Here is a 471384-nt window from a genome sequence, read left to right on the forward strand (position 1 = left end):
CCATTTTAGAATGTAAAAGTGTGGATCTGATTTAATCCCAGACGTTCTATGATTAAAAAGACAGGAGGTGTGTGTGTGTAAAGAAAGGGAACAACTGGACAGAGGGAGAAGTGTTTTAACTTCATTTTGAGAATATCTTTGGGACGGTGAGCAATAGCAGGTTTGGGGTTAACTATGGATTTCGGTATTTTCCAGTCACACACACCCCCATCTCATGTGATCCAAATACTGTAACCTCTTTCATTGGATCAGCTGAGTTGGTAGGATGTAGGACGCCAGCTTCCGAGTCGCACAGCACTCTTCTCCACGCAGAAAGGAACTATTCCATGCAACAGGAAGGCGAGCTATTTCTTCCCTCCCGACTCACCTTGCTCAATGACAGGTGCTGGAGCCTTCACGCTTGGGGAAATCCTATCGGACCAAGACAGCAATTCTCAACTCCTCTTTCTCTCCCCTTCTTTCATAAATCTTCTTCCCTTTTTCGTTTCCCTGCCCTCTTTTCATATCGCTTACCCAACTGATCCGTCCTGAAACCGGGATCTCTTCAGAAAGATCTGCCGCAGAGTCCAGCGTGACTCCTGAAATCTCATCACTAGCCTTCACCATCTTTCCCCACACACTTTCCTCCCAAAGCACGGATTTCTCTGAGCTGGAAGATGTACCTCCCACTTTCCCCGTGGACAATTAGTGGTCCTTTCCCGAATTAAAAAGTAATTGGGTGAGGGGGGCTGAAAAGGGATAGGTCTCTCTCTCTGCATCAGCCTATCGAAAGCAACTCATAAAACACATACTAACAGAGAAGATAAAGCCAATCAAGTGAAATAAGCTTGGATTATATATATATTTAAAAGACCTCTCTTTCTGTTGGCACACTAGAGCCAAGAACAAAAGGACTATCTATTTGCTGTAAGTAATGCAATTAGGAGAGAAGTCTCCAACTGGAAAGGGAATCTCAGACAGACACAGGACCCGCAGGGGAAAAGGCAAGGGCAGATCCAAGGCCTTTTTCACGGAACAAGCTGTTTTGTGGCAGGACCTCAAAACCCCCCCCTTGCCCAGAGAGCAATTGGATGGCTGGAAGATCTGGACTTGTCTTTGGAGCAATTTCGCTCCTCTGGAATCTTACAGGGGAGCTTCCACGGATAGACATGGAGCAGGACTTGGAGCCCTGTGAGCTCATTCCGACGGATTCCTTGCAGGCCTGTGTTCAAGTCCCGCTGTGTGCATAGCACTGCAGCCTCAGAGCGCAATGCTAAGCACATCTGCCTGGAAGTAAGCCCCTTTGTACTCAGTGAAAATGCTCCGCAGCAGTTGTATGCATAGGATTGCAGCATAACAATGCAACCCTATGCATGCTCACTTGGAAAGCCCCACTGCGTTCAATGGGTCTCAGATCAGAATGTGTACAGGATGGCAGCACTCCCGCCTGGTCTTGCTATTGCTTTAAGCACCTTTGCATATAAAGGGGTCAATACGGGGAACGGGATATTTCCCGAGATCAGACCGGCGGTGTTCGAGGAGCCTGGTTCGGGAGCAAATGCAACTAGCGTGGCTCAATAGGTTTTAAAATTTGCAAACCGCTTTCTGCACTATTTGTTAACTGAAAGGCGATACATACACACACACACTGCGGTGAAATTCATTTGCGTGCGCCAGTAAGGGCGGCGAGGGGGAGGGATGTTGGCGATCAGAAAGGCAGAAGACAACTGTCTCCAGGAAAGCCGCTTTCAGAGAGGCCGGATGTTAGATGCTCCAGAGCCTTATTAATTAGGCTAATTGGCGGAATAAACGGTTTTAAAAAGAAATAATATAATTTTGTGAGCACTCAGGACACCTGGCTGACCGTTGTTGGAAACAGAGTGCTGGATTTATACGGGCCTTGACCCATAGGTGGGCCCTGGACTACGCCTAGATGCCTTCCAGTCTCAGTCTCTCTCACACACACGCACGCGCGCGCACACATCGCCATTCTGCTGCTGAGACGCAAATCATACTTTTCTATTCATTCTTTTCACAGAGAGAGAGAGAGAGGCTCCTTGATCCACGTGGATTCTGTGGGTTTGGCTACTCGAAGCCCTCCTGAACTCAGCCTGCCCCTGTCCGGAGATGCCTCCTGTGAAGAGCAAGAGCGAGGGGGAGGGAGAAAAAAGACGACTATAACAGCGCTATTCTAAGCAGAGGCAGAAGGGAGCGAGCCCGCTGAGCTCAGTGGGACTTGCTTCGAAGTCGCCGTGCTTAAGATGCAGCTCTAAGCTAAGCTGCACCGGGCGCCTGCAATTGTATAACGTGCTGCTTATCTTCTAGTTGCCAGGTGATAGCCATCTATGCTGCCTGCCTTTGCTTGTTGTCTTTTCATCTTCCTTCCTTAGAACTGGACGGGCTGGCAGAAAGGGGATCTGCCTCCCAGCTGGCAGAATCTCTGCCCTCCAGGTGGGCGCTACGGACAGGCTTGGGGCTTCCTCCTTCCCCAACCCTCACAGGGAGAGGCTCCCCTCTTCTTGTCCATCCTGGGGAGAGCAAAAGGCCCTTCTCAAGGAAGTGCCCAAAATGCAGGCCCTTCCCTTCCCTGCGCCCTTTGCGCGTAGCTGACGAAGAAGGGAAAGCCAGGGGAGGAGGGCGGGGAGTTGGAGACGCAGAAAAAAAAACCCACCCCGGGTCCTTCCGAGACGGTGCAGTCAAGGGATGGTCCCTGGCGCAAAGAGCTGACAGTCTCAAAGCCAAACACTGACAAGCCCTTCAGAGTTCTCTCCAAATCAGTGGGGCTCTTAAAAGAGCGTCGCTTTGGCTGGATCGTCTCCGAAATTGGGGGGGGGGAGGAAAGGAAATAATGATGTACCCAAAGCCCCGCCTCCTTTCCCCCACAGTTGGGCGCACGCACTTCATTCATTAAAAACGACTCAGAGTCCTGGGGCACCCGGAAATCTAAGGATTTGGTTGTTGTGGATCCAGCTTTTCTAGGGATGAGACAACTCCCTCCGGTGCCTGATCCGTCACACATCCTAAGTCGCGGTATTGTTGTGAAGATAAAAAATGAGGTTCCCACCCCCCCATCTACCCCGCTTCGTGGAGGAAGAGCGGGGCAGACATGCCAACAACAACAACTTGTTTTCTTTCCTCTGTTCAGTCCTGAAGACCGGAAAGCCCCCAACTTATCTGAACCCTCCCATCCGAAACACCTTTCTTCGACAGCACCTCTTGCTCAGCTCAGGACTGCAGCGGCGCAGCCCGATTCTATGGTTCTTCCCTCGGAAGTGAGTTCGAGGGGGCTCCTCGCCGGTAAAGTGCGCGGCCGTAAGCCGTGTTCTGTTTGACAGGACCTTCGAGGGTCTTCCCCTCGAGAGGGAGGTTCAGAAGTTTCCTGCAAACAGCCCGCGAGCTTCCAAAGGCCTTTATTTAGCAGGTCAAGGTACATCTCCTCCCGTTTTTCTCTGCTGTGCCTCCCTTTTTCCTCCTTGGGAAGAGAAGAGCTGCCGCTGGTGGAAGGCTAGAGGGGGCGAAGGAAGAGTTGGCAAAATACCCCTCCCCCGCTCGGCTTGTGGGGAGGGGAGGCTCGTTGCTGCCGGGAGCGCAAGAGGAAAACAGCCCCCCTCGGGAAATTCCGTAGGACAGGGACGAGGGAATCACACACGGCGGATCGGGGGTTTCTTGTTTTGTTTTGAAATGTACTAACACGACTTCGGCGGAGTCTTAACTTTGGGAAGAGAAGGCCCTTGCACTGTTTTCGACCTGCAGGAGAACAGAGAGTGGGGGCGCCCAGCAGGAGGAAAAGATCTGGTGGGTGAGCCGCTGGGTGAGAAGCCTTTTGGAAACCCGGAAGCTCTGTATAAATGCTGCAGAATAATAATAATGATAGTAATAATGATGATAATAATGATAATAATAATAATAATAAAGTTATTGTGAATTGCTTATTACTATTACTGTTGTCCCTGTTATTACTATTGCTATTATTATTTAGTAGTTGCAGTACTAGTAGTATTGATGAAGTGCCACAAGGGAGGGAAACAGAGCTATTCTTATAACATAATGGGATAATCGGTGCTCCTATATTAAATGGTAGATAGTGACAATTGTCGCTTTCCCACCTCCAGGCTGGGCGCTGGTCGTACGAAGGTGGTTTTTTTGGATTGTTTTTTGTGGTTTTTTTGGAGGGGGGGTTGTTGTTAAATGCAAAGGTTCAGATTTTGCCCTTCGCATTTCAAGGGGCATGGAGGATGGGATGATTTGTCCGGCTCCAGCTAATCCCCAGGTGAACGGCTTCCCCAAACTCGGCACAAAACGATTGGCGGCGAGCCTGCGACGCAGACGGGCTTTGGCAGAGAGGCGAGGAACTTGCTCTGGCGAGCGTTTTTGTCCGAGCGATTATCGGGAGGAGAGAGGCTCGAGGCGTAGGGGTGGGGGCGGGGGCTACAGAGACCCTCTAAGCCCCCCGTTCAGCCACAGGAGAGGGTCTAAAGCCTATTACAGCGTGAAGGGGGGAGGGTTGTCTTTGGCTCTAGGACAAAGTATCCACGTGCGGATTAAGGACTGACCAAAAAATAATTAGAAAGAGGAAAGATTGAGGGGGAAGGAGGTCCGCTGGAGGAAATCAGAAAGCGGAGACGGCTAACCATTTTGCTTCCTCTCTCTCTCTCTCTCTCTCTCTCTCTCTTCCTCCCCACCCCCCCCTCTCTCTCTCTTAATTGAAAGTGCTCCAGCTCTGTTTTAATAGCCCAGTGGGGACGTGAAAAGGAGAGTGTGTGTGTGTGTGTGTGTGTGTGTGTGTGTGTGTGTGACACACACACACACACAGAGAGAGAGAGAGAGAGAGATTCAGAAGGGAGAGTGATCCTGTCCACATCTTCCAGAACCGGAAAAAGGCGACTGATGCCCTTTTCACTCACCGAGTTTGTGATTTTTGACCAAAAGTCTCTACCAGCTCCCTTCTTTCAGAGTAATCTTAAATCTTCCCCATGCCCCCCTTGTTGGAAGTGGGGCAAGAGCAACTCCTGTTTGTTCTTTTGTTTATGCTCCAGAAGGGAGATAGAGTTAGGGTCCTACAGATGGACAGGCTTGTTTACCTTTACCTGTGATGCTCTGACTGACTTCCTTCTGTTGCTAGACTGTTACGTCTTTAGGGAAGCTTACCTGCCCCTCCTCCTTCCGCCCTTTCCACTCCTTTCCTCTGACTATCCGGGAGAAAGGAGACATTCCTTTGTCTCTGCTCTCTCCAAGCCATGAGGCTAACTCCCGCACCTGGGCGCTATGCCTCCAACTTAGTTAGTTAGTTAGAACTAGGTATGCCTTTCTATCTACTATGTATTTCTATAACTAAAGTAGCTTTTCTTATTTTACTCTCCAGTCTCAGTGATCCTGATGTAAGGTAAAAGTCTGCTTTCTTAGGTAAACACACACACACGCTGGCACACTCGCATTTCAACATCTGCTGTTACTCTGCTCCTGTGGTGTTGCTTTAAACTAAATTAAGCACACAAATTACACACAGCCAACACCCGTTCCTTCAAAAGGCACCAGCTTCATGATCTTCTCATCTGCCAGAGGCAGCTAATGACAGATCTAGCTATTTTTGGGAAATTATAATCGCTGTTTGGGCCCTCCAGAGCTGGCCGGTGATGAAACATAACCGTCTCCAGGTTGACTCAAAAGTGCGATGATGGCAGACGACTCCTCCTGTGCATGGAGCTTGCACACAAGAAAGAAAAAAGTCTCAGGGTCTCTTCAGTGGAGCTTACTCTCGTGTAAATCTGCATGGGATTGCACTCTTAGTCTATGATCCTTATAGAACGAAGGAAACACGATTAAGAGTGCAGTCCTCTGCACACGTCCTTGGGAGTAAGCTCCACTGGAGATACATCAGAGAGCGAGAGCGAGCGAGAGAGCACAGTCCTGTCAAAAAGTTAAGTGCTCCCATTGATTCAATTAAGCACGTGTTCAGATCCTTTCCTTTAAATCAATGGGACTTCAGAACGCGTGGCTGGTTCAGGCCCGTTGTATTCAGGAGCATAGCACACACCTATATTTTAAACAAAGAAAGTGCGTAGAAAGAGCAAAACTGTTTTGGTAATGATCCCTTGAATCTCAACCACACACGCGCGCGCGCGCACACACACACACACACACACGCTTGAAGCTCCGCAAATGAATCAAAATGTCAAAAGCGATCGAAGCAAACGTCCGCCGCCTAACCCTTCCCTTCTTTCGGATTGAAATCCTGCTCCACGCCTCCACCTCCTGCACTACTGGTAACTTTCGCCTGATCGAGTACCGGGATCCTGGTCAATTTCAGCTCCGCTTAGTCCCATCTCGGCTTGGCTTCCGTCGCCTGTCTATGTCGTCTTAAAAACCACCGGTTTGGTCACAGCTTTTTTAAAAAAAAAAAAATCTCCCAAACTAACCTCTTTCATTCCGGAACCGACTAGCGAGAACCTAAAGAAACGATCCGAAGAGGCCAATCTTACGGTGAGAAAGGGAACACACACACACGCACCCCTTAATGAAAGCGTTGTGTCCTCCCTCCCCGTCCGAGAGGCGGCAAGGAAGGATTTGGAACAAAGTAACGAGAAGCTTTAGGGAGCGGCGGTTTCGAGCGGACGGCAAAGCCGGCGTTGGGTTGCCGGGTGATCCCGGGCGCAAGTCCGCGGCCCGCGTCTCTGTCGCGCAGCCAGAAAAGGGACACGTACAAAGGGGCGGCAAGCCAGGTGCGGGGAGCGGAGGCCGGGGCTGGGCCGGCGGAGCGATCTCGGGCGCGACAGGGCGTTTCAGAGGGGCAGAGGCTCTGCCGCGCTCGCTGCCGAACGAGCTACTAGAACTCTCTGGGCGCATTCACAGGCCGCCTGCGATTCCAGGCACTACTGGGCGAGTTGCCCGGCGAGGTGAGGGCGACCCAGTGTGGGGAGAAGGCGGCGGGGTGTGCCTGTGTGTGGAGCAATCGAAATCAGTCATGAAAACCCACATTACAAAGGAGGGCTCTCGCGGTTTATTATTATTGTTGTTGTTGTTGTTATTGCAAGCCCAGATGCAAAATCCTGTAGGTGAAAATAGCCTTTCCCCTTGTAGAAGCCACCTCTCACCTTCCTGCTAAGCTCCACGCGGGCTAGATCTTGTCCAGATAAGACACACACCAAACCTCAAACACTTCTCCATGCATCAAATGGGAATACACCTGAGGAAACGGTGCTTGCCGTATCTCCATTAATTATTATTATTATTGACATGCCTGGGATCTAAGCAGCTGTAGCAAATCTTCAAGCAACAGCTTACCTTCAGAGAGTAGAAAGGGGTGTTTCGTTTGCCCCCCCCTCAAGTGGTTCCTCCTTAATGAGTAATAAAGGGGATGGGTATGAGATGGAGGCATGTGGGGAGAGACACGGTGATGTAACCAGGAGATGGAGGTTGGTCCTTGTTGTTTCTAGCAAAGGATCCCTGTGTTAATTAAAATAAACAAACTAATGGGGGGATGAGATTCGCTCTTTCTCCCTCCTTTCTTTCGATCTCCCCCCCCCATTGCAATCTCTACACCTCCACAGAAAACGGAGGCAAATGACTCACTTCTCTGACATCTTATCAGTGTCTCGATTTCGAGGGGCTCTGCAATCCCATGTAGTAACAGTCATAACAATGCCCATCCCCAAATTTTACACACACGCGCACACACACGCGCACACACGAAAACTGACCATACCCTACCTGCCAGTATAAGCAAAGCTGGGAGATCTTCATGCTTAACACCCCATCAATGATCAGGTGATGTTCTAAGGGAAGTACTGGCCGTAAAGAAAAGTGATAGAGCCAAGAGGAGCATGCCTGGAAACGAGGGATGAAGGGAACTGGCAAACCTCTCCTCCCCCCCACCCCCACCCCCACCCCCACCCCAATCGACGCATAAAGGAGGGAAGACGTTGCCTGGCGTGCAAGGCAATCTTCATTCGCTTGAGCGAGCGCCTCAGCCCCGATTCCTGCGAGCTCCTCTTCCCATTTGAAACTGTGTGTGTGTGACAGAGAGAGAGTGTGTGTTTCAATAATAAAGAAGGGAGACCAGTATTCCTATGGGATGTCTAAAGCCATCCCACTAAAGCGATCGCGCTCTCGCTCTCGCTGTCTCCTCACCTTGATCTGATGTGATCTGATCCACGGATGCGCGGATGAGACCTCGTCTGCCCAGCTAGAAAGGAATTTAACAACTGTCACAGGATTATTCATCTCTCTCAAGTGAAAATCTAAGCAAACCAGGGATGATTCCAAAAGTCCAAGTCCCATTTTAACTCCATTAAAAAAGAATCAGGGTGCCTATAGGATCTGGTTTCACCCCCCTTTCCCCCACCACTCTCCCTTTCGTTTTTTTTTTAGAAGACGACAGCAACGCCCCTGGAAGATCGATCCTGTGAGGCAAAGCCAATAGGGAAGAAAATAGGAGAGTTAGAAGTCACATTTTAAAGACAGAGGCCCGCGCCCAGCGTTAAGTTACGCAGGCGGAAAATCCACAGTTGAAAAGGACAAGGGGAATGTCTCCTATGCAAGCCCCCCCCCTTGCCCTGAACTGAATGGGGGGGAGGTTCTGCCTGGCTGATGGCACCACTTGAACTGAGCGGCTTCCGCAGGTGAACTGCCCAGTCGCTTGTTCCTCGACAGATCCTCTTCCTTGATGGTTATTTGCACGCCTAAGAACTTATTCTTTGGAACTTCGATTCCAGTCAGACTAGTCAGGACCAGCATGGAAGTAAATGACCTTTCCAAAGTAACCTGTGTACGATCAGGCGTTCCGTCCGCAAAATCGCGGTTTCCGTACAACCTACCGGAAGGTTGTGGGGGCCCCGGACCATTGATCAACACTGAGAGGCGGTGAAGGGTGTGTGGGGGTTGCTCCTCTAGTGTGTTGTTTTATCTCTTGTAAAATATTTCTCAGTTCAGCTCCACAGCCAGATAATTCTCTCTGATCAGCTCGTTTGTTTGATAATGATATGATGGCAAAAAAGGAATGGCTTTTTAAAAAAAAGCATACCCAGAGCTTGAATATATTTAATAAGTGTGTGTGTCTGTGAGTGCGGAGAGAGCTGTCCCACGTATTTCTTGGGGAACTTTTTCAATAAAGAAAGTAACCCGTTTCTTTTTCTGGCCTTACATAAAGCGTTCCCTGTATTGTAGGCAGTAAACAAATCGGACCACATTTTTCACTGTCAACAATACTGGGCAAGATCCAGCTCTCTGAAGTCTAATTGGTTTCAATGGGGTGGGGGTGAGGAACGTGAGAAGCCTTTGGGCCGAGGGCCCGATGGGAGAGGCTCAAAAGCCGGAGTGGCATGTGCTCGTCTTTCAAAATAACGATGATAATAAATCTGTGGCGAGGCGAGCGTGGCCCCAACTTAAACGGAAGAAGAGCGAAGTTGGCTTTACAAGAGACTTAGGACGTCGCTCCCCCGCCGCCCCTCAAGTGTTTTACCTGCTCTTGGAACAAGAGCTAGGCCAGTCCCCGAGGTCTCCATTTGTGCTCCAAAATCGAAGTCGCCAGCCTTCTAGCGCAGATCACGTGAAATGACACCTCCGCCCTCGCCAGCACCCTGCGAGGCTCTTTAGTCGAAGGAGCGGAAGGGTCAGCGCTCCGTCCCCAGCCGCGGCCAGATCACTTCGCGCACGATCAGTTCGACACTTGGGCAGAGCAAGGTGCTCCCATTCTGGACTGTATCACGGCTGTCTGTGTATTTTTGACATCGTCCCCGACATTTAAACACGCACACATGTAAAAACAACCCCCAAACCACCTCAAACTCTTCTCCGTGCTGTACTAATTTGTAACACGCACAGTGATTTGTGTATGGGGAAATTTATTCTCAAATATGACCCCCCTCACCTGCAATCTGAAGTGGTACTGCCCCAGACGAACCACCTCAGCCTGCCATTTCGTGTTGCCTAAACGCCAGAAGGGCGTTCAGATTGCTCCTCACGTGGTCTTTTTTTTTTTTTTTTAAGATCTTTGAGCTGGGAGGGGGGAATTTGGCGGCGGACCTGCTGGAGGTTGGGCTTGGAGTCCTCTCTTTGCTCACTCTTATTTGTGGGGCATCTAGACACGACTGGTTTTCTTCTCCTATCAGAGGTTCCTTCAACTTAAACTCTACATGGCTTATGGTTCCTTTAACTTAAAGCTCTCTCTCCCTATATATATACTGTATGCACTAACAGGAAAAAAACCTTGCAGTTTAAGAACTTACCTATAGCCCACAGATATTAATATCAAACTTTAAAAAGCAGGGAAATTGGGCAGCTATAGTGAATGCACTAGAGGAGCAGGAGACCTGACTTCCTCTCTGAGATATTGTACTGCCCAACAAATTTGGCAAAATGCAAACACAATTTTTTTGGAAGTGGGGCAAGAGCAACTCCTGTTTTGTTCTTTTGTTTATGTTCCAGAAGGGAGATAGAGTTAGGGTCCTCCAGATGGATAGGCTTGATTATCTTTACCTGTGCTGCTCTGACTGACTTCCTTCTGGGGCTAGACTGATATGTCTTAGGGAAGCTTATCTGCCCTCCTCCTTCTGCCCTTTCCTCTATTCTCTTCTTCAACTTGTTGTGGTGTAAATTTGTATATTTGTTAAGCAGAGAATAACAGTGGTCTGGAATGTGTGTGTGGCAGTGTGCGTGCCTATACCTAAGAAAGCAGGCTTTTACCCTGCGTTAGGATCACTGAGACATAAGACTTAGTAAAATAAGAAAAGCTACATTATTTATAGAAATACATAGTAGATAGAAAGGCATACCTAGTTCCAACTAACTAACTAAGTTGGAGGCGCAACACCCAGGCTTGGGAGTTACCCTCATGGCTAGGAGAGAGAGCAGAGACAATCCCGTTCCGTGCCCGGTACCTTCCGGGCAAAGGGGTGAGTTTGCAGCCGAATCTGAAGCCCAGGCCGCTATCAGGAGTGTGTGTGTGTGCATGCCGCGCACCGGCGCGCCAGCGTGACACACAGGAAGGAGGCGGGCGGCTGAAGGCCATTTAAGGCCACTCCACCAGCCTCCCGGCTTCCTTTGAATTTTGGCGACGGCGAGGCTTTTTGGCGCGGCAAGGCCCGCAGCGCTGTGAGGTCTTCCAGCGCCGGCAACTGCTGCGAGGCTCCCGGCTCGGCATCCTTGAGGCCTCACAACGGCGGTGGTGAGGCCATCTGACCGGTGGTGGTGAGGCCATTTATATTTATTTTATTTATTTATTTTATTTTATTTATATACCGCCCTAAGCCAAAAAGACTCTCTGGGCAGTGTACATAGAGGATAAACAAGAAAATATATGAATAGAACAAATATAAGAAAATCAAAAAGCAAAACAAACAAAGAACAGAAACCAAACAACATCAGAACATACTAGCAATGAAACACTGTTTTAAAATACACTACAAAACGATTTCTTTAAAAAGAATATTTAAAATTTTTAAAATGCCTGGGAGTATAAAAAGGTTTTCACCTGGCGCCGAAAAGATAGCAGCGTCGGCGCCAGGCGTACCTCATCGGGGAGACTATTCCACAATTCGGGGGCCACCACCGAAAAGGCCCTGGATCTAGTCACCACCCTCCGAGCTTCTTGATGTGATGGCACTCGGAGGAGGGCCTTAGATGTCGAGCGCAGTGTACGGGTAGTTTCGTATTGGGAGAGGCGGTCCACCAGGTATTGCGGTCCCATGCCATGTACGGCTTTATAGGTCAAAACCAGCACTTTGAATTTAGCCCGGAAACAAATAGGAAGCCAGTGCAGACGGGCCAGAACAGGTGTTATATGAGCAGACCGTCTGGTCCGTGTCAATAGTCTGGCCGCTGCATTCTGGACTAACTGTAGTTTCCAAACTATCTTCAAAGGCAGCCCAACGTAGAGCGCATTGCAGTAGTCCAACCTAGAAGTTACCAGAGCGTGAACAACTGAGGTGAGGTCATCACTGTCCAGATAGGGACGTAGCTGGGCTACCAATCGAAGATGGTAGAAAGCGTTCCGTGCCACCGAGGCCACCTGGGCCTCGAGAGACAAGGAAGGATCGAAAAGAACTGGTAGCTGCACAGGTAGAGCCTGGGCAGTAGCTGCACAGGAAAAACCTGGGCGGTAGCAGTGCAGGTAAAGCCTGGGTGGTAGTAGCACAGGTAAAGCCTGGGCGGTAGCAGCTCAGGTAAAGCCTGGGCCTCAACAATGGAACAGAGCCAATGCACTTCATGAGCTGTTATTGCTAGGGTTATTTTACCATTTACAGGGATCTCGGACCCTGGAGAGGGAGGATTGTAGCTTAGTAACAGATCACTTGCTTTGCATGCAGAGGGTTCCCAGGTTCAGCCCTCAGTGCCTCCAGTTAGGGCCAGGAGATACTTCTATTGGGGTCCCTTTTCCCATTACAGAAAGTGAAATAGGAATAGACTCCTTTTCTTGATACTGAAGTGTATTTTTAGTTTAAATTAAATGTTACTTTTCATTTACCAATTACCCAGAGAGGTAATGGGCTATCGGACAGCCATCTGTGGGGATGCTTTTATTAAGGGATGTACTGAGAAGGCCATTACTCTTCCACACTGTTTTTGCAAACCAGGAAAGTTCAGAGAGGGGCAAAATTTGCCTGCACTCCCGCATCCTCCTGCTGCCCGTGGCCGCTACTTGTTTGTGCAGAATACCCTAAAGATGGTCTGTCATAACATAGCGGCCATTTGGATGGGAGCAATGCTATGTAATTACAAACAGCAGAGGCTTTTTGAGGAGGGCGGGTGGCAGCCAGAGATAGAAAGGAGGCTGCAGGAGCCAGTAAGGATCCCAGTTAGTGCTGCAACCTCACCTCCAAAACTACCTCAACTCCAAAAATGCAAAGGGAACTCATCCCCTCTTTTTCACTGTTAAGCTTCTCCTCCCCAAATACGTTCTTCAAAACCCAAGTAAAAATATACAAACCTTTCCATCAGTTAAGTCCCATACACCTCAGTCCCAAAACCCATTTAATCTGCGATATTCTGAGTAACCATGCATAGGATTCTGCTGTATGTGTGCAATCACATGCACCCTCCCGTGGGAAGAGGTAACGATATACTCAGGGGGATTTTCTCATAAGTATGCATAGAATTGGTCCAATTCATATTTTTCTGAGTAAATTATTTAAACATAATGGAATTCTTTTCAGCAATCATGTGCAGGCTGCACATTTGCTTGCATCTTCTCTTTAGCTAGTTTACAAACTGGTCTGTGGATAAGCACTAGTCCTGTGCTTTTAAGAGTCATTTGATCTGCAGACATTAGAAGATGACATTGCTCAACTCCATGCCATCTAATAACTGCTGAATACGAACCTGCAATTAAAGGCACAACAACAGGCTAGAAGGATATGTGGGGCCAGGGACCCTCAAAGGAGTGGGAAGCAGCCCCCAGCAGAGGCTGCTCAAGAAAAGTGTCCCTTCCCAGCTAAGCTCGAGGTGCTATGGACCTTGCTTGCAGACTGCCCAGTTATGGGGAGACTCGTTTTATTAGGCAGGTTTTTCTTTATTATGCAGTTTTTCCGGATCCTATACGGTGGCCCCTGGCTTGCCCTTATGGCCAGCAAACTTAAATCAGTCTTAGGTATGGACGCACTGGTCTAGAGGAGAATTGATAAAGACATACAGTTGGGCAGGGTTATTGGCCCCTTCCCATCATCCCCTACCTCTGCTCTCACAATGCCCCCCCCGTATAGTGCCCAAAGTGGCAGTGGGCGAAGTCTACCTGATTCACCATCCGTCATACAAGTGGGGTCAGTCAGTGATGGCTTCATACCAGATAGGCTATGCACAGTGCACTGCACTTCATTCAATATAGTGCACACCTGTGGCAGAGATGCCTTATGGGCAAGTGTGGCAGCTAATCTGCTAGCATTGCCAGCTGTTACACACGGTGGATTTTGAGCTGCTGAGTTTTGCCTTTTAGGTCAACTATGCAGCAGAGCATTACCTATGGGCTGCTGTATTCTTGCATGGAGCACTTCAGCCCCTTCTTGGAAGGGACAGCCGGGAGAGGAGAGGCCCTAGAAGCGGTGGGGCACTATTTTCATGATTTACAGTTCTCGGGTAGGGCAGACTTTGGGTGCATGTTAGCGCTTGATGGCACAGTTTATAGCATAGCTATGAACTGGGGGGTTCTTTAGGCAGCTGGAAAAATGGAGGATCCTGCCCCAGTGTTCACCTTCCAGGGTATTAAAATGGACTTTTGGACCTAGGGCTGCAGGCTGCCTGGGAAAAGCTTGAACTGTTGCAGATCAAGATCCTGGAGTTTTCAGGGGCTGGGAAAGTGTTTGCTTTCTGCCCTTCAGGTATTGGGGGCCTTCTGCGGTGGGGTTTATGGTGCCACAACAGGGATTTCACAGCCTTACCACAGGTTCAGGGTTTTGGCTGCCTTATGCACCAACCTGCGGTGTGGCCCCCTCCTTTCCTGCAGTGCGTCAATGGTGTTTCAGTTAGAGGAAGGACCGACTCTGCTAGTCCCATACCGCATACTGGGAGATGGGGGAGGGGAGTCAGAGATGGCCAGGGCAGGAGGGGATTCCTGGGAGTTAGGGAATGGCAGGGGCTATGCAAAGTGTGGCCTATTCCTATGAATCACATCCTGGAATTCATCACGGATGGTAGGAGTAAAGCTTGTCTGTCAGTGTGTCGCAAGGTAGGCTGGCAGGGGGCCTTTAGGACCATTCAGATGTCTTGGGATATGTCATGTGCTGGCCAGCTGGCCCATGCACACCCCCATACCCCTTATCCTCATCCTCCATGTTCACCTGACCCGCCAGGGATTGTTGATCAGGGAGGTGCTCTGTAACCATCATGCTTCAAAGCTCAGCAGTTGCATGTAGCGGCCCTCACACTTAATTTTGGAGCCTTCCGGATGGGGGGTGGGGGTGTTTTGGGGCCAGGTCAGACTTCCCTTCGAGCCATCCTGGGGTCCAAGGTTTGTTTCCAGGCAGACCAGGGGTACAAGAGTCACTCCACATTATTTTACCCTCCCCTGGACTGGACACTTCCCCATGACGGCATCATAGTGTTTTTGGCCTGAAGCTATAGGCCTGGTTGCCTGATATTCAGGGGGAGGGATCTTCCCTCATAAAGTTTTGGTCTAGTGTCGCAGTGCCTGGGAGCGGACCCATGGGGGTTTGAGGGTCATGCTCCTCCGGAATTGGGGTTGCCTACCCGGCAGCGGAATTGCCTACCTGGGACAGTCTATTTTGTTTTGGTATATGCAGGTGCAGGCTGTCGGGAGGTGGAAGTAGGGGGCGCATGGAATACATTCACCCCGGGGGCGAGTCTGAAGGTCTGGGACCCAACTGTTCACGATTGTTTCTGTTTTGGCAGGTTGCTGGACGGGGATGGAGCAGATGCGCAGCCTACTCTGCAGCCATGGCATGATCTCATAGGCTGGCCTTGGGGCCGCAAACGCACATTGGTTCACAGCTGGGCCTCGGATGGTGGGCCACAGTTTGGTGGCTGGGTCGACAGAGTATGCACTGGAATGGTCTCCTACCCATGTTGTTCCAGCAGGGTTCAGGGCGGAAGGTTCTGCAGGTGGTGGTCATTCCCCTGGGTGGGAATTACCTTGGTTACTGAAGGGCAAGACATGTGAGGACATGCAGTTGAGGCCACAATAGCATCTGTTCGTCTGCTGTGGTCAGACATGGAGGGCAAGGCCCTCAGTGGCAGGCATGCGTGGACATGCAGTTTGTGGGGTAACGATGGCATCTTCCTGATGAACCTGCAGAAGTTATTGGGTGTGGGGTAAAGGGAGACTAAGCAGAGGCTTGTCCCCCTTTTGTGGCAAAGAAGTGCGGGAAAAGGTTTAAAGGGAAAGGGCAGCTAGGTGACACCTTTAGGCACCTTTGGGGGCGATTGGCAGTCCGGGGGCCTGCAGCTCAGGGCTATACGGCCTGGGGGGCAGAACACAGGCCGCCTTTGGGGCCAACGTGCCTCATCCGCTCGGAGTTTCAGGGCTCCGGGGGGCGGTGATGCGGGTTGGACCCCCTACACATCTTCAGGGTGTGGCCTGAGCTGAGGTCTGGCACAGGGCAGCCCCGTGCTCAGGCAAGGTTTAGTCGCCCTATGGCTGCAAGCAGGCTTTGCCTGGATCATCAGAATGCTCCCGCACTTGATTTCCCCTGTGCAGGTTCATTATTCTAATTGACTCCGTTTAATAAAGTGGCCCATGATTTAACCCAATGAATGGTGTTTGTGTTTTATTTCGGCAATAGGCCGCAAACGTGTCTCCTCTCTCCCGGACAGTCGAGGAAGTCAGTCAGAGCATCACAGGTAAAGGTAATCAAGCCTATCCATCTGGAGGACCCTAACTCTATCTCCCTTCTGGAACATAAACAAAAGAACAAAACAGGAGTTGCACTTGCCCCACTTCCAACACCCCTTCTCAACTAGTGTTTGGTTCAGCCCACAAGGTTCTTGTCTCGCAGCTTGCAATGTTTGACTTTGCCCAATGCCTTCTTGAGAGTGTCTGCAGTCATGTCTTCTGTTGAACAATATTCCATCTTGAGTAGTCCTCTGCTTCACGTCTATGTGCTTGGTACGTGAACTCACCCCTTCTGACTCCACGAGTCTGTTGCATCCTTGATTGTTTCCCAGTCCCTTTCGGTTGGCGAGCTAGATTTTCAGCACAGGTATTCCACTCCTACCACCACATCTGGCTTGATAACAGTACTGATATATAGACGTTTTCTGATGTCTTGTCTTGTATCTCTCAGCATTTCCTTTAGCATTTGGCTTTTTCTTGAATTTCCTCTTGTAGCCTACAGTTTTCCTTTCTTGAGGTTGTCGGAGAGTAGCGATGCTGGGAACAGAGAGTTCTGAGCAAGCTTATGTGTGTGTCTGAATCTTTGCTAAAGATTATACCTTCACTGCAAATTAGTCAGACAGAGACTTTAAGCTTTAGAATAAGAAATAACTACTTTATTCTGGAAGTACATACTTGATAGGAAAGAGTCCTATATCTAGCTAACTAGCTAAGCTGGAGCTGCAAACACTGAGCCCAATGCTTGCCCTCATGCTTTGGAGGAGAGGGAGAGACAAAGGAATATGTCTGCTCCCCTCTCAAGAGAAAGAAGTAAGAAGGAGGGAAGGAACTGTGATCAACATCCTTTGCATATCAGTCTAGCAGGAAGGAAGAGACAGCAGATCAAAGGACAAGTATAGCCTAGCAACCAAGAGGTCTCCTCTCTAGCTACCCTTTTTAACCCCATGCAGTCTCAACCCACAAGTTGGGGTTGAACCACATATATTCCAACATAGGAAGCTTGGTCAGTGTCCAAGTTTTACTTTTGTGTAGAGCTTCCAGGTCTTGCTTGGCTGGCTGCTTCCACCTCTCAGCTTCAGCTTTGGGTAAGGCTTCAATCTCTTTCCAGGTCTCTGGCTCTGGAAGTTCATCTCTCATGAGGTAAGCAAGTCTTTCTGATGGTACACCTTTGTTGGTGTGTTGTATAAATGTTAGCAAAGAACATCAGCGGTCTGAAATGCATGTATGCCAGTGTGTGTGTTTACCGAAGAAAGCAGGGTTTTACCCTGCATTGAGATCGTTGAGACTTAAGACTTAGTAAAATAAGAAAAGCTACTTTATTTATAGAAATACACAGTAGATAGAAAGGCATACCTAGTTCTAACTAACTAAGTTGGAGGTGCAATGCCCAGGCTTGGGGGTTGCCCTCATGGCTCAGGAGAGAGAGAGCAGAGACAAAGGTGTCTCCTCAGACAGCTGAAGAAGAGAAGAGAGGAAAGGGTGGAAGGAGGAGGGGCAGATAAGTTTCCCTAAGACGTATCAGCCTAACGACAGAAGGAAGTCAGTCAGAGCAGCACAGGTAAAGGTAATCAAGCCTATCCATCTGGAGCACCCATCTCCCTTCTGGAGCATAAACAAAAGAACAAAACAGGAGTTGCTGTTGCCCCATTTCCAACAAAATCAGACTGATTACAATATGTTGCTACTTCAGCAATGATTCTAGCTGTTGAAAAATAGAGGATGCATGTTTACAGCCTGCCATGTTTAAACCACTTCATTTAAGGCAAGGTGGGCATGGTCAATTAAAAACACAGAGCACACCTAGAATTTTGCTAGAATATATTTCACCTCCCACTGTTTTATCTTGTGCAACCTGAGACACTCTTGATGTCCACTGGAGACTATTCTGCAGAACAGGCAATGCCATTATTCCACAATTATGTTTGGAGGGTTTTTTAGTGTAAATTTTGCACAGGCTTGCTGTACTTCACATATTCACAGAAAGAGAAGCAAAAGAAACCTTTTCCTATAAGAAACTTTACTAAAATTGCAAAATAAGAACATAAGAACATAAGAAGAGCCTGCTGGATCAGGCCAGTGGCCCATCTAGTCCAGCATCCTGTTCTCACAGTGGCCAACCAAAATAAATCAGACATAGTTAAAGTGACCATCTAAACTATATCAACTGTCTTAATAACGTTGCTTCCTCCCTGCTAAAACAAGATCAGCACAGCGCATGTCTTCTATTATTTGGGCTGATTGCAGGTGCTGCCACCACTCACCATATGCTCAGAGGCACATGTTACCAAATTCTTCCAAGCTACACAGGAAATGGATTGGACTGTGAAAGACCATCCCAAATTGTGTTTGCAGTTTGCAAATTTGTAGGGCAGTACAATATCTCAGACAGGAGTTCAGGTCTCCTGCTCCCCTGGTACATTCACTATAGCTGACCAATTTCCCTGCTTTTTAAAGTTTGATAGTGTTGGAAGTGGGGCAAGAGCAACTCCTGTTTGTTCTTTTGTTTATGCTCCAGAAGGGAGATAGAGTTAGGGTCCTACAGATGGACAGGCTTGTTTACCTTTACCTGTGATGCTCTGACTGACTTCCTTCTGTTGCTAGACTGTTAGGGAAGCTTACCTGCCCCTCCTCCTTCCGCCCTTTCCACTCCTTTCCTCTCTGACTGTATGGGAGAGAGGAGACATTCCTTTGTCTCTGCTCTCTCCAAGCCATGAGGCTAACTCCTACACCTGGGCGCTATGCCTCCAACTTAGTTAGTTCGTTAGAACTAGGTATGCCTTTCTATCTACTATGTATTTCTATAAATAAAGTAGCTTTTCTTATTTTACTAACTCTCAAGTCTCAGTGAGGTTGATGCAGGGTAAAAGCCTCTTTTCTTAGGCAAACGCATGCACATGCTGGCACACTTGCATTTCAACATCTGCTGTTACTCTGCTGCTGTGGTGTTGCTTTAAACTAACTTAAGCACACAAATTACGCACAACAGATAGAAATATCTGTGAGCTATAGGTACGTTCTTACACTGCAAGGTTTTTTGTCTGTTAGTGAATTTCTCTACTTTTTAATCTGAGAGGTAAGAAATGGGATCCTGTGCAAGTTTGCTCAGAATGGATTGATCATTTGCATGCTTATTGAGTTCAGTGGGATTTACTCCCCTGCAATCATGCTTAGGATAGATGGAACTGACCAAAGGGGATGGGGAGGGAAGGGGAGGAGGCAGAGGAGGGAGGGGAGGAAGGGGAGAGGGGAGGAGGGGGAGGGGAGAAGGATGGGATGGATCATTTGTATGTTTATTGAGTTCAGTGGGATTTACTCCCGTGCAATCATGCTCAGGATAAGTAAAACTGACGAGGGGGAGGGGGAGACAGCTGCAGTGGGCAGGGGAGGGGGAAGAAGGAAGAGGGGAGGGGAGGAGGAAGGGAGAGGGGAAGGAGGGGAAAGGCAGGTGTGATCATTTGCATGCGTGTTGAGTTCAATGGGATTTGCTCTTATGCAATCATGGTTAGGATAGGTAAAACTGATCATAGTGAGGGGGAGGGGAGGGGAGGGGAGGGGGAAGGGGAGGAATGGATTGGAGTGGGTGAAGGAAGGGAGAGGGGAGGGGAGGTTTGATCATTTACATGCTTATAGAGTTTAATGGTATTTACTCCAGTGCAATCATGCTTAAGATAGGTAAACTGACCAAGGGGATAAGGGAGGGGGAGGAAGGGGAGGGGGAAGGAGGGGATTGGAAGGGGATGGGTAGTGAGGGACAAAGGAAGGGAGAGGGAAGGGGCAAGAGGGAGGGAATAGGAGGGATGAGAAGGGAGGGTGGGTTTGATCATTTGCATACTTTTTGAGTTCAATGGGATTTATTTCTGTGCAAACATGTTTGAAAATGGAAATGGACTGCCTTCAAGTTGATCCCGACTTATGACAACCCTATGAATAGGGTTTTCAAGGTAAACAGTATCCAGAGGTGATTTTACCATTGCCTGCCTCTGAGGCTGAGAGGCAGTGCCTGGCCCAAGGTCACCTAGTGAGCTTCATGGGTGTGTGGGGATTCGAACCCTGGTCTCCTAGGTCATAGTCCAACACTGACCCAGGGGAAGGTCAGGGGAAGGAGAGGAGATAGGGTGGGTGGCCACTGGGCAGAGGGGAAGCCCCTGTCCTCTCCAAAAGGAAAACATTGTGAATAGTATCTTTGCCCCCACCTTTTTATTCTGCAACAGGCACATGTAGCCTCCCACCCAGTTTTAAACCAATGATGTCCCTGGCCAAATCCATACCAGGCCTTTATTTCACTTTGGACAGTCATGGCTTCTCCCAAAGAATCCTGGGAAGTGTAGTTAGTGAAGGGTCCTGAGAGTTGCTAGGAGATGCCCTGTTCCCCTCACAGACCTTCAGTTAGAGTGGCTGACTGTTAAACCAGTCTGGCCACTGAGGCTCTGTCAGTGGAATAGGAGTCTCCTCTCAGCACCCTTCACAAACTACACTTCCCAGGATTCTTTGGGGGAAGCCATGACTGTCTCAAGTGAAATCAAAGTCTGCTGTGGGTGTGGCCCCCTGATTAGGCCAGCCCAGCAGCTGTGAGTCTGGCTTTTACAACACTGACTGTTGGTTCTTACTGAGCATGCCCGACACTATCATTGAGTTCAATGCTAAATTTCTTAAATTAATTAAAAATCAGCCAGGCATTTTTTAAAAACTTTTAATCTGCAGAAGATGAAGGTCAGAGTATGGGCCGAGGCCAGTAATAGGATTACAGGTCCTTTGTGAGCATGGCTGAGTTTTAATGAATTTCAACAGATTATGAGAACTCTGACAGAAAAAAGTCCAAAAGGGGCCTGGGTTTTTTTCTCTCTTTTTAGACTTTGAACTCTCTGTTCTCTTTGACTGTTTTGTGTATCTCCATGAAAATTGAGAGGGTTGTTAAGCAAGTGTTTCTGAGTTCAGGACTATAAGTTTTATAAGGCTTTGTTTTGAAATGAGCTTATGGGAAGGATCAGAATGGCATGGGGTTATTTTCTATTTACCATTGTGGAATGTGAAAAATCCATGCTGGCTATAGTATACAGCCACTCTTCTGGCTCTATAATATATGAAGAATCATGGATAGAAAGAGGGCAGAACCTTCTGGCTGGCTCTGTTTTGTTTTTGGATGGAAATGCATTTTGTCATGTAGGAAAAATCCAAAAGGCATTCATTCATTCATATACATCCTCTTCCAAAGCGGCTTACACAAAATAAACCCCACACAATAAAAAAAAAGCAAACAAGATTTTAAAATAGTGCTTTTTGTTCCCCCCCTCCCCCGTTACTGTTTGGGGAAGGTAATGATTTGGTTAACACTGGAGATAGGCAAGGAGTGGAACTTGTGGATTTCATTCAGGGCCCCTCTACATTTCCCACTCACCTCCCTACATTTCCCACTCGCCTCCCAGTATTTGAAGCACTAGGTAAAACCACAAAAACAGCCATTGAAAAGGAAACAAGAGTGACACAAGATGTCATGTATCCGTGAAAAGCAGCAGAACATCAACCATGAAAAGCTTGTTTAAAGGAGCTTTCAAACAGCAGTCTTAAAAAAAAAAAGGAAATGAGAAGTCTCCAGAGGAGGACATTCCAAAGTTTTAGCACCATTACCACCAAAAAGGCCCAGTTTCTTTAACCCACTGTTTCGATCTCACCAGACAGCAGGAGAGAGGGAGAGGAGTGTTATGTACATTTTTGTATAGATATTAGCAGAGATCATCAGCGTGTGTGCCAGTGTGTGTATTTACCTAAGTAGCAGGCTTTTACCCTGCATTGAGATCACTGAGTCTTAAGATTTAATAAAATAAGAAAAGCTACTTTATTTATAGAAATGCATAGTAGATACGAAATGCATACCTAGTTCTAACTAACTAAGTTGGAGGCGCAACGCCCAGGTTTGGGAGTTGCCCTCATGGCTCAGGAGGGAGAGAGCAGAGACAAGCGTGTCTATTCTCTCTTGGACAGTCGAAGAAGAGAAGAGAGAAAGGGAGGAAGGAGGCGGGACATGTAAGCTCCCTAAGATATATCATTCTGCGACAGAAGGAAGTCAGTCAGAGCATCATAGGTATGTATGGTATTTTAAAATTATGCGTGAAATAGGAATAGTTTCATGGTTCTATTTCTTAGCAGTGGGATGAGAATCAACCAGTCCACCCTTTCTCTCAGACACAAATAATTACAGACACAATCTTCTTAAGTAAAAGATAAAGAACGTTTACTCACGGCCTTTCATATGTTCAGGAAACATAGGCTCTAGCTTAGATAAAAAAGTAGAAGTCTCAGTCCATGATAATGGTCATCTTGGAGAGGAGCATGTGCATGCTTCACTCTCCTCAGGCTTAATGGACAATATGCAAAAATCCCAGACAAAGGAGGAGGAAGAGAAGCAAGGTAACCCCACCCTTTTGGAAGTTACATCACTGGTAAACAGGTACATGGGATATTTCCCAAAAAATCCCTTAAAGGGAACATGCAAGTTTGCTTATTCTAACAAGGTAAATGTAGTCAAGCCTAGCCATCTGGAGGACCCTAACTCTATCTCCCTTCTGGAACATTAAAAAAAGTACAAAAAAGGAGTTGTTCTTGCCCCACTTCCAACAAGGAGCAGGGTCTATATTCCCAACCCTTGTTAATATCCTCATTGATTTCACTCGCCCAGCCAGTGGCAAAGCCATGGTGCAGTCAGTCTATGCAAAGAGAGCCCCTGTTGCAGACGCTGCAGCAGCTCCCCTGGAAAGCAAAGAGGTAAGCAGGTGGAAAGGGCAGCAGAGGCCTATTGACTCACTGCCTCTGGCCTTAATGAGCTCTTTCGGAAAGGCTGGCTGCTGGTTTTGCACAGGCAACTAGAATGGGAAAAATAAGAAGGATCCAGCAGAGGCCAAAGAAGCTGTTATGAATCAGGAGTGTTGCTGTATGTCCCACGCTGCAGCCCTTATGCAGCAATAGATCTTTGAATAGTCTTCAGGGTGCCACAAGACACTTTGCTGTAGCAGACTAATGCGGCTACATGTCTGGAAAACGGATGCCTACCTTTTCCACGGACCCAGTCCCACTGGCAGCAGGAAGGCTTACTTCCAAATGAATGAGCATGGGATGGAGCTCATACATTGCCACCTGACCTATGCGCACAAGGGGGGAACTAATTTTGACATGAAGGGAAAGCATGCCTAGGAGCTTTTGGAAGAGTGGCAAGAGCAGCTCCCATTTGGTTCTCTGTGCATGCCTGACGGGAGACAGAGAGAGGGTCCTCCAGCTGGCTAGGCTGCCTATCTTATATCTGTGTTCCTCTACTTGTATTCCTTCCCTTTTAAATTGATACTCTTGGGGAAGCTGACCACACCTTCCCAGCTCTCCTTTTCCCTTCTTCTCAGTCCATCTGAGAGAGAGAGGGGGGGGGTGTCTTTGCCTTTATTTCTCTCTCCAGAAGCATGAGGGCAATGCCCAAGCCTGGCAACCAAGAGGTCTTCTGTATCTTTAAAAGTTGTGTAGGGGGAAGGGAGAATTCCACCTTGTGGTTTTTCCCATTACAATGTTGTAAGAAAACCTGCACTTGGCTGAAGTTTCTCTTCTCTTAAAGATACAGAAGCATTTTCAGGTCCTGAGCCTGGCAACCTTAGTTGGAAGTGGGGCAAGAGCAACTCCTGTTGTGTTCTTTTGTTTATGTTCCAGAAGGGAGATAGAGTTAGGGTCCTCCAGATGGCTAGGTTTGACTACCTGTGATGTTCTGACTGACTTTCTTCCGTCACAGACTGATATGCTTAGGGAAGCTTATCTGCCCCTCCTCCTTCTGCCCTTTCGGGATCAAATATTACTGTTCTTTGATCTGATATGGTAGGCATGTTCAGGGAGAAAGGGGCTCAGGTTGGGGAGGCCAATTGGTTTCAGATGGAGATGGTAAATAGAACCCCAGCCCCTGTGAGGAAATGGGGAAGTGTGAGCATAAAGATTGGTCCAGCCCATTTGCAACATGTGATCTGGGAGGCAGACATTGTGGACCAGTTTATAATCGCCCTGGATCTGATGATGGCCAATGGTTGTGCTATTGACACTATGTGAGGTACCCTGCAGGTATGCTCTTTTGAGGTGCCTCTCAAATATGCAGCTCAAAGTCATCCAGGTGCCTGCTCTGTGGAGAGAGGATTATCCCCCCCCAGAGCAGAGACCATTATTATGGCTCAATGCTCAGAGTGCTCTCCCCTGGCAGAGTCCTGGAGCTTGGTGGAAATGTGTCCAGACAGGCAGGAATTAGAGGGGATCTTGGCAGCTCTCTTGTGGATTTGGGGCAGCCCAGGGTGCCAGTACGACTTCTGAATGTTTCTGATGAGCCCCAGATGTTGAGGAAAGGCCTCATTGTGGCAAAATGTGAGCCTGTTCAATTGTTAGGGGTGGACACAGAGCCCAGTTGGGAAGGGGACTGCGTCAAAGGGGAGCTGCCTGAGTTTTTCACTGGGTTGTATCAGGGCAGTTCAGTGCATCTAAATGAGCAGCAGCAGATTGCCCTAAAGGGTTTTCTACTAAAGAACCAGGGCTTATTTTCAAAATCAGACACAGATATAGGGTGCACTTCACTGGTGCAACGCAAGATTATACAGGAAATAGTTGTCCTATCAAACAGGCACCCCACAGATTACCTGTTGCAAAGCGGGAAGAGGCTTTACAGGCAATTAAGGACATGCACGACCAGGGGATAACTGAACCCTCCACCAGTCCATGGGCCTCCCCTATTGTCCTTGTAAAAAAAAAAAGATGGTAGCCTTAGATTCTGTGTGTACTACCGGAAGTTGAATGAAGCCACAATAAAAGACTCCCCTACCCTCTGCCATGAATAGATGATGCCTTAGATGCAGTAGCAGGATCTGCATGGTTTTCCACACTGGATCTCAAAAGTGGATACTGGCAGGTGGAGATGCTGCTTTCACAGTAGGGCAGGGGCTATGGTAGTTTAGGGTGATGGCTTTTGGCTTGTGTAATGCTCCTGCTACCTTCGAGAGGCTGACGAAGAGGGTATTTTATGGCCTACCCCTGTCGGCCTGCTTTTTGTATTTAGACGATATTCTAGTGCATGCCAAGACATTTGATCAAGAGCTAACACACTTGTAGATGGTCTGTGACAAATTAAAGGGTGCCAATTTGAAACTGAATCCAAAGAAATGTAAGTTGTTCCAAAGGGAGGTTATTTACTTGGGGCATACCTTGAGTGAAAATGGATTGCAACAGACAAGGAGAAAACAGCTGCTGTAGAGGACTGGCCTACCCCTACGACTCTAACCGAGGTGCGGAGTTTTGTTGGGCTCTGTTCTTACTATCGAAGGTTCATCTGTGAGTTTGCTGATATAGCAAAACCTCTTCATGGGCTGGGAGAGAAGGGAAAGGCATTCCACTGGTCACCCGAATGTGATGAAGCTTTTTGAGAGTTGAAAAAGGCACTTGTGAATGCTCCAGTCTTAGCTTACCCATGCTTTGAGACCCCATTCATTTTAGACACGGATGCCAGTGCTTATGGCATGGGTGCTGTGCTGTCACAGGAATGTGCTGGGCAGGAAAAGCTAGTTGCTTACTTCAGTAAGAGCTAGGCTACAGGAGAAAGAAACTATTGCACTACCAGCAAAGAGCTCCTTGCAGTTGTGAGGACCATAGAACATTTTCACCATTATCTGTATGGGAGAAAGTTTGTCTTGAGAACAGATCATTCGTCCCTGCAATGGTTATTCCGATTCAAAAACCCTGAGGGTCAAATAGCAAGGTGGCTACAGAAGCTGCAGGAATATGACTTTACCACCAGGTTTAAAGCATTCTAATGCAGATGCATTATCCAGGCGGCCTCGCTGGCAGGACAACTGCAGCTACTGCCCAAGGCAGGAAAGCAAGGAGCTGGCTGCCTTGGAGGAGGAGAGAGGGCAAAAGCAGATGGAAGGCCCGGGCCTGTTGGTTTGCAGAAGCACAACTATCCCTTCTGTAGAGACTGTGGTGCTATAGGGGTGGACCCTGGAGCAACTGAGGGTCTTACAAAGAGAAGACCCAGACATCAAGATCGTGGGTGGGTGGAAAGTAAGCTCACAAATTTGCCCTCCCTGGGAAATGGTGTCCCCACTCAACACTACTGTGAAGGCCTTTTGGTCCCAATGGGAGAGTCTAGAGCTTAGAGATGGCATATTGTACAGACGATGGGTAGAGCCCGCGGGGACTGGATATAGGTGGCAGCTGGCTGTGCCAACAAAACTAAAGAGAGAAGTGATGGTGTTGTGCCATGATGCAAAAACGGCTGGACACTTTGGTGTGGCAAAAACCCTTACCCAGGTAAGGGAGAGTTTCTACTGGGTCAAGTGCAGGCAGGATGTGGACAACTGGTGCCGAAAGTGTGATGCTTGCGTAGCAAAGAAGGGTCTCCCTAGGACAGAGAGAGCCCCAATGCAGCAATATCTGGTGGGAGCCCCAACGGAACATGTTGCAATAGATGTTCTAGGGCCCCTCCCAGAAACAGAGGCTGGCAACCACTACATCTTGGCTGCAATGGATTATTTTACATGGTGGCCAGAGGCCTATGCCATAAAAAATCAGGAGGCTGTGACAGTGGCAAACACCTTGGTTGACAACTTCTTTTCAAAATTTGGGGTGCCTGATGAAATACACTCTGATCAGGGTAGGAACTTTGAATCAAGAGTGTTCCAGAAAGTATGTGAAATTCTGGGAATCCACAAAACACGGACCACCCCTGCATATTCCCAGTCGGATGGCATGGTGGAAAGGTTCATCTGCATCCTAGGGGTACGACTGGAAACTTTTGTGCATCATCATCATCAAAGGGATTGGGATGAACATATCTGACTCCTTCTGATGGCATATAGGACAGCAGTTAATGAAAGCAGCAAGTGTACTCCAGCCCTTCTCATGTTTGGGCATACGTTGAGAACTCCCACCTGCCTGCTTTATGGCACCCCCAATGATGACAGGGATAATGCAGACCCTTTGGACTATGTAGAGGGGTTGCAATGTAAATTAGAGAAGGTGCACCAATTTGCAAGAGAAAATCTGAATATTGCCTCAGATAAGATGAATTCTTATATGATGTGAGGTCATCTGGGGAAAGTTTTGTGAGGGGTGACCTGGTGTGGTTTTAAAACCCAAGAAGGAAAAAGGGCAGGAGCCCTAAACTAGATAAACCTTGGGAAGGGCCATATGTGGTTCTCAGAAAAATAAATGAGTTAGTTTACCTGATCCAGTTAGGCCTCAGGCACAAGCCCAAAGTTATTCACAAGGACCAGCTGCAGAGGTATCAAGGGAACAAAACATGTAACTGGTTCTCCCAGTCAACAGTGGGACTTCACCCAGGGGGTTTAGAAACAGAGTGACAGGTTACACCTGGGCGATGGGGTTCCCTATTGGTAGCTGCTGCAGCCAAAGATTATTCATCTGGACTAGATGGTGGGGGTTCCACTACACTGTCTGCCAGAAGACCTCAGAGACATAGGAACACATCACAAAGATTAGACATCTGAGCTGGCGTAGTGACTCAGATTTACTTTAAAGCCATGGACTGTTTTTGTACTTGTGTGGAAATGAGACTGTAATATGACTATGCTTTTAATGATGTATATTTCAATGTCTTACTAACGTGTACCTGTTATTTCTTTGTAGGAAAAGCTGTTATTCTGTAGTTTGTTTGCAGGTCTGAGACAGACCTTTTCAGGGAAGGGGGTGACTGTCCAAGAGAGAGGAGACATCTTTGTCTTTGCTCTCTCTCCTGAGCCATGAGGGCAAGACCCACGTCTGGGCATTGCACCTCCAACTTAGTTAGAGTTAGGTACACTTTTCCTATCTACTATATATTTCTATAAATAAAGTAGCTTTTCTTATTTTACTAAGTCTTAAGTCTCAGTGATCCTGATGCAGGGTAAAAGCCTGCTTTCTTAAGTAAATGCACACACTGGCACACGTGCATGTCAGACTGTTGACAATCTCTGCTAAAATATACAAATCTACATAACACTATCAAGGATGTATTTCTTTAAACCAAGTAGCTTTTCTTACTTTACAAACTCTAAAGTCTCAGTGATTTGAATGCAGGGTGAAAGCCTGCTTCTTTCAGGAAAGTGAATCCTTTGCTATGTCTTGCTAAGATAATTAGGAGTTTAATGTGCAGGGTTTGGGCTGGATCCTTACCCGTATTAATAGCGTAGCTCTCGTTATCCAACTCAGTAGAAAAAGGGCACTCACCCCTCAACCCCCCCTCCCAGAAACACTTTTCTTTCGAACCAAAGCTAGACACAGAGGATCATTTCATTTACCACTATGTGCATACAACCATGTGGCAGGCTGATGAAGGGTGTATTCACAGAAGCAGGGCAATCACTGGCTGCTTGCCGCATCAAGCCTTAAACAGCCCAAACACTACAGAAAACCTTCCTTAACACTGCACATAATCTAAAACGTAACCCTTTCTGAAGTAGGGTTGCCAGGCTCAGGGCCTGAAAATGCTTCTGTATCTTTAAGAGAAGAGAAACTTCAGCCAAGTGCAGGTTTTCTTGCAACAGTGTAATGGGAAAAACCACAAGGTGAAATTCTCCCTTCCCCCTGCAAAACATTTAAAGATACAGAAGACCTCTTGGTTGCCAGGGTTGCAAGAAAACCTGCACTTGGCTGAATTTTCTCTTCTCTTCTCTTCAAGATACAGAATAATTCTTAGGCCTTGAGCTTGGCAACCCTATTCTGAAGGAAAGAGCTTACACACTTATTCAGCTAAAAGTCATCAGGCAATGAGATCTGCCTGGGTGAATCGGCCCTCTTTAACATCCTGCCAGGCCGCCATTAGATGCATAAGTGTGATATTTACATAGACCCCCCCCTCCCCCCATAAGGACTGTGCTCCTAAGCACACTGAAGTGGCAATCAGGTTACTCAAACCCTTCGGAGTTGCTTTCACCAAAACGTGCTGGAGTAGCAAGTGTTATGTAAATTTGTATAGATATTAGCAGAGATTGTCAACAATCTGAGATGCTGTGTGCCAGTGTGTGCGTTTACCTAAGAAAGCAGGCTGTTACCCTGCATTGAGATCACTAAGACTTAAGACTTAGTAAAATAAGAAAAGCTACTTTATTTATAGAAATACATAGTAGATAGAAAGGCATATCTAGTTTTAACTAACTAAGTTGGAGGCGCAATGCTCAGGTTTGGGAGTTACCCTCATGGCTCAGGAGGGAGAGAGCAGAGACAAAGGTGTCTCCTTAAAGAAGAGAAAGGGCGGAGGGAGGAGGGGCAGATAAGCTTCCCTAAGCATATCAGTCTTGTTGCGCTGTGTGTAATTTGTGTGCTTAATTTTGTTTAAAGCAACACCACAGCAGCAGAGAGTAACAGCAGATGTTGAAATGCGAGTGTGCCAGCGTGTGCGTGCGTTTGCCTAAGAAAGCAGGCTTTTACCTTGCATCAGCATCACTGAGATTGTAGACTTAGTAAAATAAGAAAAGCTACTTTATTTATAGAAATACATTGTAGATTGAAAGGCATACCTAGTTCTAACTAACTAAGTTGGAGGCGTCGGAGAAGAAAGGAGTGGAAAGGGCGGAAGGAGGAGGGGCAGGTAAGCTTCCCTAAAGAAGTAACAGTCTAGCGACAGAAGGAAGTCAGTCAAAGCATCACAGGTAAAAGGTAAGAACATAAGAACATAAGAAGAGCCTGCTGGATCAGGCCAGTGGCCCATCTAGTCCAGCATCCTGTTCTCACAGTGGCCAACCAGGTGCCTGGGGGAAGCCCGCAAGCAGGACCCGAGTGCAAGAACACTCTCCCCTCCTGAGGCTTCCGGCAACTGGTTTTCAGAAGCATGCTGCCTCTGACTAGGGTGGCAGAGCACAGCCATCATGGCTAGTAGCCATTGATAGCCCTGTCCTCCATGAATTTGTCTAATCTTCTTTTAAAGCCATCCAAGCTGGTGGCCATTACTGCATCTTGTGGGAGCAAATTCCATAGTTTAACTATGCGCTGAGTAAAGAAGTACTTCCTTTTGTCTGTCCTGAATCTTCCAACATTCAGCTTCTTTGAATGTCCACGGGTTCTAGTATTATGAGAGAGGGAGAAGAACTTTTCTCTATCCACTTTCTCAATGCCATGCATAATTTTATACACTTCTATCATGTCTCCTCTGACCCGCCTTTTCTCTAAACTAAAAAGCCCCAAATGCTGCAACCTTTCCTCGTAAGGGAGTCGCTCCATCCCCTTGATCATTCTGGTTGCCCTCTTCTGAACCTTTTCCAACTCTAGAATATCCTTTTTGAGATGAGGCGACCAGAACTGTACACAGTATTCCAAATGCGGCCGCACCATAGATTTATACAACGGCATTATGATATCGGCTGTTTTATTTTCAATACCTTTCCTAATTATTGCTAGCATGGAATTTGCCTTTTTCACAGCTGCCGCACACTGGGTCGACATTTTCATCGTGCTGTCCACTACAACCCCGAGGTCTCTCTCCTGGTCGGTCACCGCCAGTTCAGACCCCATGAGCGTATATGTGAAATTAAGATTGTTTGCTCCAATATGCATAATTTTACACTTGTTTATATTGAATTGCATTTGCCATTTTTCTGCCCATTCACTCAGTTTGGAGAGGTCTTTTTGGAGCTCTTCGCAATCCCTTTTTGTTTTAACAACCCTGAACAATTTAGTGTCGTCAGCAAACTTGGCCACTTCACTGCTCACTCCTAATTCTAGGTCATTAATGAACAAGTTGAAAAGTACAGGTCCCAATACCGATCCTTGAGGGACTCCACTTTCTACAGCCCTCCATTGGGAGAACTGTCCATTTATTCCTACTCTCTGCTTTCTGCTTCTTAACCAATTCCTTATCCACAAGAGGACCTCTCCTCTTATTCCATGACTGCTAAGCTTCCTCAGAAGCCTTTGGTGAGGTACCTTGTCAAACGCTTTTTGAAAGTCTAAGTACACTATGTCCACTGGATCACCTCTATCTATATGCTTGTTGACACTCTCAAAGAATTCTAATAGGTTACTGAGACAGGACTTTCCCTTGCAGAAGCCATGCTGGCTCTGCTTCAGCAAGGCTTGTTCTTCTATGTGCTTAGTTAATCGAGCTTTAATAATACTTTCTACCAGTTTTCCAGGGACAGAAGTTAAGCTAACTGGCCTGTAATTTCCGGGATCCCCTCTGGATCCCTTTTTGAAGATTGGCGTTACATTTGCCACTTTCCAGTCCTCAGGCACGGAGGAGGACCCAAGGGACAAGTTACATATTCTAGTTAGCAGATCAGCAATTTCACCTTTGAGTTCTTTGAGAACTCTTGGGTGGATGCCATCCGGGCCCGGTGATTTGTCAGTTTTTATATTGTCCATTAAGCTTAGAACTTCCTCTCTCGTTACCACTATTTGTCTTAGTTCCTCAGAATCTCTTCCTGCAAATGTTAGTTCAGGTTCAGGGATCTGCCCTATATCTTCCACTGTGAAGACAGATGCAAAGAATTTATTTAGCTTCTCTGCAATCTCCTTATCGTTCTTTAGTACACCTTTGACTCCCTTATCATCCAAGGGTCCAATTGTCTCCCTAGATGGTCTCCTGCTTTGAATGTATTTATAGAATGTTTTGTTGTTGGTTTTTATGTTCTTAGCAATGTGCTCCTCAAATTCTTTTTTAGCATCCCTTATTGTCTTCTTGCATTTCTTTTGCCAGAGTTTGTGTTCTTTTTTATTTTCTTCATTCGGACAAGACTTCCATTTTCTGAAGGAAGACTTTTTGCCTCTAAGAGCTTCCTTGACTTTGCTCGTTAACCATGCTGGCATCTTCTTGGCCCTGGCGGTACCTTTTCTGATCTGCGGTATGCACTCCAGTTGAGCTTCTAATATAGTGTTTTTAAACAACTTCCAAGCATTTTCGAGTGATGTGACCCTCTGGACTTTGTTTTTCAGCTTTCTTTTTACCAATCCCCTCATTTTTGTGAAGTTTCCTCTTTTGAAGTCAAATGTGACCGTGTTGGATTTTCTTGGCAATTGGCCAGTTACATGTATGTTTAATTTAATAGCACTGTGGTCACTGCTCCCAATCGGTTCAACAACACTTACATCTCGCACCAGGTCCCGGTCCCCACTGAGGATTAAGTCCAGGGTTGCTGTCCCTCTGGTCGGTTCCATGACCAACTGGTCTAGGGAATAGTCATTTAGAATATCTAGAAACTTTGCTTCTTTGTCATGACTGGAACACATATGCAGCCAGTCTATGTCCGGGTAGTTGAAGTCACCCATTACTACCACATTTCCTAGTTTGGATGCTTCCTCAATTTCATATCTCATCTCAAGGTCTCCCTGAGCATTTTGATCAGGGGGACGATAGATCGTTCCCAGTATTAAGTCCCTCCTGGGGCACGGTATCACCACCCACAACGATTCTGTGAAGGAGTCTGCCTCTTTTGGGGTTTCGAGCTTGCTGGATTCAATGTCTTCTTTCACGTATAGAGCAACTCCGCCACCAATACGTCCTTCCCTGTCCTTCCGATATAGTTTATATCCAGGGATAACCGTATCCCACTGGTTTTCTCCATTCCACCAGGTCTCGGTTATGCTCACTATATCAATGCTCTTCTCTAAGACCAAGCACTCCAGTTCTCCCATCTTGGTTCGGAGGCTCCTAGCATTAGCGTACAGGCACTTGTAAGCAGTGTCTCTCTTCAAGTGTCTTTGGCACTTGTGGTTAGGCCTGTGGTAATTTTGCTCTTCTGAATTTATATCCTGTGCCCCTGCTCTCACAATGCCTACTTCTAGGCCTACCCCTTTTAAAATTTCATCATTTCTTTGGTTTTTATCCCAGGGGGGAGGTTTATTCCGAACCGGACCTTTCTCAGCTGCTGTCGGGTTTCCCCCCTCAGTCAGTTTAAAAGCTGCTCTGCTACCTTTTTAATTTTAAGTGCCAGCAGTCTGGTTCCATTCTGGTTCAAGTGGAGCCCGTCCCTTTTGTACAGGCCCGGCTTGTCCCAGAATGTTCCCCAGTGCCTAACAAATCCAAACCCTTCCACCCGACACCATCGTCTCATCCACGCATTGAGACTGCGAAGCTGGGCCTGTCTGGCTGGTCCTGCGCGTGGAACTGGTAGCATTTCAGAGAAAGCCACCTTGGAGGTCCTGGCTTTCAGCATCGTACCTAGCAACCTAAATTTTGCTTCCAGGACCTCACGGCTGCATTTCCCCATGTTGTTGGTGCCAACGTGCACCACGACCACTGACTCCTTCCCAGCACTGTCTACCAAACTATCTAAACGACGCAACCTTCGCACCAGGCAGGCAAAACACCTTGCGGTCTACACGCCCATCACACACCCCACTGTCTATGTTCCTAATGATCGAATCACCCACTACAAGGATCCCTCCACCCCCTGGAGATATATCCTCGGCACGAGAGGATAGCTGCTCATCCCCCAAGGAATGGGTCCCTTCTAAGGGATCGTTTCCCTCTTCCTCAGCTGGATGCTCTCCTTCCCCGAGACCATCGTTGTCCATGATAGCAGGAGAGCTATCATCGTTGGAGTGGGACACAGCTATAACGTCCCTGAAGGCCTCCTCCACATACCTCTCTGCCTCTCTCAGCTTTTCCAGGTCCGCCACCTTGGCCTCAAGGAAATGAAGTCGTTCCCGGAGAGCCAGGAGCTCATTGCACCGAGAGCATACCCACGACTTCTGTCCAACAGGCAGATAGTCGTACATGCTGCAGGCGGTGCAAAACACTGGAAAGCCCCCACACCCCTGCTGGCTTCTTACCTGCATAGTTTTGTTTAAGGTTTATTACGTCAATGGGTTGGAGACTGCGGTTTAGTTGAGGTCAGGGAACAGACGGGCAGAGTGGGGGGCCCTGGCCTCCTCGCCCTGCGGCCGAACTCGCTCTGCTGCTTAACTCGCCTTGACGCTTTGTCAGCTGGGGCTCCCTCTAGCTCGTGGAGCAGGCTCCCTCGCTAGGGTGCTCTGACTTTATATGTGTGGCTGGTTCCTCCCAGCTATTACTTATTACTTATTGCTCTGAGCTGTTTTACTTCAATTTAATAATGGAATAAATGGGAGCTACTTACCCTCTTTTCGCTCTGCTGCTTAACTCGCCTTGACGCTTTGTCAGCTGGGGCCTTGACGCTTTGTCAGCTGGGGCCTTGACGCTTTGTCAGCTGGGGCCTTGACGCTTTGTCAGCTGGGGCCTTGACGCTTTGTCAGCTGGGGCCTTGACGCTTTGTCAGCTGGGGCCTTGACGCTTTGTCAGCTGGGGCCTTGACGCTTCGTCAGCTGGGGCCTTGACGCTTCGTCAGCTGGGGCCTTGACGCTTCGTCAGCTGGGGCCTTGACGCTTCGTCAGCTGGGGCCTTGACGCTTCGTCAGCTGGGGCCTTGACGCTTCGTCAGCTGGGGCCTTGACGCTTCGTCAGCTGGGGCCTTGACGCTTCGTCAGCTGGGGCCTTGACGCTTCGTCAGCTGGGGCCTTGACGCTTCGTCAGCTGGGGCCTTGACGCTTCGTCAGCTGGGGCCTTGACGCTTCGTCAGCTGGGGCCTTGACGCTTCGTCAGCTGGGGCCTTGACGCTTCGTCAGCTGGGGCCTTGACGCTTCGTCAGCTGGGGCCTTGACGCTTCGTCAGCTGGGGCCTTGACGCTTCGTCAGCTGGGGCCTTGACGCTTCGTCAGCTGGGGCCTTGACGCTTCGTCAGCTGGGGCCTTGACGCTTCGTCAGCTGGGGCCTTGACGCTTCGTCAGCTGGGGCCTTGACGCTTCGTCAGCTGGGGCCTTGACGCTTCGTCAGCTGGGGCCTTGACGCTTCGTCAGCTGGGGCCTTGACGCTTCGTCAGCTGGGGCCTTGACGCTTCGTCAGCTGGGGCCTTGACGCTTCGTCAGCTGGGGCCTTGACGCTTCGTCAGCTGGGGCCTTGACGCTTCGTCAGCTGGGGCCTTGACGCTTCGTCAGCTGGGGCCTTGACGCTTCGTCAGCTGGGGCCTTGACGCTTCGTCAGCTGGGGCCTTGACGCTTCGTCAGCTGGGGCCTTGACGCTTCGTCAGCTGGGGCCTTGACGCTTCGTCAGCTGGGGCTCCCTCTAGCTCGTGGAGCAGGCTCCCTCGCTAGGGTGCTCTGACTTTATATGTGTGGCTGGTTCCTCCCAGCTACTGCTGCCAGCCAATGATGTGTTACTTGAGGCTGATGGCTATCAGCTGGGGCTTAACTCTTTAGTATTCTCTCAGGCTTCCTTCCTTCCTGAGGGGCGGGGCTGTTTAAGCTTTTGGCTGCTTTTAATCTAATCAAGGGGCTGCGCCTTCCAGGCAAGTCTTTTGTGTTTGTTGTTTTCCCACCTAGAACAGCCTGACCTTTCTTTAACCTAGGGAAACAGAGCTTGTGGTTGTGTTTCAGGAAGGCTGAAGCTGCCCTTTTTAGCAAGGACTGAGCTGACTCTCTCCCAGGATGTGTCGGTGGAGTTTCCTTTTCCCCCTTCTCTCCGACTGGAACTTAGCCTTGTTTACAGTGTCCCCTGAAGCTTTCCTGCTAGGGTGGTGTTGAAAACTAGCTTTCTATGGGCTTCCTTCTCCTAGGATCTGTCTCCTAAGATATAGGTTCTTTCAGGATTTGGCTCCTAGCTCAGGGTGACCTTGGGCTGCCCTTATTACTTATTGCTCTGAGCTGTTTTACTTCAATTTAATAATGGAATAAATGGGAGCTACTTACCCTCTTGTCGTTCTGCTGCTTAACTTGCCTTGATGCTTTGTCAGCTGGGGCCTTGACGCTTCGTCAGCTGGGGCTCCCTCTAGCTCGTGGAGCAGCCACGATAGGTAAATAAGCCTATCCATCTGGAGGACCCATCTCCCTTCTGGAGCATAAACAAAAGAACAAAATAGGAAGTGCTCTTGCCCCACTTCCAACAGCAAGAACTCCTTTCCTGGTCGCATTTCATTCTACAAAATTGACATAGATTTTCCAAGGCAGCTGTGGGCAAGCCTCAGTGTCCTGTATTTCAAACGGCCTTGGGCGAGTGGAGAGGATGAGCAAGATAAGAATCTATAGATGGGAAATGATGTAATAAATAAGGGCCAGAACCAGTAATAGTTTTTTGTTGTTTTAAAAAAATCCTATTGATTTCAACGGCACATACGGGAGTCTCCCATTAAAACCAAAAGGACTGAAGGCTGAAATCCTATATGTTTACCTGGGAGTAAGACTCACTCAACAGTGGGGTTTACTTCTGAGTAAACATGCATAAAAGGTTTGCTCTATCAGAGTGTTTTGACTTTGGCTGGATGGCGTCCCGAGTCTGAGCTAATCATCCAATATATATATATAATTTAAAAGAGCTTCCTCTGCCTAATTAATTGCCCAGATGAGGGAAAGGAAATGCAGCCTGACGCCAAAGCCACCTGCTGCGGCCTCAATACTGGCAGGTTTCATATTGTTTGTCGCTGGAAGTGACGTAAGTATGACTCGCCCAGGGAATCCATCCTTCAGCTGTTAAGGGAACCAGAGAAGGGAGATCTCCCTGGGCTAGAATTGGGGAAGGGAGACGTTGCATTGCTATACTCGGTTCTATCATGAGGAGTGAGCAATCCAAGTTAAGTATAGGGACTGATAAGCCTTAAGGAGCCCCATCGAAGCCTGACTACTCAGATGGAAATCCTCATTGAGTCTAGCGGCTCTTGTGGTTGCTCAAAGTGTGGCCTAGTGGTTAGAGCATTAGACTAGGTCCTGGGAGGCCAGGTTCAAATCTCCACATGGCCATGAAGCTCAGTGGATGATCTTGGGCCAGTCACCATCTCTCATCCTGATTCACCTCAAAGGGTGGTTGTGAGGATAATATGGAGAGAGGAGGAGCCATGGGCACCACCTTGAGCTCCTTGGAGGAAAAGTGGGATCGTTTATTATTTATTTAGTATATTCATATCCCGCTTTTCAGCTGGGATCTTGAAAGTGGCTAACAACAACAGTGATAAAACTGGCCTTATCCCAGTCTGTGTCTGTGCTGGAATTGCATTTTAAGATGTTTTTAAAGTTGTGTTTTAAAGATGTTTTGTTTTAATATGTTTTAAAGTCTTTTGTTTGTAAGATGTTTTAAAGTGCTTTTAGTGTTTTTGTTTCCCAGAAGGAACCCAGGGCAGTGCACAGAGAGAGAGAGAGAGAGAGAGAGAATATCACATGCTCAAAAAAACAAACCAACCCCCTCCCCACTGGAGCCAGCGTCAGAGACTAAAAATACACGTAAATCAAGCTGTAATCTAGACAGAAAAGTGCTTTGCATGCCACTGCCTTAGTAGGAGGTAACTCCCACTGACTGCAATGGTACACTCTTCCAAGACGCATCTCCACCCTAAACACACTTTCTTAATAACAATAAAAAAATCCCCCAAACCTCGGACGCATGCCCCCTGGCGTTCAGTTCAATGGATTCCTATATAAGTGCAGGTAGAATCCGGCAACTGCTGCTCAGAGGCATCCAGCGGTGGAAGCAGAACTTGGCCATCTTGGTTGCTAGCTATTCATGGCTGTTCAGCATAAACTAACATCTGGGGAGCCTCTGGCCCTCCAGCTGTTGCAGGACTGTGACTCCCACCATCCCTGACCATTGGTCAAACTGGGACCAGTGCCGTAACTAGGCAGGTGCAACACGTGCACAGGCCCAGGGCCCAGGATGAAGGCGGCCCTGAAATGGAACTGAGAAATTTTTTTTGGTCAAATATAGTAATATTTTCAAATTTTAAATTTCGCCGCCGTGCTCTGCTGTGTGGTTCAGATGTCGGTGAACCGAGTGCGTCGAGTGGGCCCAGGCAGCCCATTGCGTTATTTAGCAGTTGAGCTTAAAATTAATTAAGAATTATTTAAGATCGACTATTGGACAAGAACGATTATCCAATCTTTCCATAATTTTGATTGAATATAATATCATTAAAGATATTAATTATGATGATGTAATCAATGAATTTGCTGAAATGAAAGCCAGAAAAGTGCAATTAAAATAATTATTTTCATTTATAAATACATGTGAATGATCTTGCATATTTCTTGTGTACACAACAATTATTTATAAACAATTGTTATATCGTATTTGTTTTATTATTATTTCCCTCCCCCCCAAAAAAAATTAAGGGCCCAAAAAATAAAACCTTGCACAGGCACATGAAAAGCTAGTTACAGCACTGACTGGGACCCAGTGTGGCCTAGTGGTTAGAGTGTTGGACTAAGATCTGGGAGACCCAGGTTCAAATCTCCCAGTCATGAAGCTCACTGGCTGACCTTGGGTCAGTCACTATCTCTCAGCCCAGCAGCGTCAGGGTGGTGCAGACCGGATGGGGTGACACCATCAGAGGGGGGTGACACCCACAGCTGCCCCTAGGCACCTATCTCTATCTTCAGCCCTGCAGCGGCCATCTCACCAGCCACTTCCCTCTTGGGGAATCTCCCGCTCTTCGGCTGTAGAGCAGTTTTCCCCCCCATCCTGCCTGGCCTGCCTGCTCATCAGCTGTGAACTTTAGGCGGGAGGTTTGAATCCCCTGCCTGCTCTTGGGATGTGTTCCTGAGTGGCTTCCCAGGCAGGATGGGGGAAAAACCGCTCTGCAGCCAAAGAGCAGGAGATTCAAACCTCCAGCCCAGGCAAGCGCTGCCCCTGTAAACCCGCTGCATGCTTCAGCGGCATACCAAGGGGGGGAGTCAGCTGCAGTCAATCAGGGGGTGCAAAGATGGAGTAGGGTTACCAGGTGTCCAATTTTCGGCTGGAGTTTCCGGTTTTGGGGGGTCCCCTCCGGGTCTCCAGCTAACTTACCTTAATCTCCGGACTCTCAGCTTCAATTTAAAAACAAACAAACCTAAGTTTCTAGGTCGTCTGGTTCCCAAGATATACACCAAAACATCAGCCCCCCTGTGACAGTTTAATGTTTTTTAACCGATCTGTATAGCAGCTTTTAGCCAGAGCTTGAAAAGTTACTTTTTTAAAACTACAGCTCCCATCAGCCCCAGCCAGCATGGCTACTGGATTGGGCTGATGAGAGTTAAGGTTCCAAAAAATAACTTTTCCAAGCTCTGCCTCTAATCCCGCCCTTTCAGGATTGTAGCCAATAAGGGGAGCCAGGCTTGTGATTGGATGTTGGATGTAGTCAAATAGCATGTTTTGCAGAACAGAGAAACCTGGACTTGTTTACTTGTGGATAAAATAACTGTGGTGGGGGCAAGTCCACCTGTCACCCACCCAAGCTCTTTAAGTGCCTCCTGGGCCTTTAGAAACATTCGCTGCTGTGTTGTTTTATATGTTTGCCTACAAAATTCTCTCCTTATTTTCTCCAAATTTGAAGAGGAAGATTAAAGCCATTTTCCGCAGAATACTGCTGGCTGAACAGACAGCCTTATAGTGGGGAGATCACGTTTACGAATGTTGCCCTGAGTTAAACAGTAGTGTAGTGGCAAATTCAGAAGTGCAGAGTCCTTTCATGATAGTCACACCATGTTCCCTCGCTGGTTTGCTTGCTCTCCGTAGTCATCTCCACATGCCAATCAGCATGAAAGGGGAGAGTGTTAGCTACTGATAGGAATCTTCTCCCTGGCTGACTCACCTCCTTTCACTCTGATTGACTCCAATCAGCAGGAAAGGCCAAGGAAACATGTTAGAAGACCCTTCTCAGTAGCTAACACACTCCCCTTTCATGCTGATTGGCTTGCAGGATGCTGGAGGCATAGGGGCCCTGCTGGGACATAGCCCTCCCAAAAGTAAGGGGTCTAAGAACCCCCTAGAGTTAAATATTCCCTGCCTGCAAAAAGGGAGCTATATATCCAGTTTTGGGGAGGGGGCTAATCCTGTACAGAGGTGGTGGCTGCTGAAGTGAAGGAGCGTGTAAAAAGGGCACCCCTTCCTGCCATTTTCTGAAGTTGTACAGTCCATTCTACTGCTTCAGGATTCCACTTTATTTGGTTGCATGATCACTTAAATAACCCCCACAAAAGCTGAAATGTTTGAAAGAGCACACATCCTGTAGTGTCGTATTGTCTGGAGAATAAATGGAATCCACCTGTTTCTCTCCCCAATGCACAATCTGAGCCTGGATGGGGCCTGAAACTGCTTCTCTATATGCTTGCATGCTTTTATATGCTATGGTAAAACCATGGAAAGCAGGAACTTAGACTTGTGTTCTGTGTCAGAATGGAAGACAGTCTAGTTAGAACAGACTGTCTTGGTGACTCTTTAATGTGGTTAAGCTTGGAACAAGGTGACTCATCTCTAAAGCATCCTTTGAAGTAGATGGAAGCTCACATAGCCAGCTCCCTGTCCCGAGGAAGGCACCTGCACAGGGGTTCAGCCCTTGGGATGTGGCAGACCAATGACTCATCTTGTTACTGAGCTATATAAGAGCAGTTGGATGGAGGGAGGAGAGAGAGTCCAATGTTGTTTTATCATCTCATTTAGAACTGGGCAGGAGGAAGTGTATGTACTCAGCACCTGCTAAAGTTAAGATCTAGGCAAGAAAGTCTCCCCTGCCACTAAGTTCGTACCTAAAATATATTATCTGGGTTTATCTGCTTATATTATCTGTTTGTTCTGAAGAGTCGTGCTTATGTATTGTGTAGTTGCTTTGATTATTCTGATAAGTAACTAATGAACCCACCTACTTAACACTGCTGGGGTCAAACTTTATTGCTTATTTGAATTCATCATAAAATAACACACACACCTGCAAATGGAAGGGGGTGACAGAACACACCCCTCCAGCCACTTCCCTCTTGAGTTGCAGAGATAGGAGGTCCCATCCTGCAAAATGTGCTTCACTGTGGTTAACAGGGCTTGCTCCCAGGAAAGTGTGCATCTAATTGCAAGTTTAATATTTTTAAAAATCAGGTCAATGGAAACAGGGATCATCCCTTCCATGTTAGGCTCACAATGAACTATTGTGTTGCTTTCCTCTAAATAAGGAGGGAAGGTATGTACAGCTGTGAAGTTTATTCTTATTGTGCACTAAAATTATGGATCTCTACTGTATGCTTCTCCTTTTTTTAGTTACTGGTTTTTTAGTTTCTGCATTCATCATTCATGGTCTGTTCAAAGGCCTCCAAACACAGTGGCAGTTGGATTCACAATATATTTAAATCATGTTTCAATGTACATCCTGATTTTGAGAACAATTATTTGGAAGCCAGTCTTATTGATGTCAATGAAACATCGAAGTCATAGCAGTGTGCGCTGACCATTTCCAGCCAGGCAACCCAATCCCAAGGCAGTTGAACAGATTTCCTGGAATGTTGTTGTTATGTGCCTTCAAGTCGACTACAACTTATGGCGACCCTATGAATCAGTGACCTCCAAGAGCATCTGTTGTGAACCACCCTGTTCAGATCTTGTAAGTTCAGGTCTGTGGCTTCCTTTATAGAATAAATCCATCTCGTTTGGCCTTCCTCTTTTTCTACTCCCTTCTGTTTTTCCCAGCATTATTGTCTTTTCTAGTGAATCATGTCTTCTCATGATGTGTCCAAAGTATGATAACCTCAGTTTCATCATTTTAGCTTCTAGAGACAGTTCTGGTTTAATTTGTTCTAACACCAAATTATTTGTCTTTTTCACAGTCCATGGTATGCGCAAAGCTCTCCTCCAACACCACATTTCAAATGAGCTGATTTTTCCTCTTTTCCTGGAATGACTTTGGCTTAAATCTAAGAATGTCAACTGAATTGAAGACTTGTCCACAGCATCAAGCACAGGGATGGGGAGTCGCTGACCTGCCGTCCAAATCTGACCTGCCAGGCCTCTCGGTCTGTCCCCCAGCACTCTCTCTGAACCTAAGCAACATTCCCTTCCACACATCAACTTGCCATTCCTCTCCTTCTGTGCTCACTGTGGCAGCCACTGTCACTTGCATGACCTTGAAAATGGTGAGAAGAGATAGGGCTGGTGAGGGGGCAACGCCAAGCTAGTGATGCAAGAGGTGGTTATCCTCTTCCTGCAGTGCTGGTTCACTCAGCATCTTTGCAGTGTGCACTGAGAAAGGGGGACCCTTTCCTCAGCACACTGAGAGCTGGCGCTGCAGGAAGTGAGAGATCTCCTCGTGCTTTGCTAGCTTACCGTGTTCCCTTATAGCACATAGAGGAAGACAAGCTGAGAAAGGGAAGCCCTTTTTTTAGTGTACAAAGTGTATGCGTGAGTGTGATTAAGATGATGTAGTGAGAAGTGTGTGAAGGATGTGTTTGTGTGTGTGTTTTGGCTATAGCCACTGCTGGTGTGTGGCCCTGCACCCCCTTTCCTCAAAGAGAAAAATGGTTCCCTCCTCTCTGAAGTAGCAGCTTGTATGTACAAATGGGCTGGGGGGGGGATTCCAACCTAACAGATATAACCACCAGAGTCCATACAGTCAGTGACCAGTCATCAATGGGTGGGTCACATATACACAACTCTGTCTTGGATCCAGTCGTAACCTCAACTGAAATTCTTTTTCAATGGAGTCACATCCAGCTGGTGTGCCTCAAATGCAGAATAATCCAATGCAACAAAATCAAGTGACTAATACATAGAAGGGAACCGGTCCAGTGGGGTATGTGGGACACTGCCCCACTAAGCTCGGTTTGGACCCAGCCAGCCCTCAGCTGCCTACCTCCTTACTTACAACCCATCTAGGGGGCGGTAATAGTTGTCAGCTTCCTTCTCCTCCTTAGGCTCAGTATTGTCTTTGTAAAAATTGAGCAAGGGGAAGAATGGGGAGGACACCAGCATTCATTAACTCTGTCTGCCATTGGCTCTGACTCCACCTGCTGTTGGCCTCCTGCCCTACCAGTCGCCATGGGCACCATCCTCCCATCTGGGAACCATCCTGTAGATGCTTATGAGCATTTCAAACTTTCAAATAAACACTCATAGGATTGCGTAGCAAATACTTTTCCAATCTGGGCACCGGAACATTTAAGATGAAGCTGTTAAACCCAACAGGTATGCTATGGACCAATTTAGACCCTTCCTTTCAACCTTGTTCTAGGGGACAATTTCTCTTTTAAAGTTGCCTTGCTTTAGCAGAACTCACCACAGCACACCCTTGAAGGGTTTCTGAAAGAACACCACAACACCACAAAACAAAACAAAGCTTGACCTAGAATGGCTGGTTTTTCCTCTGCAGTCTGATGACTTTGGAAGGCAAAGCAACCATCTCTTTGGAGCCAGCAGCTTCTAACGTCAGAGAAAGGGAAAGCCTTGTCAAAGGCTCAGCAGTGCTGGAGCACACATGGATTTTTATTTTATTAGAATTGGAATATATTCAGGATGCAGAACAGCAGAGGTCAAAGGAACGGCAATATGCAAAACGTAGAAGCTGTAGGGGACAGGAAAGAAGGAAGAGGTGGGAGTGATTTTTTCCCTTTTCTGTCTTCATGGTAGGATGCAAAAAGGCTTTGATCGTTAGGCATAGAAAAAGGAATTGAACCGCTTCTTTTTGGATGGATCTTTAACGTTCGTTTGACCATATGGACACTGGAGAGAGAGAGATGAAAAGTCATTCTTGATGAGGCTTCAGCATTGCCTATGGTTGAAGAAAGAATTAATGATGTCCTATAAATCGTTTGTGGCTTCAGGACTTAAAAGAGAGAAGGGAGGGGAGAGGGGAGGAATTAAGCCATGCATCCCTTTGCCCCCTGCCCAAACAAATGGTCCTAATTATTGTCCAAGAGACCACCCTGCAAAATATGGTCCTATTCACTATACAGTATCTGAGATGACTTCTCTCCCCCCCCCCAAGTCTGTATGCAATCCAATGCACACCAAAGTGAAAGAAAGGAAATCTCACTGAAGTCATCAAGAGATCTTACTTCCTTCTAAGGTCATGGGGGTGGGTGGGGGAGGCAGGCACAAATTTCTCTAGCTATAAAATGCAAAGTGAAAGCAAGAATTTTCTGTAGCCAAATCCTAGTGCCTGTTGACTTGAAATTGGGCATAAATCCAGTGTGGCTTGCTTCCAGGAAAGTGTGCATAGGATGGCAGCTTCAATACTCACAATTCAGAGCAGTTTGGAGAAAAGCATGACTGCGTGAAGCCCTATCCACCGTTAATGCAAAGCGGTTTTTAACCCCATTCAGATGACTAAATAAAACAGGTATATAGGCTGCTAGTAGAGAATCAGTGAGGTTGGAGAAGTTATATACTTTCTTTCCTCTGAACAGTGAATAATAAATAAATTCTACCCTGCCCTTCCTTTTATGCCAGCCCAGGGCACTTAACAATAAAAATGCACAATTAAAACAAAATTAAAACCACAATACAAAATACCAGATACAATACATAAATGATGCCAGTCCTGTTGTGGATGCATTGAACTGTTGTTCAGAAATAAATTGTGCAGTATAATTAGACATTGATTGGACCAATCCTGGTTGTTTTGCGCAATTGATTTATGGTTAGACAGGAGGTCAGGTTTTTTTTTGTTTCTCTGCAACCTGCCATGTGTAAGGTTGCAATGTTTGGTGGGTTAATCAGTTACATGAATTTATTGCAAACACTTTCATTGATCAAAAATATGCTTCTGAATAATCATGCAGGAGATTTAATTTTGAATGTTGAAATATTTTGTCAAGTATTTAAACTAGGGATGGGGAACCTGTGACTCTCCAGATGTTAGGCACCAACTCCCATTAGCTGTAGCTAGCACGGCCAATGGTCAGTGTTGATGGGAGTTGTAGTCCAACATCATCTGGAGAATATCGGTTCTTCATCCCCAACTTTAACAAACCTCAGGTAGAATTCACCATCTTAGAAGATACCTTCCTTCTTTCCCCACACAGAAGGGCATGCCTCTTTCAGGGTGGTGCCAATCACAACTCATACATGTGTAATCTACAGGGAAGTATGGCTTTTTCTATAGATTTAATTAGCAAAAACCCGAAGAACAGCCCATCTGCCATATCTTGAGTTATGGAAGATGAAAATTTGGAATATGATGGTGATGAATAAAATGGGAGGGAAGTAGTAACTCAGACGACATATTTCAAAAGAATTGGACTTTATTTATCCAATATTGGAACAGATATAGAACTGGGAAACAAGCGTCATTAGACATTTTGACAATGTGTTAAAATTGATTAGCTGACATGTAAGCTGTAAGATTTGATTCCCACCCACCCCCTTTTCACTCAATCTGGTCTTATTCAATATGCTCTTTTTATTTGAACAACATACATTTTTATCAATTAATTGATTTTAAAATAAATAACTCATAGTGGTCAATTAAGTTTTCTTTCATGAAATGACAGCCCAATATGGGTATATGCATAGATTTTTATGGATTTTTAAATGATACATTTTATTGTTTGATATATTTTATTGTTTGAACTCTGTGTAAACCATCCAGAGACTTTGGGCAGGCAACAACTAAATTATGAAACAACAATGTGATGAGCATGAAGAAACTTGGAGGCATAGTGAGTAGAGCCATTGACTTATTACATCTCATAAGGCACTCTGTCATTACCCCTCCCTTCCAGAACATTTCTGGACAAGAGCGGAAACAGCTCTTGGCATTTGCTATAATGAAATTCACACTGAAAAGTGAAAGTGGTAATCAACAGTTTCAAAATGACCTTCGAGATGTTAAAGCCCCCCCTCCTGACAATATTTTATACATCCCAATACTGAACCTTTTACTTCGGGACGGGTTGCGGGCCCTGCTGATTTCAGTGTAAATTGCATTCCAGTGATAGGTTCAGCATTATAAAGGGAGATTCAAACCAAGTTATTATGATCTGTTACTGCTGAATGTGAAAACTACATTGAAATCAATGGCATCTACTCGTTAGTTTGTTAAGGAATTTAGGTTTGTATTTTTTAAGGCTGAAAAAGGGGGTTGGGACTATTTAGCAAGGTGTTCAGGGCAGTTGCTGGCACTTAAACTGATTAGATCTGGTATTTTGTTTTCTGTAAAAACATTTTTAACAACTCATAAACCAAGGCCATAAACATTAGAGACTATACAAAGAACACTAATATATCTTAAATCTATAGTATGCCAAATGGTTCTTAATGGACTTTTTCGTTCACCCAGTCACATATTTCCAGAGGTGTCTATGGGATTTTGGAGTTTGTTTTCAATGTTAGCTGTGTTTGCACACATAATAAAATGACCACAAACTGCATAAAATGTGTTCAGGTTTGTTTCTTTATACCAACAGAAATGGAAAAGACCCCATTCTTATCCACATTTGCTTAAGAGTAAGTCCACAAACATGTGCAGAATCATGTATAAACATATATATGTTGTTTAGGAAAAACCCAGCTGTAACCTATTTCAGTCCCTGGCAATAGATGTAGCCAGATTAGAAGTTAGATCTTTATAAAAGACTCTAGATGAAATAATTGCATTTTAATTACTTTTTATTTCATTGGCTGTCAGGGGTCTAGCCAACAACAAAAAATTTTTTTTATGTGTTGCACTTTGCAGTGAGACCATTTACTGCTATTGGCTGTAATTATTTTGTGAATTATCCATTTATCCATTTTGAGATTGATTTTAGCTTACAAAGCCAGGATAAAAATTCCAAAATACAAATAAATGAGTAAGTGCTCAGCATTTCATATAGCACTTTTAACGTTTTCAAAGCACTCTACATCCAGTAATTGTGAAAATAAGTTTGACAACTAAGCACTCCAGCTTAATCAGTTCTCTGGGTGGATTAGTAGCAGGCTGAAATCCAAGCACTTTGGTTTCTCTGGCTTGTAAATCAGGCTTTCCACTGCATTAATTTATGTCTATCTTGCATGCACGCACACACCATCCTATACAAAGTTACACAAAAGTGGAATTCAAGGGGATTTATGCTCAAGTACATGGACATAGGACTGCAGCCTCAATGTACTTATGGCTTAAGTCACAAGTCACAGGCCAGACACAGAAGCCAGTGTAAGTTAAAAGTCTTGGATTTTAGCTTTACCACTTAAATCCAATTTAAAACTGACTAAAACCAACTGATTTGTTGATTAAGCAGCTTCCTCATGGGAAGCTGATAGGAGGCAATGGAGGTTTCATACTCACATGTCTGCAGGAAGAGCCACAGCAGTGTCCCCTCTGCGAATGGGCAATTTTGGTGAACACTAGGTAGCCAGTGACTGGATCCATGTAATCATGCTGCCCAGCCTTTTTAAAACAGAGAGAGAGAGAGAAAGGAAGAACCCCTTCTAGGCTCAACTTGGTACATCCTTCAGTTTTGTGATTGCAACAACAGACATAGACTTGACTTGCACTTTACATTCTTCCTGCTCTGCTGTGATTTCTGCTTAACAAATGCATACAGAGAGCACCCCTTGTCATTGAGGCTGATGGGCAGGAAACCAAGCAAGCCAAGAGAGCATTGGGATTTCACCTGTGTTGCAGTCAGATGTTTATTTGTTTAGGGTGACATGATACACCTCACCCATTTTGACAGCTTTCAGCCCGTTATTCTTTTCATGAGTTTGCAGGGCTGGTCCAACATCACAAGAAACCCAAATGGTTGCCCGAAGCACCAGACTTCTAGACTGTTGCTATTTTGGGGTGGGATTCAACCACATACTGGCAAATTCCGGTTGCACAATTATAGTTAACTGGGAAGTCTTGCACAACAAATCCCCAAAATTTAACTATTTGGGATAAGGAAAGTGACAGGCCAATACAGTGAAAAGCGTGGAACAACACTTGCCTTCACTTGACATAATCTAACCTCCCTGCAAACAAATCAGAGTGAATGCTCAACAAACAGGTAGTCCAAGGAGCTGTCCAAGGTGTTCTTGAAAGTTCAGACAGCTCCTTGAAAGTCTGGACTAAAACCTGGAGCGGATTCCACCGCCCCACTGGTATGGAGCCACCAGCCACCACTGCCCCAAAGCAATGTGGCCCTCGTGTTGAAAAAGTTTCCCCACCTGTGTTATAAACAATTACGTGGGCATATGTACTAGTGGGCATATCACTTAAGGTGCACATTTGCTTTTTTCCCTCCCAAGATGACTTCCAACTAGTGATAACATTACTGTGCAAAATGGCCATATTTGTATATGGGCTGGTTCACACAGAGTTTTAGTGCGGGTCTGGTGCTACTCACAAGTCCCTTTTAATTTGCATGGTTCACATGACGTGACTGGCAATCAGCAGCTAAAACACAGTTTTCCGCTTTAAATCCGTAGTAAAAAACATGCTGTTTTAATCCAAAAAGGGAAGATAAATACGCCTCCAGTTCGTATGTCTAGGGGCTTGTAGATGCTTTACTCCAATGCTTCCCCTCTCCACGCCCACTCCCTCCTCCTCCCTTTGTTCATCTCATTTCCTGTTTGGCTGGCTCCAGTTCTGCAAGCCTATTGCAAACGGTGCTTTATTTCACCCCCCCATCTGTGCACAAAAGCATAACTCTGTTCAAGCAAATATTTGCATTCCAGCTGAATTGTAGCAGTGAAAACACAAATAATCACACTTCGGGAGAGGAGGTTATGAAACTTTGGAAAAAACTGAGCATACTCAGTTGCAAGGGTAACCAGAGGAAGCGAAATATTGATCTTAAGAGGGTATGGTCATTAGGAAGCTGAGTGATTAATCCTTTCCTTTCAGTGTGAAGGAAAAGCACCAGGTTTGCAGCTGGCTTTGAGCCCCCTATGTGGACTGTGCAAATAGAAAACGGAGTAAAAGCAGTGTTTTTAATACTGTGTTTTGCTCCCATGTAGATAAGCCCTATAACACTGACTGCAACAAATAGTTGTGAAACACACTGGGTGTCTCCCTCCTTCCCCTATTTCAATATATCCATAAGCAAGGCCTTGCTGTGAAACATTCCCTCCCCCAACCCCCGCTATCTACAAAGATGGTTGCCCATGTGGTAACAGACAGAATACTTTTAAAATGGCCTCAGTATCACACACACTGATTTGGGGTTTAATAGTGCAAGGCTTATTTACTTGGACTAGCTTTGGTGTTGCTACCATCACACTTTTAATGGGTAAGGTTCTCTTGTACAATTTGTTTAGTTACAAGGCAGGATCACACATGTGAACCATCTGCTCATTTTCTCCATGTGATCTGTGGAGGATACTGCACTGAGAAACCACACACTGAACCCAGTCATCCACACATACACATCCTGTACTGCCCATATTACACTAATATGGTGGAGGATATAGGCTAGAAATTTATTAATCCACTTGGGAATTGATAAACTCCCCTTTTGCTTCAGAGTCCTCATCGACATCCCCTGAAAAGGGGGAATCCAACTCCAAGGTCATGACAATATTCATGTATTTGATTATGTATTGAAATAAGCTTTAGTTTCCATGCCTTTGATACTCCCTTTAAGTTTTTTTTCCTTATCAACAATTTGCCAGTAGCCGCACCTTGCAAACAAATGGGAGCTATTCTATTTTTTAAAAAAATATTATTATTAATTAATTGATTGATAGATAGATATCATGCCCTTCCTCCCAGCAGGAGCCCATTATGTAAAATCCATGTTAAAAATGAAGAGTTGAGTACCAAAGCTTACAGAACCCAGAAGACACCAATGTGCTTTCTAGTACTAAGATGATCAGCAGAAGACCATCAGAATCACAACAGTATTCGGCTAGAGATTAGTCAAACTAGCAGTGGTCTGAGTATCAAAGCACATTGCTCCCAGCAAATTGTTCCCAGCAAGGGTCTTCCAAAGAACAGGGAAGTGAGGAATCTCTGTGCACCTGGTCACCACTACTAAGATTCAAGTGAGAAAGTGGAGCATTCATGGATCCTGCACCAGGGCTGGCTCCAGGTTGTGGGGACCTGGAGCCAGGGGTCCTCTGGTAGGCCCCCGTCTCTCTCATTGGTGGACTTAACTAGCTGGGCGCCAGCACTCAAAACAGCACTGGAAGACTGTGACTACATCCTTTCAATTTCCCAGTGTTCCAGAACAATGCTAAGGTAGGACAATGCAGGAAATTAAAATGGGGTCTAGATCAATGTGGTTCGACTGATGGGCCAGAAAAGTAATTTAAGGGCTCCCCAAGGTGGAGTCCAGGAGCTGCCCAAGGATGCCAGGTGTTGATGCTGGCCCTGTCTTGCACAAAACTCTCTTTAGCCACCTGTGCTGATTCATATGATTTCTGCTGGTTCACGCCTCCAGAGATGCATGCACAGGAACAGCATGGCTACACCTACATTGAGGCCTGTTGTCAAAGACATGCGCCTCTTCATTCTGTTCCCATCAGTGTGGACAGAAGGTGCCTTCACTTCCTTGCAATAGTAGTTATGCCGTCTTAGGTCTCTCTCAGACAGTAACAGTGGTAGCAACAACAGAAAGCACCACACACAGTGTAGGCAGTTAAGAACATATGTATTACTTTGGTGCATCAGACCAAGGGTTATCTAGTTTAGCATTTTTGTTTCATACTGTGGCTAGTCAGGTGCTTCTGGGCACTTGCAAACAGGACATAAAAAACAACAGTCCTTTTGGTTCCTGGAATATAGTAGGTTGAACATGGAGGTTGCATTTATCTATCCTGGCCAAGAACTATAATGCTGGTGGTTTTAATGAAATTTTAATCAGTAAAAATGATAGGGCATGGGTCTAGGATTAGACTCGCCATTACTTATAAAGTGGATTACCCCTTGAAAGAGGATGCATCTTTTATGGCTTTCTAACAAGCAAAAATCGTGAGACTGCGTTTTCGAGCTTCCTCGGTTCTTCTTGTCGGGCAGCTGCGGTGAAAGAAAGAAAGAAAGAAAACGGCGCAGTCTTCCGTGTGCGCGCACCAAGGAAAACAGTTAAGGCTGGGTTTGGATTGATTTGCAGAACAGCAACAGCCCGGACCTGGAAGGCTGCTGCACCAGGATCACCCAGTCAAAGCGAGGCCAAGATGAAAGAAACGAACTCACTGCGCATGCCTCGTCGTGGAGTTTCACGATCCTTTTCTCCTCTTCTGTTAACCCTTCGCTGCCCACGCAGGTGTGCTCCTCCCCTGAGCGCTGCCCAGCGGGCTGACTGGTAGACGGGGGCTCAATCACCGCCGCCGCCTGGGCAGTCGAGGCGCTGCTGGTGGTGCCGGTGGCACCTCCCCTTCCCCCTTCCTGACTGGGGTCGTGGCTGACAGGCCTCCGTCCATGCTGGGACTCGCTGATGCAAGCCCTCGGGGTGGGGATCCCTCTGTAGCAGCGCACGAACGACGTGGCTGCCATAACCGGGGTGGGTGGGATGCGGGTCCCCCTTTTTCATGTGACAGGAGCCGTAATTGCTTAGCGGGCTCCCGCGTGGCCGCTTCCTTCTACAGCCAGGCTGGGCTCCACCCAGTCTCACTGGGCCGCTGTAGGAAACGCTCCTGGGTCCCTTAAAGCGGCCCGTCCTCGGCACCCGTTTGTAGTGGAAGTTTAACGGGTTCACATTCAGCTTTTACTCCCGCGTTGCAGGAGAGCCGATAAAACTTTCTTTGTGCCGGCGCTCGGCCCTAGCCACTCTTTTCAGTGCCAAGGCTCTCCTTGGAAACCAAAAAGTATAGATGAAAGGGACTCTCGGGTCCTTGAGCAAGTGCAGAGTGCATTTCCTTCCCACCATCGGGTAATTTCCGGAAATTTTATTGAATGTTGTTGCATTTTTATTGTTATGTGAACCGCTTTTATATTAAGCTGTAGAAATATTTTAAACAAATAAATATATGTAGTCCCCACCCATCAGAGATAAAGGGGATTGGTTTCCAGATCAGAGGAAGGTGTTAACAAACCCTTCCCTTAAGCATTGATAAACATTTCCCTCCAGTTACTATGTTTTTTGCGGAGGAGGGGATGGCAGCTCCCCCATCCCCCATGTCTCTTGTAGGAAAGTAATCCCCCACCACAAGCACTCAAGCCATATTTTTTTGCCACTGGGAAAAATCTGATTAGGTGATTTCCACTTTCCAATTAGTCCTTCTCTACTGCTCTTCAGAGTGTTGTCTGGAATGTAGGTTACCTGTTGGTTGATACTAGATTGGTAACGGACATTTCTTATATTTATGTCATGGGTGGACAACCAGCAGCATGAATGCCTCATGTGGCATAGGCAGTGGGAGACTGTGGCATCTTTGGAGTAGGCTGACTGTTCATTGCCTTTGTGAAGGACATCTGCACCCTCACAGAGACCACATTTGTTCCTATACCCCATGGATACCAAGGTAAATACAAACCAAGATGGATATAATAAACTACTCTTGGCAATAACTGATATCTTGTTAGTTCCAGAAAACTGCACCCTGTCAGTCCCCATCACTGGCATGTCACTGCCAGTGGAAGTACAAGCCCTACAGAGATATGGACGCTTTCAGCAGTAGGGAAATGCTCGTAAAAGCACCCTAAAGCAACATGAGAGGAACATCTTACACAAAATATTTCTTTATTCCTAAATGTTTATCCTGCCCTTTCTCCCAAAGGAGCCCAGGGCACCAAACGTTAAAACAAGACAATTTAAAACGAAATAAAAACATATTTAAAAACAAAACCATCTAAATCATTTTTAAAAATCACATACCTTCATAATATTATTGTGTACCTCACTAAATTCTGCTTTTGCTTAACTTCACATTGATTCCTATATATATATAGGAATGATGGAAGCTTCCTTATTACAGAGTCAGACCAGAGTCTGTCTAGCTCAGTATTGCCTACATTGATGGACAGTAGCTCCAGAATTTCAGAGAGGGGTCTTTCCCAGCCTTACCTGGTGATGTCAGGGTCTGAACCTGGGACCTACTGCATGCAGATACTTTACCAGTGAGCTACTGTCTTTCCCAAGGAAAGGGCTTGTGTGCCCTCTCTTCTGCACTGGCGCAGATATATTTTATTTTTCTCCACTTTTTGGTGGTGAACCCCAGGCTATGGAATGCTCTCCCGAGGGAAGCTCAACCAGCCCCCACATTGTTGTCTTTCTGGTGTCAGGCTAAGGCTTTGTTTTCCTAGGCCTTTTAAGATCATGTTTTACTCCCTGTGGTATGGTGGTGTTCGCTCCTGCATTTGTAACAGATGCCCATAGTTCTTGTCCTTAACTTCTCTGTTTTATATTGTATTTTAGCTGGAGACTGTAATTTCTTTTATGCTGGCTTGGATTTTATGTCTTACTGCAATTTTTATTATATATTATGTTTTAAAATTGATTGTACAATGCCCAGAGAGCTTTTTTATAGGTGTTCAATGTGCTATGTATTTTGGAAAGTTGTTTGCTTGTTCTCTCTATATGTGGTCACTTCTTAAGGTATCGTAACCAAATTTGGCATGATGGTTCCTGAGTAGGGTTGCCAGGCTCAGGGCCTGAGAATGCTTCTGTATCTTTAAGAGAAGAGAAACCTCAGCCAAGTGCAGGTTTTCTTGCAACACTGAAATGGGAAAAACCGCAAGGTGGAATTCTCCCTTCCCCCTTTACAACTTTTAGAGATACAGAAGATCTCTTGGTTGCCAGGCCCAGCCTCCAAGAGGTCTTCTGTATCTTTAAAAGTTGTGCAGGGGGGAGGGAGAATTCCACCTTGCGGTTTTTCCCATTTCAGTGTTGCAAGAAAACCTGCACTTGGCTGAGGTTTCTCTTCTCTTAAAGATACAGAATCATTCTCAGGCCCTGAGCCTGGCAACCCTACGCACGAGGTTCAGGAAGTGTGCCTTTCCCTTGTAATTCTAGCATTTACTGTTGTGTCCCCAACTTAAACTGGCCTTATTGTCATTCTCTCTTCCTAATGTCACCAAACGAGTATTCCCAGGTTATTATTTTAGCTGGGAAGCCATGACACTTAAAAAAGAACATGGTCTTTATAGATTAGTACTAGATCATCATTCTGAAAGACACAGTTTACTTCATGCTTTGCGTATGCAAGGCTGCAGGTTTGGCCCTAGACACTGGCAATTAAAAGGATTCTGGGGTGCAAGGCTAGGAAAGTACTCCTCCTCTGACCTTTGTGCTGCTGCCAGAGTCAAGTAGACAGCATTGAGTTAGATGATGTGTACGTAGTGTCCTTCTATGATCTTGGCACTAGGTGGCATTGGGCTTAGTTGTATCTGGGAGGAGTCAGGAGCTTTCTGTTACTGTTATCTTCTTGTTGGAGAGAGATAAAAAACCTCTTGTCTAACTTCCTGGCCTGTGTGTCCTCTAAGACTTCCATAACTAATGGCTACTCATAAGACTTCATATAAAGCGTTCTGCTATCACTATTTTATTTAGCAGAAGCTGAAAACTGGAGAGACAACAAGCTAAGGTCCAAGATGGATGAGGGCAAGCTCTCTTGCATATGTGTGAGCAGTTAGCAAACTATAGTTCAATATATTGTAACTCGTCGTCCTTTTCAACATGCTAACAATATCACTCACGGCAGTGTTCAGATGAAACCAACCACTTTTAGCTGTTCATACGCAGGGGTGCAGTATTATTAGTGTGGCATTTCCTACACTCTGGCACTCACTGCCCATTGACATTAGACAGTTGCCTTCCTTGTATTCTTTTTGTGCCTGCTAAAAACTTTTCTGTATAGGGAAGCACACCCAGATATGTAATGGTGTGTATTTTAATCCATAATTTTAATTTAGAATGTATACTGTTAAGTTGATTTTATCCATTTTGCTTTTTATAAACTTATTAAAACATTGATTTTAATTGACCATTTTAATGTATATTTTATTTAATAGGATATATATATTGCTTGATTCTTAAAAACAAAACAAAACCCAAATCTCTATAAACAGTTTACAAGAAACATATAATTATCAATAAAAACGGTTAAAAACAAGTCATTAAAACATTTTAAAAATAAAACGGTAGTAAACTAAAAAGGAATTTATTTATTAAATTCATATCTGGCCCTTCCTCCCAGAAGGATTAAAACACAATAGCATCTATGTATCTGGATAGGCTTTCTTAAACAAAAATGTTTTAAGCAGCCCCTGAAAAGAATGCAGTGAAGGTGCCTGCCTGATGTCAATAGGCAGGGAGTTCCAAAGTGTAGGTGCTGCCACACTAAAAGATAAATTTCTTAAAAGTGCAGAATGCACAAGTGTGAAACACACTAAGTAATCCACTTATGGGTTTTATTTACAGTTAAGAAGTATATAAATTTTGTTAAATAAATAAATAAAAAACATTTTTGATGACTGGTTAACCAGCACATGGAGCTCATGGGCCAGTGTGGCATAATGTTTAGAGTATTGGAGTAGGAGCTGGGAGACCCAGCTTTAAAACTCCACTCAACCATAAAGCTCACTGGGTGACCTTGGGCCAGTCACAGTCCCTCAGCTAACCTACCTCGCAGGGTTGTTGTGAGAATAAAGATGGGGAAGAGCACCATGGATGCCACCATGAGCTCTTTGGAGGAAAGTGAGATATAAATGTAATAATAAACAATTAAATAAATAATTGGGTGGGGAACTTCTATATTATCGGCCATGGGTATGGATACACCCTTGTGGCTTTTTTCTTCAAATAATACTGATGTAGTCAATAAACATTCACTAATTTCCTGGGCTGGAAACCTTGATGCCAGTGTCACCTTCAGGATTTTTTTTTGGGGGGGGGGCCTTCAGACAACACACCTTCAATAGGCATATGAATATTTTTATGCTCACGCCACTTCTCCGAATGGTGAAAGTTCCAGGGTCACAGCGCTTTCCCAGGTTTGGTTTCCTTTAAAAAGAAGCCACTGGCATTTTGTAATACTTACATTTATTTATTTATTTCTATTTAGAAGAATTTACAAGTCTCAGTGAACAACAACAAGAACTCATGTTTGTTATTGGAGGCCCTTCTTCATGTGCCCACTATGAAGGAGGTGCAGAGGGTGGCAGTATGAGAATGGGCCTTTTAGGTGGTGGCTCCCCAGTTGAGGAATGCTCTTCCCAGCGAGATATGTCTGGTCCCATCATTATCAATGTTGAAGCGCCAGGCAGAGATATTCCTGTTTACCTAGGCATTTGATTTCCTTTGGGATAATACGGTATGATAATACCCTAGCCTGTTGTGGTGTTTACCTTTTAGTAGGGTGGGGTAGGATTCATCCTTTTTATGATATTGCAGGATGAGCACTTTTAGTAAATAATGTTGTTTTAGTCTTTTGATGTTGTTTTAAACTTTTATATTTTGAGACATTTTCTGTTGTAAGCAGTGAAAAATATAATAAATGCTACTAATAAATAAGCAGCATACATGAAAATAGCGTAAAACCACCATTGATAATATACAAATAAAGCCAGCCACATATAAAAACAAGTGCACCTAGCTAGATTATATGTCCTGACAGGCTTGCCAAAACAATAAAAGTTTTTTAACAGGTGTCTAAAACAGTACAGAAGATCCTCCGTGGAGCAGAGTGGTAAGTGGCGGTAACGCAGCCGAAAGCTCTGCTCACGGCCAGAGTTCGATTCCAACGAAAGGAGAAAGTCAAATCCCCGGTAAAAGGGGTTGAGGTCCACTCAGCCATCCATCCATCCTTGGTCGGTTAAATGAGTACCCGGCATATGCTGGGGCGTAAAGAAAGGCCGGGGAAGGAACTGGCAATCCCACCCCATATATACGGTCTGCCTAGTAAGCGTCGCAAGACGTCACCCTAAGAGTCGGAAACGACTCGCACTATAAGTGCGGGGACACCTTTACCTTTTTAAAACAGTACAAAGACCCTGCCTGCCTAATATGAATAGACAAGGCGCTCTAAAGCCCAGGAGCTGTCACTGTAGCTCCCTGTCACTTTCCCACCATGACACACAGACAAGGGGAATTTAGGTGGAGGCACAACTTAAAAATTCCAACAAAGTCCTCTGTTCCCATCTCAGATTTCTAAGGAGTCCCGCAGTGCCCTGTGATCAAGGGTATAGTTGTCCAGGGTCTCGGGGTCGTAGACTCCTTGCTTTTTTGAGAACCAGGTCCCAGAAGTGTCCCTGTGTCTCCACCAACCTGTGAGCTAATTATCATGAAAGGCAAGTGTGTTAGCCACTGAGAAGAGTCTTCTAATTTGCTTCCTTGTCATTTCCTGCTGATTGGAGCCAGTCAGAGTGAAAGGAGTTGCTATTAGTTCCTACTTCAAATAGACAAGCTGTGAAGAGTGACATTTCTGTAATTGCAGAAGAAGGGACAGCGAATCCTGGTGATAGCATCCTGTCTACATCATCAAGCAGTTTGGTAGCAGCAGGAGATAAATGTGTAGACACTGAATTCAGTAACTCAAGCAATACCTCCGACAGTGAGAAAGGACAGTCAAAAGATGACTACAATAGAGAAGCAGAAGGCTGTATTCAAGCATGGCCACATTATTCTATAATCTTAGAAGGGGGCATAGCTGTGACTATTATGAAAGGACCCTGCACTTCTGAATTTGCTCGTACTCTACGGGCTGTGATGCCTACAGAGCCTAAATATACATACACATATACATATGTACATAAATGTAGACATACATACTTACATAAAGCTGTGGAATTCCCCTTCCACAAGGGTGCAGTTACCACCTTTTACGGTATACTTTTTGTCAGAAGCGGAAGGCACACTTTACCCTGGCCTTTGACACCTGAAATAGAGGTTTTCAGGACTCGCCCTATTCTCTTAATTATAGTCTGTTTGAAACTGCTTTTAATGTTGCATTTATCAATTCCGCCCTGGGACCTCCTGGTGAAAGGTGAGAAATCAAATCAACAAAGTGCCCAGGTGCTCGCACAGAGAAGCAGTTTGTCCATTCGTACCAGCAGCGTCTCTTCTGGCTGGCAACGGTTCTCTAGGGTCTCAGGATCTTTCCTCGCACCTGCTACCGCCTGATGTGTTTTTTAACTGGAGATGCCAAAGGTTGAACTTGCATGCATTAATGGAGACAATCGTCAAGAAATCAGAAGAAGGCTAGGACTGAGGAGGGCAGCTATGAGAGAACTAGAAAAGGTCCTCAAATGTAAAGATGTATCACTGAACACTAAAGTCAGGATCATTCAGACCATGCTATTCCTGATCTCTATGTATACATGTGAAAGTTGGACAGTGAAAAAAGCAGATAAGAGAAAAATCATCTGAAATGTGGTGTTGGAGGAGAGCTTTGCGCATACCATGGACTGTGAAAAAGACAAATAATTGGGTGTTAGTACAAATTAAACCAGAACTGTCACTAGAAGCTAAAATGATAAAACTGAGGTTATCATACTTTGGACACATAATGAGAAGACATGATTCACTAGAAAAGACAATATTGCTGGGAAAAACAGGAGTAGAAAAAGAGGAAGGCCAAACAAGAGATGGATTGATTCCATAAAGGAAGCCACAGACCTGAACTTAAAAGATCTGAACAGGGTGGTTCATGACAGATGCTCTTGGAGGTTGCTAATTCATAGGGTCACCATAAGTCGTAATTGACTTGAAGGCACATAACAACAACAACCCTGTAACTCAAGGGGAGAGCATCTGCCTTGGATGCAGAAGGCCCCAGGTTCAATCCCCGGCATGTCTCAGGAAGGGCTGGGAGACGACCCTGCCGGAAACCCTGGCGAGCCACTCTGCCAGTCAGTGTGGACAGTGCTGAGCTAGACAGACACATGCTCTGGCTCAAGATAAGGCAGCTTCCCATGGTCCTTTGCAAGAGGAGCGGCACACAAAGTGAATTCCCTGGTGCTGCTTTGGGTCTTCATAGGTGCTCACAGTAATACTCAGAGGGCATTGAGCCCTTTGCCCAGACCTGGGACCCTCCAGACCTGCTGTCCTCAGAGACTAGCCCTGCCTAATGCTTATCTGTCAAGCTATTCTAGCCCTTTCGCTAAGGGCAACGTAACAGAGGTTTTGAGAAGAAAACCCAGGCAACTAGAGGCAAAATTCTCCAGGAGTGAAGGGCACATAGAATTGAAACATATCTCTCCTCACTCCAGTAACAGATGGGGATATACAGCTTCTCTCACCACAAACACACACACACACACAAAGCATTGGCACCCATTTGAATTTCTCTCCCACCCCCACCCCCACTCTCACAGAAAGGAGGCTAAGAAATGGGAGTGGTTTGAAAACCTAATCAGATTGCAGATGATCCCGGGGGAGTTCCTGTGCATTTGTAGTATAAGAACCTCATTAAAAAGCATCTCCATTGTGCTAATCACAGAGGGGGAGCTATGAGCAGGGTGTGTAGGCTAGTGCCAGATATATGTTATTAATAGAAATGGACTAACACCAAGGTTCAAAGGCGTATGATATATATATGGGAGAAATTCTTTTTCTTTCTTTCTTTCTTTCTTTCTTTCTTTCTTTCTTTCTTTCTTTCTTTCTTTCTTTCTTTCTTTCTTTCTTTCTGTAACTCTGTGCTTCACAGAACGATAATCTTATAACCAAGCTGCTGTTGCTAGATGTTCTTTTCCTTCTTTCATTTATAATTGTAACTTATTAGGAAACTTATATTCTAGCCCACAGGTTTGTGATAGGTGCACCTCCATTATATTTTCTGCAGTTAGAAAAATCTATCGTGTTGTAAAAGTTTTATCTGTAGAATAATAAATAGATTTGGATTGGAAGGGGGAGGAGGGGAGAGGAACGTTTTAAGAACAGACACCCCTTCCAAATAATTGGGGGCTGCTATAATTGCTGGTGTATTCTACCTAAAGAACTGCATAAAATCAAGAACTGGCATTTGCTATGCATGCATGTGTGCGCACACAAATAATATTTGATTTCACTCAAGTAAATTGCCACCTTAAATTATTATTGTGCTTTCACATGAGTCAGAATTTGTTTATTTATTGTTTATTTGTTTATTTATTACCCAAACATGTAAATATGGTGACTAGGTATAAAGGAGAACAGGACTCCTGCACCTTTTATAGTTGTGTAGAAAAAGGAGTTTCTGCGGGTGTCACTTGCAGGAAATGCACAACTATTAAAGGTGCAGAAGCCTGTCCTCTTTTTTTCCCTAGCCGCCACCCTCTTCTACTTACTGTGACTGGAGGTTTGCAAAATTCATTACATTTGTTCAAAGACTTGCATATAGACAATGAAGGGAGACTTGGATTTTGTGGACTGTATATTTAGGCTGTAAATCTGAACACATGCACTAGAGGGTAAATCCCACTGTATGGAGTGGGTCTTCTGAGTAAAATGTACTGGATTGCTCTGTCAATGGTATGGTAGCATGTTGTTTCTATAGGGCTGGAGGCTCATTTTCATAACCAGCTGAGACTGTAGCCATCAGAAGCTAGGTGTATTTATTTGCAAGCTTACCTTATATTACTTAGTACCACATTTACAGGATGCAAAGGCTCAGTTTCTGTATTGCTCTATAATAGAAATGTCAAATGAATCACATGTCACAAAACAGTTGCAGTCTTAGTTCACATATGCAAATTAATCAGTTAGCAGCTGCAACAGAAAAGAGAAATCGAGTTTGAAACACCCATCACAGATCAAACATCAAAACTTTCATGTCACTTGATATCTCCTCAAAATGGTACTGTTTAATGGAAGTAGTTCACACATTTCACTGTGAGCCACTGAATGAGGATAGAGTTATGTCTGCATGTGTAAATCAGTTCTTTTAAATGTGGCTTGTGATTAGGCCCACACTTGGCTTAAAATCCAAATTTGATGACTTACCAGATTTATGGATCAGGCTGTAAATTTTTGGAGTTAATATTAAAATTGGATATTCAAGGCTGTGTGTTCATTGTGATTCTATAGGATCACAGAAAAATGTTCAGAGTATGCCAATAGATGTATCATTTAACTTTCTGAGAATGTCAGCCTTGCTGATTAAGTACCTTGCTCTTATAGCTGTAAAAATAACATTGAAAATGGGTGCGCAATGCCTGCTGAAATCCAGAAGCTAGGGTTAGCCAACTAAGACTTCCAATAGTTTGAGCTAGGGTTCCATAACCTGCAGAGCTTCTTACCATTTTCTATGGCTAGGAAAACCAGAATAAGTTTATGCAAAATAGTAATAGAATAGAACAAATTATAAAGATAATATGTAGACTTCCCATTTTGCATAGCATAGACAGGTTGCTAAAGTCAGCCTTTCTTAGCACAGAACTAAAAGAAATGTCCACACTTCCCTGGAAGATAAACTGCTGGCATCCTGGCCTTAAGGAATCTTCACAGTTGCTAATCATGAAAATTCTGTCAGCTAAAAATAGGCAGGAGGAAGAAAATATATAACATCAAGGAGGCAAACAAATGGATTAGTTGCTCCTGAAAACATCCCCTTAAAGATGCTGTTTTACTATGCTTGTCATGGATTGTGAAGATGTGAAGCAAAATTAAATATTCTTGCTGCATAACTTGATTTGCACACAGTTTCTGATCATGTGTGTAGCTGTAGACAGAGCAGCATGTAAGAAAAGGAAATGCACACCAAGGACTGGTTTGTTATGCAAAGGGCAAAATGATCACAATTAGAACAGATGGATTCTTGCTGGTACTGTAACATGATCAACTGTAGTCAAGAAAAGAGATAATACAAGCATAGGACCGCTCTAATGCACCAGTATCCCAATACAGTCACATCTGTTTAGTTGTAAATGTTTCGGGGGAAAGGCTGCAGGACTAGAATATCTGATGATTCACAGTTTAACTTCTCTTTTTGATTGAACATTTGTAAATTAACCCTTGATTTGTTTGAGAAAGACTTTATAGAGGCATCAGTTTGTCCTATGGACGGGGGCCAGGGTGAAGCCTCATAGTTCTTTCACTATAAATCTAGGAGTTCATTGTGTGACATATGGTGAATGTACATGAGTTCCAGGGACGTGGTGGTTGCTTTGAATGGTGCTTCTTAGCTTGGGGTGAGTAATTGGTGGAATTAAAAAGTTTCTCCAGAACTTGATTAGACAAATTCTAAAGCTGCACAAATCTTCCAGGAGCATCACTGGATTTGCCCACTTGTCTTGTTGTTTTTTGTTTTCAAATAAAGTTTGGATTAAGTTTGTTCTGTATGAGCAGTAATCCAGGACTTGGCATTGTACATAATAGTAAGGCTGTGTCTGTCTATTTTTTTTAAAGTGCATATAAAATGGAGCTCCTTTTTCCTCTCTTTCTAAAATTTGCAAGATAGATCTCTGGGGGGAGGAGGAGAATGACTGAAACTTTCAGGCCAATTGGATGGAAAACATAAGACGTTACAGGCAGCAGGAAAGTCACTGGATCTCCTATTGAAAGCAATAGGAAATGGAAATGAAGAACTCTTGGAAGCACTATCTATTATCTTTGATAACTCATGGAGGATGGGTGAAATGCCAGATGACTGGAGGAGGACTAATGTTGTCCCTATCTTCCAAAAGAGCAAAAAGGAGGAACCTGGAAACTACAGATGAGTCAGCCTGACATCAATCCCTGGGAAAATTCTGAAGGAGATTATAAAGTGGTCAGTCTGTAAGCACCTTGAAAACAATGCTGTGATTACTAGAAGCCAACATGGATTTGTCAAGAACAAATTATTATTTTATTATTATTATTTATTACATTTGTATACTGCCCCATAGCCAAAGCTCTCTGGACAGGTTACAACAATTAAAAACATTAAAAACAAATACACAGATATACAAATTTAAAAACACATTTTTAAAAACAATTTAAAAACACATGCTAAAATGCCTGGGAGAAGAGGAAAGTCTTGACCTGCTGCTAAAAAGATAACAGTGTTGGCGCCAGGTGCACCTGATCAGGGAGATCATTCCATAATTTGGGGGCCACCACTGAAAAGGCCCTCTCCCTTGTTGCCAGACTCCCAGCATCCCTCGGGTAGGCACCCACAGGAGGGCCTTTGATGTTGAGCATAGTCTACGGGTGGGTTCATGTCGGGAGAGGCGTTGCATCAGGTATTGTGGTCCCAGGCCATGTAAGGGTTTATAGGTTAAAACCAGCACTTTGAATCGAGCTCGGAAACATACAGGCAGCCAATGCAAGCGGGCCAGAATCGGTTTTATATGTTTGAACCATCTGGTCCCTGTTACCAGTCTGGCTGCTGCATTTTGCGCAAGGTGCAGTTTCTGAACCATCTTCAAAGGCAAATCCTGCCAGATTAATCTTACTTCATTTGTTGATTGGATAACCTCCCTGGTAGACTGTGGGAATGCTGTGGACATAATATATCTCAACTTCAGTAAAGCTTTTGACAAAGTGCCCCATGACATTCTGATTAGCAGGGTAGCTAAATGTGGACTGGATGGAACAACTATCAGGTGGATCCACAGTTGGCTACAGAATTGTACTCAATAAGTGCTATCAGTGGTTCCTTCTCAAACTGGGAGGAGGTAATGAGCTGGGTACTGCAGGGCTCAGACCTGGGCCCAGTGCTCTTCAACATTTTTAATGACTTGGATAAGGAGGTGTAGAGAATCTTATCAAATTTGCAGATGATACAAAATTGGGGGGCACAGCTAGTACCCTGGAAGACAAACAAAATTCAAAGTGATCTTGGTGGGCTGGAGCATTGGGCTAAAAACAGCAGAATGAAATTCAACAGGGATAAGTGCGAAAAAAGAAACTAAAAGCACAGTTATAAGATGGGGGATACTTGGCTTAGCAATACTACATGTGAGAAGAACCTTGATCACAAGCTGAATATGAGCCAACAGCGTGATATGGCTGCAAAAAAGGCAAATGCTATTTTAGGCGGCATTAACAGAAATATAGCTTCCAAGTTGTGTGAAGTAGTAGATCCCCTCTATTCGGCACTGGCTAGCCCTTATTGTGAGTACTGTGTCCTATTCTGGAACCGCACTTTAAGATGGATGGAGACAAACTGGAAAGGTTTCAGAGAAGGGCAACAAGGATGATCAGGTGACTGGAAACAAAGGCCTATGAGGAGAGACTGAAAGAACTGGGCATGTTTAGCCTTGAGAAGAGAAGACTGATGGGAGATATGATAGCATTCTTCCACTACTTGAAAGGTTGTCACACAGAGAAGGGCCAGGATCTCTTCTGGATTGTCCCAGAGTGCAGGACACAGAATAATGGGCTCAATTGACAAGGAGCCAGATTTTGGCTGAACATCAGGAAAAACTTCCTAACTGTTAGAGCGGTACAACAATGGAACCAATTATCAAGGGAAGCAGCTGGACAGCCACCTGTTGGATATGCTTTAATTTGGATTCCTGCACTGAGCAGGGGGTTGGACTCATTGGCCTTATAGGCACCTTCTAACTCTACTATTCTAGGATTCTATGAGTCTTATGAATGCAAAGACAACAAATGAAATAATAACAAACGGATAATGAAAAAAATGTTATTTTAACAAATTAATAAGGGACTGAATGAGATTTTAGTAGTGAAAACAAATGGAATAATGGACCATGTGTTTTTTTACACTGCACCTCTAATTGGTATGAAGTGGTTGCTGTTTATAGTGTGTGAACCTATGTTTAGTGTATGCCACCCCCAAACTGAGGTTATTGTGCTAGGCAAGCAGGTCAAATCTCTGTGTGATAACTGTTCCCATGAGTAGCTCACTATGAGCTGGGACGTGCTGCATGATCAATCTTACAGCAGTATCCGTGTGAATCGGTTTGTGTGTGCACTAGTCTTGAGACATGTAGAGCAAAAGATAATTTCATTAACAGATGTGGGTAAGGTTGACAACTGACAAGATAACTGGTTTTGTTGCTTAAGGAAAGTTACCAGAATAGCAAAAGGCTAGGGCATGTTTAAAGCCAAATACCCTTGGCTAATAGACAGCTTTGGTGCTGGGCCTAATTCTTAGAGGCACTGAGCACCAATGGACATTGCCCCCAAACTTACAATTTGTGATGTCAAGAGTTTGTGCTTGTAGACATAAAACACTTGCTTTGTGTAATGCTACCGGGACACTTCCAGATGACTGGTTTCTTGAGCATTCATCCAGATTTGTTTGCAGGGAGATTAGATGATGTTGGCTATTTAATGAGCATTCATTGTGATTTGTTTATGGGGAGATTTGATGACATTGTGTCAATGCAAGTGTTATCCCACAGTTTCCAGTGCATTTTCCTGGGTGTGTTTCATAAGACCTTCCAATCAACTATAATTGTGCAGTCTGAATTTGCTGGAATGTGATTGAATCCCCCCCCCCACGGCAGTCTGGAAGCAGCCCAAGTGTGCAACACACCAATTCAGCTAGGTGCTCAGCTGATCTATAGGAGCCTCATGTAACAGAGTCAGACAACCTGTAGGAACATCATGAGCGATATTGAATCTGGAACGTCAGGAAAAACTTCCTAACTGTGGTACAACAATGGAACCAATGACCTAGGGAGGGCTCTCCATCACTGGAGGCATTCAAGAGGCAGTTGGACAGCCAGGTATGCTTTAAGTTGGATTCCTGCATTGAGCAGGGTGTTGGACTCGATGGCCTTATAGGCCCCTTCCAATTCTACGATTCTATTATTCTGTGATCATATGGTTATGGTTTGGAGGTGGTCAGGGCATGGTGCTGGATAGAGGGATTCCTATGAGCAGCTGGGCTAGAGAGTCCTTTAAAATCTGGCTGCTGGGGACTTCCGGGAAGGGTGACTTAGCCTGTGCCTGCTTTTGAGACGGGCTCCTGCCTCAAAAGAAGCTTATTCAGATATATCAGTCAGTTTTTTCTTTTTTTTTTGACTGATTAAACTTCTCCCGGGTAGGGAGAAACGAAGAGATTAACCTCAAAGCCTATTTTTGTTGGGACGACCAGATCTCATTAATTTATGGGACGAGGTCCAGCCAACGAAGGTGGGACGGATTTTTAACAGCAAGCTCTATCTGATAAAGCGAACGTTCACCTTATCTTCTAAGAGAGAACGCACTAACAGGCAAGCACCCTTCTTTCTATATTTTTCTTTTACTTGACTTAAATTGTTGCTGTTTAAAAGAGATTTGCCAGATTGATCAGTTTTTGACATCTCACTGGGGAGCCATAACTTCTCTCTGCTACGCACTAATTAATAGCTTATCTCTGTTTTTGTTGCAAAAAGCTGTCCTGGATTTGCATTCTAAAGATATACACAGAAGAGGGATTTCTATTCCAGATTTTTATTTTGAAAAATATTATACTGTTTTGAGACTACTCTCTTTTTGGTCTATTTTATTTTGACGAATCTGTTTCTTGACGATTGCCATTAATTGTTTCGATCCTGGGAACTGCATTTTGTTTACTTAACTATTGGAGAGATAAGGCTGTCTGCTTTGTTTATACTGTGATGTCACCAAGTTTGGAGTATTAACCCAATTGTTGCTGAAATAAGAAGTGGTTTTCCTATATTTTTCTTTTAAAATGGCAATTAAGAAAGTGGCTGAAAATCTGGAAATAACTATGTTTCAGAAAATAATGGATGAGATTGAGATAATGAAAATTGAATTGAGTAAAATGAAGCAGGAGATTAAAGATATAAGGGTCCCTGTGAGAGAGGTGACCCTGGAAGGGGTCCCTGTGAGAGAGGAGACCCCGGAGATTGGAACAGGGGTCCCTGTGAGAGAGGCGACCCTGGAGACTGGAATAGGGGTCCCTGTGAGAGAGGAGATCCCGGAGATTGGAACCAACGTGGAACAGGAACAAGATTTGGAGTCTATGGACTTTAGAAATAAAATCTATTGTTTGGAACTCAATGTTATCTCTGAAGAAATGAATGAAGATTCTAGAGATAAAGTTATCAATGGCATGGATAATCTTCTGGACTGGAATGATGTGATGGAGCCCAATATAGAGAAAATCTATGGAATTATCTGCAGCCATGTGACAATGGAAAAACTTTTAAGAGATGACCCAGTGTATTTTGAAAAAAAGAACAGAGATATGATTTTACAGCAGTATTTCAGCAACCTATTCAGAATGGATGGCAAGAAAATATTTGGGATAGAGGTAATCCCCATCAGACTCTTACTATATGACTATGGCTTTGACAGCAAGATTATTATGGAATACTGATAATGGAAGATTGGATATTGAAATTACTGGACTTAACAAGATTACTGAAGATGGAAGATGGAAAATGGAACTAATAGAGATAATAGAACAATGGCTACTGAAATTATTGAACCTAACAGATTCTGATGTGATGGATTAATTGAAATGTTTATTTTGACTATGGTTATGACAATAAGATTATCATAATTAGTAATGAGATGGATTAATCGATATGTTTATCTGGAAAAAAAAATTGATAGATATATTTCTTAAAGAATTGAAACCTCTCTTTGACTTTTTGTGGAAAGAATAAAGTAATGTTTATGAGATTTGATGATTAAGTAAGATAACTACTGGAGGAAAGTGATTTTATAATATGACTTAAGAGACAGGATTGTTATATATTATAGACTTATAACTGATTTGATCTTTGACAAATGGGAAGTCAATATTTTACTCTTTATTTTTTATTTTTCTTTTTTTTTTCTTTTTTTCTTTTTGTTTAACTATTTTTGATTTTGTTTTTTGTCTTTGAATGTTTTATGATTTTGTCTTGTATGTTTTATGAAAATCTGAATAAAAATTATTGAAAAAAAAAAAAAAAAAAAAATAAAATCTGGCTGCTGGGATGGATTCCCTAGGGCAGTGGTTCTCAATCTTTTTTGGTTCGTGGCGCACTGTAAAACATATAAAAAATTTCTGGCACACTTTGTGTACAAAATTAAAAATATATTAATATATTTTAAACTATGAATAAAAATAACTTAATAATAATATACTTTCATAATATTCCCGGCACACCTAGCCACCTCTTGCGGCGCACAGGTGTGCCCCGGCGCACCGTTTGAGAATCACTGCCCTAGGGAATGCCAGTGCAGAAACCTGAGCTCATAGTTGTTTATGGTGGTGGGGAAGGCTTTCCCCCCCCTTTGGACAAAAAGATATCTAAGCCTAAGGCAAGCATCAAGCATGGAATTGTTTTTACATTAGTGCTTGCTAAAGAGGCAGTGAATGGAGTTTTGAAACAGTGACTGAAAATGTGTTGCTCACGAATCAAAGACAGCATAGGACAGACAGATTTCAATTCCCTCTATCAGTGAACTTGGACCAGTCACTGTCTTTCAACCTAACCTACCCCATAGGATTGTTGTGAGAATAAGATGGGTGAGGAGAAAGGGCAAGATAAATAATGAAATAACTTTTATTTTATTTTATTTTTAAATCCAAATGTAATTTGAGCCTGCTACTTTAAGGCTGGAAATGCAATAAAGAAGCGGTTTGCAAACATACATGTTACTACTACTGTTAATGAAGTATGGGAAGGACATATGGGGAGACCAGTAGCTGTTCTCTAAAATGTACCCATGGTGAAAAGGGCTATTTTATCTTTCTTCATAAGATACTCAGTCCTATAGCCATTCTGATTGCCCCTCTGCAATTCTTCCACTAGAAATTCGTCCTTCTTGAACATGGGTACTTAAAAAAGGATGCACAGTTCTAGGCACTATCTCACCAGGATCTTGTGTAAAAGAAACCATCAATGTATTACTACGCATATACAACATGCCCAAGAACGTCATTTGCAGCTGCACCATATTTACAGTTCGAGCCAGGGCAGTATATCTTGTGTGCTCAAGAAACAAGCAAAAAACATTCTGCCCCCAGGGGTAAACCCAAGAACTGGGACTCTGCAACAATTGTCATTTTGCATAATTCAGCCCATAGACTTTCAAACATTTACCATTTCAGGGTTAGAAAGCTTTCTTCTTTTTTAGTGAAAGCTGAAGTTAGTTCTTGAAGCCGTATTTCCTCCTATCATTTACAGTGCCTCTTAGCTTGATGTCATGAACAAATCTCGTCAATACACTTTTATTTCCTTTCCCCTGGTAATAAATGAAATATTGAACAAAATAGGCCCATGGCTGATCCATGGGGAACTCCGCTGGTTACTTCTCTCCAATTTGAAGATGTTGCCTTTCAGCAAAATACGTTGATTGCATTCCTATATGAAGTTATGCTGCTGAAATCCCACTAAAGTCAATAGGATGTAAGCAGCCTTAACTGTGCATAGGATGGCAACCCTGCCTCTGCTCTTTAACTAATTCCTTACCTCACTTTCAATATGCAATGCTGACTCCAAATAGACAAGTTTAAATAATAACTAGATGTGTATGTATAGAACCACACCATATATTTAAAGCACATCCAATGCACATTTAAAGCACAAGATAAATGTAAATAAATAAATAAATAAATTTCCTCCAAGAATTCTGGGAACTGTGGTTTTCCCCTGCCAGAGCTACAGCTGCCTAGCTCCCTTAACAAGCGACAGTTCCCATGATTCTTTGAGGGAATTCGTGTGCTTAAAATGTCTGTTGGATGTGCTTTAAATGTATGGTGTGGACTTGCTAGCAACTGTAGGTGGTATTCTACTAATCCTCAATGCAAGGATTACTGCTAGTGGAATGGGAATTCTCCCCCTCTCCTGTCCTTGTACGGGTCCTGTGCCGTAATTCTAATCTCATTTGTATGTTAAGTAACAGGGGGTTGTATCCAATGTAGCACTAAAGTCAGGGTCTGTCAGTGCAAGGATTATCGCTAGTGCGATGGGACTTTCCCCTCTCTCCTCCCCTTGCAGGCCCCCTAACTTTGTTCTAGGGGTTCCCCCAACCTGCCAGAACAGATTTGGGAAAGACATAGCTGCCTTGTGGCTTTTTTTCCTCCTCATATGAGAACGAGCCTTCAGAGCTGTTGAATCACCATCCTGCCTGATCATTAACTGAGCACTCCATTGCATTTTACTCAGAACTGTGCAGGATGGGATTTACAGCACAGTCCAAATCCAAGATCTGCTGTGATGAGTGATTTTGGAATAGATAGATATTGGGCTGCCCTGGCTGACTTGGGGTTCATCCAGGGCTCATCCAGTGTACATCTCTCATCCTACCTCAGCCAGGGATACGCTGGTATAATTCCGTCATCCTGGCTGAGCCGGGGCTATGCTGGCTCAGCTGGGACTGAGCTGGCAGAATTTAAACTGGTGGAATTTAAGCTAGAAAAACAGAAGGAAGTAGAAAAAGAGGAAGGCCAAATGAGATGGATTGATTCCATAAAGGAAGCCACAGACCTGAACTTACAAGATCTGAACAGGGTGGTTCATGACAGATGCTCTTGGAGGTCGCTGATTCATAGCGTCGCCATTAGTCGTAATCAATTTGAAGGCACATAACAACAACAAACAAGTCCTCCCAAAAGAGGCGTGGTGGGGGCGGGATGGGGCAAGGAGAGACATACTTATTCTACACTTTTTTCAGTATAGTCACGTGACCTGGCAGCCCAGTGGAACTTATGCTGGCAAAAATTCTCTCCTGAACTCCCATGACTCGGGATTGCTCTGCCAGTTTACAATCCACATATAGCCTCCCTTCATTCCCTCTCCTTTGTACCTGAGTCTTTGCTAAAATGTAATGAATTCTGCAGATCTCCAGCCACAGTGAGTAGAACAGGGTGGTGAGAGGCGGAAAAGAGGACAGGGCCCCTGTACCTTTAATATTTTCTCCTTCTTCTAAAATAATTATTTTCACAAGAAAGTGTATCAGATTAAACTAGCATGTTAGACTTGCAGGGATCTTATATAGCATTACATTTTATCCGTGCGGCCATATTGTTAACTGTTCATTCTTTTGGCCTTCAGATGATGCTGACATTAAGCAAAAAGGTTTTTTTTTAAAATGATCTAGTTTGCATGTAGCAGTAGCTATTTCTCAGTCATGATACTCCCCTGCCTCCTTTTTCCAATTAATTGACTGACTGAAATCTTTGCCAGCGGAGCTGCTAGTTCATTTGCAGATGAACTTGAATAGTGATTCTCACCCTGGCTTTAAATGGATTACGAGTGCTGACCTGGGCATTTCAGATATTGCATGATACAAGGGGTACAAGAAGCATGAGTGACTTGCACTTTCCATTCTCGGCACTTCTTTGTCATGTCTAGATTGGAAAATGTGCATCTCCGTCCAGCATAAGAGGTTATTTTTTTTTCTAATCAAAGGACAGCTTGTGCAGCTCTCCATAAAGTGAGATCCATAAGTTCTTATTCAGGCTGTACAGATTAACAGAGAGACCAAGACTGACTTCCCTCTCTCCTTCCCATTCAGAATTTGTGACATTGTCAATTAATTGCCTTCTCAGTCCAAGTGCATTCCAAATGTGATTATGGATGGGATCCCCCAAATCCACCAGTTCTTTCCCTTGTTGGGTCTGAGTAGGTGGGAGGGAGAAAAGTTGCTGTGATTGCTGCTGGAGTTATTGAACGCAGGTCTCCTATCTCCCCCCCCCCACTGAAGCTAAATTAGCCTGATTGGAACCAGGCGCCAAGAAAGAGTGGTAGTTTCCTGTTCCCTGGGGTCCCTGACTTGAATTGGGTACAACAAATGAATGAGGCCCTTGATTGGTATATGTGACAGTTTGAATCGGCTCAAGCTGAACCTTCTTCTGTGTAGTGGTGGCTTTTCACCCCCTCCAACCTCTTGAAGGAGCTCAGAGACTTGCAAAATAGCCACACTTAACTCCTGCCAGGTAACGCCTTCAAGATCCATTCTCCCTATTGCTAACTTCGTTTGAGCATTTAACCCCATGTGTACTGCTTCCAGAAATTCTCTGTCATTATACTCATACTGTCCATCTTCTCGTAGTCTCACATGGTCTGATAAACGTACAATGAATTTCTTCCAATTCACACAAACCTCTGGGCTTTCCCCTACACCTTGACTCTCCATCACATATGCCTTTAACACATTCATCCCAGGCAAAAGAGCCTTAATCACAATTCTCACCCAATCATACACATTCCCTGCATTCACCATTCTGAAAGTTCCTTCAATGGAAGCTGCATCTTGCTCAGTGGCACAATATTTTGCCACCTGCATTAGATCTTGAGCATCTGCAGTAGGATACATTTCATCTGCCCTAGTTAAAAAAGGTAAAGGTGTCCCCACACTTATAGTGCGAGTCTTTTCCGACTCTTAGTGTGACGTCTTGCAACGTTTACTAGGCAGACCATATATATGGGGTGCGATTGCCAGTTCCTTCCCCGGCCTTTCTTTAACCCCCCCAGCATATGCCAGGTACTAATTTTACCGACCACGGATGGATGGAAGGCTGAGTGGACCTCGACCCCTTTTACCGGGGATTTGACTTCCTCCTTCCGTTAGAATCGAACTCCAGCCATGAGCAGAGCTTCGGCTGCGTTACCGCCGCTTACCACTCTGTTACCTAGTTAACCAAGTCCAAACTGTATCCTTATTCAAAGAACCTAAACTATCTGCCACTGCCTTTGCCTGGGGAGGGGACCAACGTACAATCTCTTGGACAATTTTATTATGAGTTGGCCAATTCACAGTGGTTTCCACCACATTTTTCATTATAATGGGTGCAAGTACTTGTGACTCAGGATTTAAAGGAGCAGATGGTACAGCATCTTATGGGAGACTGGGAAGAGAGTGGGAAAAGTCCCATTTTTCATCCCCATCACTCAAAACATGCATGACTGTGGCCACCAGCCCTTGTTGGACCTGCAACTGTTTTTCCAGTTCTTTGAGCTCTGCACTCATCATGGCTAACATTCATCCGTTGCTCTCGTGCTCTAACTACCAAGTGTGTTGGAGAATTTTGTATTTCTCCTGTGGGTTCTTTTGCTGGGGGTCTCTGAATAAAAATTTTGAAGACACAGGCTTGCAGCAAAAAGGTAGGCCTTTATTGGATGACAAGTGTACACTTGGTCAGTCTCCCTCCTAGTGAGTGGAGAACTGCAACTTGGCACTGTTTTCCTGGGGTTTTTAAACATTTCAGGACAAAGACTTTAGCATCTACCAATCAGGATTTAACACATCAGAATGACATAGACACAATAGTATCACACAGGCATTTGCATAGGTACATTGTACTTTAACACATCAGAATGACATAGGCATTACAGTATTACACAGGCAATTTGCATAGGCATTGCATAGGTACTGTACTTCTCTGCATCGTGTTCTAGTGAATTTGGTGTTCTAATGAATTTGGCAATGTTCAGTACTTCACATGAAGTACATTTTCACAGTGAGCTAAGCATTTTAGTTAATGAGCTAAGCATTTTAGTTATTCTGCAATTCTTTCTACGTCTTAGAAGTACCGAGCTATTCAGCACAGTGTTATCAATTGTTTTGAGTACAAGTAGTTCCAAACGACCAGCATAGTCAGGGAGACAGCTCCAAAGAAAAAAAGATCTGGCTTCCTACTAAACTATTAAAATGTTATGAACCTTTATAGGGTTTATAGCTCCATAAAAGAATGTTTTTGCTTATTGATTATGTATATTGAGTTCCCCATTAGCTATACATGTATGTATATATACAATTCCCCATCTGGTGTTCAACAGTTAATTTTGCCCTGGTACATTCATCCTCTTTCTTTTTCAAGTCCTTATGAGCCATCTCAGCCTGAGCCAATGCCTTGTCTCACTTCCTCTCCATTTGTCTTAAAGAAGAAGCCCACCTGATTTTTTTCTGCTACCACATTCATTCGTTCATGGCCAAAATGGTCACAATAATTTCTCCACCATTCAAATCCACATGTTCCTTTTTAAATGCTTCAGTCACACTGATGCACTCTCTTTTAAATTTCTCATTCAAACTGGCTCACTCTCTTGCAAAACCTCTCTTTCCTGATCAAATGCATCACAATAATTTTTTCCTCTTCTTTTAACTCCAATCACTCCTTTTCAAATGCCTCCTCTGCCTGAGCCAACTTACTCCTTGACTCCTGATTTTTCTTGCATTCTTCCTTTAACAGATCTGAAAAATCCTGACATGCATTATAAAGTCCCCAAGTGGCTGCAATACTTTTCTTTGATTCCGAGGGCTTGTACTCTTTACAGTATCCCTCATATGCTTCATTCATTGTTTTTATAGGGTCATCTGTTTTAAAACAATCATCACTTCACACACACCTTCCTTTCTTAATCAACCATTTCTCTATTTTAGATAGGCTCTCTATCACATCCTGACGCATACAGTGTTTTGTTCCCTCCATGGCTGCCGCTTTTGTGGGAACTATTGAGGTATCTTTTTGCTACCACATGTAAAATCCTTGCAAGGATCCTCGCAAATCGCCTCCTGCCAATCTCAGAGGATGTTCTCCCCGAATCTCAAAATGCTTTCCACCCTTCCAGGGGGACAGTGGATATGATCTTCACTGCGCAACAGCTTCAAGAAAGCATATGGCGTTTATTGATCTAAGGCCTTTGATACTGTGAATCGAACCACTCTCTGGACCATCCTTCTGAAAACTGGATGCCCTGATAAATTTGTGAATATTTTGTGACTCCTTCATGACAATATGACAGTGACAATTTTGGATAACAGTGGCTTTCAGAGCGATCCATTCAGAGTCGGATCAGGCGTGAAACAGGGATGTGTCACGCCTACCTTATTTGCTATCTTCATTGCTATGATTCTACACCTCATTGAGGGGAAACTTCCCACTGGTGTAGAAATCATATATCGAACTGATGGAAAGCATTTTAATCTCAGTAGGCTGAAAGCAAAAAGTAAGGTAATGTCAGCCTCTGTTGTAGAACTTCAATATGCCGATGATAATGTAGTCTCCGGACATTCAGAGAAAGATCTTCAAACTATCCTAAATGTCTTCGCAGAAGCATATGGAAAGCTTGGGCTCTCACTTAATATTATAAAAAAACAAAGTGCTTCATCAACAGGTGCAAACTAGTCCCTCTGTAGCACCATCAATCCAGCTTAATGGTGTGACGCTGGAGAACATTGATCACTTCCCCTATCTTGGGAGCCATCTCTCTGTAAAAGCTGACATCGATACTGAAATTCAACATTGAGCTCTGCGAATGCTGCATTATCCCGAATGAAGCATAGAGTATTCGAGGATCGGGATATTTGCAAGGAGACCAAAATGCTTATTTACAGAGCCATTGTACTACTGACCCTACTGTACGTCTGTGAAACATGGATCATTTATAAATGCCACTCCCAACTTCTTGTAAGATTCCACCAACGCTGCCTCCAGAGAATTCTACAAATTACTTGGGAAGATAGGTGGGCTAATGTTAGTGTTTTGTAAGAAGCAAAGACTACGAGTATTGAAACAATGATCCTTCAACATTAACTTCTCTGGACTGGCCATGTTGTTCGAATGCCTGATCAGCGTCTTCCAAAACAGCTACTTTACTCCCAACTTAAGGATGGAAAACGGAATATTGGTGGACAGCAAAAGAGGTTTAAAGATGTTCTTAAAGCGAATCTAAAAAAATGTAACATGAACATCAACAACTGGGAAGTCTTGGCCCATGAACGTCCCAAATGGAGGTCGGCTATTTTCAAAGGTGCTGTGGACTTCGAAGAAGCACGAATACAGGGCGAATGGGACAAATGAGCTAAGTGAAAGGCACGTCAAACAAATCCTTATTGTGACCATCTTCCATCTGGAAACCTATGTCCTCACTGTGGGAGGCTGTGTGGATCCAGAATTGGCCTCCACAGTCACTTACGGACCCACTGTTAAAGACCTTACCCTGGAAGACAATCTTACTCGGCCATGAGTGATCGCCAATGATGAATGACACGGGTTGGAGCTCAGATTGCCATTACCCCCCTCTTAGATCTCAGCCCCTGCTGTTTTTAAAAGACACCTTTTCTCTTCCAACTCCCCTGAAAAAGGAGGGGTCTGGGTTTGAGGTGATTTCACGTGTATATATGTGTGTGTGCATGTTTCTTGCTGACCCTGAGAAATTCAGGCTACTTTCTAATGCTTGCTTTGAACAATGGGATAGTTCTGCTAGGCTTGAGGGAAGTCTGCCAAGGAAGAAGATAACGTTTATTTCAGTCTCTCTTGGTTATTTTTGTTGCTCACAGGATGAGCTTGCTGTCCAGAGGGTGTGGGGTGGGAATCATAGACCAGAATGCTCTAGGGCGTTGCACCTCCTTGATTCCACTTGAACCAAAATGGGGTTTGTTAGCTGAGCGCTCGTAACAATAGTCATCTGAATTTACATGCCTATTACAATGCACTGCAAGCTAGCAGGCAGCACCCACACAGTCTGATGCTGAGCATCTTGGTACCAGCCAGTCTTTGCCTGGATCTCGTATCTGAATGTTGTTCTCTTCCTGCTTCCCATTCCAGGCCCTGTGTGTTTCCCTTGCAACAGTTCAGCTTTCTGGGCTCTTCAGTTGCCCCTTGTTCCTGCCTCCTAATTTGGCTAGTCTCCTTTTCCTCAAATTCAGGGCTCCAACGTCAAGATTCTTGTTCATTTGACATTTGGCCAGGACAATGCTATGTCTGTGGTTGGAAGACGTCAGAATGGTATCACGCAGAAACAAAGGAATTAAATGTTTATGTGCACACAACACTCTTGAGTCTCTCTCTAGAACACCTACATTAACTAGGTGCTATATATAAAAATAAATACAGAATGAAAAAATATTTGATACGCAAAGAGGGAAATTAGAGAGACTCTTAAGTATCATGAAGTTAAGCCATTCATCCAAAGTACTGCTGAAGCCTCTCTCTATGTTAACCCAAGCCATGGCAGAGGGTATCACAGTGTTTATGGGGTGGTGGCTGCACCATAAGTAAGGAGGCTGGGACACAGGCTATTAGATTCCACATTATACCCACTCAGTCTATGGAACTGTGACCATTCAGACTATCTACGCAGTCTCTGGAAAGGTGAGGAGGCATCCTTTTCACAGAAGGGAGGAACTCTGCACATGATCAGAAGCCCTCAGACCAAGCTGCCCACATTTTTGAAGAAGAAGAAGAAGGAAGAGGAGGAGGAGGAAAAGGAGAACTAGAGTGAAGATTGTCTGTTATTCAAATATGGGTTTTAAAATCTTGTAGAGCAGGATGATATATGTGCTTAGTTGAACTGAGGCTTGCAGTGTAATCAGATTCAACAGACAGGAGAGTATGTGAGTGTCTATTCCAAGCACTAATAATCTGCTTTGGAATCTGCACATGGGCACGGTTTTGATGCTACATCTGCTGTTTTAATATAATCAGAGAGGGGATGATTAATATATAAGGGAGCCTTAGCTAAGTGATTAATATAGGGGGATTTTGGATAGAAAACAAAAGGAATTTTTTTCATTTGCTTATGCTAATACTTTTAGGTATATATAAATACAGCCTCAAGCCATATATTTCTATATAAATCTTGCCAGATATAGAGTGGTAAACTAGAATTCTGATTACCAAAGCAGAATTTTATTCACCTGGAAAAGAACCATGCTCAAACCATACGTATAGATTACAGTCCTGTTTCCAGGACTGGATTAGCACACACTTAAGGACACCAAGTATCACTCTGAATTCTTTCAACCTCCATGTTAATACCTGGTATCCACACAGTTACATCATATAAAAGCCAAGTACTGTCTTTGCTCTGAACACCTGGTACTGCTGTATGCACTAGATGGTCATCCTTTGTGAAAAAATATCTTTGCAGGGCCACCGAACCACTGGAAGCTAATTGAAAACAGTCTTTTAAAACTACTTTAAAGTACACTGAAAATAAACACCAACATACTTGTAGTGGTACACTTGTTTGATAGGATGCCACTTAAGAACCATTTATGCACTTTCTAGATTTAGAAAAGACTAACAGGAGCTTGGTGGTTAGTATTACAAAAATGGGCAAAACACCTTTAATTAGTAGCTCCCTCTTGGCAGCTTCTGCACGTTATTGCTTCTTGTTCAGCCTGGCAACAACATTCCTAATAAACAGCTGCTTAATTATTGTTCCTTGATCACTTCCTGTTCCCTACAGAGAGTGAGAGGCTTTAATAACTGGTTTACTCTTGGGGTTTACTGTAAAATAGCAATATTAATAGCAATTGGGTGCTGCAATTGCGGATTTTTTTTTAAAGTCACCACAAATCCAGTCTGAAAAAAGAAAGGAGGACAACAGAGAAAACACTCAAGGGCAACAGGGTATTAATGGTATCATTGTCCATAAAAATGGAATGAACCCAAGATAGCAATGCAGGCTGCAATTCTATAATAATTACTGGGGATTAGGGATGGATGAATGTGTTAATTTCAGTTTATCTTGTTTTCTTATTTTTTCCAATCTTAAAATCAATTCTCTACGTTTCTACATCAGTTTGCTTTTTTTTAAAAAAGCCTCTTGAAAATTCATCAGCATTTTACTGCAGAATTCTCCTAATATACACATTATGCATGTAAATTTGCCTAATATACATATTCTTTCAAACCAATTTTGCATAATATGTTGCATTTTTGTATGTTGTTTTCACTATTATATGCAATAAGTAAAACCTAATAGTGGAAGGATAAATGATACAAAAATGCACAGATTTCACAACATAAACAACAACAAAAAATGCAATGTGACCTAAAAATTTGAACAGAAAAAAGGCTGAACAAGAACCACACATGAATCAAACTAGGACAAGGCCTGTATATGGCACATAAAATGTAATGATTGTACATACAGTCCAATCAATAATCAATATTGTTTGTACAGTTGATGTCCACAGTAGCTTATCTTGATACTTGCAATCCAAACACATTTTTGGCTTCTTTGCTTTCTTCAGTGGCCTTGTTGGTTACAGTGTCCTTTGGGCATGAGTTGACTTGATACAATTACAAATAATTTTATAAAAATATGTATATGCACTAAAAAGCAAAAAAAAAAAAACCCACAAAAAACAAATATGCTCAATGGCTTAAAAGTGTAGATTGCTCACAATTTGTGATTCAAGAACTGCTTTGTAAATACCAAATAAAGCACTCCAGATCTCCAGAAACTGCTGGTGTATGCAAAACATTTTCAATGATCTTAAAAGACAATGCATGGAAAACAAGAAGCCTATGCCAAATATAAAAATATATGTAAGGACTGTATATTAAAAAAAAATAACAAAAAACTTACCAATATAAAGTTGTATGACCTGTAGGTAAAGATTTGTTCCTGTGAACTATGATTGGCCATATACATGATGGATGACATGGCTTTGCATGCTGGGAGATGTGTCCGGAATTGACCACTCTGTGTAAAATTGCTCTGGATGCCCTCTGCATGTTTGCAGCTTGTTTGCTGCAGTTGTTTTCCTTTTCCTGGCAGTAATGATTATTATGTTCGTGAAACAAAAAGAGCCACATTTTCTTAGACTAGACTGTGTCAAGATGTCCTTCAATTAAAAATCAAGTTTTGGATATGCAATTTCTTTGCAAGACAGATGGCTCATCTGTCAAGGAGCATGAAGCTAAAAAATGCACCTTAGTGAAATTTTATATGAAAACCATCACATTTTTATAACTGGGTCATCGGCCCATTAATTCATCTTTGTTGTTGAGTGATATTAATCTACATACTTTTATATAGGCTTAATCCTCTATAATGCTTTGTAATTTAACTTAATGGAGAAGATCTCTTAAATGCTCACTATTTTCTACTGTATTACCACAAAAGCTGGAAACATGATTAAATCAGATTTAATCTAGTAATGGTGCACATTGGATGCTTTTGCTTTGCACTGCTATATTGAGATATGGGAAAAGTTGTACTATTATTTTATCCTACAGTATTCCCTTTCCTCAGAACTCCCAAATTCTTGGCAGTATTTTTGGCAACAGATTAGCTGAATCTGTGAGAGAGTTTGCATATGCAAATTATCTTTGCAATTATTTTTCTGTAGCAGTCACAGAAGACGTAGGTGACAATACAACTGCCTTCAAGTTTTTGCCAAAATGTAAATCTATCCCATTGCATTTGGTGAAGGAGTGCATATGTCTTTAGCAACTCGTGCCCAGAAGGAGCTTGTAAAATTAGAGTGGCAAAGCAATATGGGGCACTGATGGCTGTTTTTTAAGTTCTGATGTACACTGGATGCATACCCCCACACACTGCCCCAACTTTAAAAATCAAGATGGTGATTTGGTGATTCACTTACATATCTTCAACTGTCTATTACAAACTCATAGAACACATAGTGCCACTCAGGTGATATGTCTGGAGTCCGGACCAGAGGTATGAAAGAGAGGCACAATGTAATATCCAATTTCTCTATTGATCTGTTTGGAAAGTTAGAGCCCGTGCAAGCAAAACATTGAAAATAGAATGTGTAAGAACAGCTTCAACATTTCTAGCACACTTTGGGCCATCCTTAACACAGAAGTGGCTTTGTTGCCACACAGGTGTTCAGGTTATAGCAGAAAACAGTGGCTGCTTAGAGCCTGGGATGAGCCCTTTGTGATTGTTAGTTGCCCTGTGGCTGCAGTCTGCGGGGCAAGGGAGAAGGCATTCTGAGCGAGCCAACAAGAACAGCAACAAGGGGTAAACTGATGCGGCCTGAACTGGGTTTAGGCTGTCCAGTCCTCTCTTAGAAGGAAGTCTCTGTTTGATGGGCTATCTGATCCAAGTCTGTTTAAAAATAAAGAACCACAAGAAGGAACAGCAGGAGGGGCCTTGATGTTGCCCATCCACAGTTAGCACCCAGATATCAGACTGAATGTCACCTGGTCACAGTCTTCTCCACAAAGGTGAGGTGTCTTTTATATCCATTTATATTATAGTTATTTCTAAATGAGCATCTTTACATATATTAGCATATGCAAATTTTATGCAAATCTGTGTCTTCTTTTGGTGATGTGTAAGTCACAACCCGAACTAGAGTTAACTCCTTTTAAATATGTCTGTCTTAATTTTGAGAGTCCCAAACTGATCTTCCTCCTCCACCATTTCCCTCTTTTCTTATATCTCTAATCTCTCCTAAATGATAAAGCAGAGGGCAAGGCCTTTGACAGTATTTTGCTTTTTACTTGGTGCTGATTACTGTAGATTTTATAGAAGTCAATCACGCAATTAATATGGCATTAAATTTCACCTTGCCACATTCTAGACTAGCAGCAAATGATTGTAGATGACTTCCTGGGTAACTACTATTCTGTTCAGAGTACCTGAGTTACTGGCATAAATCCAAATCTAGATCCTTTGACAGATTCAGGGTGCAATTTCATTGTGAGCCAACAGATGTTGAGTAGGCTTCTTTCCTGTTTCTCTAGCCAAGCAACTATCAAGGGTGGGTTTCACTGTTTTGCCCCTCTGGTCTACACTTTAACAGCTTTATCTTAACAGCTCCACCACCTCCCTGCCTGAGGTTTGCTCCTCTATCAGCTCAGTCACCATCTTGACCGTGACCTCATCCCTTTAACCCATTCATTTAATTATTTCGCATGAAGGGCTTTCATAAGCACAACAAACCCTGACCATTCAAGTATCAGCAGGACTGTAAATTCAGCCCTAACAGAAGCGAGAATAGGATGCAGCTCCTCATGACATACTACAGGCTGTCCCAAGTGTAACTTAACATTCCCCAGTATTCTGTGGGCCCTCCAGATAAGACTGTAAGTAGCACTTGTTAATAATACGGATCATCTGCACTGTAGATATGAAGAGTTCAAAGTGCTTCACATATCTTATCTCAGCAATCTTCACAATAGCTCTGCATTATTATCCTCATATTGCAGATGGGAATTGAGGCTGAGAGAATGCTGGCTTGCCTAAGGCCACCGAGTGAATTTGTGGCTGAGGTAAGATTCCAGCCAAGATAGTTGTCATTATTTTAAGCGCCTTTGAGATGTTCCCTTTTGTAAGCGTGCCATTAGGGTGCAATCCGCCATTTTTGTAGTAGAAATAAGTAACCTTGTCCTTCGGTCTGAATGTATTTCCAAGTCGCAATCCATATTCAGAACAAAACTACCAGACTTCCAACGCTGTATAATGAGGATGTGTGTGCTACATTTGGTACTCATATGCAGGGTTGCTCCAGATTAAATAAGAGATGAATGTCAATTTGCTGTCTATTACTAGTCCATTTATGCTGATTTTCTTTGTGGTCTAAGCATAGCTGATTTCTAATGATATAGGGGTGTTTTTTTAAAATGCTGGGTCTTACTGTCAGCTGGGTTAGAAGCACTAGGCAAGTTGGGTTTTGCTTGCAGTCGTAAAATCTTGTTTTCCAAAGTTGATGGAAATTCAAGAGAAAATGTTTGTGAGTCTCTCCGGGCCGTGGTTTATGATTGCATTATCATTCTCATGCCCCTGGCATGCTTTAAGGGACAGTTGCTTGAATCCCATAAGAACATGAACATTTTAAATGGCCAAAAGACATGTCAAGAAATATATATGCTCTGTTTTATAATGAAATAATTTATCCAGGTTTGGGGCATAGTTAGAAAAGAGAGTGGGATTGTTTTTTTTGGGGGGGGGGTTGGCCATGGTTTTGATAATTGTTCTTAAAATTGATACAGAATTTGTAACATTCAAAAAATCAATCAGACTATTTTATTATTTTAGCAGGTGATTTGATCACACATTAATATGTATTCCCAAATCAAACAACAGTTTTCAGCAGCTAGTTGCCACCCTTGGCTTTCGTTGTCTTATGACCCTTTGATACAGTAATCATGACTGCAAATTTGATTCGAGAAGGGCAATTGCTCAATCCTGGAGCACATGCTTTCCATGTAAAAGGTCCTACACTCAATCCCTGGCCTCTGGGGTGTGCAAAGAAACACAGTGAGGAGAAATGTAAATGTAAGCATCTCCTCTTGTTAACCCCCCTGGTCTGTAAATAGTTAACAAAGTGAGGGGAAAGAATGCAGTTTTACTTCTAACTATAGATGGAGTATACTGGGGAAAAAGGTGCAACCAGGGCAAGTCTAATTATGTTGGGTATGGAGGACTGTGACTGTATTGCCAAGAGAATATTAAAGACACATGCTTTACAAAAGAGTGGACTTGTCATGCTGGAAAATATAATAATAATAATAATAATAATAATAATAATAATAATAATAATACTTTTCCTCTTTCAGTAAGGGATTATATCTGAATGAGAGCAAATTGCTACTATGATCTTTCCACAATGCTTTACTGTGGGGGTAAACTCTAAGACAGCCTTTCCCAACTAGTGGGCCACCAGGTGTTGCTGGACCACAACTCCCATCAGCCTCAGCCAGCATTGCCAATGGTTAGGAAAGATGGGAATTGTGGTCCAACAACATCTGGTGGCCCACTAGTTGGGAAATGCTGCTCTAAGATATAGGGCCCTTCCAAATGACCTGTTTATTGAGCATTCATCCTGATTTGTTTGCAGGCAGATTAGACGACTGTTGGCTATTTAATGTGTGTTCATTCTGGTTTCTTTGTGGAAGGCTAGATGATGTTGCATCAAAGCAAGCATTATCCCACACTTTGCAGTGCATTTCCTCGCCACTTTCTTTATTGTAAATAGTTCCATACGTTGGGGAAATGGGTTGGTTGCACAAGACCTCCCAATCAACTACAATTCCGCTATCCACATTTGCCAGTATGTGATTGAATCCCGCTAAAAATAGCAGCAGTCTGGAAGTTCTCTTAGAGAGTGTTCACAAGCCTTCTCTTGTATTTAGTTATCCCAGTGCTGAAACAAGAAACGTTGAAGAAAACTGGAAAGATTTATCTTTCACGACAAAGCTGAACCTTACTTCTAACTAGGGATGGAAAGATCTGTCTGTTTTGATTCTCTCAGTTTCTCATTTTTCCAGTGTAAAATTCAGTCCTCTATATTTCTACAGCAATCTGCAATTTTTTTAAAAAAAAATTCTCCACCATTTTAGTGCGAATTTCTTCAAATAAACACATTTTTCTGGCAGTTTTGACAAAGGTACACATTTTTGCAAGCCATTTCTCATCATTTCATGCCTTTTTGCATGTTATTTTCACTCATGTATTCATTTTTATGCACATTTCCCCCTAATATATGCATTTTTGTAAATGTTTAATTGGCAAACTGCATCTGAAAATTCTAATAAATGCGAATTTCAAAGGATGGCTGTGTTTCGGTTCTCATATTGTTTCGGAAATAGTGAATTTGATAAATTCTGCTTGAAATGCGAACTGAATTGAAATTCTCACCCATCCCTACTTCTTACTGAGGCCTGGAGGATACAGTGCATATGGGTTCTTCAGCTGACAGTCAACTAAGAAACCACTAAGCTGATGGAATTGCTATGGTATATGTGGTAGGGATCCTACCTGTGTTTTTATAAGGTGAGATCTTGCACCTAGAGATAAATAAATTAAGTAACCTGGCTGCCCCATAGTGGGGGGGGGCATAGCAGTGGGGCGGTATAACACAGGATCTCCACAAAGTGGTGGGGCTAGCAGTGGGATAGTAAACTGTGTGCCTCAGCAAGCTGTTTGTTGTGATTTGCCAGCTCATTGTTAGCAGGTAACCACAACACTGGGCAACTAGTGTTGTTGTTGTTTGGGATGGCCAGATGCAAAAGAGGACAGGGCTCCTGTATCTTTAACCATTGTGTAGAAGAGGGAATTTCAGCAGGTGTGGCTTGCATTAAAGGTAAAGGAGCCCTGTCCTCTTTTTGCATCTGCCTCTCCTATTTTGCTGCTTTGCTTGGCTTTTGCTTTGAATCTGAAAGTTCAGCTGTTGAGGAAGCCAATTCAAACTAGCTCCTTGTTGTTAACCTAAGTAGGGTGAGCCTTGCTAGAGACATTATAAGCAGAGCTTGGAAGATTACTTTTAAAAAGTAATAAATTACCATTACAATTACATGGCCCCCAAAAGTAGTAATTACTTTTATAATCACAGTTGCTCTGAAAGTAGCTGATTACTTTACTTTTTCTCAAAAGTAATCACTACAATTACATTTCAATTACTTTTTAAAAAAAATGTCTACAAGGTGCTGGCCTTGGCTGCTGCACATCTAAGTAGCCTAAAACAACATAAAAAAATAAATACACACATACAGAGGTAGTAGAATAATGCTTTTTATCCATAAGATAGCAATGGTGGTCTCTCCGCTGGTAAGGGTGGTGGGGAGGGAGGCTGAGGCCACTACTCAGATCTTTGCATGTCAAACCAAGTGCATCCCCCCCCAGCCATCCAGCATAATCTCAATCACTTAACTACCTCCCAGACCCAGCCCTGCCACCAACTAAGGGACACTCACCCAAGCAAACATTTTCCCCTGAGATGCAAAAACGTTAAAATACTGCAAATGCAGCACAGTAGCCAGAGAGGGTGGTGGAGGCCACTTTGTGTGCCAAGTGTATGCACACACACACACACACACACACACACACACACAGGTTGTCATCTTTCATCTCCATAGTTCTTTATCTCCATTCTGCTGCTGCCTCCTTCTCCTCCTTTATCCATGTTCTTGCCCTCCATCTCCTTTTTCCCTCCACTCCATTCTTGACCACCACCATCCATTTTTTTAAACAATTGTTTTCTCCACTCCACCCCATCTCACTCTCCACCTCCTCCCTCATCGCCTCCTACCCACCCACAGAGCATGACAGAAGCCCAGTTTGAGGCACATGATTTTCATCCACAAATCAGAGGAGCAGAAGACTTCCCCTGCTTCCCACCCCCCAAGTAATGCTGGAAACATTACAATTACTCCACAAAAGTAATAAAATTACTCCTAGTTCTATTACAATCAAAATGTAAAGGAATTACCCACTTGTTCCTCAAAAAAGTAATGAATTACAAGTAACGAATTACTTCCAAGCTCTGATTATAGGAGATATGGAGACATGATCTCCATGTTTATTTTCTTGTTCCGGTAATGCCTAGCATTACAGAACATGCATCGTGATGTGATCACTCTGATAGCTTACTGTCAGGGCAGAGAAACATACCGACTGATGATGGGACATCATGCATTGTCTGACAATAGATGTCACCAGGAAAAGAGGGAAAAAGAGAGAGTGGTGCCAGTTCTGTCTCTCTTCTAATGTCTGTTAGGCACCCTGTGTTTATTGTTTATTTATTTATTTATTATTAGATTTATACCCTACCCTTCCTCCCAATAGGAACCCATTATTGTTGGCTGATTGATATGATTCGTGGATAAGGAAAATGGAATTCTATGGCAATAGGACAGTCAATCACAGAATTTATGGATAGCGAGTTAAGATCTTATAAAGCCATACCTGAGACACTGGTAGAGATTTGCTATGGGAAGTAGGCTTTGAGAGAGCAATTCTGTCTGATTCCAGATGCAATGATTCCACCACTGGACAGCCTAGATTTCAAGAGTTTCTCACTAGAGTAAATCTCAGAAACACCACTGATTTGGTATCTGGAGCGCAAGAACCTCACAGACCTAGTCAGATGGAGGGTTTGCCAGGGTTGCAAATTATCCCCTACCCATCTCTCTAATGGGTCCCCAGCTCCAAAAGAAAATGCAGCAGCCACAATCCCCTTGCCCTTCCTCCCCCTGCCTATTCTGCAGTGGGGCAAAATGAGGGTTCTTCTTGGTCTAGTAGGCAGGAAATGTGCAAAGGCAGCAAGAATCAGCTCCCTGTGGAACCATCTCCAGAGCTTCTTGTAGAGATTAATTTCTGGCATAACAGCAAGGTCTGGATCATTGATCAGTTCAAGAGTGAACTCTCTGTTGAAAGGGATGCAACAGGAATAATGCGGAACTCAGCCACAGTTCATTGAAGTCCATAATAACAAATATTTCTGCATCTGAGGTTTCTCTGCATATGGGAGAGGGGCACAAGAAGGAATGCAATAATGCAATCCTGGAGTTGTAAAATGGATAAATTAAGAGTGGAGAGTAGATGGAGTAGGGATTGATTATATGCTACTGTGATATAAGATAAGTCTAGGAAATTAGTTTATTGATACATGTATATTCATATTTTATATATTTACATATTTATTTTATATTAACATTTCTATTCATAATAAAATGTAACAGATAAGATATTTCTAAGATAAATTATTTGCTAAATCAGCAGTGGGGAACCTGTGGTCCTTCAGATGTTGCTAGACTCCAAAACCCATCAACCCCAGCCAGCATGGCCAATAGTCAGAGATGATGGGAATTGTAGTTCAGCAACATCTGGAGGGCCACAAGTTAACCACCCTTGTGCTAACCGTCAAGAGGAAGGTTTTTATTTCAACTTGGAAGAATTACAAACCGTTTAATATTCTTTCAAAAAGGCTTAGCAGGTGCGGGGAAAACACATTGCTCTATATGTGTTTGGGTTATTCTTGCAACTCGGCATAAAGATTTTGAATTATTTTCTGATATAATGAATATGAACATACACATTTGCCAAGACTCCTGGCACCTGATCCGGGAGGCATTGGAGAGAGGAGCAATTTGTTTGCTCCAAATTAAGACTTGCTCCTTTAAGAAATGCATTCATGGAACTACGGTTCCAAGTTATGCCAACAGCGGTAATAGATGGACGATATCAGAAGGTGCCCTTTGAAAGAAGGTTGTGCATTTGTGATCTAGGGCAGGTGGAGGACATTGTGCACTATATGCTAAAATGTCCACTATATGAACACCCAAGAGAGAGATTTATAAAACCTCTGTTGTTCCAGGGAAATGGGAACCCCCTGGAGGAGGTTTTATATCTCTTGAGTGATGCTAATAGTTATGTGACCTACAAGGTGGCCCTTTTTGCCCTTGCGGCAAAAAAGATTAGGAAAAAAGAACTAGACAAAATAGCAAGTAATTGCCAGGGAGACTCTGCTTGTTAATTTTCTATCACATGATTTTTATATCCTGGGACAATATGTATATCCTGTATGTTTTTGTTCATATTCAATTGTAATGTTTTTAAGGTATTTGTCATGGCCATTGGCTAGCACAATAAATATACTTGACTTGAATTTGTTTGCTGCAGGAAGACAAGGGAGTGGGGAGGAAGGACCGTAGCTCAGTGGTAGAGCATCTGCCTTGCATGCAGAAGGCCCCAGGTTCAATCCCTGGCATCTCCAATCCTGGAGAGCTGCTGCCTGTCATTGTAGACAGTACTGAGCTGGATGGACCAATGGTCTGAATCAGGATAAGGCAGCTTCCTATGTTCCAATGGAGGGCAGAAGAGGGTTAGAGACAGATGTGTGGGTAGGAGGGAGGACTTCTTTGTCCAGGAAATACAAATGTCGGCAACATCACTAACTCAGATTCTCTGTACTCCCCCAGCCCAAGCCCTAAATGGCACTCCTGTTTAAGGAAATGCATCTCCCCATCACTCTGGAGTAACAGCTGTATAAAGTGTGCAGAGGCTCTAAAACAGAGCACAAGAATGGAAGATGCATGCTGCAGCGTGTGGCGCCTGCAGCATATAAGACCCAACTGCAAACCCACTGGGTGAGACAGACAGACATTAGAGACTAGGTGCCATCATCAGAACAGTTAACGGATAATTCCACATCCGCTGCAGAAAAAGGGGCTTGTATCTGCATCTAGAAAGTGTACCTGCTGGCACAGACCAAGCTCATATATTCCCCCCTCCCCCCGTTCTGTTGTTCTTGGAGGAACTGCATAGCCTGACAGCACATGCTACATTATTTGTATTGAAATGGGCTTTGCATAGATTTTCTTCATCTGGATGGCCCCTTTGATCTTTACTCAAGAGACACTTTGCTTAGACTTGGGAGGTAGACAAGATGCTGAGGATTTGTATAAGACCAGCTGAAATCCCATTTGCCTCTTGTGTCACCTGACTGAAGTGCAGCCCCTCCTTGCTATTTGTATTCCTGGACCTCAACTGCAGTAGGCAGAAGACCAGTGGCTCCGGGAATAACTTTTACGACCCCTCCAGACTGGTGGTCTTCTTTTTTTGGTGGGTGTATTTTCACACCCACCCCATACATTTAAAGCACTCTTATACCACTTGAACAGTCATGGCTTTCCCCAAAGACTGTAGTTTGTTAAGAGTGCTAACCTCACAGACCTGTTCCTAGCACCCTTAACAGACTACAGTTCTCAGGATTCTCCATGTCTGTTAAAGTGATATAAGAGTGCTTTAAGTATGGGGTGGATGATTGACACAACAATAAGGCACTAGTGATGGATTTACACTAGACCGTCTATATATCATTTCACTTTATTAATTACTATGTGATGCTTCCCTAATGTAATTGCCCGATTGCCTTCTGGAGGGGCACTCTTGTGCTGTAATGCCACAAAAGTTGGACAAAAAATAAACCAGAACATTTGTGTTATAAAAAGCAGTAGTGTAGCGGCAAATTCAGAAGTGCAGAGTCTCTTCATAATAGTCACAGCCATGCCCCCTAAGATTATACAACCTTCTAAAATTATAGAATCATCTGGCCAGGCTTGAATACTGCCTTCTGCTACTCTATCACGGTCACCTTTTGACTGTCTTTTCTCACTGTCGGAGATATTGCTTGAATTACTGGATTCAATGTCTACATGTTTATCTTCTGCTGCTACCAAACTGCTTGATGATGTAGACAGGATGCTATCACCAGGATTCCCTGTCTCTTCTTCTGCAATTATAGAAATGTCACTGTCCACAGTTTGGCTTTTTGAAGTAGGAACTAATAGCAACCCCTCTCACTCTGATTGGCTCCAATCAGCAGGAAATGACAAGAAAGCAAGTTAGAAGACTCTTCTCAGTAGCTAACACATTCCCTTTCATGATTATTGGCTCATAGGATGCTGGAGACACAGGGACCCTGCTGGGACCTAGCTCCCAGAAAAGTAAGGAGTCTAAGACCCCCTGAGACCCTGGATGACTAAACCCCTGAAAAAATTACATGATTTCAGCTGGATGTTACAGCACATGCACTGATTGGAGACAAAGCAGTATGTCTGCTATGAAACTTTTAAGGTGCAAACAAGCTGGCACCAGGCTGCAGCAGACCTTGAAAGTGGTGGTGGTAGTGCAGCAGCACTACTGCCACTGCCACTAGGGGCTTAAATAAGCCTTGCCAATCTTCTTGATGCCCCACCGCCATCTTGGCTGATGGCAAGCATGTGTGCACAGTATGCTGATGTGGTGTAGTGGCAATGTGGAAAGTGGTGCAGCCAGTCTGCAGTGGGGTATGTGTATTGCCTGGGTAGATGGCTTCCATTCTGCAACCTACACCAGCATCGGGTTGTGGGATGCTCGCTCTGCAAGCCAATGCTAGTGGGGATTGCGGAGCGGGAACTAAGCTCACCCAGCCCCAGGGGCCCCTGTCAGCCCCAGGGGTCCCCAGCCAGTGCCCAACCTGTACTAAAAGAGGCATCATGCATAACATCTCTGATACCATCATGAGCACAAGTGACAATGAATGCACAATAATGGCCTTACAAAGTGGAGGATGGGAGTGGGGGAAGGAGTTTGTTGTCCCATACCATGTGTGCAAACTTGCATGTTCCCTTTAAGGGATATTTTGGGAAATATCCCATGTACCTGTTTACCAGTGATGTAACTTCCTAAAGGGTGGGGTTACCTGGCTTTCTCTTCCCCCTCCTTTGTCTGGGATTCTCCATTAAGCCTGAGGAGAGTGAAGCATGCACATGCTCCTCTCCAAGATGACCATTATCATGGAGTGAGACTTCTACTTTTCTATCTAAGTTAGAGCCTATGTTTCCTGAACATATGAAAGGTCATGAGTAAACATTCTTTATCCTTTACTTAAGAAGATTGTGTCTGTTATTTGTGTCTGAGGGAAAGGGTGGACTGGTTGATTCTCATCCCGTTGCTTGCATTTATATTTCTGCTAAGAAATAGGACCATGAAGCTATTCCTATTTCACATATATTTTTAAAATACCAAACAATAATGGCCTTATAAAGTGGAGGATGGGGGTGGGGGAAGGAGTTTGTTGTCCTGTACCATGTGATTCTTCAAGGTCATCTATATCTCTGGTGACTATGAATTAAAAGTAACCTCAATAAATGCTCTTAATATTACCGTATTTTAAATCTTGAATATATCTAAGAGCAGCCATTTGAATCAGGAAAATAAGCTCTGTAATGGTTAGTAGTGTAGTGGTGTAGTGGTTAGAGTGTTGGACTACGACTTGAGAGATCAGGGTTCAAATCCCCACATGGCCATGAAGTTCACTGGGTGACCTTGGGTCAGTTACTGCCTCTCAGCCTCAGAGGAAGGGAATGGTAAACCACCTCTGAATAGCACTTACCATGAAAACCCTATTCATAGGATCGCCATAAGTTGGAATCGACTTGAAGTCAGTCCATTTCCATTTTACAGTTGAAACTGCAAGTCCAAAAATACCTGAGCAGCTTTTTCTTCTGGTGAACTGCCATGATGGCATAAGGGAATAAAATGCTTATAGCTGCAATCTTAATACACTTACTTAGAAGTAAGTCTTATTGAGTTAACTCAATGAGACCTACTTCTGTTATAGGACTATGTACAGGATGGGGCTGTAAGGCTGAAATTTTACGCTCTATTGCATCCAAATGCTCATGTAATTGACATCCATAGGATTGCAGGCATATTTGGTCAGACTGTTCAGATCTTAAAACCCTGGTTTAAAACAAGGATCAAGTGCAAGGCAGAAACACAATCACAACGGATAGCATTCCATTTTTTTTCCTCGTAACAACAGCCGTTCTGTGGGTAACTACCTATTGATCAAACTCAATACATGGCCTTTGCTCTCTATAAATGTGATATTTTCTAATATATCAGAGAACTTTTGATGCAACCTCAAAACAGTCATAATGGTCAGCTTTTAATTTACAACATGCCACTGAATTAGAAGGCAGTTTGAAAAAGGATTTTCTTACAGCTTTTAGTGACAGTAATTTAAAGCCTGGATTGTGGTCATGGATGTGGGCTGCAGCAGAAACTTTTTATTACTGAAAGCAGCTTACGTCTTCCCCTCCTTCCTGCCTTGAGGGGAAAAAATCCCTGCAAAAAGGACATTTGGAAGCTAATTTATTGAGCAGGAAAAAAATTACAGTTCTACATGTGGCTGTTTGAGGCAAAGATGTCTTTCAGTAACACCTCTTGAAACCAGCTCTGGATGGAATTGTCAATGAGGTGTAACTCCAGCTTGGAATAGAAAACATGAAATCAATAAACTAACTGGGATGCCAAGTCCAAGAAATATATAAATTGCTTGGGAAATGACTAAGCCTTTTGGCAAGGATCCCTATATAGTAGAATAGTGGCTGAAATCTAAATATGGGCAAGATCACGGAGGTCTCTCTCTCTCTCTCTCTGCCTCACAGAATTCCCTAGAAATGAAAGTGATGATTTCGACATAGGCACTGGCCTCAGTATTAATAGTATTTTTTTTTGCTTTTTAGCTTGAGTAAGTTTGTGAGTTTTTGTTTAAAAAAGAATAGCAGGACTGTAGTTTTAGCTAACCTTAAATATCAGTTAATGTTGGAAAGGATGCAAAGAATTCTGGGTGCTTTACTTGGGATTGTCTCATATTATTTTCACAACAACCCTGTGAGGTGGGCCAGACTGGAAAACAGTGATTCCCTGCCACTCACTGAGGCCTAAACTACATATTACAGGAAGATCCATGGGTGGCGCACAACCTATCCCCACATGCCAAACTTATTAATATGAAGATAGGGGGAAAAGGGTGATCCGACATCACATCAGTATTTCTCTAAGAGGCAGCCAATGAAATGGGGTGGGACTAGTGCAATGACACTGTGTAACACTGCCTGCAACCTCCTTAATGTGTTGCTTGTGCCTGCGCTTTATGGCTGAGCATCCCAGATTTCCCCATAAGGCTAGGAACTTGTAACCCTTCAGATGTTGTTGGACTCCATCTCCTATCAGCCCTAGCCAATATGGTCAATGGTCAGGGATGATGGGAGGTGCAGTCCAGCAAACATCTCAGGGGCCATGAGTTCTCCACTACTGCACTTCACCATCTTGGCCTCTTACCTGCCTTGCAAGGATCACCCATGTGACACTGTGTTCATTCACATGTCACATGAATACAGTCCCACCCTTGTGCTTTCTGTTAATGTATCCAGGACAGTTACCACTTGTAGGGTGACACTAACATCAGAAAGAACCACATCATTGGTTCTGTCCACATGGTTCCTGTATTCAAATGTTACTGGAACGATGTGCAGAGAAGTCATGGCAAACACTTCTCACAGTGCTGTGGTAAATCATGATTTGGCTCTTAGAGCTCCTACAAAGGAATGAAGGTACGCTTAGACTTAGTGCAACTGTAAGGGCAGTGTTTAGTAGATAAAAAGGTAAAGGTGTCCCCGCACTTATAGTGCGAGTCGTTTCCGACTCCTAGGGTGACGTCTTGCGACGTTTACTAGGCAGACCGTATATATGGGGTGGGATTGCCAGTTCCTTCCCCGGCCTTTCTTTACCCCCCAGCATATCCCGGGTACTCATTTTACCGACCCCGGAGGGATGGAAGGCTGCGTCACGGAGGATCTTGTTTAGTAGATAGTGCCTCTCTATTTATGAATACACATTTTGAAGATTGCAGTTGCAGCCCACTTCTGTCACATCAGAGACAGGGAAAAATACTGTAAATAAACAAAAAAGGAACTACAGTCCCATTGATTTTTCTGAAGAGTTTAGCATCTGTCCCCCATTGTCTGGTTCCTATGTGTGGGAGAAAAGCAGACTTGCATCTTGAATTTTTGAAAGGAGCAAAGCTGAATAACATCAAGCGATGTGGTACAAGAATGGATGCATTTATTTTAGCTCAGTCATGCCAGTGTTAGTGCAACACATGAATTTAAGAAGCTCTTAGCATTTCTCAGATGTGGGATAGCACATCAAAGAAATGGTGAATTTGAAAAAGCTGTATTGTCTATGATTTAAATCCAAATGCCTGAAAATCTTAAATATTCACATTGCACTTTCCTACATGTTGCCTTGCGAGGTAGTTAGCATTGTTTGCCTTGCAAAGTATTGGGCAAAAATTGTCCATGCCATCTGTATTATGGTCTTCTCTATATTGCAGGGCTCTCTCTTCCTGTCTGCTGCCTAGGCTTCTGATGGCTCCCCCCTTCCAGCTTTAGGTTCAAATAGTCTTATGTGGAGAATGAATGATCAAAAGAAGGAATTGGATGCAGATGAACTTGACAGCAGAACTTCAGGTATTGCTTTTAAATTTACTTAGTATGTATAACATTTATATATCACATTTCAACACTTCTAAAATATCATTCACTAATGGGCAAAAAACCTTGTGGTTTAAGAACGGACCTGTAGCCCACAGATATTTCTATCAAACTTTAAAAAGCAGGGAAATTGGGCAGCTATTGTGCATGCAACAGGGGAGCAGGAGACCTGACCTCCTCTCTGAGATATTGGCCTGCCCTACAAATTTGTCAAAATGCAAACACAATTTGGGCTTGTCTTTCACCATCCAATCCACTTCCTGTGTAGCTTGGAAGAATTTGGTAACATGTGCCTCTGAGCATATGGTGAGTGCTGGCAACACCTGCCATCTCCAAAGATGGAGAATTACATTTTTGTATGTTTGTTGGTGTTCTTCTTACTTTGCTTCTTTCCTGTGTTACTATTGTTTCTACAGACCATCTAACCTAGAAAATTATATTTCTCTCATTATTCATCCTAAAAATCTGTGTCAAATTTATTTTTATCAATTTCAAAGCCTTTTTATTGGTCAGTGTCATATGATGATGAAGACAGCCTTATGTGTTTCAAATTGGAGGTTATGTTCTATTTCTATTTTGGGTGCATTAAAAGTTGAATCTGAAACTGCAGTTTGCTGTAAAATCAGACTGATTACAATATGTTGCTACTTAAGCAATGTCTCTAGCTGTTGGAAAAAACAAACTTCGCCTGCCCAAGATGCATGTTTTCAGCCTGTCATGTTTAAACCACTTCATTTAAGGAAAGGTGGGCATGGTCAATTAAAAACATAGAGTGCACCTAGAATTTTGCTAGAATATATTTCACTTGTGCAAACTGAGACACTCCTGATGTCCACTGGAGACTATTCATTTATTTTTGGAGTTTTTTTAGTGTAAATCTTGTGAAGTGTTGCTGTGCTTCACATATTCACAGAAACAGAAGCAAAAGAAAATGATTTACTATAGGAAACTTCACTATAATTTGCAAAGTAAATCAGACATATATCAAGAGACTATCTGAACTATATCAACTGTCTTAATAATGTTACTTCCTGAGAAAACAAGATCTGCACAGTACATGTCTTGTTTTTATTATTTCGGCTGATTGCAGGTGTTGCCACCACTCACCATATGCTTAGAGGCACGTTACCAAATTCTTCCAAGCTACACAGGACTGTGAAAGACTAACCCAAATGGTGTTCGCATTTTGACCAATTTGTAGGGCAGTACAATATCTCAGAGAAGAGGTCAGGTCTCATTCTCCCCTGGTGCATTCACTAGAGCTGCCCAATTTCCCTGCTTTTTAAAGTTTGATAGAAATATCTGTGGGCTATAGGTACGTTCTTAAACCACAAGGTTTTTTTTGCCTTTTAGTGAATTTCTCTGCTTTTTAATCCGGGAGGTAAGAAATGGGATCCTGTGCAAGTTTGCTGAGAATGGATTGATCATTTGCATGCTTATTGAGTTCAGTGGAATTTACTCCCAGCAATCATGCTTAGTATAGGTGAAACTGACCACAGGGGATGGGGAGGGGAGGAGGAGGAGGAGGGAGGGGAGGAAGGGCAGAGCAGAGCAGAGGAGGGGGAGGGGAGCAGGCAGGAGGGGGAGGGGAGGAGAAGGGCAGGTTTGATCATTTGCATGTTTATTGAGTTCAGAGGGATTTACTCTCGTACAATCATGGTTAGGATAGGTAAAACTGACCAGGGGGGGAGGGAGGGAGGGAGGGATGGAGTGGGTAGGGGAGGAGGAAGGGAGAGGAGAGGGGAAGGAGGGGAAAAGCAGGTCTGATCATTTGCATGCTTCCAACTCTATGATTCTATGATTCTATACTCCTATGCAATCATGGTTAGGACAGGTAAAACTGACCATGGGGGAGGAGGGGAGAGGAGAGGGAAGGAGAAAGTGAGGGGAGAGGAAGGCAGGGGAGGGGGAAAGAGGGGATTGGAGGGGGAGGGGCAAAGGAAGGGGCAGGGGAGGGCATTTGATCATTTCCATGCTTATTGAATTCAATAGTATTTACTCCTTTGCAATCATCCTTAAGATAGGTAAAACTGACCATAGGGAGGGAGAGGAGGAGGGGGGATTGGAAGGGGATGGGGAAGGGGAAGGAGGGGCAAAGCAAGGGGAGGGAAGGGGCAAGAGGGAGGGGATAGGAGGGAGGAGAAGGGCTGGTGGGCTTGATTGTTTGCATACTTTTTGAGTTCAATGGGATTTATTTCTGTGCAATCATGTTTAGGATAGGTGAAACTGACCTGGGGGAGGGGCAGGTAAGGAGATTGGGTGGTTGAGCACTGGGCAGAGGGGAAGCCCCTTTCCTTTCCAAAAGGAAAACACTGTGAACAGTATCATTGCTTTCCCCACACCTTTTATTCTACAGCAGGCACATGTAGCCTCCCAACCAAATTTAAACCAAAGCTGTCCCTGGCCACATCCACACCAGACCTTTATTTCACTTTGGACAGTCATGGCTTCTCCCAAAGAATCCTGGGAAGTGTAGTTAGTGAAGGGTGCTGAGAGTTGCTAGGCGAGGCCCTGTTCCCCTTATAGAGCTTCAATCAGAGCGGCTGACTGCTAAACCTCTCTGGCCACTGGAGCTCTCTCAGGGGAATAGGAGTCTCCTCTCAGCACCCTTCACAAACTACACTTCCCAGGATTCTTTGGGGGAAGCCATGACAGTCTCAAGTGAAATAAAGGTCTGGTGTGGGTGTGGCTCCATGATTAGGTAAGCCTAGCAGCTGTGAGTCTGGCTTTTAGAACACTGACAGTTTGTTCTTACTGAGCATGCCCAACTTTATCATTGAGTTCAATGTAAAATTTCTTAAATTAAAAATCAGCTAGGCATTTTTTAAAACTTTTAAACTGCAGAAGATGAAGGTCAGAATATGGAGAAAGATCAGTAACATGACTACATGTACTCAGTGAACACAGCTGATTTTTAATTAATTTCAACAAACTATGAGAACTCTGACAGAAAAAAGTCCAAAAAAGTGGTCTGGTTCCCCCTCTCTTTTTAGACTTTGAACTCTCGATTCTCTCTGACTGTTTTGTGTATCTCCATGAAAACCTAGAGGGTTGTTAAGCAAGTGTTTCTGAGTTCAGGACTATAAGTTTTGTAAGGTTTTGTTTTGAAATGAGCTTATGGGAAGCATCAGAATGGCATGGGGGTATTTTCTATTTAACATTGCAGAATGTGAAAAATCCATGCTGGCTATAGTATACAGCCACTCTTGTGGCTGTATAATCTAAGAGTACTGTGCATTTGTGTCCAGGGACACCAAGTAATCAACACAAAGGTATTTTGAGAGTCAGGCCTACGGTAGGTGAGAAATCAAAATTCCATGACTAAGGGCATATCAACATGCTACACATTTAAAATATATGTTGGTTTATACCTGTTCCATTGCAATAGCTTTGCCCCAAAAGATCCTGGGATCTGTAGTTTGGAGAAGTGATGATAATTCAAGCATTTCTTCCAGACATATAGTTCCCAAGATTCCTTAGGGAAAGGATATGGCATAATATCAGATAAACTCTTCAGTGTAGATTTGTTCCAGGAAAGGTAAATAGATTTGTTCCACAAAGGGTATATTATACAACTTTGCTACAAATTTAATAAACAATGGGTTTATTATGGTTTGGCTTGATCAGGTAAATTCTAGGTACTTCTTTTTGTTTGTGGGTACAAATTCAAGAGCAGAGAAACAGTGGAAGAAGTGCAACTCCCCTGCCCCCGAACAAGTGGACCTGATGAGACCTCTCCCCTCCCCAGCCCTGGTGCCAGTGTAATGATGTTGGCCTCAAAGGAGGCAGGTGTACAATACACAGTATCCCCCCTCCCTGTACAGCTTCCAACCCTATTATTAGTCAAGAAGGTGTTTGGCTCCTCCTCAAAGCAAAAACAACACTGCTTCCCTTGTGACCTTTATACTTTCTGAGGGGCCTGGCTTCTCCCATGTGTCACTATCTGATGAGCCACTGATTTCAGCCATCCTCTTCTTGACCTGCCCAAGTCCATCTCCTCCAGGCAGAATTGTAGTAATTCTAGTAGGTGCCCCTGTCCAACGATATCTGGGCAGCTGCCTTGCCACAAGTAGTACAGTTACTCCAGATAATACCATCCATGGTAAGTTAGGTAATCTTTTTTCACAAGATATCATACTGGAGTAGTTGGAAGGATGTGATTAATTGGAGACAGGCACTAGGTGGGGAAAAGGCAATGGAGAGTAGCAAAATACCCATTGGATGCCAGGACACAGCCCACAGCTTCAGAGTCCTTAGTAGACATACTCTTTGATCCAGGCAGAAACTTACCACACAGAAGCACCTTCTACATGCATATTGTTCGGCAGAGGAGGAACTTTACAAAGGGGTAAGTCCTCCCACGATATAGCTGGCAGACTTGCACACACATAATCTTGATAGAAAATTGGTGCTGGCTCCAGTCAGCTGAAATGACTCTCATGCCCCACTGGACAGTTAACTGGCACCATTGTTCATTATTTATAGGGCTATTCATGAGTGCCTGTAAGATGCTATTTGTACACATGTACACGCACACTGTTCATTGTCTACCCCCCACTCCTACTCTCAGAGGAAGTATGCCTCTGATTAATACTTCCTGGGAATCACAGGTGGGGAAAATGCTTTTGTTCTCAGGTCCTGCTTAGAGGCTTTCCATAGACATCTGGTTGGCCACTTTGAGAACAAGATGCTACACTAGATAGGTATTTACCCTGATTCAGCAGAATGTTATTCTTATGTTCACACACACTTATATGGGGGCACTGCTCTTTGTCTTTCTTATCTTTCTGCTGCAATCACATGGTCTAGAAACTTGTTCTTAGTATGGATACTAAAATTGTCTGAAGAATGACGGATGTGCTAGGTTCTGTGATTTGTGGCATGAGCGTCACTCGTGTTTTTTGTTCACATACTGGACTAAGTTTATGTTATGAACAGAAAAGTAGGCCAAAGAAAGGCAGAATAACACATCCCAACTAGAAATGGAAACAATATTTAATTTTGCAATCATGAATACCAATTCCCATTTGTTTTCAAGGCTGACCTTTCCCTGTCAATCAGGTTTAATAGTGGTGGATGGTGAACTGGTTTTCTGAGTGACTCACTATAATAAACCCTTCTGCTTTGTAAGCCCAGTGTAGCCTCTGTGACTGTCTCAGGCATGCTGACAAGGCTGAAGCTATTAGTAGTTTCCAGTTCCTTATTCTCACAAAAGTTTGAAACAGAGCTGAAGATATTTGATGGGGTAGCCAGCTTATTTTCAGATGCAGGGGCATATCATGTTTAGTTTCTTATTGTAGTGGTTCATTTAACTCTGTTTTGCACTTTTGTGAGAATAACTAACTAGTAACCAATTTCAGCACTGTGGCATGCTGGCAGTTTGAGATCCTGATGGACAACTAAGGTGACCAATGTGTTATGTACAAATTCAAGCCAGGCTGGTCAGGGGAAAGTGACCTGATTTTTAAATTAAGCCCCAAGATGGGAATGTGTGAATTTCCCCTTAATCAGTACTATGTTTTAGATTTCAAATAATGGCAAATTACTTTTAAAAATGCATCAGGTTATGTGGCAGTTTTATTAACATTTTTATCCCTTTTGTGAAAGCATTACATTCTTTGATGCATAAAAAGGAAACATCATATAATCTTACATGGAAGAGGTGCATTAGTGACTTGTTCACTCCTTGATGCTCCTAAGTGCATCAGTCTCTACTTCATACAATGGATGAAGCTTTAAAAATTGGGGGTGGGGTGGGGATTTATGTGATGATGGGAAAATGTATTTTATATTTTCAGATCTTAGAGTAATACTCATTGCTTTTTAGAAATCCAAAGAAATCCTTCAGATGTGGATTCAGAGCCAAACCTTAAATTTCATCATTCTCATAACAATCATTATTACTATTATATATTGGATTTATTTGTCACTTGCCAAAAAAGTCTCAAAGTGACTTAAGAGTTATAGAAGCATATATGATACAAAATTTAAAATATATCAAAAAGATAAAATAACATTAACTGACTAAACGTCAATCCTGAAATAACATAAAAAGGGTACAACCTACCCCACCCTAATACAAGATGAACACCAATACAGGCTTGGGTCTCAACATATCCTATAATCCCAATTAAGAGCTAAATGCTTAGAAGAACTGGAACTATTATTATAAGGAAGACAGCAATGTTTTACTAGCTTTGTCAGTGCAATCAAAACTGGAATAAGAAACAGCCATTAAAAAGAAAAGGCTTTGCTTTGAATAAGTTAATAAAAAAATTAATAAAGGAACTATGAAGGTGTGCCATTACTGGTTTCCCTCTCAAAGATATTTACAAGTGTCAGCCTTTTTGCTTAAAGTCAACACTATATATGTCCTGGAAATCCACCTAGCACTTTGAATACTGCTCACTGAAAATTGTATAGTTGACACTAGAGGGCTAGGCCTGGCTATTGTTGCTGCGGTTTTATGTGCTATGTTATGGTTTATTTCTATGCCATCCTTTGGCCAAAAAGGCCCTCAAGGTGGCTCACAAAAAATAAACACAAATACAAAATACATATCAGAAAAGAACAATACAGTTTACAATAATTTAAATAACAAAATGTTAACATTGTTAAAAAAGCAATAGCAACATCTTTCAATAACAATAACTTTCCTAATGTTTTGAGGATGTGGCTGTGACAAGTACAAGCAGGAAGAGATTCACAGAGAGTGCTGACAGGTTTTGGGAATATCAGATAGCCAATCACAATGTGATAGCCAGAAGCATGATCAGGTCATAAATCAAATAAGAGGGTGGTTCAAACATGGTGTGAATATATTCCATAGGCTCTTTTGAAAGAATATGTAAACCAGGAGCTTGTGACAATAAAGGTAGATAGAAAGTGTTAGCAAAAACGTAGAGAACAGGTTGGTTATAAAGTTTGCTGTAGAGCAGAACTATTGACAGACCTGCATAGGGGAAGTTGTAGGTTTACATGTGTATGATATTGGCATAGTGGTTTTTACAGAGAAACTTAATAAAGACCAACTATAAAGCCTATTTATTTAACACAGTTTGAATGCTAGGGTCCCAAATACTATACAAATAACTAGGACAACAATGTCAAAAAACAAATAAAGCAGAAACAACTACTGTGTCACAGTTAAGAGATTAGGACTGACACTTTATATACACTTCCCTGACAGTGATCCTTACTTCAGAGTAAACATGCACAGGATTGCACTGAATCTATATAGCCAAGATTTCTATTTGCTTTTTGTTATAGTTCATAGCCATGCATTTGGGGGGGGGGGCTGTTACAGCTTTACACTCAAAGAGACGACAAAGAGATTAAATGTAATTAGCAATTAAGCAGTATTATAGAGAAAGAACCTTGCAGTGAAGAGAGAATCCTCACTTGTTGTTATAGATCACTTCAGAAGTCACTAATGAGCCTGGCAAATAAATGCCTAAACATTTGGATCAGGTTACAAATTGCTATAATTAGACTGTTTAGAACTCTCCCCGTAGGCATGGTACAAATTTAACTTCAGGCTGGATAGGTCATGTCATGGAAGGCTTAGACAACATAGCAATAAGGTAGCCAGGTGAAAAAAACAGACAGGACTCTTGCACCTTTAATAGTGGTTTAGAATATGGAATTTAATCAGCAGATATATCTTGTGTAGATTTCATCTTCTACATTACTGATAAAATCCCCTCTTCTACACAATAATGCTGGGAAAAACAGAAGGGAGTAGAAAAAGAGGAAGACCAAACAAGAGATGGATTGATTCCATAAAGGAAGCCACAGACCTGAACTTAAAAGATCTGAACAGGGTGGTTTACAACAGATGCTATTGGAGGTCGCTGATTCATAGGGTCAACATAAGTCGTAATCGACTTAAAGGCATATAACAACGAACACAACAATTAAAAGTGTAAGACCCTTGTCCGCTTTTTCACTTGGCCACTTTACATACCAGTCAGGAAACTAGACAAGAACGTTATGGTCTGTCCAAAACAAGAACAGAACAGCAATAGGAAATTCCTGACTCCACCAAGATACAACCGAGTTCAGTGTCACTTGTAGACCCTATCCTTGCAGGTTGCTATCAGAGTTTACAGTGGCAAGATGCAATCAAGCAACGTGATCCTGTGGACTGTTTGTTGACAGGGCAATAGTATCACAGGTGTGCTTTGCTGTTCTGTTCCAGGCTGATAAATGGCCCTGAGAAGACTGAGTAGGAAGGCAGGTCCTCCCCATCCCCAAATCACTCCATTCTGTAGAAAATGAACTTGTTTTGGTGCAGAAGCATTTATAAATAAACGCTGCATAGGATGTCAATGTGGGACAGGCCTCATGATTACCAGGAAGGAGTACATGGATTATTTATTTGCATTTCTGCTGGGGTTAGTTCACCCTGATCCCACAAACCACTGCTTAGAACACTTTGGATGTCACCAAATGCAAGATGTGGAGCATCAGGAAGCACAATTGGCATGTGCTTTCTGTTCTATTCACATATTTGCCATGTAGAACTTATGCATCTTTCTCACCTCCACAGGAATGGGATGCTGATTATGAGTTGGAGAATTTCTGACCTAAGGGACAGAAATAAAATTTATAAAATAAAAATGAAATGTATTCAAGACAGTTTGGTTTTTGACTAAGCATTTCTAGACCACTATCTAGTAAACCCTTTTATACATACACGAGACTGCATGTCTAACAGGGGTTTTGTATCTTTTTTTTAAAAGCAGCTATCCCAATGCTGCACCAGAAGCTTTTTATGAAGTTCCCTATGAATATATTTGATTAAAAAATAATAATCCAACCAAGCCACTTAACAAAGATAATTGAAATGGACAATCAGTTTCTCTAAAATATGTTGTGATCATCCATTTCAGTTGGCTGACTAAAGATTCATTTCCTACTCCCCACTCTCTTTTAATTTGGTGAGGCGATGAGGTGGGGGCTGAGTCTGTGATTCATATTTATTCATTGACCACAATATTTCTTCATAACCCTGTGTAAATGTTTCAGTGAGAAATGGGAATATAACTACCCCAAACCCCAATCTTCAGAAAATAATTTTCTTTCCACTTTGTAAACTTATTTTTTAAAATTAATATTTTGTCAAAAACAGGGAAGCGCTATTTATAATGAAAGGAGAAGTGCATAGAGGAAATAGGCATGACATCTTTAAAAAAAGCAAATAAGGAATTTGAAAACTTCCATGTCTACAGATTTCTCCGCCCTTGCCCTAGATAACTCAATACACCTAACTCAAGCATATCAGTAGTGTATTATGCTGTAGGAGGTATAAAGTCCCAGAAATTGTAACATAATAAATAGGTGCACATACACAAGAATACATCTTCATGCTCTGTGTTGTTTGATCCCAGTTAACTGCCACCCACCGTTTCTACTCAACATCACAAACATGGAGTAGAATCCTCAAGTTCATCTATAAGCATATGATGAAAGAGAGGGAAAGAGCTTCTCTTTAATCACTTTAATTAGAAGTATGACTAGATGACTAAACAGTAATTAATCTGTGTTAAGTGACCCTGAATATGCCCCTAGATTGTGAGTGCAACAGGGTAGTTATAGCTCATTTAGGGAAAGCTAATGTGTATTAAGCGATTCTGAGACTACAGCAATGAAATACAGGTGGCAGAGGATCCAGTATATACCGTCCCATTTCCTCTTTCCAAATCAAGGGAATCAAGGATTTTGATCTTTTTGAAAAGAATCTGCAGGTGCCCTTTTGGATGTGCTACTGCTCTAAGTGGTGGCAAATTTGTGTTGTTATAGGATTGGGAGTGGTTAATCTGGATGATGTCTGTGGGTAATGGGTACCCTCCAAGCCTGTAATTCTGTGTCTGTAGAGATGGAGTTTGTAGTAAAGGAATCTATTGAACTGGTCAAGCCAGTTTATTAAATTAGTGAGTCTGTCAAGTACCTGATTTACATGTCTAAAGACTTGATCAAGAGATGTGTTGCCATAGGAACAACTAGGATAGCCCCCTCCTGGGCCAATAGATAGCCTGGGTGTTTTTAGTCTGGTGTGGAGTTAGGAGCTGAAAAGACAGAGAAGCTTGACTATTCTGTGTGCTGAATCCCAGCCATTGTTTTGGGAAGCCTCTCTAGAAACCTAATGGGGAAGCAAGATCTGTTGGACTGTAAATGCTATGAGCCCTTCCATTTTACCCTCAGATTGTATATAAATGTAAATAAAACCATGTATCATAAAGACACCACAGTCTATGGTCACCTTCATTCCAAACAAGCTGAACCTTGGAAGTCTTTCACCACTCAACTTTCGGGGTGCACATAACGGTATTGTCCAAAGGGCCATCTATGGAAAACACCACTGGAACATACATAAGCAACAATATTGAAAAAAACCCAAAACAAATAATCTGGTAACACACTATACATTGAAACTGACAGAAATGAAGCATTGCTAGGAACAGAGGCACCAACAGGAAGATAAAGCAGCAACTTCAACACACACACACACATTTTCACATCATGTTAAATAATAGCACTATAGAGTGCAATCCTATGCATGTTTACTTGGAAGTCTGTGTTCAACAGGGCTAATTCCCAGGACAGGCAGTTCATATTTGCACAACTACTTGGATTAAGCTCCTTTGAATTAACAGGATTTACTTCTGAGTAAATATACACAAGACAGGGGTGCAGAAATGGAATGTGGGTGGGAGGCAGGGTTCCAGCCCTCCTACCTCTCCTGGTAGGCTGCTTGTGTTTTTAATGGCTGTAACGAGAGGCAGAGAGGCAGTGTGGTGTAGTGGTTAGAGTGTTGGACTATGACCTGGGAGACCAGGGTTCGAATCCCCACAGAGACATGAAGGTCACAGGGTCACTTTGGGTCAGTCACTGCCTCTCAGCTTCAGAGGAAAGGAATGGTAAACCACCTCTGAATGCTGCTTACCATGAAAACCCTAGTCATAGGGTCGCCATAAGTCAGGATCAACTTGAAGGCAGTCCATTTCATTTTCAATGAGGCAAAAATTCAGATTCATTGCCTCACGCTGGGGAAATCTGTGCCTGTTAAATTTATTTTGTCATAGCGGCTTTTAAAAGCGCATTAGCCCTGCCAGGGGGAAAAAGATGCCCACTCTGGGCAGGAAAGAAGAGGGAGCAGCTTTCCTAACATCCACGGGGCCCCTTGAATCTGTAAAAAACAAACAAAAAAGTGGGAGAATCTTCAGTCATAAACAATTTGTTTTTAGTATAGTCTTTGTTAACACTTCTGTTTTTAAAAATCACATTCACACACCATCTGCCCTCCAAGGAGCTCAGGCATGGTGGATCCCATAGGGACAGGTTGCAGGAGCCTCTTTTATTCTCACAAAAACCCCAGGAGACGAAAATTTGGCCAAGATTATTAGGGCTAGTTCAAGCAGGGAGTCCAGCTATTTGAATCCAGGTCTTGTGTCATGCCACTTGACATGAAAGGTTGCCAACTTTTGTGTGGATGTGTGTGCCTTGATCAGCAGCTTGATCTGCAGCCATTGGTGGATGATAATATTGATCTCTACTACTTCACGTAAAGTTTAATTTGCTGTTTTCTGCATAAGAGGCTGCTGTTAAAGGCACAAGTGTCTCTGCTCCGGCGTCTCTCCTTCACCGTCAGTTGGCAACCCTAATTGCTTGCTGTAGTATGCTTATATCAAAACAGACAATCCTCTTAATGGTTGCCCGGGCGGCTCCCTTTCCTTTGGCCATTCCTCTCGCCGAGCTAGGTGTCCCTCGTAGTAGTAGTCGCCGCTGCCGCCAAGGCCCAGGGAAGAGGCTCCTCCAGTCCCCGCAGGCTTCCTGCTTCCCACAAGGTGCCGAAGCCGCTTCTCTGTGACAGGAACTGAGAGAGGCTGAGGAGCGGCAGGCAGGGAGGCGGTGCTGCTGTTGCGGCCGCCGTCACGACGGGCCGAAGAGGCGAGCAGCTAGCCAGCCTGCCGTGGGCCACCGGCAGCAAAGACGCCCGTAACAACCACACCCCCCACCGACCCTTCCCATTGGGGGCCTAGAGAGAGGACGAGAAAGCGAGAGAAGCCCCCGCGTCCCTTGCCTCTTGTCCTCCTCCTTTCCCGCCCAGGCCGGGCCGGCGCCTAGCTCGTTTTCGCGCCGTCCGGGGGGTGCTGAAGCCTCCCGAGACTCCCCCGAGATGCGACCATGGACTGCAGGATCAAGTGAGTGAATGAAGCGACGGGAAGGAAGGGGGGGGGAAGGAGAGAAACTAAGGCCGGGAGAGAGTGGAGGAAGAAGGGGTCGCTGCTGCTGGCAGCTCCAGAGGGGGAGCGTTTGAGTGGACTCAGGAAGGACTGAAGGGGAGGTGTCAGGCTAGGCCTCAAAGCCTCCCCCATCTCCCCACTTTAAATAGACGCGTGTGATGAGGAGGAGGCTTGGTGGGGTGTGAGCTGCTGTCAACAAGAAGGAAACAGAATGGCTGTTAAGGACTCGGTGGAGCAACCCTTCCCCCCTCCCGACCGGCGTGTGTCTGCTTCTGTGGTTGTGATCCTGCGCAGACTTACATGGGAGTGGGGTGGCTCCCATTGACCTGAAGTGTTCCCTGGCATAGGATCAGTCTGCTGCACTTTTTCCAGTCACACGCGCTTTTCTTCTTGTCAACACCTGGGTCAGACAAAGCCGACCTCCATCCCTCTCCCCTTCTGTCTTGGAGTGAACACCTGATGGTCCTTTTTTAGTAGGCAGAAATAGTAGTTACATTCTTTCTTCTCCTCAAGCCCTTATGTATACCCTCTTGATGAGCACTTGATTCAAATCGCATGTAGCTGAAGATTTTTCTTTCTTGCTTACACATCTTTAACTTAAAAAACAACAACACAGTTTCCTGCTCCTGGGCCTTTTTAAAGGGCAGGTTGACCTGTGCAGGTTTTTGCAGGTGATAGTGCTGATCTGTAAAATCTTTTCCTGCAGACTTTTGCAAACTAAGCAGCTGTTAAAGACACAAGAACGGACCAGGTTGTTGGTTTTCAGTTGGCAACTCCACTACCCATGTAGGGAGCCCTTCATTGCCTCTCCAGTGTGGATTCTCAGCCTCCTTTTGAAATCTGTCACTGAAACCTCAACTTACTGAAGAAGTCATCCTCCTCTCTCCTACTCCCCCCCCCCATCAGCCACATATTTGACAGGAACTCAGTGGTGTTTTTGTTTCTGTAAAGATCATCCTCAGCCCTTGAAGTCTTTGCCTGAACTCTTCATGTGCTTGGGCGAATGTGTGTGGTATATGGACTCTGCAGCCTATCAAGATACAAGGCTCTATGAAATATTGGTGGTATTGGGGCAGGGGATTGCAGTAGGGAGGGGAATTTCTGGACCTCCCCCATAACAATAAAGGGCATTTTAGGGTGTGGGCTGATAGAGCAAGAATGAAGAGAAGATGCCACAGAATTCATAGATCTTCATTTGTTTACTGTAATAATTTTGACATTGGATTGTAAATTAACATACATTTTGACTGCATAAGCTAGTTCTAAAGGAGATATATTTGCAAAGTGAATGACGAATGAACCATGTTTTTTCCTGGTATTTGCAGTTAAGGCTTTTACCCTGTGAGACTTGCTGAACTTTATATTTTGAGTAGTTTTAAAGTGATAAGAAGTTTATCCTTCACTTTAGCAAAGTGACAGTAATCTCTTTATGATGAACCATTTGGAATAGACATGAAAGCCTGTCTGACATTTATAGCTCTAGTTTGACACTTTAAAATATGGTGGGAAGTGACAAGTAAACTTGAAAGGCCTTCTTGTGGAAGCAAACTTGTAGCTATGCACAGCAGGTAGCACAAAAATGTACTGCTGTTAATTCAAAGATACTGGCCTATGAGATGCTTATCCAGTTTCTGAGACAAGAGGTTGTGGTTACAGTTAGAGGACCTGTTTCTTTTTCAGTCATTGTGGGTACCTCTGCTGTCAGAAGCAGATTGAACTGCCCAAGTTTTATCACAGCTGTTTCAGGGGGAGACCAAATTGGAGCTCAATTAAGGCTACAATCCTATGTACACTTACCTTGGAGCAAGTTCCGTTGAATACAGTAGGACTTATTTCTGAGTAAATATGCATAGGTTGCACAGCAAATCTTATTTTGTATGTGAAGAAGTATAATGGGATCTATTGCTTTCCCCAGGAATTCAGATTAGGTGTGTGCATGTGTGTTTGAAGTTTCAGAGGCGTAAGGATTGAGGAGGTGAATTACCTATGGTGAATTTTGATTCAGAGTGTATGATACAATAGCAAAAGTAGAAAAAGAGGAGAGAGAGAGAAATTATTTACTTATTTAAGACATCGATAAACCGCTTAATCATTTGCATTGCTAAGTGGTGCACATAAAATAAGTCATACATAAAATGAAACAATAAAATAATCATAAAACTAAATACTACCTTAAAATGCTCACTAGAATAAGAAATTCTTAGTCATGAGCCTGAAGTGCAACAAGGAAGCTGCTTGTCTAATCTTAGTTGGGAGGGAGTTCCACAGGCTTGTGCCCACTACACTGAATGCACAGCTTCTAGTCATTATGAGCCATGCATCTGAGCCATGGGGGACCACCACCAAGACACTCCCCCAAGGATCTCAATGATCAGACCAGGATGTAAGAAATCAGGCGGTCTTTAAGATATCCTGGACTAGGGTTGCCAGGTTCATGGCCTGAGACTGATCCTGTATCTTTAGGAGAAGAGAAAGTCAGCCAAGTGCAGGTGTTTTTGCAACACTGTAATGAGAAAAACCACAAGGTGGAATTCTCCCACCTGCACAACTTTTAAAGATACAGAAGACCTCTTGGTTGCCAGGCCTGGCCTCCAGAAGGTTTTCTGTATCTTTAAAAGTTGTGCAGAGGGAAGGGAGAATTCCACCTTGTGGTTTTTCTCATTACACTGTTGCAAGAACACCTGCACTTGGCTGACTTTCTCTTCTAAAGATACAGGATCAGTCTCAGGCCATGAACCTGGCAACCCTATCCTGGACCCAAGTTATTAAGGGCCTTGTAAATTAATACAAACCTTGAACCTGGCCTGGTAACATATGGACAGCCTGTGCAAGCATTTGAAGACCAGAGTTATGTGTCCCCATCAACATTCTTATTGTAGCATTTTGCACCAGCTAGAGCTTTTGGACTGGGTGCAAGTCTAACCTCACAAAGCTCATTGCAATAGTCAAGTCTTGAGGTTACCAATGTTTGAATCACCACAGCCAGGCTATCTCTGCCCAAGAATGGCCGTAGTTGGTGTACCAACTGTAGCTGGTAAAAGGCACTCCTAGACATTGAGGCTACTGGACCCCCAAGTGCAGGTGAGGGTCTCCTGCAGATACCATCTTATCAGGAGGTCTGTTCTGCACAACATAGGAAACAGACCATTAGTGTGGCAGCACCTACCTGTGGAACTCCTTACCCTTAAATATTAGACAGGTGCCATCTCTGTTATCTTTTCAGCGCCTATTGAAGACCTTCCTCTTTCAACAAGCCTTTTAAGTTGAGACCTTGTCCCAGTCTGCTACTGTGTTGGAATTGGTTTTTAATATGCTTTTAAACCTTTTTGAAAAAATAATAATGTTTTTTAACCCTTTTTTAAAAAAAGTCTTCAGAGCTTTTTAAAAAAATGTTTTTAAGGTTGTTTTGTTTTAATGTGTTTTAATGTCTGTTTTTATGATGTTTTAAAGTGTTTTTAGTGCTTTTGTTTGCCGCCCTGGACTCCTCCTGGGAGGAAAGGTGGGATATAAATCAAATAATAAATCAATAAATAAGTGACAAAGATGGATCCAGGAGCACCCCCAGTTCTTTCAGAGGCAGAGTAACTCCATCCAGAACAGGCAAATGGCCAATCTCCCAGACACTGGAACCACCCACCCACCGTTCCTCTGTCTTACCAGAGTTCAAGCTCAGTTTATTAGCCCTCCTTCATTCCATAGTTTCAAACAATGTTCCAGACCATGTTCAGCCTCTCTTGACTCACATGTTATGGAGAAATAGAGCTGTATATAATAAGTGTACTGATGACATATTTCAGGAAAACTCCTAATGACTGCTCCCAATGGCTTCATATTGATGTTAAAAAGCATTGGTGACAGGATTGTGCTCTTTGACACATCATAGCATAAAGACTGTGTGGCTGAACATGGACATGGCCCTGCAGGTAGGAATGGAAATACCATAAAACAGTGTCCCTGATACCCATCCCACAGAGCCAGTATGATACTGTGGTGTCTGAAACCACACAAAGATTAAGAAGAGACACAACCCCCTTGTCCTGTTCTCCATACAGGTCATTCATCAGGGCAACAAAGGCTGATTCAATCCCCAAACCGTGTCTGAACATGGCTCAGATTTTATATCACACAAATTAAAATTATCTCTATGTATCCTCTTTGGTGCCTTGTCCCACTCTCTAATTGATCTTCTTGAGTGTAGTGTGTTCATCTTCAGTTGTTTCTTGTGCATTTGCTAGTTCTGGTCCTTCAGTCTATGTGCTTACTATTCATTCCCATGATCAAGAGAAGGTGACTTCTGACTCCAACTCCTATTATTGCTCTTTGGGAGAAAAAGTGTTCAGCTGCATTTATTCATCAGGGGTTTGCAGGTGCATGGTAACATAAGTTATCCGAGAATCGAATATAACAGATCTTTTTATTTCTGACAGTGTAAATACAGAAAGAAAATAAACATCAAACTAGTACATTCATGAAGATGAGCTGCTCCGGTGTCACTCTATGACATTTTTATGGTTAACACTTAGACCCTAGTAAAATTACATTGTAGTTGGTATGTGTATTAATATTTCAATTTCATTTCACATTTCCAACCAATAATTAAATGGAATTTAATTTGGCTAGAAAACAACACTGCATGGACTAGTGATCATGGTGTTTGTGTGTGTGTGTTCAGAGAATTCAGGATGTGTGTATAGGGAATTCCTTGATAGCAGCAACGGAGTCTTCATCCACTTCCACAGCTGCCTCTTGACATAGCGACTATGTTTGGAACTTCCCTTTTGATTTTATGGGCCTAACCTGCTTGAGACAGTTCTTGTTTGAAAAAGGTAAAAATAAAAAGTTCAAAAAAGGCAGTGGTGAAATGGACGAAATTCTTTCTACCTTAGAGATAATTCTAATCTCTTACTTCAGTCTTTGTTTTTTTAAAAAAACATTTTATTTAACAAAAAGAACAATACAATAAAGCAGTATCGGAGAATGAAGCACATTCTCAAAAATACAACAGAAGAAATACCACAAAATTCCAGGTAACAGGTATCAGATACAAGGTATAAATAGCAAAGTGTGTACAACAAAATTAAAAATCTAGAATTAGCCTTACAGATGATTTTCAGAAAAGGAAAAACTTCAGTCTAATTCTTAAGGTTCTGGATTCTGGTCTCCTGGTTTAAGGAAACACATTTTGTAATTACACTGCAGCTTCTGTAGCAGTAACTATTTTCTGTTCTCATAAGGTTGTTTTTTTGGAGTGGTGTACTTATACCTGTATAAGTATTTTATTGTTCTAGGAGTTTCAGAGGCAGCTTCTTTTTCTTTCTTCATCTATATGCTGTTACTGTTCCTAAAACAATTACTGCTTACTTGTATACTGATTTCTCTCTTATTAGTCATGCTGAGTGCAGCATTCTTCTTGAAGAGATTATGTGTATATGAAATAAACTGATGACTTTCTAGCCAATAATCTCTGAAGTAATTATTCAAAATCCTGGAGGTGTCCTAGGTTGGTAGAGAGCCACTTACATAGTTGCTCATGGGAGGGTAAGAATTCTGTCAGGAAACCAGATAGGGGAATGTTTCTAAAGTGAAAGAGAGTTGGTTCTCTTCTCCTTTCAGTCAGTGTGCCCCAAAAGATAGACATAGGCAGTGGTGGATAACTGCGCTAGTAAAATTTTAATATGCACCCTTCCCTTTTAATTCTGGTTCCTCAGAGATGTATTAAACATAGGGATGGAACTTCCCAAGTTAATATTACTAGTGGAAATGTCAGTTATACATTGGTAGAAGAGTTTAATGCCAGCTTCAGCATGAATTGTTAGCAATACTTCTGATTTTATCTTTGCTGGCAGAGACCAAAATTTGGACCTCTTCATAGGAGTGGTATATGTATCCAAATTCTCCAGATAAGTAATTTTGAAGATATTTTCTCACCTTGTAATATAAATAACATTTGAAAGCTTCACTTTTAATCTGTATTTCCTTTTTTAGCACAATGGTATTAGACCACCAGTTGGTGATATGTTGAGAGCCAGTGTGGTGTAGTGGTTAGAGTGTTGGACTATGACCTGGGAGACCAGGATTTGATTCCTCACATAGCTATGAAACTGATTGGGTGACCTTGGGCCAGTCACTGCCTCTCAGCCTGAAAGAAAGGCAATGGTAAACCACCCCTGAATACCGCTTACCATGAAAACCCTATTCATAGGGTTGCCATAAGTCGACTTGAAAGCAGTCCATTTCCATTTTGGTGATATGCCACTTTGGTTGATTTGTTTAGTAGGCACTATTTTTTTCTAGAAAACTTTTTTTTACAATGTTAAGAGTTTTGTTAGAAACTTATTTAGGTCTAGGTTTAATTTAGGCTATTTGGGTAAGGCTGTAACCCTCTACTTGCTTAAATGGAAGTAAGCCCCACTGAACTCATTGGAGCTACTTCTGAGTAGATATGTATAGGGCTGTATACATATCTTGTTTTTCAAAACAGTGATAATTGAACACGTTCTGTGAAATAAATTACAATGCTATATGTTAAGATACATAATTTTAATTTGATCTAGCTTAAGTAAAACATTAATAGTTGCTTACTGCTATTAGAATCCAGTTTAAGTAAATGTTTATCATTAGACCAGGGCTAAGCGATGAACCATCAGATGACAAATTAAACTGTAATAGATAATTAGAATAATTTAATCTGAGATATGATCTTAGTCAAAGAGTGAGTTTCTAGTCAATGGAAATTAGTTGTCATGGATTTGAGTGAGATGTAAACTCAGAAGCAGTTTAATCCTGAATGTTTTATTTATTTAACATAGCTTATAGCTCACCCTTCACTGAATGGTCCCAGGGTGGGTTATATAAATATCACCATTTAAAACAGTATACAATTCATTAAAACCACAAAACTAAAACCACAATAAACTAAAACCACAAAACTAAACAAAATTACAAGAGCAGCAAAATAGGAGTGGAACAATACAGCAAGAGGTAAAACATCCAGTCACCCCAAAACTGGGTAAATAGGTGTGACATAACCTCATACCAAAAGCTATACAAAGATGGCCCTTGGAGGGGAGGGCAGTCCACAACCTGATGGTTTTTCATAGATAGTGACTTTCAGTCATTGACTTTTGACAATTTATTTTTTAAAAATAAGCCACTCTTAACTTACAAAGCTTGATTTTTATTCCAGCATTTTAATATGATGAAAAGAATGAAGAGCTGGTTGACTGGCAGGACTGTAGGGAAACACGTGCTAACAAGTTACATAGATACACATTTATTTTGTATATGTTTGTCTCCTGAAATAAGTAATCTCTCATTTGTTTTTTTTAACTCTGTTGGAAGAAAAGTAGTCATTTTTTTCAGAACACAAAGGCAAATGTAATGTTAATTTTGATTTGTGAGATGGTATCTAAGTTATTGCATTTGTCAGCCTCAGTGTGGATTCACATGACTATTTTTCTTCCACTTCAGCATGAGCCTTTCTCCTATCATTCAGTGGTGAGATCCATTTGGAAATGTGTTGTGGATTACTTGACCACCACATATCTAGCAAGCTAAAAAAAAGTTTGTTGGACACAAATCTTGATGCAATTATGTGTGTATCTCATCATGGATTGATAGAGAAGACTTTGATATAAGAAGAAAAACAATTACAAGTCAACGTGCACTTGAGTGTTAAAAGCTATAAGTAGAGACAACACCCTTGTAATCAGATGGTTTACATTCTTGTGATGCATGTATGACTAATCAGTTATTTTGTTTTTACTTCCAGGGAAAATCCAAAGAGTACCTTTGATTTGGTGCTACAGGTAAAATGTCAAGCTTCTGAAAATGAAGGTAATATATTTCAATCATTTGTATTCATCCCTGTTGAAGCCTTTGTTATGCTGTGGAAAAATTAGCCATGTCGAGCTTTTAACACGGTTGCTGCTGAGTGCCTCTCCAGCATTGTGGACCACAGTTTGCATCTTGGTATACCAATGAGCTAAGGGCAATGAAATAGGCTGAACAACAGATAGAGCGCAAGTGGTGAAAGACATGCTGTGAGGCTGATTGGGCACGAGTAAAACATCATAACTGTGCCTACTGTATGGCGGTGAGGGCAGTGAAGAAGGCTCACTTTTCTGCCTCCATCGCATCCTCAAGTAGCTGTCCAGTGGAGCCTTTTCATATTGTCAGGGATCTGTTAACATCAACTTCAGGAAATGGAGTTTTAGACTCTTCAGAAGTCCACTGTGAATTCTTTGCAAGGCACTTTGAGGATAAAATTGCTTGCCTCCATAATAATTGATGCCCCATCTACATCTACTGTACTTCCCAGTGAGGTGTCCAGTGCAACATCTGGGGCAACTTCTTGGGATCGGTTTCAGTTGATGCGGCCTGATGATGTAGACAAGGTGCTTGCGGAGGGCATAGGACCGAGTAATTCAGGGTGTGGTCAACACATCTTTTGTGAGAGGGAGTGGTCCCAGCTGCTGTGAAAGAGGCGGTGATACAACTGCTCGTGAAAAAGCCCACACTAGATCCATTGGTTTTTGACAACTACTGCCCGGTTGCAAATACTCACTTTTTAGGGAAGGTGATTGAGAGGGTTGTAGTACAGCAGTTGTAAGTACTCTTGGATGAAACAGATTATCTTGACCCAATCTTTGTTCAGGCCTGGTTAGGGACTGAATTGGCCTTGGTCGCCCTGATGGATGAACTTTATAGGGAGAAGGATAGGGGGAGTGTGATCCTGTTATTCTTACTTGATCTCTCAGCAGCTTTTGATACCATTAACCGTGGTATCTTTCTGAGGCGAGTTGGTGAGATGGGTATCAGTGGCACTGCTTTACAGTGGTTACAATCCTATCTCCAAGGTCGTTTTCAGACAATAGCATTGGATGATTGTCTTTTGGCCCCCTGGCAGTTGTGTAGTGGGGTGCCTCAGGGTACCATCTTGTCCCCAATGCTGTTTAACATCTATGTGAAACCCTTGGGAGCTGTCATCGGGAGATTTGGGGTGGGGTGTCAGCAGTATGCTGATGATACCTGGCTGTATTTCTCAGTAATATCTGAATTGGGAGAGGCAGTGCAAGCGCTGGACCGGTGTCTGACTTGGTGTTGGGTTGGATGAGGGCCAATGAACTGAGTCTGTATCCCAGCAAGACAGAAGCGTGGTGTCAGATAATTGGTCAATTGCCTGCTTTGGATGGGATTGTACTTCCTCTGAAAGAGCAGGTCCGTAGTCTGGAAGTGCTGCTGGATACATCTTTGTTGCTCAGGTGACCTCCGTGGCAAGGAGTTCCTTTTACCAGCTTTGGCTGGTAAGACAGCCGTGGCTGTTTCTGGACCAGGATAGCCTGACCACAGTTGTCCATGCACTGGGAACCTCCAGGCTGGGTTACTGTAATGCGCTCTATGTGGGGCTGCCCTTGAGGGTGGTCCAGAAGCTGCAACTGATGCAAAATGTGGCAGTATGACTGATCACTGGGGCAGAATATCACCACCATGTTGCCCCGCTGCTGAAAGAATTGCACTAGCTGCCCATTAGCTACCAGGCCAAGTTCAAGGTTTTGGTTTTGGTATAGCAAACCCTATGCAGCTTGGGACCAGGATACCCAAAATATCGTCTTACCCCTTATATACCCAGTTGATCACTGTGCTGTGCAGATGAGGCCTCCATCTTATCAGGAGGTCCGCTCCACACAACATAGGAAGCAGACCTTTACTGCTACGACACTTTGGAATTCCTTCCCCTTAAATATTAGACAGGCACCATCTCTGCTATCTTTTCAACGCCTATTGAAGCCCTTCCTCTTTCAACAAGCCTTTTTTGAGTAGAGGCCTTATACCAGTTTGCGTCCGTGCTGGGATTGCTTTTTGAGATACGTTTTTAAGATGTTTTGTTTTAATGTTTTTAAATATGTTTTGTTTTAATGTGTTTCAAAGTCTTTTGTTTTTAGGGTGTTGTAAAGTGCTTTTAATGTTTTTTTGTTTGCCACCCTGGCTCCTTCTGGGAGGAAGGATGGGATATTAATTAATTAATTAATTAACTAACTAACTAACAAATAAATAAATAAGATGTACAAAAATATGTCAGTTATTTATTTCACATTTCTTTTTTATGTAAGTAATAGATCGAAACATAAGCTTAATTATTGCTTAAATTGTTTTTTATGACACTCGATTTTAGTAGTAGACAAATTAATTATAGCTTACTGTTACATGTATTTTCTACTGTTAGCCGTGACAAAAATAATATTTAATTGGAGACATGCATTTTGTGTTAAGTTTATGTTGTAGCTTTTCTAACCTTTTTCAATTTGCACGTTATAATGAATTTAATAAGTTGTGTTTAGCAGTATGTATAATTAAGATGTTTTAAGCAGAAGTCCTTTTTGGCTATGCACATGTAAATAGTTATGCTACTTGCTTAATACATTAGTTTCTTTCACTGTGTTTCTGTTCTTATAGTAATAAGTGGCGGTTGTCACACATTAGGAAGGGCAGATTTGATTCATTCAAAGTAGTTACATTCATCTAAACTTTACTTGGACCTGGCCATCATGTTGTGAACGTACCAGAAAAGAATAATGAACCCTTGTCTCAAGATGTCCCACTAAAGCAGGTATAATTAACTCTGTAGGTTGTACTCATTCTGCTTTATTGGCTGTTCAGCAATGCTTCCTGAATGTTATCTCATCATTGCTATCTGGATGGACACTCTTGTACTATATTGCAACAAAAGTAGGACAGTTCTCCCTCCAGGAAAATTTATGGGGCATGCACCAATTGGAAACAAAACAGTATGTCTGCCCCAAAACTTTTACAGGTGCAAACATTATTGAAAGCGGGATCACATATAACCACCACAATATTATCGTGAGTACAAATCATCATGAATGCTCAATAAAAAGGATATCTAGAGGGACCCTAAGGTTACTTTTAAAGGCAATCTGTTAAATCGTGTGTAAAGCAAAACTCAGCTCATATATTAAGCTTTGGCCTTCCCTATTAAAATTTCTTCTTATCACAACATATAACAACATTTGTTTTAGTGTCTCATGGGGTCCTTAAGCCAGTAAGCTGTTTTCTGTGGGTTGCAGATACTGTGGCTGGGACCCACAGGACTAGTCCCATCTACATTTGCTGCCCTGGGTTTCTGCTGGGAGGTAGGGCGGGATATAAATCAAATAATAAATAAATAAAATACATGGTTAAGTCATTTATTTAATTTTATTCCAGAATCATAGGAAGAGTAGCTCCAGTACAGCTGAAATAACTAACCTTTTTCCCCTGAGCGCTGCTTTCTCTTCTGGGCAAATTGCTGCCAATGATAGGCAAAGCCAGCGGCAAAAGCGGGCAGAGCAACAAAGATGAATTTTACCTTTGTACAGTAGGCTAGTTTCTACATATACTCACAAACCTTTCTCTATCCTCCATGTAAGAAACATTACCACAGTTACATGGAAACATAGGAAGCTGCCTTATACCAAGTAAGGCTGTTGGTCCATCTTGTTCAGGACTGTCTACTTTGGCTGTCAGTGGCTCTCCAGGGTTTCAGACAAGGAACATTCCCGGTGCCTTTTGAAGACTTTTCTTTTTCAGCAAGCTGTTTAAGCTGAGAGCTATCCCAGTCTGTGTCTGTGTCAGAATTGCTTAATATGTTTTTTAATAATGTTTTTAACCCTTTTAAAAGTTGTTTTTAGATGTTTTTAACACTTTTTTTCCTTAATGTATTTTAAGATTTGTTTTTATGATGTTTTAAAGTGTTTTTAGTGCCTTGTTTGCCACCCTGGGCTCCTGCTGGGAGGAAGGGCGGGATACAAATTAAATAAATAATAATAATAATAGTAGAGATATTATGGATTGAACTTGGGACCTTCTGTATGCAAAGCAGATGCTTTACCACTGAACTATGACTCTTTTATTATTATTATTATTATAAATTTGTTTATACCCTGCCTTTTGGCAAAAGGCCCTCAAGGTGGCTTACAAAGAAAAATAAACACAAGTATAAAAATACATCAATGAAAGCAATACAATTTACAAAAAATAAACTAAATAACAAATGACATTATTAAGAAAAAAAGTCAGAAAAACTGAGAACTGAAGACCTTGTCTTAAAAAGACATCCATCCTTTTTCCTGCAGTGTTTTGCATCTCAGTGTCACAATTCCCTGAAGCCTGTTCCAACTGAGGGCGGTGGCAGCTGCATGGTCCTTTCGGTGGTGCCAGCTCCCGCAGCTTGAGTCCCGATGCCCACCAGCGGCGTGTTGTGGGAGCCGGCAAGAATGAAGCTGCGGCTGGGGGAGGACGTGGGGCTGCCAGGGGAGGAACATGGTGCCATGGGTGCAGGCCGCACCACCGAGGAAGAGGAGGTGGTGTTAGTGGGGGCGGGAGCTCCCAAGAGGCAGAAGGGCGACTCTGGGCACTCGGCGGGCTCTGGCGGACAAAATGGAGCAGGAAGAGGCGGCGGTGGCTTCCTTACCCGAAGATAATCCCACCGAGGAGGAGATGCAATCTGCAGCAGCAGCAGCCGCAGCCACCACCATTCATAGAATCATAGAATAGTAGAGTTGGAAGGGGCCTATAAGGCCATCAAGTCCAACCCCCTGCTCAATGCAGGAATCCAAATCAAAGCATTCCCAACAGATGGCTGTCCAGCTGACTCTTGAATGCCTCCAGTGTCAGAGAGCCCACTACCTCTCTAGGTAATTGGTTCCATTGTTGTATGGCTCTAACAGTTAGGAAGTTTTTCCTGATGTCCAGTCGAAATCTGGCTTCCTGCAACTTGAGCCCATTATTCTGTGTCCTGCACTCTGGGATGATGGAGAAGAGATCCTAGCCCTCCTCTGTGTGACTACCTTTACTTGAAGAATAGAGGGGACACACACCCTAACTCTTATCCTCAGCACATATTTCCCAACTGCCCTTAGAGGAGGCGGTGGCAATAGCAGCAGCGGCTGCCTCTTAATCAGCAAGGCCTGCTGGGTGTGGGAACTGTTTCTCTTCAAGGACACATTTCAGCCAGGCAGAAACACCTAAGGAGGAAGCAAAGCAGGACTGGTGAGTGGGGATATGGCCTGGGAAGAGTATCAAGGGCCAGACAGAGAGGTGTGGAGGGCTACATTTGGCCCCTGAGGTTCCACATCCCTGCACTAGCAGGGTCCCTAGTGTTGCATAGGAAAGTATTGCTATTTATATTCAGTGATGGTGGGAACCTCCTTTCTGAGCTGAAGGAGCAGACATTTAAGGCTCTGTTTAAAATCATAATACTTTTTTTTGCAAATTTCTCCTGCTCTGTCGTTGAGCTGATAATGATCTTTTCTCCTCTAACTGTTTTAGGTAATTCTAGCATTTTACACCTTGAACTAATAACCATATTTTGATCTTCAACTTAAATTAATAAATTTAATATAAATTGTAATGGATTTAAAATTTATTCAGTCTATTGCAGATCTAGCTTTAAATAGACTTTCATGCTAGGATAATCTTTTGAATATGTCATACTTAGAAATGAGACCCATTCACCCTCTGTGCCTGCACCCTTTTCTTCTTTATGAAAGAGATTTGTATTTTAAATGGGCTTTCTTCTTTGCATCCCATCTGCTCACTGTGCTTAATCTTACTGTGAAGTTGGGGTTGAGTTTATGACATCACAGTCATAAATGTTGCTTTAGGAATATCAGAAGCTGAAAATTATGGTCTGCCTGCAAAGACAGAGCAGCAGGAAAGACTAGGCTAGGAGGCAAAAAGACCTTAATGTGACCTATATACTTCTCGGGTTTTTATTGAAAAATGTGCACTGATGGAAGTTGTCTAAATGTTTCTACATTCCTTAAAATACTTTTGCTGAAGTACTGAATTTTTTAAAATAGTGTAATGTTGCACTGTTATCTTCTAATCTACATATGTTTTCTGACAGGGCTTGGTTTATTTTCATTCACTGTTCCACAATTGATGGAAGCATTATGCTATGTAACTCCTTGTACATAAGGAGCACAAATGAGCATCAGGTACAATTGCTCCTCATCATTGCTCAAATACCTCTCTCTGATTATTGATGGCTTACCTAAAAATCCTAAAACTGATTGAAGAGTGGGATTTTAGAAGTGGGAAGAAAGCACTGGTCTGCATTTTAGGAACCGTTCTCAAATACAATACAACCCTTAAGGAGTGCCAACTTAGCCCTGATTATGCTTTTAAAAATCCTCTTGACTTTGATCTGTCGCAGAACTGTCATCATCCAGAATCTTGCTCTGTGGCCCTCTTCCCCCCACCCCTGCCATCTGGGGTGAGGCAGTTGGCCACATACGATAGGGCCTTTTCAGTAATCCTACTCAGGCTCTGGAACTCCAGTTTCTAGGAAGCCTGTTTAGCTTTCTTGCTCTTTGGTTTTTGGCATATTGTGAAGATGCTGTTATTCCAGGGGGGCTTTTAGGATAAACCAAGCTTGCCTTGATGCTGAAAAATAAAATATTTCTTCTGAGCTTTCTAGAACCTTTCCTTTTGTTAAAATAAGGGGATCTGAGTGTATTGGCTTTTTTATATTATAAGCTACCTTGCATGTTGAAGTCAGATAAAGTATAAGTATTCTTAAAATAAGTAAACTTGAGACGCTTTAAGCCAAATGCATCTCTCTGTTGTGGCTTGCCAGCTGCTTGATACCCTACCCTCCTGTCTCCATTCAGACAAACTTTCAGTTTCAAATGGTGGGCTGTCATGTATGGTTTGTGGGGTTGGAAGATCATAATTTGTGCAGGCTTGATACAGAAGTTGGAAAATACTTCATGATCTGAGCAGATAACATTACAAGCAATTATTTCATATTGTAAAATAAGTCAGAGGCCTCAAGAAAATTGAAATTCTGGTGTGTTTCACTAATAGTATTCAGTTGCATATTGACCGCTTCTTCCATTTTTCTTGTGTTTGAGGAAGAAAGATGGCTTCCTAAGAAACAAAATGGCAATAGCCTCTGTTTAACAAGAAAGGAACATGGTGTTTATTGTTTAGGACCAGAGTTGGCAAGATTTTAGGGTAGAGAGCTGCTTCTCTGATTGTTTAGATGCTAAGGCCAAAATGTCTTCTTTTCAATCAGCAATGGAGTTCATATTGCAATGTAGTCTAATATTAGAAACTTAGCAAAGCTGCTTTATGACAAGTCAGACCATTGGTCCTTGTTGTTCAGTATTGTTCGCACTGACAGGCAGTGGCTCTCTGGGGTTTCAGACAGTGATCTTTTCCCAGCTCTAACTGGAGTTCCTGGGGATTGAACCTGGGACCTTTTGTATATGAAACATGTGTTCTGCCACTGAGCCATGGCCCTTCCCCAGAACTGAATTTTTGCCAGACTAAACTAACATTGCAAGGCATAATATTGTTATATTTCAAATGGTGTTGAATCTTCACACAGGCATCATTGTCAAAGCATCTCAGACCATACCTAGGGGATGCCTTGCTAAATGCATGCATGTTGACAGCCCTTGGCTTCGTGGCTAGTGCTCTTGGGTGTAGGTGAACATACAAACATATCAAATATATGGCTCTGGTCTATATGTCTCACTCTAAAAAGCATGTGTGATCTAAAAAGAGACAATGAAGCAATTCTGGTTGTCCTTGGCAATTACATCTAATCAACTGCTAACATCAAGTTTTTCATTTAAATGTGTTTGAAACTTCATTTGAATTTTACTGTTATTAAGTGGACTGTACTTTCTAAGGGATGAATGAATGTGTTCAGATCAAGGTTCAGTGGAAACCCAACCGTATGTGTTTGCTTCAGCTCCATGCTCTGGGAGTGTGCACTGCTGTGGCACAAGGGCGATTTGGCAAATGGGAAAGACTGTTTGACTTTGTCCCACTTCCTAGGCGGCCTTCCATCCCATCTTCACAAGAACAGATGCTGTAAAATAATGCTTGCCATCCTGTACAGCAGACTAGCTGCCTTTTCGTTATGGTATTTTACCAGTCATCACCCCTATGCTGGAAGTGAGACCTAGTGCCAGTGTTAGTGCTAGTGCTAGTGCAAGGTGCATTGCATTCTATGAGTAGTTGCATCAGTGCAGTGGTTTGGAAGGCAGGATGTTAGACAAGATGAGATGTTTCCCATGGTTGGTTTCTGCTGTCTTGGAGCTTGGGGTTTTATTGCAAAAACCCAGCAGTGATAGAGAACTATGTTGTGAGTCATTATAGCTGAGATACAAGTGTTACATTTGTCACCTTTGAGATGTTTTCTAATAACTTAAAAGCATGAAGTACCCCAGAGAGCATAGTTTGGACTTGGGCCATGATTTTATGAATGGTTGTGGCTGAATGGTTTTCTCTAATTTTCATTTTTGTCACTTGAACAATGGAAACAGTAGGGGCCTACTTCTTACGGTTTTTTCGTTGCAAAAGCATGAGCGAGAGAAGGGTTTTTAAATGTTTTATTGGCAATTGTCTAAAATGTTTCAATAATAATAATTCCCATTCAGCCAGAGAAATGTATTTTTGGAACCCCATGCTTGCAGGAAAGCATCATACTGAGTGTGCTCTCTCCGTGTTAGTGTTTTTAGCTGTGCTTTGGTGAGGGTTTGGATCTGGTGGTCTGGCATGCTACTGGTGATGATGGATTTCTTCTGCCTGTTTCTTTGCTATGTCCTTACTATAGCATCCACCTAAACTTTAAAAAAGCAGAGCAGTCCAGGAAGAAGTAACACTTGTAGTTGTAATTTGGGAAAGGGAGAATGGATATTGTAAGGAAGCACTGATGTACTCCACTGATTTATTTCAGCAGTATTCATGCTCAGAACTAATGTTGAAAAAAGAAGTGGCTTACAGGTAACTTTAACAGCTGATATAGCACATTGAGGAGGAGAGCCTGGCTGGGAGTCCAGAGTCTGTGAGTTCAAATCCCCGTTCGTGTCTCCTGGGTATAAAGGGCCAGCTAAAGATCACCCCCACAGTGCATGGCTCAGGGGTTACGTGCCCTGCCACCTTTGCAGCCGTGGGCAAGCTGCATAGTCCCAAGGAGCCCAGTTGCCCCCCAGCGGGCAGTTGCAGACAAGGAAGGGGCTGGCTTGTGCAGCTGTGGCAAGCTGAGCAGGCCCTAGCCAGCTGGAGAGGACTAGCCTCAGAGGGAGGTAATGATAAATCCCCTCTGAATATCGCTTACCATGAACACCCTATTCATAGGGTAGCCATAAGTCAGGATCGACTTGCAGGCAGTCCATTTCCATTTCATAGGTAACTTTGCAAATGGCACTGAAATATTTATTTAGAAAGGCCTACAGTTTTGTAAATGAGTGGCATTTTTATTTATTTATTTATTTGGTTTGTGGTATGCACTTTATTGAAGGAGTTCAGGCTGCCAGAAGTGAGGAATTTTGCTCTACCCTCTCAACAAAACAGTGAGGTAGAAACAGAGACTTGTCCAAAGCCATCCAAATGAGCTTAATGGCTGAACATGGGTTTCAACCTGGTTTTATCCCAAGAAGCAATTTTATTAAGTACAACACTGGCCCCAATGTGTTTCAAGGCATTAACTCTTTATCAAAGAAATTGTATCCAAAATCTTTCCATCGTTAGAGCAAAAGTTTTAGACTTAGGCATTGGGCCATCCAGTGCAGGAGGTTGAGCTAGTGTGGCGAAGGTATAAAGGCTTGATACCATTTTGGTGGATATACATGACATGGATAGTATGAATCACAGGTGGATGGGTAAAAGAAAGATCATTAGGTCCCTTGACTGGAAACACTGTACAGTAAGTAAATTTTTCTGTGAATAATTTAGAAGCACTATGGTCTTGCCATGTATATGAAGCTAATTATCTTTCGTAAGCTGCCTTGGAAGGGCTTTATCATGAAAGGCAATATATAAGTACTTTAAATAAATCTTTAATATTTCTTAAAATAATTTTTTCTTTTCCCACCCAAACCCCAAACTCCTAGCTACAGCATCACACTGTCCTTGCGGATACAGTAATACATACATTCTGTATGCTTAGAAGTAATACTTGATTGAATCCAAAGGTTCAAGTCCTGTTTATTGAACCACCCCTTCTGCCATGGAATAGAATCTTTGGATCCAACCCAGTATATGCTGTGCTGAAAGAGCATATATTGTATTGGGCGATACAGTGAGCACTCTTCAAAGTGCTTGATTGTATTAATGTAACATTTTGTTGCTAATTTAAAAATAGTAATTGTAGTTACTTTGTAGATTATGGTTTTGTAATATATGCTTATTTTTCATAAACATTTTTTTCTTCAAGCCAGTTTCTTTGAGCCTAGTGGCTGAAACTTTTGTACTAATCAGATAACTTTCTTTCTTTGTTGCTTCCCTTTCAAGATTTCACTTGTGTATGATAAAAGGAAGCTGTAATCTAGAAAGAGCTTTGCGTAATTATTTTTAAAATACTCAATTTAAGAACCAACCATCAGGCATTTGCTAAGGCCCCCCAACAGTCAAAGAGCCCACTTCCTCAAAAAAGATCACTATTTTCACTTGCATGCAACACTTGAGAAGATTGGAAGCAGATGAAAGAATTCTTGGTTTGTGTGCTCAGCCTGTGCAAGTTATGGGGCTTCTCTGAGAGTGGCTTGTTGGAGGGACCTTAAAACTTTTCAGCCAATAAAGTAATGCTGTAGTTTGTAATCAGAGAATAAAAATGGGTAAGACTTTGTGATGGCTTAAAAAACATTTCTAGGATTCAGGAACTGAAGTCCCATTTTGGGTTGTCCTGCTAAGCTGCTTCACATAGGGATAGGCAGTGAGCAGTCCACGGGTCACATATTGCAATCTGCAGTTCTCTGTTGAAATGCTGGGAGTTGTGGTTCTGTTTGGATGGTGTTTTATTACCAGAAATAACACTGTGTTAATCAGTTACTCCTCTGCTAACCACATAAGAGGAATCTCTGCAATCAGTTACCTATCTGGAAATGGATTCTTAGGCATCTGGGCCTGAAGGAGAGGAAGATCTGTATGTCAAGTGATTTGCATGTTGTTGTTTGTGGGCTAGCTGGGGTAGTAGTGATTGCTGATTTCTTTTAATAGCTTTGCACAGTGTAATTTTGTAATGTTAGTGGGCTTTTGAAAATGCATCTTATGTTTTTAGAAGTTTCCCTAAGTCTCTTAGAACCATAGTGTTAATATTAGGGAAATGTTTTGTTTTCTAAATGGTTAAATTATGTTTTAAGTAGAACTTCAGTTATTTGTATGCTGATACATGAAAGCATATTGTGGTTGTCAATCTGTTCATGTGATAAGCTTTCGATGCCTTATTATACATACACACACAGATACACAAACATGCACACAATTTAATGTTAAATTAAGGATTGTGTTTGTGGATTTGGTTCTGAGCATAGAAATGGCAGGATAGTAAACATAATGAAGGAAATCGAACTTTTTGGCCTGTTACTTTGTGTGATAAATTTAGGAGTGCATCTTTGTGCTTCCTTTGAACAAACAGGAAGTTGTATGTGATCATCTCAACAATGTTTGCCTTAAATAGGCAAGCTGCTACAGCGTTGCCATAGCTATAATCATGTGTTAAAGGCTCACTGAAACCACATTTCAGTTACAGAAGCTGAAGTTTTAAAATTGTACATCTGATTCTGGGCAATTGCACCAGCTGTTGGCACAATTAATAAAAAGGAGATGGCTCTATTTATTTATTTAAATAACGTAAAAGAACTAAATGCAAAATTAGAGCAATAAAAATATGTTAAATCCATTTGTAAAACTAGCATAAACATTACTGAACACTGCTATCGTAGAAAAATCTGGTTGAATAAAAAAGGCTTAAGGAGATGCCTAAAAGAATAAACAAATTGTCAAGGTGATCCCAGTTTCCAGGGGGAGTGTATTCCAAAGTGCGGGTGCTACCATAGTTAAAAGTTCTGTGCCTGGAACTGGTTAAATAAACTTCCAGGGAATGTGGCATTCACAAGAGGGCCTCACTGGATGACCTAAGGGTTCAAGCAAGATCATACAGGAAAAGACTGTCTTTCTTGTAAACAGGTTCTAGGCTGTTTAGGGCTTTATACAGCAGCAGTAAAACCTTATTTGGCCCAGTTAGTTAATTAGCAGCCAGATCCCTTTACAGTGTTGTAAAGTGGTACAGTAGGTTGCTTCTAACTGCAGCTTAGATACAACATTCTGTACCAGCTGTATCTTCTGGCCCAACCTTAGGGGCAAGCCTTATATACAGCACATTGCAGTAATTCAACCTTGAGGTTACCAGTGCATGGATTACCATGGCCAAACTATGCCTGTCCAAGAATTATTGTAGTTGCCATACCAGCCAAAGCTGATAAAAGGGGCTCCAAACCACTAAGGCTATTTGGGCCTCTAGTGATAAAGATGGATCCACTAACATCTCCAAGCTGCACATGATCCTTTAGGTGAAGTGCAACTCTGTCCAGAACACGCAATTTACCTATCGCCCAGACCCAGGAATCATTAGGGATGGAATCCTATCCTTTTTAATGTTCCTTTTTAAAGTGTGGCCTCCTAGTGGTTGTTAATGATCTGATTCCCTTTTCCTGAAGCACTGTTCAAGTACATGAAAGGTTGCCACACAGAGGAGGGCTGAGATCTCTTCTCGATTGTCCCAGAGTGCAGGACACGGAATAATGGGCTCAAGTTGCAGGAAGCCAGATTTCGACTGGACATCAGGAAAAACTTCCTAACTGTTAGAGCCATATGACAATGGAACCAATTACCTATAGAGGTAGTGGGCTCTCCGACACTGGAGACATTCAAGAGGCAGCTGGACAGCCATCTGTTGGGAGTGCTTTGATTTGGATTCCTGCATTGAGCAGGGGGTTGGACTTGATGACCTTATAGGCCCCTTCCAACTCTATGATTCTACTATTCTGTGATACCACTGATATCTTTTCATTTTTACTTTTTGGTGGGCGGATGAATTGTCGCTTTCTGCTACTCCCCTTTCAAAGCTCACTAACTCTCCCATGAATTCTATTTTGTTTCTGGTGGTTTATCCAGCAACTTCCGACTACTCTGTCGTCCCCCCTTCACAGTTTGCTGCAGCCCTCCCTTATTTCCTCCCTTCCTTCCCAAGTAAACAGCCACCAGGCAGATTAACCAGTGGCACTTCTCAGTGGAGGAAAGTTGCCTTTCTTTCCCTCTCTTAAGTTTTTCACAACAGTGCAAACAGAGGCTGGTCTAACAGAGCTCTATACTCATGGAAAAGGTGGGAGAATCTCTTGCAAGAGCTCTTGCTCACTTCAAAATGGCTAGCCAAGGGAGGAAAACCTTTTACCAGATAGAAGCATCATTCCCTTTTGGATGAATTTTTATTTTGGGGAGTGGGTTGTTTTAGAGAGAGCCAAAACCAAAGCAGGTGGGGCCAGAGCTGGCTGTGAGTGGAGCGTGCACACACACAAACAGGTATGAATATCCTCAGTGCTTTCTCAAACAGTGCAGAAAACATGCCACTGCAATGCTCCCACCAGAAAGTTTGGGGGGGGGAGAAGAACTTCATTTACTCCTTGTAACAGACCAGGAAGAAGAGGTGGGGTGTGGGGGCTCGTGACCCCACTTCTAATCAACTGCCAAAATACATTCTTTCTTCCTAACAGACCAGTGTAAAGAGGAGAGGGAGGGCTGTGTACGCGACTGAAAGAACTGTGATGGTGAGCTGGGACAAGAAAGAAGAGGAGGGGGCAGATGACCCCACTTCTTTTCAACTTCCAAATGAGGAAGTGGTGGGGGCAGGAGGGAGTGGAAATACTGTGCAGGTCAAAAATATTTGCACATGCCCAGTAACTGAACAACCAGAAGGAGTAAAAAAGTAAAATTAGAGGTTGGGGCCACAAGGAAACAGCAAGACTCAGGGCTCATCCAGATGACTGCAGATGTGTGACACGGCCGCTATGTGTATTCATTATTTTTTGGTCGTCCAAATGACGTCTCACGCTGTTATGCATTTTTGCGGGTTAAATCCGCTCCTTGCAATACCAGCAAAAATGCGATTTGTTGTTTAAAATCGGGAATCATCCGCTGTGCCTTCAGGAGGTAGGATGCAATATCGCGGACTTTACAGCTGATGGGTGGTTCTTGGGTGTTTCCCCTTTCCCCTTCTCATTCCAGCCAATCACATATCTGCACTTTTGCGCATGTGTGAGAATAAGCCTGGGAAAATTGAACCAATCATCGGAATGGTGGGGTGTTGGGGTGTGTGTTTGCAACTACTGTGCAGATGCATTTTATTTTTTGCCAGCCTGCAAACTGGGCGGCCGCTCTGGGTGAGATCTGCAATCCACAGCAAGCGAGAAAGGGGCTGCTGGTCGGTTTCATGCCTGCCTCTGGAAAGCTTTGTCAATTTCATTCTACTTGCTGGGGTTGTTGTTTCAAATCATTCCGGAAGGAAAGGGAGGAGGGGTGTGTGTGAATGAAATTGACAAAGCTTTCCAGAGGCACGTGTGAAACCGACCAGCAGCCCCTTTCTTATTTGTATTTGCGATATTACGCTTAAATGAATGTATGCTTTTCTGCCTTTATGGATATTTAAGGAGATACACACGCTGGCAATTGCACTTATTTCTCCAAAAAAGCAAGAAACGTGTCAACCCCCCTCCTCCCTTTCCTTCCCGCGGTGAAATGATTTGTAGCAAAAACACCAGCGAGTAGAATGAAATTGACAAAGCTTTCCGGAGGCAGGCTGAAACCGACCACCCTCCTCCTTCTCCCTTTCCGTCCGTGGCGAGAACTCCTTTACAGCCATATTGTGCTTCGGTGCAAAGGGGGAGAGGAGCATATGTCATTTTTTTGCTGACCAATTGGTTGATGGGGGAGTTTTAGAGGCGGAGCTTGGAAAAAGTGAAAAGAATGTAGGGGTCTTACCGCTGCATGTGCGTGTGCAAAAAAGCGTTTTTTTTAATTGGGAAAGAGCGAACTAAAAGGCAAAGTGAGGACTATCCGATGACAACCCGAATATGGAAACCGTGGATTATCCTGCTTCATTTGAATAAGTCCTAATCCTCCCCAGAGGAACACTTACTTGTGTGAATGGAAAAAATGGATTTGCAGCTTCCATTGAGCATGAACTGTGGACGGTGCAAATTAGTAAAGAAGGTAGAAGCAGTGCATTTCTTACGAAGAAATGCTCCCATGTTGATAAGCCCACAATGAGGGAGGAGGCTGCATGCAGACTATCTGTGCTCTATCCATGCATCATACTATCTCTCAGTTTCTAGGTCAGGCATTCTCAAGCTTTGTCACTAAAGAAAAAGTCCATTTGAATCTCTTTATGTATAATTAGAACAATTGGTGGTCTGATCCTAAATACTTGATTATTTTATTTGTCCTCACAAGAACACTGAGATGTATATATGACTGACATATAGTGACTAGCCCAAGGTCACTCAATGAGCTTAATGGCTGAGTGAGGATTTTTTTAAACATGTGGAATCGTCCTGCTGATATCAAAGGGCTTCCTTGCTTATAAAGGCTGGATCCAAAGTGCTATTTTAGGAGCACCCAAGGGCATAGGCATGCCTACTTTTTTTTTTTACTTTGAACAGCAAGCCACCATGTCACATCACAAACTGCCTTTGAACCCTCAGCTTCAAAAGTGGCTTGTGATTTGACATTGTGAGAAACACAAATCCAAAGCTCCGTTGGGCACATGAAGCTAGTTGTTCTTTGGATCCTGGCCTTGGTCTTCAGGATCAGGGTGCTAGACAAACTGTTCAATGAACTGAGTTGAAGATCTATAGTACTTTATCTGCATGAACCTCCTGTAATGCTACTCTCACAAACTCCTTTGCATGTGGTTTAGTGTGGTTTTAAATATGTCTCTTGAGACAATTGTGGCCCAAGTATGACTTTAAAAAACAGAAGTGTTTTTGACCTTTTCCCCCTTCTAATTTCTTGACATATTTTCCCCTCATTCTTTCCTTGTCCCCTTTCTGTTCCTATTCTCTCCCTATGCCTGCACCTCATTACTTAATGATTCATGGTTCTTTGGGAAAACCCACCCCACGCTTTAAGAACCTTGATTTCAGCCAAAGACATTTCTTTGGAAAAAAGGCATGTTTTAAATGTTGCCTTTTAAAAATTGTTTTTTCATTTTATAATCATAATATATGACCAATAACCAGCTTTTTCTAATAGAACGCTATATTAGAGCAAAATAGTGTCGGTGTATAATTTAACAGATCCTTTGTTGGGTGGGCAGGGAGAACTAATTACAACATTTATTTAGATGATGTCTTGAGTCAACAGTTTTGGAGGAATATACTGTCTTCCAATATTTGGGCAGCATTTACTGTGTAATGGGACTTAAGCACAGAAATAGAAGATAATAGATATTTTATGTTCCTATGAGGGTTTGAAGAGGAGAGTTATTACGGTCTTTACCACATAACTTAGAAATTCAGTGTGTATGATTAGGGGAGGGGAGAGGAGAGAGATTGCTACTGTCTTGTTCCCTTATCTTCTGTCTGAAAAGAATTTTCTGCAGCACTCTTCACCATGGCTGGCAAAATATTTGGTATGTGTATCATGAAAGAGATAGGAGAAACAGGTCAAGGAAACATTATTATTGTGACCCTCCCCCACTCCTAACCTTCTAGAAGAAGGTCTTAAAGGGAGGACCAGTTCTGAAAGACTTGGGAACTGCAGGGTGGAGGGGTTTGTGGGGTATGGTATCACCTTGCCGGTTCAAACCAAAAATGTAGAGCAGCCTGTCTAATAGGATGTTGATGAAGATGAATTTAGTGTGGGTTGGCTATATCTGTTTCTGTAGAATTCCTTATGCTAGTGAAAACAGAAAGAAAAGAGGTCAGTTACAAACAATATATAGAATGCTCTGTAAATGTGAATTCTGAATTTTAGAAGTTTGGGCTGTTATCTTTTGCACATTTCATTTCTAGAGAAAGCAGTATTGTGATCAGGGTGATATTATAGATTTAGTTCAGGCCCCACAAGACTGCTTTGATCCAAACAAGACACTGCCCCAGCTATAGTATAGGGGAGAGACTTCTGCTCCTTTACTCACATGTCCATTTTGTTCTTAAAACAAGTTTCCTCCCTACATTGTGCTTTAGATTTGGACAGGATAGACACGGGAACAAACAAAATGGCTTCTGCCATTGTATCTCATTTCTCTCTGAGATGAGAATTTTGCTTTACATGCTGCTTTTCAAACTAGTTTTCAATATTTATTATTTATTTATAAATATATTTGTGTACTACTGTTTCATTTAAAAACATCAATGCAGTTTACAAGTTGAAAAAAAAGTACAGTGGAAACCATTAAAACTACAGTAAAACAAAGTCCACTATTGCAAAAAGACATCTTCTTAATTGCCTGCATAAGCCTGGCAGAACAAAAAAGTTTTCATTAAGTTGAAAAAGAAGGCGCCTACTGAATCTCTGTTGGCAGAGCATTCCGGAGAACTGAGCTGATAACTACCTTGATTTCGTGTTGATGTTAAATGAGCCTCACAATTCGGTGGACAACCAAAGCCACTCCTTCAGATGACCCAACACATGGGCTACAAAGGTCAGGCTATTCCTGTCCAGGAACAGCCATAGCTGATGAACCATCCAAAGCTGGGAAAAGACACTCTTGGCCACATAGGATACCTTGGCGTCTAGTGATAAAGAGGAATCCAGGAGTACCTCTAAACTACAGACCTGCTCCCTCAGAGGGAGTGTGATCCCATCCAGAACAAGTAACTTGCCTATCTCCCGGATATGGGAACCGCCTACCCAAAGAGCCTCCATCTTCTCAGGATTCAAGCACAGTTTATTGGCCCTCATCCAGTCCACTACAGCATTCAGACACCTATTCAGAGTGTTCACAGCCTCTTCTGATTCAGATATGGAGAAATAGAGCTGCATGTCATGAGCATACTGCTGACACCTCACTCCAAAACCCCTAGCAACTACTCCCAATGGCTTCATACAGATGTTAAATAGTGCTGGGGAGAGAATAGTACCCTACAGAGCCCCATCGCACAAGTGCCAGGGGGCCAAGGAACACTTACCCAATGCTACTGTCTGGACACAGCCCTGAGTGTAAGAGCAGAACCACCACAATACAGTCCTCCGATACCTATCCCACTGAGTCAATCCAGGAGGATACCATGGTCAGTGTCATCAAATGTCACTGAGAGATTGAGCAGAAGCAGCAGGGTCACACTCTCACTGTCTCTCTCACAATAAAGGTAATCCATAAGGGTGACGAAGGCTGATTCGGTTCCAAAACTGGGTCTGAATCCAAATTATGATGAATCTAGATAATCAGTTTCATCCAGGAATACCTGCAGTTGCTCTACATCCACCTTCACCACCACCTTTGCCAAGAAAGAGGTTTTGGTGACTGGTCTATTGTTATATTCCATTGGGCCCAGTGGGCTTTTTAAGAAGTGGACACACCACCGCTTCTTTAAGGGCAATACTAGCCCTGGCATACTTCTGTCTCACCTACATAAAAACTGTAAAAGGTGAGGAGGGGGGAGCCCATGTTGGGTTAAGCAAGGCTTTCATTGATACAGAGAGCAGAGTTGAAGGTAGTGCACTGTATTTGTTCAAATCAAGTACATTGATCAAGATCCAAAGTGCCCCTTTACAGGTGTGTCAGGAGAACTTCTCATGTCATCCCTTCCCCAACAGCTCTCTTCTGCATCTCACATTGCATTAGATGATGTTTGTGAATCATGGGTGACTAGTTTGGGTCATAGGGATAAGGAGAAGGAACTTCTCCTGCATGCAAAGTTTAGATACACAATTCTTTGACTCCTAGCTTCAGCTTTAGTACATATTCTGCAATATTCTGCAATACATTGTTTTCATAAGAGGATATTTCTCCTAATTGCTTTTAATTTTACATGGCCTGTGTTTTACTAAAGGCCAAAATGTTTCCTGCTCTGCTTGTCTTGGGTCCTCCCATCCTTTGAAGAGGATGGAATGCTGTGTTTCCTCTCTGATTAACTGCAACATTACTTTAATTCTATGGTAAGGATCTGGTCAGGGCAGGTGTTTTTGTTATGTAAATCCGGTAAACCCAGTTCTACATTTTATTGTTAAGTATAGGAATTGGGCAGGTTCTTGTCTCCATTCGTCCATTGCTATCATTAAACATTTGAATGCCAGCAGTGTGTCCTTAATAATGTAGAGCACCCCCCCCCGAGGAATTCAATGTAAGACTTTGTTGCATGGACAAATAATTGCTTATCATAGGATGACCCAACTTTTGGATCAGTGCTTTATCACAAACTCTGACCTTACTCTGGTGTTGCAGGAATGTCAGTGGGAATGCAAGCAGATATGCTGGTGCAAAGGTCTAAGAGCAGACTGTAGTAGTGGATATAATGAAATTAATGTTTAAATTTGAATATGCTGTGGGCTTAAGCCTAAAAAAGGGTTATGATGAAACTAGGCACTGATAATAAGGCAAATATGTAATTTGTTGTAGTTCCTGTATTTCCCCCACTTTTCTTTTTTAGGTTATAACAATAAGTGGTCCACTGTCCTTCAATGATCCACTGTCATTACATGCGTGTAATATTTGTTTTTAGTTGTTAGACTTACTACAGCTTTCAAAGTTACTATTGGTAGGCCACAGCAATAGATTGGTGGTTCTTAATTTGTTGAAAGTGTGAACCAATATTTTCATAAGCTTGCTTAATTCATGTTTGGGTGAAAAGGAGCAAAAATGATGAGAGATGCTCAAAACAATTTATAGAAACTTGTAGTACTGTGTAGCATGGCAGTCAGAAAATTTCCCTGTGTGGCAGTGCCAGAATTATTTCCACAATCGTTTTACTTACTCAGAAGAGTGAGGAGGAGGAATTTAGCACGATTCTGAATGCAACACAAAAGTAGTTACTTCTCACTGTGATTACGTTCTTTGAGAAACAAGGATTGTACAGCCATGAGAGTGGCTGTGTACTATAGCCAGCGTGTATTTTTCACATTCCACAATGTTAAATTGAAAATATCTCCCATGCCATTCTGATCCTTCCCATAAGCTCATTTCAGAACAAAACCTTACAAAACTTTTAGTCCTGAACGCAGAAATGCTTGCTTAACAACTCTCTCAATTTTCATTGTGATACACAAAACAGTAAGAGAGAAAAGAGAATTCAAAGTCTAAAAAGAGGGAGGAAAACCCGAGAGCCCTTTTCGACTTTTTTCTGTCAGAGTTCTCATAATCTGTTGAAATTCATTAAAAATCAGCCTTGTTCACAGAGGACCTGTAATACTATTACTGACCTTGCCCTCTGACCTTCATCTTCTGCAGTTTAAAAGTTAAAAAAAATGCCTCACTGCTTTTTAATTAATTTAAGAAATTTTGGCTTGAACCCAATGATAGTGTCGGGCATACTCAGTAAGAACCAACTGTCAGTGTTCTAAAAGCCAGACTCACAGCTGCTGGGCTGGCCTAATCAGGGGGCCACACCCACGCCAGACTTTGATTTCACTTGAGACAGTCATAGCTTCCCCCAAAGAATCCTGGGAAGTATAGTTTGTGAAGTGTGGTAAGAGGAGACTCCTATTCCACTGATGGAGCTTCAGTGGCCAGAGAGGTTTAACAGTCAGCCACTTTGATTGAAGGTCTGTGAGGGGAACAGGGCGTCTCCTAGCAACTCTCAGCATTCTTCACTAACTACACTTCCCAGGATTCTTTGAGAGAAGCCATGACTGTCCAAAGTGAAATAAAGGCCTGGTGTGGATGCGGGCAGGGACAGCTTTGGTTTAAATTTGTGTGGGAGGCTACATGTGCCTGCTGTAGAATAAAAAGGTGGGGGAATGCCTGAAAAGCAATGATACTGTTCACAATGTTTTCCTTTTGGAAAGGAAAGGGGCTTCCCCTCTCTCCCTCCCCTCCCTGCCCCTCCCCTGGGTCATTGTTGGACTATGACCTGGGAGATCAGGGTTCGAATCCCCACACAGCCATGAAGCTCACTGAGTGACCTTGGGCCAGTCATTGCCTCTCAGCCTCAGAGAAAGGCAATGGTAAAACCACCTCTGAATACCGTTTACCATGAAAACCCTATTCATAGGGTTGCCATAAATCAGGATCGACTTGAAGGCAGTCCATCTCCATTTTCAAACATGATCGCACAAAAATAAATCCCATTGAACTCAAAAAGTATACAAATGATCAAACCCACTCTCCCTTCTCCTCCCTCCTATCCCCTCCCTCTTGCCCCTTCCCTCCCTCTTTCTTTGCCCCTCCCTACCCATCCCCATCCCCTTCTTCCCCTTCCTCATCCCCATGGTCAATTTTACCTATCTTAAGCATGATTGCACGGGAGTAAATACCATTGAACTCTATAAGCATGTAAATGATCAAACCTGCCCTCCCCTCCCCCTTCCTTTACCCCCACCAATCCTCTCCTTCCCCTTCCCCCTCCCCCATGGTCAGTTTTACCTATCCTAACCATGATTGCGTAGGAGTAAATCCCGTTGAACTCAGTAAGCATGAAGATGATCAGACCTGCCTTTCCCTTCCTTCCCCTTTCCTCCCCCTTCCTCCTCCCCTCCCTCTTCCTTCTTCCTCCTCCCCTGCCCACTCCAGCCCTCCCTTCCCCCCGGTCAGTTTTACTTATCCTGAGCATGACTGCATGGGATTAAATCCCACTGAACTCAATAAACATGCAAATGATCAAATCTGTCCTTCTCCTCGCATCTCCCTCCTGCCTGCTCCCCTCCCCCTCTTCCCCTCTGCTCTTCCTCCCCTCCCCCTCCCCCTCCCCTCCCCCTCCCCTGTGATCAGTTTCACCTATCCTAAGCATGATTGCAGGGGAGTAAATCCCACTGAACTCAATAAGCATGCAAATGATCAATCCTTTCTCAGCAAACTTGCACAGGATCCCATTTCTTACCTCCCGGATTAAAAAGCAGAGAAATGCAGTAATAGGCAAAAACCCTTGCAGTTTAAGAATGTACCTATAGCCCACACATATTTGTATCAAACTTTTAAAAAGCAGGGAAATTGGGCAGCTCTAGTGAATGCACCAGGGGAGCAGGAGACCTGAACTCCTCTCTGAGATATTGTACTGCCCTACAAATTGGTCAAAATGCAAACACCATTTGGGTTAGTAAGTAAGTAAGTAAAATTTAATTTTTGTGTCGCCTATCTGGCCGAAGCCACTCTAGGCAACGTACACATTGAAATTGATAAAATACAATATAAATACAGAGTAAAATACAATGCAGTCAACCATAATCATTTTAAATAGCAGCAGTATAGAACAATGTAGGGCAATCAATAAACAATTTAAAACAATCATAGAAAAATTAGCCCACCCCGGGGATCCCGAAGGCCTGTCCAAAGAGCCAGGTTTTTAAGGCTCGGCGAAATGTATCCAGGGAAGGGGCATGGCGGAGATCGAATGGGAGGGAGTTCCAGAGAGTGGGGGCTGCCACTGAGAATGCCCTCTCTCTAGTCCCCACCAACCTAGCTGTTTTCGTTGGTGGGACTGAGAGAAGGCCCTGTGTGGCTGATTATTATTATTTATTTATTATTTCAATTTATATACCGCCCTTAGCAGAATAGCTCTCAGGGCGGTGAACAAACAAGATAAAATACAATATATCATAGTAAAAAATCACAAAAACATGTACAAACAAACAACAGAAAGCACAACAAAAACGAAATACAACAAATTAAGAAGGATACATATTAAAAGTAGAAAGATTAAGAAAATTAAAAGATTAAAATGCCTGGGAGCATAAAAAAGTCTTTACCTGGTGCCGGAAAGATAGAAGTGTAGGCGCCAGGCGTACCTCTTCGGTGAGGCTGTTCCACAACTCAGGGGCCACCACAGAAAAGGCCCTAGATCTAATAACCACCCTCTGGGCTTCCCGATGAGCTGGTACCCGGAGGAGGGCCTTAGATTCTGAACGAAGTGAACGGGTAGGTTCATAGCGAGAGAGGCGTTCCACAAGGTATTGAGGTCCCATGCCGTGTAAGGCTTTATAGGTCAAAACCAGCACCTTGAATCTTGCCCGGAAGCAAATAGGGAGCCAGTGCAGACGCGTCAGAATAGGTGTTATATGCGAAGACCGACTGGTCCTCGTCAATAGTCTGGCAGCCGCGTTCTGCACCAGCTGAAGCTTCCGAACTGTCTTCAAGGGCAGCCCTACGTAGAGCGCATTACAGTAATCCAATCTTGAAGTTACCAGAGCATGAACAACGGAGGCGAGGTCGTCCCTGTCCAGATAGGGGCGTAGTTGGGCTACCAGACGAAGATGGTAAAATGCATTCCGTGCCACCGAGGCCACTTGGGCCTCGAGAGACAAGGAAGAATCGAAAAGAACCCCCAAACTACGTACCTGTTCTTTCAGGGGGAGTGTAACCCCGTCCAGAACATGGTGAACATCCACCATCTGAGCAGGGAAGGCGTTCACCAGCAGTGTCTCGGTCTTGTCTGGATTGAGTCTCAGTTTATTAGCTCTCACCCAGTCCATTATCGTGGTCAGGCAACGGTTCAGCACATCAACAGACTCACCTGAAGAAGATGAAAAGGAGAAATAGAGCTGCGTGCCATCAGCATATTGATGGCAACGCACTCCAAAACTCCTGATGACCGCACCCAGCAGCTGCATGTAGATGTTGAAAAGCATGGGGGACAAGACCGACCCCTGAGGGACTCCGCAATGGAGAGTCCATGGTGTCGAGTGATGTTCCCCAAGCACTACCTTCTGGTGACGGTCCGCGAAGTAGGAGCGGAACCACTGCCAAGCAGTGCCCCCGACACCCAACTCCACGAGTCTCCCCAGAAGGATACCATGGTCGATGGTATCAAACGCCGCTGAGAGATCAAGGAGAATCAACAGAGTCACACTCCCCCTGCCCCTCTCCCGACAAAGGTCATCATACAGGGCGACCAAGGCTGTTTCGGTGCCAAAACCGGGCCTAAAACCGGATTGAAACGGATCTAGATAATCGGTTTCATCCAAGAGCGCCTGGAGCTGGCCGGCAACCACCCGTTCCAAAACCTTGCCCAAAAAAGGGACATTCGCCACCGGTCTATAGTTGTTCAAGTTATCTGGGTCCAAGGAGGGTTTCTTTAAAAGAGGTCTCACTACTGCCTCCTTGAGGCTACCAGGGACTACTCCCTCCCTCAAGGAGGCATTAACCACTTCCTTGGCCCAACCGGTGGTCCCAGCCCTGCTAGCTTTCACTAGCCAAGATGGGCAAGGATCCAGAACAGACGCGGTTGCCCGAACCATTCCAAGCACCTTGTCCACTTCCTCGAGCTGCACCAACTGAAACTCATCCAATAATGAAGGACAAGGCCGTGCTCCGGACACTTCAATGGATTCATCTGTCGCAACATCGGAGTCAAGATCCCTGCGGATACATGCGATCTTATCTTGAAAGTGTCCAGCAATTTCGTTGCAGTGGGCTTCCGATGTTTCCGTAGTATCTTGGGGGCTAGAGTGTAAGAGCCCACGCACGACTTTAAAAAGCTCTGCTGGGCGGCATAGGGATGATCTAATAGAGGCAGCAAAATAAAGCTTCTTTGCTGTCCTTACCGCTTTTGTATACAACTTATTGGTGGCACTTACCAAGGCATGATTGTATCCACTGGGAGTTTTCCTCCATCTGCACTCCAGCCTCCTCCTCTCATGTTTCATCGCTCTCAGCTCTGGGGTATACCACGGAGCTGTATGAGCTCTGCAGTGGAGTCGGTGCGCGGGAGCGATCGTGTCAATAGCCCGGGTCATTTCCGTATTCCACAGTGCGACCAGGGCCTCGACAGGAGCACCAGTCCTATCAGCCGGAAAATCTCCCAGAGCCCTCTGAAAACCTGCGGGATCCATCCGGCTCTGGGAGCGGATCAACTTAATAGATCCTCCACCTTTGCAGAGGGAAAGAGCCGCTGTAAGTCTAAATCTCAGCAAGCGGTGATCTGTCCATGACAGTGGGGTAGATGAAAAACACCCCACCGCCAGATCACCATCTCCATGTCCAGTGGCGAAGATCAAATCAAGAGTATGTCCCGACACATGCGTTGGGCCGGTAGAAAATTGAGACAGCCCCATTGTTGTCATGGAGGCAATGAAGTCCTGAGCTGCGCCAGATAAGACAGCCTCGGCATGGACGTTGAAATCCCCCAGTACCACAAGTCTAGGGGATCTCAACAGCACCTCCGAGACTATCTGATCTAGTCGGGCGGCTTAATTGGTGGTACTGGAGGTGCTCCTTCAGGTAAACTGGGCCGAGACCGTATAGGGATTTAAAGGTTAACACCAACACCTTGAATTGGGCCCGGAAAACAACTGGAAGCCAATGTAGATGAAATAACACTGGCGTGATGTGATCACGGCGGCGGCTGTTTGTAAGCAAACGAGCTGCCGCATTCTGCACCAGTTGTAGTTTCCGGACTGTTTTCAAGGGTAACCCCACGTAGAGCGCATTGCAGTAGTCTAATCGAGAGGTGACCAGGGCATGTACTACCAGTGGGAGCTGATGAATTGGGAGGTAGGGTTGCAGCCACTTCCTGTGTAGCTTGGAAGAATTTGGTAATGTGTGCCTCTGAGCATATGGTGAGTGGTGGCAACACCTGCAATCAGCCCAAATAATAGAAAGAAGATCTGTGCTGTGCTGAACTTATTTTAGCAGGGAGGAAGCAACATTATTAAGACAGTTGATATAGTTCAGATGGTCACTTTAACTATGTCTGAAAGTTTGCAATTTTAGTGAAGTTTCCTATAGGAAATCATTTTCTTTTGTTTCTATTTCTGTGAATATGTGAAGTACAGCAACACTTTACATTACACTTTACAAAATTTACATTAAAAAACTCCAAAAGTAATTGTGGAATAATGGCACTGACTTCTGCAGAATAGTCTCCAGTCGACCTCAGGAGTGTCTCAATTTGCACAATATAAAACAGTGGGAGGTGAAATATATTCTAGCAAACTTATAGGTTTGCTGTATGTCTTTAATTGACCGCGCCCACCTTGCCTTAAATGAAGTGATTTAAACATAGCAGGCTGAAAACATGCATCCTCTTTTTTCCAACAGCTAGAGTCATTTCTGAAGTAGCAGCATATTGTAATCAGTCTGATTTTACATCAAACGGCAGTTTCAGATTCAACTGTTAATACACCCAAAATAGAAATAGAACATAACCTCCAATTTGAAACACAAAAGGCTGTCTTCACCATCATATGACATTAACCAATGAAAAGGCTTTGAAATCAATAAAAATAAATTTGACACTGATTTCTAGGATGAATAATGAGGGAAATAAAATTTTCTAGTTTAGATTGTAGAAACATTAGTAACACAGGAAAGAAGCAAAGTAAGAAGAACACCAACAAACAGAAAAATATGATTCTCCATCTTTGGAGAAGACAAGTGTTGCCACCCCTCACCATATGCTCAGAGCAGAGCTTGGAAAAGTTACTTTTTTGAACTACAACTCCCATCAGCCCCAGCCAGCATGGCCGCTGGATCGGGCTGATGGGAGTTCTAATTAAAAAAATGTAACTTTTCCAAGCTCTGGCTCAAAGGCACATGTTACCAAATTCTTCCAAGCTACACAGGAAGTGGATTGGACTGTGAAAGACCAACCTAAATTGTGTTTGCATTTTGCCAAATTTGTAGGGCAGTCCAATATCTCAGAGAAGAGGTCAGGTCTCCTGCTCCCCTGGTGCATTCACTATAGCTGCCCAATTTCCCTGCTTTTTAAAGTTTGATAGACATATCTGTTGGCTAGGTACATTCTTAAACCACTAGGTTTTTTTGCCTGTTAGTGAATATACTTAGAGCTATCTTTATTTAGACTACTGATGAGGGCAGTTTTCCTTTCCATAGAACATTTGTCCCATGATGATGTTCAAGGAAATTATATTTACAACCTGGGAAGTCACTTTGTCTCTTGCAGTGTTTATTATTTGGCTATGGGATCCTTAAAGGAAATCCAGCATTTTTCACTTGACTATAAAAGGTTACATAAGAAGACTTTAATGGTAGCTCTTTTAAGACAATGTGGCAGGTAGAATCAACATGCTTGGGGGTATGGTCAAGATTGCACCAGCTGATTTTACCTTCAACTCCAGAAGCAGGTTCCCTATGATAGCAAAGTTGGGGCAAAGGACAAGGCCAAAAATTAGGGCTGAAGAGCAATTGTTCCTCTTCAGAAGGGCCCAATGACCATCTTGGGTGGGTGTGGCCAGTCCAGGGCCAAGGGTATCTGCAAGGGGGACACTGCCCCCCAGGATTCTAAATGTAATGGTGGGTGGAATGGGTTTCAGTGATCTATAGTAATAATTCATAGACCTTGTCCGTGTTCGCTGAAATATTTCTGCAGACACTGTTGTCCAGGCCTGCGGATACTTAACTGCCTAGGCAGATGCTCTAAGCCTTAGTTATGTGTCTCTCTGCTCAGGCCGTGCTCCCAGTTTGAGCCCCGGCAGATTCTGATAGTCCCTGGTCACACCCACAAGCCTGCTTGTGTACCGTTTGTACACATGTAGGGCCTATTTCAGAGAGTAGATTGAACATGTGTATGCTAGGGGAGAGCCAGTGGGTGTTATCCTAGCTGTCTACAAACTATGTCATCTGAAGAGAGTTATAGCTAACTCTCCACTTGCTTGAATAATGAAAAGTTCAATAGAACTGGGAGGGGTGTGGGAGATGAGGCTAGAAACCTGAGAAGAATTTCTGGGGTCTAACTTCTTGAGGGCGTCCATAAGCTATCTTTACTTATAGTGCTGGCCCTCCTTGCTTTTTAGGCTGGGATCAGTCTGTTGCTGCATGTTGCTTCCTTGCTGATCCAGACCTCTCCAAGTTGTTGCTAGAAAGTGCCTCCTCCTCCTCCTCACTGCCAATACATCTCTTATTTTCTTTGCCAGCTCATTGGGTGAGCAACAGTTGTGAGAAAGACAAAGAGCTTCTGCTGCTCCCCACAATTGTTTGGCTAGGAGAATAATGACCCTCAGCCCAGTCTGCATGTATATATGAATCAGGTGGTGGTAATGGATTCACCATGGTATTTTGCCAAAGTCTCACAAAAACCAAGGGACCTCTGTTCTGTGGAAGTCAATGTGCACAGCTCTCTCTAAATATATCATTCAAATAGTTCTTGAGAAGGTCAGAGATCTTGTTCCCAGAAGTGATTTTTCTTAGTGTTTGTCTGCACAAGTAAGTGAAGCCACTGGTCTTTGTTCAGTATAATTGTGTCAGTACAAATCTTAGCATGGACTGGGTCTATTGACTCTGTCTCCTGTCAGTAGAATTTACCTCCAAACCTAATGAAGTTTCCTAGCCATACTACAATTGCTCATTGACTTGCTTTGTAAAGGAGGAGTTTCAATGTGAATGAATGAAATCTTTATTGCTTCTAGCCGTTGGCCGTTGCAAGACAATTAAAACCCACAGCAATAAATTTTACAATAAAATAAAATACAATAAAATCCGTTTTGTTATATCATGAACCGACCAAGAATATTCAGGCTTTACTGATGTTGTCTTTCACAATTTGGGCTCTTATTCGCTTCGCTGCCATGGCAAAGTTTGTAACCGCAGAAGTCACCTCCTTGTAGTTATCTGCCAATAGGTTCGTGAGTATAAATTCGTGGGGTAAACCCTCCCTAGGTTTTATGAAGGGGTCTAAAAAATTTTGTCTCGGGGAGTTGTAGAGAGGACAGTAGAGCATATAATGGGGAAGGTCCTCAATCAACTTACTCCCGCAGATACAGAAACGTTGGTTTCTTGGAACTCCCTTGTATCTTCCCTCTAGGACTGCTGTAGGCATTGTCTGAAACCTTATTTCTGTAAATGTTCTACGTTTCTGTGGGCAGCACAAGGAAGAAAAATAGGTAGCGGCAGAATGGTTTATTTTAAAGAGAGGGAACCAGGTCGAAAACTGGGAACTCGCCAGTCGAGATCTATCTTGGGACTCATCGAAATTGAGGACCCAGTTGGTCAGCTCTCTTGGGGTGAATAGTTTAAGATCATTGGGTACTAAATTATAGTGATCTATTAGGGATTTCGTGTCTTGCGCCCACCCCCCTTTTTGTATTTGTTCCTGCCAGCAACCTTTAACTAATGCAGAATCATCCAGCAATAGAATTTTCCTCCAGAATCTTAGTACTGCCAGGTCAATTCTTGCTGTTAATGAATGGATTCCCAGTTCCATCCTAACATGAGCAGAGGGGGAGCCTCGCGGGAGGCCCAAGATCTGTTTTAGAAAGGAGTTTTGCAAAGGCTCTAGGGTACGTTTGCGAGAATGGCCCCACAGTTCTGCCCCATAGAGTAATTTAGGTATTACTGAGGCTCTATAAATTTTTAACATGGGAAGAATTAATTGGCCACCTCTCGTGTAATAGAACCTTTTTAGTTGGCCTAATGATCTAGCACTGGCTAATTTAATAGCTTCTTCTTGAGGTTTCCAGGTAAGTGTGTTGGTAAAGGCAATGCCAAGATACTTATAGGACTTTACTTGTTCAAGACAGTGTCCGTTTAGAGTCCAAGTATTTTTTACCTTCCTGTACCTACCCACAGACCATAATTTTTGATTTTGCGTAGTTTACTTGGAGATGATTTATTTGGCAAAATTCTTCCAAGCGGAGAAGAATTCTTTTTATGCCTATTTTATTCATGGAAAATAAAACCAAGTCGTCCGCATATAATAGTACCGAGATTTTTTGGGTACCTACAGCAGGTGGGAAAAACTTGGGTGCGGACAATGCAGGGATTATATCATTGATAAAAAAATTAAAAAGGAAGGGTGCCAATATGCACCCTTGTTTTACCCCTTTCGTTATAGAGATGTTACGAGATAGGGCGCCATTTCTTCCTATGCGAATTCTTGCCAGGTTGGATTGATGGAAGGATTTTATGAGCCACACCAGTCGCTTGTCCGCATTTGAGCGGTCCAGCTTTTGCCACAAGATCTCTCTATCCACAGAATCAAATGCCGCTGCAAAATCTATAAAAGCAATATAGAGCGATGCATTCCGCTCTTTTGCGGCCTTGTTTATTAGGTGTTGTAGAATGAATGCTTGATCCCTTGTGGATCTTCCCTTTCTAAATCCGGCCTGTTCCTGGTAAATAATTGAGTGTTTTACCTCCCATTCTGTTAGTTTATTAAGTAAAAAAGTCCATAAAGTTTTGCCGAGATGTCAAGTAGGCTGATAGGCCTATAATTTCGGGGATCAGCTGGATCACCTTTCTTAAAGATGGGTACAATTATACTTGTATGCCAGCCTTTCGGAAACTCGCCCACGGTATTAATGTGGGTGAATAGGGCCTCAAGTAAGGGGCACCACCATGACATTTCCGCCAGAAAGATCTCTGGTGGCATCATGTCTTCCTCAGGTGCTTTATTTTTACGGAGCATCACAATCAGGTCGCCTATCTCAGAACTTGAAACTGGGGGCCAATGGGGCAAATCTGGCGGCATTACAGTGTGGTGTGGAGGAGATAATGGCACAGAACCGAAAATAACACTGAAATGAGTCACCCGCGTTTCGGGTAAAATCGGGGGAATTGAAGCCTTTTCCCACTGGTGATTACCCTGTTGTACAAGATTCCCAAAAAGTGCATCGTTGCCTTGGCGGTGCGCCTGTTCTAGCTCACGCCAGTTGTTTACAATTTTTTTGTTTTTTGTCCTTTAAAATTTTCTTGTAAGCCCTCTTCAATAAGAGGAGGCGATGGATAGCCTCATTAGTATGATTCCGTTTTAGCGTTTTAATTTGGGTGGCTAGCTCTCTCTTCTTTTTTTTACACTCGCTATCAAACCAAGATTTACTCCGCCCCATCGATCTTTTAGGGGTAATAGTAGATACCTGAGATTCCAGGGAAGAAATCACCTTTTCATATAGTCCCACAATGTCCCCTGATGCCGAAGTGGCCTGGTTTCGTAATTCTGAAAGTAGGGGTGATTCTAATAATTGTTTTACTGAAGTTTCAATTTCCAATGACCATTTGATACTTCTGGGGCCAGCTATACTGTCCAAAAATGGTTTAAAAATACATGGACGTATGAGTGGACAAGGATCGTGTAGGTTTAAGCAGAGCGGAAGGTGGTCACTATCCGCTCTGCTTATTATCCTCAGGTCCTTAACTAGGGGCATTAAGGAGGGGGATCCTAAAAAGTAATCTACCACACTTACACCTCTAGTTGAGATGAAAGTGTAGAAGCCGTGAGAAGAATCTATGTAAGTTCCATTTATACAAATTAACTGCTGATTGATCAAAAAGCGGAACATATTTCCCATTTTGATTTATGACCCTATCACTGGATTCTCTAGGTAGAATTGGAAGCTCGTCAAGGGAAACTCCCACTAAGTCCTCTACCAGTGGAAAGTTTTGTCCCAATCTTGCATTTAAATCGCCGCAAATTAGTATCAGATGCGACGGATAAATGCATTCAAGCTTCTCCAAATAGTTCCCAAATAACCTCCAGCTGTCTGCACAGGTCTGAGGGTGCGATGGGGGAAAATAAATGTTCAGACATATTATGGAACAGTTGTAAGAGAACGTAATTATTAATGGGAGGCAGAAGTCCGGCGACTGTTGGTTCGGCACGGCTACCAGGACGTCCAACGACGTGGCTACTAAAGTTGCGATTCCTCCACTGGATCTCCCTCTGCTTGCTGACCCAGTAGCCGGCCTAACCCAGGATTTGTAGCCTTGAAGCAAGAGTACCTCCTGGGGAGTTAGCCAGGTCTCTTGGAAGCAAAGTATATCAAATGATTGAATAAAATTTGTAAAATCTGCGTCCCTGGTCTTATTATTCCAACCTGCAATATTCCAGGATAAGCAGGTTAGATCCGGGTAAGTAGAAGTGGATTGCTTCTCGCACGGATAGAACCTGTAAACTGGCATCCAAACATCATCTGGACTTTGTGAGTATAGTTCATGGTGCTGTCAATTCTTCTTGGTAGGTGATGGTAAGGATTCAATGGCGTCTGAAATGATTGTACAGACATTTGAGAAACGAGGACCTGTGGCCGTTATTGTTTGATCCTGCCAGGGAGATGGTTTCTCTGGGGATCCCAATTCCTCAGGGGCCAAATAACGCATTTGTGCCCAAGAAAGGGCGGGGAGTAGCGTCATCCCTTTAGGGCACTGATTAAAGTCAGCCATGGGCCCATTTCCTCTTGGATTCATCTTACAATTAGAGGATGGAAAGTGAAGATCAACTATCTGGTTGGCCTCCCAATGCTGTATATGAAAAGGAGGCGGACGGAGCAGGGGGGTCTGAGCAGACTGTGCGTCTGGTTCCAGTATTACCGATGTCGACAGGGAGTGACCACTTTCCTCCTGAGGAAGAGTTCCTAGCTTTGGTCGAACGGGTGAGTTGTCCAGGAGCAAATCATGTAATACAGCTGTTAGTCTGTTTAAACTTGCTATTATTGACCTTTGCTCCGTCACTGGTAACTCTTCAAATGTCTTAATCAACTGGATTTCTTCCGCTAAGAAATGCCCTCCTATGTGGGTAGTTACGCAAGGCAGTGCCATATCCACTCCCCTTGGCGCATCTGTTTTTCCAGAAGGGTGTGCCCCCACTCTTTTATTGGTGTGTAATGGCTTTGCAAGCGAGAGAGAATTTGTTATTGGCCCTGTTTTGGGGATTAATAAGGGTTGTGGAGGTGCTGCATTGATAAAATGTCTCAAGACCACTATTCCCAGGTCTTCAAGGGCCGCTCGGTTTGTCACAATAGCGCGGGCCGTTTTGGAGTTTGTGAAATAAACTATGGATCTTTGAGGGCCATATAATGAGGGGAGAAGTTCTATGCTTTTTATTTGATCCATCTGTGTACGACTCGGTAGTCGGCTGTCCAGCAGTTGCTTTAGATGTCTTTTCCACGACTGTACGTTTTGAATGGCGTTAATCCTCGGGTGGTTTATTAGGACCACCAAATCAGTACTCAGAATCAAGTTCCAGTGTTGACTTGTTGGCCATCTCTCCTCTGTATTATTCTCCATCTGAGCTGGCTCACGCTCCTTGTCAGTTTGTTGTTGTTTATGGATGTACTTAATTTCTGGGAGAGGTATTTCTGCAAACTCCTTGGAGGGTGAGGTAATTATGGCCTGAGGTGGAGTGATGGTTCTGGGTGGTGTCAGAGAATTATTTCTGGCTTTCTTTGTGGGGCCAGGAGCCGATAATAGGTCTTCCCGCCTGGACGTGGCAATTTGCTCCAATAATTTAAATAGAGGTTTAAAATCCATTTTCTTATATTTAGGAAATTTCTGATTTTTCATGTTTTTCTCTTTTTTATTTTTGGCACCTGCTTCTTAATCCCTTTCTTTGATTTGAGGTTTGGCACTGATTTTCCTTTATTGTGCGTCTGCTTTGTTTTGATTTCTGGAACTGCTGGATCTATTGGAGAGCAATTACTCTGGCTAAAGACGTTCGTACCGCTAACAAGTGTTGTTAGAAGGGCATTACACTGCGAAATATAGGATTTAATCGAATCCATTTCTTGCATGATAAAGAGAACCCCTCCTGCTAGGAAGGAAATGTTTATTTTGTCTGGTGAATTAGGTGCTCCTTGTGGGACTTCCACATTTATCAAATGGGAATTTCCCTGGGGATTTGCCATCGATCCATCAATCCTCTGATTCTCCTGTGTGCTTAGGCACTGCAAGGCCGCCTCGATTTCCTCTTGTAGATTTAAAGAGCCAACTGCTGCTTCGCTGTCTTTAAGGCAGTGATATGTATTTTTAAAGTCTAGAGACCAGTCTAGCACCTTATCAGATTCCTGTGAGGGGGAGTTTTCGGAGAAAACAGCAGCAGGCAAAGTTTTGCTCTTTGGTGAGAAGAACTGTGTAATTTTGGCTTGTCGTGATCTTAAAGCCACTTCGTTTTTTCCAAGTGTTAAGCCAAGCTCTCTATGTTTTTTCCTGGTCAGGACCATTTTCGTGTTGTTTCTTTAGATCTTTTTTCTCTTACGTTGCTCCTGATTCATTCAATAGTTCCTAGGCCTTCATCTGCTCAATTTATTCCCTTTATTGCATTTCTTAAAAAGCAACTTCGTTGCTTGTTTCTGTCAAGGTTGGCTCGGCTCCGTTCAGATTCTTTAGGCCTGTTCAAGGTTATACTTTGTTGTACTTTAATTTTCCTTTCATCCTTATCTTTTCCTTATCTTTGTTATAGTTAGTTATTTGTAATAGGTAATAGGTCTAGTGCTAATAAGGAGCTCTGAAAAGACGTGGTTTGTTAGCCAAAAGAGGGAGGAAATTACTTGCGGTTACTTGCGGTCGCCATCTTTTTTTCTGCATCGAGTTTCAATGTGTTATTGCGTAACAAACTCATGTCAGCAAAGCAAAAGTTACAGAGGAAACAGGTGAATATACTTTAAAAATAGAACCTTAAGATCCTTCCGATTTAACAACATCCGGAGCGATTAAATGTAGAATGTTGCTACTAATGTTGCTTTAGGTCCCCTACTGCCCATAGAGACCAATGAGCAACACTGTACTGAAGTGTTAATCTTATGTTTCCTTCCTGAATCACTCATTTCCACTAAAGTGCTGTTCAGCTTGGGAATGGGGAGATAATGAAAATACATCTTGTGAGTGATAACCACTAATTTTTTTCTGTCATGCAATTTTTGGACTGTGCTTTAAGTATAGGATTGTGTGCTACTGATAGTACTCAAAGGTACGCTCATGGATTCAACTCAAGAAAAACGTAGGCTGCTGTCCTCTGGTGCACTTACTTAGGAGTAATCTCCAATGCATGTAGTAGAACTGATTGGACAGAGGGTTGGGTTGCTTATCATAGTCCTGATTGTGCCCACATCTAGAAGAGTATGCTCAACATTCAGAGTTGCTCTTCTTTCTTTCAGGCTGATTAAAAAAGAGAATTATTTTAGTGTTGTTAAGCTGTTCTTCTGTTGCTCCCTGCTTGATATGTTTCTGTATTAAACTTTACATATGTTCAGAGGAATTCCAAGAGCAATCTGATAAATTCAGTATTGAAACAATGGGTACTTGTTGCTGTTTTTTTGGTGGGATTCAACCACATATTGGCAAATTAAGGCTGCACAACTAAAGTTGATTTGGTGCTCCTGTGCAAAAACTGCCTCTCCTCTAAAATTTGACTTTTTGTGTTAAGGAAACTGAAGGGAAAATGCACTGGAAAGTGTGGGATAATACTTGCGTTACACAACGTTGTATAACCTCCCTGCAAACAAATCAGAATAAATAGTCAAAAAATAGCTGACCTCATCTAACCTCCCCACAAGCTCCCCACAGATCATGAACTAGCCATATTGAAAACCAGAGTAAAGCTAAAGAACAAGAACAAAGCAACCATAATGCCAAAATACAATTTAAATAACTTCCCAGAAGAATATAAAGATCAAATAAGGAACAGGTTTGAGGCTTTAAATTTAGTTGACAGAGAGCCAGAAGAGCCAAGTGGGGAGACCTGAGGGGCCCCCAATTAGTGTAGTGACGGGTAGAGGGAGATACGGCGTTGTGAGGAGGACTTGTCAGGTAAGGGGAACACGGCCCAGGCAGTTAACGACTGTGCCTTGTTCCGGTTCTCCCCACACCTGCAGGTTTGTTGGTTGCCCTATCAGCTCTCAGACCTCTTAAACGCCAGATCGGTGCATAAATAAGATCTCCCTCATACATGATTTAATTGTGGATCAGGCAGCTGATCTGGCATGTATAACCGAACCCTGGGTCAGCTATGTCCGCCAGGGTACCTAGTTCAGCATCAGGGTAGACCTGAAGGTTGGGGAGGGGGGGTTGCTGTGGTCTACAGGAGCTCCATCTCCCTCTGCAAGCACCCTGTCCATGTGACTACTGGTCTGGGGTGTTTCCACCTTGTGTTGGGTCAGCAGGACAGACTGGGGATTATGTTGGTGTACCGCCCACCCCACTGCCCAACAGACTCCCTAGCTGAGCTGACGGAGGTGGTCTCGGGTGTACTGTTGAGATCCCCCAGACTGTTGGTTCTGGGGATGTCAACATCCATGCCGAGGCCACCTTATCTGGGGTGGCTCAGGATTTCATCGTTTCCATGACAACCATGGGACTGTCCCAATATGCCATTGGCCCAACACTTGTAGCAGAGCATACTCTAGATTTGATTTTTGCAACTGGACATGCGGATGGTGATCTGAATGTGGGGGGCCTTAAATCAGTTCCTCTGTCATGGACAGATCACTGCTTGCTGAAGTTTAGACTTACAGCAGCCTTTCCCCTCTGCAAGGGTGGGGGACCTATTAAGTTGGTCCACCCCCAGACACTAATGGATCTGGATGGTTTCCAAAGGGCTCTGGGGAGTTTTCTGGCTGATAGGGCTGGCGCTTCTGTCAAAATCCTGGTTGAACTGTGGAATACAGAAATGACCCGGGCAGTTGACATGATTGCTCCTGAGTGCCCTCTCCTGTGTATGGCTCCATGGTATACCCCAGAGCTGAGAGCAATGAAACAATATAGGAGATGGCTTGAGTGCAGATGGAGATGAACTCCTGGTGGATGCAATTACACACTGGTAAGTGCCTATGGTAAGCTGTATTTAGGGGCAGTGAGGGCAGCAAAACCCCCCAATATTTTGCTGCCGCTATCAAATCATCAATTTGCCGCACAGCGGAGCTCTTCAGAATTGTCCAGGGGCTATTACATGCTGGCCCCAAGGACATGGTAGAACCATCTGAGGCCCACTATAATGAATTTGCTAGGCACTTCCAGGATAAAATCTTTAGCATCCTCCAGGACTTAGACTCCAGTGTTATAGCAGTTGAATCAAGCGGGGTATCCAGAGCACAGCCTTGTCCCGATTTCTTGGATGAGTTTCAGTTGGTACAGATTGAGGATGTTGACAAGGTGCTTGGACAGGTTTGTGCAACCACTTCTGTGCTGGATCCTTGCCCTTCTTGGCTAATACAAGCTAGCAGGGATGGAACAGCGGGCTGGGCCAGGGAAGTGATTAATGGCTCTCTGCGAGAGGGGGTGGTCCCTGGCTGCCTGAAAGAGGCGGTAGTGAGACAACTCCTGAAGAGACCCTCCCTGGACCCAGAAAATCTTAACTATAAGTCTGTAGTAAATGTTCCATTCCTGGGCAAGGTCCTTGAACGAGTGGTGGTAGGCCAGCTCCAGACAATCTTGGATGAGACCGATTATCTGGATCCATTTCATTTGGGTTTCAGGCCTGGTTTTGGCATGGAAACAGCCTTGGTCGCCCTGTATGATGACCTCTGTCAGGAGAGAGACAGGGAGAGTGTGACTGTTGATTCTGCTTGATCTCTCAGCGGCTTTCGATACCATCAACCATGGTATCCTTCTGGGAAGACTGTCTGAGTTAGGAGTGAGAGGGACTGCATGGCAGTGGTTCCGCTCCTACTTGGCGGGTTGGCTCCAGAAGGTGGTGCTTGGGGAACATTGCTTGGCACCATGGACTCTCCAGTATGGGGCTCCGCAGGGGTCATTTCTGTCCCCCATGCTGTTCAACATCTACATGAAACCATTGGGTGCAGTCATCTGGAGCTTTAGCGTGTGTTGCCATCAGTATGCTGATGACATGCAGCTCTCTCCTTTTCATCTTCTTCAGGTGAGGCTGTCAATGTGCTGAACCAGTGCCTGGCTGCGACGATGGACTGGATGAGGGCTAATAAACTGAGGCTCAATCCAGACAAGACTGAGATGCTGTAGTGGGTGGTTCTCCTGACTGGATGGTGGATGTCCAACCTGTCCTGGATGGGGTTGTACTCCCCCTGAAGGAGCAGGTTCATAGCTTGAGGGTTCTCCTAGAACCATCTCTGTCACTTGAGGCTCAGGTAGCCTCAGTGCCATGGAGTGCCTTCTACCAACTTCAGTTGGTGGCCCAGCTACACCCCTATCTGGACAGGGATAACCTGGCTTCAGTTGTCCATGCTCTGTTAACCTCCAAGTTAGATTACTGCAATGCACTCTACGTGGGGCTGTCTTTGAAGACGGTTCGGAAACTGCAGCTTGTGCAAAATGCGGCGGCCAGATTGGTAACAGGGACCAGACAGTTCGAACATATAAAACCGATTCTGGCCCGCTTGCATTGGCTGCCCGTATGTTTCCTAGCTCGATTCAAGGTGCTGGTTTTAACCTATAAAACCTTACACGGCTTAGGACCATAATACCTGATGGAACACCTCTCCTGACACGAACCCACCTGTACACTACGGTCAATATCCAAGGCCCTCCTGTGGGTGCCTACTCGGAGGGAATCTGGGAGTCTGGCAAGAAAGGAGAGAGTCTTCTCAGTGGTGGCCCCCAAATTATGGAATGATTTTTTTGACAAGGTGCACCTGGCGCCAACACTGTTATCTTTTTGGCACCAGGTCAGGATGTCCCTCTTCTCCCAGGCATTTTAGCATGTGTTTTTAAATTGCTTTTTAAAAAATGTGTTTTTTAATTTGTATATTTGTTTTTAATGTTTTTAATTTTTGTAAACCACCCAGAGAAGTTCGGCTATGGGGTGGTTTACAAATGCAATCAATCAATCAATCAATCAATCAATCAATCAAACAATCAAACAATGGAGTGAAGTCAGGGACATTATCAGGGAAGAATGCAAAAAGACAATACCTCTAGTTAAAAAGAGAGAAAGACCTCAATGGATGACTGAAGAAACTCTTCAAATGGTTAAAGAGAGAAGGAAAGCAAAAGCAAAAGGAGATAGGAACACAGTTAGAACCCTAAATGCAATAATACAGTGACTAGTACGTAGGGACAAAGAGAACAATTATTATAGTTATTGTCTAGAAATAGAAGAGGACAACAAAAAGGGAAGAACAAGAGCCTTATTCCAAAAGATTAGAGAATGAAAGGGAAATTTAAACCAATAGTAGGGACACACTGACTGACCGAGATGAAATAAAAGGAAGATGGAAGCAATAGACTGAAGAACTCTGTAAAAGAGATGCCAGGATGACAGATTCATTCATGGAGGAACCATATGATGAAGAACCAGAAATTTTAGAATGTGAGGTAAAATCTGCTCTTAAAGTACTTGGAAGAAACAAATCACCAGGAACAGATGGCATACCAATAGAGTTGCTACAAGCTACTGAGACTGAACCTGTCCAAATTTTGACAAAAAATTGTCAAGAAATATGGAAAAGAAAACAATGGTCCACAGACTGGAAGCATTCAATATATATCCCAATTCCAAAGAAAGGGGATCCCAGGGAATGCAGTAATTATTGAACTATTGCCTTATGCAAGTAAAGTAATGCTCAAGATTCTACAACAAAGGCTCTGACCATATATGGAGTGAGAAATGCCAGATGTCCAAGCTGGATTTAGAAAGGGAAGAGGCATCAGAGATCATATTGCAAACATACATTGGGTAATGGAACGGACCAAGGAATTTCAGAGGGAAATCTGTGCTTTGTGGATTATAGCAAAGCCTCTGACTGTGTAGATCATGAAAAACTATGGAATGCTTTAAAAGAAATGGAGGTGCCACAGCATCTGATTGTCCTGATGTGCAACCTATACTCTGGACAAGAGGCTACTTGAAGGACAGAATATGGAGAAACCGATTGGTTTCCAATTGGAAAGGGTGTGAGACGGGTGTATTTTATCACCCTATTTGTTTAATCTAAATGCAGAACATATCATACAGAAAGTGGGATTGTACCAAGATGAAGGAGGTGTGACAATTGGAGGGAGAAATATCAATAATTTAAGATATGCAGATACCATACTACTAGCAATAACCAGTAATGATCTGAAACAAATGCTGATGAAAGTTAAAGAGGAAAGCACAAAAGCAGGACTACAGCTGAACGTCAAGAAGACTAAAGTAATAACAGAAGATTTATGTAACTTCAAAGTTGACAATGAGGACATTGAACTTGTCAAGGATTATCAATACCTTGGCACAGTCATTAACCAAAATGGAGACAATAGTCAGGAAATCAGAAGAAGGCTAAGACTGGGGAGGGCAGCTATGAGAGAACTAGAAAAGGTCCTCAAATGTAAAGATGTATCACTGAACACCAAAGTCAGGATCATTCAGACCATGGTATTCCTGATCTCTATGTATGGATGTGAAAGTTGGACAGTGAAAAAAGCAGATAAGAGAAAAATCAACTCATTTGAAATGTGGTGTTGGAGGAGAGGTTTGCGCATATCATGGACTATGAAAAAGACAAATAATTGGGTGTTAGAACAAATTAAACTAGAACTGTCATTAGAAGCTAAAATGATGAAACTGAGGTTATCATACTTTGGACACATCATGAGAAGACATGATTCACTAGAAAAGACAATAATGCTGTGAAAAACAGAAGGGAATAGAAAAAAAGGAAGACGAAACAAGAGATGGATTGATTCCATAAAGGAAGCCACAGACCTGAACTTACGAGATCTGAACAGGGTTGTTCATTGCAGATGCTATTGGAGGTTGCTGATTCATAGGGTCGCCATAAGTCGTAATCGACTTGAAGGCACATAAGAACAACAATACAAGGTCAGAATGCAGCATAGGTGTGTGTGTCTCTGCGATTAGAAACCTTGTGCATGTACAGTTGTACATACATAGGCTTTATTCTGGTCTTCAGCTGAACACATGGTGTTGGGAGCAGGGTCAGTGTGCACATATCTGCTCTGTACACACAAAGTTGGCAAACTTGTTTAAAGGGCTGTTGCTGTTTGGCCAGTTGTAGGGATCTTATTTTGTATTGTACAACCTGCAAGCCTAGAGCTGTATGCGGTATTCGGCTCTATACAAGTGATGTGTTGATGTTTCCTTCATAGCCTGATGGATGGGGCAGTGAGAGAGAAATGGGGGTAGCAGAAAAAGACAGAAAAACGGGATGGCCCATCCACTTTTTGTTATCGCTCTTTCCACCACAGGTTTCAGTCCCACCTATAGTTGGCATAGTGTCCCTGACATATAATCCCCAAGGAAATATGGCCCTTGACAGAAAAAAGGTTCCCAACTCCCGAGTTACACGTTTCTGAAATAATTGTGTAAGTGTTGGAAATAGAATGGTAGATTGAACTGAAAGGGTGTGTTGGGCCTTTTCCAAAGTGTGGGAGGAGTGTTTAAGGATCATAACAAATATGTTGAAGATTAGTATGCAGCAAGAGTGGCCAAGCGTTTTTGACACACATTTTATTGTAAGACTGATAACAAGTCCCCATAAAATTAACTTTCAATAGAAATGTAGTAAATTTGTGAACATATATCACAAGTTGATTTAAGATGCATCTCTGCTAGCTGAGCTAATTCCAGAACATAAAACAAATGAAACCTAGAAAGGGCTGAATAAAATCGCTGTTTATTTCCTGACATATTTGTCTTTCTTTCCTCCACCCAGTTTTGCTTGTCTTTCTAACTTCTATTGCTTGTTTTGGCCTTTTATTGCTTCTGCAAGTAAGTCCGTATGGCTGCTGAACTGCAGTGTGAGTGTAATCTCTTCAGGCAAACAATCTCTTTAATTGCCTATATAGTCAAAGGAACACCAAGGTTTCTTAATTTAGAGCAGCAGAGTAACATAGATTCTTGCTAGCTGGATACTGATTGAGTTTCGTTACTTAGCCTGAATAAGCGTCACTAGTAAACTATATAGTAATATATAGGCATCTTTGTACAGAATGTAATCAGTGTATCTTTGTGACTTGACTCAACAGTCTCAATTATGTGTTGATGAAATGTTTAATCTTTTTTGCTGAAGTATCAGCGATATTAAACCCCAAGTCTAAAAAGCTGTATCAGCAATACCAGAACACACCATTGTTTGTGATGTTGCACTAGTGGCAAATGCTCCACTAAAGAGATCTTTTTGGGTTGACACACAAAACACCCTTTGGGATTATTTTTTAAAATGATTTGCTTTAGGAAAAGTAGACATAAATATATTTTCAATAACAAGCAGTTTGAATGACATCTTGTACTCTGTGCACTTTAAGGGAGCACAGAGGGCTGGTAGCTGCATCCCAATAAAATGCATGTATTGACCCATAAGGGAATTAGTGCCAGTGATTGTTTAAAGCTCAGGCCTCTTAAAGTTTTCTCCTATCTCCCTATTAAACAATGGAAAGTTTTACCGTATGTTCAAATAACATCTTCATCAGGTTCACACCAGGGTACTTTAGTTAATTTTCAGTTGAGTGCTTGATAGGATTTTCTTTTTCTGGCTGGTTGGGTGAAAGTCTAGACACTGAGTGACGAGGCTTTAGTGGGGCCTCACAATATAGTTATTGTGAATGTTAAGTAGGAGCAGCTTCCTCTGATGTACAGACTCCATGCCCAAGCCAGCGATACAAAGACATGGCTTTTGTTCCAAAGGAGAGGGGCTAATCTAAATGCTCACAGTGTGAAAAACTTTTTTTTAATGCAAGAAAGGAGAAGAACTTGCCTTAAAGGTGAGAGGTCAGGAGTTTAACCTCTGACCCTAAAATAAGAGACTAGCAAAGAGTGGAATAAAACAAGAGCAGCAAAAAAAATCCCTTTAAGTAACCCTGTGTATTGTTTACTCAAAATGGGTCAAGCAAATGATTGTCAGGTGCGGTTACACGAATTCTCATAAGATGCATGATTTCTATGGACTTCAGTTTCTTATAAACTGTACAGATCGGTTTCTCTTCCTCCCTCCCTCTCTCTCTCCCCCCCTATACACACCCCAGGTAGTTTGAAGTATGATAAAAGCTGTAAAGTAGATTGTTTTGATTTTCAGAACATACATTCAGACAGCCATTTCGATTTCATCTATCTCAGTTTGCAATGTCTGTAGAGACAACTACATTAATTGCATGGAATCCCTACATTTTTTTCCTCAGTAAGAGATTTTATCCTTCCTTAGGGCAGTTATAAAGGACAACCTATATCTTGGGCCTCCCTCACACCGTTTATTTGGCAGGCAGTGGGAAGAGTGTCCTTAGTTAATGCAAAGGTCTTTGGGTGGTCATTGCTATTGTGCAACACCAGGGGAGAGCTGTTCTCAGTCATAATGAAAAAAAAAATCAGGACATTTTTCTCTCTGATCTTGTTTTGGCATTATAAGTGCTGCGGAACGTGGTCACAATCCAATTATAAATGATGGAGGTCGATGGTGTTAGTTAACAGATGGATATTGCACATGCTTACCCTCCTTTTCCTCTGTAAGTCAAGCATCAGCAGGCAAAAGTAATATATTGGGGGATTCTAAGCTTGTTGTCTAGATCTGCTGCATAGTACGATTTACAATAGGAAACTGACAGTAACTTCAACTTTTTGTTTTCATTTATCATTTTTTAAAAAAATAATGTAATCCTAATAATATTTACTATTGTTTTCAATAGTAGAACATGTGTTTAGAAGTGTATATTTAAATATGCTTGGAATCACAAGACTTAAGCCTGACCTTAATAAGGATGGAGATAACAATATGCCCTGCGATGCCTTGGTTGCTCTTTCACCACCTCTGATTATTAATACCGAGCCGTCGTCAAGGGTACTGGACCAGCAGGTCCCTTGGACCTTTATTTCGCCTAAATTGCTGTCACCTCAGAAGCAAAGGAAAGATCCAAATTGGTGTCTTGTTCTTGATAAATGCAAATTGGTCCTTTCAAATTACCCCAAACCTAAACGGTTTTTATCCCAAAAAGAGCAGAAAATCCATTTTTTACAAGTTTCCGGAAGTACTACTCTGGGTTCACTCACCATCGAAGATATATCTTATGTAGAATATCTATTTTACAACTACGTTAATGCTTGTATGGTGGTGACCTTAAAGGAATCGAGCAAAGCCAAAATGCTTTTTGATATCAGAGAGGAGCTACTTGCTAGCGGCATATTAATATCAAGACTGTTTGTCAATCTTGCACCACCTCAAGCGTTATTTACCCCTTCATCATCTGCTCAGCCTGGAAAAATGGCAATTCCTCATGAAAATCTGGATATAAATTTAATTAATTTTGAAACGGAGGAATGTAGCCCCCCCATTGAACCATACAGCCTTCAGTTCATAAGACCACATCTCGGGCCTGCGAACCTAAATGTGGTGACACCCCTTATCGAGGAGGAGAAAATGTTACTGAACTCTTTTTCTAGTCTGCCTTCAGCAGATCAATTTGAAATTATAACAAGACTTAGTTCTTTAACATTTCTTCTGGAAACCAGAATGACCCCCTCGGTCAATGAGGCGAGTAACGAGCCGACACTTCCCAAAAAGGAGGCCACTGTTAACTCGCAAGTGGAGATTCCAGAAGTCCTAAAGGACAGGCCATCTGGACCAACTGAAGCTAAAAAAAGTACCTGCTCTATTTTGATTTCTGCTGAAATGAACATAACGGCCTTAAATACGATATGGCCTCACCTTAAATGGAATCAGCTTTTTCTCCCCGATGTGGAAGCTGCTCCTTCTTCGTGGACGGATATGAGAAGGCTTGAGGACAACGAAATGGGCTCTCCACAGAAGGTGGGCAGCCCCAGAAACTGCTTACTGCCTATTAGGAAGCCAGTAATATCTAACATAAGTAGGGTTGATCCATCTATAGAGGAAATTATCTACAGCGAGTCTCTGCTGGAAATACCACCTGCTCCAGTGACAAGGCCATTCTTCCCATCTACTCAATCCTTCTCAACTTACAATCAGATAAGCACCTTAATACAAAATTGGTACTCCTATCATGGAACATCTCTGGTTGGAAAAATAAATCCTCAGATTTAAATTTTTTGGACTATCTTAAAAAAATATGATGTCATTTTGCTGCAGGACATTGGGAAGTCCACCTGAATGGATATGAGTCTTATACGTTGGCTGCCACTCCAAGCATTAAAGGTGGACGCCCCAAAGGAGGTTTGTGTTTGCTCATCTCTAACACCTTGCAAACCCGTACCACCAATCCGGATGCCTTGGAAGGGTTGGCCATCTCAATAGTTCTCGATTTCATGTGGGCTCGGATATTGATTATAAATGTGTATTTACCCACATGTCGCCAAATAAAACTGGCAAAAGCAACAATGCTAAGAGAGGAGGAATATATTGCCAAGCTTACAATTCGATTTCCGGCTGCTATGGTGATTTTAGCGGGAGATTTTAACGCAAGGATAGGTTCAAACGATAAAGCCCTCTTTACGCATTTCAATGCACCCTTGCCTTCAACAGAGGGAATGTTTGATATCCCGATTAGACACTCAAAAGACAAAGGCATTAACTACTCTGGATTTTGCCTGATGCAGATGCTGAACAATCTTAATTTGACTTTGGTAAACGGCCGAGCCAATGGAGATACCAGCGGAGAACTCACCTTCTTATCTGGAAATAGAGTTTCTACTATTGACTTTTTCTCCGTTTCCCAAGAGCTCTTTCAAGCTGTATACTCTTGTTTTGTGGATAACCACCCTGAAAGTGACCATTTACCCTTACCCTTGCTCTGTCTTGTGGCAATCAAACCATCTATGCCGACCAAAAACCTACTTTTATTGAGGAATTTGAAGTTTGAGCAGCACGTATCAGATGGTCGGCCATATTGGAATCTGATGTAAAAGGGCTACTAAATTCTGATTGTTGTTCTGTATTGCGCAATGCGCTTATTGATGCAACCTCCGTGAATTCGGCTCTAGACACATTCCAGCAATTGATTATGGTCCTTCAGAAGAATTTACTACCTAAATTGGCATCTAAGCCCTGTAGATCTACCTTCTTTTCCAAATCTTGGTTTGACCATGACTGTGTAGCTCAGAAGAAACTTCTCATTGCAAAATATAGAGCTTATAGAGTTTCTAACTCCCCCTTACTATTTTCACATTGGTTGGAGGAGAAGAAACGTTATAAACATCTAATTAAAGTTAAAAAAGCTTTAGCTCAAAAAGAAGCCTGGCAATGCGTCTTAAAAGCATCCAGAGTAAAGGATTCATCTACCTTTTGGAAAATGTGGCAAAGGGGTGGCCCAATTCCTCATCTAATCTGGATTATCATATATCTGTGGCTTCTTGGGAAGATTATTGCACTAAAATTTATGCGGGTGAACGAATTTACCGTCAACCAAGTAAGCCCCAGGGACATAATTTCCCCAAATGGCCGCCTGTCACTCTTAAGGAAATTGTCAGCCTGATCGACAAACTAAAAGTAAGCAAGGCACCAGGGTCGGATAATATTCCCGCTGAGGTTTTTAAAACTAATGTTGATTGGTGGGTGACGGTTTTAGCCACCTTGTTTACATATATTGATTCTGAAATTGTTATCCCAGATGACTGGGGACTGGCTATAATTGTCCCAATTTTCAAAAAAGGTGCTAGATCTGACCCAGCCAATTATAGACCGATTAGTTTGTTAAATGTCATCAGTAGGATTTATGCTAATCATTTAAGTGACAAACTCTTAATGTGGATGGAACAAGAAAACATTCTTGCAGAAGAGCCCTCTATGCAGCATTTATTGATTTCAAATCAGCTTTTGATTTGATTCCCAGACACAAACTTTGGGAAAAATTAGAGTCCACCACTATCGATAGACGCCTGCTAGCCCTAATTTGTTGTCTATATGAATCTACTTACTTATGAATTAGATGCAATAGAGCTGGTCATCTATCTAAGGCCATTCCAACGTTCAAGGGTGTTAAGCAGGGATGTATTTTGGCACCTATGTTTAATATATACATCAACTCCCTGGTAAGAACTCTATCACCTATAGGAACACACTACCCTAGATTGTCCAAAAGACCGGTATCCATTCTCTTATATGCTGATGATGTTGTTCTTCTTTCTTTGACTCCTGTGGGATTGAGACAATTATTGACTGCTCTTGCTAGCTACTGTAAAACAGAGCTTCTGGAAATTAACTATGACACATCAAAAGTCATGTTTTTTTCCAGAAGAAGATTGAAACATCGATGGCAGATTATTGATCGTTCTGTAGAGCAGGTATCATGTTTCAGATACCTTGGGATGATATTTCATTGCTCAGGATCCTGGCTCTCCCGAGTAAAACACGCTACGAACAACGCTTATAGAACGGTAAAGGCGCTTCTTTCCTTTTATTATAATAAAGGACAGTATGTGCCTTCTGCCATCCAAATTTATGTGACCAAAGTAATTGCTCAACTGCTATATGGTGCCCAAATAGGCACTTATAATAATTACACGCCCCTTGAAATAGTTCAGACTAAATTTTTGAGAGTGATTTTCGGCATTCCTTCGTGTGTCCCCAATTCCATTCTTCACTTAGAAGCGGGACTCTTTTCGATAGAGGCCCATATATGGTTGCTTAAATTTAATTTCTGGTTAAAATTGCTGTTTATACCCGTGGGGTTGGCCCCATTAACATTAACTGGCATTTTTTGTTCCAACTGGAAAAAGTCCCTAACAACTAAATTACTAGCATTAGGGTTCTCTCTTCCTGCGATTTTGCTGCTGGGTTTTCCCCAAGCAAAATCTCTTATTTTCCAACGAATTTACGATCTGGAATTGCAAACCCACTTAACCAGAGTGACGGCATACCCTCCCCTCAGATACAACACAAGGATATTTGCCCCAGCCCGCTATTAGTTTAATCTTACGGTCCCAAAAATCAGGATGGCGTTTACTCTGGCAAAATTCAATATTTTACCCTTGGCTCTTCTGGAGGGTCGGTTTAAAAAAATTAAATACACTGAACAGTTTTGCCCCTGTGATAACAATGCAGTGGAGTCGGTTAGTCACATTTGACTTTACTGCCCTGTCGGCAAGGTTTTTTTTGCCAGAGATGAATCCCTGATAGTGGACCATCTTTTGTCTGATCGCATTTCTTCGGTAACGGCTAAGGTCGCTAGTTTTTGTGCTGCCGCTATTCGTACTAGAAAGTCTTTGGTAGCCTCTCAACTTAATTAAGTTGTTTACTGGCCTTTTTATTTCAGAATGTAACCTTCCTAGTTGTGCCTGGGTGCCCTTACCTTTTAAAGTATCTTGGAGAAACCATCTGTATTCTTGAAGTGGATGCTTTTAGTTAGATTATAAATATTTATTTTAAACATGTTCAGTACAACTTCCTTGATTCAAAGGAATAGAGGAAGGAAAGTGCCTATGTGGTATTTTAATGTTGTTGTTTTAACATCTGTGTAATTGTAATATTGTCTGGTCTTTGACTGTAATAAACTTTTTACTTACTTTGCAACTTTGCATTTAATCTAGCTTACTTGCTTTTGGCAAGAAGGGTTTAAGTGCCTTCAGGCCAGGCCAGTCCCCAGAAGGCCACTGTAGGAAGAAAGGAGCCTAATGTTGTGGAGATGTTAGATGGGAGCATTCGGGAGTAAAGATGGATGCCCCTGAAGGCTGCAATTCTAAAAACATGTACTAAGGGACTAAGCCCCCATAGAACTCAACAGGACTTACTTCTGAGTAGATATAGTTTGGATTGTGCTGTGGGTAAAGCTTGACTAGGGATCCTCTGCAAAGACATCCATCTCCAAGCAGGGTTGGCAACCCCCTGCCTGGAATGCCCTGCCCTTATCTTTTAATGTGGCTGCTCCAAACTTCTTTACAGATTTGACCCTTCACTTCAGAAAGAGGTCTGAGAAATGAGTAAGAGTAAGAAGATTCACTGCCCTTTCTGTCTTACCCTGTGGGCTGCTATAAACTCACTTTGACGGCCAACCCAATTCTAGTGAGTAATAATACTGTGATGCTTTCCTAAATGCAATACCATACCAAACACAACAAGATTCCTATGAGTAAGGCAGACAACTTAGCATCCCACAACCAGTCAGGATTCATAACCGAAAACCAAAACTAAAAAAATCTTTGCAGCCAGTCAGTTAATGCAGAATGCTGCGGCATGATTGCTGACATGAGTGAGATCCTATCAGCACATAATACCTCTGCTCTGAAATCTGCATTGGTTGCTGATTTGCTACCAGGCCAAGTTCAAGCTGTGCTTTCCATGTTACAGTTCCACATAGTACTTGTTTTGCTCTGGTAAGAAATCAGTCCTGTAAAGTGGCAGCATTTTGGATATTCTGTTCATAGGGTTTTCGTGGTAAGAGGTATTCAGAGGTGGTTTACCATTACCTTCCTCTGACTTTGGACACATATCATACTTTGGACACATGAGAATACATGATTCACTAGAAAAGACAATACAGAAAAACAGAAGGGAGTAGAAAAAGAGGAAGGTGAAACAAGAGATGGATTGATTCCATAAAGGAAGCCACAGACCTGAACTTACAAGATCAGAGCAGGGTGGTTCATGACAGATGCTATTGGAGGTCACTGATTCATAAGGTCGCCATAAGTCAAAATTGACTTGAAGGCACATAATAACAACAACGAAGTGGCAGCACCTATGCTTTGGAACTCCTTGCCTATTGACATTAGGCAGATGCTTCTTTTCAGCACCTACTAAAATCATTTTTGTTTAGGCAAGCCTATCCACACATGTAGAAGCTATTGTGTTTTTAAATCTGTTTTTAACTCATTATTGGTTTTATTAATTTGAATGTTTTTCAATCCATGTCTTTAACTGTCTTTGCCAATAATGTTACTGTTTTAATTCTTTCTGTAAACCACTTTGAATTTTTTTACAATAAAGCAGTCTATAACTGTTGTAAATAAAATACATAAATAAATTTGAGAGTCACAACTTTTAAAAATGTTTTGTTTTAATATGTTTTAAAGTCTGTTTTTATGATTTTTAAAGTGTTTTTAGTGCTTTTGTTTGCCGCCCTGGACTCCTACTGAGAGGAAGGGTGGGATATAAATAAAAATAATAATAAAAATAAATAAATAAACAAACTTCATTCACGCAACCCAAAATTCAGAGTCATGCCACTTTAAGCTGTTTTGCAACTGTTTATACTTTTTTTTAATGGTTATTGGTTTTTAAAGGGATTTATTTCTTATTGTGAGCTGCCTTGGTTTCCAATCACCAACCCTACCTCACAGGGTTGGTGGAAAGGCTCCATTACACACACACACACACACACACACTTGCAGGTGTAAAAATACACCCCATATAATAGTTTATTGTCAGACCAGTTGGTCATTGAGGAACATTTTTTTTAAAAAATCAGTATTAGTTTCCTACATCATAAAAACTGTGATACCTAAGTAAACCCTGCCTAATTGCTTTAAAACAGGATTGGAGGGAGAGAGAAAGATTTACAACACAAACACAAGTCTGTGCTATGTTTACTCAAAAGTCACATTAATTTATAGTACAATCCTAACCATGTCTATTCAAAAGTAAGTCCTAATGGAGTTCAATGAGGTTTACTCTAGGTACATGGAAAGCAAGTATTGGATTAAATACTTTCATATTTCATAGCCCAGGGTCTGAGTCTTGCACACAAGAGAGAAAAAAAACTTTAAGCCATATTACTTACGCAAACTGCAAAATCTCAAAGCCACCATTTTCTGACATTGAAATTAAGCCTAGGCATGCCTGGATCAACAAGTCACAACCTGGCTTCATTTATTGGCTACAATCCTGAAAGGGCGGGGTTAGAGCCAGAGCTTGAAAAAGTTGCTTTTTTAAACTACAACTCCCATCAGCCCCAGCTAGCATGGCCACTGGATTGGGCTGATGGGAGTTGTAGTTAGAGCTAGGAGCTGTTCTAAAGATCTGTAAAACAGATTTAACAGTTGCGTGGGGGGGGCGGTTGATGTTTTGGTGTATATCTCGGGAACCAGACCACCTAGAAACTTTTTTTTTTTTAAATTGAAGCTGAGAGTCTGGAGTTTAGGGGCTGCTAGCCGGAGAGCTGGCCTCCCCCCCAAAAAACCGGAGACTCCGCCCAAAAAACAGAGACCTGGTAACCCTAGTTACAGCTCATGGTTAGTTTGAGGAGAGCCCACGTTCACATGATACACTAAACTGCAGAGCAACATAATGACCAAGGAGGAGCAAAGCAGCTGCCATCTCTCTGGGAGCTCGCATGGTTTAGCTTAGTGTGATTGCAAACAAGGGTATTGGTTCATCCAGCCCAGCACCCTCTATTCTGACTGTCAGTCATTTTCCTGCTATTGGAGATCTTTATTGTTTTTCCATTTTTAAACTTTAAATTGAACTATGTTTCTGAGCTCGATTCAAGGTGCTGGTTTTGACCTATAAAGCCTTACACGGCTTGGGACCACAGTACTTGATGGAATGCCTCTCCCGATATGAACCCACCTGTACACTACGTTCAAGATCAAAGGCCCTCCTCCGGGTGCCTACTCCAAGGGAAGCTCGGAGAATGGCAACAAGGGAGAAGGCCTTCTCAGTGGTGGCCCCCAAATTATGGAATGTTCCCCCTGACGAGGTGCACCTGGTGCCAACACTGTTATCTTCCTCTTCTCCCAGGCATTTTAGCATGTGTTTTATATTGTTTTAAAATTTTAAATTGTGTTTTAAATTGTTTTTTAAAAGATGTATTTTAAATTGTATTTGTTTTTAGTTACTGTAAACCGCCCAGAAAGCTTCGGCTATGGGGCGGTATACAAGTATAATAAATAAATAAAATAAATAAATAAACTAGGGACTTTTTACATGCTAAACATGTGCTATGGCTCTTACCAAAATTTTTACCAGTACTGAATCTAGAGTGGCATAGCAGAAGATGGGATCAGAATCCACTGCCCCAGTGGCCTACTCTGGGTCAAAAATGCCATGCTTTAATATAAAGAACTGCCTCTTCCTGGGGTCTCTGCCTCGTCAAGCAGCAATCCCCTTTTCAAAACAGTTTTCTTCAGAGAGTTGAAAGCATTGTCTGCCTGACCCAGCCTTAATGTTGTGATGTATTTTACAGTTTTGATCTCATTTTTTAAAAAAGCTCAAAGGGTATTTTGTAACCCTTCCTTTCTCTTATGGAAAGCATTGTTAAAGTACTTCTGAAAATATTATTTATCACCACAGAGATGTTTTATTCGGCAATATTTAGCTTTGGCTGCGAAAAAGACAAATAATTGGGTGTAAGAACAAATTAAACCAGAGCTGTCACTAAAAGCTAAAATGATGAAACTGAGGTCATCATACTTTGGACACATGATGAGAAGACATGATTCACTAGAAAAGACAATAATGCTGGGAAAAACAGAAGGGAGTAGAAAAAGAGGAAGACCAAACAAGAGATAGATCGATTCCATAAAGGAAGCCACAGACCTGAACTTATAAGATCTGAACAGGGTGGTTCATGACAGATGCTGTTGGAGGTCACTGATTCATAGGGTCGCCACAAGTCGTAATCGACTTGAAGGCACATAACAACAAAGAACAACTATTCTTTCTTTAGTGAGGCTGCTGTAGTACTTAATGAATTCCTCTTTTGGTGTTTTTCATTTTCATTTTCATTTAAGCTTATAGTTCACACAACTTCCTGCTTTTTCTCTTCCTGAGCAAACAAAAATATTTTTGACTCATAGTTTTATGCGATCCTTCTTTCAATTAATAATAGAAGTACCGTATATTCCGGCGTATAAGACGACTGGGCGTATAAGACGATCTCCAACTTTTGAGAAGATTTTCCTGGGTTAAAAAGTCATCTTATACGCCGGAATAACAGCCCCCCGACCACAGCCACAACTCCTCAACCCGCTTGCCCCCATAGCAACCCGCCCCCAGCCGCAAGAAAGACCCTGATCCCCATTTAAAAAGACAGCGTCCCTCTCCCCTTTCTTCCCTGCGTGGCCAGCGCCCCCTCACCCCATAGCCCGCACCGACCTTTGCCCACCAAGAAGTGGATGTCGCTGAGCACCTCGTTCTTGAAGAGGAAGGCGAAGCGCTCCTGCACTGTCGGCTTTGTCGCCTGCCAGTTGTAGGCCGGCTCCCGTGGCGCCAGCAGGCCGGAGGCGGCGGCGGCGGTGGAGGGCGCCGAGGAGGAGGCCGCAGGGGCAGCTGTCGGCAGCGGGTTCCTGCCTCCGCCGCCTCCCGCTGCTGCTGCTGCTGCCGCTGCCCGGTAGTTGTGCATCAGCGGAGGTGCTGGCGCGGCCTGCGGCGGCGAAAGCAGCGAAAGCGGCCCGCCGTTGGCCGCCCAAGGAGGAGCAGCCACCGCCGCTGCGGCCCCATCGCTCGCCTGAGCAGCCGCGGGCGGAGGAGCAACAGCAGCGGCGGGAGGCGGCGCAGGCGAGGCCGCCACGGAGGAGAAGGATGCGGGGAGGCTGCTGCTGCTGCTGCCGCCGCCCGGTGGTTGTGCGTCAGTGGAGGTGTTGGCGCGGCCTGCGGCGGCGAGAGCAGCGAAAGCGGCCCGCCGTTGGCCGCCCGAGGAGGAGCAGCCGCCGCCGCCACGGCCCCGTCGCTCGCCTGAGCAGCCGCGGGCGGAGGGGCAGCAGCAGTGGCGGGAGGCAGTGCAGGCGAGGCCACCACGGAGGAGAAGGACACGGGGAGGCTGCTGCTGCTGCTGCTCCCCACCCCGGCCGCCATTTTGCGGCGGAGGAGGCCGTGCAGGAGATGGCGGGGACGGAGGAGCAATGGGGATTCCCCTCAGGGGAGGGGACGCCGGGCCAGGCTGCAAACAGGAGAAATACTATATTCCGGCGTATAAGACGACACCCGGCGTATAAGACGACCCCCAACTTTTGTGAAGATTTTCCTGGGTTAAAAAGTCGTCTTATACACCGGAATATATGGTAAGTTTCTTATGATGACACTAATACTAGAAGGTTTGTGATGTGGCACTTAGCAGATGACTCCTTTTCTCATAGCTTAGAGATTTCTTTTTTTTTTTTACAATAATTTTTATTCAAATGTTCATAAAACAAACAAAACAAAATCATAAAACTTTCAAAGACAAAAAACAAAACAAAACAAAAATGATTAAACAAAAAAATAAAATGTTGACTTCCCATTTGTCGCAGATCAGTTATAGGTCTACAATATATAACAATCCTGTCTCTTAAATTATATTATAAAATCACTTTCCTCCAGTAGTTATCTTAATTAATCATCAAATCTCATAAACATTACTTTATTCTTTCCACAAAAAGTCAGAGAGGTTTCAATTCTTTAAGAAATATATCTATCAATTTTTCTCCAAATAAACATGTCGATTAACCCATCTCGTTAATAATAATAATAATCTTATTGTCATAACCATAGTCCAAATAAACATATTGATTAATCCATCTCATCAAAATCTGTTAGGTCCAATAATTTCAACAGCCATTATTCCATTATCCATATTAATTCCATCTTCCATCTTCAATAGTCCTGTTAAGTCCAATAATTTCAGTGTCCAATCTTCCATTATCAGTATTCCATAATAATCTTGCTGTCATAGCCATAGTCATATAATAAGAGTCTGATGGGAATTTTCTCTATCCCAAATATTTTCTTGCCATCGATTCTGAATAAGTTGCTGAAATATTGTTGTAAAGTCATATCTCTGTTCTTCTTTTTTACAAAATGCACTGGCTCATCTCTTGAGAGTTTTTCCATTGTCACATGGCTGCAGTTAATTCCATAGATTTTCTCTATATCAAGCTCCATCACGTCATTCCAGTCCAGAAAATTATCCAAGCCATTGATAACTTTATCTCTAATATCTTCATTAATTTCTTCAGAGATAACGTTAAATTCCAAACAGTAGATTTTATTTCTAATATCCATAAACTCCAGATCTTTTTCCAATTCCACATTTGTTCCATTCTCCAGGGCTTGTATCTTCCCTTTATTTTTTCTTTTCTCATCTCTGATCTCATTCTCCTCTCTCACAGGATCCCCTATTTCTTTAAGCTCCTGCGTCATTTTGCTCAGTTCAATTTTCAGCTCCTTACTGCCCTGTCTCAGGGTTTGTTTCGTTATCTCAATCTCATCCATTATTTTCTGAAACATAATTACTTCCAGATTCTCAGCCACTTTCTTGATTGCCATTTTTAAAACCACAAAAACAAAACAAAACAAAAATAAAGAAGAACCACTTCTTATTTCAGCAACAATTGGGTTAATATTCCAGGCTTGATGACATCACAGTATAAACAGAGCAGCCTGCCTTATCTCTCTATGTTCAAGAATACAAAACAAATTTAATTCCCAGCATCAAAACAGTTAGTGGCGTCGTGAAGAAGCAGATTCGTCAAAATAAAATAGACCAAAAAGAGAATAGTCCCAGACAATATAATGTTCCAAAGTTCATATTTTTTATTTTTTTCTCCTCAGAATAGAAATCCCTCTTCTGTTTATATCTTTAGAATGCACTTCCAGGACAGCTTTTTGCAATAGAAACAGAGATAAGCTGTTAATTTCGTGAATAACAGAGAAGAGTTATAGCTCACCCAGAAGTTCTTTAAAGCTGATTCATTTGACAAATCTCTTTTTGCTGCAACAATTTAAACCAAGTAAAAAAAATAATAGAAAGAAGGGTGCTTGCCTGTTAGTCCGTTTTCTCTTTGAAGAAAAGATAAACGTGTCGCATTAATCAGATAGAGCTTGTTCGGAAGTCCGTCCGGCATTGCTGGCTGGACCTTTTCTCATAAATTAATGAAATCCAGTCCTCCCAACAAAAACAGGCTTTTGAGGTTGATCTCCACGTTTCTCCCTGCCCGGGAGAAATTTCATCAGTCAAAAAAAAAATGTTCTGACTGATTTATATCTGAAAAAGCTTCTTCTGAGGCAGGAGCCCGTCTCAAAAGCAGGCACAAGCGAAGTCACCCTTCCCGGAAGTCTTAGCTTAGAGATTTCTTCCAAAAGGGCTTCTCTGTCAAAGAAGGGTACATAATTTATGATAAAATAACTAATTCAGCATTTATTTTTACACATGGTGAAAAAAGTTATGAACAATTTTCCATGGGACAGGTAAAGTTGCAACTAGTCAGCTGCAAAGGAAAGTCTAAAGAAATCCAGATTAAATAATGAAATTTGCAGTAAAAATGTTTTTTAGAGATCTTCCTATTCATAGCTTCATGGCCATATATTGATTATTTTAAATAGTTTAAATATTCTGTTGTAAGGAAGTATTATGATCCCATGTTGTAAGTAAACATTACATGAATAATCCTTAGCAAGTTATATTTTAAAATATATAATCAGTGGACACACATTTTGGCAGGCCTTTGAAGCCAATCATTATTTGTGGTTGCACCTAATGCATAGTTCTTTCCGAAGCACAAATTTGCACTTGGCTCAGCAGTCAGCTGTTATGTGTGCTTGTCATTCATACTCCAATTTTCTTAAGTGTCCTTGATTTGGAAGGTGTATGGTCATAACATAACATAATATATTGCATGCTTCTACATGCCCCCAATCTCAGTGTGACAGAGAATACTTTGCTCTCATGTTGTGCTGGGACTGGACAACCTATTCCTAGAAAGAGACTTGTGATGATCATGATTTATATTTATTCGTAATGTTTGTCAAATTGAAACTCAACACGACTTACAACATTAAAAATAGATATAAAAATAAGAATAAAAATATCCTAAAATACTCAGACTACATAAAAACAAAATCCATCTCCTTCCCACCTGACTAAAAACAATCAGAAAATTACGCTCCAAAGGCCTGATTGATGATCAGTGGGAATATGATGGCTACATTTGTGGAATCATTATCTTGTATGAGATGCCATTGCATCCTCTGTGGCTAAGAGCTTCTTGTGGGTGCATGGCACAGATAAAGGCATCTTACCTATTTTTCTGCATGTTTTGGCTATTTTGGTTGTGCATAGATGCCAATATCCATGCTGTGTGCCCACAAGAAGCAGGCAGGTCAGGCAGGACGTACTGGCATCTGGACACTCTTATTTTTGTTTAGGTGTATGATTTGTTTTGGCCCACAGCAGATTTTTGGGTGGACACCCCCACTTCCTTATTTTTTTCTGGACTTTTAAATTTTTGTGTGTGTGCATAGATGCTCTTATCTATGTCATGCACCACAAGAAGCTCTGAGCCAGGCAGGATGCAGTGGCATCGTGAAAAAAGGAACAAATATAAACAGTAAGTCTCTTATAATAACTAGTAAAACCTCGTGTGTATTACGTGTGCCAAAATTACACAGAATTTGGTATGAGGACTGAAATATTGAAAATTAACTTTTCACATTTTGCTGCTCTTCAGCCATTTTGGTTTTCTGTGAATTTGGAGGCTTTTCTGGGCTTGGAAGTTTGTGGATTTTGGATATGCTTGGTTCGCTATTGTGTACTAGAAACTGTTGAAAAAGCTTCTATTGCAATTTTTTGTATCCTCAGCCTTATTTGTTCTGGACTATCTGGAAGTTAGCAGCAGCGGTGTAGTTGTCCAGGGTGTCGGACCCCTTACTTTTTTGGGAGCAGGGTCCCTATGTCTCCAGCATCCTATGAGCCAATCAGCATGAAAGGGTAGTGTGTTAGCTACTGAGAAGAGTCTTCTAACATATTCCTTTGTCCTTTCCTGCTGATTGGAGTCAAGTGAAAGTAGGTGAGACAGCCACTGAGAAGACTCTTCTCAGTAGCTAACATTCTCCTCTTTCATGCTGATTCACTCCTAGGGATGTTGTGGGAGAACGCATTGACAAGGATCTCATTCTCAACCCAGCAACAACAAAAAAAGGGGGAGGAGGATGCATGGCTGTGACTAACGTGAAGGGACTAGGTTCTTCTGAATTTGCCACTATGCTACTGGTTACCAGAGTATGGAGTAAAGCAGCCAAACCATTTCTGTCCACAAGGGGCCATAGCTGGTAAAAGAGCCGTAGCTGAAAAAAGGTACTCGGAATCACCAAGGCCACCTGAGCCTCCATTGACAGTATTATCTCACTTTCTAATTTTTTTACCTTAAAATGTCTTCTGGCCCTTTCCCCTCAAAGGAAGAAGGCCTTTCTCTGCGCTCTTCCAAACTTCTCTGTATTCTGTCCACCTTTACTCAACATGCAAGGAGTTGCTGTGGCTGGCATTGTTGCAGCCAAAAGGCTATGGCATGGCTAGTCAGTGGGGCAAGCAAATGATGAGGCACTGGACAGGCTATATAGGAACATAGGAAGTTGCCTTATATCGTCAGATCGTTGGTCTGTCTAGTTCAGTATAAGTATATATAATCAGTATGTATAAATGTCACATAAATATAGGCACAAATGGAACAATGGATAGAAGTCATGTACGAGTTGAATCCCTGCATAAGGAAGAAGGCCTGTGACTTAGCCTAGTGGTATAATTCTATTAAAAGGTTTCTTAGCTGTTGGAGTAACATTGAATTTTCTCTGAGCAACTCTATTAACCTGTTTTGTTTTTTTTGCTTTGTTCTTATCAGAAGTTTTGTGTAGACTTTAAAGACTGGTATGTGTACGTCAAAACATAGATTTTCAGCTACATGTTGCCTGTCATAGATAAATCAATGCATTAATGTATGTGGAACAGCATTTGAATTTTTTTCCTTGTGTTCATGTGGAAGGCCCTTGGGACAGATGGCCCCTCACTGTTGATGGTTCGATTTCAGTGATCACCCACAGCTTCAGAAGAGTGCGAAGAAAAGAAATTGCTTTCTTTGTCAAGGTGTTTTCAATTCAATTCTCACCCATTAGCCCTGTTTCGTTAAGTTTTGAATTACTCCATCAGGAGACTGATGAGTGTATTTTCCCCTCTTAGGCTATTGAAATAGGCCTAGTATAAAATGGAAAAGGAAAATCAAAAATTAGGTTTATGGCTATTGATTAATAAAGTGTCTTTAATCTGTAACACAGCTTGATATATTTGAATAGTAGAATGATATTGAAAAAGAGTAGTGGGACAAACAATAAAGTTTCTGGGTAGAAAAATAAACTTTGAAGTACGCTCTTATACACACTCTTATATACACTCATATTTACAAGCAGAAATTAATGGTCCTTCATTTAAATTTGTTGGGATTTTCTACTTAAAGCTTGAAAAGCTTTTAAAGACTTCTTTGTGCAAGTAACAAAGGTTAAGTTCTCAGGTTAAATTCCTAGTGGAATCACCAAGCTGAAAAATATAATGTGATACAGTTGGCAATGTCGCAGTCAGAGTGGTTTGAATTATGGTATCCTGGATACTCCCCAGAATGGGAATTGATATATCAGGTCAGGTTTGGCTTCGTAGTGTCAGCTAAACTCCCCTGTGTGTCCCTGCATTACCTGTGTTAAAAACTGAGGGTTTACATTACCTTAGTGGGCAAAGGAAAGAAAAAAAATGATATTTGGGAAATATTTTTTCTTTAAAAAGAGGATTTTCAGATTTTTAAAAAAAGAACAAAACATGTACCTTCTTTTTTGTATTATAAATATTTATTGCAACACTACTGAGATAATGACTTATAGTTCACTGATATTTGAGCTGTATTTCAATTTGAAGGCATTTGTATGTGTAAAATGCTTTAATCAGCATTATTATTCTACTTTTGTATGTAAATAGGCATGAAATTTCTTAGATATGGCATTATTGAGATCTAGCAGCTATACTACCCAACACAGTATTATGCAAGTTTAAGGGCACAATCCTATACTGAGGATCTGATTGCTGGGATTTGGCGGAAGTCTGTTATGCTGGCAGAATGGCAGATAACCACCGCTATGACTCATATGATGGCAGAATACTTCTGATATGCTGACAGAACACTCCACTGATGGATCTGTTCCACTGGTGAAGATTTACCAGTGGAACCTATGAATGAGTGGAAACACAAGCATGATGTGGGTGGTACAGGGGAGGAGCACATTTAACTGGGTATCCTATACCCCTTCAATTCACAGCCATGCCCCCATTGATGGTGCATTTTTACACCATCCACAGACCTGGAACAATGAATTGGAGGGCAAAAATGAAAAATAGTTGCTGCTGTGACATTGCATCCCAGTCCCTCCCCATGTTACCACAAAACAGCACAGGATAACTCAGCATCCAATCATAGCACACTACCAACTGTGTCTAAACCCACACAGAGACATCATAGCTCAGATGATAGGGCACACAGCATGGGTCTGTATCCCTTAGGCCTTATACTGTGGACATTCAAGAGCTTACAAGGGGGAACTTGGTGGTTGGAAGCTATCAAAAGAGGGTATTTTGCACAAGAAGATAGCACTTTGCACAGAACAGCCTAGACTCATAATGCACATAGGAACTTGAGCATATTGTTAAATTTATTTGATTCAGTTTCTTACCTGCCCTTCTTATGAACACTTCTTCAGAATAAAGCACATGTATGCTGATTTCCCACCACTTTTGTATTTACTGTTGTATTTGTATGCTCTTGTGGAGCATGCAGTGGATACAGTGAGTGTCCCTGCATGTCCAACTTTGTACCGGATTGTGGCCATTGTCATAGTAACTGTCAAGTACAGTATCCCTTGTTGAGTCAAGGACTTTAGAGATCAGAATTATATGTTTTTTTTCTGAAGGCACGGTCTTGCTGCTGTACTGGGCTAGATGATGACGGTGATGAATTGGATTTCTTATCTGCCCTTCACCATCAGGTCCCAGTGCAGGTTACAATATAAAAATACAATATTAAAATCAGTTAAAATGATTTTACTTTCTTTGAATTGAATTGCTCACCTGTTAAGTGTATGGTTGCTTTGTCATGCTCATCCATTGCAAAAGACATGCAACAACTCTACAGCTTGTTCTATTAACACAATTGATTAGTGCCCTTACAAGCCAATGTACTGTAGCATGTTTACAGTGATAATACTATTATTTCATTATTATTTATTTAAAATATTTCTTAGCTGCTCTTCGTTGTCGTAGTGATCCCAGGACAGGTGACAGCAAAAGCCAAATACAACAGAAAGAAATAGGAAAAAAATCATAAAACAACAAGCACAGCAGCTCAGTGGGACCGACAAAGGCTGAGCAAATAAATGAATCTACTGCTAGTTCCAAAAACTCATCAGACTTGGTGCCAGCCATATCTGAGAAGGGAGGGAGTTCTAGTACCGAGAATATCCTCTCCTCCCAGGTTGTATATTATTTATTTGTTTAGGTAATTTATAATTCACTTTTCATTTAATGAATCCTAGAGTGGGTACACCATAAAAATATATAATGCATATTAAATTATATATAGTGGCATTCAGTGCTAGTCCTACTCATAGTAGACCCATTGAAGTTAATAGACATGACTAATTTAATTTCTTTGAGAAGGACTTAGTTGAATACAACACATAATAAGCAATCTGAGAAACCAAATCACAGCAGCAATAAATCAAATGTGCTTCACAGCACTGCAAGAGTGCTGTGATGAAAAACGTTTTTACAATATGCCTAAAATCCATCATGGTTGGTCTCAATAGAATCTGTGAGCAGGGTGTTCAAAGAACCTCTAACTCATGTCAATAGTATACAGATAGCTAGTGTAGTTCTTTCAAAACTGGTGTGATATGTTCTTGGTAGGCTGTCCCAAATAACCAACTGCAGCTTCTGAACCAACTTCAAAGGCAGCCCTACATAGAGTGCATTACAGTGGTCCTGTTGCCTACTGCTGACTTGAGGTTAGCAGCATGTGGATCACTGTAGCCAGGCTATTCCTGTCCAGAAATAGCTGTAGCTGGTAGAAGGTACTCCTTGTCAGATACTAGCTGTTTGAGGGACAGTTGTACAGTGTTTGCCTGCCTTATTTTATGCATGTTCTTCACTTCAGGGTTTTAAATTCAAGCAGGTGTATTCACTTCAGAGCTTGGAAGATTACTTTTAAAAAGTAATAAATTACAGTTACAATTACTTGGCCCAAAAAGTAGTAATTACCGTTACAATTACAATTGCTCTGAAAGTAACTGATTACTTTACTTTTTCTCAAAAGTAATCACTACAATTACATTTCAGTTACTTTTTTAAAAAAATGCCTACAAGGTGCTGGTCTTGGCTGCTTCACATCTAAGTAGCCTAAAACAATATTAAAACTAAACACACACACACAGGGGGTAGTAGAAGGGTTCGAATCCCCACATAGCCATGAAGCTCACTGGGTGACCTTGGGCCAGTCACTGCCTCTCATGAAAACCCTATTCATAGGGTCACCATAAGTCGGAATCAACTTGAAGGCAGTACATTTATTTTTTATTTTGAAGATGATGATTATGATAATGCAGCATTTCAAATTAATTCTGTATGACAAGCATTCCATGCCAAGCTTGGAAAACCAAGGAGGAGGTATAAAATGTAGGCAAAAATACTTTTGACAAAATGCCATTTATCCTTTATATCTATATCTATAATTAACAATACAGCTGAATGATGTATGTAAAGTATTTTTTCTCTTTCCCTTTTTTATTAGTATTTTAGTACTACTGCTAAAGTTCTGATGAAAGAATAAAGCATTCATTAGCCAAATTCAAATGATTAGAACACTTCACATAAATTCCACTGAAGTTGGAGTTTTTGCCATAGAAAAGGCAAAAAATACATACCCTATGATAGCCCAATAGACAATCAGAACTAATATAAAACCCTATTGCTTCTCATTTGCAAATGTTGCAAGATCTAACTCTAGATCATGTGAGTTCAGGTGATGCATGTTATGTAAATTTGTATAGATATTAGCAGAGATTGTCAACAGTCTGAGATGTGTGTGTGCCAATGTGTGCGTTTACCTAAGTGGCAGGCTTTTACCCTGCACTGAGATCACTGAGACTTAAGACTTAGTAAAATAAGAAAAGCTATTTTATTTATAGAAATACATAGTAGATAGGAAAGGCATACCTAGTTCTAACTAACTTGGAGGCGCAACACTCAGGTTTGGGAGTTGCCCTCCTGGCTCAGGAGGGAGAGAGCAGAGACAAAGGTGTCTCCTCTCTCTTGGATTACTTTATTGCTTAACTGCATTCTGTGTTTGCCTCTGTAATTCTCACTTTTTTTTACCCACTGTTTGAATGTCTTTTGGGAATGCCTCCTGATTATTTGTTATCATTTTGGGCTGATTACCTTCAGCTATTATCTCACCAAAGTTGCATACACATGACAGATTTAAAGCACATTTCCACTACCACCCCAAAAAAGAATCCTGGGAACTGTAGTTTGTTACGGGTGCTGGGAATTGTAGCTCTGTGAGGAGTAAACTACAGTCCCCAAGATTCTTGGGGAAAAGCCATGTGCTTACATGTATGGTGTCTACTGGGAGACTCTTACGGATTGATTCTATACTCCCAGAAGTAAATCCTATTTACTGCTATGGGAATTACTTCCAAGTAAGTATGCTTGGAATTGCAGCTTTTAGGTCATGCTTAATAGCCACCTTGTGTCAAACTGAACAGTTTCCAATCAGATTTAAATACTAACCACTTAAACTGATCAGAGTGTCATTCCCTCTATTTCTGAAGCTCAGGCTGGAAGTGTTGTTGCTTATGTAGCCATGGTATCACCATCCATACCACACATAATAAGGAGTATTAGTGGGCAAGAGGGAACCCCAAGTGTTGCAGAATACAAAAAAGTGAGAGAGAAAACAGAAAAGGGATGACTCCCAAAACCTCCCAAATGAGTACTGAGCATGCTCTGTTATAGAATGCTCAGTGGCTGTGTGAGTGAGTGAGTGAGTGAGTGAGAGAGAGAGAGATGTCTCAGCTAACAGAAAATTATAGAACAGTAGAGTTGGAAGGAACCTTTAAGGTCATCGAGTCCACACCCCTGCTCAATGCAGGAATCCAAGTTAAAGCACACCTGACAGGTGGCTGTCCAGCTGCCTCTTGAATGCTTCCAATGTTGGAGAGCCCACCACTTCCCTAGGTAATTGGTTCCATTGTCATACTGCTCTAATGACTGACAGTCCTTTTTGAGTGTTGAAAGGTGTTTCAAATAAAATTCTAACTTTTATAATAGTCCAGATTTTTTTTAATGTCCATATGATTGATGGGCAGGCTGAAAAGAAAAATGACTCACTAAGGCTACATCCACACCAGACATTTATTCCACTTTAAACAGTCATGATCTCAGAATCCTGGGCAGTGTAATTTGTGAAGGGTCCTGAGAGTTGTTAGGAGACCCCAATTCCCTCCACAGAACTCCAGTCACAGAATTGTCTGAGAAGACTGTTAAACCACTCTGGACATTGGAGCTCTGTCGGGAGAATGGGAGTCTCCTAATAACACTCAGCACCCGTCACAAACTACACTTGCCAGGATTCTTTGGGGGAAGTCATGACTGTTTAAAGTGGCATAAATGTCTGGCGTGGGTGTGGCCAGAAGGTCATCCAGCGTTCATGGCTGTGGTAAGATATGAACTCAGAACGTCCCAGCTGCACCCAGCATGGAACTACACTTTCAGCAACAAATACCAGAAAACCAACTAAATGTGTGCTGTCAATGTGCAAAGCATTTGCTGGGGTGCATTTGGGTAGGTGAAGCAGGAGATAGATGGAAGGGGCTGTTTTCCATGCCTGCCACTTCACCAGTGCAATCCCCATATTTTTCCTTATTGACCTCCATCAGCTAGGGGGAAGTGGCCAGGGAAGGGGTTGCAGATAAAAAGTTTCAGCAGCAAATTACCCCCTCTCATCACTTCTCCCTAACAAAATGCCCCCCACATCAGTAGCAGACACCAGCAGGGAAGTTCTTGTTTGAGTTGTAATTCAGCTCTCATTCTGTTAATTCCCAAACTACACCAGTTGTCATTTTGACCTACATGCATAGGGAGAAAGACAGTGTAAAGGGTGTGCACAAGGGGGAGGGGATGACAAAGGATTTAGGACTTAAAGATTTAATATTCCATGAGTAGAAAAAAATACCCTATGCAAATGTCTAATTGCAGAAAAGTTTAGTTCTACATATGTTTGCCATCTTTTCCTCAAGCACAACTGTTTTTGAGATAACAGTCTTATTCTCTCTTGCCCTTCACCAAAAAGCCATGTTAGTTGTCCAGTATGTGAAATGACTGCAAGCAGGTGCAGCCCAAGACATTTTGCTACTTGAAGCAGAAGAGCAAATGGTGCCCTGCCCCCAAGTCAAGGTCATAGTACCATAGCTTGAAAAGTTATGTTGGCATTTGAGGCAGAAAATCTCACAAGTACCTCTTCCTGACAGTAAATATACAACAACCAAAAATTAAAATAGCTAATAATTTGTTGCATGGTGCCCCAAATTGGTTGCTTGGGGTAGTCATCTCTTGCTGCCTAGTGAGAGTCGCTCTATGAGAGGCACATAACTGAAGCACACAAACAGAAGTATGAGACTCTTGTCAGTAGTCTCTTGCCAGTTCCCAATTTTCACCCTCTCTGGAGGGGTGCAAGGACAAGCAGAGGGGATGCAAAGAGGGTGCAAGGACAAGCGGAGGGGATGCAAAGAGGGTGCAAGGACAAGCGGAGGGGATGCAAAGAGAGTGCAAGGACAAGCGGAGGGGATGCAAAGAGAGTGCAAGGACAAGCGGAGGGGATGCAAAGAGGGTGCAAGGTCAAGCGGAGGGGATGCAAAGAGGGTGCAAGGCCAAGCGGAGGGGATGCAAAGAGGGTGCAAGGACAAGCGGAGGGGATGCAAAGAGGGTGCAAGGACAAGCGGAGGGGATGCAAAGAGGGTGCAAGGACAAGCGGAGGAGATGCAAAGAGTGTGCAAGGACAAGCGGAGGAGATGCAAAGAGGGTGCAAGGACAAGCGGAGGGGATGCAAAGAGGGTGCAAGGACAAGCGGAGGGGATGCAAAGAGGGTGCAAGGACAAGCGGAGGGGATGCAAAGAGGGTGCAAGGACAAGCGGAGGGGATGCAAAGAGGGTGCAAGGACAAGTGGAGGGGGTGCAGAGAAGGTGCAAGGACAAGCGGAGGGGATGCAAAGAGGGTGCAAGGACAAGCGGAGGAGATGCAAAGAGGGTGCAAGGACAAGTGGAGGGGATGCAAAGAGGGTGCAAGGACAAGCGGAGGGGGTGCAGAGAAGGTGCAAGGACAAGCAGAGGGGGTGCAAAGAGGGTGCAATGACAAGTGGAGGGGATGCAAAGAGGGTGCAAGGACAAGCGGAGGGGATGCAAAGAGGGTGCAAGGACAAGCGGAGGGGATGCAAGGACAAGCAGGGGGTGCCAGGAAGAGCAGAGGGGGTGGGCAAGCAGGCTGAGGGAGGCAGGATGAGCGGGGGGGTCAGGGAGAGTAGGCTGGAAAGGGTAACACATACACTCACCTCCACAGCTCTTCCATTCTGCTGCTTCTGCCTTCTACTCCTCCTTGCCCTCCAGCTCTGTCTGACTCTCCACTTCCTTCCTTGTGCCTCCATAGAGCACGAGGGAAGAGCTAAACAGCGCAGAAGCCCAGTTTGAGGCACATATCTTTCCTCCACCATTCCACCAATCATAGCAGCAGATGATTTCCCCTGCTTTCCCCCCCAGTAACGTCCAAATGTAACACAAAAAAGTTACATTTGCAGCTCAAAAGTAATGAAATTACCACTCGTTCTGTTACATACAAAATGTAACGGTTACCCACTCATTATGCAAAATTGTAACAAATTACAAGTAACTCGTTATTTCTAACGAGTTACTTCCAAGCTCTGATTCACTTACAAACATTACTTTTTATTTTTCACTTAATTTTAAATATGCTATTAAATTTTTAAAAGGTGGTATGCCTCACAAGCCTACATGTTAACTTATTAGATAAATGGAAATTGTGTTCTGCAAATCGTTTATTTTGTAATGAGCCAGGCTAAAAGCTTGATGTATGTTCAACTACATTTTTGTGCTTTCTGTGCAATGAACTTCCACCTGATTAATTTTTTAATTTTGTAGCATAACTAGTGGCATTACAGCAAAACAGGCTTTCCTTTATGTTCTCAGTGACTTTTCACTCTGTTTTTAAATGGTATAACACAATATTGAGCAAAGAGGATTGACCTTCCAAGAAGATGGCTCAAAATTGGATCCTTCTGTTAGCACAAAAGAAAAGAAAAGTAAGACACAAGTTCACTGTTATTGGAAAGTAAGCTATTAGTGATCAGCTGGATCTGCCTTCATTATGTGAAGGTTTTCTAGTGGGAGTGGGAACCCTGACTGACCAGGATTCCTGTTCTTGGGAGGTATCCAGCTAATGCATCCCATCAGTGCGAAGATTACCACCAGCGCAACAGGACGTTTCCCCTCTCCTCTCCCTATGTGCACCCTGCATCTTCCCCAAATATTCTCTGGAGGATGGGGGGACACCTAGAACAGATTTAGAGGGTGCATGGGAGGAGACAAGGGGAAGTCGTTTTGCACAAGTGGTAATACTTGCACTGATAGGATCTATTCCTTAGTGCTACTTTGGATAAAACCTCCTGTGTTGGACACCTTTCATACAATGAAGGGGGCCTCTTCATATTCTGCCAGTCATGTGTCTGCTTGGAAACGCTGCTGGTACTGTGGGTGCTATCAAGGGGAGGGAGATAGTTTTACATATTCTTGTAGGAATATGATGAACTTTTAATGGCAGTGAACCCAACAAAATTTCCTTATATGGATACTGTTAACTTCAGAATCAGTTTTAAAAGATGAGTGGGCAAGATCTCAAGTTCTCCTCTCCCTATGCTCTAACTTCCTCTATTAGCCTTAAGCATGGTGATGTTCATGCTAGCAATATCCTTAACCATGGTTAATAATAATAATTAGGGTTCTTGATTTGCTAAGCAGCATCAACCTTGCTCTCAATTTGTGACTGAGAGCTGATTCTTACCCAGATAAGATCAATGCTAACATATCCCCTTACCATGGATTAGGCGGGGGAGACACCACAATCTGACAGGCTGCACTCAGCCTGCATCTGTATCAGCTCTTTATTATTTATTTTCATAGATGCTGGGCAGGAGTGCTTTAAAATATGCAAACCCTGAGCATGTTATATTTAGTTATTTTTGTAAAATACATCTTTTTAATTGACAGAACCATAGAGTTCAAAATAATGTGCTTTACATGATACATGAGCATATATCCATGTATTTACAAACAAACAAAGCTAAAATGTTTAAACACAGAATTTTTTAACGAATTATGTAACAAAATGAAGTCATTTGGCAATTGGGGAGAATGATAAACAAATCATCAATATGTATGATGAATAATAATTTCAATTGCCAGATGTGTTTCAACATTATGGACTTCTTTAACAGCACAGACGTTGCAGAAAACAGATCCTGTACTCTAGAGTACGATGAGACAGTTTGTGCTTGGGTTGATCAAAGGTCATGTTTATATGTTTCTTTAGATATAAAGATGTTATGATGAGAAACTTCCACTTCCCAGATTCTCTAAATCTTGATCTAACCGTCTCTCCTAGTCTGTTCCAGCCTGTTTCCTGTGGCTACTGAGACACATATCTTCACAATAACTTTCAACCCCTCATGATCCCATGTCATACCCCCTGGATGCCATCACAGAAGGCAGACAGGGTAACAAGTGTCATCTCTATGTTTTAGTAATCATGTAGTGCATATTAGAAAGCTGACCATTGTATTGTTTAAATTTCAAAGGAAATGTCTTCATTTTAATAATAACAACAACAACAGCAGCAGCAACAGGAGACTTACTAGAAAGCAAACTGAGGACACAAGGGACATGATGATAGTATCATTCTCAATATTATTTATTTATTTATTTATTCCCCACCTTTCTTCCAAGGAGCTCAAGGTGATGCACATGGTTCCCCTGCCTTTCCATTTTATCATCACAATAATGCTGGGAGATGGTTAGATTGAGAGACCCAAAGTCACCCAGCAAGCTTTATGGCTGAGTAGGGAATCTGAACCTTCCCAGGTACTAGTCCGGCACTCTAACCACAACACCACACTGGCTCTGATCATTCTGGGAAAAGTACGTTTTCCTTCATTGTCCACAAAACAGAATATAATTTCTTCCCCAAAGTTTGTTTTCACTAAAAATATAATCAGAATAGCTATACTCAGTTCTTTGAAAATGAAATAATTGGATTCACACATGTGTATGCACCCACATGCTTGCACACATTCTTTGGCCAAATAATCCTTTTAACAGGTTGCCTGATTTTACAAAGAGCTTTTCTGTGCAACTGCTACAGTAAAGAGCGGGCTTATAGCATCAGCAAAATTGTTTTCATGAGCATAAATCCACCGAGTCTGTGATTTGCATAAAAGTATGCTTTCAAATATGTCTTAAAGTGGCACTGTCATTTGCATATTGCCTTTAATGTAACACATTTTATCACCAGAAAGGATAGCAAGTGTTCTTCAAGGTTTTCTCTTTCTCTCTATATATACCCTATTTCGCCTTTGTTCTTTCGAGTACTGTTCCTTGGCAAATACTGGCTGCCTTCTTCCTTACTTGCCCATGCAACTTTCCAGTCAGCTACAAAAACATCTTCCACTTTTATCTGCCTGAGATAAGATTCTAAGACCATCACCTAAATTTGGATGTCTGAAAGCAATATATCTGGTCTATAATGCTTATCCCTCATATGAAATCTGTGAAACTGTTTTTTAAAAATATGGTATGCTGGAGTTTTCCTGGCCCCTAGCAGCCATTATCATGTATATTTAATATATGAATCATTTCATCTTTAAAAAGTTCAGTGCTGCATACCAGAGTTGTCCCCTTTCAATTTGCTGGATGTGGCTATCAAAATAGTAAATTCTTCTAGTTGTATAGTGGGTAAAATAAATAGCCAGCCTCTTATGCTAAAGGCTGACCTAACTAAAACTGCTTACACTATTCTTTCAGTAAGAATTACTGTAACGAATATAAGTTGTTGTGATGAAACTACAAATAGAAAATCAATGATCCTAACCTTTCTAATTTGCTAATTAGTTCCCAAAGTGATGGAGTACTCTATTTGGTGCTTTTGTAACTAATTAACTGCAAATGGCACAAAATAATGAATAAATAAATACACTCTTCACAACTTGTCACTGATGTCCTTAAGTACATATTTGTTTTCCGCATAATCAGTGGGCAAATACTGTGCACTGTACAATACCATTTTACAGCCCTCTTACAGATGCCAGCCAGGCATTGAAGCCTCACAGAACTTATTCCAGATGGACTGTCAAGCCAGCGGGCAGCCACTGGGCAAGGGCCCCTGCAGATGGCTGAGGGCCCCTGTATGTGGGAGGGTGGATCTCCCACTCCACGATCCCTGCCAGCGTCAGATTGCGGGGCATGATCGAATGATGGCGTGGGTCATGGAGTGGCAGTTCTCCCAGGTGACACCACCCTCATATGGTCAGCTGGCACATACTTAAATACACCCGGTTGCGCCACCTTTTGCATTGTTGCAGTCCTGTCATCACCCAAGATGATAGCAGGATGGGAATGTGTCAGCATGTATGCCTGCCAAAGTGTGCATATGTGCACATAGGGAGCTGCAGCCGTCTGGTGCCTAAGGGCCCGCAGCGGTCTGGCACCGTCCCTGAGGATCGTGCATGGTGTATTTGATGGCAGTGATAGCATGTCACAGAAACCATAGTTAGTAGTTTGTGCTGGTCTGTGATCAAAATAAATAAATCCAATCTAATAGTGGCTTAGAGAAGGTTTCCACTTCAGTCTTCCCTGCTAGCCATGATCCTTGGTGTAGTGTTAACATCTAAACTGGGAATTGTGGTTTGTTTTACTCCAAACAAACCATGATTTGTTTATGTCTTACCAATCATGGTTTGTTTGAGTGAAACAAACCATGCTTCTTGGTTTGGACATACAGCTAAACTAGGGATCATGGTTTGTTGCTCATGCTAGGGGTGAAGTGAAGCAGAAGCAATGTTCACATTCAAAGTAAACTGTTAACTGTGTTTTACTGTGATGTGGGCAACAGTCTGCAACACACAAACCATGTAAGTGAGAGTATTGGTCGTTTAGCCATTTTAGAAGATTTGAACTATTGATGAGTAACTGAACTTGTATGTGTAATTTTTCTCCAATCTTCCTTGCTTTGGCCCATAAGGCAACTTTTCTTTTTTACCCTCTTCTTTTTAACGTCCTTAAAATCACTCCTCAAAATCCACCTTTTCTATGAAGCCTTTGAGTTATTCCCAAAGGTCCCATGCCCACTGTAACTAAACCTAGGCAGTTTTGATTGAAACAGTTGCATAGTCTTTCCCTGGTTACTCCTGCCTCACTTTCCACTTTCTTGCTCTTTTGTTTCTCCTGGGTCAAATTTTCCATTGTAAGCCCCTCTGACCCCCTCTTGGATGCACACCTTAATGTGGTGAGGGGGTTTGAGACTTTTGAAGAAGCTGAGAGCAATGCCGTCAGGAGTTTAGACCAAGATGCTAGACTCCTAGCAGGGGCACCCAAGGCGGAATGGTCAAAGCTGAGACACCAGACTAAGATGCATCCAAACTCAGAGGAAGGCAATGGTAAACTACCTCTGAATACCTCTTACCACGAAAACCCTATGAACAGAGTATCCAAAATCCAAAACAGAGTATCCAAATGAGATAGTGCTGGAAGATGAAACCCCCAGGTCAGAAGGCACTCACCGAGCTACTGGGGAAGAACAATGGACAAGTACGAGTAGCGCTGTGACTAATGATGCAGCTGGGTCAAAGCTGAAAGAAAACCCAGAGGCTGATTCACAGATGCAAAAGGAGAGTCCAGAGTTGTACGACACACACAATAGGAATATACAATGTGAGAAGCATGAACCAGGGAAAGTTAGAAATTGTCAAGCAAGAAATGGAACGCATCAACATTACAATACTTAGCGTGAGTGAATTAAAATGGACAGGAATGGTACATTTTCAATCAGGCAACTACAAAATATTTTATGCAGGAAATGAGAAATTAAGAAGAAACTGGGTTGTTTTAATAGTGAGAAGTGATGTAGCAAAAACAATTAAGAGCTCTAATGCAAGGTCTGAGTGAGTTATATCACTGAGATTTAATGGGAAACCTATTAACCTAACCATAATGCAAATCTATGCTCCAATGGCAAATGCAGAAGGAGAGGAATTTGAGAGATTTTATGCAGAAATACAGGAAGAAATTGATCACACACCAAAACAAGATGTTTTGATAATCATGGGGGATTGGAATGCAAAAGTAGGAAACAGAGAAGAACTAGGAATTGTGGGAAAATGGGGCTTAGGAAATAGAGATGAAGCAAGAGAGAGACTTATCGAATTCAGTGAAGCCAATAATTTGTTTCTTGCAAACACCTTTTTTGAGCAACCGAAAAGACGACTGTACACATGGACATCCCCAAATGGTCAATATAGGGATCAAATTGATTATATAATTGGTAGCAGAAGATTGAGAAGTTCCATACTTCTGCAAAAACAAGACCAGACATAGACTGCGGTACAGATCATGAACTGGTAATAGAGAAAATCAGAGTAAAGCTAAAGAAGACCAACAAAGCAATCCTAATGCCAAAATACAATGTAAATAACATCCCAGAAGAATAAAAAGATCAAATAAGGAACAGGTTTGAGGCTTTAAACTTAGTTAGAACTAGAACTATGGAGTGAAGTCAGGACATTATCAGGGAAGAATGCAAAAAGACAATACCTCTAGTTAAAAAAGAAAGACCTCAATGGATGACTGAAGAAACTCTTAAAATGGTTACAACCCTGAATGCAACTATACAGCAACTAGTACATAGGGACAAAGAGAACTATACAATGGTTATTGTATAGAAATAAAAGAGGACAACAACAAGGGTAGAACAAGAGCCCTATTCCAAAAGATTAGAAAAATGAAAGGGAAATTTAAACCAAGAGTAGGAATGTTGAATAATCAACAGGGGAACACACTGACTGACCGTGATGAAATAAAAGGAAGATGGAAGCAATACACTGAAGAACTCTATAAAAGAGATGCCAGGATGACAAATTCATTCACAGAGGAACCGTATGATGAAGAACCAGAAATATTAGAATGTGAGGTGAAAGCTGCTCTTAAAATACTTGGAAGAAACAAATCACCAGGAACAGATGCATACCAATAGAGTTGCTACAAGCTACTGAGACTGAACCTGTCCAAATTTTGACAAAAATTTGTCAACAAATATGGAAAAGAAAACAATGGCCCACAGACTGGAAGCATTCAATATACATCCCAATTCCAAAGAAAGGGGATCCCAGGGAATACAGTGATTATCAAACTATTGCCTTAATATCCCATGCAAGTAAAGTAATGCTCAAGATTCTACAACAAAGGCTATTACCGTATATAGAGCAAGAAATGCCAGACGCTCAAGCTGGATTTAGAAAGGGAAGAGGCACCAGAGATCATATCGCAAACATACGTTGGCTAATGGAACGGACCAAGGAATTTCAGAGGGAAATCTCTCTGTGGTTTATAGATTACAGCAAAGCCTTGGATTGTGTAGATCATGAAAAACTATGGAATGCCTTAAAAGAAATGGGGGTGTCACAGCATCTGATTGTTCTGATGCACAGCCTATACTCTGGACAAGAAGCTGCTCTAAGGACAGAATATGGAGAAACCGATTGGTTTCCAATCGGAAAGGGTGTGAGACGGGGGTTTATTTTATTACTCGACTTGTTTAATCTATATGCAGAACATATATGGAAAGCGGGATTGGATTAAGATGAAGGTGTGACAATTGGAGGGAGAAATATCAATAATTTAAGATATGCAGACATACCATACTACTAGCAGAAAGCAGTAATGATTTGAAACTAATATAAAAGTTAAAGAAGAAGGCACAAAAGCAGGACTACAGCTGAATGTCAAAAAGATGAAAGTAATGAAAACAGAAGATTTATGTAACTTTAAAGTTGACAATGAGGACATTGAACTTGTCAAGGATTATCAATACCTCAGCACAGTCATTAACCAAAATGGAGAGGGCAGCTATGAGAGAACTAGAAAAGGTCCTCAAATGCAAAGATGTATCACTGAACGCTAAAGTCAGGATCATTCAGACCATGGTATTCCCGATCTCTATGTATGGATGTGAAAGTTGGACAGTGAAAAAAGCGGATAAGAGAAAAATCAACTCATTTGAAATGTGGTGTTGGAGGAGAGGTTTGCGCATACCATGGACTGCGAAAAAGACAAATAATTGGGTGTTAGAACAAATTAAGCCAGAACTATCACTAGACGGTAAAATTATGAAACTTGAGGTTATCATATTTTGGACACATAATGAGAAGACATGATTCATTAGAAAAGACAATAATGCTGGGGGAAACAGAAGGGAGTAGAAAAAGAGGAAGGCCAAATAAGAGATGGATTGATTCCATAAAGGAAGCCACAGACCTGAACTTACAAGATCTGAACAGGGTGGTTCACAATGGATGGTATTGGAGATCACTGATTCATAGGGTCGTCATAAGTCGTAATTGACCTGAAGGCACACAACAACAAACTTCTCTGGGTGGGAACATGTACTCTTGAACTCAAGTGCTATGTACACTGATCGTGTGCTCTACCTATTGTATTGTTTGAATTTTGTATTTGTATTAATTAACCTTTGTGAGCCACCTTTTAGCTGAAAGGTAACAGAAATTATATATAATTTCCCAGAGGAGACATCCAGTTTTTTGATCTGGAGCTGTGCATGAGAGTTCTGGTAAAACCCTTCATTGGCTTCCAGTGAAGGTTTGAGATATTCTACCAGCCGGATTTCTGCTAATCTCTCGAAAGCCAATGGTCAGTGAGAAGGCAGCTTTCTACTGGTCTTCCAACAGTGTGACTGCCTCAGCGAGCGTTGTCTGCCTTGGAAAAGCTGGTGGATAGAAAATGATCTCTGTGCCAAGCCAGCTGCTCTGGAGCCAAAGCTCAGCTTGAGAGAGCTACATTGCTTCCCAGCTTGATGGGGGACCTAGTTGCACTGTATCCCAACTTAAGCATCTGCTTTGGGAATGTTGGGGTTTGAGTATGTGTGAAACTATAAAAAATACATAAGTAGAAAAGTAGCAGAAATGCTTGTAGAGATGTTAGCTCTGCACATTAGACTTGCATGCATCTTAATGCAAAGATGTGCATAGCCGTGTTTTTTAAAGTAATGTGGGAAAGTGATGCAGCTAGAATATCATAATATTTTTGCCTACTTTTCCACTTACAGAGCTTTAGTGAGGCAAAGTTGAAGAAACCATGTTTATTTTTTCTGAACTGTTTCTAGTTCTAAAAGCAATGGAATTTATCCAATAGATAAATGACTGCAATTATAATCTAATTCAAAGTCTGTGGCCTTAATACTGAAAACACAATGGCACAAGATTAATTTTTGTATAAATTAGTAGAGTGTGATCAGTTAAAACTTAGTATTTTTAAGAGTAAGACAAGTTATCTGTTGACCTCTTGCTGTATGTATTGCTTTCTCTTTCTATAGACAGCCTTTCATACCATAACTATACTGGTCCAAAATAAGATATTCTGAATGTTAAATTAAGTAAAATCCACAAATCTGATTTCAAAATGACAGCAAAACTTAGCTAACCCTTAACTTTAATGTTTGTAGGGTATATTTTCTAATGCAGATAAATGTTTCCTTTAAATATTTAAAACTATACCTTGAAGTGATTTACAGTAATCATAAGTGTATAAAATATAAATTTTCATTTACCCAGATAATTGCCAAAGCTAGTTTTAGCAGGTTTTCCTCATATGATCTTTTTTCCAGTTTAATATTGATATCCTATAGATAGCTTTACTTCTAGATTTTGCTACTCAGATTCTATTATGTTCTGATTTTTGTTATTTGTCTTAATATTTATTGGTAATTGTTTTTATGTTCACTATCCTGGAATCATTTTTAGAAATATTCCAAATAAAATAAAATAAAATATGGAAGAGAAGGTGAGATTTAATTTTTAACCACCATTACTCTGTCTTAAACATGTTAAAATCAACATGAAATAAATGTAGCATAGTTTCAATAAATATTTAGTGCTTCTTTCATGGAGAAAGTATGATTGATTTTATAACAGTATAATAATCTGAGAGGCTTGGATCCAAACCCACTCCTTACATGAGATGAAAGTGGTTCCATGCGCGAGGGAGGGGGTTGCATCTGGTGGTAGTCCCTTGTATCTGATGGAATGCCTTTCCAGAGGGCCCTAGATATTGGATGGCCTGGGAGAGGAGCTGTTACCATTAGGAAGGATCTGAAAAGATCTCTTGCACGGATGGAAGCAACCTTGTGCAAATGTGAATCCAATACTATTTTCATAATATCTATATTTAATTGAAAATATTTGGTGATGCTTTCCTGACGGTCACTTAATATAACTTAAAGAGTTTAGTACAGCATCAATACATTTTGAGATTTAGGAAGCCATATGTTGATCTATCCATTAAAAATAGGAAGCTGTGAAGTGAATTATAAGGCTTCTATGGCAACAGTGTTTTCTTTTAGCTATTCGTGTTCTCTCACCCATAAAATCAGCATGAAATTGACCTAATGTTGCCAGATCAAATGGGTCAGTAGAAATCAGTCTTTGCAGGAAAAGTAAATTTGGTCTTGTTAGATCTGAAGAGAAAGTATATAATTGCAGAATAGGATTATACTTCTTGTCAAGATGTAGCCTCTTGCTCCTTGTTGATGGCCTCCTTCTCATCACTTAATCAGTTTCTCAAGACACAAGGAATTTTGTACCAAAGTTTTCAGACCTGTCCGCTCAGGGAATAGGAATACAGAGATCAGCTACTCATCATATTCAGGACTGTGGAACGAGTTACATGAAAACTGCCAACTCTTTTATGTAGTGAAAAACTGTGCCCCTCCTCCAATATCCTGGTGGGATTGTACCTTAAATGGAAATGATGGGAACATTTCAGAAAGGAGGTGTGAAAATTAATTGATTCTTGGAATTCTAGTGAGCGGCAACGAAAATTTCTGAAGAGATGCATGCAGAACTAAAGTCATAATAGCAAGTAACATAAGAATATTTATCTGGTCTTTATTTTGCAGAATGGATTACTCAGACCAAGGGTGGGCAGAGTTCAGGCTTGTGAGATCTGCTAGGGTTTTCTATATTTATATGTTAAAGATTATTATTTTAATTTACTAACCACCCTTCGCCCTGAAGTCCCAGGGCAGGTTACAATAATTTAAAATACAGCCTTAAACACAATTCCTGCACTGTGATATGTGCCTGTGTTGGGTCGCAGGGTGAGCTTTGCAGCCTGGGGGTTGACTCTTCGCCGCCATTTGGGTGAAGGGTAGGCATACACATGCAGTGTGCCTGCATGCTGGTGTAGCCACACAGGAGTCGGGCAGCTGGGTCTGTTTTAGGCCCACACTGGTCACACCTCTCCCCCTTGGATCTTCAGCTCTGTGGTGCTTGCCCTCTTCACTCTTCCATAGTGTGCTTTAGTGGGTTGCTTAGGAGCCGAGTAGTAATTTTTTGGCCTGCCTGCCCAGGTCATGGGTGGGTTTGTTTTGTCTACTCCACACTGCGGTAGCTGGGAAGGAGTGGGGTTAGCACGGGCATTGGTTGGTGAATAGGTTAATCTAGTTGTTTGGACTATTTTAATACATTAATTCAGGCACTTTCAGCATTTTACATTGGCTATCCTAACAGGTTAATTTGGTCAATATGGCAGGAAAGTGTGGAAGGGCAGCAAGTGACACCCTTAGGCACCTTTGGGGGTAACAGGTGGCTCCTGAGGCCTACAGCTCAGGGCTATAGGGCGTGGGGCAGGATACAGGTCACCTACTTACTTCATCTGTCCTGGGTTTTGGGGTCCCTGGGGGTGATATAGGAAGGCCTCCCTATGCACCCTAAGGGTGTGATGGGGGCCAGGATGGGCAGATGGCTTGCTCCTGCCCTAGCAGAGGTCGGTTGCCCTAATAGTTGCACACAGGCTTTGCCTAACTTGTATGCACTGTTCCAGCACTTATAATCCCCCTCTGCAGGTTTACTTCAGGCTTTACTTTAGTGTTAAGATTTGATAAAGTGGCCCATTAGTTCCACCCAAACATTGCTGTCCATGTCTCATTTTCAACCCTTCTCTGCAATTTAAAATACAGTAGGACCTTGCTATAACACGAGGGTCGTGGGGACCAAGGATGCAGTTGGGTTATAGGGGTTCTGTGTTATAGCGAAAACTAGGTTGCTGTTTACAGTATTATATTCAGGGACATGGTCATACCTCTGGTATATCTGAATCTACGGTATAGTGAACTGCGTTATACCAACATTTCATTGTAACTTACAATCACAAAAACAGGGTGGGTCCTAAAAATACACATCTCAAGTGTCAAAAGACCAGGGTAAAGAGGTGTCTTCGGCCGTCTGTGAAAACTATATAATGAAGGTGCCAGACACACCTCTGTGAGGAGGGAATTCTACAGTTTAGGGGATGCCGCAAAGAATGTTCTCTTCTGGGTCACCTCCCCACCTCCAAGCTTCTGAAGGTGATGGAAGTGCTTGTCTTTGTAATATAATAATTAACGGCTGCACATGGGTTTTATCACAACCTACTAACATACTATCACAGCATATAAAAAGAGTAAAGTAGTAACACTGTAAAACAACAGTAACAATTTTTTGTTTTGTTGCAGAAAAGTATATTTACAGACACATTTTGAATGATGATTCCTCAGTATCATAAGAATGAAGTATTTATTATTATTATTATTATTATTATTATTATTATTATTATTATTATATCCTGCCCTTCCTCCCAGCAGAAGCCCAGAGCAGCAAACAAAAGCACTAAAAACATTAAAACATCATAAAATAAACTTTAAAACATATTAAAACAAAACATCTTCAAAAATGTTACTTAAAAAAAGCTATCAAAACATCTTCTAAGATTAAAAACATTTAAAAAAAGAAAGTTTAAGAACATATTAAAAAGCAATTCCAACACAGGGGCATACTTGGATAGGTCTCAACTTAAACAGCTTGTTGAAAGAGGAAAGTCTTCAATAGGCTCCAAAAAGATAACAGAGATGGCACCTGTCTAATATTTAAGGGGAGGGAATTCCACAGGGTAGGTGCCGCCACACTAAAGGTTCGTTCCCACAGGTTGTGCAGAACAGACCTCCTGATAAGGCCCTCACCTGCAGCGTGCAGTGATTGAGTGGGTATATAAGGGATAAGATGGTATTTCAGGTATCCTGCTCCCAAGTTGTATAGGGCTTTGTACACCAAAACGAGAACCTTGAACTTGGCCTGGTAGCAAATGGGCAGCCAGTGCAATTCTTTCAGCAGCGGGGTGACATGTTGTTGATGCCCTGCTCCAGTGAGCAGTCTCGTCGCTGCATTTGGTACCAGCTGCAGCTTCCAGACCAACCTCAAGGGCATTCCCATATAGAGCACATTGCAGTAATCCAGCCTGGAGGTTACCAGTGCATGGACAACAGTGGTCAGTGTGATGGTCCTTCCCTGGCTCTCCCTGTCAGGTTACTACCTGCTCGTGGCTACTGCCTGTCACTAGGCACCACCAGGGACTCCACCAGTCTGGACCGTCCTATGTGGTGGCAGAGGTGGGATGGAAGAATAACACCACAAGTATTCAGAGCAAATCAGAAATATATGTATCTGCATTGATACAAAGGGAGTGGGACAGCTTGAGCACGCAGTCACAGAGGTAACCTGATTGAGAGAGACTCAGGCAGAGTCTCTGGGGATACTGGTTATAGAACGTGACTGGTGGTGCTGCCTAGCAGGGGGATCTGGTGAGGTCTATGCTAGAGCGGAGAGAGAAACCATAAAAAAGGACGGTCCGGATTGGTGGAGTCCCTGGTGGTGCCTAGTGACAGGCAGTAGCCACGAGCAGGTAGTAACCTGACAGGGAGAGCCAGGGAAGGACCGTCACAGGTGGTGGCAGTAGCGGTGGGATACGAACACAGGAGAATACGTCACAGGTGTTGGATGTAGCAGTGAGATACGAATACTAGAGAATCCCTAACAGTGGTGTGGCAAACAGAAATAGCAAAACAAGATTACTTGTGAGAGTGACTGGCAAAGAGTGTGTGGCAAAGAGTGAGTGACCATGGCTGAATATATAAAAATGAAAAGAGAGGAGCTGGTGGAGAAGTGCATAACATTTAATTTACCTCACGAGGGTAAAGGGGTAGATGAATTGAGGGTAGCACTTATAGGATTTGCAACTGCCCAGCAAAAACAACCTGTCAGGGAAGAGACCCCAGAAGGATACTCAAGCAATCCCGCTTATATAGAGTACTTGAGAGAGAAGTTAAGATGGGAGCATGAGTTGGAAACTGAGAGATTGAGGATGGAAGGTGCAGAGAAGGAAAAACAGAGGGAGTTGGAAACTGAGAGATTGAGGATGGAAGGTGCAGAGAAGGAAAAACAGAGGGAGTTGGAATTTGAGAGAATGAGAGTGGATGCTGAATTACAGGTGGAAAAGTTAAAGTTTGAAAGGGAGAGGTTTCATGCTGATGAAACAAGAAAGGACAGAAATGAAACAAAAATAAAAGTTACACCAAAAGACTTTGCAGTGTTTGAGCCTGGACAAGATCCACAGATTTACCTCAGCACTTTTGAAAAAGCAGCTCAATTGTGGGGGCTACCAGAGGATAAATATATGCAATATTTATCAAACCTGATTAAAGGGGAATTGGCTGAGGTATACCAATATTTCCCCTCAGACAAGCCCGTCACCTATGCTGAGTTTAAAGAGGCAGTATACAAAAGGTTCAGACTGGGACCTGACTACTTTAGAAAATTATTCCGAAACTGTCAGATCCAAGCAGGGAGGTCTTTTGTTGAACTGGGAGCTAAGTTGATGGATATATTTGGAAAGTGGATGAGTAGTGCCAAAGCTCAGTCAGTGGAAGAGGTGAAAAGCCTCATGATACTGGATCAATTATTCCATCAGTTACCACCAGAAATAAGGCTCCTTGTCATAGACCGTTCCCCTACATTGGTGCAGGAGGCCGCAGAGATGGCGGATCACTTTGCCTCCAACAGAACTGGCTGGGTGGGGAAAACATCAAGAGAGTTTAAACCCAGACCATATAATGGTGGCAGAAAGGATGTGGTGCCACAGCGAGTGAGTCCTCCATTAAAATCTGAAGGGCGCAGGACACCCCAGAGTGGATCTGTGTACCCTAAAACAGAGGAGAAATTATGCTACAAATGTGGTAGACCGGGGCACCTACGTTTTCAATGTGAGGTTGCCAACCCCATTAGTAATCCTGCTCAGGCAAGGGCAGTAAAAATAGAACCAAAAGATTTAACCACAAAAAAGGTTTAGTTCTGCCAGATAAACTGGACAGAAGTAACAGACCTTGATTCAAGTCTGAGAGAGGAAGTGAGTGTACAAGGGGCAAATTATTGGGCATTGCTTGACACTGGTGCTGCTCAGACGTTACTGAGGCCAGATTTAATAAAATCTGAAGAAATATTACCTCAGGAAACGGTGAATATCCAAGGAGTGAGGGGTCAACCAGAAAGCTTGCCTGTGGCCCTAGTGAAAATGGCGTGGAGAGGTCGAGAGGGCAGATATAAAGTAGGCATTAATGCCCAACAACAAGAACCAGTGATACTGGGAAGAGATGTTATGGGGGCACAAGGGAAAATATATGTGGTGACCAGACAGCAATTTGGCAGAGAAACAGAAGCCATGTTTAGGGGGGCTGAAGGAAACAGGGTGGAATCTGTTTGCGAGCCCCAGGTCCCCATAGCAACCCTTGGCAGGCCTGCTGAAGGAGACAAACTGTATCAACTGGTCTCTGGGGAAGAGACAGAGCATTTCAGAGAAGAACTGAATAAGGATACCAGTTTGAATCAAATAAAGGAGCAAGTCCTGACCCAACAGATTCCTTTCACTGACAAACTGAGGAATCAAGTTGTGTGTGAGAATGGGATTTTATATAGACTGTGGATGCCTGCTGAGAGAAAGGATGAATGTGAACCAGTGAAGCAATTGATAGTACCTAGCAAATACAGAACCAGATTGCTAGAGGTAGCCCACGATGTCCCATGTGCAGGACATCTGGGAATAAAAAAGACCAAGAGGAGATTGGCTGCACACTATTATTGGCCAAACATCTCCAAAGATGTAAAACAACATTGTCTATCTTGTGGTATATGCCAAAAGGTGGGAAAAAGTGGAGTAAAGACTAAGGCACCCTTAAAGCCCCTTCCTATAATTGGACAACCCTTATATAGAGTGGGAATAGATTTGGTGGGCCCTTTTTCCAAACCCACAAAGCATGGCAAGAAATATCTAGTGGTGGTGGTGGATTTTGCCACCAGGTACCCAGACGCAGAAGCACTGAGATCTGTAGAAGCCCCTGTAGTGGCAGAGGCTTTATTAAAAATCTTTATGAGGCTGGGTTTCCCTCATGAAGTGGTGACGGATCAAGGCAGTGTATTCATGGGAGAAGTGATGCAATGTATGTGGAAATGTTGTGGTCTAAAACATCTAAAGACCACTACTTACCATCCCGCCACTAATGGGCTAACTGAGAGATTCAATGGAGTTTTGAAGGGCATGATAAGAAGCTATGTTCAAGATCACCCACAAGACTGGGATGAACGTTTGGGATGCTTCTTATTTGCATACAGAGAAGTCCCTCAGGAGTCAACAGGCTTCTCACCCTTTGAACTGATGTTCACTAGAAAAGTGAGGGGACCTTTGGAACTGTTAAAAAATTCATGGGAAGGAACCCTGGGAGAGTACAAAACATCTGTAGTAGATTTTGTATTGGAATTCCGCAATAAATTAACATCAATGATGGAAGTAGTGAAAAAGAATTTGAGTCAAGCTCAGCAGAAGCAAAGTTACTGGTATGACAGAACAGCCAGGGAACGTGTGTATGATGTGGAAGATATGCTGGAATTAGGAGTGATCAGGGAATCCATCAGTCCCTGGGCCTCAAGTATTGTCCTGGTTCCAAAAAAAGATGGAACGACAAGATTTTGCATTGATTATCGGCTAATCAATAAAATTACGGTCCCAGATGCGTATCCTATGCCCAGGGTAGACGCAATATTAGAGTCATTGGGGGCAGCAACCATTATCTCTACGTTAGACCTCTGTAAAGGATTTTGGCAAATGGAACTAGACGAGCAATCCAGAGCCAAAACTGCCTTCAGTACACCGGATGGGTTATATGAGTTTGTGACCTTACCCATGGGACTAAGGAACTCACCAAGTTCATTTCAGAGGCTAATCAATACTGTGTTGCGAGGCATGTCAGATTTTGCAGTGGCCTATATCGATGACGTGGCCATTTTTAGCAAGTCGGTGCCTGAGCATGTCCAACACCTGACCACAGTATTAGAGGCATTAAGAAAAGCAGGCCTCACAATAAAAGCTAAGAAATGCCAGTTTGGGCTAAAGGAAGTAATCTATTTAGGACATAAGGTGGGGAGTGGGAAAATCACCCCCTTACGCAGCAAGGTGGAGGTAATACAAGCGTGGCCTATCCCCTTAACCAAAAAACAAGTAAGGGCATTTCTAGGTGTGGCTGGTTTTTATAGGAAGTTTGTGAGAAATTTTGGGGAAATAGCAACCCCCTTGCATGAATTGACAAAGAAAAAGTGTTCTGAGCGTGTGGTATGGACGAATGAATGTCAGAAGGCTTTTGATCTGCTGAAGCAAGCCTTGTGCCAAGGACCCATATTAATAGCACCAGACTATGAGCAACCATTCATCGTGGCTACAGATGCGTCAGACCTCGCGCTGGGTGTCATCTTGCTGCAGGAGAGAGAAGGCACCAGACATCCAGTGGCGTATCTGAGTTGCAAGCTGATGCCGAGGGAGAAAAACTATTTGTCGGTCCAAAAGGAGTGCCTAGCGGTCGTGTGGGGACTGAACAAGTTGCGCCCATATGTGTGGGGACGAAGATTCACGGTAACAATGGATCATCGGGCCTTGTTATGGTTGCAGACTATGAAAAACCATAACACTATGCTGCAGAGGTGGTCCTGGGCCCTACAAGACTATCACGTGGACTTCCAGTTCATAAAAGGCAAGGACAATGTACTGGCCGATGGACTTTCCAGGCAAGTGGCTGGGACTGCAGTGACGTGACCAGACGGAGGAACAAAGGAAGACATTTTCCCCATAGAGACTTGTTATATTGTTAACGCGACGTATAAATCCTGGAACAGGAATAATACTCTGCCGTTGTTTTAAGGGGGGGGGGAATGTGATGTTCCTCTATTAGTGTATATATGGTAAGTGCTGTTTGTATAGGAGATACATGGTAAGTGAAATGAAAGAGGAGGGGGGAGTGAATGGGCAGTAGAATGCTGGATGATTGGCTGAATGTTTAAAATGGCTGACAGTATAAATGGAAGGATGTCAGGTAAATCTGGGTGGAGAATCTGTGGTGAATCTGGGTGGACGTTGTGGGTTGTTTTGGTGGGTTTTTGAGAGGAGATTGTGTGGAGAGTTGGTGGATGTGAGGTGGAAGGTGGATGTGAGGTGGAAGGTGGATGTGAGGTGGAGTGTGGACGTTAGAGGGTTGTTTGGTGGGTTTATGAGAGGAGAGTGTGGAGTTCGGATTAATACTAAGACCAGTACCTCAGGAATAGATGTAACCATATGCTTAAGTGCCTTTATAAAGTAATCTTTGTTATCTTTGTTATTTAATAAATACTTTTGGTTTACCAAAGGCCTGATCCTTGGCTGGGGTTTCACAGACCAGAAGGGAGGGTAAGGTAAATACCAAGGCTGAAGAATAACAAATGGTGGCAGCGGGGAAGGGAAGAATAACACCACAAGTATTCAGAGCAAACCACAAATATATGTATCTGCATTGATACAAAGGGAGTGGGACAGCTTGAGCACGCAGTCACAGAGGTAACCTGATTGAGAGAGACTCAGGCAGAGTCTCTGGGGATACTGGTTATAGAACGTGACTGGTGGTGCTGCCTAGCAGGGGAATCTGGTGAGGTCTATGCTAGAGCGGAGAGAGAAACCATAAAAAAGGACGGTCCGGACTGGTGGAGTCCCTGGTGGTGCCTAGTGACAGGCAGTAGCCACGAGCAGGTAGTAACCTGACAGGGAGAGCCAGGGAAGGACCGTCACAGTCAGGCTATCCTGGTCTTACCAGCCGAAGCTGGTAAAAGGCACTCCTAGCCACTGAGGTCACCTGGGCCTCTAGTGACAAAGATGGATCCAGGAGCACCCCCAGACTACGAACCTGCTCTTTTAGAGGGAGTATGACCCCATCCAAAGCAGGCAACTGACTAATTATCCGAACTCGGGAACCACAAACCCACCATGCCTCCGTCTTGCTAGGATTCAGACTCAGTTTAGTGGCCCTCATCCAGCCCACAACTGAGTCCAGGCAGCGGTCAAGGGCTTGCACGGCCTCTCCCAGTTCAGATGTTATGGAGAAATAGAGCTGGGTATCATCAGCATACTGCTGACACCTCACCCCAAATCTCCTGATGACACCTCCCAAGGGCTTCATATAGATGTTAAACAGCATGGGGGACAAGATGGTACCCTGCGCCACCCCATAGCACAACTCCAGGGGACCAAAAGACAGTCATCCAATGCTATTCTCTGAGAACGACCTTGGAGATAGGACTGGAACCACTCTAAAACAGTGCCTCCAATACCCATCTCACCAAGTCAGCCCAGAAGGATACCATAGTCAATGGTATCAAAAGCCACTGAGAGATCAAGTAAGAATAATAGGGTCGCACTCCCCCTGTCTTCTCCCAATAAAGGTCATCCATCAGGGCGACCAAGGCCGATTCAGTCCCATAACCAGGCCTCAACCCAGACTGGGATGGGTGAAGATAATCTCTTTCATCCAAGAGTACTTGCAATTGCTGCGCCACAACCCTCTCCATCACCTTCCCTAAGAAGGGGGTATTTGCAACTGGTCGATAGTTGTCACAAACCAATGGGTCCAGGGTGGGCTTTTTCAGGAGTGGTCAGATCACTGCCTCTTTCAAGGCCGCTGGAACCACTCCCTCCCGCAATAATACGTTGACCACACCCTGAATCCACTTGGTCAGATCCCCTCGGCAAGCTTTAATAAGCCAAGAAAGGCAAGGGTCGAGAGGACACATTGCTGGCCACATCAATGCAAGTGGTTGATTGCCACATGCTGCTGGTCGCATCAACGCAAGCAGTTCTTCAAGGCAGAGGCCTAGTTGCATATGCTAGAAAGCCAGATCTGGGGCCAGGATTGAGACAAAAAGAATTAAAATCTCCATGAAGCTATCAAATTCTTTTTTTAAAACCAGTGTTAGCTGGTATAAAATCAAATCATTTTTTGAACGTAGGAGGTGCCAAATTGCAGGTGGTATTCTGTTATATTCTTAATCTGAAATTGTAAATCCCAAATGCAAAAAACAGCTCAGTTAAGAGCTTTAAAACAGTGAGATGAGCTTAAACATTGACTTTTGAAAAACATTTTGCATATTTTCTACTTCTAATTCCCTTTTACAAAATGAATATTGGAATAACTTCTTTAAAAGGCATTGAAATAGCCACAGAGTAAATGGCAATTAAAAAAAGTTACAGAATAACCTTATATTATGTTAACAAATATGCAGGGAGTTTCATAAATATGAAATTATTTTTTTTAATAATCCTGTATTTTAGTTTTGAGACACTTTTTTTTGCTTGTCTGTGAGCCTGAAGCTAAGTTGACCCTCTTTAATATTAATGTACTCTACCATAAAACTCTGTTCCTTTGCCTCTGATTAATACTGTCTGTCAATTATTTACAGATCCTGTGGTTTTGTGGAAGTTCCCGGAGGACTTTGGAGACAAGGTTAGAAACGTGAGACTGATCCTTTTAAAATGACAGAGTAATAAAAATAATAACAATAATAATAATATCAGCATCATCTGCTTTTCTACAGTTTTTTTTAAAGCTTTCCTATTCAGCTATAGGAGGGCAGATGGCTGATGATAGCAATAAAAGAGTCTTCACCAGCTGATTTGATCATTAGAATGGGTTTGTGGCAGGAAGAGCTACACACTATGTTAGTTGCTTTCATGGATTTGTCACATTATTATTCTTAATCTGGGTGGATATTATGACCAAACACCACTAGTGGTGTTTTCTTCTTCTTCTGCAGTCATGAATACAGTTCCAGTGGAACAAATTAGGGAAATTATGATTTACATACAGTATTGAAATTGCCACTAGATGCACATCAGCAATGATAATCTAAGGTGCTGGTTTTGGACATGCTTCCTCACATGTGCCAGTATCAGCACTGGTGTAACATGTTGCTTGTGTATGTAATGCACCATTGGTGGTATCTTAGTACTCATGAATATGTTCTCCCATTCATCAGAGCTACTTTGACACTTTGGCATGTTAGCAGTTTTCAACAGCAGGTAAACACTTGCAGGAAACAAGTGGTCGTCTTTTAACTATTGTTTTTTAAAAAAACACTCCCCCCCCAAAAAAATTGTTAATGGAGGTGAAGAGGGGAAATGGGCATTTTTTATTTAATTTACTTGGCTCTTTTTCATTTTGATTTTATTGAGCAATGTGTGTTGCTCTTTCTGTGGTTCAGGCAGATTTCTCAGTTTTGCTTTAAATAGTGCCAGATACTTGGAGACAAATAGCATATATAAACAACCATTTGAATTCTGTTTTGAATATAGGAACCTATATAAAAATTATGTTGCCAAAGCAGTTTACAGCTCAGCATTTGTCAGAAGAATACTGGTCCTAGAGTTCTAAACAAAGTTGTCAGTTGAGCATGTGTGACACCCATTGAAATCAATGACACTTATTCATGGCAGCATAGACGTTTCCAGTCTAAGCATTTTTTTTTTCTTGGCAACATGGCACATTAACAGGAGGAGTTGAGAGCTTTACTGTTGGCTTCATTAGGAAATGGACTGAAAAACCATTTGAATGAATGGGGTTTTTGTCTGGGAGCAGTTGTGTCTTGGATTTCAATCTGGCTGTTTTAGCAAAATGTTTTTGTCAAAGGTACACTTTGAGCTTGAGTATATCTAAGGCTTGTGTTTATACAAAAAGCAAGTTTATTAAGTAGTTCTCTTGTCTGATTTAAATGTTAGCATATGGATGTATTCTGTTAAACCTATTTAAAAATGTGTAGAGTTTAAATGGAACAGGGGAAAAAAACTGTCCTTGCTATTGAGCCAAATGCCCTAGTAGCAGTTTCCTATGTTGGTTTTGAGAGTTGTGAACCTGTATCTCTTTTCAACTATAAAGTTCATTGGGTGAGTAAGTCATTAGAAGCCAACCTATGATAAAGGGCTGCTGGATAACATAAGGTAAGGGCACATAAGTAACCTGCTGTGATTCCTTTGGTGGGACAGGAAAGGAATCTAGACAGATGGGAAAAGAGCATTGCCTTGATAAAATAGACTGAAATAGTCTGAAGTTTATAGCTTAGCATATAAAGATGTTCCAAGAAAAAGATGCAGAATATGATGCTGTAGGTAAGCAATATCATTAACCAAGATGACTGTCAGTGGCCTGATTCATGTGTCACTTTAGATCATAGTTAAATGAAAATATAGTTTAAAGGTGAATGTGCAATGTGCTAGTGCTAAAATGTCAAATGCTTCACTCCTCCCTGCTGCTGCTGCTAGCTAAGCTATGGTCTGGCGTAGCGTTACAACCAAATCTGGACATTTTTTTCCTTCTTTTCCAAATAAACCAGAAACTGTAAGCTAGGTTTGTTCTTGACTTACCACTCATGGTTTGTTTGGGGGAAACAAACCATGAGCCTGGCTTTGAATATACCATGGCTTAGTGCATGGCAGGCGCAGAGGAGAAGCAAAGCTTCTGTAATTTCAGCAGTGCACCCCAATATGCAGCACTTTCACCTTTAAACCATAGGTTAGTTAAATTGGTTTAAAGTGAGATACAAATGAGGCCAGTGCCTAAGTGAATACAATAAACAAACCGTATGCAGTGTCTCTTAATTGTACTTGTTGGTGTCCGAGTTTCAGACCCTTCTGAAGACAAATGGATCACAATGGTGAGGCACATTTCAAAACTGTGGGAGGGTAGTACCTTACCTGTCAAACAGAAAAAAAGAAAGACTTTGTTGTTTTCTCTCGTCAGCTTTGGTTTTGTGTATGTTTGTATGAATGTTGTTGCTGGTTTACTATAGAACTTGAAAACAACTAGAGACAATTTAAAACCAAGTTTCATAATTTTTGATGGCAATAGCCTGTATAATTATGCTCTGAAAGTCACTTTCAAGAAGTAAGTTTTTGTACTGAATATCTATAACCATGCTGATGTGGTGATTTTTGGGATAGCCACAATAAACACTAGATATTAAGTTATTTTTTACTTCATACTTAGTGGAATTCTCATTGAGAAAATGCAGACAGACAGTTCTGATTTTTTTTTTAAAAAAAGATTTGCTCTTTTGGCCCTGCAGCAGCAGTTACTTGCGCTAGCACTTTATAGCTTACTAGAAGGCACAATGTGGTCACTATCTTCCCTCCTTCCTTCCTCCCCACCCCCTATTTGGAGGAAGAGAACTACAGGCATTGGATCATTGTCTTGCAAGACCACAAATACTTTCCTAGTGCTTTCAGATACCTGGAAGTAATAACAAAATTTGTGAGGCCATTCCCTAGCAATGATTCTGCATCATCGTGTGTCCACCCCTTTACTTGCTCTTGCTCCCTGTTTCCTGAACTGATTTTGTCTGACAAGTGAAGGAAGTTTGGCAATTGAGGAGCCAAGTACACCCTCTGTGGGATGCAGTTTGGCTCAGACACTACCATTTGTCAACTCCTATTTTATAATTGCTGTTTTAAGACACAGTAGTGTAAATAAAGATAACAATGCTGCTCACGGCCCTGGAATCAATTATGAAGGGTAGTACAGAACAATTTGGGGGACAATAGGCTTCAATTATCCTAACTAAGACGATCATTCAGGGTAAAATTAATTGAAAGCTAAAGTGATTTTATTTTGGGGTGAGCCTAGTAACACTGTCAAATTGCCTGCCTGCTTCCTTTTGCTTCCCCACTTAGGTCAGTGGTTCCCAAACTTTTTCCTCCATGGACCACTTGAAAATTGCTGAGGGTCTTAACGGGCCACTTAATGATTTTTCTGCCTGTTGTAGCAATTGTAATGCATCGTGCTAGGTGCTTTATAATTTTTAATTGACTCAAGATAAAACTTCATAATTTTAGCCTTCCATTAACTTCACCGCTAAACCTCTCCACTCCTTTCAAGTGCCTCCTCTCTCCATCACTTCTGGTCCACCCTGCCTACCTCCTGGCGGACCCACCGGGTTCTAAGAATGACAGAGCAGCTGCTGCACCTGTCATTCATAGCCACTGCTTCTGCTGTTCTTCCCAGACATGCTGTGGACCACGTGAACAAAGGTTGATCTGTGGACTACAGTTTGGGAACCCCTATTCTAGGCATTCTGTTGACTTAATTCTATTTTCAGAGCATATTCTTCAGTGTCTGCCACATGAAAACTGGTCAGATTAAGGTGGTGTTATAAACTACATCAAAGTAGGGGAGAGAAAGTGTATGTGAACTGTATATCCTTGAATAATGTTTCTAATGTAATGTATGAAAAAGATTTTGTAGGCAGGAGAGACCTAATCTCTATGCTCCAAATTAATTTTATGTGCTTTTATCTCTTCCCCCCCGCGAACCTCTTTTCATGTGTTTCGCTGAAACGACATTTAACAGTGCAATCCTAAGCATGTCTACTCAGAAGTAAGCCAACTGAGTTCAGTAGGTCTTACTTTGAGGTGAATATAGGATTGCACATCAAAGGAAAACAGCTCTCTTTGCATTTTCTATTTCCTTGCTTCATTATAGTATGTAAATTTGCCCTTGCACTTTACAGTAGATTAGAGTGCATTTACACTTGCATCACAATTCTGTGCATGTACTTGGAAGTAAATATCACTGTTTTCAGTGTGACTTGCTGCCTCCAGCTCACCCATTTACATACTACAAATATGTATGTTTTTTTGTGTGGCATTATAGCATCCCAGTATTGTATATTTCAAGAACTTCAAGACTTGGTGTGCAGTAGTAGGGTTCTAACATCTGGTACTTGTGTTCAGTCCATTAAATAAGCACAATGGAATAGTGTGCTATAGTTGGATACTAGTCCACTTTTGTTCCATATAGCAACTGGCACACAGAGAGGTCTGGTGTAGACCTAATGCTAACTTGTTGTAAACTATATTTTGGAAGTCAGCCTTGGGGATATAATCCTTTTTTCCCAGTTGGCCTTAGTCATAGGGTAGAGCAGAGCACTGTGCTGCCCTCCAGCATGGCCAGTTGTCAGGGATGATGGAAGTTGTAGTCCAGCAACCTCTGGAAGGCACTGTGTTGGCTTCTCCTAGATTATAGTTATTGATGCACCAAAGCTAACCATGGTTTATACTAATCAGGTGCCATCATAATATGCTTCATATCATGGTTTCAGATTCTGATTTAAAAGGAACCATATTAAAGTTAAAGTAGCATTGAGGGGAAATGCAGAGATATGCACGTTTCATAAAAAGTTTAATCCTGAATTATTTTTAGAAAAAATACTGACCATTCTAGAAGAGTTAACTATTCGTTGGTTAATGAAGATTGTACTCTGCAATCCTTTTCATAGTCAGGGAACCAAAGAGTAGCTGGGTTCAAGCAAGAGATTTGCATTAGTCCAGAGGAATTTTTTACTTTGAGCAGCTGACCTCCATGCTATATCACAAACTGCTTTTGAAACTCCCTTCAGTTTTAAATGAACAACAACAACAAAACAACCAAGGTCAAGGCCCCTTTGAGACCGCAGAAATCCATAATTCTGTGACCCCTGACTGCAGATTATAAAATTATTTGAGGGTAGTAGTTTGGTTTTAAAGATGACCCTCAGTGATAGCTACAAATGCATTTTTGGCTCAAAGTGTAAAAGACAGATTGTAATGTTTGAATAGTGCTAGAAATAGAAGTGTGTAGTATGTTTGTGTGTGAATTGCACATGCATAACATAGTTTTCAACATTTTGCACATGAAAATAGAACGCATTAGTGTATCTTTAATGCAGGGCAAGGGGAGTCTGGTAGCCCAAAGTCATGGCCTGCTGGACAATGGTGGGCCAACACAATACAAACTTTAATCTGTCTTAGGTAGACAGTGGATACTAAATGTTCATGCTAGCATATAGCTTCAGAGGACAAAAGCAGTGAAGAAAGCCATATGGTTCTCAGCAAGTGCATGTATAATACATATTATATATGCAATATAGTGCACTAAGAGGACATTGGCCCCATTGTACAACTGAGGATCACTGAAACACAAGATTGTATTCAATATTACAACCTGGGCTCTGCTGGGAGGAAGGGCGGGATATCAATCAATCAATCAATTAGTAAATAAATAAAATGGCTAACTTAGGTTCATTCATTTCAATATGCCTTCTCTGAGTGAAACATCCCACAGTAATAAGTAACTATTACTTATTAAGCAGAAATAGCAGAAATTCTTAAGCAGAAACAGCAGTTGAGTAACAATGCCACTGAGCAACTGCAGCTTTTCCCTATTCCACATACTTGTAATTAAGAAGCAGAGATTACAGAGTAAAAGCATGCCTCTCACAGTGATTAAAGCACCTTCATCTCTCTTCAGAAGCTAAGTACTCACTCACTTCCATTGCCAACGAATCAGAGAACACGTAGTTGTTCTCCACACAACAGTCCACTCATTTCCCATTTTTCCAGCAGATCTTCACAACAATAGGTTCTCCCCCTCCCCCCGTTTCTTATTACAGTTAAGTTTTTCTGGGCTTTTCTCACTGTCTTAATTTGTGCCAAGAACGTGCCAGGATTCAGCTGAGGAATCTGTTTCTAATGCTGGAGCTGCCTTTTGAAATATAGAACAAAGGATATCTCTGACCATGTAGAGAGAGCCTTTCCCTCAACACTGACAACTGCTTTCTCCTACCTCCTCCACACACTTAGAGTTTGGGAGAAGCTTGACACTGAGTACGTACTTAGACGTGACTGTGAGCAGAGCCCACAATTCTTTCCCTTCACAATAAATCTATGCCTGGTTTCCCATCCTCCTCTTGTACCAACAGCCCATTTAATAAAATAAAGGTGCAATCCTTCAATTTACCAGCATGGTAGGAGAAGGCATTTTTTAAAAAAAGAATGCAAAGGTCATTTTGATGCAATTTACCAATACAATTTGGGGGGGGGTTGTAGAGGGCTAAACTGAGAACTTCTCTTGTCCAAACTTTTCTGTCCTCCATCTCCCAAGCCTGCAAACTTTTGTTGCAGTTCTGATTCACTTTTATAACATCTCAGTGTAACTGGAGTGAACTAGCTAATAGTGAAAGTGTCAAATTTGCATTGTTTCTGGAGAAACTGCTTCTGCTGCCAAAGTCAAACACATGGTGTCACTGACACTGGCGAAATGGGGAGAGTTATTCCATTAAGCCCCTTCCTCTGAGAACTCTGATGGCCATCCAGCCTGCAGGAAGTGCTATGTGATAGAAGAAGCCCTGTCCTCTTGACCTGGCATTGTTATTTGCTCCACTTACCGATGTGGTCTGAAGGTGTGTGCGCTTTTGAACAGACTTACTCTTACATTGAATGCTGAGATCAACTACACTTTACATACCCAACATATAACACTATACACATTTAACTGTGAAGATGTCAGGAAAGTGCACATACAGCTGTAAATATGAACCATTTTATGTGTCTTTCACCATGAAATTGCAGTTAATGGATTAGTGCATTGGTCAGTCCAATCCATTTTATGAACATGCTGAGCTTGGGCTCTGTTTGGGCGAATAAATATTTTGAAGCCACAAGGGAGATCTCCTGACTTTTGTGGCCTAGGGACTTGGAAGGACCTTTAATCCTCATCTTTTACCTCTGAACAGACATTAGTATAACTTTACATGAGCTCTCTGTTTACTTGCAAATAGATGCTTGGTGATTTAAAAAGGTGACCTTTCTTGCATTTGGAAGAACAAGGGGCAAGCTCAAGCACATGTATTATTAGAATCGTCATGGTTTTGTTTTATAGATTTTTTTTCCACGAGTTTAAATTGTTGCACTTGATCAGCATATGGTATAGGCAAGCCTCATCTTGACCAACTCTTTTGTTATCTTGTTATTGTTATAGTCTTAATGACAGTTGTAAGCCACAGCTCTGGATGTAGGGGTTAGTCTACCCTGGGGAGAAGAGGAAGAAACAGCAGTGTGGATTATGGAAATATGAATTGATCTAAGAAGCAGCTCTCTTGTAATAGAATGGGACTCAAAGAAAGACAGAGGAGAAGCTGGTGAAAAGGCGATGGAATATGATGTGAAAATGATCATTTGAATGCTTTCCTTTTCATTCCCAGCTGCTGTGTTCTGGTGAAAAGACATGCATTTGTATATCTTAAGGCTGGGTGAAAAAGGGCCAGATGAATAGAATTACTTGTTAGATATGTTTTCATTTTGAGCTGGATAAATTATGTGCATTTTAATAGACTGTATGCATATGTTACCCATTTTATTGTACAGCTGTAATATTAGAGATTACTTTGTTAAAAACATTTCTCATTTTTGTCAAGTGTAACATTTAATTTAAATATAGGACAGTGTTTCAGATATTGCATATTAACCAATGCTGAATTTGGCTTATATCCATTGCCTTAAGCACTGCTGTAATAAAAGTGCAAACATTTCATTGAAGGTTATGTGTTCATCGTTCTCTGAGTTGAACAAAATAGCTATTGTTCAGAGTTAAAGCAGTATCTTTACCACAAGCTCTTGTAGTATCTTTCTTAGTGGTGTGTCTAATAATATTTGCTATAAAAAGCATATGAAGACTGCTTGTCTGGTTCTCCCATTCATGTCCAGTGGAGAGGGCAACTCTATTAGCTGCTCATTACCACATTGTACGGCTTCAGCTATCCTTGTCAAACTCTCCTTCCTTCCTTCCTTCCTTCCTTCCTTCCTTCCTTCCTTCCTTCCTTCCTTCCTTCCTTCCTTCCTTCCTTCCTTCCTTCCTTCCTTCCTTCCTTCCTTCCTTCCTTCCTTCCTTCCTTCCTTCATATTTGACCATGTGTTGTGATTGTCTTGCTTGCTTCTTTTTGTTGAGCTGCATTTATGACACAGATAACTTTTTTCACAAATCTGTGCCCTGCTTGCACAGTTTATGGTGTATATTTCCGCCCTGGGCTCCTACTGGGAGGAAGGATGGGATATACATCTTATAATAAATAAATAATATTCCTTTTGCAGCAAGAACTAAATTCAGCTGAAAACTTAGAAGGTTACTGCAGAAATTTCCTCTCTTGGATTTTCTTGCAGCTTATTATGAAGAGAGACTGCCAGAGTATCTTCCTAAGTAATAGATTTTATTTGGGATAAACACAATGAGGGACTACCAAACCATGTGGCCAGTAACTGACCACTTTTGGATGTAATGTGAATGAACCTTAGGCTTATGTGTTCTCTTTCCTCCCCAGGCATGCCCATGAGGAGGAGACTGGGCAGCAGTTTTCTTTTATCATAACATCCAAACCAAGATAAACTGTGGTTAATCTTAACTATGGTTTAGGAAAACAAAATGTAGTCCTACTCAGAGTAGACCCATTGATGTTAATAGACATGATTAACTTAGGTTCATTAATTTCAGTGGGTCTACTCTGAGTAAGACTTAGCTGACTATTAGCCATGCTAATTTCAAATCATGGTTTATGAAGTTGACTAGTTTCCATAAACCAGAATTATAATTAACCACAGTTTTAGATTGGGACATAATAATAAACTGCGTTTCATTGAGTTAAAAATGAAAGTGAAAGGTTCCATTGTGCCACCCTGGAGTAGAAGAGGACAAAGGGAAGCACATGAGCCTTGGAGCCACTGGCTCATGTAAACTGTGTTCTGCCAAAACGTTGAAAAACTCAAGAGGATTAAAGTGGTTTGGTCATTGGGATTATGGAAAGTCAAATGACAGACTCCCCCCTCCATTCAGTAGATCTATCAATTTTTTCTCTTGTTCCTTAATCTCTAACTTTATTCATGTATTTTCTTTCTTACACCACAATACTTTCCTATGAGGTTAAGCCAGTGTTTCTTCCTCTCACTAAAAACAATGAACACACAATTTCAAATTCTGCAGAAATTCTAGTTAAATTCTCATACCCTGAGAATTGGATCAATTGTTGCGTATCAGCCACTTTGTGTTTTGATATAGCTTATTTGTGACCTTGCATATTTTGCTGCCATAGCACAGTGGAGAGGAGAGCCTGGCTGGGAGTCCAGAGTCTGTGAGTTGAAATCCCTGCTGAATACTGCTTACCATGAAAACCCTATTCATAGGGTAGCCATAAGTCAGGGTCGGCTTGAAGGCAGTCCATTTCCATTTTTCATATTTTGCTGTACTCTCATCTCAGAGTACAATGTGCATATCACATTTTGTAGTTCTAGGCTGTCCTATTGAAGAGCATAGAATGCAGGGAAGAAATATAGAATGCTGGACAGCTGTAAAATGGTTGAATTTTATGCAAAGCTGACTCAACACTGATTCAAACATTCATTTGCTTGAAGTAGTTTTAATCTCTTTTGTATTACTGAACTATTGCCTCCCAAAGTTTTGACAATGAGGACCTGCAAGCTTCGGCAAAATATTGCACAGTGCTCCCAATCCCTAAGAGGAGTGCTCCATCTGAGGGCTCTAGTCAGCCTGGAACAGGAGAACTGTAATCCTACCCAGGCATCACAGGAGAAGGGAGAAAGGACACCTTTTCTCTTTCCCACTCCTTTCTGTGCTACAAGGATCAGCTGATGTGAAACCCTGAGACCCTGCAGAGTTGCTGTCAGTCAGAGCAGACAATACTGAGCTAGATGGAAAAATAGTCTGATCTGGTATATGGAGCTTCCAATGTTCCAGTAGTGGTAGAGGACTCAGATTTGGGGCTGACATGTCCACTAATCAGCATTTTATAGCTGGTAGTGGGGCATTGGCTCTGGAAAGTAGCAAAGGGAAAAGATGTTAATTTCCCTAGTTTCTTCTTTCTGAATATTACTGAATATTGCAGGGAGGAGAGTCTTTTAAACTCATGGCACAGTACACATTCCCACTTTTCGGATTCTTGCTACAAGCTGATAGGAGCAGGTAAATGCCCCTTTCCCCTTGCCTCCCCCCTCAAGTGACACCTCATACATTCTTGGAGCTCACAGATCCATGTCAGGCTATTTGTTTTTTTTTAAAATTGTATTTTAATTTACAAACATGTATACGTCTGCATACCTAGGGATTCCCCCCGATATGTAGAAATTTCTCTTCTTTTGGGGTGACTCCATTTTGCTTCTCGACTAATAGTCACTTGACCGTATGAGTTCGCTATTGGAGGGGATGGTGGAATTACTTAGATCAGGGCTGGGCAACATTCCCTTAAGGACGACTTTCCAGGGGCCAAATGCAGGTGGGCAGGGCCAGAGGCAAAAGTGGCTGAGCAACAGATGTGACTCTTACCTTTGTACAGAGAAAGTCAACACCTTCTTTGTACAACCACACCCCATACACATCCTTCTGTCCTCCATCCAGCCAAGCAAGAGGCATTATTGCAGTTCAAGGACGTGTTCCAGCCAGGAAAAGGCACTTCAGGAGGGTACAGCGCAGGTACATTGCTGGGTATAGTCTGAGGATAGGAGGTATGGACTTCAAAAGGGTGTGGCTTGGAAAGAGCCCTCAGGGCCAGATACAGGAGCCTAAAGGGCTGCGTTTTTACACCCAGGCCTGAGTTTCCCCCACATCTGACTTGGAGCTTCAAGTCTAACCCTTTTTCGGGAGCTGGGAGCATGTATGAAGAGTTGGATTGCCTCTGCTACTCCTGCAAGTTCTTGTCCTCTGCAAGCTCTTGAGAGCGGAGATAGTGGGCATGATTCTCCCATGTGTTCAGTCAATATCTGAAAATAGCTTTTGCTTTGGAGAACGTAGGATTCTGACTTCAAATTGCCATTTTTTTTAGTAGCCTGCAAAATCCATTTGAACTACCCACAGCAATTATAGTTTGGCATAATTCATGTTCATGGAAGTAATATGCTAACTATATTATGCAGTTCAAATTATCTGGGCCCTCCTCATGTTTCTGATGTGGCTGTCAGAATTTAACAAGATACCAAACTGTGTCTCAGTCCATAGATTATCATGTCGTCGATGTATATAGCTCTAAAGTGTCACTTCTTGGGATATGAATATTCAAAAGTATTGTTGTTGGACCTTCATATTAGCTGCCTTGTGATTTCTGTTTTGTGTTTCACACATTGATTAGGTAATCTTTAAAACAACAGGCCTGATAGCTGTTCTTTACACTGATCATGTAAGTTGGGAGCAAATTCAGAATGAAAATTGAGAGGGGCTTCCATTCCAATGCTGAATTCACTGAAACACTAATTTGTAGTGTTCACAACTTCCATATGGTGTTTCTAAAGCCCTGTGAAATGCATGCATTTGTATATCTTCAGGCTGGGTGGAAAAGGTGTTAGATCCCCTTCTGTTTTCCCTCTCCCATTTTCATTGTAAAGAAATGATGGTGTTATTGGATAAATTATTCATTTTTCTTGCTGTAGCACCCAGAGCCCAACTAATTAGGCATGGCACAAATATGACTCACACAAGAGTGGTTTTGAGTTTTGCTGTGCTTACCAGCCACAGGGTATAATGGAATTTCTGCACATAACAGCTCTAGAATCAGGCGTGTGGTCATATTCAAGACAGTGTGTTTGCTGTAGCTCTGGGTGTCTGTGGTGTAGCCCAGAAGATATTCTATGGAGGCAGGTTTCAGTTACTGTTTCTAGAATTCAGCCTTATGTTTTTCTTAATTATCTGATCAGAAAACTTAAATCTGGGACTGGAATAAGGAGACTTGTGGAGTACTTACTTGATTTTCATACAGTAAAACTACAACACAATATCATTGCTTTCTTTTGCTAGTAAATAAGTAGAATAAGCAGCAGGCTGAGTGTTACAACTTATGCCTTCAGTTTATCAGGAATACTTACCCAAGAAATATTTACTTCCTTCTTGCATGCAGTTAATGGGCTTCAGAGGAACACTGTAACTGTGTGCAGCATCATAGCCAATATGGCAACTTTGTATTAGGGGTCGGAGAACGGGTTTAATCACAATACTTTTTAAAAAAACAATTTTTAACTTTTATCAGTTTCACCCCAATATCTTAATCGCAGGTTGGGTAACCATTTGTTGCACATTATTATGGTATAATTTACCCTTACTTAACACAAGGATAAGATGATTGAATTAAACATTCTTTCTAGTTCTAAAGGCTCGTCATTCAAGGACATCTAGCTACCTGAGGAAACAGACTCTGTTAAACAGATTCAGTCTAATCAAGATTTTATCACATAGGTCCAAACTACACGTTTTAAACAAGCATGGTGTATACTCTCCACTTATACTTTTACAAAAAACAGTTGCACTGAGCTTCCCCCCCCTGCATTGTTTTCCCACTGGAAGCCACCTCCTCAACTGCTATTTACCTCTGAAGGTGCTGTTTTCACTGAAATAGGGCATGGAAATGGAAATGGAAATAGACTGCCTTCAAGTAAATTCCGACTTATGTCTACCCTATGAATAGGGTTTTCAAGGTAAGCGGTATTCAGAGGTGGTTTTACCATTGCTCTCCTCTGAGGCTGAGAGGCAGTGACTGGCCCAAGGTCACCCAGTGAGCTTCATGGCTATGTGGGGATTTGAACCCTGGTCTCCCAGGTCGTAGTCCAGCACCTCATCCACTACACCACATAGGGCATATATTTAAGGGCAAATAGCTGTGGGGCGAGATTTGTTCTGGTGCTGGGAGGAAAGCTCCTTCCTGTACAATGTGATTCTGATCTGGATTGTACAAAATAAATAGTAGGAGTTGCTTGTTACAAATGTTGCTTAATGTAGCATGTAATCTGACCCTTAGCATCTCCTGGTCAGAATTTGCTTTATAGATTCTTGCTTGCCCTAATAGTAAAATGACCCTTACTTGGGTCTTTGAATTTCTGGCTTCAATTATAATGTCATCCTGATTATATCTGTATTTCTGATATTCTGCAGTTCACTTAGGTCACTTCCAGATGGCAATGGATGGATCCATTAAACTTTGTCCCACCCCACTTCTGCATGGAGATAGGACTAAGTCCATCCTGCCCTATTTCTGTGCGGATTTTTAACAGAAATTTCTTTAAAATCCACATGGAAACAAAGGCTTTTTTAAAAAAGTGCTTATGATGCAGTGCAAGGGCTGCATCACTGTATCCATTGCTATTTATTTTTTTCTGTCTTTGAAACGTTTAAAAATTCATAATACAGATATTCATAGCCTGGAGTGGCTAGCATGTCCTAGGGAGTGTCAGGACTTGATGATGATCTTTTACACTCAGAGGGAATTGTACAGGAAAAATGTGACTGTCTCCATGCCCCCATGTAAACAATACAGTGTTTATTGAGTTTGAAGATTCAGGCCAGACAAAAGAAATCACTTCTTCATGCAGTGCATATTTAAAGTATAGAATTCACTCCCACAACAGGCAGTGATGGCCACCAACTTGGATGGATTTAAAAGAGGATTAGACAAGTTCATGGAGGAAAAGGCTATAAATGACTACTAGCCATGATGGCTGTGCTTTGCCTTCATAGGTGGGGGCAGTATGCTTCTAAATACCAGTTTGCTGGAAACTGCAGGAGGGGAGAGTGCTCTTTGCACTCAGTTCCTGCTTGTGGGTTTCCCATGGGCATCTGGTTGACCACTGTGAGAACAGGATACTGGACTAGATGGGCCTTTGGTCTGATCCAGTGGGCTCTTCTTATGTTCTTATGAATGTTCATTCAGATTTGTTTGCAGAAAGTTTATATGATGTCACATCAAGCAAATGTTATCCTACACTTTGCGCTTAATTTTATCATCACTTTCCTTACTGCAAGAAGTCTGTGGCTTTTTGCGGATTTGCTGTGCAAGGGTGCCAAATACACTGTAAGAGCACAGTCACTTAAATTCAATGAGACTTTCTACAAGATAAGTAGGTATAGGATTGTAGTCTATATTTATGTTATTCTTTAACGTGGAGATGGGAATCTCAGGCCCAAGGGACAAATGCAGCCCTCCATGCATCTATCTGACCTTCAACTCTCCCAGCCACCCCCTCCCCAGGCCACATCTTCACCTGCTGTGCTTCACACCCTACTTGAGTGTTTTTGCCTGGCTGGAATGTGTCCTTGAACTCTGATAATGCCACTGACATGCTTGGATGAAGGACAGAGTGGGTTTGTGAGTGTGTGTTGAAAGTAGCCTAATGTGCAAAGGTAAAATTTACAACAATTGTTGTCTCCACTTGTGCCTCTGGCCCTGCCCACTGTTGGCATGTGACCCTAGATGGTTGCCTTAACAGCTGACTAGATTTTTTTTGCCTTCCTGCATATAGACGAGGTACATATGAGAGGAGAGAGGAAAGTAACTGAAGTGAGTGAAGAGTCTGAGGGCACGCATGTGTGCTGTGCATGCACATCCCTGCCATGAGCCAAGAGGGCGACAGAGGCTTCAGTCCCTTAGGGAAACCTCTGCTGCCATCTTTGTTAAGGGTAGCACTGTGTGTGCAACCCCAGAACAGCTGAGAAAGGTAGGTTAAGCAAGGGAATGGCGGGGCGTGCGATCCGCGGCAGTGATCCTGCCACGAATCATGGAAGGGGAGCGCCAGAGCCTGGGGCAGGCTTGTGCAGAAGGAGGAGGAAAAGCTGGAAATAGGGAGAGACCAGTGTGGACTTAGTTTTGCTGCAAGGCTCTGGAAATGGAGGTGCCCCACTCACCCCCTTCAAACTGGTCAAAGTTGGTTGCTGACAAAGAATCCTAGCCTTTTAAGTTAGTGGGAAGTTTACTGACAAACATCTTGTTTTTACTCATTATACGAATCGGTAAGCTAGAAGGAGAATATGTAACATTCTTGCATACAAAAATCCTTTAAAAAAATGTTTTTTTTTAAAAAAAACCTGGCCTTCCTTTTTATAGATTTTTCTGTTCCAGACATTTCTTGAAGGCAAATGTCATGTTTCACAACATGACCCAGTAATTTGGGTAATAACATAAAAGAGAAATATTTAGAGAGATTTAAAATAACGTATCAGATGCTGAAAAGTATTCCAGGTGGTGAAGGCATCATTCTAAATATAAGGTTCTGGCATCATTTTAAAGAATAGATGTGGATTCTTAAAATATGTTGCAGACAATTTATTAAACTATGCCCTCAGTTCTATAATGGCACATAAATGGTTCTTCATTCCAGACAGGTTTGCCAATGTAAAGATAACAAGATTTGTCTCTACTCTGATGTTATACAGATACTAAGAGTAAAAGTAGCCATGTTTGCTCATAAGAATGAAGAAAAACAAACAACTTACTAGGGCAATACCTTTATTAGGCCAACCAAAATATCACAAGATAGTATGCAAGCTTTTCAGTTCTCCAGAATTCTTCAACAGGCTAGTCCCCACGTTCAGATCACCATCTCCATGTCCAGTTGCAAAAACGAAGTCTAGAGCAGCCTTTCCCAACCAGTGTGCCTCCAGATGTTGTTGGACCACAACTCCCATCAGCCTCAGCCAGCATTGCCAATGGTCAGGAAGATGGGAGTTGTGGTCCAACAACATCTGGAGGCACACTGGTTGGGAAAGGCTGGGCCACTCCATAAAACAAAGCAGGGGGTGGGGGTTAAAAATCTTGGCTTATAGTAATGCCATGAATCTGCATCTGGTAAGAGGTCTAAGAATTTGAGAGGAGGTAGAAGATATTCAAATGAGGCCCTTTAGATGCTATGGAGGTGTTGGGTTGCTTCAAGGCTTGCTGGGGACAAGAAGTGTAATGATGGTTGACTCCCCATCCCTGGAAGCAAAATAAAAATGGCTGTTACTCAAGCCTGTCTTCAACCTGAGGAAAAACACACCGTTCCTACCGACCTTGCTTCATCCTCTGGGATTTTTTTTTTTGGGGGGGTGGGTGGGAAGTTTTGAGGAGAAAAATAATTAAAATTCTGGAAAATTCATGTTTAATGGCATTGTCTTCTTTCTATTACAAAACAAAATCTTCTGTAATTGTAAGTGGGGATTTGTCTTTAGCTATGTCATCACAAATCTTCACAGTGACATCACATGCCTATTACATCTGCATGTAATAATAGGCTAAAATATATTTCTTGTTGCCTCCACCAAGCAATTGACTACATTCTTGTGATTCTATGGAATGTTCCACAGCTGAGGGGGAATATTCAGAAATGAAATGCTGGCAAGCCTTGCATTTCTGTCAGGGAAGTCTAGGGGCAGGAGGCCTTGTATTGTGTTGGCAGAAAGCAGGGGGAAGAGGCATTGATTCTGGGCAGGGAACATTGCTGGAAAGCTCTGTGACATTCCCTCCTTTGGCTCCACCTGTCAGGTTCCCACCTGCTTGTGGCTACCGCCTTTCACTAGGCACCACCTCAGGACACCACCAGTCAGGACCGTCGTTTTTATTTTTTCTCACTTTGCTCTAGCACAGATCCCTCAAGATCCCACTGCTAGGCAGCAGCACCAGCCACTCCCTGTAAACAAGACTGCTGGAGACTTCTCCTGAGTCTCTCTATGACTTATTGTTACTTTGTGTCTGGGTGCCCTTGTTGTCCACAACCCCCCTGTATATTTCTCTATAAAGCATACAATCCTAGGTTGCTCTGGATACTTGACGATGTTACAATATCTTCCTTCACCACTGCCACCATTAGATACAGTTTCCCTTCAGCCTTGGTAATTACCCTGCCCTCCCTTCTGGTCTGTGTATTCCCAGCCAAGGATCAGGCTTTTGATAAACCAATAAAAGTATTTATTTGATAACATCAGGAAATAACAAGATTACTTTAGGAATGTTTAACAAGCATATGGTTCCATATAGTGTCACTCTTTATGTTTCTGGTCATATATATACTGTCTAAATATCAGCCACATATAATCCAACCCTCCCTCAGAACTCTGCCAACCAACCCCTCCAAATAACTCTCCACTAACGACTCTCCCACAACTCTCACCAACCGACCCCCTCTCAACTGTCATCCTCCCATTTATACCTTCAGCCATTCAAACACTCAGCCAATCATCATCCAGCATTCTCCAGACTTCCAACCCATGCTCTCCCCCCTCTCATTGAATTCACTTACCATATATTCCTTAATAAACCCGCACACCATATTTACAGGTTTTAACATATAAGGACATTACAAGCTCAGTGGAAAAGTCCAGGAGATGGAGAAGCTAAGTGACAAAGAGAACAGGAAGGAAAGAAGAAAATGAACAGAGTGCTAATCAGCTTATGGATGAGGCAGAGATGCACAAATGTTGGCTTGACTTAACTAGCCAGCCATTATTTGTGGTTACCACCAAACCTGGTCTCTCCTCTCAGTCCGTCCACAGAGAACTTGGGACTTCTCTCATTTGCACTGGAATGTGGAGAAGGAAGAAAACAGCAGGTGTCTCTTCCTTTTGCTCAGAAGAGACTCCTGAAGTTTCTCACCTTCTTGAAACGAGAGCCCTGGACATGGGATCTGTGTAGTCTTGTTTATTGCTTTTTGTAAGCATTTACCCTCAGGCAAGCTGGTACATGGATCTAGGGATGTCTGATCCTGAGGGAAGGATCAGGGGGAAGGGGGCAGAACAGTCACAGGAACTCAGAAAAGGTGGAGCTAAGAGAATACTTTATTGTGCTGTTGGAAAGAACAGGTAGGCAAGATAACTTTGTGAGCATGAGCACTGTAGTTTGGAAAGGGATCAATGAAGCAGCGGGGACCAGTAATTTCACCTACTAATTTCAACTGACAGAATATTTGCCCTCTGTTCTTCAGTCGTTTAGCAGTAAGCCCATGTTTTTGCAACCCATGTCTTCTGATTATTACTGTGTGGCTACCCCAGTATAGTGTGCTGCATTGCATTTCAGTTTGTCTCAAGTATTGACCAGGGTATTTCCCGTATGTAAATGTTTCTCTCAATATTACAAATATTTTGAACTGGTGCTAGATTGAGAGAGTTCTACCAATGAACTCCAATATATCTAGTAAGGTGTTACCCCATCCCCCCAAAGTGTTTTTTTTTAGGTGGAAGAGGAAGGGAGAAAGACTGGATTGTGAAATAGACAAATTTCTATTTTTATGAAACAGACTCCGAAGGGTTTTTTAAAATATACCCATCTCTTGCTATTTTACATAACTAGAAAAACACAGCTAATTTATTTGCATTTCTTTGTATTTTGTCTTCATAGAGGTCTGAGAGACACATTTACCTTGTTACCTTGACTGTTCCTTGATAAAGTTCCATGTCATTGAATTTAATTGTATGTTGCACTTTCTGCATGTGCCTTGAAAACAACTGTTAGGTTGTTCCCTTTGTAAATCGTGGCCAGGTTGCTGAGAATTGTCAGAATTTAGGTTACTGAAACTAGTATAGAGAGGCTCATAATAATGACAATGAGAGCATGTTTATTTTCTGAGTGAGAAACAAATGACAAAGCAACAATGGTGTTTTTGTTTTAATTCCAAAATATATTCCAGATCACATAACAATCTGTATATATACCTTTTGATGGAATGAACGTGGTAGTTGCCCAGTTTCCTTTCAAGTCCCATTTCCTTCCCTGCACTTTCTCTTTGCCCACTGAAGCCATCTATAAAGGTAAAGAAATGGGTGCTGTCAAGAGAAGAAACTATCAAGAATTTATAGCAGCAGTAGTTTGCGTGAGTTATAGCAAACTATAAAAGATAAAAATGGCACTAATGACAAATTAAATATAAACAAAATCATGACAAAATATACACAAATTGTAATTTGATGAAATTCCAATCACTTCTAATTTGCTATTCAGAATAAATTTGTTCCATTGATTCTTATGCTAAATTAAATGGAACAGAATGTTCTAAGGGTAACACTGGGACATTGCTTTCTTCCTTATATTGCCCTATTTATTATTATTTGGAATTGATCAGTTTCTTATCTTTCAAACTGGGAATAAAGCATACATATAAATTGTGTTTCAAATCCACCATTGAAAAAAAGAACTTTGATTCCCCATGGTCTCTCTCTCACACCCACACACAGACACATCCACACATGCCTTTGTGCCTCCTGCTGTTGTGTGATATTCATTGTGCCATCTTTGTTTGAACAATAGAGTTTTGTGGCACCTTTTTTAAAGTGTTGTCTATACTATCATCATCACAAAAAATAAGTTGCGCATAACTCTGTAGAAGTGGACTCTAACCCATGAAAGTTTATGGCATAATCAGTATGCAATAAATAAATGTTATGAGATTTCTTTTCTTTTCTTTTGCAATAGACTACATGGCTTCTCTTTGGAATTTGCCATTTTGATATGAAGTTTCATTCATAAAACCATCTGTGTGCAGCTGGACAACAGCTTTAGCATTGGTGACTTTCTGGCTGGTTTACACAATCAAATCCTGGCTTAGCAAGCCTTTGCTCCCATGTAGTTCCTTTCTGTGAGTGAGACAATGAACCAGGAAGCCACAGTTAGCCATAGCTTCATGTGAGAACCAGGTAACTGTGGTTAATATCTTCCAACAAGGCAGGAATTCAAAGCCATCTTTAGCATCATATCCTGGCTTGTTTGAAAGCCATTAACCATAGTTCCGCAGTTGACATATGATTAACTTCAGCTTCCTTGTTTGTTTCTTCCTCATGCGAAGAAAGGAGCAAAGTAGAAGCAAAGGGGCTGCATGTAGGTGCACAAAGCTTGTATATCTCGAGTGCGCAAATCAGACTAGTGTGTTGGTCCCTGTTTTATCTATATGCTTTTTTGTAGTCAAACCTAACTCTGGGTGCTAGGAACCAGGCACATTGTGGTCATACTGAAGAGAGGAGTTCATTCTGGAGTATGAATTAGCAATGGGCCTCCTTCCATATCTATGCCACTGGGACCTGGTCTAGATATTTAGTACAATGACACGGGAATGAGGTGGTAGAATGATATGGCGGTGGGTTAGAATGGACTGTACCACTTCAAACTGCAGGGAAGGAATCCTTCTTTTTAAATTCTCTGCAGAAAGCTTCCTATAAGTACAAAAACCAATACAAGTAGGGAAAGAAAGCCTTTTTATTCCTGGTGCATTACAAATCAGTGTAGGCTTTGTGCTCCTTGAGTATTCTAGAGCATTATATTCTAGATTCAAAAGAGAATTACTGTTCCCTCAGCAAAGGTATGTTAATACAACTTTGTGCTTTGGAACATGCCATTTATCTTAGAACAAACAGAATACAAATTTCTTTGCAGTAGGGCAGTGTTCAGTATTTGTTCAACAATAGCTAATTAAATTGTGAAACATTTCTAACAATCATTTCTAAATTTAAACCATTTCTAACAAGCAAAGTGGTGTCTGGCTGATCTGACACATTTGTTGTTTAAGCATAATGGCTCCTATTGGAAGAAAGGGCAGGATATAACAACAACAACAACAACAATATTTCCTAGTTACTTGCACTATATGCTAAGATGCTTTTATGTCCCTGATCTGTACATATGACTCTAAGAATATCCACATGTGTGCATGATGTAGCTGAAATATGTTATCTAGTATACATCTTTCTTGTATACAGATATCTGTATAATATTTGTTCATTAGCTGAGAATGAAAACTTCAGTCCATCTTTACAGCAAGAGAGACAGCAATTCTTTACTAGTCTGTCAACTTGGTCTGCCTACCAGCCAAGGCATACCTTAAGTGCAAGTTTAATGGCTTTTTATTCTTTATAGAACAATGATCTGTCATAGACATTGTGTCAGTGCTATGCAAAATCAACTTTAAATGCATAATAATACTTTCTAAATATCATGTTATTTCTACATTGTGTAATGAATGTTTTCAACCAATTGCATGCTAGGCATTTAGAAGTCTTCCGGACAGCATGTTATTTTCATTGATTTAAAATCTGAATAACACCTGTAATTAAGGGAGAAAACTGAGCCCTGCAAGCTAGGTAGGTTTCCATCTATTGATCTGTGTAAACCTGGCTTACACTGTCAGGGGAGAAACAGTCAACTGCTGAGCTGCTTTGTCACTGACATAAGCTAAGAGGATTTTTTCCCCCTATACTGTTTATACACCAGTCTATAGACCTGCTGGCTGGTTGAATTTTAAAGAGTGCGGAGGTTTAAAGACTTGTCCCCTGAGGGATGATCCTGCCAGTTGGGAAGCGAGGCTGTGCTTTGCAGAAGTTTGTGTGTGTGTGCGTGTGTGTATGTATGCAGATGCGGGCTGACTGAGCATAGGGGGAGGGATGGAAGGCAAGTGGGAAAGTCTTGTAGTTCATCTGTCTCTTAAAATGTTGTAAAGGAGAATGCTACATTTATCTATTACAGTGAAAAAGATAATACCTGTTTTTTGTCCTTTCCTGTGCGTTCATTTTGGGTAGAGGAACAGAAATATCACAGGAATGTTATGAATTCCTGCAAATACAGTTCCCCAGTGATGAAATCTTCTGTGCTTGGTAATCACTGTTGTTAAGAAATAAGGACCAAGTATTGTTTCAGGTGCACTGTTATGAGCACACTATATTTACCACTTGGAAAACCCAGCTTAAGCATATGCTCCACAGAACGCAAAAACGCTGACTTCTCTACTGTGATAGTCTTAATAATTTGAGTAATCATTCAACACCATTTTTTTAAGGGCCTGGATGTTAATTTGTTACATCTGTATTTAGTCAGCTGCCAATGTTCCAGAGGCTGATTCTTGATTTGCAAACCATATACTGTGGGGAATCACCATTGAGTCTACACTGAGCTATGGGCGGAGGATTTTCCATGTCCTCTCTAAAACAGGAAAAAAGGAAAATATCCTTTATAAAACACAGCAGATTGTACCACATGTTTTGCTGTAAATGTCTGCAAGCTGCTCTTGTTGTTGTTGTTGTTGTTATGTGCCTCCAAGTCGACTATGACTTATGGCGACCCTATGAATCAGTGACCTCCAAGAGCATCTGTCATGAACCACCCTGTTCAGATCTTGTAAGTTCAGGTCTGTGGCTTCCTTTATGGAATCAATCCATCTCTTGTTTGGCCTTCTTCTTTTTCTACTTCCTTCTGTTTTTCCAACCATTATTATATTTTCTAATGAATCATGTCTTCTCATTATGTGTCCAAAGTATGATAACCTCAGTTTCATCATTTTAGCTTCTAGTGATAGTTCTGGTTTGATTTGTTCTAACACCCAATTATTTGTCTTTTTTGCAGTCCATGGTATCCGCAAAGCTCTTCTCCAACGCCACATTTGAGATGCGTTGATTTTCTCTTACCAGCTTTTTTCACTGGCCAACTTTCACATCCATACATAGAGATCGGAAATACCATGGTCTGAATGATCCTAACTTTAGTGTTCAGTGATACATCTTTACATTTGAGGACCTTTTCTAGTTCTCTCACAGCTGCCCTCCCCAGTCCTAGCCTTCTTCTGATTTCTTCACTATTGTCTCCATTTTGGTTAATGACTGTGCCAAGGTATTGATAATCCTTGACAAGTTCAGTGTCCTCATTGTCAACTGTAAAGTTGTATGAATCTTCTGTTGTCATTACTTTAGTCTTTTTCACGTCCTGCTTTTGTGCTTTCCTCTTTAACTTTCATCAGCATTCATTTCAAATCATTACTGCTTTCTGCTAGTAGTATGGTATCGTCTGCATATCTTAAGTTATTGATATTTCTCCCTCCAATTTTCACACCTCCTTCTTCTAGGTCCAATCCTGCTTTCCGTATGATATGTTCTGCGTATAGATTAAATAAATAGGGTGATAAAATATACCCCTGTCTCACGCCCTTTCCGACGGGGAACCAATCGGTTTCTCCATATTCTGTCCTTACAGTAGCCTCTTGTCCAGAGTATAGGTTGCGCATCAGGACAATCAGATGCTGTGGCACCCCCATTTCTTTTAAAGTATTCCATAGTTTTTCATGATCTACACAGTCAAAGGCTTTTCTGTAATCTATAAAGCACAGGGTGATTTTCTTCTGAAATTCCTTGGTCCATTCCATTATCCAATGTATGTTTGCGATATGATCTCTGGTACCTCTTCCCTTTCTAAATCCAGCTTAGACATCCGACATTTTTTGCTCCATATATGGCAAGAGCCTTTGTTGTAGAATCTTGAGCATTACTTTACTTGCATGGGATATTAAGGCAATAATTTGATAATTATTGCATTCCCTGGGATCCCCTTTCTTTGGAATTGGGATGTATATGGAACGCTTCCAGTCTGTGGGCCATTGTTTAGTTTTCCATATTTCTTGACAGATTTTAGTCAAAATTTGGACTGATTCAGTCTCAGTAGCTTGTAGCAACTCTATTGGTATGCCATCTATGCATGGTGATTTGTTTCTTCCAAGTATTTTAAGAGCAGCTTTCACCTCACATTCTAAAATGTCTGGTTCATCATATGATTCCTCCGTGAATGAGTGTGTCATCCTGGCATCTCTTTTATAGAGATCTTCAGTGTATTGCTTCCATCTTCCTTTTATTTCATCTTGGTCAGTCAGTGTTGATTATTCAACATCCCTACTCTTGGTTTAAATTTCCCTTTCATTTCTCTAATCTTTTGGAATAGGGCTCTTGTTCTAACCTTTTTGTTGTCCTTTTCTATTTCTATACAGTAACTATTGTAATAGTTCTCTTTGTCCCTACGTACTAGTCGCTGTATTGTTGTATTTAGGGTTCTGACTGTTTCTATCTCCTTTTGCTTTTGCTTTTGCTTTCCTTCTCTCTTTAACCATTTAAAGGTCTTTAAGGGTCTTTCTCTCTTTTTAATTAGAGGTATTGTCTTTTTGCATTCTTCCCTGATAACGTCTCTGACTTCATTCCATAATTCTTTTGGTTCTCTGTCAACTAAGTTTAAAGCCTCAAACCTGTTCCTTATTTGATCTTTATATGCTTCTGTGATGTTATTTAAATTGTATTTTGGTGTTATGATTGCTTTGTTGGTCTTCTTTAGCTTTACTCTGATTGTTGATACGACCAGTTCATGATCTGTACTGCAGTCTGCTCCTGGTCTTGTTTTTGCAGAAAGTATGGAACTTCTCCATCTTCTGCTACCAATTATATAATCAATTTGATTCCTATATTGACCATTTGGTGATGTCCACGTGTATAGTCGTCTTTTCGGTTGTTCAAAAAATGTTTTCGCAAGAAACAAATTATTGGCTTCACAGAATTCGATAAGTCTCCTGCTTCGTTTCTGTCTCCTGGGCCCCATTTCCCCACAATTCCTAATTCTTCTCTGTTCCCTACTTTTGCATTCCAATCCCCCATGATTATCAGCACATCTTGTTTTGGTGTGTGATCAATTTCTTCCTGTATTTCTGCATAAAATCTCTCCAATTCCTCTTCTTCTGCATTTGCCGTCGGAGCATAGACTTGGATGATGGTTATGTTGACAGGTTTCCCATTTAATCTCATTGATATCACTCGCTCAGACCGTGCATTGTAGCTCCTAATTGCTCTTGCTACATCACTTCTCACTATTAAAGCAACCCCATTTCTTCTTAATTTCTCATTTCCTGCATAAAATATTTTGTAGTTGTCTGATTGGAAATGTCCCATTCCTGTCCATTTTAGATCGCTCACGCCAAGTATTGTAATGTTGATGCGTTCCATTTCTTGCTTGACAATTTCTAACTTTCCCTGGTTCATGCTTCTTACATTCCATGTTCTTATTGTGTGTGTCGTACAACTCTGGACTCTCCTTTTGCATCTGTGCGCATCAGCTCTGGGCTTCCTTTCGGCTTTGACCCAGCTGCATCATTAATCACAGCGCTACTCGTACTTGTCCTTTGTTCTTCCCCAGTAGCTCGGTGAGTGCCTTCTGACCTGGGGGTCTCATGTTCCAGCGCTATCTCATTTGGATACTCTGTTTTGGATTTTGGATACTCTGTTCATAGGGTTTTCGTGGTGAGAGGTATTCAGAGGAAGTTTACCATTGCTTTCCTCCGAGTTTGGATGCATCTTAGTCTGGTGTCTCAGGTTTGACCATTCTGCCTTGGGTGCCCCTGCTAGGAGTCTAGCCTCTCGGTCTAGACTCCTGATGGCATTGCTCTCAGCTTCTTCAATACACTCAAACCCCCTCACCACATTAAGGTGTGCATCCGAAGAGGGAGTTGCTCTTGAAGCCAAGGCAAATGGCCTTTTGTGTTTCAACATAATATTCTACTGGATTACAGAATATGTATTTTGAAACGGTTACAAGTGTTATGCCTACTAAACTGTGGGGAAAGGGGTATAATCTGTTTTAACCTATAAGAATTACCCTGTCAAGATAGGTTTAAAAGCCCACATCAAAGTTCAACAGTTGGGCATGTGGTGTCCTGCATGAAATGGATTTTCCTTTTTTTATTCAATATGGGGAACGTTTATTCCATATGTGGAATAGTGTTCTGAATGAGATGCTGTCTGTGACATTTAACATATATAGAGTAAGCCCATGCCATGTGCTTAATTAAGCAGCTCTTGGATTATGACTAGCAATTTTAAAGCAGTTACTGCAATTTAACAGAAGTATAATAACGTATATATATTTCATGTTGCTAAGCTGCTAAGCAGAATTTAAGAACTTAGGACATAGGGATTGATATGATAACACAACATGTTTGTGGCATAAGAAACTTCCAACCATACTGGATTACATGTCACATGGGAGTGCATATTCTCAAGCGGTTTCAAAATACTGTCTTCCATTCAAGTCAGAAGACTCTTGACCAGTCTTTGTAGCTAGTTTGCAGGCAGAATGAAAATAAATGATCTGGCATATGTGTGAAGTTGATAGCTGAAATAAGGTGCCATTTCCTCAAAACCCACCTTTTACCATAAAACGTAATTTACAAGTCTCTATCTCCAACTGTCATAAAGTCTAGATATATTTTATAGTACTTGTTTCATGTTCATCCCTTCCTGTATGTGTTTCTCCCTCACATCTTTCTCAAAATTTAGATTGTTAAATTCCTCAGGGCAGAATCTAGTTTTCATTGTTATGTTATTCTATACAGTATAATGTACAATGGCACTAATACTATGTGTTATTAATGTGTGACTCTTATTTTCTAAAATAAAAGTTAGTTGGCAACCGTATTGCTCCTTACATCATATTGATGTTGCTGTTGACTATTTGGGATGATAGTTGCTAATGTTATTCTATTCATTTCCCCCCGGCATCATGTAGTTTTTGACACCAGCATAGGCCATTGTTAGATTAACACATTTTATTTGCTGCAAAACTGCATCTTAAATAGAAAAGGGGAATATAGGTTTACAATTCCTGTAAAATTATGGGGACACTAGATTTATTTTCTTTTAAAATTATAGTAAAATGTGGTTGTGACCTTGCACTGCTGGTCTCCTAAAGGGTTAACTGTACAATTTCTGCTTTGTACCCAGTGAAGAGTTCCAGCTTTTAAAGCGTTAGCTTATGAAACACATATAGAGTTGTTTCGCTTGCAGTAAATTCAGTTTGCTGCCAACTTGGTTCCCCTTTCTCTGCTTGCATTTTAATTGAAACAACATTTGTATTTTTGAGCCAGGATCTGTCAGAAGTCCCTGTGGCTAGTCTGTAGTACAAGTAGCAGCAGACGTGGCCTACCCATATGGTATGGTGCTTCTTGTAAAATCCATATGGCCTTGTTGAAGGGAATCCCAGCGGGGATGTGAAGGGTGTTAATACCCTTCAGGCCAGACCTTTTCCTCCTGAGGTTTCTATGGCATTGTCTTTGCAATCTGCCAAAGCACAAACTTAATTCCTTTTTAATAATCAATTATTTCAGTCCAGGAACATGTAGTATAATTCTGTTTCCCCTCCCCCTCCCAGCCAAATATTGTTTGATTTTTTTTAAGCTAGCAGTATTGCAATTAATTTGTAAACATCTAATATTCTTTCTTTTGCATTTACAGGAAGTACTCCTGAGTGTATCTAAATTCTGCTTTCCTTTTGACACTGCAAGGTATGTTTGTCTTAGTTTTTTTAACAAGCAAAGTTAATGCTACCTACGCACATCATTTTGTGCTGGAAAATGTTTCCCATTCATTTTTGTAAGACTAAAGTGATGTGTAGGATTCCTATTTTAGGAACATTAAGAAACAAAGTGATTTTTGCACTGTACTCCTCAGTTTGTCCTCTTGTCAGTATACTACATTTTCCAGATATAATGGAAAAAAGTAAATCCTTTGTATACCTGTGGTATTAATATATTTTCGACCAGAAGAAACTGCCTATAACAATATTTGATCTTTCAGTTTCTTCCCACTGAACTGGAACTGCATTGGTATAAAACATACTATATGCTTTCTTTATAAAGGTGGCATTATAGCCTAGCTCAATACTTGGATATAATGTTTTCTTTTGAGAAGAGTTGGAGAAGCTTCAAAATCATTTCAGCACACTCTACCAGGAATATCTCCTGCTTAACCATGTTTGAACTGAAGTTGTAAAAAACCACTATTCAGCTGGCCATTTATTACAGTGGTAATTGTGCAGAACTGCTTGTTATTGGACTATGCCTTGAAAACGTGGAAGCTAAGAGAACTGCATGATTATAAATTTCTAATGCTCATACATTTGTTTAAATTCTCCACAGCATGGCTGTAATATTTAATGACTTGGCTAGCATGATTGATCAAAAAAGTGTGCTCACTTCTGTGAATTATTTTTTTAAATACAGATGCTTAGAAAAACCAGAGGGGTAGGTGCCATTTTAGAAGAGTCTTTGCTCCTTCACTCTCAAGCAGGAAAGAATGCCTCTTCTAAGATGGTGCTTGCTGTGATGTGTGTTCACTTATTTGTTTTCCCCCTTCAGAACTATTGTTTTTTTCACATGGTTATATAGTTTTAGTTGATTAAATCCCATGTGATTTGTCAACTAAGATTTCTTTAATCAGGTAACAGCCTTATTGTATAGTACCATTCAATCAGCAGAACGCTTTCCAATTGCTTAATCCAATTGAAAGATACAAGAGGAATAACTAAATATGACATTGGTTTCCGATTGAATTTTGGGTGGATTCACTGGTCTGACCCCCGCCCAAAGCATAAGTAAGCATTTTCTGTTAACCTGTGTTAGATAGTTTTGCATATTTGGTCTCTTGTGAATGATTCCACATGTGTACATATTTTAGATCAGTTTGTGCTATGAATGTTCACATTTGGAAGGGTTCCAAACACAGATTGTTCTGTGACTTCAACGCACTGGACCAATGCAGGCTTAAAACCTAGGTAGCTTAACTGTGCTTAAATTAACAAAGAACTGAACCCCAGGTTTGACGCAGGTTTGAAAACTAATAAGAGGAAAATTGTAAATATAAGCCATGGTTAAGGCTGGTAAAGAAGTAAACTTTGGGGATAGTTAAAGGTTATTAAGGGAAGGGCTGGGAAAACTTGAGTGTGAGAAGAGAGGTGAAGGGCCCCCCAGTTCTGTGGTCCTCTTCTTATATGTGAAACATGGTTAAGTGTCTGGAAGTTGCATCTGTTCTAGCCCATTTCTATATCATCTCTGACAGAAGTTGATTGAAAATATCAAACTATGCTTTAAAATTAGGTGATGTGAATCAAGGAATAGAAACTAGAATGTGCAGAACATAAGAAGAGCGTGTTGGATCAGGCTATTGGCCCATCTAGTCCAGTATCCTCACTGTTCTCACAGTGATCAACCAGTTGCCTTTGGAAAACCCGCAAGCAGGATTTGTGTGCAAAGAATAATGTCCCTTCCTATGATTTCTAGCAACTGATATTTGGAAGCATACTGCCTCTGCCTATGGAGGCAGGGCAATAGCCATCCTGGGTAGTAGCCACTGATTGCCTTTTCATCCATGAATTTGTCTAATCCTCTTTTAAATCCATCCCAAAAAGTAGAACTGAATGAGAATAACACAAAAACAGATCATTACAATTTCTTACCTTTTGGGGTGAAAACAGTAGTCTTGTGGCATCTTAAATGCCTAACTGATTTAGTGTGGCATCAGCTTTCATGGAGCAGAGCCCACTTCATTAGTTGACCTATACTAAGGATGGCATCATGCATCTAATGAAGTGGACTCTATCATAAGAGCTTATGCCACAAAATAAACCACTTAGTATGTGAGGTGCTACAAGACTCTAGCCCAGTTCCAAAGTAATGTGAAACCAGGGTTTCCTGTTTTGACATAGCTTCAGAGAGCCTCAGGCTCACATGCTTCCTTTTCTCTCTCTTCCTCTTTCATACTTTTGTGGAAGAGATCAGAAGCTCTCACTTCTGATTTAAAACAAACCAAAGATCCCCACGTTGTCCATATTTGAAGAACTGAGTAACAGTGGTCGTTGAGAACAAGCCAGGAACAAACTGTGGTTTCAGATTCTGGCTTGTTGTAAAAGGATGGTTTAAATAAATCACATTAAAAATAATATAATATTTGTCTGCATGCCATTGAATCTAAAACTAGTAGTGGAGGTAAAGCAAAAGAAAATTGGGGACAGTGAAAGCACATTAGGCTCTCTTGCTGCCATCCAGTGGTTAGGATTTCATTAAATATCAGCATGATTATTTGAACTGATAAATTAAGGAAGCAAAGAGCAACCCTATATTAATGGAATTGTATGAGAATAAATGCATAGCACCATTTTAAGAGTAATGCAGCATGTGTTTTAGCATAGGTACAGGCAATATCTCTGTTAGTATGTGACATGCTAATTATTTCCATTAAAACACATTTTCTTTTGTACATTGAAAATTCATTTTATGCTACAAAACATCTGCATTATTTTCTATTACAAGCCAAGAGGAACTGAATATTCTAAATTGTGCGTTATGCATATATGGCAAATTATTAAAACCATTTGCAGTATCTCAACTGGTAATTTACCCCCAAACCTATTTAAACTGAGTGGAAATTTTCACTGAATAGTAGAAGATGAATTAACTCCAATATGGAATAGAATTTCAACTTGTAGTATAGAGCATTATGTTTTCTCAAATGTTATATGAAGGTGGTCAAAGATGTGAAGAAATCTTATTTTCTAGGAATGCATAAATGAAATGATTTGAAGTATCCTATATCACTGAGCGCATGTATTGTATTTTATTTTATGAAGAGTTAGTTAGATGGAGTAACATTATAGGATTCAGTTATCATGGCATTCAGAGACAGAAGAGGCTGTGCAAAGGCTGTAGTACAGCGTGATCCATACCTAGGGCCCACTGAGATGAGCAAGTTTGGAATAGGGGGATCTTGGGCTATCCCGGCTGAGCCAGAGCTATGCCGATGTAGCTCCCCCATCCTGGTTCAGCCAGTGATGCAGCGGTGTAAATTTCCCAATCTGGCTGAGCAAGAGCTATGCTGGCTCAGGTGGGGCTTAGCCAGTGGAACCTACGCTGCAGTAAATCCCCTCAAAGGGATGTCCTTGGAGTGTGGCAAGGAAGGGAACAGGCAAGGAGACCCTTAAACCCAAACTCTTTCAGCTGAGTCACATGACCTGGCAACTCAATGGAACACTGACAAAAAGGGTGGTGTCATTCAAAGTCCAAGGCTTGTTTTCCTTCTGCCAGGCTTGGTCCAGTTCAGCCAGCAGTATCCCTGCTCCTGAATGGAACTTGGAGCTTAGGGGCTCTTCTAATAAATGATGGTCCAAATTATGAGTCTTTGGTATAAAGCTTTTTAAGGTCTCTGTGTTGCTTTTTATTAACTTACAACTAGGGATGGGGGAGAAATTCAGTTACGTTCACATTAAAGTTGAATGTATAAAATTTACACTTTCAAAAACAATATGAGAACCAAAACATAGCCATCCTTCAAAATTTACATTTATCTGAATTTTGCGATGCAGTTCTCTTTTCAATGTTTACAAAAATTCATATATTAGAGGGAAGAGTGCATAAATGAATATATTAGTGAAAATAACATGCAAAATGCATTTTATTAGGATAAATTGCTTGCAAAAATGCATACATTACTCAAAACTGTATGCAAAAATATGCTGATTAGCATAAATTTGCACTAAAGTCCTGAAGAAATTTTTAAAAAAATTGCAGAACTTTGAGAAATGTGGAGAACTGAATTTAAGACTGGAAAAAAGAGAAACTAGGAGAACCCAAATGGACAGATCCTTCTGTCCCTACTTACAGTGCATTTTATTTGCACGCTGCTTAGTTCAAGTTTGTAAATGTTCTTTTGCTGGGAGCACTTTAAAATTGCTAGAGATATTGGAAGATGACTTGATTAGCTTCTTTTGTTTTACAAATCAAAGCACATGCATAACTCATATGTTAATAATATAGTCTTGTCCTAATGCAACAAACGTGCCTTTTTTTGTGAGGAAAGTTCTGTGAAGTAAAATTCCATCATCAGTAAAAAATAAATCAAGAGCAGGGTAAGTACAGATATTCTCAACTGTTCATCAACATTTCCATTGATCATTTAAATTGAGCTTCTGGACCACAAGTAGCCCACAGACTACAGTTTAAGAACCTCTGATATGATGTATATATTACAGTGAATATTATGAGACATATGTGAATGCCTATAATCTGAGATTATTTTGTGAATTTCTTTGAAGCCTGTTTTGTGATTAAGCAATATACAATGTAATAAATAATAACACTAATAATATTTTCCTAGATCAACATCAGCGAATGCTTACAAACATTTAGGTGACTGTCACAATTCACGAACTTTCAGGCATTCACTCTAACACATGGGTCTGTTTTTTTAAACAATTAGTCTTGATTTCCAATCTACAAATCCTTTTAGTCTCACAGTGCATTTTAGATAATTCAGTATTAATTTTATGGTATATGCTGATTTGGCATACTTCTGTTTAGGAAGTGGATCATGAACATTTAGTTTAGCATCCAAATAATCTGGAATAGGTTATTCATGCTGGTGAAAAAAATCCATTGATACTAAGGTTGCCAGGTCTCTGGTTTTCACCTAGAGATTCCAGTTTTGTGCTGTCACTGTTGGGAGTGCGCGCGCAAGGGAAGAGTCTGTCTCAACTGTGTCTGTTGAATTTCCTGCTGCATTCGCCTCCTGGTGCAAGGTAAAGGCAGAGCCCTTGTCATCGTCTCACCTTCCCCCTCAGAGGGAGGATGGCTGCCTGCAAGTGACACGGGTGCAGGGAAAGGGGAAGTGTCAGGCTGGGAAACAACAGACTGGTCAGATTGACTCTCTACAGGTATCTGGAGCTGCTGGGCTTGAACTGTCAAAATCCAGAGCTGGGGCACCTTCTGAGTCCAGCTCCCCACTCGGCCCTTCACCGACTTGACCATCCCACTCTAAGTCCTTCTCCTCTGCTTTGTTCTCATCAGTCCACCCCCCTCCAGCAGGCCTCACGACTGCCCTACTCAATACATTGGGACTTGCTTCTGAGTAAACATGCATAGGATTGCACTATAAATACCTTTACAGGTTGTGTAAATAACAAATATCTTTGACAGTCACGCTTATATAAATATTTCTGCATATTTATGAAGATACTTTATTGTGTCTCAGTAAGTATCTGATGTTGCACTATAGTTGTACATTAGTATTTCCTCTACATTTTAAGTGTGTCCTTCTTCCTTAGGGTTATCATCATTCCTCTCTGTTGTTTTCACCCTGAGGGGCAGATTAAGCTGAGGGATGATGAGTAGCTCATGTTCATCCAGTAAACTTTGTAGCTAATTTCCATTTTAAAAAATTAATTAAAGTGATTTATATATAGGCAAAGCTTATTAAGTAATGCAGATCTACAAAATACATTTAAAGCACATCCAACTTGTATTTAAAGTATCTTGGGAAGTGTAGTTTTTCCCTTACAGTTATAGTTCCCACCACTCTTAAAGTATAGTTCCCACGATTCTGTGGTTGGATTCATATGCGTCAAATGTGCTTTGAATGTACTTTAGATGCATGGTATGGATCTTATGTAAGTATGCTGTGCATTCATGAGTTGAATTGAATTGAAAAGAACAATTTTTAAACAGGGGAAGAGCTGTAGCTTAGTGGTAGGGCACATGCTTTGCATGTAAAGGTGCAAAATCCAATCTCTGGAAAAGATTTTGCCTGGAATCCTGGAAAGCCATTGCTAGTCCATGTCATCAGTACTGAGCTAGATGATACCAAATAGCCTAAGTCAGTATAAGGTAGATTCCTTTGTTCCTAAAAGAGGAATGAGACCCAAGGGCCACAAGGACCTTGAAATTTATGTATATATTTTATTCACAGCATTTATATACCGCTTTATTGTAAAAAAAACACAAAGCGTTTTACAGAAGGAATTAAAACAATAAAATTATTAGCAAAAACAGTTAAAGACAGGTATTTAAAAACATTCAAAATAATAGAAGCAACAATGAGTTAAAAATAGATAAAAAACATAGTAGCTTCTACATACCTGCGTAGGCTTGCCTAAACAAAAATTTGGAGCCTGATGCATGAAAGGTAGCTCCAGAAGTCATAGCTAAAAGTATTCCCAATTCAAGGATGAAGGCTCATTCCCAGTGAATGTTTGAAGTGTCAAGAAAATGAGAACAATTGGACTTCCCAGGAGGATCCCTCCGCCTGTGCAGCCTCTGAGACGGCTCCCGTCTTGGATGAAACTTTTTCAGTTTTAAATCCAGTCAGAAGGGTCTTTTTTGACTGGGGATAATTTCTTCCGGATAAGGAAGAAACGTGAGATTTCCCACACAGCTTTGTTGTGATTGTGGGAGACTGGAACTCGTCAGAATTGTCTGTGAAAGAAGGTCTTCCAGCAGCTTGGACGGAGCGAGAATTTCCAGCTAGCTCAGCTGAAAAAGTGACCCTTTTTTTTTCTTTAAAGAAAAACGGCCTAACAGGCAAATATTCTCCTGTCTATACTTATTACTTTCTTATCTACACAGCTAAAGAGATTTGTCAAGGAATCAGCAATTAAAAAAACCTGGGTGAGCCAAAACTTTCCTTTTCTTTTACTCACGGAACTAAGGGGGAAGAAAATAAAAATAGCCTATCTTTTTTTATTGCAAAAAGCTGACATGGAAAATAGCATTATAAAGATTACAACGGATGAGGGTTTTCTTTTTGATTTATAAGACTTTTGTGTAATATATGTCTGGGACTATTTTTTCTGATCTACTTTTTTTTTTGAAGAATCTGCTCATTTTTTCTGCTACTAGTTATTTGGACGCTGTGAACTAAAGCTGTTTTTGCACTTCTGGGCATATAAGAGATAAGGGCTGTCTAGAGTGTGACGCCAGTTGGTTTGAAAGATTAACTCCTTTGTAACTGGATAAAGAAATAAACTGCTCTTTGCTTGGGACATTGAAAATTGAAGGAGTTTTGTTCCTTTGGCTTTAAGAATGACAATTAAGAAGATTATGGATGTACAAGAAGGGACTTTATTTTTAGACATGTTTCAGAAAATAATGAATGGGATTAAGTCAATAAAACAAGAACTGAGAAATAATAGTCAAGCGTTGAGAATTGAATTTGACGAAATGAGACAGGAGCTGAAAGAAACTCAGGATTCTATGAGAAAGGAGAATAAAGATGGATCTGGAAAACCAAAAAAAGATGAAAGAGAAATTAAAGGCAAGGTTCAAACTATGGAGATTGGATTAAATATGGATATGGAAAAAGATTTGGATTTCCTGGCTGTGATGGATCCTGGAGACAAATATTACGGTTTGGAACTCAGCGCTGTCCCTGAAGGAATTGAAGAGATTGGAGATAAAGATATTATCGGTTCAAAAAAATTCCTGGACTGGAAGGATTTGATGGAACTTGAAATGGAGAAAGCTAACAGAATTAATCCCTGTTTTGTGTCAATGGAAAAATCTTCAAGAGATGTGCTAGTGTATCATATAAAAAAGAGGAACAGAGATGCGGCTTTGCAACAATACTTCAGTGATACGTTCGGAACTGATGGCAAGAAAATATCTGTGAGAAAGGAAATTCCTATCAGACTCTTATTATATGACTATGACAGCAAGATTATTGGGCGCGTAAAGATGGAAGATGGAAGATGGAACCAATACAGATAATGGAAGAAGAGCGATTTGAAATTACTGGACTTAGTAGACTTGATGAGTTGGATTAATTGACATGTTTATCTAGAAAAAAAATTGATGGACATATATCTCAAGGAGTGGAAACTTCTCTTTGACTTTTTGTGGAAGAATAAAATGATATGATGTTAATGAGATTTGTAACCAATTAAGATAACCGCTGGAGGAAGGTGATTTTATAATCTATCAAGATACAGGCTTGTTATATATTATAGACTTATAGCTGAACTACGACAAATCGGAAGTCAATTTTTTATTTTTATTTTTTTTATATATTTTTTTCTTTTTATTGTATTAGTTATGGATTTGTGTTTTTTCTTTTTGTATTGTTTTGGTTTTGAAAATTTGAATAAAAATTAATTGAAAAAAAGAAAAGAAAATGAGAACAATTGTATGGAACTCTACTTGTTCTGTTTGCTCTTAATAATATTGCTTATGGTGGCATGCCTTTATTGTCAAGAACGCCCAATTACTAAATGGCTCAGAGGCAAAGAATTCTGGGGAAAGACATCTTGTCTGAGATAGGGCCTCTGAGAGGCATGACTTTGCAGTTTCCACAGCTGAAGCTAGTTAATTAGGCCCAAGCAAGAACATCCGCTTATCAGCGGAGACTGGCACATCAAGGCCACAGGCCTGGGAAGATTGGGGAGTATCTGACTGTTACGCACGAAAACCCCAGAAGCATTTCATCATCTGAAAGTCCCCTGATTGGCTAATTAATTCCTGGCTGTTGCTGGGGATTTTTCCATAAAAATAGGATTTAGCCTTAGGTCTTTGTTCCCCAATGTCCCTCAGGGGTTGCGGATGTTACCTGAGTGGGGTTCCATCTTATCTGCTATCTAGGCTATACATCTCTGGGGAGATGTGGAACCATGAAGCCATTTTGCTGTTTAACTCTTTGTAAGTATGGAATAGGCTAGACAGTTTTGTTATTTTTGTCTGTGACTGTAACTCTCTGTATTTTACCTGGCCCTCAGGGGTGTGGGTTTTAAGAACCAATTTGTTGCTATTTTTGTGCACTTAACATTTTATTTAAAAAAGGTAGTTCTTATTTACCAGTGTGTGTTCAGGAGTAGTGTGGCCCTGAACCCAGAACTTGGCCAATTGACCACAGACTACTGTATAATTGGATATTTTGCCTAAGGCTCAAAGACGAGTGCACCTTTGCCTCTTGTCTGTTGGAATCCTTGGCAGGCCTATTTCTGGCACTGTGGGTTTCTTCTTTGCCCAGAGTGAGATACCAGGTTAAGGGGTGGTGGGAATCTACCTACCTTACAGGGTTGTTGTTGGTTTACTCAGCCCTAATAAGGGGAAGCATGAGATTGTGCCTTGCCAAGATCAATTGTCCTGTGTTTGGGAATTGAGTCCTGGGATTGAACTGGGTGGTTCACGACATTTATGAATTAATCTATGGAGAAAAATAGTTACCACCGTTAATGAACATTGGTAAGATAACTGACACCTCGCTCATACTGTATACAGATATTTAAGGCATGCAAAATGTATTTTTCTTTCAGCAGGAATATAAAAATGGAACACAGACTAAAGGTTATCAGTGTTACCACATTCCATAGTCTCACTGTACTTCTCTCATGCCAGTATAATAGCATTAAAATATTGTAATAATAGCAGAATTGCCTTTTGTGGATCACATGAAATACCTATCTAGTCAAGCTTTCTGCCCTCCAACAGTAGCAGAAATCTCTTGGAAACTACAAGCTGTCACTATTGCTTTTCATTAGAATCTAATATTGAGGGATAGGCTCCCTTTTATGGCTAATAACTATTCATGGACCTTCTATCCAGAAGCTTATAAATATTTAAAAACTTTGTTTAAAAGTGTAAGCTTCTAGTTAGTGAGATTCACAATTTAATTATGCATAGTAAGTATTTTATTTCATGTATCCCAGATCCATTGCCAGATAGTTTCCTTGGATGTTCCTGTGTTCAAGTATACCACTATTTTGTGTTTGTATGGAAATACACACACACACACACTAGTTTCTCCTTGCAATTCGTAGTTTTATAAACTTCTATCTTCCTCATTTACAAAGATTACCTGTGTTTTATTGTTTTACTGTGCAACTTTAATTCTTATTGTAAAACTAGCAGGTATGACAATATGCTAAATATAAGATAATAATTTCCAGAGGGATAGTCATGTTAGTCTACAACAAAGCATCATAATCGTGTGGCACCTTAAAGATTAAAAAATGTATAACGGCATAAACTTTCATGGACCAGAGTCCACTCCCTTACATATATGATACATAGCATGTTAGAGCAACACATAACTTTTGTGTAAAATCATTTTCTCATCTGAATGATTCCACATTCCTAAACTGTCACAATGACTCATAAATCTATAGGAAAATGCATTATTCTTTCAAGGGCAAACAACTTTCATTTGATATTGATAATGTGAATTTTCATACCTAAAGACAGGTAATTCTTAGTTCTCAAAGAAAGCTTTAAATTATACCTTGATAATGAGTGTAGTAGATCCTCCGTGGTGCAGAGTGGTAAGCGGCGGTAACGCAGCCGAAAGCTCTGCTCACGGCCGGAGTTCGATTCCAACGGAAGGAGGAAGTCGAGTCTCAGGTAAAAGGGGTCGAGGTCCATTCAGCCTTCCATCCATCCGTGGTCAGTAAAATGAGTACCCGGCATATGCTGGGGGGTAAAGAAAGGCCGGGGAAGGAACTGGCAATCCCACCCCATATATACGGTCTGCCTAGTAAACGTTGCAAGACGTCACCCTAAGAGTCGGAAATGACTCGCACTACAAGTGCAGGGACACCTTTACCTTTAATGAGTGTAGTAGTATAAATATTCCCTATCTATTTCATTCACTGATGAACATTCCCCTGTTAATATGTATTTAAAAACTTTATTCAGATAATATAGAGGCTTTGGAAGGATTTATGGATGTTCATACATTATGTTTATTAAGATTGAATAAAAACATGCATTGCATATAACAAAGAAACAAGGGGGAAAGTATGTGCTAAAATATATATGTGTTGTTTTATTTGCCTTTGGCTCATTGATTCAAGATAGGGAGTCAATTTAGATGAACAATTTTGAGTTTACAGTGCTATAATATAAATAACCTTATTTAATCTTTTAAATTTGTGCCCCAGTTTGAGGACTGATAGGAAATGTAACAGCTTTTATCTGTTGAGAAGATTTCTTTTTTTAAAAAAGTAGTTTCCTTTATTAATTCATGATCTTCAGAGTGACCTGCCTCTTGTTTTTCACAGTTGTGTTTTCATCTTGGGTGTATGGAGTCTGGAATTCTTAGTCATCCTACAAGGACATAAAGCCTGACTCTTTGTCAGGGTTGGGAACCCTTTTCCGGTCTGTGGGCTACCTTCCCTCATGTTTAACCTTCTGAGGACAGCATGTCAGTGTTGGGTGGGGCCAAAGCCACATGCGCTGCCATTCACACTCATCCATCCGCACCCCATTCACACACATCTGTACACAAGCATGCACCCCATTCATCCCCCAAACTCTTAATTACAGCACTGGCATTGCCCTTTTAAGAAACTCTTTGTCCATTTTGCTTTTTTCTCCATATCCCCTGTCTTTCTTTCTTCCTGTTCATCTCCTCTCTGGCTGATCTCTCTGTGTTTCAACGCTCTAGACACCTCTATCTTACCCCCTCCCCTCAGCCAGCAAAAACATGAATAAGAGGAAGAGAGAGGGGCATTCCTGAGAGGTATGAGAGGGCCCACAATGTCCAGCCTTTAGAATAATGCTGCAGGCAGGCTTAAAGTCTGCCTTGCTTGTAAGTAGCACCATGGGCTTGGAGGCAGGGCTGGGTCCTCAGAGGACACGTTGCAGGTTGAATCAGAAGGTTCTGTGGACCTGATTGAGCCATGCCCATGTGTAAATAGAAATATTTTTAGATTCATCATCCATCACTAAGCAATACTATTAGGAGTTAACACCATGAGTAGCATAGTTTGTTCTTAATAAAGCTATGTTAGCTGGAAATCACATCATTTTCTTTCATATGCAAACATCTCTGGGTTCCCCATCCAACCTTTCAAGAAAAATATATACTACATTTGCCTCTCTATATATTGTTTAGTTCACAGGTTTCACCTCTAACGAATGACAATGTTTAAACCACTACCCTTTTTGAGAGTACAGTTCTGAGAGCTTCCTCACACAAGAGGCTAGAGAGACTTAAAGTACTCACCTGCCCCTCATATTTCCTTGAATTCCTGGGGAGCAGAAGCCCCATCCAATGCATACCTGCCCTTGGCAGAAGCAGCTCCTCAGCAGCAGGAAAGAATAATAATTGAACCAAGCTCTTCATTCCTTTTATTATTTCTGGTGTGGTTAATCTTTCCTAACGTAGCAGATATAACAAAGGGAAGAGCCCAGTCAGCTACATTTGCTTTATTCAGGTAAGAATGTGCTCCTGCTAAGGGAGAGCAGTGATGTGGGGTGGAAATTTTTCCAGTGCTTTATTTTCATGTGGGAAAAAATCCATTTCATAAGTTCATTAATAACAATGAATGCAAGCCAAATGCAAATAAATAGTAGGGGTGTTTGCTAGTTTCAAAGTTTTTAGCTTTGTTTACTACACATTGTAAATTAGATTACCCTCTAGGGCAGCCTTTCCCAACCAGTGTGCCTCCAGATGTTGTTGGACCACAACTCCCATCAGCCTCAGCCAGCATTGCCAATGGTCAGGAAAGATGGGAATTGTGGTCCAACAACATCTGGAGGCACACTGGTTGGGAAAGGCTGCTTTAGGGCATCATACAGTTTTCTGATACAAACTGAAAAATTTGCAACACAAATTAGCCCAATTTGTGTAGGATTTTTTTCTGTAAAACGGTATCACAGGGTATGTAATCACTGGTGGGGTGGTGATGGTCTTCTTCCCCAGGTAGTCAAATAATTGTGAAGGGCAGGTGAGTGCTTCAGACCTCTCCAGCTTTGCCTGATCATAGTGACAGATCTCTCCAGCCTTCTCTAACCATAAGGACAACTGGCTGCCATCTAACCACTAATTGATAGTGAAGTGTGGAAATAACAGCAATGGCTCTGTGGTTGCTTCCAATAATATTAATAATACAGTTAAGACCGGTATTCAGTTATATTACAGTTCAAACTCAGCAGGTCACACTCTGCTTTTTAAGAGTGTCACTCTTAAAGATCTTTGCAAGTGGTTCCATCTGGTCCTTTAATTATACACTTATGAAGTATAGAGAGTGGTGCTTTGTAAATGTGGTGTCGTGGTGAGAATGTCAAACTCTGCCTGGGAAGCCCCAGTTTCAGATTTCTAATCGGCCATGAAACTTGCTGGCCTTGGACTGGTTATTTTCTCTCATCCTAGCCTAGTGCACAGGGTTGTTCTGAGGATAAAGGGGTGGGGGTGGGAAGACCATGCATATCACTTTGAGTTAACTGGTGGAATGGTAGGATATGAATGTAATCGGCACTGTTTAGCAGCTGGAGTCTGACCTAGTATAAGGCTGACTTTCTAGATGTAAGGCTATAAAGCAGTTGCATTTTACTTTTTATTTTAACAGTAATAAATAATGATAAAAACAGAATTTAGGTGGAGTTAGATTTCGAATTTCTAATTCTTTTCAGTATATGGATCTTAGCTTAAGGAGAAGGCTGTCAGTCATGGGCAGCCAAGAACTCAGTGTGCTAGTGGGATGAGACCAGAATTTCCAAGGCACTGCACTGTCAGAAATTGCAAGAGGCCCAGATAGGTTGATAGAAACAGATAGAAAGAGAGTGAGGAGTGCAGGTACTTTAAAGACACTTGAAGAGCCAAATGGATGATGCCAGACTGAGAGAACATTTGTAGGGGGAACTGATTTGCTGCCTGTGTTGGTAGAGCCATGCTAGAACCTGGGAGTACAATAGAATTATTTCAGTCTGATTCTGCAGCCTTGAGTAGCTCTCCACAAGAGACACCAGAAACTGATCAAGTGGCAACTGATTCTGATCCTGGATACTCCTGATGTGAGCAATATAATTTGGAAAACGACTGTTTTGGTAATATCTGAGTAATTCTTGATGAATATTGAAATGTAGTCAATTATCTGTTCTGGTTGCAAGTAAAGTTTGAATCTTTCAAATGGAATTAATAAAATCAAAGTTAGACATGTTCATTAATTTCAGTGGGTCTACTCTGAGTCAAACTAACATTGAACACCACCATGAAAAATTATTTCTGTCACTCAGTCTTTAATGTGGCAAGCCCTAGTTCTTTTGTCATAGTGCTGTGAATGCAAAAGGCCCCAAGTTCAGCCCCTCTTGTGTCCAGGTGAGACTGAGAAAAACATCTGTCTGAAACCCTGGAGAGCTCTTGTCATTCAGTGTAGATGCCATGAAGACCAAACAATTCTCTTTAGTAGTTTACAGCTCCAGGATGAATCAAGTTGTTAGGCTTTGTCCCCCATGACTATTTATAAACATTTATCTTGCTTGATTTGATTAGATCTGTGAAAAATGTATTCTTTTTCACAATTTATAAAATGATGCCATAAGCCCTTTTCCTTAAAAAATGATTTTTGAGCTTATCTTTTGGGGAAAAATCCTTATATATTTTGTTTATTTCTAGGGTGACCCAGGTTGGACAGCACTTTACCTTTGTGCTTACTGACATTGAAAGCAAACAACGATTTGGATTTTGCCGGTTAACATCCGCAGGCAAAGTCTGTCTATGCATTCTAAGGTAAGTAGTTACATATAACAAATTTGTATTTTCCTTATCCTGTTCAACCTCTCTTTCTTAGATAACTATTAATTATTAACTGAAAGTTGTTGATTCCCTACTTACTTGAAAAACCTTTACTTGTACAAGTCTGGTGCCATCAGAATAGCAATTTTTGACAGTTATAAAAAGTTTTATTTATTTATTTTCTGTTAAGGGAAGATGCTTTAATGAGGTGTTTTGAAAATGATCCATAGTTTGCCTGGCTTGGCAGGTTATGCAAGTATTTCTATAACTTTTTGTTTAAAAAAGGAGAAAAATTGACACAGGAGTTGCCAGTGAAATTGTCTTATGATAGTGAAGTGAGATTCTACTGCTAATTAGTAGGATTTCTTCTCCTTCTTACCGACCCAAAAGAAAGAAAAAAGTTGCATCATAAAAAAAATGTTAATGTACTGCCTTCAAGTTGATTCCGTCTTATGGTGACTCTATAAATAGGGTTTTCATGAGGCTGAGAGGCAGTGACTGGCCCAAGGCCACCCAGTGAGCTTCATGGCTAACCTTAGTCATAAGGCTGTTTGTGGCATACCCTTCCTTTGAACATTTCTTGAATCAAGTGAGGAGGCATTTATTTCTGTTACAGCACTTTTGTGACGTTGCTGGAATCAATGCAGAGGGACAACATATAATAAGGTTTTCACAAAACTTTTTCAGAATTGGGCATTGCGATTATTCTTAATAGATCTGACCCGGTCCTTCACTTAGAGTTGGCACAGAAGTCCTGCCTCTGTCATCCCTGGGTTTCACGACAGGAGCAGCCCAACCAAATGCAGCCTATGTGTGTAAAATCCTATGTACCAGCTCTATGCCTATAAGGCCAAATTTAACCTTTCAAGTATCATCTGAACTGACCTTTTGTGATTGTCTTTTGTGGATGGATTCTTGTCTTGTGCCCTTCTTTGCCCAGTTCACGCCATGTTCCTTGTTGTCGAGCCTCCGCTTTCTCTCGATGAGCAGGGAGGGGGAAGGCATGAATTGCAGGCGCCTCCACGGCCAGAAGGCACGGAAGGTCCAGCTGTTGTTGTGTCTTTTCCAGACTTGGAGGAAAGGAGTGTGTTAGATGCTCCGCCAATTCCCACGGGTGAACCCTCCCCCTTTCAGGATAGTGCTCAGCCTCCAAACGCCCTCTCGGAGCCGTTAGGGGAGGATTCCGAAAGAGCAGTAACTCCTCCTTTGCCAAGCTGTGAAAGAGCCGTAACTCCCCCTTTGTCCACCCGTAACTTAGAGATGTCTGAGGCTTCCCCGCCTTCTACTTCCCTGTCTGTTGATAAGGACCCTGTTTTGTCAGACGAGCCCTTGGAAGTTCGCCCCCCTTCACCTTGCTCTCGACGGCGGGAAAAGTGTTCTGGTCAGAGGGCAGGTGTACGAAGGAGTGAGAGATTGCGCTCCAAAACTTCCCCTATATAAGTCTGCTGAGTTGGGAGGGGGGTGTTGCGTCAACTCTCTTTTACGTTGCAGAGCAGGTCTAAAGTGTTGTTAGGGAATTATAGTGAGTTATTGTAGGAACTCTATGAAGCGCACTGCTTTTGATGTATCCATTACTCTAATAAAACAAGATTTACTTGCACCAACGTCTCAGCCTCTTGGTTCCGACTCTGGACGGGACACTTGTTAACATAATTCCAAACTACTATTGCATGAGTGCAGACCTGTGGTAATGTTTAGTCCACTAAGGAGCTTTTTGTACTTGTACAGCAAAGGCATTGGTGGTATTTATTGTGGGGTATTTTGATGTCTTTTCTTAATGGGCTGGTGCAGATGTAATACTGGCTCCAAATGAAATACTACAACTGCATTGTCTAGTACTGGATGAATGCCGAACATGTCTATAGCCAGAAGTGATACTGTGGTCCGGTGCAGATATAATGATTCCTGTTTCCTGCAGTTAAGAGATTTGAAACCAGCACTGAGTGTGTACTCTCCCATCTCCCATTTCCTCCTGTCTTAGGAACATATTCACCCCTTATGCTAAACAAGATCAGATTCTAACGAGGATTTGAACACAACATTAAAATCACATTTTCAAATCTTTATTAAATGAGAATCTCTGTTTATGTGCTGACATTTTTTTCTGTGTAAAAGCAAGAGGATGGAACTTATCCCTAAGAGATAAGTTCTTCTTGGGGATGTTTCTTTTCTGACCAGTTTTCCTTTCATGGCCAAGGCATGTATGTTACTATGTATTCTAGGCAATATGCTGAGACAGCCAGCCCTGTAAATATTTTTTCTGACATAGGTAACTGAATCCCCTCGCCCTGATGAACATTACATGTGTTCTCTTCTTGCAGACTGGGCCAGCCTTTCCTCCACTCCCTCAATTCCCACTTCTCTAAGTCCTTAGGACTGAAATGTGATTCTTTTCACATACTATCTGCTATTTATATATGGAAAAGCTGCTGTTCCTTGCATGTGATATGTGAGCACTGATAGTTGAGGACCAGCATAGATTTTCAAATGTATCAGTGAGATAGCATTGTTCTTTTTTGTTTTCTTTTAAACTAGAGATGGGGAAGCCATGGCTTTCTAGATGTTGGTGGACTACATCATTGCTGACCATAGTCTATGCTGAGTGGGACTGATGGGTATTGGAGCCCAACAACATCTGGAGGGCCACATGTTTCCCCATGCCCATTTTAAATGGTCTTTTATAAATCCCCTCTATGTTTATGCAATATCAACGTTTTTTGATTTGGGGTGGTTTAATCCCCCTCTTTTTTGGCTAAGGGCTGCATTAACCCATGGTCAACCCTCCAGGAAGTACATGTCAAAGTGTGAGTGACCATATTGTACGCATGGATGTAGCCTTTTTTTAATAAAAAGACACATTTAGCTGGGGTGAGGGTCACAAAAACCTTTTGGCATCACAGAATCACATTTGGGAACCTGTGAGAGTAGTCATTTTTTCTAAAAAGGATGACTTTTGGGGTGCTTGGGGGCCACAAAATTCCCTTGGCATCACAGTGGAGTGTCTTTGGGAACAGTGAGTAAATTAAAAAAAACACTTTTTTAAAAGTGACACATTTTGGGAGGGTCTTGGGACCCCCAGCAAAACCTCATGGGTGAACTAGGTACACCCCTGATTTAATTGGACCTGTTTGGTTAATTTTTACCTCAGATGGCTGGAACAGGTTCAGAGGAGGGCAACAAGGATGATCAGGGGACTGGAAACAAAGTCCTATGAGGAGAGACTGAAAGAACTGGGCATGTTTAGCCTGGAGAAGAGAAGACTGAGGGGAGATATGATAGCACTCTTCAAGTACATGAAAGGTTGTCACATAGAGGAGGGCTGGGATCTCTTCTCAGTCATCCCAGATTGCAGGGCACGGAATAATGGGCTCAAGTTGCAGGAAGCCATATTTCGACTGGACATCAGGAAAAACTTCCTAACTGTTAGAGCCATACGACAATGGAACCAATTGCCTAGAGCAGTAGTGGGCTCTCCGACACTAGAGGCATTCAAGCAGGGCTGTGGAGGTGGTACGGCAAACCTTCAACTCTGACTCCTCTATTTTTCTACTGTCCGACTCCAACTCCGACTCCACCCAAAATTGCTTCCAACTCCACAGCCCTGATAACGGCTGTAAATGTCTTTTTAAATTGGAAGCTCTCATAGGAGCATTTTTATCGCTGCCTGAATATGCGCTGATCTTGGCATCACAGCATTTGTCTTCATCTGGGTCCTGTGTCATACACTGACACACAAATGTTTTCCATCTTGAGTTATGGTGAAATGTTCAACTACAGCTGACTTCATGGGAAGCTTCTTTGACATTTTGAATTTATATTTTTAAAAATTTGTCAATCAAAATTTATTTTGAAGTCGGAGTCGGTACATTTCTACCGACTCCGACTCCACCCAAAATTGCTTCCGACTCCGACTCCATGACTCCAACTCCACAGCCCTGCATTCAAGAGGCAGCTGGACACCCTTCTGTCAGGAATGCTTTCATTTGGATTCCTGCATTGAGCAGGGGGTTGGACTTGATGGCCTTATAGGCCCCTTCCAACTCTACTATTCTATGACTGCTTTCACATTACAAGGTTTTAGGAAGACAAAATAGGGGCTTACCCAGCAGTCACTGGAAAGACCTGCTGTCCTACCCTAACATATTTGTTTCCACATAACCCCTGCTAGGGGACTTGTGCCTAGAGGGAATGAGAACAAGAGCTCATCTACATGAGAGCATTTCTTCATAGCAAATACACTGCATTTATCTTCATTATAGATTTGCAGTCTGCAGTTTCTGCTCAATGTTAGCTGCCAGTCAGTTTTTCCCATTGACGCAAGTAGGCATTCTTCTGGGAAAGATTAGTTTTGCTGTTTCCTTGTGGCCCCATCCTCTAATTATACATTTCCGTTCCTTCTGGTTGCTAGGTGACTGAACATGCTCTGTCTGTTCTACGAGCTGCAGTAGGTTCCTTTAAAAAAAATGAAAGTGCAGATCTGTGTTTTCCTTGCCTATGGTTGGTAGGATACAGCTGAAATACAAATCTTTGTTTGACCTGTGTTACACTTTTGCACACAAGTTAGGGGAAAAAGAAAATAAAGGCACCGTTTGAAGCAACATAGAAAAAGCCAGCAGAATGAGGAGAGCAGGAGTTGCTTGTCAGTCCACAGGAAACAAAATGAAAGAAGGGAGAAGGAGATAGTGGGCGTGGAGAGGGGAACAATTGACACACCCACCTAAAAGCATTGGAGCAAAGTGTCTGCAACCACTAGTTTAATGGAGTGGAGATTTGTTTTCTCCACTTTTTGTATTATCAACAGATTGGGTTAGTATGGATTTACAGGGGAAAACTGTGTGATAGCTTCCGTTTGCCGGTAGCATCATGTGAACCATGCAAATTTAAAGGAGATGTGAGTAGCACCAAATACACAGTAAACCACTGTGTAGATGAGCTCCAAGAAAGAAAGAGATACTAACTAACCTACTAAAATCGAGTGTGTCAAGACAGGCATCATCTTGGGCCAAGGTGAGTTTGATAACCATAGGATAAAACTTAGTTGCAGCTTGTGGTTTGTCTGGACAGAGTTAAACCACAAACCTGAGTTTGGATGACATTCTAAGTCAAACCATGGCTTTACTGAGTGCAACAGCAGAATGACTGGGAGGAGCAAAGCAGCCACATTCTCCTCTCCAGGAGCCTACACTTTTGCACGTTTGTACTAAGCCATAGTTTGGATTAGTGTTATGTGTGAACTGGGCCAGGGAGCTGATTGTCTGTATTGGGTCAGTGTGTCATTTGTAGCTCGACACTGAGAGAAGATGTCTAGAATGTCCACAATAAATATGTAAAACAACCAAGTACTTACAAAAAAAGTGGGAACGCCCTTAGTGGGCCAGATGTTGCCATTGAACAGAAATTGTATACTGAAGCAGTAGAGTGTTTTTTTTTTAATGCACATGGAACTGTAGGAAGTGATTCATTTGCTAGTGTGGTTCAACCATACTAGAATTAGGAGAACACTTAATGGTAAACAGAAGTGCTATAAACAACAGAACACCACAGGCCAAGGTGATTAAAAATGTTATTACAACTGTGGATTTTCACAGGGAATGTTACCTTGTCATCAGTTTGCTCTAAAATAGATATTAAAACATAAACAGCATGACGATAATAAACTACTTAATTAAAAGCCAAATGAAAGAAACATTTTGCCTCTTTAAAGGAGAGCCTGGTTGCCTGTAAAAGCAGCTGAAAACAAATGTTCAAGCAACCTGCCTTGCATATGAACAGCAGAGGGAATGGAAAAACTGCTTGGAGACTTGAGCTAGCAATGGTCATACTAGAGCGAGCAGTGGCAAAGGAAGATGGCAGGCCAACCAGTGACAGTGAGAAGAGAGGAATAGGTGTGGGAAGATTTCCAAAGATAAACTATGAAGTAGAGGGCCAAGCACCCTGGGGAAGTATTGTCAGTTCAACTACTCAGAAATGTGTGTAAGTCAGATTTCTTAGGGAGCAGCAGAACTTACATGGTGATCATGATTGTATGGGGAAATGCCTTTTAATGGTTTACTGGGGTTGTTGTCCATTCTCTAGGCTATAGTCACCTTCTGTAGTTTTAGAAGGGTTGCTTAAAGAAGGCTATTAGTAATTCTTTATATTTTTATCTACCGTATATTCCGGCGTATAAGGCGACTGGGCGTATAAGATGACCCCCAACTTTTCCAGTTAAAATATAGAGTTTGGGATATACTCGCCGTATAAGACTAACCCTGCTTATGACATGCAGGTACTTAGCAGGAAAACTGTCACTTATAAACGTATAAATATTAATATTTGGATTGTCCAGTTGTTTTGTTTTTGTGCCTAGGAATTACCACCAAAAACTGGGGAAAGATGTGAGAAATCTTTTTTTAAAAAGCAACATTAAATGCCTAGACTCTAGTTTCCAACACTATGGAGTATTTATTGATTGATTAAGAGAATTTATATCCTGCCCTTTTGCTGTTAAAAACAGAGCTCAGCACAGCTTACAAATATAGTAAAAACAATAAAAATACACAATCAGAGAAAAACAAGCCAAAATGTTAGGAAAAGGAGTCTTTCACACCACATGCTCAGTTCTAAATACTGTTGCAGCAAGTTTTACAAGTTCCTCCAATATTCCACTGGTGCAGGCACTCAGACATTCAAAGTACTGTATGTTTCTTAGGTTTTATAAAAGCAGAGCTTTGCTTAACTCAAAATTTCTTCTCCCTTTGATAACCACATCTACACAGGTTCCACCTCCATACTCAAAATGAAACTGAGCCTGGAAGTGTACAACAACCCCACACATACCTTGCTAATTCGATTATCAATGCCAGGATGTCTGTCTTATCGACTACTCTCCTGCTCCCCCCCCCCACACACACACCGGGCATCATGAAAGACCCAGTCCTGGGCTCAGAAAGAAAATAAATATCTGGTCCTCTTCAAAGTATTGATAAGCCTCTTGTTTTAATTGAAATAATAATTATAAATTCTTGTTCTTATCACTAATGGGAGTTAATTATCTTGCATATGCTGCTGTTGCTTCTATGGCTGTAACGGAGTGAGGTTAAAGATAAGTGAAATGCAAATAGGAAAAAAAATACAGAAGGCAGTAACACTTTCCTAAATGTAATACCATACCAACCACAACAAGATTCCTATAAGGCAAAAAAGTAAGCATCTCACAACCAGTCAGTATTCCTAACCAAAAATATGATAAATGAAGAAATATTTGTATAAGCATAACTATCAAATATATTTATTATTTACACAAACTGTAAAGATATTTATAGTGCAATCCTAAATTTATTTATTCAGAAGCAAGTCCCAGCGTATTCAATGGGGCTTACTCAAACAGGGACAGAAATGCAACCTCAAGTGATAAGCAACTTCATTCACACAACCCAAAATTCCGAATCATGCCACTTTACACTGTTTTGCAACTGTTTATACTTGTTTTTATGGTTATTGGATTTTAAATGGCTTTATTTCTTGTTGTGAGCTGCCTTGGTTTCCAACCCAACCTCACAGGGGTGTTGGAAAGACTCCATACACACACGCACACACGGCAGATGTATAAATACATACAGCCCATATAATAGTTTATTGTCAAACCAATTGGTCATTGCAGAAAAATCAGTATTAGTTTTTTAAAAATCAGTATTAGTTTCCTACAGAATAAAAACTGCAATACCTAAGTAAGCCCTGCCTACTTGCTTTAAAATAGGACTGGGGGGGGCAGAAAGAGAACACAAACACAATTCTTTTTTACATTCACTCCAAAGTCCCATTGATTTTCAGCACATTCATAATCATGTCTACTCAAAAGTAATTCCTACTGAATTCAATAGGATTTACTCTGGACATATGGGATTAGCACTGTTTTTACCCCCAAAAGCAACTATTGGGAAGGTTTTCAAAACACTGCCCAGGATCTGACTCCTACACACAAGAGGGGGAAAAACTGAAATGTATATACTTACCCAATTTATGAGATTTTCAGATAAACAGGGGGTGAAACCACCATTTTGTTTTCTAGATGCTGCCTCAGGTCAATGAAACTGAAACACAATCCCTGATTGGCTGCAACCCTGAACGGGCGGGGTTAAAGCTACGAAGTGCTATACAGTAGTTTAAAAAAAGATTTAACCGGGGGGGGTGCCTGACGTTTTTATATATATCTCGAGAACCGCACCACCTAGAAACTTAATTTTTTTTTAAATGAAAGCTGAGAATCCGGGCCACCTAAGGGGTTAGCCGGGCGCCGGGTGGCATGCTTAGAATCCGGGTAAAACCCAGCTATCCGGGCAATATGGCAACCCTAATAAGACGACACCCGGCGTATAAGACCCCCGACTTTGGAGAAGATTTTCCAGGGTTAAAAGTCGTCTTATACACCGGAATATACGGTAAATCAAATGAACTAATTTCATGACCTAGTAAGTTATTTCAATTTTATCCTGTCTAGATGAACTCATTAGTTATTACTACTAGGGATGGGGGAGAATATCCACTAAATTGAACTTGGTACTGGATTCTGAAGGTTCATTATCCTTTCGGACTGGCACCGATTTCTTGCGGTGGGTCGCAGCTGTAATCGGCATGGATTTTGCGGCCATGATTGCAGTCAGCAAGATTTTTTTAAAAATTCCCCCCTATTTTATGTAATTATCTTCATTATCAAAGCTGCTGCATTCGTAACTGCAGGTATGATAACGATCCCCATTCGTCCAGTATATATTATGAAAAAAATTGTATTATTATCGCAATATAATGTAAAAAATATTGGCTGTCTGCTCTAGGGTATATATGTCATCAATGTTAATTGTCAAATCATCCTGCAGTTTCATGTTTTTCAAACGACATCTCAGAGCATTCTGAATCTCTATCCTCTTGCACGGGAAATATTACAATGAGGAGACTGACCCATGCTACCCACCCTGCCCCTCCCTGCTTTAATTGCTGCTGTCCTGAGCTAACTATGGTCTCTCTCTCTCTCTCTCTCTCTGCTAAATGTGTGTGTGTGTGTGTGTGTGTGTGTGTGTGTGTGTGTGTGTGTGTGTGTGAACAAAAATACAAGATGGTACTAGTGGTGGTAGTGAAGCTGCTGCAGTACTGCTGACAAACTAATTTCAGAATAGTGAATAGCAAAAGGGAGGGGAATAATTAAGCAGCACATCAGTTAGCCTGAAGCAAGAGACAAACTCAGAGGCGGTTATCTGCCTCATTGATATGTAAATAGGAAAAAAAATGTGGAACACTGTGATCATTCATCTAAGCTACCTAAAAATTACACAATTTTTCCCATCACCAAAAAACCATGCCAAACACTGTGATCATTCACGTAAGCTACCTAAAAATTAGGCAATTTTCCCCTGTTGCCAAAAGCCCACATTGAACACTGTCATTATTTACATAAACATTTACATTAATAATTATGATTTTTTTTGCCACCAAAAAGACACACAACATGGATCAAATCACCCAAAAAATACACACAGCAGATCATATCGGCAAGTACCAGAGCAAGTGGGAACAAAAAAAGGGCAGATTGAGATACAAGCAAATCAGAACTATGCAGCGAATCCCATCCCTAATTACTACAGCTATTGTTTCATAGAGGTGGCAGTTTTATAGAGGCACCACAGAAGGGCCGCTGAGAGGCGGTACAGGTATACTACTGTACCAAGCCCTGGGCCAACAAGGAACCAAGAATCTGAGCTTTCTTTTCTTTTCTTTTTTTTGGGGGGGAGGGGTAAAATTTCTGGCACTTTTAGCAGAAAAGTTATGAAGCAAAATATGCAGGCACTCTTCTAACTGATTGCTTTGACAAATAATGTGCCACCCTGGAGGAAGAGTGGGGTATAAATGGAATAAATAAAATAAAATAATGAGCCTGCTTCAACCTTTTCAGTGTCTTTCTCCAATAAGCAAAGTCAGAGCTGTGATAGAGAGATTTAGCACCATACAAATCCAAGGGAAGATCCTCTCTGTTTGGAGAAGGGACTTTCTGGGTCATTCCAAAGCCATTTGTTGATGGTCTTTGTTGCATATATCATGCTAATTTCCCCTCCTAGATTCAGATTAGGGAAAGGACTGTCTGGTTCATTTTGAGGGGACTGCATAGTTTTGGAGCTTTTTAAAAAAACCTTTGTTTTATCTTTCCTGGTAGAAAAGTGATTGTTGTCCAGAGAAAATAATTGAGAAATACATGTGTTCGTGCTCTTTCAAACTACTTTTACGCATAATGATAATTAATCACATGAGAATATAAACATTAACAATATATTGCAGATGCAAATCCAAATAAAACCTGTAATTACTATATTCATATTGCAGATGGTGGGTATTGTGGTTGATAAAGCATGGGTTACAACCACTCTGCAAAGTAGCCTAGTGTTGCCATATTAATATTGCTGGAGCAGGGACTGAACAAGAGAGTGCATGACAACCCTGTAGTGTAGTCCAGTGTTGTTATCTAGTGTCTTGGTGTGTTGGCTTGGGTTTTTTGTTTTTTTCCTACCGGAAATGCAGTTGAGGTGAAGCTCAACATGGGAGGAAGAGGTAGTTAAATTCTTGTTCACACATGGAAAAAATATGAGGATTGTTGGGGGTGTTTTTGCTGCTGGTATAAATACTTAAATGTCAAAGGCTGAAATCTTTTTTTCCTCAAAAACATGAAAAGAGTGGCTGATTGACCTCAGCTGATAACATTGATGTTTTTCTTATGAGGTATAAAAAATAACCCCAACAAATGCACTCTGACAAAACATGAGCAATTGAAACTTAATTGCTGTAAATCTTAAATCTCTTTTGCACCCCCACCCCACCTGAAATGCTGTCTGTTCTTCAACTGAGTTTAGCATTGCCAGCCTAAAGTCAATTGATGAAATACCTACAATAACATAACTGGTTTAAAACTCATGATACTTGAGTTCTCTGCATAGTATAGAATTGCTTTAGGAGGAACAGGAAGTCTTGTGCCTTTAGCAGCTGTGTGGCAGGCAGAAATTCAACTGGTTTAGCCTTTTATATAAATAGAATTATTGGGAAAGCTTAACCTGTTGACATTCCGTTTGTCATACTTATTACTTGTGTGCCACTCCTAGTTTATTTTTGGGCTCTGCTTACCTGCAAAAATTTACATATGACACAAAGTATATGTAAATATGTCCCCCAGGGTTGATAAAAATCAGTGATTTTTTTTAAAAGGATTTTTTAACATTTAAATTGGATTTTTTTTTTTTAATCAGATTTCAAATTTTTCCTAAAACAATTAGTAAAAAAGCAGCCTGGGTCAAATATATGATCATGAATACTGATTATACAATTTCTAATTATATTATAAGCATATGTTAACAGCACTTTATGGAGATGAGAGAAAACCTGATCAGTCCTATTCTGCCGGTGGTATACATGAAGTACACACACACACACACACGGCCTTGCCTCTCTAAGTGTGAAGACAGAGAAGGTAAATGAATACAGAATTTGGGGAGATGGAGTAGATCTGAACAAGGAGACCACTAAAAAGCAGTAGCCTCTTCTGCTGGTGTAGAGAAAAGTTTTTCTTTCTTTGGATTAATTCATTCTAAATTGAGAAATAAGTTGGAAACAGAAACAGCAGGAAAGCTTGTATTCCCTTTCCAGACAATAAACAAGGAAGGCAAAGGTGAAGAAGACTGAGTTAACCATACCATCCAATGTTTTAAGTTTCTCATGTTGACTTGGTTGAAAGTGCCTAAATTTCAGAGCTTGGAAAATTTACTTTTTTGAACTACAGCTCCCATCAGCCCAATCCAGTGGTCATGCTGGCTGGGGCTGATGGGAGTTGTAGTTCAAAACAAGTAACTTTTCCAAGCTCTGCTAAATTTTATTTTTTAAAGAACTTCACATTTATCTAAAAATCAAAATAGTTAACCATTCAAAAATCCGTATGCATATTTTGTTAATAATGTTGTTTGTTGACAAAGAAAACTAACCAGAAGAATAAACGATTTTATTAGCACAAGAATAAAGCTTGTTTATGTGGTGGTGATTCTGGCACACATGACAAAAATATCATTATTAATTGAACCATTGGAGCTGGTTCATCTCCTGAATGACTTCACAAGTTCATTCTACTTTAGTACTAAAATGCCCAAATTATCATCCAATTTTTTGATGAAAATTAATCTGAAAACAATTCAGAATTGCTTACTGTGTACTTACCTTCTAATGAAACCTACATCTCTGAATATGTATTAAGGTTATATTAAACAATAATGTATTTCTACTAAAAAATGTCGATCAAATAGAATCTTCCTCACTAATGATTTAAACTGTGATTTAAATCATTATAATGAGGCTTTCAGAGAAGTGATTTAAACCAAATCAATCCTGTTGTGCCCTCTTTTGCTAGTTTGAACAGAGGACCCAATACATATACAGTGAAGTGGCCCAAGAAAACATAGTCTTGTGCCAGGGATACATGCATAGTGGGCCTGCAGAAGCCCTCGGTCTGACTTAAGAACATAAGAAGAGCCTGCAGGATCAGGCCAGTGGTCCATCTAGTCCAGCATCTTGTTCTCACAGTGGCCAACCAGGTGCCTGGGGGAAGCCCACAAGCAGGACCCGAGTGCAAGAACACTCTCCCCTCCTGAGGCTTCCGGCAACTGGTTTTCAGAAGCATGCTGCCTCTGACTAGGGGGGCAGAGCACAGCCATCACAGCTAGTAGCCATTGATAGCCCTGTCCTCCATGAATTTGTCTAATCTTCTTTTAAAGCCATCTAAGCTGGTGGCCATTACTGCATCTTGTGGGAGCAAATTCCATAGTTTAACTATGCGCTGAGTAAAGAAGTACTTCCTTTTGTCTGTCCTGAATCTTCCAACATTCAGCTTCTTTGAATGTCCACGAGTTCTAGTATTATGAGAGAGGAAGAAGAACTTTTCTCTATCCACTTTCTCAATGCCATGCATAATTTTATACACTTCTATCATGTCTCCTCTGACCCGCCTTTTCTCTAAACTAAAAAGCCCCAAATGCTGCAACCTTTCCTCGTAAGGGAGTCGCTCCATCCCCTTGATCATTCTGGTTGCCCTCTTCTGAACCTTTTCCAACTCTATAATATCCTTTTTGAGATGAGGCAACCAGAACTATACACAGTATTCCAAATGTGGCCACACCATAGATTTATACAATGGCATTATGATATTGGCTGTTTTATTTTCAATACCTTTCCTAATTATCCCTAGCATGGAATTTGCCTTTTTCACAGCTGCCACACACCGGGTCGACATTTTCATCGTGCTGTCCACTACAACCCCGAGGTCTCTCTCTTGGTCGGTCACCGCCAGTTCAGACCCCATGAGCGTATATGTGAAATTCAGATTCTTTGCTCCAATATGCATCATTTTACACTTGTTTATATTGAATTCATTTGCCATTTTTCCACCCATTCACTCAGTTTGGAGAGGTCTTTTTGGAGCTCTTCGCAATCCCTTTTTGCTTTAACAACCCTGAACAATTTAGTATCGTCATCAAACTTGGCCACTTCACTGCTCACTCCTAATTCTAGGTCATTAATGAACAAATTGAAAAGTACAGGTCCCAATACCGATCCTTGAGGGACTCCACTTTCTACAGCCCTCCATTGGGAGAACTGTCCGTTTATTCCTACTCTCTGCTTTCTGCTTCTTAACAAGTTCCTTATCCACAAGAGGACCTCTCCTCTTATTCCATGACTGCTAAGCTTCCTCAGAAGTCTTTGGTGAGGTACCTTGTCAAACGCTATTTGGTGCCCAGTGTTGCATTTGATAGTGAGTGGCAGCTGACATAATCTCAGTTCCTGTGTATTACTTGCAGCCCCTGCACCTAATAGATTGCTCTCCAATTACCAGGCCTTACAGTATAGTCTTCATATGCTTCATCCATCTATCTGCTTGAGTTAGCACTGATTTGGTGTCCTCTGCCTTGCAGCTAGTGTAGAACTTCATCTGGTGCTGCTTCTTCTGCTCACCTGTTCTTAGCAGACAGATGCGTAGACACCAGACCTCGGGGCAAGGGGTGGTGGTTCTGCTCTGTTGGAAATTTCCCTCTCCCCATCATGCACCCAAACTGCAAATCCTAAGGATTTAACCCTGTTGCTTTCACAGCAGTGGCATAATGGTTGTAAATGCCCAAGGTGTTGGGAGAAAGTTCATGCTACATCCATGTCATTTAGTTGTGGGTAGATCACAAGAAATGAAGCACCTCATTTTGCATTCCTTTTGCTGGTGTGTATCTTCGCTGGAAGTTAAGGGATTTGCCTGAACTGCTCTTTTTTTGTGTAGCATTTCCTTATCAAATCAGATTACAGAACTATATTTTGAATGTTGATTTTGACATAGGCTGCTTCTGGTGAGAGAGTGCTTTCAAATGTCCATGCTATACTGATTTAGTGCATCTGTGAAGCATTGTGCCAGTCTCTGTGCTGCTGAACCCAAGTAGTCTGAATGGTGAGCCGGGAACTAGCAGGATCAGTATAGGTAGCACCGTCTGAACAAGGGTGTACACACAACTTTCCATATCAACTGTGTACTTTTCTTGTTCCACGCACAACTCAGAAGCATATTTTCCACATTTATGGTTTAGTGCTCAATTGTGCAGTCACAGTGCAGAGATTTGCCATCTGGACATAGTGGATGTAGTCTAACCTTATAATTTGAGTTATCAATGTCTATTAGTTGAATAGAATCTCCATGTTAAGAGACAATGTACTTCTAAATGCAAGATGCTGGGGACAAGCAACAAGACCGGACAGTTGTCTTCATGTCCTGCTTGCCATCTTCCTAAAAGCACCTTTCTGGTCATTGATGGAAACAGAATACTAAACTTGATTGGGCTGATCCAGCTAGGCCATTTTTCTATACTTATTGGTCTATTTTAAGTGAACACTTGAGTTTTTGGTCTGTTACTTTGCAGAGGTAACTGCTGAAATAAAAAGTGGCAAGCTATCATTTTTCAGCAAGCTTATAACAACACTGCCATTCCTTCTACTGTGACAATTTCAAATTTACAATGCAATACTAAATGCTTACCAGGCCAGCTATTATTATTTTTTAAAAAAACAACCTTGTATGTATAGTTTTGGAACACTTTCATCTTTTATTCTTGAGTGTGGGGGGGACACATAATTTGAGTGTAAGGAATATATATCATGGGAACAGGTCTCCCTTCTGTTGTTTTTTTTAATCAGATATCATGTCCTTAACTATGTTACCGATGGGCTCCGAAAAGGTGAAGATTGCACAATGGGAAAGAAATTGAAAAGCAAATTGAATATAACCTATAAGCAGCGGATAGGTAACTCATGACATTTGGATAGTCATATTATGTGTCTTTATTTATATTTCAATTTATAATGCCACTTTTCTGCACTGAAAGGAATAGTGCACAAATCCATAACAACAATAAAATTAAACATGACACAATCCTTACAAACAATGGTAGTTACGTCCTCAGTCTCTAGAAAGAGGCACAGCTTGCAGATTAGCCAAAACGTAAAGAATACACTCCTGTCCATGGCCATTTCTTGGATGCCTAAAAGCAACATCAAATCTATGAGTGCCCTCAAATCTTCTGTTTAAAGGAGAGTGTCTCCCAATGCACACACATTGGGATGCAGGGGGCACTGATCTACACTATTATATAGATCAGGGGTGGCCACTCTGTGGCTCTCCAGATGCTGCTGAACTACAGCTCCCATCAGTCTCAGCCAACACAGCTCATGGTCAGGGATGATGGGAGCTGTAGTCCAGCAGCATCTGGAGAGCCACAGAGTGGCCACCCCTGATATAGATCAATACATTCCTCCTTCTGAGAGTTGGATGTAGAGATGCATGAGTGCAAGAAATTCTGGCGGTGGCTCGGTTCCATGAATTAAATCCTGGCTTGTGTTGCTGATAACTTTCTCTTACAGAAAGTGGAGGAAGAAAAGAGGATCAGCTCTCCTTGACTTGATTCTAACCAACAGAGGTGGTATAGTGGATGAAGTGGCAGTTACGGGAACTCTGGGGGAAAATGACCATGTTATTCTTGGACTTCAGGAAAGTAGATTTTAATAAACTCAGAACAATGATAAGTAAGGCCCCAAGCGATCCTAATGAGAAAAGGAGTCCAAGATGGGTGGCAGTTTCTAAAAAAGGAAATTCCTAATGCACAATTGCAAACAGTTCCAAGGAAAAAGGGGGAAGAGAGCAGAAGAAGCCAATGTGGCTTCATGAAAAGCTTAGAGACGACCTGAAAAAAAAAGCGGGGGACACATACAGGAAGTGGAATGAAGGACAGGCCACAAAGGAACAGTACACAGAGGTAGCACAAAATTGCAGGGATGGTGTCAGGAAGGCTAAAGCTGAGAATGAGCTGAGGTTACCAAGGGGTGCTAAAAGCAACAAAAAAGCTTTCTTCAGATACATTCATAGTAAAAGACAGAGAAAAGAAATGGTGGTACAATTACTCAATGAGGATGGCAAAATGATAACAGATGACAAAGAAAAGGCAGAAATGCTTAATTCCTACTTTGGTTCACTCTTCTCCTAAAAGAGGGTCTAATGACCCTCTTGGCAAACATGAAGTTGAAGGGGTAGGATTGCAGCTTGAGACTGAGAGACACATGGTCAAGGAATACCTAATTACATTGAATGAGTTCAAATCTGAAGGGCCTGATGAACTGTATCCCAGAGTATTGAAGAAAGTGGCTGAAGAACTCTTGGAACCACTGTGTATTATCTTTGTGAAATCATGGAAGATGGGCAAAGTGCTGGATGACTGGAGGAGGGCTACTGTTGTTTCTATATTCAAAAAGGGCAAAAGGAGGAACTACAGACCAGTCAGCCTGACATCAATCTCTGGGGAAATTCTGGAACATTATACAGTGGTCAGTCTGTAAGCACCATGAAAACTGCAGTGATTACTAAAAGCCAACATGGATTTATCAAGAACAAACCCTGCCAGACTGATCATGTAACCTCCCTGGTAGACCTTGGGAATGCTGTGGGCATAACATATCTTCAGCAAAGCTTTTGTCAGAGTGTCCCATAATATTCTGATTAGCAAGCTAGCTAAATGTGGGCTGGATGGAACAACTATCAGGTGGACCCACAGTTGGCTACAGAATCGTACTCAAAGTGTGCTTATCAAGGGTTCCTTCTCAAAGTGGGGGAGGTAACAAGCAGGGTACCTCAGGGCTTGGTCTTGGGCCCAGTGCTCTTCAACTTTTTTATTAATGTCTTGGATGAGGAGGTACAGGGACCGCTTATCAAATCTGCAGATGACACAAAATTGGGAGGGATAGCTAAGACCTTGGAGGACAGAAACAAAATTCAAAGTGATCTTGATAGGCTGGAGCATTGGGCTGAAAACAACAAAATGATATTCAGCAGGGATAAGTGCAAAGTTCTACTCCTAGGAAAAAGAAACCAAATGCACAATTATAAGATGGGGGATACTTGGCTCAGCAATACTACATGTGTGAAAGATCTTGGTATTGTTGTTGATCAGAAGCTGAGTATGAGCCAACAGTGTGGTGCAAAGGCAAATGCTATTTTAGGCTGCATTGTATAGTGTGTGTGTGTGTGTGTGTGTGTATATATATATATATATATATATATATATATATATATATATATATATATATATGTATATGTATGTTACCAGATCTCCGGTTTTTGGCCGGAGTCTCTGGTTTTTGGGGGGGCCCTCCGACTCTCCGGCTAGCACCCCTTAATCTCCGGACTCTCAGCTTAAATTTCAAAAACAAATTAGGTTTCTAGGTGGTCTGGTTCCCGAGATATACACCAAAATGTCAGCCACCCCTGCGACTGTTTAACCTATTTAACTGATACGAAGCTGAAGTTGGTTCCTAGTTCCCAGTTCCTTATTTGCTTGAAAGTTCAAAACACTAAAAAAGAAGAGTTGACAACTACAACAACTTCAAACCAAACTTAACATGTCTCTGAACCCCACAATATATGTTGGGGTACCCTGTATGATATATCACTGTGATCAGGGGACTCTCCCTGTCAAGAATAACAATACATTTATGCAATCAAAATCATCAGGATTCTGATATTATCATAAATACATAATGATGTCATAAAATCATAAAAAATAAGTAACTGGGGGTGCCCACCCCAAACTCTGCTCTGGGACAGGCCAAACATATACCCCAGGAAAGGGGAGGGTGTCCTCTACGAGATGCCATAGCATCCCGCCTGGCTCAGAGCTTCTGCTGGGCTCAGAGCATGGAGGAGGGCATCTATGCAAAAACAAAGCAGACCAAAACATACAGGAAAAAATAAGTAACTGGGGGTGCCCACCCCAAAATCTGCTCTGGGCCAGGACAAATCATATACCCCAGGAAAGGGGAGGGTGTCCTCTATGAGATGCTATTGCATCCCGCCTGGCCCAGAGCTTCTGCTGGGCGCAGGGGACGGAGAAGGGCATCTATGCAAAATCAAATTGGACAAAAACACGTAGAAAAAAATAAGTAACTGGGGGTGCCCACCCCAAAATTTGCTCTGGGACAGGACAAATCATACACCCCATGAAAGGGGAGGGTGTCCTCTACGAGATGCCACTGCATCCTGCCTGGCCCAGAGCTTCTGCTGGGCACAGGGCACAGAAGAGAGCATCTATGCAAAATCAAAGCAGACCAAAACATGCAGGAAAAAATAAGTAACTGGGGGCACCCACCCCGGAATCTGCTCTGGGACAGGACAAATCATATACCCCAGGAAAGGGGAGGGTGTCCTCTACGAGATACCATTGCATCCCGCCTGGCTCACAGCTTCTGCTGGGCTCAGAGCACAGAAGAGGGCATCTATAGAAAATCAAAGCAGAAAAAGACATACAGGAAAAATAAGTAATTGGGGTGCCCACCCCAAAATCTGCTCTGGGCCAGGACAAATCATACACCCCATGAAAGGGGAGGGTGTCCTCTATGAGATGCCACTGCATCCTGCCTGGCCCAGAGCTTCTGCTGGGCGCAGGGGAAGGATGAGGGCATCTCTGCAGACAGAAAGGGTAGAGAATCTTCTTACTCTTACTCATATCTCAGACCTCTTTCTGAAGTGAAGGGTCAAATCTGTAAAGAAGTTTGGAGCAGCCACATTAAAAGATAAGGGCAGGGCATTCCAGGCAGGGGGTTGCCAACCCTGCTTGGAGATGGATGTCTTTGCAGAAAATCCCTAGTCAAGCTTTACCAACAGCACAATCCAAACTATATCTACTCAGAAGTAACTCCTGTTGAGTTCTATGGGGGCTTAGTCCCTCAGTACGTGTGTTTAGAATTGCAGCCTTCAGGGGCATCCATCTTTACTCCCAAATGCTCCCATCTAACATCTCCACAACACTAGGCTCCTTTCTTCCTACAGTGGCCTTCTGGTGACTGGCCTGGCCTGAAGGCACTTAAACCCTTTTTGCCGAAAGCAAGTAGGCTAGATTAAATGTTCCCTACCCAGGCTCCATCTTTTAGCTAAGATGTCTAGCTTAATTTCCAGTTAGATATTTTTTTTAATTGTACGCTCCAAGCAACTGTGATTGATGGTTAATGTATCATACTTAATGACATCACTTGGGGCTGCCCCATGACATCACTTGGGCCCGCCCCTAAAATCTCAGGTTTTGGGATACTTCTGACCTGGCAACCCTACCCACATTGATCCCAATACACCCTAATAACTTTCCCATGAAATAATGCATTGATAGACATTTTCACCTTTGGTACTAGTAGGACCCACAGCTCCACATCACTTTCAGCATAATCTTTGACCTTTTTCCTGTTATGCAGTTATAATAATTATAATATGCCTTGCTGGCGTAGGGAGTCATCGTATGTACTAATAGAGAACTCAGTTCTCCAAATGTCAATCATTATGTAGTGAAAACACCACCATCTATGAACCAGATAAGGTATCAATAGCATCAGGCCCCATGGGACTACCCTTGAAAACCACTTGGAATCCTCAATTGGTGCAGAATGCTGCTTCTAAAATTGTGACTGGGGCAAAGTGCCGAGATCATGTGACTCATTTATAAGTGCACTGGCTTCCAGCTTGTTTCTGAGAGCAATTCAAAGGGCTGGTTACTAAGGTGTGTCCGGACACATCTCTTTATAATTTTAGGTGGCTGGTTAAGACACATCTTTTTTTGTGGGTGTTTGGAGGAGACCTGATTAGATAAATGGATTAGCTGCTGCTGCTGCTTTTTAGTAAATTGCTATTTTAGTGAATTGTTATGAATTGTTGTGTATTTTAAGTGCAGTAATACCTTGCATTAACGTACTCAATGGGACCAGAGCGAGTACGTAAACCGAAAATGTCCTTAAAGTGAAGCACTGCCTTTTAAAACTTTTTTTCCCTCTCCTTCATGCGGAGCCTCAAAGCCCCTAAAGCCTCTACTGCTGTGCTGCCACGCCTCTCAGCTGATTGCGATCGCGCCTCCCAGCTGATTTGCGGTGGCGCAATCGCGTCTATTTCCATCCCCACACACTAAAGCCTCTGCTGCTGCGCTGCGTTTCTGGAGAAATACAGGCATATGGAGCATGTGCGTTATAGCGAGGCGTCGTTAAGTGAAGCGACGTTAAGCGGGGTATGCCTGTACTCTGTTTATAGTCTTTACGCATTCTTTTTACTTGACTTTGTTGTAAACTACCGTCTGTGCAAAGGGTGGTATATAAATCACCTTAAATAAATAAATAAATAAATAAATGTTGCCTTTAAAGTCCTAAATATTTTGGGGTCAAAACTCCTTGAAGGACCATTTATGTGAATCTGCCCACCTTTAATATCAGGTGTTGCACCCTTCTTCAGTGTGCCCCTGTCTTCTGAGGCAAGGCTGGTGGCAATGCATGAGAGGGCTTTCTCTCTGGTGGTGCCCATATGTGGAACTCCTTTATTTTCCTTATTATTTGTGTTCCACTATAATTGGGCACATTCCTTCTTTAACAGGAAAGAATTTGATTCTGTCGTTGCTTAATGTTTTGATTATTAGTGCTGTCTCTTTGTGGTTTTGCTGTTTTGCTGCTGTTTTATTTTGATCATTTTAATGGTTGGAATTGCTTTTATTTTTGTTGTAATAGTCATTGTGAAGAGACAGACTAACTACATACGCTAGTGTCAGTGTCTGTCAAATTAGGAGGGAGGTAACGGCTGGTGGGATGGCATGGGCGGGGCATTGTTGCTCACTTGGCTTCCCAGTGGTGCATGTCGCTGCCGGCTACCAAAAGGGGGAGGGGCAAGGCAGCAGGGATCTCTGTGCGGTGTGGGCACAGTGTTGGGAGGATTGGATTGGCTTTGCCAGGATTAAGATCTCCACTGTCTTGCCCCTCCCCCTCTCAGTAATAGACAGCAACAGCAACAGCGTGGGAAGCTAGGTGAGCAACGCCACGACACCCCACTGGCTGCTACTCTCTCTGTGTGTGTATGTATGTAGGAAATAATGCACAAAATCATCACATAGGCATGTATCTATGCTCTTGATGCTGAACAAGATTGTGTTTTTTTATTAATATAAAAATTATATTCTTTCTGAAGCTACACAGTTTTGAAGAGGAAAAGGGGTTGCTGTTGTTTTTTGGAAGGGTAAAGAAAAATCATGACATGTTGCAAATTTACCTTTCCTGGTTCACTTAATTGGCTGCTAGTTGTGAAGATACTCACAACCCATGAGGGGCTGTCACAGCAGCAGACGTGGTGGTTGTAAGGTGTAGTTTCAGTTCTGGCTTTGGATGACATGAAGATATGTCTCTATCAATATGTACATTCAATACTTTTTTAGTTTGAAAAAAAGAGGTAAGATTAATAATTTTGCTGTTCCCCATTCTAGCTACCAAAATGAAACAAATTGCAGATGGGTTCAAAACTGGCAATATAAACAGGACACAGGATAACAGATAGCAAGAGCTTTCTGTGTATTGCTGTACACCATGGTATTTTACAGCTGTCTGTCTCTTGTATGGAGCTCGCAGTCTGGATTCCTGCTGTTGCCAGGGCTTCTACAGAACCTTTAATTTAATATGCCTTTCAGGAGATTTTAGACTGGAAAATATGTCTCAAGATCTTTTTAATGCACTTTTTGCTATGCCTCTAAATTTATTTTTCACATTAATGATGATGCAGACTTGAGAATTCCAGTGTAAATTATCAGGTTAACTTTGATATATCATTGTTAAAGAATGGTATGCTTTGGGGGATTTTTTTAAAAAAATACTCCTCCACATAAGAAACCCAGCTTTAATTTTCCCTAAATGAATGTAATAGAGAATGCATGGAAATAATTGACTGGGGTTCATTTTGTTAAACTACTGTTTGCATCTCTAGCTGATCTTATGCATCCTGAGAAATGCAGCTGGCATCATTAAAATTTTCTGCCTTGGATTTGATTAATGAAATTTTATGACTGTAAAATTGTCAGCTAGATTTGTAAATGAAATGTTCTAATAAGGTAGACAGGTATTTGTGTAGCCTTTGTAGTTCTTCATCTCAGACTGTGCTTGAAGCCCCCCCCTTCCTTTAGGCAAATCCCTCAGAAGCAGAATGTTTCAATTTTACACATTTTGTGTCAATTTTCCAGACAGAAAGTAGCCCCTAGACATTAGACATTTAGCTACGGAAAGGCGGTTTCCTTAGTTTTATTTGATTACTAGAAGTTAGATTCCTGCTGATAGTTCAGGACTGTTAGTGGTTACCTGACTATTTGACAGAAAACATTTCCTTTCCTTTATTTAACCTTTGACTTGTGAATATAAAAGCTTTATCAGAACTGTAGTGGAAGCACAAGCAAGGTGGAAGTCTACTTAGCGCAACAAAACTGAAGAATGACTTTGACTGAAAGCCTGAGTGCCTGCCTTGTGGCTCCTTGGATTAAAAGAATACAGTATGCTAAATACGTTTTTAATTAGCAATAAAATATATACTCCTGTTGTTTATATGACAGGTAAGGACCATGTTTTAGGCAGGATTTAATGCATTTTTAAAGCATAACACCTCCACATTCATGATTGATTCTGCAGATGTTCTTTTACAGATTTTGTGCATTACATGGCAGGCAGGAAATTTGTTGCAGTACTCTCTGAATTATTGAAATTAGGAGTTAATGATTAAGCCAGTTTTGTGATTGAGTTTTTTCACAATTATGCTAGCATAAGGATTTCTCTGGCTTTGTAAAGTACATAGCACCAAAGTGACCAAATCCTAATTGGCTTCCTTTCCTCAGCCTTATTACTATGTGGCTTAATTATTATTACTGCCTTTACTGTGGCAGATGTCAGATTGAGTAAGAATGTTCTTAAGTTTGGGTTCAGAGGATAAATATCACCCTCTTCCATATTAGTTTTCAAGCTTAATTTGGAGAGAAAAAAGGTTAGGGAAGTACTAGAATTTGATGCCAAAAGCCTTGCTTTAGGTTTGGAATTTTTTAAAAAAAATTATTGGCATTGATGCATATAGAAAGAGAACAAAAATAATAAATAACAAACAGTGTCAACAAACTCCATAAGAAAACAAGGAGGATAGGACAACAACCAATTATATTTATACAAATTTGTCCCATGGATACATAATCAAAAGCAATCTATATTGCATTTTATTCATACATCCCAAATTACTTAGGATACTGTAGACTGCTGTTGGGGAAGGTTTGCAGTGTTAACATATACAATAAAGTTCCACCACATAATGTGAAAAGGGTCCAGAGTTTCAATTCCCTGTAGTTATTTGTATTTTTTTTTCTAAGATGGCAATATTCCACACATTACTATACCAAGTTTCAGTGTTCAAACTATGCAGTGTTTTCCATCTTTGGATAATAGTCTGTCTTGTAGCAACCAGTAGAAATATTACAAAGTCCTTGATTTTAATTACTCTGTTTTCCTCTTCAGGTATAGACAATAAAAAGTTGTGGAGTACATTTTAAAGATTCTTGAATAATATAGATTTCCTTGAACGTATCCTTCTAGAACAGCTTTACTTGAGGACACTCCCACCAAAGGTGGTAATAGGTACCTTCAGCACCACATCCACGCCAATTTGTTGTTGCTATTGTTAGCTGTCATGTGTGATAGTTGTACTGGAGTTCTGTATCATCTATGGCTAATTTTTAAAGTATTTTCACTTATGTAGGCCAACAATGACTTCACTGGTTGGAACACCATAGATTCATCAATTATACTTCATTAATTTATTTAATATCTGTCTAAATACTTTAGAGCATCCCTTTACTTTTAGGGCTAGCATTAACAATAAGAGCACCAAACCTGGTAAGGGACCTGGTGGCCTAATTGGAGCCCTCTCTCTCACACACACCCTGTACTGCACTAGAAAAATGGCCAAGATCCAAAGGTGATGTAGTGTTGAGTTGATGGCACTTCTACTCATGCAAGGGAAAGGGGAGGGGGAATTCCTGATTTCTGCCAATTACTCCCTCTAGCTACAGTGCCCCCCCGGTACCCTATCCCACCCCAGTTTAGAGGCGTATCTAGTTATTAGGATCATATTTTCAGGGGCTGTCAGGGAGCTGCAATAGACAGGAAAGTACTATTCTGAACAGAATTTCATTCATAATAGTATCTAAGGCAATATGTTTGAGGCAAGGAAGGGGCAAAAATGAAGCAAAGTTGCTTCTGGCAGGGCAATGTCAGGCATAGACATACATATATATGCACACACATATATTAATTGTTAGACATAATAATGGTTAATATTGGTAAAAAGTAATTGGAGGGGGCAGGGCTGTACACTTGCGTCTGTGTAGTGGTCTATTATGAGAAATAATGAATGCTTGTGTGTATCTGAGTACCAATAGCTATGATAGCACATTGCCATGAAAAGTGACATCATACTGCACATTGTAGGGATGGTTGTACTGGCCTTACATATGCTGGTCGAAATGACTGAACTAGGGTATCAAAGGGTTCATGATAATAGTGATAGGCATATTCCTTTGTGAATGCTAAGGTATAGTTCAATTTGATCTTTTGGTTTTAAATAGAATATCTAAATTATCTACAGTTAACATTTTTGTCATGTTAACAGTTGTAGCTGAAAGTAGCTGCTGCTGAAGCCTTCCAGCTGTGAAAGGAAAAACATTCTACTAAGTAGTATTACAATATTCACTTAACTGGACTCTTTCATTCTTCATATTTTGGTGTGTGTATGTGTGTAAAATATATAAGCTGTGCGTACTTGTTTTTCATAATCTGTCAAGTTTGTCCCTTTGCATCCATGCTTTTGGACTTCCTGTATCATTGAAGTGATGTTTTAAATGAATAGTAAGTATCAAACACTTTCTTGAGAATTTAACATAAAGTCAAACAAACCAAGAATAGAAGTGTGTTTGAGCAAGCTCCTTTAAAAATCAGCAAACCATGTATTGTCATTTTAAGTATTTTGTTGCAAAAAAAAAAGTTCGCTGCAAAATAGTTTGCATGATCAAGCAAAGACAATTTTTCTTAAAAAGTACTTAGAACTAAAAATGTATTATAAAACTTGCTTGAACTCTTTCCCAAAGTGCAATGCTATGAAGTAATTTTCATGTTGCGTTTCTGTTTTTTATGTCTCCTTTCAGCTACTTACCATGGTTTGAGGTGTACTACAAACTTTTAAATACGCTGGCTGATTATTTGTCTAAAGGACAGGTAATTCTATGTTATTTCCGTTTATTCTTTATTAAATATACTCTTGGTTTAGAAGAAAAGCTAATCATCATCAAAGCATCCAAAAGTCCTGAGCCATGTTCATCAAATTTATTTAAAGTACTATGTATATTTCAGGCCCTTCCTTCTAGCCATTGCTTAAAAATTGCAGTAGAATTAAAAAGAAATCTGAGCAGGTAGAGTTTATGAGGTGGTATTACAATCACTAGAACAGAACATGGACTTGCTACCTCTGTTTCCATTTGGCTATCAAATCTGCTAAGAATATCATGAAGGAAAGTGTCACAGTATGGGCACTAAAGATGAAGAACATGCAGCCTATTAATTGCTATTTGTGCCCCCACCCATTCACCATTAGCTCCTAGTGTGTTGTTGATTTTTTATCCTATGATGAGTGAAGTTCTGCTCAGATGCGGCTGCAAGCTTCATTCCTTCCTCTTGTCATGACAACATTGTTGCAGTTTAAAAGAGCTAACTTAACCCGCAGAAAGGAGAGAATGGGACAAAAATGTTGGACCTGTCAGTCATGTAAGTAGTGTGGTAGGGGAATACCTACCCTGGAACAAACTGAGCATGCTTGGTTGCCAAGGTAACCAGAGGAAGAGATAGTTTGACCTTAAGAGGGTGTGGTCATTAGGAAGCTGTGAGATTAACCCTTCCCCTTCAGTATTAACGCAAAACAGCGGATTGAGGGCTCATATAAGGTAAGAAGTGTGAACCTTTAAACTCCATCGCGATGAGAAAAGTGTCGCCTTTAAAACAGAGTTCAGATCCAGTGTGAACCAGCCCTACTTTTTTAACAAAGTAGGGAAGAAATACCCCACAGACATGCACACACACACGATTTTCCAGCTACCCATTGCCTGGGCTGTTAGTAAGTTCTCATTAGGCTTCCTGGGCCTTGGAGAGCCAGCTCACTCACCTCTCTGCATCTTCCCAGGTCCTACCTGGAGTAGGCTAGGCTGCTGCATTGTCTGAGCCCTAAAACCTAGGCACACCTACCAGATGCACTAATTACACCCACCACCTCCAGAGGCTGGCTGAACATTACAGGGGAGGGGGAGATGCTCAGCAGTGCACAACAATACTGTCTTTCCCACTATTTGTTCCTCCAATTGCAAACCCTTAGGTTTGCCAATTACCTTCCCATTCATCAAGACTTGTGTTCACTTCATTCACACTTTTAACTCATATTTTCTTTGTTTGCATTCATTTGGTAACTTTGCCCTGCCCCTCTCTTTGGATGCCTATACTATATTTCTAAAAGCTCAACAGAAGTTTTAAGTTATTGCAGTGCTAGAAATTTGGGGACTGAAGGAAGATTTCATTTTGGAGGGCAGAAATCTTTTTGGGGGGGGGGATAACCTCATTTGCCTCCTCTGTTGCTACACCCCTGATTGCAGCCTTAGATATTATAGTAGGAAAGGATACGATAAATGGGGTGCTTTTAACCTGCTGCCCAGGTGATAGGATAAAGTTAAAATAATTTGTGATTAATTGTATAGACACTTTAAATATGAGGAGAAAGTGGAGAAATAATTGTATGTCAGTTAGAATTATAATGTGCTAAGGGATTTTGTGGTGGTGGTAATTATGAAGCCCTTCATAGTGATTGATTCAACTACACTGATATCATCATGGAGGGGTAGGATAGGCTGAAGAGCCTCTGTCTGCCTTTGACTCAAACGCTAGGTCCTAGAAATAAGTGGGGCAGAAAGAAAGGACTGGGAAAAGAGAAGGTAATAGAAGCAAGGACTTAGGAAAGCAGAAGTTGAGCAGGCAGCAGGACAGAAGAAGCAGGGTGGTTCATACACAGGAGAAGAAATGATCCCGAGGACTGAGGGGAAAAGTAAAGCAGTAAAACCAGATAGTGAGCTAGGCTTTGATTAAGAGGTGAGAAATCACATATTGATTTAAATTACAAGAAGGTGTAGAACTCATGAATGCGCTTTTAATTGGAAGCTTAACAATGGAATTAGCAGCCTAGTACAGTTGTCGAATCTCTCTCCTTGGAGTATTTCACAAAAAATCTGATTAAGAATCTTGTATAATGGAAATAATGTTTTAGGTATAAATTATCTTTAGAGTGGGGCATTGAGCTAAATGGTCCATGGGATCTCTTGCCTCTTCCTGCCTGGGTCACTCTAAAGGTTTCATATTAATTTCACATAATTTTTTTAAGAATGAAGCAATTTATTGTGTCTTTTTTTCTCCAAGTCTTTGGGATAGTGTATAGTTATGATGTCTTTGTCACTAGGCAATAAATCTCAACAGAAAATGATTACAGAATTACTTATATTTATTTCACACACTGAAAACTACTTCCGATGGAACTGTTTTCCTACCTGGGAATGTGTTGGAATTCATATTCCAACTATGCAAATATTACATCAAAATAGGGGTGCATATGCAAATATTATATCAAAACAGAAAATCCACATGGGTTTCTTTATTTCCTGGATAATCAATATGAAGTTTCAGTTTTAATCCAGTGTTTGCCACATGATTTTTTTTCATGGACAGCATTTCAAAGCACTCCCATTAAAGAGCCATAAATTGGCCTTTTAACAATCATGTGGGGACTTCTCCACATGGGGTTCATGGGAGGGCTTCCATGTGGTTAACACTTTCCAGAAAAATATGGATGTGCACTTGAATTTATAACATATTTTCACCCAAGAGAAATTTTTTAACATGTTTTCATTAAGGTGGAAATTGACTCTGAGATTCCATTGATTTTTTTGTAAATTTTTGGCCATGTAATCTATGATATACTGTGGTGTTTTTCTTTTTAAAAAATTAATATGGAAGAGTTAACATCTGTATAATTCTACAGCACACCCCAACCATGCACAGCCCCTCTCACAAATCTATGAAACACTTGTCATCAGAGATTGTTCTGGATGATCAATGAATGAATGGGAATAAGGTAGCTAGATTTCACAATGGCACAAAATTCAAATATAATTGCTGCTACTTTACTTCAAATAGTCTGGACTTCAAGGAGAAAACTAACATGAGTATATGCATACCTTTTTAATTTAACATGGGTAGCTTCCCAACTGTATACATCCTATGTATTATATCAAGAACAATATTTTCTCAAGAGGCAGAAGTACTGTATAGACCAGAATACTCTGGAGGCACAACAGACTAAAATGAGATTTATTCGCTAATAGACAAAAAACCTTGCGGTTTAAGAACGCATCTATATCCCATAGATATTTCTATCAAACTTTAAAAAGCAGGGAAATTGGGTAGCTATAGTGAATGCACAAGGGGAGCGGGAGACCTGACTTCCTCTCTGAGATATTGGACTACCCTACAACGTTGTCAAAATGCAAATGGTGAGTGGTGGCAATACCTGCCATCTCCAAAGACGGAGAATTATATTTTTGTATGTTTGTTGGTGTTCTTCTTCCTTTGCTTTTCCTGTGTTACTAATGTTTCTACAATCTAATCTAGAAAATCTTATTTCTCTCATTTTTCATCCTAGAAATTGTGTCAAATTTATTTTTATTAATTTCAAAGCTTTTTTATTAGTCAATGTCATATGATGGTGAAGACAGCCTTTTGTGTTTCAAATTGGAGGTTATGTTCTATTTCTATGTTGGGTGTATTAACAGTTGAATCTGAAACTGCAGTTGGATGTAAAATCAGACTGATTACAACATGTTGCTACTTCAGCAATGAGTCTAGCTGTTGGAAAAAAGAGGATGCATGTTTTCAGCCTGCCATGTTTAAACCACTTCATTTAAGGCAACGTGGGCATGGTCAATTAAAAACATAGAGCACACCTAGAATTTTCCTAGAATATATTTCACCTCCCACTGTTTTATCTTGTGCAAATGAGACACTCCTGATGTCCACTGGAGACTATTTTGCAGAATAGTCAGTGCAATTATTCCACAATTATTTTTGGAGTTTTTTTAGTGTAAATTTTGCAAAGTGTTGCTGTACTTCACATATTCACAGAAATAGAAGCAAAATAAAATGATTTCCTATAGGAAACTTCACTAAAATTGCAAAGTTAATCAGACATATTTAAAGTGACTATCTGAACTATATCAACTGTCTTAATAATGTTGCTTCCTCCCTGTTAAGACAAAATCAGCACAACACATGTCTTCTTTCTATTATTTGGGCTGATTGCAGGTGTTGCCACCACTCACCATATGCTAAAAAGCACATGTTACCAAATTCTTCCAAGCTACACAGGAAGTGGATTGGACTGTGAAAGACCAACCCAAATTGTGTTTGCATTTTAACAAAGTTTTAGGGCAGTACAATATCTCAGAGAAGAATTCAGGTCTGTCCAATTTCCCTGCTTTTTAAAGTTTGATAGAAACATATGTGGGCTATAGGTACATTCTTAAACTGCAATGTCTTTTTTGCCTATTAGTGAATTTATCTGCTTTTTAATCTGGGAGGTAAGAAATGGGATCCTGTGTAAGTTTGCTGAGAATGGATTGATCATTTTCATGCTTATTGAGTTCAGTGGGATTTACCCCCCTGCAGTCATGCTTAGGATAGCTGAAACTGACCACAGGGGATGGGGAGGGGGTGGAGGAGGAGGAGGGAGGGAGGGGAGGAAGGGCAGAGGGTAGGGGAGGGATGGGAGCAGGCAATAGGGGGAGGGGAGCAGAAGGACAGATTTGATCGTTTGTATGTTTATTGAGTTCAGTGGGGTTTACTCCTGTGCAGTCATGATTAGGATAAGTAAAACCGTTTGGGGGGGAGGGCTGGAGTGGGCAGGGGAGGAGGAAGAAGGAAGAGGGGAGGGTGGCGGAAGGGAGATGAGAGGGGAAGGAGGGGAAAGGCAGGTCTGATCATTTTCATGCTTATTGGGTTCAATGGGATTTACTCCTGTGCAATCATGGTTAGGATAGGTAAAACTAACCATGAGGAGGGGAAGGGGGAAGGAGAAGGAGCAGATTGGAGGGGGCAAAGGAAAGGGGAGGTGAGGTTTTATCATTTGCATGCTTATAGAGTTCAATGGTATTTACTCCTGTGCAATCATGCTTAAGATAGGAGGAAGGGGGAAAGGGGAAGGAGGGAATTGGAAGGGGATGCGGATGGGTAGGGAGGGGCAAAGGAAGGGGGAGGGAAGGGGTAAGAAGGAGGGGATAGGAGGGAGGAGAAGAGAGGGTGGGTTTGATAATTTGCATACTTTTTGAGTTCAATGGGATTTATTTCTGTGCAATCATGTTTGAAAATGGAAATGGACTGCCTTCAGGTTGATCCTGACTTATGGCGACCCTATGAATAGGGTTTTCATGGTAAGCGGTATTCAGAGGTGGTTTCACCATTGCCTTCCTCTGAGGCTGAGAGGTAGTGACTGGTCCAAGGTCACCCAGTGAGCTTCATGGCTGTGTGGGGATTCTAACCCTGGTCTCCCAGGTCGTAGTCCAACACTGACCTGGGGGAGAGCCAGGGAGGGTAGGAGGAGGGAGAGGGGAGGAGATTGGTCGGGTGGGCACTGGGCAGCAGGGAAGCCCCTTCCCTTTCCAAAAGGAAAATACTGTCAACAGTATCATTGCTTTTCAGGGTTTCCCCCACCTTTTTATTCTACAGCAGGCACATATAGCGTCCCCCCCAAAATTAAACCAAAGCTGTCCCTGGCCACATCCACACCAGGCCTTTATTTTACTTTGGACAGTCATGGCTTCTCCCAAAGAATCCTGGGAAGTGTAGTTAGTGAAGGGTTCTGAGATTTGCTAGGAGATGCCCTGTTCCCCTCACAGACCTTCAATCAGAGTGGCTGACTGTTAAACCACTGTAGCCACTGGAGCTCTGTCAGGGGAATAAGAATCTCCTCTGAGCACCCTTCACAAACTACACTTCCCAGGATTCTTGGGGGGAAGCCATGACTGTCTCAAGTGAAATCAAAGTCTGGTGTGTGTGTGGCCCCCTGATTAGGCAAGCCCAGAAGCTGTGAGTCTGGCTTTTAGAACACTGACAGTTGTTTCTTACTGAGCATGAAACAACAACAGGAAGTGGCTAGCATGTAAAACCGGGGGAATAGGAGGAAGGAAAACCAAAATTTTATTTTATATGCTCATTGTGTATTTGTCCCTTCCTTTTTATCTACAGCCCCTGATGAAGGCATAAATATACAAAGGGTGAAACATGTTGGACTTGGATTACAAATAAATACTTATTTCTCTAGGATTTTCATTTTCTTTCCTCCTATTCCCCTGGTCTTATTGAGCATGCCCGACACTATCATTGGGTTCAAGGCAAAATTTCTTAAATTAATTAAAACTCAGCCAGGCATTTTTTTAACTTTTAAACTGCAGAAGATGAAGGTCAGAGTATGGGGCAAGGTCAGTAACAGGATTACAGGTACTTTGTGTACATGGCTGATTTTTAATGAATTTCAACAGATTATGAGAACTCTGAGAGAAAAAAGTCCAAAAGCACTCTGGTTTTTTCTTTTTTCTTTTTAGACTTTGAACTCTTTATTCTCTCTGACTGTTTTGTGTATCACCATGAAAATTTAGAGGGTTGTTAAGCAAGCATTTCTGAGTTCAGGACTTTAACTTTTGTAAGGTTTTGTTTTGAAATGACCTTATGGTAAGTATCAGGATGGCACGGGGGTATTTTCAGTTTAACATTGTGGAATGTGAAAAATCCACGCTGGCTATAGTATACAGCTACTCTTGTGGCTGTATAATTTAGGAGCAGAATATAAATACGTATTTATTGGGTTGTATTCAGCATAGTGCTAAGGTGAACATTCTGTTGGGAATGGCTAGCTTGTGGACCGAAGCCAATGGAAGGCGCAAAATGGGGTGTTCCAGAGGCGTGGCAGAAGAGGAGCTGAAGGGGGGACTTGAGTGTAATCCTTCTTGTGTCCAGAGTGCTCCTGGGAATTTACCATGTTTTTAGTAGAGAATGGGAGAAGATAATGAGTTTCTGTGTATGCATAACTACATTTTCCACTGTAAAGTGACTATGTATATTTGCCGCCCTGGGCTCCTGCTGGGAGGAAGGTCAGGATATAAATAAAATAAAATAATAAATAAATAAATATCCAAGCTAGTGGATCATGGTGACTGTGAATGAGATTTATATAGCTATTTAATTCATATTTAAAAATTTATTTTGTGTAGGAAGATGACTTGAATGACTTGTTAGAAACCTGGTATAGCCATCCTGTGCCAGAGGCAAGCACGCCAATCAGCTTAAATTTGGTATGTATTGTCTTTATTATAGAAACACTTACCTGTTCATAATCAAATGTTAAACAACAGCAACAAACAAGCCCCTTTGTACAGCTCTGAAACAGTTGGTGAGCTTGGCGCCATCATTAAATTATATTCTCATGGTTCTGAAAGTGAGAGACAGATCTCCCTAAGAAGGCACAGGGACTTACCAAGGAAAGGTGTCTTTTGATCCTTCTCAACTGTTGTTCTCCCTTTCCTAAATAGTGTACATGGGCTAATATTGTTCCTTTTATTTTGCTTATATGCTTGGGGGCATTGTGACAACTTGCCTGTGTTTGATCTATGTGTGGGCCTCCTGCTATTCTAGACGCTTATCAGCACAAATTTTTCAGGTTCCATTTTGAATCCGAGTCTTGAAGGTCCATATGCAGACCGCTCTTAAAGGCTGTGGTATGGATATGGCCAGGAGAGCAGCAGACTTTCACCTTTTGTACTACAAAAAGGAGCTCTTGTTTTCTAGGAGCTAAGGAACAACATAAATACAGCTTTGCACAATGGAGTCTTGATATGATTTCTTAAGTGGTTGTACACACTGGCTTGGGCTGCTGGGAGGTGCAGTCGAAAACATCTGGAGGGTGCCAGGTTAGGGAATGGGGACTGAGTGAGTTATAGCCACAGCTTTTATCTGAACATGACCTCCAAGTCTGTGATTCTTGATCTCACACCTGTCGCCAAGCCAGGTAGATGATACAGATCTGATATCTTTGTGGCTCCTTGAATGATCTGCCAGGGTTTCCTATTCACATTTTAATTATTGTTTTGTACGGCTTTTAATTTTTTCATGTTTTTGTACTGTTGTATGCTACCCTGATGTTTTTTGAGAAGGCAGTATGTAAATAAATCCCTTGCCTATTCATTTGGGATTTGCTCTAGCATCAAGTGTGTGATGTCAAGGGCTAGACCCGTTTAAAAAAAATATTTTTGTTGTTGTTTCCCTGGCACATCTCTCTTAGAAACCTTAACATATACCTGTTATGGCACTCTGGATGTGGAACTCCCTCCTGTTGTCCCTCACATTACTTGTTTTCCAATGTCAATTTAAGATATATCTCTTCCTTCAGGCCTACGGAGATGGCTGGCTTAAAGAATTTATTCCTTCTGCTGCTGGACTTTTTTTTAATGATGTTTTTCGTGTTTTTTAATGTGATGTTGCTATGTTGTATTTTAACGAATTGTTTGTGTACAACCCTGGGAACCCTCAAGTTGAAGGGAGGGTTGTAGCCAAAGCTAGTCCTACTCAAAGTAGACTCACTGAAGTTAATTAAACTTAGTTTGTCATGTCTGTTAACTTCAGTGGGTCTACTCTGAGTAGGAATAGCATTGTGCACAATGCATCATCATCATCAATAAGCTTTCATGCCCTCCCTTTTTTGTTGTGTGCATTAAATCACATGACACATGAAATTTGTGAGCACTCTCTTGCTACCTGCCACTATTTAATTTGCCCTGGGTTACAGGTAGAACATGGACACTAGTTTTATTGATGCACAAATTCTTCAGACAAACATTATCATCTACACAGTTCTAATAGATGTTACGTAATTAGTTTTTGAAAACTGTTTGAAAATCTGGCAGTCTGGAATGCCATGTTTGACAGCACTCAGTCAGTCCAGAATAAATTAGCTTGGTGCTGTAGTAAAAACATTTCCCCCTTCTTATTGTCTGTGCCACATCTTCCTCTGGGGATCTGGATGCCAAGCTGTGTTCTTTGAGGCTCACACATCAACACCAATTTTGAATAAAATGCTCAGAAAATGGAACTTACTATAACCAACCATTTGGCTGGGTGAACCAGAACCAGCATGGGACCAAAGTTGGATATTCATTAAGAAAATTTACACCTAGCAGGAATTGAGAAACACAGTAGTTATGATGTGGAATTCAACTGTTGTGGATGCAACTCAGAACTCTTGTTACTCAGATCTGATAAGAGCGTACATGCAAAGATGTGGACATTTAATTCAAAGGTTTAAACCGAATAGTGCTATGAATATCATAGTATACTAGTTGCTAATGTGGGAGGGTAGAATAACTTCCTTCTGTCCTAGAATATTAAAACTGGTTGTTTTAAACTGGTCCTGATTGCTAGGCACAACTTCAATTTCCACATACAATTCTGCATAGAATGAAAGGATTCCAGATATTTCCCTTAATGTATACCCAATTAGTTTAATATATATCTCAATCCTTTGCCATTCCATCTGTTGCTATGATAATGTCCCCTTCATCTTAGGCATTCCCATTGCTGTGTCTTCAGAGGAAAATAGAAAACACCTCCCTCCCCCTAGCCCCTCATTGTTATTTTGAAAACAAAAAAGATAAATTGAGTGAGTTCTTCATTTTTGCCATTGAAAGGTTATTTTACACCAGAGAATGGAGAAGATTTTTTTCAGAAAAAAACAGCTTTGCAATTTAAATCCAGTTCTTTGGTTTGAAAAAATGAATTTGTTCAATTTTCTCTCTCATATTGGAAAAAGAACAACAAGATCTTTTTTGCAAGTGAGCAAGTTTTGAAAAATCAACCATGTTTAATAGCGGTGAGTTTAAACTGCTCTGGCTACTGCCAGCCCTCTTGAAAGAAATAATTGCCTGCCAAATGATGTCTCTGTTGATTGCAAGTGATTCAGAAATGTCCCCTGAGAAATTATTATGTTGTGACTCTGGTCTAAAAGAGGCAATTTTCTTGAATGTATTTTCTGTTTAGAGTAAACCAAAATTGGAACTATATGTGTAAATTATATACTAAAGATCCTCTTTACATTTGACAGTAGTTTATTCCTACTGTCTTTGTTTAATTACAAAATGCTTCTTTATCCATTTCAACTGTTTACGTATTTCTGAGAAAGCTTCTTTGTAGAATAGGAATAAAAAATGTATTATTTTCACTGAATATATTTACACTTGGCCTTGTTGGCAGCATGTGAGCAATACCTTACCATCACATCTTTACTGATATTTCAGTGGAACGTGCCATTTTCATTATAATCACTCAGCAGAGGTTGAATATTTTTCCTTTTTAATGACTGAATCTAGCTCTTTGAAAAAATATTTTTGAATAATTAGCCACCAAAATGAAAAACAAGGACTGCACCTCACCAAAAAGTGAGAAAAGTGGTGGTGATAGGAAAGAATCCAAGTGTACAAAAAAATAAAGGGTGCAATAAAATGTAAACCTATTGTGGTGGCTGCTTGTGCTAACTATCTGAAGATCATCTGACTTTTTAAAAATTATTTTCTTTGCACACTGCTTTGTAAATACCACTGAATAAGAATGCAGGGTTAAATTGTAAATACATTTGAGGCTTTTGCATGCTTGGGACGTTTTTCTCTTCCCCATTTTCAAATAACTATTTTAGATTAGGACTTTTAATCTAAGAATAGTATAAACAGAAAATATTTTTCAGAATTTGGGATGTATTCTTGGTTACATAATATCTTGGGTTTCATCTCTTTCTACGTTATGAATTCTATCCTTTTCTACACGTTTTGGAGAAACAACACGTTGTTAATGTAATTGTTCCTTTTGGCTAATTCTTCTTTTCCAATTATTGCTTGCGTTTTATTTAGCTATCAACTAATTCTAATTGCAAAAAATGTGTTACTTGTCATAGTTGTATAACAAGGATATAATAGGACCAGAATAATAAAGACCTACTGGCATAATCACCTTATTTTAATAAGTAGCTATAAATGAACCTACACTGCTTTTTTTTCTTAGTGCAGAATTCTGAGATCTCTTTAATGTGATCTTAGTCTATTAACATTTTTCCATTCACAAGTGTGAGGCTAATCAAGAGCTTCTCTGATGCTTGTCCTCTCATTAGTTCTAAATTTAATTTGTAGTCTGAGGCTGCAGCCTTTACCTACTCACCAGAGTAAGCCCATTGAGCTCAATGAGGCTTTTAAGAAGACGTGTAGGATTGTGCTGTGAATGTACCTCCAATACTGGTGCAATTGAAAAGACAACTTCCACATCCCCCACCATCAGAAGCAGAGGTCAGCTGTTTACGATAATTGGCAGCAGGTGACTGAAAGGAAAGGAAGAGTCTCTCTTTACCCACCACCACCTATGATTTTTGTGGTTTCCAGATCCTCAAATTTGACCAACCTTCAGTTCAATCGGCTCACTTGCTAATCTCTCTCATTGTCTTGATAAGAGCAGGATAGCATTTCTATTTCTGATTATTTCAGTCCATATTGGTAATCCCAAAACATAAAGTTTTGCTTAAAATTCCCAGCGTGTAATGTAGGTCAGCTTCTCCTTGACCTTCACAGTGTCAGAGAGCCAGTGTGTAAGCTGGAGGCCTCATATCCCCATACAGAACTTATTGTCTGTGCTTCTTGGCCAGTGGTGCTTTTGACAACCTTCTGTGGATCACATTAAAATATGCATGTATAACCTTATTGAATTACATTTCTCATAAACTGTTGTAGGGAAAAAGTTGGGTTGTTTTGAAACCCATCAATATGTCCTAGCACGAACCTTGTGAGAATCAGCAACTGGAGTCCCAAGACTATATCCAGCCCCGTGAGGGGTACCAGCTGACCCCCCCCCCAAACTGCTAACCTAAGGACAAGAGAGATGTAAGAAGGAAACGCTGGCTATGATTTGCTGGCAGTCCACTTTATGAAAATGGGGACACCTCCCTCCATCCCCTTACCCTGGTAGCTCTCATGTAAAATCAGTTGCTGACTAGGGCAGTAGCGGCTGTAGAAGCAACTGAATGTATAGTACCTTTTCATCTATTCTTTTTCAAGCTGTTCTCATGGTGCTTTTTCCTCTTCAACTCTGCTGTTTAAAAAGAGCCATGTCACACACTCTTTAATGTTGATGATGCTCTAAATGTATGTTTTTAAAAATTCTTGGAATTGGCAAAATTGCTTAATTTCAGTAAAAAAAAAATCTGAAAAGAGTACTTCATGCATGTGGTCTATTGAATCAAATCATCTGATGCTCCTGATTACTTTACTAATATGTCATTCTGCTACAAGAACAAAGGCTACATAAATAGCAATGTTTAATACTGGTATCTCTTTCAGGGCCAATAATTCTGTGCTTTTGTTTCGTTTTTTTTCTTTCATTGACCAGCATTCATACTTCATTACTCCTGATCTAACTGGATTACCAACAGTACCTGAAAGTGTAAGTTTTGTATTATTTATATGGACTTAAAAGTCGTGAGAGCCAGTGTGGTGTAGTGGTTAAGGTGTTGGACTATGACCTGGGAGACCAGGGTTTGAATCCCCACATAGCCCTGAAGCTCACTGGGTGACCTTGGGCTAGTCATTGCCTCTCAGCCTCATGAAAACCCTCTTCATAGGGTCGCCATAAGTCGGAATCGACTTGAAGGCAGTACATTTACATTTAAGAGTAAGTCATTTAGCACTATCCAGAAAATTATGAGTGGATAGGGCATGAAAATTAGCTGGTCCAGCTCTCCCCCTTATGGCTCTATTCTTCATTAATTCATTTACACATCTCCCACTCCCATCTACATATTGCCTACGATAGATGCAAGGATTCAAACATTTTGTGTGTGTGTGTGTGTGTGTGACTTACATGGATGTTTAAGAAGCAGTTATGTTTAATAAACTAAGCTCAAAAACTGGTGAGGGAGGTCAGTTTTGATTATATATATTTTGAAACACAATTTTCCATCTTGCAAATGATAATAAGGTGATGAATTTGAGTTAAAGATGTTTATTGCGCAGATAAATTTCTTTAAAAAAGATTTTAAAAATCCCCCTAAGTGTACAAAAAGGTAGTTATAAGTTTATGCTCCACTCACTTGCCACTATTAATGTGTTAATAGCACTTATTCTTCATTAAACAGAGAAATCTTACTGAATATTTTGTTGCTGTGGATGTAAACAACATGCTGCAACTTTATGCCAGCATGTTGCATGAGAGACGCATCATTATTACCTCCAGCAAGCTAAGCACTGTAAGTACTTCACACGTCTTCTTTCATATAGAATATATTGAGCATCTCAAAAAAGGCTGGCAGATGTTTGCAGATTTAAATATGTTCAGTATGTACTTATGAAACAATCTCTACATACTTTTAAAAATATATGGTTTTAATTTGACTCTTGAAGCACAAAAGTCTGATTTATATAAAGCCTACTCAGATACATTAAGTCAGGTTAATTATTTTTTGTTATCCAGAGATGAGAGTTCTCTAACTCTCTAGAGTTCATTTCTGTGCCTTCCATCCTATAAAGAATCCTTAAGGGCTATTATAAGATCTTTATTATTCACTTGTGGCTTATTCCATTGGAGCTACTTGAAAGAAATCAAGGGGCCATGATAATAGCTACTATCCTAAACCTGGTAATAAGTAAATTCATCTTGCTTGCAGAATAGTGTTTTGGGAGCATATACTGTAATAGCTCTGGTTTTTGAGCAGCTCTTCAGGCTGATAATAACTTACTATTCCAAAAAGCCTTTTTTATTACAGGTTTTATGCTTTTGCCTATGCCAAAATGGCTTTCTTATGTCATTGCAGATGGCGCTGAGATAAAAAGAGCTGTGCTTAACCACTATAGCCATGCCTAATCTTTTGATAGTTCTTTTTTTTTGTTTTATCCTTTCCCATGCGGCATGATATAGAAGTCTAAATCTATCTCAATTAAGTTGCAAGTAACATTGCTTTCAAGCCAATAGGCATCATTGTGTGTGTGTACTGTTGGCTATTAGGTACATAAATATATTGCTTAGGATTCCTTCAAATCTTTTACTTGACATACTTTCCAATCTGGTAATCGACGCTTTCATATCTGACTTTCACTCAGAGAATACTAAACCACTTATGCTGTTATCATGGTCAGAGAGTAATAGAAGAATGTGAAAATTAAGTTTTGTAAAAAGTAAATCTTATTTAAGTATCTGATCATTCCTATGGATTTTCATCCTCTTTTATTCTTTCATTTCTGAATATCATGAAACAGCCTGTTTGTCCTTTTTTTTTGTAGAATGTAAGTCCCCAGAACCCTTGCTAGAAAAAAAGGGGGTGGGGAAGATCCTATTGTCAATTAATTTAATCATCCTTCTTCTTAGAAAATGGTTAGTAGAACAAACTACATAGGTAGTTTTTTATTTTTTAAATGAACCAATTTAGCAGGGAATGTGAAATGCATAGAAAATATGATATTGAAAGACCACTTTTGTTGTTGTTGCGAATCAAGTACGAGTGGGTGTCTGGTTTTCAGCCAAGATATTCCTTCTACTGGAGCTCTTTTGAAACAAAAGCTTTGGAAACCTATATATATATATATATATCTCCTGTGGTATTCTCCACAAAGCCACAGCCCCTCTGAGCGTTCTCAGTCCGTTACATCAGAAGACAGGGCTTACAGCTGGTCTTGGTCTCTGCTCTTTGGTTCAAGATACCCAGCTCATCATAGGGGAGTGTCCCTGCCACTCCTTTCTACATACCAACCATTCTTACAATCTTCCTTCTTTGTTATTTCTTTCTGCTCCTTTTATTCCCACAAAGTCTTTCTCTGTATGGTGTTTCCTCCTCTCCCCTGTCTCAATGTACTCGGCTGGATCTAAAGCAGGAGCAGTCTCTCCCATGCCTCTGTTGTCCACCTCTGCACTCCTTCAGCACAGCTGGGCTTAATTCTAGACAGCTGGCATGGGCAGGGAGGCAAACTGCCTTAAAGTCCCAGTCATATTCTTCACAAATCCTTAATGGCTTCTGACCTTTTTAATCACCGCTGGGATGTGCCTCCACCCAGCCATCTTATACCACATAATGTTTTATATTGTAGCCTTCTCACTCAGTGTGGTGGGTCAGTGGACCAAATCTGCACTTTTCATAGTCCAGTTCTGTATACCGTTCAAGAACATGCATATTAAAGAAAGCTCCTATATCAGAAGAAGTACAGAAAATATTGTTGCCTAATCTGAATGAATACTAGGGTTGCAATTCTATGCATAGTTAGGTTACTTTTAAATCTCTTTAACTTAATGGAATTTAACTCTGTTCAGCATTATTGTCTGAGTCTTCATTGATAACTGGAGCAGGGCTTTAAAAATGTGAACAAATAAAATCCTGCATAGAGTGATCAAAACATGATCAACAATGCTGCCTGTCAATTGCGTATGAAGCTTTCCTCAGTTCTCATTCAAATATGCTAAAAGCTTTGAAATTTGAGATATCCTAAGGTTTTGTTGTGCAGGTATGAGAGTGTGTTCAATAAGTGACATTCTTAGCTTCAAAGAAGCCTACTAGTGGAGATAAAAAGAATCCTCATAACCATTTGTTGACTGTAGATGTACTTGTTAAACTCATTCTTTACATGGAAAAGCAAGAGTCCTGTGGCATTTTAAAGATTTATTGAGGCATAACTTTTCATGGACTAGAGCCCATATTATCAGATGCCACAATAAATCTGCCACAATACATTCTTCTGGTTTTGCTGCAACCAGACCAACATGCTATCTCTCAGGAATGTCTAATATGCTTTATGTGGGGAGGGATGCCTCTACCAGTTAGCCTTGCAGTTCTAATTTGCATGAGTCTTTGAAGTTGTTGTGCTCCAGGGAGTGCCCTCAGGGGCGGGGCTCAGCCCAAGGAGGTAAAAGCCTTTTACCAAAACACTTAGCCTAGAGAACAGAGTTCAAGGTGCAGTGTACTCTCAGTAAACCAAGGTCTAGCACAGAGAATCCGTCTACATCAGTGATTCCCAACTTGGGGGCCATGACCCCCAGGGGGGCTGCAAACAATAAATAAATGAATTATTTATTTTATTTTATTTTAAATCTTCAGTCCCTGGATGTTGTCTGCTCCCCACTGCTGCTGCAGACTATACCTCCCCCTTGCTCCAAATAAGAGAGGAGGGCTTTTGCTAAAGTTGCAAAGAGTCTTTCAGGGGTGCCGAGGACAGGCGTCTGCCTATAATACGTGGCATACACCAAAGGAGTCTGAAGGTGGAGCTACCAGGAAGAAGAGGGGAAGAAGGCTGCTTTCCCCCTTCCTGGCAGCCAGCGTGCCTCCCTTTCTTGGCTCTTGCTTCGCTGCCAGCATCTTGTAAAAATTATTCTTATTTGTGAGGCTGCCCAGATCTCATCTTTGGCTCAGATGGAGCCAAGGAGCAGAGAGGACTCTCAGGACTTGATCACCCCCCATCTCTGAGGCTAAATGTGTGTGCCAGAGTCCCCCCTTTCTTCCACCTACATTCCACCTCCCAATCTCTCTCTCCAAGACACTATGGCAGTTGAAGGCTTCATGTGTCCCCCTCCCATGTGCTTGAATGCCTGCATGCCTGCAGATGCTTGCAAGAGAGGCAGGTGTGTTGGTGTGTGCGCGCGCTGATCTGTCTTCTGCTCCGCTGTCATTCCCCAAGTGCATGCTAACCAAGTAATCAGTTCTGATGATCATCCCAAGGCCTAAAAGCACTAACCCCCCTCCTCAATCTATCCACCTTTTTGTCTTCACAATGTAGCGTCTGTTGGATGTTGTATCTGGCGCAAGCAGATGCCCAGGATGCAGAACAGTATAGTGACAGGCTAGATGCCAGTTGAAGCAATGAGCCGGACAAGCAATAAGTTTTAAGAGTCACTTTACTGACAATATATCACAAGCTCTCTCTGTACAAACTCCTCGACCCCCACACTCATAAGTGTCTGCTGGCCCTCTATATAGATAAGGCCAGCTGCCCGAGCCTAGGTTTCATAGCAACGTGTCCTTGAAGATGGCTCGAGCTCTGCCAACTTTCGCTGCTAAGTCACGTAGCTCACTTGTGGAAATTTAACCTCTGCTTTCTCGGTTTAATAGCCAACAATCCCCCACCTTAAATTTCCACATTCAGCCAGTTACTTTTCTCTTCCATTTACATGTGTTACATTTTACATGTCAGTACATTTACATCATTTGGTTTTTATTCTTCTGAAACATTTCCTTTTATTCCAGTTTACATCACTTTCATTTGTAATACAGTTACTCCATTGCAATCTCAGCATCATTTTCATTACATTTCATTGCTCTTCATGATTTCCATCATCCCACTTTTTCCAGTCACTGAAGTCGATATGTTTAATGGAATATATTTTAAATCTAACAGGTGGAATCCCTTTTGTTGTTCTCTCTGATCTGCGTGGTTGTATTTCTGCCTTAGTGTCTGTGTCTGTGTCAGGTGATTCCTCTGTTTCTCTCTCAGAGCTAGAACTTGATTCACTACTGCTGCCTGTTTCTTCTTGTTTTATTGGTACTGTGTCTGCCTGTTCTTGTTCATTACTACCTTCAGTGTTTCCCAACTCCACATATGTTTTCTCTTCCCAATCCTGCTCTATTGCTTGCACGCTTCTGCTTAACACTACAGACCTTTGTTTTGGCAGCCATATTCTGTAATACATGTTTTCAAATCCCAGCATATACCCTTTGTCTGCTCTCCTTTGCAGCTTCCCTGTCCTTTTATTTTTGGGAACGTGTACCCAGCATTCTGCTCCAAACCTAATCAAATGGTTTAATCTGGGTTTTCTGTCATACAATTTCTGATAAGGAGACATTCCAGTGGCCTTATGGAATATTCTGTTTTGAATGTAAGCTGAATACAGAACACACTCTCCCCAGAAACCTTGCGTTAAAGAGGAGTCACATAGCATTGATCTTAATGAGTCCTGAAGCAACCTGTTCCAGCGTTCAGCTAACCCGTTCTGATGAGGACTATAAGGGGCTGTTAACTCCTGTTTTATTCCTCTTTTATCCAAGTATTCAGTAAAAGAGTGTCCTAAGAACTCTCCTCCTTGATCTGATCTTATTCTCTGTATTTTGACACCAAACTGCACTTCAATTTTTGTAATAAATCTTTTCAGTTTCTCTGCAGCTTCACTTTTAGCTTTTAGTAAATAAACAGTGCAGAATTTTGAAAAATCATCAACTATTGTCAGGAAATATCTTGCACCCCCCTGAGTAGGTTGAAATGGCCCCACTAAGTCCACGTGTATTAATTGATAAGGTGCATTTGTACTGGGCATGGCTACTTTGTTCTTTGCAGCAACAACTGCCCTAGTTTGTTTACACACGTGGCAGTCTACATATTTTTCACAGTTTCTCAATGTCACATCATTACTGTTCTCTGTTGTTTTCACCACATTTTCATATCCTATATGGCCTAGTTTTCTGTGCCATAAATGAACACAATTATTATGGGGTTTCTTATTAGCACACATGAGTACATGATTTGTTTGTTTCACGTGTAAGAAGAACAATGAGTCCCTCACTATTCCTTTCATGAATATTTTTTCTCCTCTCATTACATGCACTGAACCCCTTTTGAACATTACTGTGAACCCCATTTCATTGAGTTTCGACACAGCCATAATGTTACATTTGATATCAGGAACAAACAGCACATCTGTCATAATGGTATTGAAACCTGCTAATTTCACTGTACCCCTACTTTTGATCTGTTTCTTAGATCCATCAGCCATTATTACATGATCCTCTATGTCACAAAATGTATGAAACATAGATTTATCTTTGATTATACTATTTGTTGCCCCACTGTCAATTGCCCATAAATCTTTACAGTTATTTCCCTGCTCATTGTTAATACATTGCTTATTCTTACTAGCATAGATCACCTGTACACATGGTTTTCTTCCTCTTTCTCTTCTTCTTGCATCACAATTCCTTTGTAGATGTTGCCTGGAACCACAAAAATAACACGCTTTTTGTCCATACAGTCTCTCTTGTGCAGCTTTGTTGTTCTGTTTTTCCACGTTGTGTTTAGACTCAGTCTTTTCCTGCTTTGCCATTTCCTGCCTCCTTTGGAATTCTTGTAAAAGTTTGCCTTCTATATAATCCATATTGAGATTTGCATCGTCCATTGCTTCCAAAGAGCTCACCAGACTATCATAACTTGAATCTAGTGAAGCTAATGTGATATACACTTTTTGCGTTGGAGAATGTTCAATTTCACGTTCTGATAACTCAGTAAACAGTCTGTTTATTTCCAACAAATGCTCTGACATGGTTGTATCTCCAGATAAGCGCATCTGATACAATCTTCTGGCAAGATATATTTTAGAACTGGCAGTCTTTCTCACATGAATATTTCTTAAAGTTTCCCAGGTTTCTTTTGCCGTTGTTGCATCACGCACGTGCAATAATTGAGAATCATCAATAGCAAGAACAATTAACGCCTTTGCCCTCTCATCCAGCCTTCTCCAATCTGCCGGAATTGGCACTACGGCGGGTGGGTCTACTGCGATAGCTCTCCACAGGTCTTCTTTCACTAGAAAAGCCTGCATTCTCTGTTTCCAAGTGCCATAATTTTTCCCTGTCAGCCTTTCCAAGGGAATCCCGGCCGATAACGTAACAGACATATTTTCGCTTTTCACAGTTCACCGCCTTTGTAATTAGAGCTTCTCACCTCTGTCCTTCAGTCAGTTATTCCCACGGCTCTCTCACAGCTTTCAGCTCAGCTTTCGGTTTCTCCGTCTTTCTGCTGTTTTACTCGCTGGTCTGCAGGTCTGGCTTTTCTCTGCCGCTTTTCTGCAATCCTCAGCACCAGGTAACCATTCTCTGCTACCACTTGTTGGATGTTGTATCTGGTGCAAGCAGATGCCCAGGATGCAGAACAGTATAGTGACAGGCTAGATGCCAGTTGAAGCAATGAGCCGGACAAGCAATAAGTTTTAAGAGTCACTTTACTGACAATATATCACAAGCTCTCTCTGTACAAACTCCTCGACCCCCACACTCATAAGTGTCTGCTGGCCCTCTATATAGATAAGGCCAGCTGCCCGAGCCTAGGTTTCATAGCAACGTGTCCTTGAAGATGGCTCGAGCTCTGCCAACTTTCGCTGCTAAGTCACGTAGCTCACTTGTGGAAATTTAACCTCTGCTTTCTCGGTTTAATAGCCAACAGCATCCCTACCTTGACCACATTGCTGCTTTATTGTTGTTGTTGTTGTTGTTGTTAAAAAGCTCAGCAGGTTGGCTGATGCTGGGGTTCACATACTGCAGCTGAAATGTATTTATTTAAATATTATTGCATTTATATCCCACCTTTCCTTCAACTTGCTCAAGGCGGTGCACATGGTTCCCCCCCTTTTCCATTTTATCCTTCCATAGACCCTGTGAGATAGATCAGGCTGAGAGACTGTGTCTGGCCCAAGGTCATCCAGTTGGCTTTATGACTGGGTGGTGATTTGAAGATTTGAACCTGGATCTTAGTCCAACACTGTCACCCACTGTTGTTGGGAGACGGGACTGTACATCTTCAGACCGGGGGGGAGGGGAGGGGGATCACAATGTGCATTATTAAAAAAGCTCCCTGTCTGCAGGGAGCTTTTAATGGAAAGGGTTATTTGGAGATGTGATTTTGCCATGCACCATTTTTTTCAATTAACAGAGACTAAAATTACAATTAGCATGGGAGGGTATCATGAAATTTTTTGAGCTTACAAAGGGGGTCCTGTACACATAAAGGTTGGGAAGCAGTGGCCTTGATCTAAAATGTGATGCAGAAACAAGGTCAGGAAACAGTCCAAGGTAAATATCAAAGGAAATTCAGCAAAGAGTGAGAACTGGAATCAAGAATAAGGAGCCAGAGACCTGTGTTTCCAGCAACTGGAAGGCCAAAGAGGGTGTTATATACTGTGGCTTCCTAGACCACACCCTGACCCCTTTCTCATGAACCACATGATGAATCTGGGTCCATAGACACATGCTAGGCCTTTCAGTGCCAATTTTCCCGAGGACTGAGGGGTGCCTCCACGTCCTCCTCTGACAACTCCAGGGGTTCTTCAGCAGATTTTCCACCAAAAGGCCTCTCAAGGCAATCGTCAGTACTGGTTCCAGGAGACCCTGCTTACTCCTCTGCAGTGTTGGTTTGTCTTCTGAGGCCTCTATGTCTGGCACCAGGTCAGGGCCATGCATGACAGAAGTGTAATTTGAGCAACAGCTCCTTTTTAAGCAGGAATAACTTAGTGAAGGGCAACTGTCATGTACATGCAGCCCAGTGTACTAGAACCTTGATCATATCAGTCCATAGTGTGAACACAGTAGGATAAGTGTAGAGTCAGTACACACCATGGCAATCAGATTTTCATTAGAGGACAGACACCCTCTGTGTTGAATCCAGTGCTGCACAAGCAGAGTTCCAGTTTTGCAATGGGGATTTCCCTTTCTTTTCTCTCCCTGCATATCTCCAAAATCTGCTACACAGGGTCTCCCAACCTTTTGGAGCAGAGTTTGAGAGGGGGGGCTGAAAAGGAGAGGAGGGGAAAGTTCCGTTGTGCATGTGGAAGCATGTAGAAGCCTGCTACATGAGCGGCAATATTGGATACAACTCTGAATCTGCATCAAAACAGTCATCCTCAAAGGCCTAAGGTTTCTTTTGTGGCATCTTCATTTAACACACAGGTATATTGCATGGTCCCTTCCAGATGCTGATGTGGATTATAACTATAACTATCATTCATGACCATTGGCTATACTAGCTGGAGCTGATGGGAGGTGGAATCTAACAACATCTGGAGGGCACTATGTTGACTATCTCTGATTTAAGGGATCTTGGGTAGTAGGCCAAGAAAGGCCTTTGTATTCAAATTGCACTACTACCTGGGCTTGGCATTATCGGTCAAATCAGAGTGGGAGGTCACATGCAGTGCAGTATAAGGTTCCAAGTTCATCTCCACTTTAAATAAAGAAAAAAATTTTTTTGGCAACCTGATATCCTGGAGATCTTTTCAGTCAGAGTATGAAATACTGGGCTAGATGGAACAGTTGTCTAGATCAATGCAGGGAAGTATTGTATGTTCATGTGTCCCATCTAATACACATTTAGAGGTGCCACTTACATGACAAAACTGGTTACTGGATTATATCCTAATTTTTCACTCTTCTACACAGACTGTTGGCTGGCATTGTGTGTGGCATGCAGATTACCTGTTTTGCATTTCTGCTCTTCTACCAGATATCTGTCTGTCAGATAATTTATTAAATCAGATAAGTCTAATAAAGGATATTTTGCCTAAGTTTGGAGGATTGAATCTTCGCTTAATAAGATGAGATATGAATGAACCTTTTGCCCACACACAGCCCCTGAATGGCATGAGCAATCAAACCAGGAAGTCTGTAATTACTGTAGCTTGAGGTTTCTTTAGGATCCTGGTTTGTTCTGAAGGTTAATTCAGATTAATGTGAAACTATGGTTAGTTAGGAACATTTTGGTTTTATCACTCATGCCGCAAAAGAGCTGTGCACAGGCAAAATGTTCATTCATTTGTTTATTAAGCTAAAATATGATTGTCTGAGCTGGGTCATGATCAGCTGTCATTCATATATAAAACTGAATAGGAATTTCAGGTAAATTGTTATTGTTCTCATAATTTTGAAAGATTCTACGTTCTTAGTCGTAGACCCATAGAATTGTAGAGTTGGAAGGGGCCTCTAAGGCCATTCAGTCCAATCTCCTGCTCAATGCAGGAATCCAAATTAAAGCATACCCAACAGGTGGCTGTCCATCTGCCTTTTCAGTGCCTCCAGTGTTGGAGACCCCACCACCTCCCTAAGTAATTGGTTTCATTGTCATACCTCTCTAAGTTAGGAATTTTTTCCTGATGTTCAGTCAAAATCTGGCTTCCTGCAACTTGAGCCCATTATTCCGTGTCCTGCACTCTGGGATGATCTAGAAGAGATCCTGGCCCTCCTCTTTGTGGCAACCTTTCAAGTACTTGAAGAGTGCTATCATACCTTGGACTTCTCTTTTCATGGCTAAACATGCCCAGTTCTTTCAGTCTCTCCTCATAGAGCTTGGTTCCAGTCCCCTGATCATCCTTGTTGTCCTCCTCTGAACTCCTTCCAGTTTGTCTGCATCCTTCTTAAAGTGTGGTGTCCAGAATTGGATGCAGTACTCAAGATGAGGCCTAACCAGTGCCAAATAGAGGGGAACTAATACTTCATGCAATTTGGAAACTAATGCAGCTTAAAATGGCATTTGTCTTTTTTGCAGCCACACCGCACTGTTGGCTCATATTCAGCTTGTGATCAACGACAATTCCAAGATCCTTCTCGCATGTAGTATTGCTGAGCCAAGTATCTTATAATATCCATTTGGCTTCTTTTTCCTAGGTGTATAAGTTTGCATTTATCTCTGTTAAATTTCTTTCTGTTGTTTTCAGCCCAACGCTCCAGCCTATCAAGATCCCTTTGAATTTTGTTTCTGTCTTTCATGGTATTAGCTATCCCTCCCAATTTTGTATCATCTGCAAATTTTATAAGCATTTCCTGCACCTCCTCATTCAAGTCATTAATAAAAATGTTGAAGAGCACTAGGCTCAAGACCAAGTCCTGCGGTACTTTGCTCGTTACCTCCCCCCAGTTTGAAAAGGAACCCTTTTAAAGCACTCTTTGAGTACAATTCTGTAGCCAACTGTGGATCCACCTGATAGTTGTTCCATCCAGCCCACATTTAGCTAGCTTTCTAATCAGAATATCATGGGGCACACTTTTTGTATTTCTTATCAAACATTATATTGTGTGTTTGCATTTATAGCTAAGCTATTTCAATTCGTTTTAGTATTATATATTGTTTGAATATAATGGGTTGTATCCAGCATTAGTCATACTTAGCATAGATCAACAGAAATTAATGGACATGACTAACTTGGATTCATTAATTTCAAAGGCTCTGCCTGAGAATTTAGTTGGATACAACCCTTTGTTTTTATGATTACCACCTGCATCAAATAAAGCAAATTATGACTATATTTCCTCAGCAGAAAGGTAATTCCTACCTTAGAGTTTTGCTTTTTAAAGAAGCCTTTTTCCTTTGAAAATTGTGTTATCAAATCCATTCTATTGTTAAGGGAGTTGTCCTTTTATCTTTGAGGTTAACTTAATACCAAGTGTTTATGACAGTTCATGCAGACTGAGTTGTGATGTCACCTCCAAGTTATCAGCTCTGTTTCGGTTCACTATCTAAGGGCAGTAGCACCAATAACAAAAGGCATAATTCAAGGTCTCTCAAGCTCTCCTTAGTCTTCTTCTTTTGTGGGGGGATACAAAATTGTTTGAGGCTCTAAACCACTATTTTTAAAGATCTTGCTTCTCTGTGCCATTTGCCTTTCACAATGGGGTGTTAAAGGACTGATCCTGCTATGTATGGAAATGAAAAAGGGGAAAGGGTTATGTTTTGGGGGAGTGCCACATATATTTTCAGGGGAAAGAAGCATTACCAAAATATTTCTCATATTGATCAGTTCTTCAATTATTTGCATGTCAGCATTTTTTACATAAATAAATGCAGTAATGCATTTTGTCCAGTATAGGTAATGTTTATATTTTGTATGCATCTTTATGACTTGCAATTATTTTTATTGTCCTATAAATGGAAATCTGTATACAATCATGTGTCCTACATGCACACTATACTTTTAAAAGGTATGAGGATATAATAGCTTAATGCAGCTTTTTATATTACCCCATTGTATAAATTAAACTAGTGTGGAAACCCTTTTTCAGGAAGGCAGTGTTAGAACATTGATTTTATGCCTGCTGTAGTCAGGCCCTAGATGTTTAGGCCCCAAGTGAACCTGCTGTGGTAGTCTACCAGAACATCATGCTGTAGTCTTGTGTATTCAAAGCAAAGGAATAAATCATGATTTTACAACAGTGCATCAGTTGACTTATTGCTGTTTTGTGACCGCTGGGTAGGAAGGATTGCTGTTTAATGCCATGTCATTGGTTCTCAAGTCAGTCAAGCATGAAGGCTTGTCATATGCCTCTATAATTGTACCTCTCCAGACTTTCTCTAACTGGTCAGCTGGGGCTGTGCATTTTGTCTCCAACACCCGGCTAGCCAGTGCCTGACAGGAGCTTTCTCATCATTCTGTCAGTAATATGTTAAGTAGTGTGTGCCTGTTTTGTGGCCTCTACTATAGAGGCAGGTAAAAAGGATACCATATTTTAATGCAGATGTTGAAGTGCCAGTGTTGAAATTTTAATGCAGATGTTGAAATCTCTTCCACCCTTCCTTAAAAAAAATGTTTGTTTTAGCTAATGCTGGACTGATACATTTGTAAGTGCTGTAATTAAGTTCTTACTACAAAAATCTAGGACTTGTCTCACAGAGGAGAGTTTTTCACTTACACAAAATAACGGTGGGAGGTGGGCTAAAAGCAACTTCAGACCCTTATTGGAGAAATCCCAGTTATTGAACTGTTGACTGCTTTTGCCTTGCATGAAGAAAGAACACCCTCTATCCCCAATGAATCAATGATGATTACGCCTTTGGTTAGGCTAAATTTATTAGGCTATAAATTTTCATAGCTCTTAAGTAGTCCACATGTGTAATAATATATATTTCTTCCAACTCCCTTCCTATGACAGACTTAGTATTTTATTTATAGCTGCCAAGGGACTTTATGACACTTGAAAGCGGCAGAACTGACCAGATGCTTGGGCATGCAAAGCCCTCAGTTTGCCATAATTGCATTGTACTATGTCATGCTCGTCTTCCAGCTGACTCTCAGAATCCCCTAATGTGGTACTTTGTCCTAGTGATTCATGGAGTATCCACATGCTGATCATTACCACTTTTGTTTTAAATGTTTTATTAGTAGTAAAACTCTCACTTGCATCTATAATCTTTTCAGTAAAATGATGACCAGTGCTTTAAAAGCGCAACTGAATGCTGAGAAACAGGGGCAAATAACTTTTGTATCCAACACAGAGCTATCTTTCCTTTCTATCATAATACACTGACCTGGAGATCTTCCCCACCCCCACTCTATGTTGCACAGCCCAGTCCAGTTTGCATGATAACAGTAGAATACAGTCCAGTGCAGATGACTAAATGTGGGGATGATCAACACATGGGGAGTGGGAGAGTGGGATTGTGCCTGTTGGTTCCATTCTGAGAATGCTTTGTTTGGTTCTTCTGCACAGAGCTGATTAATGTGTAGAGGTTGGGAGTGGGGCCAGTGGATGTGATGCTGCCTCTGCACACTGATTAACCCCACATTTAGTCATTTGTCCATGGCTTCTTCCTTTATAGAGTGGAGATTTGTGCTAGCGTGGTCTGAGTTAGTAAAAATAAATACCACCAGATCACACATAATAAAAAGTAAGAATACATGGTAAGATGACAATTTAAGGATCCACAAGCTGCATGTAGTTCATTATCCACAAATTACCCGTTTCACTGATGTCTTCACCAGGATTTCGTTTACACTTCCTCAGTATTTAAAAACAACCCCAATTTTAAATGTGAACACTCTGTCATTGATACATTAATACTCTGTCATTAATACATTGTTGTTGCCAAGCAGATGTGATGGACTTCCAATAGACTGTGCTCTGCCCTGCTGCATGGAATGCCTTTCACCCTGCCAGCAACATGTAGTAATGCTGAGTGGGCATTCCACATGAGCAGAACAAGACAAATATTGTTCTTTATCACATATAGTACTACCTCTTAGAAGAGGCTTTTTTTTTGTGGGGGCAGCCTCTACACGTAGGGCCATGCTGTATGAAGCGTTCCTGAGATGGAACATGGTGGAACACAAAAATTTTGTGTCACATTCTTCATGTACTAGCTGCTGTACAACACTGAAAAATCAACAGGCCTTCTGGCAACAGACTTAGAACCTAAAAAGACACAAGGCAGAAGGAGAGTGGAAAGCAAGGTTGAGCAGATACCAGGACTTTGTTCACAAAGGTGATCACGGTTCTGTGAGAATGGTGAGCAGTATGTTGATATGACAGTTGTTGTTCAGTTTATAATCCTGTCCTTCATTAAATGGTTAAGGTACACAATTAAAACACTGAATTAAAAATAGAACACAATTTAATGCAAACATTTTATAAAACCAGTACATATTGTATGATACCAGTGGGATACAGTCCAGTGCAGATGATTAAATGTGGGGGCAATCAACACATGGGGAGTGGGACTTCAAATCAATGCTGTTAGATCTAAAAATTATACTTGATGCATCATAGTTCAAGTCAAATTTAATGGAATCATGTTTGTTATTTATATAATCCTTAAATTTCAAAGACTTTTCACTGATCCCTCCTAAATTAGAGAAACATCATCCAAATATCTTCACATTCAGCGTATGCATTTGCTCAAACCAATCCATTAATAGATTTGCCAAATAGCTGTTCCAGATACTTGTCAGTAATATTGAGCCTGAAACAAAAAGTATTTTTTCTTTAATGCCACTTCTGCTAGAGAACAGAAAGCTAGTTGGTGGGCTTCTGCAATTTTCCCTCTTGTTTAAAGTTGATTCAGTTGCTTCAGTAACTTGTTCCTGGGGTATGTTCGTATAAAGTGCTGCTACATCCATAATGACTAGCAAAGTGTCCTCCTTCAAGGTTACTGTCTCCAAATATTTTAAAGAGTCATCTGTGTCTTTTAAGTAAGATTGTACCTGTGGGATGAATGGTTTAAAAATGTTATTATCGTTACATTAAAATTTCATTATACATTATTTTATGCAGTAATTTTAATTCTTTAAATTTCAAAGTTATCAGTCCCCATTTATGAAAGAAATATAAAAGAGTAAGTGGCATTATGGTATCCTTCCTAAACAGTTGACTTATGAAACTCGGAAGCACCTACCATGAGTATTTAATGTCTGAATATGTTTTTGGTTTTACCCTCTGTAGTGTATTCTTATCAGTTATAAGGCCACTGAAAAAGACACCTGTTGAAACGCATTTGGCCATGTTTTGTATTCTATTACATATGGACATTGATTTGAAGTTGTATGTAGAAGTTAACTAATGAGTTTATACTGTTTTATAAAATATTTACATTAAATTATGTTTTATTTTAAATTCAGTATATTAAATGTGTACCTTAATTCTTTTTTTTTTAGTGTCCTGTTATTGTTAAGGTTGATTTAAATTTTATAGTATTTGCTTTGCCAAATGGTCCCAGGCCAGATTACGCATTGTGCAAGAATAAAAACTGTAAATACCAATAAATAAATAAAAATATGCCACAGCTAAAAAAATCCAGATACAAATAAGCAGCAAATAATAAAAATAAACAGCTAGCATATTCACTCAACCCCTCCCAAAGGCCTGGGCAAAGATGGGATGGGGGGGAAAGGTGGGTCGTTACCCACCAATTGGCTAGCAATTGTCAGTGCCAGGCACAGCTTGAAAATGAAAACTTATACTGCCTTATACTGAGTCAGGCCCACTGGTCCATATAACTCAGTATTGTCTACATTGACTGGCAGCAGCTCTCTGGGGTTTCAGACAGGGAGCCTCTCCCAGCTGTACTTGGAGATGCCTGGGATTGAACCTGAGACTTGCTGCATGCAAGGCAGATGCTCTACCACTGCATTATGTCCTTTCCCCAATCTTTTCAAAGATTCAGCTGATCTTAAACAAAGCTTAAATGTGACTGCTCATTAGTGTTAGTCCAGAATAAGAGCTGGTTTAAAATAAATAAATACATAGTTTAATGAAGAGGTTAAAGTGATAGTGAAACTTCAAATACATAATCGAAATGTTCACAATGGATATCTAAAAATATATACTCAAGAGGTAAGCCTCATTGAATTCAGTGGGGCTTATTCCTTGATGTGTATGCTCTTGCTCAATATGAGTGCTGCTAGCTGTCTGAAAACCAACTTTGTATGCACTTTCACAACTGTTGCTTACTAAAACTGGTTGCATTATAAAATTTACTCTTATGGCCTTCTTCTGCAGAAAACATGGCTATTGGCAGAGCAGCTCTACTGATGCCCAGGGCCGGCGCCAGGCATGGCTGGGCCCTTGGGCACCAGCTTGCCCTGGGTGTGCGGCTCCTACCTGTTTCACCTACCTCTCTCTTGTCTACTGTTGCTGCATGCGCTGCGCACACAGGGCTGCCATCAACCAAGATGGCAGTGGAGGCTTCTCTAAGGGACTGATGTCCTCACCACCATCTTGGTTGATGGCACGCATGTGCGGTACACTACACACACGCACATGCACATGTGCATGCATGCCATCAACCAATATGGCTGTAGGAGCATCAACCCCTTAAAAAAGCATCTGCTGCCATCTTGGTTGATGGCAACCCTATGTGTGCAGACAGCCTCGGAAGACAGAAGAGAGAGGTAGGTGGAGCAAATTAACTGGTGGGAGGCCTGAAAGCTCCCTCCCTGTGATCTGTGGCAGGGAAACTGCAGCGGATTGTGGAAGGAGAGCACTACCCCACCCTCATGAAGGGCCCCTGTGGGCCATAGGGCCCTCAGCCAGGGCCCGACCTGGCCACCCTTTGGCGCTGGCCCTGCTGATGCCCACTTCCTTTAAGGACGCAATTTGTGAAGCAACATTACCCATAACTCTCTGGTTCTTCCTTTATAAGTGGCAAAATGCTGTAACAAATTCATTTGGTGAAAGGTTGTGCTTCTACAGATTTCAAAGAAACATGCAGGTTTGAAGTCTTCTGCTTATTTCTGTTTCTTGAACAACAACAGAAAACATAACCAGTGGTGCTGAGACTTTATATATCTCCATGTTATTACTTGGTTTCAAAGGTTGCTAGTTTTTCTTTTCCTTCCTTTCAAAGGTTGCTAGATTTTCTTTTCCTTCCTTGTTTTGAACTTACAAATTCACTGTTGAAAGTATTGACAATTGCTAAATGAAAGTAATGACAATAATAGCAACATGAACTCCCCCACAAATGTCTTTCTTACATTTTAAAGATGATCTAATTCAGCATGAATTACCAAAAAAAATCTTCAGCATGAACCATGTCATGATTGCGTGCGCAGTGTTTGTATGCATAGGGAATTTACATGGAAGTTAGGGGCAAGGTCTGTTGTCATGATTATGCTCCTCCTTCTCCCATTGTATGTAAGCACTGTATGTATACATTGTATGTATGTAAATTGGCCAGGTAAACAGGATTTGTGAGTTTCCAGGCAGGGTCCTCTGAATGAAAATTAGATGACTTAGAAAAATCTCCTGGCAGATTTCTGCGCCTTCCTTTAGCCTCTGCTTCTGCCGCATCTTTTTTCTCAGTATAACTGATGTTCATATAATTTACTTCTCAGATTAATCAACTTCTACATTAAACTTCTTGCTTTGCTATGATTTCTCTTTTTACCACCATGTGTATTTTGCTATTTCTAGCTCCATCATCCCTTATAATTCCCTTGGATTCTATATAGCCCTTAATCTGAGTCTCTTGTGCTATCCCCATTATCTCTCTCATCTTGTTGACAGCCATGTCCCCTATGAAGACCATTAATTTGGTGACTTAGATGGTACAGGCCTTTCACTCTCCCACAGCTGGATCTGGCAGTTTCCTTTTTCTTAACATACACACTAGGGTTGCCAGGTTCAATCCCTGAGACTGATCCTGTATCTTTAGGAGAAGAGAAAGTCAGCCAAGTGCAGGTGTTCTTGCAACCCTGTAATAGGAAAAACCACAAGGTGGAATTCTCCCTCCCCCCCTGCACAATTTTTAAAGATACAAAAGACCTCTTGGTTGCCAGGCCCAGCTTCCAAGAGGTCTTTTGTATCTTTAAAAGTTGTGCAGGGGGAAGGGGAAATTCCACCTTGTGGTTTTTCTCATTACAGTCTTGCAAGAACACCTGCACTTGGCTGACTTTCTTTTCTCCTAAAGATATAGGATCAGTCTCAGGGATTGAACCTGGCAACCCTAATACACACCCACCTTTCTTGTAGAACTATTTTGCCTTGTAATAGTTAAGGGTCAGCCAACAGTTTCAACCTTTTGATAAAGTATTAGATGTTGGCTGATGATTTCATTAGAATCTTGGGGGTCTTCAAATATTGTGTTTCCATGAAAACGAACACTGAAGGTTTTACAAGATTTAGGCTACAATCCAATACACGCTTACCTGGCAGTAAGTCCCATTGAACCCAATGGAGCTTACTTCGGAGTAGACAAGTATTGGATTGCAGCCTTAGCTTCATTATTTTAAATCATTGAGACTTACCTCTGTTATATATGCCTCAGTGTCATAGTACTGTGGTGCCATGTATTTCAGAGAGTGCCATCCAAACATTTGCTTGTGTTATTCAGAAGTGATTTCTGAAGACATGCATGATGTTGTGAAAAAGCACTTCCTCAGGTAAACATGTCCACAGCCTGCCCTAACTACTGTCTCATCATTTTAATAAAAATCTATTCTAAAGGCCCTAAAGAATGCCCTGACTCTTATCTGCTAGGCTAATTTAAAATATGTATGCACTTCACTTTTCTTTATTCATGTAAAGATGTTGTTGTTTGCTTTGTAGATGGCCGCCACCTTGTATATTTCTGAATTGTTATTTTCAAAAAAATTAGCATAAATTAAATATTGAGACTTTAAACAGATGGTTTCCTTCTGCTGCTTTTAAAAAGAACACTTATTTTTCCTTTGGAATGTGTTGCATTGTTCTCTGCAGCAGTATATTGTTTATAGTTGCCAAAGTATTTATTTTGCTACTTTTTCACCTGAAAAGTAGCTGAAACAACTTGCTAATAAATAAGTGAAAGTACATAAAAGATACCTGTGTTCCTCATATGTTCTTGTCATATACAAAGGTCATGGCTCACACAGGCATTTTGCTTGCAATTAGTGCCAAAGAGGCTACCAATACAGTAATACCTTGGTTAACAAAATAGATGCATTCCTGGACATTACTTTAACAGAAACTTTGGTAGCAGAGGTAGGAATAACATGGAAAGAACAGAGATAGGTTCCTACACCGGTTCACAGTTGGTGGGAGCAGCTTCAACAGGGGCTTTAAAGGGTGCCTACACCTAGCTACCTACCTACTCCTTCTCCCTCCTCTCCTCTCCTTCTCCTCTGAGATGTATTGGACCCTTCCCTCCCCAGCCCTGGGAGAAAGTAAGATTTCTCTTTAATGCAAAGCATACACACAAGTTTCTCCATTTCACCCTAGCAAAGCCAAGCCACAGACTTATCAGTTTATTGATAGCAAAGCAAACACAGGCTGGTCAGTTTCACCTTAAAGCAAAGACACAGGCTTGACAGTTTATCCATAGCAAAGCAAAGACACAATCTGGCCAGTTTCACCTTAAAGCAAGCCCACAATCTTGAATGTGTATCCATAGCAAAACAAAGCTGGTCAGTTTCTCTTTTTAAAAAGCCTTGCTTAAAAGGAGCTTAGTTCCTGGAGGATTTGTTGACTAAGATATTACTGTATAGTAATCCTTATTTTGGCCATCTGTAGAAATGCATCCTTGTAGAGAATTTAACATTTGACGGAGACCATTCACAACTACAGGGATCTATCAGCAATCCTATAAATATTGGGTCTTGAAAAATTGCAGGAGCATTTGCAGAAATCTTTGCCAAGTCATCATAGATGGACTAGATTGTACATTATAGACTAGTTGTTATGCATCATGAATAGGAGTTTATTGATGGGGAAACTGGTTTGCATGGTCCTGCACCAATATAAAAGAAGGCACACTACTGTATTTTTTATGATTTATTTCCCATGTCAGTATTATTTTTTAATGGGAATGGAACCCTTCAAAAATGTTCCAAGCTTGACTTTTTGCCTGGCCTTGAAGCATGCTGCAAGTGGTATTGTTCATATTTTAAATTATAAATGCGCCCATTCCTGGAGTCGTTTGATTTGGCTGTGGTGACACATGCCTTAGTTACGTCCCACTTAGACTATTGTAACGCACTGTACGTGGGGCTGCCTTTGAAGACTGTTCAGAAACTTCAGTTGGTGCAACGAGCTGCAGCCAGAATGTTAACTATAGGGACCATACAACTCCCCTGCTGCAACAGCTCCACTGGCTGCCAGTCTGTTTCCGGACACAATTCAAAGTGCTGGTTATGACCTATAAAGCCCTATACGGCTTAGGTCCAGGCTATTTGTCAGACCGTATCTCCCTATATGAACCTGCCCGGGCCCTGAGATCTTCAGGAGAGACCCTTCTCAAGATCCTAACACCTTCACAAATGCGACTGATGGGGACACGAGATAGGGCCTTTTCGGTGGCTGCCCCTAGGCTCTGGAACTCCCTCCCTAGGGAGACAAGAATGGCCTCCTCTGTGCAGTCCTTCCGCCGACAGCTAAAGACTTTTTTCTTCCGGCAGGCCTTTGGAACTGAAGGTTTTAAGGGTGGTAACTGAAGAGGATGCTGTATGTTGTTGTTTTACTTGTATGCTCCTAAACTGGGTTGCAGTATTTTAAGAGTATATCTAATTGGTTTTAACATCTTAATAGTTTAATCCTGTTTTAATGCTGATTTTATATGTTTATATGTTTTATATTTTTATAGGTTCTTAATGATATGTACTTATTTTTATCTGGAAGTTGCCTTGAGTTCCAGTTTGGAAAAAGGGCGGGGTATAAATAAAGATGATGGTGATGATGATGATAATAATAATAATAAATTCTCATAAAAGTTCCCTATACTTTAATGATTCTGCTGGATCATATCAGCATTTGAACTGAACCTACATACAATATTTTATAGCCAGCCAGCCATTCAGCTCCATTCACTCTTTATTTGTTTTATTTTTAATTTGATTTTATTTAATATAGTTTCTTTTTGCTGTGTATTTTCCCTTTCCTAAATTTACCATTTAAGAAGATGAATTACTTCCTAGTTACCTTTAAGTCCAACTGGCGGTAAACTCTTGGTGCCTGCCAAGAGTTCATCTTGAGTCTCAAAATTAATATTAGGATCAGTATTAAAATGATGTCATCACAGCAGTCACTTTGTCCAGAAATAAAGTTAAGATATGTACATATTGAGTGTCATCAAAGAAGTGGGAGAAGAATAAAAGGTAAATTAAGAAGGGTATATTGTTGGAGAACAGATGTATTAAGCAAGAAAGAGTTTTATTAACTATGCTTTTATTTATTTTATTCGTATAGTGCTATCTATGTATGTGGCACTTTACAATGAACAGATATGGGAGAACTCTAGCCCAAGAGACATACAATCGAAAATATACACCAGGAATAGTCAGCTGATTAGGTCAACAAGAAAGACAAGTTGGAGGGGGGAAATGAACAGAATTGTTAGGATAGGTGTCATGAGCCCTGTGGAGTCTTCCTAAAGTGATCAAGAGGAGGAGGAGGAAGTTTGGGATCCTGGGGAGGGATCAGTGGGTTGTAGCAGGGGGAGCTAAAACAAGAGAATGCTTTGGCACTTTTGACAGTGGCAGCTCCACCCCTGTAGTTCCAGTTACAATTGAAGAAACACTGTCTGACAGTGAGCCAGCCCCTTTCCCTCCCTTCAGCCCTCCCTCTTCATTGCTCATGCCTCCTCTCAAGTAGGAGAGATTGGAGGCTTAACCAGAGATTGTGTCCTAGGAGGATTTCAATGAAGTTTCGCTGCTTTCACCAAGGACGCACAGGCAGATGTGCAGGTACTTACAGATGGCATCAGTTTTTTGACCTGTTCGTAGGAGTGCCAGATTGCTAGACACATCCCATTCAGAGAAACTCTCCCCCCCCCGAGCTTATTTAAAGGGTTTCAAGAGGTGTGCCTAATTGCTGCAACAACATCTTAGCTTGGGTAGTCATGCGTAGTTATGCTGTGTGGAGATGCAGAGTTCTGTGTAGACTGTAAACTGATCTATGAATCACTTTAAGCTAAATTGACACATTAAACTTAATGAAGAAAAACACACCACTGAGTCTGAGTCTGAACCCAATGGAGCTGGCTAGGACCATACAAAGCAATAAAATTGTTCAGACATTTAGGAGCGAAATGCGAGGTGGAGGGCCCCAACAGTAACTCCTTCAGAAATCAGATACTCAAAATTACTAAAATAGTGGGCTGTATACATCACTGCATTTCAGAACTCTGCCAGTGCAGCTTTGATGCAACCCAAAATTAGTAAAGATGATTTTGGGATTTAACTATGTGGCCATAGCAGTTGTGATAAATATAAATGTTACATGTTTGTGAGATTGCTTAATATATGAACGAAAAATAATCTTGAAAATAGCATGAAACATTTTCCAGCTAGTGTGTAGTCATACATGTACCCTGGACTTCAGGAAAGCCAATTTTAATAAACTCCAAACAATGAAAAGTAAGATCCTATGGCAAGCAATCCTAAGAGAAACAGAGTCAAGATGGGTGCGCGTTTCTATAAAAGGAAAATCTAAAGGCACAATTACAAACAATACCAACAAGGAAAAAGGTGAAAGACAGCAGAAGCAGCCAATGTGGCTTCACAAAAAGCATAGAGATGACATGAAAACAAAAAAGGACACCTACAGGAAGTGGAAGGAAGGGCAGGCCAGAGAGGAAGAGTACAGACACAGTATTGCAGGGATGGCATCAGAAAGGTTAAATCTGAGAATGATCTGAGGTTAGCAAGGGATGCTAAAAGCAACAAAAAAGTTTCTTCAGGTACATGCATAGTGGAAAACAGAAAGGAAATGGTGGTTCAGCTACCCAATGAGGATGGCAAAATGATAACTGACAAAGAAAAAGCAGAAGTGCTCAATTCCTACTTTGGCTCAGTCTTCTCCCAAAAGAGGGTCTATGACCTTCCTGGCAAACTTGAAGTAAAAGTTTAAGGGGCAGGATTGCAGCTAGAGATTGATAGGCAAATGGTCAAGGAATATTGCACTTGTATACTGCCCCATAGCCGAAGCTCTCTGGGCGGTTTACAGCAATCAAAAACATTAAAACAAATACACAATTTAAAAACATATTTTAAAAACAATTTAAAACACAATTTTAAAATTAAAAACAATTTAAAAACACATGCTAAAATGCCTGGGAGAAGAGGAAAGTCTTGACCTGGCACCGAAAAGATAACAGTGTTGGTGCCAGGTGCACCTCGTCAAAGACATCATTCCATAATAATCATTCTAGAATAATGAAGGAAGTGGCTGAAGAACACTCAGAACCACTATTTATTATCTTTGCAAAATCATGAAGGATGAGTGAAGCTCCAGATGACTGGAGGAGGACTAATGTTGTCCCTATCTTCAAAAAGGGCAAAAAGGAGGAACTACAGACCGATCAGCCTGACATCAGTCTCTGGGAAAATTCTGGAGCAGATTATAAAGTGGCCAATCTGAAAACAATGCAGTGATCACTAGAAGCCAACATGGATTTGTCAAGAACAAATCCTGCCAGACTAATCTTATCTCATTTTTTGATCAGGTAAGCCCCCTGGTAGACTGTGGGAATGCTGTGGACATAATATATCTTGACTTCAGCAAAGCTTTTTTCAAAGTGCCCCATGATATTCTGATTAGCAAGGTAGCTAAATGTGGGCTGGATGGAACAACTATCAGGTGGATCCACAGTTGGCTACTGAATTGTAGTGGAAACAGCTGCAGCACTAGAGGGACTGAAGAAGACCTACCCTGGGAGTGAGTATCTGAGCATCTGGGTGCTTGCTGTTTGCTCCTTTGGGTTGCTGTCTTTTGAGACAGCTGAAGTCCCTGATAAGTGCTGCAGGGACTGGGACCTCCTGCCTGACCCTGGCTCCGGCTCCAGAGAGAGGCTGCAGTTAATCTTGCAGCCTCTTGCATCCTGGCTGGGTCAGGTGGCATAAAAACCCAGCTGCCCTTGGGTGGTAGGTCTGTCGCCACTGGGGTCACCACTGAAGGGAGTTGCCCCTTGGGGAGCCCCTAAGGGAGTCCCGAGGGTGAGGGCACTACCCTCTTCTATTTCTTTTTCTAACCAATCTGGAGAAGATTGGGTAGTGGGGAGGGCGTATGGCTCATGTGTAGTTCCTGCGCAGGGTGAGCACCTATGCAGTGAACAGAATGATAGGAGAAGTCACCAGATGCCTTCAAAGTGAGAGTCTGTAACTGGCAGATGGCTGGCCCTCTCTGGGTGTGAGACGGAGTGGCAGTAGATGTGCCCTGTGTGAAAAATATCAAGTGGGTCTGACTCTTCCTAATTCTCGCAGAGGCCTACTGGGATAATTGGCTCAGGTAGGTTTTGTTGGTGGGCTCTTGTTGGGTCCATATCAAGTGTTTAGGAGGAGTCTTGGTAAGGAGGGACATGGGTGATGCCACCCCAATTTTGGTGATCCCGGGTAGAAGGAAGTATAGCCATGGGGATGTGGTGAATTACCATAGAAGACAAGGGTTAGGCTATTTACGCCTTGTTCCTTGCTGCCACTCCTCTCATGGATGGGTTCCTTGTTGCTTATCTGCTGTGCCCACTGGCCTGTGTGTGTTGTTGTTTAACACCAGATCGGTACACAATAAGACCACACTCATCCATGATTTGATCATGGATGAAGGTGCTGATTTGTTGTGCATTACTGAGACCTGGGTGGGTGAGCTGGGAGGAGTTGATCTGACCCAGCTTTGCCCACCTGGATACTTGGTGCAACACCAGCACAGGCTGCAGAGATGGGGGGGGGAGGAGTTGCTGTGATCTACAGAACTTCCATCTCCGTCACCAGCAAATCACTCTGTCTTGGAGCTGGCTGTGAGGGCCTGCACCTGCTGTTGGGCCAAGCAGACAGTAAACTAGGGTTGCTGCTGATGTATTGTCCACCCTGCTGCCCGGCAGGTCCTCTGACTGAGCTGGCGGAGGCCATCTCTGCTGTGGTATTGGAGGAGCCCAGAACGATAGTCCTAGGTGATTTCAATGTCCATGCTGAGGTTGCCTCTAGTGTTCCGGCTTGGGACTTCATGGCCTCCATGACGACCATGGGGCTGTCTCAAGTTGTCACAGACCCGATGCACAGGGCAGGGCACATGTTACTAAATTCTTCCAAGCGAATGTCTCTGTACTGCCTACAAACCTGTAACAATGCAAACATAGTTTGGGTTGGGCTTTCACAGTCCAATCCACTTCTTGTGTAGCTTGGAAGAATTTGGTAACGTGCCTCTGAGCATATAGTGAGTAGTGGCAACACTTGCCATCTCCAAAGATAATTACATTTTTGTATGTTGGTGTTCTCACTTTGCTTCTTTCCTGTGTTACTACTGTTTCTACGGAGAATCTAACCTAGAAAATTATATTTCTCTCAGTATTCATCATAGAAACCTGTGTCAAATTTATTTTTATTAATTTCAAAGCCTTTTTACTGGTCAAGGCCATATGATGGTGAAGACAGCATTTTGTTTTTCAAACTGGAGGCTATGTTCTATTTCTATTTTGGGCACATTAAAAGTTGAATTTGAAACTGCAGTTTGATGTAAAATCAGACTGATTACAATATGTTACTACTTAAGCAACGAATCTAGCTGTTGGAAGAAACAGAATAGTCAGTGCCATTATTCCACAATTGTTTTTGGAGATTTTATAGTGTTGCAAAGTGTTGCTGTACTTCACATATTCACAGAAACAGAAGCAAAAGAAAATGATTTACTGTAGGAAACTTCATTAAAATTGCAAAGTAAATCAAACATATTCAAAGTGACTGTCTGAACATAAGAACATAAGAAGAGCCTGCTGGATCAGGCCAGTGGCCCATCTAGTCCAGCATCCTGTTCTCACAGTGGCCAACCAGGTGCCTGGGGGAAGCCCGCAAGCAGGACCCAAGTGCAAGAACACTCTCCCCTCCTGAGGCTTCCGCCAACTGGTTTTCAGAAGCATGCTGCCTCTGACTAGGGTGGCAGAGCACAGCCATCATGGCTAGTAGCCATTGATAGCCCTGTCCTCCATAAATTTGTCTAATCTTCTTTTAAAGCCATCCAAGCTGGTGGCCATTACTGCATCTTGTGGGAGCAAATTCCATAGTTTAACTATGCGCTGAGTAAAGAAGTACTTCCTTTTGTCTGTCCTGAATCTTCCAACATTCAGCTTCTTTGAATGTCCACGAGTTCTAGTATTATGAGAGAGGGAGAAGAACTTTTTTCTATCCACTTTCTCAATGCCATGCATAATTTTATACACTTCTATCATGTCTCCTCTGACCCGCCTTTTCTCTAAACTAAAAAGCCCCAAATGCTGCAACCTTTCCTCGTAAGGGAGTCGCTCCATCCCCTTGATCATTCTGGTTGCCCTCTTCTGAACCTTTTCCAACTCTATAATATCCTTTTTGAGATGAGGCGACCAGAACTGTACACAGTATTCCAAATGCGGCCGCACCATAGATTTATACAACGGCATTATGATATTGGCTGTTTTATTTTCAATACCTTTCCTAATTATCCCTAGCATGGAATTTGCCTTTTTCACAGCTGCCGCACACTGGGTCGACATTTTCATCGTGCTGTCCACTACAACCCCGAGGTCTCTCTCCTGGTCGGTCACCGCCAGTTCAGACCCCATGAGCGTATATGTGAAATTCAGATTTTTTGCTCCAATATGCATAATTTTACACTTGTTTATATTGAATTGCATTTGCCATTTTTCCGCCCATTCACTCAGTTTGGAGAGGTCTTTTTGGAGCTCTTCGCAATCCCTTTTTGTTTTAACAACCCTGAACAATTTAGTGTCGTCAGCAAACTTGGCCACTTCACTGCTCACTCCTAATTCTAGGTCATTAATGAACAAGTTGAAAAGTACAGGTCCCAATACCGATCCTTGAGGGACTCCACTTTCTACAGCCCTCCATTGGGAGAACTGTCCGTTTATTCCTACTCTCTGCTTTCTGCTTCTTAACCAATTCCTTATCCGCAAGAGGACCTCTCCTCTTATTCCATGACTGCTAAGCTTCCTCAGAAGTCTTTGGTGAGGTACCTTGTCAAACGCTTTTTGAAAGTCTAAGTACACTATGTCCACTGGATCACCTCTATCTATATGCTTGTTGACACTCTCAAAGAATTCTAATAGGTTACTGAGACAGGACTTTCCCTTGCAGAAGCCATGCTGGCTCTGCTTCAGCAAGGCTTGTTCTTCTATGTGCTTGGTTAATCTAGCTTTAATAATATTTTCTACCAGTTTTCCAGGGACAGAAGTTAAGCTAACTGGCCTGTAATTTCCGGGATCCCCTCTGGATCCCTTTTTGAAGATTGGTGTTACATTTGCCACTTTCCCGTCCTCAGGCACGGAGGAGGACCCGAGGGACTAGTTACATATTTTAGTTAGCAGATCAGCAATTTCACCTTTGAGTTCTTTGAGAACTCTCAGGTGGATGCCATCCGGGCCCGGTGATTTGTCAGTTTTTATATTGTCCATTAAGCTTAGAACTTCCTCTCTCGTTACCACTATTTGTCTTAGTTCCTCAGAATCCCTTCCTGCAAATGTTAGTTCAGGTTCAGGGATCTGCCCTATATCTTCCACTGTGAAGACAGATGCAAAGAATTCATTTAGCTTCTCTGCAATCTCCTTATCGTTCTTTAGTACACCTTTGACTCCCTTATCATCCAAGGGTCCAATTGTCTCCCTAGATGGTCTCCTGCTTTGAATGTATTCATAGAATTTTTTGTTGTTGGTTTTTATGTTCTTAGCAATGTGCTCCTCAAATTCTTTTTTAGCATCCCTTATTGTCTTCTTGCATTTCTTTTGCCAGAGTTTGTGTTCTTTTTTATTTTCTTCATTTGGACAAGACTTCCATTTTCTGAAGGAAGACTTTTTGCCTTGACTTTGCTCGTTAACCATGCTGGCATCTTCTTGGCCCTGGCGGTACCTTTTCTGATCTGCGGTATGCACTCCAGTTGAGCTTCTAATATAGTGTTTTTAAACAACTTCCAAGCATTTTCGAGTGATGTGACCCTCTGGACTTTGTTTTTCAGCTTTCTTTTTACCAATCCCCTCATTTTTGTGAAGTTTCCTCTTTTGAAGTCAAATGTGACCGTGTTGGATATTCTTGGCAATTGGCCAGTTACATGTATGTTTAATTTAATAGCACTGTGGTCACTGCTCCCAATCGGTTCAACAACACTTACATCTCGCACCAGGTCCCGGTCCCCACTGAGGATTAAGTCCAGGGTTGCCGTCCCTCTGGTCGGTTCCATGACCAACTGATCTAGGGAATAGTCATTTAGAATATCTAGAAACTTTGCTTCTTTGTCATGACTGGAACACATATGCAGCCAGTCTATGTCCGGGTAGTTGAAGTCACCCATTACTACCACATTTCCTAGTTTGGATGCTTCCTCAATTTCATATCTCATCTCAAGGTCTCCCTGAGCATTTTGATCAGGGGGACGATAGATCGTTCCCAGTATTAAGTCCCTCCTGGGGCATGGTATCACCACCCACAACGATTTTGTGGAGGAGTCTGCCTCTTTTGGGGTTTCGAGCTTGCTGGATTCAATGCCTTCTTTCACGTATAGAGCGACACCGCCACCAATACGTCCTTCCCTGTCCTTCCGATATAGTTTATATCCAGGGATAACCGTATCCCACTGGTTTTCTCCATTCCACCAGGTCTCGGTTATGCTCACTATATCAATGCTCTTCTCTAAGACCAAGCACTCCAGTTCTCCCATCTTGGTTCAGAGGCTCCTAGCATTAGCGTACAGGCACTTGTAAGCAGTGTCTCTCTTCAAGTGTCTTTGGCACTTGTGGTTAGGCCTGTGGTAATTTTGCTCTTCTGAATTTATATCCTGTGCCTCTGCTCTCACAATGCCTACTTCTAGGCCTACCCCTTTTAAAATTTCATCATTTCTTTGGTTTTTATCCCAGGGGGGAGGTTTATACCGAACCGGACCTTTCTCAGCTCCTGTCGGGTTTCCCCCCTCAGTCAGTTTAAAAGCTGCTCTGCTACCTTTTTAATTTTAAGTGCCAGCAGTCTGGTTCCATTCTGGTTCAAGTGGAGCCCGTCCCTTTTGTACAGGCCCGGCTTGTCCCAAAATATTCCCCAGTGCCTAACAAATCCGAACCCTTCCACCCGACACCATCGTCTCATCCACGCATTGAGACTGCGAAGCTGGGCCTGTCTGGCTGGTCCTGTGCGTGGAACTGGTAGCATTTCAGAGAAAGCCACCTTGGAGGTCCTGGCTTTCAGCATCCTACCTAGCAACCTAAATTTTGCTTCCAGGACCTCACGGCTGCATTTCCCCATGTCGTTGGTGCCAACGTGCACCACGACCACTGACTCCTTCCCAGCACTGTCTACCAAACTATCTAAACGACAGGCGATATCCGCAACCTTCGCACCAGGCAGGCAAAACACCTTGTGGTCTACACGCCCATCACACACCCCACTGTCTATGTTCCTAATGATCGAATCACCCACTACAAGGATCCCTCCACCCCCTGGAGATATATCCTCGGCACGAGAGGATAGCTGCTCATCCCCCAAGGAATGGGTCCCTTCTAAGGGATCGTTTCCCTCTTCCTCAGCTGGATGCTCTCCTTCCCCGAGACCATCGTTCTCCATGATAGCAGGAGAGCTATCATCGTTGGAGTGGGACACAGCTATAACGTCCCTGAAGGCCTCCTCCACACACCTCTCTGCCTCTCTCAGCTTTTCCAGGTCCGCCACCTTGGCCTCAAGGAAATGAAGTCGTTCCCGGAGAGCCAGGAGCTCATTGCACCGAGAGCACACCCACGACTTCTGTCCAACAGGCAGATAGTCGTACATGCTGCAGGCAGTGCAAAACACTGGAAAGCCCCCACACCCCTGCTGGCTTTTTACCTGCATAGTTTTGTTTAAGGTTTATTATGTCAATGGGTTGGAGACTGCGGTTTAGTTGAGGTCAGGGAACAGACGGGCAGAGTGCGGGCCCTGGCCTCCTCTCCCTGCTGCCGAACTCGCTCTGCTGTTTAACTCGCCTTGACGCTTCGTCAGCTGGGGCTCCCTCTAGCTCGTGGAGCAGGCTCCCTCGCTAGGGTGCTCTGACTTTATATGTGTGGCTGGTTCCTCCCAGCTACTGCTGCCAGCCAGTGATGTGTTACTTGAGGCTGATGGCTATCAGCTGGGGCTTAACACTTTAGTATTCTCTCAGGCTTCCTTCCTTCCTGAGTGAGGGGCGGGGCTGTTTAAGCTTTTGGCTGCTTTTAATCTAATCAAGGGGCTGCGCCTTCCAGGCAAGTCTTTTGTGTTTGTTGTTTTCCCACCTAGAACAGCCTGACCTTTCTTTAACCTAGGGAAACAGAGCTTGTGGTTGTGTTTCAGGAAGGCTGAAGCTGCCCTTTTTAGCAAGGACTGAGCTGACTCTCTCCCTGTATGTGTCGGTGGAGTTTGAACTATATCAACTGTCTTAATAATGTTGCTTCCTCCATCCTAGAACAAGATCAGCACAGCACATGTCTTGTTTCAGTTCTTTGGGCTGATTGCAGTTGTTGCCACCACTCACCATATGCTCAGAGGCACATGTTACCAAATTCTTCCAAGATACAGGAAGTGGATTGGACTGTGAAAGACCAACCCAAATTGTGTTTGCTTTTTGACACTTCGTAGGGCAGTACAGTATCTCAGAGAGGAGGTCAGGTCTCATTCTCCCCTGGTGCATTTACTATAGCTGTCCAATTTCCCTACTTTTTAAAGTTTGATAGAAATATCTGTTGCCTATAGGTACATTCTTAAACCACAAGGTTTTTTGCCTATTAGTGAATATTTTTTATTAATGACTTGGATGAGGAGGTACATGGAATGCTTACAAAATTTGCAGATGATACAAAATTGAGAGGGATAGCTAATATGCTAGAGAGCAGAAAGAAAGTTCAATGTGAACTTGATTGACTGGAGCATTGATCTGAAAACAACAAAATGAAATTTAACTGGGATAAGTGCAAAGTACTACATCTAAGAAAATGAAACCAAGTGGATCTTGGAATTATTGATCACAAGCTGAATATGACCCAACAGGACAATGTGGCTGCAAAAAAGGCAAATGCTATTTTAGGCTGCATTGTATAATTTCCAAATTGTGAGAAGTATTAGTTCCCCTCTATTTGACACTGGCTAGGCTTCATCCTGTGTCTAGCATACCGCACTTTAAGAAGGATGCAGACAAACTGGAACAGGTTCAGAGGAGGGCATTGGTGATGATCAGGGGACTGGAAACAAAGCCTTATGAGGAGAAACTGAAAGAACTGAGCATGTTTAGCCTTGAGGGGAGATATGATAGCACTCCAAGTCCCTGAAAGGTTGTCACACAGAGGAGGGCCAGGATCTCTTCGTGATGGTTTCAGAGTGCAGGTTACGGAATAATGGGCTCAAGTGACAGAAAGCCAAATTTCGGCTGAACATCAGGAAAAACTTTCTAATTTGTTAGAGAAGTATGACAATGGGACCAATTACTTAGGGAGGTGGTAGTCTCTCCAACACTGGAGGCATTGAAGAGGAAGCTGGACAGCCACCTGTCAGATATGCTTGACGTTGCATTCTTACATTGAGCAGGGGGTTGGATTCTATGGCCATTCTATGGCCAAGTAGGTCACTTCCAACTCTACTATTTTATGTTTCTATGAATTAAACCATTCCTGTGGTCCCTTCATTAATGAGCCATGAATTAGAAAGAGTTATTTTTAATCATTCTTGTAAACCTCATAAATCAGTCAAAGGTGTTTTGACAGCTTCAAGAATTGGGCAGAGACAATTGCTTTCCTATAACTAACTTTATGAAAGTTTCCTGAATTAAGCAAAGGTGTGATATTTTGCAAATCAAGTAGATGGATTTCCTTGAATACCGAAAAAGTGCAATCAATTTTCAGCAACGCAATAGTCTGTCAGATACAAAGTATTTGTACACAAAGTGTGCTTGCAGATGATTTTACCATAGGAAAATTTATCTAAGACCCCAGTTATATTGCAAGATGTGAAAGCATCTATCCTCCTCCTGGTTAGCATTCCCCCTCCTGTCCCTGTGTGACAAGAGTTTAGAAGCCTTTGCTTGTATCTAGTCATAATTTGTCATGTTGTCCAGGCCAAGTAACTGTGGTTTGCATGTCTAAGGTCAGGCTCAGACATCATGTTAAACTGTTGTTTTGCAAGTCTTGAAAAAGGTTGGCTTCCTCCCAGACTCAAGCACTTCCCTCTAGGGATGAAGGAGAAATTTAATTCAGTTTGCATTTAAACCCCATCTATTAAATTTGTACTTTCCAAAACAATATGAGAACCCAAATACAGCCATCTTTTGAAATTAGCAAGTATCTGAATTTTCCAATGCAGTTCTCTAATCAATGTTCACAAAAATGAATATATTAGGGAAAAGAACAAAAAAAAAATTAGGAAAAATTGCATGTAAAATTTGTACATTAGTCAAAACTGCTGACAAAAATGTGTTCATTAGGATAAATTTCCACTAAAATGTTGAAAAAGTTTCATGAGGATTTTTTTTAAAAAAATCACAAATCGCTACTGCAATGTGCAGAACTGAATTTAAAAAGAGAAACTGAGAGAACTGAAATAGACACACTGTTCCCTCCCCCTCCCTGTTTTCCTCCTTTGCAGCCAAGAGGGCCACCCATCTGTCAATCACCTGACATAGTGCTCAAGCTCTGATTGTCAGGACTTCAAACCACAGCACTGGGCTGTTTGAAAGCTCTTTTGCAACAACCCCACACATATATTTAAATCTCTAGTTTTCAGAGGTCCAAAGGGTCGCACAGGGCTGTTTGCAAAAGGGCTTTCAAACAACTCAGCACTACACTTTGTCTGTGTGTGCCTGTTCTTAGCATGGGAAGTGGTGTGCACAGCCAATGCAGAATCATTCTCTGCGCCCCATCACTAACATCACCCCAGTTGAAGTGACATCCGCTGATTGGTAGGTGTGTGGGTGTGTTTTTAATGGCCTCATAAGCCCAATTTAAATCTTGGCTGGTCAAGACTGGCCCATGGGCTGGAGATTTTTATGGTTTGTTTTATTTTTAATTTGATTTTATTTATTATGGCTTCTTCTTGCATCAACAGCAGTTGATTGGGGATTGAATACTGTTCAGTTCAGCTGTGCACACCAGTTCCTTGCTACGTTGGTTGTGTGGACCTGTTCCCAGGAGGAAACTGGGGTGCACAGCCAACACAGAATCATACTCTCTCCCCATCAGCTGACATTACTCCTCCATAGGAGTTGATTGGCAGGTGACTATGCTTTTTTTTAAAAAGGGGGGCCTCACAGGCTCAGTTTAATTCCCTGTCTGGTCAACATTAGTCCATGGGCCAGAGTTTTATGATTTATTGCGCAAAGTACTTGAGCATAGGAATGTATATTGATTGAAACTGCCTAGTGATAGAGACATGTTTTTGCATGATATGCAAGTTAGCTCTTTTAAGACTACTTACTTGGATTATATGAATTTGAAGAGAACTACCAAAGTAGTCTTAGAAAATATGGTTCCTAGAAGCATTCAAGCCAGAGTAGCAATGTGTTGGCAAGAGCCATCATACTAGAGGCAATAGTATGTGGTAGTCACATTAAGAATTAAAACTTTATTCATTAGGCTCCCTTTTTAATCAATAAATTTGCTAGAGCTGTCTTTTCATATATCACATGCCTAATGAGTGTACAACTAATTAATATATAATCTTGCAGTAAATGTTAATTGGTATTAGAACCTGTATTTCTCGGGTATTTTGAAATCAGGACTATTTCCCTCAAACATTCTCATACGTATCCCCATCCTAAAGTATTATTATGTTATTTGCATTCATGGTATTATGTCAAATCAAATTTTGTGAAATTCTGTTCCTTCTCATCTGCACCTCCAACCTAAAATCTCATGGGAGGATTAGATATCAGAACAGGCCCTACATTGTTTGTGTTGCTGCTATTATACTTGCCTGGCTTCAACACCATCAGCCCATCAGCTTGGCTTCTTACATATTATCTTTCCGTGCATCTCTGCCAGAGGTGAGAATTTCACTCCTCCTCAGGTGTCCCTTTAGGGTTGCAATTCTACTTGGTGAAACTGTCTTGGTGGTAACCCACTGTGAGTACAACATCAAACCACACATATCTCTAGCATTAGATTGCAGTATAATGTCTTGTCAGGTAACAGTGGAATCAGACAAAAACGTTCCTAGTCAAAACCTGACAGCATTGCAGAATAAACTAAACAATGACATCAAATGCTTTAGACAACTGTAATAATATCAACAGTGGCAGCCCTTGTGCTTTGTGATGAGATTGGTTCCCTAAGGCCTCTTTTTCTCAGTACCATTTATCTGTCTGATATCTAGCAAGCCATTGTTTCCAGGCATGCTTGTTTTTAGTGGGTTTTTTTTTAACCACATTGTAGATTTCAACTCAGTTCCAGAAATTTAACAAATGGGATTTTTTGAACAATTGTTTTTTCCATGAAAATTGTCTATTTTAGACTTGGCTGACCCCATCAGTGTGTCCATTCCTAGTTCTTTTAAGAACAAGGTTTTGTCCACAAATGGAAACTTAAATATTCTAAATGGGAGGTGGAGATGGTGTGCAGGATATATTATATTGAGCAAATCTGATAACTTTGAGATGAAATTTATTTTGTATGGTGGACCTCAGGATCTCATGTCTAAAACAGTTGTGGAAATATTACAAATTATTCAGAGCAGTGTAAAATTTTTATCCAGATAGTTAAAAGTGTGTTTGAATCCTAAACATTTGGCATTCTCTAAACAAAAGTAGTACTTGGAGTCAAATTTCTGAAAACATGCATCTGACCTTAAGATCTTTGGAGGCCCTGCTCCAGGTACCCTCACTGAATGAAATGAGGTGGGCAACCACCAGGAAGAGGACCTTTTTAGTTATGATACCCCTGTTCTAGAACAGAATTTCCAGGGAGGCTTGCCAGAAATGGCTGGACCTTCTTGAAAATATCCTTACAGCATAAGAAATTGATTATTCTATTATTTCTGTTCCACACAAGAAGACAATATTCATATTTATATATTGTTCTTGTTATATACTTTTGTAAAAAACTTTTCATGACTTCAGCAATATTCTGTTATATTGATATATTTTTGTTTTATTTTATTCTATAATAAATACTTTCAGGATTTATACTGCTACATCCACCTTAATTTTCTACTTCTACCTTTGAATATATTAAGGTTCTATTTTACTTGTTTTGTTTATAGGCTTGCCAGGTGCCATTTTGTGTTTTTTTCTCAGCACACAGTTTCTCAGATGAACACCTTTCTGTTCATCCAGGCCTTTTCAATAACTAAAGTAGTCTAGGCCACTTTTTAAAAAATCTATTTTTAATTTGGGGGGAGCAGCAATTTCTGTTTAGTTCTGTTTATGTGGGTTTCTCCCCTTCTTTAATAGTTTGTTTTACTTTGTATTTCATTTGTTTTTTACTTATTGTTATGCTTCCAAAGAATTTGTACGTTGTGGAGTGGCATTAAAATGTCAGAAATAAATAAATGCCGTACATAAAATAAATATTTAAGATTCCACAAGAACAAGGTTCTTGTTTTTGTTGCAACAGATGAGCAGAGCAGTCTAAACTCTATCCAGGAGCCTGACTATTGCTGGCCTGAGCCTGGCAGAGGAAAAACAAGCCTTTCAAATAGAGTGACTTCCACTAGGTTGCTAGGTCATGTGACTGATCTGAATGAAGTTTGGAATAGGGGTAAGTCTCCCCCTGCTCCATCCTACCACTCCCTTGGAACACCCCATTTTTTGGGACTTACCCTGGCCTTGGCCTAGCTGAGCCCTGGCTGAGCCGGGATGAGAGACTTAACCCAGTGTAGCCCTGGCTGAACCCAGTCACATAGGAGATCTGCCTAGTCCAATGACAGCTGATCCTGGTGGATCTTGGGTTTGAATTGCTGCCTGACACAGCTACCCCTCTGGACAATAAAAAAAAAAAAGAAATTAATATAGATGTTTTTAAAAATAGTTAAGGTCAGCCTACAATACAATATTCCTTTAAATATAATCTACCAATAACCCATTAAAACAAATTATCTCAATGTACAATTCTGTACATATAGATCTAATACTGTCCTGGCTCCCACTAACAGATTCAGACTCAGGAATCTCAGCTCGATTATTGCCAGTGGCTTTAGTCCACAGGTTAACATAGGATTGGCACATAGATCAGATTACAGCAGACACAGGGTTGAGATCAATACAAGGCACTATTTGGCATGGCTACACAAGGCGTTGTTGCAACACCTGACAAGCCCCCTGGGTCCCCCTAATAAAGGAAGGGGTGGGCACATATTTGCACAATACTTTTCTCTTGGCTCAGGACTGGGCAAACAAGTGGGCACTTCTACAGGTAGGTTAGTTAAGGGGTTCAGTCTGTTTATTTATTTATTAAATTTATATCCCATCCTTCCCCGCAACATGGTACATCCGTGGTGACGGAGGCAGAGATGACTCAGCCAGATCATCCCCCGGCTCCATCTTCAGCTCTCTCTCTGGGGATGGGTTAGTAACAAGAGACTGGCCTGGCAGCAAAAAGGCCGCTGGAGATGGTGCAGTGAGCTGGACCAGCAGTTCATCCCCTTCATTTCCATCAGCCAACATCTCGGTGGTGGAGCTGTCTGCAGGCATATCATTGGGCCCATCTCTGACTTCCTCATCCATCATTCCCAGACCACTGAGCCCCTCTCGTGGATCCCAGAACACCTCCTCAGACGAGTCCTGCCAATAGTTCTCCATGGGGCTCATGACAGATACCAGCACTGAGATCCTTTGATTCAAACTGTGCATTCCAAAAATTGATTTAAAAATTCCAGTTATCTTAGTAACTTTCAATCAGTCTCATTCTATTTCCCATTTACTGGCTGCTTCAGCCTTGCTGTTCCTACTACTAGGTTGACCATTTCTCTTTGAGCTATGTAGTCTGTGTAGTTAAGAGAAATTCAATTGGTTTTAGTGTTGATATGCTTCTAATAATAGCCACTATGTAATTCCAGTAATCCTTAATACTGTCATAATTCCACCACATATGCATGTCATTTGTGTTGGGTGCACCACCAACACTTTCCTGAGAAGTTCTTATTATATTTGCTTAATCCCTGGATAAGATGTTGTTTTTATCAAACTTAGTAATAGTTCTCCCTTACATTCACTAATATAGAGCAATGTCGTTCATTCTGTAATGCTTTCTTCCACTTATATATATCCTCATTAAAGTTCTATCTAACCTTAAGTCTCTGACATCTTTCCCCGTTCCAATGCGTTTGATACCAATACATTATGTATGTTTGACAGAAGACCCTTAGTTGATTTGAGATCTATTAACAGTTTCACAAAATCACTCAGTCCTCCTATTAACACTTAACTATCATACAAGATATCCTACAGAATGTCTAATTTGAAAGTATTAAAAAAGCAAGAGTTATTTTAAATCTAGCATTTTGTACAGTGATGTGTCAATTAGATTATTCTGCTATATTTATAAATCATTACAATAGTAGCCAACTGAACCATGAACCAATATTAGTCTCCTGAACTGTTGTAACTTGTTGCCTTACTAAAATCTTAGGCAAAAGCCATAATTTGTTTTTGGAAAAAAAGGTCTAATGGTTTGTTATTCACCCTATGCTTAGGTGAATATCACCTCATGCTATCCAGAAGACTGGATGGTTTTAAAAGAGTATTGGACAAATACATGGAGCATAAAGCTATCAATGTTCTAAAAGAGTAACATTGGTTGCCAGTTTGTATCCAGTCCCCATATTGCTTATGCTTGTGTATAAAGCCCTATACACCTCATATCCCTACAGACCCTCTCAGGTGTTAAGATCAGCAGAGGGGGCCTTCCTAGTCATTCCACCACCTACAGAGGTTCCAGAACATGGCATTCCCTGTGGCAGCCCCTAAGTTGTGGAATTTCCTCCCCACAAAGGTGTACCTGGCACCTTGGCTGTACAATTTTCAGCAAATGCTAAAGATACACCTCTTTGCCCTGGCTTTTGGTAGTTGAGATGTATGTTTTTAAAACCCACCCTTTTCTTATGAATGTAATTTGTTTTAATTGTTTTAATACTGAATTTTAGACTGCTGTAACCCTCCCTGGGACCTGCTGGTGAAGGGCAGGCAATAATAATAATAATAATAATAATAATAATCTTCTGGATACCAGTTGCTGGAAACCACAGGAAAGGAGAGTGTTCTTGGTGCTCAGGTTCTGCTTGCAGGCTTCACATAGGCATCAGGTTGGCTAAAGTGAAGACAGGATGCTGGACTAGATGGGCCATTGGCCAGTAGGCTCTTCTTATGTTCTTATGAGTCAGGCTAAGGGGCTGTTTAGTGGATGCAGCTAGGGAGGGGGAGATAACCACTTAGTGGCAGTGGGGAGAAGTAGGGCAGAAATAATTTGACAGCTTACTTGCATCTCTTCCCTCTCACGGTGCAGACTATAGAGTGTGTCATCACAGCTCTTCTGTTTCTAATTCTGAGATGTAGTTCTTCTTGAATCTAGTTTCTACCAGTTCAGACTGAAGATTAGAGAACATGTGATTGAATGTTTCTCTATTAAAAAAAAAGCTTCTTACAAAAAAAACCTAGCAGTTCAGAGATAGGGGTTCTGGGCTAGTTGTTTTCCTGACATGATTGTTTTCTGTATGGAGTTGGGGGGGTTGTGTGTGTAAAGGAGCACTTAATTATGTGAGTCCCATCTACAGTCTAGAATGGGACTGATTCAAGTTTATCACCACAGAAAGGACCAAATTTGAGTTACATGAAGGTTCTATAAGCAAGCGCCTTATAACCCAGCAGTCCCCACCCCCAAGACACATTAGGAAAGGGTAACTGAAAAACTGTAAATGTATAAATGCTGTATTCAGTAGAAGTATCCTTGTTTTATAAATAATTTGTAATAGCGTACCATCTGCTCAATGTAACTTGTATTCCCCCTCTACACACTGTTCCTCTTGCCAGCCCTATCTGTCTCCCTTTGAAGCTCCTGAATATTCTCTCTCTACCTTCCAGTTATCTGAGGCTAGAAGAAGGAAAATAAGTCCCATGCACACAGCTTTATACGGTACCATCGTAAGTGAAACAGGTCTGCACAATAGAGAATGGACAATAGGCATCTCTCTCTCTTGCTCTCCCCTTATTTTAAAGAGTCAGTTGTCTCAAGTCAATTTTCACTCACCACAAGTAACCAAGAATTTACAAATCTGATTTATTCTATTTATCACATGTGATACTTGATATGTGATAGCTACCACAATCTTTTTCACATGAACCCTATCCATATATTTAAAAACTTGTTTTACCTTCCTTTCTTTACCCCACAAAACAGTTTACAATATTGTAAAGTGTCAATAGAATAGTTTAAGCAAAATTTACCAAAAAGCTAACAGCATATCATTGACTAACCATATCATAGAGGATGCTCTTTATTGGCAGTCCACTTGTTTGCAACCATTTTATTTAGTGTAGGGGTAGCCAACATGGTGGTGCCCTCAGTATATTGTTAGACTAAAACTTTTCATAGTATTAACTATTAACCATGCTGGCTGGGCCTGATGGCAACAGCAACATCTGGAGAACACCACATTGGCTCCCACTGATCTACTTGTCTGAATCATAATTTGTAATATGTAAGTACATGATGGAAAGCCCTTGTAGGCAAAACTCCATTGCTGAAACTTTTTATCCTTTTTCTTTGACATGTGTGTTGGAATCCGTGACACCCTTAGTGCATTCAGACTCACTGTAGACAAGAGATGAGGGACCTGTGAACCTCCAGATGCCGTTGGACTACAGAGTCCATCATACCTTGACCATTACCTATGTTGGCTGAGGCCGATGGGAGCATCAACCTCTAGAGGGCTACAGGTTCCCCATCCGTCCTGTAGATGATAGAATCTAATATATAAGCCCCTTGGGCCTGAGATCTAAAATGCAGTCACCCAATACAGGGACCTGTATATGTAAATGAACTTCTGTTTTTGGAACTACCGTAGTGATGATGCAACAGGCTATTGCATGTGTAACAAGGAGGCTAGCATCCAATAAAAGGTTAATGCATGCACTTTACCAATTCAGGTCCTTTTGTGGCATCCTCATTTTAGCTAGCTGTGCGCAAAGGACTAGGTGTGCCTGCTTATGCCCTGTGAAGATTTTAATATTTAAATTCCCAGTTTGTCTGTATGTAAAAATTACCTGGGAAAAACATTTCTTGATGATGACAGAGCATCCTAAGTATTACAGAAATTATTTAGGAAAGTAATTAGAAATGTACCTAGTGGAACAAACACTAAGGAGGAAGGCGGGCTATTCATTTGCTTAAACGTTAAATTATCTCTAGCAAGAAAACAGTAATTAAAATGGCAGTTATCTTAAGTAACACAGGGGGAGAAACACAACTCTGTAAAATTACATCTGTTTGGCATAGAGGCTGGAAACATTTAATCAGAAATGGGCTCCTTTAACTGTGGAATTATGACATCTTTGGCTGCCTATAGTATAGCTGTCAAGCTTGGGCAGTTTGGTGGTCAATAGTGACATTCTATGTGTCAGTGAACAGAGTCTCTTGATACTGTAACCTGCAGTTCACACATAACTGAAGCTCCAACTGTCGAACATTCAAGTCCCTTGGTATTACGGCATCTTCCAGCCTCCCCTGACTGGCTCATGTTTCATTCTTTGGCAATTTGCCCTAATGATATCCCTCAGGAGCTTTCAGACCCTCTTCTTTTCCATATTTAATCCTGTTAGATTAATCCGAGTGAAGAGCAAACACTACTGCACAGAACTGTTGTCTCTTGTTTTTCTGCTGCTTATGTTTTTTTAAAGCATTTTCTTTCTCCACTGTTTTTTTATGATGGAAATTTATAGCTCAGATGGTAGAATGATTCTGAAATGCAAGCATGGCTCTCTGAGATACCTGAGCTTTGCTCAATCTATTCATATCTTTCTTTAAATGAAAGCATCTTAAAGCAGGAGATATGAACAGCTGTCAGAGGCATTCAAGCTCCTCTGACCACTCCCAGGCTATTCAGTCCAGGTGGCTCGTGCTCCACCCCTTCTCTGGGAACCATAGGAGAGTTGAGCCTTCAATTTTAGCCATTTCCCTTTCTTATGATCTCCCTTTCTTGGGTCTAGATGGCTCTGCTTCTTTTGCTTTTATTTGACTGGACTACTGTGTCCCACCCACATCCCTCAGCTATCCTCAGATATACTGTTCTTTATTTTTGGAAGGCTAATTTAAGCCCCATTCTCGTGTTAACAGTGTAGGAGGTGCCACAGTGTGACTCGTTCATGCTGCTATTGCCAGAATATTAGTAGCCCCGGAAGGAATCTACAGAATGGTTCCTTCTCTCACCAGTGGAACTATTCCTTCCATGTAGTCTGTTACTTCACTAACAAAAAAAGGAGCTGTTACTGTGATGTTGTCAGGCTGTGCCCTATGACATGCTTGTTCTAATAGAGTCCCCCTTAGGCAGAATGTTCAATCCTAAATAAACTGAAAACTGAAAAACGCACACACACATAAGATTACATGTTTTACTGCCATCTTACAGTGCAGTTTCTAAGTTATCTTCAGTATATCACGAGTTTAGTAGTTTTCCATTATAACAGCAGGAAATGTAGATTGGTAGAGTCATAAAAATAAGGAAGCAATGCAGTGAGTTATATTCTGCCTTTTGTGTGCATGCTATATTGCTGGAAAGGAAGATCTTGTTCATATAAAATCCTCTGTCTCTCTTTACAATGGAAAGGGCTTGTCCAAAGAAGCAAATTTATGTTAATCTCACTCATATTTCAAATGGTGCTGCAATATAAGTAGGCCTAACTCTTAAGGAACACTGGATACTATGTGCAAGAAGTATTCCTTGTACCCTCTGTGAATTGTAAAACAGACTAGCCTCTTGAGACAATTGTTAATAGAGATTAACACGTCATTACAGAAAAGCAGGATGCTAGCTTTCCTCAAACAAGATGCTGTTTAGATACTTATTCGGCAAGTTGTTTTGTGAGTGGTGCCAGCATTGTTCTCTCGTCTTGCCATTTTAATTTCTTGTTCTGCCTCATGTTGCTATAGCATAGCATATTAGGATTACTGACCCTTGGTACACTAAATTCTATTTTGTTCTCTGGTGCCATGCTGTCATTCTCCATTATATTGAGTTAGACCATTGCTCTACCTAGCCCAGTGTTGTCAGCACTGGGATCTCCTCTCCACAGTTTCTGACAGAGGTCTCTCTCAGACCTACCTTGAGATGCTGGGGGTTGAACTGGGAACCGCTTGTATACAAAGCATGCCTAGCAAGTCTTGGTATGGGAAAATGGGAAAACTGCTTTTTGATCAAAATTATCACACACCAACGTCTGAAACTACCTATGGTTGCTTCCACAATTTAAACTACAATGTTTTGTAAAGGAACAGACATTTCCTTTACCATGTGACCTCTGCGTGTGCCAGATCGGAATGTAAGAAGGCAGCAATTTTCTATTCTGACCTTTATTGGTCACAATCAGCACCGTTTCCCTTCCACTGCAGTTTGGTTTCTGCCAAATGCTACATTACTCGTCTCACTGTCCGCTATTTACCATACGTTACATAGCTAGTTACATGGCTTATGTAACTTTCAATGTAAATGAAATGTAAAAACTGTGTAAAAAAAGGTCATTAATTATGTATCGTTTGTGGACTTAAAAAACCCCAGTAGCAACTATATGAGGAAATACCGATCGTATTTGCTTGACTGATTTCTATTCCTAACCATAGATAAACACACAAACTGCAGCAATTTCTGCTTCCTTTTCCATTTTCCATCCCTGCTGACTGAATCCTTGCTGGAAAAGTGTACATGAAAAGAAATCCCACTGTATAGAAGATTCTATATTGGAGTCCATAGGAGCTTCCCCCCACCCAAGCCTAAATGTAGCAGACAACTGTTTTGGTGGGGGTAGCATCTGGGGAGGGAAAGGTTAAAACTTCCTCCCTAGGCAATAAGACACCCCCCATAAAAAAAACTGTTCCCCACATCAGAATTAGTCTCTCATTCTCAGGGCTGTGGAGTCGGTACGCCAAACCTTCGACTCCGACTCCGACTCCTCTATTTTTCTACTGTCCGACTCTGACTCCACCCAAAATTGCTTCCAACTCCACAGCCCTGGAAAGTGCTGTAAATGTCTTTTTAAATTGGAAGCTCTTGTAGGAGCATTTTTATCGCTGCCTGAATATGCGCTGATCTTGGCATCACAGCATTTGTCTTCATTTGGGTCCTGTGTCATACACTGACACACAAAATGTTTTCCATCTTGAGTTATGGTGAAATGCTCAACAACAGCTGACTTCATGGGAAGCTTCTTTGACATTTTGAATTTATATTTTTAAAAATTTGGCAATCAAAATTTATTTTGAAGTCGGAGTCGGTACATTTCTACCGACTCAGACTCCGACTCCACCCAAAATTGCTTCCGACTCCACGACTCCGACTCCGACTCCACAGCCCTGCTCATTCTAATCACCTACCACCTGTCACCTACCAGAACTGGCCTTGGGGGAAAAAACATTTTTGTTGGCTCCAGTAAAGACTAGTTATAACCCAGGATGGGGGGAGTTAGAGTGAAAGACAAGATTTGTGTGTGCATGTTTAAGAGTGAATTATTATGTGTAATATGACAATGTAGGGTGGACTGTCCACTACCAGCTCTAGCCATGCCTGCTTTCACCATGTCCACTTTACATTTGGCCATACTCACTGGTGGCATGTGGTTCCCAAAAAGTTAGCCATGACTGAATGCCGCTAATAGTTGTTTTGTGCTCGCTGATATGAAGTAGGGAGAATATATCTAGGTTTTTTTTACTATTTTGTATTACCAAAACCAGTTACCAATACATTTGTACATACCAGGTGAGTTTTTCAGTGAGCTTTTTTCTGTTTAGTCTATTACAGATATTACCTTTAATTTTCCTATAATAGTCTATGGTCTTTTTATTTAGCTGTTCCATGATGACAGGCTGTGTTCCTGTAAGATTAAATCTGGTACATTTGTGCACATCAGAGATTTTCTTTTGGAGGGGGGATATTTAAAAAAACACAAGCTGATTCTGCACAGATAAATCTGGGTGATGATAACATGAAAACAAGAAAACGATTTAAAAACAAAACATCCTCTGCTGTACCTGAGTATCGGAGGTGTTGAAAATACAACATTCTGTTCTTGTGTATTGGTTCAAACTACAAGGAGAACTGCATAATTAGTTGCCTTTGTCACTTTCTGTGGCTCTGTTGTTTAGGTGGATCCATGTTTAAAGAAAAATAAGTCTCGACTATTTGGGAAAGTCTTGCAAATCTGAATTGGCTGATTCTGAATTGAGGACATAACTATTTCTATTTGCCTTTATGAGAAAGTGACTAATTCTTATGATGTTGCCTTGTTTATATTGTTACATTTATCCAGATGTTTTCGATGCATCGCAGCTATTGTGTTGCAAATTTCTTTTCTTGGTGTTAAAACTGCAAATTTAAATCAACACTGTTTTTGAAAACAATCTTTTTTGCAGCATTTATTTTGTTTTCAATTCTGTGTTTTGTTTTTACTTATAGTTAACTGCTTGTATTCATGGGTCAGCTGCATTGCTATATCCAATGTACTGGCAACACATATACATCCCAGTTCTTCCTCCACACCTGCTGGACTACTGCTGGTAAGATGGAAAAAATATTTTATTATTTTCCTCCATGACTGAAATCCTTTGCATGCTTTCCTGGGAGGCTGCTCCATTGAACACAGTGGGACTTCCTTTTGAGTAAACATGTGTTGGTTTGCACTGGGTGATAATTATGCAAGGTACAATGAATGAATGAATGGTTTAATTTCAGGAGCTTTTTAGGATGATTCACACATTGTAGCCTTAATCCCATCCTAGTGGAATAGGCTCAAATTGAAAAGATTTTGTATTTGTCATAGCTATACACTGCATTTTACAAGTTCCCTACTCCCAAAGTCACATGCTTAAAATTAAACATATTCTTAAGTGCACCATGCAGGATGGCAGAACAATCCAAATCCCTCTTATGCTGGGGTGGGGGTGGATTGTGCAGAGGTGCCCCTTTGCCCAGCACTCCTGGCTAAGGCTGAGTGAGACAAGTGACAGGGTGTTCCAGAGGCAGGAGGGGCAGAGACTGAGCCAGCCAGGATCCATTGGATTCTGATCCGGTCTCACTGCTGTCGCATGATGGCATTGGGCTGAGCTGGGCCTAATTGCTACACCACATCCAGGTTCATACATCAATCTTTCTGCCCTCACCTTCGACCCTGGCCAGTGGTCTTGCCATTCTGTAAATCCCTGGTGGTGGTGGTGGTGGTGAGAGGGGAGAGGTTTGGATTGCAGCCTAAGTCATAAAATATGGTGTACATTTGTTTCACCAACACTTATTCTAGAGCTGTTGCTATTAGATTATACTTATAGTGCTGAGACTCAGTTCAAAGTTGTACATACGCATGGGTTTTCTTTTCTGAAAGAAAATGCTCCACACACACTTGGAGACTCTCCACTGTGTACTCAGAATGTTCCTCTGCTCTGTGAAGATAATGAGATTGTACAAATACATAAGAGCCATTGGATTTTATCATTACCAGTGTAGTAGTTGAATAGAGGTTTGTTTGAGGTTTTGCTCACCATGTTTTATATGCTACATGCTATATTTTAGAGCTTGTTAGTATACCCAGATGTGCAATTTTATTACATATATTTGTTGTAAAACTGTTGATTATATTTAAATTTGAATTTTTTATTGATTTTATTGGTATTATGAATATTTTATGTAAGCCACTGAGATGTTATTAAATAAATAAAACCTCTTGTGTTTAATTATGATGTTACCCTCATTAACTTTCAGTAAATGAGTAAAAGATAGGCTCACATGACAGGTACATTCAAGAATCTGTGTTCAGGTAAACAGTATTGTCATCTGGATTTAGAATATTTTAGGTGGTCACTTGGGTGACCCATTAAACAAGAAGGCTATGTTTTGAGTCTTTTAAAGTTCATATTCAGTAACTACTTTAAAACTAATATAGTTGCTGAGCTGAATACCCCCAGGAATGAAATGCATAATTTCATTTATTTCATGTTGTATAAAATATACAGAGAAAGTTCAGGATTTTCTTTAAAGGAAGATTGGATTGTTTTCTACAGTTAAAGCACCATCCACCCATGGGTGGTCTGCTTCCCTTTTATATATAAAATAAAATTTGGCCATTGATGTAGCTTAATTTTTATATAAAAAGAGTTAAGAGGTCACTATAATGTCTCGCATTACTAACTTTTTGGAGGGATATCACTGTAGGAGAGCTTGTTACATTGCATGGTAAATCATATGTTTTTCAGAGGCTTTCTTAAGACTAACAGGATTAGACAATTCCACTCACAGCTGCACGATGACTTCTGAGATTTCCCCCTTTCTGCCACAGAACATAGACAAGTATATTTTCATGAGAAAACTGTCATTATTCTCCAGTTAATACTATCCTCTCTATAAAATATTAATTTTTAAGGAATGATGCTCAGCCTAAACACATATTTCAGTAATAATATGCATATAAATGATTAATAAAAGAGAATGTATACATAACACACCTCTTAATTGTAATGATTACTTTCTTGCTTCTATTACAGTATCAGACATTTATTTATTTATTTATTTCATTAAACTTATAGACCGCCCCATAGCCGAAGCTCTCTGGGCAGTTCACAAGAACAAGAACATTAGAAATACATAAGCATATACAATATAAAAACACAATTTAAAAGTACAAAATATTAAAAATTAAAACACTTCCAATAACTGCAACATGATTAAAATAATTAAAATAATTAAAATGCCTGGGCAAAGAGGAAAGTTTTAACCTGGCGCCGAAAAGATAGTAACGTTGGCGCCAGGCGTATCTCCTCTGGGAGGGTGTTCCACAATTCGGGGGCCACCACTGAAAAAGCCCTTTTTTGTGTTGCCGCCTTCCGAGCTTCCCTATGAGTAAGCACTTGGAGGTCTTCGATGTTGAGCGTAGTGTATGGGCAGTTTCATATCAGGGGAGGCGTTCCAACAGGTATTGTGGTCCTGTGCCGTGTAAGGCTTTGTAGGTTAAAACCAGCACTTTGAACCGGGCCCGGAATGCAAGTGGGCCAGAATCGGTGTTATATGGTCGGACCGTCTGGTCCCTGTTAACAATCTGGCTGCTGCATTCTGCACAAGCTGCAGTTTCCGAACCGTCTTCAAAGGCAGCCCCACGTAGAGTGCATTGCAGTAATCTAATTTCGAGGTTACCAGCGCATGAACTACTGAAGCGAGGTTCTCTCTGTCCAGATAGGGACGTAGCTGGGCCACCAGCCGAAGTTGGTAAAAAGCACCCCGTGCCACCGAGGCTATCTGAGCCTCCAGCGACAGGGATGGATCTAAAAGAACTCCCAAGCTACGAATCTGAGCATTCAGGGGGAGTGCAACCCCATCCAGAACAGGTCGAACATCCACCATCTGGTCAGGAGAACCACCCACCAGCAGCATCTCAGTGTTGTCTGGATTAAGCCTCAGTTTGTTAGCTCTCATCCAGTCCATTGTCGCAGCTAGACATCGATTCAGCACGTCGACAGCCTCACCTGAAAAAGATGAAAAGGAGAAATAGAGTTGCGTGTCATCAGCATACTGATGGCAACACACTCCAAAACTCCTGATGACCGCACCCAGTGGCTTCATGTAGATATTAAAAAGCATAGGGGACAGAACTGACCCCTGTGGAACCCCATATTGGAGGTCCCAGGGTGCCGAGCAATGTTCCCCAAGCACTACCCTCTGGAGACGGCCCGCCAAGTAGAAGCGGAACCACCGCCACGCGGTTCCGCCCACTCCCAAATCAGTGAGTCGTCCCAGAAGGATACCATGGTCGATGGTATCAAAAGCCGCTGAGAGATCAAGGAGAATCAGCAGGGTCACACTCCCCCTGTCTGTCTCCCGACAAAGGTCATCGTACAGGGCGACCAAGGCTGTCTCCGTGCCAAAACCGGGCCTAAAGCCCGACTGAAATGGATCCAGATAATCGGTTTCATCCAAGAGTGTCTGGAGCTGGTTGGCAACCACTCGTTCCAGGACCTTGCCCAGGAATGGGACATTAGCTACCGGCCTATAGTTGTTAAAATTTTCCGGATCCAGGGACGGTTTCTTCAGGAGTGGTCTTACTGTCGCCTCTTTCAAGAGGCCAGGGACCACTCCCTCCTGCAAAGAAGCGTTAATCACCGCCCTGGCCCAGCCGGCTGTTCCAGTCCTGCTAGCTTTTATTAGCCAAGAAGGGCAAGGATCCAACCTAGAAGTGGTCGCATGCACCAGTCCAAGCACCTTGTCAATGTCCTCAAGCTGTACCAACTGAAACTCATCCAAAAAATCAGGACGAGACTGTGCGCTGGACACCTCAATCGATTCAACTGCTATAACATTGGAGTCCAAGTCCTGGCGGATGCACGAGATTTTATCCTGGAAGTGCCTAGCAAAAGCGTGCCTGAGATGACTGCACCATGTCCGTAGGGCCAGAATGTAATAACCCTCGGACAATTTTTTAAAGAGCTCCGCTGGACAGCAGATAGTTAATTTAATAGTGGCAGCAAAATGTTGCTTTTTTGCTGCCCTCACTGCCCCTAAGTACAGCTTAGTATAGGCACTTACCAGTGCATGATTGCATCCGTCAGGAGTCCGCCTCCATCTGCACTCAAGCCATCTCCTATGCTGTTTCATCACTCTCAGCTCCGGAGTATACCATGGAGCTGCATGAGCTCTACACCACAGAGGGCGCACAGGAGCGATCGTGTCAACTGCCCGGGTCATTTCTGCATTCCACAGTTCCACCAGGGCTTCGACAGGAGCACCAGCCCTATCAGCCGGAAAACTCCCCAGAGCCCTTTGAAAATCCTCAGGAATCATTAGTCTCTGGGGGTGGACCATCTTAATGGGTCCCCTACCCTTGAAGAGGGAAAAGGTCGCTGTAAGTCCAAACCTCAACAAGCAGTGGTCTGTCCATGACAAAGGGACTGATGTAAAATCCCCTATTTGCAGATCACCATCTCCCTGTCCAGTGGCGAAAATTAAATCCAGAGTGTGTCCTGCTATGTGTGTTGGGCCAGCAACATGTTGTGACAGCCCCATGGTTGCCATGGAAACCATGAAGTCCTGAGCCGTCCCAGATAAGGTGGCCTCGGCATGGATGTTGACATCTCCCAGTACCAGCAGTCTAGGGGATCTCAGCAGCACATCCGAGACCACCTCTGTCAGCTCAGTTAGGTAGTCCGTTGGGCAGCTGGGTGGGCGGTACACCAACAGAATCCCCAATCTGTCACGTTGACCCAACATCAAATGCAAACGCTCTAGACCAGTAGCCACATGGACAGGGTGCTTGGAGAGGGAGATGGAACTCCTATAGACCACAGCCATCCCCCCTCCCCGACCCTCAGATCTACCCTGATGCTGAACCAAATACCCCGGTGGGCACAGCTGGGAGAGACTAACTCCGCCCTGCTCACCCATCTAGTTAATTTTTTCTGTTAGTGCATTGTACTTATCAGGAATAGAGAGGTGAAGACCTGGGGAAAAAATCAAGGAAAAGAATATTTTTCCATGTTTTTTTCCTGAATTTTCAAAAAATTGGAAAAAATGGGGGAAAAGGGAAAAAGCCTCCCCCATCCCCCCCCCCCAGCTTTCACATATCTGATCAGAAACTAATCACACTAAGCTTTCCCTTGGTATCTAGTTTCATTTGAAGTGCGGAATGATAAATAATTTCATTATAGTATATTTGGCATTTTTCTTAAAATGAAAATTTGCACTTTTAATGCAACATGATAAATTTCTCTAATTTGGACATTTTAAAAAGGTGTATCTTGGGTTAGATCCAGAGTGTCCCTTTGCAAATGGAAAGGGTTTTTCTAGCAAAGACTCTTGCTGAAGGAAGGACAGGAGACAATTTTCATTGATCCTTCCTGCAGCCCCCTCCTCCCCCCCCCCCAGTTTCACAGGGTTCACCAAACTCCACAGCAGCTTTTCAGGGAGCTGAAGTGGAAGGAGAAATTAGTTAAAATCACCTCCCTCAGCTGTAGAATTCTGTGAGTGGAGTTTCACTCATGGGAACTTTGGATCCACCCTTTGTGTCTTATCTATCATGAATAAATATGTTTTTCAGGAATTCAGGAGAATCATTCTGGCCTATATCACCTCTGTGTCAGTGTTCATTATTGTTATTATGACTATTCTGCATGTTAGCAACAGCAGTTGTAGTTATTTTTAAAGCATTACAAAGTGTACTCCTATTTATAACTATAGATTGCCCATTACTATTCCGGTTTACAGATGGGAACTGCCTTGCCTAATGCTATTCAGTTAGAAAACAGTAAAGCTGGGCCTAGATCTAGAACCTAGATTGAATCTAGAACCTAGAACAAAATTCAACACTGATCATTGGTTCACTGTCTATAACATGACCATGGCATATCCCCAGTTCAACAGTGAAATCTCTTTTAAATCAACAAAACTAACCATCATACACAGGAGTTTCTAGACACACTGAAGTGGTGTTGTCCCACCGCAAGTAATCTAGTAACATTCTCTTTAGATACCATGCCTTTGTGTCATATTTACCAAGACGGACTGTGTACTAAGGTGGTATGCAGGTAGAGTTTGCTGCTAGAATTATCTAGATGGTAGAAGAATATTGCTGCAATTTAGCTCATTTTGGCTTTATCTGGTTTAACCAACAGCTATTGCTGGTTCATGATACTGTATCATTGTGTCTCCGGTGAACCTGGTGTTAGGTCATCTGATGCATGTCATGAATGAGGGACATAAATTGGTCCCAGCACACATTCCCTATGTTGCAAGTCATTTCCCTGCTGTATCTCTTCTGTGACCCTTGGATTTTTCTGGCCACATAGATCTGAGCACAAAAGACTATGCTATGACAGACAATCAATACCATCAAAATGGGCACCTGTTTGGGAAAATGCAGGGCAAACTGCATGAGATGGGAAATACCTATAATATAAATATAAACAATATTGGGAAAGCTCCCAACTTTGGTTTTGAATCACTTTGACCATTCTATTTTTGTGCATTGGCTGTTGAAAATCCATATATGCAGAAAAGAGTGAGTTGTATTTTCCCTTAAGGGATAAAGCTTTTCAAGGGATGCTGAAGGACTTCTGCAGGATACATAACCAATAGAGGAGAGCAACTATTGTGGGTATTCTGTGAATCATTTTTGGGGAACCATTCTAGCACCAGCTGCATTTGCATCACACAGTAAGCTGGTGAACATGATATTAGCATTATCAGCTCTCAGACAGAAAATGGATGCCATTTAATGGACCTGACATACTCTGGAGAGAATGCTTGTCCCATATCCTGGACTGGCAGGTTATTGGACTTGAAAATGCTGGAATTCTGTAGCTTACTATGTTTAATTTTATGTTTTGAGGAAGACTCTGAATATAAGTAAACTGAGCTTTCAGTACATTGCAGAAGCTATACCAAATATTCATGTATGAAAATGGGGAGTTTGTAAATCACAACTTCATCCTAATCCAATTTATTTATCTTATTTAATAGACATCAGCTCACATTCTTTTATTTCTTTCTGTTAATCCCATCTGGGTGTCTTTTACCTTTGCCTTTTAACAAAATATATCAGAGCAAACCTTTTCCTCCCCTTTACATAAACATGTATAGAGATGAAAGGCAACAATCATCTATGTATATGTACTAATTTGATGGTTTTTATCTCTTCTTCAAGATTTATATGGTCCCTGTGGCCTTTGTTGTTTCAGTGCAATCCATTACATTATTTACAATGTCCTGTCTCCCAGGCAAAATATTGCCCAAATGAGGAAGCAGGGTTACTACCCATGTGACAGTCCTGTCTTAATATTGTGCTCCCATGCAGTGCTATTCATGCTTATCATGGATACCAATGAAACTTGTAATTTGTTTAGTACTTTACTTGCATGAGGTATTTCACAGTCTTTACAATTCTCCTCACAATTGGCCTGTACCTACAAATGGAGAATTGAGAGATGGTAGCCACTTTCAGAAAACAATAAAGGGAGTACAGATACATGGAGGTGTGGTGACTTGGACAACTTTTGCTGTTCCCCTTCTGCCTTCCACACATTGATCTGAACCAGGGCACAGTGCCTAAATACAAACAAATTGTGTGGTCCTCTCTTTGTGCAATTACTCCTTGATACATTTATAAATTGGTAGTCACTGTGCAAAGGAACATGAAGTAGGCAGAGGCAGGATTAACATATGCCAGTCTGACCTCCCCATTTCTTTGGGATAATACTTGCTAAGTCCATGACAGTGGTAGAGCTCACACTGAAGTCTCCCAGATTATACAGCCACAAGAGTGGCTGTATACTATAGGCAGCATGGATTTTTCACATTCTGCAGTATTAAATTGAAAATACCCCCCATGCCATCCTGATTCTTCCCATAAGCTCATTTTAAAAACCCTTACAAAACATGTAGTCCTGAACTCAGAAACGCTTGCTTAACAACCCTCTAAATTTTCATGGTGATACACATAACACTCAGAGAATTAAGAGTTCAAAGTATAAAAAGAGAGAGAAAAAACCCAGATTCCTTTTGGAGTTTTTTTTGTCTGTGGTCTCATAATTTGTTGAAATTCATTAAAAATCAGTCATGTTCACAGAGTACCTATAATCCTATTACCGACCTTGCCCCATACTCACACCTTCATCTTCTGCAGTTTAAAAGTTAAAAAAAGCCTGGCTGATTTTTAATTAATTTTAGAAGTTTAACATTGGAAACAATGAAAAGGCCGGACGTGGTCAGTAAGAACCAACTGTCATTGTTCTAACAGCCTGACTCCCAGCTGCTTGGCTTGGCTAATCAGGGGGGCATACACATACCAGACCTTTATTTCACTTTAGACAGTCATGGCTTCCCTCAAAGAATCCTGGGAAGTATAGTTTGTGAAGGGTGCTGAGGGGAGACTCCTATTTCCCTGAAAGAGCTCCAATGGCCAGAGTGGGTTAACAGTCAGCCCCTTTTCTGGGGATTGTAGCTCTGTGAGGGGAACAGGACATCTAGCAACTTTCAGCACCCTTCACTAACTACATTTCCCAGGATTCTTTGGGAGAAGCCATGACTATCTAAAGTGAAATAAATGTCTGGTGTTGATGTGGCCAGGGACAGCTTTGGTTTAAGTTTGGGTGGGAGACTACATGTGCCTGCTGTAGAATAAAAAGGTGGGGGAAACACTGAAAAAGAATGATATTCTTTATTTATTTATTGAAAACATTTCTATTCTGCCTTTCTACCATTTAATAGGGCACTCAGGGCGGCTTACAATAAAATCAAACATGTACATAATAAAAATTGTACACAATAAAGATCACAAAAACATTAAAATAAATTAAAATACATAAAATGCAATTAAAATACATAAAATACAATACACATGCACACACAGATACACACACATATATAAGGAGTGGTATTGAAGGACTACAGAGGTAAAGATTAACATAGAAGGCATAAAATCAGTGTCAGGCTCTACCCTCAGTGCCTCCCAAAGGCTCTCTAGAACAAGATCGTTTTCAGAAGTCTCTGGAAAACCATCAGGGAGGGAGCAGAGTGGGCTTCTTGGGGTAGGGTATTCCAAAGCTTGGGGGGCACAGCTGAAAAGACTCTTTCCCCTGTGCCTGTCAGGCTAACATCTTTCATCCCAGGCATGCAGAGGAGACTAGAAGCATATGATCTTAAATCCCGGGCAGGTACATATGGGCTTAAGCAGTTCCTCAGGTTTATTGGTCCAAGGCCATGTAGGGTTTTAAATTTCAGAAGCAGCACTTTGAATTGGGCCCGCAAACAAATTGGGCACCAGTGGAGTCGATAAAGCACAGGGGTGATATGCTCCTTGCACCGGGCTCCAGTTAATGTTCTGGCTGCTGCATTTTGAACCAACTGTAATTTATGAACCGTTTTCAAAGGCAGCCTCACATAGAGTGTATTACAGTAATCAAGCCTCGATATCACCAATGCATGTGTCACTGTGGCTAAGTCAACTGCTTCCAGGAACAGACGTAGCTGGTAGACCAGTTTGAGCTGGCCAAAAGCACTCCTGGCTACCGCAGCCACCTGATATTCAAGCAGCAGGGCAAGATCCAGGAAGACTCCCAAACTGCAGACCTGCTCCTTCAACGGGAATACAACCCCATCTAGAATAGGTTGCAACCTATCCCTGGCACAGTTTCTTCCTTGACCAGCAACACTTCCGTCTTGTCTGGATTAAGTTTCAGTTTGTTAGCCCACATCCAGTCTTCACAGCCTACAGCCACTGGTTCAGGATGAGCACTCCCTCCCTGCGATCAGGTGGTAGGGAGAAATAGAGTTGAGTGTCATTAGCATATTGATGACATTGTACTGACATTGTACAGCATTGTACTGACATTGTACAGCATATTGATGACATTGTAGGCCAACAGCCAGGGGGTCAAGCAGTAGTCTCCCAGCACCACTTTCTGGATCCTGTCCATCAGGCAGGACCGGAGCCACCGTAAAACAGTGCCTCCCAATTCCATCTCAGCTAGACAACCCAGAAGAATACCATGGTCGATCGTATCGAAGGCCACCGAGAGGTCCAGTAGCACCAACAGGGATGTACTCTCCCCGTAGGTCATCAAGCAGGGCGACCAAGGCAGTCTCTGTCCCATGACCAGGCCTGAAGCCTGATTAAAAAGGGTCTAGATGGTCTGATTAATCCAGGAAAACTTGGAGCTGAGCAGCCACTACCTTCTCAGTCACCTTGCCCAGAAAGGGGAGATTAGAGACTGGGCAGAAGTTGTTAAGTTCCGCAGGTCTAACGAAGGCTTCTTTAACAAACGTCTTATCCCAGCCTCCTTCAACAATGTTGGCATAGAACCTTCCCTTAGGGAGGTGTTAATTAAATTAAATCTGCCTCTGGCAGATTTGATTAACCAGGATGGGCAAGGGTCAAGAGAACAAGTAGTGGCCCCCGATTCTCCCAGAATCCTGTCCACATCCTCAGGCTTTACAAGCTGAAAAGTATCCATACAAAACTGACCAGAGGAAGCTTCAGTGACATCTGGCATAACCGTAGTTAATGAGTCCAAGTCAGTCTGAATGCGAGCAATTTTATCTGCAAAGTGCCTCGCAAACATGTTACAATGAGCGACTGAGGGAAGACCCTGGAGCACGCAGAAAAGTATTGCCAGACGACACTGAGCAGATGCAGTGATGGCAGAGAAGTGAACTTTGCTGCCATCACCACCACATGATAGGCTGGAAAACAAGCTGTAGCCTGTTTTCGGTCAGAAGCAGATTGAGTTTTTCTCCATCTTAGCTCTAGCCATCATCCCTGCTGCTTCATCAGGCCCAAAGTTTAAGTAAACCAAGGTGTATTATGGGCCTTCCCTGGTGGGAGAGGGTGCTTTGGAGCAATAGTGTCCATCTCCCGGGTCACCTCTATATTCCAGAGATTGACCAGAGCTTCGGCAGTATCGCCAGCCATGCTGGGAATATCCCCCAGAGCATTCAGGAAACCATCTGGATTCATGAGTTTCTGGGGGAGGACCACCTTAATCAGCCCTTCACCCCTGCAAAGGTTACTGGGGGCACAAAGTCTAAACAACAGAGTCACTAAGAATCCCTCCACCCTCAGATCACCTTCCTGTCCCAAACGAAACACAAGATCAAGTGTGTGTCCTGCCACATGTGTTGGTTCAGATGATATTAGAGCCAGCCCCATGGCTGTCATGGCAGCCATGAAGTTCTAAGCCAGACCTGTGAGTCTAACCTTGGCATGTATGTTGAAGTCACCCAGGACAAACAGCCTGGGGAACTCAAACACCAATGCCGAGCCCAGCTGCACCAGCTCAGGGAGGAAGACTGTTGGGCAGTGGGGTGGACAGTTCTCCAACAGAAACCTCACTCTGTCTCCCTGGCGCAACGCCAGGCACACACACTCAAAGCTAGAGGTGTTAGGGATAGGATACCCGACAGGGCAGATAGTTTCCCTGCAGACAGTTGCAACCCCATCTCCTTATCCCCTGGATCCAGGCTGCTGGAGTGCCACAAAACCTGGTGGGCAGAGCTGGGAGAGACCTACTCCACTTTGGTCATTTAGCCAGGTTCCGTAATACAAGCAAGGTGAACGCATTCATCCAGGATTAAATCCTGAATTAAAGTGGTTTTATTTGTCACTGACCTTGCATTCATCAGCAGGATAGTAATATCCAGGGAGTTCCCAGCATAGCTACCAGTGTCCTAAGGGTTGGAAGGGGGACCAGAAGGGATGCAAGCATGAAGATGTCTTGTAGCCCTTCCCCTGTAACAGCCAGTCTGCCTCCCACCACTGTTACATCCCCTGCTCAATATTATCTCAGAGGTGGGACCCCGACTACTCCTAGTGTTCATAATGTTTTCCTTTTGGAGAGGAAAGGGACATTCCCTCTGCCCAGTGCCCACCCACCCAATCTCTTCCCCTCCCCCTCCCTTCCTCCCCCTCTCCTTCCTGCCTTCCTCTTCCCCTCCCTGCCCCTCCCCCAAGTCAGTTTCACCTATCCTAAGCATGACTGCACAGGAGTAAATCTCATTGAACTCAAAAGGCATGCAAATGATAAAACCTGCCCTCCCCCCACATCACCTCCATTTTTCTCCTTTCCACCCCCTTCCTTTGCCCATCCCCCTTCCAATCTCCTCCTTCTCCCTCCCCCTCCTTCCGCTCCCCTCTCCCTTCCTACTTCCCTCTCCTCTCCCCCCCCCCATGGTCAGTTTTACCGATCCTAAGCATGATTGGAAGGGAGTAAATCCCACTGAACTCAATAAGCATGTAAATGATCAAACCTGCCCTCCTCCTCCTATTTCCCTCCTTCCCTCTGCCCTTCCTCCCCTACCCCTGCCCTTCCTCCTCCTCCCCTCCCCATCCCCCTGTGGTCAGTTTCAGCTATCTTTAAGCATGATTGCAGGGGAGTATATCCCACTGAACTCAATAAGCATGCAAATGATCAATCCATTCTCAGCAAACTTGCACAGGATCCCATTTCTTACCTCCCAGATTAAAAAGCAGATAAATTCACTAATAGGAAGAAAAAAAACCCAACCCTTGTGGTTTAAGAACATACCTATAACCAACATTATTATCTTTTCGGCGTCAGATAAAAACCTTCCTCTTCTCCCAGGCATTTTCAGCATTTTAGTAGTATTTAATATGCATTTTAGTGTGTGTTTAATTATGTTTTAATTCCTGATATTTTTAACTTATTTTTAAACTGCTTAATATGAGGTTTTAATTGTATGTTAGATGTTTTTTACCTGTTGTGAACCGCCCAGAGAGCTTCGGCTATGGGGCGGTATATAAATTGAATGAATGAATGAATGAATGAATGAATGAATGAATGAACGAATGAACGAATAAATAAATAAATAAACAGATATTTCTGTCAGACTTTAAAAAGTAGGGAAATTGGGCAGCTATAGTGAATGCACTGGGGGGCAGGAGACCTGACCTCCTCTCTGGGATATTGTACTGCCCTACAAATCTGTCAAAATGCAAACACAATTTGGGTTGGTCTTTCACAGTCCAATCCACTTCCTGTGTATCTTTGAGGAATTTGGTAACGTGCCTCTGAGCATATGGTGAGTGGTGGCAACACCTGCAATCAGCCCAAAGAACAGAAACAAGACATGTGCTGATCTTGTTCTAGGATGGAGGAAGCAACATTATTAAGACAGTTGATATAGTTCAGATAGTCACTTTAAATATGTTTGATTTACTTTGCAATTTTAGTGAAGTTTCCTACAGTAAATCATTTTCTTTTGCTTCTGTTTCTGTGAATATGTGAAGTACAGCAACACTTTGCAACACTAAAAAATCTCCAAAAACAATTGTGGAATAATGGCACTGACTATTCTGTTTTTTCCAACAGCTAGATTTGTTGCTTAAGTAGTAACATATTGTAATCAGTCTGATTTTGCATCAAACTGCAGTTTCAGATTCAACTTTTAATGCGCCCAAAATAGAAATAGAACATAACTTCCAGTTTGAAAAACAAAATGCTGTCTTCACCATCATATGGCATTGACCAGTAAAAAGGCTTTGAAATTAATAAAAATAAATTTGACACAGGTTTCTATGATGAATAATGAGAGAAATATAATTTTCTAGGTTAGGTTCTCTGTAGAAACAGTAGTAACACAGGAAAGAAGCAAAGTAAGAACACCAACAAACATACAAAAATGTAATTCTCTATCTTTGGAGATGGCAAGTGTTGCCACCACTTACTATATGTTCAGAGGCACATGTTACCAAATTCTTCCAAGCTACACAAGAAGTGGATTGGACTGTGAAAGACCAACCCAAACTATGTTGCATTTTTACAGATTTGTAGGGCAGTACAGAGACATTATCAGGGAAGAATGCAAAAAGACAATACCTCTAGTTAAAAAGAGAGAAAGACCTCAATGAAAGACTGAAGAAACTCTTAAAATGGTTAAAGAGAGAAAGAAAGCAAAAGCAAAAGCAAAAGAGGAACACGGTGAGAACCCTACATGCAGCAATACAGCGATTAGTACGTAGGGACAAAGAGAACTATTAGAACAGTTATTGTATAGAAATAGAAGAGGACAACAAGGGTAGAACAAGAGCCCTATTCCAAAAGATTAGAGAGATTAAGAACTCTATAAAGAAGAACTCTATAAAAGAGATGCCAGGATGACAGATTCATTCACAGAGGAACCATATTATGAAGAACCAGAAATTTTAGAATGTGAGTGAAAGCTGTTCTTAAAATACTTGGAAGAAACAAATCATCAGGATCAGATGGCATACCAATAGAGTTGCTACAAGCTACTGAGACTGAATCTGTCCAAATTTTGACAAAAATTTGTCAACAAATATGGGAAACGAAACAATGACCCACAGACTGGAAACGCTGGATATACATCCCAATTCCAAAGAAAGGGGATCCCAGGGAATGCAGTAATTATCCAGCTATTGCCTTAATATCCCATGCAAGTAAAGTAATGCTCAAGATTCTACAACAAAGGCTCTTACCATATATGGAGCGAGAAATGCCAGATGTCCAAGTTGGATTTAGAAAGGGAAGAGGTACCAGCGATCATATTGCACATATACGTTGGATAATGGAACGGACCAAGGAATTTCGGAAGGAAGCCCGCTCCGCACCTGAGACCGCGGGGTGAGTTTTGTGGCCGCAGCCAAGGCACAAGTGGTCATCTTGGGGGGATGCATTCAGGGCACCAACACAGCATGCTGCAAGGGGGCAGGTTAGCTGAGGGTATTTAAATGTGCGGCATCGGCTTCCTGCCCTCCTTTGAATTTCGCGGTGGTGAACCCCTCCCCTTGCAGCAGTATCAGTCCTCGGCTTCCCTTCCTGTATTTCGGAGCAACTCCGTGGCGGCAAAGAGGAGACTGGCAGCAGGAAGCTCAAGCTGGGCAACTTTCTGGTCTGATTTTCTGTTTCTTTCCTTTGTTTTGGTGGGCAGGAGGCTACTGCGTGGTGCCAGCCTTGCACGGGGGAGGTTCTTCCATGCTCTCATCTCCAGTCCTTTGCAGCCTGAGGGCTAGGTGAGGTCTGTTCCAGTCGCGGTGGGGCCTTTGAGGCTGCCTTTGAGCCCCCCAACTGCCTTGCAGCGGGCACACTAACCCTCATGCGGGTGGCGGGCCTTCCCCCTCCCCCACTGCTGTGAGCGTGCTAACGCATGTGGAGGGAGCCAGCACTATCTGGGTGTGGCAGGCCTTACCCCCCACTGCGGGGAGCACACTAAGCCATCTCTGGGTGGCGAGCCTTTCCCCCCACTACTGGGCCGCTGGGTGGCCTGGGATGGCTAGTCAAGCCACAGCAAGGCTCGTAGGGCCAGCTTGCAGGCGAGGCTAGCACTCAGCACTTACATCGGCCTGGGCTCCTTAGGCCGCAGTAGCGCTGGTACCTCCCTGCTACCCTTCCTTCAAGCCAGCTTTGGTGCATTCCCGCCTCTCTCTTCTGAAAAGCATAGGCTTTTGGGTGGGTGGGTGACCTCTGCTTGCTTCAGACAGCTAAACATGCCACACAAAAGAGGACAGGGAGGGCCGAAAGGGAAAGACAAGGCCCCCAAGCCAAGGGGTAGGCGTCCGCCTCCCGCAGCTTTAGATGGGGGAAGGAGGATAGGCCACCATGGGCAGCCATCCTGGCCAGGTTGGAAACGCTAGAGCACGGCTCATGCCAGCTGGATGCACCTGAGGCTCAACCTGTGCCAGGGAGAAGAAAGGAGCCACCGGCTAAGGGAACCCATGGGAAAACGCAGCACGCAGTGAACGGGGCTAACAAGGCTGCCATTGATGCCATCCTAGCTTGGGTGGACGCGCTCGAGGCTGGGCCCAGCAGGGCCAACACGAGGACGACCAGTGCAGAAACAGGAACAGCTCCCACTTTGCAGGCCTCCCGGGGGCCCACACCAGATGGCACTCTGGATAAAGAGGTTTTGCCAGCTGGTGCCGTGAGCAAGGGCTCAACCGGACGTGGTCCCCGCAGCGCTATGGGAAATTGGAGGAACGAAATGGAAAGGGCCATAAGCCTGTCTGTGGCACCCAGTACCATGGCCAGCTACCAGGGAGCAGGTAGGGAGCTGTCAAATTTCAGGGAGGCCAGAGGCTATGCCCAGGAGTGGCCCATCCCCGTGGAACATCTTATGGAGTTCTGTGTGGAGGGCAAACTCAAGGACCTCTCAGGACCATCAGAGGTAAGCTCTCAGGTCTTTCTTTCCTGGCAAAGGCATGGGCTCTCAGGACTGCAGTGATGACTTTAGAGTCTGCTGTATGGTAGAGGGTTGGTCCCGCGAGTGCCCATGCCCCTGGATGCCTGCCTCCCCCTTTCCCCAGAACTACTTTTCAGCCTGCAGGAACAGTGGAAGGACTTACGTTTGCAAAGACTTTTGAGGCACTGCTCTATCATGCGGCTGCCCTTACCCTATTTTGGGGGGCCTTTAGAATCATGGAGGTGGCGGCGGGGTCTAAGACAGACGACTCCCTTTGGACCCTTATGGACCTCAGCTGGAAGGTGGAGCGTGCCCTTCTGCGACTCAGACAGTCCAAGACTGACCAACATCGTAAGGGATGCCTGATTGTGTTTAGCCCCTTGTCAGCAGGAGGAGCTCTGCCCGGTAACAGCCCTGTGGCGTTTCATGGCGGTTTGGGGGCTGCAGTTGGGGTACCTATTCATACACAGGGATGCTCAGCCCCTCACCAAGTATCAGTTTGGGACGGTGGTGAAGGGCGCTCTGCGCAACTTAGGTATGGACCCTCGTAAGTTCAGGACACACTCCTTCCGGATAGGCGCAGCCTCCACCGCTGCCCACCTGGGCCTTTCAAAGGAAAGGCTACAGGCAATGGGCAGATGGCATTCGGACGCATATAAAACTTATATTAGACCACTGGCGGAGACATAGAAGACCAGCTGCTAATTGTTACCCTTCCTCCTAATGTTGGTTGTTGTTGTTTTGACAGGCCGCTGGAAAGGAATGGAGCAGGCATGCATCCTCCTCTGCGGCCACAGCATGGTTTTCTGGCAGGCCGTAGCGCGGCGAAGTCTCGCTTTGGTACACAGCTGGGGCTTAGTCAATGGGCCTCAGTGCAGTTGCTTGGCCACCGTGGGATGCGTTGGGACGGGTTCCTCCCCACACTTCCAGCTGGCTGTGGAGTGGGCAATGCCCCAGTTTCTTGTCATCCACCTGGGGGGTAATGACTTGGGTCTGTTGAAGGGCAAGGCCCTAATCGAGCAAGCGTGTAGTGACCTTCGGGCCATTGCATGTTGTTGGCCGGGTGTGCACTTGTTGTGGTCTGACATCCTGCCACGCAGGAAATGGAATTGCACTGGTGACCCACAGGGGATGGTCAGGGCCCACAAAAAGATGAACAAGGAAATCCAAAAGGCTCTAGAGGACGCTGGGGGTTCTGTCATTCACCACCCAGAGATAAGACACGATAGGTTGGAGCTGTTTCGGCCAGATGGTGTGCATCGGACGGACGTGGGCAACAATATCCTCCTGATGGACCTGCAGAGGGGCCTACGTGAGATTCTTATCGGGTGAAGGGAGACTAAGCAGAGGCTTGTCCCCCTTCTGTGACTAAGAAGTGCGGGAAAAGATTAAAGGAAAGGGCAGCTAGGTGACACCTTTAGGCACCTTTGGGGGTGATAGGCAGTCCGGAGGCCTGCAGCTCAGGGCTATACGGCCTGGGGGCAGAATACGGGCCGCCTTTGGGGCCAGCGTGCCTCATCCGCCTGGAGTTTCAGGTTTCCAAGGGGTGGTGACGTGGGTTGGACCCCCTACACATCTTCAGGGTGTGGCCTGATTGCTCTGATGCACAACCTATACTCTGGACAAGAGACTACTGTAAGGACAGGATATGGAGAAACCAATTGGTTCCCCATTGGAAAGGGTGCGAGACGGGTGTATTTTTATCACCTTATTTGTTTAATCTGTATGCAGAACATATCATACAGAAAGCAGGATTGGACCAAGATGAAGGAGGTGTGAAAATGGGAGAGAAAAATATCAATTTAAGATATGCAGACAATACCATACTACTAGCAGAAGCCAGTAATGATTTGAAACAAATGATGATGAAAGTTAAAGAGGAAGGCACAAAAGCAGGACTAGGGCTAAATGTCAAGAAGACTTAAAGTAATGACAAGAGAAGATTTATGTATCTTTAAAGTTGACAACAATGACATTGAGCTTGTCAAGGATTATCAATACCTTGGCATAGTCATTAACCAAGCTGGAGACAATAGTCAAGAAATCAGAAGAAAGCTAGGATTGGGAAGGGCAGCTATGAGAGAACTAGAAAAGGTCCTCAAATGCAAAGATGTATCATTGAACACTAAAGTCAGGATCATTCAGACCATGGTATTCTCGATGTCTATGTATGGACGTGAAAGTTGGACAGTGAAAAAAGTGGATAAGAAAAATCAACTGATTTGAAATGTGGTGTCGGAGGAGAGCTTTGCGCATACCATGGACTGCAAAAAAGACAAATAATTGGGTGTTAGAACAAATTAAACCAGAACTATCACTAGAAGCTAAAATGATGAAACTGAGGTTATCATACATTGGACACATCATGAGAAGACATGATTCACTAGAAAAAACAATAATACTGGGAAAAACAGAAGGGAGTAGAAAAAGAGGAAGGCCAAACAAGAGATGGATTGATTTCATAAGGGAAGCCACAGACCTGCTAACTTACAAGATCTGAACAGGGTGGTTCATGACAGATGCTATTGGAGGTCACTGATTCATAGGGTTGCCATAAGTCGTAATCGACTGGAAGGCACATAACAACAACAGGGCAGTACAAAGTCTCAGAGAAGAATTCAGGTCTCCTGCTCCCCTGGTGCATTCACTATAGCTGCCCAATTTCCCTGCTTTTTAAAGTTTGATAGAAATATCTGTTGGCTATAGGTATGTTCTTAAACTGCAAGGGTTTTTTGCCTATTAGTGAATATAAATGTTTCTCAATCTCGGTGGACTATATACATCTGTACACAGTGCCATGACGGATCTCATCAGAGCAGACAATCACATTGGCAGTTATCAAGAGTGGGGAGATGGTTAAATTATTCAAGTAGTAGAGCAGTTCTGGGAACAGTAAGAGATATCAACATTTTGAGGCCTCAGATATATGAAATCAGGCTTCCAGTATTGAATAAAAGAAACCATATATAACCAAACCTTGTTGTAATAATTCAGCAAGGCATAACATTGTCTTTGGGCTGTGATCTATTTTGAAAAGCATTAATCAGATACACACTGTAATCCAGATGAAGGAGAATTTTCTTGCATATAATCAATACCACTTCTATTAATCTCTAGCGTTACCATATAGGTAAAATTGTGTTTTAAATTGTTTTTAAAATATGTGTTTTAAATTGTATATTTGTTTTAATGTTTTTGATTGCTGTAAACCGCCCAGAGAGCTTCGGCTATGGAGCGGTATACAAGTGCAATAAATAAATAAATATAGGCAGAAATAACTGATCATGAGATGACAAGATTACTCATAATGGCACCTGTGTCTAATTACCAAATAGAATGGTTGTGTCATCATATGTCTCATTTTGTTAATCTATTTGGCCACAGTATCCTGCCCCTCATGTGAGGAGGTACTCATTTAAATTCCCAGTTGGATGTGGTATGTCATGACTTCCTGAGCAACTAGCAAGGGGCAAAGGGGGGCTAGGATGGGCCAGTCTATACCCCTCCCTTAACAACCCGATGGCCATGGATGATGAGACTTGTATTCCAAAATATCAGTAGGGCACCAGATTGGGGAAGGCTGGTCTAGTGGGATGGATGGATGGACTTTGATTGCTTTGCCATCATGTAGTATGTCATATTCTGCCCATCTGCACATGGAGGGCAGGATTTTGGCCTTTGTAATTTGAGCTATATATACTACTCTGTAGCATAGTGACACCTCACATATTGAAGCAGCTATCATAAGATGTTCGGAAGAATGTTAAGGATCTGTTAGCTTTCGGGTTTTACAGACTAACATTTGGTCATCTCATATATAGATGTTGGTGGCTGATACTTTTTCACTTAAAAAAATCAGCATTTTGCTTTACATCTATCCTAATAGACACATTGTATATGCAATTTCTCCTAACAGTCACCTTTTCTAAGCAATTTTTTCTAATGTAAAGCATTTTTGAATGTAATTTTCAGAAATATATGCATTTTTATGCACACTCTCCCCTAAAAGCCTTTTTTTTTGCACATTTGACTGGAAAACTGCATTGTAAAATTTGGAAAAGTGCAGATTTTGAAGGATAGCTGTGTTTCACTTCACATATTGTTTGGGGAAGGGCGAATTGATATGCCACATAAAATCTGGGTAGGATCATATGAACTGAATTTGTCCCCCAGGCCATTACAGATCACACAACACCACTGACTGAACACTCATACAACTCTGCATCACCCCAGATGCAAAGCCTTTCAGTGGAGTCAATTCATACATTCAACCTCATGGTTCTAAAGTTTACAGAAATAAAGTGATGCATGTGTGAACCAGCTAATAGATTTTTGTTGGAAGTGTTAAGAGACGTCAGTGCCATGGACTGCAGATGAATTCATATAAATTTTAGTGAGTTTTAGCATATCTACTTTATAGTTCCTTGATCTAATGTGCTGCTTCTTCGTGTGTTGTTGCCTCCATTCAGCTGTTGAGGGTTTTTTTTGGGGGGGGGGTGGTACAAGGACACCAGATCAACTAAGGCTGCAATCCAATTCATTACTAAAATCCATTGGGTTCAATGGGACTTACTCCCAGGTAAGTGTGTATTCGATTGCAGCCTGAGGCTTCTTATATATAGTAATAATTTCTTGTTCATGTTGTTAAAAGGCTATGTGAAAGGCATTCTGGAAAATTGTTTGCAGCGTTAATCACAACATTCATTCTGTTGATTTCTATATGATATACCAATTCCATATGACTAACTTATTGAACTACTTTGAAAGGTAATCTACCTCGACTTTCTTTAGATTTCCTTTACTTATATTTGGGAGGGAGTGATGGGATATCACACTGCTTTTTGTACAAGCCTCTCCTGTCAGAACATCAAAAAATGAAGAAAGCTGATTTCCTCCCAAATGGTGTAGAATATATTTCAGACCTTCAACAGTAGCAGATGGTGATGATGGTGATATATTGTTATAGTAATTAGGAAATGAACCTGATTACACTGAGGTGAAACCTTTGAGGCTGGGGAGGAAGTGTTATAATTTCTATTAAATGGAAGCTTTGTGCCTGTGGTCAGTGGGAAAGGTGATTCAGTGGCCATTGGATTCTGCATGTATGAGAGGGAAGGATGGAGGGTGTGTGTCATCCGTTAGTACAGCTATGTATAGCTAATGAGAATATTCAAAGCACTACCTCATTTAAGAAGATATATGACCTCCACTGAAATTTGAAAACTGCTATTTTACAGTAGCATTGTGGGCAAATATAGCAAAGAGAGTGGAGATGCTAATCATTTATGTTTTCTAACTTTATTACATTTTTACTGTATTTCATTTTGTTTTGTTTGTTTTAATTTCAGTGCACCAATGCCATACTTAATTGGAATTCACTTCAGTTTAATGGAGGTGAGTCAGACTTTCCTTTGACTATGAATTGGTGTGTGTGTGTATATATATACACTTCAGTTGCTGCAGTGGAGGACAAAAAGCAGGAGTAGGAATTTATTTCAAGTGTACCCCAGAACCTGCCCCAATACTCCTCAGCCCATTCTTCTCTACGTTCTGTGGCCCTTTTCAGCATGGGCAGAAGTCAGCAGTGCAACATGGGGAGCTGATCACTTTATGCTGAGCTCTTTTTGATGGAGAGTCATTTAGCACCATCTAGGCTTCCAATATGGAAGGGGATATCATGGGAAGGGGAACCAGCTCCTAGTTATGTTCTAGTATCATTCTTTATAATAGATTGTGTCTTAAAAGATTTATAATAGAGTGTAGACTGACCTTTAGGCAGCTTTCATCATATATAAAACAAGTATGTGCAATTTTGTTCTGATATTTCTTACTCTATTATATAGCATGTTAAGTAGAGAAGTGTATGTGTGTATGTCATAGGAGGCAATTTATGACATAGCAAATTTGAAGAATTTCACCTATCATACAGCTATCTTGGGAGGACTGGTGCTGGTTATCTGATACAGTCTTTCCTAAAGAATTTGAAGGCATCCATCAGTTGCATGAACTTGTGTAAGTCTCATCACAGAAATGAACTATTTACTGATGAAGCATAGTTGGTATTTTATAGTATTATAGGACGGTATTCAACTAAATAGGACTTCTGTTTGTGCAAGAGAACATGTCCCCTAAATCTGTTTTAGGAGTTCCCCTATCCCTCCGGAGCAGATTTGGGGAGAACACAGGAGATATGAAAAGAGGAAGGGGAGGAGAAGATCTATTGTGCAAGCAGAAATACTTGTGCTAGCAGATCTACTTAGTTGAATACCGCCTATTGACATTTGGGATGTTGTATGTGATTGTAAAGTTTTCATTCTGATTTTTTGTATTAGTACAATGCAGATACCTTTGTATATATTTGGCTCTTTTAATTTATGTTGTCGATCAAGAGTAAAGACAAAGTCTAAGCTGGCTCGCAGCCCTGACCCAATCTACAAATATCTGATTGGCCACCTCATCCAGTAATGCAGTAGAAAGTGGTGAAAGTGCTCCAAGATGGAACAAGGGAGGCTTGCTTGCTCATTCTGTTGAAGCAGTGTCATCTAGGCAGTTCCCCTAGTACGAATGAGCTATTCTAGAAAGCCTGCCCAGCAACATGATGGAGTTTCTTCCCTGCCGCCACTTTGAAAAAATGTGGGATTTTGACTATACTTTTCCATATGGGCACTTTTTTGTGTTACTGAAGCTAGCGCAACATCCATCCCATACTCAAGTAAATGGAATCAAGCCCAACTTGCTGGTAAACAGGCCTACAAGTCCCTTGCTGCTGTGTTTGACACACAACATTGCTTTGGTGTTAAGGAAGCAGGGACATATCCAGTATCCTGTTTCTCACAGTGGCCAAGCCAATGCTTCCAGAAAGCCCACACACAGGATAAAACGCAATAGCTCTCTTATGTCTTAGCTTCCCAGCAACTGCTATTCAGTGGCATACTGCCTCTGATCCTAGAGAGCCATACAACTGTCATAACTAGTAGCCGTTGACAGCCTTGTCCTCCATGTACTTGTTCAATCCCCTTTTAAAGCCATCTAAGCCGGCAGCTATCCTCACATCTTACGGTGATGAATTCCATAAATTAATTTTGTACTGTGTAAAGATGCCCCTTAGAACAAGAAGTGGGTTATGAAAATATTGCCTTATTTCTTTATGTTCCTACTTTGCTGAATACCCACTTACCAATAGCATTTTACTGTATTAAAATCAGCAAATGATGCATTAAAATGCTTGTAATAAATTCTGTTTCTTTATATAGAGAGTGAAAAGTAAATCACTGGAGGATGTGGTGATGCTAAATGTTGACACAAACACTTTGGAAACTCCATTTAATGACCTGAGCAACATACCAAGTGAAGTGGTAAGCCTGAGAGGTTTCATTTGTTGGTCTTATCTTCTTTGCTGCTTGAATTACTGACATTTTTGCCTCCTTTTACTAGCTGAAATAAAAAGAATACCCCTCCAAAAAAACACAATGCCACCAGCTGCAGACTTCCTATTTAAGAGTGTTTTGGGTTTTTTTACCTGTTTTTGACAGTTGAGGACATGTTGAGTAGAGCATCATGCTTATTGTAAAAAAGAAAGAAAAAGAAAAAAAGATCATAATTATAAAGCTAGCTGCATTCATTAGGCATAGCTGCTTTAAACGCAAGAGCATCTCATCTTAATCATTATATTACAAAGTAGGCATTTCTGTCTGCCTAGTGGCATATCTTGAAAAAGAGAGAGAGAGAGAGAGGTTTTGAAGGCAAAAAGAAGAAGGGGGCCAATTATCGGCTTCTGGTTCCCTGCCACCTGCCAGCACATCTCCTTTTAATTAATGATCTGATGACACTGGTCAATATAATAAGAAATGCTTGTACAGTTGGGGTCAGAAAATACACACTTTGATCTCCTTTAACTTTCTGAAACACTTACTTGTTTTCTCTAATTTATTTCAGTTTTATTTTAATCTCTTCTGTCCTGCTGAGGACTGCATGAACTGAAAATCCTACTCTGTTTGTCATTTGCTTTGGCAGAGCAAAGACTGCTTACTTATAATTCTATTTGTATATTAAACTGCAAACCCAGTTTGTCATAAAAGACACTGGATCCTTTTGAAAATGACGAAAACTGTCTTTTGTCTGTGAAGGAAGATAAATTAAATGCCAGTTCCTCCTGGACTTTGATCTTATAGAGATTTTTCTCCTGCTGCTTATAATGGAGCATATTCCACATTTCATGTTAAATAAGACACCCAAAAATAGCATTTTACTTTCCCTTTCTATTTTTCAACATAGTTCTTGAAAATAAGCTCCTCACCTTATCATATTTTGTGCATATAATTCAGTAGAAACTGTTGTTGCATGTCTAGATGCTAATAAGTGTTCCAGAATGGCAATGAAATAATTATCTGATACAGAAAATGAGTGCTATTTTTTATGATTGTTTAAAAATATACCACTTCAAGGCAATATGACATCAGTGAAGGCTTATTTTTATTTTCATTGCAATTTAACTTAAGTGCAGAAAACATTTAGCTCCTGTATTTAGATCCTTCTTATATTATCATACACTTTTCAAAATAATTGATCTTGACCAGAACCAAATTAAATATTCGGATTACTGTGTTTACTCTCTGCTGCTGTAGAAAAAAAAGAAACAAAAAATGGGTGATTTCTCAACTAATGATGTTGCTTAATTTATGCTTAGTTGTGTAACTCACCTTAACCACAAGTCTGCTTATTGGCACAAATTTTAATCTATTATATTGTGCCAAAATTATCCATTCATTCCTTCATCATAATATATATATTGGCCTTGTATAAAGGGGAAATGGCATCTAAATCACCCACAATGAAATGAACTACTTAGACCCTAGAGCTACGATCCAGTAGTTTTAAAGCATGTGCAGAGTTCTGAACACACGGGGAACTCCAGCAGAATGAGGTTTACACACAATGCGGATTTTGCATCACATGGAGTTTTATTTTGTGCCTATAGGCTGCAACTCAACACTTCACATCCTCACTAGTCAAAACTGGCTAGAGGGATTGTGTAAATTTATACAAAATGATGAACAAGTTGTGTGAATTTCACAGCTCCAATAATTGCAACCTGTTAGGTGACTCTATCTTGGTTTGGAAAATTGTGCACAGCTCTTTCCATGTGGAAACAGACTTTTTAGGTCCATTTTGCACACACATGTGTGAAGCCCATGGTTATAGCAAACAGTACTAGTAGTAGCGAAGTACAGTCCCTGCATTCCTATGTGCCATTTTTCTAACTGAAAATACATACATACATTCAGTGGTGAAATTTCTGCAACTTTTGAATAATCTTATCAAGTTATACTGGATTAAAGATAGTGCTCTAAATGTCCCAGGTGCTCCAAGTAACTCACAGAACTGTTACATGAGCAGACTCACATTTTTACTTTAGTGTGTGCATTGGACTCTTGTACATGTTAAGGAAACCTCACTGAATTGGGGCCAATAATTCATGAAAACAGACCTCAGTCTTTTTGGATTAGTGTCTTCAACTACATGCAAGCCTAGAAGCCACTAATATTAATTAGGGAGGGTTGTATTTTCCACAGGTAGCCTGCCATCAGTTTGGGCTTTACTGCCATCTAGTGTCCGAAGGCAAGAATGCACTCGAGTTAAAACCTGGGCCTTGGGCCCCTCCCACTCCATTCCATTCTTGCCTTCGTCCGAAGAACTTGGATTTCTTACAGCGTAGCTAAGTGTCTCTTTTTTCTGATATTTGCTGTCCCTTTGTATTTTCCCCCTCCTCCCCCCTTTTTGGTTTTGGGAGTGTGTGGGATTTTTGTGTTTGCTTTTTCCCTTTCGGGAGCTTTTTGCTTACTTTTTACTTCTTACTTTTTACTTTCATTTTTGGTTACAGTGCGGCTGTTTCCTCTTTGTTTGGGGACGCGCGGCTGTGCTCTCCGTCAGCAGCAGCGGCTGCTCCCCTCCTCTCCGGGGGATCCGCAGCTGCGGTTCCCCCCCGGAGCCGTTTCGCTCGGCGTAGGGTAGCTCATTGTGTGTGTGTATTTAGCCTTGTCCTACGCTGCATTTTGTCAAAGGCAATCTTTCCTGGCAATGTGTTGTAGCGGTCTCGCACCTTCCCCATTGTGTGCATGTACTTAGCTTGTGGTCAGTATTGCAGCCTAACTTATTTTTTGTGGCTCCCTGAATCAGGGCAATATTCTCCTGTGGGATTGTTCCCATTTTCCCCATTTTTGCAGTGCCATAGTGAACAAGTCCTTTTCTCTTGGCACCTGGCGCTCCATTGCACAGCCTACCTCTCATCGCCTCACAGCATACGAGTGTTACCGCACCTTCCCCATTGTGTGCGTGTAGCTAGACTCCACCATGGCAGACCAGCAGCCGCAGGGGGCACAATCCACGGGGCCAAGTCACCAGCGCATCGCCTTACCTCAGCACAAGCCTGCTAAGCACAAACACTCCAAGGCCTTAGCCAAGACTAAGCATTTATCTGACCACAGCGCTTCCAAGAGAGCACATTATGTTTCAACTCCGCCTTTAGAGAAGCCTGCACAGGATACAGTACCTACACTCTTTCAATCCCCCTCTGGGTCGTCAGAGGATGAATTTGAAGGCTTCCCCAGTCAGACTCCACGTTCCGAGGTTCCTCTGCTTCCTCCGACTCCTCCACTACAGTCTTCTCTGCCTATACAAGAGCATTCTGTGCCCTCTGCTCCTCCTTCAGGGCTACAGTTGACTCAGGAATTTCTGTTACAGCTGCGAGAGGTACTAGAGTGTCTCTCCCATGCTCAACCTCAGCCCCTAGCACAGTTGTCGTCCCAGCCTGGAGTTTCACGGCAGTCCATTTCTGCACGTCAACAGGGATACTATGATGATGTCCCTCCCTCCTCGCCTAATCCATTCGATGTTTCTAGGGGCAGACTTGGCGGCGACCCTCCAGAAATGCATGAATACTTACCTTTCCTGCAGGCTGATCCTGATGAGTGGAGTGGAGAATCTGATCCAGATGAAGACTTCTCCTACCGCCTCTTCGATTCGGCTGATTATCCCCCACTCTCACGCAGGGTAATGGACACCCTTAGCATTCAACCTGCTCAAACGCAACCTTCTGCCCCCCCAGTTAAGGGCGCTAGAGTTCTAAAGTCTCCCAGATCTGTGGATCATTTTATCCCTGTGCCAGATCCCATTAACAAACTGGCAGAGGGGCAGCAAGGGAAGAATGGGCCCGTCCCTTGCGCCCACGTCGCTTCTCTCCATTGGTCAACAAGCTGTACCCATTGGCCCCGGAATTTATGTCTTTCCTGAACGTCCCTGGGGTGGACCAGCCAATCTCCGATCTCGTTTCTCGATCCCTCCTTCCTAAAGAGGGAGAATCGCAGCTCAAAGACCCATCTGAGAGGCGGCTTGACTTCGTACTTTGCAAAAACCACGAGGCATCTGCCCACTCCATCCGAGCCTCTGCTGCCGCCTCCATCTTCTCATGCACATCCATGATGTGGCTCGATGACCTGTTGGACGATCCTAATCCTGACCCACCCAAGTTGCGTAAAAGCCTACTCAAATTGCATAAGGCTGCTGCCTTCGTGGCTGACGCCACTTTGGACGCGACCCACCAAGGAGCATGGGCTCTTGCTGCCGAGATAGTTGCTAGACGAACCCTATGGCTACGACATTGGGATGCCGACACAGCTGCCAGAACTAACCTGTCCATGGCACCATATGCTGGCTCCATGCTTTTTGGTGACGATGCTCTGAAAGCGGTCCTGGTTGACCCCAAGGACAATCGCAAACCTACCTTGGCCACAGTCAGAAGGGATGACCGCAGACCTTTTCGGCGATTTACTCCCTACCGTTAGTTCCAGCCCTTTCGCGGGGCGCGGCCTGGTGGGTGGGGACGAGACGCCAGGTCCACAGACTTTCACTCCTCCAGGGCACCCTGGCCCAGACAACGTTTCCAGGGCAGATTCCAATATCAAAGCAGGCAAGCCTCCTCCTCTTCTTATGGCAGGGGAGCCCATCAGCGTCGGCAGTTCTGACGCCATCCCCATAGGCGGCAGACTGTCCTTTTACGCAAGTTCCCGGCTGACCCTGACGCACGTCTCCTGGGTCAGGGTCATCTTCACCCAGGGTTACAATATAGAATTTTGGCGGAACCCGCCGGACAGAATCTGCCCCTCCCCCATCTCCAAGTCACGCAGGATAGTTATGCAGGATGCCCTACGCCATCTACTCAGCATTGCCGCTGTAGAGCCAGTACCACCATGCGAAAGGTTCCAAGGCGTCTACTCCATTCTCTTTGCAGTCCCCAAGCAAGACTCTTCTTGGAGGGCGGTCTTAGACCTCAAGTTTGTCAACCACTTCGTCAAGTACCGCTGCTTCAAGATGGAGTCCCTGGCCTCAATTGTGGAAGCTCTGCAACAATGGGACTTCCTAGCATCCATCAACTTGAAGGATGCCTACTTACGCATCCCAATCTGCCCAGCTCACAGACGTTTCCTCAGATTTTCCCTCAGCCAACACCACTTCCAGTACATGCCATTTGGCCTTACATCGGCTCCTCGGGTCTTTACCAAAGTGATGGCCACCATGGTAGCCTTCCTCCGCCTACAGGGGGTTCATATTTACCCCTACCTGGACGACCTTCTCCTCTGAGCGTGCTCCCGGGACCTGGCCGAAAGACAGCTCCAGTTCACTCTGGATGCCCTCTCTTCTCACGGCTGGCTGGTCAATGTCGGGAAGAGTCATCTTCAGCCAACCCAGCGCCTCCTGCGCCTAGGAGCCATACTGTACACGTCTCTAGCCATGATCTTCCTGTCGCCAGACTGTATCGCCTCCATCACAGCCATGGCGACCTTTCTGGCTCATCGCTCAAGGGCAGATGTCATGCTCCTGGCACAGATGCTCGGGACACTGGTCTCCACCATTCACATTGTGCCGTGGGCCCGACATCACACAAGACCTTTACAATGGGCCCTCCTACCCTTTCAGGCGGACATTGCCAAGTCCCATCACCGTGTGATCCCGCTGGCCCCCTCTCTGCGGGCGTCATTCTGCTGGTGGACAGTACCTGCACACCTCACCAAGGGTACGCCCTTCCGGGAGCCTGTCAGGGTCATCATCACAACAGATGCCAGCCTATCAGGCTGGGGAGCACACTGCAATGCCAGCTTTGTCCAGGGAGTGTGGTCTCCAGCAGACCTCACTCACAACATAAACTGGTTGGAGCTCAGGGCGGTTCATCTTGCCCTTCGACATTTCCAGCCACTGTTCTCCCTGCAGCATGTGCTGATCCGAACAGACAACTTTTGTGTAAAATCTCATCTCAAAAGGCAGGGGGGGACCAGGTCCAGAGCTCATCAGGCAGAGGCGGCCCAAATCTTCGACTGGGCCGAAAAACACCTACTATCCATACGGGCGGAACATCTCAGCGGGCTGCTAAACGTCACCGCCGATTGGCTCAGCAGGCAGCATGTACACCTGGGAGAGTGGAAGCTTCATCCGGCAGTGTTCGACCTGCTCCAGCTCCGGTTTGGCGCTCTCTCAGTGGATCTCTTCGTGTCACGCCACAACTGCCAGCTGCCTCGCTTCTTCTCGAGATACCTAGAGCCGACGGCGGAAGCAGTGGATGCATTGAGTGCAACCTGGCCAGGCGGCCTTCTGTATGCCTTTCCCCCAATCTCCTTACTGGGCAAGACACTGATGAAGCTCCGGCACGAGGGGGCTCGGCTTCTCCTGATAGCCCCGTATTGGCCTCGCTGCCCTTAGTTCTCGGAACTTTTCTCTCTGTCAGTCACGGATCCCTGGACCCTCCCTGTCAGGCCGGACCTTCTTGCTCAGGGACCACTTTGGCATCCGGACCCAGCCTGGCTGAATCTGATGGCCTGGCTTTTGAACGGCGGCAGCTAACCACTGCGGAACTTCCCCAGGGAGTAGTGGATACTATTCTAGCATCACGAAGACCGTCGACAAATCGTGTTTATCGGAGTACGTGGTGCGCATTTTCAAAATGGTGCTCTTCTAAGGGCTTCCAAGCTTCTCAAGCCACTGTACAGCACGTTCTCCAGTTCTTATACAGAGGAATGCTTAGGGGACTATGGCCGAACACCCTGCATTGCCACGCTTCCACCATCTCTTCAATTTTATCTGTCTCCTCATTGACCGCCCCCTTGGGCGCTCACCCACTCATCAAATGCTTTTTAAGAGGAGCCGCCCGCCTTGCACCAGCCGTGCGCCGCTATTTTCCTTCATGGAGCCTCTCGAAGGTACTGCATGCCTTACAGCGCCCTCCGTTTGAACCTCTTGCCTCAGTGCCTCTCAGAATGTTATCCTTCAAAGTCTTGTTCCTCGTTGCCATTACATCCGCAAGACGGATCTCCGAACTACACGTCTTGTCTTCGGCTCGTCATCTCTGCATTTTTCATAAGGATTCCGTGGTCTTGAGACCAGACCCATCCTTCTGCCCCAAGGTCAACTCTTTATTCCACTGTAGCCAGGACATTGTGCTTCCTTCGTTCTGCCCGAACCCGGTACATCCCCTGGAAAAGGCCTGGCATTCGCTGGATGTTCGGAGAGCCCTCAAACTTTATCTTTCTCGCACCCAGGACATTAGGCAGACAGAATCTCTTTTCGTATCCTTTCACCCTAGGACCTTAGGAAAAAAGGTCTCCAAATCCACATTGTCCTGCTGGCTGCGGGCCTGCATTGCCTTGGCTTATCAGTCCCTTAACCTTCCCGTGCCAGCTAACATCACGGCCCATTCCACCAGATCAGCGGCCACTTCGGCTGCATTTGTATCCAATGCACCCCTTGCAGACATATGTAGAGCTGCGGTTTGGTCTACCCCTAATTCTTTTGTGAAGCATTACAAGATCGACCGATATGCTTCTGCTGACACCTCCTTCGGGAGACGTGTCCTCCAGCATGTCATTTCTGAATAGTAACTGTGTGTAGTCCCTCCCGACTAGGGGGCTGCTTTGGTACATCCCAAACTGATGGCAGGCTACCTGTAGAAAATGGTCCATTGGACTCACCTGAAGGGTGATTTTCACAGGTATGCCTGCCATCACGTCCCTCCCTTGTGGGGGTCTCTGGTTGCATTGTAACTCCTTTATAGTATATTTGATATAAGTTGTTGTGTCTTGCTCTGTTTCCCTCGGTTAAAACCTCTCTGCTTAGGTTGTATGCTCTGTGTTCTCCATGTTTCCATGCCTTTTCTCTGTTTTTTCCTTGCTGTTTGGGCCTGCGGCCTCTGTTCCTTTCAGATATGCCACTTCGGACTCGCGAATGAAATGGAGTGGGAGGGGCCCGAGGCCCAGGTTTTAACTCGAGTGCATTCTTGCCTTCGGACGCTAGATGGCAGTAAAGCCCAAACTGATGGCAGGCGTACCTGTGAAAATCACCCTTCAGGTGAGTCCAATGGACCATTCACTAAGTAAACAATGGGCCTTTTACAAAAATGCATCACTCTGTATAAAATAAGTAACAAGACAAGAAACATGTATACACCATAATTCAGATTTTTCTCTCTCACTGCTAAAACAAAGTTGGTTTTGCTACTTTATATTTGACTATCCTGATACCTTTACTTCTAACTCAACCGTGAAAATGTTTCTCATGGAGCTAATTTGTTAATTAAAAACACTTAACAAATGTAGGCTACAAGTGAGCAACTGTACAGGCTCTATAGAGTTTTTAGTTTAATAATACAATGTTGCCCTTAGTTGTTTTATTAAATAATTGTTCATGTGCTTGTATCAAATGTTGACAGTATATTGCATTATATTAACCATAAGGCTGAAAAGTTGATGCCAATTATATAAATATTTACATATTTATTTAATATACAATAGATGTAAATGTCTCTCTCTGTGTGTATGTATGTATCACATAAGGGTTATTTTTATATATAATGTCTCATTGTCAATTTTTGTGTTACAACAAATAAAACAGAGTAGCAGTGAAGACAGTTGAAAGATGTTTATGCATCTGAAGCTTTACAGTTAAATTACTACCATAGTCCAAAAATGAATTGAAATACATTTAAAAGGATCACATAAACAATAATGTTCTTAAATCAGAATGGCTTTTTAATATCTTCAATAACTTGTGATAAAATTTTGCATAAAGGCTAAAGTTTATATCTACCATTAACTCTACAGTAGTTTAACAGCCTATGTTCTCACTTATTGTGAACGGTTTTTCAATTGAAAGAAAGGTTATCTGAAAATCATTACTGTTTGGCATTGTGTCTAATCAACTCTTTAATAAATTATCTGAGACTTAATGGGCTTTTTTAAATCATTCACCAAAGCATTTAAATTATACTTTCAGGCTAGATGACTTTCTGCGCATGTTAACTCTATTAGTTTGTCAGATTGACCAGTGGTCTTGACTGTTCAGAGGGCAGCGGTCACAGTTGTCCTGAATTACCTGTTCCTTTTTCATGTGGACCCTCTGCTGAGTTGTGTGCTGTAATCTTCTTAATAGCTTCATTCCAATATTCACACATAATATTTTAGATTTATTGACTGTTAGTAATACTACCACGCCAGTAGCAGTTCCACTACTCCTAAGGTATTCAGAACTGGAAAAACAAATGAGTATACATATATATATATATATATACATATACATATACATATATATATATATGTAAATAAATAAACCATATTTCATAAAGATACCACAGTCTCTGCTGACCTTCCCAAAGGAAACCAAACCCTGGATGAGCGCAGGGACCCCTGAGATCTCACCTCTCTGAGATTGGGGAGGCATGCAACAACATATATATATATATAGTGTATTTTATGTATTGTATTGTAATTTATTTTAATGTTTTTGTGATTTTATTGTTTACAATTTTATTATGTACGTGTTAGATTTAATTTTTGTAAGCTGCCCTGAGTGCACTATTATAGGGTAGAAGGGCGGGATAGAAATATTTTAAATAAATAAATAAGTAAGTTTTGCAGTTCATCATTTCACTGCAGATTTGTCCCACACTTTAGGGATATTACCTCCTCCCTTAAATGAATAGGGGCTTCATTAGAAGCAGAGGTTTACTTTTAATACACTAATTTAATAATTTAGTTTTGTTTTCCTTGTACATCAGTTTGATTAGAATCCTGAAACATAATGGAAATCAGTAGGGGAAACTCCCATTGGGCTCAGTGGGATGAGAATCAAGCAACCTGATGGTTGATCCTAAGGTTTTTATGTCACCAGAATGTAGTGAATATATGAGATAGTGTGTTGTGTGTGTAGTACCAGCATAATGCCAGCACCTTGTGAGGCTACCCAGATCTCATCTGTGGCTGAGATGGAGCCAAGGAGCAGTGAGGACTCTCAGGACTTGCTCACCCCCCATCTCTGAGGCTAAATGTGTGTGCCAACATCCCCCCTTTCTTCCACCTACATTTCACATTCTACAGTCTCTCTCTCCAAGATGCTGTGGCAGTTGAAGGCTTCCCCCCTCCCATGTGCCTGAATGCATGCATACCTGCAGATGCTTGCAAGAGAGGCAGGTATGTTGGTGTGTGTACGTGTGTTGATATGTCTTATGCTCCGCTGTCTTTCCCCAAGTGCACGCTAACCAAGTCATCAGTTCTGATGATCATCCCAAGGCCTAAAAGTGCTAACCCCCCCTCCTCCATCTATCCACCCTTTTGTCTTCACAATGTAGCATCCCTACCACGACCGCATTGCTACTGCTTTCTTATTATTATTATTATTATTGAAAAGTTCAGCAGGCTGGCTGAGGCTGGGGTCCACATATTGCAGCTGAAATGTATTTATTGAATTATTATTGCATTTATATCCCACCTTTCCTCCAAGTTGCTCAAGGTGGTACACATGGTCCCCCCCCCCTTTCCATTTAATCCTTCCACAGACCCTGTGAGATAGATCAGGCTGAGAGGCTGCGTCTGGCCCAAGGTCATCCAGTTGGCTTCATGGCTGGGTGGGGATTTGAACCTGGATCTTAGTCCAACACTGTCACCCACTGTTGTTGGGAGACAGAACTGTACATCTTCAGACTGTTGGGGGAGGGGTATGCCAATTTGATTGGACCTTTGCATTAAGAAAAGAAAGCAACACCTCCCTGTCTGCAAGGAGCTTTTATTGGAAAGGGATATTTAGAGATGTGATTTTGCCATGCACCATTTTTTTTTTCAATTAACAGAGACTAAAATTACAATTATCTTGGGGGGGTGTCACGAAATTTTTGAGCTCACAAACGGGGTCTCGTACTCATAACGGTTGGGAAGCAGTGATCCAGAGAAAGGCTGCACTAACAATGCATTTTCAAGAAGTGTTTAAAAGTAGCTATCTCACAAATTGCGTGTGGGAGCATGTTCCAAAGGGTAGGTGCCACCAACAAGAAAGCCTGCTTCCTAGATGTCATAAGGTGGCATTCCATTGATTTTGATATAGCCAGCAACACCTCTGAAGATCTTAGTGATTGGCTGGAGATGTATAAGGGCAAGTGACCTGCTAGGTATCCTCGTCCCAAGTTGTTTAGGGCTTTATATGCCAGTAAAACCTTGAACACTGTTTGGTAGCTAAGAGGCAACCAGTGCAGTTCTTTTAACACAGGTGAAATATGTGTGTACCTTAGCACCGTAGCTACTGTATTTTGCATCATCTGCAGCTTGCTTTCCAACTCTCTGATTCTGTGTTTTCTACTCTGCTTGGATTCTAAGATAATAAATTTCACCCCATGTTCTTGCACAGTGAAACTTATTGAGGGGGAATTCTACTGTTCTGTAGTTTAGTAGGTTGTGGCATGGTTTATAAATTATATTAACTAAGTGTATGGTGAGTCTGGACCCAGTGACATTTCCATCCAAGTTAAAGTATATTGGCATTTTAAAGTAAACTGTATTGACATAAACACAGAATATTTTTAACACAATAATTTCACCAGTGTTTAATTCATCACAAAGCCAATTTTTGGGCGATATTCAACTAACTCAGTACAAGAACTACTGCTAGCACAATGGGGCCTCCTCCCCTCCTCCTACTGTGTGCACCCCACGGTCCTCCCAAAATCTGTTCTGGAGGGTTGAGGGAGTTCCAAGAACTGATTTAGGGGGTGCACCAGGGCAAGGGAGGGGGAAATCCCATTACACTGGTGGTAATATTTGCTCTGGCAAGACCCTGATTTAGCACTGGGCTGGATGCAGCCCTTTATTACTGTGATAGGATTTGATTACTTGACAACAAATTAATTTTATTTGCCAGATCCTGATGGAAGACATTCTTCACAGGGATGACTCCTCCTACTGGAGGTTTCAAGCAGGGTCCTCTTAAGACTTTCATCTCTTCTCCACGAGAATGAGTCATCCCTATAGCCACACCAGCCAAGCGTGTGGTCAGTGAAGGCTGGGTTATCTAGTATTGCTAGTTCTCTGCCTTTTCTGGTGATCCTTTTTCCTGTTTACTGAGTTTTGATTGAGATCATGCCTCCTCTCCTTTTTTTCTGGTGTCTAGTGTCTGTAAGTTGTATTTTCAGTTGGAAAGTCTTCCTTTTGCCATGTGTGTGTGCGTGCATGCGTGTGTGTGTGTGTGAGTGAGTGTGTGTGTGTGATTGTACACACTTTTCCTTCCTTCCCTTCCCCCTTTTAATCTGTGTTTATTCTGGGGTTGGGGGAGATTGTTTTCTGGTTTTCACTGGAACAGCTCAATATCGGGCTGTTCTCTCAGAGAAAGGCTGGTTAGGGAAGGCATGTCCTACAAAGGAACTAAGCTAAGTGGGAGCAGCTGTCTGGAGTCCCTGCCTTACTACCTTGGCAGTTTTGATCAACTCTAGGTCTTTAGCCTTCCTAGGGAAGCGGTATTGACAGAGTTTTGGTGCATCCTGCAAAGAACTGAAGCTAAACAGGAGTGCCATTTTGAATTGCCTCTGCCACTTTGTGCAGCTTGTTCTTTTTCTGCTGATTTGTGTTTCTAGTGTTAACCCTCTTTTTATTAGCAACATTTCCAGTATTTCTCCCCCAGATTTGGGTTTTTGACTGCGTTCAGTGATCAGCGATCTTAGCCGTGTTTGCAACAGGGAAAAGGGGGTAGAAGGTTGCTCTCTGAAGTGTAGGCTTGGGCGTGCATCATTGTTTTCCTGTCCTTGTTGGTTGGTTTCACGGAGAGTGTCCTAGTCTTCAAAATGGTGTCTTCACTGTTGGATGAATCACATCATGTTGCCTGCTCTGCTGGCAACCTGTCAGATTCTGGTATGTCTGTGGGTGACAGGGTCCAGGCTGCAGATGTGAAATCTTGGGCTCCAGCCAACACCATTCGGGGATGAGTACCCTGGGCTGTGGGAACCCCCAATGTCATTTCCAAGAGAGGGGTTGTTTTCCAGTTTCCTTGCTTGGATAATGGATTATATTTCCCAAGAGATTCAGGGAGCCCTTCCTGCTCAGTCCTCCAGGGATTGGGTCAGGGGCAGATCCTCTTTCAAGGTGTCTCATAAGTCTAGGAAACATCACAAAAAGGCTAAGGGTCATAGCAGGAGGTCCTAGTTCTGGCTCTGTGGGATCTCCTCACTCTGGCTGCTACCTGTCCCTTCACCTGTAACTGCTCAGCCTTCTGCTTCCAAGTGTAGGGCTGTAGAAGTGGAGGCAGAAGGCAGGGCTGTTGTTGCTGATGGGCCTGGTGGGGACTCTAAATCTGGTGAACCTGTGGTGGTTGCTGGACCCTTATTGTCTGATGTAGAATCCTCTCCTCTTCCCAGAACCTCATAGGTTTTCTGCTGTGGTGTCTCTGGACAAACCTTTTCACCTTTCAAGCCTATGGCCATGTGTTGTTTGAAACTCCTGACCTTGAAAACAGTGTTTCTTGTTGCTCTTACTTCTATAAAAATATGTATCTGTTCTGGAAATATTTTGTGCAGAAAATGAGAAATTAAGAAGAAGCGGGGTTGCTTTAATAGTGAGAAGTGATGTAGCAAAAGCAATTAGGAACTATAATGCAAGGTCTGAGCGAGTTAAATCAATGAGATTTAACGGGAAACCTATTAACATAACCATCATCCAAGTCTACACTCCAATGGCAAATGCAGAAGAAGAGGAATTGGAAAGATTTTACGCAGAAGTTCAGGAAGAAATTGATCACACACCAAAACAAGATTTGCTGATAATCATGGGGGACTGGAATGCAAAAGTAGGGAACAGAGAAGAAGTAGGAATAGTTCCTCCGGTGATGATCTTAAGGCCTGGACAGGTTCATGTGGGTGATCATTCAAATAATATAGTCCCAAAACGTTTTGGACTTTAAAGGTCATCTTCAGCACGTAAAGAAGTGATACAGAACTGTTACAGAATGCAGCTGCAAAGAGGCTTGTGATGGCCCAGCATAGAACAACGATATTGTAACAGTTATAGTGGCTTCCTATTCACTGCCAGGCTCAGCTTGATTTCAAATTGCTCAAAGAGGGGAAGCTAGAATGATTTTCTGTTTTTTTATATATATTTTCATTCTGCTCATCAGCCAAAAGTTGCTTCCCAATCTGCTTACAATTTAAACCTCATCATAAAAATAGCAATTGAAGTACAAGTAAAATAAATTCTTAACACTAAAGAACATCCCACAGCAGGAAGACAACAGTTATCAACAAATTTAGGTAAATGATTATTAGCAGTACCACTCTGGACCATAATAGTTTTTTTTCTAAAAATGCATGTCTTGACCATTTTCTAAAAGCTTGAAATGAACTGGCCTAACAAAAAATCCTTCTAGAAGGCGTTCCATTGGGAGGAAAATGCTACAAATACTAGGCCTGGGATTTGGGAACCACTTGCTGGGATTTAGATGCAATGGTAACCTACAACAGGGTCTTTGTGGATGACATTAAAGCCCACATGGGGGTGGGGAGCACATATATAAATAGGGGCCCAAGACCATTTAGGACTTTAAACATAAAAAACAGTACTCGGAATTAAACATGGAAATTAATTGGTAAAGATTGCGGTTAGATTATATTGCCCCTCAGGCCATTACCTCTCAGTCTGGCTTCTGCATTCTGGAGCATTTTTTAAACATACTGAAAATGTTCCTTTTTTAACATTTTTGACCATACTTCAAAGCCAGCCGTGCATTGCAGTGAGCATGTATCACAGTGGCAAAGTCCCTGAGATCTTTTTTTTTTGTCAATTAATTTTTTTTATTCAAATTTTCAAAACCAAAACAATACAAAAAGAAAAAAACACAAATCAATAACTAATACAATAAATATATATATATATAAATACTGACTTCCAGTTTGTCATAGTTCAGCTATAAATCTATAATATATAACAAGCCTGTCTCTTAATAGATTATAAAATCACCTTTCTCCAGCGGTTATCTTAATTGGTTTCAAATCTCATTAATATCATATCATTTTATTCTTCCACAAAAAGTCAAAGAGATGTTTCCAATCCTTGAGATATATATCCATCAATTTTTTTTCTAGATAAGCATGTCAATTAATCCAACTCATCAAGTCTACTAAGTCCAGTAATTTCAAATCGCTCTTCTTCCATTATCCGTATTGATTCCATCTTCCATCTTCCATCTTTACGCACCCAATAATCTTGCTGTCATAGTCATATAATAAGAGTCTGATAGGAATTTCCTTTATCACAGGTATTTTCTTGCCATCAATTCCAAACATATCACTGAAGTATTGTTGCAAAGCCGCATCTCTGTTCCTCTTTTTTACATGATACACTAGCACATCTCTTGAAGATTTTTCCATTGACACAAAGCAGGGATTAATTCTGTTAACTTTCTCCATTTCAAGTTCCATCAAATCCTTCCAGTCCAGGAATTTTTTTAAACCGATAATATCTTTATCTCCAATCTCTTCAATTCCTTCAGGGACAGTGCTGAATTCCAAAGCATAATATTTATCTCCAGGATCCTTCACAGCCAGGAAATCCAAATCTTTTTCCATGTCCATATTTAATCCAATCTCCATATTTTTAACCTTGCCTTTAATTTCTCTTTCATCCTTTTTTGGTTTTCCAGATCTATCTTTATTCTCCTTTCTCATAGAATCCTGAATTTCTTTCAGCTCCTGTCTCATTTCGTCAAATTCAATTCTCCATGCTTGACTAATATTTCTCATTTCTTGTTTTATTGACTTAATCCCATTCATTATTTTCTGAAACATGTCTAAAGATAAAGTCCCTTTTTGTACATCCATGATCTTCTTAATTGTCATTCTTAAAGCCAAAGGAACAAAACTCCTTCAATTTTCAATGTCCCAAGCAAAGAGCAGTTTATTTCTTTATCCAGTTACAAAGGAGTTAATCTTTCAAACCAACTGGCGTCACACTCCAGACAGCCCTTATCTCTTATATGCCCAGAAGTGCATAAACAACTTTAGTTCACAGCGTCAAAATGACTAGTAACAGAAAGAATGAGCAGATTCGTCAAAAAAAAAAAAAAGTAGAAGAGAAAAAATAGTCCCGGACATATACCACACAAAAGCCTTATAAATCAAAAAGAAACCTCTCATCCGTTGTAATCTTTATAATGCTATTTTCCATGTCAGCTTTTTGCAATAAAAAAAAAAGATAGGCTATTTTTATTTTCCTCCCCCTTAGTTCCGTAAGTAAAAAAAAAGGAGAGTTTTGGCTCACCCAGGTTTTCTTAATTGCTGATGTTTTGACAAATCTCTTTAGCTGTATAGATAAGAAAATGATAGGCGTAGACAGGAGAATATTTGCCTGTTAGTCCGTTTTCTTTAAAAAGAAAAAAAAACGGGTCACTTATTTCAGCTGAACTAGCTAGAAATCCTCGCTCTGTCCGAGCTGCTAGGAGACCTTCTTTCACAGACAATTCTGACAAATTCCAGTCTCCAACAATCACAACAAAGCTGTGTGGAAAATCTCACGTTTCTTCCTTATCCGGAAGAAATTATCCCCAGTCAAAAAAGACCCTTCTGACTGGATTTAAGGCTGAAAAAGTTTCATCCAAGACAGGAGCCCATCTCAGAGCTGCACAGGCGGAGGGATCCTCCTGGGAAGTTCCAAAGTCCCTGAGATCTTAATGTGTGTTATGCTGTAGGATATTTTAGAATATTTATTTAAAGCGACACTTAGAAAATTGTCCTTCAGCTGCAAGTCATTGGTTGCAAAAGCAATGGTAGGGGCTACCAAGAGATAGAGCCAAGGCTGCAACTTTAACCTTCTTGTTCTGTCACTCCCCTGTCATGGGTCCATTCCTGTTTAAGAGAGCAATCTGGCACCAAAGATATGCCAGGATGAGCGAATTGGGAACTGACAGATCTCTGGCTCGGCTGGCTGAACCCCAGCTCAGCTGGGGCTACATCAGCATAAGTCCCCAACCCCAGCTCAGCCAGAGCTATGCCAGCATAGGTTCCTCCCGGCTCAGCCAGGGCTCAGCTAGCTCAGTCATAAGTCCAAAAAAGAGGCATTCTGGGGTTGTGGAGGGGGCAGGGTTGAGTGGCGGGGGTGCTTACGCTGAATCCTAACTTCAATCAGCTCAGTCACATGACCTGGCACTCCAGTGGAACTTACACCAGCAGAAAGGGTGGGTATAAGTCAAACTCTTATTTTAAAGGCTTGTTTCCTCTCTGACAGGCTTGGGCCAGCTCAGCCAGCAGTAGCCTCACTTCTGAATAAGGTTTAGATCTAGTGTACTTTATGCAAACTTAAGTTTAGCAGGCATAAATTCTGTTAGCTTCCCATAATTAGGATTGCTTCCTATGTTCTTCTCCCCCCCCCAGTGCACTATAGGACTTGACAAAAAAATCATTTGCAAGATTGCAAGGTGTTTTCAAAATATGCTTGATTTTTTCTCTAATGTCCTCTATTTCAAATTAGAATGGGTATGCAGTTTTTTGTGCTCTCATGCCATAATGTTTAGAATGCTGTTAACAAAATGACTCCACATTTGTTTTTCGTTTTAGGAGAAAAGAGGAATTCCCATCATGTTGTAGATGCTCACCATTTTATTGTACCCATAGACCTCCCCATTTTTAAATTTTCGACAAATGATCATTCTTCCTCCTCTTGAATTTTTATCGTTACCAAAACTGCCATTCAAATTCAGCAAAAAGATTCTCTCCAATCCAGTCACTGAACCTCTATTTTTCAGGCATTTAATCAAGGAATAATGAATATACATAAGGGAGTGCCAGCACTGTGGCAGGGTACACTCTGTTGTCCTTTAATTAGAAAGCTTATATTATAAATCTTAAATATAGGCCCCGTGCCTATATGTGTGGAGGACTCATTGCATATGTTAGAATGTGTGTAGGCTGGTGTTGGAGTCTGCCACCGTTTAATCCATCATTCTAGTTTCCATTCTCATGTTCCAAGCTCCCAGTCTCTTCCATTAAAAATTCAGATATAGCAAACTTCCAATATTATTTCTTTTTCTCCTCCCCTCTCAATTCATGGTGGTTCAGTGCATTTCTATATGCTTTTTATGTAAACTAAAGCCAAAAGCTGACTGTCCTGACCACTGCTTCTTTACAGTTTGCCAAGATCATCATTGAGCAGTGCAGTCCCTAGCAATCAGCTTCTCTCTGCTCTTGATATGAGGAACAGAGGAGTGAGAAACCATGATAAGTGCAGCTGGTGCCATCCTAGAGTTAGTGTGAGGTCCTACCTGCACATGAAGGTGGCGGGTGAGGCTATTTATAACTTCAATTACTCCCATGTCCAGGTTCCTGGTTGTTCATCTGCTGTACTCACCAGCCTGTGTGTTGTTGTTCAATGCCAGACTGGTATATAATGAGACCTCATTCATCCATCATCAGATCACCCATGATCTGATTGTGCAAGCCCTGGACAAGTGCTTGGACTCGGTGATAGGCTGGATGAGGGCCAATAAACTGAGTCTGAATCCTAGCAAGATGGAGGTGCTGTGGGTTGCTGGTTCCCAAGTTCAGATAATTGGTCAATTGCCTACTTGGGATGGGGTTGTACTCTCTGAAAGAGCAGGTTCATAGTCTGGGGGTGCTCCTGTCCCCATCTTTATTGCTATAGTCCTAGGTGATCTCAGTGGCTAGGAATGCCTTTTGCCGGCTTTGGCTGGTAAGACATCTGTGGCCATTTCTGGACCAAGATAGTCTGATCACTGTTGTCCATGCACTGGTAATCTTCAGGCTTGATTACTGTAATTTACTGTATGTGGTCCAGAAGCTGCAGCTGGTGCAAAATGTGATAGTGCTATTGCTCACTGGGGCAGAGTATCACCAACATGTTACCCTGCTGCTGAAATAATTGCACTGGCTGCCCATTAGCTACTGGGCCAAGTTCAAGGTTCTAGTTTTGGTGTACAAAGCCCTATGCCTGGGACCAGGATACCTGAAAGATTGTCCTACCCCTTATGTATCCTGCTGATCACTGCACTCTGCAAATGAGGGCCTCCTGCAGATACCATCCTATCAGGGTTCCGCCCCACATAGGAAGCAGACCTTTAGTTTTGTGGCACCTACCCTTTGAAATTCCCTCCCCTTAAATATTAGACAGGCACCATCTCTGTTATCTTTTCAGCACCTACTGAAGACCTTCCTTTTTCAAAAAGTCTTTTAAGTTGAGACCTTATCCCAGTCTGTGTCTGTGTTGGAATTACTTTTTAAGATGTTTTTAAAGCTCTTTTTTCTTTTTAGAAAATATGTTTTTAGACTTCCCAGGAGGATCCCTCCGCCTGTGCAGCTCTGAGATGGGCTCCCGTCTTGGATGAAACTTTTTCAGTTTTAAATCCAGTCAGAAGGGTCTTTTTTGACTGGGGATAATTTCTTCCGGATAAGGAAGAAACGTGAGATTTCCCACACAGCTTTGTTGTGATTGTTGGAGACTGGAATTCTGTCTTCCAGCAGCTCGGACGGAGCGAGGATTTCTAGCTAAGCTCAGCTGAATAAGTGACCCTTTTTTTTTCTTTAAAGAAAGACGGACTAACAGGCAAGCATTCTCCTGTCGACGCTTTATTACTTTCTTATCTATACAGCTAAAGAGATTTGTCAAAACATCAGCAATTAAGAAAACCTGGGTGAGCCAAAACTTTCCTTATCTTTTACTCACGGAACTAAGGGGGAAGAAAATAAAAATAACCTATCCTTTTTTTTATTGCAAAAAGCTGACATGGAAAATAGCATTAAAGATTACAATGGATGAGGGGTTTCTGATTGGAAGAGAAAGGGAAAATCTTTTTGATTTATAAGACTTTTGTGTAACACGTGTCTGGGACTATTTTTTTTTATCTACTTTTTTTTTGATGAATCTGCTCATTCCTTCTGCTACTAGTTATTTGGACGCTGTGAACTAAAGCTGTTTTTGCACTTCTGGGCATATAAGAGATAAGGGCTGTCTAGAGTGTGACGTCAGTTGGTTTGAAAGATTAACTCCTTTGTAACTGGATAAAGAAATAAACTGCTCTTTGCTTGAGACATTGAAAATTGAAGGAGTTTTGTTCCTTTGGCTTTAAGAATGACAATTAAGAAGATCATGGATGTACAAGAAGGGACTTTATCTTTAGACATGTTTCAGAAAATAATGAATGGGATTAAGTCAATAAAACAAGAACTGAGAAATAATAGTCAAGCGTTGAGAATTGAATTTAATGAAATGAGACAGGAGCTGAAAGAAATTCAGGATTCTATGAAAAAGGAGAATAAAGATAGATCTGAAAAACCAAAAAAGGATGAAAGAGAAATTAAAGGCAAGGTTCAAACTATGGAGATTGGATTAAATATGGACATGGAAAAAGATTTGGATTTCCTGGCTGTGATGGATCCTGGAGATAAATATTACGGTTTGGAACTCAGCGCTGTCCCTCAAGGAATTGAAGAGATTGGAGATAAAGATATTATCGGTTCAAAAAAATTCCTGGACTGGAAGGATTTGATGGAACTTGAAATGGAGAAAGTTAACAGATTTAATCCCTGTTTTGTGTCAATGGAAAAATCTTCAAGAGATGTGCTAGTGTATCATGTAAAAAAGAGGAACAGAGATGCGGCTTTGCAACAATACTTCAGTGATACGTTCGGAATTGATGGCAGGAGGGTATCTGTGATGAAGGAAATTCCTATCAGACTCTTATTATATGACTATGACAGCAAGATTATTGGGTGCGTAAAGATGGAAGATGGAAGATGGAACCAATATGGATAATGGAAGAAAAGCGATTTGAAATTACTGGACTTAGTAGACTTGATGAGTTGGATTAATTGACATGTTTATCTAGAAAAAAAAATTGATGGACATATATCTCAAGGATTGGAAACTTCTCTTTGACTTTTTGTGGAAGAATAAAATGATATGATGCTAATGAGATTTGAAACCAACTAAGATAACCGCTGGAGGAAGGTGATTTTATAATCTATTAAGAGACAGGCTTGTTATATATTATAGATTTATAGCTGAACTATGACAAACCGGAAGTCAATATTTTTATATATTTTTTTCTTTTCTTGTTGTGTTAGTTATTGATTTGTGTTTTTTCTTTTTGTATTGTTTTGGTTTTGAAAATTTGAATAAATATTAATTGGAAAAAAAAAAGAAAAGATGTTTTTAAAGCTGTTTTGTTTTAATATATTTTAGAGTGTTTTTGTTTGCCACCCTGGGCTCTTTCAGGAGGAGGAGTGGGATATAAATTTAATAAATGAAATGAATAATAAATCATGGATAAGGGTGCCAATCTGGTGTATTAGAGACCTGGGTGGGCAAGCTGGAAGGAGGTTATCTGACTGGATACTCAGTGCAGCATCAGCACAGGCTGCAGGGATGGAGGTGCAAGAATTGCTGTGGCCCACAGGACTTCTATCTCCATCACCAGGGAACTCCTTTTATTAGAACAGAGTGTGAGGGCTTGCACCTGGTGTCAGTCCAAAGATACAATAATACTGCTGGAACATCATACCCGTGCTGCCCAGTAGCTTCTCAGCTGGTGGAGGTGGTCTTGGGTTGGTGTTGCAGGAATCCAGAACAATCATTCTCTGTGATTTCAGTATCTATACTGAGGCTGCCTCTAGTGTTCCAACTTGGGACTTCATGGACTCCATAACAACTATGGGACTGTCTCATTGATTTGACACATAGGGCAGGGAATACCCTCAATTTGGTATTTACTCCAGATGGAAGAAGGGGTGGTCTGGAAATGGAGTGGAGGTGGATATCACCCCTTGTCATAGTCGGATCACTTCTTGAAGTTTGGACTTATGCCTTCTGTCCTCTCCCCCCCCCTCCCGAGGTGGTGGACTGATTCAGATGGTCTACCACTGGAGGCTAATGCATTCCAATTATTTCCTGAATGATCTTGGGTTTTTTCCAGGGATAGAGCATGTGACCCTGTTGAAACCCATCTCTCACTGTGGTATAGTGATGTGTGCCAGTATCTTGACGTCACATGTGAGTGCCCTCTCTGGCACTGCAAAGTCTGTTTTGCAAGATGGTATACCAAGGGACATAAGGGCAATGAGGCTGTATGACAGCTAGAGTACATGTGGCAAAGGAAGTGTTGTGAAGCCAACAGAACGTGAGTGAGAGTACATAAGCATGCCTACTATATTGGTGGTATGGGGAGCAAAGAAGGCCCACTGCTTTAACCTCCATTGCATCCTCATGTAGCTGTCCAGCAGAGCTTTTCTGTATTGTCCACTGTCTGTTAACATATACTTCAGGGAATGGAGTTCTAGACCCTTCAGAAGTCCACTGTGACTTGTTTACAATGCACTTTGAGGGTAAAGTCGCTTGCCTCCAGAGCAATCTTGCTACCACATTTACTGCAGTCTCCAGTAAGGCATCCAGTGTGATGTCTGCTATGACATCATGGGATTAGTTTTAGTTGATACTGACTAATGACATAGACAAGGTGCTTGCAACAATGTGCCCAACCATGAGTTCTCTCAACCTTTGCCCCTCTTGGAGGCTTATTAAAGCATGCAGATGGTGTTTGGCCAGGTGAGTTCAGGGTGTGCCCAATGCATCCTTGCAGGAGGGAGTAGTCCCAACTGTCTTGAAAGAGACTGTGAATCAACCACTCCCCCAAAATGCCATCCCTGGATCCAATGACTTATGACAGCTACCACCCACTTACAGATATGCCCCTTTGGAGGAAAGTGATTGAGAGCATCATAGCGTAACAGTTGTAAGCATTCTTAGATTAAACCAATTATCTTAACTCGTCTCAGTTCAGATTATGGAACTGAATTGGTCTTGATCATCCTGATGGATGACCTTTATGGTGAAGGACAGCTGGAGTGCAACCCTGTTATACTTGATATCTCAGCAGCATTTGATGAGATGGGTATTAGAGGCACTGGGCTCCCTTTGGGAGGAAGGGCAGGATATACATTTAATGAACAAATAAATATTACAGTAGTTCCAGAGTCAGATTCAGAGAATAACACTGGGTGATTATCTTTCTGCCCCTGGCAGCTGTTTCGTAGGGTGCCACCATCTTGTCCCCAGTGCTATTTAACATTACATGAAACCATTAAGAATAGTTATTAGGTGATTTGGGGCAAAGGGTCCTCTGTACCTTGATGATACCCGCCACTATTTCTCTGTCACATTTGAATCAGAAGAGTCCGTGTAAACCCTGGATTAGTGCCTGGACTTAGTGGTGGGCTAGATGAGGGCCAAAAAACTGAGGCTGAATCCTGGTGAGATGAAGGCATGGTGGGTAAGTGGCCCCTAAGTCTGGATCATTGATCAATTGTCTGCTTTGGATGGGGTTGTACTTCCCCTGAAGAAGCAGGTGCTCTTGGATCTATCTCTGTCACTAGAGGCTCAGGTGATCTCAGTGGCTAGGAGTGCTTTTTATACAGCCACGAGAGTGACTGGTATGGATTTTTTGCATTCTGCAATGTTAAATTGAAAATACTCCCCCATGCCATTCTGATGCTTTCCATAAGTTCATTTCAAGACAAAATCTTACAAAACATATAGTCCTGAACTCAGAAACGCATGCTTAACAGCCCTCTAAGTTTTCATGATGATACACAAAACACTCAGAGAGAATCGAGAGTTCAAACAAGAGACAAAAAGAAGAGACAAAAAATCCAGAACCCTGTTGGACTTTTTTCTGTCAGCAGTCTCATAATTTGTTGAAATTAATTAAAAATCGGCCGTGTTCACAGAGTACCTATAATCCTATTACTGACCTTGCCCCATATGCTGACCTTCATCTTCTGCAGTTTAAAAGTTTGAAAAATGCCTAGCCGATTTTTAATTAATTTAAGAAATTTTACATTGAAGTCAATGTAAGCATGGGCATACTCAGTAAGAACCAACAGTGTTCTAAAAGTCAGACTCACAGCTGTTTGGCTTGGCTAATCAGCTAGCCATATCTGCGCAATATATTTATTTCACTTTAGACAGTGATGGCTTCCCCCAAAGAATCCTGGGAAGTGTAGTTTATGAAGGGTGCTAAGATTTGTTAGGATTCTCCTATTCCCCTGACAGAACACCAGTGGCCAGAGTGGTTTAACAGTCAGCCCCTCTTCTGGGAATTGTAGCTCTGTGAGTGGAATAGGGCCTCTCCTAGCAACTCTCAGCACACTTTACAAACTACACTTCCCAGGATTCTTTCAAGGAAGCCATGACTTTCTAAAGTGAAATAAAGGTCTGGTGTGGATGTGAGCAGGGACAGCGTTGGTTTAAATTTGGGTGGGAGACTAATTGTGTCTCCTTTGGAATAAAAAGGTGGGGAGAAAGCTGAAAAAGAATGATACTGTTCACAATGTTTTCCTTTTGGAAAGGAAAGGGGCTTCCCTCTGCCTAGTACCCACCAACCCAATCTCCTCCCCTCCCCCTTCCTCCCTACTGTCCTTCTCTCCCCCTTCCTCCTGCTCCCCATCCCTGCCCCTCCCCCAGGTCAGTTTCACCTATCCTAAGCATGATTGCACAGGAGTCAATCCCATTCAACTCAAGTATGCAAATGATCAAACCTGCCCTCCCGCCTCCTCCATTCTATCCCCTCCCTCTTGCCGCTTCCCTCCCCCTTCCTTTGCCCCTCCCGCCACCTCCCCTTCCAATGCCATCCCCCCTCCTCTCCCTTCTTCCTTCCCTCTCCTCTCCTCTCCCCCCCTCCTCCCCCATGGTCAGTTTTACCTATCCTAAGCATGATTGCACGGCAGTAAATCCCATTAAACTCAATAAGCATGCAAATGATCAATCCATTTTCCACAAACTTGCACAGAATCCCATTTCTTACCTCCCGGATTAAAACTCAGAGAAATTCACTAATAAGCAAAAAAAAAAAAACCCTAGCAATTTAAGAACATACCTATAGCCAACAGAAATTTCTGTCAAACTTTAAAATGCAGGGAATTGGGGCAGCTATAGTGAATGCACCAGGAGAGCAGAAGACCTGACCTCGTCTCTGAGATACTGTACCGCCCTACAAATTTGTCAAAATGCAAACACAATTTGGACTGTATTTTACAGTCTTCCTGTGTAGCTTGGAAGTATTTGGTAACATATGCCTTTGAGCATATGGTGAGTGGTGGCAATACCTGCAATCAGCCCAAAGAACAGAAACAAGACGTGCTGTGCTGATCTTGTTTTAGCAGGGAGGAAGCAACAATATTAAAACAGTTGTTATAATTCAGATAGTCACTTTAAATATGTTTGATTTACTTTGCAATTTTAGTGAAGTTTTCTATAGTAAATCATTTTGTTTTGCTTCTTTTTCTGTGAATATATGAAGTCCAGCAACAATTTGCAAAATTTACACTAAAAAAACTCCAAAAATAGTTGTGGAATAATGGCACTGACTGTTCTGCACAATAGTTTCCAATGGACATCAGGAGTGTCTGTTTGCACAAGATAAAACTGTGGGAGGTGAAACATATTCTAGCAAAATTCTAGGTGTTCTCTATGTTTTTAATTGACCATGCCCACCATGCCTTAAGTGGAGTAGTTTAAGCATGGCAAGCTGAAAACATGCATCTTGGGCATGCCAAGTTTATTTTTTCCAACAGCTAGATTCATTGCTTAAGTAGCAATGTATTGTAATCAGTCTGATTTTACATCAAACTGTAGTTTCTGATTCAACTGTCAATGCACCCAAAATACTACCAGAACATAACTTCCAGTTTGAAACACAAAAGGTTGTCTTCACATTATATGACATTGACCAATAAAAAGGCTTTGAAATTAATAAAATATAAATTTGACAGATTTCTAGGCTGAATAATGAGAGAAATATAATTTTCTAGGTTAGATGCTCTGTAGAACAGTAGTAACACAGGAAAGAAGCAAAATAAGAAGAACAAACATGCAAAAATGTAATTCATCTTTGAAGATAGCAGGTGTTGCCACCACCCACCATATGCTCAGAGGCACATGTTACCAAATTCTTCCAAGCTACATAGGAAGTGGATTGGACTGTGAAAGACCAACCCAAATTGTCTTTGCGTTTTGACAAATTTGTAGGGCAGTACAATATCTCAGAGAGGAGGTCAGGTCTCCTGCCCCCCCGGTGGATTCACTATAGCTGTCCAATTTCCCTGCTTTTTAAAGTTCGATAGAAATATTTCATTTCATTTCATTTATTTCATTTTTAAACCGCCCATAGCGAATAGCTCTCTGGGCGGTGAACAAAACAAGATTAAAATACAATATTACAATAAAATTACAATAAAATCAGCAACAAGTTAAACGAAAAAAAAAAATTAAATGAAACACATTGAACATTAAAATGCCTGGGAGTATAGCCAGGTCTTAACCTGGCGCCTAAAAGAAAGTACCGAAGGCGCCTGGCGTATCTCCACAGGTAGGCTGTTCCACAGTTCGGGGGCCACCACAGAAAACGCCCTAGATCTAATAACAATCCTCCGGGCATCCTGATGAGTTGGTACCCGGAGGAGGGCCTTGGATATTGAATGAAGTGAACGGGTAGGTTCATAGCGGGAGAGGCGTTCCACAAGGTATTGTGGTCCCACACCGTGTAAGGCTTTATAGGTCAAAACCAGCACCTTGAATCTGGCTCAGAAACAAATAGGCAGCCAGTGCAGGCGGGCCAGGACAGGTGTTATATGCGCAGACCAGCGGGTCCTCGTTAACAACCTGGCTGCCGCATTTTGCACTAGCTGAAGTTTCCGAACGGTCTTCAAGGGCAGCCCTACATAGAGCGTATTACAGTAGTCCAGTCTAGAGGTTACCAGAGCGTGAACAACTGAGGCGAGATCGTCACTGTCCAGATAGGGGCGTAGTTGGGCTACTAAGTGAAGATGGTAAAACGCATTCCGCGCCACCGAGGCCACTTGAGCCTCAAGCGACAAGGAAGGGTCAAAAAGGACCCCCAAGCTACAAACCTGTTCCTTCAAGGGGAGTGTAACCCCATCTAGAACAGGATGAGCATCCACCATCTGGGCAGGTAAAGAGCTCACCAACAGTGTCTCAGTCTTGTCTGGATTAAGTTTCAGTTTATTAGCTCTCATCCAGTCCATTATCGCGGTCAGGCAACGGTTCAGCACATCAACAGCCTCACCTGAAGAAGGTGAAAAGGAGAAGTAGAGTATCAGTTGCCTATAGGTACGTTCTTAAACTGCAAGTTTTTTTTTTGTCTTTTAGTGAATTGTCAGTTTTTGGTTGATAAAACAGTTGTATTTGTTTGATAAACAGTTTGCTTGATAAAACAGATTTGGTTGATAAAACAGTTATTTCTGTACTATGATAGCCTGACTACTGTCATCCATTCACTCGTAACCTCCACATTAGATTACTGCAATGTGTTTCATGTGGGGTTACCCATGAGGTTGTCTAGAAGCTGCAGGTATTACAAAATGCAACAGCTCAACTGCTCACTGGGGCTGAATACTGCCATTATATTATACTAGTACGGAAATAATTGGCTGCTAATTAGCTACCAGGTTAAGTTCAAGGTGCTAATGCTAGAATACGAAGTCTTACTCAGCTTGGGAATGGGATACCTAAAAAATCATCTCAACCCTTACACACCCAACCAATCACTGTACATTTCAGAAGAGTGCCTTGTGCAGATACTGTCTCATCAAGAGGTCCGTTCTGTATGACATAGGAATTGGACATTTAGTGTGGTGGCACCTAGTCTTTGGAACTCCCTACCATTACATATCAGACAGGCACTGTCTCGATTATCTTTTCAGCACCTATTGAAGACCTTTCTTTTTCAACGAACCTTTTAAAGAGAGATTTTTTTATCCTACAGTGTATCAGTATTGGTCCTGAAATTGTTTTTATATGTTTTTATTATAAAGATTGCTTCAGGCTGTTATATGGGAAGCGATTCATAAATAAAATAAATAAATGAACATGATTTGCATGTTGAGTGTTTTTAAAGATTAAGTTTTTAACATCTACATGCAGCCTCTGGGTGCGGTCATCAGGAGTTTTGGAGTGCGTTGCCATCAGTACGCTGATGACACGCAACTCTACTTCTCCTTTTCACCTTCTTCAGGTGAGGCTGTTGATGTGCTGAACCGTTGCCTGACCGCGATAATGGACTGGATGAGAGCTAATAAACTGAAACTCAATCCAGACAAGACTGAGACACTGTTGGTGAACTCTTTACCTGCCCAGATGGTGGATGTTCATCCTGTTCTAGATGGGGTTACACTCCCCTTGAAGGAACAGGTTCGTAGTTTGGGGGTCCTTTTTGACCCTTCCTTGTCGCTTGAGGCTCAAGTGGCCTCGGTGGCGCGGAATGCGTTTTACCATCTTCGCTTAGTAGCCCAACTACGCCCCTATCTGGACAGTGACAATCTCACCTCTGTTGTTCACACTCTGGTAACTTCTAGATTGGACTACTGTAATGCACTCTACGTAGGGCTGCCCTTGAAGACCGTTTGGAAACTTCAGCTAGTGCAAAACGTGGCAGCCAGGTTGTTGACGGGGACCCATTGGTCCGCGCATATAACACCTGTCCTGGCCCGCTTGCACTGGCTACCTATTTGTTTCCGAGCCAGATTCAAGGTGCTGCTTTTGACCTATAAAGCCTTACACAGTGTGGGACCGCAATATCTGATGGAACGCCTCTCCCGCTATGAACCTACCCGTTCACTTCGTTCAGTATCTAAGGCCCTCCTCCGGGTACCAACCCATCAGGATGCCCGGAGGATTGTTATTAGATCCAGGGCCTTTTCTGTGGTGGCCCCCGAACTATGGAACAGCTTACCTGAGGAGATACGCCAGGCGCCTACGGTACTTTCTTTTAGGCGCCAGGTTAAGACCTGGTTATACTCCCAGGCATTTTAACGTTTATGTTTTATATTCAATGTTTTTTACTCTACCTTGTTGTGACCTTGTATGTTTTATTGTAACTTTGTATTTTAACTCTGCTGTTCACCGCCCAGAGAGCTATTCGCTATGGGCGGTCTATAAATAAAATAAAATAAAATAAATAAATAAATATCAAACCCCACACCCCTTGTTATCAAGATCAAGCCGATAGAGAGGGTAGGCTTAAGACTTACCTCCTTAATCCATTTTTTTTGTGTGTGAAATTCGCTTCCCATCCTGCCCAGGCAACCATTACCTTGTGGGGGGGGTGCATCCCATTCACATTTTGCATAGATAGGAATGAATGCCACAAAGATTGCAAGCGGGGAGGGAAAGCTTACACTTGATAACAAAGGGAGGGGGGAAACGCCTGATATTAAATTTTCAAAATCAACATCAGTTGTTGTTAGGTCCCTATTCTGTGAGTCTCAGAGAACACTCTCTTGCATTTAAACTAATTTGAAAAACACAGATGGAACACTTTAATCAGCCCTCTATAAATTTGAGTGCAAACAGGATGATGTGGAGCAAGAGAGCAGATAAAATAATAATATTGTTGATAATATTGACTGATCCTATACATGTTTACTTGGAAGTTCTGTTGAGATCAGTGCTACTTATTTCTGAGGATGTGCATATGGTTGTTGCCAAAATTACTTTGTTTTATAAAACATAATTGCCCTGATAGCAACACAGGAATTAATCAAGGATTTTCACAAAATTTCACAGGTTCCCACTTTATTCAGATATAACTACAGTTGCTATTGCACCTAGTTTTTTCAAAGATTGTGTATGGCATATGTATACTTCACTTCTCTTTCTTTTTTAAACTTTCAGTGTAACAGTAGGCTCTAACTCACAGGCAAGAAAATTAGAGGAATTTATTTGCAACCTTGAAGTCCGTAACTTTTAAAACTGTGGGTTGTATATATATATATATATATATATATATATATATATATATATATATATATATATATATTGTCTTTTGTGGTTTTTAAAGAAGTTTAAGTGAACATTGGTGTAGGCTCTCCATGGAGTAAATGAATCACACTCTAAACTTTTATCTGGATCTATGAAGCTTGGATATAAATTGAAAAGATCACAGCTATAAGGAGAAGACCTATACCGTAAAGGGCTTTCTGCATAGATCATGAACATCATAACTCAATATTTTTTCCCCAAAACTGTAGTTATAATTGGACCCAATGGGGGTCTGTTTCTTTGATCAGATCACAGTAACTGTGACTTTACACTGGAAAATGTCACTACTGTGAAGGTTTATCACCTGTAGAGCTGGTCTTTTCTCTGATGCCGTGTTCAGCTCTCATTAGCATTATTCAGAGTTTAGTTGTTAATTAGATTGACGCTTCAATTACAGCCATCACTGACAAGAATAACCATGACTGCTTGCATGAAAAAAACAAAAAGATATTCATGCATACATAGTTTTTTTTAAAAAAAGATTGACATCTGCAATGCCATCTTCACAGAAGGATGAATGTAATCGTAATCAAACATGTTGCATATGTGGCACACAGAAGCCTGGTTCACACATCTCATTAAACCATAGTTAATGTTTAACTATAGTTTACTGCTGTTCTGGAAGGGAAAGCCATTATAGGGTTTTTTTTAAAAAAAATTGTTGTATAATGGCCAACATCTAGCAGAGGCAGTCCAGTCTCACAGTGAGGCTTTCCTGAAGTCTGTTTTGGAAAGGGAAAAATCTCATGTGTTTGTGAGTTTGTCTCCTATAGTCATCAGTAGGAGCCCTGTCACTATATAGGGCTAAGTGATAAGTTTAGCTTCAAGTCTGCCTCCAACTGAATCTTTTGTAACACAGACAAATTAAAGATACCCAATTGACTTCATCTTAGACAAGTAGGCACATGTTATGATGGTGGCAAGAAATCTGCAGGAGAGGAGGCTCACAAGCCATTTACTGTAAAATAATTAAAGCTTATTTATGTCAAGAGGCCTTGGGAAAAAAAGAGAGCATAAGCCAATTTGCATTAGCACTTTGCTGTCCTCCCCTGCTTTCATTTCAATTAACAGACCAGCAGGTGTTCTTTGCAGTTAAAAAGATAAGCTATCAAGGAAGAGGATGAATTTTTGGCTGACCTGCAGACACCATGGTTTGCCTGCTGATTGGGTTCGTGCCTTCCTGTACCAATTTCTGAGGTGTTAATGTAACTGCTCCTCTCTGTCATGCAGGTCTCGGCCTTGAAAAATAAACTGAAGAAGCAGTCCACAGCTACCGGTGATGGAGTAGCCAGGGCCTTCCTTAGGGCACAGGCAGCATTGTTTGGATCCTACAGAGATGCACTAAGATACAAACCTGTAAGCTATACAGTTCAAGTATTCATTTTCTCTTGAGTCTTAAGATTGCAAATGTTCTTAATCTCTGGAAAGAGGAATGCTAACCATCTCATTACAGTTGGAAACCCCCCTATATGCCCTCCAGGTAAACAAGTGCCTTGTGGAAGGCAAAATACAGTGACCAAAAACAACGGCAACAATAGGAAAAACCCTTCATGAGCTCACAGATTGAAACATCCAACAAATACCCAGCACTTTTATTCCACCTTAGAGACACAATGTGGTTAGTGTACAAAAAATGTCTGGTTGGCCGTGAGAATAGCTTTGGAGTGTGGGTACATGTACCAGAAGCTGGTTCCCAGTCTGGAAATTATGATTTCATTTACAAGGAGCCAGAATTGCATCTGCACTGGCCCAGCTACAGTTTTTCCCAGTGGGTACAGTTCACACATTCACCTGCAAGCTGCTCAATGCTGTGATGTTTTTATGATGATCTTGCTGAAAACCTGGCATTTTTGTAGGGTGGGTAAATATCTGTTCTTTTAAAGCAGAGATAGTCAACGAGTGGTCCTTCAGATTTTGTTGAAGTTGTTGTTGTTTATTAAATGTATATCCCACCTTTTCTCCCAGTAGGAGCCCAAGGTGGCAAACAAAAACACTAAAAACACTCTAAAGCATAAAAACAGACTTTAAAATATTTTAAAACAAAACATCTTTAAAAACATGTTACAGCAAAACACCTTTAGAAATATCTTTTTTAAAAAAGCTTTAAAAACATCTTAAATTCCAACACAGACACAGTCTGGGGTAAGGCTCTATTTAAAAGGCTTGTTGAAAGAGGAAGGTCTTCAGTAGGTGCTGAAAAGATAACAGAGATGGCGCCTATCTAATATTTAAGGGAAGGGAATTCCAAAGGGTAGGTACCACTATACTAAAGGTCCGCTTCCTATGTTGTATGGAACAGACCTCCTGATAAGATAGTATCTGCAGGAGGCCCTCACCTGCAGAGCTTAGTGATCAACTGGGTATATAAGGGTAAGACGATCTTTCAAGTATCCTGGTTCCAAGCTGAGTGCGGCTTTGTATAAGGCTTTGTACACCAAACCAGAACGTTGAACCTTGAACAGTGAGCAGTCACGCTGCCACATTTTACATCAGCTGCAGCGTCTGGACCAACCTCAAGTACATTATTCCATCCTAGAGGTTACCAGTGGATGGACAACAGTGGTCAAGCTATCCAGGTCAAACTTTCCAAGCTATCCATGGCCACAGCTGTCTTATCAGCTGAAGCTGGTAAAAGGCACTCCTAGTCCCTGAGGCCACCTGGGCCTCTAAGTTGACTCCTGTAAACCCCAGCCAGCATGGCCAGCAATCAGAGATGATGGAAATTGTAGTCCAGCAGTATCTGGCAGAACACAGGTTAGCCACCCCTGTTCTAAAGCCTGTATCTTCACAGTCTTAATTTTTTTTATGTAAAGCATTGCTCTTTAGCAAACAGCTTAGCCATATTTTTATCTAATACTGTGACAGGTTGTAGCTATTTCATTTTAAATATTCTTTCTAGCACCATATCACTGGTGAGACATGCCAGAAACACTGTTTCTGTTTTTACATGGAAGCAACCAATGTGTAGAGAAAATAAGTTATAGTAGAAGTTCTAAAATCATGTGACTGCATTGCTGATACAGCTTTCCATTTCTTTGAAATACATGACAACCACACGAGGGGAAAAAAGCTGCCTTTTATACATAGTTAAACTCTTGGTGTATCTGGCTCAATACTATCTTACTCCAACTTACTGTGACTTTTCAGAGCCTCAAGTGAAGGTCTTTCCCAGCCCTGCTATCTAAGATCCTTTGAACTGAAGATTAAGATTAAACCTGACACCTGAAGCATCCAAAACATTTGCTTTACTCCTCTCCCTAACCGAAGATTCATTAGAATGAGCAAGTTTAGAAGGCTAAATTATATCCAGTTCACCTGTATTTAGGAAAAAATTATATATCCAAAACTATGTAAGTGATTCAAGGATCATAATCATCTTTGCACTGAGAACAATAGTAGATGTACAGTAAAATGTGATATTAACAGAACAGCTGGAAAAAATACAGAAGAACTGGTCTTTTGTTCTTAAATATTTTTTCAGTAGTAAATAGTAATTTAAGATACCTTAAAAACGTTGGATTTTGTTCCATGCTAGTACTGCACAACTACATTCATTTTCCATGTATAAATATTATAGCAGTTTTTTTGAGCATCATGTTTCCATTTTCTAGTATGCTCCTCCATTAGGGTTCTTTATGTACTCTTGCCTCCCACCCCCAATTCACCTAGCTGAGTTTTAACGTACATTAATTGTGTGTATGCAGATTTACGAGTAAATTTCTAACTAAAATTGCAGAAGGCTACTATATAGTCCTTCCCATCCCCCCAAATAATGTGTGCAGGTTTTTTAAGTGTGGGTCTAAGGGCCTCCAAGACCTACATAACCTAAATCTCAGTTCTGCTGTCTCAAAGATTTAAACTATCTCTTCTTGCACTCTTCTCTGCTTGCATTTATCAGTATGGAGGATACTGTAGAGTGTTCATTAGTGAAGAATATGATACAACCAGATCTTAAGCTTTTAATTTCTCTGATTTTTCAAACTGTAGTTGGTAAGCCTTAGAGTTTAAACAAAGCTCTGGGTAGGCAAATCTCTGTTAAAAATGTAACATACACCACCCAATAAAATATATATGGGTGATTTTCTCTATTCTTGCAGAGGCATCACTATCTTTTTCAGATTTATCTTTTTCTTAGCTAGCTTTCTGAAACAATGCCAGATTTTTTGAAGTCCAATATAAATCAGGGTAGTTGTTTATATTCTTTATAATCTTTTCATGATACATGTTTTTAAGAAATGTGATTTCTTTAGTATATTATTGTAATTATTTTCATCATGTTTTATCATGAAGAGTTACACATTTGTCATGTATTTTTTTCCTCCCAAGCTATTTCACAAATTAGCAAGTTGTTTTTTCTGTGTTCATTTTCTTGATAAGTTTTGTTTGTAATAAATGTGGCCATGCTTCTGTCATGGTCTCTTGTCCACTTCTTTTGACCTAGACAGCAAGATTTCATTGACTTAATTGTTTTGGGAGTAGCCTGCTAAAACAGAGAGAAAAACTTAAGAATGGAAAGGATGGCATAGTCTCCACTTCTTATCTTTTTACATATAGTTCAGGCGAGAGCTCTCATTCTTAAATCCTTTTTCCCTAGCCCTCCAGGCTCTACCTTCAGCTTCCCCTGTTTCCCAATCTAACTTCCCCTTCTTCCTTATGACCTGGGAGACCAGGGTTCGAACCCCTACTCAGCCATGAAGCTCACTGAGTGACCTTGGGCCAGTCACGGCTTCTCAGCCTAACCTACCTCACAGGGTTGTTGTGAGTATAAAATGGATGAGAAAGAACCATGTACACCATCTTGAGCTCCTTGGAGGAAAGGTAGAATATAAATGTAAGAAATAAATAATTAAGAAAAATAGGAAAGTGGTTTGTAACCTATTAATGGAAGAAGCACTATGGACAGCTTTTCCATCACCCAGATCCCAACTTCACTCTGTTCTTCTCTGCATTTTGATCGCTCTAAGAAGCACTTTTGCAAAAAAGCAATACCGCCAACTCTTTCCAAGGGGATGCAGCTTAAAGTAATTTAACTTTGCCCCTGTTTGCACCCAATTCGGCTTAGAAATAACCCACGCTATTTTTTTACAAAATCAGGAAATCAGCACGTTTCCAATCTAGTCCAAATCCCCACCAGCACCCAACACCCTCCCTTCCACTCACCAGTGCAAGTCCTCCAGCCAGGGATTTCCTCCTACAAGGAGATTTTGAGAGTGCACATTCCCTGTCTGTTTTCTACTCTGATATGCAGAGACTGACCAGGGGCTCAGACAGAGATCTTTCTCAGTCTTGGATATGCTAGGAATTGAACCTGGGCTATTCTGTTTGCAAAGCATTTCTTTTACCACTGTGCTTTTAAGTAGTGACCACATTCCTCTTGGTTTTCTAAGTCCATCCTGTGTGAACCATCCCCAAAGAATAGCAGTTGCAAATAAACACCCCGTTAGTCAAACCACAAATACTCCTAAATCAATTTGCAATATCTCAGGCAAAAATTAATTAATCAACATTACAAACCAAGCAAATGACTTGTTTTGCATGGAAAGAACTCTGGTTCATATCACATACAGTTTTTAGATGCAAGAATATCTCCACTGCTAGACCAGATTTTCTTTTCCTTTTAATACAGTTGTATAGGTTAAGCTTACCATCCCATACTCAAGATGATTATTCCATTTGAGTCAGTGCATCAGAGTTATTTACAATTATATTAAGGTGCTTGCTTAAAATGTGAATTCAGCTTAAATGGAATGAGTCCTGCTGTGCCCAGCAGCCCATGAAAATGAGGGTTTTGGGGGGGGGAATTCTATAGCAACTGCTGTTAAAGAGGACAGATATCTCGTTTGGCATGGGGAGGTTAGTCCAAGTATTAGCAGTTTTCAGTGTAGATTCCCTACTAGGTCTTGATCGAATAAACTTTGAAAGCATGTTGTAAATCAATAGTAAAGGAGCCATTAGAGCATACATCCACTAAGTATCAGTACAGCATTCTTCTGAAGGCTACTCTCTAGGCTAAGCATTACAATCAACAAGCAAATCGATGTCAGAAATTTATTTCATCAGAAAAAAAATTATTCCATCAGAAAAAACTTTATGGAATTTCATTAGCAATAATTGCTAATTTTAAAGTATTTCTGAAGCCTCTTAGGGTCACAACAATTTCTGTGAAATCTTAGGAATATATCTAAACCAGAGGCAAATAGATTAAAAAGAATCCAAAGAGCTCAAGGCACAGAGAACTTCCATGTGCTCATGGAATCATGGACAGCTGATGTGTCAATTGGGAATTTCCACTCTCTGACATAAATTCCTGCTTTGGAGACTCTTTCCACCCTCATGGAAACTTCAGGAAGACACAGGAGGCTGCTGCTAGAAAGGAAGGGGGGGATGCCCCTGTGTACATGAAGGACTCCCAGTGTAGCTCTTTGGATTCTGGCCCATGCTCCTATCTGAGTGTTACCAATACTCTAACCATTTGGTGGAAAGGCAGGATACATTTTTTAAAAAGGACAAATAAATAGGAAGCACTTCTCTGGTATTGTAGCAACATTAGATACATGCAGAGGCTATGACAGTTATGAGTAGAGTGGCTACAACACTAACATTTATGTGAAAGTTGACACGCTTGTAAACTTTTTGTGCATACTGGGGTGTGCATGTACAAAAGGAGCCCTTCAATCAAACTGTTCTTACTGGAATGGGCTAGAGTAACTTCTAAGTATTAAAGCCTAATACTCTGCATGCAATATTTACACCACAGGTAACCTTGTACTTTACTTACTCTGAAATGTCTGCACCATGACACAATGTGGCGCAGAGTGGTAAGCGGCGGTAACGCAGCCGAAGCTCTGCTCACAGCCGGAGTTCAATTCCAACGGAAGGAGGAAGTCGAATCTCTGGTAAAAGGGGTCGAGGTCCACTCAGCCTTCCATCCATCCGTGGTCGGTAAAATGAGTACCCGGCATATGCAGGGGGGTAAAGAAAGGCCAGGGAAGGAACTGGCAATCCCACCCCATATATACGGTCTGCCTAGTAAACGACGCAATACGTCACCCTAAGAGTCGGAAATGACTCGCACTATAAGTGCGGGGACCCCTTTACCTTTTTATGTTACTTGAACTATCATGATACTGTGAATTGCAGCCTCTACTAGGACCCAACAAGCAGTTTTATTTATTTATTACATTTATATGCCGCCCCATAGCCGAAGCTCTCTGGGCGGTTTACAAGTTTTCCAGTGGTTTCAAAAGTATTACACTCTTCTGTGCCTTTCAGACATTCTACTTCTCTGGCCTATTTTTAACAAACTTACTTCCTCCTCTAACAATGCTAGGGATGAAATATCTGTGGCTTGATGATAACTCCCCTTGCCCATTAATCTCAAATTTTATTTACTTATTTATTTCTCCAAACCTTGGAGTTCCCTGAAGCTGACTGATACCTCCCTCTTGTACGTGGATTGTCATATGGAAAATGACTTCTCTATTAGTGTATAGGGCTTCATCATTTATCTATGAATTGTACAGAACTGTGACCCAACAGAATTGTGACTTAAAAAGAGGAAACTTCGCAAATGAGGGGATTGGTAAAAAGGAAGTTGAAAAACAGAGTCCAGAGGGTCAAATCACACCAAAATGCTTGGGAGTGGTTTAAAAACATAATATTAGAAGCTCAAGTGGAGTGTATACTGCACATCAGGAAAGGTACGACCAGGGATGTCAGTGTGGTTAAAGAGCAGAGTCAAAGAAGCTATTAGAGGCAAGAAGGCTTCCTTCACAAAATGGAAGTCTTGTCTGAATAAGGAACACAAACTCTGGCAAAAAAAATGCAAGAAGACAATAAGGGATGCTAAAAAAGCATTTGAGGAGCACATTGCTAAAAACATAAAAACCAACAACAAAAACATATTTCAATACATTCAAAACAGGAGACCATCTAGAGAGGCAGTTGGATCCTTGTACGACAAGAGTCAAATGTGTGCTAAAGCAGGATAAGGAGATTGTAAAGACGCCAAATGAATTCTTTGCATCTGTCTTCACAGTGGAAGATATAGGGCAGATCTCTGGGTCTGAACTAACTTTTGCAGGAAGGGAGTCTGAGGAACTGAGGCACATAGTGGTGACAAGAGATGAAGTTCTAGGCTTAATAGACAAAATAAAAACTGACAAATTGCCAGGTCTGGATGGCATCCACCCAAGAGTTCTCAAAGAACTCAAATGTAAAATAGCTAATCTTCAGACAAAAATATGTAACTTGTCCCTCAGATTTGCCTCCATACCTGAGGACTACAAAGTGGCCAATGTAATACCAATATTTTAAAAAAGCTCCAGGGGGATTCTGGAAATTACAGGCCGGTTAGCTTAATGTCTGTCCCAGGAAAACTGGTAGAAAATATTGTTAAAGATAAAATAACAGAGCATACAGAAGAAGAAGCCTTCTTCTTATTCGACTGTACACGAATAAGCATGACTGTGGCCAAGTCATCTCTGTCCAAAAAGGGCCCAAGCTGGTGTATAGATAGAGGTGATGTGATTGACAGAATGCACTTGGACTTTCAAAAAGCTTTTGAAAAGGTAACACACTAAAGACTCTTGGAATAAGAGGAGAGGTCCTCTTGTGGATTAGGAACTAGTTAAGAAGCAGGAAGTAGAGAGTAGGAATAAATGGACAGTTCTCCCAATGAAGAGCTGTAGAAAGTAGAGTCCCCCAGGGATCTGTGCTTTTTAACTTGTTCATAAACAATCTAGAGTGAGTAGTGAGGTGGCCAAGGTGGCTGATGATACTAAATTGTTCAGGGCTGTTAAAACAAAAAGAGTTTGTGAAGAGCAAAGGACCTCTCCAAAGTGATGAATATGCAGTAAAATGGCAAATACAATTTAATGTGAACAACTGTAAAGTGATGGATGCCAGGGCAAAAAATCTTAATTTCACGTATATGCTCATGGGGTTTGAACTGGCAGTGACTAACAAGGAACAAAACCTTGGGTCATAGTGGATAGCTTGATGAAGATGTCAACCCAGTGTGTGGCTGCTGTGAAAAAGGCAAATTCCATGCTGGGGATCACTAGGGAAAGTACTAAAAATAAAACTGCTGATGTCATGCCATTATACAAATCTGTGGTGCAACTGCATTTGGAATACTGTGTACAGGTCTGGTCATCTTACCTCAAAAAGGGTATTGTAGAGTTGGAAAAGGTTCAAAAAAAGGTCAATCAAGATGACCAAGGGGATGGAGCGACTCCTCTATGAGGAAAGGTTGCAACATTTGAGGCTTTTTAGTTTAGAGAAAAGGCAAGTAAGAAGTGACATGATAGATGTTTATAAAATTATGCATGGCATGGAGAGAGTAGATAGAGTTTCTTACTCTTCCACAACACAACAAGATTCCAGACAGATAAATGTACTTCTTCACACAGCACATAGTTAAACTATGGAACTGGCCCCAGAGGAGGCAGTGATGGCCACCAACTTGGGACTGCTTTAAAAGACAAATGCATGGAGGATAATGGTATCAAAACCTACTAGCCATGATGGCTATGCTCAGCCTCCACAGTCAAAGGCAGTATGCTTCTGATTACCAGTTGCTGGAAACCGTGAAGGGAGGGAGGGAGTGCTCCTGTGCTTAGGTCCTGCTTGCAGGCTTACTATGGGCATCTGGTTGGCCACTGTGAGAACAGGATGCTGGACTAGATTGGCCACTGGCCTGATCCAGCAGGGTCTTTTTATGTTCCTATGTCCTTACAGGTAGATTAGATATATCTTAGAGATGTTTGGGAACACCTCAGAAGAGCAAAAGATAGCCTTTAAACAAAAATTTGAGATTTTTAAAAAGTAAATATGGCATCTTTTCTATACTTGTTAGAGCTGCTGTTGGTCACCCCTCAGTAATTTTATATAGATTGTGCTTGGTAGTTGCATTCCCAAAATTCCCTAGGCATAGAGATACCATACTAGAAACAGGAATTACAGTAGGGCCCCACTCATACGGCGGGTTATGTTCCGGACCCCCACTGTAAAGCGAAAACCGCTGTAAACCGGAACCCATTGAATAGAATGGCGTGTGATGCCCAAAAACCTCCATGAAAGCGGAACAAGTGCCATATGAGTGGGGCTTTAGTCTAATTGCGTCTAATTGAGACCGCTGTATTAGCGAAGCGCTGTAAAGCTGGGCCCTACTGTATAAGAAAATGTGTGTAAAATAGCACCATAGGATGCTAGAGTAAATTTATTTATTTATTATTTGATTTATATCCCGCCCTTCCTCCCAGCAGTAGCCCAGGGCGGCAAGTGAGGGTGAAAGCTCAAAGGGACAGTGATCATGCACATAAATAAAATGTGTATCAAAATAAAATGTGTATCAAAATAGCCTGAACCCTCCATCTCAAAGGTGTCTCTGTTTTGTTACAATAACAATTGACGTAGGAGATACCTCTGAGCTTCTCATTTCCTATGCCTGAGATGATTCCTATCCTATTTTAGGCTATCAGCATATATGCAATCATTGTAGTTACAGAATATTCCAGTGTGAGTTGTTACATGAGTTATACTCCAACAAAAGGGTCACACTCTAGCAACATGGAGAACCCCTCCCCTCAAGAGTCAATAACCAATTGCAAAGTAAATTTACTGTCGAAGGTGATGTAGTATATACTATACAAGGTGATTAAGGTATTTTGGACTGCCCTTGATTCTTTATATTTTGCTCTTTGTATTAATTGCCCATTCTGAATTACTGTTTTACATTAATCTTCTAAAAGTAGCCAATAGATTCAAGTATGTGTGTCAGAGGGATAGGATCTTTGCCTTTATGAGAGCATAATGAATACTTTTCATAAGAATGTGTTATCCAGATCAGGTGAAGAGCAGATGGAAAAAAACAGAAGAGCAGACATTACACAAAAAACTATTGTTAAAAATGGCTTTGCACTAATTAGGTCATTTTAAAGCCTGCTTGACCAGATAGGTTTTACCACAAAGTGCAGACTTTTTTATTTGTTTCAGCCTTACTATTGGGCAAAATAATAGTTTTAAAATTATACATGTGTTTGAAAGTATCTATCTAAAAATCAACAAAGGAAAGCACTGACATTTCCATGTTAGTGGTTACAAAAGGGGGTGCATCTGATGCAATATTTTATTTATTTATTTATTTATTTTATTTGTATCCCACCCTTCCTCCCAACAGGAGCCCAGGGCAGCAAACAAAGCACTAAAACACTTTAAAACATCATAGAAACAGATCTTAAAATACATTAACAAAACAGCATTAAAAACATTTTTAAAAAAACAACTTTAAAAAAGGGTTAAAAACATTATTAAAAACATATTAAACAATTCAGACACTGATGCAGACTGGTATAGGTCTCAACTTAAAAGGCTTTTTGAATGTGTTATTTATGTGTTATGGGAGTCAAGTCAGCCTCCACAAGAAGCAGGACTTCCATGATGGTAGCCCCAAAGCAAATGAACAGCTGTCCAGAACATCTCTGGTGGGTTTCAAAAGGGGTTGTTGTAAGCCTTATTTATGAGGAGAACACGGGATCTGATAGTATTTTTTATTCTAAAAGTTTAGCACTTAGTCCACCGAGCCTTCATATCGGGTGCATGTGTTCCACTCTGCTTGCCTCTTTTACCCCAGCGGGACTGTGGTAATGGCGTCCGGGGGTCATTCACCAGAAGCATCCACAGCAACCGCACTCCCTGCAGCCCACAAGTTCAAGCAGAAGTGCAAACATTTGGTGCCTCCCCATGGCAAAAGCCAAGCCCTGGGAGCAAAAAAGCTACTGACCTTGAAGCCGCCTGTTTCACAGCATGAACAGCAAGCGTTTGGCTGCAAAGCACAAAAAGGGAGGGGTGCCTTTCCCACCGCCATGTTGATACAGGGACCCAAATTCAGCAACAGTGGTCTCAGTCTCCTTATTCCTCTGGAGAGGAGGACTTTATGGGCTTTGCAGAGTCTCTTCCACTACTTCAACAGACCCTTCCAGCTTTATCTGAAGTCAAGACAGCCTCTGTCCCATACTCAGTGTTCTGATGACACTGGCCAAGAGTTCCTTCTCAGTGCCAACATCCTGAGACAAATTAAAGAAGCCCTAATGGGGGAATTATCTGCAGAGTTAAGGGCTGCCCCTCCCCCTCCTTCTGTAACCCAATATGTCTCATGGTTCTGCAGACCTTGGTGTGCCTTCCTTATTGCATGCCAGGCCTCCTAGGCATATGTTGGTGCATGCTAAGTGCTCTAACCATAGGGAAGCCTCTACTTTCACAGAACATGCCTCTACTTCTTGTTCTCCTAACCCCTTTGCTTTGGATAGGGGTACAATCAGGTTCACCTCTGTCAGGGATGACCAGGTCACCCTTTCTTTGAATGCAGAACCTCTTGACTCTTTTCTAGATCCCGGGTCAGAGGGAGGGAAGTAGAGTGAGGGCTCCATCGGGGAAGAGCACAGCAACACAGAACTACCTTTCAGGTAGGGAATCAATGGTTCTACCCTATTGATTTCAGTGGGAAATCTAAGCACATGGGTCATATAACCATTGAGTTCTCATTCATTTTGGTCTTATATATCTCTTTACCACATTTCAAAGATATTCCCCACAGCCCCCCCCCCCATTGCCTTTAACAACCTGCTTTCCTGTCAGAAGAGAGGTTTTTTAAATTAATGTGGCACAGGGACTTGTGGAGGAAAAGCTATTGTATAATTTTAATTATTTCATAACATTCCTTGTATGGTAAAGTACATAAACAGTATTACATTTTGTTTTTGAACATTGCCAAGATCCCTTTAGACGTTTCTGTTTTTCCTGAAGTTAACTCATGTGTAGGCAAGAATAATCCCAAATCTTTTTCTCAGTGTAAAATATAAATTAAGATATCCTCCGTATGAAGTTTTTGTTACTTCTGTTTTCTCTATTTGTTTGGGAGTCAGTAAATGTCCACATGGCTTGAAGGATATTAATTGTGAGTTTATCAACATAATTCTGCAATGCAGAAAATTATTGACAAAGAAGAAGAAAAGGTGTCAATTAGAACTGCACTGACTGTTCCCAAAGAACTATCTTTCTAACACCCTCTCTCTTAATGTAGGGTGAGCCTGTCAGTTTCTGTGAAGAAAGTTTTGTCAAGCATCGTTCCAGCACTACTAAACAGTTTTTGGAAACTGCAGTGAATCTTCAACTTTTTAAACAGGTACTGCAGTGGATTCTTGATCTAGTTTTCTTCTAATGTACATTGTGTATGCAAACTGAAGAACAGAGAGATGAATGCAATCTACATAATATGTTCCCAATACTCATATCTGTAATTCTGATTTGAGTAATCCAAGGCAAGCAATAATTTATTTCTGTCTTCATCCTGTAGTCAAAAGATTCTGTTACACTCTTCAAAGTAATAGAGAGCATCTTTCTTCCATTAAAAGGAGGTTATGGTTAAACTGAACATGTAGGGTTTTATTAGCTGATGGTAAATGTTGGGAACCCTTCAGATGGGGGGACTGCAGGGGTATGTGTGTTTCCTTCTGTTGGACTGATGGAAGTCTTAATGTCAGCTAAGTGACTCCATTGCATAGAACCCATAGCCACTAAAGGCCACCATTATTGGTTCTCTTGGACAATGGATCCAAGCATTTAATATTTCGCTAACATGATATGTTCATAGATCATGCATTTGTCATATAATTCAGACAATATTGTACTGATGAGCACATAGCTAAAAGCTTGGAAGCTTCTTTAATAATAGTGTAATGCGTTTCTTAATGCAGGATTCACTTTGGGTTAATCTCAAGCTATAAGTCAGTCAAGAAGAGTAATATTGTTCAGCAGTGTTTTTAATTGTATTTTTCAGATACAATGCTAAACAGTAGTTTTGTGTTACATGCACGAGAAGGCATGAGCCTTGGGACTGCGTGTGAAAAGCAGATGCTTCTGATCTGTTCTTCCCAGATGTAGCAGGGGAAGAGATTTTTGTGCATTATATTCAATTGCTCCCCCACCACCACCAAATCTCAAATGCTACATTTGCAGTTGTGTGTTCAGGGATGGGGGCTTAATACAAACAATCTGGAAATGCACTAAGTTTGTTGGACTTAGGGGACATGCTCCAATTCTGCCCTTGACATAGCATTGCCAGTTCTGGCTGCTGCTTTCCATCCATTTATTTTAGGTCTGTCAATAAATATTAAGAAACATTATATAAGATTTGGTGCTCTCTTGTCTGAAAGAAACTGATCCTTAAATGGATATCATGAAGAAATCCACTGCTTGGGTGAGGAGAGAACAAAATAATATATGGCCAAGGGGTCAATTCAAAAAGGTTGTTATTATAGTGTTAGATAAACACTACAACACAAGCTACAGGTCAAAGTGGAAAACATCCTCTCTGATTAAAGCAGCAGGAATCTTAGGTGGGGAGGCCATGCTTAACTAATCTGCTAGCTGTCTTTGAAGATATGCTACCATGATGGATAAGTGAAATTCACAGTGTAGTAGGCAGCTTTCATTATAAAAAATAGTACATTCTTGTCTCTGAGATTTAATGGCTGAGGCAGAGATTTACGACAATATAAGTGAAATATGTACAACTTCTAATTGGATAGAACAAAAATATTATCTTCCTAGAGGGAAAGAAAGATGTTTTTAAAACTATTTCATTTTTATAGCCAATGTATTACCACTTCTTCAGTTTATTTTTGATACCATTCCTCCTCCTTATCCTTCATCCAGCTGCTTCTTATCCAAGAGTTCTTATTTGTAATGGGGTTTATTTCAAGGTTATTTGAATCATAAGATGGCTGAATTTAAAACTTTGCTGTTTCCAGTGCTAAGCATTCCTTTAAAAAAACCCAGAAAATAAATCTTGTAAATAGCCCAAAGGCCAATAGTGGAATAGTATGTAGATAGTAGGAAGCAGTTTTCATTACTATTGTTTTGGAAGACATATCCATGTGTTAGCTCTGGAAACTTTGTGGAAGTTAAATCATTAAATTCATAGCCTAGATAATGAAGGCTATGTATAAACAGTGTAATATAGCACCAATATAATGAATAGGTCATGGAAAACTTTGGACTAGATTGGAGGCTCCACAAAGGGGCAAGTACTTGTATCCTCCCTTTTACTGCCTTCCTATCATATTCAAAGCCACCTACTTAGAAATGAAAATCACCAGGGAAGATATCCAACTAGGGGAGGACACTGGATATCTATGCGGCTACAAAGCAAAGATATGTTTCTGTAATAACCACGGAGTTAGTTACTATACTTTTAGTCTACTATGGTACTATGCCATCTGATGCTATATCACTGTTAATAGCCAGGATCTCCATATATACATTACTAAGAAACACTGGTTATGTCTATTTACACCAGTATTACTTGGTTGTACAAGTAAGAGGCCTCAGGTGGGATTATTTAACTTTGATTATGATGGCAAGTAAATGTATGAGACTGCTGGCATCAGCACTCTTGGAGTAAATCAACACATATAATTGCTTGAGCCTCATGTACATGAAATCTTTGGTGGTAACGTCTGCACTGCTGCTTATAGTTGCTTCAGAAAACAGCGGCCACTGCAGTTGAAGGCAGGTAGACATTATTAAAGGAATTATAAGAGTCAAGAACAAAAGATCAGAGCGTGTTCTCATAATGCTAACTCTAAAGCACAGAAAAAGTTCTTTAGGAAAAAAGAATAACTTTTTGACCTGATTTGGAACCAGGAAATCGGACTTGTATACAATATGACAAATATGATCACTGGAAGAACTCCTTCCATGATGGTACATAGACTGCCAGGAACAGAGCACTGAGCATCTCTCTCTTTCTGCACTTCTTTGTGTGTACTTACTGTAGCATTCAGAAGTGCATCTGGCATTTTCAGCCCTTTTGAATTTTTTGTACAAATGTGCTCTTTGTTCAAACTTTAAAACTACTGTAATAAATGTTTTAGAATATTAATGACCACTTATTATAACTTGGGGACCACTCTTTTTCAGACAGTGATCTGAAAGCCAGAGGTGGTTAGATCCATTGTAAAGTTGATACTATTTAGCAGAAAGGTTCCCTGTTACTTCTATGTTTTTGATTTTGTGAGTAACATTAAAGCATAAAAAATGTGAAACTTTAAACTAGGGGCCAGATGAAACAGTGGTAGTCATACTCTGAGTAGACCCACTAAAATCAGTGAACCAAGTATGATTAAAATCCAATCTACCAAATACTGCTCTGTGCAACCCCTATTCATTTGTATGCAACTCCCATTTTTATTAAAGCTCTTTCCTGTGTAAAACTACACCTCTCCCCCAGCCCTCCAGATCCTAAAGCTTAACAGCTCAGTTTCTGTCTGTGTAACTTTACCTAATGATTAGGCTATTCATAAATCATGTGTTGGTTTTATAGCAAGGGATGAATTCTTAGCTTTCCCCAAATAGATAAAGTCTTGTGGTTCAAAGAATGTTTTCTACACACTGGTAGCTAAAGGTGCTTTATCTCATTCTTGCTGTGAAGTAATCCAGTGATCCCATACTGTGGTCTGACCATGAACCAAACCCATTTGGGAAAAAGCCAGTTTAAGTGGGATGGGTAAAATGTTAGCTGAGAAGAAGAGGAAATAATTGCTAGTGATTGTGTGCGCTTTCCTATTGCTGTGTCTGCATTTATCTTCTTTTTTAAAAAAATTGTACTCATGGAACAGTTTGTTTCATGTCATCAGTCTATCCATTGACAAGCATCAGATTGTCACTGACGGGTCTGTTTGGATAATCTGTGATAGTGTATGACAGTCAGCCAAATAATTAATTTCTATTGGCTCCTGTGTACTGTTACAGTTAACAGCAATTTAGTAGTAATTCATGTTGAAAAATGCGTAATCAGTCAAATGCTTTCTCCGTTTATCTCATACAGGCTACCTAACTCCAACCAAAATAGATTACTGCTTGAAAGCATTCTAAAAATGTCAGTGCTTTTGGAGGGTGAGGGAAGGCTCTGTGTTTTTATTAAACCTTTGCGGCATATCAAGGCTTTTAATGGAACATTTTAGTTTCTTTTGGGAGTTTTATTAAGTTGTTTTTAATTGTGAACATTTCTAAATCTTATATACTTGGCATCACTGGTTCTCCAATCAGGCCATGCATCCTGTGTATAAGCAGGCAGAAAATTAGGACCATCCCTCAGGCTCACATGCTGATTTCTTATTCTGTTTCTTAGTTTCTGTTAATCATAGATAGCCATGAGAGTCAAATTGGCACTAATGGCAGTTGTCTTCAAACTATGATTTGAAAACATGATATGAAGTGGGTTAGCAAACCATGGTTAGCATTAACCATAGTATGTCTGATTTTATCATTGAAAATACTATAATTAGACAAACCAGGAAAGGAAGAAGAGAATGGATGTAAAGGAAAGAATGGAGTGTGCAAACCATGGCACACTCCCAGTACTTCAAACCGTGGTGTGAAGTGAGCCAATATATTTGCCTAAATAATAAACTTTACAAAGGACAATCATAAAGAAAGGGGTTTGGGCTGTATTTAAATTCCGGCCATGTGCTAGCCAGTACATACACAACTGAATATGGATGAAGAACCTTATGAAAATAAAGTGCTGTGAAAGGTCCAGTTCATTAGTCCCGATCTACAGTAATACTGAGGAAATTAGTTGACCCTTCCTTGAGTTATGCTGTTAAACTTGACTGACTGGAGCAAAGCTCTGTTCCTGGGTCAAATAAGCCATGCACATTTCTTCAGCAAACAGCGCATGATTCTTTAGTGTAAATCAGATATAGGGAACCTTTGGCACTTCAGATGTTACTGAACTACAGCTCCCATCAACCCCAGCAAGCATGGCCAATGGTCAGGGGTGATGGGAGTTGTAGTTTAACAACATCTGGAGAGCCAAAAATTCCCCACACTGGGTGTAAATGGTCAAGTAGTGAACTGTACAGCACACGGAGACCGAATTAACTGCAAAATTAAATTACTATGGAGATTTCCCACATTTGAAGCCACACTCAATTTGTTAGGTTCAAGTATAATTTAATTTTTTTTTTACCTGCCCTTCATCGCAGAGCAATACAGGGGTGGGGTACCATAATATACATTAAAACCAAGAACTCCCAGCTACAACTGTGGAGCAGAAAAAGGGGAGTAAATAAAACCACAGCAAAGTCAGTAGCAACAATAACAGTATCAAAATCTGGCCTGCTGGAATAAGTAGGTTTGCAATTGGTGCCAGAAACTCATCAGCATTGGCAGTAATCATGTATCAAGAGGAAGGATGTTCCATAATCAAGATACTACAACAAAATAAGCCCTTTCCCTGGTTGTTGCATGTTCCTCAGATGCGGAACAACCAATTGATCTTAACACACAGACAGATTGGTGTGGGAGGACACATGCCTTCAAATATTTAGGTTCCATAAATATTTGACCTTAAATTTGATTTGGTAGCTAGCACAATTCTCTGGAATTCTCTGTGAAGAACAGATCAGAAGCATCTGCTTTTAACACCCAGTCCCAAGACCCATGCCTTCTCAGGCACATAACACAACACTATTGTTTAGCTTTATCTCTGGAAAGTACAACTAAAAACATTTCTGAACAATGTTACTCTTCTTGATTGACTTTTAGCTTGACTCTAACCACTGGAGAATTGTGTAGTGTAATTAAATAGATATTTTTAAGTGTGAATCCTTGAACATAATTGCTTTGATCCACTATTTTTATTGCAGTTTATTGAAGGTCGGCTTGCAAAGCTAAATGCAGGAAAAGTGTTTTCCGATGTGTTTGAAGAAGAAATATCTTCAGGTGGCTTCAGTGGAGGTATAGATTTACTTCCATACTGCTTGGGTCTTTTCGTTCCTGTTGCACTGAAAGAAATAACTGAGGATGGCAGTGCTTTTCAAAATTAGATTTCAACATGATGCTGACCTTGTAGATGAGTTTTTGCCAACCTGGTGCCCAGTGGCCATGGTGACTGGGGCTGATCGGAGTTGTAGTCCAAAACAGCTGAATGGCACCAGGTTGATGAAGGCTGATGTAGAAAGTTCTCATTATTTCATTGAATAGATATTAGATATACAAAACTGATGCCATGTTGTTCAAAATACAAAGCTGGTAAAATGATTTCTTCCAAAGCAGCAAGTGGAAGGAGGTGCCCATCATTCTTGCTTATGCAACCCTTCTATCCTAGCCATTTTTTTTCCTAGTTCAGCTCAGGGAGAAATTAATTTGGCTGCAGAAAAACATCTCAGATTTAGCACCCACCTGCTGTTCAGAAACGGAGGGAACTGCCTTATGCTAGGTTAGACTATTGATCCAGCTTGCCCAGCATTGTCTGTTCTCACTGACAGCAGCTCTCATGGCAGAGGTCTTTCTCAGCACCTGCTAGCTAACTAGAGATACCAGGGGTTGAATCTGGGACCTTCTGTATGCCAGGCACACACACTGTCATTCAGCTACAGGCCCTTCCCATTTCTTCACTGGAAATTGCTATCCCCTGCTATATAAGTATTTGTCAGCAATCTGCATTTGAAGACTTGGATCTGCCCATAGAAGTGGCTTATCAGAGATGTGTTTTTTGCCTTTACATCAACAAGTGCAAAGAAAACAGAATTTTACTCCAGCTCTAGATATTATTTTTATTATTGAGCTTAAGGGAATTTTTAAGGTCTTTTGTAAAGCCCACGTGTACCTTGGAAAACCTGCATTTATTTATTTATTAAAATTTCTATACCGCCCCATAGCCAAAGCTCTCTGGGCGGTTTACAACATAAAAATCAATATACAATATATAATGTACAATTCATATTTGGTACAATTAAAAGGAAAAATACATCACATTTTAAATAAACATAAGTAAACAATAAATCTCAACAATGTACATAACATAATAACAGAATAAATAAAACAAACCGAACATAATAATTATAAAAATATCTAAGAATATTCTCCAATGTCCCATTGTGCTTCTACCCACCTAACCCACCTGCATTCTCATTTTAAGCTCCATTTGTTGGATTGCACATTTCCATTGTGGCAAAATCCGTTGCCTCTCACACTGTCTCAAAACCAACAATTTGTTCACTCATAATATTCTGTAAAAACTCAATTCCATTAAGTGTTATTTGTGCTACTAAATACTTTTAGAATCAAAGCTACCTCTTTCAGGCAATCAAATTTTAACTTTACCATTGTGAACAATATAACAGAGTAATAATACCCAGTGAACATATATCTGTTTGTAGTCCTCCCATTTGCCTAATTTACCTTACCTACCAGTTGCTCCTGTATATGACAAAAAAAGAAAGATGTCATTTAACACTAATAAATAATCCTTTACGCCTATTTTAAACCTGTATGAACTGGATATATTATTTTTCAGTCCTTAAAGAATTCTGAACCTGAGATTTGTTTAGTTCTCTTCATATTTGGGACAGGCTTCCTCGGGAAAATCAATACATCTGTTGGTAATAAAGCAGAATACTTCATGTTGATGTTCAGTGCATGAAATGTCAGTCTTTTAAATTCAATAGGAAGTTGAGGCTTCATGTAAATATCTAAAGAATATTGTGTGTTTTCAAAATACAAAAATGCTAAAGGATTTCTAACTTTCCTGTTTCTCATTTATATTTTAGGAAATTCAAGATCGTATCACCAATGGATGTATACAGTAAAGGTAAGAAAGTATGCCAATATTATGTACTCTGGTATCTATCTGTTTTGCAGTTCAGAATGTATCCTTAGCTTCCATTTTCTTACAGTGTGATAGTATTCTCATCTACTAAGTTACAGGAAAATGTCTAGGCAACAGATATGAGAATATATGCATAAGCCTCTCTTCCACAACCCATATTTATGTAATCAGAGCTTATGAAGGAGAACTTCCTGGTGGATTGTGCCTTGTATGATTACATTAGAAAACACTGATAAATGTGTCAGCCATAGAAATGACATATTATAACCGTTGGACAGTAGCAGACAAAATGCAGCTGTAGAATTTTCGAAGTGGGATATAAGGGGAATGGCAATGGAGAGGGGGATGTTGCATTTTAACCAAGGGTATAGATTTTTCTTTTTTTAACAGAAGCTTAGCATTGAATTATGCTGAGAACATGATCAATGTACGTTTTATATATTTCAGAATATTATATATTGTATATTTCAGAAAGGAGGAGCCCTGATCAACACAGCTATGAACAGAGCCAGCCCAGCTATGAAAACAGCATACCAATATGTAAGGTCTAGCCTTGCCCTGTTTCTTATTTTGCAGTTGCACAAGCAACCACATGTTCTATTTTGATCCAAGATAGTGCACAATATTTTTTATGAACTTATTTCCAGAAAAGCTATTCCTGTTTCTAGGAACTGGGGTTGGCAGGAGCAGGGCCATAACTCCCACAGTCCTCCCTTCTGTTCTTCTTGCTAAGTTTGACTCCTAGATGTAGATAATGTTTTCTCATTTTCACCATCATGAAGGACCCAACCTAATTCCTTCCTCAGAAAGGGCAGGGGATAATTGTTATTGTTTTTGTTTTTGGCCAATGGCCATTACAATAAAAAGGTAAAGGTGTCCCCGCACTTATAGTGCGAGTCGTTTCCGACTCTTAGGGTGACGTCTTGCGACGTTTACTAGGCAGACCGTATATATGGGGTGGGATTGCCAGTTCCTTCCCCAGCCTTTCTTTATCCCCCAGCATATGCCGGGTACTCATTTTACCGACCACGGATGGATGGAAGGCTAAGTGGACCTCGACCCCTTTTACCAGAGATTCGACTTCCTCCTTCCGTTGGAATCGAACTCCGGCCGTGAGCAGAGCTTCGGCTGTGTTACCGCCTCTTACCTCTCTACGCCACGGAGGGCCATTACAATAGGCAGGGGATAATAGAGTAGGCTGTAAGCAAAGAAGAGAGGTAATTTAGGTTGACACCGCTTTCCAGGCTTCATAGTATGCTGGAGTTTGCATGCACACTTTCCATGTTGCCTGCTATCCAAACTAGAGGCCATTTTCTCAGATACAGAGGGGAAACTCATTTCATTCAGACACTATTCCATCCTGGCAAAGCAGCCTATATTTAGTAGCCTTTCATGGTGGTACTGTAGGGAAGCTCAACCCTTTTATTTATTCCCGACTTTCTGTTGTAAAATCCCAGCCTTCCCCCCTCCCATTACTGATCTTTCCCCATATAGTAGTAGTTTGCTGCTTGAAATCTCCCGTACCACCTGCTTTGCTAGAACACTAGAACTCGTGGACAAATGGAGCTGAATGTTGAAAAATTCAGGATAGACAAAATAAAGTACTTCTTCACACCGTGCATAGTGAAACTATGGAATTTGCTCCCACAAGAGGCAGTGATGGCCACCAACTTGAATGACTTTAAAAGAAGATTAGACAAATTCATGGAGGATAAGGTTATCAGTGGCTGTGCTCTACCACCAAAGTCAGAGGCAGTATGCTTCTGAAAACCAGTTGCCAGTAGCCGCAGGAGGGAAGAGTGCTCTTGCACTCAAGTCTTGCTTGTGGGCTTCCCATGGGCATCTTGTTGGACACTGTGAGAACAGGATGCTGGTCTAGATGGGCCACTGGTCTGATCCAACAACCTCTTCTTATGCTTCTTGCAGTAAACGTCCTCAGCAAAGGCCTTCCTCTGTGCATAAGCACTATGCCCTATTACTGACTTTCAGATGGGCATTTTCTTTATTTCTTAGTAATACCTTCTCAGCACTGTAGTGAATTCCACTTTATCTCTCTGGCTGTTCCAGATAAAGATTGAAAGGGAAATCAATTCTTCCATCAGTTCACAGATGGCTAAGATACTGGAGCTAAAAGTCACTGGCTTAGATAAGAGTTCAGGAGCACCGTTTTTGGAGTTTCTTGGCAAGATTTAAACACTCTTTCTTGGATATATTGAAGTTTAAATTTCAAAAAAGTATATTTTCAGAACCTTTGTTGTGGTCACTTATTTCTACTTCATAATAACATTATTATTGATGATTACCCTTTTTTTATACCTTTTGACAGCCACACTTACTACATTAGCCCAGTTTAATTATTTAGCATGTAACACAACTCAGTCAACCATAAATATGGGTGCTCTTGAGGAATGATCACATATGGTCTTAATGGCAGCCTAGCTGAGTTTTCCTTCAATGACACAACTGGAATGAGCTGTTTGAGAATTACAACAGCATGCCTCTTGACGAGATTGTTTGTTGCATTCAAGATGCCCCCTCCCCCCAATACCTGCCTGCCTGCAGGTAGTCATGCCACAGCAGTTGGCATTTTGCCACAAGTGCACGTGCTTAGTTTTACAAAGTCACTGTAAAAGTTTTCTAATCCTTTCCTCTACATGGGGATTATCTTCATGTGGGAAAAGGTTATATATGAAGCAACACTAAGCTTAAGTGCAAAATACAGAGGCAAAAGAGAGACGTACTTGCCTAGAAACTTTTATTCCAAATCAGAGTCTTCCTTTGATGCTGCAGTCATCAATAAATAAATCAGTTCCTTAATCTTGTCTTTAAAAGAGCATTTTTAATTGTACATCAATTCAAAATCACACTGAACTTATGAAGAAAAATAATCCAGGTAAATACATTTAAGGAACTGTGTATTCATGTGCTCATTTATAATTTAGATACGGCTCATTAACAGGTTGGTGGGAAATTATTCTTCTCTTTTTTCCACTAGATTTTCCTCCCTCTGTTTTGCCAGTTATAATCCTGTACCTGTTAGTTCTAGACATGCTTATTCCTTTATCCACTGCTGACTTCAAGTCTTCTGGGCCCCCTTCTGTATTTCTAGGGCCCCCTGGGTGATGGACTAATGGTGGTGGTAGCTGTGGCCATCTTAATTTCCCACAATACCCTGACACAGCATCTCCCTGCAGCATTCTGGGAAATTAAAATGATAGCTCATCAGACATTGCACTGGGTATTAAGGAAATACAAGCATCAGTGGTGGGTTCTGTTGAAGCATAGCTGCGTAAGTGTGCCATGTCTTGATGGTAGTCCTTCCTATAGTCAAATTAAACCTTTCAGACTGGCCTACATCACTGGACATAATCAAAACCTGTGTAGTAGGCAATATTTTGAATGAGTCTAAAAATGTAGATACCTTTACATGTCTACACATACTTTGTATAGGGATGCATACCCAATGCATATTCCAGTTTGACAGGTCTGCCTGTACTGTATTGTTTATTATGGAAAGCCCACTTGGTTGTCCACTGCAAGTTTACAGTGCAGCACAGAACAGCAGCATTTTTACTCAGATGTGCATCCAAATGCTTTCAATAAGCATTTAGAGACATCATCATCATAATACATTTATTTTTGTTACCTGCCTTACCTGGAATGCAGGTCCCAAGGCAGATTACACTGATTTTAAAATACACAGCATACATAAAACCATACAGAAATTAAAACAAAAACATACAATAAAACCGAAAATAAACCCATAAAATCCCTTAAAATCCTTAAAAACATCATTATAATGGCATAACCGGTAGATATTTAACCAAACGCTTGCATAAAAATATGGGTCTTCAGCAGCCATCTAAATCTGAGTGTTTAATTCTTTGCAAGCAAAGCAATGCAGCTAGACTATCCAAATTCACATGTATATTTGCATGCAGTCCCATTTACCCTGGATCCAGATCTGAGGGGTGGGGGACTTAGAGAATGTACACCAGTGGGCCGCATCTTCAGAAACCCATTTCTCCCTCTGGGTTCTTAAAACTGTGAGCAGCAATCCCCATCACAGTGTAAAAAGTCAGCTGCCACCTGATGGACTCCCGTCTTGCCCAACAGCTATATCTGTTGCAGAAACAGCTAAACAGTATAGCTGCTTGAAGAATCTTTCAGCTGTAGGGATACAAAAAGCTGAACTTGAATCCAAATAGGTGCAGATGGAGCTTCTCTTGAAATGTAATCTTTGAGAAAACATTCATTACTTTTCATGCCTCTAGAATAGTTATTTCATCTCTAAATTATGGAAAATCATACCTCACATTTTGTGCAGCCTGATGTCATGTAGTGAAATGAAAGCTGACTGATTCTTTTGGTGTAACAGAATGTAAACCTAACATTAGTGTCAATTCAAATATGCAATACTAAAACAATATCTCTGCATGTAAAACAGCCTGATTGGAACACCATTGTTCTCACCTTTTCCCTATTCAACATGTGGCTGAACTAAGTCTTTGTTTCTACAAATATACCATTACATGTAAAAGAAATATTAAGGAAATATCAGTTTAATTAGTGTATTTTTTGTAACACAGATATGCATGTGCCAAGATCAAACTCTTAATGCACTCAAACCTTATTAGCGATCATGTGTGAAATTAACAAAGGAAGTAATTTCCCTTCGTTATACCACATAATGTGAGAGGTTTAATTTTTAATTAAATTTCACCTCACATAGTGCACTCTTCAAACCATTGTTTTGCAGTCATTTAGGGTTTTTTCTTGTCTTTTTTGCTAGGCAAAAAACCATGCAAAACAGGGAATAAAGGAGGTGAGAAATAAGTTAAAACACAAGGTATGTAACAGAATTTGTACTTTCTTACTTGTTTCTTACAAATCCCACGAGATTTGTGTTTTAATGACTTTTGAAATATGTTTAGCCATTTGTTGAACAATACATTTTTTATAATGAGCCCTCTGGCAACTATCTGTCATTCTAAGCATCCACTTGAATAATCTCTTTATTGTTTGCATATTTATCATGGAAAAACAGAGGTCTTCAAAGATACATTAACAGGATGTATGTTTTCATAAAACTGATTGCTTTGATACCAAAATTGAAGCCTTTGCTTCAAGCTGAGGATTTAAGGCAAGTGAGTTTTACCAAAGAAATGTAATTCAGAAGGTGTAGTTGTCTGTTTAGGTTTCTGGAGACCTGAAAATGGTGGCAGTATTTTACCTTGCTAAAATCTCTAACTTTCAAGAGCAGCAGTATGAAAGTATTGGAGGCATGTCATCAAAGTATTTTTGTTTGTTCATTTTTGTTTGTTTGTCTGCAATATTTATTTGTAAAGAGACTACTTTTAATATTATTGCTTTTCTCCTTCAAGTGTAAAAGCTAACTACATGAATTGGTTTTTTAACTTTTTTTCATGAAAGCATTATCCTATTTAAAAGTTATTCGCTAACAGACAAAAAACCTTGCGGTTTAAGAACGTACCTATAGCCAACAGATATTTCTATCAAACTTTAAAAAGCAGGGAAATTAGGCAGCTATAGTGAATGCACCAGGGGAGCAGGAGACCTGACCTCCTCTCTGAGATATTGGACTGCCCTACAAATTTGTCAAAATGCAAACACCATTTGGGTTGGTCTTTTACAGTTTTCCTGCATAGCTTGGAAGAATTTTGGCTACGCAATTTCCCTGCTTTTTAAAGTTTGATAGAAATTTCTGTTGGCTATAGGTACATTCTTAAACCGCAAGGATATTTGCCTTTTAGTGAATTTCTCTGCTTGTTAATCCGGTAGGTAAGAAATGGGATCCTGTGCAAGTTTGCTGAGAATGGATTGATCATCTGTATGCTTATTGAGTTCAGTGGGATTTACTCCCCTGCAATCATGCTTAGGATAGATGAAACTGACCACAGGGGGATGGGGAGGGGAGGAGGAGGAGGGAGGGGAGGAAAGGCAGAGGGCAGGAGGGGGGTGCAAGCAGGCAAGAGGGGGAGGGGAGGAGAAGGGCAGGTTTGATCATTTGCATGTTTATTGAGTTCAGTGGGATTTACTTCCATGCAATCATGCTTAGTATAGGTAAAACTGACCGGGAGGGAGGGAGGGAGGGCTGGAGTGGGCAAGGGAGTAGGAAGAGGGGAGGGGAGGAGGAAGGGAGAGGAGCGGGGAAGGACGAGAAAGGTAGGTCTGATCATTTGCATGCTTATTGAGTTCAGTGGGATTTACTCCTATGCAATCATGGTTAGGATAGGTAAAACTGACCATGGGGGAGGAGGAGGAGAGGAGAGGAGAGGGAAGGAGAAAGGGAGGGGAGAGGGGAGCAGAAGGAGGGGGAGGAGGGGATTGGAGGGGGAGGGGCAAAGGGAGGGAAGGTTTGATCATTTGCATGCTTAGTGGGCTGAATGGTATTTAATCCCATGCTACCATGTTTAAGATAGGTAAAACTGACCATGGGGAGGAGGGGTGAAGGGAGAGGGAAGGAAGGGATTAGAAGGGGAGGGGGAGGGAAGGGGCAAGAGGGAGGGGATAGAAGGGAGGGTAGGTTTGATCATTTGCATACTTCAATGGGATTTCAATGTTCAGTGTGATTTATTTCAGTGCAATTATGTTTAGGATAGGTGAAACTGACCAGGGGGAGGGGCAGAGAGGGGGAGGGAGGAAGGAGGAGGGGAGGAGATTGGGTGGGTGGGCACTGGGCAGAGGGGAAGCCCCTTTCCTTCCCCAAAGGAAAACATTGTGAACTGTATCATTCCTTTTCAGGATTTCCCCCACCTTCTTATTCTACGGCATATTCTACGATATGTGTAGCCTCCCACCCAAATTTAAACTAAAGCTGTCACTGGCCACGTCCACACCAGACCTTTATTTCACTTTAGACCATCATGGCTTCTCTGAAAGTATCCTGGAAAGTGTAGTTAGTGAAGAATGAGGAGAGTTGCTAGGAGGCGCCCTGTTCCCCTCACAGAGCTTCAATCAGAGTGGCTGACTGTTAAACCACTCTGGCCATGGGAGCTCTGTCAGGGGAATAGGAGTCTCCTTTCAGCACCCTTCACAAACTACATTTCCCAGGATTCTTTGGGGGAAGCCATCACTGTCTAAAGTGGAATAAAGGTCTAGTGTGGGTGTGGCCCCCTGATTAGGCAAGCCAAGCAGCTGTGAGTCTGGCTTTTAGAACACTGACAGTTGGTTTTTACTGAGCATGACCGATGTTGTCAGTAAGTTCAATGTAAAATTTCTTAAATTAAATAAAAGACAGCCAGGCATTTTTTTAACTTTTAAACTGCAGAAGATGAAGGTCAGAGTATGGGGCAAGGTCAGTAATAGGATTACAGGTACTCTGTGAACATGGCTGATTTTTAATGAATTTCAACAGATTATGAGAACTCTGAGAGAAAAAAGTCCAAAAGGGGTCTGGTTTGTTTCCCTCTTTTTACACTTTGAACTCTCGATTCTCTCTGACTGTTTTGTGTATCACCATAAAAATTTAGGGGGTTGTTAAGCAAGCGTTTCTGAGTTTAGGACTATATGTTTTGTAAGGTTTTGTTTTGAAATGAGCTTATGGGAAGGATCAGAATGGCATGGGGCATATTTTCAATTTAACATTGTGGAATGTGAAAAATCCACGCTGGCTATTGTATACAGCCACTCTTGTGGCTGTATAATTCAGCAGCTAAAACATCTTACTGTAAAGTTTAAGTTTATTTTGGTGACGCTTTTTATTACATTTTTCCCCATCTGTTTCTGCAAAAAAGATTTAGTGTTCTGTGTACAGTGACTAACAAAACATAGATATTAAAGCTTTTTAAAAAAAATATCTCGTCATTAGTCTCTGTAATAAATACTATATATGTTTTTTGTGATTAACTGGATCCTTCAAGGATACAGAGTAAACATGTATGAAGTGCTATTTGATGCTTTAAAAATTGTGTATACAGATACAGATATGCACAAAGGTTTTTCAGTCTTAACTTTATTTTATAGGAAACAGAAGATGAGTATGGAACTTGTAGTTTGGGTTTTGTGCAATACACTCCAGTTTACACATTGCACAATCCACCCAGACTGAGCACAGAGAAAAGAAGACTTGCACAGGTAAGACACAAGCTGTAATTTTATGATGTGAAAACTTCTTCCTTTTGAAAGAGATTGAAGAAACACAGTTGCCTCTTTGCCTAGTGAGGAGCATAAAATGTATACATTTGCCTTAGACTGAGTCAAACCATTCGTCTATCTAGTCCAATAATGTTTGCTCTGGCAAGCGACGGCTCTCCAGATCCTTTTAAACTAGAGATACCAGGAACTGAAAGTGTGACCTTCTGCATCCAAAGCATGTGGTCTACCACTGAATTGTGTGGCCTGCCCCTGTATAAAGTATGTATGTGTATATGCTTTAGTTGGTTATGGTTATGGTGGTTGGTTATTGCACTTGTATACCACCCCATAGCTGAAGCTCTCTGGGCGGTTTACAGCAATCAAAAACATTAAAACAAATATAGAATTTAAAACACATATTTTAAAAACAATTTAAAACATAATTTTAAAATTTAAAACAATATAAAAACAATTTAAAACACATGCTAAAATGCCTGGGAGAAGAGGAAAGTCTTAGCTGAAATAATAATGCTACTGGTGTGTTGAAATTTACTTTAAAAGGGCACAAAAATATGAATGAATGTGGTTTTCAAATTTCTAGTCCATGTCATCCCTTGTGTGCTAAGATTTTATTATTTTGAATATATGTCATACCAAAACACTGAGAAACTTAAGTATAATTTATGTTCATGCCAATGTTGAGTATTAACTGACTGCCACATTATAATTATTTACACAGAATTATTGATGAAACAAGGTGCCGTAGTCAAGGGTTAATGAATTATAAGCCATGTATATGTATTCATTATCTAGTAAACTATAAAAGCTCTCAGTTTCAGATTATATACAAGCATTTTAAAGAAAGGATAAATAAAATATATTAATAATCTATATATTTGTAGATATGCAACTTGTTCCTGTTAAACAGCAATTTTTATTACCTTAAGTAGAGCTATATTATTGAATTGATTGTGTAGAAGTTAGATAGCTTTTTTAGAAGGCGATTATCTTGTTATGATTACTGATGTTTCACTTTTTACAATTGGGAGAGCTTTTTATGATACGAGACAAAATCCCCTTAAATTTTGGATCAGCTCATAAATAAGGTTGGACCATTTTGAGCTATGTCATTCATTAAGACCCAGAAATCTTAGCAGACTGCAATTCCAAAATTTGCAATTGCATTGGCAACTTCCTGTTAGTAAGGGTTCCAGGTCAAACAAAGTACTAGAGAAGTAGTCCCCTTCTTTGCACCCTCTCTCTAGTCAATGCTATTGGAAATAAAGGGGGCAAGACTTGTAAGGGAGTCTCTTATGGAGAGAAAATGCTGAATGGAAGGTTGGAAATAGTGACAGGTAAGCAATTGGAATGAGACAGGTCACTCTGCACTCTAAAAAGCCAAAAAGAATGTCCTCCTTTCAAATCAAAATGGGATGAGTTTGTCCCTATCTAGTTGTGATTTGATTGAATAAATAGCTTAAGCTAGTTTGTCCTATATGCCAACTTTTAACAGTGCTTGTTCTTTGTAATGGGTGGAATAGTGCCAGACCACAACACTTCTGTTATCTCCAAGTTCTAGTTAAGCAATAATTTATATACATTTATATACATTTAAATAATTTCATAAATTTACTTCTAACTTGTAGGGGATTTGTTGAGACTGCCTGTTTGATGGATCATATGTAACATTACAGTGAATTTCTGAAAATTTGATGAATGCCAACACTCACGTTGAAAAATAGATATTTTGCACTCTTTATACATATAGTGAATGCTGACAATTACATTTAGGTGATTGTTGTTATTCACATATATATCTCCTGAGCTTTGAGACATTCATAAAATTCCTGTGGGATTGGCAACATTCTTAAGTGTATGTTGTCATTCACCAAATATCTGATGTTCTCAATAAAAAATGTATGCAAGACTACTGTTTAATCAGGTGAAGCAAAGGTACTGAGTTTGGGTCTTCATCCTAGAAGAGAACCTCATGCACTTGATTCTCATTTGCACTTACAAACAATCTGTGTGTATGTAATTGTTGTTGTTTGCATTTATATCCTGCCCTTCTTCCATGTACCCAAAGGCAGCATACATGGTTCTCTTTTTATCCTCACAATAAGTGTCTAACATAGGTTAGGCTAGAAGGTTACTATTGTGTTTTTCTATGAAGCAGCTCTGTATGTACAAATCTGCACTAGATGCTGCTACCTAAACAAAAAAGCACAAACCAAATCCAAAGATCTGCCTCCAACAGATACAGGTTGATGCTTCCCTATATGTAGGTGTGGGTGCAGATTGGCGGGTTAGGATGTGCATGTTGTCTAACATGTTTCCCAGTCCCCTACATAGTGTGTTCAAAGATATGCCTACCTTTCCAGCTCTTGATGTCGAATATGTATGCAGACTAAACCTTACTTCTTACTGATATGATAAGCTATAACTGGGCTATTCCTCTTCAGGCTGCAGGTGAGGGTTCATTTGACTGAATACTCCATAGAAACATTTCCTGCACAGAGAAAACTAGCATGTTGGACCTAACCCCTTCTTCCGTAATCTACCATTCTATGTGCAGAAGATATATATGAGCATTCCATTGTGTGAGTCCTCCCCTGTGATCTGAAGTGGTACAGCCCAGACACAGGTTTACAAACCTCATTGAGAGATATGCCTAAAAATGTACCTGCACTCTGGAAGCAGGCGTTATAACTCCAAGCCTCCAGTTTTTAGGCCAAGTCTGTAAGATGGTATGTTGCTTTATTACTTTATTTACTAGTGCCAGAGAACAACAGCATTTCATGATGATTGTTAATTTTCTAAGCAAAATAACATATACTTTTCAGATTTTAACTTACAAGTTATATGAATATTTATAAGTTTACTGGTGTTTGAAGAATATATTAACTGCTAGTGAAGTGAAATGTGTTCAGGACAGCTTTCTTTTTACATTAAAAGTTGTTAAATAAATATCAACTTTACTAATGTTTTGGGTGCACATTGGTCCAGAGTTAGAAAACAAAAAAAGTCCATCTCCTCCTCTGATGGAAAACTGTGCAAATAAAATAATATATTCAGATCTATGCATCTAATATGAGCCTGAAACCTAAAACGTATGCCACAGGATTCTAACTCTGTTGTGGCAAAAACAACAAACATAGTTGCCCATATGAAAATTATTCACATTTATGGGTATTTAGAGACTCAGTATGCTACAGTAGTCAGGGTATTGTTGTCAACTTGGGAAAACTACTTAACACATTACAACCCAAGGATTGTGGGTACTCTGGCGGCACTGTGACCCATAGCACTCACTCTGCAAAACCAAAGGTAATTGCTTCACAGTCCTTTTGTAACATGCCTTTTTGTGACAGTTGACCTTTGTTTTTATTGTATTTTTAATGTTTTTATTGTATGGTTGTTTGCTTGCTTGTTTTGATTTGTTGTAAACTGCTTTGATGTTTTTAATGAAATAGCGATATACAAATATATTTATAAATAAATAAGATTTTTGTAATGCAGTTTGCTTGACTTAAATGTAATGATGGCAGATGATAGTGAGGATTAATAGTAATGATGATAAATTAACAGTCTGCATGAATTAATGATTGCATACTGTTTTTTACTTTCCCACCATGTGAAGATAAATGTATATAAGCTTTGTATTTCTACCCACCTCTAAATTCGTTTATATAAAAAGGTACGGTGGTTTTATTTGTGACTGCTGTTGTTGCGGCACAAGCTGTGCAAGGCAAGAAACACAAACCTTTAGATCTACCTTGTTTGCCTCATAATATGTTTAAACCATATTACAGAATTTAGCTGATACTATATTTGCCATTATGCTAGAGCTTGGTGTGTGTGTGTCTGTCTGACTGTCTGTCTTTCAGCCTTTCCCCAACCCCCTGTTGGGAGTTTTCCTCAGTGCCAACATAGCAATGCCCATGGCATCAGAGCTTAGGAAGATAATATTCCTTTGAGTCATGCTTAAGAATCAGTGCCCAAACCTTGATCTGGGGTGTTTCTGTGTAGCAGCAGAAGGGCATAGGAAGAGATTCAATTGTGAGTAGCAGTTCTAGGCCTACTGTGAATCCCTTAGTCCAAAGACTATTAGCAATAATGTATGCATATTTGTATTTTAATTAGGCAAATAGGGTATATTCAATTTTAAAGAGATTCCTTTTAAGTACATAGTGGTAAATGTCTATATCTGTAGTTCCTCAGTGTATATTTCATATAGATACACAGTGCATTAATTTTTTTCAGCAACCCAGATCTGTAAATATTTAATATATTGACAACTGAGAAAGCAAATAGTACATGTGAAAAAAATCTGAACTGCAAATGTATAGTTAACACTTTTAAGCATTATGACAGCTAGTGTGTCATCTTCTACCACAAGTTCAGTATGCTCTGTAAACTGATATGGCAAGATCTGTGTTTTCTTTGTTTTAAATATATAGCTATCTTTTAAATGCAAAGACATAAGACAATTTGTAGCTTTAATTTGAATGTTCACACTGATCTGTTTTTATCCATTTATTGCATTGATGAAAATTAGAAATCTACTGATTTTATTGCGTAGTTAGTTCTGTCTGTTTTTCCACATTAATTGGTCAGTAATGGAGCCAATCTTAATAAATTAATGTATGTTGCATCATTATTGAGAGCTGTGTACTGGCAGAACACAATTTATGATCTATTTTACATCTTTTTGGACAAGTTTTGAGAGCAATATATCCTATGCATAAACTTGATAATTAAACCATTCAAATTTTAATGATTGGCTAAGGGTGCTAGAATTGTATTATTAGGAGAATGAATTTTGCTATTAGATCCCAAGCGTCTTTGTCTAGGTCAAGTTTCTTGGTACTGTTTTGTGCAGAAACATAAAGCTTAGCAGTTTTTAGCTAGTTAGTGGGTCTAAATTATTATTTATGTATATCCAATTTCTAATTAATGTGCTCTTTGCTACACATCCTAATTTTCCTTTCTGTTCAACAACCTTTTAAAGAGTTCCAGTGCAAAATTTACATCTGCAGATTACATTTTCCAAGGTCGCACAATATTAGCAATGTGATTATTTAAATAAAAACTAGTCTTAAGATATTTAATATTTTCTGTTCAATCCTAGCTCTGGGAGGGAGATAAATATTAAACTAGTAATTTGCAAATTTAGTTAAAATATAGCAATAATTTGGGGCCAGAATGTTTGATGAATTGGCATTATAAAAAAGTGTATAAAACCAAAGTCATCTCATTCTTGAACATCACGTTAATGCCATTATATCTGACATTATCATTAGTAGTATTGTCATTTTCTAGAGCAGAATATGAGTATGCTTTCTACCCCAACAAATAGTAGTTTGTATGCTACTCCACTAATTAGTTCGGTTATTTCCTGTTTTTTTGATGAGGTTTAAATAAATGTCAAGGGTACAGCCATGAAGATCTCCCAATTAGGCTTTGCGTTTATAAAACCCAGCCCCTTCGCTTTTGTGTGAAGATGACAGTTCCAACTGCAGCGTCAGTCTAACAGGGCTCAAGGGAAAGGGTACTTCTCTGCTTTTATTGAAAACAAGGCCAGTTTTGCCCAGTGAGAATAACCACATTGGTCACAGTGCAGATCGGTTGTTAACAATGAATATTTACTAATCTCTATCACAGACAGCATAGACTTATTTTTTCATTGTCAAATCAAGACATTTTTTAGAAATTAATGAATTAAAATATTTTTAAAAAAAACTTCACATCAGTTAGAAGGTAAATAATGTTATCACAAGCTATTTTATCATTATTAGATTCTGCATAGTTTGTGTATTAAATGTGCTTCTGCAATTGGTGGGAAGGAGACCCCAAAACAAAACAAAAACAAGAAATGCACAATTGATCTTCGCCTAAGACGTTCTGAAAAGAATCGTTCTATTTCTGTAAAACGTGTATCAGCCTCCTAATAGCTATTCTGGGCTGTTTGGTTGTGGGTGTGCAGAGGAGGGAGGGGGAGAGGAAGGGAGCGCTTAACTGCATTGCAAGTCAAAATTAACAGATGGATTGCCCTAAGCAAGGGAAAAACCACCACAACAAAATCTAGTGAAAGCGGAGGGCTGAAGCTTTTTATTGTTAAGCCTTATTAAAACCTTGGCATGTATTTTACTGGTAACTCTTTCATGCCTTCACAGCTAATGGATAACTCCTGTCTCCTCTGTGTAAATTAGACTGAGTATAGCCCTATGATAAATTTCAGAGAAATTTCCTTCCTTTAAAGAGGAAAGTCAAAGCAGATTATAATCTTTTTCAGAATTCACAATTTTATCCCAGTTACATGTCTTCCTTTGTTCCTTAATTTCTACAGATTCTGCTGGTTGGTTTGTTTAGTATCCATGTATGTTGATTCTCAGCTAAACAGTTTAAAAAAATAAATTCCATTTCCACAACATTGCTTAAAAATAGAGATTTCAGACAGGACAAAAGCAAATATCTTGGCAGATCTGTTTGCTCTTGTGAATATGATTTCCCTAGTATTCTTGATAAGCATTTTCTCAGATGATGGAATGGGCTGTGTTAAAATGGAAACATTTGATGGTTTAAATAGTTACTGGCTTATAAAGTATTCTTGCATATTTGGCGGAGCCTTGTGTAACAGAGCCATGAGGACATTTTATAATTAATAACTTAGCACTACATCCTTGTCTCCGATGAAATATATATAAGGTTTGTACCTTGAGGCATGTGATAACTTGTAGATGCGATAAAAAATAGGACATTTGGGTACAATGTGTGGATTTTTCAGATATCCTAACATATCAGCACATCTTGAAACATGCATATATCAAAAGAACAAATGAATTACCTTTCATGAAGATACTGTATTTTAAATACAAAGGATGGCATTCAGTGCTAGGTCCTACTCAGAGTAGACTCATTGAAGTTAATAGACATGACTAACTTAAGTTCTTTCATTTCAGTGGATCTACTCTGAGTAGGATTTAGTTGAATATAACCCAGTGCACTTTATTACTGAAACTTCATTGCAACATAGCTGCAGCTAGCAACAAAATATAAAGAACTGTTTGAATGTTGTTAGCTGCAATTTTTCTTGCATCCTCCCTCGAAACCAGCATATGAAATACCATCAACAAAATCATCTCTAAAATAGAATTTAAAAAACTCTCTGAAAAGCACCTCAGTGTTTTGTTATATGTTGCTTTATGAAAGAGAAAAAATCAGTATGGCTGAATTGATATTTCAGTTTTATCCTTGGATAAGAAAAATCATAAGCCATATTAAATTATATAATTTCTTAAAATGAATACATGCCATTCAAGTTGCAGTGTGTATTCATTTGTAGCTGCTGTTTCACACAAGGCAAGTCTCCTGCAAGCTGGTTGATTGCTTGCAGAAAGGAGGATGTCCCAAAACATCAGGAACCTCCCATCCACTCTCCCCCCACCCTCACCCAGACCAGCAGAGAAATGGCATCCTCAGTAGTTCACGGCCTTCCTGTCCTGTCCGTAAGGAGGGGGTAGGAAATAAAACTCAATCCTGGCATGATGAAAATCTCATACTGTGAACTGAAGACTGCATTCAACAAATGCAAAGCACACTTGTACGTAATTATTTCAGAAACAGGAAGAGGAATACCTGCATGTTTTCAGTCAGAATCAGATTCAGCTGAAACCTTTGGAATCATGGTGTGATTTATGCACACAGTACTCCTGTCTTCCCACTGTTGTAATCCTCTGCTGGAAATTCTGCATGATCATGGGGCAGCATTAAGTCCTATCTAGCAATTAAAGTAATGTGAATAAAATATTATATGTGACAGATATCATACACAGTAACAGTGAGTGGTGTTGAATATGTGGTTTTTAGTGTGCTTCATTTTTAAGAAAACATTTCTTATGGAAAATGGTTAATTCGGTCAATTAGCAAAATATTTTGGACAAGACAGATCATAATCTATAAATATACTTGGTAATGTTAATTTTTGTTTCGAGAGAGGATCTTTTGTCTTTTGCATGTCAGTTATGATCCATCTATATTGCAAAACACTCAATGTATCTTTTAATTAAAAATGAAAAACCTATATAGCAAAAAATTTACATTATAGATTACAAGATTGCCCTCTGGTGGTATGAATGCCTTCCCTGGAAGTATATAGAGAGAGTGAATGTGGCATGCCGAGTCTTAATTCTTTACAGCCTAGCGTCCTTTAGAAATGCAATATTTATTATTCTCATAGTCTTTTTATATCAAGAATTACTTCAGTGTTTCATTTTATATAATCTTTTGATGCTTGTTCCATTCTAGAGTCACTGATTTCCACATTTCCCATCCCATTTATCATAGCTGCATCAGCTGGGGGGAAGGGGGTCTGCTGTGTGAGACACACAAACCCAGTGTCCTCACAACTAGTATAGCCCTTTGGATCCTGGCCTCTGGATCTCCCAAGGGTACTTGGAACAATAAATGGAGACAGTGCATTTCCTGAACACTTTTGCATGTTTTTTAAAATTCCTTTGCCCATGTTTGACAAGCTTAATATGAGATGTGTTCTTCCCACTAAAAAAAAAATGGTGCCTGAACCAGTACCACTTGCTGTGTTTTAACCAACTTTTTATACTCAGAGCAGTTTCAGTGGACCTGTAAATGTAAAGCTTAAGGGCTTGTCCAGACGTGTGGTGTTTGACTTTTATGCTGAACTCCAATGTCTGGACATTAGTGGATCCTTGCTGAATCCAGCCAAGATCCATCTATGTCAGGATCCTGTTTCCAACCACAGCCTGCCAGATGATATGGGAACACAAGCAGGATTGGAAGGCAACATGCTTCTAAACAAGGAGTTTCCATCTAGCTTAACATCATCATTGGTAGTCTAGTGCTCTTTTAAGGCCATCTAAATAAGTGGCTTTCACTACATATTTTGGCAGAAAATTCCTGAAATAAATTATGCATTGGTGAACAAGTATTGTCTATTGTATATTTTGAATATACTACCAATTGCTTTCATTTGGTGAAAGAATCTTGTAAATATCAAATTTAATTCTTTGAAACAAAGCTTTGTGGGCCAAGTGGTTGTGACAAGCTTGATTCGATCTACCACAAATTCACTAAGAGATCTTGAATATCACTATATTCAGTCTCACTTTCTCATATATACAAGGGGAGGAATAGTCGCCTACCTCCCACAATGATTATGGAAACAGATGCTAACAACTTTTCAATATACTGAATTTCATAGAATCAGTTTCATAGGAGTCATTATTGAGATAATACTTAGTAGGTCCAATAAAAGGTGACATTTCATCTGTTCTGCACCTTGGTTATTATTTTTAAATTGGCAATGCTCAGAGATAGTTTGTATCTATCAATTTTCTGTATTTTGGCACTCAAAATGGCTACTTAGCATGACTGTTTCTGCCACTCATTTTAAGGCAGCTAATGTTAATTTTTATAAAATCTTATAAATGAACGTCCAAATTATTTCTCTTTATTTTGGCCTACTTGTTTGTACAAGTTTATTTCCCTTCTAGGACCCTTTTCCATTCAGCTCCAAAGGAACGTTGCTAGTTGTTCAGTTTGAAAGGTACCTGTAAGATATTAGTAAACAGACAGATTTATTATACAGATACCACCAGCAACACCTAGTGGTTTCTGCAGCCCTTCTCTGTAAATATTTCAGTAACAGATTCATGCCTGAATACCAAATATAACCATGGGTATTCCTTGTAGCATGTGACATTCATGGTTGTCTTCTTCTTTTGGCAACGTGCACACTATTTAGAATACACCACAGGAAACTGTGATAGGGCTTGGTTCTCTACAGTATGTACACACAGTCAAGTGAAATGACATCTTTGACCTTTGCACGTCTTTTTATTTATCTGTCTAGTTAGTTTCTGTCCCAACAGCTGAAAATAAAACTTGCAGCACACACCCCAGTTAAATTAAAAATTAACCCCAACTTTGAATGTGAGTCCAAAGAGGAAATGTTATAGCTCTCCTCAGACTTTGACATGTTTCTGGGGTAAGAAAGTTCCACAACTGCAGGACAGCCCCACAGGACACATCTCTGCTTGCCTTTGCTGTTCTATCATAATAGAAAGATAGTCTTAACGTTTTTATACAGCTTCTATGTAAGGAATTTATAAGGTTTTTATGAAGAGAGTCCCATAAGAATGGGAAAACCCCATACTTGTTAAACTGAACAAGCTGGCTGTTTCCCCCCCCCCCAGAAATTACACTATCACATCATTCATTTTATGAGCAGAAAGAAATGTATTGCTATAAACAGAAATTACATTTGAAATATATATTTTCTTACTTTGTGAAACATTAGCCAAACTAAGATTTTTATAAACTTTCCTAGAAATTGAAACAAATGCTTTTTCCTCTCCTGCTTTAGCAAATGAAAGAGGTCTGGTTATTATTAGAATACTGATCAGAAAGGAAATCTCTCACTCTCCCCCCTCCCCAATTTCCCAAAAAGAAAAAAATGCCAGAGGAAAGTGGGCACATTTGAAAACGCAGAAAAGACAGAAATTAAAATCTTAAGTAACTGCAAACAGCAGGGAACGCCAGTAAAGGAAAGTTACCCTAAATGACTTTGACAGTTTTTGCAGGTGTGCATTCTCTGTCACTTCATCTAGTAGAGCTTTGAAAAAGATTTACTGCTCTCCTTTTGGGATTTATTAAGGGTTTCTTTCTCACACACACTCACTCTTTTACAGTGGTGTTTCTTACCATTTTATAAGCAAGTAATCTCTTTTGAAAACTTATTTTGCCACGGATACCTATTGAATACTGTCTGTCACATCACTGTTGATGACCAAAAGAAATAGTCTCCCACACATTGCATGGCATCAGTGTACAGTAGGGTCCCACTTACCGGCGCTCCGCTTACTGGCGTTCCGCTAATGCGGCGGCTTCCCTCCCCTCTTTAAAAGCTGATTTTGCCGCTTTTGCGGCATTTTCGCGTGATGAAACAAGACATAGCTCAGGGACTTTCCAAAATCTTTGGAGCAAAGGAACTGTGCTGAACTCGGGCAGAGACGCCTGCCGCTTCTCTTGCTTTTTCTGTTATTGCTGCTTTGGGCAAGCACTGCCACTCAAGGAGAGGAACTACATGCCTGCAAAGAGATCCAGCAAAGGCACATGGGGCTGTTTCACACATACATGTACATCTCTGGATGACTTGGAGCTGAATACACTAACTCCATTAAGAAGCATTATGTCTGAGACAATATGACATTTGTTATTGTATTGTTATTGAAAGAAGTTGCTGTTGCTTTTTTAACAATATTAATATTTTTATTTCAATTTTTGTAAACTGTATTGTTCTTTTCTGATGTGTATTTTTTGTGTTTATTTTTTGTTAGCTGCCTTGAGGGCCTTTTTGGCCAAAAGGTGGCATAGAAATAAACTGTAACATAACATAACATATCTCTGAGCTTGAACTCAGAGCAGTTCCCTGACCAGCTGATCCAAAGGTTTTTCAGTGTCTTTCTCTATGCTCTCTCTAAGACCCTTCCCCAGCCTATGTGGCTGGTAACAACCCTAGTAAAACATTACCTATGCTCTGCCTGCAGTCACATGGGCTAGGAGGACTACTTGGAGAGAAAATATAAGAATCCCACAAAGGCTAAAATGTAATGGGTGCACTTTGGTTGTCTTTTTGGGTGCCATTCCCCTATCCAGGGGTAGGGGACTAGAGACTTAGGGTATCCAATGGATTCCTGAATGCTCTGGGGAATTTTCCAGTAGCTAGTGATGGCAATTCTGCTGAAGTCCTAGACTTACAACAGAATGGCAAGGCACAGCAGGCCATTGCATTGACACAATTTCACCCAAGTCTTTTCTCCTGCGCTATGGAGTTCAGGTGGGCAGTGAAACAGGTCTGGAGGCAGCTGGAGCGCCACTAAAGCAACTCTGATTGTGAAGGCAACTGAACATGCATTAGAGCACATAATTGTACTTACAGTGTGGTGGTGAAGGCAGCAAAAAAAGTCTGCTTTGTCTCCTCCATTGCATGCTTGAGTAGCTGTCTGGCAGAGCAGTTCTTAGCTGTACAGTGGTTCATCTACTCTAGTTAACCAAGTTTTGGACACCTGCTGTGACAATTTGCAAGGCCACAATTGCCTGCCTCCATTCCAAATTGAGCATTGCTGTTGATACAGTGTCTGTTGCAGTGTCCACTCCATCATCCTGTCTGATCTTGTGGGATCAGTTTCAGTTATTAATGGCTGAGGATGTGGATGAGATGCTTGCATCTGTGTGACCTACAACTTGTTCTCAACTCATGCCTATCCTCGCTGGTTCATGCTGATAAGGTGGTCCCCTTTGCCTTTAAAGGAGTCGCGATGTGGCCATTCCTGGGGAAAAAAAACAGACCAAGAGATTTATGCCAATTACTGTCCAGTCACTACTATACCTTTTTGGGGCAAGTTGATTGAGATGGTGGTGGTTCAGCTGCTCATGGATGAAACTGATTATCTTGACTTATTCCAATCTGCATTGAGGCCTGATTCTTGGACAGAATCTGCCTTGGTCATCCTGATGGCTGGCCTTTGAAAGCGGGACAGGGGAAGTTCCACCCTGTTGATCCTCCTGGATCTCTCAGTGGCTTTTGATAATGCTGTCCACAGTATCCCCTTAGACCATCTCTATGAGTTGGGGCAAAATATTATAGTGGTTTCGTTCACAGGCTCAGTTCCAAAGAATAGTATTGGGTGACTGTACCAGCCCCCAGACAGTTGATCTGCAGAGTTCCACATGGCATTATTTTGTCCTGAATGGTATTTAATATCTATATGAAGCCACTTGGAGCAGGAACGTTGGGGCAAGGTGTCCCCAGTATGCTAATTTTACCCAAGTTTATTTCTTTGAAGCATCTAAATTAGGAATGGCCATGCATGTCCTAAACTGGTGCCTGGATGCAGTCATGGGCAGGAAGAGAGGTAAAAAAAGGAATTCTAACAAGGCCAAGATCGTATGAATGGGCAGTTCCAAGATCCAGAAATTAGGTTGTATACCAGTTCTGGATGGGGTTGCACTCCCTCTAAAGAAGCCCAAGTGACCTCAGTGGCACAGAGCACCCTGTACTAATTTCAGCTGGTGCACCTTCTGTGACCATTCCAGGACACGGATAGTGTTATCATGATAGTCCATATATCAGTAATCTCATTATTAGAGTACTATATGATATGCTCTATGTGGAGCTACTCTAAACCTGGTTTGGAAGCTGTAGCTAGTGCAAAATGCAGCTGCTGGGAGTTTAGTGGGGCATCCAGCTTTATACTTATTACACAAGGGTTGAAAGATCCACACTGGCTGCCTAACCAAGCTAAATTCAGTTGTGTTGACATTTAAACCCCTAAACAACTATGGACCAGAGACCCTGCTGGTCATTCTACAACCAGTACATTTTCACTTGGTGATAGCATCCACACTTCCTTGGGTAATTCATGAGGCACTGACAGTAATGGCCTTTAACCACTTCTTAAATATATATTCACTAATAGGCAATAAACCTTGTAGTTTAAGAACAAGATAGATATTTCTATCAAACTTTAAAAAGCAGGGAAATTAGTCAGCTATAGTGAATGCACCAGGGGAGCAGGAGACCTGACGTCCTCCCTGAGATAATGTACTCCCCTACAAATTTGTCAAAATGCAAACACAATTTGGGTTGGTCTTTCACAATCCAATCCATTTCCTGTGTAGCTTGGAAGAATTTGGTAACATATGCCTCTGAGCATATGGTGAGTGGTAGGAACACCTGCCATCTCCAGAGATGGAGAATTACATTTCTGTATGTTTGTTGGTGTTCTTCTTACTCTGCTTCTTTACTGTATTACTACTGTTTCTACGGAGCATCTAACCTAGAAAATTATATTTCTCTCATTATTCAGCCTAGAAAATTGTGTCAAATTTATTTTTATTAATTTCAAAGCCTTTTTGCTGGTCAGTGTCATATGATGAAGAAGAAGCCTTTTGTGTTTCAAATTGGAGGTTATGCTCTATTTCTATTTTGGGCGCATTAAAAGTTGAATCTGAAACTGCAGTTTGATGTAAACTCAGACTGACTACAATATGTTGCTACTTCAGCAATGACTCTAGCTGTTGGAAAAAATAAACTTAGCCTGCCCAAGATGCATGTTTTCAGCCTGCTATGCTTAAACTACTCCACTTAAGGCATGGTGGGCATGGTCAATTAAAAACATAGAACACACCTAGAATTTTGCTAGAATATATTTCACCTCCCACTGTTTTATCTTGTGCAAACTGAGACACTCCTTATGTCCATTGGAAACTATTCTGCAGAACAGACAGTGACATTATTCCACAATTGTTTTTGGAGCTTTTTTATAGTGTTGCAGAGTGCTGCTGTATTTCACATATTCACAGAAACAGAAGCAAAAGAGACTGATTTCCTATAGGAAACTTCACTAAAATTGCATAGTAAATCAAACATATTTAAAGTGACTATCTGAACTCTATCAACCGTCTTAATATTGTTGCTTCCTCCCTGCTAAAACAAGATCAGCGCAGCACGTCTTGTTTCTATTCTTTGGACTGATTGCAGGTGTTGCCACCACTCACCATATGCTCAGAGGCATATGTTATCAAATTCTTCTAAGCTACAAAGGAAGTGCATTGGACTGTGAAAGACCAACCCAAATGGTGTTTGCATTTTGACAAATCTGTAGGGCAGTCCAATATCTCAGAGAGGAGGTCAGGTCTCCTGCTCCCCTGGTGCATTCACTTTAGCTGCCCAATTTCCCTACTTTTTAAAGTTTGATAGAAATATCTGTTGGCTACATTCTTAGGTTTTTTTGCCTATTAGTGAATTTCTCTGCTTTTTAATCCGGGAGGTAAGAAATGTGATCTTATGTAAGTTTGCTGAGAATGGTTTTTTTTTTTTTACAATAATTTTATTCAAATTTTCATAAAACATACAAAACAAAATCATAAAACATTCAAAGACAAAAAACAAAACAAAACAAAAATGATTAAACAAAAAAATAAAATGTTGACTTCCCATTTGTCGCAAATCAAATCAGTTGTAGGTCTACAATATATAACAATCCTGTCTCTTAAATTATATTATAAAATCACTTTCCTCCAGTAGTTATCTTAATTAATCATCAAATCTCATAAACATTACTTTATTCTTTCCACAAAAAGTCAAAGAGAGGTTTCAATTCTTTAAGAAATGTATCTATCAATTTTTCTCCAAATAAACATGTCGATTAATCCATCTCGTTAATAATAATAATAATCTTATTGTCATAACCATAGTCCAAATAAACGTATCGATTAATCCATCTCATCAAAATCTGTTAGGTCCAATAATTTCAATAGCCATTATTCCATTATCCATATTAATTCCATCTTCCATCTTCAATAGTCCTGTTAAGTCCAGTAATTTCAGTGTCCAATCTTCCATTATCAGTATTCCATAATAATTTTGCTGTCGTAGCCATAGTCATATAATAAGAGTCTGATGGGAATTTCCTCTATCCCAAATATTTTCTTGCCATCGATTCTGAATAAGTTGCTGAAATATTGTTGTAAAGTCATATCTGTGTTCTTTTTTACAAAATGCACTGGCTCATCTCTTGAGAGTTTTTCCATTGTCACATGGCTGCAGTTAATTCCATAGTTTTTCTCTATATCAAGCTCCATCATGTCATTCCAGTCCAGAAGATTATCCAAGCCATTGATAACTTTATCTCTAATATCTTCATTAATTTCTTCAGAGATAACGTTAAATTCCAAACAGTAGATTTTATTTCTAATATCCATAAACTCCAGATCTTTTTCCAATTCCACATTTGTTCCAATCTCCAGGGCTTGTATCTTCCCTTTATTTTTTCTTTTCTCATCTCTGATCTCATTCTCCTCTCTCACAGGATCCCCTATTTCTTTAAGCTCCTGCGTCATTTTGCTCAGTTCAATTTTCAGCTCCTTACTGCCCTGTCTCAGGGTTTGTTTCGTTATCTCAATCTCATCCATTATTTTCTGAAACATAATTACTTCCAGATTCTCAGCCACTTTCTTGATTGCCATTTTTAAAACCACGAAAACAAAACAAAACAAAAATAAAGAAGAACCACTTCTTATTTCAGCAACAATTGGGTTAATATTCCAGGCTTGATGACATCACAGTATAAACAGAGCAGCCTGCCTTATCTCTCTATGTTCAAGAACACAAAACAAATTTAGTTCCCAGCATCAAAACAGTTAGTGGCGTCGTGAAGAAGCAGATTCGTCAAAATAAAATAGACCAAAAAGAGAATAGTCCCAGACAATATAATGTTCCTCGGAATAGAAATCCCTCTTCTGTTTATATCTTTAGAATGCACTTCCAGGACAGCTTTTTGCAATAGAAACAGAGATAAGCTGTTAATTTCGTGAATAACAGAGAAGAGTTATAGCTCACCCAGAAGTTCTTTAAAGCTGATTCATTTGACAAATCTCTTTTTGCTGCAACAATTTAAACCAAGTAAAAAAAATAATAGAAAGAAGGGTGCTTGCCTGTTAGTCCGTTTTCTCTTTGAAGAAAAGATAAACGTATCGCATTAATCAGATAGAGCTTGTTCGGAAGTCCGTCCGGCATTGCTGGCTGGACCTTTTCTCATAAATTAATGAAATCCAGTCCTCCCAACAAAAACAGGCTTTTGAGGTTGATCTCTACGTTTCTCCCTGCCCAGGAGAAATTTCATCAGTCAAAAAAAAAAAATGTTCTGACTGATTTATATCTGAATAGGCTTCTTTTGAGGCGGGAGCCCGTCTCAAAAGCAGGCACAAGCGAAGTCACCCTTCCCGGAAGTCCTCTTAAGTCACCCTTCCCGGAAGTCTTAAGTCACCCTTCCCGGAAGTCTTAAGTTTGCTGAGAATGGATTGATCACTGCATGCTAATTGAGTTCAGTGGGATTTACTCCCCTGCTATAGTTGAAACTGACCACAGGGGGATGGGAAGGGGAGGAGGAGGAAGGGCAGGGGTAGGGGAGGAAAGGCAGAGGGAAGGAAGGGAATGGGAGAAGGAGGGCAGATTTGATCATTTGCATGCTTATTGAGTTCAGTGTGATTTACTCCCATCCAATCATGCTTAGGATAGTTAAAACTGACCATGGGGGGAGGAGTGGGAGGGGAGAGGAAAGGAAAGGGAAGGAGGTAGGGAGGGGAGAGGAGAGCAGAAGGAGGGGGAGGGGGAAGGAGAGGGTTGGAAGTGGAGGGAGAGTGGTGAAGGAAGGGGGAAGAAAGCAAAAGGGAGGTGATGAGAGGGAGGAGGGGAGGGCAGGTTTGATCATTTGCATGCTTATTGAGTTCAGTGAGATTTACTCCTGTGCAATCATGCTTAGGATAGGTAAAACTGACCATGGGGGAGGAGAGAGGGAGGGAAAGGACAAGGAGGGGAAAGGAAGGGGATAGTGGAGGCAAAAAAGGGGGAGGGAAGGGGCAAGAGGAAGGGGATAGGAGGGAGGAGGAGCGAAGGACAGGTTTCATCATTTACATGCTTATTGAGTTTGGTGGGATTTACTCCCCTGCAATCATGCTTAGGATAGGTAAAAGTGACCATGGGGATGGAAGCCTGGAGAGGGCAGGTGAGGAGGAAGAAGGAAGAGGGGAGGAGAGGAAGAATGGAGAGGAGAGGGGAAGGTGGGGAATGGCAGGTCTGATCATTGGCATGCTTATTGAGTTCAATAGGATTTACTCCTGTGCAATTATGCTTAGGATAGGTAAAACCATGGGGGGAGAGAGAGTAGAGGAAAGGGAGAAGGGGGAGTGGGGAACAGAAGGAGTGGGAGGGGGAAGGATTGGAAGGGTAACGGTAAGGAGGGGATTGGAGGGAAGGGGGAGGGGTGAAGGAAGGGGAAGGGAAGTGGCAAAAGGGAGGTGATGGGAGGAAGGAGGAGTGGAGGGCGGGTTTTATCATTTGCATGCTTATTGAATTCAGTGGGATCTACTCCTGTGCAGTCATGCTTAGTATAGGTGACACTGACCTGTGGGAGGGACGGGGGGTAGGAAGAGGGCAGGAGGGGGAGGGGGAGGGAGGAAGGGGAGGATATTGGGTGGGTGGGCACTGGGCAGCAGAAAAGCCCCTTTGCTTTCCAAAGGGAAAACATTGTGAACAGTATCATTCTTTTTCAGGGTTTCCCCCACCTTTTTATTCTACAGCAGGCACATGTAGCCTCCCACCCAAATTGAAACCAAAACTATCCCTGGCCACATCCACACCAGGGTTTTATTTCACTTTGGACAGTCATGGCTTCTCCCAAAGAATCCTGGGAAGTGTAGTTAGTGAAGAGTGTTGAAAGTTGCTAGGAGATGCCCTGTTCCCCTCACAGACCTTCAATCAGAGTGGCTGACTGTTAAACCACTCTGGCCACTGGAGCTCTGTCAGGGAAATAGGAATCTCCTCTCAGCACCCTTCATAAACTACACTTCCCAGGATTCTTGGGGGGAAGCCATGACTGTCTCAAGTGAAATCAAAGTCTGGTGTGTGTGTGGCCTCCTGATTAGCCAAGCCCAGCAGCTGTGAGTCTGGCTTTTAGAACACTGACAGTTGGTTGTTACTGAGCATGCCCGACACTATCATTCAGTTCAATGCAAAATTTATTAAATTAATTAAAAATCAGCCAGACATTGTTTTAAGTTTTAAACTGCAGAAAATGAAGGTCAGAGTATGGGGCAAGATCAGTAATAGGATTACAGGTACTCTGTGAACATGGCTGATTTTTAATTAATTTCAACAGATTATGAGAACTCTTGACAGATAAAAGTCCAAAAGGAGTCTGTTTTTTTCCTCTCTCTCTCTTTACACTTTGAACTCTCAATTCTTTCTGACTGTTTTGTGTATCACTATGGCAATTTAGAGGGTTGTTAAGCAAGCGTTTCTGAGTTCAGGACTGTAAGTTTTGTAAGGTTTTGTTTTGAAATGAGCTTATGGGATGCATCAGAATGGCATGGGGGTATTTTCAGTTTAACATTGAGGAATGTGAAAAATCCATGCAGAATATAGTACAGAGCTGCTCTTGTGGCTGTATAATATGTTTACCCAAGCTTTCATTGGGTTTATCCAAAGCAGCACCAGCAGATTCCCATTGGCACAGCAGTACTTTCATTTCCTCCCCTCACTTTGTGTGCCCCCAGAATTCTCTCCAGTGTTCCCCCAATCCTCCGGAGCTGATTTTGAGGCTGCATTGAGGGCTGCCGGGAAGAGGAGGGGAAAGACTTCTGTTGCTCTAGTAGAACAGGAGCTTTGAATACTGCCCCTGGACTCTGGTTTTCCTGGTTTTTAATTTGTTGCTTTGTATGTTGCTTTATTTTATTATGATATACCATTGCATTTTTATCTAGCTCTTATAAAACTTTATTGAATGCTGTTGTATTTTTATTGTTTTATGTGAACAGTGTATACATTTTATTATATTAAATATTTAATAAATGTAATAATATTATAGAAATATTTTATAAATAAATGATAAGCCCTGGTTAATAAGCCTTGTCATCCCCAGTTTCCCAAATTTAAAATGGGACTAATGGTGGCCTTTCTCATAAGGTTGTTTTGAGAATTAGCAAGATAAAGATTGTAAAATAAATTTTCTCATTAAAAGAGTTTTTAAGTGACAAGTAATAATATTAAACCTTTAAAAGGTTTGGAGGCACTGACATTTCTCCACTAATTCTATGCAAGGATTGTTCTTCATATAGATATCTTAAAAAGTTTAAATGTCAGCATCTTTATAGCATATGTCTAGGTATAAGGGAAGAACGGAAGGCTGCCCCACCCTTGTACAATTAGAATGTTAAAAGTACCTATTAATGTTTATTTTCCCTTGGGAAAATATTCTGCACCATCTTAATGCAAGACATTGGCATACCACAGTTTTCTGTGGACCTTTTTGAAGAAATGAAGATGAGGGTGCAGTGCCAGTGGAATCTTGCCAATTTTAATTGGAGTATTCAGTTTTCATTTCCCAAAGGCACCTTTTCTTTTTTCTTTTCTTTTAACCTGTCATATTTACAGACTGAATAGTCAGGGCTTTTAGAAGCTATTCTGTGGACCTTCACAGTAATCCCACGCGATTTTATTCTGTTGTCCAAAGAAAAATACATCCATATTTTCTTCAAAAGAAGACTATTGTTAACCTATCTTTAGGAACATAGAAGCATTGGAAGCTGCCTTTTCCCAAGTCAGACCCATTGATCCATCTAGCTCAGTGTTACTGGCAGTGGCTTTCCAGGGTGTCAGACTGGGGATGTTCCCAGCCCTACCTGGGGATGTTGGGGATTGAACCTGGGACCTTATGCATGAAAAGCAGATGCTCTACCACTGAACTACGGCCCTTCCTCAATATTAGGTAAGCTCAGAAGTGTAGGGCAAGAAGGAACAGAATAAAATAACACAAAATGATGTTGTATCCCATCTTATAGCATTTTGATGGGGAGGCAGGATAGAAATATTTTAGTAAATAAAAAAAGGAAACTGTAGGGCTGGTGGGAACAGAGCAAAGTGTGTGCTTCTGTATGCATGTATATATACTTACTTGGTACTTCAAATGTCCAAGTGCCTTGCAACCTTTACATTTCTTCACCTTCACAACTTCTTGTGGTTTTATGGTTAGCTTTTTATACATGTTTGGAATGGGCAAGCCCTCACTTGCTTGGGGTATTGAATTTTGTTGTGTTTTCAGTTGTGGATTCATGTCTGTGATGGTTTTAATATGTTATTTTGAACAATATTTTTAGAAAAGTGACTTGTTCACAAGTAACTAAATACAAACAAAACATGTCCATGCTTGAGTAGTGATTTCAACCCCTGTCAGAGACATACTGTGCTTGTCCTCTGCCTCAAAATAGGAGAAAAGTTATCATGCATGATTCAATCTACCCTTAATATTCATTGGTCTTAAATGCTTTGGATGAATGATGAATCCATTTGCATACTTCATGTATGACTACTGATGACTCTGTGGACGCTTTGATTGAAATCACTAGACAGTATTGCTTATGACTACTTCTGTCAGGATCACTTGGCAGGCTATATGAACATTAGGCAAAAAAAACCATTAAAAAGTAATTTTTCCTTTGCAGACGCGGTTGGGGCATCTTCATACCAATATGTTGAACCATGATTCTGCCTTGGATGATGCTGATGACGAGATGGACAGAGGAAGCAAGTAAGTTAACTTTTTAAGAAACCCAACATGCATTCAACTGTTCATCAGAGAAGTTTTAAATTCAGGACAAATTAATAAAACTGTTTGGTTTGCTATGTGGAGAGACTTTAACTACCATTAAACTCTGAACACATCTAGGTGATGAGGGAAACGTGGATAAGGGAAATCCACCCTATGTAGAGCATTATTCAGCATCATTCAAAAGGGTACATAGAACAGAAGAAGCAATATCTCTGTTTGGGAAAGAACAAAATCAAGCAACGGATGCCTGGCCATTAGGGCAAGTGGAGCACTGCCCCATCGATCTCAGTCTGCCCCCACCTGCCTGCCTTTTTTCTTGCAATCAGTCAGGTGATGGCTCTGTATGTCATTGGCTCTGCCCTCACTTCCTGTTAGTCTCCCTGCCTCCCACCCTGCCAGTCCTAATGGGCACCAGCCACTACTGGAATCAAATGCTAACAGAAAGTGGTAAATTGAGGTTCCATGATTAAAATTAGATATACAGATGTGAGGAAAGAAAGAACCAGGAGCCCTGATTTACTTGCAGCCTATTGAAGATGGAGAGAAAGTAAACAGGAGACTCCAAGGTAAATTGGATTGTGTGGCTGTAAAAAGAAAAATATTGTCTCTTCTCTTGAGGAACTTACATCATAGAAAGGCCGGGGGGGGGGTTACAGGCAGCCCTTCAACCAGAAATTCCAAACCTGTGTGCTAGGTCACCCTAGTCTGTCATGAGAGAACTGGTAATGTGCCAGAAAAATAGATTAATTTGTGCCTTTGAGCCTGAAGTACACACCCAGAAGAAAGGCTGAGTCCTACATCTCTGCACAGTTTATTGCTCTGTGATGGTTCCCTTTTGAGCATTTTCTGCTGAGTACTAATTCTGCAGCATCTCTGCATTGAGTGTAATTAGATTTTGCAGGGAGCAATACTATACACCCTTACCTAGGAATAAGGCCATTGAATTTCTAAGTAGACAAGTCTAGAATTACATTGTCAGTTGTTTCCAATGCAGAGATGTAGCAGAGTTGTGCACCCTTAGACAAGACTATCCATTAGCCTCTTACCAGTTATGGGGACAGATCAACAGTTTGTAAAGAAGCTTATGTGATGTGGGCTCTTCTGAAAGTGGGCAGTTCTTATTTGTACTAAAAGCAAGTAGTTTAGCCATAACAGTGAAATGTGCCTCAAGCTTTCAATTAAAAAAAAGTATGCCTCAGCTCTCAGAAGTTTAGGAAATGCTGCTCTAAAAACCATTTGAAATGGTAATCCTGATGTCTTGATTTATAAAATCCGTTAGGGATTTGGTCTGGAAGAATGTCATTTAAAAAATTGTGATGAAATCTAGATAGGGTTCTGAACAATTAATCATATCAAATATGAGTCCACTCCCAAAACAGTATTTGCAAACATCAAGTTTTAAAAGAGGTGATACTGGGTCTATCCTTTTCCAAAGTAAGATTTTCACACAAAAAAAGTATATGCATCAAGGTGTTGTCACAATACATTATAGGTGTACTTTTTTTCTTTCTGCCTGCAGCAGTAAAAGCATTTCCCAGTCTGCCATCCTAAGCAAAGAAGGGTTTGTGTGTATGTGTACACACACATGCATTGATACATACACACGCACACACTTTTTATATCTATTTTTTAAATAGATCTAAAAACATTTATTTGATCCAAATATGCTGCACGGTAACATATTTCATAATGTTATGCTAAACCCTTTTTGCTTTTTATGATGAATACAAAGTTTTGTCAAAAATGTGTAATAATTACTCTGTAAGTATATCATTTATTTTCAGATTTGTGGTCATAAAGTATGACAACGATGATGTAACTTTCTATTTTTCTTTAGATTGTCATCTGAAGACAGCGAGGAAACATCTTGTTATTTGTATGACAGTGATGACTCTGGGGAAATGGCCAAAACATCTGCTCCCCCTGGAGAAATGGACTTGTTGGGAGAGATTTTGGATACTTTGAGTACACACAGTTCTGATCAAGGGAAGCTCTCAGGCGCAAAAAGCCTGGACTTCTTTCGGTCAATGGATAATATTGATTACAAGATAATGGTTAGTTATCCCCTCCCCTCACTTTCCAATGTGAAAACTTCCTTGCATGTACATAATACTTGGTGGTAGGAGCTGTATGGATGACAGGTGTTTTATGGTCACAGATAGATCCTAATGCTTCTGTTACAACCAGGTATTTCTCCCAAATTTATGACTGTGCGTGCCCATGAAATTTAATACAAAGGAAGCATGATTTGGGTGTAAAGCACATTAGGCTATATGCAACTAAGTCCTACTCAGAGTAGACTGACTGACATCAATGAACCTAAATTTGTCATGTATATTAATTTCAATGGGTCTACTCTGAGTAGGACTAGCATTTAATACCACCCATTGAGAAGCACTAATCTGACATCTCCTCTTTTTTACCTTGAAACTAAATTAACCTATTTAATTTGTTAACCCCAGATTTAACTCTTTAATGTTGGAAGGAGAAGGGGAATCAAAATTTGAATCCTATTAAGAGGTCATTACCAAGGATAAATTGTCATGCAAAGTAGCACATGATCAATATGATGAACAGGTAGCCCAGTCAACAAATTGTTTTTGTTTACTTTAATATTTACATCTCACTTTTCTGTAACAACAAAATAGCTGTTTCAGAAATGCCAGTGCCAAAAAGCCTCATGTGTTATATATTCTCTTTATTTCAGAATAAATCCAATACACCAAGTGAGAGCAATCTGGCTCTGCTTTGTGGTGGTCAAACTTCTGATCCAGCTGACTGGAATCTTGGGCAAGATGACAGCATTCTCAGTGGGAGGCAGCTTCCTCCATCACCAAGGAAACGTGTTCCTTCTAGTGGCTACAGAGAATCTCTCTTCATGCTAAACAAAGGAGGTTTCAACCATACCTGTAGTGCTGACAATGTAGACGTCCTTAAAACTCATACCGAATCTCCAAGCCCATATCAAGAAGCTATGCAGTTGTGTTCTCCAGCGGTCTTTCAAGTAAAAAAGACTAGATGGAATGAAACGCTAAGCAGTATCTCAACAAATGAGATGCCACCAAACTTGAGCCAAAATCCATCTACTCTAGTTCCTTGGGAAAGAGAAACTAGAAAAGAAAATGAAATCCTAGAAGAGGGTGGTCTTCTTCATGAAGTGGTGTCTTTGTGTAAAATGACTTCTGCATTCAACCATGGTTTAAACATTTCAGGGGACAGGTTTTCCAGTAGCAGTGGGAATAAAGCATAAGAATTTTTTTCGAGGGAAGAAATAGTGCTCCTGACAAAGACTAAGGAAGACAACTCAGGATTTCATATGACATAGCAAACCAAAAGTTCACAAAGGAAATTGCAGACGTACAGTTTTACTATACTTAATTGTTGGCCTTACATGTGCAGTTTCTCCCTTTCGTTCTGAACATATCTTTTGAACATACTTGCTGCATAAGCTGACAATATGGGTATCGTTGGGGATGTGGCCATAGCTCAGTGTTAGAGCACATGCTTTGCATGCAAAGCACCCCAAGTTCAATCCCTAACACCTCCGGGTTGATCTCAAAAAGACCCCTGTCTAAAACTCTAGAGAGCTGTTTCCATCTGTGTGGATCAGGGGTGAGGAACCTGGAACCCTCAGGCAAATTTCATTGGGGGGGAATACAGAGGGGAGAGAAAAAGCCTTGCCTGCAAGCAGCAGGTAGCTCTCAAAAGATTACCCCCAAGGGAATGTGGCTCTCACCAGGAAAAAGGATCCACACCCCTGGGTTGGATAGTACTAAGCTAGAAGGACCAATGGTCTGACTGCGTATAATACAGCTTCCTGTGTTCTAGATTCAAGATACTAGCTTGACTCTCTGTTTAAGCTACAGCTGGTATGTGGCACCTGCTAGTTTTTACCATTTCCCCATCCCCTGTGCATAAAGTAACATATCTTCCTGAGCGAACAAATGCAATGTTTTTCATCTGGAACTTATAAATCCTGTCAGTCCATGATCTAATTGCCTTAAAGTTTTAGGGACAGATTTAACTATTGTAAAGGATGAATTGCAAATAGTTGGAAAAGAGATGCCATTATTTCATAGCAGTGAAGTGCTTGAACAAAAGGAAAGGTGGGTCATTTCCAAACCCCAGGAACTCTTATGACTAATGGTGGTAACCCATGTGGCCATATTTTGCATAGCAGTGTGGTTATCACATGAGAGCCTGGTTCAGATGAAAGCCTGCACCACATGTTTGGCTTCCTTGATGATAACTGTTTTCACATAGCCAAACAGTATCCATCAGTGAAAAGGAAGTTCTTGTAATGAGTTAATCACCATATGAATGGATTGCTAATGGTTTCTCTGAATTTACCCTAAAATGGGGTTATTTACAAAGCAAGCACTGTGGCCCTGTCTTCCAAATCCTGAAAAGTGGTACTGTGTATTTTTGATCTTTTTGAAGTGCTGAAATACAATATGAAGTTTACAACTTTTAAAAAGTGTTACTCACTGATGTCGTTTTTGCATCTGATTTTCTAGAAAGGGAAAAGCTTGAGCAGAATAAGTAGGTTTTTATTGGCATGGAAGTTCTATGGTTTAGTATTTCGGTATTACAATGAATCCGCTGTACTTGGGTTCATGCCATTTTAACCTTCATAGGTAATGTTTAAAAGTCATGTTAAGGAATCAAATCATTGTTGGATGTTGTGCTTGAACAAATTCTTATGTTTCCTTTCTAAAACAAAACAAACTGATAGCAGCTGAAAAACATAAATACGCTAGTACAAAGGCCACACACAACTTCTGGGCTTAAATATAACCTTTAAAGAAATGTGTCCAATGCAACTTCACTTCCATCCAGAGCACAGGATTGACCTGTTACAGGATGCACCACAATGCTCATAAATGAACTTTTGAAATTTGTCTTCTGAAAAGTCTTCTCTTAAGAGCAAAACTTTGGTTCATAATGTCAGTGTCCAAAGGTCCCGTTCAAATTTGTCAGTGAAAGAAACATTTTGTAAACTATTGGAAGTAGTTCCACATATTTATAAAGTGGATAGTAGATTTTTAGGTGCTATACAAGTGACAATTTAACGTGGATGCCTACAGCAATGTCTCTTTTTCATGACCTTGCATTGTGGTTCCTCTGTTCTCTTCCATCTCTCATCTCTGTTGATGTTTATCCTTCAAATTATGAAATAACTGGTGGTGATCTAGATTGCTTGATTAAAGAGAGTAGTGTTTAGGTGAGCATTTATTTATATCAATGTGTACTAATGCAGATGAGGTGCATGTTCCAGAGCCAATGCATTCAGGGGTTTTCAGTTCTTACCTATGAGAAGAATAACTCTGCCTATGGAAACTTCCCTTTGCAATCACAAAGGGCTTCTTTAAAATAAATGAGAGCGACAAAATCCTCCATGGATGGTTTGTGAGTCATAGCTAAGAAGCGGATGGGAGGTGGGAAGAGAGAAAGCTAAGAAATGTCTGGCAAAACATGTAGGTTTTCATTGACTCAAGTTGTCAGTTGAATGTGCTTAGTGTTGCTGCGCTAATGTCAAATATCACTTTATGTAATTCTTACAGCAACATGAGTAATGTTTAGTCTTGTGGATGAACTTTTGAAATGCAACTTCATTTTGGCCTTGTTTGAACTTAAAGGTATGTGAGTTTGCTAGGGCTATTAACACTCACACTTTTATCGCAGATACAATTTTTAGAAGGCTAATAGTTGTGCCTTATGTTTTTGCCCTGAATAGTTGCTAGTTACCTTTCTTACTGTCAAAAAGGGCATCATTTTGCCAGAAGAATCGGAATAACAATTTCTGAAATCTTTAGCCAGCAACTACTCTGTTCTCCACCTATTGTAATGTAAAATTCTCCATAGCCCACATCTGTAGCATTTTTATGTTTACTTTAGTGTTGTAGGAAAACAAATTATTCAAGTTCTGCTTCATTACCATGTTTTACCCACTATGTAGTTAGTGTTCTGAAATCACAGATTTTAATATGACCACAGACTTCAGGTAAACCTTAAAGTTTCTCAGGAATCCTAATAAATACATCTGCTTTGGATCATCAGATTCCTTTCTTTTCCTGTGGAATAGTGCATTATTTCATTAAAATTTCACTTAGTTATTTAAGACTGTAAAAGACTATTCAGAACTATTCTAGCTTAATGACATCGGGGCTGCAAACTAATATTTTCACATTTTACTTTAGTTTATTAAATTCACCACGTTTCTATCCATTATTGGAACCTATCATGATATTCCTCAGATTTGTGGGATAGGAAATCATTAAGCCCCGTGTCATAAATCCACAAACCTGAAAGGTTCTGACAGCATCTAGGATCTCTTGCTGTGTGGCCCAAAAAGGGATCCATCCACCAAGGGCTTTTCTTGACTACATATATATACTCCAAGAATGGGAAAAAACTATAGCAGTAATGGCTTCAGAGTTGCCGATGAAGCTAATGAATAATAGACAGTTATGCCGTTTCCTTTCCAACCCCTTGAATAGGGCTCAGGACCACAAAAAGGCCTTTGCCAAGTTTCAGAAATGAAAGTTGCTTAAACTAGCAGAAGATTTTAAGTGTTCACCTGTAATTCTATGCATGGAGAATGAGCTAGAATAATATGTTGGTCACAGATTGTAAAAGTTATGCAAAGAAATGAAATTCCTTAAATCACCCAATTTTTTGCATAGTGTTAGAAATAGTGAAAGAAGTTACATTTTACTGAAACTTGTACTGTTTCCTAGCATTTCAGTAAGTGATATTGCTGCTTTTTGATTGCTAAGAGTTGGGTTATCAAAAGCTGTCAGTACTGGCTAACTCTGCTCTCAGAGATGTCAGCAGCAGTTTTCCAGTTGATTGAATGCATAGCCTGCACTAATAATCACTTTTGAAAATGTTGATTTTCATAGTTAGAGTACAGGGTACAATCTACCAGAAGATTCTCCTGCGGAAGGTCCCATTAAAATTAATTTATTTCATTGGGGCTTTCACAGGAGAACTTCTGGTGGATTGTACTCAAATTATATTAGACAGATTAGCTCAAGCAGAAGGAACATCACTTTTTATTTTCTTTTTTACAGTTTGCCCTGCATTAGTTGTAAGCTTAGACTTAAAAGTAGGATTTTAAATATTATGCAGGAAATGAAAAATAGTAACTAGCTAGTTGCTAAATCAAAATCATTCATTTCCATAAACATCTGCTAACATTCATGTCCATCTGACCAGTGATAATTCAGGATCTTGCTATGCTACAGAACTGGAAAAGTAGTTCTGTTATATCAAATTTTTCTTCAGGTGTCTTTGCTCTTAATATGGCAAGGCTGGAGCTGAAGCTCCTTTTTCACATCAGTGACACAATGCTCAGTGCTTCTTGTAGCAAACAATGAGGTTGCCGTACTCATACTTTGATAAAAGTGCTGTGAGTGCCAGCATAAAACAGTTGTCATGGGCAGCAACAACAACAAAAAAGATGCCATTGCTCTATACCAGTGAGTTCCATCACACACAAAAATTACTGGTTATGTTTGTGTGCCATTCTTGCCTATATGGCTTGTTAGATGTGTTAGGCCTTAAACAAGCCTAAGATATTTGTTTCCTGTGGTGGAAAATCCAATTGGTGCCTCACACATTAACTTGGGGGCAGAGTTCAGTGGTGTGTTGTGCTGTTGTATACTTCCATTCATTTCAGTTGGGTTTGTGCAGGAGGACTGGTAGCTCAAATCTGTCTCTCTCCTCCTTGCTATCCTTAATAGCACCCCAAATCTGCAGCTGAGGCAGCCACCTCAGAATGTTGCCTCAGTGTGAGAGAGCAAAAGCAAAGGAGCAAACCTCTAATCTCCTTTCTGCTCCTACATGAAGTGCACTGAATCCTGGGCAGTGCAGTGGTAGTGTTTTTCAAGAGTACTATGACAGCTATACCTTCTGGAAAAGGATCCTTTTTCAGAAAACTTCTTTGACCAAAAGATAATATGCCAGGAGGAGGAATGGTCTATCATATCGTAGTTGGAATGGATTCAGGACAATTCTGAGTTCTTCCCTAACACCAGGCATAGACAAAATTGTGTGCATGTGAGACTATTCAATCTCTTAATTAAGATTCTAGAATCAGTATTAATATGGATGGGTTGAGGAGAGGAACAAGCACATCAAACTGGAAAATTTATTCTTAGTACACATCCTCACCCCCACCCCAATCCCAGCTATCATGATACATCTGCAATCCTATACACATTTACCAGGGACAAAGTTCCATTGAACACAATAGTATTTATTTCTAAATGGACATGTATAGGGTTACATTGTAAAGGAACTACCAGGATGTGAAGGAAAGTGCTGGATTTCAACAAAAGATGGATTTTGTGCAATATTTTTGCTTTCTTTATTGTGTATGTGTGTTTTAAAATGTGATTTATTTTGACAACTATAAACATCTGCTTTCTCAGTAGGTCTTTGAGATTAATTTTTTCTGGGGTGGTTTTTGTTTTTGTGTGTGTAGAGTTACATGTAGCATTTAATTACAGTTAGTCGATAAAGTACTGTACATTGTTAGTAGACAAATGGCATTTCTGTTGACTGAAAATAACCAGTGATGCCACATTGTTGTGCTATAATTACAAACAAAAGCTTTGCCAATTACTTAATATATAACAGAAACACACAGCTGATAATATCTGTATTCCACACTGTACTTTATAAGTACACACCAGGATGGTTTTTGTGTTTACTTTACCTGGAAATTTGGTTGCTTATTTTCTGTCCTTCCAACAAGGAAAATAATTTCTGTTCCATACAATTGATGCTAGGTGACAACTTATGGCAGATATTTATAGCTTCATGATTCAGCATGTGGCATCCCTAATTGTTTTAAATGATTGCTCAGATCAATAGATGTTGCCAGTATCTTTTGAATTGTTTGTTAATTATGTACATTTTTATATCCATGTATTTGATGTACATTTTCTTCTCATGGCCAAGTGTTTATCAAGAGCTATTTTAAATTAACATACTTGAATAACTGAAGCACTGTGTAATCTAGCTCTGGATCCAACTTGCCAACGAAGCATTGTGGTCAATTTGCTTTTCTGTAAACACATGCTACCTGTGAAGCTATTTCATTGGTGCAGTGAAAATCTAGCATGCTTGAACTTTTGCCTTGAAGAAGAGAAGGAAAAATGTCTCTGCCTTGAACAAAACAAACTACCATATATCTGGCCTTATCTCCAAACATTTTCATAACCATCTTTTATGCTGTTTTGGAGTGATCCTTGATATAGAACTCTGATATGGGCATTGTAGAATAAATAATGGTTTGAATTAGAATGTGTTTCTTGATCTCTTCTAACAATGCAGAGCTACCTAAATGAATCAAAACTGAATTATAAAGCCAGCTATGGTTGTTTCTTTAAAAAAATATCAAAACTGCCACCATATTTAGGACTTTGATCTGTCCTGATGCACACCTTAGCTTAGGTAATATAAGGTTATCCTCTAGGGCATTGGTTTCAGCTGAGGGTGCCAGGTCCATATTCTTGCCTAAGTTGTGTTACACCAGCACCATTTAAAAATTAATTTAAAAGAAAAGAGGGCTGGGGGGGAAGAGAGTGAGAGACCAATTAAAGGCGTATGGAGTTCCTTTACAGTTAACGGAAGAGAAATTCAGCAGGTGCAACTTCTCAGTTCATCTCACTCTTGCCTGACAAGCTTGCATCTCCTCTTGTACAGCTGCTGAACTATAGTGATCCTATCCTTCTTGTACTTAAAACCAAGAAGAATGGAGAGTAGCTGGGGGGAGGAACCACGGTTCAGTGGTAGAGCATCTCCAGGTATGGCTGGTAAAGAGTCCTGTTTTGAAACCCTGAGCCACTGCCCGTCAGTGTACTGAGGTAGTTGGACTGATAGTCTGATTCAGTATCAGGAAGCTCCCTGTGTTCTTATAAACATATACCTGGGTATTGTTAAAAATCAGTTCCATGTTGCAGGTTGGGGTTAAGGAACGGTCTGCAAGTGTTGGACTACTGTCCTAGAGTTTAAAGACTGGAACTTGAGTTCCTGTCCATAGCACCTCTGTATGCACTTTAAATCAACCGTTGATGTCAGTACAAAGTATTTGGTGAAGTCTACATTGCCGTAAAGTGCCCCACTGCATAATATGAAATTAAAAACAATTACCCAACTCAGAAATATTGCAGTAGTGTTGAGTCTTTTTCTTTGGCTTTCTTGTTTGAATTATTTTGGGCATAATAACAAAAGCTGCATTTATTGGGTTGTAAAAGATAGTTCAGAAATGGTACCATTCTGCAATGTTAGTTGTCTGTTTTAGCATATTTCTCAGCTTTTCAGAAGTTGAAAAAGTGGAAAGCCTTTAAAGTTGAAAATGGAAATAATTAAAATGATTTACACATAGGCAAAGTTTATGAAGTAATGAAGATCCACATAATACATTTAAACCACATCCAATTCACATTTAAAGCTCATGACTTCCCCCAAAGAATCCTGGGAAGTGTAGCTTCCCCCTCACAGTTATAGTTCCCATCACCCTTAACAAACTACAGTTCCCATTATTCTGTGGAGGGATTCATGTGCTTCAAATATGTGTTGAATGTGCTTTAAATGCATGGTGTGGATCTGCCCTAGGTATGTTATATATTCATTAGTGAATTGAAACAAGCTATATTAAAAGATAATTTTTAACCGGGAAGGGCATATGTTTTGCATGCAAAAGTCCAAAATCCAATCTCTGGAAAAGGCTATTGCCTAGAATCCTGAAGAGCCAATGCTAGTCTATGTCATCAGTACTGAGCTAAATATTAACAAATGGTCTGAGTTGGTATAAGGCAGATTCATTTGTTCCTAAAAGACGAAAGAGACCCAAGGGCTACCATGACTGAAATTTAATTATCTATTTTACTTACATTTATATACTGCTTTGTTGTAAAAAAAAAAAACCTCAAAAGCAGTTTACAGAAGGAATAACTATTGGCAAAATCAGTTAAAAACAGGTATTTAAAAACATTCAAAATAATAAAGCCAACTGAGTCAAAAACAGATAAAAAGCATAATAGCTTCTACACGCCTGAGTAGGCTTGCCTAAAAAAATGTTTTTAGCAGATGCCAAAAAGAGTACAGTGAAGGCACTTGCCTAATGTCAATAGGCAGGGAGTTCCAAAGTGTAGATGCTGCCACACTAAAGGACTGATTTAAGAGCAAAACAAGTAATATGTGGCACACACAACATGAAAAGCACACCTTGAACTTGGCCTGGTAGCAAATCGACAACCAGCGCAGATTTCAGAGCAGAGATATGTGCTGATAGGGTCTTACTCATGTCAGCAATCATGCCACAGCATTCTGCACTAACAGCAACCCCCAGATCAAGTTGTGCTGCATGGGGATTTCTGTGACCTTGGTTGACTAGCTGCCAGGTTTTTTTAGTTTTGGATTTTGGTTAAGAACCCTGACTGGTTGTGGGATGCTGAGTTTTCTGCCTTAATCATAGGAATCTTGTTGTGGTTGGTATGGTATTGCATTTAGGGAATCATCACTGTCTTTTGTTTTTCTTTTCTATTTGCATTTCATTTACCTTTAACCTCACTCCCTTACTTCCATAAAAGCAGTAACAGTGGTTCCATGTGCTCAGCTCAACCCCCTTAAAACCACAGATGATGCACCTTGTTGTTTGCATGACGGTTTGTTTCTTGCCCAATAGTGGTAGAGGAGAATTCACGTACTGGGAAGTGTGGCTGCAATTGTTGTTTCCAAGCTACTGCCTGTGAAGGTAGACCAAACCATGTGTGTTTTCTCTCTGTCAGTTATTACTCACTGGAATTGGATTGGCTGTCAAAGTGAGTTTATAGCAGTCCACAGGATAGGCAGGAAAGGGTAGAGAATCTTAACTCTTACTCATTTCCCAAACCTCTCTCTTCAGTGACAGGTCAAGTCTGTAAAGAGGTTTGGAGCACCCACATTAAAAGGCAGGCAGGGCATTCCAGGCAGGAGGTTGCCAACCTTGCTTTGATATGCATATTGTTGCAGAGGATCCCTAGTCAAGCCTTAACAGCAGCACAATCCTAACAGTTTCTACTCAGACGTAAGCCCTGTTGAGCTCTGTCCCATAGTAAGTGTGTTTAGAATTGCAGCCTTCAAGGGCATCCATCTTTAGTCCTGAGTGCTCCCATCTAACATCTCCACAACACTAGGCTCCCGTCTTCCTACAATGACCTTATATAATAATAATAATAATAATAATAATAATAAATTTAATTTCTGTGTCGCCTATCTGGCCGATGGCCACTCTAGGCGACGTACAAAATCGTTAAAACACAATATAGTAAAATACAGTAATACAATATAAAAACAGTATAAAAGCAATACAGCTGCAACAACATATTAAAACAGGGCAGGAGGCATTTCAGTCATAGCAAATTAACCCTCCCCGGAGATCCCAAAGGCCTGTTGAAAGAGCCAGGCCTTTAAGGCTTTCCGAAATACATTTAGGGAAGAGGCGTGCCGGAGATCTTGTGGGAGGGAGTTCCAGAGGGTGGGGGCCGCCACTGAGAATGCCCTCTCTCTAGTACCCGCCAATCTAGCTGTTTTTGTCGGCAGGATTGAGAGAAGGCCCTGTGTGGCCGATCTTGTCGGGCGGCATAACTGGTGGCGTTGAAGGCGCTCCGTAAGATAAACTGGGCCGAAACCGTATAGGTGACTTGCCTGGCCTGAGGGCACTTAAACCTTTCTTGACAGAAGCAAGTAGGCTAGATTAAATGTTCCTTACCCAGGCTGTCTAAACAGGTGAGAAGGAATGATCTCATCACTTCAGCTGGACCTGGGAACACCCCTCATTTAGCTAAGATTTCTATTTTAATTTAATTTAATTTAATTTCCAATCAGAGAATTTTGTTCGTTTGTTTGAGTGTTATGCTTCAATCAGCTGTGGCTGATGCTTAACATATCATGCTTAATGACATCACTAGGGCCCTGCCCCGAGAATCACTGGGGTCCACCCCTGAAATCTCAGGGATTGAGGTGCTTTTGACCTGGCAACCCTAGAGCCACTATTATTATTATTATTATTTTCGATTTATATACCGCCCACAGCCCGAAGGCTCTCAGGGCGGTGCACAACATAGGATAAAATACAAAAGAATCACAAAAACAGTAAAGCATACATATTAAACAATTAACCTGATATACATTAAAAGCTAAAAAGATAAATTAAAATGCCTGGGAGAATAAAAAGGTTTTAACGTGGCGCCGAAAAGATAAAAGTGTAGGCGCCAGACGCACCTCATCGTGGAGACTGTTCCATAATTCGGGGGCAACCACTGAAAAGGCCCTAGATCTTGTTACGACCCTCCGAGCTTCTGTGTGAGTCGGAACTCGGAGGAGGGCCTTAGATGTTGAACGTAGTGAACGGGTAGGTTCATATCGGGAGAGGCATTCCGCTAGGTATTGTGGTCCCGTGCCGTGTAAGGCTTTATAAGTCAAAACTAGCACTTTGAATTTGGCCCGGAAACAAATAGGTAGCCAGTGCAAACGAGCCAGAACAGGTGTTATATGTGCGGACCGCCTAGTCCTCATCAACAGTCTAGCAGCTGCGTTTTGCACTAGCTGAAGTTTCTGAACTGTCTTCAAAGGCAGCCCCACGTTGTCAGGCCCAGGATGTGACTCAGGAACCAGACTAACGGCTGTAGTTAATTCGTGTTTTATTAGGGTAATGTCCAAACAAAGACTGCGTTTTCTCATGAAGCAATACAGGGATACAGGTCCTGCGGCATTGGGAGAAAGTTGACAGAGCAAGGGACTTCTTCCCGCCTGTTCTTTAAGAAGGGGCCAAACGGGCGCGCAATCTTTCGCTCCTCCTTAACTGCCCCTCAGGTACTGCCTGCCTTCCCCCCCTTCTCTCCTGTCTTTTCAGCTGTCTGCGTGTGCGCGGTGAGGGGGCAAGCATCACCCCCTCCTCTTCTGAAGTTTCTGATTCCAGGATGGGGGATAGGGGAGGGGCTGATGGTAAACTGCCTCCCCGCTTTTCGGCTGTGAGCAGCCCTCCCTCTTTCCCCTCTTGCTCTGAGCCTGAAAGAGGGGGAGGTGTGAGAATGTCCAGGGAGGGCTCAGGCTCCCCGTCGCTAAGCGACCTTATCACTGGCAGTTCCTCTGTTTCATCTTCGCTCCAAAGGGGGGAAGTTCCTCCCCCTTCCCTCTGCCATCCATCCGAATACTCTTCTCCCAACTCTCCGGGATCCAGCTCCCCGGGATTGGGACCCCAGCTCTGCCTTCCGACACCATCCCCCCTCCCAGGCTGTGCCCCCCTCCCCTTGTCTGGCTTGGGACGGTGGGGAAAATGTTGATGGAAAAGTTTTACCAATTCTGGAGCATGCACATCAGCTGCATCTTCCCATGATCTGTCAGCCACCCCATAGCCTTTCCAGTGAATCAAGTACTGCAGCTTGTGGCATCTGATCCTGGAATCTAAGATCTCCTCAACTTCAAACTCAAGCTGCTCATTTACCAGGAGTGGAGCTCCGGGAGGTTCCTCCGGCCGTAGGGAGGGGCGGCTTTCGTTAAGAGGGATCGATGGAACACAGGATGTATTTTAAACGTGTCAGGCAGCTTCAGTCGGTACGCCACGGGATTGATTTGAGTTTCTATTTCGAAAGGACCCACCCTCTTGTCTTGTAATTTTCTACATTTGCCCGGCATCTGGAGGAAGCGGGCGGACAGCCATACCTGGTCTCCCGGTTGAAGGGGGGGGGGCTCCTTCCTGTGCAGGTCAGCAACTCGCTTGTACTCCGTTTTGGCTTCGTTTAACTGCTGTTTCAGTGTCTGTTGCGCCGCTTGCAATTCCTTAAGGAAGTTCTCAGCTGCCGGTACCAGCATTCCTTCTGAGCTGCTTGGAAAGACTTTAGGATGGAATCCATAATTAGCAAAGAACGGGGTTTGTTGAGTGCTGGAGTGCAGAGAATTGTTGTAGGCGAACTCTGCAAAATGCAAATATGATACCCAGTCAGTCTGTTGATAGGACACATAACTTCGTAAATATCTTTCCAAAACGGCGTTCAAGCGTTCCGTCTGCCCATCTGTCTGGGGGTGATGGGCGGAGGAGAGTTTTAATTCCGTCTGCAACTGTTTCCACATTGCTCTCCAAAATTTGGCTGTGAACTGAGTTCCTCGGTCTGAGACTACGCTGTTTGGCAATCCATGCAGCCGGTAGACTTCTTTGATGAATAACTTGGCCGTTTCTTTAGCCTCTAAGGCCCCTGCACAAGGAAGAAAGTGTGCCATTTTGGTAAGTAGATCCACCACTACTAAGATGGCTGTCATTCCTTGGGACTTGGGTAGATCAGTTATAAAATCCATGGAGAGGTCCTTCCAGGGTTCGTGTGGAACAGGCAACGGTTGTAACAGTCCTGCTGGTGTCCCTGTTTGTGTTTTTGTCCACAGACAGACAGAGCAGGACTTTACATAACTCTCAATATCCCGACACATTTTAGGCCACCAGAAGTCCTTGGCCACGTTCTGAATGGTCTTGTAAATCCCAAAGTGTTCCGCTGTGATGGAATCATGACACTGGCGTAGGATTCTGAGCCTTAATTCCCCTTCTGGCACATATCTGGCGGTTTTGAACCATAACAGTCCATTTCTCCAGTGAGACTTCTGAGTCTTGACCTTGTCCCGTCTCCTGCTGATATTTTAGCATGTCTGCATCTTCTTCTTGTGTCTTTTTGAGTTCCTCTTCCCATGAAGGCTGGCATACTCCCAACGTTAATTTCTCTGGTGGGATTATGTACTGAGGCTGGTCCTCGGATTCACTTTCTTTGTATTGTGGCTGTCTGGATAAGGCATCCGCTCTCTGGTTTTTGGCTTGGGCATGGTAAGTAATCTGGAAGTTAAACCTAGTGAAGAACTGGGACCATCTTATCTGTCTCTGGTTCAGCTTTCTGGCGGTTTGGAGGCTTTCAAGATTCTTGTGGTCGGAGCACACTTCAATTCGATGAGAGGTCCCCTCTAGGTATTGTCTCCAGTTTTCAAAAGAGTCCTTGATGGCCAGCAGCTCCTTCTCCCAAACTGTGTAGTTCTTCTCTGTAGGCTTTAACTTCCGAGAGAAGTACGCACAGGGGTGCAGCTCCTTCCCTTCTTGGTCTAATTGTAGCAGGACCCCCCCGATGGCAAAATCTGAAGCATCTGCTTCCACTACGAAAGGGCGGTTCGGATCAGCAAAGCGCAGAATGGGCTCAGTAGCAAACCTTCTCTTCAGCTCCTCAAAGGCCTGGGTGGCGTTCTCTGTCCATTGAAACTTCTTCTTCCCCCTTAAACAGTCAGTCAGAGGAGCTGTTAATTTGGAAAACCCTGGAATGAACTTTCTGTAATAATTGGCAAACCCCAAAAACCGTTGTACATCCTTTTTGGTGACAGGTTGGCCCCAGTCCAATATGCAGCTTACTTTCCCTGGGTCCATCTCCACGCCTTCCGCTGAGATTTGATATCCAAGGAAGTCTAGAGACTTGAGGTCAAATCCACATTTCTCTAATTTAGCATACAGGTGATTTTCTCTCAGTCTCTTCAACACCGTCTTCACATGCTGGTCGTGGTCTTCCTGGTTCTTTGAGAACACCAGGATATCATCTAAGTAACAGATTACATACGTGTCCAACAAGTCTCTAAACACGTCGTTCATGAATTTTTGAAAAATTCCTGGACTTCCACAAAGCCCGAACGGCATGACCAGGTATTCATACTATCCATAAGCGGTCAAGAATCCTGTTTTCCATTCATCTCCCTCCTTCATTCTGATCAGATTGTACGCTCCTCTCAAATCCAACTTCGTGAAGATTTTTGCAGAGCGCAGTCAGTCCAGCAACTCTGAGATCAGGGGCAGCGGGTAGCTGTTGGGGATGGTGATCTGGTTCAATGCGCGATAGTCGTTACAGGGTCTGAGTCCCCCCCCTTCTTTTTCACAAACAATAGTGGCGCTCCAGCAGGGGATTGTGAGGGGCGTATGAATCCTCGCCTCAGGTTTTTATCCAGGAATTCCTTCAGGGCCTCCCTCTCATTCTCTGTGAGAGAGTAGATTTTCCCTGATGGGATGCTGGCTCCTGGCACTAGGTCAATCGCACAGTCGTAAGGGCGGTGGGGGGGTAAAGTCTCTGCCTCTTTTTCATCAAACACATCTTTGAATTCTTCATACTTTGGCGGCAGGGTCACTTGCTCGATCTCTTGCGCTGCCCCCGCTAAGGTGTTCTTGATTCCTTCAGGTTGACAGTTCTCCTGGCAATACTGTGAGGTGAACCACACCACCGCCTCCTTCCAACTTATTTTGGGTTCATGCTTTGCTAGCCGGGGCATTCCCAGAATCACCTCAAAGTTTGAGAGATCTGACACGTATAGCGAAATGAACTCTTCGTGCCCAGGGATTTGAAGTTTCACTTCCTCCGTGGCTTGTGTCACCCCTCCTGACTTCAGGGGTCTCCCATCGATAGTCTCCACAGCTAGGGGAGCGTCCAGTTTCCACCAGGAAATTCCATGACGCTTGACTAACTTTGCATCAATAAAATTTGTGGAGACTCCACTGTCAATTAAGGCAGTGGAATTAAACACCACTCCTCTGGAAGTTGTAATCCGAATAGGCAAGACCAACACCCCCTTTGAGGGAGGTTGGATCATTGGGGGTCCTTTATACAACGCTGCCCCCAGTCCACCGGCCTGCACGTGGACTGGGTGTTCTAGTTTCCCGACGTCTTGGCTTTCCCCCCTTTCAGTCCACAGTCTCTGGCCACATGGCCCGGCTTTGAACAATAAAAGCATAAACGTTCCCGGCGTCGTCTTTCCTTTTCTTCTTCCGACAGTCTTGGCCTAGCCCCTCCCTGTCCCTCAGTTGCATTACCTGCCATCCCTGCAGTGGGAAGGGTCTTGTTGCGGGATGCCGAGGCTGAGTATCTCGGGACCTCCTGCTTCCTTTCCAGGCGCCTTCCTTCCATCCGGTGATCTATCTGTAGGCATAGCCGAATGAGCCCTGGTAGGTCAGCGGGGGGGGAGGTCCTGGCCAACTCATCCAGGATTTCAGCATTTAATCCACTCCGGTACATAAACATCAGGGCGGCATCATTGTAACCAGTTTCCTGGGACAGAATTTTAAAAGCGTTAGTGTACTCAGAAACAGTCCCTTTAGCTTGCTTCAGAGCGCCTAGTTGCCGCGCTACTGTTTCAGCCCTTTGCGGGTCTTGAAACATCTCGGTCATCACCTGTATAAATCCTCTGTACCTTCCTAAGACAGTATCCTTTCTCACGAGATACGGAGTCACCCATTTTGCAGCTTCTCCCTCCAGGAGGCTAATCACGAAAGCTACTTTAGCCCCATCGTCTGGAAATTCCGTGTGCCTGACATCCAGATATAACTCACATTGAGCCACGAAGGTTGCCAACTGATCACTTTGTCTCGCGTATTTTGGGGGCAATCCAATGGGAACCTTTACTATGGCAGCTGGAGGGGCTGTTCGCATCTGGTCTATCGTGGCCTTCAAGGTTTGATTATCCGTCTTCAGCGCCTTGACTGCTGCTAGCAGGGCTTGAACATCCATCTGCAAATCAGCTACCTTAGTCCTCAAGAGTTCCACTTCTTCCGTCTCAGAAGTGGGGTTCGTCCCCCCCGCTGCTCCCTTTGACATCTTGTCCCAGTCAAGTGAAGAGAGCGTTGAGGGTGATTTAGGTGGCTCTGTCAAGCTGTCAGGCCCAGGATGTGACTCAGGAACCAGACCAACGGCTGTAGTTAATTCGTGTTTTATTAGGGTAATGTCCAAACAAAGACTGTGTTTTCTCATGAAGCAATACAGGGATACAGGTCCTGCGGCATTGGGAGAAAGTTGACAGAGCAAGGGACTTCTTCCCGCCTGTTCTTTAAGAAGGGGCCAAACGGGCGCGCAATCTTTTGCTCCTCCTTAACTGCCCCTCAGGTACTGCCCGCCTTCCCCCCCTTCTCTCCTGTCTTTTCAGCTGTCTGCGTGTGCGCAGTGAGGGGGGGAAGCATCACCCCCTCCTCTTCTGAAGTTTCCGATTCCAGGATGGGGGATAGGGGAGGGGCTGATGGTAAACTGCCTCCCCGCTTTTCGGCTGTGAGCAGCCCTCCCTCTTTCCCCTCTTGCTCTGAGCCTGAAAGAGGGGGAGGTGTGAGAATGTCCAGGGAGGGCTCAGGCTCCCCGTTGCTAAGCGACCTTATCACTGGCAGTTCCTCTGTTTCGTCTTCGCTCCAAAGGGGGGTAGTTCCTCCCCCTTCCCTCTGCCATCCATCCGAATACTCTTCTCCCAACTCTCCGGGATCCAGCTCCCTGGGATTGGGACCCCAGCTCTGCCTTCCGACACACGTAGAGCGCATTGCAGTAATCCAATCTAGAGGTTACCAGAGCATGCCTAACTGAAGTGAGGTCGTCGCTTTCCAGATAGGGACGGAGCTGGGCTACCAATCGAAGGTGGTAGAATGCATTCCGTGCCACCGAGGCCACCTGCGCCTCGAGAGACAGGAATGGATCGAAAAGAACCCCCAAGCTACGAACCTGTTCCTTCAGGGGGAGTGTAACCCCATCTAGAACAGGTTGAACATCCACCATCTGGTCAGAGAAGGCGCTCACCAACAGAGTCTCGGTCTTGTCAGGATTGAGCCTCAGTTTATTAGCTCTCATCCAGTCCATTATCGCAGCCAGGCAACGGTTCAGCACATTAACAGCCTCACCTGAAGAAGATGAAAAGGAGAAATAGAGTTGCGTGTCATCAGCATACTGGTGACAACGTACTCCAAAGCTCCTGATGACCGCACCCAGCGGCTTCATGTAGATGTTAAAAAGCATAGGGGACAGAACCGATCCCTGCGGGACTCCACAATGGAGAGTCCAGGGTGTCGAACAATGCTCCCCAAGCCCTACCCTCTGGAGACGATCCACCAAGTAGGAGCGGAGCCACTGCCAAGCAGTACCTCCAACTCCCAACTCCGTGAGTCTCCCCAGAAGGATACCATGGTCGATGGTATCAAAAGCAGCTGAGAGATCAAGGAGAATCAACAGAGTAACACTCCCTCTGCCCCTCTCCCGACATAGGTCATCGTACAGGGCGACCAAGGCTGTTTCATTGCCAAAACCGGGCCTAAAACCGGATTGAAATGGATCTAGATAATCGGTTTCATCCAAGAGCACCTGGAGCTGGCTGGCAACCACCCGTTCTAAGACCTTGCCCAGGAATGGAACATTCGCTACCGGTCTATAGTTGTTCAAATTATCTGGGTCCAGGGAAGATTTCTTCAGGAGTGGTCTCACTACTGCCTCTTTTAAGCAACTAGGGACCACTCCATCTCTCAAGGAGGCATTTATCACTTCCCTGGCCAAGCCGGCTGTTCCAACCCTGCCAGCTTTCACTAGCCAAGAGGGGCAAGGATCCAGTACAGAGGTGGTTGCACGCACCAGTCCAAGCACCTTGTCAATGTCCTCAAGCTGTACCAACTGAAACTCATCCAATAAATGAGGACAAAACCGTGCTCCGGATACCTCATTAGGTTCAACTGCCATAATACTGGAGTCTAAGTCCCGGCGGATGCATAAGATTTTATCTTGGAAGTGCCCAGCGAACTCGTTACAGCGGGTTTCTGAAGGTTCTATAATGTCCTGAGGGCTAGAATGTAAAAGCCCTCGAACAATTTTAAAGAGCTCCACTGGGCGGTTGAGAGATGATTTAATAGTAGCAGCGAAGTATCGCTTTTTCGCTGCCCTCACTGCTTCTGTATACAACTTAAGTGGTAGGAATCAGTCACGGCTGGCTGGGTACCTGGGTCCTGGTCCTGCAAGATGCAGGTCTGCCTGGCAGAAGTCCCACAGGGAAGGGTGGTGGAGGTGGAGATCCGGCAGCAGCAGCAGCAGGCTCTCCTTCCCTGGGCAACAATGTTCTTCCTGCAGGCACGGGGTCTCACTAGTTGCTAATTCCTATGTTAACACCAATTGTGCACATCAAGAGATGAAGGAAGAGAAAATCCCCAGCAAATTATTAGATGCACTGAGGATTGAAGCATTTCACTGTTGTATTTTTCACTTTCTGGACCTGATGCACCACTTCATGATGATAGTCACACACTGTGTGTTCTTGAGCCCCAAAGAAATATGTTCTGGTGTGTATTATAGAACATGAGATTCTGAGGAGGTGAAAGTTAAATCCATCACTTGCAGGCATGTCAGCATGGGCACAGCATCTAAGTGGACGTAGTCTAGTTTAAGAAAGCTGGCCGCCCAGCCTGCAAAATAAAATCTACAAATTGTGTTCGACATGAAGTAGGGGCAGCTCAGAATCTGGCTGGAACAAAATTCAGACCATTCATTGGAAACAAATGGCAGGTGCAGTTATCTGCCCACTATAAACAACTGCATCCAGGCTTCCAGATCGATGTTGGTAGTTTTGCTCATCAGTCAAACTTTTCAGAGAGAGAGAGAAAATCATCTACTTAGTTATCTCTCAAGCCTGACAGATCAAATAGCAAGCAAGCTTGTCACATGTCCAACTAACAACAACAAAAACAGGATGCTACAAAGAAAGAAATCCCTTTGAGTTATTCTTGCCAGAATCACAGTGATATTGTCATAAGATCATAAGAAGAGCCTGCTGGATCAGGCCAGTGGCCCATCTAGTCCAGCATCCTGTTCTCACAGTGGCCAACCAGGTGCCTGGGGGAAGCCCGCAAGCAGGACCCGAGTGCAAAAACACTCTCCCCTCCTGAGGCTTCCGGCAACTGGTTTTCAGAAGCATGCTGCCTCTGACTGGGTGGCAGAGCACAGCCATCATGGCTAGTAGCCATTGGTAGCCCTGTCCTCCATCAACCTGTCAACCTTGAGCAGTCCATTCCTCCTTAGATGCACTCTGATTTTCTTTTCACTGTAGTATACAGTAATCTTAACATATTTTATTTCTTTAAATTTCCCACCTGTCATATCCTTCAAAGCTTGGGACTGCATAGAAGTATTTACAAAGGGATTAAATATACTAAAATGACCATACTTTTGCAGATACTTAATTCCTAGTCATTGAATATGTATATTTGGGGGGGAAGTATTTGTGGGCAGAGAAATGGGGTGTGTGGGTGGATGCAGGGCCGTATTTAGGCATAAGCTAAACAAGCTACATAGACCCTCCGTGGCGCAGAGTGGTAAGCGGAGGTAACGCAGGCGAAGCTCTGCTCATGGCCGGAGTTCGATTCCAACGGAAGAAGGAAGTCGAATCTCCAGTAAAAGGGGTCGAGGTCCACTCAGCCTTCCATCCATCCATGGTCGGTAAAATGAGTACCCGGCATATGCTGGGGGGTAAAGAAAGGCCAGGGAAGGAACTGGCAATCCCAACCCATATATACGGTCTGCCTAGTAAACGTCGCAAGATGTCACCCTAGGAGTCGGAAACGACTCGCACTATAAGTGCAGGGACACCTTTACCTTTAAACAAGCTATAGCTTAGGGCCTCACAATCCGCAGGGCCCTCAAAAAATTTCAGAATTTTGGGGGGGGGCTTTCAAAATTTTATGTGTACTGAATATATGTATGGTGTAATTTTTTAACAAAGGGCCTCCAAGCTTTGTATAGCTTAGGGCCTCACCAAGTCTAAATCTGGCACTGGGTGGATACCATTCACTGAATTTCTGCAAGAGAAGGAAAAATTCTCCAACAGTTTCTCGGGGCTGGAGCTCACCAATAGCAATAGCACAGCTTCTTTCATTTTTCCCCTTAAGGTTATTTTGTTGCAGTCACTGCAAATGGCACCAACAAAGTCCTTTCATCTCTTATCGTTCTAACTGGATGGTATTGGTTGCCAGTGGGATACTTGTAACACAGAATGGCACCTTCCATTGTATGATGACTTCAGTTGCATAGGCTCCATGTGTCTATTTCAGCAAGCAAACCTGGAACTTCAGTTGGCCACTGACAGCTATCCAGCACCCACATTGTGGTGAAGCCGGAACACACCACAAAATAGGATACCGCACTGTATCAATATTGGCGAAATAAAGTGTCTGTTAAGAGAGTGACCCTTAAGAATGATAATTTCCTGGCATTTTGGAGCTTGAGTAAACACGGAAAGCCCTTAACGCAATATGTTCAACTGAAGGGCTCTTTGTAAATTGAATTTGATTACATGTCGAGAAGGCTATGCCTACAAGTCTCTCTTAGGCAATCTCGCAATTGAAAATGGGAAACTCAATAGGAAATGGAAAGAAATCCTCAATAAGAAACCACACACCTTTTAAAAGGGCAAGAATTCACAGGCAATTTCTCTTATGTCTGTTATACGGCTAATTTACATAGTGAAATAAAGATACAAGCAAGGGTTACCAGCTCCCCCTCCCCCAGTAATCAGGCTCCTGTAATTGGATTGCCCAGTTTTACTGGCAGCTGCTTCTCTACCTGTAATAATGAGTTCATTTTTTAAAGGGGGGAGAGATTAAAAATGAAAGTTGACCCCCTTTCTCTGCAACCAGCCTCTTCTGTCTTTAATAGGGTTGCAACTTTCCTGGCTGTCACTGCTTGTCTACTTGTAACTAGTTCATTGGGTGACATTAGCAGAGGGACATATTGGTTTCCCTAGCCCATAATCACGATTGCTGATTTTGACACCTTCTATGGGTGTTAAAGGAGCAAGCTTTAAAGGAGCAAGGGGGGGTTTCAAGTCAATTGACAAAAGTTGTTGTTATATGCCTTTAAGTCGATTATGACTTATGGCGACCCTATGAATCAGTGACCTCCAAGAGCATCTGTCATGAACCACCCTATTCAGATCTTGTAAGTTCAGGTCTGTGGCTTCCTTTATGGAATCAATCCATCTCTTGTTTGGCCTTCCTCTTTTTCTACTCCCTTCTGTTTTCCCCAGCATTATTGTCTCGCATTATTGCGCGAGGCTCCCTCGGCCGAGCTTCTCCTCTCCTGGCACCATGCTGCCCTGGTGCGCTGGCTGGAGGCCCGCCTGAGCCGCAGGGAGCATGCCATCAGCCTCAAGCAGTTCTGTGAGGCCCTCGAGGCCCATGCCAGGCCCGCCCAAGCCACCACCACCACCAGTGGGGCAGGAGGAGGCACAGCAGCCAGAGGGCAAGCCGCTGCAGCAGCCGCCGAGGAGCAAGCCCGGAGTGAAGAGACTGGTGCCATTTGATGATCTGGGTTGGGGCAGTCGGTGGTGGCTGGACTAAAATCCATGCTGAGTAGCATGGCGTCGCTAATTCATCATTTCAGTCATCATGGAGAAAGGATATCTCCTCCTGGTCTTTCCCCTCAAGATTCATTCCTTTGGACTTCTCCTGTGCCCATCCTTCTTCTCACCCACATTTACTTACTTATGTATTGCTTATTGTAAAGTGTAAATTGTATTGTTTTTATTGATGTATTTTATATTTCTGTTTTTTGTAGGCCGCCTTGAGGGCCTTTAGGCCAAAAGGCAGGGTAGAAATAAACAACAATAATAATAATAATAATAATAATAATAATAATAATAATAATGTCTTCTCATGATGTGTCCAAAGTATGATAACCTCAGTTTCATCATTTTAGCTTCTAGTGACAGTTCTGGTTTAATTTGTTCTAACACCCAATTATTGGTCTTTTTTGCAGTCCATGGTATGTGCAACTCTCTCCCCCAATACCACATTTCAAATTAGTTGATTTTTCTCTTATCTGCTTTATTTGCTGTCCAACTTTCATAGAGTTCATAGAGATCAAGAATACCATAGTCTGAATGATCTTGACTTTAGTGTTCAGTGATACATCTTTGCATTTGAGGACCTTTTCTAGTTCTCTCATAGCTGCCCTCCCCAGTCCTAGACTTCTGGTTTCTTGACTATTGTCTCATTTTGGTTAATGACTGTTTAATGTCCTCGTCGTCAACTTTAAAGTTACATAAATCTTCTATTGTCATTATACAGCCATGAGAGTGTCTGTATACTATAGCCAGCGTGGATTTTTCACATTCCTCAGTGTTTAAATTGAAAATACCCCCATGCCATTCTGATGCTTCCAATAAGCTCATTTCAAAACAAAACCTTACACAACTTATAGTCCTGAACTCAGAAACGCTTGCTTAACAACCCCCTAAATTTTCATGGTGATACACAAAACAGTCAGAGAGAATCGAGAGTTCAAAGTCTAAAAAAAGAAAAAACAAAACCCGATCCCTTTCGGACTTTTTTCTGTCAGAATTCTCATAATCTGTTGAAATTCATTAAAAATCAGCCATGTTCACAGAGTACCTGTAATATTACTGACCTTGCCCCATAATATGATTTTCATCTTCTGCACTTTAAAAGTAAAAAAAAAAAATGCTTGGCTGATCTTTCATTAATTTAAGAAATTTTGCATTGAACTGAATGCTCAGTAAGAACCAACTGTCAGTGTTCTAAAAGCCAGACTCACAGCTGCTTGGCTTGCCTAATCAGGGGGCCACACCCACACCAGACTTTGATTTCACTTGAAACAGTCATGGCTTCCCCCACAGAATCCTGGCATGTGTTGTTTATGAAGGATGCTGAGAGGAGACTCCTATTCCCCTGACAGAGCTCCTGTGGCCAGAGTGGTTTAACAGTCAGCCACTCTGATTGAAGGTCTGTGAGGGAAACTGCACCTCCTAGCAACTCCCAGTACCCTTCACTAACTACACTTCCCAGGATTCTTTGAGAGAAGCCATGACCAAAGTGAAATAAAGGCCTGGTGTGGATGTGGCCAGGGATAGCTTTGGTTTAAATTTGGGTGGGAGGCTACATGTGCCTGTTGTAGAATAAAAAGGTGAGGGAAACCCTGAAAAGCAATGATACTGTTCACAATGTTTTCCTTTTGGAAAGGAAAGGGGCTTCCCCTCTGCCCAGTGCCCACCCACCCAAAATCCTCCTCTCCCCCTACCCTCCCTGCCCCTCTTCCAGTCAGTGTTGGACTATGACATGGGAGACCAGGATTTGAATCCCCACACAGCCATGAAGCTCACTGGGTGACCTTGGGCCAGTCTCTGCCTCTCAGCCTCAGAAAAAGGCAATGGTAAAACCACCTCTGAATACCGTTTACCATGAAAACCCTATTCACAGGGTCGCCGTATGTTGGCATCAACTTGAAGGCTTTGGAACTAATAAAAATAAATTTGACACAGATTTCTAGGATGAATAATGAAGGAAATAATTAGATTAGATTCTCTGTAGAAACATTAGTAACACAGGAAAGAAGCAAAGTAAGAACACCAACAAACATACAAAAATATAATTCTCCACCTTTGGAGATGGCAGGTGATGGCCACTCACCATATGCTCAGAGGCACATGCTATGAAATTCTTCCAAGCTACACAGGAAGTGGATTGGACTGAGAAGACCAACCCAAATTGTGTTTGCATTTTGACAAATTTGTAGGGCAATACAATATCTCCTGCTCCCCTGGTGCATTCACTATTTGTGCCCAATTTCCCTGCTTTTTAAAGTTTGATAGAAATATCTGTAGCTATAGGTATGTTCTTAAACTGCACGGTTTTTCACCTATTAGTCAATTACTTAGTCTTCTTGACGTTCAGCTGTAGTCCTGCTTTTGTGCTTTCCTCTTTCATCAGCATTCGTTTCAAATCATTACTGGTTCCTGCCAGTAGTATTGTATCGTCTGCATATCTTAAATTATTGATATTTCTCCCTCCAGTTTTCACACCTCCTTCATCTTGGTCCAATCCTGCTTTCTGTATGATATGTTCTGCATATAGATTAAACAAATAGAGTGATAAAATACACCCCTGTCTCACACCCTTTCCGATTGGGAACCGATCGGTTTCTCCATATTCTGTCCTTACAGTAGCCTCTTGTCCAGAGTATAGGTCATGCATCATCAAGACAATCAGATGCTGTGGCACCCCCATTTATTTTAAAGCATTCCACAGTTTTTCATGATCTACACAGTCAAAGGCTTTGCTGTGATGTATAAAGCATAGGGTGATTTCCTTCTGAAATTCCTTGGTCCGTTCCATTATCCAACGTACGTTTGCGATATGATCTCTGGTGCCTTTTCCCTTTCTAAATCCAGCTTGAACATCTGACACTTCTCACTCCCTATATGGTAAGAGCCTTTGTTGTAGAACCTTGAGCATTACTTTAGTTATTAAGGCAACAGGTGGAGAATTACTGCATTCCCTGGGATCCCGTTTCTTTGGAATTGGGATGTATATTCACTGCCTCCAGTCTATGGACCATTGTTTAGTTTTCCATATTTGTTGACAATTTTTTCTCAAAATTTGAACAGATTCAGTCTCAGTAGCTTGTAGCAACTCTATTGGTATGCCATCTGTTCCTGGTGATTTGTTTCTTCCAAGCATTTTAAGAGCAGCTTTCACCTCACATTCTGAAATTTCTGGTTCTTCATCATACGGTTCCTCCATGAATGAATCTGTCATCCTTGCATCTCTTGCTTGACAATTTCTAACTTTCCCTGGTTCATGCTTCTCACATTCCATGTTCCTATTGTGTGTGTCATACAACTCCAGACTCTCTTTTCGCATCTGTGTGCATCAGCCTTTGGGCTTCCTTTCAGCTTTGACCCACCTGCGTCATTAGTCACAGAGCTATTCATATTTGTCCATTGTTCGTCCCCAGTAGCTCAGCGAGTGCCTTCTGACCTGGGGGTCTCATCTTCCAGCACTATCTCGTGTTCCATTTTGGATAGTCTATTCATAGTGTTTTCATGGTAAAAGGTATTAAGAGGTGGTTTACCATTGCCTTCCTCTGAGTCTGGATGCATCTTAGTCTGGTGTCTCAGCTTTGACCATTTTTCCTTGGGTGCCCCTGCTAGGAGTCTAGCCTCTTGGTCTAGACTCCTGACGGCATTGCTCCCAGCTTCTTCAACACTCTCAACCCTCCTCACTATGTTAAGGTGTGCATCCTAGAGGAGGAACATGACTGTTACTGTATAGTTTTTCATACATGAAATTGTACAGAGAGAACTGAACATCTGTACTGATGAGAATGAAGTCAAATGTATGTGAGAAATGAACATTTAGAACAAGGATGAGGAACCTAAGGCCTGGGGGCCAAATATAGCCCCCTTGGCCTCTCTATCTGGCCCGGAGGGCTCTCCCCAGGCCACAAACATACCTGAGTCACATCCCTCACCAGTGCTAGGTTTCGTGGCTGGAATGTGTATTTAGACACTGATAATGCTTCTTGCTTGCCTAGATGTGGAAAGTAGGCTACTGTACAACTGACCATTTTTCATTCACTGCTCCACCCACTTTTGCCTCTGCCCACCCCTCACTAGCATGTGGCCTCCAGAAGATTGCCCAGAGGGAATGTGGCCCTTGGGCTGAAAGGGGTTCCTTTCCTCTGTTTTAGAGGGCTCTGACACAATTGTTCACAGTTAAAAATAAAGGCTGGCATAAGAGGCATTTTTGTGGCCAATGTTATGAAGGCTGGTATAAGAAGGATAGATTTAAGGACATGCTTCCTCCTCCAATGACAATCCCTTTGGGCTTCAGTTTAGAGTGCTTCACTTTGCCTGGGACATACCCATAGTAGTTTAAGCTTAAAAAATAACTGTGTTAAGCAATTTTTTAAAAAGCAAAAATGGAAGTGAAGATGTTGCCCTAGTTTTGGAAAGGAGATCATGAATTCACAGCGCAATGCTATTCATGTCTAGTCAGAAGTAAGTCCTACTGAGTTCAGTGAGGCTTACTCCCAGGCAAGCAAGTATAGGACTGCAGCCTTAATTACTATTTGCGACTATTTTTCACACTCTGTGCATTTCAGAATGCTGCAGTTGCCAGGTATGTGTGCACGGCTCTCAAATGGAAGAGGGAAGAATTCCAATTCCCATCTGGGGACTCCCTGTGCTTTTATCATCATGATGATCATAACAGGAAAAGTAACCATATCAGATCCAGGGACTTGGATTTTTATCAAATGTGACAAGTAACAACAACAACAAAAATCCTCAGCGATGCCTCTAGTTATGATGTGGGTTTGCTGGTATGCAACTGAAGCAAGAGAGAGACTTTGTGGTTTTCCATCAGTCAATTTGGGAGGGGGGCAGGCAGGGGGATGGCTGGCAGCTGCGTGTTTTGTTCTTGTTTTTTAAAAAAAGCTTTAAATCCCTGGAGGTAGTCAGACTGGTAGCAAATTCTGCGTGAAATCCATCAAGAAGAACAAGTTTTGTGCTGGCACACACAGCTTTAGGTTTGTGCTAACCTCTGCAGCTCTAGTCCTTTTCCAAGCTACCTTCTATGCTTCTGAGCCTATAAATGGATTGGAGGATAATTCACATGTGCACGGATAATACTTGATTACACAACGCTCATTAACCGAACCATATGAATGGGAAGGAGTGGTGTGTTTGATGAGGTAGTAATAGGAAAGCACTGCCTGTGATGTGGGATCTGGGCTGGCCCACTCACATGTGCAAGCTGAGGCTACACACAGTCACCGTGCTGTGAACATGTATGTGTGGGTCAGGCCTTTATTTATCTGCTATTTGTTTACAGACTGATCAAACGAAATGGACTTGCTTAATCAGTAGAGCAGAGAAGCAGAGCCTGTATTCATAAATAAAATAAAAAGGGCAGAGGTTTATCTTGTTTGTAAATAATGACAATATTCAAACAGTCCTAGTGAAATATGCTAGTATACGCTCATGGGGTCTGAACTGGCGGTGACCGACCAGGAGAGAGACCTCGGGGTTGTACTGGACAGCACGATGAAAATGTCGACCCAGTGTGCGGCAGCTGTGAAAAAGGCAAATTCCATGCTAGCGATAATTAGGAAAGGTATTGAAAATAAAACAGCCGATATCATAATGCCGTTGTATAAATCTATGGTGCGGCCGCATTTGGAATACTGTGTACAGTTCTGGTCGCCTCATCTCAAAAAGGATATTCTAGAGTTGGAAAAGGTTCAGAAGAGGGCAACCAGAATGATCAAGGGGATGGAGCGACTCCCTTACGAGGAAAGGTTGCAGCATTTGGGGCTTTTTAGTTTAGAGAAAAGGCGGGTCAGAGGAGACATGATAGAAGTGTATAAAATTATGCATGGCATTGAGAATGTGGATAGAGAAAAGTTCTTCTCCCTCTCTCATAATACTAGAACTCGTGGACATTCCAAGAAGCTGAATGTTGGAAGATTCAGGACAGACAAAAGGAAGTACTTCTTTACTCAGCGCATAGTTAAACTATGGAATTTGCTCCCACAAGATGCAGTAATGGCCACCAGCTTGGATGGCTTTAAAAGAAGATGAGACAAATTCATGGAGGACAGGGCTATCAATGGCTACTAGCTGTGATGGCTGTGCTCTGCCACCCTAGTCAGAGGCAGCATGCTTCTGAAAACCAGTTGCTGGAAGCCTCAGGAGGGGAGAGTGTTCTTGCACTCGGGTCCTGCTTGCGGGCTTCCCCCAGGCACCTGGTTGGCCACTGTGAGAACAGGATGCTGGACTAGATGGGCCACTGGCCTGATCCAGCAGGCTCTTCTTATGTTCTTATGTTCTTATGTTCTTAATACCTGCTAGCATTTTTCCTTGTGGTTTTTTAAAACTTATAATTAAGTTTTTCCTAGGGGAAAAAAGAGAGGAACAGAGTAATATGCCCTTTGTTAATACTCAATAGATAGTGCTAACTTAATTAAGTTTGCATTACTTTGTATTTGTTATGCATATATAGATAAGGCAGCATGTTTCTTAGAATGTAGATTGATAGATTTATGGAAAAATAGATATTTGTAATATGCTGGAACACAAATGATAAGAAAATGTTTTTTCTCTTTCTTGTGTCATAACTCACTATTTTTTTAAAAAAAATCTTTTCTTCTAACAAAAATAATTAATACTAAAGACCTCCCACTATCTCTTCCTATTGTTCATGCTGGCCAATGATAGGGCTCATGAGAGCTGGAGGGCCACAGTTTCTTCACAGAATCATGAAATCATAAATAGTAGAGTTGGAAGGGGCCTATAAGGCCATCAAGTCCAACCCCCTGCTCAACGCAGGAATCCAAATCAAAGCATTCCCAACAGATGGCTGTCCAACTGCCTCTTGAATGCCTCCAGTGTCAGAGAGCCCACTACCTCTCTAGGTAATTGGTTCCATTGTCATATGGTTCTAACAGTTAGGAAGATTTTCCTGATGTTCATTCGAAATCTGGCTTCCTGCAACTTCAGCCCATTATTCCATGCTCTGCACTCCGGGATGATCAAGAAGAGATCCCGGCCCTCCTCTGTGTGGCAGCCTTTCATGTAATTGATGAGTGCTATCATATCTTCCCTTAGTCTTCTCCAGGCTAAACATGCCCAGTTCTTTCAGTCTCTCCTCATACTGCTTTGTTTCCAGTCCCCTGATCATCCTTGTTGCCCTCCTCTGAACCTTTTCCAGTTTGTCTGCATCCTTCTTGAAGTGTGGAGACCAGACCTGGATGCAGTATTCAAGATGAGGCCTAACCAGTGCTGAATAGAGGGGAACTAATACTTCACACGATTTGGAAACTATACTTCTGTTAATGCAGCCTAATATAGCATTTGCCTTTTTTGCAGCTTGTGATCAACAGTAATTCCAAGATCCTTCTCTCATGTTATATTGCTGAGCCAAGTATCCCCCATCTTATAACTGTACATTTGGTTTCTTTTTCCTAAGTGTAGAACTTCACATTTATCCCTGTTGAATTTCATTCTGTTGTTTTCAGCCCAATGCTCCAGCCTGTCAAGGTCCCTTTGAAATTTGTTTCTGTCTTCCATGGTAATAGCTGTGTCCCCCAATTTTGTATCATCTGCAAATTTGATAAGCATGCTCTGTACCTCCTCATCCAAGTCATTAATAAAACTGTTGAAGAGCACTGGGCCCAGGACCAAGCCCTGTGGTACCCCACTCATTACTTCTGCCCAGTTTGAGAAGGAACCATTGATAAGCACTCTTTGAGTATGATTCTGGAGCCAACTGTGGATCCACCTGATAGTTGTTCCATCCAGTCCACATTAAGCTATCTTGCTTATCAGAATATCATGGGGCACTTTCTCAAAAGCTTTGCTGAAGTCGAGATATATTATGTCCACAGCATTCCCACAGTCTACAAGGGAGGTTACCTGATCAAAAAATGAGATGAGATTAGTTTGGCAGGATTTGTTCTTCATAAATCCATGTTGGCTGCTAGTAATCACTGCATTATCTTCAAGGTGCTTACAGATTGACTGGTTTGTAATCTGCTCCAGAGTTTTTCCAGGGATTGCTGTTAGGCTGAGTGATCTGTAGTTCCCCAGTTCCTCCTTTTTGCTCTTTTTGATGATAGGGACAACATTAGCTCTCCTCCAGTCATCCTGCACTTCACGAGTCCTCCATGATTTCACGAAGATAATAGACAGCGGGTTTGAGAGTTTTTCAGCCAGTTCCTTCAATACTCTAGGGTGCAGTTTATTGGGCCCTGCTGATTTGAACTCTTTCAAAGTGATTAGGCATTCCTTGACCATTTGTCTATCAATCTCAAGCTCCAATCCTGCCCCTTCCACTTCATGTTTCCCAGGAGGGTCATAGACCCTTTTTTGGGAGAAGACTGAGCCAAAGTAGGAATTGAGGACTTCTGCCTTTTCTTTGTCATCTGTTATCATTTTGCCATCCTCATTGAGTAGCTGTGCCAGCGTTTCTTTTCTCTGTCTTTTTCTATGGATGTACCTGAAGAAAGCTTTTTTGTTGCTTTTAGCATCTCTTGCTAACCTCAGCTCATTCTCACCTTTAGCCTTCCTGACACCATCCCTGCAATTCTGTGATACCTGCCTGTACTCTTCCTTTATGGCCTGGCCTTCTTTCCATTTCCTGTATGTTTCCTTTTTTGTTTTCTGGTTATCTCTAAGCTTTTTGTGATGCCACATTGGCTTCTTCTGCTGTTTTCCCCCTTTTTTCCTTGTTGGAATTGCTTGCCATTGCGCTTTTAGAATTTCCTTTTTTAGAAACTCCCACCCATCTTGGACTCCTTTTCTCATTAGGGTCGCTTGCCATGGTACTTACAATTGTTCTGAGGTTATTAAAATCAATTTTCCTGAAGTCCAGGGTGCGTGTGTGGCTACTCTCAGTTTTTGCTTCTGTTAAAAGCAAGAATTCAAGTATGGTATGGTCACTTTCCCCCAGAGTTCCCGTAACTGCCACTTCATCCACCAAATCATCCCTATTGGTTAGAATCAAGTCCAGGATAGCTGATCTTCTGGTTGCTTCCTCCGCTTTCTGTAATAATAATAATAAATAATAATAAAACTTTATTTTTACCCGCCCTTTTCCAATAGGACTCAGAGCGGCTTACAAGTAAAAACAACATCATTAAAACATACAGAGTATATTATTAAAAAAGAATTAAACTATAAGGGGAAATTAAAAACTATAAGATAAAAGTTAAAACAGCGAACAATTTAAAATAATAAAATCATATAATATGATCACCAAGCCTATAAGACATTATTCCTGGTTGTTCTCTGTCCCAAATGCCCGCTGAAATAAAACAGTCTTTACTTGTCGCCGAAAAGACGGCAAGGAGGGAGCTGATTGTACCTCACTCGGGAGGGAGTTCCACAACCTAGGGGCGACCACCAAAAAGGCCCTATCTCGTGTCCACGTCAAATGTGCTTGCGAAGGTGTAGGGAACACAAGAAGGGCCTCACCTAAAGATCTCAAGTCCCGGGCAGGTTCATGTAGGGAGATACGATCTGTCAAATAGTCTGGACCTGAGCCGTATAGGGCTTTGTAGGTCAAAACCAGCACTTTGAATTGTGACCGGAAACAAATTGGCAGCCAGTGGAGCTGTTGTAACAGGTGAGTTGTATGGTCCCTGTAACCAGCCCCAGTTAGTACTCTGGCTGCAGCTCTTTGTACCAATTTAAGTTTCCGAACAGTCTTCAAAGGCAGTCCCACGTAGAGCGTGTTACAATAGTCTAAGCGGGATGTAACCAAGGCATGCATCACCCTGGTCAGATCAGGCAGGTCCAGGAACGGGCGCAGCTGGCGGACCAGTTTTAATTGGGCAAATGCGCTCCTGGATACTGCAGCAATCTGGGCCTCCAAATTCAAAGCTGAGTCCAGGAGTACACCCAAACTGCGAACCTGAGACTTCAGGGGGAGTGCGACCCCATCCAGTACCGGTTGAACCCCTATTCTCTGATCTGCCCTCCGACTGACCAGGAGTACCTCTGTTTTGTCAGGATTTAATCTCAACTTGTTTACCCTCATCCAGTCCATCACTGTAGAAGAAAGTTATCTCCAACACAAGTCAGAAATTTCTTGGAGGGGCCGTGTTTGGCAGAATTTGTCTCTCAACAGATATCAAGATAATTGAAGTCCCCCATTACGACTACATCATGCCTCCTGAAACATTTGCAATTTCCTTTTCAAAAGTTACATTCTCATCTTCTCCTTTATTGGGTGGTCGGTAGTAGACTCCAAGCACCACATTCCTTTTATTACTTGTCCCATTAATTTTAATCCAGATACTCTCGGTGGAGCTACCAAGCTCATCTTCCTGTATTTCTGTGCAGGGATATATATTTTTAACATATAGTGCGACTCCACCTCCCTTTTTATTCCTTCTGTTCTTTTTGAACAAGTTATATCCTTCAATTGCTGTATTGCAGTCATGGGAGTCATCCCACCAAGTTTCAGTTATACCTCTGAAGTCGTAATTACCCTCCTGTATTAAGAGTTCAAGTTTGTCCTGATTGTTTCCCATGCTCTGCGCATTAGTATACATACACTGAAGACCATGTGATTTATGGCTTGTCTTCCTTACTACATTTTTCTGAGGACTGTTACTGGTCCCTATTACAGCCAATCTCTCTGTTTCCATTACTGTGCACAAGCCTTCATCAGTTGTTACCACCAAGTTTACATCTCCTTCCCCCTTAGGATTCAATTTAAAGCCCTCCTGATGAACTTCTCCATGCTGTGGCCAAACACATTCTTCCCAGTCCTTGTGAGATGCAACCCATCACTTGCCAGCAGTCCATCTTCCAGGAAGCATAACCCATCATCCCAGAATCCAAATTTCTCATGTCGGCACCACCTTCGTAGTCATTCATTCACATTGAGTACTTTCCCCCCCTTTCTACTCCTCTTCTAAGTACAGGAAGGATGGATGAAAAAACTATCTGGGCCCCAAAGTCCTTGAGTTTCCTTCCCAGAGCTTCAAAGTCTGATGTGATTGCTTCATAGCTCCATTTGGCAGTGTCATTTGTTCCCACATGGATGAAGAGAAAGGGATACCTGTCGGTGGGCTTGATGAGTGATGGCAACCCTTCCGTTGCATCTCTAATCAGTCCTCTTGGTAGACAGCATACCTGGTGAGTCCACGGATCTTCTCAGCATACTTGGTTTCGATCCCACGCAGTAGGGAGTCTCCCACTAGTAGTATTCTTCTCTTATTGTGGGGTGTGGTTTCATTGCCCCTGCTTGATTGAGCTTCGGCCTCTTGCTCATTGTTGCACAGGGTCTCCTGTAATTCTTCCCCCACAGGCTGTCCTCCAGTCTCATCCTCGAGTAGTTGAAAGTGGTTCCATAGTTCCACTGGTGAAGGGTGTCTTCTAGCTCTTTTGCTCCTAACTGTCACCCTTTCCCACAGAGTTTCCTCCACTTCATTCTCCCTCTCCAAAGCAGTCTCCTCCTCTGCTACCACATGCTGTTGTTCTTCCACCTCCACTTCTCTTTGCTGCTGTTATTCCAGCTTTCTGTCTAAGAACTCTTCATCTTCTCTTATAATCCTCAGTGTGGCCACCCGCCATTCCAGGCCTCTCACTTTTTCTTCCAACAGTGTCAAAAGCTTGCACTTGTTGCACGTGTACGATATATTGTTCTCAGGCAAGAAAACAAATGTGGCCACACCTTGCAGATCACAACCACTGGAGTATCCTTCTGGTTCATACTCTCTTCTACCTTTTGTTTCTTTCTAACTACTTGTTTTGGAGTGGCCTGTGCTTTGTCCTGTCCTACTTCAGGGTAAACCTGAGAGTCCCACTGGTATGCAGTGCACTGTACAAGGAGAATTAGTAATTTTTATTTATTTATTTTAGAGACCTCCCCCTTGACCTCCCCTGTCAAACTCCTTTATCAAACTCCTGTTTGATCTCCCTGTTTGCTCACTCTGTCCACTCACTCTCTGAAAGCTGACTTGCTTGTATCTCCTCTCCTGTGGACCAGCTGAGACAGCTCCCTCTGCTCTGCTCTGCTCTGTTAGGAGTCAGGAAACAATCTCATCTCATCTCTGCAGCAACACTGATATGGCAACACTTATATTTAGGCTGCTGTGTGCCCAGTCTCTTTAAACTTACAAAACATTTATGTGTAGGGACCTTTACTGGGCATATGATCTTATGGGATAACATTCCACTCAGTAAACAAGGAAAAAAGTCTACATAAAGTAGGCTGTAATCCACAAATGTTTGTACTAGGGGTGCCAGGTCTCTGGTTTTCATCCTGAGACTCTGGATTTTTGGGGTACTCTCCAGGTCTCCAGGTGAGTCACCCCAATCACTGGAATCTCAGATTTCATTTTTAAAAAGAATTATGTTTCTAGGTGGTCTGGTTCAAGAGATATACACCAAAAAGTCAGCCACCCCCCAACAACTTCTGTTATATAAGCTTGTAGCTGGATGCTCTAACCCCGCCCTTTCAGGTTTGTAGCCAATAAGAGAAGTCAGGGTTGTGATTGACAACAGATTTATTGACCTCCAGGCAATAGATAGAACCCACTGCAAGGCCGGAAAACTGTTGTCTTTTCCTGGTTTATAGTGTTCTCTCTGTGTGCAGCTCAGGAGATGTAGAACAAAGAAAAATCACAGCAGGATCTTGGTAGGTAATTGTTTACTGTAAACAATTTCAGTTATAATAGAAGTGTGCATGCAGGGTTTTTTAAATTACTTGCAAAATTGCACATCATACATTTTATCTTTCATACAATTTTTGAGCAGAAATTTAAAAGAAGTGTACATGCAACTTGTTTAATTTTTTTCTGGGCTGTTGAAGAGGGCAGTTTATTTGTCTAATTTATCGCCTGTTTTGAAAACCTTCCCAATATGCAGTTTTAATCCTATACTTGCTTTTCTAGGAGTAAATCTGCAATGCTAATGCAACATACCAGGAGTAAACCCCATTGAATTCAATAGGACATACTTTGAGTAGACATTGTTAGGATTGTGCTGTAAATCAATGGGAGTCTTGAGTGAACATAGCAAAGGATTGTGTTTGTGTTGTAAATCTTTCTCCCCCTCTCCAATCCTATCTTTTTAGAGCAATTAGGCAAGGCTTACCTAGGTGTCACTGCTTTTTTTGGTGGAAAACTAATACTGATTCTTTAAAAAAAGTTCTTCAGTGACCAGCTGGTTTTGACAATAAACTGTTATATGAGGTGTATGTATTTTTACATCTCCAGTTTGTGTATATATGGAATCTTTTCAACAACCCTATGAGGTAGGGTTGCAAACCAAGGCAGCTTGCAATAAGAACTAAATCCATTTAAAATCCAATAATCATAAAACAAGTATGAATCAGTTGCAAAACAACTGAAAATGGCACGATTCTGAATTTTGGGTTGAGTGAGTGAAGTTCCTTATCACTTGAGGTTGCAGTCCTGGGCACACTTCCCTGTTTGAGTAAGCCCCATTGAATGCATTGAGACTTGCTTCTGAGTAAACATGCATAGGATTGCACTAAAATATATTTACAGGTTGTGTAAATAATAAACATCTTTGCAAGTCATGCTTATATAAATATTTCTTCATACTATGTGCCGATAAGCAAGCTGGTGTAGCACAGTGGGGAGGAGAGCCTGGCTGGGAATCCAGAGTCTGTAAGTTCAGATCCCCACTCATGTCTCCTGGGTGTCAAGGGCCAGCTAAAGATCACCCCCACAGTGAGTGGCTCAGGGGTTACATACCCTGCCACCTGTGCAGCCGTGGGCAAGCTGCATAATCCCAAGGAGCCCAGTTGCCCCCTAGGTGGCAGTTGCGGACAAGGAAGGGGCTGGCTTGTGCAGCTGTGGCAAGCTGAGCAGGCCCTAGCCAGCTGGGGAGGACTAGCCTCAGAGGGAGGCAATGGTAACCCCCCTCTGAATACTGCTTACCATGAAAACCCTATTCATAGGGTAGCCATAAGTCGGGATCAACTTGAAGGCAGTCCATTTCCATTTTCATGTCCCAATAAGTATCTGATTTCACACTATGGTTGTATTTTATTATTTCTTCTACATATTAAGTGTGCCCTTCTTCCTTGGGGTAGTCATGGTTCCCCTCTGTTGTTTTCACTTTGAGGGACAGAGTAGACTGAGAGATGGTGAGTAGCTCATGGTCACCCAGTAAACTTTGTAGTTGATTTCCATTGTAAAAAATTAATTAAAATGATTTACACACAGGCAACATTTATTAAGTGGACCCACACAATACATTTAAATCACGTTTAACCTGCATGTAAATTGCAATCAGAGAAATTTTTTTGTTTGAGTGGTAGCCCCAAGCAACTGTGATTGATCCTTAATGTATCATGCTTAATGACATCACTGGGACCTGTCCCTGTGACATCACAAGGACCCATCCCTATGACATCACTAGGGCCCACCCCTGTGACATTACTAGGGCCCATCTCATGACATCACTAGGGCCCACCCCTGAAATCTTAGGGATTGGAATTCTTCTGACCTGGCAACCCTAGTTTCTGCCCAGATAAATCTGTCTTTTAAGATGTCTCAAGACACTGTTTATTTTGCCACATGGCAAAAGGCCAGTGCAGGTAGCCTTCTGGAAGGGGGGCACCTTGTAGCCATGAAAGGAGAATTTGGAATTTCCCCTGCCTTCCAGCCACTTGGATGAACACCTGCTTTTGAGTCTATGTAGTGGCGTTCCAAAAGCTGGATCCCCATGTGATGATGATAGAGCATGCACAGAGGCACTTTGACTACAGGATGGGAGAGCTCCCATATGCAGGATTTTGTCATGGGTTGCATGAGTCAGCTGGTGTGCTGTGCATGAATCAGTTCATATTCTTAATTATAATTTTGCATATGCATTTCCAACACTGTGCAGGGATCAGCATTCCCATTCCATGCAATGTATTGAAGGATGCATATGCTTGTAAGCTGTCGAAATGGGGAGAGGACTTGGCTTCCTGACTGCTAGGATATATATATCCTCTAAACCAGTATCTGAAAATCCCTTTGATTTCCAGAACCTAATGATGTGTTGGTTTACATGTGACTTCACTAGTATATTCAGCCAGTGAATTGCCTCTGTGAATAATTACTTTGCATATAGACTGCAAAGAATTTAAAAATCAAAACCAAAATACATTTAACAACAAACAACAGGCATTTTAAAATAATTTTAAATTTTTAAATAAAAGATCACAAGATTGTGGTAGTTAGCTGAAAGAAGAGCAACCTTTTCCCAGTGATAAAATATTGCAGCCCTGAATGCTGGGGAGAAGGATTGCCCTACAATCTCCCTTCTGAGTGAGGTGCGATCAGCTCCCTCCTTGCCGTCTTTCCGGCGACAAGTAAAGACTGTTTTATTTCAACGGGCATTTGGGATAGAGAACGACCAGGATTAAGTGTCATAGGTTTGGTGATTACATTATATGATTTTATTATTTTAAATTGTCCGCTGTTTTTAACCTATATTTTATGGTTTTAATTTTTCTCATAGTTTAATTCTTTTTTAATAATATACTCTGTATGTTTTAATAGTGTTGTTTTTAGTTGTAAGCCGCTCTGAGTCCTATTGGAAAAAGGGTAGGGTAGAAATAAAGTTTATTATTACTATTATTATTACAAGAGAAGTAATGTTATAAGAGAATATGTCTGGATCTGGAAGAACAGATGAACATTGACTGTTTAAAAACAAAAACGAAGAGGCACATGTTACCAAATTCTGCCAAGCTACACAGCAAGTGGATTGGACTGTAAAAGACCAACCCAAATTGTGTTTGCATTTTGACAAATTTGTAGGGAAGTACTATATCCCAGAGAGGTCAGGTCTCCTGCTCCCCTGATGCATTCACTATAGCTGCCCAATTTCCCTGCTTTTCAAAGTTTGATAGAAATATCTGTTGGCTATAGGTACGTTCTTACACCGCAAGGTTTTTTGGGTGGGTTTTTTTTTCTTTTTGCCTATTAGTGAATGTCTCTGCTTTTTAATCGGGGAAGTAAGAAATGGGATCCTGTGCAAGCTGGCTGAGAATGGATTGATCATTTGCATGCTTATTGAGTTCAATGGGATTTACTCCTCTGCAACCATGCTTACCATAGGTGAAACTGACCACAGGGGGAGGAGGAAAAGAGGGAGGGATGGAGGGCAGGGGAGGAGAAGGAAGAAAAAGGAGAGGGGAGGAAAAAGGGACAAAGAGGGGGAAGGAGAGGGGAAGGAGGGGAGAGGGGGAAGGAAAAGGCAGGTATGATCATTTGCATGCTTATTGAGTTCAATGGGATTTACTCCCATGCACTCATGCTTTAGGATAGGTGAAACTGACCACTGGGGAGGAAGAGAAGGGAGAGGAGAGAGAAGGGATGGGATTGGAAGGGGGGAGGCAGGAGAGAGGAAGGAAGGGGAGGGGATAGAAGGGAGGAGGAGGGAACAGTAGGTTTGATAATTTGCATGCTTATTGAGAAAGACATGTTCAGATGTTCAGGATGGCCTCCGGTGAACATATGAAGCTGCCTTAGATTGTCAGACTAACTAGCCAGTCCAGTATTGTCTGCTCTGACTGGCAGTGACTCTCCAAGGACTCAGGATGAAGTCTCAGACCAGTCCCTGATTCTCTTAACTGGAGATGCTGAGGAGTGAACCTAGGACTTGCTGTGCATGCTCTGCTACTGAGCTATGTCCCCTTTGTGAGAAATTCTGGAAACAGGCAGACACTGTATTGGATTCTGCTATGTGGATCCCAAAATTCACAGCAGGTTCCACTCAGAACTAAAAAATCACACCAAATTCAGTTTTGCACAGAATTTGGGGATGGGGGGTGGAAATCTCTAAATATCTTAATTGCAAAGTGTCTACTGTTAAAGATTATGTTTCCTCTCTTGGTCCTGTGTTGCTGGTGGTGTTTTTGCCTTTGTGTAGCAACCTAAAAGAAAAAAAATCAGCAGCATGGAAGTGAAGTGAAGGGACTTTAGACTGGAACCCCACTCTTCTCTTAATCTATATTTTATAGCGATACATGCCAGTATAAATGACACTTCTGGTGAAACGGCAGGTAGCATTTGAAAGGTCACATACAATATCGAGGAAAAGAAACCGCTTGACTTTGAATCCTACCATCAAGAGCAAAAGAACCAAATGAAGGCTCAGGTAGGTTTATTGTGATTGAAAGGATGATTTAAAGTCACAGTTTTGGATCCATCAGCCTTGCTGCCATTTGAAAGCATTGGATGAATTATTGGTGTATGAAATTGCTTTGCCAAACAAGCTGAAGACGGGGATGAAAATTACAGTCTAATAAAACTATAAATGAAAAACAGTGGCAGTGAAACAAAGTCAAACTGTAGCTCCAACCATTCACATTATGATTGCTTTACAGTATTTGGGCTGCAACCCTAAGCATATTAATTTTGAAGTAAATCCCAGTGAAATCAACAAAGCTTATGGGAAAACCTTGTTGGGGAGTAAAGAGAGTTTGGTCCACTGAAAAGCATTCAGAAGATATGGGAGCGTTGTCTGCAGCTTGACATGTAAGATGGCCTCTTCACACATGCAAGTCATCCGTTGAAGTTGCAGCTAAGCTGCAAGGGTGTTTTGTCTCATTCATAATAGGAGGGGGAAATGTATGGCAAGGAAAATGATACTCTCCCCTACTGAAGTAAGACATCTCAAGACAGGAGTTGGGGAGTCTAGAAACCTTTCATGACGGTTTTCATTCTGAAATTTGCCTGGTGTCCTCCCCTCTGCCCCCCCCGTGTCCACAATTCATGAACAGTTGGCAACGTGCACTAAGGGTGAAGGTAAGGCTAGAGCACCCCTTCAGGGTAAGGGGTGTCTGAATTTTCCCTCTATCAAATTGGCATTTGCAGGGTGCCATGTAATATGTTGTGCATAAAGAACCTGTGACACTCTTACAAGGGGAGAAAGGTAGGAACATCATGTTTATTAAATACAATTTAATGAATCAAATAAATCTCCCTCACACACACGAGATACAGGGATACTGTTGCCGAGGATCTTTGATCTGGCTAGCACCAGGGGGCCACCCTAGGGAGCTCAGTGGGAAGAGGAGGAGGAAAAGGAGAGCTGGGTAGAGATAAGTGAGAAATTCTATTCAGTTCACATTTAAAGCTGAATTTATCAAATTTGCACTTTCTGAAATAACATGACAACCAAAACACAGCCATCTTTTGAAATTTGCACTTACCCAAATTTTCTGATGAGGTTCTCCAAGCAACTAGTGTTTTAAAAATGCATATAATAAGGGGGAATGTGTATAAAAATGCACATA

General features: G+C 41.7%; 2 protein-coding genes and 1 non-coding gene across 5 annotated transcripts; 2 read left to right on the forward strand and 1 right to left on the reverse strand.

Moving 5' to 3' along the window:
- Positions 1-43440: 43440 nt before the first annotated feature.
- On the reverse strand, positions 43441-51686 carry C6H1orf53 (chromosome 6 C1orf53 homolog). Of its 2 annotated transcripts, none has more exons than XM_061633958.1 (3): positions 51077-51670; positions 47246-47347; positions 43441-43698 (listed from the first exon to the last, which is right to left on the reverse strand). In XM_061633958.1, the coding sequence occupies exons 1-3, from the start codon at positions 51374-51376 to the stop codon at positions 43627-43629; spliced, it is 474 nt and encodes a 157-aa protein (XP_061489942.1). In that variant the 5' UTR covers positions 51377-51670; the 3' UTR covers positions 43441-43626. The 2 variants fall into 2 exon arrangements, with proteins under 2 accessions (XP_061489942.1, XP_061489943.1); XM_061633959.1 differs by having other exon boundaries at positions 43663-43747; positions 51077-51686.
- Positions 51687-87777: 36091 nt separating this feature from the next.
- Positions 87778-87848, forward strand: TRNAA-UGC (transfer RNA alanine (anticodon UGC)). Its single transcript has one exon. It is a non-coding gene; the product is annotated as a tRNA-Ala (tRNA).
- Positions 87849-105621: 17773 nt separating this feature from the next.
- Positions 105622-439125, forward strand: DENND1B (DENN domain containing 1B). 2 transcript variants are annotated; one of them, XM_061633956.1, is made up of 23 exons: positions 105622-106166; positions 113980-114044; positions 200426-200469; positions 227632-227681; positions 242329-242442; positions 268044-268113; positions 275247-275327; positions 277838-277897; positions 280450-280503; positions 281195-281305; positions 325570-325670; positions 347145-347190; positions 349050-349151; positions 380211-380336; positions 392065-392166; positions 397697-397787; positions 399602-399642; positions 400132-400200; positions 404453-404509; positions 407647-407757; positions 428857-428942; positions 430801-431017; positions 431671-439125. In XM_061633956.1, the coding sequence occupies exons 1-23, from the start codon at positions 106150-106152 to the stop codon at positions 432211-432213; spliced, it is 2358 nt and encodes a 785-aa protein (XP_061489940.1). In that variant the 5' UTR covers positions 105622-106149; the 3' UTR covers positions 432214-439125. The 2 variants fall into 2 exon arrangements, with proteins under 2 accessions (XP_061489940.1, XP_061489941.1); XM_061633957.1 differs by lacking the exon at positions 277838-277897 and having other exon boundaries at positions 105623-106166.
- Positions 439126-471384: the final 32259 nt, after the last annotated feature.

This window comes from Rhineura floridana, chromosome 6 (assembly GCF_030035675.1).
Source record: "Rhineura floridana isolate rRhiFlo1 chromosome 6, rRhiFlo1.hap2, whole genome shotgun sequence".
Lineage (NCBI taxonomy): Eukaryota > Metazoa > Chordata > Lepidosauria > Squamata > Rhineuridae > Rhineura > Rhineura floridana.

What these genes read in the sequence shown, in the direction of transcription:
- C6H1orf53 (XM_061633958.1), bottom strand. Translation starts at nt 51,376, where the DNA reads ATGGCAGCCACGTCGTTCGTGCGCTGCTACAGAGGGATCCCCACCCCG. An exon ending in TCCACGACGAGGCATGCGCA is followed by an intron (nt 47,348 to 51,076) that starts GTGAGTTCGTTT and finishes TGTTTTAAAAAG; the next exon opens with GCTGGGCAGCATGATTACAT. An exon ending in GTGGCTCTTCCTGCAGACAT is followed by an intron (nt 43,699 to 47,245) that starts GTGAGTATGAAA and finishes CTCTCTCTCCAG; the next exon opens with TGTCCATATGGTCAAACGAA.
- DENND1B (XM_061633956.1), top strand. An exon ending in CACCTGCTGGACTACTGCTG is followed by an intron (nt 325,671 to 347,144) that starts GTAAGATGGAAA and finishes TTTTAATTTCAG; the next exon opens with TGCACCAATGCCATACTTAA. An exon ending in GCAACATACCAAGTGAAGTG is followed by an intron (nt 349,152 to 380,210) that starts GTAAGCCTGAGA and finishes TCTGTCATGCAG; the next exon opens with GTCTCGGCCTTGAAAAATAA.